Here is a 576,716-nt window from a genome sequence, read left to right as displayed (position 1 = left end):
CTCCACTCCTCTATGCTGCTCGCACATGGCTCACACCCAGGGGCAGCTCAAGGCAATGTGCCACCTGAGGTGGGGACCACATGCCATACTAGATCAGACCAAATGTCCGTCAAGCCCAGTATCCTGTTTCCAACAGTGGCCAAGTCAGGTCACAAGAACCAGGCAGGATCCTAAGATGCTTATCCCAAGAATAAGCAGGGGATTTCTGCAAATCTACCGAATTCCGGCGTGAGGCCTGGTGCACAGTGGAAGGCCCGGCAACCGCCGCTGTGGGACGCCGAGGCCTGGAGGAGCTCACGGCCGCCACTGGGGAGTCCGACCCGTGACTTGCAGAGGAGCTAGCGAGGTGAGCAGGCCCATGCATGGGCCGGGCGCGGACGGGGCGAGCAACAATAGTGACACTGGTTGTTGCACTCTGGTTACTACATGCAATTACATTGCCAATGTCACGGGTCTCCTCCTCAGAAATCAGACTGCTAGCAGCTAAATCCTCACATCCCTCCTCAGATACCATGCTAGCAATTTCACCAGGCATTTTCAAATCTAAATCTTGCAAATCAACATCTAATTCCAAGATCTTATCTAGCACTGACATTTTGTCACTTTTATCTTGAACTGAAATTCAGTGCAACCATCCTTTTTATATTTTCTTGAGAAAGTCCTTGTTGTCTTTCCAATATATGAGCTTATGTACAATATACTAAAAAAAAGCAAAAAAAAACAACCCTCAGTATCAGCACAGCAGTTTGTGATTACACAAAAAGATATGTGTGCAAGAGGAGCTGCATTAGCAGAAACCTGTCAGCAGTAGTGCTAGTCATCAAGGCTTCTATGAATTGAAATTAATGTTCCCTCTGCCAGCTGTGTGACACCAGCAGTTGCAGTCTTCCAAAACATATCAAGATCTATGTAGCTGGTGTATGGTCGACCAAATGTGCAGGTGCAAGAACCTTTGTATAATGATATTCTTCTAGAAGGACATCACTCCATTCAGGAATTACATCAAAATCATCTTTAGTGTGATTTCAGCGGTCATTGAGGGATAAAACATTCTGACTGCTTTCTCTCTCCATTCCAGCATCACCCCTTCTCCTTCAAGGGAGGAGGAGGAGGGGGAACAACAGGAGGGGAGGGGCTGGATTAAGGAGCAAAGTGTCTCTCTTCTCCTCTGCTCTGTCTGTTCTAGCCTCAGCCTCACCCCTCCTCTCCTGTTCCCTACAGGCTGCTTGTGAGGGGAAGGGAGGGGATGGAGCAGGAAGCAGAGAGAGCAGGGGAGACGGAAGGCAGGCACCCTGATTTCTTCAGATATTCGAATTAGGAGTTGGAGAAGCTTCAGGTTAGCTGTGCCCAGTTTGTAAATTATGTAGCAACAGGCTAATTATGTAGTTTCCTCCCACAGAATCGCAAGAGCCTAGAGGTACTGTTTATATTTAGAGATGAGTGAGATTTGAGAATGTATCCATGAGTGCAACAGTGAGCAGCCTCAGAAACTGCTGTGTAGGTGGTGCAGAGTAGCAGTAAACTATTTGCTAATAGTATAATCAACTGAGTAGAAGCTAACCGTCTCCCTGACAAGGCTGCCTGAAGGGCCTGGAGAGGTTGATGAGACTCACGCCAGTGTAATACCGATTTGCTGGAAGACGTATAATTAGGGATGTGCAATAGTTTGAAATGACATACACAAAGCTGTTGAAATTGTGTATGTCATTTCATTTCATTTGAAAAATGAAATGATAGAAAAAAGTGCACAACTTTTGGGTTTTCTTCATATGGATTTTTCTGTGTGCTATTTAAAAACAGTGTGTACTATTTGTAAATAGTGCATTATAGGTACCTAAGACAAATGGCACAATTCCGGAGTCCCCAGAAACCCCTGGTTCCAACACAATCCTCCCCCCCCCCCCCCCCCAATTGTCACTGAAAATGGCCATTTCCAGAGGAAATGTCATTTTTTTTAAATAAAAGCTCCACCAATACCTCGCCACCACACCTAGCCTTTCTCCTTTGTTGAAAGGACCCTGCCCCCAAGAGCTGGCCTCCCCTACAGTCCACCCAAGTTCACCCTTCCGACCACCCCTACCCCCCAACTCACAAAAGTTTGCATGGTGGCCTAGTGTGGGCTCAGTAGTGACCCCTCTACTCCCAGACATAGCAGCCGCCGTTTGTCAAAATGGTGCTGGCTGCCTTTTGCTTCCATCATGGGACAGGGACTACTCAATTGTACCTGAAGAACAAAGGGTGGCCAGCATCATTTTTAAAAATGGCGGTCGCTTTGTCTGGGAGTGGAAGGGTGACTCCTGAGTCCCAACAGGCACAATTTGGTGAATCTGGGGATATCAAGATGGTGGACTAGGGTGGGCCATGAGGGGACTGGGCTGGGGGTGGGGCCTCCAGTGGTGGCGGGGGTGGGTGAGAAAGAGGGGTCTTGGGAGACTTCTAGGGTTTGAGACTCAGGTGTTTTGATTTCAGAAAACAGTGTGAGCTATGTGCAAATGCTGCACACTATTTTCAAACTGTACACACTATTTTCCAAAATCAAAACTAAAAAAAAAAAAACCATGAAACTAAAATAGACCACATAACTCTATGAAATTACATGAAAAGTAAATGAAAATATTTGCTGTGCAGTGCACACCCCTAATAATAATATATTTTTAAAATGTATATTCTGCCTTTCATAACATTTAAAATCAAAAAAGCTGATTACATTCACGTACTCTAGGTGTTCCATATCCCCAGAGGATTTACAATCTCAATACCTGATTCACTAAGAAAATAATCTTCAAAGGATTTATACAAGTAAATGAAACATACTATTGTAGTAATTTTCAAAAGCTATTTACTCAAGTAAAGTGCACTTATTCAAGCAAATCCTATGGACAATTCTATGGCATATACTGTAGCAATTTTCAAAAGCCCACTTACTCCAGTAAAGTGCATTTACTTGAATAAAATCCAGTTTTACTTGAGTAAATACTTTTAAAAATCAGGTACTAAGGGTTTTTCCCATAGACACAAAATGAGAGAAAAGCCTTCATGAACCTGGCCCTCAGTTTTTACTTGAGGCAATGTCCAAGGGGTGTCAGCAGAATTTGAACCTTGGCTTCCTGGTTTGCAGCCTGATGCTCTAGACACTCGGCTACTCCTCTTTTCCCTAAATAACATTAAACATAAAATGCAATCATATATATAACATAAGCACAAACACCAAAAACCCCACTCACTACCCTCAGGAACCCTTTCTCTCATCCACTATCTCCCAGCCAGTCAGTCCTTCAACGACCTAAACTTCCCACAGCCTCTTCAACATATGGATATGCTAACATACTAAACTTATACTCAGTAATGAGGATCATTTCTGGAATTTTGAAATCAACTTCACTTAAATAGCTACCAGTACTTTCAAGCTTTACCCCTTCTCTGTCTAACAGGTTGCAGCAACACATTAAGACATAATGGGGGTAATTTTCAAAGGAGTTACGCATGTAAATGTGACATACTATCATAGCAATTTTCAAAAGCTATTTACCCGAGTAAAGTGCACTTACTTGAGTAAATTCTATGGACAATTCAATGGCATATATTGTAGCAATTTTGAAAAGCCCACTTACTTGAGTAAAGTGTATTTACTCGAGCAAAAACCAGTTTTGCTCGAGTAAATGCTTTTGAAAATCTGGCCCAATGTGTGTCAAGATTAATCTGAAGCTTCCCATTCAAAGAGACCTTCAAGGTCGCCCTCCTTGTTATATAATTCTACAACTCCTTTTTGGGCATGCACTAAGCATCTTTTACATTAACATCTACCTTATAAATGGGCCATGACCGACGGCCCGCAAATGCGCAGTAGAGCGCAGCTCTACTGCGCATGTGCGGGCAAGGACGTCGGTCTTAGCCAGTGGAAAAAAAAAAAACATGGCGGCGGCGGGTGGCAGCGGCGGCGGGTGGCAGCGGCGGCGGCGGTGGCGGCGTCGAGCGGCGGCGGCAGCGACGGCAGCGACGGCAGCGAACGACGACGAGGAGCAGTGGGGGCCAGTAGCGAGGGAGGGAGGAGAGAGAGGGAGGGAGGGACAGTGAGTGGGAGGGACTGAGTGGGAGGGAGGGACTGAGTGAGGGGGAGGGAGGGATTGAGTGAGGGGGAGGGACTGAGTGGGAGGGAGGGACTGAGGGAGGGGGAGGGGGAGGGACTGAGTGAGAGGGAGGGACTGAGTGAGGGGGAGGGACTGAGAGGGGGGAGGGAGGGGGTGGGGAAGAGTGAGGGGAGAGGGAGAATGAGGGAGAGGTGAGAGACAGGGATGTGAGTAAGTGGAAGGGTAAGAAGTTGTGGAGCAGAGAAAAAGGGAGTGGAGGAGGGCTGAGGGAGAGGGGATGGGATTGAGACAGGGTGGGGACTGACTGAGGGAAGGGGAGAGAGGTGGGAGTGACTGAGGGAAGGGGAGGGAGGTGAGAGTGAGGGGAAGGAGGCAGTGGGAGACAGAGAGTGAGTAAGACTGAGGGGTGGAAGGGGGTGAGTGACTGAGGGGAAGGGGGAATGAGGGAGAAAAAGTGTAGGAGGGTGCTGTTTTCGAAAATGGACCGAAAACAAAAATGTAATGTAGCCCGTTGTGACGGGCTTAACGGCTTGTATATAATATTATATATATCTCCACTAGCAGGCACTTGTGGAAATTCCCCAGAAGTCCCTATGAATTGTTCTTCCATGCACTCCTCCCACAAGCCCAGCCTGCCCTCCTGCTCCAAGCCCCAGTTCAGCCCACTCACAGCCCCATCACACCCTGCTCTCTCCACCCTCCCTCCCCCGGCACCCCCAGGAGCAGCACAGCCTTCCTCCTCCTGCCCCAACCCCAGCCCAGGCTCTCCCACCCCCAGCTGCAGCACAGTCACCCATGGCAATTCCCCAGAGGTTCCTGTCTATTGTCCTCACCACTTCAGCCCCAGCACAGCCTGCCTAGCCCCAGCACTGAATGCCCCCAGCCCTGCAGCTCCAGCCCTAGCATGGCCAGCTCTCATCCCCCAGCAGCTTCAGCACAGCCAGCAGTGCCAGGCCAAGTTCCTCCCACCAGCCCAAGCACAGCCAACCCTCCCAAGGCTGATCCCCCTTCTCCCAACCACAGAGCAGCCTGCTCTACCCTCCAGCAGCCTAAATCCCAGCCTCCAGATTTCAGACTTGTTCTATAAAGGCTTGAAGCTCTTTGCACTGAACACATACATACAACCTCTAACTGGTAGATAATCATACATAAGGCACTCGGTGCAAAAGACTGAATAGCCCCCTCTCACTGCTGGACTACTGTCTGCATCTTAATATTGTTCAGTTGTTAGCAATTTAAAATTTCTAAGCAAGTAGGAATGTTCAAACTAACATTCTTTTAATCTATTGGTTTATTTTATATTTATCTGGCAGTGATCCTCCAGAGATTACAATTAATCTTCTTACAACTACCCAGTTATACTCTTTATTGATGCTAGCTTTAAACTAATTCCCTGTTGTTGTATCAAGTAAACAACTGTGGTTGAAAATTAATAGGAAATGGTGCTTTGGCACACAAACTTCTGATCCTCTGCTGTTGGAAAGAAGGCGGAATGTGGAAGCTCGGCTGTGGGATCTGAAGCCTTTATGACTCACAGTGTCCTCTAGAGTCCTGGGGGATGCTGGGAAAAGTATGCAGATGAGGCTACTCGTTCTCTGCTGCTAGAAAGAGTGTAGGGGCTGTGAAAGCTCAAACCTAGGTAGTTCATAGTGTCCTCTGAAGTCCTTTGTTAGGAAAAGCATGCAAATGAGCCTTCTAGCTCTCTGCTGCTGAAAAAGGAGTGGGGGCTGTGAAAACTGATACCTAGATGTCTCACAGTACCCTCTGAAGTCCTCTGCTGCTGATGCTGGGAGAAGTATACAGATTATCTTTCTGGTCCTCTGAGGCAGAAAGACAGACAACACTTCCTCCTAAGTTCATTATATGTATAGAAATATATAGGTTCACACACACACACACACACACACACACACATACACATATATATAATGACACTGGCATGCTCCTGTATACAGGGTATCGGGCCGATACAGTACAGTGGGCTCCGACGGAGCGCACTGTTAGCCGGCATTTGGCCGCGCATTTTGGATGCGCTATTAAGGGGTAATAGCGCGTCCAAAACGCATGTCCAACCCCCCCGAACCTAATAGCGCCCGCAACATGCAAATGCATGTTGATGGCCCTAATAGGTATTCCCGCGCGATTCAGTAAGTAAAATGTGCAGCCAAGCCGCACATTTTACTTTAAGAAATTAGCGCCTACCCAAAGGTAGGCGCAAATTTCTGCTAGCGCAGGGGAAGTGCGATATTAAGTCGGAGGTCCCGAAAGTTAAAACAAGTAAAAAAAAAAAAAAAAAAAGTTAATTGTCCTGCGGCTCGCGAGTCGAAAACCAGACGCTCAATTTTGCCGGCGTCCGGTTTCCAAACCCGTGGCTGTCAGCGGGCTCGACAACCGACGCCGGCAAAATTGAGCGTCGGCTGTCAAACCTGCTGACAGCCGCTGCTCCTGTCAAAAAGGAGGTGCTAGGGACGTGCTAATGTCCCTAGCACCTCTTTTTACCACCGGCCCTAATTTTAATAAATTAAAATACTGAATCGCATGCACAGGAGAGTGGCCTGTGCGTGCGCTGGGAGAGCGGGTGCTCCCGCGATTTTATTATATCGGCCCGTATATAAATTATGCAATACACAAATGAAACAAAATACTACCCTCAGTACCCTGAACCATATCTTACATATTTCCAAAATGTTTATCAGAAATCAAATTGCTTTATTCATTCAATATTATTAACACACCACAAGTATGATATTAAACCACCAACCTACATTAATTACAATTATGTTCAATACCCAGTCCAGACATACAGCACAACCAAAACTGCCACAGCACCTTGCAGAACATATCAGACTTAAATGTTTTGAAATGTTTCTCTAAACTTGCCCTAAACCTTTAGAATGTTTTTGTAAACACACCCAGCAAAGGCCTATGTTTCACCTAGTTACAGGCTTCATCAGCAGAATTATACATAAGGCAAGTTAAAAATCATTTTTGACAATGCTTATTGATGGAAATATTTCTTTTGCATAAATATATCTAGTAACTATTGTTCATTATTAAAAAAACAAACATATAATAATGGCTGGCCAGCAATGAAATGAGTTCATTAGTCCATCTTGGTTTTTCCTTTCATAATAACATCAACTTGGCATTGCTTTCTCAGCAACGCCACACCCAGCTCAACTTGCTTCCATTGGACTAGCTTTACATCATCCATATGTCGAATATACTTCAAGGAATCAATGTTATATAGTGAAATAGTGACCACAATGATATCCCATTTAAAGATGTTGAGCAAGCTATGAAAGCCATCATAGCTACAGCTCCTGCACTGTTTGCTGACAGGGAAGCGTAAATAATTGTAGCTGCTAGCACCCTTACGGCCAAAGCTCAAATGCCAATTCCCTGATAATGAAGGATGTTTTCCATATATAAAGGGGTCTTCGGTCCCTTCACTAAGATCTAGGTTGTGGAGGATACATTGAGGATCTGATTTTCAAAAATATTTACACACTTAAAATTGCCTCAATATATTCCAATGAATTGCCAATAGGCTTTACCCATGTTAAGTATACTTAATTTGAGTAAATGGCTTTTGAATTTACTACAATAGTATGTTACATTTACACACTTAACTCCTTTGAAAATTTACCTGTGAGATTTGTCAATGTAGTAAGTGGACTGAACCATTTGCTGTGACCCTTTCCTTAAGGAGTGGACACAATGATGTAGTCCTGGGTTTGGTCAAAGAAGCCTGAGATTATTATGGTCAGAGCATATGGACCTGAGAAAGAGAGAAGTCCAGTCACTCATCTCTTTACAGGAGTTTCCAGTTTAGAAAAGATAAAAAAAAGTCTGTCTTCCGTCCTCAGAGTCTTATAATGTATATAGAGAGCCATAGAAAAGTCCTTGTGGTAATGCTTCTGATATTGCACACAATGTAGCTGTGCCTGAGGAATCTAGCAATGTTGTGGTGAGTATACCTGTTCTGAGTGTGTAAACCTTTCATCCTGGGTTTCTTTTTCTTTAGGGAAAAGAAGACCCTGATCTGAGTTCTGTGTGTGAACAATTATCTTCGCAGGAGTGAGAAGTGAGTATCAGGTGCCTATCCAAAGATAACCAGTACTGTGGAAAGGAGAAAAGCTGCCAGTGCTCAACCAGTCCTCTAATCCAGGAGTCCAAAGGATTCTAGATGGAGAGAAGTATAAAAGGAGAGAGTCAAGCACTGGATATTCAAGTTCCAAAATGGGTCCTTTGGAGTCAGGGAGCCAGGACAGCCTTAACCCTGGGAAGGAGAGAGAAGATCCCAAGAGGGTGTATCAGAAACCCCTTTGTGAAATCTGAGAACTTGTCATTTGAAATTACAATACAGAAAAACTGTAATTTGCAACTTTCTAATTTTGAATTAAGATTCGATTTTTTTATTTTTGAACACTAATACCTTATGGGCGGGATTTTAATAGCTACGCGCGGGTGTAGATTTGTGCGCACAACCGGCATGCACAAATCTACGCCTGATTTTATAATATGCGCGCGCACTTATGCACATTGCGCGCACCGAGCCCCAGGGGAGCCCCGATGGCTTTCCCCATCCCCTCCCCCCACCTTCGGAGGGAACTTTCCTCCCTCTCCCCCCCACCTTCCCCTCCTTTCTCCTATCTAACCCGCCCCCCCCCCCCCCAGTCCTACCTAAATCCCCCCTACCTTTATTTTGCTATTTACGCCTGCCTATGGCAGACGTAACTTGCGCATGCCAGCCGGCTGCTGGCGCACGATCCCCCAGCATGGCCGTTGTGCCAGAGGCCTCGGTCCTGCCCCCAGCTGGCACCCCACCCACACCCCCGCCCCTTCTCGCCCCTTTTTCAAAGCCCCGGGACATACACGCATCCCAGGGCAAAATAGGCTTGGCACGCATAACCCCTCTGTGCGCGTAAATCCAGCCAGATTTATGCGTGCAGGGCTTTTAAAATCTGCCCCTATGTGTTTAGTTGCTATACCATCTAAATGCTTTGAAACCTGAAGTTAATCCTTCTCCCTGTCAGAGGATCCATACTAGGATTTGCAGGACTGTAGTGCTAAGCCCTGGTATCACCTGTGCCTCCCATCATACAGGTGTACCAGGGTAGGGGGTGCTTCACTCATAAGGTTTTATTTTCAAAGTGACTTATGTGAATTAAATCTTGTTTCAGTATCAGCAAGGATAAAAGTAGTTCAGTCTGAAGAAAGGGGCATTACTAGTAGTGTGCCTGTGTTGCGTCTGTGGACCCTTGGGCCGAGGCAAGATTGAATCTACCTGCAGGGAGGAGCCCTGCTGTTTTTCACCATTGGCAGGCCAACCCAGGAGAAGCAGTCAAGACCTTCCCCTATACCAGCCCACGTTCCCCATGGGTTGAGCCTTTGGGTGCTGGGGTCGTCGGGACTTAGGTGGGGTGTCTGCTGATGACAGAAGGTTGGTCTGATGTCAGCTAGGGTTGTAAGCAGATGGAGGTCAAGTGTATTCAAGGTCTAGGCAGAGGTCAGAGACAAGCAGCAATCAGGTATGTCCGAATTCCAGGCAGAGGTCAAACCAGGTAACCACCCAAAGGAGAGAAAGAAGGACAGATAGGTTGAGGTTTGCAAGCAAGGGCTGGAATAAGTGGGCAATGAGGGATGGCACAGAGTGGAACAAGACTGGAGACAGGCTAGGATGAATACTAGAAACAGGCTGGAATGAAGACTGGGGACAGGCTGGAGTGAATACCAGAGACAAGCTGGGAAGCAACACACACTACTTAGGCAGTAGCTGGACCTGTTGCTGAGAGGAGTTGGATTTGGGAAGCTGCCCTTATATAGGGCAGCACTGAGGACATCATCATTAGAGACCATGGGAACTTTCCTGCCATGGCCCATTTAAAAGAGGTGATGTCGGTGCACACGCATGCCTAGGTAGAGGCCTTGCATGCTGGCCCGACAACGTACTGCCACTTGTGTGCTGACGCTGTTTTTGCCACATCTTGGGGTCAGCAAGGCCGGCCTGGATCCAGAGGTAAGAGCGGTAGATCACGGGGTTAGCCCGCAAAGTTCCAACCATAACAACCCGCAGAGATTGATCCTTAAACTGATTCTTTTCAACATTTTCGTAAGTGGCATCATAGAAGATCTATTGGGAATGATTTGGGGGTTTTTTATGGAGGACACCAAAATCTACAATAGGGTAGTCACCCAGGGAAGTGTGGAAAACATGAGGAGGGATTTAGCAAAACTTGAGGAATAGTCTACAGTTTGGTAGCTAAGATTTAATGTTAAAAAATGCAGGTAAAATTCTTCTATGCATGAATGAAGAGTAGGATCTGGGGTTGATGCTATCTGACAATCTCAAGATGGCCAAACAGGTGGTGAAGGTGATAGCAAAAGTCAGAAACATGCATGGGTTCTCATGGTGAGGAATGGTCAGCAGAAAATAAGGAGGTGATATTGCCCCTGTAAAAGTCCCTGGAATACTGTGTACAATTCTGGAGACTATACCTTCAAAATGATATAAACCAGACGAAGCTGGTCCAGAGAGTGGCTGCTAACATACAGGGTCATGTATCAACTTGCATTATGGTATTTTCGCAAGCATTTTTGCAATCGAAAAGCACATTAACGCATGCAATAAGCACCATAACGCATGGTGCGATGCAAATTTTTAAAAGGGGAGCCTTACACATGATATTACACAGTTTTAACTACACCTTTTTCAATTGCATTAAGAGAGAGAGAGAGCACCTCCAGGGCTAACACCATAGTAAGCAGCTATTTATGCTACTATAGGACGCCCACCTAGTAACTCAAGGTGAGGTTTGGGTAGTATCTTGATGTTACCCAGATAGAGAGTCCATCAAGCTAGGTTGAGAGAACATTGTACAAACCTCATCGTTGTGTGAGTTTCCTCACTCCGAAGGACATCAAATCTTTACAAGTATATACTGTTCTGTTTGTACTTCTCACTTTGCATGTAAATGTAGCCCCTAACCCCTACACTACTACCTAACTACTACTCACCTCGAGTTACTAGGTGGGCCTCTCTCTCTCTCAATGCAATTATGTGGGTATTAGTGTAAAAAGGTAACACACTTTGCAATAAGACCTATTCAAAGCGGTAAGATAATACACATTGCTAAAAATAGGCTATTACTGTAAATCACACCCTGACCCTGAGTTAAACATGAAACAACACATCTCACAGAAAATAAAAGAAGGTTATGCAAAACTAATGATCCTAAGAAGACTAAAACCTCTATTAACGATTAACAATGTTCGCACAGTTCTACAAGCAATGATATTCGCTAAAACAGATTATTGAAACTCCCTGCTTTTAGGACTACCTCAATCTACAATTCGGCCTCTGCAAATATTGCAAAATTCCGCTGCCAGAGTTTTGACAGACAAAAAAAAGAGTGACCACATTACAGGAACACTTGCTGAACTTCACTGGCTTCCAATTGAACAAAGAATACAATATAAAGCACTTTGTATAATCCATAAACTAATCCACGATGATAAAGACGACTGGCTTAAAATGGCACTGCATGTGCATGTACCACAAAGAAACCTGAGATCTGCAAATAAAGCTCTACTAACTGTCCCCTCTGTCAAATCAGCACATCTCACTCAAGTAAGGGAAAGAGCACTGTCACTGGCTGGTCCTGTACTCTGGAATACCATGCCACTCGAAATAAGACTACAGACAAATCTGAAATTATTCAAAACTAATCTGAAAACCTGGCTTTTTAAACAAGCATTTTATAAAGATAAAGAAAAGGAGAAAAATAGTTGAGCGATAAGGATGCACCAAGCTAGAAGTTTTTAGTAACCTACATAAGCATATTAATGTTAAAATCAAACTGCCTAATTTGTTCCTAACAATCAGGTTTAACTTACACACCTAGTTTATTATTTTAAATTGTTACCGTACTATGATGGCACACGAGTCATTTGTAATCTATACCACCCATATTTCTCTTTATCGTGCCCTTCTGTAAACCGTTGTGATGGTATTTAACTTAACGACGGTATAGAAAACTTTTTAAATAAATAAATAAATATTGCATGCAATATTTACTGCAGATTGATAAATCTAGGGTAGTCTTCATTGTAAAGCATATGAGAAGAAACCTAAAGATCTCAATATGTATAATCTAGAGGAAAGGCAAGATAGGAGAGATGTAACAGAGACATTTAAATACCTCCAAAGCACAGGAGATGAGCCTCTTTCAATGGAAAGGAGGATCTGGAACAAGGAGTCATGGGATGAGAGTAAAAGGATGTTGACTTAGAAGTAATCTATGCAAATATTTCTTTGGAGAGAGAGTGGTGGATGAATGGAATAGCCCCCAAGTGGAGAAAGTGCAGATAAGGACAGTATCTGAATTCATGAATACATGGGACAAGTATAGCAGATCTCTGCAAGAGTGATAAAGATTATAGAGATGGGAAGACTAGATAGGCCATATGGTCTTTTTCTGCTGTTATGCTTCTATGTGACTATCTTAATCATTGTGACTGTCTTCAAAACTCTGTAATCTGTATTGGATATTAATAATCAACTAACAGATCAACTAAAATTCAGTATTTTATATTTAAAGAACTTAAGAAAGATTGTTACTTTATGTCTAAAAGGCCAACTAATGCCATACTCACCATCCTTGCCATATAACAGGGGAGGGATTTGCTTGTCTTATAGGCTAGATTTTCTTGAACACTTGTTTATACTTTACATATTGATAACAGACAAAGATCAACATAGCCCATCCAGTTGCAATTCATTTAATTTGGGTGGCTGCGCATATAAATTCAGCTATGCAGCCCAACACTAACTCTCCCCTTCCCGATGTTCTGTTTTGCTTTTCTAATTTAAGTACTCACTTTTCCAAGCCTGAGCTCGAGATGAGTTACAGTTAAGGTACAGTTGATATTGCCCTGCACAAGAGGGCTTACAATGAATCTAAGGCCCTCATTTACTAAGCATTTTTCCAATAGACACAGAATGGGAGAAAAGCTTTAGTAAATCAGACCCTAAGTTTGTACTTGGGGCAATGAAGAATGAAATGACTTGCCCAAAGTCCACGAGGAACATCCATAGGAGATGCGGTATTTGGTTATTTTAATTAGGTCTTTGGATTGATTGATAATTTCTGCTGGGATTAGTGGAATTGACATTGATTGCTGTACTTGATTATGATATTATTTTTATCTTTTTGTTTTAATTGTACACTGCTTTGACCAGGCTTGCTCTGCCTTAGTAGTATAAAAAAAAACTGAGAAATAAATAAACCTTAGCTTCCCTGGTTCCTAACCCACTCCTTTCATCTGCTCCCTTTCTTTTACAGGACCTCTTTACCTTTACTAACTTACTCCTGAGCATAAGATCCTGGCCTTTGCTGATCTCTTTCTGAGCAAAGCCAAAACCATTTTTATATCCATAATAATTTTTGCATTTTGCATTGTTACATTTGCTGAGTTCTAAGGTTTTATGATTGTATTGTAATTTTCTAACTTTGCGAACAGCCACAAAATTGCATTCTTGGCAATAGGCAGTATGTAAGAATGTTAAATCAATAAAAATAAATAACTTAACAACAGCTCTTGAATACAAATTCCTAGATCAGGTCTGATGCCATCCATTCTGTACAGTCAGCCTAGATTATTGGATAATTGCAGAGCTGGTGTTAATTGCATTAACATTCACATCAGGCAGTTCATCAAACAGTAAATTGTGAGCTCACAGTATTATAATAACATGTGGGATATGATCAGAATTCTTAAAAGTCCCAGATATTTTCCTGAATACTGAAAGCCAGAGCAATCATTGCAGCTTTGATAAAATGTTGGATTACAGCCCATTTTCAAAATCTTTAAAAATGTTCATGGCAAGATAAAGCTTTTCTGAGGATTCCCTCTCTCCCATCCCCATTTTTAACCTGTATAGGAATATCGCAAACTACAGCTGCAGCACTGTTAACCCATCATGCACCTGTGCTCTGGGATATGAGAGTAGGGGATTTAGCATGAAATGTGGACCAAATTGTACTAACTGAAAATATTGGACTGCCTATGAAATAGGAGAGGGTAGAGCTATGGGACATTTTTCCCACTAAACAATTCAGGGTGACTTCTCTTCAGTAGTTTAGGCAAGGCATGCTTCTCTCCCTCTCTCCACTCTCACTCAGGCCTCTCAGTGGTAGGGGATAAGAAAGTGACAACAGAGAAAGAGCGCGTAACCGAGAAAGAGAGATGGGGAAAGGCAGAGGGGAATCCGGTAAAGAAGAAGAAAAGGGGAGATGAGAAAGAGACTTTTGAGCATCTATCAGGCTTACCGGAAAGCAGTATTTTCAATGGAATGAAAAAGCTCAAGGACATAAGGTCATCATATGAATTGGAGAGGGACTCTCAAGAAGAAGGTAAAATCACATCAGTGCCTTATTTTGGAACAAAAGGTGCTGGTACTCACATGGCAGATGCATGGTTCTTTTGTTTTTGTTTGTTCTTTGATTTTTTTGAGGGATCACAAGGCAAATTAAGCAGGTGGAGGTAAAAGGTGCCAGTACTCAGTACTTGCAAGTACCTCCTGAAACAGAAACCCCGTGTGAAATAATTTCCACTGAGAGGTTGGTAGAAACCATGGAGAAAGGTCTTGCAGAAGCGATAGACATTAAAACAGTGACAGAATTTGATCCAAGATGGCACCAATCCTTTACGATCATTATTACTTTTGACTTCTGAAGACCAGTGCCTGCATCCCTGCTGCTCGATTCCTTCCTCATCAGGGTTGAGTGGAAGAAAAGGATTAGCGTGCACTCAGAAAGCTTGACGACTCTCACATTATGCGGCTTAGGCCAGGTACTGATCCTCATCTGGAGGAATCCTTGTCGAGATTGGTTGTGTTGTCCCAGTAGGTATAAGGCAAAATATTTCTAAACCCAAGCTCTCAGTTTTCTCAAGCACTTGGTAGGACTTTGGGTGTAGACGGAGTGTATTGTATCGGCTGAAGTGATGGAAATTGCAACAACGTCAACAGCACCTGGAGGGGGTGCCTCTAGCCATGTCCTTCTTGTAAGAAGGGAAGCAGTGTAGAAACTGCAGCTGGCTGCTTGCGAGTTAGCTATAGAATTGAATGAGCCAGTAGAAGAAGCTTCCAGAGATCATGCATCTCTCAGCAGAAGGGAGCTACAGGAAACAGAACAAGAAATAGATTTACCTTTTAGGATCTACTGGGTACTTGTGACCGAAACTGGCCACTTACAGAGACAGGATTCTCAGCTTAAGAGATCTTGGCTGACCCAGCATGGCATATCTTATGTTCTTAAGCTCTTTGGCAATTTAATTGCAGCGAAGGAGATGAGTTTTGCCCGTGCCCCTTACCAGACTCCTGCTATTGTTAGAATTATAAGACCCAGTGCGATGAAGAAACAAGCTTAATATAACTTTAAATGATTTTGTTCAACCATTGTCAGCTTAGACCTTGCTCTTTCTAATCAGGTTGATGAAATAGCAAATATCTCCTCCTACTTGAAGTCCAGGACCCAAGAATGGCTCAGTTCTTAACAGACCATGCTACACAATCTCAGAATTTGGAGATGCAAGTCTCAGAGCTTCAAAAACATTATGTCACAATGTTTAAGGACAACACAGCTCTGAAGGAACAAAATAGGAGCCCTTGAAATTGTGGCCCATTAATTCAATCTGAAGTTTATTAACTTTCTTCATTTTCATTTTTTTGAGTTAATCACCTAACAGAGAGTTCAAGGCGATGTGCAGAGTAATAAATAGCAATGAACAGCCCAAACATTTGCATTTCAGTTCATTTTTTCCATTTCCTGAACCAAAAATAAACATTAAACTTCTCCAAAACGAAACACAAAAACAAACCTGGCCTCCCAGGGCCCTCCAACCACTCTCCTGCCCTATAAAAGTGAGGCCTAGGCCTGGATTTGCCCAGCTGGGCTGAGTTGGGGCCCCTCCAGCCTTTTCAACCCCCCTCCCCCTATATCTCTGTTGCCCTTTGTCTGGGGTTCCAGTGTCCCCTAAGGGCCATAAAAGTATTTATTTGCTGGGGGCTGTCCCGACACTCATTTTCCCCTTCTCTCCAGTTCCCAAGGAGTGGATTCTTTCTGTGGGTAAAGTAGTCCTTTGAGGTCCAGGTGATGGTGGAGTGCTGTTTTCCCATGAGTGTAGTTAGTTGCTGATTTCAAAGACTTTTATGCTGGGACAAAGCAGGCTGGACTCTGTGCTGGATGTTCAAAAAGAAGTTTTCTGATTCTTTTATAGTTAAATCGATGTCCAATCAATCCAAAGGGTACAATTACAGCTTTGCTGCTTCCAGATGTTTCTCTTTCTCTGGGTATGTGTCCTGTCTCTCAGATCCCTGAGATGGAGCTCACCACTTCTTCCCTTAGAGAATAAACTATCCCAAAAGTTCAGAGAAAGCCCATGGATGATGGGATCCCCTTAGACACCAAAAAATCCTACCTTAGACCAAATTGCTCAGTCTTTTGTATCCAGCCTGTGTCCTTGTCCTTGAGAGTGAAGATCCTGATGGAGGGTCTCCAGATATTTCTGTTCCTGTTCTCCATGCTCCTTTTGATTGATGGTCTGATAGAAAACAAATCTGGCTCCTGCAGCCCTATATCCCAGAGTGGGGAGAGGTGGACAAAAATGTATACTTTATCTAACACTTATCTAACAAAATTGAAGTCTACTGGAGGGAAAAAAATCACCTTTGCTGCAGGTCTGTCTTACCCCTATGTAGCTTACCACAACTTCAGTGTCCTGGCTTTCAGCTTGAGCAATGGGACTTCACTAAAAAAAACAGGCATCCACTCCAGACTAAAGGAAAGTTTGTAAGGCTAACCCTGATGAGCACAGGAACTGCACATCGGGGTTAGTCTCCAAAGAAACCCCACGCTCCACTTTAAAGGAAAACTCTGTTGTGCTTCTTATTCCTCCAAGTCTCTAACAAAATTGCCACCACCGATCCTTCTCTTAGCTCCACTAAGTACCCTGAGACTGACCAATCACAGCCATCCAGATTGGGAGGGTCTGAAAGGAATGGAAGTCTCACTAAGCAATTATAATGTCTAATGTACAAGGACATAGTAAGCAGTTGTAATATTAAATCTGGCCACTAGGGTACACTATCTCAGTTGAGATTATGACCATCATAACCTGAAGACTTAAGGTCTTACACAGTAAACATATCACACTATACCATATTCCTATATTATACCAAAATCTGTTCTGTTGATGGGAGAACAATACCCAGTGGGTCGTCACCCACCATTGTTGTACACCAAGATGAATTCCAAGTTAAATACCAGGGAGTATCCATAACAGCAGTGGGCTTCAACCCATGCCCAAAACAGGACAAGCACATGGGGAATATCATAGTCCCCTGGAGATGCTTGTATCAGAGTGCACATACCCCATGTCCAGTTTACAATGCATTACTTAACTATTTCACCAAAGAATGAAAAGTGAAGAATATGTAACCAAGTGGCCAGCAATGCCACTGCTGGTGGACAGAGGGGCCTCTCATAACCCTAGAATGGAAGTGATGCTCTCACCATCCCAGGGTATTCACAGTAGGGGAACACTGAATACATTTAACACAGCAACCTTACTGCATATTATACACTTCAATTTTCTCAGATGGAAGTCCTTCCCTTTATACCTTCTTCTTTGCTCTCCATACACATAGCCTGTGGAAGGAAATTATCATTATTATGGACCGGGACCACAGGAATTACTTTCCAACTGTGGATCTCACTGCAAATAATTAATTAATTAATATGAGATGGTACAAAATTCTAAGGTGTGGATTCCACCTATAAATAAATCAATAATTAATCAATGAATAATGCAATAAATAAATCAAGAATGCCACATTTTATATTTTGAACTTTTTATAACTTGTTGCAGAAACTTTCAAAGATTAAAATATGTCATATAATGAAATAAATTAGCATTCTCAATCAAAATCAACATTTGACCCTCTGATGAGGGATGTTTAAAGCATAATTCCACTAAGGGTTTTAAATGTCCAGAGAACTCTGATAATCTTCTATTCCTCATGACCTCTGGTCCAGGCCAGGTCATCTCCTTGATTGAAGAGTCCTCACTTAGAGAAAAATCCTCCTAAAGATGGACAAGAAAATAATTTTAAAATTTGAGCCTCACTAGACTAACTGGAACTAGATCTGCAAGAAAGCACAGACTCACAACACAGCACACAGAACAAATAAGCCACGTCCTTTCTGAGGTAACCAGGAACAATTTATTCTTCATTCCCACCTCAGAAGGAAATAAAATCTTCTATCTCCCCCTCCTCTTTCTTGGGGGGCTTTGACAGATTGTAGTGATTGGGTATTGGGTTTTGTTTTTTTATTATAACCCTATTTGGCAAAAGAGAGTTGATGGAGTGAGTCCTCTGCTCCCTACTTTGCGGATGATAAACAATGGCATGTGTAAATGTTCCTGCCCAGATACATCTCTGCTACCTTGTGGTTGAGGACCCTTCTATACTCAGTGTGTTCCCTCACTCCTTGAGAGTTTGTGAAGTCTTTGACTATTGTCCTGATGATGTGTTCTACCAGCCAGGAGTCATGATTTTCTTCCACATAGTTGGTGACATAGATGGGCACATATGGATACTGAAGCCCAAATATCCCTTGGACCTTCTTATCCATTATCCTTTGCCCATGGTATAACTTGTGCAAGTTGTTGTCATACTCCATATGGCTAGGAGCTGCCCATGATTGGTCTCTCACCTCATGGGGTAATGGCTGATCCAGTAGCTCCTCCCCAGCCATACTGTCAGTTATTCCAGAAACTTCTGTATCTACTGAGAAAGTCTTTCCCCCTCCTGGAGAATAAGATAACCCACTCAAAGGTGCAGACTCCATCCTTGACAAAACTCCTGGAGGCCAGGGTTGGAAGCTCCATGGCCATTCAACACATTTAGTGGAAGGTCTTGCGTCCATGGACCACTATTTTCACCTGCAGGTTGACCACGGTGTAAAACTCAATAGCTTGTGTGGGGGTAATGCCTATGCACTGCTCTTGATGATATTTTCTTGGCATGCATATTTGAATAGGCCTGGAATGTCTAGAGGACACAGAGCTGGAGATCAGGCTCGACCCAGGTAGAGAGTGGCCACTGCAGTTAGCTGCCCGGCTGGTCACACGGCCTTCGGTGCCAGTGGCATAGTATATCTTCAGCCTCATCCGATTATGGACAAGGGCATCGCTGATTCAACTTCCCATTGACTCTGGGTCTCCACTTGTTCTGCCCAGGCTAATTTTCTGGTGTCTTTGCTGGCTCTGCTGCTCACTGGTACTTTAAGGATGTCTTCTACCACCACATATAGACTATCACCGAATGAGAACGCCTGACTGTACCCTGCCTCTAACTTTACTGCACTGGCCACAGAAGGGCTCAACAAATTAGGAAAAGGGGGGTTTTCCATTCCCTTAGTCTTCAAGCCCCCAGCACTGCTGCTACTGTTTTGAGACCCCACTGGCAAGGTCCAGTCATCTTGTCAATAGATCCACATGCGCTGAAATGCACTAGCTGTTGAGGGGCCAGCCTGCAACCCCACAGAAATGCCAGAACCCATTCTGACATCTTGAAATAATAGGCCCTTGCTATAATAGCAATAGGTAAAGACATGTTTGGGGCATTGGACGTCCCAGCAGTCTGTGTGAACTAAATAGCCAAAATTGCCCCTATTCTAGTAACATACGCAGCCCTACTCAATATTACATGGGTCTTGCTACTGCCATCAGGCCTAAAATGTTCTATGTAATATTTATTTATGTTCTTATGTTCAGAAACTCTGTTTATTGTAACGCCTTAACCGCGACAGTTTTGTTCTATGGAAACCGACCTGATTTGATACTTGTATTGAGAAGGTCGGTATATAAAAATCCTAAATAAATAAATAAATAAATAAATAAAATGTACCTGGGTCCACAAACAGGGATCACCAATTCACTCATTGAGGGTCTGTATAAATCTTTGGAGGGCTGCCTTCAATAGAGCTGGAGGTTTTGAGTGTTGGTTTTTTGGTCATGCTGTTCTTTTCCATGGAGGCACCACTTTTCATTTTTTTGCCTCGCACATGGTGATCATTCCACTGCACAGCGTACACTAGGCATATCCATAGATTTGATCAATAAAATAGAGTTTTCTTGGATCGATTACTCACTTTAGCTGCTATCCCATTGGGTTAGGAAAACACAGTCAATGCTTGTCTATGACACATGCTTTGTCCACATTGTGGCATATGCTTCATCCACACGCCTTCCCTCATGCTGAGGCTGACCTAACGAGCATGCTGCCACTTTTATATTGCTTTATTGATCATATGCTGCATATGCTATGGTGGCTTCAGATGCACACATTGCACATTCCTTCTTCCTTGGTGCGCTTCCCTTCCCACCAATCCTTGAGTGTGGGAAAGATCGCCATCTTTAGTAAGTTTCGCAATTTTTCTCCCTACTTCACTTGTACATTGTACAATCACCACACATCACATTTCTCATTAAAAATACACTGTTGCACTTCTCCACCACCATCGACTCCCACGTTGGATGCCATTTTATGTAGTCCCCTTTGTCGGTGTTTGGGCCTAATTGGTGCAGGGGACATATTTTGTCCCAGTTCTTGGGCACCAGTCTTATCAACCCCGGGGGCATGGATTCTCTCAATGGGGGGAAGCTTACCTCCTGGGCCCAAGGCATGCAGAGGGATGGGGAAACCACTTTCAGTCTTGTTTCACTCTCTCCCAGTTAGTATTCACTGTCCATTGGCTCACAGGGATGGTATCTTCCTTCAGGACAGAAAAAGGCAAGAAACTGGAGGTGGTATTCAAATACAATTTACTGTAACAAAAAATAACTGCATAGTCCATTCAAAAGATAAAATTTAGGAGTTTTCAAAAAAACACAAAAGTTCATAGTGCCTGTTCTCATTTCATTGTTCTCTAAGCCAGTATGGGGTAGGGACAAACTTAACAACTACATTCCTGGGTGACTGAAAGTGGACTGCAGGCAAAAAGTCCAGGTCTTGATCTCTCTGATCATCACCAAATTCTGGACTTTGAATGGCAAAGTCACAAATCTTCCCAGCTTGTTACAAAACTGTGTCTCTCAAAAAACTTTTTTCTCCAGGCAGATGCAGAAGCCAACTCCACTTCAGATGGGCACAGGGCAAGTAACACACCCAGACTCTCTTCCCCTCATGCTGAGAGGCTCTCTCCTGAAACTGGAATCAAGTCTCAAAACAGTATCAAGAAGAGTTTCCATTTCAACAAAAACTCCTTTCTCTTTTCTTCTCCAGGTCAGGGATGGCCTAGCAAGGGCCACAGCCAAAATACTCCTTCTAATTCCTGCTCATCTCCAATACCCTCTGCTTTCTGCGTATGTTCAGCCCAATTTATAGGGCCAAGCTGACCAATCCCAAGTTTGGGAGAAGGAAACTTTTAGGGATGGTGTAAAAACTACAAATCCTTAGTGTTGTTGAAAAGGGAACATTTTTTAGTAAGGGATTGGAGTATCCCTTACATATAATTGAACCTGGAGCTCAGGCCTACACAGCTGGGCCTCTCTGGCCCCCTCCCACCTCTCTGTAGACATATGCTAGGGCCAGGGTCCTCCCTTCCCAGACCCCACTTATCCCCGTAGTGCTGGTCCGACTAAAAGAAGGGTAAGGGTCAGAATGAAGTACACTTGCTCTGGCCCTGATACCTGGAACTTTAAATATGGCACCATCTGCCTAGAAGATGGCACCAAAATGGTGTCTCTTCAGCACCTGTCTCTAGTGCAACCATGCTATTATGTTGTATGGCTGCATGTTTATTGTGCATTGCATGTTTGCATGGTTCCAGTGCTGATCACATGGCAACACTAGAAGTGCCAGGCAGTGCCGCTACTGCAATTTGGGCTGAAGATTTACATTTTAAAGGTATCAGCAGGGATAGGATTTGGGAGGGGAGGAAGGGAGGGAGGCCCTGGAGGGCAATTTTTGGATTCATTTTATCAGGGCCGAGAAGCAGGTGGGGGAGAGGGAAGGCCAGTGCCGGTCATTAAACTGTTGTTTTAATGATGTGTTTGAGGGGGTGGGGGTGGGATTCTGTCTGACGGGGTGCTCATTTCTTCCTTTGAGGGAGGGGTGTGGGAATAGGGCCACCAAGGTCATGCTACTTTTTTTTTTTTTTTTTAGTTCCTTGTCACATAGCTATATTCTTTTTTTTTTTAAACTTTTTATCAATTTCTGCATAATATACAAGCATCAATGCCTGCACAGAAACAGAGTGAGTGAGCAACGAGTAAAGAAAAATCATAGAAAAAATATTTACAAAAACAAAACAACCCTAAAGCTTACTCTCTATCAGCCCACAAACACGGTAGCGGGGACCCCAACAAATGGGGGAAAAAAATACAAACAAAGAAAACCCACAAAAGTATAAAAGCTGATTAGAAAAGAAACATTAACATAATCAATACATTACCAACTGGCCAAGGTACATTCAAATAACTCTTTTACTAAAAAAAGATCTTAAATTCCTAGGATCAGAAAAGGTATACCTAGAAATAGAATTATCTACCTTAGTCAAGCATTTAGAGGGATACCGAAGAAGGAAACCCCCCTCTCTCCCCATGTCCCTTACTTCTTACCTCATCTGAAGAAATATTTTCCTACGATTCCGAGTCGGCCTACACACACCAGGGAATAACCAAACCCTTTGATCCATCAACATTACTTCCTTATGATGAACAAATAACCTCATATCAAAGCCCTTATTAGATTCAAAGACAAATGATATCAATAGGGTGGCACACTGGGCCACCTCTTCAGTCGAAGTCTGAAGAAACGCAGTCAGGGCTGTCCATAGAAACTTGTGATTGCTCCAATTCAGTCTGAACTTTTTTTTTTTATGCTTTATATAAGACAAATAGTACAGCTTTATTAAGAGGAGGGATCATATCCTCAGATCAATGCAATACAGCTGGGAGAAATTTCTTAAACAACTTCTTAGGGGAAAATAATTGGAGCACAAGGAAAACTCAGAGCTCTGATATTCAAAATTATCAGTTTAGTCTCACAGATTTCCAATTTCCCCTAGGCTGACAGAGTCCTGTATGGTAGCAATCTTAAAGTGTGAAACAGCAGCTTGCTGTGTTTGCAAATTTTCTATCTTCCCCTTCTGTTCAATCACTGGGTTTCCCAGCACTTCAAGTTGACCCTTGATGTTACTCACGGAAGTGGCCATTTCTTGCACCCTATAGCAAACCGTCTTCCCCAGTATCATTATGGCTTACCTGATATCTTCCAGTTTAATATTAGCCGGCTTCACCAAAGAGAAGACCCAGGAAGCAACAGTAGACTCACCAGTAGCTGATAGTCCTCCCACACCTCCTCCACAACTGGAGACTACATTCCCTGCTGTTCCTGCAACAATTCCTCCCAGGCTAACAGCGATTACAAATTGCTTTCTGGGAGCATATCTGACCATGCTCCAGCCAACTCCTCTCCTATGTGGCTCATCAACACAGCGACAGCATTCTCAGAGGGAACTTCTCACTGCTCTTCTGGCAGTGGACTCCCTCCTGTTCCAGGGGCCGGCAGAAGAAAGCAGAAGTCAGGGCTCAGAGATATTTCAAACTCTAGCTGGGACCCACTTCCTTCATCATATCCAGCAATTAGAGATGGCTCTGACTTTTGCTCAGAACCTCTGGTCAGTAGCTGTTGCACCCATCGGTCGCAGGCGGCTGCGACCTTTGCTGCTCACCTCCTTCTTCTATTCAGCTCCTAGTCTGGGGAGGATGGCGGCCTCTGCTTCCATACGCCGACCCTCATGGTGGGCCCGGGATGGCTTGGGTGCTCCCGGCAGTCTTCTTATATCCGGGGTTACGTAAGGCATGCACGCGCGCTTGTCTACCCCCTTTTTAAACGTGTCATGTGGGAACCCCGGGGGCGTCCCCACCTCATGACGTCATCCGCTCACGATACTTAAACCCAGCTGACTTCTAGCAATTCAAGTTAACAAGGATTCCTGTCCTGCTAGTTCCGCCATTCTGGAACTTCACCTCGCTGTCCTGAGTGACCTAGGTACCTGCTCTTCGGGGGCCTTGCCACACTCAGGGCTATCCGTTCTTCAGAGAGCCATTGCTGCCTTCCTTGATCCATTCCATGAGTTCCTGCACCATTCTCAGATTACTCCAGCTGTTCCAGTTCTGGATTTTCCTCAGTGCCTGATCGTCTACATCTACAGCTTGCTGATGTGAGTACGATATCTGCTCCTATACCTTTGTGGCACGGATCCTCGGGTTACCCCGCTTGCGGGCCACTACTGGATCCATCCTGTCTTGTGCAACTATACCAGCGACTCCCGGCCTACCCCGTGATGCAGACCACTACCAGAGTTATCAGCACAAGCTACACCAAGAGAGGGTATTCACCAGACTATTCCGCGCTGTGGATCTCTACAGATGGACCAGCCTGCAGGGCTTACTCTACGGACCTATCCTACTGATCTGCTCCTCAGATCACTGTTTGCTGTACAATAAAGTTTATTCTCCTCTGTTGTCCATTGCTGCTGAGACCTTGTCTGTTGTGGTGAGCGCCCATAGGGCTCCTCCCTGTGGGTGGAGTCTTCTGTACCACAACCCAGGAGCCCACGATAGTTCTAAGTCACACAGAACATAATAGTAGCTAAGGGATAGTCACCTGAATGGGGGGGATGACAGCAAACAGCTAGCCCCTGCATCGTTCGCTTGTGTTTCAACATAAAAATGATAAAAAAAAAACTTGAATGATAAGAGAATTAAGGAGAAGGTTCCATAGGGTGCCAAACTGGAGCTTCTCAGACTTTCAGTGCCATCTTGGATACCTCCCTCCCCCACCCACCCACCCTTCGGCCATATTATTTGAATATAGTCATTAGTCAGCTCTCTAAAATTATCTGGCCACAGGATGCCAGAAAATGTTAGACCTGCTCTCTACCATATCCGAAGGCAGCTGAATAACTCATCCCTGTCCTGAAATGTGCTCAACACGCCTTTACTTATATGACTAAGGGGGTTATTTTCTAAAGCTAGCGCACGTGAAAAGGGATGTTTCACACGCAAAAAGTCCTTTTTCGCGTGTGCTAGCTAGATCGGGGAGGAGTCGGGGAGGAGTAGCCACCGGAAGGGGAGGAGTCGGGGCGGCACCGGGGCGGACGCCTCAAAGACAGCGTGGACGGCGAAAAGGTAAGGAGCCTTTTCGCTTCCAATTTCGCGCCCAATAGCACCACCTTTTACGATGGCGCTATTGGGGGCGAACGCCGGTAGCGATTGCACCTCTGTGGTGCGATCGCTGCCGGCTATCACAGGCCTACCCTCTACTTCACCCCCGCCCCCCCTGTACCACGGGATTCAAGAGCCCGGCGATATTAGTGAATCCAGGCCTAAATGTTAGCTGGAAAATGACTTATGCGGCTAAACATTTGCCAGATAAATATAGGGAATATTCAAAACTCACCATTTAACTGGATAATTTGTTGGTTATCCAGCTAAATGGCTTTGATTATTGGTCTCCTAATTTCTATACTACTTTGTGCTATTTCAGTTAGTCGTACAGGAAGGATGTGGAAGGAGAACACTAAAAGGTACATTGATGTCAGGAAGCGTTAAGATGATGTATGCATTGTTCTCTGTTAATTGTTTGAAAACTTTATAAATAAATGGTAAAAAAAAAAAAAAAGAAAATATTTTTTTAAAAGGTGACAGAATTCAAGTATGCATAGAACAGATTAAAAGGGGAGAAGACCAGAGGATCTGTGGCAACATAGTTGGCAGGTACAAATGGACAGACTAGGCAAATCAAGTGATCCTTGTAAATCAACATCTTTTATGTTTCTCTGTTTAGAAGGGATGGAAAGAAGACAGAGAAGAAGAAAACCAATGAGAGGAAGACAATTAGAGAATAAGGCAGAAAGGAAAAGCGTCAACATCTTTTATATATCAAGGATAACATTTACAATGGGGCTAATTTAGATAGTCTCTGTCAGGTCATACTGGGGATGGATTAACAGAGCTGACTATTTCCTTCCTGCAACAGAGATGAAATGAAAAATCCCAGTCATAGGTTGTGAATCAGTTCATTACCAAGGCATTTAGCAGGGGAAGAGGATTCTTGCTGATCACAATAATTCAGAATTTGAGGTAAAATGTCAATGTCCCCAACTATATCAGGAACTTTGTTATGTTTGCCATGATATTCTGGCTTTAAATCATAGAGATCAGATAAATCTCACCCATGGGCAAGTGCCAAGAGCTTGGGCAGGGTAGGTAGAAATGATCCAGATTTTTCTGCTTATCTGTAAAATGTAAAGCACCTTCACTAAGGCACAACATGCAAATTAACAAGATATGAATCAAACCTCAATGCAATTTGGCAAACTTCACTGAAACTCACCAAGATGTTCCTTTTTTTTTTTTATGAGTCACTTGTCCTAACTGAGGGTTAATCTGAGTGATGCCAGGCCTCATGCAGTGTTTTCTCTGAGGCTTCTGGTATCATCCTCTTTGTTTATAATCTCCCTAGACTCCAAGACTTCCTTCCTAAAGAAATTTCTCTAATACTGGAGAGTTTACTCATTCCTCTCTATATGCTGCAACAGAATCCCTGACACTGTGCAACACAGAAGGGGGGAGGGTTGAGAAATAGACCTTAATCCCCTGTCAACATGCACTGAAGAAAAGGACATACTCTGACAGGGAAAAGAAAAACCTTACATATTTTTTTTCCTTCAGAATGACAGACCATCCTTCTCAATGATCTTCAGTATGTCTCCATCTAATCATTCCCTTTTCATTCACCCTTGCAGTACATGAATCTGTTTCCAGCTGTAACCAAATACTAAATCCTGCCTGGAGGGTATCAGAAGACTCCCCTTGCTTCCGAATAGCATGTTATTCATTTTATACAGAGCCGGAGACGGAACAGAAAATGATCAGAGCAGAAAGCATTTTGTTGGTGTGAATTCAGAGTACACACTGACATGCTGGGGAACATTTGCATATTTAGAGCAACACTGAAATTCCGCTGCTCCATTAGCACTGCAGCAAGTAGATTGCTATAGGAATTGTGTGAAGACAGACTCAGCTCATTTGTAAATACGCTGTAATGAGTTTCTGTGCATCACTAATCCTGATTCCTTTCTTCCCTTCTCCCTGGATACACACAAAAATGTATACAAGCTTCTGCTCAGAAAATATCAGAAATGAGTTTTGTTGACTAAAAATATTTGATGGAGCCCTGGAGAGAATTTTATCTCTAACGGTCAAAGAGGACACATGGCCAGATTTGGCAGGGTTTTTTGAGCAGAGGCAAAGTACAGGAGAACTTGGTTTTTTTTATCCATAATTCACAAGTTTTTCTTTTAATTTGATATTCTAATATGGTTGTATTGCCAATAATACATTGCAGATACAAATAAAGCTACTGGGAATGTGTATATTAGCTGTGCCTTTATTTTATACAAGTGTTGCTATATCCTTTTAGGGGGCAGTTTTGTAAAATCGAACATATTAGTCAGCATCAGCAAATACATGCTCAAATTGCAGTAAGTCTGTTTTGAAAATTATCCCACATGCAATTTAGGGCATGGAAATCCAGCAATACCCCAGAAAAACCTCTCCGCTCAGTCCAGGTAAACTTGCTTGAGAGCAGGACATACACATGTAAAGTTACCCACAGAGCTGGCAAAACATTTTTGTAAAAGATAAAAACCTATTTTACCTGGCGAAATGCTTTCAAAAATTATTCTCCCTAATAACACCTATTCCAGCATTTCCCAAGCTCAGTGCCTTCAGACCTGATCAGGCATGCCATTGAAAAGTCACTACTGCCCGATGCTCAGATCCAGACCAGCACCTCACCTCTGTTCTCTGCATATTGCAGCAACAAGAAACAAAAGTGATGCCTCTTAAACATGCAGGAGCTCCTCTCGGAGCAGATATGCAGTCTCACATGTCTCTCTTTCCTAGCTATGGCATGCGTTCTGGTGTGCAGGAATTTCAAGGTAAGGATAGTAAGTACTTCCTGAGCATCCTCCTCTGAGTCCTTCCAGGCTCTGCTTTATCTCCAAGCTGAGTGAGTCAGGGACAGCTTTAGACCAGTTGGTGCCATTTGCAAAAACTTAAATTGGCACCCCTCCTTTTCAGCAGGGCAATGGTGGCACAGCTCTCCCTCCTTCGGGTGGTCAAGGTGTCGCCAGCACAGCATCCCCCTTTATCTCTCTCTGCCCAGTATCCTTTCTTCTCTCCCCCTATACTGACCCCTTCTCTTTCTCCCTATCCCCATGATGTGGAAGTGTGTCGGGAGAGGGGGCCTGACACCCCAGAAGCCGGTCATGGATGAGGAGAACATGCACTGAGCATGGGATGTGACTTATTCTGAGTGTTGGTAGCAGTAGGGTAGAGGAGCTCTGACAGCCTCATGTGGCAACCAAAGTAATTGACTGAGCTAGCTGCCTGCCCCGCATTGCACATATTTCTGCATTCATTTGTTTAAAGAGAGATCTCTAGTCAGTTGGTGGGGAGATGTGGTCATGGCAAAAAAAAGTGAAAGCATTGGATAGAGGAAGGAGTCTGCGTGTGGCGAGGAGCTGAGGGTAGAGAAAGAGCAATAGTGCACAGTCAGAGAGAGGAGCATCTGCAGGGTGAGGAGGTGGCCCATGTGCCCATGCTTAAAGGCAGCCAAGAGTGGGGAAGGTGAAGTAAAGAGCAACAATGTTTACTTCACGTCTTCCATCTGCTTCTGTGATTCAGATTCAAGCCAAATCCAGAGTCAGTGTGTGTTTCAAACCTCTTGCCTATTCATTGTTAGTAAAGAAAGGCATCATATTTGATTGAATTATGATAATCTAATATATACTATATGAAGCTGTTCCTGTCAAACCATTCCTTAAAGAGCTGTACTTATATCACTTACTCAATTTTTAAAAAATTATAACTCTATAGGCATCGTCGTATTTATATCCTTGGCTACCATTAGGCACGTAGCAGTGGGCTGCTCTCCCTGCTGAAGTTGTGGCTGGACTGAGGGAAGGCGGTGCCCCTCGGAAGTCCCCTGGACCTACTTACACCGCATCACGCTGGTGCCCCAACAGTACTTCCCCCACCACCACCATGGGGCAGGCACATGTACGCAGTTGCCTATTCTACCTATTAGAAAGCCCATCTTTGTCTGTGGGCCATTAATAAGACAGCATTCCAGTTTTGTTTTGTTTTTATTTCCCTTCCATATGTCTCTCTGCTCCTGCACTAAAGCCCAGGAGGTGGGTATCAGGGATAGGTGTTTCCAAACTTAAGCGTTATATGCCAAAACGTTTTAGTCTGAGATGTGTGACTATCAATTTGCTGAACTTGGAAAAATTCCCAAATTCCACTAAAACTTCAAATCCTGCTGAAATCTGCCTGGTTTGGATTCAGCCTTGAATTGCCTGACCATCTCTAGCTTTCATTTCCGGCCTATCCCCATAATATGCGAGTGAATGTATGTGAGTCCTCAGATAACTGTATCTTCTCTAACAGACCTCGGAAGCCGTAGGATTCATTCACTTCATTAATATGAGTGGGGGCTCCAGTCTATTTGCTATTGATTTTATAAGCAATGAGACAGGTATCACTTTCTCTGGAAAACAGTTAAGCAAAAAAAAAAAACAAAAAAAAAAGTAGTGATTTGATGGAAAATTGTGTATTAAGCCCAGACTATTTAGCTGTGAGCTTTGTATCAGGTTTTAGAGGCACATGATGGCTGTTAATATTTAACCATTACATCTTTAATGTGGATTTTAATACAGTATGTTCAACATCAGGACAACTTAAGGGCTGTTAGTTGTAGATTTTGCTTATGTCATCTTCATGTTGGACAGTTTCCTAGTAAAACATTTTCCTAACATAAACACTTGTGTTCTAATTTGGAGAATATGGAAAATAGGGTTGTTTTGCAATATGTTCTTTAATTTACAGCCAAAGCTTTGCAATTGCTCAGTTTGCAGCACCCTCTTGTGGAAATCTGTTAGGATGGCAGGACTGCGTTAGGATGTTTGACAGTGCTGTAACTTCTTACTTTCTGCAGCATCGTTCTGGATATGTATAAGGAACTGGCACTAAAACCACAATAGAACTTTTTCCTTGTGGGCACAATTATCACAGCACATCAGGCACTGCACACATGCTAAACCGTCAGGAAACAAATAGCATTATTGTGCTGAAGGATCTGTACTGCAGTACATTTTCCTTATAAGGACTCTGTACAGCACTGCACAGAGGGTACCATTTTCTTTGCACAAATTATGATCTATGCTACTTCTGTTTACCCAGGGTCTTAAAACCTCATGTGTTTTTCTATTACAACTCAATGTAAAATGATTTCTGAACATCCTTGTTTTTGCATTGTGTGAGAAACAAGTCTTTAAAATGTTCTCCTGTGAGGAAAGGTTAAAGAGTTTACGACTCTTCAACTTGGAGAAGAGATGGCTGAGGGGAATATGATAGAGGGCTATAAAATAATGAGTGGAATGGAATGAGCAAATGTTAATTAGTTGTTTTTCAAAAAATACCAAGACTAGGGGACACATAATGAAGTTACTAAGAAGTACATTTAGAACTAATAAGAGAAAATACATTATTACTCAACGCATAATTAAGCTCTAGAATTCATTGACAGAAGATGTGGTGAAAGCTATTAGTGTAGCTACGTTTAAAAATGGTTTGGGCAAGTTCCTGGAGGAAAAGTCCATAACCCATTATTAAGGTAGAGTTGCAGAAATCCACTGCTTATTCTTGGGATAAGCAGATTGGAATCTGTCTACCCCTTGGGATTCTGCCAGGTACTTGTGACCTGGATTGGTGGCCACTGTTGGAAATAGGATGCTGGGCTTCATGGACTCTTGGTCTGACCCAGTATTGCAAGTCTTATGTTCTTATGTTCCATCATGTAACCAGTCCGAATACTCAAGAATTATACCATTCAGCTTTAATATAGAAATAAAAGTATGCTTCATTTATGGATAGAAGAATTTTGTCATTTTTGTTCTTTCTGGTACTAATCGATACAACATCTGTCATAGGCCAAATATCACACCAAAAGTGATCAATCAATAAAATAAAGTAGCTAAATCAATGGTGAACCCAATCTCTAATTAATAACTATATTTAAGGATGAGATAAAGCTGTAATGTTTTGCACACAGCAATACACACACAAAAAGTAAAAATATAATTCCAACAGTAAGATTATACTCTTGTGGTTTGCTTTCCTGTCTTAAAGACCATTCCATGAGATTACAGCTTTTTAAAAAATGAATGTGTACCTACCTAATGTTCTTATGTATACATACCAGCCTTTCAGGTGCCTTGCAGCAAAGTTGGAACAGTTCTATGATGTATACACCCTGGGCTGTAGATCTCTTACTGAGTATTAGAATCCTATCATGGACGTCTTTGGCAAGATAATTTTAATATTTCGAACATGCAATAATAATGCTCTGACACATTAAGAAATACCCAGCACACAACATGCTAACTTAAGATAAACCTAGAAATGCCATAATTTATAAAACTTCCAATTTTTATTTTTTTCTTAATAATTGATGTAGATTGTTCCCCCAGCCTGTACTAAAATAGTCTGACTGCATTCTACTGCAAAACCTAGCAGTTTGGGAGGCTAAGCAGGCCTTGTGCCTGCTTGGCCAATGTAATATGGTGCCAGGCTCATGAGGCAGCTGGCCCCGGGTTTAGGAAGTAAAAGGATGGGGGAGGGAGAAGCATGAGAGGGAGTTAAGAAAGGGAGGGAGCAGTGCTCCCTAGGAACGTTATATGTTAGGTGATGGGGGGAGGGGTGGGGCTATGAGCAGGGGACAGGTCATTTGTCCCCTGCTGTTGTTTGAATTTTAAAGGTAGTGTTCCCATTGGCTGGGGAGGGGGAAGTTTGTAAATATGTGAGGGACTGAAGGGGGAGTATCAGCAGCAACAGCACAAATCCTTATTCGCGCCTGTTTTGCTGCTGTGGCCGCTTCTTGCTGCTACTGCTAAAACAAACAAACAAAAAAATCATGCCACAGTCCCGGTCCTTATCTGTAGCTGTTCTAGGTCCATGGCTTGACGGGCCATCCCTCCGTCCTTCAGCACTGCGGGGCTGCTTGTGGAGAGGGATTGACGCCACCGATAGAAGGGAAAGGAGGAGCAGGGGAGCCACCGGCCCTTGTGCAGTGCCCGAAAGGGGAGCAGCTGGTGCAGGACACGCGTGTGTCAGAGGGATGGAGAGCCAGGGGTTCGCATTCAGCGCCATCCCTACCCCAGCCTCGCACCTGTCAGGCTCTGAAAGGTGTTGTTGGAGTTGGAGGAGGCTGCAGTCGCGGGAGAGGAGACCGGAGGCGTGATGGTGGGAGGTCCTTCGGCGGTCGGGCCGGTCAGGGATGTCGCCATGATGGCTGAGCTCCCCGTAGTGAGTGTGCTGCCGAGCGGGCTGTCATGGATGAGGGGAGGAGGTAAGATGTGCGCGGTTGTGCAGGGAACTTCGGGGGGTTGGGCCCTGAGAGGCCAATCACGCGGGCACATTGCTCCGGCTGTAGTCAGGGCCGAAGGTGGAGGAGTTGCAGGTCCTGGGTCCTCTGGGGGGAAGCCCGGCATAGTGCCTGCCCAAGCAGGAACTGCTGCAGCTGCATAGAGCCTGCTCTGGCAGCTGTCCAGGGTGCTGTAGGCTTGCCTGCTTGGTTGGTGCACTCACTAGGCTGTGCTCTCGAGGGGAATATTGAATGGGCCGCGAGACCTGGTGTTTGGTGGCTGGACGGCGACCATACCACGTTCTGGGGCGGGTTCCTGGCCAGTGGAGGGGAGGCCTAATTATATAGACCCGCCCGGTGGGCCGGAGTGGAATACATTTGTTGTGTCCATCGGTCGCAGACGACTGCGACCGCTCTGCCTTACCTCTTTTTCTCCCCTTTCACTCTCTTTGGGCAAGATGGCTGCCTCTGGTGCCGAGTGCCGAGGGCCTCGGCGTTTCCAAACCAGCATGGGCATCCCCATCCACCATGCTCACTCCCGTGGCCTCCTAGGGCGTGAGCGCACACATCTCCTATGCTCAAATACACGTCATGGCGGGAACCTCGGGGGCGGCCCCACCGCATGACGTCAGTACCTCCAGGTTATCTAGCCTCCTCCTCCACTACCACTTTGAGTTAGCAAAGACTTTGCTTCGCTACTCTGACTGCTTTAAGCTGCACGCTTAGATGCTAAGGGCCTCGCTCCAGTAAGAAGCTCTAGACACCTGCTCCTCTGGGGGTCTCTCGCATCCAACTTCCCTTCGGGGTTCCTCACTAAGACAACCGCTCCTCGGGAGTCTTTCTCTCTATTCTACTTTCAGGATATTGGACTATTGGGTACTTGCTCCTCGAGGGCCTATCTACGTTGTATCCTGCACCACAGACCTTCGGTCCCACCATTCTGTGAGTACCTCTGCAATCTGGCACTCCAACTCCACCCACCAGCCACGGCGTTACCTGCACTGTGGGCTCCTTCCTATCAGGAACATCTGGGTGAGATTATACTTCTGAGCCTGTTGAGTGTACTGGCACTTCGTGGATCAGTGCCTTACTTTCTGCTTTCACCATCTATCTACAGCAGTACAATAAAGACTGTATCCATTCTGTGTCTGCTATCTGTGTCAGCCTATCGCAGTGGTTCCCCATGGGGCTCCTCCCTGTGGGCGGAGTCATCTCCATTGCGACCAAGGGTCCACAATGCCTCAAACAAAACAATATTGTGAGAAAGGCAGTTCCCCAATTCCAGATTTGCTGTGGATTCTTCTATATCCCAGTGGTTGTCCCCTGGGGCAGTGGTGGTACAGCAGCATGTGGGGACTGGTGTGCAGGGTAGATCTCTGGGTCTCAGCAGTGGATATCAAGGAGGTCCACCTTTACCTTGGTTTATGGGTCCAGAGGCAAGTTTTTTCCCGGCAGGCAGTTCTAGTCCTGGCGGGTGGCAAGGGGCTCCTGGGGGTTTCCCCATGTGGAGTAACTATGATGATGGTTCCTGTGGGGCGGAGAGGGGGCCTGGTGCTGCAGGATTTGTTGGGATGTCTCCTGCAGTACCTTTTGAGCGAGGCTGTTCCATTGTGCTGCCGAGTGGCACAATGGAACAGCCAGGGTTCTCACAGCAAGAGCAATGGGGAATAGAAATGTGATTTCGTTTTCCCGCAGTTCGGGCCGATTTTATTTCGTCTGCCCCCAAAACGAAGCCCGAAATCTGCCCCGAATTACAATGGGGAGTTGTAAAAAAAAAAAATGACCATCTTAAAAAATGGCACGGGCCATCCATTGCTCCTACCATGTGACAGGGGCTGACCAATGGCACCGATAGTCCCTGTGATATGGTAAGAGCAAAGGGCCATCAGCGCCATTTTGATTAGTGGCAGCTGATGGCCCAAGATGGGGAGATCACTCCCGGGATCCCGCTGGACCACCAGGGACTTTCAGTAAGTCTTGAGGGGGTCGGGCAAGTCTTGGGGGTCAGGAGGGTGGGGGGTTGCAATTAATTAAATTTGAATGGTTGGGGTGGGTTGTTTTTTTTAATGTGCCCTTTCTCTCCCCTGGAAATATGATAAGAAAACCATAAGAAATTTTGTAGGTTTTCTTATCATTTCGTCAACCCCCCGAAATGTAAAAAAATAGGAAATATTGTCTCTATTTCCTATTTCATTGCAAAGGAATGCACATCCCTAATGGCAAAGTGACCCAGTGGCACCAGTGTGGATCCTGGTATTCTCAATGCCACTCTGGCCTCTTCATCTGCCATTCAGCATGATGAGTCTTCAGACTCGGAAGTCCAGAGGGTGGGGACGGAGGATAGGCATGGTGAGTCTTCGGCGGGAATAGGAAGGCAGGCAGAAGATATGCCAGTGCAAGACACGTTGCCGTCCGTTCCCAAGTCTCAGGAGTTGTCAGGGAGCAAGAAGACTGAAAAATTGAAACATAGATGGAAGTGAGATTGAGCGAGCTCCTCCGAGACTTCTTCCTCTTCTTCTTCTTCCTCATCTTCTTCAGCCAGTTCTTCGACTGCTTCCTCCTTAGCCAGCAAACATTCCAAGATAGCTCAGAGAGATATAGGTATGCCGGTGCTGGTGGCATTTTCGGAGCTGTGGGAAGATGTTCCTCGCTCCCTCTGGAAGAAAATTTGTCATAGGAAATACATTGATGTATTCCAGCTGTTGGCGGGTCATAGGGGAAAGAGGAAAGAGAAGAAGAAGAAGGGCAGCGTGGATCGCTTCCCCGTGACTCAGAAGAAGGTGTCGCAGAACATCCATAACTGAATTTGTTCTTTTCTTCGCTTGGCGAGTGTGGTGGGTCATAAGGTCCCATCTCAATACGGGGCCTTGCTAGCTTATGCTGATGCTATTTTGGTGGCCAGCAAGGAGTACGAAGGTTGGTCGTGGCTTAGCTATGATGAATGCTTTCGGGATCGAATGGAGGAAAACAAATTCATGTCTTGGGGTATGCAAGATGTGAGTTTGCGGCTGACGTAAATGGGCAGTAAGACATCTGCCTTGCCAACTGGGGCCTCAGGCAGAGCTAATGTGATTTCACGGCCCTTTCGCACAGGACCCCCATCCAGCAACGTGGATAGAGTTGGTCCGGCCGGCAGTGACCTGTGTTGGCGTTTCAAACGTTTGTCGTGTCTGTTCCCAGTCTGTAAATTTAGGCTATGTTCATTCTTGGGCTTTGTAATTTCAGTGCTCTACCTATTTATGTTTTCTTTCTAGGTGCTGATCATTCCTGATGCTGAGTTTGGATGTGGGACATTCATATATCATTTGGGCTCACAGACATGCATGCGGACACCCGTATGGGCCTCATTTAGACTTTTCTGGGCGGGGCATTTATATTGAATGGTTGGGACACAGGGGAATGAAGTGGGATGAGTTGATCCCATGTTTGCAGAAGGGTTTATGATGGTATGGGCATCTGAATGTTTTGATCATTCATTTGGGGGGTAACGACTGGGGAAAGATGTCAGGGCGCAAATTTATCAGCATGGTACGTAAGGATCTAATGTTTGTTTCCATACTGTTCCCTGCTGCAATAATTTGTTGGTCTGATATCATAGCAAGGCCTGCTGAAATGGATAACTTAATCTAGCGCAGGAGCCATGCAAAAGCCAATCAGCAGATTGGCTCTTGGTTAAGTATGTTGGGGGGGTCGGCACATCTGTCATGAGAGGGCTTGGGACTCAGTGAGGGGTCTGTTCAGGGATGACAGTCTGCATTTGTCATTCATTGGTCTTGATTTATTCCTCAATTCATTTCAGGAGGTCTTGGAGAGACTTTTTCTGTAGGAATCTTGGCCACGTCTTTGGGGGTCACAGATCTGGTGATCTGTGCCTGTGGTGGGTTGCCTGAGCCTTTAGGGTGAAATGTTATTATATCTATGAGTTGACTTTGTCAAGTTGTAATTTATGAAGACAGTTGGGTGCAGTTGTCAGATACAGGACTCCTTGCTGGGAGGTGGCGGGGGTCATCCTGGCTTGGGCTCCTTGCTGGGAAGTGGCGGGGGCCGGGATAATGAGTTCAATAAATGGAGGAACTTGATGGCCGGTTGGTTAGTAGTGATCATCTTGCTGGGAGGTGGCGGATGGTTGGTTGAGTTCCTAGATCAGGTACTGAGGGCTCAGGCACCTATTTTGTACAATAAAGCTGCAGCCTGTTGGATTCCAATGCTGTGTTTGTGTATTTTCTGAGGGAATGAGGTGGGGAGAGGGGGGATTGGGGATGGGAGTATTGCTATTGTAAAAAGGCAAGGTGGAAGGAGTGTAAGTCCTGGCTACCCATATTATGGGAGGCTAAGCATGCCTTATGCCTGCTTGGCTAATGTAATATGGTGCCAGGCTCATGAGGCAGCTGGCCCCGGGTTTAGGAAGTAAAAGGATGGGGAGGGAGAAGCATGAGAGGGAGTTAAGAAAGGGAGGGAGCAGTGCTTCCTAGGAACGTTATGTTAGGTGATGGGGGGAGGGGTGAGGCTATGAGCAGGGGACAGTTCATTTGTCCCCTGCTGTTGTTTGAATTTTAAAGGTGGTGTTCCCATTGGCTGGGGAGGGGGAAGTTTGTAAATATGTGAGGAACTGAAGGGGGAGTATCAGCAGCAATGGTGCGAATCCTTATTCATGCCTGTTTTGCTGCGGTGGCCACTTCCCTCCCGCCCGCAGTTCTGTTCGTGGATTATAAACTGGGTTGATTCTAGAAGCAGCTGTGGCAAAAGCGGATTGCCCGAGTCTTTAGGGTGAAATGGTATTATTTCTACAAGTTGACTTTGTCAAGTTGTAATTGATGCAGACAGCTGGGTGCAGTTGTCAGATACGAGAATCCTTGCTGGGAGGTGGCGGGGGTCATCCTGGCTTGGGCTCCTTGCTGGGAGGTGGTGGGGGCCGGGATAATGAGTTCAACGAATGGAGGAACTTAATGGCTGGTTGGCTAGTAGTTATCATCTTGCTGGGAGGTGGCGGATGGTCGGTTGACTTCCTAGATCAGATACTGAGGGCTCGGGTACCTATTTTGTACAATAAAGCTGTGGCCTGTTGGATTCCAACACTGTGTTGGTGTATTTTCTGAGGGAATGAGGCTGAGATGGCTACCCATATTATGCTATATTGATGTGGATGCTAGGGATGTGAATTCATGTAAAACTAGTATACATTTCATAATGGAAAAGTCAATTTTGGGTTTGTTATGAACCTAATAAATAAATTGACTTACCCAAAAATATCCAAAAACTAGAAATGATTGCTTCATGGAGCAGCTGGTCCTAGAATGAACAAGCAGTGCAGAAACGATAGATCTAATTGTCAGTGGAATGCACAAGCTGGTATGAGGGATTACTGTGCTGGGGTCACTAAGCAATAATGATCATAATGCAGTCAAATTTGACATAATTTTTGGAGGGAGGATATTATGTAAACTACTATAGTAGTTTTTCCGGAATCCAAAAAATTTAACTTAATACTGGCTCACGTCCTCAAATTTATAACCAAAACAAACTCTCACAAGAACTTGAGGAAAACTGCAAACAAGCAGACTATATATTTAACACTGACCATTCAAAGAATTGTTCAAAAAGACAACAACCAACAGAGAGTGGTATCAGAAAATTGTATAGTGCTTCCAGTCTCATGGGCTCTTGCCCTTACAGGGCTACAACCCCTCTCTTGTGTGAACACTGTTTAGTCACGTCATTTACCAACTTTCTGAGGGCTTGTCTAGTTAATTTTTTTATTTTTTATTTTCTTTAAGTGCAAAAAAAGCCTCCCTTAAATTACCCGTATTTTTTTAAAACACACACCTCACACTACCCATTTCAACCATATCTCATCTCATTAAAATGTGATATCCTCTCTAATATTTATTTCAAAATTGTACTTATCTCTTAAACTGCGATCATTTTTCGCATGAATATTTGGCTGATTTGCCCAGATGTCTCGCCCTACATTGACAATGTTTCGGCGCGCTCCTCGCGCCTGCTTCAGGGGCTATCGGCTGTTCTTGACCACTAAATTCAGCTTATCGTGATTCTTCCTGTCCTCTCCATTCAAATATGGCGCTCAGACGCCATATTTGAATGGAGAGGACAGGAAGAATCACGATAAAGTCTGCTTGTTTGCAGTTTTCCTCAAGTTGTTGTGAGAGTTTGTTTTGGTTAACTACTATAGTAGAACATAATTTTAAAAAGGAAGACTATGAAAGAATGAGAAAATTAGAAACAAAACTAAAAGAAGTAACTGCAAGGGTTAAAGATTTACATAAGACATGGACATTGTTTAAAAATATTATTTTAGAAGCCCAGATAAAATGTATTCCTTACATTAAAAAAAGTTGAAGGAGGAGCAAACTCCTGCCAGCATGGCTTAATGGTAAGGTAAAATAGACAATTAAAGCCCCATCTAAAGAATAACCTAGCAGAACTAGAAAAGGTGTAGAGGAGGGTGACTAAAATGATAAAGATCATATGTTCAGAGGCTACACAATCTTCAGCTGAGAGGGGACATAATATGTTTATGAAAATATGAGTGGGGTGGAAAGGGTACATAAAGGAAGGCTATCTTTTCAAATAATGCTAAAACAAGGGGACACTCCATGAAACTAACAACCAGCAGATTCAAAACAAATCATAAAAAGTATTTTGTCACTCAGCTCATTATCAAGCTGTGAAATCTGTAACCAGAGGACATCATCAAGATGACTAGCATAGAGGGGTTTAAAATGGTTTGAATAAGTTCCTGGAAGAAAAGTCCATACACATTATTAGTCAGGTAGAATAAGGAAAGCTGTTGTCATCACTGGAAGTGAATTACAGGAATTAGATTACTTTATGGGATCTGCCAGGTACTTGTGATCTGGATTAGCCACTGTTGGAGGCAGGATGCTGAGCTCAATGGACCTTGTTATGTACCATCATGGCAATTCTTATGTTTTTGAACATAAGTGCTGATTATGAAAGGGTGGTGTGTAGGAGAGATTCTCTGTAGGGGGCACTGTACATAATTTCTGTACACAGGGCCAGGCACACAAGAACACTTAGACTCAGTAAACGGTATAAAGTAAATTTTATTTGGCATTAAAAAGTGTTCTTGGGAGATGCTGTATACTGGGTGCCCTTTGTCTTTCAAAATGACCAGCATCTCGTTGAATGCAGGAAGTGATCCTTCTTTTATAGTTAAACACATACATAGAACATGCTTGTGAGAAAATCCTTCACTCATTTGTCAAAATCATACTCTATACTTGTCTTTCCTGACAACACCCTCCCACCATAAAAGTTCCTTTATCAACATGGCTTTGATGCACTTTGTTTCTTCTGATCTCCTTTTGATCTTCTGTGTTGTGTAAACAGGTAGTAGGTCTGTGTTCTGAATAGACAGTAGGCCTGAATTCTGTTGCTGGTGCCAGGACTTTAATTAAAGCTGTAACCTCAGGTAATTTTCATTCACCTGGCTCCTGCAGTTGAGATAGGCATCTGTGAACCACAAGCTTGTCGTGAGAACCAAGCTTTCTTGTATTATGCTGTAAATATTGCCATTGATGTCCACCTGGCCTTTAATTATAGGCTTTGCAGAGCATACAAGTTTCCCAGATCTTCCACATTCTTGAGTCTGAGAGGGTCAGAAATTCACTATATTTCAACAGTGTCAGTGTGAATCAGCCCGCTGAGGATTCTGGGACTGGCTGAATGAACCAAAATTCTGAGCCAAAGTTATCAGCGCCTGATGGGCACCAGGGCTAGGGAGAGGGATGAAGATCAGGGGTTTCATCAGTCTTTATCTGACAAGAGAGCAGAAAAGAGGGATTATTTTTATAAAAGCCCCTCAGCAGCTAGATATTGGGCTAAATTTAACTTGTCTAAATTAACAGGATTATTTTCAGCATATCCTAACCAGGTAGTTGTAGCTAAACATTGCCCTAAATGTAAGCTAAAAACAGCTGAATATTTTAGCGCTCAGAGGTTTTCCATAATTGCCCCCAAGGAGATTTTCGTATTGTGATGCCATATGGGCTCCCAAGGCAGTCTCCCTCAGCTGTAAGAAATGTCTGTCACTGAAGGAAAAGTTATTATATGTGTGAAAGAATTTCTTGATCCCAGTGACTGTGAAATCTAACTGGATTGTAGAAGTGCTGACTTTAGACCTCAGGGTTGCTGGTTCACATCCTGGATGAAATACTTCCACAGAGTGAACTTGGTCTTTCTCACTTTAAAGGCTATATAGTAAACCAGGGGTGCCCTAACTTTCACGCAACAACAGCCAAGGATTCAGAATGCACAGCATCTAAGAGCCTCTTATTTTTAAGAATCCAGGGGGGTGAGGGGGAGGTAGGGAAGTCTCACTCACTCCTCCCATCAATCTCTCTCTTTCTCAGTTCCCCTCTTTTGGCAGCTCCATCAATAAATTCCCCCATCCCATACTCCCCTCAAAAACAATGATCATTGTTGTGAACATGGACCCTCGGTCCGGCTAGAGTGTGGTAGATACGATAGCCGCTGGAGGAAGGCCTGCAGCGGAGATGTAGCCGGTAGGCGGTGCTGCACCAGGAGACCAGGCAGGACCATCACCTATACCAGCCCTCGTTCCTCGCAGGTTGAGCCCTTGGGTGCCGGGGCTGGCAGGACTTAGGCGAGGGTCCCCTGGCGCAGAGAAGGTCAAGTACAGTCCGGGTCGTGGCAGGCAGCAAAGTGGCACTAGCAGAGGCAGCCCAGAGGTCGTGGCAGGCGGCAGCGGAACAAGACAGGTAATCGGGCCGGAGGTCGAGGCTGGCTGAAGACAAGCGGAGACAAAGGACAAAACAGGAGTCGGGGCAGGCAGCAGAGGAAGGCGAAGTGGAATCAAGCAGGGGTCAAACCAGAAGAAGCAAGCCGAGAAGGAAGCAGGATCAGAAACTCAGGAGCGGAACAGGACTGGAACTGAAGAAGGCAGGAGCAGGGCTGGAACTGAAGAAGGCAGGAGCAGGACTGGAACAACATCAGGTCAGGAACAGCAACTAGCACTTCAACGGAGAAGACCTGTTGCTAAGGCAAAGAAGGAGAAGTACTGGCTGGGTTTAAATACCCAGTGGTGTCTGACATTATTTTAGGGGCCAGGCCGAGGTTTTCTGCCACGGCCCCTTTAAATCCTGATCCCTTGCACATGTGCACACCTAAGGGGTGGGGTTTCAGGCAGGAGCTCAGTGGCGTCTCCCTCATGGGGAGAACTCAATGGGAAGGCCCAGGTGCGGCCTGGAGGAGAGCGGAGAACACCGCGATCGGCAGAAGACAGGCAGCAGGAGAGGTGAGGACCTGGCCATGGGTTCCCGCAGTTCACAACAATCATGGCTCAGCAACCCCAAGATAATACCTCCCATCCCAACCCTTGTGATTCTTTGCCCCCGCTCTCCAGCACTAATATCCCAACACTCACTCTCTCTCCTCCTCCCTAATCCCCATTCTCTCTCTCTCTTTCTTCTCCCCTACCTTATGCCCCATACCCCCTCTCTTTTCCTCTCTCCACCTTCCATCCAGTACCTCTCTGGCCCTCTCATATACACTCCTCTGCATTCACTCATTCTGACTCATCTCTCCCAAACTTTTCCCCACTCCCCATCATCTTCCCTGGCTTTTACCCCAACCCCCATTATACCTCTTGCTCTCATTCTCTCTGGCACTATTATCCATCATCCCCTTCAACTCTAACTCTCTGTTACCCTCCCTACCCCTCTTCACTACCTATGGCTGTCTGCCGCTCATCCTTGCCCCATCTCTTTCACCAGCTTTGTCATTTTCCCTCCCTCTTTGTCACCTTTTGCTCTCTCTTAAACACCCTCATCATTACCTTGTCTTTGCCACCACTGTAACACTATTTTTAGTTTTTATTCCCCATCACTACTCTAGCTTTATTTCACACACACCTTCTCCCTCTGGCTCTCTCACATCCCTCTACTACCTTTCCCCCCAATTCTTTTGAACCTCTTCTACCCCTATCCCTGGCTAATTCATGCCCCCTCCTCTCACCCCACAGTCCTAGACAAGCCCACTCCCTCACGGTTTTTATGAAACTCTCTATCCTGACCTCTCCTTCCCTCTATTTTCCCCACCCTTCCCTAGCCCCAATCCCTTCATACTTGTTGGATAACATGTAGCAACGTGGACACCGCGGAGGAATAAGGTTCCGGACTGTCCAATTTGTATCCCTGACGTCAGAGAGGGAGACAACGTACACCCTTCCTCTCCATCCCCACAGCATTTAGCTCCTCCATGTGCTGTTACCCAGCAATCGATCTTCTCCTCACCTCCTCCCAACATTCACTTCCCTCCGTTCTTCCAATATTCCCCTGTTTTCATGTCATTTCTTCCAGATGCATTTATCCCCTATTCACTGCCCCACTTCCCCAAACATTCATACCCCTCACTTACCCAACATGCACCACTTCTCACACTGCCATCCTTCCCTCCCTGGCCCCCCACCCCCAACTATTCACCCACTTCCAGTATTCACACCTTTCCTTTATCACATATATCATTATGGCCTGCCCGAAGCACTGGATGACTCCCTTCACCACTCTGCTGTTGCTGAATGCCAGTTCCTGAGAGCACAGTGATATGCTGGGCACAAAGCCATGTTCACTCCAGCTTCTCTCCTCCAGACAGCAGAGCAGAGAAGAGTCCTCTGTTCCAGGCAGCAGCTGGGGGTGAGGAGTAGACAGTAGGGATGTGCAGAAGGAAAAAATTTGTTTCGATTCAGTTTTCATTTCACCGGGACCCAAATTCGTTGATGACATTTTGTTGATTAGTTTTATTCATTGTCTGTTTTCCCATTAAAGCCAAAGGGGGAAGTATTTGCAGCCTATTTCTGGCTGCAGAATTGGGGTTTTCTAATCAATTCTGATGAAACTGCTGGGGAGCAATCATCAGAATGAGAAAAGAGCTCCAAAGTACTTAGACTGTGACAAAGTGGCACCAAAGTGGCATGAATAGCCTAAGGCACTGTAAAGGGGCAAAGGGATACCAGGAGTGGCAAGAGTACTTTAACAGAGGTGCAAAGCAGCAGCGAGAGTGTCAAAAACACACCACAGCTTCAAAAGAGAGCACCAATAACAGTTGCATGAACCCTCGAAGGCAGCACGACAGGCAAAGTGGCACGACAAGTGGCATCAACATCCTACAGCACAATGAAGGGGGAACATAGCAAGCAGAAAGAGTGTCAGAAAAATCCACAAGGCACTGATAAAGGGACAAAGCAGTAGAAAGGCTAGCACCAACACACTGAGGAACCATGATATTGGCAAGAACACCACAAGGAGTAGAGTGAGTCGTCTGGTGTATGGCAGCAAGGCAGAGTGGCAGAAAGTTGATAGGGGCAAGACAGGCTGGCAGAGCTGAGGTAGTCAGATCCCTGTAGTTTTGATAGGAGCAAGACAGGCTGGACCCGGGGAGAGTTCCCTTTCCTTTGCGCAGGATAGGGCTCCCTAGAATGGGTTCGCCCCTAGAGTGGGGTGTTTCCGTTGGTGTCTAGTGAGCTCTTGCTGGTCTTTTAAAATCTGGTAGACATAGCAGATATATAAAAGGAGAATTTTCAAGGCCGAGGCGGAGGAGGTTTCCATGTGAACAGAGGTTCAACATGGGTCAGCGGGTGTTACAAGATAGGCTGGCTACACCCGGGTAGAGTTCCCTTTCCTTTGCACAGGAAAGGGCTCCCTAGAATGGGTTGTTGGCCCCTACAGTGGAGCGCGAGCCTTCAAGCGTGGCGAGTTGATGTGGAGGAAGCTTCCAAGTGAACAGCAGTTCAACATGGGTCAGAGGGTGCTAAGAGAAGGGTTGGCTACACCCAGGGATAGTTCCCTTTTCTTTGCGCAGAAAAGGGCTCCCTGAAATGGGTTGGCCCCTAGTGTGGTGGTTCCGTTGGCATCTAGTGAATACCCAGAAGCTATTAACTGTACTTATGCACTTCAGCTGATGACAAAGCAACTTGAAGAGCTCTCAGAAATAAGAAAACAGCTACTCAAGTCCAAATCTACAATATCAACCTATGTTTACTTTGTATCCTACTGTGCCTCTGTAAACTATGGGAACACAATGGATGAACAACAGTACAACTACCACCAGTTTTCTATAGCACTTGAAACATTAATGTTGGCACCTAAGAAACATCTAGGGAAAATGGCCTGTATTATGAAGGTCATGAAAACTATTGAGCATATGAAATATCCAAGCTCCAAGCTGGACAGACAGGCACAGCATTAGAGGTCAAGCCCTTGTAGGGACATAAGGCCTGGACGTATAGGAACAGCATTAGAGGGATGGAGATCAAGCCCTTTTAGGGATGTAAGGCTTGGAAGGACAGGCACAGCATTAGAGTTCAAGCCCTTGTAGGGAAGTAAGGCCTGGACAGACAGGCATAGCATTAGAGGATAGAGGTCAAGCCCTTGTAGGGACATAAGGCCTGCATGGACAGGCACAGCTTTAGAGGTCAAGCCCTTAAAGGGACGTAAGGCCTGGTCGGAAAGGCACAGCATTAGACATCAAGCCCTTGTAGGGACATAAGGCCTGGATGGACAGGCACAGCATTAGAAGATAGAGGTCAAGCCCTTGTAGGGATGTAAGGCTTGGAAGGACAGGCACAGCATTAGAGTTCAAGCCCTTGTAGGGATGTAAGGCCTGGATAGACAGGCACAGCATTAGAGGATAGAGGTCAAGCCCTTGTAGGGACATAAGGTCTGGACGGACAGGCACAGCATTAGAGGATAGAGGTTAAGCCCTTGTAGGGATGTAAGGCTTGGAAGGACAGGCACAGCATTAGAGTTCAAGCCCTTGTAGGGATGTAAGGCCTGGATAGACAGGCACAGCATTAGAGGATAGAGGTCAAGCCCTTGTAGGGACATAAGGCTTGGAAGGACAGGCACAGCATTAAATTTCAAGCCCTTGTAGGGACGTGTCAGGAACAGCATTAGAGATCAAGCCCTTGTAGGATAGTAAGGCCTGGACGGACAGGCACAGCATTAGAGGTCAAGCCCTTGTAGGGACGTAAGGCCTGGGCGGACAGGCACAGCATTTGAGCCCTTGTAAATACCCAGAAGCTATTAACTGTACTTATGCACTTCAGCTGATGACAAAGCAACTTGCAGAGCTCTCAGAAATAAATAAAACACTACTCAAATCCAAATCTACAATATCAAGCTATGTTGACTTTGTAGTTTACACAGTGCCTCTGTAAACTATGGGAACACAGAGGATGAACTAGAGTGCAACTACCACGAGTTTTCTATAGTACTAGAAACATTAATGTTGGCACCTAAGAAATATTTAGGGAAAATAGCCCATATTATGAAGGTCATGAAAACTATTGAGCATATGAAATATGCAAGCTCCAAACATCTTAAGTCAGCTTTTTATGTTCTTACATTCCAAATGTTGCAAAACAGGAAAAAGAATATTCTGGAAAGAAGTGATGCACAAAGACATGAAACTGAAATTAGAAATACTACGGTAGAACTAAACTCAGACAGGCACAGAGTTTGAGGTCAGGCCCTTGTAGTGACATAACAGCTGGACAGTGGACAGACTGGCACAGCGTTTCAGGTCAGGTACATGTACTGATATTATCTGGAGCATAGGAGGCAGTTGGTGCTGCTGCAAGGCTTTCAATTGCTTTTGTTCAATTTGCCATTCACAGGGAAAATTTGGAAACCAAAGCAAAGGCATGTTTATTTTCAAAAACACTAACATTTCCATCAACTCTGGTGCCAGCCTTGAGTGGTGAGGGTTCATGATATCCCCTGTCATTGAAAATACACATTCACTGGGCACACTGGTTGGTGGACATGACAGATATTGCTGAGCCACTTTGGCTAGATATGGCCAGACCGTGGCCTTGTGTTCCCAATATGCCAGCAGATCTGTCTGCATGTCCTGTGTGGGCTCTGAGAGGTACCATGTCACTGACATTTGTGCTGTGTCTCCTTTGCTTGGGTGGGCTGAGAGTCACTCATGCCAGCTGCTTTCTTTCTAGCCCATTGCAGAACAGATGATTCTTTATGGGCAACATGGCTTTGGTGTACTGAAGTGGAAGAGGAAGTACTAGCTGTCACTGACAGAGTGTTGCTCCTGCTTAGGCTTCCACTATTCTCTGAAGTGCCCGCTGTTTCCTCCTCTGCTTCATGCCTAATCTGTCTCTGCCTATGGTGCGCCTGTTCACAGACTTTTACTAACAGCAGGTCCTTCACCAATAGGAGACAATCATACTGTAGGGTGAGTTTCCCTTTCACATGGGGATCACAGACTATGGCGAGCATGTATGTCTGGTCTTCTGTTAAAGGCCTTAATCTCTCTTGCACCTGCTTCTACAAAAGGTCCAGACAATGCAGCACCTCTCCTATCATTCCCTCTTCCTGTTTAAAGCCCTCCAAATTTTCCTCCAGAAAATTAACTTTAGGCATGATGTCAGCCAACGTGGCAATTCTGGAACTCAGCTCCTCCGTGGCATCCTTGAAAGGCTGCAGGATTTTTACCATCTGACTCATAACTAACCAATCATGATGCCCTAGGGGACTATGCACACCTATGTACATTGCTGCAGAAACTTCATGAAAGGGTGTCTGCTGCTCCACTACCCTCTGCAGCATCATATAGGTTGAATTCCACCGGGTGGAAATGTCTTGAATGAGACGTTTGTGAGGCATCTTCAAATCAGTCTGCTTTTGTCGGAGAACCTGCTCCGCCTTCATACTTCTGTGGAAATGCGCTGCTATGTTCCTGCACTTGTGTATAAACGTATGCAGGTATTCATTCTCTTGGTCATTGGACTCCAACCCCAGAGCTGACTTTACTACCAAGTGCAGAGTATGTGCAAAACATCGAATGTTCTAAAAGTGCCCGTCGGATATTGCATTTACCAAGTTTGCACCATTGTCTGTGATAAAGAACTCTGCCTAAAGATTCCTGTCTCACTGGTGTAGCTGCCAGCCTGCCAGCGTCTGTCTGTTGCATGCTAGAATATTGGCTGATTTATGGGCGTCATCTGTCAGGTGGGTGTGCAGTAAAGCCCACCTCCACTCTGACACTTGTTCACTAATAGAGCTGCTGCCTGCCCCTGCCACAGCCAGGTCCCACCAGTGTGCTGTCAGGGAGAGGTAAGAGTGTGCAGCATTCATGCCGGTCCAGATATCGCAGGTGAAATGCACACTCCCCTCTGCCTTAGCTAGCAGAGCTTGGATGTGACTACGACACTGGTTGTACAGGCTAGGGATGACCTTTCTGCTAAATGTGGTTTTGAAGGGACTTTGTAATTTGGAACTAAGACTTTCAGCAAATGCTTGAAACCCACATTCTCCACTATCTGCAAGGGCTGGTCATGAAGGGCAATCATTTCCCAAATGCTCCTGTTTACAACTTTTGAGGCTGCCTGCCTCCTTCCCCAGGATAGCATTACCGAACACCTCTCCATTTCCTCTATAGTGGGTTGTTGCTTCTGCCACATGGCAGGGGGCTGCTGGTCTGCCACCTGACTGCTAGAAGGGGCTGAGGGCGTGGGGTGACTCTGCTCCTTTTCAACCAGTTTACGCTGCCTGGAAAAAGGGGTCCCCTGACTGGTACTGCCTCCATCCCCAGATGGCAGTACTGTTGGGTGTTGCTTCTGCATATGATGCAATCACGAAATAAAAAATTCTGCTGCTAATGACTCATGTAATAAATTATGTGGGTGTGGTGAATGACCATCATAGGTGTCTTGTCACTGGCTATATTGATGAAGCCTATAGTGACATTAAGACCTGGTATTTGTGGTGCAACAGGCAAAAATGGTAAAGCCTTAAAGCACTAAATCCAGAATAATCATCGGTCATTGCTCACCACTGTATTTGTATAGGCACTGGAACTGCTTTTGCTATGGTGAACATACAATAAGTGCACATTTAATGCTGAAGAGTGCACTATCGTATGTTCACCATAGCAAAAGCAGTTCCAGTGCCTATACAAATACAGTGGTGAGCAATGACCGATGATTATTCTGGATTTAGTGCTTTAAGGCTTTACCATTTTTGCCTGTTGTACCATAAATACCAGGTCTTAGTGTCACTATAGGCTTCATCAATATAGCCTGTGACAAGACACCTATGATGGTCATTCACCACACTCACATAATTTATTACATGAGTCATTAGCAGCAGAAGTTTTTATTTTGTGATTATTTCAAAGTTTCTGCTTTATACAGGGGTATTTTCACTCTCTTCTGCATATGATGCATCATGCCAAAATTAGTTAGATGTCCCATTTGCTTGCCTCTGCCAATAGCCCTGGCACAGTAATTACACTGAGCAAAACGTGGGTCCTCCATCACTTTAAAGTCCTCCAGCACAGATTTCTTTCATGATCCCTTCACTATAGCCTTCGGGGTGGATGCTGGCACTGGAGCTGAAGAAGTGCGTGTACCCTGAGAAGTAATAACAGAGGCATCAAGCACACTCTGTGCCTGCACTGACTGCTCTTCCTCCTCCTCATCATCAGTTTCATCTCTCCCCTTCTGCATTGAAGTGGAAGCTAAGACAGAACTAACTAATCCTCCTAAACCTTCTTCAGCTATTACTTCTTCCATTTCTGATGATGAGAAACCTACACAAGATGATTCTTCATCAGAATCAGAAACAAACAGTGCCTGCACTACATTTTCAATGCTAAGTCGAGTCTGCTCTCGCACTGCTGCTTTTGGGTGTCGCCCTTTTGTCTTGCATGACTCAGCCTTCCCTGGATGTGCACTACTACTGGGACCACTGTATGTGCACACACCAAACTTGTAACTACAAAAAAGGCCTACTGGGGATTTGGCTTAAAAGAGCACCACTGTCCCAATATATGTGTCTGTAAAACTGCCCACAGGCCAAAGAGGCAGTGCCTGGATGTACACTAAAACTGGTGCACACAGCAAACTTGTAACTACAAAAGAGGCCTACTCGGGATTTGGCTTCAGAGAGCACTGCTGTCCCAATATATGTGAGTCTGCAAAACTGCCCACTGAATTCCAGTGCACTGCCTTCTTGGCTTAAAAGAGAACTGCTGTCCCAATATATGTGAGTCTGCAAAACTGCCCACTGTTGTCCAGTGCACTGCCTTCTTGACTTAAAAGAGCACAGAGAGACAGTCTAAGTTCAATTAAAAAAAAAACTGCAGTTAACAAAAAAAGCCTGGCTTGGCACAGCAGCAAAAATGAAGAAATATCTTTTTCATTGGAAAGTTCTATCAAACTAGCTAGAAATTGAATATATCTCCCATCCACAACACCCAAATCCTGCTTGCAACATACCCCAGGGGGTAAAATATAAAAATAAGCAGCAAAATGCCACTGCTAGCAGCTTGTCTCAGTGGGACAGATAGAGAGACCATCTGAGATCAATAAAAAAAAAAAATGCTGTCAAAAATAGCATGGCTAGCTGGGGCAATGCAGCAAAATCAAACAAATATATTTTTCAATGGAAAATTCTATCAAAATAGCTAGCAATTGAATATAGATTTGAGACACTTAGACTAGCTCTGAATACAGCCACCTCCCCGGGCAAAGAAAGAGCATGGCATGCCACGTGCTTAACATATAAATAGTATAGTGTCATCAGGAACAGCATCACAGAGCACTGAGTGAGAGCGGTGATTGGCTGCATTAGAAAAATTCTTAGCTCTGATAGATTGCATTCTCATCTCCTTGCCAACTTCTATGACAGGGCTGTGAGGTCACTTATGACTCACAGGAAAGGGCTGGTTTTTGCTATGGATACTCCCTCATGCCTTCTCCTATTTCAAACGGCTGCTAAGAAATAACTGTGAGCCAAAAGAATGAAACTAATATGATATGTTTATTCGGGGGGATCCCGATGCGTTTCGTGAATCCACGAATACAATGAATAGGGACATGTGTTGCGGATTGCACATTCGTTGAAAACGAATGTACATCCCTAGCAGTGGCGTAGCCAGAAATGAATTTTTGGCTGGGCCCAAGGTTAACATGGGTGGGCACTAAAAGTCTGAGCCATGGAATTCATATTCTTATTGATAAATACTTTCACACACACACCTGACAATAGATTTCTAAATAATCTGCTACAGCTGTTATACTTTTAATATTTTAAACTCAATTACTTCAAGCAGCTACCAATGCTAAACCTAATATATAGTTATGGAAGCATTTCAATTATACTTAAAGAGATCTCAAGTGGCAGTATCTCATAACTTACAAAGAACCATATACTAGCCTACTATAAAACCAGATATCTCATCATACATCACAGTATTCTGTGAGATGTTTTAAAACCCTCTGGAATGTTGTACCAAAATATTTCTACTTGAAAAAAGCTCAGAAAGGCAATGTACTTTTAAGATGGAACTAGGTTCAAACTAATTACAAATTCAGTGATGAAGGAACCCTCTTTCCTATTTTCTTAAACTTATCAAACGCAGTAATTCATGACCATCATAATAGGCATCATTGTGTGGTAAAGTATACCTTTGTCACTCTGCCTTATGCTTAATCATAGGTCAGTCCATATTTTTAAGTGTTTTTGTTGCTTAATTCACCCCAGAGATATACTCCAAATTTCTAGCAATAATCTTGTTACATCAATTCAAGGTTATGTTGAAAATTATGAACCAAACTTATCTGGATAATATGATGTTATTACTTCTTCTTAACCACCATCGACTTTGAGCTTGATGCCACGCCAAGATACGCCATGCTGTGGAATATATTACGCCCTTGAAGAAGGACTTGATGCTAGTCCGAAACATTGTGCAATGTCGGGCATAGAACAGCAATATAGTGAATTCTCATATTGTTGACAATTTGAGGGCATCAAGCTCAAAGTCGATGGAGGTTAAGAAGAAGTAATAACATCGTATTATCCAGATAAGTTTGGTTCATAATTTTCAACATAAGTAACCTTGAATTGATGTAACACAAGATTATTGCTAGAAATTTGGAGTATATCACTGGGGTGAATTAAGCAACAAAAACACTTAAAAATATGGACTGACCTATGATTAAGCATAAGGCAGAGTGACAAAGGTATACTTTACCACACAATGATGGTCATGAATTACTGCATTTGATAAGTTTAAGAAAATAGGAAAGAGGGTTCCTTCATCATTGAATTTGTACCAAAATATTTACCATAATTGAGCAAATGCCTTATTAATCTGTATCAATAAAACAGATAAATATCTTTGAAGATTTCTTTTCCTTTCCTATGGCTCAACTATTTAGTTTTAGTCTTCCTCTGATGCTGACATTTGCTGAATCGAGTCCAGGGGCTCCTGACATTCATCCCCATTTCTTTACAAAGGAAGAACAGAAAAAAGACTGTTCTGGATAAAGAGATGTCTTGAAGGTGGTCACACCCTTTGGCTGTCAGCTGGGATGTATCCTTAGCAGTGTGGAGAGGATAACTGGGTAGACAGGAAAAAAAGGCTATCCAGCCCTGTCATTTACTAAGCTATCATCATGTAAACATACACTCTGCATCTACAAATAAGATTGATACAATTGCCTACATGCTAGTAAAATACCTCACCTCAGGCACACACACAGAACCGACCTTCACCAAAGTACAGAAAGACCACACATTATAAATATGGAGATAGAAACTGGAATGGAAAACCAAAAAAAGCCACTCTGCATGCAGTGCAAACCTGGAGAAATGGAAAGAGAAATATAGCACCTAACAGTCCCAGGATCTGCAATAATGCACACAAACTAAGCCGCACAAAGTTACACCTGCATTATGGAACATATAACAACCCTATCTATGAAAAGGCAACACTACAAATATTAAATCAGGTCCTAAACACTAATACACCTCCTATTAGGAAAACAGAACAAGCCAAGCTGCTATAGAGCCCCACACAGAAATAACTGTAAAACTATATTAATAAATGTTTCAAAACAGCTGATGAACAGAACAACATCCAACAAAACTCATAAAAATTATTAAACATTGTCCAAATATCAATAAAATATTTCAAAACAGCAGACACATGCAGACACATCACATAATACTCAATAATTAAAAAGGCAGTCAATCAAGAAAAATAAACTTAAAATGCCACTTTTACTTACCATCTCCAGCAACTCTCCTACTCCTTTCCCTTGAAAGCACATACCAGGAGCAGCAGCGGCTGCTGAAGCTCTGTCCTTACGGTCTTCTTCTTTAGGGCCCACAAGTCACACACACAGGGCCGGTGCAAGAGTATTTGGCACCCTAGGTGAACCTTCAGTAATGCAACCCCTCCCCTGGATTACGTATTGGCAGCAGCTCCGGCACAACGCCCCCTCCTTTGGTATTGGATTTGTTGCAGGAGTTTGCCCCCCCCCCCAAAAAAAAAATAAAAAATTGTGGCGCCCTAGGCCACCACCTAGTTTGCCTAATGGAAGCACCGGCCCTGCGCGCACACACACCAATTAAACCCTACGATCAGTCTCTGTCTCTCACACACACCCCAGTCACCTCCCTGCCCAGACTCTGTCTCTCACACACACCCCAGTCACCTCCCTGCCCAGACTCTGTCTGTCACACACACACCCCAGTCACTTCCCTGCCCAGTCTCTGTCTCTCACACACACACTCCAGTCACCTCCCTGCCCAGGCTCTGTCTCTCACACACACCCCAGTCACCTCCCTGCCCTGCATTTCCAGCCCGTGGCTTGAACACTGCCACTCCTCCCAGCCTGATGCCCCCCTTCTTCCTGCCCCACCAGCCAATCAGAGGCTTCCTCCTTCCACTGGCAGGAAGAAGGCTTCCGATTGGCCCGCGGGGGCAGGAAGAAGGGAGGAGGTTTCCCATTGGCCCACGGGAGCAGGAAGAATGGACGAGGTTTCCCATTGGCCCACGGGGGCAGGAAGAAGGGAGGAGGTTTCCCATTGGCCCACGGGGGCAGGAAGAAGATAGAAGGTTTCCCATTGGCCCGCGGGGGCAGGAAGAAGGTAAAGAGAAGTATTACTGGGGCTGTGGGACACCGGGAGCCGCAACACACCAGCTGATTTTATTTATTTTTTTTCTCCCTTGGGTGCCTGCTGATGCTGCCTGCTTTTATTGGCTGCAGTGTCTTGCAAAGAAATTTGGGTGGGCCTGAATGGAAAGTGGGTGGGCCACTGCCCACCCAGGCCCACCCGTAGCTACGCCACTGATCCCTAGTAGACAGAATGGAAATGGCAGGAAGCTGTCTGGCTCTTCTTTGCTGTCCACTTAGTCACAGCATTGCTCCCTCCCCTCCTGTCCTCCAGTGCTCCTACTTGCAGACAGGAAGGGAGAGGAAGTGCAGGAAGGTGCAGAGAAAAGCCTCTGCTCCCTTCTCTCCCCTATCTCCACTGCAATAAGCAGTGTTGTGAGGACAGGAGGGAAGGGGCTGGAGCAGGATTCCGAACAGCTCTTCTCTGCTTTGTTCTGCTGCTTGTGCTCCCTACTCCAGCCCTGACCCTTATGTCCTCTACAAAGGTGCTCAGTTACCATGGGAACAAGAGGGCAAGAGCCTGTTTTGCACATGAAAGAGCCACCTGCAGCTCCCGAGCCACAGGTTGACCACCCCTGTACTAAACTGTAGGTTTTAGCATGTAGCGTCAGGGATTTTGCATGCAATTTTTCTGCCTATGCAAATCGCATGGTTAGAAAAAGTGCACAAGAATCTTTGGAATGAAACATTTTGCAAAAAAGGTAACTGCCAAAAAAACCCAAAACATTTTGCATACAGTTTTTCACCATGAACATAAGTAATAAGCTGCTTTGCATGAATTTGTTTCACAGCAGGACATTAACTATGAATTTGAATAAACTATTGCATTAGCAAACTTCTCACTTACAGGTGAGTTTTCTAAGGAGTTACACATGTAAATAACATAGTAATGTAGCAATTTTCAAAACCATTTACCTGTGAAAAGTGTACTTACATGAGTAAATCCTATGGACAATTCAATGGCATATATTATAGCAATTTTCAAAAAGCCCACTTACACGAGTAAAGTGCATTTAAGCATAGAAAATCTTTTTCAAATTATCCCCAAAATGTTACTACTTACAACCACAGAAAATTTCACAATCTGGGGCGGATTTTAAGAGCCCTGCTCGCCTAAATCCGCCCAAATCCGCCTGGAGCGCCAACAAAAGTACGCCTATTCGCGGTTTTTGAAAATCTACCCCTCTGTGTTTCACGCATTAAAAACCAAAATGGTCCATGCTATCACAAATAGTGTGCACTATTTGGGATTTTTGCATGTGAAGTTCCCTTTGTAGAGTTTTCCACACTGTAGTACACAGTGCTCTATGTTGTCACATGTTAGTGATAACAGATCGGAGTTTCTTTGGATAAAAATAGCATTTTGAAACACTCTGGCCTGCTGTAATCGATACCCTTGAAAATAAGTAGGAGTCACTCGTGTTCTGCTGATTTTAGAAACACATAAAGAGATGCATAGCTTCCATCTCTCATCTTTAACAGTCACTGAAACATCTCTGCATGTTACTCATGCATTTTCCTCAGAGTTTTTGATTTCTACAAATGATGTGAGACATGTGCAGTCTAATACATCTAGCTGTGCTGCTGTGACCCCCACCAGTAATTGAAAATGTATATTTTATTGAATTGCACTCTCTGTGATGCCACCATAAAAATACAATATCCATTTAAGGAAAGAAAGGCACTCAGGCATGCACTTGCCCCATGATGTCTCAAATAGAATACAAAAACAGAAATAAAAAAATACACCATTAATATATATTTTTTAGCTCGTCCTACAGCATTTCTGCTTGTGCTGGGATGTGCATTATAATGTTCACACACTATAATGCATGACAATCAAGAGGGCAGCATGTTGAATTCAAGTTCCTTTTGTTCCTGTCTGCTATGTTGCCCTAATTAGAATCCCCCCTCCCCCTTAATGATCGCTGAATAGAAGTAATCCGGCATGACAGCATAATAGACTGAAAAAATCTGAATAATACAGTGGAAATTATGCTGATCATTCTGTTTGTAAAAGATGAAGTCAACAGGGGCTTCCCTCCCACCCTGCGTCTTGTTTTTCTTATATAAATTGGTTTGTGTCCAAGAGAACCAAAGTTCTTTCTGCTTTCCCCAATTAAATAATGTTGCCCCTGCCCTCGGTTAAACTCCACCTATTAACTTACCCTTGAGGCTTTAAATCATTCCCTTGTTCTTTTGTTTCTAGTAGATTACATAAAATTGCAGAGAATTGTATTGACCTGCCTTGAAAAGTTGATTAGTCTGGATTTAAATTTGGTGACTCTGAACATAGAATTACTCAATACTCAAACTTTCTATTAAGGACATAGAATCACATTGTCCCACTCCACTGGCTTTATTTTCTGATACAAATTGTTATGAATCCTCATTCCTTGTTTATTTATTCATTTCATTTTATATCCCATCCTTCTAGAAACACAGAGGATGGTTTACAAAAAACACATAATTACAGACTGTAAAGTACCACAGTAACCCATAGTAACAACGCAAACAGCATAACACATATAAAACATCAAAACACGTAAAACATCAGCAGAATTAAAAAAATGTCTGCTGGGAAAATTGCACATCAATCAGAAATGAATAAATATGTTTTCAAGTGATACCAAAATACAGCCAGTCATCTAAATAACCTCTAGGGTTTTGTAGAGGCAAAAATTTTGTTTTGGTTCATTAATAAATTTCGTAGGTCACAATCATTATTTTGGCTTGTGTCAAGCGAAAAAATATGTATTTATTTATTTTGTATGTTCAATTACTTCCCATTAAAGTCAACGAGTGATGCAATGCATCCTATTTTTGGCTCCCAAATTGGGATTTTCTAATCATTTCTAATGAAACGTGTGGGCCGACACCATCAGAAGGGTAAAGGCACTCCAACGCAACAAAATAATATCAACATGGCACCATAAGTGGCATGAATAGCCCAAGGACCCACAATAGGGCAGACACTACCAGCAGTGGCAGAAGTTCTCCAAGGCACAGTCAGAGGAGCAAAGCAGCAGCAAGACCAGAACAACCCAAGGTTCAAAAGTATGACAAAGAACACCAATAACAGTGGTATGAACCCAGCCCAAGGATCCATGAGAGGAGCAAAGTGGCACCAAGTGTGACAGAAACAGCACAAGACACCATGAAGGAGGAATGTGCAAGAAAACCATCCAAGGCAGGAAAACCATCCAAGAGAGAGATAAAGGATCAAAGGAGTAGAAAGAGTGGCATGAAGACCCCAAAGCATCATGAGAAGCTCAAAGCAGTCACCCAGAGTGGCAAGAACACCCCAATGCTCCAAATGAAGGGCAAAGGGCACCATCCAAATTGGTTCAAAGCCCTAAGCAGTAAATAAGGAAAGAAGAAAATTTTTCATTTCATTTTTCATTTCATTTTTGGGGGGTTGATTTTCCATGAATTTCATTTTGTCCAATGTTTATTTTGTTAAAAAAAAATGAAAAAGAAAACATTTAAACAAAAAAAGAAAAGGAAAAGAAATGTGATCTTTCGAGCCCCCCACCCATTCCTTCCATCCGAAAAATTGCCAGAGCCAGGATCCTCCCATGAGACATGGGACATGGTCCAGGGGTTGGAGCAGGGTCAGGCCCAGGGCTAGCACCAGGCCTCAGAGGTCTTCTGTCCTCTTATTTCTTCTTTTTTCAGCAAAATGACACTGTCCACTTGGGAGGCACTGGAGTTAATTAACCTCAGTGTTTACTACTCAGAGGAGGGTTGAACAGCCATTTTGATATACAGATGTATGCTGGGGAGGGTGCAGCTGCAGCCTATGCATAGCCAAGACCCCAGCGTCATGCTCAGGCCAAGGGCAAGGCCCTATTCCTGGCTTTGAGATTGGGCCTAGGCCCAATGGATCTATTTCCTTTTCAAATTTAAACATGAAACCCAAAGAAGTTTCATCAGATTTTCAATCGTTTTGTTTGATAATGAAATGAAATAGGTAATTTTGGCTATTTTCTTATTTTGTTTCTCCCGAATGCCTACCCCTACTAGGCAATGAAAATCCACAGGAAATTCCTGGAGGAGGCCTCATATTGTTTCCATATGACATAATTAGGAGAAGGGGCTGGCTGTTCAAGCTTGGAGTTTGTCTTTCTCTTTACTGTGTATAATCTCAGCCCTGACAGCATTATCTGCCTCCTCCACTTCCTCACTGAAGGTAAAGATGCTAATGTCTAGAGATGCCAAATTCTTATTAGTCACTAATGTTGTGTTTGAGGCATTGTGGACCCTTGGTCACAATAGAGATGACTCCGCCCTGGGGAGGAGCCCCGTGGGGGAACCACTGTGATAGGCTGACACAGATAGCAGACACAGAATGGATAGAGTCTTTTTGTACTGCTGTAAATAGATGGTGAAGCAGGAAGGTAAGGCACTGATCCATGAAGTGCCAATACATTCAACAGGATCAGAAGTCTAGTCTCACCCAGATGTTCACGATAGGCAGGAATGAGCATTGCAGGTAAAGCCATGGCTGGGGGGTGGAGTTGGATTGCCGGATCGTAGAGGTACTCAAAGAGTGAAGGCGTCTTCCTGATGGTAGAATGGCGGGACCGAAGGTCCTTGGTGCAGGACATGAAGTAGATAGACCCTCGAGGAGCGAGTACCCAATGGTCCAATATCCTGGAAATTAATAGAGAGAAAAGACCCCTGAGGAGCGGTTGTCTTGGTTAGTGAGGACCACGAAGGGAAGTTGGAAGCAAGAGACCCCCGAGGAGCGGGAGTTTAGAGCTTCTGCTGGAGCGAGGCCCTTAGCATGAAAGAGGCATCTAAGCATACAGCTTAGAGCAGGCAGAGTAGCAAAGCGAAGTCTTTGCTAACTCAAAGTGGTAGTGGAAGCGGAGGCTAGATATACCCAGAGGTAGTGACATTATGCGGTAGAGCCGCCTCCGAGGTTCCCGCCATGACGTGTATTTGAGCGTCGGAGATGTGCGCGCTTGCGCCCTAGGAGGCCACGGGAGTGACCATGGCGGATGGGGATGCCCATGCAGGTCTGGAAACACCGAAGCCCTGGGCACTCAACACTGGAGACAGCCATCTTGCCGAAAGAGGGAGAAAGGGGAGAAAAAGAGGTAAGGCAGAGCGGTCGCAGCTGTCTGCTACCGACGGACACAACAACTAACTGTTCAATATCCTGTCATTCAGGAATCCAGGACTTCTGAATCAGTTTTTGCAAATTCTGTAACCATTATCTAATAATTGTGAAGCACAATCCTAGTTTTGAGTACTGCACTTCTGCAGTCCCTGCCTTTTGCTGTGGTATAATCTGTCAAAGACTAAATAATGGCTGAGACCAATAGTCAGAAAACTGTAAGGGAAGGGAGCTTGAAGAAAAAGTTCAATAGGGCTTGAAACCATTAAAGATAACTGGGTAAGCATTGGATTTCCAGGGCAAGACCTGGAAAGAATCTCTAAGATAGAGCAGAGCAGAGGAGAAACCATCAAAAGATACTAAGAGAGGCTTGGAGCAGCAGCAGCAGCAAAGTCACTGGAATTTAAAAGCACAAATGGTAGGTAGAGAGCAGCACAGCAAGAAGAGTGGCAGCAAGGCCCCAAGATGTATAGCAAGGGCTAAAGCAGGAAAAAGAATGACATCAAAAGTCCAAGGCACCAAAGGAGGCAAAGTAGAACCAGGAGTGGCATGAAGGGCTCAAGGGTCCATGAGTGGTACAGCAATTGTGAAAAGAATCAGTTTTCCTGGGTAAGACCAAGAGTTGGCAAGTATCGAAGGGAAAGTAATTTTATAAGAACCTCAAAGACAGCTGTTGCAGAGACAGAAACACCCACAGGTACCAAGATGGCTTAGAACAGCAGCAGCCAAAGCAGTGACACTGGAGATTAAAATCACAAATGGCAGGTGCAGAAAAAAGCAGCAAGAAGAGTGGCACTGCTCAGTAAGTAGAGTTATAATGCTTGGCAGTGGCACACACTGTCTATTGGCTGGTTAGCCTATGCAGTGCACTATAGTTGAACAGTACAATACTACACCCAGTAACTCTCACAGTATATACAAAAAAAGGGAGTAGGAATTTTTAGGAAGGGAATGGTTAATAAAATGGAAAATGTCATAATGCCTCTGTATCGCTCCATGGTGAGATCGCACCTTGAATACTGTGTACAATTCTGGTCTCCGCATCTCAAAAAAGATATAGTTGCGATGGAGAAGGTACCGAGAAGGGCAACCAAAATGATAAAGGGGATGGAACAGATCCCCTATGAGGAAAGGCTGAAGAGATTAGGGCTATTTAGCTTGGAGAAGAGATGGCTGAGGAGGGATATGATAGAGGTCTTTAAGGTCATGAGAGGTCTTCAATGAGTAGATGTGAATCGGTTATTTACACTTTCAAATAATAGAAGGACTAGGGGGCATTCCATGAAGTTAGCAAGTAGCACATTTAAGACTAATCAGAGAAAATTATTTTTCACTCAACGCAAAATAAAGCTCTGGAATTTGTTGCCAGAGGATGTGGTTAGTGCAGTAGCTGGGTTCAAAAAAGGTTTGGATAAGTTCTTGGAGGAGAAGTCCATTAACGGCTATTTATCAGGTTGACTTAGGGAATAACCACTGCTATTAATTGCATCAGTAGCATGGGATTCCCTTAGGGTAATTGCCAGGTTCTTGTGGCCTGGTTTGGCCTCTGTTGGAAACAGAATGCTGGGCTTGATGGACCCGTGGTCTGAACCAGCATGGTAATTTCTTATGTTCTTTTGTAAAAGGTCTCTTGCACACTATATGTGTGCTGATTATATACTATGAGGCAGAGGAGATATAGAGAAGTCTCAGGCTGGTGTTCAGTGCAATATGCCTCTGAAGTTAATAATAGTAGCGATGTGGTTTGTTTATCACGAATTATGCAATTTCAACGAAATTGCTTAATTCTTCGTGGGTCGGGGGCCCTGAACCCAGAAACTGATTTTCCCTGAACTACGAGGAAAATTAGTTTTTCGGGTTTGTACGGGGGAGGGCCACATTTTATTTTTTTTTAATAAAAAAAACATCCCAAGCATTAAAATTCACTGTAATACAACCCCCCCCTCCCCACCACCACCACCATCCCGATCCCTCCCCAAGACTTACTAACATCTCTGGTGGTCCAGCAGGGTCCCGCGAGGGATTTCTCCCTCCGTGCCTTCCGGATGTCTGGCCTGCCTCAATCAAAATGGCACCGATAACCTTTGACCTACTATGTCACAGGGGCTACTGGTGCCATTGGTCAGCCCCTGTCACATGGTCATCGGTGCCATCTTGTGCTCCTACCATGTGACAGGGGCTGACCAATGGCACAGGTAGCCCCTGTGACATAGTAAGGGCAAAGGCTATTGGCACCATTTTGATTACTGGCAGCCGACAGTCCGAGTGCAGGAGGTTGCTCCCAGACCCCCGCTGGACCATCAGGGACTTTTGGCAAGTCTTGGGGGACCCTCCTGACCCCCACAAGACTTGCCAAAAATCCAACAGGGGTCCGGGAGTGACCTCCTGCACTCGGACCATCGGCTGCCAGTAATCAAACTGGCACCAATAGCCTTTGCCCATACTATGTCACAGGGGCTACCGGTGCCATTGGTCAGCCCCTGTCACATGGTAGGAGCAATGGATGGCCGGTGCCATCTTGTGCTCCTACCATGTGACAGGGGTCGACCAGTGACACCAGTAGCCATTGTATTTAATTTATTAAAGTGAATTTTAATGCTTGGGGTGGGGTTTTTTTAGATTCGTTTTCCCACTTCGTTTTTTGGGCCAGTTTTGTTTTTCCCGGTTTCGTTTTTGTTCGTTTTTCCAAAAAATTAACCGAGGGAAAACGAACTTTACCCCAAAGTGTCTGACTCAAAAATCGACCTGGTAGAAAAAAACGAAGCTCATCTCTATATAATAGATGTAGAATAGAAGACAAGACAGCAGCATAGATATTGAAACAGAAAAACAGTGTTATCAAAACCACACAAATTAAAAAGTATGGGGAATTGCAAACAGCACAAAGGCTTTATAACCCCCAAGGTATATAATTCAAGTTGTGTATTTCAAACACCCCAGAGGCATAAAAAAATCCAAAGGTACAGAGTACAGATGGGATATCACAAACAGCACAGAGGCATCAAACCCCCCAAGGCATAGAGTGCGGGCAGGGTGTTACAAACAGCTCAGAGGCATCAAAATCACCAAGGTATCATGATGGAAATAAGGGAATCTACAATAATTGTATGAACAGCCCATAGCAATGAAGGCTGTTCATAAAAATAGCAGCAAGAGAAGCACCAACAATGGCATGAAATTCCCAAGGTATCGCAAAGTGGCAAAATGATACCCACTGAGGTAGATGTTTTCCAAGGCACCATGAGAGAGCCAGAAGCAGGCTGGGCAGTAACAGTATTAGAATGGAAGGAATATAACCAGAAAAGAGGTGGTGCTTTGAAGAAATTTTTATTATTTATTTTTGGGAACAAAACCCCAGATTTCAAGACATTCAAAAAGAGCTTAAAGACATGGCTCTTTAGAGAAGCCTTTTCACAATGAGAGTGAGAAAGAGAGAAACGCTGAAAGCTGTACACACAAAATCTTTATACAGCACTAGCACATTATATGTAAGTACGTCATGGTTTGTTTACTACACCCTTAATTGAAATGTATAAAATAAGTCTTTATTGTAGTCACAGGTCAGATTAAACAACAATGAACATATAGCCTTTATTATGAAACTATGTTACCGAGCTTATAAGGCACCACCCTACTATTAGGAACAGATACATGTACAATTTACTATATGTGCCTCTATGTAAACCGTTGTGACGGTATTATACTGAATGACGGTATAGAAAAGATTTTAAATAAAATAAATAAATAAATAAATATAAACAAGAGAGAAGAAGGATCATAGAACTAGAATAAAATCCTAGAAGTATACGACAAACCATCTCAATCTCAGGACATTTAGAACCTCCTAATTTGTTGAACTCCAGCACATTCTGACTTCGTCCTTCCAAGCCCAACCCCCAGCATTCCATTTTCCCCCTCATTCCATTGCCTCCCTCCAGCCCAACCCCTGCACAATCTGACTCCGAACCTGTGGTATTCCTTCTTGAATACCACGGTGACATACAGCTTGGAGGAAGAGGAACAGGTGGACTGGACTACAGGTGATGACACCCTATCGGAGGGGGTCCTTGAAGAGGGGGGTACTGTTACATTGCTCGACCCCAGAGGCCAGAGTTGAGCGTACTCACCCCCCTCCGCAGTGGGCCGTCAGCCCCAGAGGCGCCGAGGCAAGGGCGCACAGTGCTGTTTTTCTTCAGGCCTGCTCTGAGGCCGAGAGGCCTTCCTACGCGACAGGGATGCTGATGTCACCGAAGCCCCACCCCCTGATGTCATCTGGATGCGTGCGGCAACGGCATCTTTAGTTTTAAAGCAGCCAGCGCGGGAAATGTCCACCTCGGAAGTCGCACACCTCTGCCCGGGTATATAGCCTGTTCCTTGTTGATAACAAATCGAGTTAGCAAGGTTCGTGATTGGTCTCAAATCCATTCCTGTGTCGCTACTCTGCTGCTTCCGTGCTACCACTGGATGCTCTCTCTCTGCCCTTCAGGGTAATTGCTAACCTGGGTACCCGCTCCTCGGGGGCCCTCTGCTTTATTACAGATGCCTTACAGGGAACAGGTACTTGCTCCTCGAGGGCCTACTCTCTTGCCTCGGTGCCTGCACTATCTTCAACATACCTGGTGGAATCGCATATCAACAGCAAACACCTAGTGAGTACTCTAACTCTGTCTATCTCATCCACAGTATCTCCTAGCTGGGAACCCTCCTGTGGAACCTCCTATAATCATCAAGGAGAGAAGGGCTCCCTCTGCCGAGGTCCCTGAGACTACAACTACCAGACTGCCTCACTACTGCCACCTCTGGTGGCTCTCTTCAAGCTGTTTAATAAAGAACTAACTGTGTTTTGTGCATTACAAGTCTAGCCTTGTGCTGTGGCTCTGCTCTAGTTTTGAATAGCAATAGCTATTTGTTTCAGTCTACTTTCCAATTGTCAAATAAATAAATTGATCCCAAAGTTTTGCCATGGCATAATATTTGTTGTTTTCTAAGGTGTGGGTCTGACATTTTCTCCCTTCTTCTTTGGGCTTTCAGCTCTTTTGGAATCATTCTCTATTAGGTTATAGCACCATGAGCCTTCCTTTGTAATAACCCAGGAATTTTTACCTATGTTCAGATCCTTCTCTCCACTCAGTGCAGCCATGTCAGTGACAGTGCTCAGCCAGGGTCCACAAACCACAGCTCCCTGTGGAACTTGGGCAATTGTGTACCCTTAGTCATTCCACAATGCGTTGCCATTAAACAATGGCTGAGACTTACCTCCCACATAGAATGTGACCCACTATCTCCTTGGCATCCACTTTTCTGATCAGCCCGGGAAGTGGAATTCTGGCCCCGGTAATGAATCCAGGTCTTTTGCATAGCAGTTCGCAGGAGCAGACCTGATTAGGCATTTTCAATGATTCCTGCAAATATAATATACCAGAAATAGAAATGATTCTTTTATTTCTCATCATAGCATAATCATTCTCCTGTACTGGTACCTGATGCTGGTGCTAACTCTTCGGCCTCATTATTCATTACTACAGGTCATCACAGTGTATAGATTTTATATTTTTAGCTTCACCATACAGTATATCGACAGCACAATATTAACATAAAAATAATCAGCCAGGTTTATTATTTTATATCTCTGAAAATAGCACAGAGAAAGAAAATGTGTGAGACATTCTTTTGATTTTTGCTATCAGTAGCCAACAGTTGAATACTGCTAACATGCTGACTTTCATTGGAGAAATCCAGGGAACATCTATTCAATAAATAGATCAAATAAAGCAGGTGCAGCCCACGTTGTGATGGATTCAATACATTAAGAACAAGATCTGGAAATCAATGGGAACATAAAAAGACGTGATGCCCCACATTGCTAAGATAAAAGCAGTAGGCTGAGATTGACTGCTCATACCAGCGCCCAGGCAGCTGAATTGATTAAAGGCTGTAGTTTGGAGGTAGAGTCTGCATTAATGGAGATTCTGTTCTTCCCACCTCCCACTCCCAGCTGATCCTCCCCTCAAACCTGTCTGCTTCCCTCTGCTACCCCTCCCCCCCCCTGCCCCCCAAGATCCCTGAAAAAAAAAATCACCTTCTCTGAATTGATAGAAACAGTCATGGGCTTTGCTATGCTTCTGCGTCACACACTCTCAGCCTGGGCTGCTTTTATGCTGGCTACCCTTGTACTGCATGAATGTGCTCCAATCATTTCTGCTGGGCCAGAGAAGTACAAGCTGTCCCTGAAATATATTTAGATGCAGTAACACCACTACTTTTTAACTCAGGAGAGTTCCTGTAACTTCCAAGCAAAGATAAGCCTGATTGTAAAAGAAAGAATGTGACTCCTCTTTGACCTGTTGGTTTTTAGATGATTGCAAATAATTGAAAATACAGATGGCTTTGTTCGCAATAAAGACAACCTGCCAACCCTTTTCTGTGACTGGATCATGTTTTTATGGAGACTAAGAGAAAGAGACCATTGGAAGCATTATTGCATGAATGCTGCATCTCAGCCCAGCAGAAATCATTATTCAGAAATAGTATACAGTAATGTTCCACCTATGATATACATTATTTATAGTTTCATCTGAATCCCCTTATATTCAGGGCAATTTTCAAAACCATTTCCATGGGAAAACAGTGGATTATCTGGAGAAAGGGACTTTTTGAAAATTGCACTCCCTACTTGTAGAAAAAAAAATGCACACATTGTTGCGAGCCCGGTTGCGGGTCCCGCGACCGGGCTCTTACCTTCCTCGGGCCTCTCGGCAGGCTGCAGCATTCCCCGATGCTCCCCGGGCCTTGGCAGGCCTTCTCCGCGGCGGCGTCCCCACCAGGCAGACACCGCCGAGCCTCTCTCTGACCCCGCCCCTTAGGCGTGCACGCCTAAGGGGCGGGGTCAGAGAGAGGCTCTGACCCCGCCCCTTAGGGCGGGGTCAGAGCCTCTCTCTGACCCCGCCCTAAGGGGTCTGATTTAAAGGGACAGTGGCGGGAAGCCTCTCTCTGACCCCGCCCTAAGGGGCTCTGATTTAAAGGGACAGTGGCGGGAAACCTCGGCCGGCCCCCTGGATGACATCGGATGCCGGCAGGGTATTTAATCCCAACTGCTGCTTCAGATCTTTGCCTTGCAACGAGGTTCACTCCCTGGCATCGTCAAGTTGCAGTTCCTGATCCAGCCTTGTTCCTGATCCTCTTGGCTTGTCTTCCTGGTTCCTGACTTCGGTACATCTTTTGGAGTTCCTGTCTGCTGCCAGCCCCGACCCTCGGACCACCCTTACATTCTGCTTCTCGGCCTCCGCTGTGACTTCCAGATTTCACCTTGGACTTTCCTCTCTGGGAGACCGCACCTAAGTACAAGCGGCTCGGGTCCCCAAGGGCTCCTCCCGGGGGAACCTCGGGCCTCCAGTGGTGAAGCTCCTGGTTGGTCTCCTGGCTCTGTTCTTCCTCCCGGCCACGACATCTTCTGCGGACTTCTTTTCAGCGTTCCTTCTACATCTGCTGGCCGGCCCAAGGGTCCACTAACTGTAACACACATGGTGCTACTATGCATGTAATTTTACCCACATATGGAGGAGGCATTCCTGAAGGTGGAGTTGTGGTGGGGATTGAAACAATGTGCATATGTTTGAATTTTCAAGAAGTCAAATTTCAAATTCTGCAAATCTGCAGATACTTTTCTCTTGTGGAATTTACACTAAATTAAATAATTTGCATACTTGCACCTTGAAAATTCCCTAAGGAAAATGTATCTGTACACTCTTACATCTCCTTTTTGCATGGATTTTTTTTCAAGAGATGCAAGATACGTACATTTGAAAAATTCAATATACAAGTGTTGTTTTAATCTTCATCCCAGCTGTAGCCCAGGGAATATCTTCCACAAATGCAGGTAATATTCCACCTGTAGTGGCACTATGCTCATACTTTCATTTGCATACAGGTTGAGCAATTTTGAAAAAGTAAAGAAAAATAAGTGGCTTACAAATACATTTTGAAGTAATTTATCTAAAAACAGAATTTATTTATATATTTATTACAAAACTATTTATTTATTTGTTTGTTTGTTTTTTTTTTGACATTTTATATACCATTGCTCCGTGTAAACGATCACAACAGTTTACCAAAGTAACATTCATAGTTATAAATCTAAAAGTACCAAAGGGTAAAGGAAGTAGTTTTCATAAATAGTCATTGACATCTATCAATCAGATTGTTTCTACACATTGGACTCAAAGTTTAAGACCTGGTCAAGGAGAAAAAAATAGTTAAAATAGAATAAAATAATATAATGGATTTCACATTTTAGTTATTACATTGTATCGAATCTTTCATTCTCTTCGTGCTTCAGTTAGTATCTATTGACCTTCTTGTTATTGTTTCTTTCTATATTCAGGTGTTTTATATGCATTTTTGAATAGCCATGTTTTTAATTCACATTTAAATCTCTTTCTGTCTGGTATTAACCATAGCATCTCAGGTAGTTCCATAGCTTTGGACCCAGTATGGAAAACAATACACAATCTCTTACTTGCGTCAGGTGTGTGCTCCAAATTGTGGGAACAGTCAGTAGTCCTTTATTTTGAGATCTTAGTGTTCATTGAGGTGTATATGATTGTATAGTCACACCTATCTTATTGGTGTTACTGGGATTAATGATTTTGAATATTAGCATTAATACCTTAAAATGTATTCAAGCTTGTAATGCCAGCCAGTGCAGAGAGATGAGTGAGGGTGTAATGCAATCAAATTTTCTCGTTCCTAACAAAAGCCTTGCTGAGGCATTTTGTAATAATTGTATTGGTTTTAATAGACATGTTGGAAGGCTGAGTAATAATGAGTTACAGTAGTCTAGGTTTGAGAAAATTAGGGTTTGCGAGATAGTACGAAAGCCCTCAAATGTTAATAAAGGGGTCAATTTTCAAAGGAGCACACGTGCATCCATGTGTGCGCGGTTCCCAGCACACGCACATGGATGTGCATGCATGTTATAAAATATGATATCCGTGCAGATACACAGCAGATGTTAACATTTGCGCGTGCATGTGCGAATGGATAGCCTCCTCCATGTCCAGGGGAGGAAATTTTAAAAGCCCACGCTATCGGGCCTCCCCCAGTTCCCTCCCAGTCCGCTTCAATTAAGGAGCGGACTGGGAGGGAACTTTCTTATGCCTATCCCTACCCTTCCTACCTCTTCCCCTCTCCTCCCCAACCTCTACCCCCTACCTAACTTAATTTTTTTTTAATTTTTTATCTTGCTCCTCCTCTGGAGTAGCAGTAGATTCCGCACGCTGGCTGGCTACCACCGTGTACTTCCCTGGGACAGCATCAAATGGTGCTGTCCCAGCCTGCCCCCTGCCCCTGGCCCGCACCTTCTGAGAGCCCCGGCACTTGTGTGCATATTGGTGGTTATGCACATGGCCAGACCATTTAGAAAATGTGCACAGCACTCGCAGGGCCCAGCCACACATGTAACCACCAGTATTTGCATGCACGAGCCTTTGAAAATTTACTTGAAAGGTTTCACTCTTTCTAATATTCACGACTTGGTGTAACCTGTAGTAACTAATGTATTGATGTGGTTTTTCATCGTAAGTTTCTCATCAAGTTAGAGACCTAGATCTGAGAACACAGCCATTGATCCTAATATTGCTCAGCTGTTGGCAATGGCACAGCTGTTGGTCCACAGTGTCAAAGGCGGCTGTTAGGTTGATTAGCACTAGAAAATAAGAATCATCATCATCAAACCCTCGTAAAACAGTCTGTTAGTGAGAGGAGTAATGTTTCAGTTGAACGATTTTTTCTAAATTCAAATTCATATGGGAAGAAATTATCTTGGTCTTCCAGATGATTTACAAGCTGGGATAATAGGGATGTGAATTTTCCTTCAAGTGGTCCGATCAGGTTTTTTTTATCGGCTGCGCCCGAGCCGATAAAAAGAAAACCCACCCCGACCCTTTAAAACTGCTCCCTTAGCTTCCCCCACCCTCCTGACCCCCCCCCCAAAAAAATGTTTTAAAATTACCTGGTGGTCCAGTGAGTGTCCCAGGAGCGATCTCCCGCTCTCGGGCCGTCGGCTGCCACTAATAAAAATGGCGCCGATGGCCCTTTGCCCTTACCATGTGACCGGGTATCAGTGCCATTGGCCGGCCCCTGTTACATGGTAGGAGCACTGGATGGCCCACGCCATTTTTAAAGATGGTGCCGGCCATCCATTACTCCTACCATGTGACAGGGGTCGGCCAATGGCATGGATACCCTGTATTTTTCATTTGTTTTAGAGACAGACTTAACCGATTGTGTATAACTCCAGATTCGGAACGCTATACTTGGTATCGTTCATAGGTTCATACACATAAATTGTTGACAAAGATATATAATTCATATATGGAAATACCCCTGATGCAGCCCTATTGAAGGAGGGCGAAACTCAGATAGAGTCGGGCTCATTTGCACATATTTGTCTCTACACAATAAAGGAATACAGATTGGACATTGGCTGCTTATTTTGTATTTCTGCTCTCACGGCCTTTGAAATCCTTCACAGTTTTAGTCTTTACCACTTCCTCCAGAATGGCATTCCAGGCATCCACCACCCTCTCTGTGAAGAAATACTTCCTGACATTGGTCCTGAGTCTTCCTCCCTGGAGTTTCAAATCGTGACTCCTAATTCTACTGATTTTTTTCCAACGGAAAAGGTTTGTTGTTGACCATGGATCATTAAAACCTTTCAAGTATCTGAAAGTCTTTATCATATCACCCCTGCTCCTCCTCTCCTCCGGGGTATACATATTTAGGTTCTTCATTCTCTCCTCATAAGTCATTTTATGAAGACCATCCACCTTTTTGGTCACCCTTCTCTGGACATAGTAAGGCAAATTCCATGGTAGCTTGTTATCATATTGACATGGGCTCCCAGTATCTTACCGTATAATATATAAAATTGTATCCACTATACACAACTTAATATTCAATACTGATTCAATCTGGTTATGCTCATTGTTACGAATTTATAAACCATCCAGACAATTACGTTCCTTTGACAAATGCTTGTTAGAAATTTCTTCTGTAAAATCTGTTAGCTTCTTTAACCCGTAAACGCGTTTTTTCAGTTGCAGGTCCAACATTATGGAACTCTTTACCAGACTGTATCCGATTGACTTCTAATCGCAGAGAATTAAAAAAATCACTGAAAACTCATCTCTTCATCCAAGCTTTTCATTTATAATAATATTTTATAATTCATGCACAGTACTTAATTTTTTGTCTTGTTTATAAATGTTTGTGTCATTGTTTTTAAAATTATGCATGTGTTTTTGAACATTTGTAAACCGCCTAGACGGATATATTTTATCCATTTGTGCGGTATATAAAACCTTTTAAATAAATAAATGGGAGCACAGGAATTGGCTCTGAGTAGTGGTGGGTGGAAGAAAATACCTTTATGGAAATAATTCACTGGGTGGGCAGTAGTTGGAGACTGTATGGAAGAAAGGAAGGACCTATCTATTCAAGTTTCATTTGACTGCTTTAAATTTTGTTGAAATCGCTTTGGAAGATTTGATCTGGGAAGTGATTAATAAATGACCTTAAATAAATAAAATAAAAATAAATAAAGTAATAAATATGCACTCCCCTTTGTGCATCCCTTCGTGCATCCCGTAGTGTTAGCCATTCCCCATGTTCTTTTATATCCCTTGTTAACAATCCCCATATTTAAATGTTTAATGTATTTGACAAAGGTAACGCATAAGTTCCTGCAAATTTTGTTTAAATGTAAACCGATGTGATATGTAAAATTGAACACCGGTATATAAAAGTAAATAAATAAAATAAATAAATAATATTTTCTAACAAACCATTTGGTCCTGTACCTCAGCGGAATCACACTAACTTTGATTAGATTGTGATTATCTTTCTTCTTATCAATAGTAATCTATGCACTTCTCAAAAAAAATGATATTGCTTTGGGCATGGGTGTAGCGTCCATAATCTACAAGAGTGCACAGGCACCACTAACTTTAAAATGGGGTGTGCTGTGCACCACCAACTACCTGGTGGCTTAAGAACAGAGGCCCTGTTGCAGGGCTGCAATGTGCACATCCAGGAGAATGGCAACAGAGAAAATGAAGAGGCTTGCTAGGCTGCAGGTGGACCCCAAACCTCCAGCGGCCAAGAAAAGGAGCAGGCCCAGGAGGACACCAGCAGCCGAGAAAAGGAAAGAGCCCATTCTCCTGCTCCTCTAATGGTGCCTGCCCTCTGGCATTCAAACCATGTGTGGCCAGTACATATTCTATGCTGATCTCATGCATCATGAGTTTTGAATACCGTGGGGTAGGTACACTGAGGAGCAGCAGAAGGTGTTGTATTTAGTGTTCTAGGGCCTGGTGTGGCATATACAGATTCTCACAGACCCTTGCACATGCACATGCACACACACACATAATGTGCATGTAAGGGAGAGGGAACTTGTGTGTGTGAAGGAGAGGGAGTGTGAGAGCATTGGCATGTATATGGGAGAGGGAGTGTATGAAAATTCAGTGAATTAGTATGTGTGTTTGAATGAGATAGAGAGATTTTTTCATCTTTATTAGTTTTAATTATTGGGTATAATTTGATGTTTCTCTTGTTTTGAAATATTTTATTGTTTTTTAGGGGGAAAATTAGAATATTTTTTAATTATTCAATTTTTATTCATCAGATGTTTTGAAATATTTTGTTGGTGTTTGGCATTTATTAGAACAAATTTTTGCAAGTTTTTTTAATTACTGGATGTTCGTTGGCTGTTTTGACATTTATTCTTTTTATTAGTATGGTTTTAATATTATGAATGCTGTTTTATATTTCTTGATTGCTCGATGTTTTGCAATGAATGATGATATTTATGTTTTTCCATTATTGCACTGCATAATACAGTCAGATTTGTGGTTTCCAGTACAGTTTTTGGTTGGCACATTTCTACTTTACATTTGATGAGGTTTTGTCTGTATTTTAAAGTTCTAGTACTTGTGTAACTTAAAATCTTGCTATGAAAATGATGGTACTTATCATCACTGGCTTTTATGGCATTTTGTCCTCTCTTCCTCATTTCTTTTTTTTTTTTAAATAACATTTATTCAGCAGCAAAATGCACAAATGACAATGAAATATAATACAACATATCTACCCATAGTACAAACATGGACTCAAGATCAAATAATTACAATGCAATACAAAATGTTATAAGCCAGACATTGCTAAGAACTAAAGTATTCCCCACCGAAAGTCCATTTGCAATCCACTGCCCTTTTTCTATTTTCTTCTTCAAAAACAGAACCACAAACACACCTTAAACTACTAAAACAGTCAAACACATTCACACCCATTCAAACCCCTTACATCCATCCACCAAATCAGTTTCTAGTTTCACATCTCACTGCAACCTCAAGGGTCATGAATCAGATTAGAAACCCACAACTCCTCTTGTACCCTTTAAACCTGAGATCAGTAGACTTCCCCTTCACCATCTCCTCCACAGTCCAGGTCATATTCCCCATTCACTCTGAGCATGCCATTTCTAGTCACAATTGTTCAATAAATGACTCCTATGTATTCACATATTCCATGGTCACTTTCCTTTTACCAAATTTAACATCTAAATGTTCTAGTACCACATAGTCTACCAATCTGTTCATCCACTCACCAGTAGTAGGTGGAGCCACCACCGTCCATGTCAAGAGTATACATTTACATGTATTCATCAAAGCAAGAGAAGGAAATGGGGCTACACTGTTTGCTTTATTTTGAACATTCCCTAATTCTCCCATAGAAGAATATTACCCTGTTGTGGCAACACCACTCCAGTACATTAGCAAATTACCTCCATAACCTGCTTCCAAAAAGGGATCACCATATCGTAATGCAAAAAATGGTGTGTCATAGTACAGTTTTCTAAGTTGCATTTGATATAGCACAGAGTATCAACAAGCTTTATAATAACATTTAACATCATCATAATAGGCATGGTGCAATATTTTAAACCATGTCTCTCTCAGAGACATATCTATAATAGTCTAATGTATATATAAGCATCACTTTTGTATTGCTTTCTGAGACACTGGTGCCCTATCTCTCTGCTCCAGTAGACACTTAATGACTGAGATCCATCAGGAAACATCTGCTTTTTACAAAGTCTTATCCATTGACATATAGTTATTGGCCTACCCAATTTGCTGAATAGAATCCACAAAAATGAATTATTTTTGGATATGCTCCTTTGACCAAGCAATAGTGTCCTTATAGTATCATGGCTGGAGAAATGCAAAGAAAGAAGACTTTGGAAGATCAAATTGTAATTGCAAGGACTGAAACGAATGGGAAGTTAACAGTTCAGTGTCGTTATAAGTGAAATATGGTCTTTACTATGAATGAAAGGTGGGCTTGTATTCTTGCCCTGTTAAGAAATGATTATTTCTCACAAAGGCCAACAGTGTAGAGGAACTGAGAATTCTTCCATCAACAGACATGAGCCACTTCCAACCCCTTGCCACCACCCAAAATAATACATTTTGTTTAGCCTCTAATCAGTTTGGACTCTACAGAGTGTACAAGAAACATAAGCGACCATGAGTGAAGCATAGTTTCAAGCATACCCTTCTCACAATATTTATATCACTCTGTATGCCATTCCCTAAGAAACTGTAACTGGAAGGCAGCATTCTATTGTTGTAGGTCTGGAAAGTCAAGGCCCCTTCCTCTTTGCAATAAAGAAGTTTATGATAACCCACTCTTGCCTTTCTACCCCTGTAAATAAACTTGAGAAAAGCAGATTTGAGAGAAGCAAAGCCTGCATTATATACCTAACAACAGGGGCGGTTTGGCCTACTGGGGATCGGGTATGCCCCAGTGGATCAGTAGGTTGGCACATGTCATTTCCTCTCAGTCTTCTCTGCTTTCTTTGTGGCTCAGCTGCACTAGTAGTTAGCTCCTTGACTTTGTGTGAAGACATGCTGGGCTTTAATTTTGGAGGGAGCAAAGGCAGACTGGTACTTATTGCAGGTAAACCAGCACCTTGAGGACCCCTGCCTGTTGCATATATTTGAAAAAAAAAATTTAACTCTGCTCTATTTCCCAGTCAGAGCACCGCTTGTCTTTGGCCTGCCTCTCTGATTCTCCTGTTAGAGCTGCAGTGTTCTGGCCCCAGCCCTGCCTTCCTGTCTCTTCCATCTCCTTTTTTTTTCACTAACTGGATGAGCTATCAGCCCCAGGGCCCTTCCTAGGGAGAAAGAAAAGCAGTCTATTGCCAGTCCTGCAATAAGAGAGCTATGTTTCCATCTGTAGCCTCAGAGATGGAGGAAGGGAAAGTGAGGTTGTGCAAGCACTATGACTGAAAACAGCACAGCCCTGGGACAAGAAGCTGAGGGGTTTTTTTGGCCCCAAAGAATTCAGTAAAGTTTAAAATAAAAAGCTGTGAAGGAGAGAGGGACGGGCTAGGACCATCACACTGCAGCTCCCCCACTATCACCATAAGAACATGCCATACTGGGTCAGACCAAGTGTCCATCAAGCCCAGCATCCTGTTTCCAACAGAGGCCAAACCAGGCCAGAAGAACCTGACAAAAACTAAGTATCCCATGCTACTGTTGCTAGTAATAGCAGTGGCTATTTTCTAAGTCAACTTAATTAATAGCAGGTAATGGACTTCTCCTCCAAGTACTTATCCAATCCTTTTTTAAACCCAGCTACACTAACTGTACTAACCACATTACCTGGCAACAAATTCCAGAGTCTAATTGTGCATTGAGTGAAAAAGAACTTTCTCCGATTAGTTTTAAATGTGCCACATGCTAACTTCATGGAGTGCCCCCTAGTCTTTCCATTATCCGAAAGAGTAAATAACTGATTCACATTTACCCGTTCTAGACCTCTCATGATTTTAAACACCTCTATCATATCCCCCTTCAGTTGTCTCTTCTCCAAGCTGAACAATCCTAACCTCTTTAGTCTTTCCTCATAGGGGAGCTGTTCCATTCCCTTTATCATTTTGGTAGCCCTTCTCTGTACCTTCTCCATCGCAATTATATCTTTTTTGAGATGCGGCGACCAGAATTGTACACAGTATTCAAGGTGCGGTCTCACCATGGAGCGATACAGAGGCATTATGACATTTTCCGTTTTATTCACCATTCCCTTTCTAATAATTCCCAACATTCTGTTTGCTTTTTTGACTGCCACAGCACACTGAACTGATAATTTCAATGTGTTATCCACTATGACACCTAGATCTCTTTCTTGGGTGATAGCTCCTAATATGGAACCTAACAGGACAGCAAAGTGCTGCAGAACCCAGCAGCTGAATGCACTAGCTGTGGCCTGTAGGTACGTTAAGGTTACCTGCCTAAAAAAAAAAAAAAAAAAGCTGGGGTGGGGATTTGTGGGATAAAAGCAGGAATTTGAGGACTGGGTGAAGGTAAGTGAGAAACTGGGGAAGGGGTAGCAGCCCTGATGCTGGAGATTTTTGGCTCAAGTCTGATAGTAGAGGTCACATAATGTAGCTCTCTGGGGTCAGCTTGGTGTGCTTTTGGAGGTCATTGAATAATATGGACCTGTTTAAAAAGAAATCCCCCAGGCTGATATCTTCCTACAATCCATCCCTGGCCAACAAGGAACCATATATAGTCTGTAAAGAATTTTTGTCAGAATCATCATCTTCAGCAGTGCACACCTCCCTATGAACCAAACAGGCAGGTCACCCCCAAGTCTGTAATTGTTCCTGTATTTTCACCAAACTCTCCTGAATATTGAGGCAGTAAAATTGAGAAAGGTTTCTTGGTATCTACACGCCCAAATATTTTATTCTGTCCCCCACCCACTCCTGTGAAATAACAGGATCCAGGGCAAGCGCTTCTGATTTCACACAATTGATTTTTACCCCTACACATTTTTGAAATTTAGAAAAAAGCTCTTGAATCATAGACACACTATTGCTAGGGTCACCTACAAAAAAGCAGCACATTGTCTGCAAAAAGAGGAATTTTTAAAAGGTCTGAGTCCACTTGAATACCCTTAAAGGCATCTTCCTCCCTCAACCTATTTGCCATAGGTTCTAAGGCTAGAATAAACAAGAATGGTGATAGAGGGCAGCCTTGCCTTACTCCCCGCCCCCAACCAAAACTTATCTGAGACCAAACCATTTTAAATTATCGAGCACTTCACAACTTATACAGTATATGTAACCATTGCAATGTACCCCCTTGAAACCCAAACTTTCTCAGTACCCAAAATAGATAATCCCAGGATACTGAGTCAAAGGCTCTTTCCACATCTAAACTCAACACTAAGGCTCTGTGATTCTTCTGAATAAGAGTCGCAATCAATCTATGTGCATTCCGAACATCATGTCTGCCAGGGACAAAACTAGCCTGATCTTCTGCAACTAAGCTCGGTAACACCAAATTAAGCCTAGCAGTCAGTATTGAGGGCATTATTTTCATGTCCACATTAATTAACAATATGGGCCTATAGGAACCTACATCAAGCTGATCTTTGCCTTTTTTAGGTAGCACTATTATCAAAGATTGATTCATTACTTCAGGGAGCTCATCAATTTCCAACCAAGAATTATAAAATTTAGCCATGGGATTTAAGAGCAAAATTTTATAATATTCAGATCCTAGCCCATCCTAGCCCATCCAACCCAGATGCTTTTCCCAGTTTCAACCTCTGAATAGGCGCAAAAATTTCCTCATCAGTTATTTAGTTTGTTAATTCCCACTAGCTTATCAGGAGGAAATGTAGGCCATTTAATATCCTAAAAAAAAATTATCTCTGCTCTTATCACCCCCTTGAGCACTATACAAGGTCTTGTAAAACTCTACAAAATTATCCAAAGTTTGTTGAGTAGTATGATGAATCTTGCACACTTTATCTTTTGTTCCTGTGATAACAGTCCTCTGCCCTTTTATCTTTACCAAATTGCTTAATAGTTTACTGGCACGATTGCTATATTTATATAATTTATATTTAAAGAAAGACAGGGCCTTCCTAGCCTTTTGAAAGAGCAAGGTATTAAGCACAGTCTGTGCAGAATCTCAATCCTGCTTATCTTCTTTAGACAATGTAATCACATGCTGATTCTAAGCTTGTTTGGCTAATATTGTAATTCTTAAAACTAGGACATTCCCCGTTCAATTTACCATACAAAAAAAGATATGTCTGGTGACATCTCAATAACAGCAACACTCTCTCCTACCAGGTGCAATAGACCTCCTTATGAAAAAACAGTAATTTACCACCAATGCATGTTCTATTGAGAAAACACAACAAATAATATTGATACAAATGCCTACATGCTAGTAAAATACTTCACCTCGGTCATACACATAGAATCAACCTTCACCAAGTACAGAAAGACCACAAATTACAAATATGGAAACAGAAACTGGAAAGGAAACCCAAAAAAGCCACTCTGCATTCTGTGCAAAACAAAAATATAGCACCTATCAGACTTCCAGGATCTGAAATAACGTACACAAACTAATGTGCACAAAGTTACACCTGCATTACGGAACTCAAACAGTAACAACCCTACCTATGAAAAGGCAGCACTTTAAAAATTACACCAGGCCCTAAACACCAGTACACCTCCTATTAGGAAAACAGAACAAGCCAAGCTGCTATAGATCCCTACCAAGAAACTACAAGCTCGCAGAACACCCTTAGCTGGGTCACACATGCAGAACACAGACAGACCCTCACCAAATACAGAATAAAGTGACTATAAAACTAATGTTTTTGTTTTTGCGTTGTTTTACTGCATACAGAGTTTGGCTTCTGTTATGATAATGTGTGTTTTGGTGGATCCTTGGGTGCTGTGGAGATGGCCACATCCATGGGGAGGAGCCCCATGAGGAGCCACAGCACTGGGCTAGACTCGTATACACCAAACACAGAATAGTTCTTTTATTAGACAGCTTGAAGAGAGCCACCAGAGGTGGCAGTAGTGAGGCAGTCTGGTAGTTGCAGTCTCAGGGACTTCAGCAGAGGGAGCCCTTCTCTCCTTGATGATGTCAGAAGGTTCTGCAGCAGGTCTCCCAGCGAGGAGATACTGTAGATGAGATAGACTGAGAGTTAGCTTACTCACTAGGTGTTTGCTGTTAGTATGCGATTCCACCAGGTATGTTGTAGAAGGTACAGGCACTGAGGCAGGGAGAGCAGGCCCTCGAGGAGCGAGTACCTGTTCCCTGTAAGGCATCTGAAATAAAGTAGAGGGCCCCCAAGGAGCAGTTACCCAGGTTAATAATTACCCCAAAGGGCAGAGAGAGAGCTTCCTGCGGCAGTACGGAAGCGGCAGAGCAGCGTAGACAGGAACGGATTCGAGTCCTTGCTAACTCAATGAGCTAGCAAATTAGTGAAGGTAATATATCCAGATGGCGTGATGTCAGCATGAGGGAACACCCTTGAGGTTCGCGCCAAGGGTGGTACAAAGTCATGGGTTGGGCGCGCGCGCGCACCCTAGTAGGTACCTGGGAGGAGCAATGGCGGGAGGCTGCACCATAGCCGTTCTGGGGATGCCAGAGAGGTTGGCTTGTAGACGTGGTGGTAGCTATCTCTCCCAGGTAAGCAGGAGGAGCTGTGAATAAGGTGAGGCAAACGGGGCGAAGCCGTCGAGGACCGATGGACGCAACAGTTTCTTGCTGTTTCCAGTTCAGTTTTTGTCTCCACATTTCTATTTATCAATTCCCTGAGAAATATAAAATAATCTAAAACTAGAATATAATAAATGTTTCAAAACAACTGATAAATGGAACATCCAATCATTAAAAATTTTCAAAATTATTAAAAATTCTCCAAACACCAATAAACTATTTCTAACAGCAGACACATCACATAATACCTAATAATTAAAATGGCAGTCAATCAAGAAAGATAAACTTAAAAAGCCACCTTTACTTACCCTCTTCAGTAACTCTCGTACTCCTTTCCATTGTAGGCCAATAGCACTCCCCAGAAGAAGCAAGGGCTGCTGAAGCTCTGTCCTCACAGACTTCTTCCTTAGGGCCCATGACTAGTCTATCTCACACATACCAGTCACCTGCCTGACCAATTTTCTTGCTCACACACATACACACCAGTCACCTGCCTGACCAATTTCTCTTGCTCACACACACACACCAGTCACCTACCTGACCAATATCCCTTTCTCTCTCTCACACACACACACACAAACTCACACACACAAGTCACCTGCCAGACCAATTTCTCTTGCTCACACACACACACACACACACACCAGTCACCTGCCTGACCAATATCTTTCTCTCACACACACCACTGACTTTCCTGAGCAGTCTCTTGCTCTCACACATTTCTCTTACTTACACATACATTCTCTCATACACTTACACACATGCTGACTCACTCTCTGTCTTACTCACCCCCACCCACAGCACACATAGCAGCTACAGCACAAGGTAGCCGGTATGCTGCTATTAAAAGCAGAGTCCTGACAGGCTGGAAACTGCAGCAGGAGCGACCTCCCCAGCCCCACAGCGCTAAGAAGGCAGCACTCAACTGTTTGCTTGTGCTGCAATCGATCGTGGCACAGAACAATCAGCTGAGATTGCAATTTTATTCTTTTCTCCCCACCCCAGCCTTGTTTTTTTTGCAGTTTTATTATTATAATCTTATATTTTCCTGCAGATGTCGTGCTGGCCAGAGAAGGGGAGGTCAGAGCCGGGGGGGGGGGGGGGCAGTGGTGCCATGCTCCTTCTGCAGAAGCAGCATGCAGGCATGGCCTTTTCTTCTTCCCGCATGCCTGATAGACATCACTTCCTCTTCCGGGCCACAGGGGCGGGAAGAAGAAAAGGTCACGTTCCTGTTGCCGGCTTCCACAAAACACTGCTGCCGTTCCCCTCGGGGCTTGAAGGTGCTGATAGCCCGGGCAGGAATGGCAGCAGTGTTCGTCCCACTGAGGTGAAAGGGAGGGGAAGAGCAGCGGGTGCGCAACACACCTGCCGGTGCTTCACAACACACTAGTGTGCCGCGTCACACCGGTTGAGAGCCACTGTTCTAGGGTACCTGACAGCAGCAAATTTTCTGGTGCAACATCAACTTCAGCAGTCACCCTTTGCCTCTGGCTTTGGGAACCACAATCAAGTGTGCAGTGTCTCATTTTGCAACCATCTTTAAAATGAATCTGCACAAGAATCTTTTCACTGCAGACTCTTAGAAATCATTCTCCTTCTGTGCTCCCATTCTACATCCAAACCCCCCCCCCCCCTCCCACACACACACACACACACACACACACATGACCAGGACCTCAGATTCTATTTTATTTAGCAAGTAGAGCTGGGGTTACATACAAAATAAAGAAAATTAAAAAAAAAAAAAAACCAGAAACCAAGAAAATGAAGAGAACAGGCCAATCAAGAAAAATATTAGAAACCAAGGAAAAAATCTATATACAGCAAAATAACAAAAATGTAAACAATCATATTCAAAGAAGGATAGCAAAGCAAGTTTGTATCAATCCATAGTGTGACCGCACTTTGACTATTGCATGCAGTTCTAGTTGTGAGTCTGTGTTGCTCCATGTTGCAAATGCACCTTGAATATTGCTTTCAGAAAAGGTACAGAGAAGCGCAACAAAATTGATACAGAGAATGGTTCCCTTATGAAGAAGGCTGTACAGTATACTTTAGAGCTTTTAAGCTTGGAGGAGACTGAAAGAGGTTTATAAAATCCTGAGTGGAGTAGAAGTTAAAACAGGGAATTTCAAATAATACTAAAACAAGGGGACACTCTCTGAAACTAACAACCAGCAGATTTAAAACAAATCGTAGAAAGTATTTTTTCCCTCAATGTACAGTCAAGCTACCAGCATAGTGGGGTTTAAAAGAAGTTTGAAAAAGCTCCTGATAGAAAAGTTCATAAACAATTATTAACCAAGTAGACTTAAGAAAGCCATTGCGTATTCCTGGGAGCAAGCAAATAAGAAATAAATCTACATTTTGGGGTCTACCAGGTACTTATGACGTAAACTGGTACAGTCAAAGACAGGATGCTGGGTTCAATGGAGCTTGCTCTTACCCAGCATGGCATATGATATGTTCTTAAACATGTGATTATGTAAAATATCAGCCAGCACTAAGAAATGTAACAGCCCAGGCAGCACGAATCGTAAAAGGACAATTAGTGTTAGTGTGCAAGAAATCAATCAAACTTAAGCTCACAACATAGGAACAGCTTATGTTTCTGATCTATAAAAATGAGGCAGTTTAGAGATCACATGACACGCTGAAGGGAGAGGACGTGCTCTCCCTTCCCGGGACATAACCTCCTCCTATCCGACCCCATCCCGCCGCCTTTTGTCACGATTTTGCCCACCCGGGACAGCTGGATGACCCATTGATATTTGGGGCTGCGGTGTGGCCGATTAGATGGCATCGCGCGCAACAAAAAAAGATAAAGAAAGGGACAGGGCCAAGATGCCAGAACCTCCGCCTGAGGAAGAATCGGGGTCGTGGACCCTAGCTCGACGTCGGCATCGAGCCTCATCGATGTGACTGTGGCGGTCATGGCAGCACTCACCCCAGAATGGAAGAAGATCTTGGCACAGCTCTCGGAGCTCACAGCAGGTATGGCCGGTCTGGAGAAACGTTTTGTGGAGGTGGAGGCGCGAATCTCCTCCAACCAAGATGGCCTCCACGCGGCACAGGCTGAGATCGCGGACCTTAAAGAGGCAGTCGCAAATCAAGCCACCAAGTTGGAAGACTTAGAAAACCACTCCAGGCGGTCAAATCTGAGATTTGTGGGTCTTCCAGAGACAATAAAAGATATCAAGATAATAATTTAGCCCAATTCCTGGAAAAGTGGCTACCGGGCAATTTAACACTTTTGGAGGCACCTGGCCCACTCAGAGTGGAGAGGGCTCACAGACTAGGCCCTAGGCGAGAGGAAACAGCCAAGCCCCGGGTGGTTATCGCAAAAATACTCAACTTTGCTCACAAAATGGCGATTTTGCGAGCTGCCCGGCAGGGTGAGCCTTTGCTGCATGAAGGGCAAAAGATTCTGATATTCCAGGACTTTTCTGCATCTCTCTCTCTGCAGCACCGCGCTCTAGTGCCCTATTGTTCCCAGTTAATAGACAAAGGACTGCGAGCCGTCCTTATCTACCTTGCAAAACTGCATGTGCAAACCACGAATGGCGCCGTTCGATGGTTCACGGATAGTCAGGCAATACAGCAGTTCCTGACATCTCTACCAGTGGGGCAGACATCAGGAACCGGGAGCCCCAGAGCTGGGGGGATTGGACCCCTAACCTGAAGCGCAAGAATGCTCTGCTCTCCAATCAGTTTTGGGCATCTGATGTTCTGGTTTTTGGTTAACTGGAGCGAGGACTCTGGTTAAATTCAGCTAACCGGTGATTGCTACCGTAGTCTACCTATCCTTGCAACTGGCTCTTATTTTTTTTCCCCTTTCGGCGCGTCATGTTGGACGGCAACGCTCCTTAAATTCTTTGTTGCAGACTTCTGCGGCCTGATAACAGCCCTACAGTTAATGTTGGAAACGGAAAGATTCCAGATGTTTTTCTTGGATTGATACTTGGCCCTAATCTATATCTGACAGACCTTTGAGATGCAAGCTTGCTCAGTGGATGGACACATTATCGAACTTGTTATTATCTCCATGAAAGGTTGGATGGGGGGAGGCGGGAGGGGGAGGGTCTAGGACGTGTCGCTGTGATCTCCGGTCGCTGCTGTTATTCAGCGACATAAGCAAGGGAAAATGGGAGGGGAGGACAGGGAGGGAGGGGGAGGGGAGTGCGTGGGGTATTATAGTTATGTCTGTCTTGAGGGATCATGCTAATGATTCTCCTTTTGGCTCTGATTTGTGTTGCGCAGGAGTTGTTCCAGCTGGGAGAGCAGCTCCTGTTCCTAAAACTGTATTGGATGCTTATCTAAGGAATTCTCATTCAGCAGGGTATGGCTAATAATACCACTAAGATAGCATCCTGGAATGTAGGGGGCATACACTCACCAGTAAAACGCACAAAGATTTACACCGCACTGAAGCGTAAGAGAATTGATATTGCTTTTCTCCAAGAAACGCATCTTTCGGATAAAGAGCATGAGAAACTGAGACAAGGATGGGTGGGGGAGGTGTACTACGCTGTGGCCACCACTAGATCTGCGGGAGTAGCCATGCCAATACGTAAGGGCGTCCCACTGATTATCCACCAGCAACTTAAAGATCCGCAGGGCCGCTATTTGATTCTGGTGGCGGAATTGTATGGCACATCTATAGTTTTATATAATATCTATGCTCCCAATCAGTATACTCCTGCCTATTTGAGAGATATACTGCCACTTATTGCCTTTTTTAGACAGTACTTTGATTGTTGGGGGGAGATTTCAATGCGGTATGAGACCCGAGTAGTGACGCATTTCAGGGGTCGGCCACAACCCGCACGCCGAGCAAAGGCATTGAGCTTCTGGAGAACTCCCTTCACTTGATGGATGTTTGGCGTACACTTCACCCTACTGAATCTGACTTTACCCATTTATCTCGAGCGCATGCATATTTTTCACGCCTGGATTATCTCTTTCTTAGCACGCAGGCGTTGTCCAAGGTAGAAGATGCCCAAATAGGGGATATATGTATTTCGGACCATGCTCCCATATGCTTTGAAATAAAGTGGCTGGCGCAGTCCTCCTCGTTTAAAATCTGGCGTTACTCCTATTATCTGACTGAAGATGTTTCCTTCCAGAATTTTATTCGTGCAAAATGGGCTGCTTATTCCCAGGCCAATGCAGAGCATGCGGGGGATCCTATTCTCTTTTGGTACACTGGGAAAGCGGTCCTCAGGGGGGACATTATTTCTTATCTAGCACATCGACGAAAAATGTTAGATAAACAACTGCTTATTTTGACGGGAGACTTGTGGAAAGCCAAGAGGATTTACATACAGTCCCGGACACCCGTAAATTGGGAAAAATTGATAATGGTGCAAGCAGCGGTGAATACCCTCCTTCACCAGAGGGGGAAAAAAGTGTATTATATTATCAATTCCAACTGTTTCAGCATGGTAATAAGATGGGGAAATTCTTGGCTAACTTAATCAAGTCTCACTGGCATCCTAGACAGATAGCGGCATTGCGTGGCCCTACAGGGCATATCCTCACTGACACCTCGGCCATTTTATCCACATTTCAGCAGTATTATGCCCATCTCTATGCAGCAGACTGAGTACAGGCTGGTGCAATTGAGAGCTTTTTGGCCTCTGTATCTCTCCCATCTTTAACCTCCATCCAAGTTCAATACTTGAACGGTCCCATTACAGTAGCGGAAGTAGCGCAAGCTATTCGTTCTGCACCTTGACTTGAGGCGCCAGGTCCGGACGGTTTTACAGCAGAATTTTACAAAACCCTGTCAGTGGAGCTTGGAGACATGTTGACCTTAACCTTTAATGCTTTGATTCTTTTGGGATCCTACCCAGACCATACGAATATGGCGCATGTCACTTTGATTTCCAAACCGGGCAAGGACCCCCTACAGCCTGCATCTTATCATCCAATTTCCCTTTTGAATTTTGACCAAAAGCTCCTAGCTAAGATTTTGGTGGAGTGTCTCGGCTCCATACTGCCCACATTGATCCTGCCGGGACAGGTAGGTTTTGTCAGGGGATGCTATGCTCTCACCAATATACGTTGGGTGACTACGGCTATGGCTCTCTGTAGACGGGATGCTGAATCTTTTTTGGTGGTCAGCTTAGATGCAGAGAAGGCATTTGACCACGTAGACTGGAGCTATATGTTCCATACTTTACATCATATGGGTTTTGGGGTTTTTTTCATGCAAAGTATCCAGTTGCTGTACTGAGACCTAACAGCGTATTGATAATATTCTGGATTTAAATAGTTAAATGATGAAATTAATGAAACAGCTTTGCACAAGTGAAAGAATGTGATTTGTCATTATGAGCAAGAAAAACAGTCCTTGGATGACAGGCAGAAGCAGGTTGCATAGAAACTTGTGTAAGAAACTTGCTGACGCTTCAAGGCCTGGCTACTGAGTGGGAAAAGAAGGAGTGTACCAAGATAAAGGCATTGTGACATCATTAGTTTTAGTAGACATGTATATAAGACAATGATGTATCCTGTAATGACTGAGCAGGCTAGGTAATATGTCACCATTAAGACTATTACGCTGCTCCCAAGAAACCTGTTCTATTTACTCTCACTTTCTTGCTTACTACTAATAAAGATTATTTATTTTAAAGATAAAAAGTAGCTGTTAATTATTAAGAAGGGCCTTCTCTGAACTCTCTGTGAGCGTGGAGTACTCAGATAATGATTTTTCGTTGAACTCTCTGCGTGCTTAAAGCATTCAGATATTTGAATTCCCTGTAAAAGCAGGTAATGATACTCTTGAACTCCTGGAGCATGGCAGCCCTCCAGTAATGAACAGTATATTATCGCAAATGTTAGCCAGTCTCCATCATTCCAGGTAGCTAGAGGGACAAGACAGGGATGTCCCCTATCCCCTTTACTGTTTATCTTAATGCTGGAGCCGCTATTGTGTTCTATACAAGATACCTCAGAGGTCAGAGGGATTCAGCTACAGTCACAGGTGTTTAAATATGCCGCATTCGCTGATGACATTTTGTTGTTTCTCACCAAACTGGTTGACTCCCTACGAGCGTTATTAGAAGTCTTTTCCCATTATGGCCAAATTTCCGGGTTTAAGATCAACTGGGATAAGTATGAGGCCCTGGGTTACCCACTTACTGTCCGCTCTAATTGGGAAGGGGAGTTTCCATTGTGCTGGGCTGAGGACTGCTTTCGATACCTGGGGGTTTGGCTATCCACAGATCCTGAAGCCTTATATTCCCTAAATATTCCCCATCTTTTACAGCGTACTATGGATAGACTTACCAATTGGAGGAATCTACCATCATCATTGGGAGGGCGCATCAATATCTTTCAGATGGTGCTTCTTCCCAAATGGCTCTATGTTTTGCAAAATGTGCCAATTATCCTGCTTCAGCAGGATGTGAAGAAATTGGAGTCTATCCTGAGTGCATTTTTCTGGCAAGGCAAAACGCCTAGGATTGCCCTCACCACCTTAAAGGGGCAATGGGGACAGAGTGGCATGGGAGTTCCTGATTTGATGCTTTACAATCTGGCCAGTAATCTGCATATATTTCAGGACTGGTTATTGGATAATTCTCACTATACACACCTCCCGGCTGATCACACTCTGGTAACACCCTTAGATTTGTGGTTTGTTTTGCAGTGTCCTGGCTCCCAACTGCCAGAATCTTTGAGAATGCACCCCTTGTTGGAGCCCTTGCGACAAACCTGGAAAAGAATGTGTATTTATCTTCATATCCCCACTACTTGTGCGTATTTATTGCCATTACAAGGAAATATGCAATTTACGCCGGGATCCCAGACTACGGGTTTCAAGACATGGGCCCAGAAAGGTATTACGCAACTAGGGCATGTCCTTGATGGGGAGGGATCACTGCTATTCTTTTCTGATCTCATTGGACTGAGACACCTGCAGATATTCCCATACTTGCAATTGAAACATTATATTCATCCCTGTCGGGGGAGTGCAGAAATCCCGCCAACTTTGAAGCTTTGAATAAGCTTTTACGATTGGAACGGGCGGCTAAATTGTCATTAGCTGAAGCCCATAAAGGTTTAAAATATCCATTATCTATGACACCTTTGGGGTGGCTGGCGATGCAGTGGAACAGCGATGGCCTCTTTCAGATCTCAGAGGCAACGCTTCGCCTCAGTTTTAAGCAGATCTCTAGGGTCACGAGTAATGCATACTATCGAGAAATGCAATATAAATTTTTGTGGAGAGCGTATCTATCTCCCCAGTTTCTCTTTCAAGCCAATTTATGAGAAACTAGTCAATGTGTTAAATGCGTTAACTGTCTCAAGGATGCGAGTACATTATCACATGCCTTCTGGGGTTGTTCACGCATCCACCATTTTTGGAGGGCGATCATACAATACTTAGAGAGGCTGTTAGGTCTCGCTGTTCCCCACACCCCCACTGCCCTATTATTTGGTAGTATATGCTCTGCGAAGGTGAAAGGAGCAGAAGCACGGCTCCTCATTCACAAAGTGTGTTATGTGGGGGAAAAATTGATTCTGTTACAGTGGAAGGGACCTGAGGCACCTACCTACTGGCAGTGGTGGAACAACTTTCACAAGTTATTACAAATGGAGAATTTGGCCTCCCATGCACCACCTCTCCACCGCTGTCACTTCATTTGCACCTGGATGGTGTACCTGCAATCACAGCCACACAAGACTCGTAGTCACATTCTCAACGATACCGGGGAGACTGGTTGAAACCTGCAGTTGGCACACGTCACTGCTCGGGAGTCGACTACGGCAGATCTACCCTCAAGACGAACCTATCTAGATTTGGTTGATTGACGGGGGGGATGGTAACAGGGGAGGGAGGGAGGTGGGGTTGGTACGACACTTCTGTGGGGGGGGGGGGATTATTGTAAAAGAGCCTATTGTTTGTATTGCTGTCCTGGGGGTTCAGAGCACAACCGCCCAGGCACGTTGATTCATGTTATTGTTTGTATTTGCTCAATAAAAAAGCGTTACAAATTAAAATGAGGCAGTTTAGAGACCGAAGTGTATTTATTTATAAAATATGTATTTATTTATAAAACGTATTAACTGCTTTCCAGTTTTTATAATAAAATCTATCAAACATGAAATAAAATAAACAAATACTTAAAATACAAATACAAATATAAACCTGCCATCCTACCATTGTTATTCCTACCTCGGATCAGAACAGACAACTCCTAATTTAATTCAAAAGCTCAGTAGCCATCAGCCAAATTTTTATCTTACGCCAGAATCACATCAAATCAGTTTCCTCCTTAATAAAAACAAGCATTTTTAATTTCTTGCCCTTAATTCAAGCTGAGATAACTGGTGAGCATGCTCAGTGTACTTCTGCCCAATTTTGGATGTTAGTGACATCAGGAGATTAAAAAAAAAAAAAGGATAATGAAGCTCCTGCATATTGTCATTATGCATTTCATAATTCAGAAATGAGGCCAGTCCAAAAAGGTGAGTAAAGAAGAATTGCTCTGTTTTATAGAGATATGCTTAATGGAGTCAATTTTTTTAAAATAGGATTTGAATATTTTATTCACCGTAGCCAAAAACTTTCTGATGGGAATTTCTCAAAGTCATAATTGTTGATAATTCACACCCAAGAGATTAAGATCAATACAGTCATGTTCTCATCTGGTTTGGCCTTAGGGATATCTAGTCAGCACTAGGTATGTTCATTTTTTGAAAGAAATAGGTAAAACACAACAAAGGTATCCATATTTGTTTCATTTGTGGGCAACTGTAATGAATGGAGGGGACCCACTAATAAAACAAAATTTGTCTCATTTATAAATGTTTCCCATTCAAGTCTATGGCCATTTGAAATCTATGGCAGTGTCCTGCTGAGCCAAAAAAAAAAAACCAACTGGTAACAATAGAAAATAACTCTTACCTTTGTGACTTCAGAATCTTATCAGAACTGAAGCAGGATAAGTTGGCAAGGAAACCAGAGGACAAATCACAGTGCAGCATCTTTTTAAATAGCCTATAGCTGCTATCTGGATCAAGTGACATTGAACTACTCCACTATAAAGTCTAAGAATTTACAAAAAGCAGTCTGTATTTCTTATTTATTTATTTATTTGAAAAACGTATATTCATCTTACCAAATATATTACAAAAAAATAAAACAGTTCAAACATAATTAATACAATACAATAAAACAAATCACATATTAATTAAAAACAGTTTTAAACAAGTGTGTCTTTAAAGCTTTCCTAAAAGCTTTGGGGTCCATTTTCAGTTGCTGTTCACCTCAGCTAGTTAGATAGATAAACTTATCAGGCTAACACATACAGCGATGAATATTGTTGAGTAGCCATTTAGGCAGATAATTTCTCATAATTTCACATAATTCAAGTGACAAGGCATTCCATAATGATGGGGCAGCTAGCAAGGAAGCATGATGGCTAGTTTCTTGCAGATGAGCAGCTTTAGCTGTAGGAATCATCAGTAATTGCTGATTAGATGAACAGAAAACATTAAGGATAATATATCCTCAATAAATCCTTAATATACGATGGGTATCACCATATAATGCTCTATAAATTATAGTTGAATCTTAAATGTAATGTGTGACTGCACACATTACATTTAAGTACATTACTAGATCCATTAGTATTGGGGAGTTTTGAGCAGAAAGTAGACATCCAGTAACTACCCTAGCTGCTGTATTCATCAACAGTTAAAATGACTTAGGCAAACCTATGTAAATCACATTACAATAATCTAAAATTGATAAACAAATGCATGCATAAGGGTCTTGTCTAAAAAATGCTTTAATTAGTGCAGTTCCCTAAGTTCTATAAACCCTCTTTTTACTACTCCACCGGGTTGGTGCTGTAAATGAAAAGATGAATCTAGGAATACTCCTAAATCTCTAGCCATATCCACAGAACTTACATCAATATCATTAATCCGAACAGAAAAAGATAGAAGAGTTTTAACAGCTCGAGAAATTGGTAATAACTCAGTCTTTTTAACAATAAATAACAGACCATTTTGTCTCATCCACTTTCTAATTCTCTCAATAGTCTGTGAAATAACAGGAAGTAGTAGGTCCAGTGAATCTAACACTGGAAACAAGAGCTGAAAATCATCTGCGTACATTCTAAACATAATATTCTCCTCCTCCTCCACTAACAAAGTGCAGAGGGGGGCATATATATGTTAAAGAGAGAAGGAGACAGACAAAATCCTTGGGGCACCCCACAATGTAAAGGCACCAAGTCTGACAGACAATTACCCACCCAGACCTGTTGAATCCATTCAGATATAAATGATGAAAACCATTTGTCCTACCAATCTCAATATCTGAAAGGCACTACAACAGAATAGTATGTGATGGAGAATCAAAAGTGGCAGAAACATCTAAAAAAAAATCTATCACCACCAACTGATTCTAGTCCAGCTATCTAAGAATGAAACTTGATACTGAAAATAATACCATTTCAGTACTGTGACTACAGTGAAATCTGCTTTGAAAGTCACTAAGGCTCTTCTTATCATTGAAATATAAAGTTAATTGACCCTAAACTATTTTTTCAATAACTTTACCAGTTGAAGGTAGAATTATGACCGGGCACTAGTTCGTCGGGTATAGCTGTTGGCAGAGAAAGGCATGTTTGTGGAAGCTCTCACAGAGATTAAAAAAAAAAGCTTAGAAACGTTTTGATTTGGTACTGGTAAAAAGACGGCTTCTGCTCTCTCTGCTGCAGAGGTGTCACTCACTATACCAGAAAGACAGAGGCAGTGCATTGCTGCTGATTTTGATTTTTCTCTTCATTTGGAGAGGGGCAGATAGGAGACAGTGTGGACAGTCAAAATAGCAGCAGTGCTACTGATTTTTTTTTCTCTCTGGAGCGTGAGATGAACACAGAACACTGACAGACTGAGGAGAAGAAGAGTTCTACTAGACTGCTGTTCTTTTGGTTCTGTTTAACAGAGTTTTTTTTGTTTTTTTTTAATGTGGAATCAGTCAGCACTGAATGCACACAGCACAGCACACATACACTATATGGGCCGATTTTAAGATTTAGGCACGGGCGTAGATTTGTGTGCGCAACCCGGCATGCACAAATCTACGCCTGATTTTATAACATGCATGTGCAGCCGTGCGCATCTTATAAAATCCGGGGTCGGAGCGCGCAAGGGGGTGCACACTTGTGTACCTTGCTCGAGCCGAGCCACGCAGCCTTCCTCCGTTCCCTCCAAGGCTGCTCTGAAATCGGAGCGGCCTCGGAGGAAACTTTCCATCTGCCCCCCCCCCCCCCCCCACCTTCCCCTACCTAACCCCCCCCCCCCCCCCCCCCCCCCCCCCCCCCCCCTTATCTTTAACTTAGAAGTTGCGGCTGCCTCCGGGCAGGCATAGGTTGCGCATGCTAGCCAATGGCTGGCCTGCGATCCCGGGCACAGCGGCAAATGGCCGCTGTGCCTGGAGGCTCTGGCCCTGCACCCGCCCCACCCCCTGGACCGCCACGCCCCACCCCCTTTTTCAAGGCCCAGGACATACGTGTGTCCTGGGGCTTGCGCGTGTCGCCGGGCCAATGCAAAGTAGGCTTGGCACGTGCAGGAGGGATTTAAAAGGGTTACACATGTATATATATATATATATATATATATATATATATATATATATATATTGAAAATCCGCCCCTATATGTGTCTGTGTGTGTGTGTGACAGACAGTTCTCCATATAGTGAGTGGCATTGTGATTGGGGGTACAATTACAGTATAAGTAAATAAATTCATTTATAATATTGAAACCCCCCAGTAGGCAGTGCACTTCAACAAATTACATCATGTCAGGAAAAGAGAGCGAAGGAACTGACAGCTTTGACAAGTGCAGAGGAATTGGTGCATATCCAGCCCAATCTAGTAGCAGCAATAAAAAGGATACTAGTCCTGCTCCCAAATTTTAAAAAGACATTTTTAGACATAGAATAACAGGAGTGGAAAGCACTGGCAACTCAAAGTAGAAGCAGTTGAAATTGAGAGCATGTACCATTGCCACCAGCTTCTCTTACTCTTGGTTTGGAGGAAAGGGAAATGGTGGGAGAGCAATCCAAGGTTGTCATTAGCAGGAAAGAGAAGCAGAAGTGCAGCACCCAAAATCAGCAGCATGAGCATGCCCCTCTATGTCACTTCTTCTGAGGCAGCAAAGGCAGTATTTTCATTAACTGATGCCTGAGATTCTCTGGATCAGAACTTGAAAAGCTAGTAGCTGAAGAACATTTGGGAGAAATTAGACTGTATCATCTTAGCCTCCAGTGCAGTGATGGAGGCGAAAGAGGATACAGACAATGGTGAAGAAGAGCAGGCAATGCAGGTAGAGATCAAAGTTATGAGCCTGGTATTTTTCCTGGCGTATAACTATGCTCTCTTTAACATCAGCTCTAGAGCCAGAATCAGCCCCCAAGAATGTAGAAAAGAGATCACGGAAAACATCCCTGATATGGAAGTACTTTAAAGGTCTTGCTGCTGCTCTACCTGCCTTCCATGCCCTCTTTTTGGGGTCATACTGCTACCACTCTGTCTATATGCAATTCGCCAAATATACCACCTTAGGAGTCTTTCTGCTGCTCTGTCTACCTGCCATGATCCTGATATACCACCTTAGGGATCATGATGTTAATATGCCTGCCTGCCATTTCTATGATGTACCAGCTTGAAAATTTTGGTGCCTTTTGTTGTTTGCTTTTTGAATCTCATTCTATTTTTCCCACCTTTTTTTTTTTTCATTTTGTTCTACCCCTCTATAATTCCAGCCTAGGTCTCCCACCCTTTTCTTTCTTAGTTATACTGGGATATTTTGATCCCAGACATTTTTTTTAAATTAATAAATACAAGTTAATCTTCCCACATCACTTCTTTGCTGTCAAGGTCTAACTATATCTTTTAGGGATGTGAATCGTGTCCTCGATCGTCTTAACGATCGATTTCGGCTGGGAGGGGGAGGGAATCGTATTGTTGCCGTTTGGGGGGGTAAAATATCGTGAAAAAATCGTGTGAAAAATCGTTAAAAAAATCGAAAAATCGAAAAATCGAAAAACCGGCACATTAAAACCCCCTAAAACCCACCCCCGACCCTTTAAATTAAATCCCCCACCCTCCCAAACCCCCCCCCCCAAATAACTTAAATAACCTGCGGGTCCAGCGGCGGTCCGGAACGGCAGCGGTCTGGAACGGGCTCCTGCTCCTGCATCTTGTCGTCTTCGGCCGGCGCCATTTTCCAAAATGGCGCCGAAAAATGGCGGCGGCCATAGACGAAAAAGATTGGACGGCAGGAGGTCCTTCCGGACCCCCGCTGGACTTTTGGCAAGTCTCGTGGGGGTCAGGAGGCCCCCCACAAGCTGGCCAAAAGTTCCTGGAGGTCCAGCGGGGGTCAGGGAGCGATTTCCCGCCGCGAATCGTTTTCGTACGGAAAATGGCGCCGGCAGGAGATCGACTGCAGGAGGTCGTTCAGCGAGGCGCCGGAACCCTCGCTGAACGACCTCCTGCAGTCGATCTCCTGCCGGCGCCATTTTCCGTACGGAAAATGGCGCCAGCCATACGCGTATGGCCGGCGCCGTTTTCCGTACGAAAACGATTCGCGGCGGGAAATCGCTCCCTGACCCCCGCTGGACCTCCAGGAACTTTTGGCCAGCTTGTGGGGGGCCTCCTGACCCCCACGAGACTTGCCAAAAGTCCAGCGGGGGTCCGGAAGGACCTCCTGCCGTCCAATCTTTTTCGTCTATGGCCGCCGCCATTTTTCGGCGCCATTTTGGAAAATGGCGCCGGCCGAAGACGACAAGATGCAGGAGCAGGAGCCCGTTCCGGACCGCTGCCGTTCCGGACCACCGCTGGACCCGCAGGTTATTTAAGTTATTTGGGGGGGGTTCGGGAGGGTGGGGGATTTAATTTAAAGGGTCGGGGGTGGGTTTTAGGGGGGTTTTAGTGTGCCGGCTCACGATTCTAACGATTTATAACGATAAATCGTTAGATTCTGTATTGTATTGTGTTCCATAACGGTTTAAGACGATATTAAAATTATCGGACGATAATTTTAATCGTCCTAAAACGATTCACATCCCTAATATCTTTATTCTTTCAGGATAATAACACGCTTATGCTGTTTATGATTAACTACACTGTAAGCCTTGAGATTTTAGACAAATTTGTGCTGTTTGCAATGGCCCCCACATGCATTTGTGCTGTTTAAAATGGATCACACTCAATGCCTTGGATGCTTAAACACATTTGTGCTATTTGCAATGGAATGCACTCAATGCCTTGGTGATTTAGACATGTTTGTGCTGTTTGTGATGGATAGCATGCTAAATCTTGGGTGTTTAGACACCATTGTGCTGTTTTCATTATACGCCTTTGGGGTATTTATGATTCTGTGCTGTTTGCGATTCTCAACAGTATACACATTAGGAGTTTTGATGACCTCGTGCTGTTTGTGATTCCCTGCACTGTATACTTTGGGGATTGTCAGGTTGTGATTTTTTTTGTGTTGTTTGCCATTCTTCATACTGAATGCTTTGAGGGTTTTGATGACCTGTTTGATGATATGCTGTTTACAAATATCTGCACTGTATACCTTGGGGGTTTTGATGACTTTGTGTTGTTTGTGATTCCCTGCATTCCAAGCTTTGGGGGGGGTGATTACTTTGTGCTGTTTATGATACCCCATATTCCAGCCTTTGTGGGTTTTGATGACTTTGTGTTGTATGTGATTCCCCATACTATGTGTCTTGGGGATTTCGATGATTTTGTGCTGTTTGTACTTCCTCTCATTGTACACCTTGGAGGATTTGATGTCTTTCTGCTGTTTGTAATTCCCAACACTGTATACCTGCACTGTATACCTTATGGGTTTTGATGATTTTGTGCTGTTTATGATTGCCTGCTGTTTATGATTTCTTGCACTGTACACCTTCATGGTTCCTTGAGCTCTTCATGCCACACTTGGTGCCATTTTGTACTTCTCATATAGTCTTGGGGGATTCATGCTACTGTAGTTAGCCCCATTGTTTGCAACCTTGGGGTTAACTGGATACCCTTGATGCTGGTTTTGCTCCTCTGAGATTGTCATGAAGAACGCCTACACTATAGATCCTTGGGTTCTTCATGCCACTTTTGCTGCCATGTTGACATAGTCTTGATGTTGGTACCCTTTAACCTTCTGATGATGTCTATCCTCCAGTTTCATTAGAAATGATTAGAAAATCTCCATTTGGAAGCCCAAAATAGCCTGCATTGCTTCTCCAATTGACTAAAATGGTAAACAAATGAATGAATAAAACATTGTTTTTTCATTTGACACAAATCCAACAAATGACTGTTGCCTATGAAATGAATAAATGTACCAAAACAGTTTTTGATTCTACACATCCCTAGTTAGCACTCTTATATGAAAAGAGAATTATAGGAAGGTGCTATCTGATAGGTAATATACTTCTATGTAGTTTGCATAATTTCTATGCATTTTGTACTGGGTGGTTCATCTCCAGAGCACTTCTTAAGTATCCACAATAATGGTCTGATCTAGCTCTGAGACTGGCTATCCTGCATGTGTTGCCAGAGAGTTCTGGAAGGAGGCCAGCAGCAGCTCACTTGATTCCATGAAAATTTAATTTTCTTTAGCATCCATGGGATGAATATTTTCTCCTGAACAGAGAACATTTTTTATCCTTATGCCCAGCTGATACACCAGCAGTCAGCACTAAAGGATTTCCTATAAAACTGTGGATTAGTGCGTTAGAGAAATCCAAATCTCTTCTGAGCCCATAATACATTATTGAGAAACTGTTCAGTGAAATAGACTTCTTACATCTTATTTATTTATTAAAAATAAACCACTTCCATGGCCACAAAGTGGTGTACAAAATAGGCATTACAAATCAAAAATAAAACATATTAAAACAACATTTAAAAAATCAAATTTCAGCAGGACAGTCCTATCCCTTAGGAATACAGTTTTATTTCTCTAATGTTACTGGCTTTAATGCTCTGGATGAGAGGAAATTAGTTTCTGAGTTGACTATGACTCCTGAACCTCAGCCTAAGGAACTGAGTCATCAAATTATTTCAGGAGAAATGTGCTTTAGTGAAGTGACTGCTAGTGGTTAACAGTGCCTGAGATTCTGCTGAATTTGGATATCATTAATAGTGTTTCATCTTGAGCATTAACGCTCTGTTTGATCCACAGTAACTTTCAGCAGGAATATATTTTCTGAGGAGATTATTGTGTTTTTGGATTTTGCCTAGCAGTTCATTTAATTTGAGAGGCACTTTGTGCTTGAAAAACTGTGATGCTGCAAAAGAGTGTCAGCTCTGGTGCTTTCCACCTGTTCTTCTATCCAATAAACTCAACCACTGTTCTCAGGTGCCCTCTTGTGTCCAGTTTGGGTTCTATCTAGAAAGGGACAAATAAAGCTGTATGATTTTGAAATCATGGTGTTTATCGTTAGAGATTTGCTGCCTGTGATCTACTCCTTCATCAGACAACCAATAAAAGGGAGGCCCCCCCTCCCCCCCCCGGTTCTCGCCTAACTACCAGGAGGGGACTAACTGCATGGGCGGTGCCATCCTGCAGTGAGCAGAGAAACTGGCAGGAAGGCCCTTGCCTCCCTTCCACCATTAAAATCAGGAATCCTCCAGAAGCGTCAGTGTAGATGCCGGAGGAGTGCGGAAGGGGAAAGGACTGGGCATTCAGTGGGGAGAGGGTTCTTTGATTCATCAGGCGCCACACTTGGGAGGGAGGGAAGGTCGGTGGGTGGTTGAAGAGAAGGGTTCTTTGATTCATCGTGTTCCGTGGGTGGACTGGAGATTTGGGAGGCCTTGTGGAAATTCGCTGCATGCCAGGGGGGGATTGGGAGACTCTCAAGGGTTAAGTGGAAGTCAGTTTTATTTTTTGTGATGGGGTGGAAGGGAGGATTGTTGGCTCCAGGCACAGGCACAGCTGCTTAGGTTCAGGCAAGTTATCCCTGTGCCTAAGTTTGGACCCCCTTAGTTATCCAGTTAGCACTGCTACCAACCAGACCCCGCCCCTTAGGAGTGGCTACATTTAGCCGGTCAGCCCTGGTAAATTTTCAGAGATGCTGATCTAGCCACCTAATTCCTGAAGTTAGGCACTAGACCCTTTGAAATTTCACCACGTAGTGAACAGAACACTTGCTAAGCCAGTTTAGAATAAACAAGAACTGTTAGTGACCTATTGTGAATCAGCCCAGCAGCTCTCCACCTCTCAACTGTATAGTATGTCTAAAACTTACAAGAGCTTATCATTCTTGCAACCCTTCAGGCAAATACACAAGAGAGTCTTAATTTATCTTTTTCTACTTTGTTTTCTAACATTTATTTCCCAGCACATTATATATCTTAAAGAAGTACAAATCAGAAGCTTTAAGACTCACAGCACCAGATATTTATGCATAGATTTGGATTTCAAGACAATGAGATTTGTTTTGTTTTAGGATAATTTGCTACAAAATAAAAGTGCCTTCAGAGTACTGCATAAGCAGACATTTTTCAGAGCTTCAATTATCAGCTCAAACACCAAAATGTGAGCCTAACACACTTGATGTATCAACAGGCAAACGAAAGCATGAAGTGTCAACTTTGCTTTTCAAAATTCAGTACCAGCACTGCTGCTAGCAGCCACTCTTGAAATTGTCAATAGCAGAGCCAGATTGGCCACTGTGGGAATAGGATGTGGGGGATTTCCAGCAGTTCTAAAATGCTTTCTTAGGATATGGTGCCATCTACTGAGCATCTGGAGGCTGTGCCTCATCGCAGCAGGTCTGTGCAGCCTTCTATGTGTTAGATCTGTAGCACTGCTCACTGTGTGGTCATCGGGCATTTTTGCTCATCTTTGAAAGTAGGGTGAGCATTTCCATGGGTTAAACACAGTGTTTAATGTTGCGGAAATGAGCTCTTTAAAAAATGCCTACCCTCTCTGTGCGTAAACGTACACACGTAGTACCAGCGCATGTGCACTTTTACCTGCAGAGAGCGGGTGTATCGGGGGTGGAGTCGGAGAGAGGGTTAGTAGTAATTATATGCACTTTTCATATGGTTACATGCCGAACTGCAGATGCAGGTCTCTGCGCATGTATTTTTCCCAACCCAATTTTCCAAGAGAAACATTTCCCTTTGAAACTGAGGTAAAGTCTGTGAATAAAAAAACTACCTGCAAACTCCACATTCCCGCACACGGTTTGAAAGTTGCTCTCATGATGCCCAGTTATGGGGTTTTTACAAGTTTGCTCCGGGAGGGTGCTGGTGTCATCATCATGATTTGTTAAATATCTATGTGTGTGTGTGTGGGGGGGGGGGGGGAGTCACAAAGGTGAACATTCACATAGCATGCTTATTACCCTGATCCTGCCAATCCATCTGAACCCCACCCCCCCCAAAATCCCCAATCCCAAGCTGAGAAACAGTGCAATCTTACTGAGCTTCTGGCAGCCAGCGTTGCTATCAGCTTGGGTTTGGGGGTTTCCAGGGGGGGCCAGAAGGATGAAAGTGAGGGTCAGGAGGATATGCATTTTATTTCAGTATCTGGAAGCTGAGGCACTGGTTTGGGAGTGGGGACCAGAGCAGAAGGGTTTTACCTTTACATCTGAGAGCTGAGCAGGAAGGAAGGGGGGTCCCAACCCCAAATATTTTCCATTATCTTTTGGCCAGAAAGAAGGGGAACCCACCCTGACTGCCTGTCAGGCCCTCATGGTAAATTTTTTACATTGGCAGCAGCAAGGGTGAGCCTGTGGAGGACTGTCGAAGCCCCAAGGTAATTTTTTTTTTTTTGGGACACTAGCTGCAGGGAAAGTATCCCAGCAGGCTGTTGCCCCCTCCCCCTCCAGAAAACCTTTCCAGATTTAACCAGGTTACCCAGCTAATTTAAGTAAGCAGGATAGCTTTACCCGGTTAGCGCCAAATATCCGCACTACCTGAGTAACACCCCTGCGAGATAGCCAGATAATAACGAGGCGGGGTGGCAATGTAAAACCTGGGCTTTGTCCAGTTTCTTCTGAACTTATTGCAGACAAACCCTTTTGGATATGGATCCCTGTCTTGTTTAAAGAAGCTAGTACACAAGGACAAGAATCACATTTCTCATTTTAAGATTTAGGACAGGAAGAAAGAGAATCTAGCAACGAATGGAAGCGAAGTGTATTTTTTTTTCCTTTAACCACAGTACATTCAGCGCTGTCATTTCTACATTTACGGCGGAGCTTGGGGACAGAGATAGTAAGGAAGGTCCCTGAGGAAGTTGCGGTGTGATACAAGATTAACCACAAACTTGTCTCTTCTGTGGGGACTTTCTGGTCTGTTTGTGTAATTCAGTTATCTCATTGTGTAGCTGTAGACTGTTGGTCCAGTTCTCAAATCAGATAATGGCATAATGCAGTCCACCCCTCAGGTTTTGCCCGAGTCCGTCTTATTTAGTGCAGGGTGTGGGAAGGCCCCGTGGGAAAATTGCTAGATTCTTCCACATGACTGAGGATGGAAAAGAGAGCTCTCGCCTGGAAGCTGCAGGAAAGGAGCATGAGCAGGGAAAAGAAAGGAGCCTGTAGAGCAAGGCTTGGCAGCTCAGGACCTCGAGGGCCACAAGCCATTCAGGTTTTCAGGACATCCCTAATGAATATGCATGAGAGAGATTTGTATGTGCTGCCTCCGTTGTTGTATGCAAATCCCTTGCTTGCATTATATTCATTAGGGTTATCCTAAAAATAAAACTGGTTTATGGACCTCGAGGACCGGATATAGAGAGCTTTCCTCTTGTCAGTGGAGAGAGGGGAGGACTCTGACTCAGGAAGGACAGTGGAGTCACTGTGGAACTTTTCCGGATGCAGTAAGACAGCGGTGGCAGAGACATCAGAGAGATTGCCCTGTTGTTTGAAATGACTAAATTAATTATCCAACCAACCTGATGCCAAATCTGAGCGCAAACTCGATGTGGAAAAAGCTGTTCCATCTCAGCCCAGGACTGTGCTACTGTGGTAAAGAGCAGGGAATCCTCGAATCCTCCACTGGCGGGCTGAAGAGGGGAGTTGATTTGAAGTGACTGAGCGGGTAGGTTCCCAGTGGAAGCCTTTCACCTGAGAAGTTAAAATGCACTGATTTACCACTCAACTCCCAGTACTGTTCATGGTGCAAAGACCAGAAAGAATAGTATTCTTGACCTTTGGAAAATTGCATCTTTGCATTTTTGTTTATTTTAAATTTAGCTCACAAGTTTACTTTGGTAGTATAAGGCAAGTCAGATTTAGGTACAGTGAGTATTTCCCTCTCCCCAGAAGGCTCACAGTTTAAGGACTTGATTTACAATGCTTTTTTTTTAACCCCATAGGCCTGGAATGGGAGAAAAGTCTTCATAAACCAGGCTCTAAGTTTGGACCTGAGGCATTAGAGAGCAAAGTGACGTCCACAAAACATCAGCAGGATTTGAACACTGGCTTCCCTGGTTTGCAACCTGCTGCTCTAAGCACTAGGTCATTCCTCCATGCCTAAGTGAGGAATGCAGCTTACGTGGTGACTGCTAAAATTAGCATCCTCTTCTACGGGTTCATATTTTTTTTTTCTTCTTTTCTTGCGCTCTGTAGCTTCTCAGGTTCAGGGTGTTAGCTTAACCACCTTATGGAACAGCTCTTGAAGGAAAAAAAAAGCTCTTCTCCGAGCTATGTATAATATTTGTGACAGCAGCTTAGTTCCCTGTGATCAGAAGCCCGCCCTGAACCGTGCCCAGTACGATAAAACTATTACTGCCTTGTCAGGATATATCAGGTTTTATTTCATAGTATCCAGGTCTGACCAGGAGCCACCCTCACCGTGCTAGATAAGATACACAGGTACTGACACATCACCTGCTCTCAAATTGCTAATTCAAGTTTCTCTCTTCTACCAAGTTCACCCTCAGCAAGGATGCTCCTTCTCTTCTTCCATCATCTCCTAAGATGGCAGCTACATACCCTGATTAAATGTTTCACTCACTTGGCTATTAGCCAAGCTTTCCACAAGCCAGAGTAATGACAGCCATCCGCTCTCTTTCTGAACTAGTTTTATACCATTTTTCCCCCTCACAATGATGATTATATTATGAAATAAAATGGTATCTATGGTGACTGTGATTAGAACAGACAAGAACACACAATCTAAAAGTTAGAACATCTTTTCAGGGACCAGACAAGAATGTCATTCTGCTCTGTGCCGTGATTCAGAGTCCAACAAGTAGTTTAGACTCTTTTGGCCTTCACTGAAGGTTTTTTTTACTCTGGCTATTTTCAGCACTGCCTTTTCAATTAGTCCCGTTAACCCTCTCAGTTCTGGATTATCCCAACTGGTAACTGATTAATGCCTGCTGCTTCACATTGAAAATGAGTCAGGGAAAAAGGAAAGGATAATGCTTGATTGTACTGCTGTTGAATTGCTGTGAATTGAATTTGTAAACTATTGATTACAAATTTGACCTTGAAAACAAAACCCTTGGAAGCAGTTTGCACCATTGTGGACATGGTACTGTGAAAGACTTAACGTGCCATGTTTCCCACGTGAAAGCTACAACCAATAGGTTTTAAATCATTTAATTTTAAATTTCTGTAAACCTGGTAAATTTCTAACCCACCTAGAGATCATTTTAAATGTTCTTTTTTATTATCATTAACTCAAAGAACTATACAATAGTTACTGAAATACTACAATCATTAAGAAACAACAGCAATGGCTCCTACAAATGTAAAGAACTGAGATGTCCTGAGAGTACTGTAGTTACCAAGCCTCATGTGTTATGCACCCCGTCCGCGCCCGGCCCAAGTACGGGCCTGCTCACCTCTCTGGTTCCACGGCAGGTCCCGGGTCGGCCTCCCTAGTGGCAGCTGCAAGCTCTTCCAGGCCTCGGCATCCCACGGCAGTCACCAGGCCTTCCATTGTGCACCAGGCCTCATGCCGGAGCTCGGCGTCCTCGGTGGCATTGGCCACGCCCCTACACGCATGCACGCAGATCACCCGGCCTTTTGTAGGGCCAGGGGCGGGTCCTAGCTCCGCGGTGCGCCCTGATTGATTCCCTGATATAAGGAAGTCCCTGCCCATACTTCCTTGCCTTGACAATCGGGTTAGTGTCTTGCTAGATTGTCACTGCATCTGAGCCTTGTTCCAGTCTTGTTTCAAGTCTCGATCCAGGATCCTTCTGTTCCAGTCTTGTTCCTGCCTTGTTCCTGCATCCTAGTTCTCCAGCGTCCTTCTGTTCCTGTTCGTCTGTCTGCCTCCCCAGGTAGTACCTCCAGACTGTCTCACTGGTACTGACCTCGGCTTGCTCCTTGACCTGTCTGCCTGCTTTCTGACTTCAGCCTGTTCCTTGACCTGCCTGCCTGCTGCCTGCCTTCTGACCTTGGCCTGCCTGTGACCTCATCTGACCTCCGGAACCTGACCTCTGCTTTGTTTGACCACTCCTTGGACTGACTCCCGGATACTGACCTCTGCCTGCTTGACCACATCTCCAGATTCTGGATCTGTTCCTAGCCTTGTCGTCACCTACGCTGTTCTGGTCCTCCCTACTCCATCTGATCTCCAGTCTCGAACCTGACCACGTTCCTCTCCTGTCTGTGGGCACACCGGAAATCCATTTCTCCAGGAGTCCCTGCGAGGCCCACCTAAGTCCAAGCAGCCTGGGTCCCTATGGGCTCCTCCCGGGGGGACCTCGGGCTTCCAGTGGTGAAGCTCATCCTAACCTCTGTCTCCTCCAGTGCTCCATCCCCTGGGGGCAGGTGCTTCCTGGTCCCTACCAGGGAGCCGTTCTCCACTGCTCCATGAAAAGGGTCCACCCCCGAGTGCAGCATCATGCTGCCCAAATTACTGAAGAAACAGTAATGCAAAAACTTCCAGGGGCGAAGGAGGGATATTGGGTAACATCCATCTGCCAGATTTTGTTAGCACGTAAGCCTCGTGGGTTCACACCTATGGAAGGGGCAGAAGTGACTTGTGAACATTGGGGGCATTGTTGCACAATGGCTCGGGCTTGTTCTAGTGGGATATTAAATTGTTTTGCAATAGACTTTGCATTTTGATGGAACATGGTATGGCTATTCCATGGTGTCACAGTAAGCACTGTTTGTTTTGTGGCCGCATCTGCAACTGCATTGCCCTCAGAAATCCATCCAGGGAAATGCTGGTGGCTTCTGATATGGGCAATGTAAAGTTGGTGTCTGTGGTGTTGGAGAGCTGACTGCAGCGTCAGAAAAAGGGATAACAGGTTCTCATCTAAGCAAGGGAAACACATCTAAAGCAAAACAAATGCAAAGAGAAAATTAGGCAAAATATCAACAGTGCAGTTCCTAATGATGGCTGCAGGATTTATTTATTTTATTTATTTAGAGTTTTTCTATACCGGCATTTGTGATTAAAAATCACATCATGCCAGTTTACATATAACTGGGGGTGTGAACACAGAAACGGAACATTGACAAGTGCAAAAAGTTCTTAAAGTTACATTACAATAGGGATCGAGTAACTGGGTAGAGAAATAGAGAACGATAACAGAGCAGTTAGTATAACTATTTACATAATATTGGGAAGTCTCTTAAAAGATATTGCTGTCATTCAATTGGGATCAGGGAAGGATGTCCTCTGTGGAAAAGGCTTGAAGGGATGATTTCTGAAAATCAATGTATTCAGTCATTCAAATTAATTAATGAGAAGATTTCATCATGGCTATAACTCTACTATAACTAATCTTATATAATGTTTTCCCACTTTATTATTAAAAACAATGAAGAAACAACTTAAGTGTCATATCAAGATGTATCAGAAATAAAATTAGATCAAAGATCAAAAATCAAAAGGTGTTTGAAAAATGTTAAAATAAGCTGCAAAGTGTTCATCTTCACATCTCTCATGGCAGGAAGGCTGTCAATCTGGAAAATATTAAAATCTGGCACACAGCAAAAAAATTATTAAGGTAATGATTAAAGTGAAATTTTTACTTTTTAACCTTGGAGAATCAATTGTACTATACAATTTAATAAAATCAATTTGGATTTGCAAGAAAAGGCTTGGGAGGGATTGCTTTAGATGTAGCAATCTCTATCAGTAAAAAAAAATAAAGGTTCAGAATTCTGAATAAAATTTAGAAAAAGAAAATAAAGCTGAAGTTTCCTTAAGACAGGAGGGTCATAGACCTGAAAGGCAAAAACTAGTATACAACAGAATTATTAAAATAACAAAAACAATATGGTACATCTGGTAGTAACATCTGGTAGAATAGCACAGTGCCTCCTAGTGGATGCACTATCATCACTTTATAGATTGGATTTATTGTTCCAGATTGCAATCAATAATATTCTGAACTGAAATGTAATGTGCAATACTAAATAATTAGATTAGAACTAAAACAAACAGTTAATTATCAAATGAGTAGAACTTAAACCGTTTAAACAAAAGTAACTTTTTTCTTTTTTCCGTTTTTTTTTCCCTTTCATTCGCCACACAGCACTGAACTGACAGAAATACTTCTGCATAAGCAATGCTCTGTCTTTTACCACAACCCTTACTTCCCCTTTTTTTTTCTTCTAAGATTCAGTTCAATTAACTCTTCGGTTAAAGTGTCCTTTCAGATTCAGATTTCAGTAACAAAATCTATCTTAGTTTACTTTGTCCAAAAACAAAAATTGCAGCAAAAATGCAAATTCTGTGCACTGGCAATGCAAGCAATAGCTATAAAAATAAGTCTCAGATTTACGAGGTCATCCTAAATCTGGTCCTATTTAACTTTGTCAAAGGGGACCATTTCACATTGTACTGAAACTTGGACAGGACACTGTGTAAACTCAGTTACAACGTAAGGCTCTGCATACACTGGATCTTTGATGTATGAGGGGCTGCTACCACTTCCTGTGGGGAAATGCGCTCTAAGTATGCAGGCTTTCTGTAATGGAATATCAAGGCCCATGATAAACTTTCCTTCCAGGTTTGCTTTGTCTGTTCCAGTACTTGGTTTAGTCTGGTTTGCAACAGAGCATTGTACTGTCTCATTAGATAATTTCTCTCACGTTGGAACTGTTTTTGTTTGTAACGACACTGTGATATCAGCATTGCGGCTTTACCAGAATCAGGAACCTTCTTAAAGGCCTTGGGTCACACAGCGAGTGATCGCTGGAAAGGCAGCGGCAGGCGTCCCCACTGCTTGCTCTTCCAGCGTTGCAAATGTTCCCATCCCGTAAAGTTGGTCAGGGTTATGTGCCAGATCTTTCCAATCTTGGGGAATTAATTTATAGCCATTCGCAATTCCCTCTAACAGCCCACGAGAATAGGTGGAATGAATGTCTGTTTCTGTTAAAATAGTATAAGGCAGTGCTGACCACCGATACTGAATCTCACCCTGGGCATTAGGCACCTCCGTGATGGGAAATGCTTGAATCCTTTCCAACAATTCCTCCCCTGTGAGATTTCCATTCACCTGTTCTAGATGAAACCCCATGCTGACCGCAGCACATAAATCGTTACAGGGAGCGGCGGATTGAGATGGTAATTTACCTGGACAAATCGGTGATGCAGAATCAACGACTGTCGCAGGCAATGGCAGCTGGTGGTTGGTGGGGAAGGGGCTTGCGGGTAAGGTGGAGGGAGGCTAGTTTCTTTGATTTCAGTGTCTTTAGTTTCCTGGGGTTTTTCTTCTGAGGTGGACGCAGAGGAAGCCATGGAAGCCGTGGTAGAGGACGGTGATGTCCCCAGATATTCTATCGCTTCTGTGCATTTTTGCCAGAGTAACAAATGCCTTATGGGAGCACGCGGAGGCGCATGGAGGCTGTTGCTTATCTTAATCCAATCCTGGACATCCAGAGTTCCAGCCTCCGGGTACCATGGACAAAAACAAGCTATTTTTCCTATCAATTTTTCTACGTCCCCTAGTTTGACTTGTGCTATTTCTCCCTTGGTGACGAAATAATGATTCTTTATAATTTTTTGCAGCTCTTTTGCATGAAGCTTCTGCTGAGCTGAAAATTCTCCTCCCATACTCACGAATGTGGGGAGCAAACTCGCTGAATAAATACTTACGCTTGTGGGAGCGGGTCTGCTGCTACGGTGCGCACCTAGGCTTTGTCCAGCCGGATGAGGAGGGAGCAGTCACGTCGCGGGGTCACCAGATGTTGCGGCAATGAAGACACATCAGGCAGGATTCGTGGTGAAGCGTGCTCTGAGGCTCCTGGGGAGCCTCTCCTTTTATTGTACATAATACATAGAATACAGATGTGCCATAACATCATTGGCTCTTGTAAATACATACATCACATTATTGGCTGTTACAGCGTTTCTACCATAAATGTCCTTCCTGGCCTTTTGCTGAATATGTGCAAGCGGGCAGTGTATTCAGGCAGGGAGGGGGGAGGTCACCAGCTGGTCATGAGGCAGTTGAGATGTGCTGATCTATCTGACTAAGTGTGAAAATCACATAAGAGCAAGTAGGCCAAGAACAGTTTCGGGGCTGCTAAAGCTTGTGCTCTATATGTGTATTTGTGGTGCAGGCAGCTTATCTACGTGCAGACAGGTTTCCTGTCTCTAGCTAGTGCCAGTGGGGGTTGTTTATAGGTTAGAGCTTATGGCGGTTAGGATGTGGTAATTCTGCTGCGCTCAGCGTAGGCCCGAGAAAAGGGAAGTTAGATGTGTTGATAAAGTTAACCCCTGACGTGGTCTATCAGCTATCAGGAGCAAAGCTCATCATTCTGCACATTTGGTGCCGCTGGATGATTTCACTCACAGATGTTTAATTCAGCCCTGCTTATCAAAGGAAAAATCAGAATATAAGAACATAAGAAATTGCCATGCTGGGTCAGACCAAAGGTCCATCAAGCCCAGCATCCTGTTTCCAACAGAGGCCAAACCAGGCCACAAGAACCTGCAATTACCCAAACACTAAGAAGATCCCATGCTATTGATGCAATTAATAGCAGTGGCTATTCCCTAAGTCAATTTGATTAATAGCAGTTAATGGACTTCTCCTCCAAGAACTTATCCAAACCTTTTTTGAACCCAGCTACACTAACTGCACTACCCACATCCTCTGGCAACAAATTCCAGAGCTTTATTGTGCGTTGAGTGAAAAAGAATTTTCTCCAGTCTTAAATGTGCTACATGCTAACTTCATGGAATGCCCCCTTGTAAGGAATGAGGTAAGCGAGAACAAGGTAAAAGTAAAAATATGTTTATTGATATACAATCTTAGTAAAAGTAACAATTCTAAGCATTATTGATATACAGTTCTAAGCATTAAAATATACAATCTTAACAATGCTAAGCATTAAAGGTATTCAGTTCTAAGCATAAAGGTATACAGTTCTAAGTATAAAAATTAGGGATGTGAATCGTTTTAGGACGATTAAAATTATCGTCCGATAATTTTAATATCGTCTTAAACCATTATGGAACACAATACAATAGAGATTCTAACGATTTATCGTTATAAATCGTTAGAATCGTGAGCCGGCACACTAAAACCCCCTAAAACCCACCCCCGACCCTTTAAATTAAATCCCCCACCCTCCCGAACCCCCCCCAAATGACTTAAATAACCTGCGGGTCCAGCGGCGGTCCGGAACGGCAGCGGTCCGGAACGGGCTCCTGCTCCTGAATCTTGTTGTCTTCAGCCGGCGCCATTTTCCAAAATGGCGCCGAAAAATGGCGGCGGCCATAGACGAACACGATTGGACGGCAGGAGGTCCTTCCGGACCCCCGCTGGACTTTTGGCAAGTCTCGTGGGGGTCAGGAGGTCCCCCACAAGCTGGCCAAAAGTTCCTGGAGGTCCAGCGGGGGTCAGGGAGCGATTTCCTGCCGCGAATCGTTTTCGTACGGAAAATGGCGCCGGCAGGAGATCGACTGCAGGAGGTTGTTCAGCGAGGCGCCGGAACCCTCGCTGAACGACCTCCTGCAGTCGATCTCCTGCCGGCGCCATTTTCCGTACGAAAACGATTCGCGGCGGGAAATCGCTCCCTGACCCCCGCTGGACCTCCAGGAACTTTTGGCCAGCTTGTGGGGGACCTCCTGACCCCCACGAGACTTGCCAAAAGTCCAGCGGGGGTCCGGAAGGACCTCCTGCCGTCCAATCGTGTTCGTCTATGGCCGCCGCCATTTTTCGGCGCCATTTTGGAAAATGGCGCCGGCTGAAGACAACAAGATTCAGGAGCAGGAGCCCGTTCCGGACCGCTGCCGTTCCGGACCGCTGCTGGACCCGGAGGTTATTTAAGTCATTTGGGGGGGGTTCGGGAGGGTGGGGGATTTAATTTAAAGGGTTGGGGGTGGGTTTTAGGGGGTTTTAATGTGCCGGTTTTGCGATTTTTCGATTTTTCACGATTTTTCACGATATTTTACCCCCCCAAACGGCAACAATACGATTCCCTCCCCCTCCCAGCCGAAATCGATCGTTAAGACGATCGAGGACACGATTCACATCCCTAATAAAAATAGTGCTAAGCATATACATCTGTGTGTGCACTGTATCTCGGCCAATACTCAACACCCTTTTAGTCATCAGCCTGGCAAGGAGAAAGCACATCACAGGCGAAGGGGTCTCATCACTTTGCACGTCTGCAAAGGAGAAGCATCACTTTGCATGTTGCAAAGGAACAGCAGGTTTCTCTCTCTCTCTCTCTGGGCCATAGCTGTTTGTCTTTTATAGCCTAATGTAAACAAGTGTGCGTGCCAAACTAGACAGTGTGTATGTGGGACAGGATTACTCACTATCCTAGAAATCAGATCTATGCCAACAGTCCCAGTCTAAACTATGCATTCCAGACTCAATGATGGTTTAGTCAGGTCATCCCACTCTGTGCTGCATGTCAAACATGCTGAGCTGATTCTGCAGTTTCCCTTACCATCCACCCCTTGAGTAATCATGTCCTGGAATCCACAGCAGTGGAAGAGGCTATAGTAAGAGGGTGTGGTTGACTTAATTGATGAACACGATGGGTGACATAACAAGTACAGAGGCAACACAGGATACAAATACACATGACAAGTATGATAGGGTGTAGGAGCCAATTTAACATAGCAGAGTGACCGGTCGTCAGTGATTTTGTGACTCAAAGAGTGAAGATGTTCAGCTACAAATAGAGTTTTAAGTGACACAATATCTATAGACTTATTTAAGCAGGCTAATATGTGCTGTAATTAATGAGAGGCAGTGTGCTAATCTATATTTACATTGGTCAAAACAATATGTATTAATTGTTGGATATAAACATGCATTAAACACTGGTCCTTTTAGGACTAGCAAATATAAAAGACAAGGGTTACTACCATATTTGCAAGAAAAGCTCCCTCTGTGTAATGGGTCAGAATATCCTTATCAATACCTAAGCCCCATTTAAACTGCATGGCCCTGGAGTTTAACTGACACAGAGATCTGCCCAATTTAAAACAGTAGCAAGGCGTGCCTCTGGCCTGCCAGGAGTGTCTACAGTGATTGGTCTCAGTATCTTCTGTCATCCATTGCGATCTCCATTCTTCTTGTTGTATGTGGTTGGCCTCTCTGATTTCTGGGGGACACCCAGCTCACCAGGATATATATATAGGCCACCTTTCATTGATTATCCAGTATCAGGCCGACTGCGCTCAGTATAGCCTGCGTCCACATGTGCAGTTATTTGGGTGCCTCTCCACCCCTCGATGAAGTATTGTGTGAGGTCCTTGCTCAACAGCATCTCCCACTGGCAGCATACAGCCTGCTAATCTCCTTATCTTTTAGATATCTGGAACAGTTAAACTCAGGTGTAGTACATACTCCCCCACCCCCTGGTGGTGCCAAAAAAAAAACCCAACAACAAAAATTCCTGTTTCAAAAATCTATTCTAGGTCTTTCTAAAAAAAAAAAAAAAAAAATTACTGTCTGAACCATTAACACAGAGAAGAGCAACTACAGAGCAATAAAACTGCATCAATTCAAACTGTATCATTAATGTGAGAATCATAATAGTAGCATCTGCAAGTAACAGTGTGACTAGGTATTACTGAGTGTATCATAATCATATTTCATCATGATAATCAGTTATTACATTTCAAAGAGATATACATATTACTTAAAAAACATGGTCTAAGTAATGCCACCCCGATGGAACAAGGAAATTCTGAGCACTTCAGTCCATAAAATGAAAGATTCAAGGTATCTTCTGTGGCAAAGGGTGGGATGATTTCAAGTTATGAGGTCAATGACTGGCTTGTTACGGCGGTTACTACCCCAAACCAAATGTGCCTGATACTTCACTTTCGATGCATATCCAGCATGGCTCTCTGCTTCAACAGCATGGGAGAAGAAAAACAACCAATAAGGGCTGTATAACATAGTCTGGGTAAAACAAATAAGCATGTGTGTAGCTTGCTTATTGCGGCGGCTACTACCCCTAACTAATCAAGCTAGATATTTCACTTGGATGCAGCTCCATCACTGCTCTCTACATTAAAGGTGGGGGTGGAAGGGAAATAGAACCAAGAGCTAAGAGAAACAGATAAGTATGAGAGAAAAAAATGTGTGAAGCTTGCTGGGCAGACTGGATGGGCCATTTGGTCTTCTTCTGCCATCATTTCTATGTTTCTATATGTTTCTAATGATGTGAATATGTCTCGCAGCACAGCACTCTGGAAGCTGTCCTCGAAGTACAGCCTCTGCACTCTCAGCACTAATTCAGATGTTTGTGTTTATGGATTAATACCTGATATAAGATCAATAAAAGCCGAAATTAAGTAAATAAGAAACTCTACAACAACATCAATAACTTCTCGTATGCAATAATCCCTATTCATATGGATATCCAATATTATTTTATAATTCAAAGAAACAGCTACATAATATCTAATCCCTTCTTTGTTTCCCCACTTTCCTATAAAGTAACACAATATTCAGACAAAAGCAACCCAGATGCTTAGACATCCTTTCACTCAGTCACACATCTATTCATTGCACAAAAGACAAAACAACAATTAACACATATTGTGAGCTCAAAAATCAGAATTCTGTTTAAAATTGAAAAATAAAATAAAATCTAGCATACAACAAAATTAGAGTGAAAAATTTTTTTCTTTTTAACCTTGGAGAATAATTTCCGTATCGCTGCCATCATTGCTGGGGAAAAAACCTCGTTCACTTCTGGGAAACAGCAAAACATTGTTAATAAAAGCAATTGGAATTTGCAAGGAAAAGCTTGTGGGGTTGCTTTACTGGCTGGACCCCCCTTCAAGCCTGCTCAGCTTCTTAAAAATTTGCTGACAGTGTCTACGGGATGGGCCCCCCCTTCTTGGAGTGGAGAATTACTGACAGCATCACTTGAACCTTTACCTAAACTAATGATGGGAAAGTACTGTTATCTGGTATACTAGGCCTTGAGCTGGAGACGGCTCTCCTACACAAACTGCTGCTGCGCTGACTCAGAATTGTGTTTGCATAGTAGGGAAGACAAATACATTCCGTTCTCTTGGGTAAAACTGTACTTGCAAGTAAAGAAAAGTTAACAGGGAAAAAAGGAAGAAGAGAAGAGGGAAGAAAAAGAAAAAGAAGAAAAAAAATTCAATTATCACCCCTTAGCATAATATACTCTAGAACAGCGCTTCTCAACCGGTGTGTCGCGACACACTAGTGTGTCGCCAAACACCGCCAGGTGTGTCGCGTCTCCCGGTGTCCCACTACCCCGTTCTACTTTCCTTTTGCCTTTTTCCAGCACACGCGGGCCAATTGGAAGCCTTCGTTCTTCCTACCCCCATTACACAATGGGAAGCCTCCTTCATTCTGCCTGCCCCCGCGCAGGCCAATCGGAAGCCTCCTCCCTACCAGTGGGAGTAGGAAGAAGGGAGGAAGCCTTTGATTGGCCGGTGAGGCAGGCAGGGAGGAATTTTGAACTCTGACGAAGCAAGATCGCGCAATGAAGAGGAAACCCGACCCCCGACAAAGCAAAGCCGCCATGGGAGCCCATTCCCATGGCGGCGAAGAGGAGACCTGACCCCGACAAAGCAAGGCCGCCACCGCCTGTGGCGGCGAAGAGGAAACCCGACCGAGGCCACCACGGGAGCCCATTCCCGCGGTGGCGAAAAAAGAAGGCCCGCCGGAGTAAAGCCGCGGCGGAACTGGAGCCCATCCCTGCAGCGAAGGAAGAAGAAGTTTTTGGTGAGAGCGGGTGCGTCTGTGTGCGTGGATGAGTGCCTGGGTGAGAGCGGGTGCGTCTGTGTGCGTGAATGAGTGCCTGGGTGAGAGCGGGTGCGTCTGTGTGCGTGGATGAGTGCCTGGGTGAGAGCGGGTGCGTCTGTGTGCGTGGATGAGTGCCTGGGTGAGAGCGGGTGCGTCTGTGTGCGTGAATGAGTGCCTGGGTGAGAGCGGGTGCGTCTGCGTGCGTGAATGAGTGCCTGGGTGAGAGCGGGTGCGTCTGCGTGCGTGAATGAGTGCCTGGGTGAGAGCGGGTGCGTCTGCGTGCGTGAATGAGTGCCTGGGTGAGAGCGGGTGCGTCTGCGTGCGTGAATGAGTGCCTGGGTGAGAGCGAGTGCGTCTGCGTGCGTGGATGAGTGCCTGGGTGAGAGCGGGTGCGACTGCGTGCGTGAATGAGTGCCTGGGTGAGAGCGGGTGCGTCTGCGTGCGTGAATGAGTGCCTGGGTGAGAGCGGGTGCGTCTGCGTGCGTGGATGAGTGCCTGGGTGAGAGCGGGTGCGTCTGCGTGCGTGGATGAGTGCCTGGGTGAGAGCGGGTGCGTCTGCGTGCGTGGATGAGTGCCTGGGTGAGAGCGGGTGCGTCTGTGCGTGGATGAGTGCCTGGGTGAGAGCGGGTGCGTCTGTGTGTGAATGAGTGCCTGGCTGAAAGCTGGTGTGAATGGGTGCCTGGGTGAGAGGTGGTGTGTGTGGGTGTGAATGGGTGCCTGGGTGAGAGCTGGTGTGTCTGTGTGTGAATGGGTGCCTGGTTGAGAGCTGGTGTGAATGGAAGCCTGGGTGAGAACTGGTGTGAATGGGTGCCTGGGTGAGAGCTGGTGTGTCTGTGTGTGAATGAGTGCCTGGGTGAGAGCTGGGGTGTCTGTGTGTGAATGAGTGCCTGGGTGAGAGCTGGGGTGTCTGTGTGTGAATGAGAGCCTGGGTGAGAGCTGGTGTGTGTGGGTGTGAATTGGTGCTTGGGTGAGAGGTGGTGTGTGTGGGTGTGAATGGGTGCTTGGGTGAGAGCTGGTGTGTGTGGGTGTGAATGGAAGCCTGGGTGAGAGCTGGTGTGGGTGTGAGAGCATTTGTGTGTGATTGAGAGCTTGTATATAAGAGACCATGAGTGTGATTGAGAGAGAGACTGGTCAGGGAGGTGAGAGAGACCGAGACTGTTCGTGGGGTCTAATTGGAGTTATGTGTGTGAGTGACTGGTTGTGGGCGCTAAGGAAGAGGACTGTGAGGACAGAGCTTCAGCAGCCCTTGCTGCTTCCTGTGAGTGCTATTGACCTGGAAGGGAAAGGAGTAGGAGAGTTGCTGGAGAGGGTAAGAAAAGGTGGCTTTTTAAATTTATTTTTCTTGATTGCCATTTTAATTATTGGGTATTATGCGATGTCTGCTGTTTTGAAATATTTTATTGATATTTGGACATGTTTTAATAATTTTTATGAGTTTTTAATTGTTGGATATTCTGTTCAGCAGCTGTTTTGTAACATTTTTAGTAAAGCTTTACAATTATTTCTGTGTGGGGCGCTATAGCAGCTTGGCTTATTCTGTTTTCCCAATAGGAAATGTATTAGTGTTTAGGGCCTGGTTTAATAGTTGTATTCCTTAGATAGGGTTGTTACTGGTTGAGTGTGTTCCATAATACAGGTGTATCTTTGTGCGGGTTAGTTTGTGTGCATTATTGCAGATCCTGGGACTATGTTAGGTGCTATATTTCTCTTTCCATTTCTCTAGGTTTGCACTGCATGCAGAGTGGCTTTTTTGGTTTTCCATTCCAGTTTCTGTCTCCATATTTATAATGTGTGGTCTTTCTGTACTTGGTGAAGGTCAGTTCTGGGTGTGTGACAGAGGTGAGATATTTTACTAGCATGTAGGCTTTTGTACCAATCTTATTTGTTGTGTTTTCTCAATAGGATATGCATTAGTGGTAAATTACTGTCTTTTCATAAGAAGGGCTATTGTGCCTGGTAGTAAAGGGAGTTTGTTTTGCTTTTACTGAGATGTCATCAGAACCAGAATATCTTTTTTTGTATGGCGAGTTGTACAGGGTAATGCCCTAGATCTGCTCTGCACTCATTGCGGGGGGTTGAGGGGATTCCTGTGGATGCAGAGTGCATGTTTACATTTAGCCCCGTGACGGTCACATGCTCAGTGTGTCACGCATGTGAGAACCATCTGTCAGGTGTGTCCCGGCCAAAAAAAGGTTGAGAACCACTGCTCTAGAACATTTAAAACATTTTGTCCGTAAAACTTTAGCAGTGACTGCTTCACTTAAATGACGTCAGAAGCTATTGTGCATTCAATGCACTTTTCTACAGCCAGTAAACTCAGTCTTCATCTACACACAATGGAACATGTACAACACATAATGACACACAAACAGAACACATAATGACAGAGAACCACAGACAGAAAACAATTATCGAACATTAGAGCTCAAAAAGTAGGCCTTTTAAAAGTAAAAACAAAAAATCTTTGGATCCAAAATTAAGCAAAAATCAGAATTTTTAAAACAGATCTGTTAAAAAAAATAAATAAATAAAATCTAGGAGAAAGAAAAACGCTCAGCTTCCTGTACAGCAGCTTTTATTCTTGTAAATCTGTAAAAGAAAAATCTCACATACAAAGAGGTTAATTTTAACCTTTTAAATCACATTACAAAGTATTAAATGGCTAGCTATAAGTAACTGAGCAGCACCGTTAATGTTAAAAATCACTACTTTGATTATCTTCTAACTAAAAGATTCTGATTGCTTAATCACAGAAACCAAAATTGTTTACATTCCTTCAAGTTTAGTCATGTGGGATAGATGGGAGAGAGCAGAAAGGAAAAAAAAGTTTACGAGACAAATCTCTCCCTGCTTCTGTAAAATCGTTTTGCTAAACCTATAGCTGCACAATTAAAATATTACAAGCTTTTCATTAGGTTATCAGCTGAGGCCTGACACCCCACTGTTTAAGTGCCACATAGAGAGTAGAAGGAATGGGGTCAGCCGCCCCCAACTTAATCTGTGGGCCTACTGGGAGAGGGGAGGTAAATACTGAATGTAAAATCCGGGGGTTTGTGACAATTTTTTTCTGTATGTCCTTTTCTCCTGCATCGATAACAAATGCCACGAAACTTCTAACTAAATACAGACCTTCCCCTTTAACATCCTGTCACAGATGTAAGCAGTGGCGAAATTCTCACTCCCCCCTCTTCTGGGTCATTTGCTCCTCTGTTCACAGTGGTCTTTATATTACCTTCTTTTTCATTCTTATAATCAGAGGAGGATTTGGGTTTACGGTGTTCCCAAAACTCTTCTTCGTTATCAAGTAACTATTTAGACTGCTAATTTCAGACTTTAAAGCTTCATTCCGAGTACTAGCAATTTTTAGCTTCTCATTTAAATCAGTCTCACACTGCTCATAGCGTTGTCTATCTTCTGCCAACTGGGCAGAAAAAAAAATAAATTCTTCAGTTTTAGCCAATTACAGTTTTCTTGTCTCAACCTATCTGTCAATATCTTACGGTGTTGTGACCAAGCATTTGTAATATTTAACAATAGTCATATTAAGGCTGTGCTCTGCTTATTCTTATTTTTTGAGCATTGTGGCATGGATATACTTAGAAATCTTATTTTCTATATCATCAAAAGAATTTAAGTCTGCTAAGACATTAGAATGCCATGGGTTCTTCCCACATACTGCTGCTCCAAAAAGTGCTTTTTCTTAGTTTCTGCTTTTAATTCTAGTTTAGTGTCCTTGTGATTCCTAACAAACGGCACCTTCTGTTGCCACATAATGCTAAAGTTAAATACACAAAGAATATTCTATACTCAATAGATTTTCTTATGCACTATCCTGTTTTCTGCAAATTACAAGAAAAAATTCTTAACACAAACTAGACGTTCCCAACATAAACAAATCAACCCTTCACAGTAAAAGATCAAGGAATACACAGACACAAATTAAAGGCTCATATAAAACTTTCACCATTGATTTTCAGTTTTCCTATAGCATTTTATATGATTTATTCTCCCATCCCGGGATATCCAGGAAGTCGCTATACTAATTTCCTTTCACTTTCTGCGTAGCCCGGCTCACTGCTCCACGCTGTATTTGTATTACCTGTACGGCTGCCCTCTCTGCCACCACTGGTTATATATCCGCTTTATCTTTACAAAGCTGCAACTGACATTGCAACACCACTCTATGCCGCCTTAATCTCTAATTCTTCTTGGGCTGCGGCTAGTTGCTACTGCAACTCATTAACCCTTAAGTGAGCTTTCCTATACCCAGTAAGAAATATCCATCCCCGCCGGGCAATGCATGCTAGTTCTTTCCCTGCAACTATAGGAACTCGTTGAAAAATATCCATCGTCTTGTGGGGTTCTATGCCCAGTTTCCTATCACAATTTTCACATAACCCCATATTACACCCCCACTCATTGACCAGCAGTGAGTAGGTTACATCTTCCCAGCTGGGAATTTCTGCTAGGGCTTTCACCTCCGCCCCTTCAGATTCTTTTCTGCCCTTCTTTTGTTCTTTCTTAGGCAGACCTCACACAGTACTAAACACACACACACACACACACACACTATGATACAAGATAGGAGATATACAATAATGAAAATATAGCTTTTATTTACAGCACACATACTTCATTTCCCATAACTATAATATATAACAAATCAGCACCCTGCCACTCATTAGGTCAGGGAACCCCAGTGCGACCGAAAAACAGCATCAGGTCAGGGAACACCAGTGCAACCGAAAAACAGGAGCACACAGCTTCAACAGGAAAGATCCTGCGCCACTCATCAGTGCACAGGTGAGGCTCCAAGTTCCCACCGGAGGACCCTGAACTTTTTTTCAACCACGTCTTCCTACTGTCCCTATTTCTTTCCCTTTAATTACTGGGACCTCTTGTAGCTTCTTTACAATATCTACAGGCTCGCCTCCTACATCCCATATTCATTGCCCATTCCTGTGCCGGGATTTTAACATCCACGGGGGTAACAGGTTCGGTTGGCTGCTTTGTTTTCTTTTTAAATAAAGCCATCCCATCCTCGTCGCCAAATGTAAGGAATGAGGTAAGCGAGAACAAGGTAAAAGTAAAAATAATATGTTTATTGATATACAATCTTAGTAAAAGTAACAATTCTAAGCATTATTGATATTCAGTTCTAAGCATTAAAATATACAATCTTAACAATGCTAAACATTAAAGGTATACAGTTCTAAGCATAAAGGTATACATTTCTAAGCATAAAAATAGTGCTAAGCATATACATCTATGTGTGCACTGTATATCGGCCAATACTCACAACACCCTTTTAGTCATCAGCCTGGCAAGGAGAGAGCACATCACAGGCGAAAGGGTCTCGTCACTTTGCACGTCTGCAAAGGAGAAGCATCACTTTGCATGTTGCAAAGGAACAGCAGGTTTCTCTCTCTCTCTCTGGGCCATAGCCGTTTGTCTTTTATAGCCTAATGTAAACAAGTATGCGTGCCAAACTAGACCGTGTGTATGTGGGACAGGATTACTCACTATCCTAGAATCAGATCTATGCCAACAGTCCCGGTCTAAACTCCATTCCAGACTCAAGGATGGTTTTAGTCAGGTCATCCCACTCTGTGCTGCATGTCAAACATGCTGAGCTGATTCTGCAGTTTCCCTTACACCCCTAGTCCTTCTATTATTCGAAAGTGTAAATAACTGAGCCACATCTACTCATTCAAGACCTCTCATGATCTTAAACACCTCTATCATATCCCCCCTCAGCAGTCTCTTCTCCAAGCTGAACAGCCCTAACCTCATAGGGGAGCTGTTCCATCCCTTTTATCATTTTGGTTGCCCTTCTCTGTACCTTCACAATCACAACTATATCTTTTTTGAGATGCGGCGCCAAGATAAGTGCTGCTACTTATCCAAATAAGTTCAAGTTTGTCATCTAACTAGCAGCAAGATGCTACATAACTGAATACATTGGAATTTAGTCAAATAAGTGTGCACAAAATATATTTATCTGTGTATTTTTAATTCAAATTTTAAATTAGATGCTTTTTACCCCCTTCCAGAGGTCAGCTTTTACATGTGTAAATCAGGGGATTTTTTTTTTTTTTTTTTTAATCATTCATGCGGCAATGAAATAACCAGTTTTACCAATTAGTCTACCAATTTACTTGGTCCATCTGCAGCTTATGAAGACCTTCCTGGCTCTTCAGCCTGAAGTCTCCCCATTTTACTCAAACCCCTATACAGTAATTTTCTCACTTAAGATGTTTATGATCATTTACCCCAGATATTGAGCAGAAGTAAATATAGTCAAGTAAAAGAATTTTGTGCATCACTTTGGCAGGTTATAAAATAGCAACATTCACATAAATGTTGGCTGCTCCCTGAAATGCTCCTGGTCCGCCACCCTCCCCTCTTTTTTTTTTTTAAACAAAATTTGCTCAGACATGATTTACACTTGTATGATGCGGTTTTTAAAATAGCATGCACGCACGTATGTTATTTAATGCACACAAGTGCTAATTTTTACCCACATTTGAAAATTCACCTTTATATTTTTAATTCCCATTATTCCTTCATTTTTCTATATTCCCCACCCTAAACAAATCTCTCCTCTAAGATCTACTTTTAGTACTGATCCTAGGGTTGACAGGGTTTACCATACTTCCCACTACATTTCTAATGCTGTTTTTCAGTCATTTTGCATGCCTGGATATTTTTACCTTTCTGCCCATCTTTGTCTTGTCACTTGAAACATGCATCTTGCACAACTTGATTCCTACTGTAACTGAAGTGTGTTGCATGATAAACTTTAATACCCTGTTTAATTCAACTAAAGGGTGGAGATTTGGAAGTTACTCAGCCCCAGAAGATTTCTGCTTTTGATTTGATTTGTCAGATCTATCAACCTGTAAGGTTTTCCCTGAATAATCAGAAATAGTGTTTTGATAAGTAGATTGTGGAGGGCCAGAAAAATACTCAGATTTTAACCACAAAAATAATCTTAAAATAGGCATCTTTTTAAATATGAATGGCAAGTTAAGCTCGACAAATATCTCCAAATTCCATAAAAATATTTAAGTGCCTGGCACTCTGGTCTATGTCTATGGGCGTATCGCACGCGATAAGGGACATTTCGCACGCAAAATGTCCCTTTTCACGTGCGATACCAAAATGGGGGCGGAGTCGGCTCCGGAAGAGGAGGAGTCGGGGCGCCACCGGGGCCGACTCCTCGAAGACGCCGCGGACGACGAAAAGGTAAGGCTCTTTTCACGTCCGTGTTCGTGCCCAATAGCTACACCTCCTATGGTGGCGCTATTGGGTGCAAAACCGGCAGCGATCGCACCATGACGGTGCGATCGCTGCTGGCTAGCGCAGGCCCGCCCCCCCATTCCCTAAAGTATCGCAGGCCTGCGATACTTTAGAAAATGAGGCCCTATGTTAGCTAATGTAACCCCAATATTTAAAAAGGCCTCCAGGGGCGATCCGGGAAACTACAAACTGGTTCGCCTGACTTCAGTGCCAGGAAAAATAGTGGAAAGTGTTCTAAATATCAAAATCACAGAACATATAAAAAAAAAAAAGACATGATTTAATGGAACAAAGTCAGCATAGCTTTACCCGAGGCAAGTCTTGCCTCAAAAATCTGCTTCACTTTTTTGAAGGAGTTAAACATGTAGATAAAGGTGAACCAGTAGATGTAGTGTATTTGGATTTTCAGAAGGCGTTTGACACAGTTCCTCATGGGAGGCCTCTAGGAAAAGTAAAAAGTCATGGGATAGGTGGCGATGTCCTTTCGTAGATTACAAACTGGCTAAAAGACAGGAAACAGAGAGTAGGATTAAATGGACAATTTTCTCAGTGGAAGGGAGTGGGCAGTGGAGTGCCTCAGGGATCTGTATTGGGACCCGTACTTTTCAATATATTTATAAATGATCTGGAAAGAAATATGACGAGTGAGGTAATCAAATATGCAGGTGCTACAAAATTGTTCAGAGTAGTTAAATCACAAGCAGATTGTGAAATTGTAGGAAGACCTTGTGAGACTAGAAATTTGGGCATCCAAACGCAGATGAAATTTAATGTGGATAGGTGCAAGGTGATGCATATAGGGAAAAAGAACCCATGCTATAGTTACACAATGTTAGGTTCCATAGATCTCCATTGGTTGCCGATTCATTTTAGAATCCTCTACAAATCTCTTTCCATAATACATAAAACCATTCATCAACACTCCCCACTCGACTTACAAATCCCTTTCCAAAAGTATAACTCCTCCAGACCAACCAGACACGCACTCAGAGGATCCCTCCAAGTACCCCCAGCCAAAACTACTAAACACATCACTCTAAGAGATCGGGCCTTCTCAACAGCCGGCCCCCTTTTATGGAACTCCATCCCACCAGACCTCAGACAAGAACCCAGCCTCCCAATCTTCAGGAAAAGACTTAAGACCTGGCTGTTCAAAAAAGCATTCCCGGACACTGATTAACCCTTGCAGCCTGTTGAACTACCTCCCATTGTAAAAATGTTAATTTAATGTAAATATCTTTATCTAATGTTATCCTCTCCCTTTCTTCTCTACTCCCAGTTCTAGTACCTTGTTATTTGTAACTGCTTCCTCCTCACTAATAGGTTACTCATTTGTTCTTTGTACACCCCTGTTCTATGTAAACCGGCATGATGTGATTGTATCATGAATGCCGGTATATAAAAATTTTAAATAAATAAATAAAATAATAAATATTAGGAACTAGCACCCAAGAAAGATCTAGGCATCATAGTGGATAACACATTGAAATCATCAGTTCAGTCAAAAAAGCAAACAATGTTGGGAATTATTAGAAAGGGAATGGTGAATAAAACAGAAAAATGTCATAATGCCTCTGTATCTGTCCATGGTGAGAATGCACCTTGAATACTGTGTACAATTCTGGTCACCGCATCTCAAAAAAGATATAGTTGTGATAGAGAAGGTACAGAGAAGGATGTCCAAAATGATGAAGGGAATGGAACAGCTCCCCTATGAGGAAAGACTAAAGAGGTTAGGACTTTTCAGCTTGGAGAAGAGACGGCTGAGCGGGGATATGATAGAGGTGTTTAAAATCATGAGATGTGAATCGGTTATTTACTCTTTTGGATAATAGAAAGACTAGGGGGCACTCCATGAAGTTAGCATGTGGCACATTTAAAACTAATCGGAGAAAGTTCTTTTTCACTCAACACACAATTAAACTCTGGAATTTGTTGCCAGAGGATGTGGTTAGTGCAGTTAGTGTAGCTGTGTTTAAAAAAGGATTGGATAAGTTCTTGGAGGAGAAGTCCATTACCTGCTATTAAGTTGGCTTGGAAAATGGCCATTGCTATTTCTAGCAACAGTAGCATGGAATAAACTTGGTTTTTGGGTACTTGCCAGATTTTTGAGGCCTGGATTGGCCACTGTTGGAAACAGGATGCTGGGCTTGAGGGTCCTGTGGTCTGACCCAGTATGGCATTTTTTTTTTGTTTTTTTTTTATTTATACATTTTCAATAATCTACACAAAACACATTTTGTATATTAATACAGATGATTCAACATCCAATCACAAGCATGTATAGTAATTTTTACCTACAAATTATATTTAGAATATTGAAATCATTCTGTTACCTCTCAGGAAAATACCAGGGCAAAACAATTTATTTACAGAGTGAATTATAAGAAACTTTTTATTTACTTTGAGAGAGAGAGAAGAAATATCTTCCCTCCTCTCAATCCTATTCTAGAGGTTACAATTGGTACCTTTATCTATTGCTCTTAAACTGGTCCTGTACTGGGGGGGGGGGGGGGGTACAAATCTAAAAAACCCTGTAACTCAGATATTTCATTTATTTATGGCTTTTATATACAGACTTTCTTGATACAAATCAAATCAACTGTTTACATCGAACAAGCAGTTAACCATAACCAAATAACAAGTGACACAGATTGAAGGAGCAAAAGTTACATTGTAACAGGGGCGCCAAAACTGGGGATAGGAAAATAGGGGGGAGAACAGAGATAAATAACGTTTTACAGAAGAGGGTGTGGGAGGGAGGCAAGGAGCCCATCACATTATAACGTATGAGTACTTAGTGTTTGTTTAATCAGAAAAGAGTTGGGAACAGTTCTAAGTCAAACTATTGGCTTAGGAACAGGGAAAGGCTCGACCGAAAAGCCAAGTCTTTAGTTTCTTTTTAAAAGTTATGAGACAGGTTTCCTGCCTGAGGTCTGGTGGCATGGTGTTCCAGATGGAGGGTCCTATTGTTGAAAATGCCCGGTCTCTGATGTAAGATTGGTGCACTGCTTTGATTGGAGGGACATGTAAGGATCCTTTGTAAGCTTCCCTTAAGGGTCTGGTTGTAGAGTGAAATTTGAGTGGGTGTAGCAGGTCAAGAGGGGTTTGGTGGTGTATGCTTTTGTGGATAATCGTAAGTGATTTATGGAGAATCCTAAAGTTTACTGGGAGCCAATGAAGATCTTTTAGTATAGGAGAGATGTGCTCTCTCCCATTGGTATTAGTCAGGATTCTCGCAGCCACGTTTTGAAGCAGCTGGAGGGGTTTTATTGTAGTAGCAGGAAGACCTTGTAGGATGGAATTGCAGTAGTCGACCTTGAAGAACAGGATGGCTTGGAGGACCGATCTGAAATCATTATGGAAAAGGAGCGGCTTGAGTTTTTTTGAGTACTTGCAGCTTGTAGAAGCATTCCTTCGTAGTTTGGTTTATGAATTTCTTTAGACTCAGGTGGCTGTCTATTATGACTCCAAGGTCTCTAGCATGGGAGATCTGTGTGTTTGTGTGCGGCTGATGAAGAATTGGACTGCCTTCTGGGGTGATGAGGAGTTCTGTCTTGGTAGTGTTAAGCACCAGGTTAAGGTTTGCGAGGTGGAGGTTGATTGTTTGCAAATGTGAATCCCACAATTTGAGAGCAGAATCCAGTGAATTAGATATGGGAATTAGGATTTGCATGTCGCCTGCATATATGTAAAACTTCAGTTTTAATTTTGAGAGTAAATGGCAGAGGGGGAGCAGGTAAATGTTGAACAGGGTGGGCGATAGAGAAGAGCCCTGGGGTACTTCAGATGGGGAGTTAGTGCGGGGGGATTCTTTGTTATTGATTTTTACCTTGTAGGTTCTGTTAAGAAAAGAGTCGAACCATCTGAGGGCGAGTCCTGCAATTCCTATGTCTGATAACTGGTTTATAAGGGTAGTATGTTTTACGGTGTCGAAAGCCGCCGAGATGTCGAGAAGTGCTAGTAGGAAGGACTGTCCTTTGTTAATGCCAATGTAAACCTGATCTAGGAGCGAGATGAGGAGAGTTTCTGTGCTGTGATCTTTTCGGAATCCATATTGTGATGGGTGTAGAATATTATGTTCCTCCAGGTAATTTGAAAATTGATTATTAACGATTTTCTCCATAATCTTGGCTACAAACGGCAGGTTTGATATAGGGCGGTAGTTATTGGGATCATCTGGGTTCAGGTTCGGTTTTTTTGAGTATGGGTTTCAAGCTAGCCAATTTGAGAGTGTCCGGGAAGATTCCTTGTGAAAGGGAGCAGTTGATAATATCTGCTAGATGTTTAGAGAAAGATTCTGGTATGAGGATCAGCAGTTTGGAAGGTATTTGGTCTAGGGGGTGAGTGGAGGGTTTCATTCTTTTTATAATGTTTTCCACTTCTAATGCGTACGTGGGATCGAAGGATTCCAAACTTACACCTAGGTTCGGGGGTTGGGGGGAATCCGGGGACGACATAATAGGGCCTATAGGTAGTTTAGCTAGGGTATTGGAGATTTTGTTCTGGAAGAATACGGCCAGCTCGTTTCGTTTGAGCTAGATCATCATGGATAGTGGGGGGAGCAGTTTTGGTCAGTTCTGATACATATGAGAAAAGAGCCTTTGCATCAAAGATCATATCATGTATACGGTGGGCGTAGAAATCTCTTTTTGTTCGCAGAGTTGCATTTCTATATTGGTGAAGAGTGGCTTTGTATAAGGTTAGAGAGTGAGGGTTGGGATTCTTCCTCCATTCCTTTTCTTTCCGTCTCAAGCCTTGCTTTTGTGCGCGGAGCTCCTTTGTGAACCAAGGCTGCTTATTTTTTTGAGAGGGGTTTATATTTCATAAAAAAATTTATGCTCCAAGTATTTAACATCACACCGACAGGGAAACTTTAAAATAAATCCAGCTCCTCTAGAAAGTAACTCCGTTTTTAATTTCAGAAATTCTTTCCGTCTATTCTGAGTGGACCTTATTAGGTCTGGGTATATCCAGACCTGGTAACCATGGAATTTTTCTAATCTATTTCTAAAGAATAGACGCAACATGGTATCTCTCTCTTTAGAAAAAACAAATGATACCACAAGTATAGCTCTAAGTGTTATATCTGTATCTATTGTTTCAATAATTTCTGATAAATTTAGAGTTTCTGGCTGAATCTTTCCAAACTGTATTCCTCTATCTGGATTCAGAGAAATATAATAAGCTTTCTCTATTGTTGGTAGTGCTTGGTTAGGTTATCTTTAATATGTTTATCATATACTCCTTAAACATCTCTGTGGCAGGTATTAAATCTTGTTTGGGAAAATTCAACACTCTTAGGGCCGGATTTTAAAAGGGTTACGCGCATAAGTTATACGCGTAACCCTCTTAAAAGGCCCCTGCGTGTGCGGAGCCTATTTTGCATAGGATCGGCGGCACACGCAAGCCCCGGGATGCGCGTTACGTCCCGGGGCTTGCAAAAAGGGGCGGTCCAGGGGCGTGGCCGAGTGCCCCGACACAGCGGCCTGTGTCGGGGCCTGCCGTGCCAGAAGACAGCCGGCACACGCAAAGTTACGCCTGCCTCGAGCACACGTAACTTTGCCAACAAAGGTAGGGGGGGGGGGGGGGGGAGTAGAAAGAATGTTCCCTCCGAGCCCGCTCTGAAATCAGGGCGGCCTCTGAGGGAACAGGCAGCGTGCGCAGGGCTCGGCGCACGCAAGTTGCACAAATGTGCACCCCCTTGCGCGCACCGACCCCGGATTTTATAAGGTACGCGCGGCTATGCGCGTATCTTATAAAATCCAGCGTACGTAGATTTGTAAAATCTACCCCTTAGATTGGAATACTTCAATTGATTTTCTATATATTCCAATTTCTTTTGATTTATTAATTCAGATTTCTCTGAACATTTTCTAATCTTCCTTCACATTTAACCAAGTTATTTTGAGATAATAAAGCCATATTTTCCACATTCATTATTTTTTGTTGAGAGTTTGCTGTAATCTGGGTTAATTTATTTATAGCCAATTCCAATGATTTTATAGCTGTCCATAATGTGTCCATAGTTATCTCCAGAGGTTTCTGTGGTAGAAGTATATTCATAACGGGTTGTGTTTCAACCTCTCCCCCCTTCAGCCAGGTCTCCCCTCTTTTCTCCATTCTTAGATAACATAAAGACTTCATCCAGACCTACATCCTCTGTAAGTCTGTCAAGTATTTTTTCTTTTGTTGTTGGTGGGGAGGGAGTTTTAGGGGCTCCGGGGGTCAAAGCTATATCCCTGACCAGTGCAGTTGCTTCTCGTTCCGAGGCTTCATGCACAGCGGTCTTCTCTCCCGGTGTTTTACCATTTGTAACATTAAAGAAAGAGGAGATTTGAGGCTGCATAGGTATTAATAAGGGAGAAGAAGTCTTTTTCTCCCTTAAGCGAGTCTCTCTCTTAGTATGAGGCATGAGTTTATTAGGAAAAGTTTTTTCTTCGTAAATAGGAGTTCAAACTCTTTCTTTTATGTTCCTCCAGTAGTTCTATACTTATTGTTCCCCTGGCTCGGGGGGAATCGAGGAGATAGAAGCACAATGAATTTAAATATATGTCTTACTTATAATTGGCGGACACAGAGGTAAAGTTCAAACAAAGCCGCTTGCCCCTTAGGCGCGTGCAGCTTGGGCAACGTGCCGGCGGCTCCTACGTGCCACAGAAGGGGCTGGCTTTTGAAAGCTTTCCGGTCCCTCCCTGATGACATCAGCAGCAAGGCCTCCTCCCCTTGCTCGGGGTCTGGTCAGCATCCAGGTAATAGGCACAGGGTTCGAGACACAGGCAATGTCCCAATCCTGAGGCAAACAGGTAATTCAGGCAAAAGACCTCCTCGGGCTCCTCTTTCTCCTCTCCCCCAGTATGGCATGTTCTTATGTCCTTATATCCAGTTTCTCTTTTGTCTTTTTCTGCCCACTCACTTTCAACTCTTATCGTTCTTCCTTTACAGACCCTGTGAATTTGTAACTAACCCTAAGGAATTAGCAATTTCTTTCCAAGAAGTAGTGTTTATACACTGCCCTAAACTGGGATGATTTACAATAAGTTACATGTAGGTACAAGTCCTTGCCCCCAAGAACTAGATCTAAAATGGTACCAGAAGCAATGGGAGATGGTGAGTATCCCAAGCTCTGATGGAATATCAGTGAGAGAAGCCAAATTTGAAACTTGGTATCCTAATTCTCATTTTGTTATTCTAATCACTAGGTCACTCCTTTTCCCCTCAAAAACAGTCAAATAAGCTGCCTTGACTTTATCATATTAGCTGCCTTGAATATTATACATCTTCCAGAGAAATGCATATTATAGAATATATCTTACTGTAACAGATATACCACTTACTGCCAAAGTGATCATAAAACATCAAGACACTTCAAATTTCAAATATTTTCTATATAATATTGTACGATAGCATCCTACACTGAAAGTTGCATGCAGCTCATTACTGAAGATTTTTTGATGCTGCAAAATTACTTATCACCAATTCTGAGTATCAAGAATATTTTTAGTTAAAAGTGAAAAAAAGGTAAACAATTTTACACATGTGATAAATTTAACTAACTGGCTCATTGACAAATTTCTAAACTAAATGTGCTTCTCTATAGTGAAGTCAATGAAATGGCCAGTCTAATATGTGAGGCTAACAGAGCTCTTGCTGATGAGATGGTTCATCCCTATCGTCTTCTCCATTGCTGGAGTCCTGTCCATTGGTACCCGATCCTGCCTCCTTCAAAACAAAACGAGAAAATGTAATACTCTTTTGTACCAGTATAATCAGGTCAACTGCAGCCTATTTTAAGCAATGCAGCAATCGCCCATGTTAGTTTAATTCTTGAGCTCAAGAAATCTTAGGATTAAACTAATGCTAGGTTTTAATATAGAAAATGCATGCACAGAGGTAGTAGAGGAAACTCAGCAGTGCTGTATATTGTGTGGGGGTACTTAAGAGGCCCTGTAAAACCTGCAACTGGTTACCTAGGAGTAATTACTCAGATAACTATTCTGTATCTTCCAAGTTGATTTCTTCCACCAAGATTAAATTTGCAAGGTCTTGGCACCCTATGCAAGGTTCTTTCTGGATTATCACACAAAGTACACTGGTATTTCTTCACCACATGCCCTACCACAATATACAATGTTGTCTCCAAATGGTCAGCTTATTATAAATGCCTATTATGTTAGTCTAGTGTTGACTAATGTCATTAATATGCTGTTCACCACCTTGGGTAAGTTCCTATCAAAAAGGAGTGACAAATTCTAACAATAGCAATATTGAGCATATTCTTATATCACAAATGTCTAATATTCTTAGGCCTAACTATACAGCAGTATATTTTTGATGCTTATGAATATATCCTGTTTCTATGATATTTTCCATAGCACACTGGCTTCTTTTCCATAATAATGATTTATTTGAAAATGCTCTATATATTGGTTCTGGTGTCAGCCAGCAAGACTCTATTCTATGTAAATGTGTACTTCCATTATATCTAGACCAGAGGTTCCCAAACCTGTTCTAGTGGACTCCCATCCAGTCAGATTTTCAGGATATCCACAACAAATACAAATTGTAAAGCCTGTTGCTCACTTAATGTTCATTGTAAACCAAGGTGATGTTTGCCAACGAGCCGCGGTATATAAAAGTAAATAAATAAATAAATAAAATATGCATATTCATTTTGGATATTCTAAAAATCCAACTAAGGGTCTTCCAGGACAGATTTTGGAACCTCGGATTATATATTTTACATATATTACACACACACTTACAAACATTCACACATAAAAGTTCCACATCCAGGCTACAGAAATAGTCACTACAGAGGATGATTTCTGGTCAAGGGATGCCTCTTCCATGCTGCTTCTTCATGATTAATATAAATGACCACCAGACAAATTTCTGAACTGCCAGGCTGCTTGAAGTAGGCATCCTAGAACCAGACTTGAATTGGAGAGTATAGCCAATACCTACAGGAAAAATCTGAGACAAAGCTTCCGAAACCTGTCCTAGTGATCCCACAGCCAATCATGTTTTCAGGATATCCATAACAAATATATATGCGATAAATTTGCATATATTGGGTCTCTTGTTTAAGCAAATTGATCCTCATGCATATTCACTTTCAAAGCAAATGTATTCCCATAGGTTTACTGTTGCGTCCGGTTGCAGACGACTGCAACCGCTCTGCCTCACCTCTTTTTTGCCTCTCTCCTCCATGGGTAAGATGGCTGCCTCCAGTGTCAAAACCCTCGGCATCTCCAACTCAGCATGGGCATCCCCATCCTACTTCCCATGGCCTCCTAGGGCACGCGCGCACATGCTGCCTATGCTTATCTACACGTCATGGCGGGAACGGGGGCATCCCCACCGCATGATGTCAACACCTCCTGGTATTTAAGCCTCCGCTTTACCACTAATAAACAAGTTAGCAAGGACTTTGGTTTAGCTACTCTGACCTCTAAGCTGCATGTTTAGACTCCTCGCTACCGTCCGGGGTATCTCGCTACTGAAGCAGCTCTGGGCACCCGCTCCTCGGGGGCCTCTCGCTTCCTACGATCCTTGTGGGTTTTCTACCTCTAACCAGATCCCCGCTCCTTGGGGGTCTTTCTCTTTACAAGATCATCTGTGCTACCGCGTACTCGCTCCTCGAGGGCCTATCCAGCTCAGAGAATCCTGCATCATGGACCTCTGGTCCCACCTTCACCACCTACCAGGAGGATTCCTGCACTACTCTTCAGTGAGTACCTTTATGATCCAGCTCTCCATTTCCATCCACCAGGTTCGGTTTATCCCACTCAGTGGAACTCTACCAACCTTGTACATCTGGGTGAGATTCTCCATCTGAGGCTGTCTGAACATATTGGCACCTTGCTGGACTACAGTGCCATCTCTTCCTGCCTTATTACCATCTTTCTACAGCAGTACAATAAAGCTTTCAGTCTATAATGTCTGCTCTGAGTCTAGCCTAGCGCAGTGGTTCCCCACGGGGCCCCTCCCCATGGGAGAAGTCATCTCCACCGTGACTAAGAGTCCACACTATGACACAAACCCAAAAGATTGTTAACTCCATGGAATCTGCTCAGCTCTCAGCCTTGCAGGCCATCCCTGGTCTAGCCCAGTGGATCACTGAGCAACATAAGACTCTGGAAAGCCTAGCTACTACCTTCAATCAGTTGCATACTCAACTGAATACTTCAGCAACTCCAGGGAAAGAATTGCTGTCTCCAGTGGTGAACATAAAGACCACTGTACCTTTATCCACTCCTACCCGCTTCACGGGTGAAGCTAAGATGTGCAGAGGGTTTGTTAACCAATGCAGCATGCATTTTTCTTTACAGCCTACCCTCTTTCCCACAGAAGCATCCAAGACCACTTACATTCTCTCTTTCCTTGAAGGACGAGCCTTGGCTTGGACTTCACTGTTATGGGAACGTGAAGATCCTATCCTGAATGACCTAGCAGGTCGTTCAGGATAGGACATCAAGTGTCTTTGATGACCTGCCTCGCCATACCGTCGCTGGATCTGCCTTGCTTAACCTCCAGCAAGGTAATAAGCCACTCAAAGACTATGTGATTGAATTCAAGTCTTTAGCATCTGAACTACATTGGGACACTGGATGTTTTTTTATGTGCCATCTTCATGGAGGCCTCAGCTCCCGCTTAAAGGAGGAATTGGTGGCTCGTGATTTGCCTGATACCCTTGAGTCTCTGATGGAACTGGCTGGGAGAATTGACCGCTGTACTCGAGACCGAACTCAGGAGGCTAAGAGTCCACGAAAGACCACCACGGGGGTTAACCGTCCTAAACCTGTGCCTATTGCCTCAAGCATACTGTCTGTCGCCTTAGAAGAGGAAGAGCCTATGCAACTAGGCCGAAGCCATTTAACTTCCAAAGAGAGATGCTTTCGTAAACGGATGGGGTTATGCATATACTGCGGCCAATCCGGCCAAACTTGTCCAGGAAACTGACAGGCCTAGGATCTGCAGGAGGACTTCTCCTAGGCCTCACCTCTCCTACTCTTCCATTATCTTTACCAGTCTCTCTGCTATACGGAGGTCTAGAATGTCAGACTCTCGCTCTCATTGACTCCGGAGCCAGAGGTAATTTTATCTTGAAATGCTTAGTAGAACATCTACAGATTCCTACCACACCAATAGCTAACCATTGCTATTATCCTCCATCCATGAAGAACCACTTCCTGGAGAAGTTTCATTAAGTACCCTGGCCGTTGGCCTGAGCACCGGAGTTCTACACTCTGAATTCATCTCATTTCTTGTATTGGAAAAAGCCATGCACCTGGTGGTTCTTGGACTGCCTTGGCTACATGATCATATGCCACAATTTAATTGGGCTACATTGGAATTGTCCCGGTCGGGGCCTGACTGTCATGGTCGGTGATTCGCAGATGTTTCACTGCTCATCTGCATGCCCACTACACCATCGTTACCTGGCTTACCTCCACAAGACACCTCTTTCCAGGATGTGCTCAAAACAAGCAAAAATGTTTAAGAATACATCCTATCTAGACAATTAATACTATCTAACCATTCAAACCCATTCATTCATTAAAAACATCAACCAGTGAACCCCACGTTGGCAGTTGTAAATTCTTTTTAACAAATACACATCTGAGGCAGTGTTTAAATCAAAAAGTTTACAAATCTCTTATATTTAAGCAAAAACAGATGATAATATGCATAAATCCCTTAAAAATTGGGAACTTCCCTGTAATTTTTCTCAAAATGGAACAGATTCCCTTTGCCCTAATAAAACTATCTAACTCAGTTCTTCAACACCATGCACAAGCCCCGGGTTGATTTTCAAAACACCACTTATGTGCATGTTTGTGGCATTGTGGACCCTTGGTCGCACTGGAGACGACTCCGCCCATGGGGAGGAGCCCCGTGGAGAACCAGTGCAATTGGCTGACACAGATAGACTCTAGGCTGCTAGTTCAAAGCTGAAACAATTTCTGCGATCTTATGTCAACTCAAGGCAGAGCGACTGGGCTGAACTACTGCTGTGGGCAGAATTTGCTATCAACAACTAGGCTGCTAGTTCAAAGCTGAAACTGAGTAGCAGTGCATGCAGAGAGACAGAGAGAATACACCGCATAGGTTCTCCACCCCTGATGAAGCCCACGAAACCCGCATCGTGTCGGGTCGATGTTTTCAGATACTGTCCAAGCAATGCTCAGATAAGTGTCCGGTTTCTTCTGCAAACAATCGTGTTTAAAATTAAAATTCAACAAAAATAGTGTGGTCACCAGTGATTAAAACATTGGGTGCACAGTCAAGGTTAAGTTAATTGACGTGCATAGCAGCTTTTAAAAATAATGCTGCACACCCTTTAACGTGAGGCATTCAGAGATAAGCCCATGTATAGTTTATGAGGTGTCCACACGCTTCAATCATATCATTTTTCAGCTTAAGTATATGGTGTTTCAGTGTTTTCTCGTAAGAGAGGCAAGACATGGGAGTTCCTCATATCATGGGAAGGCTATGGACCAGAAGAAAACTCATGGGAGCCGCTGGCCAACATCATGGACAAGGACATGGGTACCACGAAGAGGTCCTGGAGGGGGCCCTTTGAAGGCGGGTACTGTTGCGTCCATCGGTCGCAGACAGCTGCGACTGCTCTGCCCCACCTCTTTTTTGCCTTCCTCCTCCATGGGTAAGATGGCTGCCTCCAGTGCAGAGTGTCGAAACCCTCAGCATCTCCAACTCAGCATGGGCGTCCCCGTCTGCCATGCTCCTTCTTGTGGCCTCCTAGGCTGCGCGCGAGCTCGCTGCCTACACTTATCTATACGACATGGCAGGAACCTCGGGGGCGTCCCCACTGCATGACGTCAATACCTCTGGGTATTTAAGCCTCTGCTTTACCACTAACGAACAAGTTAGCAAGGATTTCAGTTTAGCTACTCTGACCGCTTCTAAGCTGCACATTTAGACTCCTCAGTACCCTCCAGGGTATCTTGCTCCTGAAGCAGCTCTGGGCACCCACTCCTTGGGGGCCCCTCACTTCCTACAACCCTTTGGGGTTTTGTACCTCTAACCAGACACCCGCTCCTCAGGAGTCTTTCATTCGTTACAGGATCATCTGTGCTACCAGGTCTTCACTCCGAGGGCCTATCCAGCTCAGAGAATCCTGCATCACGGACCTCGGGTCCCACCTTCATCACCAACCAGGAGAATTCCTGCACTTCTCTTCAGTGAGTACCTCTATGATCCAGCTCTCCATTTCCACCCACTAGGTTCAGCTTATCCCGCTCGGCAGAACACTACCAACCTTGTACATCTGGGTGAGATTCTCTATCTGAGGATGTCTGAACATATTGGCACCTTGATGGATTACAGTGCCATCTCTTCCTGCCTTATTACCATCTTTCTACAGCAGTACAATAAAGCTTTCCATCTACAGTGTCTGCTCTCTGAGTCTAGCCTATCGCAATGGTTCCCCACAGGGCCCCTCCTCATGGGAGGAGTCATCTCCACCGCAACTAAGAGTCCACATTATGCCACAAACCCAACATTTACTTGGAAATGCTCACGTAATTGCCCTGCTATGTGCACAAATGACCCACACAAATTTCTACTTGACCTTCGTGTGGGTGAGCTTATCTACATACTTAGTAAAATACAAAATGTATGCATGGGAGCCCAAACTCCATCCCCCAGAATGCTTCTCCCTTGGGCATGGACAATGATGTGCGTGCCTGAGCTTGAGACCAACATGGAGATAGCAGAGGATTCTGGGTCAGTTGCCATCTTATCCTTTCTGGATATGTGAACTTGAAATACCCTATTGAGCCTGACCTGGAGGAATTCCAAGGACACCTAGACAACAGTCTAAGCTAGTGACAATTTGTGATGCCGAATTATAGGGTCACAAGAGCAGAAGCCAACTGTCAGAAGCTCGGGCTAGAATGTCATTACAGGGACATCTGTAATCACAGCACACAGCCTAAGATATAATAATTGCACTGAACAGCAAGATTTTAGCAGAACAAAGGATTATCTAAAGAGTGATGGTAAATGGGCCCCAACTTGGAGAACTGGTCAGGATAAATTAGGGATACTCTATCATGCTGTTGACATGACAACCTATGTAAATAATACTCCAGGTGGTCATGCAACTTAAGAATTTCTGTATTGTATTTTACCTATAAAGAAGAATCAGTTCATATATATGACGAGATGCTGGTGGTCAGTTTGTCAGAGAAGTGGCATCCAGCATCTCCCAAAAATACTTATATTGCTCAATAAAAAAATTATACTTTCTACAAAATCTAAGTGTTATTGTATCCACGGAAAAGCATAATAAGCATGTTTGGCACATAACATGCTTGAATCCAGGTCACGTATGTACTTTTACAAGCAGAGTCCCAGGCAATTTTTTGGCACTTTTTTAGACAAATTTTAAACCAAACTCATTTCTACGTGCCTATTTGTAAACCTTTGTGAAGGTGCATTGGTAAACGACGGTATAGAAAAGTTTAATAAATAAAAAGAACCAGGTTTTGTCATTTAAATGGTTTTCAAAATTTGACCCTATGGGCCTGAATTTCAAAGTGTTTTATGCACTGTTGCATCCGGTCACAGATGGCTGAGACTGCTCTGCCTTACCTTTTTTTCCTCTCTCTCTCCTTGGGCAAAATGGCTGCCTCCAGTGCAGAGTGCCAAGGGTCTCTGCGTTCCCAAACTAGCATGGACGTTCCAGTCCGCCATGCTCACTCCCGTGGCCTCCTAGGGCGCGAGCATGTACACCTCCTACGTTAAAATACATGTCATGGTGGGAACCTCGGGGGGGGGGGGGGGGGGGCCCACTGCATGACGTCAGTACCTCCAGGTTTTTCAAGCCTCCGCTTCCGCTACCACCTTGAGTTAGCAAAGACTACAGTTTAGCTACTCAGACCACTCTAAGTTGCACGCTTAGACGACGCTTTCTCCAAGGACCTCACTCCAGCAAGAAGCTCTAGACACCTGCTCCTCGGGAGTCTCTTGCTTCCAGCTAGCCGCTGGGGTCCTCCTTAACCTAAGACAACCACTCCTCGGGGGTCTTTTCTCTTATTCAGGATATTGCACTATCGGGTACTCGCTCCACAAGGGCCTGTCAGCACCTATTTATTTTATTTATACAGTTTTTATATACTGTTGCACAGAAACAAGTTCTCTCTTGCTACGGTTTACAATATACATTTTAAAAATCAAAAACAATGAAGGAAATAAAAGTACATCATAAAATTAACAAAAAGATAAATTACAATAGTTCAATAAAAGACTAATAGAGACTAAAATTAAATAAGAAACAGACTAGAAAAAAGAATGGATCAAATAAAAAGATCTAGCTTATACCTCAGTTGACAGTCTCAAATGCCTGTTTAAAAAGCCACGTTTTTAGATCTTTCCTGAATCTCTTCAAATTATTTTGTAGCCGTAACTCTTGTGGTAATTTGTTCCAGAGGGTTGGGCCTGCGATTGAAATCGCACGGTCCCTTACTTCGCTCAAGTGAGTGGACCTTACTGTTGGTACTGACAAGAGGGCTTTGTTGGCTGACCTAAGGTTGCGCTGGGGGATGTGTAATTTTATAGTTGAATTTAACCATGCAGACATTTCACCGTGCAGTATTTTGTGGATAATGCATAAGGTTTTATGCATTATTCTACTTTCCATGGGCAACCAATGTAAGTCATAAAACCGGAGTGATATGATCCTTTTTTTTTTTTTTGTATTTGAAAGTATACGAGTTGCAGTATTTTGCAGAACCTGTAGAGGACGTAATGCACCACGGACCTTCGGTCCCATCATTCGACCATCAGGAAGACGCCATCATTCCATGAGTACCTATACGGACCAGTGCTCCAGTTCTACCCACCAGCCACAGTGTTACCCGCACTGCGGGCTCCCGCCTATCATGAACAGCTGGGTGAGAATCTAGTCCTGAGCCTGTTGAAAACTTACTGGTACTTCGTGCATCAGTGCCTTATCTTCCTGCTCTCACCTTCCATCTACAGCAGTACAATAAAGCCTCCATTTACTCTGTGTCTGCTGTGTCAGCCAGACTGGTTCCCCACAGGGCTCCTCCCCATGGGTGGAGTCATCTCCAGTGCGACCAAGGGTTCACAATGCCACAAACAACATGCACATAAGTGGTGTTTTGAAAATCAACCTGGGGCTTGTGCACATAAAAGTACAGGCAAAACAGATTTCTACATGCTTTTACTCACACTGCAAGCAGGCATTCCAGGGGACAGAGTTGGGTCAGGGAAAGGATTTATAAGCATGCTTTCAATTTTTGAAAATATGCACGTAAATCTACACATGAGAAGTCATGTGTGTTCCAGCAGGGTGCAACTGTGTGTTTAACACTGCATGTGGAAAGCGCAGTTGCTTACCTGTAACAGGTGTTCTCCTAGGACATGCGAGGAAAATCATCCGATGCAGCCCGGCACAGAAAACCTTTGTCAAAGTTTCTAGAAGCTTTGACCAGCAGACTGAGCATGCCCAGCCTGCTATCTGCACGTCCACGTGAGGACCCCCTTCAGTCTCGTAACATAGCAAGAAACGAGGGAAAAATTAAACGAACCAAAGGTGAACCCAACTTCGTGGGGAGGCAGGAGGGATTCCTGAGGACTAACATCCTGCTGTCCTAGGATAACACCTGATACAGGTAAGCAACTGCACTTTCTTCTAGAACAAGTAGTATGGTAGTCCTCACATGCTGGAGAGTACAGAGCTCCAGACTGCCCCAATTCAACCAGAGATACCAACAGCAGCTGAACAAAGTACCAACAGGCACAACACAAAAGTGGCGCTGTGGGAAAATCAGGGGGTCGTTTGGTCCCACAAGAAGCACGAGTAGAGACAGTTGAGTTCAGGTCTGGAACACGCTGCAAGACGAATAGACCAAAGGCTATCCTTGTCAAGGCAGGAGTGAGCTGCAAAAATGTGGAGGGAACTCCAGGTTGCAGCCCAGCCGATTTCTGTGATGGGGACTGCATGTAAGTGGGCCATCGATGCTGCCATGGCCTGCACAGAGTGAGCCTTCACTCTGCCGGCTATCTGAAGGCCTGCCTGCACATAGCAGAAGGCAAAGCAATCTGCCAAACGGTTCAATAAGGTTTGCTTACTCACCGCTACCCCCAGCCTATTGGGGGTCGAATGACAGTCAATAGCTGGGTGGACTGTCTGTGGCTTGCCGTGCGATCTAGATAGAAGGCTCATGCCTGTTTACAGTCCAGGGTGTGGAGAGCGTGTTCCCCATGGTGGGAATGTGGTCTCAGAAAAAAGATGGGCAAAACAATGGACTGATTGATGTGGAAATCTGGGAGCCGGCTGAAGTGTAAACGGTACCCCTGGCGAACGATGAAGAGGACCCAACGTCTGATGTGATCTCTTCCCAGTGGTGGGCGAAGAAGGTGAGGAGCCTGCCGCCGACTGGGGGATTGGACTCCAGGGGAACTGCTAGCTGGCTTATACTCCCTCGCCACCAGTCAAAAATTCATGGCTGGGGTTGTCTGTTGGGCTCCTGGTACCCACTGATGGCAGGTATGACCCCTGGAACTGGTTCTGGGTGTACGAATTCGAACGGCCGAAGGTCTTCAGAGAATCTCGCCTTAAGGTTTTTCTGGCTGAGAACGGCCCTTCTGAGGGGCTAGCAGACAGCTGCTGGAGGGTATCATGATGGTCCTTCAGCTGCACCATTGCATCCCAGACCTTATCTCCGAACAGATTCTTGCCTGTACAGGGGAGATCGGCGAGCCTGTCCTGGACCTCCTGCCGGAGGTCAGAGGCTGGTTCCAAGCCAGTCTGGCCCCAAATGTCCACAGCAGTCAAGCAGGCAGCAGTCTCATAGGTGGAACTCACCTAGTCTTTTCCTGCTTCCAGACCCAGCGAAGTAATGGAGGCAAGTGCTTATTACTGCAGCTGGGAGAGGCCTTCTGCAAGATCCTGAACTCGCTTCCAGAGGTTGCGGTTGTACTGTATAATGTAGAGTTGGTACGTCGCAATGCGGGAAGCCAACATGGCGCCCTGGAAAGTCTTGCTCCCTATGGCATCGAGTTCCCAGTGCTCACGTCCCAGAGGAGCGAAAGCATGGGTGCAGGAATGTTGGGTCTTTTTCAAGGCGGACTCCACGACTACCGACTGGTGGAGGAGGTGCCTCCTTTCAAAACTCAGGGCTTGTTGCACTAGGTAGGTGGCATCGACCTTTCAGTTTACTGGGGAGACTGAAATAGGCTGCTCATACATGAGGAGAAGTTCCTTAAAGATGTTGTGTATCGGAACCGCCACGATTTCCTTAGAAGCATCGATGAACTGGATGACTTCCAGCATCTTATGACTCACATCCTCTTCCGTAAGGAACTGGAAGGAGATTGCTTCAGCCATGGCCCTTACAAACCCCACTAATGACAGGTCCACCAGTGGTGACCAACATGGATCTTCGGGCAGCGAAAGCAGGTCATCGGTGTAGTCAGAGGACGAGTTTGTGGAGTCATCATGGGACCCTCTTGCTCACTTGGCCCAGGGCACAGAGGGTAAAGGCCGTGAGGAGCATTGAGCCCGGATCTCGAAGGCATCGGGGCCACGAGGGCACCCATGGAGCCCCTGGAACAGAGGGGGGGCCCCCCAATTGGCCTTGGTAGAGCGGAGGGGTCCGGCGACTGCTCAGGGAACAGTGGGCGAGGGTGCCGGGTCCCGCTGGCCTCATCCTCCTTGGAGGACCCGATAATCTGGACCGCTCCGGTGGAGGGAATTGGTGGCTGACAGAGCATTGAAGGCCCCTCGGGCACCAGCTCCACCTCCTAGGGTGCCAATGAAGTTGTCCAGATGCTCGAGCAGTGGTGCTAACAGCAATGACGGAGGCTCAGGCACCGGCAGCTCGACATCCTGTAGTGCTTTGAGTGCCGCCGACTGCACCCTGTGGTCCAACTCCTCCTGGAAGACCTGAGTGGACAGGACTGACGGAGGGGGACGAAGCATCGCCGGCTCCACCTTGGGGTCCAGAGGTGGCACAGCACCCTGTACTGGAAGTGGGGAACGCCTTGGGCTACCAGGGGATGGGGTCTCCGGTGGCCAATGCTGCTTTGATGGCAGCTGCTGTTGCCACTCCGGAACAATGATGAGACTGAATGGTGCCGGTACTTCCTGGATCGCTTCTAGAAGGACTGGGCAGTTTCTTGGTGCCGAGGTCAATGACCCCCGAGGTTTTGGAGAGGGAAGAGACCACCAAGGATCGATCTCCCTCTCCCCGATCCTTGGGGGTAGTAACCAAGGGGGTCACGAGAGGTAGAGAGAGACAGCTCCCATGATCCCTGGGTGTCGAGGGAACTGATGCGGGAGTGGAGGATTTCGGGGTTCTGAAAAGTTTCTCCATTTTGTCAAGGCGTGCCCAAGGCCCCTTGGGTGTCATCTGATCGCACAGACAGCACCCACAAATGTAGTGCACGGCCCCCAGGCAGAGGAAGAATACCTCATGCGGATCCGTGGGCACTGGGGACACTGAAAACTGGCGATACCATCAAAAAGACCCGAACTGCTGATGGACGATGGCCACCAGGGGGTGGGGAGTCTGGAACAGACCGTAAGATTGTAGAAAGGCCGAAAAGAGGCTTACTGTACCAGGAAGCACCGACTGAGAAGGGGGACCTGACGAGGAAAAAAGGAAAATTAGTTCTTACCTGTTAATTTTCGTTCCTGTAGTACCACGGATCAATCCAGACTGTGGGTTGAGCCTCCTTTCCAGCAGGTGGAGACAGACAAACTGAAAGGATATCCTATATGAGGACCCTTCATTATAACCATTGTCAAAGCAGAAAATAACAAAACCAGAATAGGATCAAGCAAGTAACCATAAAGTTCAATAGAGCAACTGTAGAACAATGTAAGGAATATGGTATAACGATACGCTCTTGCATATACTTGGTATTCAAAACGACCAGGGCTTCCGGTGTTATTGCTCAGTATTCTTGCACAAAAATGAAATAGTAGAATCTGCGAATCTGCAAGAAACAAGCTTCGAGAGGACAGAAAGAAAGACAGACAGGGAAGGGCGCCTGGACTGATCCGTGGTACTACAGGAACGAAAATTAACAGGTAAGAACTAATTTTCCTTTCCCTGTACGAACCCGGATCAGTCCAAACTGTGGGATGTACCAAAGCTTCTTTTGGGGTGGGACAGAGATAGTCCCGCTCGAAGCACTTGCTGCCCAAAAGAACCGAAGACCGGAGCTTGCACATCCAGACGGTAGTGTCGAGCAAAAGTATGCAGAGATGTCCAAGTGGCGGCCCTGCAAATTTCCTGCGGAGAGACTGACTGACTCTCCGCCCAGGACGTAACTTGGGAACGCAGTGAATGAACTTTCAGGCTCTCGGGAATTGCCCGACCTTGGCAAAGATAGGCAGAGGAGATTGCTTCCTTCAACCACCTCACAACAGTGGTCTTAGAAGCCGGCTTACCCCGATTAGGCCCACTCCAGAGGACAAAGAGATGGTCCGAGACCTGAAGGTCATTGGTAACCTGGAGATAGTGAAGCAAGACTTGTTTAGCATCTAATTTACGAAGATCACCCCCAGCCGTGCCCACAATCTCCTCTGGAGAAAATGCCGGGAGTTCCACTGACTGGTTGACATGAAAGGAAGACACAGCCTTGGGCAAGAAGGAAGGAACCGTCTTTAAGGGATATTCCGGAATCGGAAAAGCGCAAAAAAGGGTTCCCGACAGGACAACGCCTGGATTTCGGAGATCCAGCGAGCGGAGGAGATAGAGATGAGAAAGACCGTCTTGAGCGTAAGATCTTTTAAAGTTGCGCAATGGAGCCACACAGAGAGCCCGAAGGACCAGGTTAAGACTCCACGATGAACAAGGCTGAGAAGGCGGACATAGGTGCTTGACGTCTTTCAAGAACGGAATCACGTCCGGATGTCCCGCTAAGGAATGGCCTTCTATCCTACCCAGGAGAGAGCAGAGAGCGGAGACTTGTATGCGCAGAGAACTGAAGGAAAGACCTTTGGAAAGGCTGTTCTGGAGAAAAGAGGACCAAGGAGACCTGGGCGGAGCGTGCGGGAACACCGGACTCTGCGCAAACAGACTCAAACACCTTCCACATACGCACGTATGCCAGGGAGGTCGACTGTTTCCGGGCCTGCAGCAAGATGGAGATGACCTCCTCCTTATAGCACTTGCGCCTTAGGCATCGCTGTTCAAAAGCCAGGCCGCTAGACAGAAGCGATCGGCCTGGTCGAAAAATACAGGTCCCTGACGAAGGAGCCAAGGAAGGTGGCCTAGCTGCAGAGGTCCGTCCGTCGCTAGGTTGACAAGATCTGCGAACCACGGTCTGCGTGGCCACTTGGGCACTACCAGCACCACGGGTCCCCAGTGGAGCTCTATTCTTCTGAGAACCTTTCCCACCAGGGGCCACGGGGGGGGGGGGGGGGGGGGGGGGAGAACACGTACAGAAGGACAATAGCCGGCCAAGGGAGAGCCAGAGCGTCCATGCCCTCTGAGCTGTGCTCCCTCCAGTGGCTGAAGAACCGATTCGCCTTGGCATTGCGCAAGGTCGCCATGAGGTCCAGGTGGGGAGGACCCCACCTGTCAATGATCAAATCCATGGCTACGTCCGAGAGTTCCCACTCTCCCGGATTGAACAACTGACGACTGAGGAAATTGGCCTGAACATTCTCCTTGCCCGTGATATGGGAGGCCGCCAGGCACTGCTTAAGAACATAAGAACATGCCATACTGGGTCAGACCAAGGACCCATCAAGCCCAGCATCCTGTTTCCAACAGTGGCCAATCCAGGCCATAAGAGCCTGCAGATGTCGTTCTGCCCATGCGAAGGGACGGCTGGCTTCCAGGGGGCTGCGGATGCCCCCTTGGTGTTTGATGTAAGAGACGGTGGTGGAGTTGTCAGACAGAACCCTCACCGCTTTGCCACAGAGAAGGGGGAGAAACTCCTGAAGAGCCAAGAACACTGCCAGAGTCTAACCGATTGATATGCCAGCGAGACTGAGCCGTGGACCAGAACCACTGGGTGGCCCGGGAGAGGCAGACTGCACCCCAGCCCGAGACTGGCATCCGTAGTCACTATCGTCCACTGTGGAGCTTGAAGAGGTATTCCCTGTAGCAGATGAGGAAGGGAAAGCCACCACTGCAAGTCAGCGACGGTAGAATCAAACATCGGGAGGACCACATGAAACTGTTCTGACACTGGCTACCATCAGGACAGTAAGGCTTTCTGTAACGGTCGCATATGAGCAAAGGCCCAGGGAACTAGATCGATGGTGGATGCCATGGAGCCCAATACCTGCAGGTAGTCCCAAGCCATTGGGAAAGGCAGCGAGATCAGATTCTGAATCTGGTCGATCACTTTGAGAGCCCGAGCACGGGGCAAGAATACTTTACCCACCCAGATGTCTAAGCGAGCTCCCAGAAACTCCAGCTCCTGGGAGGGTTGAAGGTTGCTCTTGGAGAAATTCACTAGCCACCCGAGGGACATGAGAAGAGTCAGAATGCGATCCACCACCTGCCTGCAGAGAACCTCCGATTTGGCCCGCATGAGCCAGTCGTCCAGGTATGGGTGGACAAGGATTCCTTCCCGGCAAAGAGCCGCCACCACCATGACTTTGGTAAAGGTGTGAGGTGCGGTCGCAAGACCAAAAGGAAGTGCCCGAAACTGGAAGTCCCTGTTGAGGATGTGGAAGTGAAGATACTTCTGATAATTGTGGTGAATCGTAATGTGGAAATACGTCTCTCCGTCAGATCCAGCAAGGCGAGGAACTCTCCGGGCGAACCACCACAATGACCGCTCCCAAGGTTTCCATGCGGAATGTGGGATTTTGAGAGCCCGATTGACCCGCTTGAGGTCCAGAATCTGACTAAAAGACCCGTCCTACTTGGGGACGATGAAGTAGATAGAATACTGGCCTGCGCCAAGTTCCCTCTCTGGGACCGGGACCACCGCGCCCAGACTCAGGAGCCTGGCGAGAGTTTGCTCCACCACTTCCCGCTTGGACCGCCCGCATGGGGAAGAGAGAAAAAGATCCGGAAGGTCGCGAACAATCTCGAAGGCGTACCCGTCTCAGATAATGTCGAGGACCCACTGGACCGACGTGATTTTGACCTATTCCTCAAAAAACAGGGCGAGGCGGCCGCCTAGGAAGGGGGACTGAGGAATGAGTCAAGGGAACTTCATTGGGTGGTAGGCTTGGGGGTGGAGCGTGTGGGCTGGCCCTCTCGAAAAGGGCGACACCCACCAAAGGGCTGTGTCCAAGACTGCGATTGAGAAGCATAGTCCCTCGAAGAGCCACCCCGCCCGCGTGGGTTAAACCACCTCTGCCCCCGAAAACGCAGACGAGAGGGAGTAAAAGACTGGGATGGCTTTGGATGATCCTCTGGAAGCTTATGGACCTTGTTGTCTGCTAAGGAATCCATAAGCTTCTCAAGGTCTTCGCCAAAGAGCAGCTTACCTTTGAACGGCAAAGTGCCCAGCTGGGCCTTGGAGGACTAATTGGCCGACCAATTCCACAGCCAGAGGAGTCGGCGGGCAGACACCGCCGAGACCATCGCCTTTGCCTGGACACGGAGAAGGTCGTACAGCGCATCAGCCCCATATGCGACAGCCTCGAGATGTTCAGCCTGTTCCACCTCTGCCGACGGGAGATCCTGGGTGCAGAGCAACTGCTGAACCCACCGGAGACCTGCCCGCAGCATGAGGCTGCTGCAGGCAGTCGCACGAACTCCCAGCACCAGGACCTCAAATATACGCTTCATGTGTGCCTCGAGCTTGCGGTCCTGGGCGTCTTTCAATGCCATAGAGCCCTCCACCGGAATGGTGGTATGCTTCGTGACCGCAGAGACGGTGGAATCCACAGCAGGATTCTTTATAATTTCCAAACATTCTTCTGGAAGGGGGTACAGCTTGTCCATAGCCCGCCCCACCCGGAGTAGCACCTCGGGAACCTCCCATTCCCGCATGAGTATATGCATGGGATGAAAGAGAAAAGCCGTTGTGGGAGCCCTGAGACCCGCTAGGACCAGGTCCATATCTTTGGGCAAGGAGGCCATAAGAGTATCCGCGGGGGGCCCCTCCAACCCTAATTCCTGAAGGACAAAGGGAATGAGGGGTTCCAGTTCCTCCCTACGGAACATCCGTAAAACCCTAGGATCGTCCCCCTCCATGGAAGGAAGGGCGCCCTCTAGGTCAGGAATAGCATCAGGGTCCTGGGGCCCCAGGTCCACAAGGGGGGAGGGTGCCATCCCGGGACCACCCCCACCCGAGACGACCCCGTGGGCTCCGCGCCTGGGCCAACAATCAATGGCACGGGACGGGGAACTTTTGCGGGGGGGACCTTCCTCCTCCTCCTGCAGGCTAGCTAGATAAGATTTATGCAGGAGAAGGACAAATTCCGGGGTAAAACGGGTCCCAGATTTCCTGGGTGGGGGAGGGGGGAGTGACTGAAGAAAATTAGTCCCCCCAGCCCCAGTGAGCGCCGAAAATGGAGCTGATAAAAAATCCAAAATGGCCACCATTCCCGGGATTTCCCGACCCGGGAATGGCCTGGCCATGCTCGGGGAACTCGATCCCCGGGCTAAATTTGCCTGCCCTGCCAAGGAGGGCCTTTCCCACCCGGCAGAGCAGAGGCCTCCCCGTGAAAAACACGAGGAGGGCTGGCCATTGGAAAGGCAGGCTGCCTGCCGCGGCATAGGATAGCCGCACTGAAGAAAAAAAGTTTGAGTGACAGCCGGGAGGCCCGGAGTGAAGCAGGGGGGAAACCTGCTGACTCCTGCCTATCTGGCTGCCGGTTCAAGCCCTTTGGAGACCAAAAAGAAAAAGATGGGTCTACTGCTGAAGGTAAGTAATAAAAGCACTGGGAATACTTTTAAAATTTTTTTTTTTTTTTTTTTTTTTTTTTTTTTTAAACTGAGCACAGCAGTACAGAATTGAGACCCCTCAGCAGCCAGAGGAGGGGGAGATGAGAACTGGACTACCAGACTCGGTCCCCACACCTGGAAGCAATAACGGACACAGGCTATGCACTGCACAAGGGGCACAGCCCCCCTGAGTCCGGCAAGAGCCAGGAGACGGAACCATCTCTTGAAGAAAAAGATAAAGGAGAAAGCTCCCTGACTAACTTTTTTTTTTTTCACAGGAAGAAAACCACAAAAATCCCTAAGGAAGAAGTTCTTGCTTGATCCGAGAAGTAAGGAAGAAAGGCTGACTAGCCTAGGACAGGAGACTGAAGGGAGACCTGCTGCACCTGCTGGAAACAGACAAATACTGAAGGGTTATTGAATAGGCTCTGTCCTCATATAGGATATCCTTTCAGTTTTAGTCTATCTCCACCTGCTGGAAAGGAGGCTCAACCCACAGTCTGGACTGATCCGGGTACGTACAGGGAAAGGGCAACAGTCCGTGGATCTCCACGGACTGCGAGGCAACTGCACCGTGGAAGAGAGACTGAAGGGGGACCTCATACGGACAGGAGCAGGCTGGGGGCACGCTCAGTCTGCTGGTCAAAGCTTCTAGAAAATTTGACAAATGTTTTCCGTGCCGGGATCTATCTGATGCCACCCACATGTGAGGACTACCATCCTGCTTGTCCTAGGAGAATCACCAAATCTGTAAATTTTCATCGTGAATTTATACTTTGTAACCATAGACTTTAGCACAGGAGTGGCCAAATCCAGTTCTTGAAAGCCACAAACAGGCCTGGTTTTCAGGATATCCACAATAAATATGCATGAGATAGATTTTCATGTACTGCCTTCAGTACATGCAATTTTATCTCATGCATATTCATCATGGATTTCCTGTTTGTGGCTCTTGACTGGAGTTAGCTTTCCCTACTTTAACACTACTAGGGCTCTTTGAAAATAACCCTCCCAATGACTTGTGCAAGAATGATCTGAACTGAAATAAAAAGTGTACGACTGAAAATCTTAAAGGCACAGTTTACCTCCATGGCCTGCAACTGTTCTTCTTGTGCTTGTTCAGACCTTTCTGAGACAGAGCCCGTTTCAGCTTGTGGTGAACTCCTCCTGCTTCTGTGAACTAAAAATAGTGTCTCAGTTCCAGTGAATGCTATAAAACTAGTACAGGCTAGTATATTTACAGTGACTGGTAAACCCACTGGCACCACAACCAGTCTGTTAGAGAGCTCATGTGTCATGGGAATCACAAGGCCCCATGAAATCAATCTTTCAGATTCAGGAGAGAAAAACTGGTTCTAACCTTCTAATTTTTGTTCCTGTAAATCCACAGATCAGTCCAGACAAGCAGGTTTTATTCATCCCTACCAGCAGATGGAGGTAGAGAACAAAACTTTGTGCACTACCACATATATGAGAGTGCCACCTGCAGCCCCTCAGTATTAATCGATACCCAAGCCAAGATAAGAAAAATAAAGAGCTAATGAGGCTCCCAACATGGATACTACTGACCAACTAGGTAACCATGCAGAAAACGCTAAACCTAAAAATTGAAGCCAAAAAATGGCAAATCTGCTTTGCTAATAAATACAGCAGTAGACCAAGCAGTCTTTCAGCAGAGATCCTCAGGGCGGGACTCTGGACTGATCTGTGGTATTACAGGAAATGAAAATTAGCAGGTAAGAACCAATTTTCCTTTCCTGAACATACCCAGATCAGTCCAGACAAGCGGGATGTACCAAAGCCCTCTTACACTGGGTGGGAACCCGAAAGACCCACTCTAAGAACACTCTCTCCAAAAGGGGGCCGCCTCAAGGACCCGCATATCCAAACTGAAATGCTTGGTAAAAGTGTGCAATGAAGACCACTCCGCGGCTCTACAGATCTCTTGGGAAGACACCAGCTGACACTCAGCCCAGCATAGCGGCTGAGCTCGAGTCGAATGTGCTCTAAGACCCACTGGAACTGCTCTTCCTTTTGATACATAAGCTGCAGAGATCGTCTCTTTCAGCAACGAGACAAAGAAGCCTTAGACGCCTTTTCGCCCTTTTTTGCTCCCCCGAACAGGATGAACAAATGATCAGAACGACGAAAAGCATTAGTGACTTTCAAGTAATGTAATACCACCCATCTCACATCCAAAAGGTGACGTTCGACCCATTGAGGGATCCCGAGCCCAATCCAGAAACCCGGGCAACTCCACTGATTGGTTTACATGAAAAACAGACACCACCTTAGGAAGAAATGAAGGTACTGTACGCAAGGACACCGTATCTGGCGATATCCAGAGAAACGGATCATGGCACGAAAGCGCCTGCAATTCCGAAATCCTTCTAGCCGAACAGATAGCTACCAAAAAGACTGTCTTCAGAGTCAGGATCTTCAAAGATACCCAAATTCAGAGGCTCGAATGGCTCCTCGCAAAGGACCCATAGCACGATATTAAGATTCCATTCCGGACAAATGTGATGCAGAGGTGGATGGAGATGTTTGACTCCTCATAAAAAACGCACCACATCCGGATGGGATGCCAAGGCCTTCCCCTCTGAGACAACCCAAAGCGGAAACATGGACCTGAAGGGAACTATGGGCTAACCCTTTGGATAAACCCACCTGCAAAAAAAAAAAAAAAAAACAAAAAAAAACGACAAAATATGGAACACAAACACCTGAAGAGGGTCCAATCTCTGTTGTCCACACCAGGTCTCAAACACCTTTCATACCCTGGAATAGGCTAAAGAAGTAGCAGGGCATCTTGCTTGGAGCAGCGTGGTAATTACTGGTTCCGAATACCCCCTCACCCGCAATCGCCTCCTCTCAAAAGCCAGGACGCAAGACAAGTGATCCTCCTGATCGGAAAATATAGGATCCTGATGCAGGAGATCCGGTAAATGGGTCAGGCATAGCGGTCCGTCCACTGCCAGCCGCACCAGATCCACGAACCAGACGGCAAGGTCATTCCGGAGCACCATAGAGCCCAGGACCTGCAAGTAATCCCAGACCTTCGGCACCTCTAGACGAAGCAGACGCGCTATCTGCCCCTGAATTTTGTTCACCCTGTCACCTGTAAGAAACACTCTGTTCCACTGGGTGTCAAAACAGGCTCCCAAGTATTTGATGGAATGGGAGGGGACCAGATGGCTTTTCTGCACATTGATAACCCAGCCTAGAGATTCCAGGAGCGACCGAACTGTCCATGGACCGCACACATTCCTCTAGTGACTTCGCCCATATCAGCCAATCGTCCAAGAACGGGTGCACGAGCAATCCCTCCTGTCGCAGCGCCAGCACCACTACCACCACCACCTTTGTAAAGGTCCATGGGGCAGTGGCCAGTCCGAAAGGCAGCACTTTAAACTGATAGCGCTGTCCCAGAACCATGAATCTGAGAAACCTCTGATGCTCCTGACGGATGGGGATATGCAGATAAGCCAAAAACTCTCCTCCCCATACTGCCGCAATTACGGTGCGCAATGTCTCAATTCGAAAACCTGGTACCTTCAAACTCTGGTTGACTTTCTTCAGGTCTAGGATAGATCAGAATGTGCCTTCCTTCTTGGGCACCATGAAATAGATGGAATATCTGCCTTGTCCCTGTTCGGACACTGGCACCAGTACAACAGACTCTAGACTTAACCGCTGAAGCATTTCCTGGACCGCTACCCGCTTGCTTTGGGAAAGACAATGTGACTCCAGAAAGACCGACCGCAGTGGATGAGAAATTCTAAGGCGAAGCTGTTTTTTTAACATGCTCAACCACCGGTGGAAGTGATCTTGGTCCACTCCCTGCAGAACCGGGCTAGCCTGCCCCTGATTACCAGAGACGAGGAGTGGACCTGCCAGATCTCATTGTGAGGACTTATTGCCACCCGCACCCTAAGTGGATCCATCTCTAGATGACCTTCCAGCCCCTTGAAAGGGACGAAAATGCCTGGCCTCCCGAAAGCGAGGCTGAGAAGAGAAAGGTTTCCGGCTAGACTTTTGATCTTCTGGCATCCAAATGGCAGATGAAATTTAATGTGGATAAGTGCAAGGTGATGCATATAGGGAAAAATAACCCATGCTATAATTACACAATGTTGGGTTCCATATTAGGTGCTACAACCCAAGAAAGGGATCTAGGCATCATAGTGGATAACACATTGAAATCGGTTCAGTGTGCTGCGGCCATCAAAAAAGCAAACAGAATGTTGAGAATTATTAGAAAGGGCATGGTGAATAAAACAGAATATATCATAATGCCTCTGTATCGCTCCATGGTGAGACCGCACCTTGAATACTGTGTACAATTCTGGTCGCCGCATCTCAAAAGATATAATTGCGATGGAGAAGGTACAGAGAAGGGCTACCAAAATAATAAGGGGAATGGAACAGCTCCTCTATGAGGAAAGACTAAAGAGGTTAGGACTTTTCAGCTTAGAGAAGAGACGGCTGAGGGGGGATATGATAGAGATGTTTAAAATCATGAGAGGTCTAGAACGGGTAGATGTGAATCGGTTATTTACTCCTTCGGATAATAGACTAGGGGGCACTCCATGAAGTTAGCATGGGGCAAATTTAAAACTAATCGGAGAAAGTTCTTTTTTACTCAATGCACAATTAAGCTCTGGAATTTGTTGCCAGAGGATGCGGTTAGTGTAGTTAGTATAGCTGTGCTTAAAAAAAAGGATTGGATAACTTCTTGGAGGAAAAGTCCATTACCTGCTATTAAGTTCACTTAGAGAATAGCCACTGTCATTAGCAATGGTAACATGGAATAGTTTTTAGGTACTTGCCAGGTTCTTATGGCCTGGATTGGCCACTGTTGGAAACAGGATGCTGGGCTTGATGGACCCTTGGTCTGACCCAGTATGGCATGTTCTTATGTTCCACTAGCAGCCTGTCCGTCATTGGGCCAAAGCAAAAGCCCAACCACCGTTCCACAGACCCCGCGGGAAAACACGGAAGGGAGGGGGAAGGACGTACCACGCAGCCGCTGCCAAACCTGGAAGAGGACACACTGCCAGGAAAAATATCCCGCCGGTGCAAATACAACGCCGGTGCGGCTGAACACGTGAGTAAACAGGACCCAAAACAAAAACCACACTCACAGGAGGCTGTTTCCCCGACTGGGGCCACCCTCCTCAGTCTGCGCCATTCCAGGCTCCCCTGCACCGCCTTAGCACATCGGACCTTGCTCCAGACAATCCTGCTGGGCTGGTTGCCTGACAGCTCAGACACTACGTCCGAGCTACCGCTGCTATCAAACAGGCCCTGGTTTTTTTTTTTTTTTTTTTAAACCTTCTTAAAGGCCCAAAGCACCCACTAAGAAAACCCCCCAAACAAAAAAAACAAGGAGGGATATTTTCCTGACTCCTGGGCCGGCGGAGGGGCTTCACACCCCCTGAGGGAACCAGATCACTGGCTGTCAGGGATATCCAACCTCCCGTTTACCCGGCTCAACCCGAAGGATGGCCCTTCTCAGGAAACCTGGCACATCGGGGAGCAAACCTCCTCAAAATATCCAATCAGTCAAGACTGCAGGTCTAGCACCTCTACCATCTGCTGGAGGTAGAGAAATACAGAGGGACTGCAGGTGGCATTCTCGTATATGTGGCAGTGCCCAAAGTTTTGTTCTCTACCTCCATCTGCTGGTAGGGATGAATAAAACCCACTTGTCTGGACTGATTTGGGTATGTTCAGGGAGTTACATTTATATGTGTAACTACTTTGAAAATGTATCTGAATGTTAAGATGCAGCTTAAGGCTTTTGCTTTTTATACTTGCACTGTTTAACCAGGTTGATTATAATCTGTCTGATCTTTATTAAAACATTTTTTAAAAATCAACTGAAGTTTTCAGTTCAAGCACAACTAAAATGAAGGTTTTAGTGATTTAGAATTTTTACATTACCAAGTTACCTATCATACCCATGTTTTACATGAATACACAGATGCAATGCAAGTAACTTGCTAGGAATTTAGATAGAAAATATAATAAAGCACAAACAGAATGTCATTCAATTTGTGTAAATGATATTTATGTTTACTGTTCTCTTAATCAGCAACATTTTTTTGTTTTGGAAGTTGAAACATTAAGACAGTAATTTTCAAACTGGTGTGCAGGTGCACATTGGCGCATGTATAAGCGGCCCGCAACCATGAATACGGCCATTTTCCAACTTGCGTGCATATATGTACATGTTATAAAATAGCCTGCCCGCGTGCACATATGCACCGAATTTTAAGTGGGCGTGCAAATCCCGCTTCTACCATGCAAGTTGGGGGATTTATAAAAGGGGCACATGCCAACAACATTACCAGTTTATCCAGAGTTCCTCCAGACCCTCCTGGCTGGATAGCTTGTGCTCCCCCAGTTACCCCATATGCTTTAAACCCCTCAAAATGGCTCAATCTTTTTCTTTTTATACGCCATCCATAGCAGAAGTAAAGTTACACAACAGGAAACCTCGGCGTGTGCAGAAGCATGTAAGTACTTACATTCTCATCCCTTGACCAGGCCCCGATATACCCATGCCTCGCCCATGCTCCTTTTTGAAAATGTTCGAGATGTGCACACTGCGGCAATCACGGTCATATCTGGACACTTTAAAATATGGTCAGAGTGCGTGAGCCTGACATATTCGCACATCCCCTAATTAATGCACATGCCTGGCTTTTACAATTCAACTTTAAGTATACCCAAAATTCTGAATTGATCCTGTATATTCAAAAGTCAAAATAACATTTTTACACTTTACAGTATTTGCTGTAGATGCCAAATACTTCCACATTCCAATGTGTAGAGGATTTTGCATCTTTTAGAGAACTAAACTACTTCCAAATAAAGGTAAATTGAAATCCTTCATTGTAGGATAAGTATTTGATTAAGCACTAGACCATGCTATTTTGTCATATTCCAGCTTAAATCTGCTCGTGTATCCTTTTCCAAGGCATTCTATTGCACTATACCGTATTTGTTACCAATCACTGCTACACATGATCAGCATAAAACCATCAAATGACACAGAATTACTTACAATAGACAAACAGCATGATGATGACACAGGGGATTATTGCCAAAGGAATTAAGATGGGAGTCAGATTGACAAACTGGGAGCAGCCGTTTTCTACAGGGTAACAACAAAAATAGGACCAGTCACTTTTCTTTAGATGTAAAATCAAAGACCTGGAGGCATTTATCCATGCGCAGCCCCCCCCCCCCCCCCCAGAAATTTAAATAAAGTGAAAACTTTAGGAGTAAAGGTATGTAAAAGGCAAATTGGTTCTTACCTGCTAATTTTCTTTCCTGTAGTACCACGGATCAGTCCAGATTCCTGGGTTTTGCCTCCCCACCAGCAGATGGAGACAGAAGTTTTGACTGACTCTGCCCTATACCCTGAGGTGTCACCTACAGTCCATCAGTATTATAGTATCAAAGCAGAACATCTTAAAACGAATTGGAGAAATTACCTACCTGATAATTTCGTTTTCCTTAGTGTACACAGATGGACTCAGGACCATAACTCAGGTTATGTGTTCCTCTGCTAGCAGATGAGAGATGGAGTCTGATTTCAAAGCTTACATCACCCTAGATATACCCCTGCAGTGATCTCAGCTCCTCAGTATCCTCCTCGAAAAGCCATTGTGGATATATATCTTTGCATAAACACTTGATTAAACTTCTCAAACTTGATTAAACTGGTTTCAAAACTGGAGGCTGCCAGTGCACTCAACTAAGTTAATGCAGACACCAGACTAATTGTAGGAGTCTTGAACTAGGGGAAGGCAACGGCTTACCCATATTTGTTTAGTCTCGAGGTTCACTTTCCAGGGTCTTCCTTCTCTGGGGCAGCTGTAGGTGGGACGCTGAGTCCATACGTCTACACTAAGGAAAACAAAATTATCAGTTTTTCTCCATTTCCTAGCGTGTAGCCGGATGGACTCAGGACCAGTGGTAGGTACAAAAGCTACTCCCAGACACGGAGGGAGGCTGCCCGTGGCCCATTTAGTACTGTCCTTGCGAAGGCTTGTCTTCTCGGGCCTGAATATCTAGGCAGTAGAACCTGGAGAAGGTATGTAGGGAGGACCACGTCGCTGCCAGACAGATCTCGGCAGGCGATAGCAGCTTGGTTTCTGCTCAAGATACTGTCTGGGCCCTAGTAGAATGAGCCTTAACCTGCAGTGGTAAAGGCTTTCCTGCCTTTATGTAGGCTGCCTTGATTACTTCTTTGATCCAGCGGGCTGTGGTTGCCCTCAAGGCCGCATTTCCTTGTTTCTTCCCGCTGTGAAGAACGAACAGGCGATCCGTTTTGCGCACCAGTTCCGATTTTTCCAGGTATTACACCAGGAGTCTGCCGATATTTAGAGGGCAAAGGCAGCAAGAGTCTTCAGAGTCTTTATGTTCATCCGGAGATGGCCTGGTTCAAATGAAACTCTGAAACCACTTTCGGTAGGAAGGAGGGGATGGTGCACAGCTGTATGGTTCCAGGGATGAACCTAAGGAATGGTTCCCGACAGGATAGTGCCTGTAGTTCAGAGATGCGATGAGCTGAATATATTGCCACCAGGAATACCGTCTTCAATGTTAAGAGTCGTAGTGACAGACTGAGCATTGGTCTGAAGGAAGCCCCCTCTAGGAAGTCTAATAACAGATCGAGGTTCCATAGGCTGAAGTTGCTTAATCCCTTTTAGGAAACGGGTCAAATCCGGATAAGCTGATAGACTGATACCGTTCACTTCGGCTCTGAAGCAGGACAGTGCGGCTACTTGGACCTTGAGGGAGTTGAATGACAACTCCTTCATATCATCTTGTAGAAACTCCAGAATCATGGGGATCTTGGCCGTCCACGGGAGTATCTCATGGTCCTTGCACCAGACTTCGAATATTCTCCAGATCTGTATGTATGCCAGGAATGTTGAGAACTTGCACGCTTAGAGCAGGGTTTCAATCACGGGCTTCGAGTAACCACATTTCTTCAGGCGAGTCCTCTCAAGGGCCAGACTGTAAGAGATAATAGAGATGGATCTTTGTGAAGAATTGGGCCTTGTTGGAGAACATCCCTGTGTGGAGGTAGGCACAGAGGGCTCCCCGCAAGGAGTCTTTACATGTCTGCATACCATGGGTGTCTTGGCCAATCCGGGGCCACTACTAGGACTAGTCCCCTGTGGTGTTCTATCTTGCAGGTCTTCCTCCGGCCAGGTCTGAACGAGAGAGTGTCAAACCCTTGGGAGTGTGGCTCTCGTCTGCAGCTGAAGAACCTGGGGGACTTGGGCACTGAGATAGGTGGCCAGTAGGACCATGGCTGGGAGGCTCCAGCAATTTACTATCAGTTGGAAGGCTGTGGTAAACAACGTCCATTCCCCCAGGTCCAGTATGAGTCCCTTGTAGGTTTATTTCCACCCTTGCCATGAAAGGATCTATCTCCAGAGACACCTGCTGGCTCCTGGTTCCTACCTGGTGGTTGATATAGGCAACCGTTGTAGCGTTGTCTGACATTACTCAAATTGCTTTGCCTCAGAGTCTGTGGCTGAATCACAGGCACACTAGTCTGACTGCTCGAGCTTCCAGGCAGTTTGTTTCATCCCGACACTTCCTTACTCCAGTCTCTCTGGGCCGTCAGTTCCTGACAGTGGACTCCCCACCTCGCAGGCTCACATCTGTGGTGAGCAAGATCCAGTTCAGTGGGGATAGGCTTACTCTTCTGCTTAGGTTGTCTTCCTGTAGCCACCACTGAAGCTGAGAAGGTATCTCTGCTGGTAGTTGGAGGCGAATTGAATAGTTCTGGGACAGTGGGTTTCAGCATGATAGTAAGGAGTGCGGGAGCAGACAGATGTGGGCCCTTGACCACGGGACAACCTCCAGAGTTACTGCCATGAGGCAGAGAACTTGAAGATAGTCCCATACACCTTGGGGCGTGCATTGGTCATCAGTCGTAATTGTTCCATCAGCTTCTTTCTCCTTGGGGGTGTGAGGAAGACTGTTCTGCTTGGTATCGAAACGGGCCCCCAGGTACTCTAAAGACAGAGGGCTGCAGACTGCTCTTGCCTGTATTCACGACCCAACCAAGCTCCTGCAGTAGTTTCTTGACACTGCTGGTCACCTGCTGGCTCTCTTTCAAATGACTTTGCCCTGATCAGCCAGTCGTCCAGGTAAGGGTGTACTACAATCCCTTCCTTCTTCAGTGTTGCTGCCATGACCACCATAATTTTGGAGAATGTTCTGGGCGAGGTTGCTAGGCCGAAGGATAGCGCTCAGAACTGGTAATGGTGGCCCAGTAGCGCAATGCTTAGAAAACGCTGGTGATCTTGATGGACTGGAATGTGAAGGTAGGCTTCAGAGAGATCCAGAGGTTAGGAACACTCCTGGTTGTACAGCCATTATTACGGAGCGAAGAATCTCCATGCGGAAGTGTAGAATCCGAAGATGACCATTGACATTCTTGAGATCCAAGATGAGTCGGAATGATAAAATAGATGGAATAGCACCACCAGAGTGCAGCAAGAAGCAATCTGCAGTGTCATTGCTGTTGCATCGAAGGCCTGCTTAAGAATGGATTCCAATCGTCTATCCTTAGTATCCTTCAATGCAGCCCCTCCCTCAACGGGAATAGTTGTTCGCTTTGAGATGGCACACACCATGGCATCCACTTTTAGAAAACGCAGGCGTTCCTTGGTCGCTGGTTCCAGAGAGAGTGTAAGGCTTCCAAGGCCGACCTCCTTTAAAGCTGGCCTCCGGGGCATCCCACTCCAGGTCAATCAGTTCCTGGATGGCTTCCATCATTGGGAAGTAGCACGAGGCTTTACAAAGGGATACCAAAATGGGGTTGTTCTTTGATTCCGCCATAGGGACTGTGCCTGGAATACCCAGAATCTTCAGAGTCTGGGAAACAAGGGCTGGTAATTCATCTGTGGAAGAAGCGAAGCATGATTCCAGGCCTGGAGGGATTTCTCCTTCTTCCAGGGAGTTGCCATCATCTGAGGTGTCCGGATCCCTGTCAAGGAAATTCTTGGTTAGGCGAGGCATGTCTCGAGGCATCCGAGTAGGGCGGGGAGGATCTTGTGCTTCCGGCAGGGGTTGTGCCCGGGATGCAGCCAGGGCTGATTGCGCCTGAATGAAGGCTTGCAGCCCTTGGAAAAATTCTAACCAGAAAGTCCCTGGGTCCATGTTAATCCCAATGGGAGTCTGAGCAGGGGCCTCTGAGTTTTCAAGTTTATTAAATTTTATATACAGTCATATCAGAAAACCATCACGATGGTTTACAATAACAGGAAATAAAATACATAAAATAGTCAGTAAAACACAATAAACGAGAAGCCATCTCTGAGTTGCATAGATCTGGGGGGGGGGGGGGGGGGGGGGAGCTATTGTATGTAGTAGTTCCGGACCCATCTTCAGACAATGCTAACATAGGTAGGACTCCAGTTCAGGCTGCACGGCTGTGCAAAGAGAGTGGCTTCTGGCCTTCTTGGACACTGGTGCCATTGCCTCAATGTCTAGGCACTCAGATAATGAGCTTCAATGTGCGCATTTAGTTATGAACATGAAGTGTGCAAGTGCCTCAGTTGTGCGCGTCTGTCTTGGACACACAAGTTAGGCATATTAGTCGTCCAGCCAGTCGAGAAGGGAAGATGGCACAGACGACCCTCGCGGGTCTCCACGTGCGTGGACCCTTGCACCGGATCGGGGCCTAGCCCAATCAAGACTGCTCAACCTGATCGGGGCTCCCTTTGTACTTTGCCGGAAGGAGGAGGAATCAGAGCGGTAATTCGAGCTCTGGAGACCAGAGACCTGAATTTAAGGTTTTCTGCTTACCTGGTCTCAGTGCTTACCGATCGTGTGCTGGACGGTCTCCAGCTGCGGGGGGGGGGGGGGGGGGGGGAAGAGGATTTTACCTTCACCGCTGCTCTCAGTTATGCACCCGAGCGCGGGCGGTGGCCTTTCCGCCACTCTGGGGGCTAAGTCCATGCCAGGAACTGGCTACCAGACCAAGGCACACCTCTGAAGGACATCTGAAATCACCTCAGGAATTCTCAACTGCGGGAGGAACCCTTAGGTATCACCGCAGGAGAGCGGGTTCGATCTTCTTTAAGGTAATTTAGTCTTCTTGCTGTAGTTTTTCTAGCACTGTGCTAGTGTGTGGGATAGAGATGGAGAGATCCTGAGGTCACTTCAGGGGTATATCTAGGGTAACATCAGCTTTGAAATCTGACTCAGTCTCCCATCTGCTAGCAGAGGAACACATAACCCACTAGTCCTGAGTCCATCTGGCTATACGCTAGGAAATAAACCAATTAACCACATCAATGTGAACCTCATCCCAGCCATGAGCCAGAAAGAAAAATCCTGTCACACACACTTCCTGTTCACTAACCCCAAGTAGCAACAGAACCCTTGCGAAGTGGGAAGACTTTGAAAAACCTGTCTGCAGAGAAGATAAAGAAGCACTGCATGAGCAGACTCTCAATTACTATCACACTGAAAAAAAAGAATGGGACTCTGGACTGATCTGTGGTACTACAGGAACGAATATTAGCAGGTAAGAACCAATTTTCCTTTCCCCCTATGTACCCGTATTCAGTCAAGGCTCCTGGGATGTACCAGAGCTTACCTATGCGGGGTGGGTCCCTGAGAGTCCCGCTTGAATCACACTTTCAAACCCCCCAGAACTTGGGGCCTGAATGTCCAATCGGTAATGTCTAGCAAAGGTGTGTAAAGACTTCCACGTAGCCGCCCTACAAATCTCTTGTGGCGAAACTTGCTGACATTCTGCCCACAAGGTTGTCTGCGAATGGGTAGAACGAGCCTGAAGACCAACCGGAAGCGGCCTACCATGAAGCAGGTATGCTGAGCTAATAGCCTCCTTCAACCAGCGAGCGATCGTAGCCCTAGAGGCCTTGCAACCCCATCTGGAACCACTCCACAGCACAAAAAGATGGTCGGACACATGGAAGTTATTGGTAACCTCCAAATAACGTAACAAAACATGGCGTACATCTAGTTTCCTTAGATCCTGGAGCTTTGAAATTCAGTGAGCCGAAGAAATAGCCACTTTAGAGTCACCTGCCTTAAAGGCTCAAAAGGTGCACACACAGAGCCCTGAGAACCAAGTTTAAGCTCCACGAAGGACAAGAATTTCTGACAGGAGAACTCAAGTGCTTCGCCCCTCGGAGAAATTGTGCCACATCCGGATGTGTGGACAAGGGCCCCCGCATATTTTACCACAGGAACAGAGGGCTGCTATCTGTACCCGAAAAGAGTTACACGATAGGACTTTAGCCAGGCTGGCCTGTAGGAAAGATAATATAAAATCGGGCACCAGAGCACGAGCAGGTTCCTCATTGTGTTCCACATACCAAGACTCAAAGACCCCCCGCACCCTGACATAGGCTAAGGAGGTGGAGGCCTTCCTGGAATGCAACAGGGTAGTTACTATCGCGTCCGAATAATCCTTGATCTTCAGTCTTTGCCTCTCAAAAGCCATGCCATGAGACAAAAGCGATCCGTCTCTTCCAAACTGGCCCCTGACACAGAAGATTCTGAAGATCCTTAAACCTCAGGGGTCCTTCCACTGTCAGGTTGACGAGATCCGCAAACCATGGATGCCTCGGCCATTCCGGAGAGACTAGGATCACGTCTGATGGATGAGTCTTGATTCACCTCAGCACCTTGCCGATCAGAGGCCATGGTGGGAACACATACAGCAGGACATGTATTGGCCAAACGAGAGCTAGAGTGTCCACACCTTCCGCCTGGCTCCCGGCGTCAACTGAAGAAACAAGGGGTTTTGGCATTCTGGAAGGTCGCCATCAAATTGACCCTCTGTGTGGACCACTTGCTGCAAAGGAGATGAAAAGCTTCCTCGGAGAGCTCCCACTCCCCAGGATAGAGACTGACACGACTGAGGAAATCAGTTTGAACGTTGTCCACTCCTGCGATGTGAGAGGCTGCAATGCTGGCTAGGTGGTGTTCCACCCAGCTTATCAAATGTTGAGCCTCGATCACCACAGTGACCAAAAGATGAAAAGAAAAAGACCTGGTCGGACTTCGAAGACCCACCATAACCGATTCGATAGACTCCATTCTTGAGTCTTCCGGAGGGCTGTCATTGCCTAATTCTTCTAGAACTGGGGGGATAAGGGGCCCCACTCGTCCCTCCTGAAGAGACTGACAACCTTAGGGTTGACTCCCTCAACCCGAAGGGGGCTCTGACTGGAAAAAGGATCTGTGTCGCCTTCGGGATCCACCCCATCAGGGGGCTTGCTCCTGAGATCCTTCTCCACCGGTTTCGAACCCTCAGAGAAGTCCACCCCCGGGTGAGATGAAGGGGTCTGAAGGGGGGTGCTTAGCCTTCTGCCCCTTCAAAAGGTCTGCCCTCTTAGAGCCTTTTACTCCCGAATTGGCCACCTGCAGAATTGCACTGCTCACCGACTGCCTCTTCGCGGACCTTCTGGCCTTGAATGCCTTGTACAGCAATAAAATAAAATCTGAGGAAAATGAGCAAGAGGAGTCTGAAGCCCCCTCGGGGCTCTCCTCCATTGGCAGCATGGGCCTTTCCAGCAGTACACCCCCCCCCCCCCCCCAAGAGGCTGCCCGCTGTGGGGACAAAGGAGGGGGGGGGGGGGGAACTACCATCTCCCTCTGCGGTGCATGTCGCTGCACGAAGAGCGAACAAAATGGCATCTGTTACCTTGCTCAGCGGGAACTCATATGGCAGGGCGAGCCGCGATCGTCCGAGACCAGCAGGCATTCTGTGCGAGCCTGTCCAGACATCCACGGTGCCTCCTGAGCTGCCCTCCCCCCCGGGGAAACATGCCGAGCAGAGCCCATCGCCGCACACGCAGCATGACTAAAGAACTCCAGGACTGGTTGACCGAAAAAGCACCACCCACAGCGGCAAGTCAGCAACAGCAGCAGTAAGGCAGGGTTAGCTGATAAAAGAAACAGAGTCAAACCCTGCAGCAAGGCTCTGCGTAAAACTTCCCCTTTTTTTTCCCCCCTCAAACCTGAAGGCCAGGGTCCTGTCCCCAGTGCAGTCGGAAGCACCAGCAACGGGGTTCTCAACCCCTAACACCCTTTGCCTCAAATACTAGGGGGGATGGCCCCCGTGGGACCTGCTAACCTCCTGGGAGGCTCCAACTACTGCTCTTCACTTTTTTTTTTTTTTTTTTAAGTAAAGGAAACAAACCTAATTACCCTTCGTGGCACTAATACTAGTGCCCCTCTACTTTTTATTTTTTCTCCTAACTCTGGACTGTTGGATTTTGCATCTCCAGAACCTGCTGGAGACAGAAATACCGGTGCACTGTAGATGGCACCTCAGGGTATAGGACAGAGTCAGTCAAAACTCTGTCTCCATTTGCTGGTGGGGAGGCAAAACCCAGGAGTCTGGACTGATCTGGGTACGTATAGGGAACAGCTATTATATATAATTTCTGTTAAACGTATCTCAGGTGGCTAAAATCCAGGTTAGATAGTGAAATTGTGCTTGGACAATATCCACTGAAATTAATTTGCTACAGAATGGAGTAAATGCACAGGATACAGTGACAAGAGAATCAAGCTACGTTTAGTAATTATACATATTAAATCTATCTTGCTAATTAAAAAAGGTAAGGGATTTTGTGGTGCTTACTGAATTTACTAACATGAGTAAACACACATGCAGCTTAAGTTTTCCCAAGTATTTTATGGTATGAACATCATTGTATTACATGGCAGATACTTTACTATTAAGACTGAAAAAGCAAGAGTTGCTTACCTGTAACAGGTGTTCTCACAGGACAGCAGGATGTTAGTCCTCACATATGGGTGACATCACAGGATGGAGCCCAATCACGGAACACTTTTGTCAAAGTTTCTAGAACTTTGACTGGCACCTACTGGGCATGCTCAGGATGGCACTAACCCTGCAACCAGCTGTCTTGTTTAAAAGCTATAGTAAGTGCCAAAAAATAAAATAAGAATAAACTGGACTAACCAAAGACCACGGGGTGGCGGATGGGTTTCGTGAAGACTAACATCTTGCTGACCTGTGAGAACACCTGTTACAGGTAAGCAACGCTTACTTTGTCACAGGACAAGCAGGATGGTAGTCCTCATATATGGGTTAGTACTGAGCTGAGGATGCCTGAGAAATGCACCAAATGTACCCAAAGATGTGCAACAGGCACAACAACTGGGGTGTAATTTGGTAGAGGACATCCTGAACCCTAATGGGCAGGCAGAAGGGTGTTGGTACATCAAGTTGCAAAAAGGTTGTGTAAGACAGACTGGCCGAAGATGGAATCTTGTCTTCCAGCCTTGTCTAAACAATAGTGGGCTGTAAAGGTATGGCGAGAACTCCAGGTAGCAGCCCTACAAATATCAGGAAGCGGCACCGAGCGTAGGTGCGCTACTAAAGTTGCCATGGCCCTGACAGAGTGTGCTTTAACTGTCTTGAAGTGGAATGCCTGCTTGCTGATAGCAAAAGGATATGCAGTCCACCAACCAGGAGGAGAGAGTCTGCTTACCCACAGGTTGACCCAATCTGGTGGAATGGAAAGAAACAAACTGTTTGCCTGTGGGAAGCTGTTCGGTCTAGGTAGAATGCTAGAGCTTGTTTGCAGTCAAGGGTATGCAGAACCTATTCTCCTGGATTGGAATGGGGACTGGGAAAGGAAGGTAGGTAGTATAATGGATTGATTAATGTGAAGCTCCGATACTACCTTAGGCAAGAACTTAGGGTGAGTGCGGAGTACTGCCCGGTCGTGCAGAAGTTTAGTGTAAGGCGGGTAGGTAACTAGGGCCTGTAACTCACTAACTCAGAGCGGATGTGATTGCCAAAAGAAAAATCACTTTCCATGTGAGATAGCGAAGATCACAGGTTTGGAGAGGCTTGAATGGTGGTTTCATGAGCCGACCCAAAACCAGATTGAGGTCCCAAGAGGGGGCCAGAGGGCACAGTGGAGGCTTGAGGTGGAGCAAGCCCATCAGAAAACGTGTTATAAGGGGTTGAACTGAAATAGGAACATCCGACACCTTTATGGGAAGCAGCTACCGCACTAACATGCATTCTGATGGAAGTTTTTAGACCTGATTCTGACAAGTGCCAGAGATAGTCTAGAAACTTCGTGGTGGAACAGGTAAAAGGATCAAGGGACAGAGAGGAACACCATGATTTAAACCTGTTCCATTTGTAAAGATAAGATTTTCTCGTGGAAGGATTCCGTGAAGCAATCAGGACAAGGGAAACTGGCTCCGAAAGGTTGAGAGGCTGAAGAATTAAACTTTCAACATCCAGGCAGTCAGGGACAAGGCCTGAAGATTGGGGTGGCGTAGGCACCTGAGTGATCAGAAGCGGGTCCTTCCCCAGGGGAATGTGCCTGCGAATGGAGAGGTCCTGAAGAATTGGAAACCACACTTGGCGTGGCCAGTGAGGTGCTATCAGGATCATGCTTCCCTTGTCCTGACGTAGCTTCATGAGAGTCTTCGAGAGAAGTGGAAGTGGAGGGAATGCATATAGGAGACCGGTTGCCCATGAAAGGGAGAACACATCTCTTGGTAGTGAGTGTTGGCTGCAAGTGAGAGAGCAAAAAAAAGTTTTCTACTTTGCAGTTTTGAGGTGACACAAAGAGGTCTATGTGAGATAACGCCAACATTGGAATATGGAGTCCGCTACTGTGGGGTTGAGGGACCACTCGTGCGGCCGAAAGGTGCGACTCAGCTTCTCTGCCAACACATTGTCCACTCCCGGCAAGTAGGTTGCCTTGATGTACATCGAGTGGGAAAGGGCCTCCGCCCATATCTGTGCAGCTTCCTGATACAGGAGGTAGGAGTCTGTTCCCCCTTGTTTGTTGATGTACCACATGGCCACCTGGTTGTCTGATTCAGGATGACCTGGTTGGAAAGGTAATCCTGAAACACCCTGAGAGCATATCTGATTGCTCATAGCTCCAGGAAATTGATTTGGTATTTGGCTTCCTCTGGAGACCAGGACCCTTGAGTTTGTAGATTGGCAACATGAGCTCTCCAGCCAAGGTTGGAGGCATCTGTTGTAAGGGTTATTTGAGGATCTGCTAATTAAGTTCACTTAGAGAATAGCCACTGCCATTAGCAATGGTTACATGGAATAGACTTAGTTTTTGGGTACTTGCCAGGTTCTTATGGCCTGGATTGGCCACTGTTGGAAACAGGATGCTGGGCTTGATGGACCTTGGTCTGACCCAGTATGGCATTTTCTTATCTTATGTTCTTCTTATGGAGCTTGGAAAGGAAGGCCTTGGAGAAGATTGGCCTGATTTTTCCACCAAGCCAGAGATAGGTGAAGTGGGTTGGTGATGTGGACAACAGCTGACAGTGGTTGAAATGATTGAATCCACTGACTGCAGAGTCCACTGCATGACTCATAGCGAGATGAACCAAAAAACAATAGCACTATATGATATTTAGAGGGATTTTACTGTAATAACATCCAAACGAAAAAAAGTATCACCTCTTAATGAAAAATCTTTTTAGAATCACTAAATGACTTCACCAAAGCTATTCTTAATCAGAGATATCTTAAGCCTTTTATTTCAAAAACAAAACTTTTTTTTTTTTTAATGTAATAATCCCAAAAACTTTTTTTTAGGATGGTAGGAACATTTCATATATTATGTTTCTGCAACACCATCCAGGTGTTATTCAATGTCTTTAATCATCAACATTCCCTCCTCCATCCACAATATTTTTTAAGCGTGAGAAAGTGCAGAAAATGTGTAAAATATAATGAAACTTCTCAATGACGTTAATAGACTATCACTGAATGTATGATCAATGCTTATTTATATGGTGTTTTAAAAGTCTCAAGGAAACGATGTCTCAACTTGTCCATTAATTTTTCATTCGTGATACAAATCATAACCACTTATCTATTAAATGTTCAAAACGTCCAAATAAACATGGGTCTCAAGGAAACAGCGTCTCAACTTGTCTGTTAATTTTTCATTCGTGATACAAGTGTTAATCACTTATCTGTTAGATGTTCAAACGTCCAAATAAACAGAGTCCCGACTTATCTGTTGGTGTTTAAATAGCCCGACGAGGCCTCGTTTCAAATCCTGAAGGATTTTTTCTCAAGGGATGTAATGAATAAAATTATCGATTGTCAGGATGTTTGTCCAATTTTAAATCCGGTCGATATTAATGTGAATCGAAACTGAATATTCCATCGAATTGTCCCAATTTACTTTCCAACAGACTGTTTAGAGTCTTGTACCGCACTATAATTGTAAATCTTCTGCTTTTCAGGTGAGAAACTCTCTGCTATAGCCTTCAAACTTGCGGATTTAGATCCTGCTGATCCTTTTCTGCACTCTCTCACGCTTAAAAAATATTGTGGATGGAGGAGGGAACATTGATGATTAAAGATGTTGAATAACACCTGGATGGTGTTGCAGAAACATAATATATGAAATGTTCCTACCATCCTAAAAAATGTTTTTTGGATTACTACATTTAAAAAAAAAATTGTTTTTGAAATAAAAGCTTAAGATATCTCTGATAGATTAAGAATAGCTTTGGTGAAGTCTCATAGCAAGATGAGCCATGTGAATGACATGTGTCCTAGCAGAACTAGAAAGTGATGTGCAGTCTAGCGTTGTCGGGACTGCAGCTGATGGGCGAGAGAGGAGATGGTGAGAGCTCGTTCGAGGAAGAAATGCTTTTGCTTTGAGGGTGTCCAAGACTGCTCCTATGAACGACAGGGTTTGTGATGGGACCAAGCTGGACTTTGGATAATTGATGAGAAACCCTAGGGAGATCAGGGTATGCAAGGTGAGATGTAGGGACGTCAGAGCAGCTTGCTGGGTGGAAGCCCTGATTAACCAATCATCGAGGTAGGGGTAGACATAGATACTTTGAGTTCTGAGGAATACTGCTACAACTACGAGACACTTGAAGACTCGTAATGCAGATGCCAGGCCGAATAGAAGCACTCAGTATTGATAGTGCTTTTGGCCTACGAGGAATCGCAGAAATTTGCAATGAGATGGAGTTATTGCAATGTGAGTGTAAGCGTCCTAGAAATCTAGAGCGCAAAGCCAGTCTCCCCTTTGCAGAAGGGGAAGGAGGGAACCCAAGGTTACCATCTTGAACTTTTCTCTTTGTAGGTACTTGTTTAAGGCACGAAGGTCTAGTATCACGTGAACACCACCTAACTTTTTTGGGATTAGAAAGTACAGAGAATAGAATCTGAGGCCCTGTTGGGAGTAGGGTACTGGTTCTATTGCCCTGGACTGAAGGAGTGAAACCTCCTGTTCTAGAAGTGGTGAGTTGTCGGATGTTCCCCATGTCAGCCGAGGTGGGGAGTCCGGTGGAATGGTCAGAAAGTTAAGATGATAACCTTGAGTGATAAGAACCCACTGGTCTGAGGTGATTGTGTGCCAGATGTTGCTGGAGTGGCACAATTCAACCTCCAACTGGTACATGCATTAGTGGAGGCTGAATGCTGTTCTCTAGGAAAGAGTCAAAAACCAGATGCAGGACCTGGTTGAGGGATTGTCTGTGGTTTTTGCCTGTGAGGTTGTCTGGACTGGCCTTTCTGGTAAGGCTTAGCAGAGCGACCTTTGGACAGTGGCTGATAAGATTTCTTTTGGCGATAGAAAGACATTTTGGGATCTTTTCTGAATGGTTGTTTAGCAGGATATTCAGAAGGCAACAAGGAGAGCTGGCGAAGAGTCTCATGGTGATCTTTGAGCTGTGCCACTGCTTGTTGTATCTGTTCGCCAAAGAGATTGTCACCAGTGCAAGGCAGATCTGATAGTCTGTCTTGGATCTCTGGATGTAGGTTTGAAGATTTTAGCCAGGCCCACCTTCTCGCAGAAATAGCTGTCACTGATACCCTGGGAAGCAGTGTTAAAAATGTCATATGCTGATCTTATTTCATGTTTGCCTGCATCTAATCTTTTGAGCCAGGGCATGTAATTGCTCTTGAAATTGCTGAGGTAAGGATTCAGCAGAGTCTTGCATCTGTTTAAGGAGGACCCTGTTGTACTGGGTCATATAGAGTTGGTAAGAGGATGTGGTTAGTGCAGTTAGTATAGCTATGTTTAACAAAGGATTGGATAAGTTCTTGGAGGAGAAGTCCATTACCTGCTATTAAGTTGACTTAGAAAATAGCCACTGCTATTACTAGCAACAGTAACAAGGAATAGACTTAGTTTTTGGGTATTTGCCAGGTTCTTATGGCCTGGATTGGCCACGGTTGGAAACAGGATGCTGGGCTTGATGGACCCTTGGTCTGACCCAGTATGGCATGTTCTTATGTTCTAATGCGAGATATAAGCATGGACCTGTGAAAGACACACCGAACTATGGAATCCAGGAACTTCTGCTCTTTTCCTGGAGGGAAAGAGGAGTGAGGCTTGGAGTGTCGGGCCTTCTTTTGGGCTGACTCAACCACAGAATGGTGGTTTTTTGAAAACCTGGAGTTGACTGTACCAGGTATGTGGTGTCTGCTTTTCTGTTGACTGGTGCCACTGAACTAGGGTGTTCCCAATTCCTCTTTAGAAGATCCAACAGAACATCAAGGATAGGGATAGAGGTGATTTCTTTTGGAGCATCTAGAAATTGCAGAAGTTCCATCATCCGGTATCTGTCATCCTGTTCTGTCTGAAGCTGGAATGGAACCAGTTCAGACATTTCTTTTACAAAATTGGTAAAGGTCAAGTCCTCTGGAGGAAAACGCATCCTATTTTCAGTAGGAGAGGATGGTGATGGTAAGTCCTCTGTATCCTGTGAAGAGTCATCGGTCCAGGTATCATAGGTGTCATCACCAGCACCCCTGGGATCTTCCGAGGGACGGAATGTTGGTATCCCTGAAGGCCCTGGTCTGGGTACCAAAGGCATCGAGGGAGTCACCGGTGGTATCAATGGTGGCACAGAGGGCATCTATGGACGCATCGGTGGTACCAATGGTAGTAAGATGGAATCTGTGACATCTATGGCAGGGGCATCTGTAGGACTCCAAATGGAGGAAGTAATGGTGTTTCTCCTTCTGCTGATGAAAGAGGGATTGGAGATGAGGGCACCGGGTTAATTGGTGCCCCCGGATCCATCGGTGGAAAGGCAGCAATCAATGCTTCCATCCTCGATAGTAGCAGTGCCAGCGCTATAGGAATCATGTTGGTAGCCGGTTCAGGAATAGGCACTGGTGGAATCTTGAAGCCCTGTATCGTTCTGCAGATGGCCTCTTGAATCATTTGATCCAACTCCTCTTGGAAACCTGGAGCATGAAGCCCCGATGCCAGAGGAGGAGGCGGAGGCATAGCCGGAGGGACCACCATTGGAGGTGGAATCGCGGCTCCTATCACCAGTCCTGGTGAAGGCTGCCTCGGTGACCTGGAGCCAGATAGGGATGGTGCCTTTTCTGGACGGGCTTTCTTCGGTGGTGGCGGTTCAGATGATAGTGACGTCGAGGACTTGCCTGCGTCGATGGTCTGAGACCTACAGTGTCTATGTCTATGCTTTTCTCGACGATCTCCCCGGTCCTTTTCCTGAGGAGGAACAGAGGGAGTTTATGGCCGCGGAGTCGTCAATGCTGGATGGACACCGGCCGGTGCCTGATACTGGAGCGATGTAGACTGAGTCGGTTTGGACGACGTCAGAGTTTGTGACCTAAAGAGAAGTTCCATTTTCTCCATTCTGGCCTTGTGACCTTTTGATGTCATAAGGGCACATTTGGTGCAAGTAAGGACTTCATGCTCGCTCCCGAGACACATTACACAGACCTTGTGAGGGTCAGTAATGGACATTGTGCAAGTGCAGTCGGGGCATCGACGGAACCCCGACACCATGGCCTCTGAAAAACTTTAGCCGCGGTGCGGTCGATGGCCAGTAGGCCATGAGGGCCTAACTCGACGAGAATAGACCGGAATCGGGTAAAAAACTTACCGAACCACCGCAGATGTAAAAATGAAATAGGGGGACCCCTGTGGGGTAGTAAATTAAGTAGTAATTCCATGAGGAAAATTCCTGTCAGGAATCTCTGTGGAGCTCCTTAACCCGCGTGGCTACTGCTGCACGGAAAAAAAGAAAACTGAAGGGGGACCCTTGCTGGTGGCAGGGTTAGTGCCATCCTGGGCATGCCCAGTAGGTGCCAGTCAAAGTTCTAGAAACTTTGACAAAAGGGTTCTGTGACTGGGCTCCATCCTGTGATGTCATCCATATGTGAGACAGGAGCCCTTCCTCCTAACCTTCAGGAAAAGACTTAAGTCTTGGCTGTTTAAGCAAGCATTCCCAGACCCTAATTAATCTCTCTCTCCTACCTATACCACACAGGCACTTTAGCCTCAACGATGCATAATTATCTTTAGCTGACGTTATCCTGTCCTTTTATTTTTCTCTCCCCTCCCAGTTCTATCTTCCTTGTTATTTGTAACTGCTTTCTACGCACCATAGTCTAGTTTGAAGTTTATTTTGCACCCTGTTCAACTGTAAACCAGCATGATGTGATTGTATCATGAATGCCGGTGTATAAAAAACCTAAATAAAATAAAAAATAAATGTGAGGACTACCATCCTGCAAGAAACATTATTGCACAGTTTATTATCTAATTTGGCAGTATGCATACTTTAAATTTGTAATAGCTCTTTTATTACATCAATAGCAATAAAGGACTAGAGCCATCAAGAGGCTTACTATTATCTGGAGCAGCTATTGAGGAGGCCAGGAGTCTTGTATCACCTTTCCTGGTGGGGATTAGTCTCAATTCTAGAGACCATTATGGCATGACAGCAGAGTTGCTTGCCTGTAACAGGTGTTCTCCCAGGACAGCAGGATGTTAATCCTCACAGATGGGTGACATCAGATGGAACCTAGCATGGAATACTTTTGTCAAAGTTTGAGCATGCCACTATCCCCGTGGGATCCCCTTTCAGTCTTGTTACAAAGCATAAAAGACTAGCAAAAAATAAAACAAAACGCAAATGAACCCAACTCCATGGGATGGCGGGTGGGTCTTCTTGAAGACTAACATCCTGCTGTCCTGGGAGTACGACTGTTACAGATAAGCAACTTTCTCCCAGGAAAGCAGGATGGTAGTCCTCACAGATGGGTGAATACCAAGCTGCAGGCTGCTCCCAGAAAATATAGAGCCAGACACCCAATAATGTGTAACAGGCACAACAGGGGTGCTGTAGGCACCCCTGTTGTGCCTACAGCAGTCTGAACCACATACTGGGCCATAGGCAGGGAGAGTTGGGCTCTCACACTTTGAACAAGTTACGGAGGACAGACTGGCCGAAGACACTGTCCTGTCGACCATCCTTGCCCAGGCAGTAGTGGGCTACAAACGTGTGGCTGGAACTCCATGTCGTGGGCCTTACAGATTTCAGCTATAGGAACTGCATGGAAGTGGGCCACCAACGCTGCCATGGCCCTCAGTGAGTGTGCCTTTACTCGGCCTCCGAGCAGAAGGCCCGCTTGCTCATAGCAGAAAGAGATACAGCCCGCCAGCCAATTGGACAGGATCTCCCCATCCTCCCTGCGCAGGGAGCAGAAGTGACTCTGTGGTTCTGCGGGGACGTGAATAGATCCACGTCCGGCCGACCCCACCTGCGGAAGATCTTTTCTGCTATGGAGGGGTTGAGGGACCACTTGTGAGAGTGGAACATCAGACTGAAGTCGGTCTGCCACTACATTCTCTGTTCCTGCTAGGTATACTACTTGCAGAAGTATGACTCGTGATAGGGCCCAGGCCCAAATCTGCACTGCTTCCTGACAGAGAAGATAGGAGCCTGTGTCCCCCTGTTTGCTTATGTACCACATGGCCACTTGGTTCTCCATCTGTATTAGGACAACCTTGTGGGACAGGTGGCCTTGGAACACAGGGGGCATACAGCATTAGTTCCAGGAAGTTTATCTAGTATCTTGCTTTAGCCTTTGACCACACGCCCTGAGTGCAGAGGCCATCCACATATGCACCCTAACCGATATTGGAGGCATCGGTGGTAAGTATCACCTGAGCAGGAGGGGGCTGAAATGGAAGCCCCAGGCTCAGGTTGGTTTCCTTTGCCCACCAGGCCAGGGAGTCCTGGAGTGGCATGGTGATCTGGACCTGTACAGAGAGGTCTTGAGAAGCTTGACTCCACTGGGAAGACGAGGTCCAATGAGTTATCATGGCTAGGTGAGCCACCAGCATGACGTGCACTGACGCCGCCATGTGACTGAGCAGTCGCAAAAAAGAGGCAGGCAGAGGCTGTCAATCAGCAACGAAGAGAGCAGTCAAGCTCCGTCAGGGTTGCCACCCGATTGCTGGGGAGGAATGCCCTGGTCCCTATGGTGTCTAGGTCTGCTCCAAAGAAGCTGAGCCATGGGATGGCATCAGCTGGGATTTTGGATAATTGATGAGAAACCCAAGCAACTGGAGTGCTTCGACTATTGATTGCAAGGCCCTAAGGGCTCCCTCCTTTAAGGAACTCCTGCTGAGCCAGTCTAGATATGGGAAAACATGCACCCCCTTGTGATGCAGATGTGGTCCCACCACTGCCAAGCACTTGGTGAAGACCCGGGGTGTGGAGGCAAGGCTGAAGGGCAGAATCCTGTATTAAAAATGCCACTGGCCTACCGTGAAGTGCAGAAGTTTCTGATGAGGTGGAAATATGGTAGTGTGCATAGGCATCCTGCAAATAGAGAGAACAGAGCCAATTTGCCTGATGGAGAAGTGGGCTTAAGTTGCCCAATGAGACCATCTTGAACTGCTCTCTCCTCAGGAACTTGTTTAAGGCTTAGAGGTAGAGGATGAGACAGAGTCTACCTGTTCTCTATGGAATGAGAAAATAGTTGGAGTAGAACTCCTGCCTTGTTGGGCATGGGGAAACTGCTCAACAGCTTTTGCTTGCAACAGGGCCGAGAGTTCTAACTCAAGGGTCGTCGCATGCTCCACTAGGCCCCACCCCGGTGAGGTAGGGGAGTCTGGCAAAATGCTGAGAAGATTTAGGCGGTAGCCCCTTTTCATAATGGTTAACACCCAATGGTCAGAGGTGATGGGGGTCCAGCGGTTTGCCAACAGGCATAGCCGGCCCCCGATTGGTGGGTTGGGACCTGCGGGCACTGGGATTAAGCTGCGGCTCTCTGTGCCAGTCAAAATACCGCAGCAGGGCTGGGTTGAAGCATGGATGACTCTTAGGGGTAGCCTGGGCCGTACAAGCTTGCGAGGCTGGAGGATAGTATCTCCGTCGCCTATAAAAATGTTTTTTTGGGGTCTCGACATGCCCAACGGGCTGCTGAGGAAGGGTCAGAGATGCTGTCAGACAGTTGTCTTAGGGTTTCATGGTGGTCCTTTAGCTTGGCCACCACATCCCGGACCTTGTCTAAAAATAGGTTCTCTCCTGTGCACAGGAGGTCAGCCAGCTTCTCCTGGACTTCAGGGCGGAGGTTGGAGGCCTTAAGTCAGGCCGCCGGGCACTAATACCAGCCGCCGACACCCTTGCTGCCATTTCAAAAGAGTCGTAGGCCGTCCACACATCGTGTTTGCCATCCTCAAACCCCTTCTGCGCTACAGATTCCAAGCGGTCTTGGACTTGCTGTGGGAGACCGTCACTGAGCTCCTGGATTTGCTTCCAGAGATTACAGTTGTACTGGTTCATGTACAACTGATACACCGCTATTCAGGCAATAAGCATTGCCCCCCCTGGAAGACTGTGCGGTCTAGGGCATCCAAAGCTCTTTGGTCCTTCCCCTGAGGGCAGAGGAGGAAGCACAAGCCCTTTTGGCCTTCTTCAGAAAAGACTACTACCACAGATTGGTGCGGGAGTTGGCTTTTCTGGAAGGCCAGGGCCTGTTGCACCAAATAAATAGCATCCATCTTCTGGTTCACTGGAGTGACAGAGCCTGGGTGCTCCCATAACAAGCGGAGGAGCTCAAGGAGGCTTGTGTACTGGGACAGCTACCACCTCCTTCGGGACGTCAAATTGGAGGACTTCTAATATTTTATGGCCAGCATCCTCTTCGGTCAGCATCTGAAAGGGTATGGCCTCTGCCATCGCCCGAGCAAAACCGGCAAAGGATAGGTCCTCTGGGGGCAAGCGGCACCTCTCGTCTGGAGGTGAAGGCTCAGATGGAAGGTCATCTGAGGCTGGCGAGGAAAGCTCAGAGGAATCCTGACCCATGGGGCAACAAGGGGGCTTCCTCCTCAGCAGCAACCTTTTTGGGCTAAGGAGGAAGGCCAAACCCTGGGTCCCGGAGAATTGGCATCTATGGCCTGTCAATGGGCCTCATTATTGGTTGCGCGGACATTGATGGCCTCGATGGGCCGTGGGGGAAGGTATGGAGCCGCATCCTCCTCCTCCAAACCACCCAGAATTGGTATAGTATCAAGAAAGTATCTAGAAAAACTGACAAAAATATTCCATACTGGGCTCCATTTGATGATGTCACCCATCTGTGAGGACTACCATCTTGCTTGTCCTGGGAGAATAGCAAATATCTGCACTGAGCTCCACAACTCAAGGCAAGTTTTATTTTAATAAAAATATACTTAAAAATATAGAACTGGTTGCTAGTATAAGTAACAATATATACCTACTAGCCATGTGATCTCTGCCAGCCATGAACTCGCCCATAAAATGAGAAAACTCCCAGAGGGTGTGAATTTATAGAATACAAGTAATGCAGGCATGCAAATGCTGTAAAATCATGACTTACCCTGAAGATAGTGTATGCTTTCTATCAGGAAGATGGAAAATAGTATAACTATTATCGCTCCAACAGGGGCAGCTGAATCCAAGATGATGCAAAAACCTAGGCAAGTCCAAAAGATCCAATTCAGTGACTTACTCATGGGAAAACATAAGACAAATATAACTTACCACCCAAGTCTGCTGCAACAGATGGCCAGTTTTGATGACAGACTGCTTAAAGAAGCGATCACTAGAAAGGATTAGCAACATTTACCAGCATACTTTACACAGGTGGTGATGGAAAAAAAAAAATTCTAGTGGGGGAATGGAAAGACAATGGCAAGAGAGGTAGTGACAAATCCCGCAAGAACTGCAGAAGGACAGTTCCCACTGTTCTCAAGTACAGAATGAAGCACTAATTTTTATTTAGCTAATCTATGTAGTGAAACAAATCTGGCAGGTCTCCATCGCATATCTGGCAAAGAGGATGGTTCTCGCCCACATTTTTCCATGCCAAAACTTGCTTTCTCTGATTTCTATCAAACACCTTAAGCACACACATACAAGCATGCAAAACTCAAAAACCACAGTCTCTGAAGTTTAAACTAAACTTTAGTATACCCAATCTGGGTCTTGAACCTTCAAAAGGACATTAAATCATCCTATTCTCCATACAAATGTGTGCCACCCATAGACAATTCCTTACCTGAGATCACTTACCATTCTGATCACCTAGACCTCCATTCTTGCTGTCATGGTGGGCCAATGCAGTGCAGCTTCACCAAGAAACCTTCCACAAAACCTCAGGCATGAATGAAGATGGTCATTCTCTAACAATGCACCTTCAAGTGAAGTACAGTTCAGGGAAGGAAGAGCTCACAGATATTAAGAAGAGCCAGAGAAAGGTGGAAGAAAACCACAGGGAGGCCATAGAAAGACATCCTAAAGATCTGGGGATCTTCAGAGGGACACAAGAGGCAGCCTAAGGCTCTGGAAATGACACAGAAAGGTAGGTTCAGACTCCAGAGAGCCCTAGAACAGCCAAAAGGCAACAGTCTGACCACCAAAGAGCTGTGCAGCAACTCCAGAAAAGTCATGTTACGTTCATAGGAAGGCTCAATGAGTCCAATAAAAGCAGACAATCTCTAAGTGTTCAGTTAGGCTGATTACCAGCCTGATAAATAGTTAAGCTTAACTTTCCTCCCATCTGAGTTAAAGGAAAAAAAAAAGCCAATATTCAAAAGATCTAGGCCACCTAGATGTGACAAATTAAAAACATTCCCTATCTGAGCACTTAACTGAGAAGCCTATTTTTGCTAGGCTCTTAAATTAGACACCAAAAAGGTGGATGGCGGAAAAGTAGGGAGAAAGTGCAGTTGCTCGCCTGTAACAAGTGTTCTCCTAGAACAGCAGGATCTTAGTCCTCACAGAAGGCTGACATCAGATGAAGCCCAGCACGGAAAAGCTTATGTCAAAGTTTCTAGAAGCTTTGACTAGCACACTGAGCTTGCCCAGCATGCCAGTATCCATGCATCAAAGTGAGGTCTCCCTTCAGTCTCTTAACAGACAGAAGTATGAGTGAAAAAAAGAAAATAAAATGCAGAAAAATCCCAACTCCATGGTGTGGTGAGTGGATTTCCTGAGGACTAACATCCTGCTGTTCTAGCAGAACACCTGTTACAGGTAAGCAACTGCGCTTTCTCCTAGGATAGGCAGGATGATAGTCCTCGCAGATGGGTGAATACCAAGCTCCAGGCTGCTCCAGAGTACAAGCAATGTCAACAGCTACCAAACAAGGTGCCATGGGTATAAACATTTGCAGTGCTGTTGGTCAGCAGGGGGACAACCTGGTCCAGTCAGGAGTCACAGGTAGGAAGAGTTGGGTTTAAACCTGGAAGAGATTGCGCAAGACTGACTGACCGAAGGCAGTGTCCTGTTGACTGTCTTTGTCTAAACAGTAATGGGCAGTGAACGTGTGCAGGACAAATGTTGGCAATGGGCATTGCCCACAGGTAGGCTACAGATGTTGCCATGGCCCTCACAGAGTGAGCTTTGATTCGGCCTCTAAGCTGAAGGCCTGCTTGAGCATAGTAGAAGGCGATACAGTCCACCAACCAGTTAGTCTGCTTACCCACCACTGCTTCCAGCCTGTTGTTGTCGAAAGATACAAAGAGCTGAGTAGATTGGAAAGCACAGCAGGGTACAGGCAAACAAAAGGCCAGGGCCCACTTGCAGTCCAACATATGCAGAGCCTGCTCTCCTGGATGGGAATGAGGCCTCGGGGAAAAGGTGGGCAAAACATTGGACTGATTGATGTGAAAACCAGTCACAACCTTAGGCAGAAATTTGGGGTGCATACGCAGGACCACACAATCATGAAAGAACTTTGTGTATGGCAGGTACGTAAACAAGGCCCGAAGCTCACTAACTATGAGCCGAAGGGATTGCCACTAGGAATATCACCTTCCAGGTGAGGAACTGCGGGTCACAGGAGCGTAAGGACTCAAAGGAAGGACACGTGAGCTGCACCAGGACAATGTTGAGATCCCAGGACACAATAGGGGGCTGAAGAGGGGGCTTTAGTTGAAGCAGGCCCCTCAAAGCAACCAACTACAGGCTGGACCAATATGGTTACGCCAGAGACAACCCAATGATATGCACTAGATGCACTGAGATGAACCCTGACCAAGGTGGTCTTAAGCCCAGACTCGGAAAGATGCCACAAATAGTCCAAGAGCCTGGGAAGAGGGCAGGTGAATGGATGTAAGCCATGCCCCATAAGCCAGGTGAAAAATCTCTTCCATTTCAACCTGTAAGACTTCCTGTTTGAAGGCTTTCTGGAAGCCACCAGCAACTAGGAGATGGATTCTGAAAGACCCAGAGGCTGAAGGATAGACACTCAACATCCAAGCCATCAAGGCTAGCAGCCAGAGGTTCAGATGGTGCAGGGTGCCCTGGTTCTGAGTTATCAGATCAGGTGCGGGCCCCAATCTGATGGGATCCCTCATGGACAGATCCCGAAGGAGAGGGAACCAGAACTCCTCGGCCAGTAGGGTGCCATGAGGATCATGATTCCTCCGTCCTGCTGAAGTTTAAGGAGGATTTTCAGAAGGAGTGGCAGAGGGGGGTATGCACAGAAGAGATCCTTCCCTCAGCGAAGGGTGAAGGAATTGAAGGCTGGTCAGCCGCCCCCTTGCAAAGAGGGAACAAAAATTGCTCACCTTGTAGCTGTACGGGGTGGCAAAGAGGTCCACATCTGGGGTTCTCCACCAGTGAAAAATCTGGGCCACCTTTGGATTCATGGACCACTCATGTGGCTGAAAAGAGCAGCTCAGGCGGTTTGCAAACATTCAAAATCCCTGGAAGGTACGTCGCTCATAGAGAAATCCACTGCGACAGAGCCCAGGACAGATCTGTACTGCCTCCTGACAGAGGAGGAACAACCCCATGCCTCCTTGCTCGTTGATATTCCACATCACGCCTCGATTGTCCATCCGAAGCAGGACTGTCTTCTTGGATAATCAGTCCCGAAATGCCTAGCGAGCATAAACTTCCTAGAGCTTTGAGCGATTCATCTGGCAAAGAGCTTCCTGAGCAGTCCAGTGACCTTGCATGTGGATGCCATCCACATGGGCTCCCTAGCCCTGAGGAAAGGCATCGGTGGTTAGCAATACCTGAGGTGGGCTGGCCTGGAAAGAAATCCCTTGCTCCAAATTAGAGGTTCCCCTACCAGGACACGAGATCCTCAGAGGCTGCATGACGAAGACAAACCACTCGAGCTCCTGGGATGCCTGCTACCATTGCAACTGCAACATCCACTGTGCATTGCACATGCAAAGGCAGGCTATTGGGATAACATGAACAGAGGACACCATATGGCCCAGCAAGCAAAGCAGAAGGCGCAAACTCACAGCCTGCCAGCAAAGCAAGGGCCAGGGCCCAATCACAGGGAAAGAATGCCTAGCCTGAACTGTGTCCAGCTTGGCTGCTATGAAGACCAGTTGGGAAGCCAGGCAGGAGGTGAGATTTTGGGTAGTTGATGACAAAACCCAAAGTTCACAGGGCCTGCATAGTCAGGGCCAAAGCGTCTAATGCCCCTGTGCGGGAGTCTCTTTTGACTAGCCAGTTTTCTAGGTAGGGGAAGATGTGCACTGCACGGGGTACACTGCTACAACTGCCAAACACTTGGTGAAGACTCGAGGAGCAGAGGCCAAACCTAAAGGCAGCACCCTATACTGGTAGTGAGCCTTGCCTGCCCCCCCCTCCCCCACCACCACAAAGCGCAGGTACTTTCTGTGCCCGGGGAAGATAGCAATGTGGGCAAATGTGTCCTTGAGATCAAGAGAGCAGAGCCAGTCTTTTGAGGAAGGGAAGAGTGCCCATAGAAACAATCTTGAACTTTTCTCTTTTGAAAAACTTGTTCAATGCCCTGAGATCAATGGGTCCTCTTTGGTATGAGGAAATGTCTTGAATAGAGCCCTTGGCCCTGCTGAGGAGGAGGAGGAATGGGCTTTACTACTCCTGCTGAGAGAAGGGTGGAAAGCTCTATCCAAAGAGCTCTCCACTTGCTGGGTGGATGAACCCCAGGATGGACATGGCAGGGGGGGGGGGGGGGGGTGTCCTCTGGGATCTTCCTGAAATTGAGCAGATACCATAGTCTGCCAGGGGGTAAGGACCCAGTGGTTCAAAGGGATGGCCGACTAGTGGTGGGCTAAGTAAAGTCGTCTGCCTCCCACTGGGGGCTCTTGCTTCAAGGGTGAGTCTTTCTGGCCAGCGCTCCCTCACCTCCAGTCAAAAGCCAGTAATCTGGGTCTATTCGGGGGCCGGCTGGGGCCGAGGTGCTCCCTCAGATGGGAATGGCCCTTGGAGCTAGCCTTCACTGCTGAGCACCTCATGGCACCCTACTGGCTGTCTTCAATCTGCTTTTTATTTATTTTATTTTTTTGCTGTACGCTTGCCAAGCTGCCAGACTTAAAATGATCAAGTGAGAGAGGGATCAAAACAGATGTCACCTCAAGAGTTCAAGCGGTGCACTGAAATCTATTTCTTCTCTTTTTTTTTTTTTTAAACAAGCAATCCCCCCAAAGGGAGATGTATGTCCACCATCTGCTGGAGGTGGAGAATACTCATGGGCTGATGTTGGGGCAGGGTTATATATCCCTGACATCAGCTTTATTCCATTTCCATCTGCTGGTAGAGGTGCATAATCCACTCGTACGGGCTGGCTTGCCCGAGTGCTGAGGAAATTTGTTTTCTTGCACATCTTGAATCAATAGATTAAAAACCATCCAAAAGGTCAATAGGAAAAAGCTAAAATGGACAAAATATTGTGTTTTCTTCCAAACTAGTTACTAACCTCAACTTTTGCAGTGTTAGAGATGCTTAATAAAACTTTTCAGGCAGTCATGTGTTGCCTTCAGATGTGTTGGAAGTAGATATTTTAAAAACAAAGGTGATTTGTCATCCAGAAACCTATTAAACTTTTCTGCAAAATGTGTGTAAGGTAGGACTGGGCTGAGATTCAGATCTAGAAATGTGAAGGCCTGGAGATGGAAAATGTTCGGGGGGAGGGTTGTGTTCCACTTCTAGCCTTAGGAGAAAACACTTTTATTCCCCCATTTTTTTTTCTTTTATAAGCTTCCCCCATCTTCTGTCTCAGAATGATCCACAGAAACTATTGTACAACTGTCATTAATCTACTGAGCCAATAACTGATCATGAGCTCCCTAAGTAGTACATGGGTCCTGTGTTATAGACAAGTCTTCATCCGCGATTCAGGGTGGGTAGGCAGGAGGGAGGGGAAATATGGGGGCAGTGTCTTGCTACAAACTTCAGTTTTGTCGTCCATTTTTTTTTTAATCTGATTCTTGCCGTTTTACAAAAGGAATACCTTAGAGCATTTATTCATCTAGTAGACAGCCTTCTCAAGATCATGCCTAATGCTAGAGGAAAGAAAGGTGGATATTTATACCAACTCTACAGGAACCAGGTTAAACATCTGTTGATCAAGAAGACAATAAACTTTTCTTTAAAAAAGTAAAAAAAAAACCTTACTTTGTCTGGATTTAAATAATTCCAATCGAGCAGGAAATCCTACTAGTATAATAGCTGTCAGCAAAGTTATCCCCATTATACAAGTAAGAAAAAGTTGAAACACAATGAAGGACACAGATAAACCTGAGGGCAAAATGAAATAAAGTGAGACACAAAGTATTAATTATCTGATCTTTAAAAACACAGCTTGCACCCCTAAAGGAAAATTAGTTTCTTACCTGATAATTTTTGTTCCTGTAGTACCATGGATCAGTCCAGACTCCTAGGTTCCTCCCCCCCCCAGCAGATGGAGACAGAGCAGTTACCATACAATGCTCCGCCTATAAATAGAATGGTGCCACCTACAGTCCAGCAGTATTATTTAATGTCAAAGCAGAATGGAACTCTCAAAACCATAACTGTATATAATAAAAGAAACAAACTGGTCCACTGAACCCTCCTGGGACCTGAACCTTGAAAAACCACTTGAGAACAAAAAACATTAAAAATCTGTCAATCTGAAATAACAAAATAGATAAGAACTGAGCGGACTCTCCCGCTCTTCCTTGCCTCAGACGGGTGGGACTCTGGACTGATCCGTGGTACTACAGGAACAAAAATTATCAGGTAAGAAACTAATTTTCCTTTCCCTGTACGTACCCGGATCAGTCCAGACTCCTGGGATGGGATCCGGAGAGGCCCGCTCAAAGCACTCCCTCTCCAAATCCTCCTGAAACTGGAGCCTGGACATCCAATCTGTAATGTCTTGCAAAAGTATTTCCACGTAGCCGCCCTGCATATTTCCTGCGGTGATACCATCTGACACTCTGCCCAAGATGCCGCTTGTGAATGAGTAGAGTGGGCATGCAGATCCATAGGAAGGGATCTACCACAAAGGAGAAAGGCCGATCTAATAGCCTCCTTTAGCCAATGAGCTATAGTAGCTTTGGACGCCTGCTGTCCTCGTTTAGGACCGCTCCACAGCACAAAAAGATGGTCAGTCACACAAAACTCATTGGTAACCTCAAGGTAACGCAGCAAAGCCCTGCAAATGTCAAGCTTCTGCAAGTCACTATCCAAAGGATCCGAATGGTTTAAGTCCGTGAAGGCTGGCAGCTCCACCGATTGGTTAACATGAAAAGAGGAAACCACTTTCGGCAAGAAAGATGAACTGCCCGAGTCTGAAATCCGCAAAAAGGGTTCCCTACAGGAAAGCGCCTGGGGTTTTGACACCCTACAAGCTGAAATAATGACCACCAGAAAAATCAACTTTAAGGCTAGATCTTTTAGAGTCTCTCTCTTCAAAGGCTCAAAAGGCGCCGAGCAAAGGGCAGTGAGGACTAAATTCAAACTCCACGACGGATAAGGACCGGGGCGGATTGGGGGAAAATAGTGGCTTGGTGGATTTTTCTCCATACTGGCCCATGGGTACCCAATTACACATACAATATAATTTATATATATATGCACACACCCCTTAAAACTTAAAAAAAAAGGCTACCCGGCACACACATGTTATAAAATCCATGGTCCCAAATACAGAATAAAGGAAACTGCAACAAGACAGACACTGTATGTAGTGCAACTTGTGGGGGGGAGAGACCCACAAACTAGCTCCTCTCTCTCACAGGCACACACTCTAACATGGACATGTTCTGTCATAATTGCACCTCTCTCACTCTTACATGCATGCTCTCTTATGCACGCCCTCCCTCTCCTAATCACATACATGCTCTCTCTCTTATGCACTCCCTCCTATTCACGTACATGCTCTCCCTCAGGCACTATCACCCTCTCTCTCCTGCATTCTCTCCTGCACTCCCTCTCATACACACACACAATGTTGCCTCACCAGGCTTATCTCTCTCTCACCTTCTACCAGCTGGACAGATTTATTTGGCTGCCAGCCCTCCCTCTCTCCCTCTCTCCCCCGTCCCTTCTTCCTTTGGCTGTGATGCCCCCTCCCTACCAGGTCTCTCCCTCTCTTCCATGCCAGGCCTAATTCTGTCCTCCCTACTCACACAAACACCACCTTTCCTTCCCCACCCCCACCACACACATCCAATATTCTTCTTCTTAGGTTGTCTTTCTGCTGGGGGGAGGAGAGCGCCTTGCTACCACCCATCTTCTTTGTGTTCTCTCCCTCCACTCCCCTCATGTTCCCCTCCTACACATTCACTTCCTTCCCACCTTTCCCTCCCATCTCTCCCCTCTTTTCATTTAAGCCTCAAATTCCATACCTTCTGCAATCTTTCCCTTTCTCATTCACTCCACTCATTCTCTCAACCTTCTCCTCGCTTCCTCTCATCCTGTCCCTTCCCTTCTTCCTTAACTCAGTTGTCTTATCGCTGGGGGGTGGGACTGGGGCCTGGCTTTCTTACCAACGACTCTTCTTTGGAGCAGCCCAAGTCCCAGCACTATTTTTTCTTGTCAGGGCCTGGCCTTCCTCCCAGCAGTTTTTCCTTGCAGCGGCCTCCAGTCCCAGCACTTTTCTTTGCTGGCAGGGCCTCACTTCCATGGGGGAGTACTGAAACTACTGCTTCTGGGCTGAAATCTGCTGTTTTGGCTGCCCAGATTCAAGAAAGGGGCTTTGAGCAAAGAAGCATCTTAAGAGTTAAAAGTAAGTTCTGGGGTCTAATGTTGAAAATACCTGGGCAAAGAAAGGCTCCCCAGCAGAGATTAAGGAGAGGCTTCCTGCAGCTGAGATGTGAAGAGAGGGTGTTTCCTGCCACCATGGTGCTGAGGGAAGGAGGGAGGTTAATTGCATAACAAAGGCAGGCCCCTGTAGCCAGGGCTGCAGGGAGGGGAGACAAAGGTGGAAACGCAGCTCCAGCTGCACAAAAAGCAAATGTAATGAAGTGAGCAGAGAGGCTTCCGTTCTGTGCTGCGTGCCTGATAGTGATCACAGCGGCTCTGCAGGCATGGGGACTCGCTGCGATCAACACCAGTCACATGACTGACCTGACCGGCCCACCGGGGCATGCCCGAAGCCCCGATAGGTAAATCCGCCAAAACACTTGGGTCCTGCCGAAGCGGAGGACGCAAGTGTTTTGCTCCCTTAAGAAATCAAACTACATCCAGATGTGCCGCTAATGCTACACCCTGGATGGAACCACGTCAACAACAAAGTGCTGCAACCTGCACTCTGAGAGAACTACATGACAACCCTTTAGAAAGACCGGATTGTAAAAAAAAAAAAAAAAAAAAGAAAAAAAACACAGAATATCTGACACCGAGGCCCAGCTAGGTGCAACCTCATGGTCCAAAAATCAAGACTAAAAACTTTCCATACTCTAACATGAGAGATTGGTAGAAGTCTTATGTGATCGGAGAAGTGTAGCTACCACAGCCGGAGAATAGCCTTTGCAAGTTTATCTCTGCCTTTCAATAGCCATGCTGCTAAACAGAAGCGATCGACGTCCTCCAAACAGGCCCTTGATGCAGATCTGGAAGAATGGAAACCGCAGAGGACCATCCACCGCGAGATTGAGAAGATCCACAAACCAGGGACGTCTCGACCATTCTGAAGCTATCAGAAAGACCTCCATTGGATGGATTTCTACCTGCCAGAGCACTTTGCTGATCAATGGCCAAGGTGAGAAGACATACAGCAGAACCTCAGTGGGCCAAGGCAACACTAGGGCATCTACCCCTTCTGCTGCCATCTCTCTGCGACGAGTGTAGAACCTCGGTGCTTTGGAATTCCGAAAAGTTGCCATCAGGTCCATGCTGGTTGTGCCCCATGCATTGCATATGAGTTAAAAGGTGGTCTCTGCCAGCTCCCATTCTCCGGGATCTATATGGTGATGACTGAGAAAGTCTGCCTGCACATTGTCCATGCCGGCGATATGAGATGCTGCTATGCTTACCAAGTTTAGCTCTGCCCAGCTAATCAATTGGCGAGCTTCTATTGCCACTGGTTGACTTCTAGTTCCTCCTTGGTGATTGATGTACACCACCATGGTCGTATTGTCAGAATTCTGACAAACTTGCCCTGGAGGAGAGGATGGAATGCTTGTAATGCTAACCATACCACCCTAGTTTCCAGTCGATTGATTGAATAGAGCTATTCAACAGGGGACCAAAGTCCCTGCACTGATTTTCCTTGGCATACTGCACCCCAACCTGAGAGACTGGCATCTGTGGTGACCACTGTCCAGTGGGGCAACTCCAGGGGAACTCCATGGGTTAAATTGTCCGTCACTAACCACCAATTGAGACTGGCTCATTCTGTCTCTGTAAGTGGTAAAGGTAGATGAAAAAGGTCAGAGACTGGGTTCCATCAGGAAAGTAATGCGGACTGTAAAGGTCTCATATGAACAAAGGCCCAAGGTACCAGTTCTAATGTTGAAGTCATTGACCCAAGAACCTGTAAATAATCTCTGACTGGGTGGGTGCTTGAGCATGAAACCTCGAACTTGGACTTGCAGCTTAGAGTTGCTTTCCATGGTAAGAAAAACTGCCTTGCTGAGTGTCGAAAAGAGCACCCAAATATTCCAACGACTGAGTGGGCTCCAGTCGGCTCTTGGCGAGATTGACCACCCAGCCTAGGGATTGCAGGAGCTGAAGTACTTTCTGAATTGCCTCCTGGGCAAGCACTTTTGACTTCGCATGGATCAGCCAATCGTCCAAGTAAGGATGCACCAGTAATCCCTCTCTGTGGAGATGGGTTGCCACCACCACCATCATCTTGGTGAATGTCTTGGGTGCTGTAGCCAGACCGAAGGGTAGAGCCCGGAACTGAAAACCGAAGAAACCTCTGGTGGTCTGACCAAATGCCTATGTGAAGATACGCTTCTGTGAGGTCTAAGGATGCTCTAAACTCTCCCTTGCAAACAGAGGCAATGACAGACCGAAGTGTCTCCATGCAAAACCGGGAAACCCGGAGATATCTGTTTACACTCTTAAGATCCAGAATGGACCGAAAAATCCCTCTTTTTTCCAGTTCCGATTCACATCGTTGATTTTTTTTTGTTCGGTCCCATCGGTTTTTTTTGGGGTTTTTTTTTTTTTAAATCTGCTGTGCCCAAGCCGATAAACAAAAAACCCACTCTGACCCTTTAAAACTGCTCCCTTAGCTTGTCCCACCCTCCCGACCCCCCCAAAACATTTTTAAAATTACCTGGTGGTCCCGGGAGCGATCTCTCGCTATCGAGCCATCGGCTGCCTTCCATTATGGCCAGCACCATTTTTAAAGATGGCGCCAGCCATCCATTACGGCCTGCGCCATCTTTAAAAATGGAGCGGGACATCCAGTGCTCCTACCATGTGACAGGGGCTGGCCAATGGCATGGATACCCTGTCACATTGGTAAGGGCAAAGGGATATCAGCGCCATTTTTTTTTTTTTTATTAGTGGCAGCCGACAGCGGGAGATCGCTCTGGGGACCACCACGTAATTTTAAAACGTTTTTGGGGGGGATTGGGAGGGTGGGACAAGCTAAGGGAGTGGTTTTAAAGGGTCAGGGTGGGTTTAGGGATTGTTTTAGTGTGCCGTTTTTCCCACCCTCCTCCCAAAACGATAAGAGAACCCCACGAACAATTTTGTGGGGTTTTCCTATCAGTTTCGAGGAGCCCCCAATTTCTGATGATTTTGAAAATATCATACAATATTTTCAAGAGTCAGAAACACGATTCACATCCCTATTGTAAAGTGTCCTGCATTGCTCTTCTTTTGGTTTCGTAACCGCAGGGAGAAAGTAGAAATCAGTCCCGAGGACACTGTGCAAAATCTAAAGCATAGCCGTCTCTTATCACGGTAAGGACCCACTGGTCCATCGTTACTTTGGTCCATTCCTCGTAAAAACAGGGACAGTCTGCCCCTTATCTCCGGTACCGAGGAATGGACCTGTGCCCCTTCATTGTGATGCTTTTGCACTGGAAGCAGACTGGGAGTTACCAGGTCTGCCAAATTGATGGCCCCGAAAGGACTGGGACCAAGTCTGTGGCCTGTTGGGAGCTTGCAAAAAAAAGGGGCCGCAGGCGGTCTAGATGGGCGAAATCTTCGATTCCCTCTGAATCTGGCCCGAGAGGCAAAGGAACCTCTGGATTTCTGTCTATCCTCTGTTAACCGATGAATCTTATTCTCACCCATAGATTGTATCATATCTTCTAGATCCTTACCGAAAGTAGTTTGCCTTTGAAGGGCAAGGATCAGTTTCTCAAACAGAGGAGCCTACGAGCTGAGAAAGCTGAAACCATGGATCTGGCTGATGTGCGCAAAAGATCCACGCTGTATGCCACCGAAGCTTCCAGATGACCTACCTGGACCGCCTCTTCATCCGATAAGTCAGCATTAAAGTCAGCATTAGCTTGTATTGCTGAACCCAGCAGAGACCCGCTCGTAAGGCGAAATTGCTGCAAATAGCCGCACGCACTTCCAGTGCAGAAACCTCAAAAAATCCTTTTAAGTTGCACTTCCAATTTCCTGTCTTACAAGTCCTTGAGTGCTGTAGCTCCAGTGACTGGAATTGTGGTCTTCTTGGTAACAGTGGACACTGCCGCATCTACCTTGGGTACTCGAAGCAGCCTCTGGCAGAGAATATAGCTTGTCCATGGCCTTACTCACTTTCAAACCCAGATCCGGTGTATCACATTCTCGGAAAAGCAAATCTGTAGCCAAGAAATGAAAAGAAAAAGGAGAAGCAGGGCTTCTCAGACGCAGCAGCACAGGATCCATAGCACCCAATTTAGATTCCTCTGGGGGGGGATACTCAATGCCCAGTTCAGCTAAAATAGCAGGAATAAGGGGACCCAACTCCTCCTTTCTAAAAAGGCGCACCACCTTTGGTTCAGCCCCCTCCGCAGCATGCGTCCCACACATTGCGCTATGGTGCTGTAAATCAAAGTCTACATCCATCCCCTGCGGGGGTATGGGCTGGATATCTCGGTCATCTGGATAAGTGTCCTGACTAGAAGTATCTGGAGTAATCTGGGAAACTCCTGACTGACTGATACGTTTAGGCTGAGAAGGCTCCGCACCTCCCTTAGGGGTAAAACCATTTCTTAGCAGAGGACTTAGAACTCTGAGAAACATCCTTTTTTTTGCCAGATTGCAGCTTCCCTAACTTACTTTCCTTCTACGCTTTATGGAGCAACAACACAAATTGTGATGAAAAAGAGGAAGAGGAGTCAAAGGTACCCTCGGGGCTATCCTCCATGGCAGGGGAAATAGGGTGTGAAGGTTCCCTGTCTGTTGGAACAGCTTGCTGGGGAGAAAGAGAAGGAGGTAAAAATCCCTTCCCCCAGCACTGCATTAGCCACTAGAGATGTGAATCGGAACCAGAATTGGTTCGATTCCGGTTCCAATTCAAATCTTATAATTTTTATCGTCCGGCCCGATTGGTTTTTTATTTATCGGCTGCGCCCAATACAATAAACAAAAAACCCCACCCCGACCCATTAAACCTGACCCCTTAGCCTCCCCCACCCTCCCAAACCCCCCCCCCAAAACATTTTAAAATCACCTGGTGGTCCAGTGGGGGCACGGGGAGCAATCTCCCGCTCTCGGGCCGTCAGCTGCGCTAATAAAAATGGTGCCGATGGCCCTTTGCCCTTACCATGTGACAGGGTATCTGTGCAATTGGCCGGCCCCTGTCACATGGTAGGAGCACTGGACAGCCGGCGCCATCTTTAAAAATGGCACGGGCCATCAGTGGACGGCTGGCGCCATCTTTAAAAATGGTACAGGCCATCAGTGGACGGCCGGCTCGCCTGCCTGCCTCCCTCCGTTCCGCCGCTCACTGCCTCCCCAGCGCCATCTTGCAGCTTGTGACGTCATGCACGCCCGTTCATGCGCCTTTGCTGACTTGAGCGCCCAAATTGACGGGCACTCAAGTCAGCGAAAGCATATGAACATACGCCGTGATGTCACACATGCCCGTTCATCCACCTTCGCCGGCGGGGGCTGCTGGAAGCCACTTCGCAATCCGCCTCTGGCTGCTCTCGCTGCCGGCTGCCTCCGGGAGGAGGGGAGAGAGGACTGGGGCTGCCCCGGAGACCGGTACCCATGGAAGCGGCCAGGGCAGGTGAGCGGGGGCTGGGATTAGTCGCGATCCGAAGAGTGGCTTTCCCGGTGCGTTGGATTTTAGGTTTTCTTTTGCTTAAAGTTGGGATCCACTTCCTGTTACCTGTCATTTGAAATGACAGGTACCAGCGCGCCCAGGATACTGTATAGGCGCTGTATAGCGCCTATACAGTAAAATGGATTGCGCTTCATGGACGCGGCTTGCATTTGCATGCCATTTAAATACAGTATCGAGCGGTATGTGATCCGAACTGTGCATGCGGCAAACGCGGGTGCGCCGGCACTAACGCACCTCTTTCTACCGCACCTTACTGTATTGGCCCACAAGAAAGCACACAGCCCAGACTGTAGGTTTGACACCTGAACCACCTGCTAGAGACAGAGTAATACTGCCGGACTGTAGGTGGCACCATGCTATTTATAGGCGGAGCGTTATGGTAACTGCTCTGTCTCCGTCTGCTAGAAGGGGGGCAAAACCCAGGAGTCTGGACTGATCCAGGTACATACAGGGAACATTCATTGTATACAAACAGAAGGAAAGGAAGTTACCACAAGCTTTCACATTTCTCACAGAATATGACAGCAGATAAGGACCATAAGACCCAATTAGTCTTCCCATTTACTTCCTGTTGGGTTGCCACAGATTCCAATTGAAACATAGTAAAATAGTCTATCCAATAGGCTTTTTGATTTTTTAGGGTAACTAGCAACTTGCACAGAGCAGCAATTTATGGGGGCTGTTATGAAAACTACCCTATAGGTGCACAGAGCCAGGCCTGGACTTTTGCACAGGACTTAGACATGTGCCAAGGGCAGGAGAGTTCAGCCCTCCTGTTAATCCCAATCAGAATCTTCATTCCCTCTCACTGCCTGTGCCATACCCTCCTCCCCCCCAAGACCTCAGGGCTCAAAAATCAGCAGAATACAGAAAGCATAGGATAAAAATCAGCCTGTTCTCACAGGCAGAGATAGCCAAACCCTCTGCGCTTCCATGCAGAAGACAAGGCCCTATGAGCTCTGGCTGGCTGTCTCCGCATTCACTGCCTTTTGTTGATACCCTGTGTTCTGTGAGGTGGAAACAAACTGATTGGGGATCCGTAGCAGAGGAGGAAGTGGTTGTTAAAGCTCCATGTCTGGGAGGGGAAAATCACGAGGAACGCTTGTGCGAAAAGCAGCACTAGCACAATCATGTCTACGGATAGCAAAATTTAAATCTGTCACCGCACAAGCTTCATCTTATTTCACCATCTCACACCCTCTGGAAGGATATAAGCAAACCTGTCAGATAGCAAGGAAATTTAAAAAAAAAAAAAAAAAACTAAAAATTTAATGGAGATGAAAGTTATGATGTTTAGGGCCTACATTTATTTCCTTTGGGTAGGAATAGGGGAGGGCCAAGTAATGATGCAAGACACCACTGGAGTATCTGCATTTGTCAAATACTGATTGAAAAAGTTTCAAGAAAGTCAACAATCCTGCAAAGGAGCAATCTGTATGAAAAACAGCAAGTGGATGTAACTCAGGCCCCAGCACCATCAAGTCTGACAATTTAAGTTTGACCCATCTGAATTCCATCAGCATGAGCCTACAAGAATATGGATTATACCTGAAAAAGAAACAGAGCCGCCAAACAACTGAACCCAAACTTAAATTTAAAATAGTAGTACAAGAATTATTTTGGAAAAAAAGCTTAAAGTATGAACAATCTATTTTAAAAAAAGGCTCATATTTCTTGCAGTGCATTCACAAGAATCATTGTACTCAAGGATTCCAAAAATTCCTTTAAGATCTACTCAGCAGGAACAAAATACCTTTGCCATGAACTCCCAAACTCCAACTCAAATTGTTTGGGGAGAGGGGAAAGGAACAGTATCAGCAGGAGTACCTGGCAAGTGCAACATCTCATCACCCAGGCAGCCCCACCACTTTCCCACCCAGCTGCAGTCCTCTCCTCCTAGAGTCTCCCCTCTCCCTCTAACACTTCAGCCCTCTTTCTTCTGCCAGGCACCAAATCTGGCCAAAGACACCACACCTTTGCCCCAGGCCTCCTCAAGGTCAAAAGACATGGCCTGCGCCTCCCAGGGATCAATCAGGGCAGAAGATTCCTCCTTCCGCTGAGGACCTGGGCCTAAGGCTTCACTGCATCACTCACTAATTTTCAAAATGCTGACTGTACATTTCACCATATAATCATAAACCTCTTAAAACTCCACATAACTTTTCAGTTATCCATCTCAATGACTTGAATATTGACCTCTAAAATGTTCAGTCTAAATGGCTACCTGGCAATACTGAAAGCCGTATCCGGCTAAATTCTAGCCCCCTAAGTCAGGGGAGTTCTCGTTGAGGGCAGGAGGCAGTCACTTTATTCAACTAACTCTGGTCGGGCCATGGGGCTGTCCTAACTAGTACAGCCACACAGCAGCTAAATATGGACCTCTTAAATTTCAGAACAAAAGCTAAAAATATTTAAAATTCATAAACTGTTTTGGCACCTGACATGTCATATTCCAGAAAAAAAAAAAAAAAAGCTGGGGGGGGGGGGGGGGGGGGGGGGGGAGGATTGAAATTCTGATCAAAACGTCACAAAATTTTCATCCACCATTCAGGTCTGTTGTGCTCAGAAAAAAATTTAAATATACAGAACCAGATGGTCAGTGAAAATCATTTCCTTTGCTGTAATGGAAAACATTACAGCAAAGGAAATGATTTTCACTGACCATCTGGTTCTGTATATATATATATATATATATATATATATATATATATGTGTGTGTGTGTGTGTGTGTGTACTCTGATCTCATAAGCACCTTTGCATCAGAAAATAAGTTAAAAATTAAGAACTGTGGGCATCAAGAACGATTTTGAAAAGACTAAGCCTTAAGAAAGGGATTGTCATGTCTTTCTCATATTGCGCCCAGAGTAAATTGGTATGCAATTTATATATGTATATATATATACATATATATACACACACACATATATACATATACACACACACTTCCTCGTGACACCAAATTTTCAGTTTGTCAGGAGTACAAATGGATGCTGGGGTATTTTTTTTTAAACCTCTGTATATACATGTAGATGTGCACAACCCAGAAAGCATGCTTCCTTAGTTCTGCAGGGAGCTTCTTGTTTAAGTCTGCTTGCTGTCACTTTCTGGATTCGATTCACCAGAACCCCAAGATATGGCTCACTAATAAACAGATCAAATGCAAACATGGCCAGACAGCATCTGACCTCTGTGGCAAATTGGTTTAAGACTGAGCACGTCTAGGGAATGTTCTCTGACTGCCAAACAGGAAATTATTTCATTTTATTTGTGTGCTTAAGTCTACCTGGTAGTGATTTTAGAAGACTGAGTGACTTATTAAAAAAACCAAAAAAAAAACCATGGTGCTTAAGTGGTAGTACTTGTATGTGTGTGTGTCAATGCAATCATAACTAAATCAAAATATAGAAACAAGAGAGGAGGAGCAGTGGACTATAACCCAGGGAAACCAGGGTACAAATCCCATTGCCACTCCTTGTGTGCTTGGGCAAGTCACTTCACCCTCCATTACTTCAGGTACAAACGTAGATGGTGAGCCCTCTGGGTACAGAGAAATACCTACAGTACTTGAATGTAATCCACTTTGAAGTGCCAAAAAGTGGAGCATTAAATAAATACCTACAGGGAGCATAGGTGTGCTTATAAATAAAAGACATACAAATTTTCTCTGAGTATTTCACGAGACATCCCCTACCCCTGAGTACATTATATGATAAATTGTGACAGGAGGGTGGAACACTATTTTGTCTAGAAACCAGATTGGCCTTTTAAATAGTTCAACCTGGATCAGACAATATAAAGATCCCCACATTCCATAGTGGAGCTTGTAGAAATTTATTTATTTATAAACTTTTTTATACCGGCATTAGTAGGAAAACATCATGTCAGTTCACATTTTAACAATAGGAGTGAAAGTACATCATAACAGGGAGTTAGGGAAGGGACAACAGCACAGTAAATACAGTTCAAACTGCACGAGTAACAATACAAAAATATAACTGCAAGAGGTGACAAGATATCATCTTAAAGGTTGAGTTGGCTCTTAGTGTGGACTAAGAAGGTGATAAAAGGGATCGTACGTTCAGCTAGGGGGAACTGAAGGCAGAAGTCAAAAGGGGGAAAGGAGTAGGGCTAATCCGGATAGGCCTGTTGAAACAGCTATGTTTTGAGTTTCTTTTTTAATTTGATTGGGCAAGCTTCTAGGCGGAGCACCGTGGGCAAGGATTTCCATCGTGTAGGGCCTGCAATAGATAAGGCACGGTCTCTGGTTGAGGAGAGGTGTGCTATTTTTTTTTAGAGAAGGTACGTGTAGGGTTCCTTTATGGACTGATCTTGTGGGTCGATTATTCAGCATGGGGCTGAAGGGTATATCAAGCCAGTAGGAATTGTGAGAATGCATGGATTTGTGTATGATAGTTCATATTTTGTAGATTATTCTAGAGGGGACGGGGAGCCAGTGGAGGTCCTTAAGAATGGGGGCGATGTGGTCTGTTTTACGTGCATTGGAGATGATTCTGGCAGAAGCATTTTGCAACATGTGCAGAGGTTTTACTGTAGAGTAGGGGAGTCGTAAGAGTAGTGAATTACAGTAATCAAGTTTGGAAAGAAGGGAGGTTTGGATCACTGTGCGAAAGTCTTGAGTGTATAGTAGGGGCTTGAGGTTTTTTTAAGACATTAAGTTTGAAAAATCCATCCTTGAGTATAGAGCTCACATTTTTTCATGTTTAGCTGATTGTCAAGTAGAACTCCAAGGTCTTACGAAAGGGTGATCTGTAATGGACTTGCAGGCAGGGTCTATAGATATGCTAAGATCATATCATATAGATATGCTAAAATCAGCATAGATATGAAAAAGTATAATATTTTACCCATGTAATGCTTTTGTGAATTTTTTAATTTTTACATCAGGGATAGTACAATGGTCTCATCTTTACTGCAGGCTGTACTGGCAGCAGCTGTGCACTTCCAGCGCATACAGAATGCATACAGCAGGAACAAACCCAGTAAAGTTCACTGTCATGTTATATGCTACCTCGAGTTTAGCTGTTCCCATTCTATACCAAGGAAATTAACTGGCTGGTGATAAAGCCCAAAATTCTGCTTAGAAAATATTGTCCTCAGATAATACATCAGGCCCTATTTTTATCATAGATGGTGTTTCTAAAATACGGACAGCTGAACCAACTTGTTTACAAGTCTTGGGTTATTTACAAATGTTCACCTGAAATCAGAGACAAATACACTTTCAAAATAAGACATTTTAAAGTAAGAGATCTGCTGAAAGATACCATTTTGAAAGTTTGACTGACAAACTAGGCAGGGATGGATTTAGGGTTTTGCTACCCCTAAGCACCTTTGGTGCTTTCACACCCCCTCCCCACCACCTCTAAGGGTCTGTTGGTAGCAGAAGGGCTGTTCTCTGATGAATACGCTTCAGCAGAGCTGAAGGCAGCAAATCTTAGGCAGCCTGCTACCCCTAAATGTTTGCTACCCTAGGTACACGCACAGTGGATGCCTATTGACAAATCTACAGCTGGTTACTGGTGTAGATCTCCTCTTGATAATTTGGATCCAGTTACCAAGAACCCAGCCCTCTGCAAAGCCACGATAGCCACGCATGCTACTGTGAAACTAGCAAATCATTTTTAGGTTAACAGAAAATAAATCCAGCAAGAGGTTTCATGCAACAAGCCCCGGACTACCCAAGGAAAGGGGGAAACTAGAGTTGTTACCTGTAAAGGAAAATTGGTTCTTACCTCCTAATTTTCATTCCTGTAATACCACAGATCAGTCCAGACCAGTGGGTTATACACTCCCACCAGCAGATGGAGACAGAGAACAAAAAAACTTCGAGGCACTGCTATATACCAAGTGCGCCACCTGCAGCTTCCCAGTATTTATCAATACCCAAGCCAAGAAAGACAAAAAACGTGTCATGATTTTCACTATTTTCTCATGAAAGAAATTGGCTAGTTCTTCACTTCTATTTCCAGCATCCTTAGAGGTAGGTATGGAGTTGCTTTTCGTCATTTCGGCTACATATGTGAAGAGCGCATTTGCATTATATTGTAGGTCGTGAATCCTTTTTGCATGGAATACCTTTTTTGCATTGTGGGTTTGCTCACGGTATTTCGTCTGTATGTATTAAGTCGTGCAGGCGAGGGGTCATTACCCAGTCTCTAATTTTCTGAGGGTGCATTTCATCGTATACCATGGTTTTTTGTTGTGTTGCGTTGTTTGATTTTCTTAGAGCGTAGGGGGCAAGTTTCATTGGCAATAATATTGGTAAGTGAGTTCCATGAGGTGATGGCAGTGTTAGTGTTTGTTAGATCAAGATTGTGTAGTTCCTTCTTGAGGGCATCAGTGAGATTGTCTCTGGAGCATGGTTTGCGAAACTGTATAGTTTTATCCTCAAAGAAGTTGGGTGAGTTGTTTAGCTGAAGGGAGATGGTGGTGCTGATAAGGTGGTGATCAGACCAGGGCACAGGGGAGCAGGTAGGGGTACTTGCGGCGATGGAATCATTGATGAATATCAAATCGAGAGTGTGACCTGCTTGATGGGTAGGATTAGATAGGATTTGTATATATCCCATGGCTTTTAAGGCTGAGAGAGAGGTTTCACAAGAAGGTGAAAGTGGTATTGCATCGACATGCAAGTTGAAATCACCCAGAATAATAGCTGGTTTGTTAATGTCTATGTTTTGCGCGATATATTCTATGAAAGGGGAGGGTTTTTTTCAAGTATGCCTGGGGGTATATAAGCAAGACAGATTTGGAGGTGGGGGGGGGGGGGGATTTGAAAAGCCCGACCTCGAATTTTTTAGCAATTTGTACTGGATATGAAATTAGTTTAAATTCTTTTTTAGCAGCGAGAAGCAGACCACCTCCCTTTTTCTTAGGTCTTGGAATGGAGTATGTGTCGTATGTGTGGTTGGGCAGTTGATTGAGTAGTACAGTGTCTGTATCTTTTAGCCATGTTTCAGTTATAGCACATATCTGGTTTATCAAGTAAAATATCATGTAGAATGGTGGTTTAGTAATAGATTGCACATTGAAGAGTATGATGGCTAAGGTTGCAAGGCCTAGAAATTGTGTGAAAGGCATGAGCATGATAGGGATAAGTTGCCTATTTAGTTGCTGCAGTTTGTTGGGTGTATGTGAGGATGGATGGTATTTGTCTTGGGATTTGTGGTTGAGTATGGGGATAGGGTTATGTTTGAGAGGAAAAGGTGTTGAGGGGAGCGTTAGTATTACCAAGGGATGCAAGGTAATTGAAATCTCTAGGCGGGGGACTCTGCGGGGCAATAAGGGGCAGGCCCCTTTCTAGCGCTCCTTCAGCACGAGACGCCCGGTGTTGGAGTTTGTTATATGGGGCTTCTACAGCCGGATGTGAGGTGAGCCGGGTGGGTGGTCCGATGGCGTCATGGCGGCCTCAGGCTCAGACCCCGATGGGTCACCCATGCCGATGGCAACGAGCCTAGTGGGGAGCGAGGGTCGCGATGCAGGCAGGACGGCAGGAACGTTGGTCCGGCACAAAAGAGGGCAGAGAAGAGCTTGCCTTGGTCTAAAGACCTTCCACAGCCGGATGTGAGGTGAGCCGGGTGGGTGGTCCGATGGCGTCGTGCGGTGTGGTGGTTCGGCGGCCTCAGGCTCGGACCCCGATGGGTCACCCGTGCTGATCGCAACGAGCCTAGTGGGAGAAAGGGTCAATGTGGGCAGGATGGCAGGAACGTCAGTCCAGCGCACCTCCTTTACCATGTCCAGCACCCAGCGATCTGATGTGATCTTGGCCCACTCCTCGTAAAAATGGGACAACCTGCCGATTGTCCTGCACGAGGGGTGGGAGGGCCTGACTTCATTGGGCAGGTTTACCGGCTCCAGCCCCCTGCCCGAAGCCTCCTCTTGCAGGTCAGCCGGCACCACGAAAGGACTGTGGACGAGAAGTGGACTGCCTGGTACTAGAGGAGGGAGCACACCTTCCCGATTTGGTTTTTCGGGAGTCCTGAAACCGGGTCTGTGGAACGAAGGACTTCCTATCTTCTGGCAACTTATTGCCCTTGGATTCTCCCAGAGATTTCATCAGCTGGTCCAAATCCTCTCCAAATAATAACTTCCCCTGAAAAGGAAGATTACACAATTGCAATTTAGAGGAAGCATCTGCCGCCCAATTGCCGAGCCACAGAAATCGTCGAGCCGCTACAGATGAAACTATGGTCTGGGCAGAAACACGCACTAGGTCATATAAGGCATCTGCTACATAAGCGACCGCCGCCTCCAGGCGGGTCGCCTGAGATGTGGACAGGACACCTGAGGACATTGCTTCCTGAGGTTTCTGAATCCAAACATAAAACACACCCACTGCATCATGCTCACGCACATCGCAACCCAAAGGCCCAAAGAGGAGACCTCGAACAAGCATTTCAGGTGCAATTCCAGCTTGCAGTCTTACACATCTTGAAGTGTCACAGCCCCCGCCACTGGGATAGTAGTTTTCCTAGTGACCGCCAATTGGACGCTCATGGCACCTTAAGGTCCCTAAGGTGCCATGTCCACTTTAGGGACCTTAAAACATTCCAAATGCTCATCAAGTAGTGGATACAACTTTTGCATCACCCGGCCGACCTTAAGGTCTGTGTCCCCGGACGCAGACCTTAAGGTCACGGCTCACAAGTTTCTGAATCTTCTTTGGGATGGGAAAGGCATAGGTGGCCCCTGGAGGCCACCCAGGACCGGGTTCACATCACCGATTCCTCCAGAGTTTTACCCCCAATTCCTCCAGCACCTGTGGAATAAGGGGCCGCAGTTCCTCCTCAAACAACCATACCACACAGGGATGGTCTGCTGCCAGGCCAGGGTCCACCTGACACTGGTTGTCATCGCCGTATCCAAGCCCAGGGAGACCTCCCCCTGGTTGTCAGTGGTGTCCCCCTGGGGAGGGGGAACCTCGTCCCCCAGCGGATTGTCCGAGTCATCCAAATCTTCCCACACCAAAGCAGTGCGAGAAGTACAATTGTACGCTCTAGATGGGGATGCATCTGGTCCCCCATACTCCCCTCCTAGGATCTGCACTTTGCTAACTTCCTTGCCAGGAATGCCTTATGTATTAGAAACAAATTCCATCAAAAAAGCACCCGGGGTAGCTTCATCACCGCTGGAGTCCAACTCCGTGTGTCCCTCAAGTCCTCTGGCCTCAGTTCCCGTACCACGGGAGACAGCAGAGGAGGGTCATCCTGAGAATATTTTCCCACAGGAGGAGCAGCAGGCACTGAAGCCCTACCTTTGGACCCAATTCCGGTGCCTGATTCGCACACAGCCTTCCTAGGCTTAGAGCCCTTAGCTGAGGACCCCTCCCCTCCCACAGCACATGTAATGCAAAGTGAGAGAGGGTTCAAATAGGCAGACCATACCCCACAAGCCTTTCAGGTTTCTACCAGTGGCTTTTCTGCCAGTGCATTACTCCAAAAGGGGCCCAAAGGTACTTCCCCTGGAGGAATCAAGTGCTGCATTGGAGGACCGCCGATTCCCCCAAAAAAAACGCTGGCAAAAATCAGCCCCAGCACTGTAGGGGAGCCTCATGGCAGCTGAAAAAGAAAAAAAATGCCTGACGTACCAAAAATAGACCTGGGACCACTGCGGAGACACTTGCTAGGAGGCCCTCCATCACCCCGAGAAGGCTCTACTAAAGGCTGCTAGCTCTCCCCTCTCAGAAAAATTGAAATTGGGGCCTGTCTAGCTCAGCCCAGCTGAGCAGACTGATTCACCCGGCAAGCCATGGGACAGAAGAAAAATGTTATTGGGAAAAAAAAAAGTTAATGCAAGTAAAGAAAAAAAATAACTGTCCAATGGGGATACTTTCTTGAACCAGTGGTCACGGAGAGGGAGCCTTTGGGCCGCTGAGAGAGCCAGACCCCTGGCTATCAGGGGTCCTGGAACACACGAGCTAGCACTGCCAGGGTATCCAACCCCCCATTCGCCCGGCTCTACCTGAGGGATGGCCCAGAAAACTGAACCTGGCACCTCGAGGAGCAAGAAACTCAAACTCAGCTCACAGCTGTAGGTATGCACCACCATCATCTGCTGGAGACAGAGAAATACTGAGGAGATGCAAGTGGAACACTTGGTATATAGCAGTGCCTCGAACTTTTGATATCTTCCTCCATCTGCTGGTGGGCATGCATAACTCACTTGTCTGGACTGATCTAGGTATATACAGGAACGGGCGTTCTCCTAGGAGAGCAGGATATTAGTTCTCATAGATGGGTCACCAACAGATGGAGCCCGGCACAGAAAAAAAACTTGTCAAACTTTCTAGAACTTAGACTGGCACACTGAACATGCCCAGCATGCCACTATTCATGCATCCACATGGGGGTCCCGCTTCAGTCTCGCAACAGAATTTACGAGCGAAAAATAAAATAAAAAGGAAGGAGAACCCAACTCTGTGGGGTGGTGGGTGGGTTTCCTGAGGACTAACATCCTGCTGTCCTAGGACAACATCTTACAGGTAAGCAACTCTTTTCTCCTAGATCAAGCAGGATGGTAGTCCTCACAGATGGGTGAATTCGGAGCTACAGGCTACTCAGTCACAACCATGACCAATAGGCATCAACCTGGGTGCCAACATGCACCAAAATAACTGCAGTGCTGTTGGTAAAATAAGGAGACAGCCTGAAACCGAACAATGGGCTTGAGGCAGGAAGAGTTTGGTTTAAGTCTGGAAGAGTTCTGTTGGAACTTCAATAAAGTCTTCATGACCAGTGGAAGAGGAGGATATGCATCAGGAGACTGAAGAGGGACCCCATGTGGATGCACGGATAGTGGCATGCTCAGTGTACCAGTCAAAGTTCTAGAAACTTTGACAAAAGTTGTGTGCCAGGCTCCATGTGATGTCACCCATCTGTGACGGCTGAGGGGGGATATGAGGGGGGCAGTGCTACGTCAGGCATTAAAATCATGAGAGGTCTAGAACAGGTAGATGTGAATTGGTTTTTTACTCTTTTGGATAATAGAAAGACTAGGGGGCACTCCCATGAAGTTAGCATGTGGCACATTTAAAACTAATCGAAGAAAGTTCTTTTTTACTCAACGCACAATTAAACTCTGGAATTTGTTGCCAGAGGATATGGTTAGTGCAGTTAGTATAGCTGTGTTTAAAAAAGGGTTGGATAAGTTCTTGGACGAGAAGTCCATTACCTGCTATTAAGTTGACTTAGAGAATAGCCACCACTATTATTAGCAACGGTAACATGGAATAGACTTAGTTTTTGGGTACTTGCCAGGTTCTTATGGCCTGGATTGGCCACTGTTGGAAACAGGATGCTGGGCTTGATGGACCCTTGGTCTGACCCAGTATGGCATATTCTTATGTTCTTATCCTGCTTGTCCTAGGAGAATCAAATTTTCTGAAGCATCTCACAAATTGATCAAATAATGCCTATTGATAATAGGAATGAGTTATAAATGCTTGGTTATCTGACAGATCTCTTACTAGCCATTTCTTTAAACCCACAAAGGTTTTCCAGATATCTGCCTTCTCTTTTACTATTTCCTTTCCCTATAACGTCACCACATTCCCAGAAGCACCAGCATCAACTTTTCAAAGCTGAAGCCATCTCAAGGATAGTATTGAACATGTCCCTAATACCCTCAATCCCTCCTCCTGTTCAAGAGGGGCGGTGTGTTTATTACAGCATCCCACAGTGCACACATGAGAAAGGTTCAAACCCTATTTTTCAAACCACAGATCAAGATCTGACCTTGCAACCTTTTTATTCCAAACCAAGGAATTTATTGAGTTGACAAGGCAGCTCTCCTAACTTGGTTGGTAAAACGTTTTTCCTTTAGCTGGTGTGCTCATTTCTCTTCCCTTATAGCTTCACCCTCTCTACACTAAGGGGCAGGAGCAATCAGCTCTGACAATATTCCTTTAACTGCACACGATAGCTGTTTTACAGGGACATTCTGATGTCCTACCTCATATCAATGGCTTGAGCTAAGATACCATTTAATAAAACACAATATTGGTGTCCAATACCAGAAATGGTATGATTTTTACCTTTTATCTTCATCCACAGAACAAACGAAACACAGAGCAGGAGAGCAGACAAAAATGCTAATACCTGAAGGACAGCATTATGCCATCTCCACAATTCTCCAGCTAAGAAAGGAAGGGAAGAAAATGAACAGAGGATAGTAATTACTATGATGATATATCTCTAGATATCTATTCTGTTTTGCTGCTGCACAAGACAAATCAGTTAGCAGATCCCTCTCCTAGAGAGACTTTGCAATCTAGGTTTCTGCATTGGAAGGCACAAATGAGTCACTAATTTAGCAAATGGCCTTGCAAAGGCACAACAGCAAGTAGGAATTATGGTAATAAAAGTTCCCTTGCATGGGATATTCTGGTGTTCAGTGAAATCTTGAAAGCTGGTGGTAAACTATGGACATGGCGATGGCTTTAAATGCTGCATTGCATTACTGTACACCATCTCTGGATTACAGCACTGAGGTCAAGTATACCCACAAACATAGGCTATTTAATTCAAAATGTAAAATGAATTACTGGACTTAAACTAAAAAAAAAAAAAAAAAAACTTAACAGCATTTGATAACAATGAAATGAAGGTACTACAGTTTCTCAACTATCCTCCACTTTTTGCCAGGAACTGAAAATTTCAGGAGTTGGCATTTTATGCTGGAAAAAAGAATGATTGTTTACCAGTGAATGGGTCATAGTGAGAGGGTAAGTGGAAGAAAAACAGGGCTAGAAAAACAGAATTGCTTACCTGTAATAAGAGTTCTCCTACGACAGCAGGATGTTGGTCCTCACACATAGGTGACTACATCAGATGGAGCCCACATGAAAAAACTTGACAAAGTTTCTAGAACTTTGATTGGCACACTGAGCATACCCAGCATGCCCTATACCATACATCTATGTGGGATCCCTCTTCAGTCTCGTAATACTGAATTATGAAAATAAAAACAAACATAGGAGAAACCCTACTCCATGGGATGGCAGGCGGGTTTTGTGAGGACTAACATCCTACTGTCCTAGGAGGACATCTGCTACAGGTAAACTCCTCTGCTTTCTCCTAGGACAAGCTGGATGGTAGTCCTCACACATGGGCGAATCCCTAGCTGCAGGCTGCTTCCCAAAACAAATGACCAAGAGACACCTAACCACATGCCAACAGTGGTGCTGGTGGTAACAGAGGGAAACAGCTTGAACCTGAAAAAGGGCCATAGGCAGAGTTGCATTTTTAAACCTGAAAGATTCCTGAGGACTTACTGGCCAAATCAACTCATGCCAGCCATCCCTACCCAGACAAATGTGAGAGGCAAACATGTGGAGGGAACTCCACGTCGCAGCCTTGCAAATCTCTATAGTGAGCTACTGAAGTCACCATGGCTCTGATGAAATGAGCCTTGACATAACCCAAGGTGCAGTCCAATTTATTCTTGTCAAAAGAGAAGAAGAGTCGCATGGACTGTATGACCTTCTGTCCGCTCCAGATGGAAGGCTAAAGCCCTCCTACAATCCAGACAATGTAAGGATCGCTCGCCTTTGTGTGAGCGAAGCTTGGAAAAGAAGATAGGCACACAGTTACCACCTTGGGATGTGTCCGTAGAACCATGGGGTCATGAAAACTTTGTGTATGGAGGGTAAGTTACCAATGCCTGAAACTCACTGACTCTGCGTGCAAAAGTGACTGCTATAAAAAGATATCCTTCCAGGTCAGCAATCTTAGGTCACAGGAGCTCAGCGGCTCAAAGGGAGCCTTCATCAGCTGAGCCAACTCCACGTTAAGGTCCCACGATACCACAGGAGGTTTCAACTGAAACAGACCTCACATGTAGAGCCCCAAAGGATGTACAGAGATGGGTTAACCATCCACCCCCTGGTGGTAAGCCCCAATTGCGCTCAAATGCACCTGGACAGAGTTAGTTTTCAAAGCAGCTTCTGAAAGGTAGAAGAGGTAAATCAAGCAGTTTGCAAGTGGAGTAGGAAAAGGGATCTAAGCCATGCTGTTCACACCAAACTGAAAACCTTTCTAGAGGAAGGCTTTCTTGAAGCCACCAGGACCCAAGATACATTTGAGAGGTCAAGGGGACGCAGGATAAGCCTATCAACATCCATGCCATGATGGACAGAGCCAGGAGGTTGGAAAGCCGCAGCCTGCCCTGATCCTGAGAGGTCCCCAGGCAGATCGGTTCTCTGTTGGAGAGATCTTGCAGGAGTGAAAACCAGATCTGCCCGGGGCCCAATGCAGGGCTATGAGGATCATAGTTTCCTGCTCGTGGTGAAGCTTCATGAGAGTCCTCATCACTAGAGTGATCAGAGGATACACATACAGAAAAGCCCTGGCCCCAGCTGCAGCCGAAGGCAGCCAAGGCTGGAGCTCAGTTTGCTCAATACAGGGAGCAGAAGAGCTTCACCTTGCTGTTGCAGGGGGATGTGAACAGATCCACATCCAGGGTTCCCCAGAGACAAAAAGTTCTGATTTCTCTACCGCATTACCTGAGGGATTAGTTGTTTTGGAGCACTGCTTTTCTAAGTCCAGGTGTGTTCCATTGTTTTAAGATACTTTGTTTCACTGAGTGGTTGTAATGTGTTACAGTATTCATCACTGTTTGCCCTGAAGGCAATTGTAACATTTCTAAAAGAGGCTGAACTGCTACATGGAAACAAACCCCCGGCATTACACAAAATAGGTATTTAAAAGCTGTTTACTTATATACGGATATAGATATAGGCACATACAGATTTAATCAATTTTTCTTATATAAGAAATAAATTCCTTTAAGCCAATTTAGGCCATGCCACCACGATTTACACATTAAGTGTTGTCTAGCGTTAATAATTGTCTGTTTTTTTGGTTTTATATAAGTTATATAATTTCATTGTTTTGGTGTATATGTTTATATTTGTTTTGTTCTGTCAGCCCCTGAAGCAGCTCAGTGAAACTCGGCCTGAGTCGGGCTTTTTATGATGTTTTGTGCAAAATAAAAGAAATCCTGGTGTTCACTGATCCTCTTGTTTTGGTCACAACTATCCATGCGGGGTCCCTCTTCAGTCTCAAATTACGACAAAAGTAAAACAAACAAGGAGAAAGCCAACTCTACCAGGTGGTGGGCAGGTTTCATGAGGACTAACATCATCCTGCTGACCTAGAACACTTGTTACAGGTAAGCAACTCTTTCTCCTAGGACAAGCAGGATGGTAGTTCTCACATGTAGGTGAATACCTAGCTACAGGCTGCTCCCTAACAATCACAGGACAAAAACAGCCCCTAACCAGGTGCCAATGGGCACAGCAAACTAGTGCTGGTGGTAAGAGGGAATCAGCCTGAACCCAAACAAGGGGCCTGGAAGTTGGAAGAGTTGTGTTTAATTACTGAAAAGATTCTGCAGGACCGATTGACTGAAATGGCTGACATGTCAGCCTTCTGTCCAAGCAGTAGTGTGAAGCAATGGTGTGGAGAGAACTCCATGTCGCAGCCTTGCACATCTCATCTACAGGGACTGCTTGCAAGTGGGCCACAGAGGCTGAGATGGATCGAATGGAATGAGCCTTGACATGGTCTCCCAGCTGTAGCCCTACCTGTGTATAGTAGAGATGAAGTCCGCTAGCCAGTTTGACAAGGTCTGCTTGGATACATAAGAATATGCCATACTGGGTCAGACCAAGGGTCCATCAAGCCCAGCATCCTGTTTCCCAACAGTGGCCAATCCAGGCCATAAGAAGAACTGGGCAAGTACCCAAAAACTAAGTCTATTCCATGTTACCGCTGCTAGTAAAAGCAGTGGCTATTTTCTAAGTCAACTTAATTAATAGCAGGTAATGGACTTCTCCTCCAAGAACTTATCCAATCCTTTTTTAAACAGCTATACTAACTGCACTAACCACATCCTCTGGCAACAAATTCCAGAGTTTAATTGTGTGTTGAGTGAAAACGAACTTTCTCCGATTAGTTTTAAATGTACCACATGCTAACTTCATGGAGTGCCCCCTAGTCTTTCTATTATTCAAAAGAGTAAAAAGCCGATTCACATCTACCCGTTCTAGACCTCTCATGATTTTAAACACCTCTTTCATATCCCCCCTCAGCTGTCTCTTCTCCAAGCTGAAAAGTCCTAACCTCTTTAGTCTTTCCTCTTAGGGGAGCTGTTCCATTCCCTTTATCATTTTTGGTAGCCCTTCTCTGTACCTTCTCCATTGCAATTATATCTTTTTTGAGATGCGGCAACCAGAGTTGTACACAATATTCAAGGTGCGGTCTCACCATGGAGCGATACAGAGGCATTATGACATTTTCCGTTTTATTCACCATTCCCTTTCTAATAATTCCCAACATGGTTTGCTTTTTTGACTGCCGCAGCACACTGAACTGACGAAGAACCGATGTTGAAAGAAATGAAGAGCTGCGTGGATTATCTGTGGCCTGCTGTTCGTTCCAGGTAGAAGGCTAAGGCCCTTTTGCAATCTAGGCTGTACACAGCCCGCTCACCCCAGTGTGAATGAGGCTAAGGAAAGAAGGTGGGCAGAATGATTGAATGATTAAGGTGGAAATCAGTCACTACCTTCGGCATGAACTTAGGGTGTGTGCATAGAACTACCTGGTCATGAATGAGCTTCCTGTAGGTTGGATGACACCAGAGCCTGAAGCTCATTGATTGAGTGCAGAAGTAACCACTACCAAGAAAAGCCCCTTTCAGGTCAGAAACTTCAGGTCACAAGCATGTAAATGCTCAAAGGGAGCATTCATCAGACTGGCCAAGACAACGCTGAGGTCCCAGGAAACCGCAAGGGATCTCAGGGGAGTTTCAGCTGGAGTAGACCCTGCATGAAACTGCCCACAATAGGCTGCCCCAAAATTAGTGAACCATTCACCCCTTGGTGGTAGGCCCTAATTGCACTCAGATGTACTTTGACAGAGGTGATCTTCAGGCCAACCTCCAATAGGTGCAGCAGGTAATCTAATAGCTTAGAGGTGGAGAAACACACAGGTTCAGCCCCTGGCTCTTGCACCAAAAAGGATAATCTCTTCCATTTCAGGCTGTAAGACCTCCTAGTGGAAGGCTTCCTGGACTCCAGTAGGACCCAAGACAAGCCCTCCAAGAGATTCAGGGGGTGCAAGATCACCCTTTCAACATCCAAGCCATAAGGGATAAGGCCTGGAGGTTGGGATGGTGCAGTCTTCCTCAATCCTGCATTATGAGGTCCAGGTATGTTCCCAGATGGATCGGCATTTGCAGGGAGAGATCTTGCAGGAATGGAAACCAGACCTGCCAAGGCCAATAGGGTGCGATGAGAGTCATGGTCTCCTGGTCCTACTGGAGCTGTAGGAGAATCTTTGACACCAAGGGAAGCGGAGGATAGACATACAAGAGGCCCATGCCCCAGTGGCAGGTAAAGGCATCCGATGCCGTCCTGCCATTCCCACAGGCTAGGGAGCAGAACTGACCTACTTTCTTGTTGCAGGAGGAAGCAAAGAGATCCATACCAGGTTCCTCAGATGGAAGATCCGGTTCACTACCTCCTGCTTCAGGGACCACTCATGCGGTCAAAAGACATGACTTAAATCTGCTAGCACATTCTCCCGTCCGGTACATGTCTCTGAGAAGGATGCCTTGGAACAGAGCCTACGACCATATTTAGACCACCTCCTGACAAAAAGGAGGCATGATCCTGTGCCTCACTGCTTGAGATACCACATAACCACTTTGCTAGCCAGTGGATCTCGAAACACCCAAAGGACAGGCATGATCGCTCGTAGCACCAGCAAGTTTATCTGGCACCATTCTTTGAGCTGACTAGTGACCCTGGGTATGAAGATCCTCAACATAGGCCCCCCTGCCCAGGCAGGAGGCATCTGTGGTGAGTACAACTTGAGTGGGAGGAGCCTGAAACAGAACCCCCACCCCCAAGTTGAACAGAGCCACCCACCATGATAGGGAGTCCCGAAGTGGCAGAGTGACTGATGTGCATCTGAAGGTCCTGAGTGGCCTGGTACCATTGGACCGCAGGGTCCACTGTAACCTGCACATTTGCAGGACAGCAAGGGAAGTGACATGGATGGTTGCAGCCATGTGTCCCAACAAGTGTAACATGCTGTGCCAAGAGATCTGGCAACTCAGAGAGAAGCTAAGCTGAGTGCCCGATACCGGGGCAAAAATGCCTGAGCCATGTCAAACCTGACACCAATGAAGTCCAGTTGCGGTGACAGTACCAGCTGGGACTTTAGGTAGTTTATTAGAAAATCCAGTGTCTCCAAGACCAAATGGTGGCATGAAAGGACTGCAATGTTTGTTTCCTACCTGGAGGCACACTTGATGAGTCGTCCAGGTAGAGAAAGACCTGCACTTGCAGCTCCCTCAGATAAGCCGCCACTACCACCAGGCACTTCGTGAAGATGCAGGGTGCAGAAACCAGACCAAAAGGGTAGCACCCAGTACTGAAAATAGTTTCTGCCCACCTCAAAATGGAGGTATTGCCCGTGGAGATGGGCAATCTCTATGTGGGCATAGGAGTCTCTTAGATCGAGGGAGCAAAGCCAGTCTCCCTGTGTAGGAGAGGAATAAGGGTATCCAGCAAGACCATCTTGAAATTCTCCTGTTTGAGGAATTTGTTCAAGGCCCTCAAGTCCAAATATCAGATGAAGGCCTCCTGTTATCTTTGGGATGAGGAAATATTTGGAGTAGATGATGCTTCCCCACTTACCAGGTGGGACGGATGCAACAGCCCTGGCCATTGTAAGAGTGGAGAACTCTTTGAATAATATTTCCTGGTCTGCTGAGGACCCCCCCCCCCCCAAGAGGGGCATGGGGAGAGCCCGGAGGTACCTCCTGGAAATTTAACCTGTACCCCCAAATGGAGAAAAACCACCAGTCCGCCCCGAACCGGAGGGTCCACTGCCAGCAGCATGAGTAGCTGGCTTAGACTCCCTCTCAGCCAGTCAAAAACCGGTAGCAGGAGTCTGCTACAGCATCAGCTGAGTTCTAGGGGCACACATCTGTCGAGGGTGATTCCTAGGCCCAGCCCACTGACTGTGCTCTACTTGCTGGAGGGTAGTATTTTCTCAGGCAGTAAGAGGGGTGTCAAGGCACCTGCCTCGAATATATTTTGCCAGAGGACCGTGGGTAAGAGGTACTAGCTGAAGGATGCTGCAGGGTCTCATGATGATCTTTCAGCTGTGCTACTGCATCCTGTTGTGTCCGTCTGTGCTAGATGGCTTTGCCTCGTTTGCCTCACCTTGTTCATGGCTCCTCCTGCCTACCTTGGGGGAAATGGCTACCGCCGCGTCTACAAACCACCCTCTTCGGCGTCCCCGGAACGGCTATGATACTGCCTTCCGCCATGCTCCTCCCAAAGTCCTACTTGGGTGCGCGCGTGCCATCCACATCTTTATTCCAGCATTGGTGCGAACCTCGGGGGTGTTCCCCTCTTCTGACATCATGCCATCCGGGTATATAGCTTGTACTTTGTTGCTAGCTCAGTGAGTTTGCAAACGTTTGGTTTCGGCCAGTCTAAGCTACTTTGCCGCTTCCGTGCTGCCGCTGGAAGCTCCTTCTCTGGGTAACTGCTAACCTGGGTACCCGCTCCTCAGGGGCCCTCTGCTTTATTTCAGGTGCCTTACAGGGATCAGGTATTCGCTCCGAGGGCCTGCTCTCCCTGCCTCGGTGTCTGTCCCATTATCATACCTACAGCAACCTTCTAGTGAGTAGTCTAACTTTCAGTCTCTCACATTCACAGTACTGCCTTGCTGGGAAACCTGCACCGGAATCCCCCTATACCAACGGGGTGAGAAGGCTCACCTCTGCAGAGGGTCCTGAGACTGCTACATCCAGACTGCCTCACTACTGCCATCTCTAGTGTTATCCTTCAAAGCTGTTTAACAAAAGAACCAACTGTTTGTGCATCCTGAATCTAGCCCAGTACTGTGGCTCCTCCCCATGGGCCTAGTCACCTGCCACAGTACACAAGGATCCACCCAAACACCACTTAACCATAACACATCTTTAATCTTGTCTCCGAAGAGATTCTCCCCAGTACAAGGCAAGTCTGCAATAGACTTGCACTTCCGGTTGGAGGCCTGTAGCCAGGCCATACGATGAGACTGATGCCTGCTGCAGCCACTCTTGCCGCTTTCTCAAAGACATCATACCCAGAGCTAATTTCATGTTTGTCGCATTCCAAATCTTCACAACCTTCAGGAAGTCCTCCTGGAGTTGAGGGAGGCGATCTACAAATTCCTGAACCTGCTTCCAGAGGTTTCTGGAATACTGGCTCATATACAGTTGGTAGTAGGCAATGCAGGCCGCCATGGAGCCCTGGAAAACCTTGCGGCCCAAGTCATCTAGGGCCATGTGCTCACAGCCTAGAGGAGCTGAGGCATGTGTTTGAGACCTCTTTGCCTTCTTGAGGGGGACTCCACTACCAGACTGGTTCGGGAGCGGACACTGCTCAAATCCCGTAGTTGGCTGCACAAGATACACTGCACTGGTTTTCCGGTTTACCAGAGGAACTGAGATGGGGTGTTCCCAGATCCAGGCAAATGTTTTTGACTATATCATGGACCAGAACTGCAACTGCTGCCTTAGGAACATCCATGAACAAGAAGATCTCCAGCATCTTGTGTCTGGAGTTTTCTTGAGTCAGGAGCTGGAAGGGCACAGACTCTGCCATGACAAACAAATCCTGGTAATGTCAAGTCCTCTTGAGGAGAGGGTTCAGAAGGTAGGTCCTCAGAGTCCTCTGAGGAAGAGATGGAAGGCACATGTTCCCAAAGATCATAAGGGAATCATCCTCACTCAGATCTCCTGGCGAGATCGGTGGGGGAGCCCGAAGTGTGGTCTTGTGCCAGGGGCACAAAGCGCCCCAAGGGCACAGATATAGACAGCAGCAATGGACCCAGCAGCTCAGAGCAGGGCAGCTGCAGAATTGGCAATGGAAGAACTACTACTCGCCCCGACAGCCCTCCTATACAAGGAATCTGTGATGGGAATGGTTCCGATCACGTCCTCTCTGGTGTCCCCCATGGCAGCAAGGTTCCCAGGGCATTGGCATGGGTTGTATCAGGAGTGCACTAAGGAAGAAATCCAACTGCTCCAGCAACTGTGCCAGCATGGACTACACAGGCTCCGGAAGCATGGCAGTAGCCCAAGGGATCCGGCGGTGCAATGTTTTGTAGGGCTCATCCTACTGACTCCTCCTTGAAGACTGCCAATGACAGGACAGTTTGAAGAGGTGGCATCATAATTCGGTCTCCCTCGGAGAAAAAAACAATGAGTGCATGGCTAGATGCTCCAGGGGTTACTGATAAGTGTTGGTCTAGTACCTAGATTAATGTTAATACAGCCCTGAAGAAGACTGGTGCCAGGCACCGGAATTTATGAAGACCAGCTTGGGCCCTTGGCCTCTATGCCTCATTGGTATGGGGCCACTGGCTCTTTCCTGAGCTTGGAGTCATGGGAGAAAGGTGACCACTGCCAGTGCTTCGGACTTCCCACAATGCTCAGCCCAGTCTTTCTCCAGCATCAAGGGAGATGACAACGATCCAGACCTAGAGTAGGAAGAAATAGACACAGGCCAATTTCCAGCACTTAATTCAACCTAGGGAATCCGCAAAGAAAAGGACGCCTCTTAACTAGGGCCGAGAGAGTATAGAGGAACCTGGTATGAGAAAAGTAACAAGAAAAGAACTCAAAACAGTTTTCCGAAAAGAAAAAGCATGAGCATCACACCTGCGAGACGAACGCTCCACGGAAAAAAAGACTGAAGAGGGACTCCATTTGGACGGAAGGACAGTGGCATGCTCAGTATGCGTAGTCAAAGTTCTAGAAACTTTGACAGAAGTTTTCTGTGCTGGTCTCCATCTGATATCCCCCACATGTGAGGACTACCATTCTGGTTGTCCTAGGAGAAGGAAGATTGACAAACCTGGGAGCTTCATTTTGCTCACATTTGAGACTAGAATGACAGTAGGAACTTGGAAGTGCACTCATTGTTTTTTTGACACACATGGCAGATCCAAAAATTGCAATGAAGGCACTGCTGTGCATCTCCAACAGGTAGGTGTATGTCTTCCTGGCTCAGTCACCTCACCTTGTTGTGGCAACTGTCTATACAAATGATGCACAAGTGCCTGCATGGAAATTACTGGCACTACCATGTGTGCCAGAAAACAATGAGAAATTACTACTTTCCTGATAATTTCCTTTAGGATAGACAGATGAATCCAGAACCAGTGGGTTATGCACCTCTGCCAGCAGATTGAGACTGAGCAAATTTGACATCACAGTATATGTGTATTCTCTGCGAAAGCCAACTGTGGTCACAATCAAGTTCTTTTGTAACTTGTAGTTCCAGTACTTAGCCAACAAGAAACTAAGCTAAGCCAAAGGCTGTATTAACATTAATCTAGGTACTAGACCAACACTTATCAGTAACCCCTGGAGCATCTAGCCATGCAGGAGGACCATAGCACAATCATTCAGCAGTCAAGGACAGGAAGCTGTATTCATCTGTTTGTCCTAAAGAAAAAAGGAAATCAGGTAAGTAGTAATTTCTCATTTCTTAGCATACAGACAGATGAATCTAGAACCAATGGGATGCACCCAAGCTACTCCCGAATAGGATAGGAGACTACCCGTGGTCCAGTCAAACTGCACATGCAAAGGCTGCATCCTCCTGGGCCTGCACATCCAGATAATACCTGGAAAAGGTGTGTAAGAAGGACTAAGTCGCAGCTTGGAAAATGTTGACGGGAGAATCTAACTTCCACCCATGACACTGCCTGAGCCCTAGTGGAATGAGCCCTAACTTGACTAGGCAACAGCTGTTCAGCATCCACATAAGTGGCTGTGACTACCTCCTTAATCCAGTGAGTTTTCGTAGGGAAGACAGCTCACCCTGTTTACCCTTCTCTGTACAGGGTCTTCCATGATGGAAAGAAATACGACAAGTGAGGTAATCAAATTTGCAGATGATACAAAATTGTTCAGAGTAGTTAAATCACAAGCAGATTGTGATAAATTGCAGGAAGACCTTGTGAGGCTGGAAAATTGGGCATCAAAATGGCAGATGAAATTTAATGTGGACAAGTGCAAGGTGATACATATAGGGAAAAATAACCCATGCTATAGTTACACAATGTTAGGTTCCATATTAGGTGCTACAACCCAAGAAAGATCTAGGTGTCAGAGGATAACACATTGAAATAGTCGGTGCAGTGTGCTGCGGCAGTCAAAAAAGCAAACAGAATGTTGGGAATTATTAGAAAGGGAATGGTGAATAAAACAGAAAATGTCATAATGCCTCTATCGCTCCATGGTGAGACCGCACCTTGAATACTGTGTACAATTCTGGTCGCCGCATCTCAAAAAAGATATAATTGTGATGGAGAAGGTACAGAGAAGGGCAACCAAAATGATAAAGGGAATGGAACAGCTCTTGTATGAGGAAAGACTAAAGAGGTTAGGACTTTTCAGCTTGGAGAAGAGACGGCTGAGGGGGGGATATAATAGAGGTGTTTAAAATCATGAGAGGTCTAGAATGGGTAGATGTGAATCTGTTTTTTACTCTTTCGGATAATAGAAAGACTAGGGGGCACTCCATGAAGTTAGCATGTGGCACATTTAAAACTAATCAGAGAAAGTTTTTTCACTAAACGCACAATTATACTCTGAAATTTGTTGTCAGAATGTGGTTAGGGTAGTTAGTATAGCTGTGTTTAAAAAAGGATTGGATAAGTTCTTGGAGAAAGTCCATTACCTGCTATTAAGTTGATTTAGATAATAACCACCGCTATTATTAGCTACGGTAACATGGAATAGACTTAGTTTTTGGATACTTGCCAAGTTTTTATGGCCTGGATTGGCCACTGTTGGAAACAGGATGCTGGGATTGATGGTCCCTTGGTCTGACCCAGTATGGCATGTTATGTTCTTATCTAGAAACCTCCAGATACCTCTTATGTCTCATAACAGCCAAGGATAGCAACAGGTGATATTTCTCCACATTTCTCTTCCTATCTAGAAACGGCAGGAAAATAGACTGATTAAAGTGAAAATCTGAGACCACTTTTAAGAAGAAGGAAGGAAGGAAACGCAACTGTTATCACCCATTGAGTCACTCAAAGGAACGGTCCCAGCAAGACAAGGCCTGCAGCTTGGATTTTCTACATACAGAACAAACTGCCTCAAGAAACACAGTTTAAGGTCAGTAACACAAGGAAAGTTAAACATTGGTTGAAACTTAGGGCCTGCTAAGAAATTCCAAACCATAATACAACTCCACAAGAAGGACGAAGATGTTTCGCTCCTTTCAAGAAATGGGCCACATCTGGATGAGCCAACAAGGGAACACCATTTACCTGACCCCTGAAACAGGCAAGAGCCACTACCTGTACCGTCAAGGAATTAAGGGCCAACCATTTATTCAATCCATCATGCAAAAATTCCAAAATGAGCAGGATCTTAACCGAATGTGGAAGAACCCCTCGATCTTCACACCAAGCCTCAAACACTCGCTAAACCTGCAATTAGGCTAAAGAAGAACTCTCTCGCCCATAGCAAGGTGGCAATCACTGCAGTAGAATATCCATGCTTCAGGCATTTTGAAAAAGTTGTATCTTGAAAAATCTGTTTGACAACTTCACTGTTGCTTTAATTTTAACAGTGTGAATGAGTGAGTTTTATGACACTTATGTGATTTGATGAAAACATTTGGATAATAAAGTTTTGTAACCTCTCATATGGTTTATGTATAGTGTACCTGAAGATTAGCCATCTTCCAATGTAACCCCAATATTTAAAAACAAACAGTTGTAGGGGTGATCTGGGAAGCTATAGACCAGTGAGCCTGACTTCAGTGCCAGGAAAAATCATGGAAACTGTTAAAGAATAAAATCACAAAACATTTAGACAGACATGGTTTAATGGGACAGCCAGCATGGATTTACCCAAGGAAGTCTTGGCTCACAATTTTTTTTTTTTTTTTTTTTTTTTTTTTTTAACAAAGGCTTCATAGTGAATACATTGAAATCTGCTCAGTGTACCATGGTGATCAAAAGAGCAAGCAATGTTAGAAATTATTAGGAAGGAAACAGCAAATAAAAAATAATGGATGTCATAACGCCTCTATCGCTCCATGGTGAGACTGCATCAAATACCTTATGCAATTCTGGTCACCACAATTAAAAAAAAAAAAAAGATTTAGTTGCACTGGAGAAAGTACAGAGAAGGGTGACCAAAATAAGGGCATGGAACAGCTGCCCTGTGAGGAAAGGCGAAGGAATTTAGGGCTATTCAGTTTGTATAAGAGATGACAGATGGGGGATATGATAGAGGCCCTCAATCATGAAAGGACTAGAACAGGTTAATGTAAATCGGTTAATTTACTCCTCATAATAGAACTAGGGGGCACCCCATGAAGCAAGCAAGTAGCTCATTTAAAACAAATTGAAGAAAAATTTCACTCCGCTAATAGTAAAGCTCTGGAATTCATTGCCAGAGTATGTAGTTAGGGTAGTTAAACAGGGTTTAAAAAAGTTTTGAATAAGTTCCTAGAGGAAAAATCCATAAACTGCTAATAATTAATAAGCAATAGTAGCTTGAGATTAAATTTAAAAGTTTGGGTACTTGTGACTTCGATTCACCACTGTTGGAAACAGGCTTGCTGGACCCTTGGTCTAGCCCAGAATGGCATATCCTATGTTATGTGCACATCCTTCAAGACCACTCCCTCCCTCCACGGGGATAATCGTCCATTTTGGAGACTGCACACTCAAGCGCATCCATTTTCATAAAACGCAACCGCTCTCTTGCCACTGGATCTAAAGGGTACAGGCCTTCCAAGACTCTTCCCCTTTTGAAATTAGCCTCTGGGATGCTCCACCCAAAAAAAAAAAAAAAAAAAACCAATCAATTCTTGAATGGCCTCCATAACAGGGAAATAAGAGATTTTACACAAAGAAACCAAAATGGGATTTTTCTTTGGCTCAGACATGGATTCAGCCCAAGGGACTCCCAGCATCTTTAGTGTCTGGGAAATCAAGAGCCGGTAACTCATCTCAATGAAAAAGCCACAACAGTCCTATACGGTTCCAATCTCAAAGGAATTTCCCCATCCTCCAGGGAGTAAGGATCCGATTCATCATCCGTGCCATCTGGGTCCCTATCAGGAAGATCGGCTACTGATCTAGGTGTACTTTGGCTCTTAACTGCAGAACTTGTGACTGATCTGGCAAGATTGGTTGGGACCAAGGTCTGCAATCCTTGAAAAAGGTTCCACCCAAGAAAATGCAGAACCAGAAGACACTTGTCCTGTGCCCACTGAAGTACCTTCCCTGGCTGATGAACCAGTTAAGGGAGTTCCAAGGTCAGGCACCCCTTGACATATCTTTACCCAGGCCCTCATCAGGCTGGGAAGAACCGGCTTAGTAAAACACGACAAAGGCAATTCTCCCTAAGCCTCCAAGCAACACTGGCACAAATTAGAGGGAACATCAGGCTAAGAAGCAGCACAGAGGATAAGGCACTTAGGTTTCTTAGCTATAGGCACCTCAATTTGTCAGTATGCTTAGATTACTGAAAGGTGTGCGTCCAGTTGAATTTGCACTGTAAAAAAGTAGGTGTCCAAAATTTAAACATACAACCCTAAGCCTTGTTGAAAGCCCAAAAGCTAAACGCCCTCAATGTCGCCCAGATTGTGTATAGGAAAGCGCATGTCTAAATTAGTCATTGCTACCAGACACCCAAGCAGGTGTTCAACTAAGTACCCAAAAACAGGGCGCCCAACTGGACACAGCCGGGCGCACTCGCATGAACTTACAGTCCTGAAGAGGGTAACCAAGCGTGCAGGAAACACACAAAAATGCTGACGTGGCCTACCACATGGCGCTCAGAGAAAAGCTTAAGAGCGGGGCCTAGCCCAGAAGTGCTGCTCAGGTCCCTTAGTATTCTCAGTCTCCAGCAGATGGTGGATGTGCATCTCCCTTCTTGGATATTGCATCATGTTTTAGAAGGAGAAAAATAGGAAACTTAATTTGCCCCGCTCTCCTGCAGTGATGCCAAATGGTCCCTTCCCCAGCTGAGAATTCCTGAGGTGATTTCCATGGATATATATATATATATTTTTTTTTTTTTTTGTTAAGCTTTTCCTGAGCTCAGCCTGATCTGGCTGAGTACAGAGTCAGTCTCCGGCTGCTGGCGAAGAGAGCATATACAGTCACCCCAGTGCTAGGCTTACTGCACCCACTGCTTTTCAGCTGAGTCCATACAGGCTGAAAAACCAGCTACCGAACCAAGGCACTCCTCTGAGGGACCATGGAAATCACCTCAGGAATTCTCAGCTGGGGAAGGGTCCATTTGGCATCACTGCAGGAGAGCGGGGCAAATTAAGTTTCCTATTTTTCTCCTTCTAAAACATGATGCAATATCCAAGAAGGGAGATGCACATCCACCATCTGCTGGAGACTGAGAATACTGGGGAGGCTGATGTTACTGCAGGGGTGTATATACTGTGATGTCAGCTTTGTTCTATCTCCATCTGCTGGTAGAGGTGCATAACTGATTCTAGATTCACCGGTCTGGTCACTAAGAAATGAGAATGCCTTCACCCCCCTACTGTTAATATGCTAATCTCAAGAATGGTCAAGTCTGGTGAAAGTAGCAGGGGTGGAGGGTTTGGTTGTTGTAGTTGATCCTGAAATTTGCCATGAAACTTTGACAGTTTAATTGTGCTCAGCATGAACATTCTAATCAGTTATCAGGTACAGGACTTTACAAACACCACCACCAAAAGAAAAAACAAACAAAAAACAAACTTACCAATAAGTCTCCTTCCTGGCTGACAACACTGCAAGATGAAGAGTAGCCCATACAGAACCGCCAGGGTCAATGCAGCAGCACAAACTCTGTAAGCATCTTGTAGTGTAGGTGAGATTCCTATAGTAACAAAATTCCAGCCAAAAATAAATATTCAAAGCTTAAACAAAGCAGAGAAACTCAAAACAAGTGATCTTTTAGAGAAAGCACTGTACTATTAACAAAGCAAAATAGAAGAGAAATAAAACAGGTTAGAGCGTTCTTAAGTGTTCTCTTTATAATACCAATACCTAAAGCACATGCATTATAGAAAAGTTACTACTGCAAGTAATGCAGTGCTAAAATATTCATACTTAAAATTCTTCAGCTAAATGACTGCTAGTACAGACTGAACTTTGTTACAAGACGAGTCTTTCTACATTAGAAAACAACTCTTCCAATACAGAAACTAAAAAAAAAAAAAAAAAAAAAAAAAATGGACTGGCAGAAAAGCATTTTTGTAAAATAAAGATGTATCAGCCCATGACAGACATTGAAACTTGCACCAAAAGAAGTTCATAATACCATAATGGGGAGAAAGCAGAGATGCTTACCTGTAACAGGTGTTCTCCTAGGACAGCAGGATGCTAGTCTTCACAGATGGAGCTCAGCACAGAAAATCTGTCAAGGTTCTAGAACTCTGACTCGCACACTGAGCATGCCCAGCATACCACTATCCGCACATCCACGCTGGGTCCCTCCAGTTTCAGGAAGATCGGTAGCCGGTCTTCCTGACAGGGACCCGGGGTGGCACAGATGATGAATCAGATCCTTATTCCCTGGAGGATGGGGAATTCATGAGTGAAAAATAAAACAAATGCATAAGAACCCAACTCCGCGGGGTGGCAGGTGGGTTTCCTGAGGACTAACATCCGGCTGTCCTAGGAGAGCACCTGTTACAGGTAAGCAACTCTGCTTTCTCCAAGGACAAGGATGGTAGTCCTCAGAGATGGGTGAATACCAAGCTACAGGTTGCTTGTGGTAAGGCTTATCACAAACAGGCACCAAACCAGGTGCCAGTGGGCACAAAAATAACTGCGGTGCTGTTGGCAACAGGGAGACAGCATGAACCCATACAAAGGGCCCTAGACAGAGAGAGTTGGGTTTTTAAGCCTGGAAAAGTCATTAAGGACAGATTGGCCGAAGTTACTGTCATGTCAACCATCCGTGTCCACACAGTAGTGACCAGCAAATGTGTGTAGGGAACGCCATATTGTGGCTCTGCAGATTTTGGCAATAGGAACCACTCGCAAGTGGGCCACTGATGCTGCCATGGCTCTCACCGAGTGAGCCTTAACACTGCCTCCAAGCTGAAGGTCTGCCTGCGCATAGCAGAAAGATACTTTCCAACTGACTGGTGGATTGTTTTTGCCCACCACAATGCCCATTCTGTTCTTGTCAAAGGATATGAAGAGTTGCGTGGACTGCCTGTGGCCTGCAGTGCATTTGAGATAGAAGGCCAAAGCCTTCTTGCAGTCCACCTTAGTGAGAATGAGGTCTCGGGAAAGAGGTGGGCAGAATGATAGACTGATTAAGAGGAAAATCAGTCAACACCTTAGGCAGAAACTTAGGGTGGTCTTATGTATTCGCCCTATCATGAAAGAACTTAGTGTATGGCGGATATATCAATGCCTGAAACTCACTTATCTCTGCGAGCTGAAGTGACCACCACGAGGAAGAGAACCTTCCAGGTTAGGTACCTCAGATTGCAGGAGCGCAAAGGCTCGAACAGGTCATGCATAAGCTGCGCTAGCACCATGCCAAGGTCCAGGTCACAACAGGACACCGCATGGGGGGCTTCATCTGAAGCAACCCTTGCATAAATTGCCAAACTATGGGCTGCACAGAGATGGCTGTACCATCAATACCTCACACTCAGGTAGACCCTGACTGAGTTGGTCTTCAGGCCAATCTTTGAAAGGTGCCACAGATAGTCTAGCAACTGCAGCATGGGACAAGTGAATGTTACCAAGCCATGACGTCCACACCAGATCGAGAACCTCCTCCACTTGAGTCTTTAAGACTTTCTAGTGGAAGGCTTTCTTGAAGTTACCAGTACCTGAGATATGTCGGAGAGATTGAGGGACTGCAGGACAAGCCTCTCAACTTCCAGGCCATCAGAGCTAATGACCTGAGATTTTGATGGCGCAGCCTACCCCGATTGTGTGATCAGATCTGGTGAGGTCCCCAGAAGGATGAGCCCTCTGACAGGTCCTGCTGGATTGGAAACCAGACCTGCCTCCGCCAATACGGAGCCACCAGAATCATGGTTCCCTTGTCCTGCTAGAGCTTCATGAGAGAACCATTACCAGCGGAAGTGGAGGATATGCATAAAGAAAACCTTTGCCCACTACAAGGGCAAGGGAGTCCAAGACTGTCTTCCCATCACTCCTGTACAGGGAGCAGAAGTGGCTTATTTAACTGTTGCAAGGGAAGGTAAAGAGATCCACATCTAGGGTTCCCCACAGGCAGAAAATCCGGTCCACAACTGAGGGGTCCAGCGACCAATCGGGTGGTCGGAATGCCTGACTCAGGCAGTCTGCCACCACATTTTCCGTCCCAGCCAGGTAAAAATTGCTTGCCTTGGTATAGGGCCCAGGACCATATCTGCACCACCTCCTAACAAAGAAGGAAGGAGCCTGTGCCTCCCTGTTTGTTGATGTACCACATCGCAACCAGATTATCTGTTTGGATCAGGACTGCTCTGTGGGACAAATGATCCCGAAATGCCCAGAGCACGTAGCAGATCACTCAGAGCTCCAGGAAGTTTATCTGGCAGTGAGCTTCCTTTGCCATCCATAGACCCTGTGTACAGAGGCTATCCACATATGCCCCCCAACCTAGGGTGGATGCATCAGTGCCGAGTACAATTTGGTGCAGGGGAGCTTGAAACTGAAGTCCCCACTCCAGATTGGAGATATTTTCCCACCAAGACAAGGAGACCTGAAGAGGCTGTGTGATGCAGACACGTATGTTGAGGTCCTAGGTTGCCTGCTGCCACTGAGAGTGCAGGGTCCATTAAGTACTGCGCATACACAAGCAGGTGAATGGGGTAACATGGACAGATGCAGCCATGACATAGAAGTCACATGGCAACTCCTCTGGAGACTTTGCCTTGATCAGCCAATAGACTAAGTAAGGATGTACCAGGACTCCTCCTTTCCTCAGTGCTGCTTCCACTACCACCATTATTGAAATCCATTGTGATCTAATTTTGGAACAGCAGTATATAAAAGACACCTAAAAATAAAGATATGCTCTCTGAAGATGTATATATTGCATGAGTAAATTGCAATCAATAACTTCAGCGCACAAGTACTAAACAAGCTATGGTTGGCCAAAATTTATGATCTAAGGGCAAAATTGCATTAGGAGGAAAATTCCAAGAAATAGTGCAAACTCATTCTCATTGCCAGTCACTACACCATCTTCTCTTGCTGTGGACCACACAAAAAGCTACTACAAGCCAGATGTGTTCTGTGGGCTATGATTTACTTATCCCCTGGAACTACACTCAGGTTGCATTCCAATATTAAAAAGCAGCATATGGAAAACTTACCTTGTACCACCAAAACAAATGAAGATTCGTTCCAGCTTATTTCGTTAGTCACATTGCATGAAAAGGATCCACAGTTTGATTTTTCCCCCAATTTTATGTACAAAATGCTTTTGTTTTCAGAAACATGGTAGCAGTCCTCTTGACGAAGGCTTTTGCCATCCTTCTTCCACACTATATCCATAGCACCCAGTGCCTCACAGATCAGCTCAATAGGAGAGCCCGCAAGGAAAGCGCTGCTCTGTATCCCAGGTTTTGAGATGGGCGCTGCAAGATAGGAATTATTGTTCCCCATTAATTATGGTAATATTGCATGTAAAGGCTGTCCAGTGAGGACCAAGAGAGTATTCCGATTAAGACTTGCATTTGTTTAATATCATTTATTTCTGGGGGTGAGAAGTAAGGGACCTTCATTCACTGCAGGCTTCACAAAGAGCATGTTACTTAGGCTGCACAAGCATACGTACATTCAACACGTCGCCAGAAAAGAAATATCTTTTCAAGAAAAAACATTTTCTCAAGTTCTGTATTTTTTCATCTGTTCTTGAATGATAGAGGATATTTCTCAGTCAGGATATGGCTACAGAGAAAGCCCATTTTCTTCCTCAGCATGCACTGTGGGTAAGTGGAGTTACACACTGGACCTTAATGCAAGATTTTTAAATGTGTGTTCCTTATTGCTCTCAATGTTGAGATCCAAAATATGAAGGAGCCCTTTTTAAAGCCCAGAAAACAATTCAAATACGACATGCTACTTTCATAGAAAGGATGAGGCCTTCCTGGGAAACAAGTCTCAGAGAAAAACTCTGAACCCAAATGAGTTTAGGGTATGGACATTGGGAATATCATAATGTTACTGCTCATATTCTGGGCAGAAAAACACTTATGGATAAGTGTCAGGATAAACTTATCCACTTAATGTCACTCAAAAAAATTACAGAAAGCTGGTGTTTGGGTGGAAAGATGCATAAGAATATCCTCTAACCATAACCTGAGACACAATGCACTGACATGAAAGGTTTAGTATACAGATATGTCAAGGGGTTAAACCTTTGTCAAAGCAAGAGCAAGGAATTCCTCTCCTTTTGCATCTTTAAAAATGGCGCCGGCCGTCCAGTGCTCCTACCATGTGACAGGGGCCGGCCAATGGCACGGTTACCCTGTCACATGGTAAGGGCAAAGGGCCATCAGCGCCATTTTTATTAGTGGCAGCCGACGGCCCGAGATCACTCCTGGGACCCCCGCTGGACCACCAGGTAATTTTAAAACATTTGGGGGGGGGGGGGGGGTCGGGAGGGTGGTGGAGGCTAAGGGAGTGGTTTTAAAGGGTCGGGGTGGGTTTTTTGTTTATCTGATCGGGCGCAGCCAATAAACAAAATCGTGATCGGGCCGGACGAAAAAAAATGCACGATTTGAATCTGAACCGAACAGATTCACATCTCTAATAGAGACCAAGATCTAATTTTTTTCAATATGTTTTTATTCAGATTTTACAGATAAGTCAACCTTATATAGAACAATGTACATTCAGAGTAAACCTACTCCAGTACAGATTGTCCTATTCTATCATGTCTATTTCATCCATATCCCCACAAATTCCCCTCCTTCCCCATTTAAATAAGCAGATTAGAAGAAAAAAAAAAAAGATCCTCACCTTCCTTCAGTCCAAAGGGAAGAATATATACAAAAAAATAAAATAAGAATAGAAATATAATAAAGTCAATGATCCACAAGTTGAGTTTTTTGTATCCTTTTCCTTCATATCAATTTGCTGATCAGAGGCACTGTCTATCCTTTCTCTCATTGGAAAGTGAGTTCCAAAAGTTTTGAAATCTTGTTTCTCTGATTTGCTATTTGAATATATGTCTGAAAAGCAACATTCTCTGAAGCTTTAACTTTCACTGATTTTGCCAGTTTATCTGCTGAAATCTGAGTTAGCAATATAGTTTGGACGGTCAGTATAACAGCCTTCTTTAGAAATAGTTTTACCCTCAAGTAAATCTTCCATATTGTCCTCAAACAGACCTAATATAGGAGAGGTTAGTTAGGTGTGTCAGTTTGTTAGTTGACTCAAGTCTGCCAGAACCTCAATCCAAAAATCAGTGGTAAGTCCAGAAGCAATCACTGCAAAGGAATTACTAAGCTTTAACAGGTGAGCCCTCTCAAGGGCCAAACTAAGCCAGAATAGAGTCAGACCCTCATGATGAACCGGTCCTTGCTGAAGTAGATCCATGTGCGGTGGAAGACTAAGGGAGGCCTCCACCAGGAGTCAACGCAAAGCCGCATACCATGGACAACCGGGCCAGTCTGGCGCCACCAGGAGTTCTAGCCCCCTGTGGCCTTAGATCTTGCAAATTATCCTGCTGGGCAATGGAGGAAAGGCATAAAGCAATCTGTCTTCTGGCCAGACCTGTTCTAGAGAGAGTGTCCATTCCCAGGGACCATGGATCTCTCCTGGTACTGTAGATGCAAGAAACCTTCGCATTTCAAGAAGCAGCCAGGTCTAGGAATAGAAGGCCCAGCAATCCTCAATCACCTAAATGTCTCGGCTGACAACATCCACTCTCCTGGGTCCAGACTCCCCCTGCTGAGAAAATCCGCTCTTATATTGTCTTTTCCTGCAATGTGAGAGGCTGAGATCTGTAGGATGACCTTCCACCCATTCCATCAGCTGGTTTATTTCCTGTGACCCTTGCTGGCTCTTCATTCCTCCATGGCGACTGATATAGGCCACCATCATCGCATTGTCCAACATCAAGTGAACCGCAAGCATGCCAGTCATACCACCCGGGCCACCAGCGATTGATGTTCCAGTGGAACTCTTTGGCATTCTAGTGCCCCTGAGCCATTATCCCCAGACAGTGAGCCCCCAACCATAGAGACTCATGTCTGTCGTGAGAACCAACCAGGCCAGAAAAGACAAGGGAACTTCCTCTCTCATAGGATCCTCCTACAACCACCACTGGAGGCAGGAGCAGATTTCCATCGGCAAGTGGAGCCGAACCACATAATCTTGAGACTGCATGTTCTAACAAGATAGCAGACTGCGCTGAAGAGGACACATGCACCCTTGCCCATGGCACCACTTCCAGGGTAGCTGTCAGAGTACCTATAGGTGGGACCACATCGTCTGGCGTATGGTATTCATCAACTGACGCACTTGACATCAAGCTCTGAAGCCAAACTTCCGGTAGGAAAACTGTCCTGTATCGAACTAAACCACCAGATACTCCAACAACTGGGATGTTGAAGATTGCTCTTGTTCAGGTTCATCACCCAACTGAGCTCCTGCAATAAGGAGATTACCTTGTGTGGCACCAGGTGGATCTCTTCCTGAGACTTGGCACAAATCAGCCAGTTGTCCAAATACAGGTACACCAGGATTCCTTCTTTTCGCAAGGCCACCGATATCATCACCATAATCTTGGAACGTGTTCTAGGAGTGGTGGCTAGACCAAAATGCAGTGCCCAAAACTGATGGTGGCACCCCAGTACCACAAAGCATAGAAGGCAGTGTTCCAATCAGATGGGAATATGAAGGTAAGCCTCTGACAGATCCAAGGTGGTCAGAAATTCCAACTGCACCGCCTTTACAGAGCACAAGGTTTCCATTTGAAAATGAGTCACCTTCAAGTGACTGTTGACCCTCTTGAGATCAAAGATGTGACGAAAGGAGCCCTCCTTCTTGGGCACAACAAAATAAATGGAGTGCCCCATACCCATTTGAGACTGCTTCTTCTGCAGGGACTAGGAAAGGGACACCATGAATATGTCCTGAGGAATACTGTGAAATTCCAGTGCATACTCTTCGCGTATCACCTCCAGGACCCACTGGCCCGACATGATCCACTCAACTGATAAAAAAAAAAAAAAAAAGAAAAAAAAAAAAAAGAGTCATCCCCCTATTTTCTGTTTCAGAAGATGGGCAAGCAAACCTTCTTTGAGAAGCTCAGGAAGGTCTACCACCAGAGCCCGCTCCTCTCTCGGACTGCCAGGGATGAAAGGACAGAGACCTACCGAAAGGCCGAATCCACTGAAAGGTCATCCCTCTGGAGGAACAAAAATGCCTGGAACCCCGGAAACACCACCTCATACCAAAGGGGCACTGTAACTGTTTATCATTCAGCAACCGAGGCACCAGAGACTCACCCCCACTTACTGGCCAGTTTCTCCAACTTGCTCCCAAACAAGAGTGAGCCTTTAAAGGGTATCTTGGTAAGATTGGCTTTGGAAGCTGTCAGCTGCCCCATTTTGCAACCACAGTTGACGCCTGACCGCTATCTCTGTAGCCATGCCTCTGGCCAAGGTCTGGACCAAATCACAGCCTGCATCTGCTAAAAAGGCAGCAGCAGGCTCCATAACTGCTCTGAATTCCTTCTAGACTCAACCTCCTGAGAAAGAAGCAGACAAGATCTTGCCATTAGGGCGCAACAGGAGGCAATCTGTAAATTGTCACTGCCTCAAAGGCTTGCTTAAGAATGGTCTCAATACTTCCATCATGTACATCCTTCAAGGCCGCTCCTCCGTCTACGAGGATATCGCTGCTTAGACAGTACATACCAGAGCATTCACTTTGGAAGGCCTGGATCTGGCTTGGAAAAACGCAAATGTTTTCTCAATGACTGACCCCCTTTAGAGTTTGCCTCTGGGACATCCCTTTCCTGATCAGTCAATTCCTGGATTACATCCATCACCTGGAACAAGAGGCTTTATTGTAAGGAAATCAAAATGGGATTCTTCCTAGACTCTGACATAGCATCTGAACCAGGAACATCCAGCTGTTTCAAGGTCTGGGAAATCAAGGCTGGCAGTTCATCTCTATGAAAAAGACAGCAAAATGGTTCAATATGGTTCCAACCCTGGAGGAATTTCCCCATTTCCTGGTAATCAGGATCAACCTTAAAAGTGCCAGTCAAGGGAGAATGAAGATCTAGTGTCCCCCAGTCAAGGTCATGACCAACCCATCATCATAATAGGAAGAGCCAGGCTTAGCAAAATCTGAGGAAAACAATGCTCCTGAGCATCTGAACAGCACTGACACAGGTCAGAAGCCAGGTCAAACTGAGAAGCCCTAATATGACAGGCAACATGAAAAGGAAGAGGCTTAGTCTTCTTGGTGCCATCGCTGCAGTAAATGTACATTGGAACGGCTAGCACTCAAAAATGAAATGTGCCCAAAAAATGCCTAGAAGAAAGCGTGGCAAGGAGCACGAACCTGTGCATCAAGTTAAGTGCGTAAAAAAAAAAAAAAAAAAGTTTGTGCACAACGTGTGCGTAGAGCCAATACACCGTGCACACCAATGGCATATAGAGGGCAGTATAACATGCATAAGAATGTGCGAAAAACGGCTGCTGTGGCCTACCACGCAGCTACCAGACCAAGGCACACCTCTGAGTGCTTTCTTTTCCTGAATTTAAAATTTCTCCTTTCAAAAAGCTAAAAGCAATCCCCATAGGGAGATGAACGTCCACTATCTGCTGGAGACTGAGAATACTGGCAGGTTAGCGGTCACACTGTAGGGTTATATATACTGTGTCATCAGCTTGCTCAGTCTCCATCTGCTAGCAGGGGAGCATAAACCCACTGGTCCTGAGTCAATCTGTCTACACTAAGGAAAAATGAAATCAGGCAAGTAATTTCTCCAATATGTCACGTATCTGGTTATATGCTGCGAAGTTGTGCGACAGATAGATGTATTAAATATCTTGGGGATAAGGGCATATATTTTTCATTGTTTCTGGACTTGCCTACTGATTTTGACTGAGGTTCTGGCAGACACGAGTCAACTAAAACTGACATACCTAAACAACCTTGCTTATGTTTATTAGGTCAGTTTGAGGACAATATTGGAGAAATTACTTAGCTGATAATTTCGTTTTCCTAGGTGTAGACAGATGGACTCAGGACCAATGGGTATAGTGTACTCCTGATAGCAGTTGGAGATGGATCAGATTTCAATCTGACATCAGCCCTAGTACATATACCCCTGCAGGAAGTGCAACTCTTCAGTATTCTCCTCGAAAAGCATTGTGGATATATGTATGACTGACTGATTTGAATAACTTGTATAATTTCATAACATGAAGAACTTAATTAACTTTATAACTTAACTTGAGCTGGTTGGATTGGCTATAGCTGGAGACCGCCAGTGCCCTCAACCGGTGAACGTCTACACCCAGTAGGGTGGGTGCCCTAGATGAAGGAAAGCATGGCTTACCCTCGAGTCACTTGAGCATTCCATGAGTAACTGCAGCCATGGGTGGGATGCTGAGTCCATCTGTCTACACTAAGGAAAACAAAATTATCAGGTAAGTAATTTCTCCATTTCCTAGTGCGTAGCAGATGGACTCAGGACCAATGCGATGTATAAAAGCTACTCCTGAACTGGATGGGAGGCTGTCCATGACCCACTTAATACTGCTCTTGTGAATTCTGTGTCCGCCTGAGCCTGAACATCCAGGCGGTAAAACCTGGAGAAGGTGTGTATGGAAGACCATGTCACCGCCCTGCAAATCTCAGCGGGTGACATCTTGGTTTTTGCCCAGGACACTGCCTGGGCTCTAGCAGAATGGGCCTTGGCTTGTAGTGGCAGAGGCTTGCCTGCCTCTACGTAGGCCACCTTTGACTTCTTTGATCCATTGGGCTATGGTTGCTCGTGAGGCTGCTTCCCCTTGCCTCTTCCCGCTGTGAAGGATGAATAAGTGGTCTGTTTTCTGTACGGGATTCAACATTTCCAAGTATCTGGATAGGAGTCTGCTGATGCTGGAGGTGGCGTAGACTTCGAGCCTCTTCCGAATTCTTATGCTCATCTGGCGATGGTAGCGAGATGGTTTGGTTGATATGGAAGTGGGACACCACTTTGGGTAGGAACGACAGAACTGTGCATAACTGGATGGTTCCCGGGGTGAGTCTGAGGAACGGCTCCCAGCAGGACAGTGCTTGTAGCTTAGATATATGACAGGCTGAACAAACTGCCAGCAGGAAGGCGGTCTTCAATGTTAGTAGTCAGAGACAGGCCGCGAAGAGGTATGAAAGAGGTTCCTGCTAAAAAATCCAGGACCAGGTTGAGGTTCCAAAGAGGTACCGGCCACTTTAGAGGGGGGGGGGGGGGGGGGGGGGGGGGGGGGGGAGTCGGATGTGCTTGACTCCTTTTAGGAAGCGTGAAAGGCTATGGTGTCACCCTTGCGCTTGGATCTGTAGCATGACAGTGCGGCCACCTGTACCTTGGAGTTGAGGGACATTCCCTTCTGTCAACCATTCTGTAGGAATTCCAAGATCGCAGGAATTTTGCCTGAGCATATGATATGATGTTGTGGTCCTCAAACCAGGCTTTGAAAATTCTCCAAATTCTTATGTATGAGAGATGTAGAGAACTTGCGTGCTTGGAGTAGGGTGTCAATTACAGCCCCCGAATATCTGCGCTCTCTCAAGCGAGCCCTCTCGATGGCCAGACCATAAGAGAACAGAGCTGGATCCTCGTGGAGGATCGGCCCTTGCTGGAGCAGGTCTCTGTGTGGAGGGTAGTGGCAGGGGTGTCCCCGTCAGTAGTCTTCGCATGTCTGCATACCACGGTCTTCTTGGCCAGTCTGGGGCCACAAGAAGTACTGGTCCCCTGTGTAGTCCAATCTTGTGAATGATTGTGCCTAATAGGGGCCATGGCGGGAAGGCGTACAACAGAGTCTCCTGTGGCCAGGTCTGCACCAGGGTGTCGATCCCCTGGGACTGAGGTTCCCGCCTGTGACTGAAGTAACTGGGCACCTGCGCGTTGGACCGGTTTGCCAGAAGGTCCATGGTTGGTGTTACCCAACGGTTCACTATCAGTTGGAATGCTGCAGTAGACAGCTTCCATTCTCCTGGGTCTAGACTTTCTCTGCTGAGGTAGTCCGCCATGATGTTTTCTTTCCTGGCGATGTGTACAGCTGATATCTCCTGGAAGTTCCCTTCCGCCCATGACATTAGGGGGGTCTATTTCCAGAGACACCTGTTGGCTTCTGGTTCCTCCCTGACTGTTGATGTAGTACACTGTTGTGGCGTTGTCCGACATGACTGACCCGCTTTATTTTGGAGTCTGTGACTAAACCGTAAGCAGGCTAGTCTGACTGCCTGGGCTTCTAGGCGATTGATGTTCCATCCTGACTCTTCTGCGTTCCACTGCCCTTGGGCGGTTAGCTCTTCACAGTGTGCGCCCCATCCTCATAGGCTGGCATCTGTGGTGAGCGGGATCCAGGTGAGTGAAGATAGTCTTGTTCCCCGTCTCAGGTGGTCGTCCTGTAGCCACCATTGTAGTTGGGTCCAAACTCTGCCTGGGAGCTGTAGACATACTGTGTAGTTCTGAGACCGTGGATTCCATCGCGATAGGAGGGAGCGCTGTAGGAGTCTCATGTGAGGGCGTGTCCATGGTACTACCTCCAGAGTGGATGCCATGAGCCAGAGGACTTGTAGGTAATCCCACGCTGTGGGGAGAGGTTAGCTCAGCAGGGATTGCAACTGGTTTCTCAGTTTTGACCTCCTTGTTGGTGTTAGGATGACCTTGTCCTCTTTGGTGTCGAAGCAGACTCCCAAGTATTCCAGAGACGGTGAGGGCTGCAGATAGCTCTTGTTTGTGTTTACCACCCATCTGAGGCTCTCCAGTAGAGTTTTGACTGTTGGTTGCCTGGTGACTTTGCTCTGGGGATTTCGCCCTGATCAGCCAATTGTCTAGGTAAGGGTGTATGAGGATTCCTTCCTTCCTCAGTGTTGCCACCACCACCACTATGATCTTGGTGAATGCCCGGGGTGCTGTGGCTAGCCCAAAGGGTAGTGCCCTGAACTGGTAGAGACGGTCCAAGATTTTGAAGTGTAGAAAGCGCTGATGATCTTGATGGATCGGAATGCGTAGGTATGCTTCCGACAGATCCAGGGATGTGAGAAACTCTCCCGATTGTATCGCCCTTATTACAGAGCGTAGGGCTTCCATGCGGAAGCAGGGAATCCGCAGGTGGTGGTTGACATGAGGTCCAGGATGGGTCTGAATGTACCCTCTTTCTTGGGGACGATAAAATAAATGGAATAATGTTCAGTATTTGTTGTGGAGGCACTGGGGTTATGGCCTCTAGGGCCAGTAATCTGCTCAGCGTAGCCTCCACTGCCACCCTCTTGTAGGGGTCGTGGCAAGGGGATTCCACAAACTTGTCCAGAGGGGTTCAGAGGAAATCCAGGTAGTACCCCTCTCAAATGATGGTTAGGACCCACTTGTCCGAAGTTATCACAACCCATCTCTGGTAGAATAGGGCCAGTCTGCCCCCTATGGCTTCTTCCTTTGGATGGGTTGGCTGATTCTCATTGTGGGGTGTGGCTGGGGCCTGGACCCAAGCTGGTTCCCCTTTTGTTGTGCCTGTTCCGAAAGGATTGGTTCCTGCCTGTGGGGCGAGGTGCTTGATAAGTGCTTCTGTATGGATTGAAGCACTGTGAACCTCTGCCCCTGGAGTATCAGAGGAAGGGTCGCTGGTTTCTCTTATTCCTGTCCTCCGGTAGCCACAGCAGTGGGGATTCACCCCATTTGTCAGCCAGTTTCTCTAGTTCACTGCCAGACAGGAGAGATCCTTATGAGTCTTGTTTTGGAGGACACGTCGGCCGACCAGCTTCAAAGCCAGAGTTGCCTCCTGGCTGCCACAGCTGACGACACTCCTCTAGCTGCGGTGCGCACTAAGTTGGAAGCAGCATCCGTGAGGAATGATACAGCTGGCTCCATGGCTTCCCCAGGGGTGTTGCTCCTGGTCTGTGATAGGCAAGCACGTGTTACCACAGTGCAGCAGGCAGTTATCTGTAGGGACATTGTGGCAAAATCAAAAGGACTGTTTAAGGATGGACTCCAGACATCTGTGAGTGCTGCGCCTCCTTCCACTGGGATAGTAGTGCAATTCGAGACCGCGCAGACCATGGCATCCACCTTTGGGCATGTCAGAAGGTCTTTGACCACCGGGTCCAGAGGATACATGGCTGCCATAGCCCGTCCCCCTTTGGAGCAATCCATTCCAGGTCAATTAGCTGTTGGACGGCTTATAACAGAGGGAAATGGCGGGATGTCTGAAGGAGTCCCTCTAGCAGGGGATTCGTCTTAGGCTCCCCTGAGGCACTTGTGCCTGGGATAGCAAGCTTCTTCAGGCTGTGGGTGACCAGGTCTGGAAGCTCGTCCTTTGTGAAGAAGCGTCTCATGGTCGTGAGGCTCTGTCCCCAAGGGGCGTCCCCCTCCTCCAGGGGCTCCGACTCCTCCTCTGAGATGTCCGTGTTCCTGTACATGGGACTTCCGGGTGGTGGATTCACTTCCCTGGGCCTAGAGGGGCCCAGAGTGTAGAGGTCCTCTGTTGAAGGTTGTGGCCATGATATCAGAGGCTCTGTCTGCATGTGAACGAAGGTGTGCAGACCTTTGAATAATTCCACCCAGGAGATAGATGCTGGGTCCAAGCTAGGGGGCACTGTGTCCCTGGGAGGACCCATTTGAGGAGGTGTCCTGCTGTGAATTGCTAGATCCGGGGTACTTGAGGAGCTAGCACTCAGGCCCGGATGGGACTGGCCCTGGGCTCGATTCCCCAGGGCCTCCTCGCACTGGATACACAGGGCGTCGGCCTCTTCGTGTTGTGTGGTTCCGATGTGGCATGTTGGGCAAAGGGGAGGTCCAAAGAAACAAACCGGAAATTGATCCAATATAGATTAATATTAGTGAACATATATTATATATGTTATATAATATGTAATATATATTATAATTATATTATGTGAACATATATTACACACAAAGATTTTGTAAACCATGTTTGAATAACATTTTGTGATTGTCTATATACTTTTTCTTTTTATATGATTTAATTATGAATGTATGGTGTATGTTTTTAATCATATTTATATATGTTTTTATATATGTTTCATTTTGTTAGCCCCTGAAGCAGCTCAGTGAGTGAAACTCGGCCTGAATTGAGCTTTATTACGTTCTGTGCTCAATAAAGAACTCCTGGTGTTCACTGATCCTCTTTTCTTTTGGTCGATGCTGGACAAAGGCCCTGAAGCTTGAGCTCCTTTTCCGGCGGTGCCATGGATAAAGGTGCGTAAAATCTCTTATGCGCTCCGGTGCGTCGAATATGTGCGCATGGATGGATGTGTGCCTGGATGTGCGCGCAAGTCGCAGTTATGCGCCCGGCTCAGTAATGTTGAGATTACTTACCTGATAATCTCCTTTTCCTTAGTGTAGACAGATGGACTCAGAACAAGTGGGTATAGTGTGCTTGTGCTAGCAGTTGGAGACTATCTGATATCAGCACGGGTACATATACCCCCACAGGAAGTAAAGCCACTCAGTAATCTTCCTTGCAAAAGCTGTTATGGATATATGTTTACTGACCGATCAATTAGTGAAACAGGATTCCCCTGACCGATTGATAGTAGCTGGAGACCGCCAGCGCTCCCAACCGGAAGATGTCAACACCTGGTAGAGTGGACCCACTCATGTAAGAAGTGATAAGGCTTACCTTGAATCTGTGAAACCTCTGTATACCGGCAGCCGGGCGGGATGCTGAGTCCATCTGTCTACACTAAGGAAAAGGAGATTATCAGGTAAGTAATCTCAACATTTCCTAGCGTGTAGCCAGATGGACTCAGAACAAGTGGGATGTACAAAAGCTACTCCCGAACGGGGCGGGAGGCTGCCTGAGGACCGCGTAGGACTGCCCTCGCAAATGCTGTGTCCTCCCTGGCCTGGACATCCAGATGGTAAAATCTGGAAAAGGTATGGAGGGAGGACCATGTCGCCACCTTACATATCTCCGCGGGCGACAGCATCCTAGATTCTGCCCAAGAGGCTGCCTGCACTCTGGTAGAATGAGCCTTGACCTGCAGAGGTGGAGACTTCCCGGCCTCTACGTAGGCCACTCTGATAACTTCTTTGATCCAGCGGGTGATAGTCGGCCTAGAGGCCACTACCCCTTGCTTCTTCCCGCTGTGAAGGACAAACAGATGGTCTGTCTTTCGTACTGCTTCTGTCATTTCCAAGTATCTGGGCAGCAATCTGCCGATGTCGAGATGGCGTAGCAAACGCCCTTCTTCTGATTTCTTCAAACCCGCCGTGGTTGGCAAGGATATGGTTTGGTTGAGGTGAAATTGTGAAACTACTTTAGGTAGAAAGGAGGGAACCATGCGAAGATGGATAGCCTCAGGAGTGACTCTGAGAAAGGGATCGCGGCAGGACAGCGCTTGTAGCTCCGAGATGCGGCGTGCTGAACACACTGCCAGCAGGAACACCATCTTCAAAGTTAACGAACGGAGAGACAGGCCCCGAAGGGGTCTGAAGGTGGATCCCGCGAGGAAATCCAAAACGAGGTTGAGGTTCCACAGGGGCACTGGCCACTTCAGTGGCGGACGAATGTGCTTGACTCCTTTCAGGAAGCGAGAAACATCTGGGTGCGTGGCAATGGTCTTGCCATCCCCCTCCTGGGACCATAGCAAGACAGCGCAGCCACCTGAACCTTGATGGAGCTTAGGGAGAGACCCTTCTGAAGCCCATCCTGCAGGAAATCCAGAACAATAGGGATAGTAGTCGCATGTGGATTGGTGCCATGAGTGTCACACCAGGCTTCAAATACTCTCCAGATCCTTATGTAGGTGAGGGATGTGGAAAACTTGCGCGCTCGGAGGAGTGTATCTATCACCGGCTCTGAGTAACCTCTTTTCTTCAGTCTAGCCCTCTCAATGGCCAGACCGTAAGAGAATTGAGCTAGATCCTCGTGGAGGATGGGACCTTGATGCAGCAGGTCCCTGAGCGGAGGCAGGGGAAGAGGCTCCCCTGTCAGTAGTCTTCTCATGTCCGCGTACCAGGGTCTTCTTGGCCAGTCTGGTGCCACTAGAAGAACTAGGCCCCTGTGCCTCTGAATCTTGTGTATAAGGGTGCCCAGCAGGGGCCACGGAGGAAAGGTGTATAGCAGGGTCCCTGGAGGCCATGGCTGACCCAGGGCGTCGATCCCGTGAGAACGGATCTCGCTTGCGGCTGAAGTATCTGGGTACATGAGCATTGGACCTGTCCACTAGTAGGTCCATGTCTGGAGTCCCCCACTGATCCACGATCTGGAAGGCTGTGGGGGGACAGCTGCCATTCTCATGGATTTAGGCTTTCCTGGCTGAGGAAGTCTGCCGCGGTGTTGTCCCTTCCGGCATTGTGGACGGCGGAGATGTGCCTCTGCCCAAGCCATCAGTGGGGCTATCTCTAGGGACACCTGTTGGCTTCTGGTTCCGCCCTGTCGGTTGATGTATGCCACCGTGGTGGCGTTGTCGGACATCACTCTGACTGCTCTGTTCCGCAGTCTGGGAGCAAATTGCAGGCAGGCTAACCGGACTGCCCGTGCCTCTAGACTGTTGATGTTCCACCCCGACTCTTCTCTGCTCCACCGCCCCTGGGTGGTGAGCTCTTCGCAGTGTGCTCCCCATCCGCTCAGGCTGGCATCTGTGGGGGGAGGACATCTTTGACCCCTTGCTCATGTGGTCGGACTGCAACCACCACCGTAGCTGGGTCCGCACTCTGGCTGGTAGAGGTAGATGCACGGAGTAATTCCGGAAGCGTGGGCTCTATCGAGAGAGAAGGGAGCATTGTAGTGGTCTCATATGGGCCCGCACCCAGGGTACCACTTCCAAGGTGGATGCCATGAGACAGAACCTGCAGATAATCCCAAGCTATGGGCCGGCTGGCTCCCATCAAGGACCGTAGATGCGTCTGGAGTTTTAATCATCTCTTGGTGGTGAGACTGACTGTCTGCCTGGGTGTCGAACTGGACTCCCAGGTATTCCAGTGATTGGGAAGGCTGTAGGCAACTCTTGCTCAGGTTGACTACCCATCCCAGGCTTTCCAGAAGGGTGATCACTGTTGGTTGCCCGATGGCTCTCCTCTCGGGATTTCGCCCTGATCAGCCAATCGTCTAGGTAGGGATGGACAAGGATTCCTTCCCGTCTGAGCGCCGCTGCTACCACTACGATCACCTTGGTGAAGGTCCGTGGCGCCGTGGTTAACCCGAAGGGCAAAGCCCGGAATTGGAAGTGTCGTCCCAGAACCTTGAAGCGTAGGTAATGCTGATGATCCTGATGGATCGGGATATGCAGGTAGGCTTCTGACAGGTCTAAGGCCGTGAGGAACTCCCCTGACTGTACTGTGGTCTTGACTGAGCGCAGAGTTTCCATGCGAAACCTCGGGACCCTTAAGTATCGGTTGACTGACTTGAGGTCTAATACGGGCTGGAAAGTGCCCTCTTTCTTGGGCACCATGAAATAAATGGAATAGTGCCCAGAATCCATTTCCCATGCAGGTACTGGGATTATGGCTTTCAAGGACAGGAGCCTCGCCAGGGTAACTTCTAATGCCGCCTTCTTGTGGATTGGACACGGAGACTCCACAAACCTGTCCGGAGGGGTGTGATGGAAGTCCAGATAATAGCCCTCTCGGATGATGGCGAGGACCCACTGGTCCAACGTAATCGACCCATCTGAGGTAGAAGAGGGTTAACCTGCCCCCTATGGCTCCGTCCCCCGGATGGATCGGCTGATTCTCATTGTGAGGCGCGGCCGGGACCTGAACCCGAGCTGGCTTCCCTCTTGCGCTGCTTGGTCCGAAAGGACTGGTTCCTGGCCCGAGGACGAGGTGCCTGGTAGTGACTCCTATAGGGAGTGAAGCGTTGGGAGCTTCTACCTCTGGAGGGCCTCGGAAAGATGCATGGTTCCTCTTGGACCTGTCTTCCAGCAGTCGAGGGTACTGGAGAGGCTCCCATGTGCTGGCCAGTTTATCTAGGTCGCTGCCGAACAGGAGAGAACCCTTGAACGGCATTCTAGTGAGACGTGTCTTAGAAGGAGCATCGGCTGACCAATTCCGAATCCAGAGCTGCCTCCTGGCTGCTACTGAGGATGAGACCCACTTGGCTGTTGTACGGACTACATCGGAGGCGGCATCCATAAGGAATGAGAAAGCTGACTCCATGTCCGCTGCCGGAGCATTGTTCCGGACCTGTGACAAACAGGAACGTGTCACCACTGTGCAGCAGGTTGCGATTTGCAGAGACAGAGCTGCCACCTCAAAGGTTTGTTTCACGATGGCGTCCAGGTGGTCATGAGCCTCCTTGAGGGCCGCCCCCCCCCCTCCACTGGAATGGTAGTGAGCCTGACCACAGCGCTAACCAGGGCGTCCACCTTAGGGCACGCCAGCATATCCTTGATTGCCGGGTCCAGGGGGTACATGCCAGACAGGGCCCGACCCCCTTTGAAAGAGGCCTCGGCGCATTCCATTCCATATCAGCTGTTGCGCCGCTTGCAGGAAGGGGAAATGGTGGGCTGTGGGACGAAGACCCTCCAGCAGGGGGTTCGGCGTAGATGCCTCCATGGTGCTGGGGCCTGGAATAGCCAACTCCATCAGGCACTGAGAGACCAGGTCGGAGAGATCGCCCTTGGGAAAGAACCGCCTCAGTTCGATATGGCTCTATCCCCGAGGGAAGTTCCCCCTCATCGGGGGGTTCGGACTCGTCCTCCGAGATATCAGGGTTCGCATGAGCCGGACTGCCCAGAGGCTGGTGCTCACGATAAGGGCGAGAAGGTCCGGGGGCAGGGTCAGCCGGAGCAGCAGCGGGTCCAGGACAGGAAGCCGACTGCATACCCTTAAATAAGACAGGATTAGCAGCCAGATGTCCAAATGATTTCCTTTATTGGGTAGTAACACGAATATATGAACAATGCCCAACTCTGGCCGAGTTTCGCCCTCTTACAATGGGGCTACATCAGGGGCTCTACTTGAGTCGTGTTATGATGACAATTCAAGTCTTAAAAAAGACTGTGCAACAAAAGGTTATTGGAAAGGCTGGTTAAACTCTCAATGACAGTGGTACCTCAGTTTCTTATTTCATAAACACAAGGGTTGCAAATGTGCTGAAATGTTTTGATGTGTTTGTGAAGACAAACACGGGCGGCAGTGTGGCTTTCCCTTGTTAGTTCGAGTTAAGGGAAAGCCACACTGCCGCCCGTGTTTGTCTTCACAAACACATCAAAACATTTCAGCACATTTGCAACCCTTGTGTTTATGAAATAAGAAACTGAGGTACCACTGTCATTGAGAGTTTAACCAGCCTTTCCAATAACCTTTTGTTGCACAGTCTTTTTTAAGACGAATTGTCATCATAACACGACTCAAGTAGAGCCCCTGATGTAGCCCCATTGTAAGAGGGCGAAACTCGGCCAGAGTTGGGCATTGTTCATATATTCGTGTTACTACCCAATAAAGGAAATCATTTGGACATCTGGCTGCTAATCCTGTCTCCAAAGCAGTTTGGAGACCTGCTGACGTCAGATCCGTCTCCAACTGCTAGCACGAGCACACTATAGCTATAGCTACTTGTTCTGAGTCCATCTGGCTACATGCTAGGAAAATGCGGGTTGTGCACGTAACCTGTGTGTACAGAACTTGAGCGTGTAATGTGAGCACAAAAGATGTTGCACGCAAGGCTTGAGATGGCGGCGAACAGGGCCAAAATGGTGACTGCAACCACATGGGCAATATGGCGACCACTTCGAGGGGTCTCCACGTGGGAGGACCCTTGGATCTAACTGGGGTCTAGCCCTGCTAGGGCAAATCAACCCGGTGGCACAGGTCCCAGCCGGCAGCCTGTGCGACTCCGAGCTTTGGAGACCAGAGTCTTTAAAGAAGATTTCTACCTTATCTTGTCTTGGCGCTTCCCGGTTTCATTCCGGGCGGTCTCCGGCTGCGGGGGAAGAGGGCAAATACCTTCACCGCCGCGCTCGAGTTTGCACCCGCTGCCTCTCAGCCATGACAGAGATCAGGGGCTAGGTCCCTGCCAAGGATTGGCCGCCGGACCGAGGCTCACCTCAGAGGGACCATGGAAATCACCTCGGGAATTCTCAACTGGGGGATGGACCAGAGGGTGTCACCGCAGGAGAGTGGTGCTCGCTGTTGAGGTAAGTTCTTAATTTTGGGTTTTTCTCTGTTAAATTTTGCTCTAACACTGGGAGTGTGTGCAGGTAGTCCCTCACTGCTATGGAGACGGAAAATACTGAAGAGTTGCACTTCCCGCAGGGGTATATGTACTAGGACTGACGTCAGATTGAAATCTGATAGTCTCCAACTGCTATCAGGAGTACACTATACCCATTGGTCCTGAGTCCATCTGCTACATGCTAGGAAAGGAAGATTTACTTGAGGGTAAGAAACTATTTCTAAAGGCGGCTTTTATATTAGCCATCCAAACTATATTGTTAACTTGGATTTCAGCAGATAAACTGACCAGATCACAGTGGAAGTTAAAGCTTCAGAGAATGTTACTATTTGAATATATGACTGAAAAGTCAGAGAAACAAGAGATTTCAAAATATTTGAAATGATTTTTGGATCTCATTTTCCAATGAGACAAAGGATAGAAGGCAGTGCTTCTGATAAGCAAATTGATATGAAGGAAAATGATACAAAACACACTCCTCATGGTTCATTGACTTTATTCTATTTCTATTTTATAAGAATAGGTCCAAAGTTATATTGGAGTAGGTTTGCTGTGAAAGGTTACATTGGTTACAGTAAAGAATTATAGCCCTTATAAATGATGAAAAGGAGTAGATTTGTACAATGCAGCTAGCACCACAGTGTACAAATCAACTCCTCTTGTTAGACTTTCAGTTATAAGGGCTATCATTCTTTACTAATGTCAATTACTATGAATACCTCTGAATGTCTTTAAATCCCTCCCCCACCAACCCATCTCCCAAAAACCCATCCCAATTCAAAGTGCCCCTCTAGAGTCATACTCTATAGGTATAAGAAAAGTATTCACCTGCTAATTTTCATTCCTGTAGTACCAAGGATCATTCCAGACGGTGGGTTATGTCCCCTGTCCAGCAGATGGAGTCAGAACCAAAAACTCCCAGGGGAGGACCTATATAGCCACGCCTCCCCTGCCTCAATCCTCAGTAACTGGACTAGCAAAGCCAAGAAGAGAAGAGACAAAACCAGAGGGATCAATTAATCACAAAATGTAAAAAACAGCTGTCAACCAACAGCAACTAAACTTGGAATCAAAAACTCATAACTGAGAACTTGCAAACAGTACTGTGGTCTAGAACCAAACTCGCAGCATCAAGAGGTACAGAGTGAAGAATGGTAAAGACAGGAAGGCAGGGATGTCCCACAAAAGAACCCCCAACCAAGGGAGGGGTCTGGAATGATCCTTGGTACTACAGGAACGAAAATTAGCAGGTAAGGAATAATTTCCCTGTACGTACCAGGATCATTCCAGACGGTGAGATGTACCAAAGCTTCCCCATCATGGGTGGGTCGCGGACAACCCTGCCCGTATGACCCTGTCTCCAAGCTGACCGCCAGACGGCGCGCGGACATCCAGGCGATAATGCCTTGCAAAAGTGTGAAGCGACTTCCATGTGGCCGCTCTACAGATTTCCTAAGAGGAGACTGAAGTACTTTCTGCCCATGACATCGCTTGAGCATGGAGGGAATGTGCCCTAACCGCTAAGGGTGGAGACTTACACGCCCCGATGTACGCTGCTACAATCACTCCCTTCAACCAGCGAGCGATAGATTGCTTAGATGCCATGCAGCCCTTCCTGGGTCCCAACCAAAGGACAAATAAATGATCAGAGAGCCTAAAATCATTAGTGACCTCCAAATAATGCATCAAGGAACGTCATACATCCAGCTTGCGCAGGTCACGCAAATCAGAGGAGACAAATGACGGGAGCTCCACCGATTGGTTGAGATGGAAAGCAGAGACCACTTTAGGAAGAAAAGATGGGACCGTACGCAGGGATACTCCACCTGGAGTGAACCGCAGGTATGGTTCTCGACATGATAGAGCTTGCAGTTCGGAGATTCGACGTGCCGAACTGATCGCCACCAGACAAATGGTCTTGAGGGTGACATCCTTGATGGTGGCTGTACTCAGAGGCTCGAAAGGTGGGCCACAGAGAGCCCGAAGGACCAAATTCAGATTCCATGAAGGACAAGGCGGTCGAATTGGGGGCTTCAAGTGTTTTACCCCCTTGAGAAAATGTAGGATATCCGGGTGCGAGGCCAGGAGCTCCCCCCCCCCCCCCCCCATCACCACTATGTAGGAAGGCCCCCAAAGCTGCCACATGAACTCTGAGAGAATTATAGGCCAGGCCCAACTCAAGACCAGCCTGTAGGAAGGAAAGCACGTGCGGCACAGAGGCCTGCATTGGCAGAATCGCTTTCTTCCCGCACCATTCCTCAAAAACCTTCCATACCCTGACATAGGTGACTGAAGTGGATGTCTTCCGAGCTTTCAGGAGCGTCGAGATGACAGATTCCGGATAACCGCGTCGTCTTAGCTGGCGCCTCTCAAAAGCCAAGCCGCAAGACAGAAGCGATCTGCCTCCTTGAAAAATATCGGTCTCTGGCGAAGGAGACGTGGTAGATGACTGAGACGAAGAGGTCCCCCCACTGCCAGGTTGAGGAGATCTGCGAACCACGGTTGCCGAGGCCACTCCAGCGCAACCAGGATCACCGGGCCTTGATGCGTCTATCAGTCGGATGACCTTGCCCACTAGAGGCCACGGAGGAAAAACATACAGGAGACACTGTCGTGGCCAGGGAAGAACCAGCGCATCGACCCCTTCTGCGCCGCGCTCTCGTCTGCGGCTGAAGAAACGGGCAGCCTTTGCATTTGCCGCAGTTGCCATTAGATCTACATGAGGAGTCCCCCAGTGCTGCACTATCCTCCGCATTGCGTCTGAGAGTTCCCACTCTCCGGGATCCAGATGTTGGCTGAGAAAATCCGCTTGGATGTTGTCCACGCCCGCTATGTGTGAAGCCGCTAGTCGCTGCAAGTGTAGCTCCACCCACTCCAGCAGCCTGTCTGTCTCCAACGAAACCAGATGGCTTCTCGTGCCCCCCTGGTGATTGATGTAAGCCACCATGGTTGAATTGTCCGAGAGAATCCTGACCGCTCGACTGTGTACCAGTGGGTAGAACCCCTGTAGAGCTAGTCGGTCTGCCCTGGTCTCCAACCGGTTGATGGGCCACCTCGACTGCTCTTCCATCCATCGGCCTTGTAGAGAACTGTCCTGACAGACCGCCCCCCAGCCGGCGAGACTGGCATCCGTGGTGACTACCATCCAATCCAGGTTCTCCAGAGACACTCCGAGCCAAACGCTGTGGGTCCAGCCACCATTGGAGGCTGAGTAGGGCCACTCTCGGAATGGGTAGCACTGCCTGAAAATCTCTCGACACTGGATTCCACCGCGTAAGTAGGGACCTCTGCAGAGGTCGGAGATGAGCGAAGGCCCACGGGACCAGATCAATGGTTGAAGCCATGGTTCCTAGCACCTGTAGGTAGTCCCATGCTGTGTGTGGGAGCGGTGAGTGCCATGAAACTTGTGACTTGAGTGCGCAGAGCATGTGCTCTGTCCGGGTGAAGAAACACCTTGGCCTGCTTTGTGTCGAAGTGGGCTCCCAGGAAATCCAGCGACTGGGACAGCACCAGCTTGCTCTTTGTGAAGTTGACAATCCATCCCAGGGATTGGAGAAGCTGAACTACTCTGTCGACTGCACGACAGCCTCGCGCCTGCGATTTCGCCCGAATTAGCCAGTCGTCCAGGTACGGGTGAACTAGAATACCCTCCCTGCGGAGCGCTGCCGCTACAACCACCATGATCTTGGTGAAGACCCGTGGGGCCGTAGCCAGGCCAAATGGGAGAGTGCAAAACTGGAAGTGTTGACCCAAGATCTTGAAATGCAGGTAGTGCTGATGGTTGCGATGGATCGGGATGTGTAGATATGCTTCTGTAAGATCCAGAGAAGCTAAGAGTTCCCCCAGGTGCACGGCCGCTAACACTGACCGGAGCATTTCCATGCGAAACAGAGGAACTCTGAGAGACTTGTTGACCGTCTTGAGATCCAGGATAAGTCGAAAAGTGCCCTCCTTCTTGGGAACCACGAAGTAGACCGAATAGTGTCCCCGACCCAGCTCGAAGGCCACGACCGGGACTATGGCGCCCAGCTGCAGTAGGCGATTGAGGGTCTGCCGAACGGCTCCTTGCTTGAGACGAGAACCACAAGGGGAAAACAGGAAGCGGTCTCGAGGCGCGTGTACAAAATCTAAGGCGTAGCCGTGTTTAAGATGTCCAGCACCCATTGATTCGACGTAATTTGGACCCACTCTTCGTAGAAGAGAGCAAGGCAACCCCCCAGGTGAGGAATCTCCTCGTGGGTCCATCTGGCATCATTGTGGAGCTTTGGAGGAGGAACCTGATCCCCGTCTCCCCTTACCATGGCGGCGCCCACGAAAGGACTGGTTCCAGGCGTGTGATTGTGCAGAAGGCGCCCGGGGTGTCTGCTGTCTCGCGGGACGCGTCCTTCGTTAATTTCGGTACCTGTTCCTGGAGGAATAAAAGGATCTTGAAGAACGTGGTTGATCTTCTGGTAACTTATGTACCGCATTTTCATTAAGGGACTTGATCTGATCCAAATCCTCCCCGAAGAGGTACCTACCCTTAAAGGGAAGGGAACTCAGGCGTGTCTTGGACGAAGCATCGGCCAACCAGTTGCGCAGCCACAAAAGTCTGCGAGCGGACACCGCCGCTACCATGGTCAGAGCTAGGACCCTTAACAGATCATACAGAGCATCAGCCCCATAGGCGACCACCGCTTCCAGTCTATCCGCCTGAAGAGCCTCTGCATCTGGCAAGGCTTGCAATGTGAGAAGCTGTTGCACCCAACGAAGAGCTGCATGCTGTGCCAGGGAACTGCAGATAGCAGCCCTCATACCCAACGCTGAGACCTCGAAGATACGCTTGAGGTATACCTCTAGCTTGCGATCCTGGACATCCTTCAACGCCATCCCACCGGTAACCGGGATGGTGGTATGCTTCGTGACTGCGGATACCGCTGAATCAACAGCAGGAACCTTGAGGATATCCAGGAAGTCAGTAGGAAGAGGGTACAACTTTTCCATGGCTCTTCTGACCCGAAGATTGGCCTCAGGAGTATCCCACTCCCTAGAGATCAACTGTAAGATGTTATGGTGAGTGGGAAAAGCTTTCGCTAGTGGTCGTAGGCCAGCTAGAAGAGGGTCCCCCTTCTTGAGCTTCGGATCAGGTGCCACCGGATCTGGATTGGGGGGGGGGGGGGGGAGGGGGTCGATGTCCATCTCCTGCAGGATGTGAGGGATGAGATCATCCAACTCCGCTGCCTGAAAAATGCGGAGGACCCTCGGATCGTCGCCCTCCACCTGAGCTGCCAGGGAGGGATCGTCCACATCCGGGTCCTGCGCCTCATCCCCCGCTGGTTGAAGCTGGAGCGGCGCCGGGGTCACTGGAGGAGTACGAGAGGGCACCGAACCCCCTGCGGGCAAAGGAGACCTCCCCAGAGAAGGGTCTCCCCCCGGACGGTGAGTCAAGCAGGCCAATTTGGGGGGGGAGGGGGCCCCCAAGCCCCGAATCCTTGCTCTGCAAGAAGGCCCTATGCATTAGCACAACGAATTCTGGAGAAAAAGCTGGGACTCCTGAAGGAGGGCCCCTCGAGGGATCCTCTCCTTGTTTGTCAGGCTCCGCTGTGCTCAAAACCCCCAAATCTTGAGAAGGCATCGAGAGCGGCGCGTCCATGTCCTCTTCAGAAAGAGCTGCCTCTGTATCAGCCAACAAGATGGCCGCCGTTCCCGCGCTGAGGGGGAACGGGGCCTGACGCTTTCTGCCGGCGTGGTCCGAGTCCCCTCCGACCTGCCCACGAAGTGAGCTGTACTCCCCCTCAGGGAAGCTAGACGAAAACCCCTCCGCGGGCTGCTGTCCCCCTTGCCGAGCTCCAGAGCTGGGCGGCGATCTCTGCATCACGGCCGGGGAGAGGGGCGGCTGTGGCACACGCTGAAACTTTGGCGCTGAAGCGCAACGGTAAAAAACTGCCTCCGGACCCCTCACCGACCCGAAGAAACAGTCGGGGAAAGTCCCTTCCCGACGGTGGGCAGCCCGGGACTCCGTTCACTCCAAGAGGGAGGAGGGGAAAATAAACTCTGGGGCTAGGGGGGAGCGGTCGGCCCTACCGACTTTCACCCCATAGTAACTCTTGTCCCTACCGGCGGCTGAAAGAAAAAGAAGAACAAACACCACTTATCGCAACCTAGTAGGGAGAGGAGGAGAAAGAGAAAAAAAAAAAAAAGAGGAAAAGACAGGGAGCAGCCTGTCAGCAAGCTCCTGGAAAGAGCCAGTGTCCGTCGCTGAATGGACCTGTCTTGTCAGTGCCCACAGGACTTGTCTCCCCTCAAACTACACTCTAAAATAGGAGGCAATATCCCTATTAATCTTTTTTTTTTTTTTTTTTTTTTTTTTTTAATTGATCCCTCAGAAAAAAGACAGACTTAATTGCTGGGGACCACCATGTCCCCCGCTCACATCTGCTGGAGTCAGAACTATTCTGAGGATTGAGGCAGGGGAGGCGTGGCTATATAGGTCCTCCCCTGGGAGTTTTTGGTTCTGACTCCATCTACTGGACGGGGGACATAACCCACCATCTGGAATGATCCTGGTACGTACAGGGAACAAACTGACCCTAAACAGAGGCGCTTTCTCTCCCAGCTGTTCTTTTAAATGCTACGTGCATACTTTATAAGATGAGGCATATTTTTGCTCGCACTACAACACGTGCATTCCTTTTAAAATTTACCAGTTAATATTTTAGAGAAAAAGTCTGAAGTTAAAATGTAATTTATTCTAGATAGGGATGCATGTGCTCTAGACCTGTGCGAAGTCTGATTTAATACATGCCACATATCTAGAAAATGTAAATCTTTACATACATATGCAATTCCTTTTTCTCTCACTTTTTTTTTTATGTACAGGGGAGGATCTGTACATCGATATATCATGGACAATTGAAATTCCCTGCTATTAAAAGAGGAACCCTCTAGTTAGTAATTTTCTATATCTGTAAAGAATGTATGTTTGTAATCATTTGGAGCATAACGGTTACATATGGTCTCTTCCTGTCCATTAATTTTACCAGCCAAGATAAGGTATCTCCCCATCAATAACTAATTTGGTGAGTTTTATGAAAGATTTTTATGTTGCTCCTGCTTTTCTACTCATTGCAGCTGAATAAATGTCCCACCCAATTCCTGTGCAATGTTTACTCTCCACATCTGATAAATGTGTTTCTGGTATACATGCGATTGATACTTTTTGCCTCTGTAGTGCTGCTAAAAATTCTGATTGGGGAGCCTAAGCCATCAACATATTAAGAAATACACCTATATTTTTTTTCCCACACTAGTGATCCCCCAGCCTAGACCTCTAGCCCAATCTCTCTAGCCATCTCCCACCCCCATTGAAATATAAGTGCAAAGCATCCTTTTTCTCTGCTTTCTTTGAAACTCTAAATACACAAAACGCAATTGCTTACCTGGTGTTCTCCTAGGACAGCAGGATGTTAGTCCTCACATGTGGTGTAACATCCGATGGAGCCCGGCATGGAAAAACTTGTCAAAGTTTCTAGAAAAACTGACTGTCAGACTGAGCATGCCCAGCCTGCTGCAATCTGTGTGTCTACTCAGGGCGCCCCCCTTCAGTCTCATAATAAACCAAAAAACTACGAGCAAGAACAAAAAAATGAAGGTGAACCTGACATTGTGGGGAGGTAGGTGGGATTCCTGAGGACTAACATCCTACTGTCCTAGAGAACACCTATTACAGGTAAGCAACTGTTTTCTCCTAGGACAAGGATGGTAGTCCTCACATGTGGGTGATTCCCGAGCTCCAGATTGCCCCATTCTACCAAAGACCCACAGTAGCCAAACAAGATGCCAACGAGCACAACACAACTGTGGTGCTGTGGGGAAAACAGGGGTGGTCTGGTCCCACAAAGAGCACAATGAAAACAGTTGGGTTCAAGACTGAAAGAGATTGCGCAGAACAGACTGGCCAAAAGCACTGTCCTGGCAACTATCCCTGTCAAGGCAGTAGTAAGGCGTGAATGTGTGGAGAAAACTCCAAGTCACGGCTCTGCAGATTCCGGCGACAGGGACCGGATGCAGATAGGCCACTGATGCCACCATAACCCGCAGATAGTGAGCTTTCACCCTGCTAGCCAGCTGAAGGCCTGCCTGCTCGTAGAAGGCAATGCAATCCGCTAGCCAGTTAGACAAGGTTTGCTTCCCCACTGCTGCTCTCAGTCTATTGGAGTCATAAAAGACACAAAGAGCTGGGTGGACTGTCTATGGTTCGCTGTACGGTCCAAGTAGAACGTGAGCACCCGCTTGCAGTCCAGGGGTGGAGAGCACATTCCCCTGGGTGGGAATGAGGTAGTGTACGCAGCACCACATGGTCATGGAAGAATTTTGTATAAGGAGCTTACATAACCAGGGCCTGGATCTCTGACCCTGCGAGCGGAAGTGATTGCCACTAGGAACATCACTTTCCAGGTGAGGAACTTCAGGTCACAAGACTTAAGAGGCTTGAACAGAGGCCTCATGAGCCTCGCTGGAATAATGTTGAGAATGAGGGTGGCCAGAAAGGAGAGGGCAATCGCCCGATCCTTGGGCAGGAAAGCCTTTGCTAATGCCATGTCCAACCTGGTGAAGATGAAATCTACCTGTGGAGACGGACAGAGATGGGACTTGGGGTAGATGACAAATCAATATCTGCAGGGTCTGAACCATCAGGGCCAGTGTGTTCAAGGCTCCAGAGTGGGAGTCGCTCCAGATCAGCCAATCGTCCAGGTATGGAAAGACATGGACTGAGTGACACCCAAGGTAGGCAGCCACCACTGCCAAGCATTCTGTGAAGATGTGTGGGGCTGATGCCAGCCGGAAGGGCAGCACTTTCAGTACAAAGTGTGCCATCCCCACCAGAAAGAGGAGGTACTTTCTGTGGTTGGGGGACAATTGCAATATGAGCATAAGCCTCCTTTAGATCAAGGGAGCAGAGCCAGTCTCCTCTTCGGAGGAGTGGGATCAGCGCACCCAGACACACCATTTTGAATTTCTCTTATGAGAAAATCGGTTTAATGCCCTGAGGTCGAGAATGGGGCGCAAGCCACCATTTCTCTTCAGAATAAGGAAGTACCTCGAGAAGCAGTGGCCCCACTGTTCGTGGGGGACCTGTTTCACTGCGCCCGCCGCTAAAAGGGCAGACAGTTACAATTGGAGGACGACCTGATGGACATGGTGGAGTGGTCTCTGGGAGCCTGCTGAAGTTCAGGCAGCAGCCCTGGCGGACAATGGAGAGGACCCAATGGACCAAAGTGATTGCTTCCCAGTGGCGGAGGAAGCAGAGGAGCCTGCCACCGACCGGGTGAGCGATCGCCAGGGAGACCGGTGTTTAGCTCGTGCCTCCTTGCTGCACGTCAAAAGCCACTGGACGGGACTTGCTGGAGGCCTGGTTGGGCCCTCAGAACCCATTGCAGTCGGCCACAACCTCTGGGGCTGGACAGAGGCAGGCAGGCAGAGGTAGCCAAAGGAAAGTTCCTCATTGGCCAGAAGGGCTTGCGAGAGCCCAGCCTGGAGATTTCCTGGCAGAGAAAGGGCCTTCTGCGGGGCTGTGAAGAGTATCATGATGATCTTTCAGCTACGTCATGACTTCTTTCACCTTATCCCCAAACAGGTTTTTGCTTGTAAAGGGGAGATCTGCAAGTCTGCCCTGAACCTCTGGCCGAAGACCTGAGGCCTGGTGCCAAGCCAAGCCAGTCATCTGGCACAGACGCCTCTGGCAGATAGGCAGGCTGTGGTCTCGAACATATCATAGGTAGACAGAACTTAGTGTCTACCCGCCTTGAGTCCCAGCATTTATTTTATTTAACAGTTTTTTATACCGACCTTCATAGTAAATAACCATATCGGATCGGTTTACAGTTTAAGGGAAAACTAGAGTAATAATTCAAGTAAACGAAAGATAATAGGTAGGAATAAGTCAAAGTTACAATCAACAGGGGGAGAGAACTTGGAAGCTTACAAGCTGGAAAGAAGAAAGGCCGGTAAAGTGTTGTTACCATAGAATGAACAAATTAAAAAAAAAAAAAACTTAAACTTAAACAGTGCATGACAATGGCTGCAAGAGACTCCTGCTGTTGCTGAGGGAGGCCCTCTGCAAAATCTTGAATCTGTTTCCATAGATTGTGGTTGTAATGGGTCATATATAGCTGGTAGGCCACAATGTAGGCAACAGCATAGCCCCCTGGAATACCTTCCTCCCTACGCCATCAAGCTCCCTGTGTTTGCACCCCGGAGAAGCAGAAGCTTCTGGCCTTTCTAACCACGGCCTGTTGCACCAGATAAGTCACATCAGCCTTCCTGTTAACCGGGGACACCGGGTGTTCCCACATGCAGAAGAGGAGCTCCTTAAAGATGTCATGGACCAGCACCGCCATGATCTCTTTGGGAGCATCGATGAACTGGAGGACCTCCAGCATCTTGTGACAAGTATCTTCCTCCGACAGGAGCTAGAAGGGGATGGCCTCTGCCATAGCCCTTATGAAGCAGGTAGACCACAGGTCTTCAGGTGGAGGAGATGGAGCCTTCCCCTCCGGAGGAGTGGCAGTCTGAACTCTGAGGACACGTCCAAGGAGTCATCACCCCACGGGTTATAAGGACCCTCCTCCTCACTAAGGCCTGGATGCAGAGAGGGCACCTGTGGCATCGTTAGAGCCCCAGGCATAGAGAGGGGCAGTGGCCATGGTACACTGGGAGGAACTGGCTGTGGCCCCGCAGGCAAGGGTGCCTGGTCCCTGAGGCCTCATCCTCCTCGGAGGACCCGGGATCGCTGCGGTGGCGAAGGCCTCTCGGGCACCAATTGCATCAGTAGTGCGCCAAGGACGTCCAGATGCTCCAGCAGGGGTGTGAGCATCGATGGTGGAAGCTCAGGTACTTGTGGTGCTGGCAGCTCGACACTATAGAGATTTGAGCACCACCGATTTCACCCTGCCATCCAACTCCTCCTGGAAGACCTGGGTGGGTAGGACTGATGGAGTGAGCCGAGGTGTTGCAGACATCCTCTGAAGCATCATGAGGCGGCATGGTGCCCAGCACCATTGCCGGTGGGGAATGCCTTTGGCTACTGGGGGCTCAGGATGGGCCTCCAGTGGCTGGTGCCACTATGATGGCAGCTCAGCAGCCACTGATGTTGCTCTGGAACTGGAACCATGGCAACAGAGACCGGTGTCTATGCTTCCTGGATTTCTGGCGCACGGCCCAGTCTTTCCCTGATGCAGGACTGGCAGGGGAAGAGACTGGGACAGTTCCCCATGGTCCTTGGGTGTCAAGGATACCGAAGCTGAAGGTTTTGGAGAGCCAAAGAGCTTCTCCATATTGTCCAGGCGCGCTCTACACCCTTTGGGGGGTCATTTGGTCACACAAACGACACCCCCCGATGACGTGCAAGGCCCCCAGGCAGATGACACCTCGTGTGGATCCGTGAGAGACATGGTCCGTGGGCACTGGGGGGGGGCAACTGTCAAACTAGGCCAGTGCGCAGTCTATGACTGGCACCACAGTGTGGAAATCGGGAAGAGACAGCAAAGAACGAAGACAAATGCCAAGGGTACCTACTGAACAGAGGAACCGAATGCTTATGGGGACCCAACGCAGAAAACCCCAAAAAAGTTCAAACACAATTTCAAGGAGTTGGAGCTCCATCACCACGAGGCTACTGCACCACGAAAAGAAGAGAGACTAAGGGGTACCCCACGTGGACAGCAGCAGGCCGGGCATGCTCAGTCTGCCAGTCAAGGTTTCTAGAAACAAGTTTTCCATGTCGGGCTCCATCGGATGATGTCACCCCACGTGAGGACCACCATCCTGCTTATCCTAGGAGAAGCTCCCACCCCTTCCTCCAACCTCCATCTCCCCTTTTCATTTTATTTTCCATCTTTTACTTCCCTAATCTGGGGTCAGATCTATGAATCATGCATATGGGTACAACCCCCCCCCCCCCTTTCTAGTCAATATAACAGCAGTACCCCCATATCTAAACAATAACTTCCTTGTAGGAGAAAAAAAATAAAATTGCACCAACTTTTGTATATTCTTAAATCATAAGCAGAGCATGATGATTTCTTCTCCTTCCATTTGTATCCTTTTATTCTTATTCCTCAAAGACTACTATAGTTGCTGAAAAGCTGCCCTGGCAACGTAGCCAATCTGTTAGCCCTGAAACCAAATATCTTTAAGGAAATTGCTTTAGTCTCAAATCACTTTGTAGTTCTGATTATCAACTTCAGTAGGTTAGACCTCCATGAGCCTTCATACTCTGGGCTTATTTCCAAATTTACTCAAGATGTCTCTTTTGCCAAGAACATCAAGATCAGCAAAAAATCTTGAGATCTTTCCTTTTTTCCACCTTTTAAGTAGCAGTCAAAGGGAAGATGCAAATATAAGCAAACAAAAAGGCATATTTACCTCTTCCTGGAGATTCTTCTAAGTGCAAACTAATTATGTGCCCTGGATGACAGACTTTCTAGATATTTTGTGGTTAGGAAAAAAAACAAACCAAAAACTAGTGTCACTTTCACTTACCAAGCACTTTCAGATGGATTCTTCTGGCTTCCTTTTCAAGGAGATTAACGGTCACCTTGTAGATCCCACTGTCTTCCACCCTAACATTCTTTAATAGGAGGGATCCATTAGAGGTGTAAAAGGTTACTCTGTCCACAAAGAGCCGATTGATGGTAGGATCATTGTCTCTGAAATAGTCCAGAATGTCCTGAGTTGTGGATTCATTGACATATACCCACTGTAAGACACCCACATCGCCTGAGGGGTGGAAGGCAGGCAGCAGCACTGTAGAGCCCTCAATGGCAGTTATTGATTCTTGGGTTGCTGCCATCTCCAGACTCCATTGTGAAAACAGAAAGAGCACTAGAAAAAGAAGGCAGACATGCAAAGAGTGTTTCAGTGGCCTCTTTGTTCCTGCGAGCTTGTAAGCAAACCAAGCTCCATATTTATTTTGTTTAATAAAATGTATGAATCGCCTTCCAGATTCAAAGAATTGTCCAAAGTAATGTACAATACTTAAAATGTTATACAATTAAATAAAAACAAATGCAACCACCAAAATAGCAACAATCATCCACTCTGCTACTTACAATTTAACACCTGTTCAAACAAGATGGAATTTAAAAAAAAAATTTTTTTTCCATCTTGCACACTCCTCATCTCTGAGATCAGCCAAGTTTTTAGTTTCTTCCTGAAACATCAGCTCTATTTCCTGTCTCACTTCCATAGGTAAGTTATTCCATAACTTTGGCACTATCAAGGAAAGAACCCTATTTTGAAATCTGAGCTGGCAAAAATCCCTTTATCAAAATATCATGGCTGCCACACGTTTTGATCTGGACCAGCATTATCAATGTCATAAATGTGGGGGAACATGGCCCTCGAGATCTTAAATGCCAATATTAAGATCTTAAACTTAGAATGCAATTTAATACGTAACCAGTGAAGCTTCAAAAGTGGGATTGCTGGTATCTGCCTTGGGCAACCCAAGATAACTAGCAGCCATATTCTGGCTCACTTGAGGCACCAAATAGCACCCAAAAAACCCCAGTAAACTGTTACAATAGTCAATTATAGCTAATGCCAAGGCCTGAAAATTCAGAAAAGGTTGTAACTGCCTAACTAAATCTGATATGAATATAAGACATCTTAACCACTGCTGATACCTGTTCTATATTCAAGTGGCCATCCATTCTGACAAGGACTTTACAACAACTGCTGTTACTTTTGACCCCTCAAAAGACAAGCAACATCTCTCTATTGTCCCACCAATCTGTAACATTTCAGTCTTCTTAGAATTTATGATCAGTTTGATTCTCTTCAACCCCCTTCTCAATCATTTCAGGGATCCACGTAGTTGATATACCTATAAGTACACACATGTTTATGCACCAATTAATTGTAACATGTGAACATCTCCCCCCCCCCCCCCCAATCTTATGCATGGAGGCATATGTATGCACATCTTTCCCTTGTGCACCAACTGACCCAGACCCTCACCAGTTCATCTCTACCCTCTAGACCCCTGCACAAAACTGTAAATCTGATTTTCTATTTTGTTTGATTTCCACAACTTGAGTAAGTGTAAGAAGCATGTGCATATGTTTGATGCCCACACTCCATTTCTAAAATATATATAAGTGTGTTCTTCCAATCCTGGCCTATAATGCCCTCGAAATGCATATACCTTTCCATATAGCATATGTGTACTCTTGCCTTCCTGAAAACTTGCTTACTATGCACAGGGGCTACTGACATATGTATATTAGGGATGTGAATCGTGTCCTCGATCGTCTTAACGATAGATTTCGGCTGGGAGGGGGAGGGAATCGTATTGTTGCCGTTTGGGGGGGTAAAATATCGTGAAAAATCGTGAAAAATCTAAAAATCGCAAAACCGGCACATTAAAACCCCCTAAAACCCACCCCCGACCCTTTAAATTAAATCCCCCACCCTCCCGAACCCCCCCCAAATGAGTTAAATAACCTGCGGGTCCAGCGGCGGTCCGGAACGGCAGCGGTCCGGAACGGGCTCCTGCTCCTGAATCTTGTTGTCTTCAGCCGGCGCCATTTTCCAAAATGGCGCCGAAAAATGGCAGCGGCCATAGACGAACACGATTGGACGGCAGGAGGTCCTTCCGGACCCCCGCTGGACATTTGGCAAGTCTCGTGGGGGTCAGGAGGCCCCCCACAAGCTGGCCAAAAGTTCCTGGAGGTCCAGCGGGGGTCAGGGAGCGATTTCCCGCCGCGAATCGTTTTCGTACGGAAAATGGCGCGTACGGAAAATGGCGCCGGCCATACGCGTATGGCCGGCGCCATTTTCCGTACGAAAACGATTCGCGGCGGGAAATCGCTCCCTGACCCCCGCTGGACCTCCAGGAACTTTTGGCCAGCTTGTGGGGGGCCTCCTGACCCCCACGAGACTTGCCAAAAGTCCAGCGGGGGTCCGGAAGGACCTCCTGCCGTCCAATCGTGTTCGTCTATGGCCGCCGCCATTTTTCGGCGCCATTTTGGAAAATGGCGCCGGCTGAAGACAACAAGATTCAGGAGCAGGAGCCCGTTCCGGACCGCAGGTTATTTAACTCATTTGGGGGGGGGTTCTAGGGGGTTTTAGTGTGCCGGCTCACGATTCTAACGATTTATAACGATAAATCGTTAGAATCTCTATTGTAGTGTGTTCCATAACGGTTTAAGACGATATTAAAATTATCGGACGATAATTTTAATCGTCCTAAAACGATTCACATCCCTAATGTATATTCTAATTTTAGTGTACAACCTCCATGTAAGTCTGAAAATGACCCCCTCAAAATACTTCAGAGGTATAAATGCATAAGCAGCTACTGTTTCAGAAGAAAGCAGAGTTGTTTACCTGTAACAGGTGTTCTGAGGACAGCAGGATGTCCGTTCTCCCACAAGGGTGACATCTAATGGGGCCCGGCACAGAAAACTTATATCAAAGCTTCTAGAACTTTGACCGAGCCTCACTGAGCATACCCATGCATGCATTATGCCATGTGGCTATGCGAGGTCCCTTCAGCCTAATTACATAGCATAAAAAAATTAAAATAAAAACCACCACCACTGAAGTGGAGACCCAAACTCCAAAGGGAGGCAGGTGGGTCTCATGAGGACCGATATCCTGCTGCGCTTGGAGAAGACCTGTTACAAGTAAGCAACTCTGCTTTCTCTGAGAACAAGCAGAATAGCAGTCCTCACACATGGGTAAATCCCTACCTACAGGCATCCCCCCCCCCCCCCAAAAAAAGGGGGGGAACAAATCAGTACCAACAGGCACAATATTTGTTGGCAACATAAGTTGGGGTTTTTTTTATATAATACCTGACCAAGGGAGGGGGGGAGAAAGGGGAAACTTGAACAAAAACAGTTCAACACCTTAATTGATTTCTGGCGGATAGACTGGCCAAACCTACTGTGTCAGCCGCCATCCCTATACAAACAGTAGTGTGATGTGAACGAATGGATATAATTCCATGTCACAGCCTTGCAGATCTTTTTCATGGGAACCAATTTCAAGTGGGCCACCAATACTGCTATGGCTTGGATAGAATAAGCCTTGACATGGCCCACAAGATTCAATCCTGCCTGGATATAACAGGAGATGCAATCTGCTAGCCAATAGAGAACATCTGTTTGGCAATGGCAGTTCCCAGCTTGTCCTGATCAAAGGAAACAAAAAGCTGAGTGGGCATTCTAAGGGCTTCTGTCCACTCCAGATAGAGGGCTAAGGCCTTCTTGCAGTCCAGACTAATTCAACTTGATTAGTATGAAGCCTGAGGAAAAATGATGGAAGGCCAACTGGTTAAGATAGAAGTCTGACACCACCTTAGGCAGGAAATTAGGGTGTGTACACAAGACCATCCTATCATGGAAAACAGTGTAAGGTGGATAAGTCACTAAGGCCTGAAGCACACTGATCCTACTTGCTGAAGTGAGTGCCACCAAAACCTTGACCTTCCAGGTCAGACACTTCACATCCCAGCAGTGTAATGGCTCAAAAAGAGCTTTCATCAGTTGAGCCAAGACCAAACTTGGGTCCCATGACATAGGAGGTCTTAAGGAAGGCTTCAAGTGAAGCAGGTCCCAAATAAAGCATATCATTAAAGGCCGTACAAAGATGGCGCATATATCACCATGTAGAAGGTAAACCCAAATACACTAAGATGGACTGATTTAGTCTTAAGGCCAGTATCAGAGAAATGTAGAAGATAGTCAAGCAATTTGTCTGTTGAGCAGGAGAAGGGATTCAAGGCCATTTGCTCCTCCTCCACTTCAGTCCATAGGAATTTCTGGTGGAAGGCTTTCTGAAGCCAAGAGGACAATGTGCCAAGCTGATGTCTGCTGACTCTTGCATCTCTGCCGCAATGGCCATCAGGGTGACAGCCTATTGCTGCGGAAGGCAGGCCTTGGCCTGAGTCATGTCTAGTGGAGCTCCAATAAACTCCAACTGAAGTTACTGGCTGAGATGAAATTTGGGGTAGTTGATGACAAAGCCTAGTGACTTCAACACCTGGATGGTCACATTCATTGACTCTTTAGCTCCTGAGGCATGCTCTTGACCAGCTAATTGTCCATATAGGGAAACACATGCATCCCTAGTCTGAAGGTGCACTGCCACCACAACCAAGTATTTTGTGAAGACGTGCGGGGCTGACACGAGCCCCCCCTTTTTTTTTTTTTTTTTTTTTTTTTTTTACAAAAAGAGAGAAAAGGTGCCCAGGGAAATCTTGAACTTTTTTTTTTTTTAAATTTAAGAAGTTTGTTCAAGGCCCTTTGGTTTAGGATGGTATGGAGTCCCCCGGTTTTCTTTGGTGGAATAGGCTCAACTGCTTTGGTAATTAAGGAGAGCTCTGAATATAGTACCGCCTGATGTGCTATGAGCCCCCCACAGATAGGCTTCGAGGGTGATTTGGTGGGATACTCAATAGATTTAATCTACTGCAAACTATGCTGAGAAAACACTGGTACGAGGTTATACTGGACTACTGGTTTGCACAGAACTGCAGACTGCCTCTGACCAGAAGATTCTTTGGCAAGGGTACTGGAATCATGGCTATGCTGTCTTTGGTCTAGTCAAAAAGCCCCATCCTTGGATTTGGCTGGTATGCAATCAGGGACTTATGCATCCTCTGTCATCTGGGATGGCTGCATGGGTCTGCTGCGAATGGGAGTGAGGATGGAGAATATAGTGTCTCCTCGGGTAGAAGGAGGACTTCTTCTGTCCAGATCTCTGGTACCTCCTGGATGAGGAAGCCAAGTCTGGATTGTTCATGGAAAGCTGCTTGAGCATTGCAGTGGTCACAAACCTGTGCCACCACATTCTTCACCAAGTCTCTGAAGAGATTCTCTCCAGTGTACAGCACATCAGCTAGTTGCTCCTGCACCTCCAGATGGAGCTCAGAGGCTAACAGCCAGGCTAGTCTGCAGGCCTTGATCTCTAGGGCAGAGATTCTTGATGCCCCTTCAAACACATTGTAGGTTCATCAGATTCCAAGTTTAACACTCCAGATCCTTAGTCACTAGTGACTGGAAGGTGTTGGGACCGGTCCTGTTCAATATCTTTGTGAGCGACATTGCGGACGGGATAGAAGGTAAGATTTGTCTTTTTGCGGACGACACTAAGATCTGCAACAGAGTAGAGAGAATGAGACTGGATTTAAGGAAACTGGAAGAGTGGTCGAAGATATGGCGGCTGAGATTCAATGCCAAGAAGTACAAAGTCATGCATATGGGGAGTGGAAATCCGAATGAACTGTATTCGATGGGGGGGGGGGGGGGGGGGAGGCTGATGTGCACGGAGCAGGAGAGAGACCTAGGGGTTATAGTGTCTATAAAAGCCAGAAGAATGCTGGGCTGCATAGAGGAATATAGAGTAAGAAAAGGGAAGTGATTATCCCCTTGTACAGGTCCTTGGTGAGGCCTCACCTGGAGTACTGTGTTCAGTTCTGGAGACCGTATCTACAAAGAGACAGAGACAAGTTAGAAGCGGTACAGAGAAGGGCGACCAGAAAGGTGGAGGGTCTTCATCGGATGTCATACGAGGAGATTGAAGAATCTAAATATGTACACCCTAGAGGAAAGGAGGAGCAGGGGTGATATGATTCAGACCTTCAGATACTTGAAAAGCTTTAACGATCCAAAGACAACGACAAACCTTTTCAGTCAGAAAAAAATCAGCAGAACCAGAGGTCACAAGCTGAGGCTCCAGGGAGGAAGACTAAGAACCAATGTCAGGAAGTATTTCTTCATGGAGAGAGTGGTGGATGCCTGGAATGCCCTTCCGGAGGAAGTGGTGAAGTCCAAAACTGTGAAAGACTTCAAAGGGGCGTGGGATAAACACTGTGGATCCATCAGGTCTAGAGGACGTGTATAAAGAGGAGGCAGCAAAACACTGCACGGAGTGGCAGTAGCCACAGAGGCATTCACGGAGCGGGATGCCAGTGGTTGGTGTTCCACCATCACGGAGCAGAAGGATGGAAGGCTGCCATCTCCAAATTTAAAAAAAAAACAGGGGTGGGTAAGAATATGTAAAATTAACGGAGAGTTCATAGGCTATAGGTATTACCAATTATTAGGCTTATTCAATATTTGTTGATAGTTAATGTGGCTTTCAATGCATATCCAGCATAGCTCTCTGCTTCAACGGCAGGGGAGAAGAAAAACAACCAATAAGAGCTGAACAACATAGTCTGGGTAAACAAATAAGTGTGGGTGTAGCGGTTACTACCCCTAACTAATCAAGCTTGATATTTCACTTGGATGCAGCTCCATCACTGCATTAATGGTGGGGGAGAAAGGGAAATAGAACCAAGGGTTGCTAAGAGCCAAGAGAAACAGATAAGTATGAAAGGAAAGAAGTGTGAAGCTTGCTGGGCAGACTGGATGGGCCAATTGGTCTTCTTCTGCTGTCATTTCTATGTTTCTACGACTGGCTTCTGACCCTGGACCGGCTTTTGGTGATCCGCAGGCGTTCGACCTCGGACTGAACATCGACCTTCTGCTGTCTTCACTGGGGCCCACCTAAGACCAGCCGGCCCCACGCACCCAAAGGCTCAACCTGTGGGGAACAGGGCTGGTATTGGTGAAGTTCTAGCTGGCCCCTGCATCATTCAGCCTCGCCTTCCGACGGAGAGGACCTGCAGGGGTTCGCCCTCTCAGGTAGTGCCAACTCCCTCCTCGGGCTAAGAGTCCACATTCTCACACATTAGTGTAACATCTATGTAAGAACCATAGCATAGTCCTATATGGTTCTAATACTGGAGGAATTTCTCCATCCTCATCAGGACTGGCCTCATCATCCATGCCATTTGGATACTTACCGGGTGGACCCACTACTGATCTCTATGTACTCCGGCGTTTAACAGTAGGTTCAAGCGAGATTCCTCCCTGCAACTCTGCCCTGGGAGCACTGAATGGGGCAGAGGACTGCACGAGAAGAAAGGATTGCAATCCCTGGAAAAAAGTTCTACCCATGAAAATGTAGAAGGATCAAAACCCAAACCAGAAGGCACCCGAGGCATACCCACTAAAGCTACCTTCTCCTGCTGACACACCAGTTAGGGGAGTTCCAATATCAGGCGCCCCACTTGACATGTCTTTACCCCAGACTGACATCCAGCTGGAAAGAGCCAGGCTTAGTGAAATCCGAGAACGATAATGCTCCTTGAGCCTCTAAACAGCGCTGGCACAAGTTAATGGTGCTCCAGGCTGAGATGCCCGAATGACAGGCAGCACAAAGGGAAAGGCATTTAGATTTCTTAGGAACAGGCACCATTAGGCCGACAGAATGCCAAGTGGCGACTGAAGGCGTGTGTCCAGCTGGGTTTGTTTGGTTTTTTTTTTTTTTTTGTTTTGTTTTTTTTTTTTAAGATGTCCAAAAGTTCTAGTTGTCCAAGAATTTAGGTGTTCCAAACTTGGGTGTCTGAGCACCTAGGCACCCCTAAGTTCAGGCACCACAAAAACTTAAGTGCACAGCAAACGCCCAACCTGTGTGCACAGATAAGCGGGACAACCATTAAGGCGCCACTTAACTTGGACACAAGCCAAGGCCCAACCAGGCATTCAAAAACTGGACTCCCAAGCTGGATGCACAGCTAGACACAAACTGAACAGACAATCCTGAAGAAGGCAGCCTAACACAAGCAAAGCACACTCGAAAAGCCATCAAGACCTACCATGCGGCACAGTGAAAATGCCTTAGGATGGGGCCTAGCCTTCAGAGGATGTTCAACCCTCTAGGCTGCCCAGGTCTCTTAAACTCCCATGGAGCAGGACAAACGTTGGAACGGTGTGCCTAGCAGGGAGACTGGGGGGGGGGGGGGGGGGGGGGGGGGGGGGGAGGAGGAAGTCCCACACCTGAGCTCATCCTTACCTGGCTGAGTACAGAGTGTCTCCAGTTGCAGGGGGAGAGGGTGTATTCTGTCACCACCACACTCTGCTTCCTGCACCCATTGCCTTTCAGCTGTTAAACAGCTAAATCCACACCGGCTGAAAAATCAGCTATCGGACCAAGGCACTCATCTGAGGGACCATGGAAAATGAGCTCAGGAATTCTCAACTGGGGGAGGGAACATTTGGTATCACTGCAGGAAAACTGGGCAAATTTCTTATTTCTCCTTTTCTATTTGAAGCAATCCCAAGTGGGGAGATGCACATCCACTATCTACTGGAGACAGAATACTGGCAGGCTGATGTCACTGCAGGGGTGTATATACTGCGACGTCAGTTTGCTCCGTCTCCATCTGCTGGTAGAGGTGCATAACCCACTTATTCTGGATTCATCTGACTGGACACTAAGAAATACACCCATTTGTTTTTCCTAGTGTCATATTCAAAGTATAGTGCACTTTTATTTTGTACCCCAAGTGCATTACACCTTAAAACATCACCCACTACTCCTCCAGCTCTGCAGCCACATTTAAAAATAGAAACAAAATTATGAGGTCCATATTCAAAAGCAATTTAGACAGAAAACATAGTTATCTGTCTAAATGGCTTACCTGGCTACATTTAGCCCTTACCCGGCCAAATTCTAGCCGGATAACTAGTTACATGTCTAGAATTTAGCCAGATAAGAAAGTGGCGCTCCTTGGGCAAGCAAGAGGCATTCAGAGGAGGAAAGTTAACCTCATAAGTTAGGCAACTAACTCCAATATTCAGAGCTAGCCGTTTAACTTATGCAGCTAACTCTGATCGGGCCTTAGGGCTGCCCTAAAGTTAGCCCTATCGCCCGATCAGACATAACCAGCTAACTTTAAGATAGCTAACTGCTAGTTAGCTAGATGTTTATCCAGCTAACTAACTAAGCCGCACAATGGTTTTTAGGAGAGAGTGTATCAACTAAATACCCCTGGGACATTTTACCTGCAATACATGAATCCATGGTCAGTGTTTTGGTAGCAAACCTGAAGTCCTGTCCTGGCTTCCACAAGATGAAAAACAAGAAAACACAGCATCTGTGATAATTAATAAAATAAAAGTAAATGAAGGTGGGGGGGACAGAAATATGGAGTACAATCTTCAGATAAAACAAATCATGAGTCAGTGCACAGGATAAGCACAACATTTAGTGTGAAATTTCTGTAACAATAATTGGAATCACTCATGAATCAAACAATGCTTTAAATTTTCTGTTAATAATTTCTATTTGCATCAAACTCAGCTCAACAGGTCAATGTTATAAGGTGCAATCTGAAGACAACTGTAAGTCATATTTAAAAGATAGCACTGCCCTCAGAGTCATGCACACTTTTTAAATCTCATATTACTAGTAGTCATACCCTCTAGCAATCCAAACATTTTAGCAGCTTCCCACAGTATAGAAATGGGATAATTTAACAGGTTCATATCATTAATTGTATTTCATCTTGTGTAAATTAAGTAGAGACGTAAGTGATTCCTGAAAATATCTGCCAGTTTTTGTTCAGTTTCCTTTACTGTTTCTTTTAGTCCTACATTTTTTTATTTTTTATTTTTTTTTGGGGGGGGAGGGAGGAGTTTAATGATACCCTGAGAGTGCTTTTCAGTTCATGAAATAAGAAGATGTATATTTTTACATCTAAATCGATAATTACTCCCACTTAACTGGTCCAAGCATGATGAATCTTAATTTGCACAGTGTTCATCTCCATCAAGAGTCCACTGCAGGCATCTGAACTGTCATCACGCATGCTCTACAGCAGTGGTTCTCTTTTTTTGGCCGGCACACCTGACAGATGGTTCTCACATGCGTGACACTGAACATGTGACCATCATGGGGCTAAATGTAAACATGCACTCTGCATCCACAGGAATCCCCTCAAGCCCTAGCAATGAGTGCAGAGCAGTTCTAGGGCATTACCCTGTACAACTCGCCATACAAAAAAGATATTCTGGTTCTGATGACATCCCAGTAAAAGCAAAACAAACTCCTTTTACTACCAGGCAAAATAGCCTTCCTTAATAAAAGACAGTAATTTACCACTAATGCATATCCTATTGAGAAAACACAACAAATAAGATTGATATAAATGCCTACATGCTAGTAAATTACCTCACCTCGGTCACACTGCGAATGGGGCCTGGGAAAAAATGTTGGCAGGACGATTGACTGGTTAAGATGGAAATCAGTTACCACCTTAGGCAGGAACTTGGGGTTCGTATGCAAGACCACCATGCCATGATAAAATCTAGTATAAGGTGGATAAGTCACTAAGGCCTGGAGCTTGCTAACCCTGTGAGCTGAAGTGACTGCCACTAAAAATATGACCTTCCATGTCAGGCACTTCAGGTACAGGTGCGCAGTGGCTCAAAAGGAGCTTTAATCAGCTGAGCTAGCACCACACTGAGGTCCCAAGACACAGGTGGGTTCAACTGAAGCAGGAAGTGAACCACTATTGGCTGTAGCATTTACACCTTGGCGGTGTGTGACAATTGCACTTAGATGAACAGCTTGGAGAAGAGACGACCGAGGGGGGATATGATAGAGGTGTTTAAAATCATGAGAGGTCTAGAACGGGTAGATGTGAATCTGTTATTTACTCTTTCGGATAGTAGAAAGACTAGGGGGCACTCCATGAAGTTAGCATGGGGCACATTTAAAACTAATCGGAGAAAGTTCTTTTTTACTCAACGCACAATTAGACTCTGGAATTTGTTGCCGGAGGATGTGGTTAGTGCAGTTAGTTTAGCTGTGTTTAAAAAAGGATTGGATAAGTTCTTGGAGGAGAAGTCCATTACCTGCTATTAAGTTCACTTAGAGAATAGCCACTGCCATTAGCAATGGTTACATGGAATAGACTTAGTTTTTGGGTACTTGCCAGGTTCTTATGGCCTGGATTGGCCACTGTTGGAAACAGGATGCTGGGCTTGATGGACCCTTGGTCTGACCCAGTATGGCATTTTCTTATGTTCTTATGAAGTTTTTTAGACCACTCTCAGAAAGGTGCAGAAGAGATCAAGCAGTTTGTGTGGGGCAGGAGAAAGGAGTTAGGGCCTTTTGCTCACAACAGAAAACCCCCTCCATTTCAGTCCATAGGACTTTCTAGTGGAAGGCTTCCTAGAAGCTACGAGGTCCCAAGACATTTTCAGAAAGACCCAGCGGCTACAGAATCAGCCTTTCAACATCCAGGCTGTGAGTGGCAAGCAAAGGCATCTGAAGCTGGTTTGCTGTCTGACTTGTACAGGGATCAGAACTGTATTCCATGCATTAAGATGGGAGGAAGGCAAAACTATTACCAGCATAGTTAAAAGATGAGGTGAAAGACTATTTTAGCCAAAAAACATACTTCAAAAATTGGAAGAAGAAAATAGGAAAGAGCATAAGCATTGTCAAGCTAAGTTTAGAACATTGATAAGGCAGGCTAAGAATTTGAAATGAATTTGGCCATAAAGGCAAAAAAAACTCATAATAAAAACTTTTAAAAATATATCCAAAGCAAGAAACCTGTGAGGGAGTCAGTAGGGCCGTTAGATGGAGGGGTTAAAGGGGCTCTTAGGGAAGATAAGGCCATTGCAGAAAGACTAAATTAATTCTTTGCTTCAGTGTTTACTAATGAGGATGTTGGGAAGATACCAGTTCCAGGGATGGTTTTCAAGGGTGATGAGTCAGATGAACTGAATCAAGTCACTATGAACCTGGAAGATGTAGTAGGCCAGATTGACAAACTAAAGAGTAGCAAATCACCTGGACGAGATGGTATGCAGCCCAGGGTTCTGAAGGAACAGAGAAATGAAAGTTCAGATTAGTTAAAATTTTGCATTAAAATGATCCATTGTACCTGAAGACTGGAGGGTGGCCAATGTAACCCCAATATTTAAAGAGGGCTCCAGGAGTGATCCAGGAAACTATAGATCAGTGAGCCTGACTTCAGTGCCAGGAAAGATAGTGGAAATATTCTAAAGATCAAAATCAGAGCATATAGAAAGACATGGTTTAATGGAACACAGTCAACATGGATTTACTCAAGGCAAGTCTTGCCTCTCAGTTCTGCTTCATTTTTTTTTATAGGGGCTATTAAACGTGTGGATAAAGCTGAGACAGTAGATGTAGTATATTTGGATTTTCAGAAGGCATTTGACAAAGTCCCTGAAGAAAGGCTTCTAAGGAAACTAAAAAGTCATGGGATAGGAGGTGGTGTCCTTTTGTGGATTATAAACTGGTTAAAAGACAGGAAACTGGGATTTTCTCAGTGGAAAAAGGGCAAAACAGTGGAGTGCCTCAGAGATCTGTACTTTGACCAATGCTTTTCAATATATTTATAAATTTATTTCCAGATCGTATGAGTGAGGCAATCAAATCTGCAGATGATACAAAATTATTCTGAGTAGTTAAATCACAAGCAGATTGCGATAAACTGTAGGAGGACCTTGGAAGACTGGAATCCAAATGACAGATGAAATTTAATGTGAACAAGTGCAAGGTGATGCAAATAAGAAAAAGTAATCTATGCTGTAGTTACATATGAGGTTCCATATTAGGAGCTACCACCCAGGATAAAGATCATGGGGTTATAGTGGATAATACATTGAAATAGTCAGCTCAGTGTGCTGCAGCAGTCAAAAAAAAAAGTAATTAGGAATTATTAGGAAGGGAATGATGAATAAAACAGAAAATGTCATAATGCAAGATGAGATTTGGGCAATGTTACCCAGGTAGAGAGTCCATCAAGCTAGGTTGAGAGAACCTTGCCCAAATCTCATCTTGGAGTGAGTTTCCTCACTCAAAAAGTCATCAAATCTTCACGAGACCACTGTTCTGTTCGTAGGTGTCACATAGAATGTCAAAGTGGCCCCTAACCCCCTACACTCTTACCTAAACCCCACCTCGAGTTACTAGGTGGACCTACCATAGGGATACAAATACCTACCTATGGGAATGACATTATGGCTAGGCGCTCTCTCTCATGCACCTGAAATAGGCCTTACGGGAGACATCGCGAAGGGCGATGAAACCTTACCGCGCAGTCACGACAGCTATCGCACAGCCTAACGCAATTCAAAAAGGTGTTAAAAATCAGCATTACGGCTGTGCGATAGCTCTTCGAAGACAGGCTAACCCAGCCCACTCTCTGCCCCTAATTCCTCCTATTTTCTGAATTTGCATCGCACCATATGATATGGTGCTATCGCATGCGTTAACGGGGCTTTTCGCATGCGTCCCTAGCGCCTCCTTTTGGACTGGAGTGGCAGCTGTCAGCAGGTTTGGCAGCAGACACTCAATTTTGCCGGCGTCAGTTCGAGCCCGCTAACAGCCACAGGCTCGAAAACTGGATGCCAGCAAAACTGAGCGTCCGGTTTTCAACCTGACAGCCACGGGTCGACTTCAAATTTTTTTTTTATTTTTACTTTTTTTTACCCTTCGGAACCTCAGACTTAATATTGCCATGATATTAAGTCGGAGGTGCACAGAAAAGCAGTTTTTACTGCTTTTCTGTGCCCGAAGAAATTAGCGCCTACCTTTGGGTAGGCGCTAATTTCTGAAAGTAGAATGTGCGGCTTGGCTGCACATTTTGCTTTGTGAATCGCGCGGGAATACCTAATAGGGCCATCAACATGCATTTGCATGTTGCGGGCGCTATTAGGTTTGGGGGATTGGACGCACATTTTCAGCCCCTTACTGAATAAGGGGTAACGCTAGTGCGTCAAAAACGCACGTCCAATAGCGGGTTAACAGTGCGCTCTGATGGAGCACACTGTTCTGTATCAGCCCGTTTGTGAGCAACATTGCGGAAGGATAGAAGGTAAAGTTTTTCTATTTGTGGATGATACTAAGATCTGCAATAGAGCAGACATGCCTGAAGGAAAGAGAAAAGTGATTTAAGAAAGCTTGAAGTGAGGTGGAAGATTTGGCAGTTGGAATTCAATGCTGGGAAAGGGACATTATGGTGATAGTGTCTGGCAATCTGTCACATTGCTTTGCCACCTTCAATGTGATAGCTAAAACCAGAAGATTGCTAGGCTACATAGAGGACTAACCAGTAAGAAAAGAGGCAATAATGCGCTTGTAAAGGTCCTTGGTGAAGCCACACTGGACTGTGTTTAGTTCTGGAGACCATATCTCAAAAAGGATAGACAGTATGGAAGCAGTCCAGAGAAGGGTGATGAAGATGGTGTGGGGTCTGTATCAGAAGACTTATTCAGATCCATCAGCCTCTCATATGTATACCCTGGAAGAAAGGAGGTGCAGGGGAGATACGATGCAGACTTTGTATCATTAAAACTTTTTTCGATATCAAACTCCAAACTTTTGCTATTGCAAAACAAGCAGAATTAGGGATAATGAAATAAACTCCAGGGGGGGGGGGGGCCGACAACTCAGAGCCAACATCAGGAAATATTTGTTCATGGAGAGTGTGGTAGATGTCTGGAATGTCCTACTGAAGAGGTGAAGACAAACAGTAAACAAATTTAAAAAGGCATGGGATAAACACTGTGGATCCTTAAAGGCTAGAGGTGGAAATAAAGAAGAGGGTACATGGAGGTAATCTGCAATGGAGCAGCAGTTACTACCCCTAATGGAAGGCATGGGGATTACTACCCTTAACCAATTAGGGATACATACTCAAAAGCCATTTAGATGGATAACAGAACATTATCCAGCTAGAATTTATGAACTTTTATTGACCGATGTTCATAGAACACATCACACTGGTTTACAAAGAACTGAATGACAGGAAAATTACAATGAACATGGGAGGGGAGCGAGGGGTAGGCTAGAAAGGGAGAAGATGGGGGGCATTTAGCTAGGTAAGTAGAGGGTATTCCTGGGGTAGGAGGTAGGTGTCCTGGGGAGGAGCTGAGATAGCCAGATAAGTTGACCAGCTAACTCTTGATGCACCCGCCATAGGGCAGGGTCTAAAGTTAGCCAGATATCACATATACAGCTAACTATGTGATCTGGGTATATTCCCAGGCACGGCTGCACCGCTGAATATTTCAGGTAAGTTAGCAGGATATCCATATCCGGCTAACTTAACAAGCTGCTCAGCAGCTGAATATTTACCTTTTAACTTTCATAGAAACATAGAAACATAGAAATGACGGCAGAAGAAGACCGAATGGCCCATCCAGTCTGCCCAGCAAGCCTCACACATTTTTTCTCTCATTCTTATCTGTTACTCTTAGCTCCTTGTTCTATTCCCCTTCCACCCCCACCATTAATGTAGAGAGCAGTGATGGAGCTGCATGCAAGTGAAATATCTAGCTTGATTAGTTAGGGGTAGTAGGGGCAGTAACCGCCGCGATAAGCAAGCTACACCCATGCTTATTTGTTTTACCTAGACTATGTTGTACAGCTCTTGTTGGTTTTTTTTTTTTTTTTTTTTCTTCTCCCCTGCTGTAGAAGCAGAGAGCCATGCTGGATATGCATTGAAAGTGAAGTATCAGGCACATTTGGTTGGGGTAGTAACCGCCGTAACAAGCCAGCTACTCCTCGCTTTGTGATTGGAAATCCTTTTTTTTCTTCACCCCTGTCGTTGAAGCTATGCAGGATATGCGTGAAGCATCAGGGTTTTTTTTTTTTTTTCCCCCTGCCCTTGAAGCAGAGAGCTATGCTGGAAATGCGTGATGTATCAGTCTTTCTCCCATGCCGATGCAGGAGAGAACCATGCTGGATATGCATGGAAAGTGAAGTATCAGGCACATTTGGTTTGGGGTAGTAACTGCCGTAACAAGCCAGCTACTCCCCGCGTTTTGAGTGCGAACCCTTTTTCTTCTCCTTTGCCGTTTCATGATTTTGATGCAACTGCAACATCGCTCTGCTCTTCAATGGGAGAAGAGTCAGGGCCCCGACTTTTACAGTCTGGGGTACTGATATGCAGACATTAGGGAAAAGTGTAGAATTGCTTCTATGGCTAAGTCGAAAAGCATAACACGTTCAAGCAACATTGTCTGAATCAAGAAGGCCGCTCACCCTGTATAAATGTAGTGTTTTTCTATACCAGCATTCAAGATAAGGATCACATCATGCTGGTTTACATTTAACAGGGGGTGTAAAACGCAAATAAAGTAAAACTGTAACAAGTGAAGAGAAACTCTGAAGTTACAATAAAACAGGGATGTTCAAAACTGGGAGCAGAAGGAAAGACTAGAGGAATTTAATGGAAAGAGCAATTGTATACAATGTTCAAAGAATGTCTGACTGTGGTTGTTGGTGAATTAAGGTTCAGTTGGGGTCTGGAAAGGCTTGCACTGCAAACCCATATCAAAATGTTGATAGCAATTTTGATATGGGTTTGCAGTGTTTGGTTTTGATTGTCAAGATTACACCTCTTAAACATAAGACTTGGGGGTATCCTGCATGGAGTGGCAGACTAGACTGACCATTTGGTCTTTCTGCTGTCAATACTATGTTACTTCATAATACATTTTAATGTGCATGAAAAAAAAAGTATAGTGCAGCTAAAACAAAACGAGAGAAAAAAAACAATTTCAGCTTCACCTTCCTAGTATCCCAATGGGTGAGCCCTAAAAGGAAACTTTTTGAACACAAAAGGTTGCATCATCCATTATGCCAATAAAATGTGAAAAATAGAAGAAAAAGTAGATCTCAAGAGACCAAAAGCAAGAAAGAGCCAAGAAACAAACTGCAAATTTGAACATTCTAATTAATACCCTTACTCCACCCCCCGGATTTCTGTACAGTACTTCAAACGATCATCCTGGCCAAACTAGATTACTGTAACTCCCTCCTCCTAGGTTTACCAAAAAACTCCATCCACCATTACAAATACTACAAAAACACCGCTGCCCGGATCCTCACCAGCACACATAGAAACATACACATAACACCTGTTTTAAATGATCTACATTGGCTGCCAATCGCATACCGCATTCAATACAAGACCCTCTCACTCATACACAAGGCGCTGCACAATCCAGAGATGAACTGGTTTAGTTACTCCCTTAGCTTCCTCCAGACCACTAAACCCACCAGACACCAATACCTCGCCACCATTCAGACCCCCCTCACCCAAAACCACTAACTTGACCTCCAATAGAGCACGTGCGCTCTCGGTAGCAGGTCCCACCCTCTGGAATACAATGCCAGTAGAGTTACGCCAGGAAGACTGCCACAAAACATTTAATCAAAAACTTAAGACTTGGCTCTTCACTAAAGCTTACACCTAATACCTTTCAGCTCACTTCAGCACCACTCCTGCCCATTTCACCTCTCCCCTCCCCAAAGTTCTCTTCCCACTTAAATCTCTCTCCTTCGAATTACACTTTCAATTCCTCCATTTCCTATTCTGTTTTATTCTCACCAGAATCTTATGCAATGTATAAACTCATCAGCTTAAGCATGTCTCTGTTGTCCCTCCTGCTAGCATTTTGTATCACTAATGTATATATTATTGTATATTCTTCCCACAGTTTGCTGCAATACTCTTAATTCTTGCATTGCATACTATCTTACAGTTCTACTTTTGGTTCCTTCAATGGTTACACTCAATCCTTATAATAGTTTTACCCACCCCCCAGTTACTGTTTTGATCCCTATTTATACCTACTTGTTTCATGTCAAACACTTGCATGCGTATGTTTTTTGTTACATTGTAAACCGATGTGATATCACTGATGAATGTCAGTATATAAAACCAATAAATAAAATAAATAAATATCAAGGCTTTAAAAAGATGCTTCCACTTTGCAAAGCTGATTTATTTATTTTTAATTTTTATATACTGACATTCTAGTATAATATACAAATCATACCGGTTTACATTAAAACAGGAGATGCAGGAAAAAAAAAAGTTACCTTTGTCACCAAATAAGAGCAGCAATTTTTTTCTTGTACTATAAACCTGAATCCTCACCAAAAAGACTCTTGGTTCCCTTTCTAGCAGGAAGTCAGTAACTGGCAAAGAAACAGAGCCGCTCCTGCAACTGCTAACTTCGGGGGAGGGAGACCGAGCCGCAGCAACGAGGTGACCGTGCTACCCGGGTCCCCAGAACTAGAGAAGAGAAAAAAAAAAAAAAAAAGAAGTGTTCATATTTAGGATACATAGCGCTGGATTTTAACACGTACTATTTGTAAATTAATTTTTTTAATCCGTCAGGCTGAAAGACGTTTTAAAGAAAAAGAAAACCGCGGTGTCCTTTACTGCTTGAAATACCCATCAGATGTGTTAGAGGCACTAAAATACCCCAACCACCTCGTTCCTGCTACAAAGGATTGGTTTTCACTAAAGCAGAAATTCGTTACTACAGGAGCATTAAATGCAAGCGACAGGAGGAGCACACGGGAGAGAGATTCGCTGCTAACGCCTCGCACCGTGCACAGGGAGGGACTGCGGTGCCTAAACCCGAGCGTCACTCAGCCGCGAGCTGCCCCTCCCCCGGTGCGTAAACCGGAGCTGCCCCTCAGAGCCGCTCATCCCCCGGTGCGTAAACCGGAGCTGCCCCTCAGAGCCGCTCATCCCTCCCCCGGTGCGTAAACCGGAGCTGCCCCTCAGAGCCGCTCATCCCTCCCCCGGTGCCTAAACCCGAGCGTCACTCAGCCGCGAGCTCCCCCTCCGGGCCGGTGACGCCCGGTGCCTCGGCTGCATTAAAGGACTCCGGGTTTCGGAGAGAGGCGGGGAGCGCGCGGCCGAGGAGGATCTAGGACTGTGTCCCACCCGAGTGCATTTATATCAAGTGACCGACCCGTCTCACCTCATGGGCTGGGAGCCCCTTGCTATGTTTCACGTCCTCGTGCAGTTCACCCTCCGATTCCTGTAATTAGAGTTCCAGTTAGCTTTATGAGTCCCTCCTGTGAGGGAGGTGGAAATGCTCTCATAGGCCGTTTCAAATGAGGCGCGAGGGTGGGGCCAGTCTTTGAAGGGAAACAGCAATTAATCTAAACCTGCCTTCATGATACCTGCTGCAGTTTTGTCTGTCAGGGCGATCCACGCACTGCTGGCTAAAACAGCTGCTCTGCTGCAGTTCCCGCTTCACTGCAAGTGTGTTTGTTTTCCAGCCCTCTAGTAAAATTGGGGATATTCATTTTTGGTTTTTATTGTTTTTTATTTTTCACAGGAATTTATTGGTGTTTATTACAACAAGAACGAAAACAGGAGAAAATAAACGGCTCATTAGTTTTCTGAATAAATATCAGAATTTATTTTGATGGACAAAAGCCAGGATAAAAAAACAATATTAAGCACAATCTCCCAGGCACCCAGTTAGCAGCATCCCCATCTTTACCTCCATCCCCCATCCAGCAAGTCCTCCCATCATGCTGGTTCACAAGAAACAGGGGTGCAATTATAACAAACTTTACAATTTGAACAATAGTGCAGAAAAGCAGTTACATATAACAAGGAAATCAATAATTTGGAGTGAGAAGGAAAATGAAGATCAGATAATTATATATATGTATAAATAACATTGTAAGAGGTGGCTATTAACGCTATTACTAACGGAGCGTGTTGATTAATGAGGAGTTACATAATGTTGGAGTTAGGAAAGGCCTGCGTGAACAGCCACGTCTTGAGTCTTTTCTTGAATGTTGAGATGCTGGGTTCCATTCTAAGATCCCGGGGAATGGAGTTCCATAAAGTTAGGCATGCAGGTCTACTAGTTTTCTTATTGATAAATAATGCCATATTATTGCACCTTAGAATGGCTTTCTAAGTAATTTGCAACAGCCATTATGCATCATGTATGAAACTTTAAAATAATTTACCTCAATTTCAAGCACTTACCAGCATTACAAATTCCTTATTAATCAGAATGTTTATATTTATTGCAGTTTATAAATGCACAAATATAGAAAACAATCAGATCCAAACATGTAATAAAACAAGAATTAATGTATTCATTCATGAACCATTTTTGTAGAAAACCAGAAATTAGGGGTGTGCATTCGTTTTGAACTTATATGTAAAACGCTACTTTTTTTTTTTTTAACTTAAAAAAGTGATGAGGCGAAAACGATCTGATTTCCAACTTATTCAACATAGCTATGTTGAATACATTGGAAATCGCGATCGTTGATCCTAAATAAAAATTTAAACCCCTCACCCTCCTTAATCCCCCCCAAGACTTACCAAAACTCCCTGGTGGTCCAGCGGGGAGTCAGGAAGCCATTCCTCTATTCCTTTGCGAGGAGCACGTGACGTCCGCGTCACGTCGGAGTGACGTGGCCGTCACGTGGTCCACCGCGGTTCCACTCCCGGACCCCTCGTTGGACACAAACGGAACTTTTGGCCAGCTTGGGGAGGTCAGGAGGCCCCCCCAAGCTGGCCAAAAGTTCCGTTTGTGTCCAACGAGGGGTCCGGGAGCAGAACCACGGTGGACCATGTGACGGCCGCGTCACTCCGACGTGAGGTCAGGAGGCCCCCCCAAGCTGGCCAAAAGTTCCATTTGTGTCCAACGAGGGGTCCGGGAGCGGAATCGCGGTGGACCACGTGACGGCCGCGTCACTCCGACGTGACGCGGACGTCACGTGCTCCTCGCAAAGGAATAGAGGAATGGCTTCCTGACTCCCCGCTGGACCACCAGGGAATTTTGGTAAGTCTTGGGGGGGGGATTAAGGAGGGTGAGGGGTTTAAATTTTTATTTAAGGAACCGGTGCACGTATGGACATAGACTCAACTTATGGAATTCTCCATATGTCCATATTGACCGAAATTGACCCCCCTTTTCGACTTATGGACTTATGAACATAAACGTTTTGTCTGCACATCCCTACCAGAAATCTTCATAAATAAAAATATAATTAATCATTAGAACAGGTGCAGCACAGAGCTAGGGCAATTCACATTACAACTAACATTAAAAAAAAAAAAAATTCAAATTCTGGTGTCACCTCAGCAACAAATATCCCTCCACTGCTATTTTGTGAAGTAACACAAACTCTTGCAAAGAAAGAGGCATCTAGAACCTTGCCATACAGTCACAGCACTGACTCTCAGGATTCAAATAAAAGCAACCTTATGAAAAAGCAGCAATGCAAATACTGAAGAGGATGTTGGGGAGGCACCCGTACTGGAGAAGGTTTTCATGGGTAATGATTCAGATGGACTGAATCAAATCACAGTGAACCTAGAAGATGTGGTAGACCTGATTGACAAACTGAAGAGTAGTAAATCACCTGGACCGGATGGTATACACCCCAGAGTTCTGAAGGAACTAAAAAAATGAAATTTCAGACCTATTAGTAAAAATTTGTAACCTATCATTAAAATCATCCATTGTACCTGAAGACTGGAGGATAGCTAATGTAACCACAACATTTAAAAAGGGCTCCAGGGGCAATCCAGGAAACTACAGACCGGTTAGCCTGACTTCAGTGCCAGGAAAAATAGTGGAAAGTGTTCTAAAGATCAAAATCACAGAACATATAGAAAGACATGGTTTAATTGAACAAAGTCAGCATGACTTTACCCAGGGCAAGTCTTGCCTCACAAATCTGCTTCACTTTTTTGAAGGAGTTAATAAACATGTGGATAAAGGTGAACCGGTAGATGTAGTGTACTTGGATTTTCAGAAGGCGTTTGACAAAGTTTCTCATGAGAGGCTTCCAGGAAAAGTAAAAAGTCATGGTATAGGTGGCCATGTCCTTTCGTGGATTACAAGCTGGCTAAAAGACAGGAAACAGAGAGTAGGATTAAATGGACAATTTTCTCAGTGGAAGGGAGTGGACAGTGGAGTGCCTCAGGGATCTGTATTGGGACCCTTACTTTTCAATATATTTATAACTGATTTGGAAAGAAATACAACGAGTGAGGTAATCTAATTTGCAGATGATACAAAATTGTTCAGAGTAGTTAAATCACAAGCAGATTGTGATTAACTGGGAGATGACAGACTCGCTTGATCTTCTTACCCCCCCCCCCCCCCCCCCCAATTTTCCCTTTGTCCCCTTTTGCCCTCTCAACAAATGACATGAATCTTTTTATTTGGAACAATAAAGGCCGCAGTTTATTAACAAGACCCGAGCCCCCACAATTTTATACAACAACAAAATTACCCCTTTTCTTCACAATTTTTTAATTGTGCCCCCCCACCGCTTCCAGTGGTAGAGCTCCTTATTGATCCACGCCTCTGAGCATCGGCCCCCCTCCTGCTCATTGGCAATCTCGTGTAGCAGCCCCCCCACACTACACAAGATTCCCCCCCCCTCATTTAATACTTTTAACCCTAACATAAATGCAACCCCCTATGGGCTCGGGTTTACCGCCACAGAACAATGACAACATCCCTTGTCACTGTTCCCCCCCACTGTGGCCCTCATGCCTAGAAATCATTTGTTCCAAACCTTCCTGGATGTCATTATTGAACAAATCAATCCCCACATCAGAGAGATGTACTCGATCTGATCGAAAAAATCTCGGTATAACCTCCCAAGCCCACTCGTGTCTTACCCAAAACCCCCCTTGCTTCTCTAACCACTTCCCAATCTGTTTGTTCAACTTTTTCACTCCCTTACACCATAACGGTACTCCCACAAATTTAATCCGTACTATAATATCCGACCACCCCAACTTCGTGTCCGGCATCGCATTCAACAATGTACTGAAATCCTTCTTTATGTTGGCAATCAAGTCCTTACATGACCCATGTCCAATATCATTGCCCCCCAAATGAATTAACAAAATTTTCGGCATCTGCAGCTCCAGAACACATTTCTGCAGAAAAGGTAATAATCCGTCCCATTTCATCCCCCGTCGACTGAGCCATCTGACGTTCCAATGCCTCACTTCAAGCTCAAGATGTGATCCATATGGTCTCTGCTCCGCTCTATGTTGCGCCCAATGTATGAATGAATGGCCCACCACCCAGGCCCATTCACGCTCCCCCCGACGTACTTTCCATTCTGTAAGAAACACACAACGATTTTACCTGTCTCCCACTATAACATTTTTTTTTAAATTAACCCATAACCCCCGAAACTCAACAACCCCTTTTCTTCCTCCTTCTTCCCTTTTTTTTTTTTATTGATCAAGCCGAACATAAGATAAAAAGGCATTAGACTTCCACCTTCCAATATCCTGTATAGCCCTGTTCGAGAAACCCCTCTCGGCCGCAGATGTCACCGCTCCAATCCGGAAAGAATGCGAAGTATACCGCTCCTCATGCCAACCTGAGAGGAGAGGATCACCTTGCTGGTGGCTGAAAGGAATCAGTAAGTTTTTGCTTGGGACATTGACTTTTTTAAAAGTATTGGGGCAAAGTTAACTATTTGGGAATATTATTTAGTGTGTTTGTGTGTTTGTGCCTTTAATAGTCAGAAAGGCAGTGAATAAACAAGTTAGGCTGTTTGTATTTTTAGTCAGTCAATAAGGTAGCAGTAGATAGTGTGTTTATTTTTAAAAGTCTGGAGAACTGAGTGTTCTCCAGACTTTTAAAGAGCTGACTGTTTGCTTTTAATACTAACTGAGTGCATTGTATTGAAAAAAAAAAAAAAGTAGCCAAAAGCTAGAAATAAGCTAGGAGCAGTATATACCAAAGTAAAAAAGTTGAATAGTTTAGCTCAGTTACTCACCATGGAAAGGTGTTGAGGTAGTGTGATTGGGTTTGAATAGGGACCAACATTTGTTAATCAAGGAAGCAGTGAGTCACTCAGGCTGACTAACTGAAGTTAGACTGTTTGTATTTCACAACCCACCCACCCCTAGCTCATCCCTTAATTTATAGGCAGGTGCCACTTTCACAAAAAAAAAAAAAAATCAACAAAAACTTTATTGAGAATTCGATCAGACCCCGATAGGCCACTACCAGACACATAGTGAATTCACTAATACATTTAAAGGAAGTTAGACACATTCCTACTCCCACAGCAACCTAAAACTTAACTAGGAACTGATCAAAACTGAGATGAAGGCAGCAGTCCAGCAGAAAGAGGGGGGCTTCCCAGTCTTTTGCATCGAGTGTCACATGTATGATTTTTTTACCCACCGGTGAGAAGTTGTACATGTGCATGCGATGCAAAGAGCTCCTGGCTCTCAGAGAACGAGTCCGATCTCTGGAGGCTAGAGTGGCAGACCTGGAGGAGCTGAGGCAGACAGAGAGGTATATAGATGAGACCTTCAGGGACATAGTAGTCAAGTCCCAACTTCAGACTGGTAGCCCTGGTGCTGCCTTGGAAGAAGAAGGTCTCATAATGGGAGAGCACCAACCAGGTGTAGCAGGAAAGGATCCTGTAGCAAGGACCTGCTCTCTAGGTGATGCATTGTCCTTTCGCACTGAGGATATCTCCCCAAGGCCTACTGCCCAGGAGGGAAGGGTTAGGTCGGCCGTCATAGTTGGTGATTCGATTATTAGGAATGTAGATAGCTGGGTGCGAAGGTGGCGGACCTCACGCGTCACCTAGATAGGATTTTAGACAGTGCTGGGGAGAAGCCGGCTGTCGTGGTACACGTGGGCACCAACGACATAGGAAAATGTGGGAGGGAGGTTCTGGAAGCCAAATTTAGGCTCTTAGGTAGAAAGATTAAATCCAGAACCTCCAGGGTAGCATTCTCTGAAATGCTCCCTGTTCCACGCGCAGGTCACCAGAGGCAGGCAGAGCTCCAGAGTCTCAATGCGTGGATGAGACGATGGTGCAAGGAAGAGGGATTCAGTTTTGTTAGGAACTGGGGAACCTTTTGGGGAAGGGGGAGTCTCTTCCGAAGGGATGGGCTCCATCTTAACCAGGGTGGAACCAGACTGCTGGCGCTAACCTTTAAAAAGGAGATAGAGCAGCTTTTAAACTAGAACAAAGGGGAAAGCCGTGGTCATTGTTAAAAAATACCATTCTAGAAGCACAGTCCAGTCCAGATGTATTCCACACATTAAGAAAGGTGGAAAGAAGGCAAAACGATTACCGGCATGGTTAAAAGGGGAGGTGAAAGAAGCTATTTTAGCCAAAAGATCTTCATTCAAAAATTGGAAGAAGGATCCAACAGAAGAAAATAGGATAAAGCATAAACATTGGCAAGTTAAATGTAAGACATTGATAAGACAGGCTAAGAGAGAATTTGAAAAGAAGTTGGCTGTAGAGGCAAAAACTCACAGTAAAAACTTTTTTAAATTTATCCGAAGCAGAAAGCCTGTGAGGGAGTCAGTTGGACCGTTAGATGATCGAGGGGTTAAAGGGGCACTTAGAGAAGATAAGGCCATCGCAGAAAGATTAAATGATTTCTTTGCTTCGGTGTTTACTGAAGAGGATGTTGGGGAGGTACCCGTAATGGAGAAGGTTTTCATGGGTAATGATTCAGATGGACTGAATCAAATCACGGTGAACCTAGAAGATGTGGTAGGCCTGATTGACAAACTGAAGAGTAGTAAATCACATGGACCAGATGGTATACACCCCAGAGTTCTGAAGGAACTAAAAAATGAAATTTCAGACCTATTAGTAAAAATTTGTAACTTATCATTAAAATCATCCATTGTACCTGAAGACTGGAGGATAGCAAATGTAACACCAATATTTAAAAAGGGCTCCAGGGGCGATCCGGGAAACTACAGACCGGTTAGCCTGACTTCAGTGCCAGGAAAAATAGTGGAAAGTGTTCTAAACATCAAAATCACAGAACATATAGAAAGACATGGTTTAATGGAACAAAGTCAGCATGACTTTACCCAGGGCAAGTCTTGCCTCACAAATCTGCTTCACTTTTTTGAAGGAGTTAATAAACATGTGGATAAAGGTGAACCGGTAGATATAGTATACTTGGATTTTCAGAAGGCATTTGACAAAGTTCCTCATGAGAGGCTTCTAGGAAAAGTAAAAAGTCATGGGATAGGTGGCAATGTCCTTTCGTGGATTGCAAACTGGCTAAAAGACAGGAAACAGAGAGTAGGATTAAATGGGCAATTTTCTCAGTGGAAGGGAGTGGACAGTGGAGTGCCTCAGGGATCTGTATTGGGACCCTTACTGTTCAATATATTTATAAATGATCTGGAAAGAAATACGACGAGTGAGATAATCAAATTTGCAGATGACACAAAATTGTTCAGAGTAGTTAAATCACAAGCAGATTGTGATAAATTGCAGGAAGACCTTGTGAGACTGGAAAATTGGGCATCCAAATGGCAGATGAAATTTAATGTGGATAAGTGCAAGGTGATGCATATAGGGAAAAATAACCCATGCTATAATTACACAATGTTGGGTTCCATATTAGGTGCTACAACGCAAGAAAGAGATCTAGGTGTCATAGTGGATAACACATTGAAATCGTCGGTGCAGTGTGCTGCAGCAGTCAAAAAAGCAAACAGAATGTTGGGAATTATTAGAAAAGGAATGATGAATAAAACGGAAAATGTCATAATGCCTCTGTATCGCTCCATGGTGAGACCGCACCTTCAATACTGTGTACAATTCTGGTCGCCGCATCTCAAAAAAGATATAATTGCGATGGAGAAGGTACAGAGAAGGGCTACCAAAATGATAAGGGGAATGGAACAACTCCCTTCTGAGGAAAGACTAAAGAGGTTAGGACTTTTCAGCTTGGAGAAGAGACGACTGAGGGGGGATATGATAGAGGTGTTTAAAATCATGAGAGGTCTAGAACGGGTAGATGTGAATCGGTTATTTACTCTTTCGGATAGTAGAAAGACTAGGGGGCACTCCATGAAGTTAGCATGGGGCACATTTAAAACTAATCGGAGAAAGTTCTTTTTTACTCAACGCACAATTAAACTCTGGAATTTGTTGCCAGAGAATGTGGTTCGTGCAGTTAGTATAGCTGTGTTTAAAAAGGATTGGATAAGTTCTTGGAGGAGAAGTCCATTACCTGCTATTAAGTTCACTTAGGGGCGGATTTTCAGAGCCCTGCTCGCGTAAATCCGCCCAAAACCGGGCGGATTTACGCGAGCAGGGCCCTGCGCGCCGGGAAGCCTATTTTACATAGGCCTCCCGGCGCGCGCAGAGCCCCGGGACTCGCGTAAGTCCCGGGGTTCTCCGAGGGGGGCGTGTCGGGGGCGCGTCGGGGGGCGGGCCCGGTCGTCGCGGCATTTCGGGGGCGTGTCGGCAGCGTTTTGGGGGCGGGTATGGGGGCGTGGCTACAGCCCGGGGCGGTCCGGGGGCGTGGCCGCACCCTCTGTACCCGCCCCCAGGTCGCGGCCCGGCACGCAGGAGGCCTGCTCGCGCGCGGGGATTTACGCCTCCCAGAGGGAGGCGTAAATCCCCCGACAAAGGTAAGGGGGGGTTTTAGACAGGGCCGGGTGGGTGGGTTAGGTAGGGGAAGGGAGGGGAAGGTGAGGGGAGGGCAAAGGAAAGTTCCCTCCGAGGCCGCTCCGATTTCGGAGCGGCCTTGGAGGGAACGGGGGTAGGCTGCGCGGCTCGGCGCGCGCCGGCTATACGAAATCGATAGCCTTGCGCGCGCCGATCCAGGATTTTAGCGGATACGCGCGGCTCCGCGCGTATCTACTAAAATCCAGCGTACTTTTGTTTGCGCCTGGAGCGCAAACAAAAGTAGGCTATTCGCGCTCGTTTTAAAATCCGCCCCTTAGAGAATAGCCACTGCCATTAGCAATGGTTACATGGAATAGACTTAGTTTTTGGGTACTTGCCAGGTTCTTATGGCCTGGATTGGCCACTGTTGGAAACAGGATGCTGGGCTTGATGGACCCTTGGTCTGACCCAGTATGGCATTTTCTTATGTTCTTATGTTTAAAAATTTTTTTTAACATACTTGATTGATGATCCGTGATCCATGAAGGTAGGCTTCACGGTGGCCGCATGGGAATCGAACATCGCCTGCAAAACAGAAAGCACTGCAAGCAGCCGTGCACAAGCACCACCGAACTGCAGCTGGCGCACAGGTACCTTGCTTAGCCAGGCGTCAAAGCATGGGGAAGGCAGCAAAATGGCAAGCCTGTGCAGTGCCTGCGCAGTAAGGATATGGGATGTCGCACTTTTTCTTTTTTGGAACACTAAGGGTAGAGTGAATGTGAGGCAGTCGGCAGCCACGGCAGGGTAGGGTGAGGCAGACGCTGCAGAGGGGCTTTGAGAAGGACATTTTTTGCTGCTTTAAAATTCTTCCACCTGAGGTGACCACCTCACCCTGCCTCATTATAGAACTGCCCCTGGGACTAAGGGCCCATCAAGCCCAGGATCCTGTTTCCAACAGTGGCCAATCCAAGTTACAAGCACCTGGCAAGATCCCAGATAATAATAGATATATTCCATGGTGCTTATGCCCAGGGATAAGCAGTTGCTTTCCCCAAGTCTACTTGGTTAACTATTTATGGACTTTTCCAAGAACTTGTCCAAACTTTTTTTTTAAACCCAGCTACATTAACTGTCATTGCCACATCCTCCACAAATGACTTGCAGAGCTGAATTGTGCATTGCATGAAAGAATATTTGCTATGGTTTATTTTAAATGTGCTACTTAATAATTAGGGTGTCCCCTAGTTATTTAATTGTTTGAAAGGGTAAACAACCGATTTGCATTTACCTATACCACTGCACTCGTGAATTGTTTTGGATGCCCTTCTCTGTACCATTTCTAGTTCTGCTATGTCTTTTTTGAGATATGGCAACCAGAATTGTACACAGTAATTTAGGTGTCATCATACCATGGAGCAATACAGACGTATTATGTTCCCTGTATGTACCTGGATCAGTCTAGACTCCTGGATTTTGCTTCCCCTCCAGCAGATGGAGACAGAGAAGTTTGAACGGACTCTGCCCTATACCCGGAGGTGCCACCTATAATCTGTCAGCTTTTCTCTATCTCCAGCAGATGGTGGAGGTGCAAATCCCTTCAGTCTGGTTTAGCTAGGAATTAGTTTAAAAAAAAACATTTCTTGAGTCTAGCATGTAAACAAAGAGTAAAGAAAAGAAAACTGAGGTACTAGAAGCCTCCCAGGGGGTTGGCAGGTCCTGGTGGAACCACCACCCCTAGTATTTGAGGCTGAGGAGCAGAGGGTTGAGAACCCTGTAACCGGCCCTCTTTGGCAGTCTCTGAGGGTGATACCGGGGAGCCCAGTTCACTCACCCTCTGCGGAGGACAGGTCCTGTTTATTTCCAGAAAAAAAATAATCTGTGGAGTTTAGAAGAAGCAGTGAGGTAATAAATTTACTTTGCCTTTCTGTTCGGACGGCCTCTCTGGACCTCTTTGTCCCCCATGCTGCTCACTGCCTGCTGGCTTTCTGTGGCCGTGCCTCCCGCCGGGCTCTCCTTTCTAACTTTAGCGCTCCTCATCATGCCGCGTGGTGCAGCCTGCAGCGCCTGTGGGAGGGTGCGCGCAGGGCTCTACACCTCGGTAGAGACTCAAAATTTGATTTCCAGCGGTGGCGATTTCTGCGGAGCCTGGGAGCCTGAGAGACTCGTTCGGCAGCATCAACCTCCTGACCAGTTCCCACTGAGCGTGGGAATGGCAGTCATTTTGGAAGATTTCAGAGTGCAGGAGTGGGCAGCTTAGGGAGAAGGGAAGTCCCCACCACCGCTATCGCTGTGGCCTGGAGACTCCGGGGGGGTGATGCAGAGGCTGATTGGGAGAACTTGGGGAGGGTCCCGGGGGGAGCCTCTGATTCTTCTTCATTGTTCTCCTCAGTTTTTGTTTTACTTTTTCACAAGGCCTGTAAGGCTCGGAAGGCAGCTAGGAAACATGGTATGAAGGCTTCTCGTTCATGCCAGGGGACAAAGGGGATATTTTGTCCCACAAGTGGCACAAGCCACTCAGATCTGTATCTTGCCCCACTGACAGTTCATCTTCGGAGGCTTCGGATGTCAATGAGTCCCATCCACTGGATCCTCAAGGTCCGGAAGCAGATCCGGACAGCCAGCCTCAGCCTTCCAAGCAGTCGGACACATAGATGGTCGAAGGGGATGACCCAAAAGTGGTGCGTTTGTTCCAAAAAGATGAGTTGGGGCCGCTTATTCCCTCTATTCTGGAAGAATTGGGAATACAGATTCCTCAGGAGGATGCACGGCTGGGAGCCATGCATCTGGTGATGGTCAGTCTCAGGGGCCCAGCTTGCTCCTTTCCCTTTCATTTGTCAGTTACTGACCTATTGTTTCAGGAATGGGACACTCCAGACTTGGGCTTGAAGGTAAGCCGAGCTATGGATAAATTATATCCACTGCCAGAAGACACCCTGGACCTCCTCAAAGTGTCCAAGGTGGATGTGGCGGTCTCCGCACTGACAAAAAAGACCACCATCCCGGTGATGAGAGTCATAGCCCTTAAGGATTTGCAGGATCGCAAATTGGAATTGCAGCTTGAAAAGATTTTTGAAGTGTCGGTTCTCGGTTTACGTGCCGCTATGTGCAGCAGTTTTGCACTGAGGGCCAGCCTCCGCTGGTGCAGCACTTGCAATCGGTGGCATCCCTTTCTGAGGCAGAAGTTATTCAGGCCAGTCGGCTGGAGGCTGTGGTCGCTTACAGTGCAGATCCACTTTATGATCTCCTTTGTACTTCAGGCAGGACTATGGTTTCGGCTGTCTCGACCTGTAGACTCCTATGGCTCAGGAACTGGTCCACGGATGTTTCTTCAAAAGGCCAGCTGGGATCCTTACCCTTTAAGGGAAAGCTGCTCTTCAGCCAAGAATTGGAGGACATGATTAAGTCTCTGGGAGAGAACAAAATCCAGAAGTTACCACAGGATAAGCCCAAGGCGAGGAGATCCTTTCCCCAGCGGTCGAGATTCAGGGGCAATCGCTGTTTTGATCCTCCAGGTCCTCATTTCAGCAGGGTCCTAGCCAACAACATTCCTGGAATCAGTCCTTTCGTGGCCGACATCCTGGTAGAGATGGAGCCCCGCAGGCACATGGGGATCTCAAATCCGCATAATGGAGCAATGCCAGTTCACTCCTCCATACCGAAGATAGGGGGCAGGTTGTCCCTTTTCCTAGAGAAGTGGACCAATTTGACCTCGGAACAGTGAGTCCAAAATATAATAGAACACAGCTACGCTTTAGGTTTTGCTCGGCCGCTCTGGGAGCGATTTCTGGTTTCCCCATGCTCTTACGAGCAAAAATGCCTGGCTGTGCGTGACACACTAAGATGTCTGCAGGACTTGGGTGCCATAGTACCAGTACCCACAGGAGAACTCAAGCAGGGACGCTACTCTATTTACTGCGTGGTACCCAAAAAGGAAGGCACATTCTGACCCATCCTTGACCTAAAGAGAGTCAATCGGGCTCTAAGAGTGCCTCGATTTCGCATGGAAACTCTTCATTCTGTGATAGCGTCCATTCACAGGGGAGAATTCTTGGCGTCTCTAGACCTGACAGAGGCATATCTGCACATAGACATCTGCCTCGACCATCAAAAGTACCTACGGTTCTCAATCCTCGGGCATCACTTTCAATTTTGTGCCCGGCCCTTCGGTCTAGCAACGGCACCCAGGGGATTCACCAAGGTAATGGCGGTAGTAGCAGCTGCTTTCTGGAGAGAGGGTATTCTGGTACACCCTTATCTGGCGACTGGTTGATTCGAGTGAAATCGGAGGAGCTTTGCCGGAAGGCAGTACATCGTGTCCTACAATTGTTGAGTTAACTGGGCTGGGTTGTCAATCTGGACAAGAGTCATCTGGTTCCCTCCCAGTCCTTGGAGTTTTTGGGTGCTCGGTTCGACACCCTCTTGGGCAAGGTTTTTCTTACCGAGGAGCAACTCACCAAGGTGCAGACTCAGGTGAAGTCTTTGTGATCCATGCCTCATCCCAGAGTCTGGCATTATCTACAGGTTCTCGGTTTGATGGCTTCCACTCTCGACCTAGTCCCATGGGCCTTTGCGCATATGAGACCTCTTCAGTCAGCATTACTCTCCCGTTGGAATCCGCTCTCCAAACAGTTTCACCTTCTCCTACCCCTTATGGACTCGGTGCGTTCCAGTCTTGTTTGGTGGATGCTCCCGGACAATTTGCGTCGAGGAGTGGACTTGGAGATTCCCTCTTGGACAGTGGTAACCACCAATGAGAGTCTCCGGTTGGGGAGTAGTCTGTCGGGGAAGAACGGTGCAAGGCCAGTGGTCAAGAATGGAGTCCTGATCAATCAATTGGTTGGAGACCAGAGTGGTTCAGTTAGATCTGCAGGCCCTCTTTCCCTTGGTAAAGGGAACGTCGGTAAGAGTACTCTCCAAAAATGCGGCGACAGTGGCCTACATCAATTGTCAAGGTGGAACCAAGATCGACCAGTGGCATTGGAGGCCCAGTTCTTGATCAGCTGGGTGGAGCAGCACCTGTACAGGATAGCAGCCTCTCACATAGCCGGAGTGGACAATGTGCAAGCCGATTTTCTCAGCTGCCACCAGCTGGACCCAGGGGAGTGGGAACTCTCTGAAGAGGCCTTTGGTCTTCTGTGCAACCACTGGGCCACACCCTCCATGGAGCTGATGGCGATGTACCACAGTACCAAGGCTTCACGATTCTTCAGTTGGCGACGGGAACCAGGAGCGGAGGGAGTGGATGGTCATCCTTCCCTGGCCAAAGGACATTCTGTTGTAGATATTTCCACCTTGGCCATTGGTCGACAAGGTTCTCATCGCATCGAAGCTCATCTGGGCGAAGTAGTACTAGTGGCGCCAGAATGGCCACATCGCCCATGGTTTGTGGGCCTTGTGAACCTAGCAGTGGATGGACCTCTGAGGTTTCATCCATCTCTGAATCTTCTGCACCAAGGCCCCATTTATTTTTGAGAGGCAGATTGCTTCTGTCTAGCGGTATGGCTTTTGAAAGGCAGAGATTAAGGAGTAAGGGTTACTCAGATGCAGTGATTGCCACACTCCTTCAGTCTCACAAATCTTCTACCTCCATGGCATACGTTAGAGTTTGGGGTGTTTTTGAGTCCTGGTGTCTGGACCATGAGGTGGAGCCATTCAGGGCTTCGGTTGCGGATGTTTTGGCCTTTTTACAGGCAGGACTGGCAAAAGAGTTGGCCTTTAATTCCTTAAGAGTCCAGATGGTAGCCCTTGGTTGCTTTTGGGGTAAGGTACAGGGCGTTGCCCTGGCATCCCATTCAGATATGGTTTGTTTTTTGAGATGGGGGCCAAGCATTTGCATCCTCCTGTTCGGGACCCTTGCCCCTCGTGAAATTTAAATCTGGTTCTCCATGCCCTTTGTAATGCGCCTTTTGAGCCGTTGAAGCGAGCGACTCTGAAGGATCTGACATTGAAAGTAGGCTTCCTCTTGGCTATCTCCTCAGCGATGCGTGTGTCAGAGCTTCAGGCCTTATCTTGCAGGGAGCCCTTCCTATGGATTACTAAGGCAGGGATATCCTTGCGGATGGTTCCTTCCTTTCTCCTGAAAGTGGTGTCCTCCTTTCATTTGAATCAGTTGGTGGAACTCCCTTCCTTTGCAGACCTGGATTCTTCTACTTCTGAGTCTAGGGACCTAAGAAAGTTGGATGTGAAACGAGTATTGTTGCATTACTTGGAGGTTACGAACAGTTTCTGTCTCTCAGACCATCTTTTCGTCCTGTGGAGTGGGCCCAGGAGGGGTCAAAAAGCTTCAAGGGCGACTATTGCGTGCTGGCTAAAGGAAACTATTATCTCTGCATACCTAGTTCAGGGCCGTCTGATCCCAGTGGGTTTTGGGCTCATTCTACTCGATTGCATGCGGCCTCGTGGCCGGAATGTCAACAGGTGTCACTGCAGGATATTTGTAGGATGGCTACTTGGAAATCTACACACACTTTTGCCATACATTATCGTCTGGATGTCCAGGCCCCAGAGCCCGGTTCCTTCGGGACTAGTGTGCTCCAAGCAGGACTCTCTCAGTCCCACCCCGGTTAGGGGAAGCTTTGGTACATCCCAGGAGTCTGGACTGATCCAGGTACGTACAAGGAAAGGAAAATTGGTCCTTACCTGTTAATGTTCGTTCCTGTAGTACCATGGATCAGTCCAGAGTCCCGCCCATTTCTGAGTTGGGGGAAACAGAGAGTCTGCTCGATTGTTAGTTATTTCATATTCTGCAGATTTATCAAATGTTCTTACAGTGTATGCCCCCCTTACAGGGTGTGAGTATGGGCATGTTCGTTAGTTCAGTTACAGGTTTTCATTTCCTCTGCTCTTCGGGGGGGGGGGGTAAGTTGTGTTATAGTAGAAGTTATGGTTTAACCTTTCTGTTTGGGTACAGTGTAATACTGACAGACTCTAGGTGGCACCTCAGGGTATAGGGCAGAGTCCATTCAAACTTCTCTGTCTCCATCTGCTGGAGGGGAGGCAAAACCCAGGAGTCTGGACTGATCCGTGGTACTACAGGAATGATAATTAGCAGGTAAGGACCAATTTTCCTATATGCTTTTTAATCTCCATTCATTTCCTAATAAGTCTTAACATTTTGTTGCTTTTTTTTATTGCTGCTGCATACTGAGCCAAGGATTGCAATGTATTGTCCACAGTGACAACTAGATCCCTTTCCTGGCTTGTGACGCCTAATATAGAACCTAACATCATATAACTACAATTAGGATGATTCTTCCATATTTGCATCACTTTGCACTTATCCATATTAAATTTCTTCTGCCATTTAGGTGCCCAGTCTTCCAGTTTTACGAGGTCCTTCTCCTGAAATGTCTCAATTTGCTTGTAATTTAAAAACTTGAAATAATTTTGTTTCATCTGCAAATCTGATCACATCAGTCCTTTTTCCAAATCATTTCTAAATATTTTAAAAAGCACCAGTCCCAGTATAGATCCCTGGGGTACTCCATTGAGAATATGGATCATTTAGCCCTATTAGGTTTCCTTTCTTTTAACAGTATGCAGTCCACAATAGGAATTTGCCTCCTATCCCATGACTTCTTAATTTTCTTAGGAGTCTCTCATGAGGGACTTTGTTAAACACCTTCTGAAAATCAAATACACTGTATCCACTGGCTCACTATTATCCACATACTTATTAACCCCTTCAAAATATGTAGCAGATTGGTGAGGCAAGACTTCCCTTGTGTAAATCCATGCTGGCTGTGTCCCATTACACCATATCTTTCTATATGTTCTGTGATTTTGTTCTTTAGAATAGTTTCTATGATTTTTCCCAGCACTGGTTGTCATGCTCACTGGTCTATAGTTTCCTTGATCACTCCTGGAGCCCTTTTTAAAGGTTAGTGTCACATTAGCCATCCTCCAGTCTTCAGATACAAAAAACAGTTTTAATGATGTTTATTAATGTAAAATGATTTATTACCCATGCACTTCCTAGGGTTTGGGGCGGGGAACAAGAAAACATACATAAAATTCAGGCATGCAGACAAAAACAAAGCATAAAAACATGTTTTTTAAATCTCATCCCAGATAAATTCTGTAACTCTGGGTTGCCTATTGTTATAAGTTGAATGCCTTTTAAAAAACACTTTTTTAAAGGACTTTTTGGAAATCAGAGTATCTGAAGTTATCCTAATAAACGCTGAAAGGGCATTCCATGCAATTGGTGCAGCCACTGAAAAAGCCCTGTCATACATTTCCCCAAGATGAGCATATTGAATTGTGGGAACATCCAAAAGGCCTTGCTGGTAAGTTCTAAACACCCTTGAAGGAGCATAAATTTGAAGAAACAAATTTATCCAAGGTGGTTTGACATTAAGAGCTTATGAACAAGCAAGACTACTTTTAAAATCAATCTGCCATTGTACAGGGAGCCAATGCAGTGAGCATAGCACAAGAATGATATACTCGTGCTTACAGGTCCTACTCAACAAGTGGGTTGCAGCATTCTGGATTATTTGTAGAGGCTGAATTGGAAGGCCATGATATGAGTTGCTGGAAAGATCAAAACTAATCAAGAGCAGAAGCGGTTTTAAATGTCTGTGCATAGTCAGTTTGTTAAATGATGGCATCATAACAGAATAGATCTGTGTCAACATTGATAGATGATGATCAAGAATGACTCCAAATATCTTACTTCCTTAATAGTTGAAATTAAAAGCTGAGGGAATATTAGAACGATGAAACCTGCTTAGTACCATTAATTCCATTTTATCTAAATTCAGGTTACAAATTATTTGTAATAGGTCTGCAATTTCATTTTTGAGTTCTGTCAGAACTCTGGGGTGAAAACAATCTGGTCCAGGTGATTTGCTACTCTTTTGTCAGTTTGTTCTATTATGTTTTCTAGGTTCACTGTAATTTTGTTTCAGTTCCTCCAAATCATCACTATTAAATAAGAACATGAGAAATTGCCATACTGGGTCAGACCAAGAGTACATCAAGCCCAGCATCCTGTTTTCAAAAGTGGCCAAACCAGTCTATGAGCACCTGGCAAGTACCCAAACACTAAGAAGATCCCATGTTACTGATGCCAGTATTAGCAGAGGCCATTCCCTACTCAACTTGATTAATAGCAGTTAATTGACTTCTCCTCCAAGAATTTATCCAAACCTTTTTTAAACCCAGCTACACTAATAGCTGTATTTTTAATGGCCCGCATGCATAAAACACAGGGGTTATGTGCATGGCTGGGCCTTGCGCGTGCTTAACCCCTGTTATGCACACAGAGCCAGGCCTTGGCAGAGGGGCGGTCCTGGGGGCAGGGCGGGGCTAGAGGCGCCTGGTACAGCAGCCATTTGCCACTGTGACTGGGGATCGCGTGCCAACACCCTTGCTCCAGCTCCTTTGCAGGAGAAAAAGTAAGTAAAAATAAATGGGGGGGCCTAGAAGAGGGGTAGGGGGTGGGTAGTATGGGGAAGGAAGGTTAGACTAGGGGATAGGGAACTGGGGAAGCCCGATGATGCATTGCCATGCAAATTCACGAAATTCTATCCCCCCTTGTGCGCGCCAATCGGGATTTTATAACATGTGCATGCCAGTGCACACGTTATAAAATCGCGCATCCATGTATGCACTAACCATATCTTCTGGCAACAATTTCTATCATGTGTACCTCCATAATATCCTCCTAAGAAAACACAGGCAAAGAATTAATTTAGTCTTTCTGCTATGGCTTTGTCTTCCCTAAGTGCCCCTTTTCGGCTGACTCCCTCACAGGCTTCCTGCTTTGGATGTATTCAGAAAAATATTTATTATGAATTTGTGCCTCTATGGCAAGCTTGTTTGCAAATTCTCTTTTTGCCTACCTTATCAACATTTTTCACCAAACCTGCCAATGATTATGCTTTTTACTATTTTCTTCATTTGTATAATAGCCTCTTTCACCTCACCTTTTAAACGTGTTGGCAGTTGTTTGGCCTTCCTTCCACCTTTTTTTTTTTTCAATTCTTTATTTTCATAATTTCCAAAATTTAAGTCATACCATGACATACATAGAATAGCGAACAATCCAAAGGAAAATGGAACAATACAGGAAAGAAAAAATATTTAAAACAAATAATCATCCTCATAAGACCTCGAAATTGGGGCTTATAATTTTAACAAAATATCAGTGAAGAATAATGACCAGTAAAATAAATTATTCTGCTATATCTTGGACTTTAGGAGGAATTAGACAGTGATCTCTCTCTATTCTGCAAAAAAAACTTTCCAGCTGATCAGGATAAAAAAAAATATATATTTAACAGTACCTAATTTAACAACACATTTACATGGAAACTGAAGAAGAAATAAAGCACTTATATCTAATACTCGTTTCTTTTGCAAGAAAATTTTCCTTCTTGGTTAGGTGGGTTTAGCTACATCAGGAAATATAGCAAGTTGTTGGCCAAAAAACCTCTTGTATGAGGCACAAAACAAAACAAAACATTTTCATGGTCCAAATTCTATCAGGTTCCAGGGCAAATACTACCAATAAAGTGGAAAAGCCCTCGATATTGACCTGAGAGTCCTGGAGCATGGTTGTCAAGTTATCTAATACATTGGATTGTATAGAAAGATTGCTCAATGGTACAGAAGGAGATCTAAAAGAAACATAAAAAGCTTTAGAGATAGGTGGTATAGAATCACATGGTACCTTAAGTACTTCTACATAACATTTCCTAAGCATTTCAGTTGGAGAGATAGCATTATACTTGGGAAAGTTAAGAATTCTCAAATTCAACCTCCTTGAATTCTTTTCTAAGGCTTGCAACCTTCATTGATTAAATTCTTGCCCTTTAATCAATACATTATCACATTTACTTAATGTTTCGCATGGACTCTTCTCCCGGACATGCTGGGAGCAGTATGCAGATGAGCCTTCCGGTCCTCTTCTACTGCAAAGGGTGCAGGGCCTCTGGAAGCTGGGGCTGTGGAATTCAATCCCTGGATCACTTGCGGTGACCTCTGGACTCCTCTCCTGGGGGATGCTGGAAACAGTATGCAGATGAGCCTTCCAGTCCTCTTCTAGTTTATTTTGACTGGTTTAAAAAGCTTCTAATAATTGAATACTTGCTTAAGTATTTAAAAACTTGTTACTTTATTTTTTTTCTTATATGGTAAGTCTTAATAGCTTAAATGCTTACAAAGAACTTTGCATTAAGTTGTTGTCTGGAACACTTGCCAGGTTTTTTAGCTGAAGACATATAGTTTCAGGGAAAGGTCACAGTATTCCCCATTGGTAATGTTCTTAAAAACTGTATTATCTCGCTGTTACTCATATATGCCTCGGGGTCAAATAAAATCTAGATCAGAGAACTCTGTCTGAATTCCTTTATGGTACTGCTGCTTGAGGTCCCCATGAAACCACAGTGCATTTAGTCTCCTCCAGGATCTTTATCCTGTTTGATTCTATGCCATCCATAATGTATAATGCCACTGCCCCATCAACTTAATCCACCTATCATTGTGATATAATTTGTACCCTGGTATTGCGCTGCCCATTAGCTATTCTCTTTCCACCTGGTCTTGGAGATGCCAGGTATGTCTGCCTCTTCATTCAGTGCTATACATTCTAACTTGCACATCTTCTATTTTTTTTTTTTTAGATCTCTGGCATGTGCATACAGATATTTCAAGGTACATTTTTTGTTTGTATTTACAACCTTCCTAGCAGTTAGGGATGTGCATCCGTTTTCCACGTATTAAACAGATTTCTGTTTAATTCGGCCTAAATAAAAATTTAACCCCCCCACCCCCACCCTCCTGACCCCCCCAAGACTCACCAAAACTCCCTGGTGGTCCAGCGGTGGGGTCCGGGAACTCACTCAGACCCTCGGTGCTATTTTCATCATGGCGCCAATAGCCTTTGTCACAGGGGCTACCGGTGCCATTGGTCAGCCCCTGTCACATGGCCATCGGCGCCATCTTGTGCTCCTACCATGTGACAGTGGCTGACCAATGGCACCGGTAGCCTCTGTGACATAGTATGGGCAAAGGATATCGGCGCCATTTTGAGTCCTGGCCTGGCGTCGGATGGCAGGTCGCTCCGGGACCCCCGTTGGACCCACAGGGACTTTTGGCCAGCTTGGGGGGGCCTCCTGACCCCCACAAGACTTGCCAAAAGTCCAGCGGGGGTCTGGGAGCGACCTCCTTTCACGCCGGCCGCCCGATCCCAATACTCAAAATGGCGCCGATCGCCATCATAGTGAGGGCAAAGGCGATCGGCGCCATTTTGAGTATTGGCGGGACGGCGATTTTGAGTCTCAAAATGGCGCCGATCGCCTTTGCCCTCACTATGACGGCGATCGGCGCCATTTTGAGTATTGGGTTCAGGCGGCCGGCGTGAAAGGAGGTCACTCTCGGACCCCCGCTGGACTTTTGGCAAGTCTTGTGGGGGTCAGGAGGCCCCCCCAAGCTGGCCAAAAGTCCCTGTGGGTCCAACGGGGGTCCCGGAGTGACCTGCCATCCGACGCCAGGCCAGGACTCAAAATGGCGCCGATAGCCTTTGCCCATACTATGTCACAGGGGCTACCGGTGCCATTGGTCAGCCCCTGTCACATGGTAGGAGCACAAGATGGCGCCGATGGCCATGTGACAGGAGCTGACCAATGGCACCGGTAGCCCCTGTGACAAAGGCTATCGGCGCCATGATGAAACTAGCACCAAGGGTGTGAGTGAGTTCCCGGACCCCACTGCTGGACCACCAGGGAGTTTTGGTAAGTCTTGGGGGGGTCAGGAGGGTGGGGGGTTGTAGTTAATTTAGTAGTAACGTATTTACAGATCGACAACTTATTGAATTCTCCATACTTCCGCATGAAACGGAATTGACCCCCCACGAATACGGATCGTGTACGCAACGAAAACATTTTGCCTGCACACCTCTACTAGCAGTTGACAAGGTTACTTTGGAATATTTTACCTCAGTTTATTGTTTTACTTAAAGGCATCTGGGCTACTTTTATCTTTATCGGAATCTCTCTATTGAGATGCTCTAACTTACCTGTTTTATTAGTATTCTTAAAGATACCTACCTCTGAACCATGTAACTGTGGCTTTCCCCCATGTTCTAGTTTAAAACCTGCTCTATCTCCTTTTAAATGTTAACAACAGCAGTCTGGTTCCACCCTAGCTCAGATGGAGCCTATCTTTTCAGAATAGGGCTCCCCTTTTCCAAAAATGTCCAGTTCCTAACAAATCTAAAGTTCTCTTCTTCATCTCATCCATACATTGAGACTCTAATGTTCTGCCTGCCTCTGGAGTCCTGTTTATGGAACGAGGAGCTTTCCCAAGAATACTACTTGGAGGTTCTGAATATCAGCTTTCTACCTAAAAGCCTAACGGGCCGATGCAATTATGTGCACTGATAGCTGGCGGCCATCTTTACTCATCAGCCCCTATTATACTATACTCTATAATAGGGGCTGATGAGTAAAGATGGCCGGCACCATCTTTAAAGATGGCGCCGGCCATCCAGTGCTCTTACCATGTGACAGGGGCCGGCCAATGGCACGGATACCCTGTCACATGGTAAGGGCAAAGGGGCATCGGCGCCATTTTTTTTAGAACAGCTGATGCCTGGGAACGGGAAATCTCTCCCCGAGGCCCCCCTGGACCACCAGGTAATTTTAAAAGGTTTTTTTTGGGGGGGGGTCAGGAGGGTGGGGTCGATTTAAAGGGTTGGGTTGGTTTTTGTTTTTAGCGGCGCGGGCCTCCCTAAAAAAAAAGGGTCGGGAGGGTGGGGGAGGCTAAGGGGGTCGATTTAAAGGGTCGGGTGGGTTTTTTTTTTTATTGGGCCATCGGCGCCATTTTAATTAGTGGCAGCCAAAATGGCGCCGATAGCCCAAGAGCGGGAGATCGTGCCGGGCACCCCCCCCCCCCCCCCCCCCCACTGGACCACCAGGTAATTTAACATTTTGGGGAGGTTCGGGAGGGTAAGGAATTGGTTTTAAAGTGTCAGGGTGGGTTTAGGGGTTGTTTTGGTGTGCCGGTTTTCCCGCCCTCCCCCAAATAATTCCCGTGCCCTATTTAACGATACAATACAAATGCCCCTGACGATAAATCGGGGGCATTTGTATTGTATCGTGCACTCTAACGATTTAGGACGATTTTAAAATTATCTGACGATAATTTTAATCGTTCAAAAATGATTCACATCCCTAATAGATACATTTGTAATATCATGCTATGAAAAGTTATTTCATGCCTGTACCATTATTATTGTTTTTGATTTTAATGAATGAATGTGTGAGTGTTGAGTTACATGACACACTTTTTATATGATTTGGTGATAGTATTGTCAATAAAGTTTTGTAACCTCTCTTATATTTATGTGTAACTTTCACACTAAACCATCCTCCCCCACAGCCTCATCCAGTCACCACCAACACCTAAAGTTCTCTCCAGGCTATTGATGCTTATATCCTTTCCACTATTGTCTCATCTTTCCTTTACTCCACTATATTGTCTTAATTGATGAGGTAGTTTCTTCTTATTGTACCATACTATCTTCTTCTTTAGACACTCTTGTTCCCCCCTTCCCCCCCCCCCCCCCCCCATTCCACCTGCCCTGTAAAGTGCACCAAACTCCAGCCTTTGCTCATCCCCAGAGATTGCTTCCTATGTTCTTGTGACGCTCGGCAGATCATCTTTGACTAAAATCCTGTACCCATACTGATTTCATACATAGCAAATTCATGCTGACCTCCTTCCAATCTGCTATTGCAATACCGAGCAAGACTATGTTCATCTGACAAACCTATCTTGCATCCAACCCTCGCCATCTCTGTCAAACTCAATTCCCTCCTCAAGCTGCCTTCATCTCCCATTCCCCCTTTCACTTTCTGCTCAGACTATGGCTAGTTATTTCCATGATCAGGTTTACAGAATTAGTCATGGGTACTCAACCAGGTCACTTCTACCTTCCTCTCTCCCACTTCATTCCTCTCCCCTTCCTCTGGTACCTGCCACCCTTTCCTGAAATCACTGTTGAGGAAACTGCCCATCCTCTCTTCTACAAACTCACCACTTGTTCCTCTGATCTTATTCCCACCAGCTCCTCAGCTCTGTTTCCCCTGCAGTCATCCCTTCTAATTGTCACATCTTCATTCTATCACTTTACACTGCAACTCTTCCTGCTGCCTTCAAACATGCTATGTTTACACCACTTCTCAAAAAATTCTCACTGGATCTTAGTTGCCCTGCTAAGTATTATCCCATCTCCTTCTTCCTATTGGGATCCAAACTACTCAAACTTACTGTTCACCTCCACTGTCTTGATTTTCTTTCATCTCAAGCCATTCTTGATGCACTCCAGTCTGTTTTTCGCTTTGTATGTTACACAGAAATAGCCCATGCTAAAGTCCCCAATGACCTACTAATGGCTAAAAGCAAAGGCCTTTAATCAATCCTTTTCTTCCTTGATCTATTGGCTGATTTTGGCACTGTTGATCACCACCTACTCCTTGATATTCTGTCCTCACTTGGATTTTGGGATGTCATTATGTCTCTTCTTACCTTTCCCATCATGTTTTTGTGTGCCCTGTGGTGAATCCTCCTCTACTACAATCCCACTATAAATTGATGCACACCTCAGGGCTTTGCCTTAGGCCCTTTTCTCTCTTCTCTCTCAATACTAATTCCCTTGGTGCTCTCATCTCTCATGACTTTCAATAATATATTTATGCAGATGATTCCCAGATTTACCTCGCTACATCTGAAATGTCATTAGGAATCCAGTCCCAAATATCAGTCTGCTTGTCTGACATTGCTGCTTGGTGGTCCCACTGCCACCTTAAACTCAACATGGCCAACACAGAACTCTTCCTCTTCCCTCCCCAATCACATTTTCCTTCTTTCTAATTTCTCTATTTCTTTGGATAACACTGTCATCCTCCAGTCTCCTCAGCCAGTTACTGTGGGGTCATCATCGACAACTCTTTCCCTTCTCTAGACATATCCAAAACACTGAAGAGAGCTTTCATGATTAAAAAGGTCTTGGTTTCAATATACAGGAAATTCATTGATGTTGGATGAGTCGAGAAAGGACTGAGGATTATCTGTTTTCATTGTTTTCTTTTAATGTTTTCAGTTTTGGGTTAGATCCATAAGTTTTGGGGTTTTTTTTTTTTGGTTTTTTTTTAAATGAGAAAAAGTAATTGTTATTTAATTTTGTGCTAGAGCCATTATTTTTTTTTTTTTCATTTTTGGCAAGATCCATAAGTTCTACGGGGGAAACATTATGTCAATTTCTAGATTTTATATAGATATACATATCCTGAAAATTTGGCTGCTGGAGGCTGAGGGTAATTTTCAAATGATCTTTACAAATTTGTGTCATCAAAATTGTTAGTACCTGGAGCATGGACCCTTGTTCTGAGGTAGAGTCAGTACTGCCATCAAGGGGCGAACTCCTCGTCGGTCTCTACCGTCAGATGGCGAGGCCTGTTGCAGATGTAGATCGGACTTCACCCTGGAAGCACGTGGTCCCCCCAGGAGGAGCCCGTAGGGACACGGCCGCTGGGACTTAGGCGACTCCCTGAAGATAGAAGATGGTCTGGATGCATGCGCCTCCTGCAGGTCATAAGTATCTCTTAAAGAGAAGTTGAAGAAAGTCCAGAAGTCGTCCAAGACTCTCCAAGAGTCGAAGTCCAAAGCGAGATCCGAAGCCGGTCCAGGGGTCGAAGTCCAAAGCAAGATCCGAAGCCGGTCCAGGGGTCAAAGTCCAAAGCCGGTCCAGGGGTCGAAGTCCAAAGCAAGATCCGAAGCCGGTCCAGGGGTCGAAGTCCAAAGCAAGATCCGACGAGGAGGGCAGAGCAGAAGCGGGACGAAGAATCAGGATACCAGAAACACAGGAACCAAGCAAGACCTCAATACTAAGGCAAGGTCTGAGGAGCAGGCCTTGCCTTAAATACCAAATCCCTAGGAAGTGCTGCAAAAGGGAGCCACGACACTTCCTGTCGTGGCCCCTTTAAATTCTGTCTTCAGTCGCGCGCGCGGCCCTAGTGGAGAGGAGAAGGGGGCGGAGCCACAGCAGGAGTCAGAGGCCTGCAGCCGGCCGCACAGCGGCCCGCGTCTTCTGAGGCTCTCTGCCCCAGTGGGAGCCTCTATGGAGCCCCGACGCCGCGGGTGAGTGTCCGGTCCCGGCCGCGGACCGCCGCGGCCGGTGGCCATGACAGTCGGCCCCGGACGCGGACTGCCGCGGCCGGCGGCCATAACAAAAATTACACATACATTCTGTATGCACTTACTTTTACCACTTACGGAAGAGGTGTTCTAGAGGGTGGAGTCTGATCGGTGCTGAGACTTACACACATATTTTGATTTCAGAAAGTATGTGCATAAATTCTTTTGGGAAAAGTATATGCACCAAATAGCAGGTGTAACTGTGTGCATGTAGATTTACTGAGATAATTTTCAGAGTGAACCTACACATGTAAGTTTGCTTTGAAAACTGGTGTAACTTGGGTGGATAACAGCCTACAAATGTTTGCGATCTGTTACAACATTAGCCCAAATGTGTACACAGATATACCAAGGAGGTAATTTTCAAGGGAGTTACACAAGTAAATGTAACATACAATTGTAGCACTTTTCAAAAGCCCATTTATGTGCTTAAAGTGCACTTATACATGTAAAACCTATTGACAATTCAAGGGCACATATTGAAGCAATTTTCAAAAGCCCACTTACATGCATAAAATACAGAGATGGATTTAGGGTTTTCACACCTCTAGGCACTATCGGTGCTATCTGCCCTGTTCCTGCCTCTTCCCCTGAGGTTGGACAATAGGAAGCAGGAGGTCTAAGGCACAGTCCCCTAGTTTCCTGTGGCAATTCAGGAGTAGATTCTATGGCAAAAATGTAAACATTCTGAAGCAAACTGGCAAACATTTCCACCTTTTATATTATATTAAGAACATAAGAACATGCCATGCTGGATCAGACCAAGGGTCCATCAAGCCCAGCATCCTGTTACCAACAGAGGCCAAACCAGGCCACAAGAACCTGGCAAGTACCCAAACACTGAGGGGTGGATTTTAAAAGGAATACGCGCGTAATATATGTGTGTGACCCTTTTAAACCCCTCCTGCGCACGCCGAGCCTATTTTGCATAGTCTCGGTGAAGGCACAAGCCCCAGAACGCGCGTATGTCCCAGGGCTTGAAAAAGGGGTGGGGCGTTCCCAGAGGCCTCCGAAGGCCTGCTAGGCCGGGGGATCACGTGCCGGCACTTGGCCGGCACGCGCAACCTACGCCTGTCCAGAGGCAAGTGCAACTTAAATAATAAAGGTGGGGGGGGGGGATTTAGGTAGGGCTGGGGGTCGTGTTAGATAGGGGAAGGGAGGGGAAGGTGGGGGGGGGGGGGCGAAAGGAAAGTTCCCTCAGAGGCCGCTCTGATTTCAGAGCGGCCTCGGAAGGAACAGGGAAAGCTTCAGGGCTCCCCTAGGGCTCGGCACACACAAGGTGCACAAGTGTGCACCCCCTTGTGTGCACCGACTCAGGATTTTATAACATGGGTGGTAGCTCCTAATATGGAACCTAACATCGTGTAACATTGTGTAACTACAAGGGTTATTTTCCCTATGTGCAACACCTTGCACTTGTCCACATTAAATTTAATCTGCCATTTGTATGCCCATTCTTCCAGTCTCACAAGGTCTTCCTGCAATGTATCACAATCCACTTGTGATTTAACTACTCTGAATAATTTTGTATCATCTGCAATTTTGATAACCTCACTTGTCGTATTCCTTTCCAGATCATTTATAAATATATTGAAAAGCACCGGTCAAAGTACAGATCCCTGAAGCACTCCACTGTTTATTACCCTTTTCCACTGATAAAATTGACCATTTAATCCTACTCTCTGTTTCCTGTCTTTTAACTAGTTTGTAATCCACGAAAGGACATCGTCTCCTATCCCAGGATTATCCCATGACTATCCCATGACTTTTTAGTTTTCTTAGAAGCTTCTCATGAGGGATTTTGTCAAACATTTTCTGAAAATCCAAATACACTACATCTACCGGTTCACCTTTAACCACATTTTTTAAAACCCCTTCAAAAAAATGAAGCAGATTTGTAAGGCAAGACTTCCCTTGGGTAAATCCATGTTGACTGTGTTCCATTTGATCTTGATTTTGATCTTTAGAATAGTTTCCACTATTTTTCCTGGCACTGAAGTCAGGCTCACTGGTCTATAGTTTCCCGGGTCGCCCCTAGAGCCCTTTATAAATATTGGGGTTACATTTGCCACCCTCTAGTCTTCAGGTACAATGGATGATTTTAATGATAGGTTACAAATTTTAACTAACAGATCTGAAATTTCATTTTTTAGTTCCTTCAGAACCCTAGGATGCATACCATCCAGTCCATAAGAACATAAGAACATAAGAAAATGCCATATTGGGTCAGACCAAGGGTCCATCAAGCCCAGCATCCTGTTTCCAACAGTGGCCAATCCAGGCCATAAGAACCTGGCAAGTACCCAAAAACTAAGTCTATTCCATGTAACCATTGCTAATGGCAGTGGCTATTCTCTAACTGAACTTAATAGCAGGTAATGGACTTCTCCTCCAAGAACTTATCCAATCCTTTTTTAAACACAGCTATACTTACTGCACGAACCACATTCTCTGGCAACAAATTCCAGAGTTTAATTGTGCGTTGAGTAAAAAAGAACTTTCTCCGATTAGTTTTAAATGTGCCCCATGCTAACTTCATGGAGTGTCCCCTAGTCTTTCTACTATCCGAAAGAGTAAATAACCGATTCACATCTACCCGTTCTAGACCTCTCATGATTTTAAACACCTCTATCATATCCCCCCTCAGTCGTCTCTTCTCCAAGCTGAAAAGTCCTAACCTCTTTAGTCTTTCCTCATAGGGGAGTTGTTCTATTCCCCTTAACATTTTGGTAGCCCTTCTCTGTACCTTCTCCATCGCAATTATATCTTTTTTGAGATGCGGCGACCAGAATTGTACACAGTATTCAAGGTGTGGTCTCACCATGGAGTGATACAGAGGCATTATGACATTTTCCGTTTTATTCATCATTCCTTTTCTAATAATTCCCAACATTCTGTTTGCTTTTTTGACTGCCGCAGCACACTGAACCGACGATTTCAATGTGTTATCCACTATGACACCTAGATCTCTTTCTTGGGTTGTAGCACCTAATATGGAACCCAACATCGTGTAATTATAGCATGGGTTATTTTTCCCTATATGCATCACCTTGCACTTATCCACATTAAATTTCATCTGCCATTTGGATGCCCAATTTTCCAGTCTCACAAGGTCTTCCTGCAATTTATCACAATCTGCTTGTGATTTAACTACTCTGAACAATTTTGTGTCATCTGCAAATTTGATTATCTCACTCGTCGTATTTCTTTCCAGATCATTTATAAATATATTGAACAGTAAGGGTCCCAATACAGATCCCTGAGGCACTCCACTGTCCACTCCCTTCCACTGAGAAAATTGCCCATTTAATCCTACTCTCTGTTTCCTGTCTTTTAGCCAGTTTGCAATCCACGAAAGGACATCGCCACCTATCCCATGACTTTTTACTTTTCCTAGAAGCCTCTCATGAGGAACTTTGTCAAACGCCTTCTGAAAATCCAAGTATACTATATCTACCGGTTCACCTTTATCCACATGTTTATTAACTCCTTCAAAAAAGTGAAGCAGATTTGTGAGGCAAGACTTGCCCTGGGTAAAGCCATGCTGACTTTGTTCCATTAAACCATGTCTTTCTATATGTTCTGTGATTTTGATGTTTAGAACACTTTCCACTATTTTTCCTGGCACTGAAATCAGGCTAACCGGTCTGTAGTTTCCCGGATCGCCCCTGGAGCCCTTTTTAAATATTGGGGTTACATTTGCTATCCTCCAGTCTTCAGGTACAATGGATGATTTTAATGATAAGTTACAAATTTTTACTAATAGGTCTGAAATTTCATTTTTTAGTTCCTTCAGAACTCTGGGGTGTATACCATCCGGTCCAGGTGATTTACTACTCTTCAGTTTGTCAATCAGGCCTAGCACATCTAGGTTCACCGTGATTTGATTCAGTCCATCTGAATCATTACCCATGAAAACCTTCTCCATTTCGGGTACCTCCCCAACATCCTCTTCAGTAAACACCGAAGCAAAGAAATCATTTAATCTTTCCGCGATGGCCTTATCTTCTCTAAGTGCCCCTTTAACCCCTCGATCATCTAACGGTCCAACTGACTCCCTCACAGGCTTTCTGCTTCGGATATATTTTAAAAAGCTTTTACTGTGAGTTTTTGCCTCTACAGCCAACTTCTTTTCAAATTCTCTCTTAGCCTGTCTTATCAATGTCTTACATTTAACTTGCCAATGTTTATGCTTTATCCTATTTTCTTCTGTTGGATCCTTCTTCCAAGTCCAGGTGACTTGCTACTCTTTAGTTTGTCAGTATGGCCTACTACATCTTCCAGTGTATTTATTAGTATAATTAATATAATTTATTTGTATTGGTGAAGAAAAGTGATCTCAAGTATCAGTACAGGGAGGAGACCTCAGGGAGGGGAAGTGGAAAGGAAGAGGATCAGATGTGATGAGGAGAAGGGGGAGGAGAGTGAGAAGGAGAGAGGACTAGGGATGGGGAAGTTTAGGAAATCTGGGATGTAGAAGAAGAGGGAGAAAGAGAGGGTGGTTTTTGGATTGAGGAAGGGGAGGAGGGAGTAGGAAGAGCTGGGGAATGGGTTTAAGGATCTGGGGAGAAAATAGAGGTGAGGAGGAAGGGAGAGAGATTCCAGGACCTGGGGGATAGAATCCAAGATCAAAGGAGGGAGGATTTAAATTGCAGTGGGTGGAGAGGAGAGGAGGGAGGTGTCCCTACCTTGCTCTGGTCCTGTTCCTCCTTACAGCCTCTCTCTAATATCCCGCCCATTATGATATACATTTATAAAGTTAGCATCATTCCCTTCTCTCACACACACACAAAACACTGCCCCCTACCGTTGTTCCCCCCTCTTACCTAGACCTGTTCTCCCCAGCCAATCCTCCTCTTATCTCCCAGCCTCTATTCCCACCCTACAATAATCTCTACTCAGATGCTCCTAATCTCCCAAAATTACTTCCCTTTGTTCTGTCAGCAGCAGGCTCACTCCCCTGCTCTCCTGTTCCCTGCATCCTGAGCTGGATCAGGAACAGGAGCGGATTGGCCTATCGGAGGATCGGGCTTCCCCCGGTGGGCCGGTTGCTCCCATCACGTGATTTTTTTTTTAAACTTCCCGGCCAAAGACAAGAAGAGGGTCTGCTGGTGCTGTGGCCCGAAGAGAAACCTGCGGGCAGGGCCGGTGGAAGCACTAGGTCTGGGCCTAGGGCGCCGCAAGTAGTGGTATCCCGAGGGGAGCAAATGCCCCCGGGCGCAGGGAGGCTCATGCAGCACTGCAACAGGCAGATCTGCAGGGCCGTGGTGAGGCTCACGTCACCACGGCCCGAAGAAAAATATCGCATTTAAATGCACTGATGCTCCTCCTCCTTCCTGCCTGTGCGGCCCCGGAAGTAAACGTTGCCAGAGCCACGTGGGCAGGAAGGAGGACGAGCATCAGCGTGTGCAGAAGAGGAGCGCTTATGGGCCGCCACGAATCCCAAGTTGCAACGGCCCGAGAAGAGGAAGAGGCCAGGTAGCAGGGCCGCCACAGCCCGAGAAGATCAGGGCCACTGCAGAGCCCATCCTGCGGTGACCCGCGAAGAGGAGGCCCAGAGGTGAGAGAGAGGCTGAAGGTCTGTAGAGTGTGTGTGTGTGCGTGTATGAGATGAGTTGAGAGATTGTGTTTGAGAGTGAGGACCTGAATGTTTGCAGAGACAGCATGTGAGACCCTCTTTGTGTGTGAGAGAGACAGCATGTGACAGTGAGAGCCTGTGTGTGTATGAATGATTGTATGAGAGACAGCATGTGACAGTGAGAGTCTGTGCTTGAGCAAGACAGCATGTGGGAGTGAGAGAGAGCCTGTGTGTGGGAGAGTCAGACAGCATGTGCTAGTGAGAGACTGTGTGTATGAATGATTTTATATGAGAGCATGTGACAGTGAGAGTCTGTGTGTGTGAGAGAGAGAGAAATGCATGTGAGAATGAGAACCTGACTGTGTGTTTGAGGGAAGAAGATGGAGAGAAAAGAAACAGAAAAAAAGACAATATAAAAGGAATTGGCAAAAAAAAATAAGAAAGGGAAGGTGGAAAAAAAAAGCCTGTGACCAACCAATTAGAAAACTAAGATCAGACAGCAAATGTAAAAAAAAAAGTAAATTACTTTTTACTGATTGGCACATGTAATCTTTGGGAATGTGCAAGAATAGCACTTTCTCTATGCGGATCTCACAATGTACGAGATCAGCATTGAGAAAGTGGAAGCCCACGGGGCCTGCACAGAGGGTGCAGCAGAATGGGCTTCAGTGTCAGTAGCAGCAATCGGCACCTCCCCAATAGCCATGTGGCAGCAGTGACAGTGGCAGCAGAGGAATGAGAGAGGTTCCGAGGTTGCTGGCAAAAGAGAGGGGGGTCTGCCTTTAGTGTGTGCATGTGTATGAATGGGACTCTGCCTGGGGGTATATGTGTGTGAATGCATGGGTGCCTGCCTGGGGGTCTGTATGTGTCAGAATGAATGTGTGCATGCCTGGGGGATGGGGAGGGAGTGGTGGTAAAATGAATGGGAGCCTGCCTGGGGGTCAGTGAGTGTGTGTGAGAATGACTGGGAGCTTGTTGGGTGTGTGTGTTTGTGTATATGTGAGGGAGCCAGTGAGTGTGAGAGCATGAGTATGTATGAGAAAATCCAAGGGAGTAAGAGTTTGTGTGTGGAGGGGAGAGAGAGTGTCTTAGAGCCTGATAGTGTGTCAGTGTCAGTGAGAGTGAGAGGTTATGGTGGATAAAAGAGCATGAATGTGACAGTGTATGTGTGAGAGAGAATGGACATGTGAGTATGTGTGAGAGAGAGAGGATAACCTCCTAATCCTCGACAATATCAGGGTGACTGGAAATCAAGAGCTCCCACAGAAGGGGACAGCAGGGGCTTTTTAAAATCCTTACTAGTTTTAATTATTGAATATTATTTGATGTCTGCTCTTTTTGAAATATTTTATTGGTGTTATATACAAATTTTTGAAAATTTCCCTGAGTTAAATTACTGGAGGTTCTATTCATCAGCAGTTTTGAAATATATATTTTTAGTATGATTTTCCTATTGTGATGTTTTATAGTTCTTGATTTTATTGTTTGATGTTTTATGAGGAATGATGGTATTTTCTGTTTTTCCATTGCTGCATTACATACAGTCTTACTTGTTGTGATTTCCAGTTCAGTTTGTCTGTGCATTTCTGTGTATATTTTATGGTCCCTTTATTCTTTATTTGGTGACTCACCAAATTGTATGTGTAATTGGGTACCCATGGGCCAGTATGGAGAAAAATCCCCCGGGCCACTATTTTCCCACAATCCGCCCCGCTCAGGAAACAGAGTGTTGTTCTCTGCTGAGTGAGATTCAGCACAGCTGAAAGGCAGCAAATTATCAGCCAGCCCTAGGCACAGGCCTAGGGTGCATAGTGACAAATGCAGGCTTGGTAAAACGCGTTTACACACGTAAAACTCAGTTTTGAGAATATAAATCATTTTGAAAATTACCCCACAGTGAATACAAAAGCGATTTTTTTCTAGGAAAAAAAACAATACTGGAAATGCAAGAAAATCAGAACATTGGTGAGAAACTGGAAAATTGCAGAATACACAATTTTATTGTGATGTTACAGTGGCACTATTCACAAGTACTGGATTATGGTGAATTTAAGTTGCTTGAAGGTGAAAGATGTTTATTGTTGGTATCCTGGTCGCTTCAGTTTACTTAAAATCCTGCACAGCCCTCACCTATTCATCACTGCGTAACATACTTCTTCATTGGATTTTCCTCCCAGTCTGGGAATTCTGCCAGACTCCTGGAGTCATCAATAGGCCACCCCCACATCTTGAAGAACGCTGTCAAATTCTTCCCCACTGCTTTCGAAAACATTTCATTCCACAAGTTCATTCTATACTTGTTATCTTGGTTGATGTGTCCCAATCTTCTGTACTCTGCAAACAGTTGCAAGAAGGGTTCCCACCCAAAGCCTTCCTGCAGCTTAGGAGCAAAACAGAATCATTTAGAGGATCATTTCGTAAAGAACACACACAAGGTTGGCGTTAAATAAACACACATGAATGATACCAATTTTGAAAGGGAAATTATGCACAAATGTTCCCTTTTGAAAGTTATCCCACCAAAACTACCCATACACAATTAAGCCTGCTGATTTGGGCACAGAAAGTTCTTTTCATAAAAATTTACCCCATATACTTTTGAAAATATAAAAATATGCGCTCAAGTGCAACCCCCCGGGACTACCTCCACGCAGTCCAGGTAAACAGGCAGGCGATTTTATAGCAGGATCATTCTGCTACTAAAGCACCACTTTACCTATGGAATTACCCGCATAGTTTTAAAGTCCATTACTTGTAGATTTCACACCAGTTTTCATAAGGAAAGTACACGCATACTTTCGCTTTGAAGATTATCTCGCCAAAACTATCTGCACACATTTATACCTGCTATTGTGTACACAGAGGGGCAGATTTTCAAAAGCCTGTGCACCGGGCCTATGTCCCGGGGCTTCAAAAAAGGGGTGGGGAGGAGCGGTCCAGGGGGGCGGGGTGGGGTCAGAGGCCTCCGGCACAGCGGCCATTTGCCACTGTGTCGGAGGATCGCGTGCCAGTCAGGTGCCGGCGCGCACAACTTGCACCTGCCCCTAGGCAGGCACAGCAAGTAAAATAATTTTTTTGGGGAGGGGCCTAGAATAAGGAAAGGGGATGGGTTGGGAAGGGGAAGGGAGGTTAGGGTAGGGGGTTGGGAAGTTCCCTCCCAGGTCGCTCCGAAATCAGAGCGGCCTGGGAGGGAACGGGTGAAGGGCATGGGCGTCGCTGCACACGGTGCACAATTGTGCACCACCTTGTGCACGCCAACCCCCGATTTTATAACATCTGCGCACATGTTATAAAATCGGGCATCCATGTGTGTGCCGGGTCATGTGCGCACATGATGCGCGCGCTCAATTTCTTAAAATCTACCCCATAGTTTTTTTTGAGGAAAAATTTGCTCATATTTTTGAAAATGCAGAAGTGTGCCCTTGAGTGTAAACCCTTCCCTTGCTCTGCCCCAGGGCCACTCTGTTCACAGCAGGTACTTGACACACATGTACTCATATGTGGTCCCTGTATGCACGTACTTTTACACACATAATCAGACATGCAGGCAATTTTTGTAAAAGTCAATTTTCACATGTAAAACAGAAATGGCTTTAAAAATTACCATCTTAGGGGTTAAATTTGTAAGAGCCTGCATAAAATTGACACAAAATATTCACATTAAGTTACACCAGTTTTCAAAGTGAACTTGCACACCAGAGGTCATTTTGAAGATTATCCCTGCAAAACTAGCCACATGCATATACACCTGGGGGTAGATTTTAAGAAAGTGCGCCTTCGCGTACTTTTGTTGGCGCACCAGGCGCAAACAAAAGTACGCTTGATTTTAGTAGATACGTGCGTATCAGCTAAAATCCAGGATCGGTGCGCGCAAGGCTGCCGATGTCGTGTAGCCGGCGCACGCCGAGCCGCGCAGCCTGCCGCCGTTCCCTCCAAGGCCGCTCCGAAATCAGAACGGCCTCGGAGGGAACTCGCTTTCGCCCTCCCCTCATCTTCCCCTCCCTTCCTCTATCTAACCCACCCCTCCGGCCCTATCTAGACCCCCCCTACCTTTGTCGGGGGATTTACGCCTCCCGGAGGGAGAAGTAAATCCCCGCACGCCAGCGGGCCGCTAGTGTGCCGAGACGCGACCTGGGGGCGGTTCCGGAGGGCGCGGCCACGCCACGGACCACCCCGGGCCGAAACCACGCCCCCATACCCGCCCCTGAAACGCCGCGTCCCGCCCCCAAAACGCCGCGCCGATCCGACACGACCCCGACACGCCCCCGACACGCCCCCCCTCGAAAAACCCCGGGACTTACATGAGTCCCGGGGCTCTGCGCGCGCCGGTGGGCCTATGGAACATAGGCCCACCGGCGCGCAAGGCCCTGCTCGCGTAAATCCGGGCGGATTTACGCGAGCAGGGCTTTTAAAATCCGCCCCCTGATGTGTACCCAGATATTTTTCTTGAACATGTACCCATCTGCTTTTGAAAAATGAGAGTATATGCGTAAATGTCAAACTCCTCCCCAACCCTGCCCCTCAGGGAATGTCTCTGCTCAGTCCTGGTAAACTGATATGTATACATGACATATGTGTGTAAGATGACCTGCACATTGGATGGGCAGATTTGTAAAAGATCATTTGGGTGCACAAAGCACTGATTTACCCAGGAAAATGCCTTTGAAAATTACCTTCTTAGAGGGCAATTTTCACCCTTCTCACACTGTTGCAAAGTCCACAAGTACTTTTAACCGGCACATTTTGCATCAGTTTTCATAGTGAAAGTACATGCATGCTTTCACTTTAAAACCTGCCTAAGGGAAACACCCCCACAGACATTTGCCTCTGCTTTTCCTGTGGGTACTTTTTTTTTTCGGATTGAAAGATCATGTGTTGTTTTGTATTTACAGTCCATGTCCTAGCTCAGCCCCTGGGAACACCTCCACTTAATGTGGGTTAAAGCACGCGTGTTGTGGAACAACACGTGTGTTTTACCTGCAGGGAGGATACCTGAGAAGTTACCTGAGAGCGTCGCTCCTTGGTAAAAATGTTTGGATTTATGAATGTTTCAGTGCTAATCTCACCCTGAAGCAGCTTTTGCAAAATGACTGGCCATCGTTGGTGGATGTGGATTAGCAATCATGTGCATGAATAGTGAAGTAGAATTTGGAAGAACGAAGCTTCTCACAAAAGCTACATTTTAATTAGACTGATAAAAACTATTTAAAAAATGCATACATGAACTTTGAGCACAAAGTGAAGAAAAAGAAGAATAATGTTTGTAATGAAGTATTGAGTATACGAAGGCTGGAGGCTTTTGACCTATGATTATAAATGAGCATATGCCTTCTGTTAAATTTCCAAAAAGCAGCATCAATGCTATTCTGAGGACTTTTCCTTCCACTTAGGGGTGTGCATTCATTCCCTACGAATTGGGAATGGGCAACGTATAGGGCCTTATTCGTTGTATTCGTGGGGAAGTGAAACGTATCGCGATTCCCCACGAATACAACGAATCTCGACAAATAATTCGGCCGCCTAAAGGACCCAATTTAAACAAACCCCCCACCCTCCTGACCCCCACAAGACTTACCAAACCTCCCTGGTGGTCCAGCGGGGGATCCGGGAGCCATCCCCTGCACTCACACCCTCTGTGCCGATTTCAAAATGGCGCCGATAGCCTTTGACCTACAATGTCACAGGGGCTACCGGTGCCATTGGTCAGCCCCTGTCACATGGCCATCGGCACTATCTTGTGCTCCTACCATGTAAGAGGGGCTGACCAATGGCACTGGTAGCCCCTGTGACATAGTAAGGGCAAAGGCTACCAGCGCCATTTTGATTACTGGTAGCCGACGGCCCGAATGCAGATCGCTCTCGGACCCCCGCTGGATCACCAGGGACTTTTGTCAAGTCTTGGGGAACCCTCCTGACCCCCACAAGACTTGCCAAAAGTCCAGCATGGGTCTGGGAGCAACCTCCTGCACTCCATAGCCTTTGCCAGTATTCAAAATGGTGCCGATAACCTTTGCCATCACTATGTCACAGAGGCTACCGGTGCTATTGGTCAGCCCTGTCACATGGTAGGAGCACAAGATGGTGCCGATGGCCATGTGACAGGGGCTGACCAATGGTACCGGTAGCCCCTGTGACATTGTAGGTCAAAGGTTATTGGCGCCATTTTGAAATCGGCACAGAGGGTGTGAGTGCAGGGGATGGCTCCCGGATCCCCCACTGGACCACCAGGGAGTTTTGATAAGTCTTGGGGGGGGGGGTCAGGAGGGTGGGGGGTTGTAGTTAATTTAATTTTAGTAGGGAAATGAATAGGAATCAACATATCAACATATCGGGGTGCCATATGGCCGAATGCAACATATCTGCCCCCCCGATGAATCCGAATCCCGAATGCAATGTATGGCGTCCCTCTGCACATCCCTACCTTCCATTAAACCCATGTGGATTTGTGGTCATAGGCACTGGTCTGTTAATTTATAGTGAAGAAAATTTTCCTTTTGGTATACTTTTTATTTGTTCACTTGCCTTGTCTCTGATTGAATTTTCAAATAACCCATTTAACTAGGTAAATGGCTTTTGGAAGAAAATGTGGAGGGCATATCATAAGTATCGCGCACAAGATAAACAGAGAGATAAGTCTGGTTTAGAGACTGGCATATTATGGGGCTGGTGCAATATTTATGCGCAGAATAGTCAGCGCCCGCTTTCTTAATGCGCCCCCAGGTGCCCCCCCCCCCCCCCGGGGGCACCATGCAATATTTAAATTTGCACCTCCTTGCTAATGAGAACCCGATCGGCATCGGCCATCCGCCGGTTACGAAAAAGGACGCCAAACTTATCGGCATCGGTTTTCCTAAACGGCGCACAGCCAGGGGGTTCAGGAAACAGACACTTGTCAATTGAGCATCCGTTTCCTGCACCCGATTGCTGGCGCTTTTTTTTTTAAAATAAAGTTTGTGAAAGATTTTCCTCCTACTTAATATCGCAACAATATTAAGTAGGAGGCAGTACAGAAAAGCAGTTTTTTCTGCTTTTCTGTACTAGTTTTAGGAGCGCGCAGCAAATTAATGCCTGCTCCGGGCAGGCGTTAATTTCTGATCACTAAAATGTGTATCCTAGATGCACATTTTTTTTTTTTTTTTGCATTGGGAGTGAATAGCTAATAGGCTCGTTCATATGCATTTGCATGTGATGAGCGCTATTAGATTCACTCTGCATTGGACGCGGGTGGTAGAAGCACTAATCCCCATATTGCATAAGGGGATTAGTTAGGGCCTCTACAACCCTCGACCAACTCAGGTTATATATTCTGAGACTGTCCTTCCTCCTGTGCTCTCAGAAACAAGCAGCTGTTTGGTGCTCAACAGTATGTTTGGTTATATGGGGAACAACTCATGCTGCTTACAACTTAGAAAATTTATGGCAGAAAGTTATTTGCCAAGATTGAGTGAAAAAAAATGTATATCCTACATTTGATAAAAGCTGTTGAGAAGCAGAATGCATCATGAAGAAGCTGACTAATTCCTTTTTATATGGTTTTTAGGCCGTCTCCTGCTGTCCAGCATGTAATACATTATCAGCTTCATTACAATATGCATGGACCTCATTATCCCTTTTTGGACATGCAAATAACGCTCATGACATCACCATCTGTAATAGGCACAAGAAGCACATGAAATATGGTCAAAGCCATGGTGTCAGCGTGAACTATGGCAAGAAGCTTAAGATGCTTGTGGATAATTTTTAATCACCATTCTGTCTCATTTAAATTTCTCTTATACACTTATTTGCCCTTGCCCCATAAGAAATAAAGGGAAAAAAAACAGGAGATGAAAAAGGTGATAAACATTGCAAACAAGATTATATTAACTGGAAATTCATCCCTAATTGGAGAAATTACCTACCTGATAATTTCGTTTTACTTAGTGTAGATAGATGGATTCAGAACAAGTAGATTATTCTTATCTGCCAGCAGATGGAGATGGAGCAAGCTGAACTTACAATATACATACTCCTTCAGTGACCCCAGCCTACCAGTATTCTCTTCAAAAGCAACTGTGGACAGACTAGCAAAAAACTTGATTAAAAACAGGCAACCATAACTGTAGTCAACCAACATGAAACACTGAACTCAAGTAAGAATATAGGTACCCAATTTAGGGACTGGATGAACACTTACCAGTAATCCCTTGGGACCCGGAGCCCCACCAGAGGACTGTTGTCACAATCATTCAGCAGCCAAGGGCGGGAAGCTGAGTTCATCTGTCTACAGTAAGGAAAACGAAATCATCAGGTAATTAATTTCTCCATTTCCTAGCGTGTAGACAGATGGATTCAGAAAAAGTGGGATATACCAAAGCTTTTCCCGGATAGGGCAGGAGGCTGCCCACAGTTGAGTCAACACTGCACTTGCAAAGGCTATGTCCTCCTGGGCCTGCACATCTAGACAACAAAACCTGAAACACGTATGTAAGGAGGACACGTCATAGCTCGTCAGATATCGATGGGAGTTAACAATCTAACCTCCGCCCATGATGTTGCTTGAGCTCTAGTGGAATGAGCCCTAACCTGAGTAGGCAATGGCTTGCCAACATTCACTATATGGCCATGACCACCTTCTTAATCTAGTGAGTTATTGTAGCCCCTGAAGCTGGTTCACCCTGTTTTCCTCCACCATGAAGGACAAACAGGTGATCCTTCTTCCGGAAAGGTTCAGAAAATTCCAGATACTGCACAACAAGTCTCTTGACATCTAAGGGACACAGAAGGCAATACTCTGCATCCCTGACCTTATCTAGGGACAGCAAGGAAATGGATTGATTCAAATTAAACTCCAAGATCACCAGGCAAGAAGGATTGAACAGTACACAGCTGCAACGCCCCTGGAGTCCCTCGAAGGAACATCTCCAAGCATGACAAGGCCTGCAGCTCGGAAATGTGACACGCAGAACAGACAGCCACTAGGAACAGTGTTTTCAAGGTCAATAACCACAAAGAAAGGCTTTGCAGTGGTCGGGAAGTAGGGCCCACCAAAAAATCCAGGACCGAATTAAGACTCCACAAGGGAACCAGCAACTTCAAGGGAGGCCGAAGATACTTCACTCCCTTCAAAAAGCAGGCCACATCAGGATGAGACAACAAGGAAACACCATTCACCAGGCCCCTGAAACAAGTGAGAGCCACAACCTGTACCTTCAAGGAATTGAGGGCCAGTCCCTTATGCAACCCATCCTGCAAGAAGTCCAGAAAGAGTGGGATCTTAACTGAGCGAGGAAGAACACTGCGCCCCTTGCACCAGACCTCAAACACTCTCCAAATCCACACATAGGCCAAGGAAGTGGAGAACCTTTGAGTGCAGAGCAAAGAGGCAATCACAGCAGAGAAATATCTGCACTTCAACAGGCGAGCCATCTCAAAGGCCAAACCATAAAACAGAATCTAGTTGGATCCTCGTGAAGAACCGGTTCTTGCTGCAACAGATCCATGTGCGATGGAAAATGAAGGGGGTTCTTCATTAGAAGTCGATTCAGATCTGCATACCATGGACGCCTGGGCCAGTCCAGCACTACCAAGCGTACCAACCCCCTGTGGCCTTCCATTTTGTGAAATATCCTGCCCAACAAGGGCCATGGAGAAAGGCATAAAGCAACTTGCCTTCTGGCCACACCTGAACAAGAGCATCTATGCCTAGGGACCGCGGATCTCTTCTGTGACTTGATATCAGGCTGCATGTGCAAGCAATGCAGGAGGAATGGTTTCGGGGTCCTATTGCGTAAGTGATTATTACCATAGGCTCACGGGCATTCTCTGTATGGTTTAAACCTATATAATACAGCTCTTACAAGATACTGGGAGAGACAGGCTGAAGTGCTTTCCCCTGTGTAGAAAGTCTGGCTGTGTCTCCCAAGGATATGCAATAATAAATTTATATTTGCTCAACTAAATTCTTTGTAATATCCTTGTATCCAAATATCTGCAGAGAAGCGCTGTTTACAAAGTCAGGTAATATATACAGACTGAAGAATTGAGGAACCTTCGCATTGTGAGAAGTTGCCAGCAGATCTAGGAATAGAAGACCCCAGCAATCCACTATCAGCTGAAATGCCTCAGCTAACAACACCCATTCTCCTGGGTCCAGACTTTCCCTGCTGAGAAAGTCTGCTCTTATGTTGTCTTTTCCTGCAATGTGAGAGGCCGAGATCATTTTCAGATGTTCTTCCACCCATTCCATAAGCTGGTCTATTTCCTGCGACACTTGCTGACTCTTGGTTTCTCCCTGGTGATTGATGTAGGCCACTGTTGTTGCGTTGTCCGACATCACTCAGACCGCTTGACCCAAAAGTCGATGGCTGAACTGTAAGCCCTCCAGCCAGACCACCTTGGCTTTCAGGCGATTGATGTTCCAGAGAGACTTCTGCATTCCAGCAGTCTTGTGCTGTTAGCTCCTGACAGTGAGCTCCCCAACCATGGAAACTTGCATCTGTCGTAAGTACCAACCAGGTCAGGGAAGACAAGACAACTCCCTTTCTCAGATGAGCTTCTTATAACCACCACAGGAGCTGAGAGTAGATTTCCATCAGCAAGTGGAGCTGAACCGAATAGTCCTGAGACTGCAGGTTCCAATGAGACAGCATAGAGAGCTGAAGAGGATGCATATGCCTCGCCCACAGTACCACTTCTAAAGTCACTGCTATCAAACGAGCACATGTAGATAGCTGTTAGGAGCTGCTCTCTGTTGGGAGTAGCAATCAGATAGGAGTTAGCAATCTTGTTATTTAGAAGAATTGTGAGTGGATCCTTGGACCAGTGGCAGATGACCATGCCCTCGGGGGAAGATCCCGAGAGGGACCACTGGTCAGTCTCAGAGTTAGGAGACAGACACACACTAGTTCTTTTATTAGACAATATTCTGAACCACCAGAGGTGGCAGTAATGAGCTGGAATGCCCGGCTGGGCTGTAGTCCCTTGGATACTGGAACAGCGATCCCTGGAGGCTGAGCTGTAGAGAAACTGAAATATAGTGAGTATGCAAGGTATGCAGGGTTCATGTACTGAACCTGATGGTAACACTCATACAATGTCTCATAGAAGCCCAGGAGCTGGAATGAAGTAGGCCCTCGAGGAGTGAGTACCTGGTTCCAGGGAAAGCTCTGAGAGAGCGATGGTAATTCACAGATGTAGTAGACAGCGATGACTTCCAGGCAGAAGTGAATACGGAACAAGTCTGGGAACGTGGGCCCTCAAGGAGTGAGTACCGGTTCCAGACTGTCACCTGAAAAACAAAGGAGAGAGCGAGGCCCCCGAGGAGCGGGTACCCCTGGTAAGTCCGAGGAAGCACAGTAGCTTAAGTAGTGTAACCCGAACCCCGAAGCGAGTCCGTTCCTTGCTAACTCAATCTGTTAGCAAATTCTAAGACCTTATATATCCGTCGCGGGTGACGTCATCTCAGGGAGATGCCCTTGAGGTTCGCACCATCGCCGGTACTTCAATTGGGACTGCACCGCGCACGCGCCCCTACGCCTCCAGGAAACATGGCGGGTTGCAGTGTCTAGCCGGTCCAGGGACACCGGAGGATTTTGGCAGAAGGACGCCGCGGCAGCCAATCTTCCCGCGGGCAAAGAGGGAGGCACCAAAGAGGTAAGGAGAGCGGAGAGAGGGCATCGGGAACCGATGGACACAATAGCATCACACAGTCTGCGAATAGTGGTCTCTAACTGACGTACCTGTGACCTCAATTTCTGAATCCAAACTTCCAGCAGGAAAACCTTGCCCTGCCCCATGTTGAATTACACACCCAGATACTCCAACGACTGAGATGGCTGAAGACTGCTTTTGGCCAGGTTCACCACCCAACTGAGCTCCTGCAACAAGAAGATCACCTTGCCGGTCACCAGGCGGCTCTCTTTCTGAGACTTGGCTCGAATCAGCTAGTTGTCTGCACCAGGATCCCATCGCTCCTCAATGTACCACTACTATCACCATAATCTTGAAAAACATTCTGGGGGTGCTGCCCAAAGGGCAGCTCCCAAAACTGATAATGGCATCCCATCACTGCAAAATACAGGAAATGGTGTTCCAAATGAATGGGAATATGAAGGTAGGCCTCGGACAGATCTAGGGATGTCAGAAATTCCCCTGACTGCATGACCATTATCACAGAGCATAAGGTTTCCATGTGAAAATGAGTCACCTTCAAATGACGATTGACATTTTTGAGATCCAGGATGGGACAAAAGGAACTCTCCTTCTTGGGTATGACAAAATAATGGAATATCACCCCATACTTTCTCGAGACAAGGCACAGGAACCACAGTTTCAGCCTGAGGAGCCTTAGAAGCGTAAACTTCACTGCCTGCTTCTTCTGCAGGGAGTGACAAGGAGACACATGAACACATCTCGAGGAATCCTGCAAAATTCCAGTGCATATCCCTCTCTATTCACTTCCAGGACCCACTGATCCAATATGATCTCGATCCACCTCTGATTAAAGAGGGAGGGGTGTCTCCCTATCTCTTGGTCCTGAAGATGGGTCGGCAAATCTTCATTGGGAAGCTCGGGAGAATCTGCCACCCGAGCCTGCTCCTCTCTTGGGTGGTCTGGAAGAAAGGTTGAGTCCCCTGAAAGGTTGACCCTCTATAGGGACGAAACCATCTGGAGCCCCGGAGACGACCCCTCATAGCAAAGGGGTGCTGCAATGGCTTCTTATCTTCCAACAACTGGGGAATTGGAGATTCACCCCACTTATTGGCCACCTTCTTAAACTCGCTCCCAAATAAGAGCAAGCCTTTAAACAGTATTTTGTAAGATTAGCTTTGGAAGCTACATCAGCCACCAATTTCGCAACCAAAGTTGATGTTGGCCGCCACTATTGAAGCCACTCCTCTGGCCAAGGGACAGATCAAATCGCAGCCCACATCAGCTAAAAAGGTGGCAGTGGGTTCCATAACAGTTTTGGAATTCACTCCAGAATCATCATCTTCCTGAGAAAGAATCAGACAAGAACGTGCCACTAGGGCGCAACAGGAAGCTATCTGTAAAGTCATCGTAACTGCTTCAAAGGCTTGTTTAAGAATAGACTCAATCCATCTATCATGCACATCCTTCAATGCTGCCTCTCCCTCCACAGGGATTGTTTATTTGTTTATTTATTTCCTAATTTTTCTATACCGATGTTGGTATAAACCTTCACACCGGTTTACAATGTTTCTTTACAATAAATTCAACATAAAATACAATAATTCATAAAAACAAGGAAAATAATCATAAAATCCTAAAACTAAATAAAATTAACTGACACATTAAAATTGTAATTAAAAACTAAACTTTTATGCATAACTAATAAAATAACGCATTAAATACTGAAAATAAAACTAATAAAATAACATGATAAATTTCTAACTGGTTTGTGCCGCTTAGAGATGGCACAAACCAGTGCATCCACTTTGGGAAGACGTAAATGCTCTATCACCAATGGATCCAGGGGGTACAGGCCTTCCAAGGTCCGACCCCCTTTGATATTTGCCTCAGGGGCATCCCATTCAAGGTCAGTCAATTCCTGAATTATGTCCATAACCGGGAAAAAACAATAGGCTTTGCATATGGAAACCAAAATGGGATTCTTCTTCAATTCTGAGAGGGAATTCACACTCGGAACATGCAGCATCTTCAGTGTCTCTATGAAAGAACCGTAGCATGGTCCAATACGGTTCCAGCCCCGGAGGAATTTCCCCATCTTCCAGGGAATCAGGATCTGCTTCATCATCAGTACCATCTGTGATCCTGTCTGGAACTCCTGCAGCGACCAGAGGCTAACCCCAATGCTTAACCACAAGATTGTAAGAGGGCGGTGCCACCGGCTGAGGATCTGACCTGATAGGACTGGGTGAAGCAGAGGACTGTGCCTGAAGAAAGGCTTGAAAACCTTGAAAACACTCCACCCAAGAAAAAGCAGCCAGATCCAGACCAAGCCCAGATGACACTGGAGCGGGGCCTACTGAACTGCCCGCTTCTGCAGAAGAGCCAGTCATGGGTGACCCAAGGTCTGGCATCCCTCCAGCCAAGGCCATAATCTCATCAGAATGGGAAAAGCCAAGCTTAACAAAATCCGAAGAAGACAACTCTCCCTGAGCATCCGAACAGTGCTGACACATGTTAGAAGACAGGTCAGGCTGAGAAGCCCTAATATGACAGGCAACACAAAGAGAAAGGTGCTTAGGATATTTGTTTACCAGCACCATCATGGCAGGAAACATGCGTCTAGACTCACACTCAAAAAATTATGCACACAAAAATTAAGCGCCAGAGGCACAAGCACAACTTGTGTGCCAAGCTGGAGCATGTCAAACAATTCAAATTTTGTGCATGCAAAGGGCGCACCTAGGGTTGCCAACTTTTCCATGGAGCAGGACCAGACACTTTGGGGGAGGGGCAGGAGGCCGGCAGCAGCCGCAGCTGCCCCCCCCCCCCCTTTTTCCCCTTTCAAATCGAGCACTGATTTTTTTCCTAGGCAGATTCTGCCTTCCTATCTTTGGGGCTCAGTTTGACTCTCCTCTTCCTCTGCGACTCCCAGAAGGACAGTGGGAAACAGTGGCACAGCTCTGGGAGAGCAGAGGAGGTGGAGAGTCAACTGAGCCCCGAAAACAAGCAGGTGATTGGAGCGCTGCCAGGCTGCCACCACAGATTGGGCCCTGGACTTGCCTGACTGGGTTTTACAGTGTCTGGTTACCCTTGTAACTGAACACCGTACAACAGGCTGCAAAACCAGGCTGTCCAGACAAAAACTGGGCAGTTGGTCACCCTAGGCGCATCCAAAACCAAGCGCACAACGCGTGCTCAGAGCCAATGCACTGTGCAGACAGACGTCCTGTTGAGGGCAGCAAAGAATGCACAGCAGCATGTGAAAATGCCACCACAGCCTACTATGCAGCGTGCAATCAAAAAGCCTAACTGCGGGGCCTAACTCACCGGGGCTGTTCAACCCATCAGGCTGCCCAGTTCCCCAACCCCAACGGGAGCGGGAACGAACATTGGGACAGCGCGCTGAGCACAGAGACCAGAGGAAGTCTTAAAACCCCTCTAACCGTCTCTGTTTCCAAAGGTAAAAGTTTCTTTTTTTTTAACTTTTTTTTTTTAAAAACCTTACCTGAGCTCAGCGCTTACTGGCTGAGGGCAGAGAAGGTCTCCGGTTGTGGGGAGAAAGGGCATCTGCCGTTACCACCACGCTCAGCCCCCTTCACCCACTGCTTTTCAGCTTAACAAGCAGCTGGGAAAAGCATACCGGGAAAAGCAGCTACCGGGCCAAGGCACACATGTGAGGGACCATGGAAATCATCTCAGGAATTCTCAACTGGGGGAGGGACCTTTAAGTATCACAGCAGGAGAGCAGGGCTTTCTTTTCCTCAATTTAAAAATCTCCTTCCAAAATTTACAGCAATCCCCATAGGGAGATGCACTTCCACCGTCTGCTGGAAACAGAGAATACTGACAGGCTGGAGCACTGCAGGAGTATATGTACTTGACGTCAGCCTGCTCCGTCTCAATCTGCTGGCAGGGGAGCATAACCCACTTGTCCTACTCCATCTGTCTATATGTTAGGAAAAGTTATATTATACTTCAAACATAGGTTCCACATAATTCTTTAAAAAGGCACATATAGAAGATCATATCTTCCATTATTGTGAACAACATGAAAGGTCCCTGCCATTTTCCATATTTCAGTTTGTATTCACTGAAATAACATCTATCTCTAATGTCAAGGCAGGGGCTACCATTTATGGCTCTTCTTTAATAGCATCTGACAACAACCTTATTGAGTTTGATCATTCCCTTTTAGGACACTAACAGATATATAGTGAATACACTAATACATTTAAAGAACCCTAATTAAACACATTCCTACTCCCATAGCAACCTGAAACTTAATTAGGAACTGAACAAATTTGAGATGAAGGCAGCAGTCCAGCAGCAAGAGGGGAGTCTCCCAGTCTTTTGCGTCGAGTGTCACATGTATGATTTTTTACCCACCGGTGGAAAGTTGTACATGTGCATTTGATGCAAAAAGCTCTTGTCTCTCAGTCTCTGGAGGCTAGAGTGGCAGACCTGGAGGAGCTGAGGCAGTCAGAGAGGTATATAGATGAGACCTTCAGGGACATAGTAGCCAAGTCTTAACTTCAGACTGGCAGTCCTGGTGCTGCCTTGGAGGAAGAAGGTCTCATGATCAGAGAGCATCAACCTGGTGCAGCAGGAAAGGAACCTTTAGTGAGGACCTGCTCTCCAGGTGATGTATTGTCCTCTCGCATTAAGGATGTGTCTCCCAGGGCTACTGCCCAGAAGGATAGGGTTAGATTGGCCGTTATAGTTGGAGATTCGATTATTAGGAATGTAGACAGCTGGGTGGATGGTGGGCGTGAAGATCACCTGGTAACATGCCTACCTGATGCGAAGGTGGCAGACCTCACCTAGATAGGATTTTAGATGGTGCTGGGGAGGAGCCGACTGTTGTGGTACATGTGGGCACCAACAACATAGGAAAATGTGGGAGGGAGGTTCTGGAAGCCAAATTTAGGCTCTTAGATAAAAAGCTTAAATCCAGAACCTCCAGGGTAGCATTCTCTGAAATGCTCCCTGTTCTACACGCAGGAAGCCAGAGGCAGGCAGAGCTCCTGAGTCTCAATGCATGGATGAGACGATGGTGCAAGGAAGAGGGATTCAGTTTTGTAAGGAACTGGGGAAACATTTGGTGAAGGGGGAGCCTTTTCCAAAGGAATGGGCTCCACCTTAACCAGAGTGGAACCAAGCTGCTGGCGCTAACCTTTAAAAAGGAGATAGAGCAGCTTTTAAACTAGAACAAAGGGGAAAGCTGACAGTCGGTCAGCAGTGCAAGGTTCAGAGGGAGGTATCTTCAAAGGATACCAATTAGGGCATTTCAAAAGTGTGGTTCCATTAATAAGAAAAGTAATCCAAGTGCCTGTAATTTAAAAACTCACCCGAGCTAAAAGATTCCAATTTATCCCTATCAATTAGAAAGGAGAATGAAAATACAAACAAAAAGCACACTTTGAAATGTTTGTATGCTAATGCCAGAAGTGTAAGAAGTAAGATGGGAGATTTAGAATGTATGGCAGTGAATGATGACAGTCTTAACTGGCATCTCAGAGACATAGTGGAAGGAGGACAACCAATGGGACAGTGCTATACCGGGGTACAAATCATATCGCAATGAAAGAGGGAAGCATCTGGGAGGTGGTGTGGTGCTTTATGTCCGGGATGGCATAGAGTCCAACAGAATAAAGGTCCTGCATTATACTAAATGCACAATGGAAACTTTATGGATAGAAATCCCTTGTGTGTTGGGGAGAAGTATAGTGATAGGGGTATACTACCGTCCACCTAGCCAAAATGGTGAGACGGTCAGTGAAAAGCTAAGAGAAATTATGGAAGCTAACCAAATTGCTAGTGCTGTAATAATGGGAGATTTCAATTATCCCAATATTGACTGGGTACATCAAGACATGCTAGAGAGATAAAGTTCCTGGATGAAATAAATGATAGTTTTATGGAACAATTAATTCTGGAATCGACAAGAGAGGGAGCAATTTTAGATCTAATTCTTAGTGGAGCACAGGATTTGGTGAGAAGCAATGGGAGGCCACTTGGCAATAGTGATCATAATATGATAAAATTTGAATTAATGACAGGAAGGGGGACAGTAAGTAAATCTACGGCTCTAGTACTAAACTTTCAAAAGGGAAACTTTGATAAAATGAGAAAAATAGTTAGAAAAAAACTGAAAGGAGCAGCTACAAAGGTAAAAAGAGTGCAAGAGGCATGGACTTGTTAAAAAGAAAAAAAAAAATACCATCCTAGAAGCACAGTCCAGATGTATTCCACACATAAAGAAAGGTGGAAGGCAGGCAAAATGATTACTAGCATGGTTGAAAGGTGAGATGAAAGAGGCTATTTTAGCCAAAAGATCTTCATTCAAAAATTGGAAGAAGGATCCAACAGAAGAAATTAGGATAAAGCATAAGTGCTGCAAGTTAAATGTAAGACAATGAAAAGACAGGCTAAGAGAGAATTTGAAAAGAAGTTGGCCGTAGAGGCAAAAACTCACAATAAGACCTTTTATAAATATATCTAAAGCAGAAAGCCTGCGAAGTAGTCAGTTGGACCATTAGATGATCGAGGGTTTAAAGGGGCACTTAGTGTTGCGATCCCGGTCATGGCTCCCACGACCAGGCTCTTACCTCCCTCACCAGCCCCGATGGTCGGCCAGTCCCTCCGGCGCAATTCCAGGCCTGCACGGGCCTTTCTCTGTTGCGGCGTCTCCATGAGGGAGACGCCCACCGCGTACGCATGAAGAGACAGCTTTTAAAGCTGCAGGCATGGGAAACCTTGGCCGGCCCCCAGAGTGATGTCAGACGCTGGCAGGGTATTTAAACCCGGGCCCTGCTCCAAGAGATCGCCTTGCAACAAGGTTCACTCCGGTGTGAGTATCCAGTTGCTGTTCCGTTCCTGCTCCAGCCTTGATCCAGCCTCCGCTCCTGAACCAGCCTCCACTCCTGAACCAGCCTCCGCTCCTGATCCAGCTTCCGCTCCTGGTCCTGCTCCATTCCAGCCTTGCCTTGCCCTCGGACTGATTTCCTGGTTTCTGATTCTGGTTCATCTACTGATTATCTTTGTCTGCTGCCAGCCCTGAACTTGGATCGTCCTCCGCTCTGCTGACTGTCCGTTCCGGGAGACCCCTCCTAAGTCCCAGTGGCCTGGGTCCTCACGGGCTCCTCCCAGGGGGACCTCGGGTTTCCAGTGGCAAAGCTCCTGTTTGGTCTCCCTGATTCATGCCGCCTCCCGACCATCTCATCTCTGCGGAGTCTTCTTCACATTCCTCCATCACTCTGCATGGCTGGCCCAAGGGTCGACTACCCCAGCCATAACACTTAGAGAAGATAAGGCTGTCTCAGAAAGATTAAACCATTTTTTTGCTTCGGTGTTTACTAAAGAGGATGTTGGGGAGATACCCATTCCAGAGAAGGTTTTCATGGGTAATGATTCAGATGAATTGAATCAAATCATGGTGAACCTAGAAGATGTGGTAGGCCTGATTGACAAACTGAAGAGTAATAAATCACCTGGACTGGATGGTATACACCCCAGGGTTCTGAAGGAACTCAAAAATGAAATTTCAGATCTATTAGTTAAAATTTACAATCTATCATTAAAATCATCCATTGTACCTGAGGATTGGAGGGTAGCTAATGTAACCCCAATATTTAAAAAGGCTCCATGGGTGATCCTGGAAAATACAGACAAGTTAGCCTGACGTCAGTGCTAGGAAAAATAGTGGAAAGTGTTCTAAAAATCAAAATCACAGAATATATAGAAAGACATGGTTTAATGGAACAAAGTCAGCATGGCTTTACCCAAGGCAGGTCTTGCCTCACAAATCTGCTTCACTTTTTTGAAGGGGTTAATAAACATGTAGATATAGGTGAACTGGTGGATGTAGTGTATTTGGATTTTCAGAAGGCATTTGACAAAGTTCCTCATGAGAGGCTTCTAAGAAAAGTAAAAAGTAATGGGATAGGTGGCTATTTCCTTTTGTGGATTAAAAAGTAAACTGGTTAAAAGACAGGAAACAGAGAGAAGGATTAAATGGACAATTTTCTCAGTGGAAAAGGGTAAGAATGGCGGGCCTCAAGGATTTGTAGTAGGACCTGTGCTTTTCAATATATTTGTAAATGATCTGGAAAGGAATACGACTGAGGTAATCAAATCTGCAGATGACACAAAATGATTCAGAGTGGCTAAATCACAAGCGGACTGTGATAAATTGCAGGAGGATCTTGTGAGACTGGAAAATTGGGCATCCAAATGGCAGATGAAATTTAATGTGGACAAGTGCAAGGTGTTGCATATAGGGAAAAATAAACCGTGCTGTAGTTACAAGATGTTAGGTTCCATATTAGGAGCTACTGCCCAGGAAAGAGATCTAGGAGTCATAGTGGATAATATTTTGAAATCATTGGCTCAGTGTGCTGTGGCAATCCAATAAAGCAAACAGAATGTTAGGAATTATTAGGAAGAGAATGGTAAATAAAATGGAGGATGTCATAATGCCTCTATATCGCTCCCTGGTGAGACCGCACCTTGAATACTGTGTACAGTTCTGGTTGCCACATCTCAAGAAAGATATAGTTGTGATGGAGAAGGTACAGAGAAGGGCAACCAAAATGATAAAGGGGATGGAACAGCTTCCCTATGAGGAAAGACTAATGAGGTTAGGGCTGTTCAGCTTGGAGAAAAGGCAGCTGAGGGGGGATATGATAGAGGTCTTTAAAATCATGAGAGGTCTAGAACGGTAAATGTGAATTGGTTATTTACTCTTTCGGATAATAGAAGGACCAGGGGGCACTCCATGAAGTTAGCATGTAGCACATTTAAAACTAATAATTGGAGAAAATTCTTTTTCACTCAATGCACAATTAAACTCTGGAATTTTTTGCCAGGGGATGTGGTTAGTGCAGTTAATGTAGCTGGGTTTAAAAAAGATTTGGATAAGTTCTTGGAGAAGTCCATTACCTGCTATTAATCAAGTTGATTTAGAAAATAGCCACTGCTATTACTAGCATCAGTACGTGGGTCCGGGATATACTTAGTTTTTGTGTACTTGCCAGGTACTTGTAGCCTGGATTGGCCACTGTTATTACAGGATGCTGGGCTTGATGGACCCTTGATCTGACCCGGTATGGCAATTTCTTATGTTCTTCTTATGTTCTTATGTTCTTAACCAATGTGTATCAAACTCCCTTGGGATCTCCCCTAGTTGGCCTTAGATTTAAAGCTAGGTGAGAAGTTAGGAGAGGAGCATAGTACTTGTTACAGCATCTGCTGTGAGACTGCTGGAGTGATGAGCTCCTGTTTGCTCAAAGTCAGGCAGAGCAGGAGATCAGTGTGGCATTTTGAGTTGTCAGTTTAAGAAGTAGAAATTGTTTTTCCTTTATTCCCCTATTCCTGGGGGGCATAGGAGGGAGTCAGATACCTCTCTTGTTTACCATCTGGCTCGTAAGATTTCCTTAGGGTTTTATTGTTCATTTAAATAAATGTAGGTGTTTTTCTGGATCCCTTGGACCTTGCACAAGGAAGGAAAATCCCCGTCTTTGGGAAAGACTGGGATGAAAGAAGACCTGCTATTTCCAACTCACACCCTGTGGATGGACAGTGGTGACTCTGTTTTGAGTGAGTATTTCTGTGTACGATGTTTCCTTTATGTTGGGAGGAAGATTTGCTGCCACATTTTCTGCCACAGTGAGGGGAAATTGTAGGGGTTTGTTTCCCTGGTTCATTGGACTTTTCTTCTAGAAGGATCCCTTGGAACCACCTGGAAAGGAGAACTGAAAGCAAGCAGTTTTTTTTTTCATCTGGAGACCCCCACTGGAGTATCTGCCCCAGGAGAAGAAAAAAAGATTGGGTGTTTTGGAGAATCTGAAGTACATCTGGACCTCAGGTATTTTCTTTGGTAAGGGAATTTCCTCTACGTTTAGGAGAACCCCTCCCTATCTGGAATTGTTACCATTCCTTGCCCTAGAGGGTGAGAACATTTCAGGATAATGAGGGATACTTTCACAGATGCAGAGGTATATGGAGAACAACTTTGGGGCATTGATGTAACCAGAATCAAATGTGTATAGTGCCAAATCATCGCTATTGAAGATCTGCAGCAGTAGAGTTTTAACCACACAAGGCGCCATGACTGAGGGGATGCCATGGTGAACTCATCCCACTGTGGCTGAAGAGAGGCACAGCAGGGTTGTGGCAGACCCCATTGTGCCACACCCAAAGAGAGGCTGTGGCACAATGGGGACTGAGGGTCACAGTAGTCCCTATCTTGGTGGGCCATGGTAGATCTCATCCCATCATGGCCTGGAGAAAGGGGGGCCCTGAGAATGTGTATGCGAGAGAGCCTCTGTGTGTGAGATAGCCTATGTGTGATACATTGGCTATCACAAGCATGCACACACACACATATTGTGTGTGTGAGTGTGAGTCCCTGTGTGTGTAAGAGGAAGGTATGTGTGAAAGCCTGTGTGTGAGAGAAAAGGAAGTCTTTATGTGAGAGAGAGAGCCCGTGTGCACATGTCTGTGTGTGTGTGTGAAGGAGCAACAGAAAGCCTGTGTGTGTGAGAGCATGGGTGTGTATATGGGACAGAGAATGTGTGAGGTAGAATGAACATACATGTGTGTATATGTGTGTGTGTGTGTGTGTGTGTGTGTGTATGCAAGAGAATATAAAGTTTGTGTGGTCCCCCTCCCTGAAGCCACAACAATCTCAGGGTGACTGGAAATCAAAAGATCCTAGATATCAAGAGCATGATATTTTTTAATCCTTATTAGTTTTAATTATTGGGTGGTGTTTGATGTTTCTGCTGTTTTGAAATATTTTATTGGAATTTTGGGAAATTTATAACATTTTTTAATTATTGGATATTCTATTCATGAGATGTTTTGTATTTGTTTCCAATAGTTAACTGACACTTGAAATCTATGAGGTGTTAAATATCATCTGCTTTACTTTTTTGAAGGAGTTAATAAACATGTAAATAAAGGTGAACCGGTAGATGTAGTGTATTTGGATTTTCAGAAAGCGTTTGACAAAGTTCCTCATCGGAGGCTTCTAGGAAAAGTAAAAAGTCATGGGATAGGTGGCAATGTCCTTTCGTGGATTACAAACTGGTTAAAAGACAGGAAACAGAGAGTAGAATTAAATGGTCAATTTTCTCTGGAAGGGAGTGGGCAGTGGAGTGCCTCAGGGATCTGTATTGGATCCGTACTTTTCAATATATTTATAAATGATCTGGAAAGAAATACGACAAGTGAGATAATCAAATTTGCAGATGTTCAGAGTAGTTAAATCACAAGCAGATTGTGATATTTGCAGGAAGACCTTGTGAGTCTGGAAAATTGGGCATTGAAATGGCAGATGAAATTTAATGTGGATAAGTGCAAGGTGATGCATATAGGGAAAAATAATCCATGCTATAGTTATACAATATTAGGTTCATATTAGGAGCTAGCACCCAAGAAAGAGATCTAGGCATCATAGTGGATAACACATTGAAATTATCAGTTCAGTGTGCTGTGGCAGTCAAAAAAGCAAACAGAATGTTGGGAATTATTAGAAAGGGAATGGTGAATAAAATGGAAAATGTCATAATGCCTCTGTATTGCTCCATGGTGAGACCTTGAATACTGCGTACAATTCTGGTTGCCGCATCTCAGAAATAATATAGTTGTGATGGAGAAGGTACAGAGAAGGGTGACCAAAATGATAAAGGGAATGGAACAGCTCCCCTATGAGGAAAGACTAAAGAGGTTAGGACTTTTCAGCTTGGAGAAGAGACGGCTGAGGAGGGATATGATAGAGGTCTTTAAAATCATGAGAGGTCTAGAACAAGTAAATGTGAATCGGTTATTTACTTTTGGATAACAGAAATACTAGGGGGCACTCCATGAAGTTAGCATGTGGCACATTTAAAACTAATCGGAGAAAGTTCTTTTTCACTCAACGCACAATTAAACTCTGGAATTTGTTGCAGAGGATGTGGTTAGTGCAGTTAGTGTAGTTGTGTTTAAAAAAGGATTGGATAAGTTCTTGGAGGAGATGTCCATTACCTGCTATTAATTAAGTTGACTTAGAAAATAGCCACTGCTATTACTAGCAACAATAGCATGGGATAGACTTAGTTTTTGTGTACTTGCCAGGTTCTTATGGCCTGGATTGGCCACTGTTGGAAACAGGATGCTGGGCTTGATGGACCCTTGGTCTGACCCAGTATGGCATGTTCTTATGTTCTTATCTGCATAAGATCTTGGATCCATTTTCTGAAATTGTAAATTCAATGTTGTCAAATGATTTAAAAAAATAGTTTTGCTATATCTGGCCAGGGATTATATATTACATATAGGGCCCTTAGGAGTTTTTATTGTAATGTCTTATAGACAAGTAGCCAGATAAATTTAAAGTCAGGCCAAGGTATGCATAGTCTAAGGATGTGCTCTATTTCTTGATTATTTATGTAAACCCTGGGCTGGACAGTCCCAGATAGTGATTCCAGAGGCCATATCTCAAATCACAGTTTTAATGGTACACTTCCCTTGATATTAAATAACTTTACTCTCCAGGATTCCACGAGTTGGGAAAAGATAACTTTTAAAGTCCTTAGCATTGTAAAAACGCAAGTCCCAGTTCACAGTGATGATAGACAGTAGTGATGATAGATAACAGCACTGATGAGTTTATCAGTCTCTATGCAGTAAGAAGAACACTGGAAGCTGGCAAGTACACTTTTATTGAGATGTAATGAAAATGTGAAATGATCTTTACAGCAGTTTAATTCACTTTTTGATGTTACAAATGCTTTTGAATAAATTTGTGACTTCTTAAAGTCTGTTTTAAAGTTTAAGCTAAAAGCCAATTGATTCAGTCTTTAATCTATTTCCTTGTCCCATTGGCATAGGATAAGTTTATTGCTTCCCTCCCAATCTGGGTGAAATATTAAATCTGAAATCCAGTTTTGGATATATTCAAATACACCGTCATTTATCTTCTACCTCTTCTGTAGTTTTTTATCACTTCTCCTTCTCCTTAGAGTACCAGAATGATACCGGTTATACCGGTTATATTCCTCTTCTTTCTTGTAATATCAGAGCAATACTGTTGTTACTCCTCTTCTTTCAAAATCTCCGGTAGATGTTCATGGGCCCTGTTGGGGGTCTGTCCCTCCTTTCTCCCCTTTCTTCTTCTTGTCCTGTAGATGGATGTAAGTAATAGGGATGTGAATCGTGTCCTCGATCGTCTTAACGATCGATTTCGGCTGGGAGGGGGAGGGAATCGTATTGTTGCCGTTTGGGGGGGTAAAATATCGTGAAAAATCGTTAAAAATCGTTAAAAATCGAAAAATCGAAAAACCGGCACACTAAAACCCCCGGCGCCATTTTCCAAAATGGCGCCGAAAAATGGCGGCGGCCATAGACGAAAAAGATTGGACGGCAGGAGGTCCTTCCGGACCCCCGCTGGACTTTTGGCAAGTCTCGTGGGGGTCAGGAGGCCCCCCACAAGCTGGCCAAAAGTTCCTGGAGGTCCAGCGGGGGTCAGGGAGCGATTTCCCGCCGCGAATCGTTTTCGTACGGAAAATGGCGCCGGCAGGAGATCGACTGCAGGAGGTCGTTCAGCGAGGGTTCCGGCGCCTCGCTGAACGACCTCCTGCAGTCGATCTCCTGCCGGCGCCATTTTCCGTACGAAAACGATTCGCGGCGGGAAATCGCTCCCTGACCCCCGCTGGACCTCCAGGAATTTTTGGCCAGCTTGTGGGGGGCCTCCTGACCCCCACGAGACTTGCCAAAAGTCCAGCGGGGGTCCGGAAGGACCTCCTGCCGTCCAATCTTTTTCGTCTATGGCCGCCGCCATTTTTCGGCGCCATTTTGGAAAATGGCGCCGGCTGAAGACGACAAGATTCAGGAGCAGGAGCCCGTTCCGGACCGCTGCCGTTCTGGACCGCCGCTGGACCCGCAGGTTATTTAAGTTATTGGGGGGGGGGGTTCGGGAGGGTGGGGGATTTAATTTAAAGGGTCGGGGGTGGGTTTTAGGGGGTTTTAGTGTGCCGGCTCACGATTCTAACGATTTATAACGATAAATCGTTAGAATCTGTATTGTATTGTGTTCCATAACGGTTTAAGACGATATTAAAATTATCGGACGATAATTTTAATCGTCCTAAAACGATTCACATCCCTAGTAAGTAATCCATCTTCACAAATCCCAATGATCTCAAATGGTAAAAGGAACCTCTCCCATAGTTGTTAGAACAGAAAACTAGAAAGTAACTGAGTCCCTAGTTAATGGATACTCAGAATTCTAAGAAATCAGCATCAAAATATAAAAGGGATAGGGAGGGTGAAAAGAAATTGCTGTCGGTGCAAGGGCTGACTGGAGCTTCATCCTGGAAGCCCGCGGTCCCCCCTGGAGGAGCCCGTAGGGACCCGGGCCGCTGGGACTTGGGTGGGCCCTTGGAAACGGTAGTCTGGAAGGAGTCCTAGGTCGAGTGCCAGAGGGTCGTCGCTCACCAGTCCGAGGTCACACACCGAAGGATCACCACTTGCCAGTCCGAAGTCACACACCGAAGGTTCTTATGGCCTGGATTGGCCACTGTTGGAAACAGGATGCTGGGCTTGATGGACCCTTGGTCTGACCCAGTATGGCATTTTCTTATGTTCTTATGTTCTTATGTTCTTATGATCACCACTTGCCAGTCCGAAGTCACACACCAGAGAATCACCCAAAGCCAATCTGAAGTCAGGAACCGGGAACATCAAGACAAAACAGGAACAGGATCCAAAGCTCAAGGAACTCACATATCTCTTAGCGGCTTGTCCGGCTCTGATCAGGGTGCGTTGCGTGGACATCCACAGACGATACAACTCATCGGCAGAGAGTTGAGCTGTCGGAGATGCAACCGTGATGGGAACAGGCAGTGGCGGATGTGGCTGCTTCCCATACACTATCTGAAATGGGGAGGACCCCGTAGCTGCTGAGATATGGGAATTCAGTGCAAATTCGGCCCAGGGCAGCAGACTAGCCCAGTCATCTTGTTTCTCATTAACATACAGACGAAGGAATTGCTTCAAGGTTTGATTTGTTCTCTCTGCGAGACCGTTGGTTTGTGGATGATAAGCGGACGTGTAATCTAGGGTGACGTCGAACTTCTGGCAAAGGGCCCTCCAGAATTTAGCGGTAAATTGGGGCCCTCGATCAGACAGGATGCCCTTAGGTAGGCCATGAAGCCGAAAGATGTGCTGGACGAATAGCTGAGCCAGCTGTGGTGCGGACGGCAACCCCGGCAAAGGCATGAAATGCGCCATCTTACTAAAACGGTCGACAACCACCCATATTACCGTGTTGCCCTTAGATAAGGGCAGATCCACCACAAAGTCAGTTGCCACATGGGTCCACGGCTCCGCAGGGGCAGGCAATGGTTGAAGTATGCCTGGGGTTGAACCGGGGATCCTCTTGTGGCGAGCACAGGTCTGGCAGGACTCCTCGTATGCCCGGACATCCTTATGTACCTTGGGCCACCAGTAGTACTGGCGCAGGTGCTGCAAAGTGCAGGATTGCCCTGGGTGGCCGGAACAGCGGGAATCGTGGGCCCACGCCTGCACTTGTTTCTGCAAGTACGGTGGGACTAGAGTTTTCCTAGGTGGGATGGTTGTGGTCACTGCCAGGAGGACTTGGGATGGCTCAATGATGTACTGTGGTTCTCAGAACCCTCTGTGGAATCAAATACCCGTGATAGGGTGTCAGCCTTAGTATTCTTCTCAGCCGGTCTGTATCGGAGAATGAAGTTAAAGCGGGTGAAGAACAGGGCCCACTGGGCTTGTCGGGGATTGAGCCGTTGTGTCCGGTGTAAGTATTCTAAATTTTTATGGTCGGTGAAGACCGTGAACTGGTGCTGTGCCCCCTCAAGCCATGGGCGCCACTCTTCTAAGGCCACTTTGATAGCCAAGAGCTCCTTGTTGCCAATGGCATAGTTCCGCTCAGTGGGCGAGAACTGATGGGAGAGGAAAGCACACAGACGTAGCTTGTGGCCCTCGGAGGCCTGGCTCAGGACGGCCCCTACTCCCTCCGAAGATGCGTCCACTTCGATAAAGAATGGCCTTTGCGGATCCGGATGCCAAAGGCATAGTTGCTGCAGGAATGCCTCCTTGAGACGGCGGAAGGTGGCCTCCGCTCCCGGAGGCCACTTTTTGGGATCCACCCCTTTTCGGGTCAGGGCTGTCATCGGTGCCACAATGGACGCATAGTGAGGGATAAAAGACCAATAATAGTTTGCGAAACCCAGGAACCTTTGGAGTGCCTTGAGCCCGGACGGCTGTGGCCATTCTCGAATGGCACTTAGCTTTTATGGATCCATGTAGAATCCCTGACTGGAGACTATGATTCCCAGGAAGAGAAGAGACTCCTGCTCAAACAGGCACTTTTCGAGCTTCGCATACAGCTTATGCTCCCTAAGACGTTGTAAGACTTGGACGACATGCCGGCAGTGGGCGGTCAAAGAATTGGAGAAAATCAAATGTCGTCCAAATATATTACCACACATTGGTACAGGAGGTCGCGGAATATTTCATTCATGGTATTCTGGAATACTGCGGGGGTGTTACAAAGCCCGAACGGCATCACCAAATACTCATAGTGACCGTCCCGGGTATTGAAGGCCGTCTTCCATTCATCACCTTCCTTAATTCGAATGAGGTTATAAGCCCCTCGAAGGTCCAACTTGGAAAAGATCCTCGCCCCTTGCAAGCGGTCAAAGAGTTCAGAGATGAGGGGCAAGGGGTAGCGGTCCTTGACCATTATAGCATTCAAGCCCCGGTAGTCTATGCAGGGGCGGAGTGTTCCATCCTTCTTCCCGACGAAAAAGAATCCAGCCCCTGCGGGGGACATTGACTTCCGAATGAAGCCCCTCTCCAGGGGTTTCATTCGGACGTCAGGAGCGTAGGACGTCAGGAGCGTAGGTGATCGCTCCCGGACCCCCGCTGGACCCCCAGGGACTTTTGGCCAGCTTGGGGGGGCCTCCTGACCCCCACAAGACTTGCCAAAAGTCCAGCGGGGGTCCGGGAACGACCTCCTAAACTTGAATCGTTTTGCCGTACGGCAAAATGGCGCCGGCCATACAGCGTATGGCCGGCACCATTTTGTACATACGGCAAAACGTACGGCAAAATGGCGCCGGCCATACAGTGTATGGCCGGCGCCATTTTGTACGGCAAAACGATTCGAGTTTAGGAGGTCGTTCCCGGACCCCCGCTGGACTTTTGGCAAGTCTTGTGGGGGTCAGGAGGCCCCCCCAAGCTGGCCAAAAGTCCCTGGGGGTCCAGCGGGGGTCCGGGAGCGATCTCCTACGCTCCTGACGTCAGGGGACAAAATCAAAATGGCGCCGGCACTACCTTTGCCCTGCTGTCATATGACAGGGTAAAGGTAGCGCTGGCGCCATTTCTACAACGCACTGGAGGCCCGAGAGTAAAAGATCGCACCGGGACCCTTCCTCTGGACCCCAGGTCATTTAAGGCATTTTGGGGGGGTTTGGGAGGGTGGGAGATTTATTTTAAAGGGTCGGGGTGGGTTTTAGGGTTGATTTAGTGTGCCGGTTTTCCCGCCCTCCCCCTTCCCCTTCCCCTCCCCCTTCCCCCGATTTACGATTTTTGACGCTAAATCGGGGGAATTCCTATTAAATATCGCCTCTAACGATTTTTGACGATTTAAAATATATCGGACGATATTTTAAATCGTCAAAAAACGATTCACATCCCTAATATTAACACGTCGCCCAAGTAGACAATAACAGAAGTATGCAACATCTCTCTCAGGACCTCATTCATAAGGTTCTGAAAGACTGCTGGGGCATTGCAAAGGCCAAAGGGCCTGACCAGGTATTCGTAGTGCCTGTCCCTTGTGTTAAAAGCAGTCTTCCATTCATCTCCCGGACGAATGCGGACGAGGTTGTATGCCCCACGAAGATCCAGCTTGGTGAATACCTTACTTCCTGCAAGCGGTCGAGAAGTTCAGGAATCAAGGGTAATGGTTACCGATCCCGCCGTGTGATGCTGTTCAGGCCCCGGTAGTCTATGCAGGGTCGGAGGGACCCATCTTTCTTCACTACGAAGAAGAACTCGGCTCCAGCCAGGGACTTGGAAGGACGGATGAATCCTCGGTCCAGGTTCTCCCGGATATAGGCGGACATGGCTTGTCCGCCTATGTCCGGAAGGGACAATGGGTATACCTGACCTCGGGGCGGTGTGGTACCCAGGAGCAAATTGATCGCACAGTCGAAGGAGCGATGCTCTGGAAGGATCTCGGCCTTCTCCTTGGAAAAGACAACGTGGAACTCCTGGTATTGTGAAGGCAGGGCCAAGGGAGCCATCAGGAGAGGTATGGGGATCCGAGGAACCACCACCAGGCAGGAGCTAAAGCACGTGGAACCCCAGGATGCCACCTGGTGGGAATCCCATGCGATTACAGGCGAGTGCTTCTGAAGCCAAGGTAGCCCAGGATGACCGGATGCATGGACTTCTCTAGGATGAGGAAGGAGATCTCCTCCTGATGCAGGACGTCCGTACGTAAGATGAGAGGCTGGGTGCGAGTAGAGATGGTGCCTGGAAGGAGTCTCCCCTGAATGGAGGACACGCGGAGAGGGGGCCTTTGGGGTTGAACTCCGATCTGAAGTTGCTGAGCTAGCTCCTTGAGTATGAAGTTTCCCCCAGCTCCAGAGTCTATCAAGGCTTTTGTCTCGAACTCTCCCTCTGGGAGGAGTAAGGTCATCGGCACAAAGCATGGGGAGTCAGCAGTGGTGTGACCTAGGGGTAGCTCCCCGACTATCCCTAGGACTGAGCGTTTCCCGTATGCTTGCTACAACGGGCAAGGAAATGACCCTTGCCACCGCAGTACATGCATAAACCCAGTGACCAGCATCTCCTTCTTTCTTCTTGGGAGATGGGTCCTCGACCCACCTGCATGGGTTCGGTGTCTTGAGCCCCTGAAGAAACTGGTGGAGAACTCCCACTGTGGGAAGGAGTTGGTCCAAAGTTCCCAGGCCTATGTGCCGACCTCTTTTCTCGAAACCGGTGTTGGATGCGGCAGTCCACGCGGCCTGCAAGATCAATAAGAGCATTCAGGTTGTCAGGGAGGTCTCTGGCCGCCAATTCATCCTGCAGCTTTGGGAAGAGACTTTCCAGGAAGATGCTGTGCAGCCTGTCACTTCCCCAGATTAGTTCAGCGGCGAGAGTCTGGAAATCTACGGCGTGTTCCGCCAGAGGCCAGATACCCTGACGGAGTTGGAGTAGCTCAGAAGCAGCAGTAGGTTTGCGGGAGGACTCGTCGACGACCCGCCTAAAGGCAGAGACGAAGTGTACCAGGTTGTCCAGGCGAGAGTCCTGGTGCACCCAGAGGTTGGAGGCCCACGCCAGGGGTCTCCCATCCAGCAGAGAAATAATGAAGCTTGTCTTGACCCGGTCAGTTGGAAACTGAAGTGGAAGAAGGTTGAACCGAATATAGCACTGGTTCAGGAATCCCCGGCAAAGCTTCACGTCCCCTGAAAACCATGAAGGTACCGGCATCTGCATGGGTGCTATAGCTGCGGAATTGGTCCCAGCTCTGGGTACCGTGGAGCTGGCAGCCGTGGTTCCGCTGACACGGTTGGCTAACCCCTGTACTGTCGCCATCAGGGTGTCGAGGCAGGTCTGCTGCTGTTGCAGCCTCTGGGCAATAGCCGGAATGGCCTTCAGGCCTGCAAGGTCCGCCGGGTCCATGGCCTTGCAAACTGTTATGGTTGTGGACCCTTGGGCTGGTTGGGACAGTGGATGGTATGCTATGGAAGACCACAGCAAGCGTCCCAGCTGGGAGGCGGCTCGGAAGGGAGCCGGAAGAGGCTTCACCACTGGAAGTCAGAGGTCCCCCCAGGAGGAGCCCATAGGAACCCGGACCTCTTGGATTTAGGTGGGATCCTATGCGACCAAGGATCCACGCAGCGGCTGAAGAGATGGACGAAGGCCAGACCCAGGTAGCTGATGAGTTTTCACCCTCGGAAGCCCGTGGCTTCCCCGGGAGGAGCCCGGGCCGCTGGGACTTAGAAGAATCCTTTGGGCCAGCAACATCGGGTACCTGAGATGAAGAAGAAGCCGAAGTCGAAGTCCAGAAGCAAAGCCAGGTCAGAAGCCAGGAGTCAGAGATCCAAACCAAAGCCAGGGATGAAGCAGAAGACGGAATCGTAGATGGAGCCGGGTCGGAAGCCGGAGGTCAGAAGTCAATACCAAACCAGGAACAGAAGCTGAAAATGAAGTCATGGGATGGAGCCAGGTTGGAAGCCAGAAGTCAGACGTCGATACCGAAACCAAGGGGCGGAAGCAGAAGAGAAGTCAGGAAGCAAGCCGGGTCGGAAGACAGAAGCAATCCAAGGTATACGCAGCAACTAGCAAGTCAGGAAACCTGAGGAACCTTGTTGCAAGGCAGTGAAGAAGTCTAGATGCAGGGTTTAAATACCCTTACGGTGTCTGATGTCATCCAGGGCAGGACTGCTGATTTCCCGCGCTGGCCCCCTTAAATGAAGCTCCTCCTCCTCGCGCGTGCATCTAGGGGGCAGGGCCAGCCATGCCAGATTGTCTGTGTCTCTCCCGAGCAGGGAGAGACGCGCTGGAAGGGCTGCAGGCCCTTGGAGGCCTCGAAACGGCCCGGACCGTCCCCGAGGTAGATGGAGGGACCGGGGCACGGCCCAGGATCGCAACAAGCACAATTCCTCATGTCCACAAGGCGAGCTTGTCTAATAGATGGTATGTCCTGTAAACCTCACTGGGATGATCTCAAGTTCTCCGTAGGGCAATATAGATTCAAAAGAGCATTGGACCAGGAAGAAGACTCACTGTTATTTTGAATACCATAAAGCAAATTTTGTATAAAATTCAATAATGAATTGGCAGCCAATGCAACTCCATGAGAACTGGCGTGGTATGGTCTCGGTGACGTTTGCCAGAGACTAATCTGGAGGCTACATTCTGAAGAAATTTAAGCACCTTCAGAATGGTTGCAGGGAGGCCAAGAAACATAGTATTACAATAATCAATTATTGGTAATATAGATGCTTGAACTACTAAACAAAAATAAGATTCAAATAAGTGCTTCAAACCACACAAAGCCCTTAGACCTAGATTCATCCAAAAGCTATAAATATAGCAAATATAGCACCCGCAATTAAAAAAAAAAAAAAAAGGACGTGGTTAAGATCATTTTCAGGCTCCCAGATGGCATTGGTAAATAATGCACGGCATATTGCTTCATTGCATGATGTTTTGTGTCAGTGCACAGTGTGTTGCGTCACCACATGCCAGATCATTTTACGCAGCTAGCGTAAAATAGTGCATAGTGTGTTATTTTTTCAGTTTATATATCTTGGCTTCCTCTTTGAAGGTGTGTCAGGCATGGGAGAGAGAGGAGAGGAGAGTTGGGGAGTGGTTTAGTGGGAACAGGAGCTTTTTCTGATTTGATTACCTGAGTGCATTGTCTGGTCTTCTGTTGCCATCTGTTTCCCTTTACCTTGGTCTTTTGTCTTCTTTGTTGGAGTGAAAGTTTTTGTTTGTTAGTCCAGTTTGTCTGTCTGGCTTTTGGTGTGGAGGAATGATGGTGGAGGAGTGGGGAAGAGTGGAGAACTGGTGGTGGAGTGGAGGAGTGAGGAGGAGTGGTGTTGGTGAAGGAGTATGGAGGAGTGGTGTTTGTGGTGAGGAGGAGTGAGGAGGATGGAGCGTGAGAGGTGTGGGGAGAGAGGAGAGGCATGAGAAGAGAAGGTGGGAGGATGAGGGCAGGAGTGCTAGGAGGAGGACAGGCAGTAGGAGTAGGGACAGGAGTAGAGAGAGGCAGGAAGGAAGGGATAGGAGGAGGCGGGAGAGGGAAGGGGATAGAAGGCAAGGACGGAGGGAGAAGGCCAGCAGGCTAGGGATAGAGAAGGCAGAGGGGAAGGGAGTTAACAGGCCAGGAGAAGGGGGAGGAAGGGAGGGGAGTGGTGGGGGGGGGGGGGAAAGAATGAGGAAAGGGAGGACATCTCTCCGGAAGTGGAAGTGGCACCCCTTTTTGGCAGGCAGGCAGCAGGACGCCCTTATCTCAGGGCTATCAAGTTCAGTATCCAGGATAATGAGATGCTCATTGCAGGGGTCCTGGAGCATTTTGTCATGCTATTTGGCAACTGGGCAACCAAAGGCCAGATCTGGGGCAACTTAGCCCAGGACATCTCAAGGTGCAATGGAGTCCAATGAAGTGGGGTGTAGGTGGCCCACAGGTACTGGGACAACAAGGCGCAGCTGAAAGCCAAGGTGATGGCCAGAAATAAATATATATGGTAGACTGGAGGAGGAGCCCCTTGTCCCAGGTTAACTACTGGTCCTATTTGTTGCCTGCTACCAGCACGAAAGAGCACCTGATTTCACCTACTTGAGTGCTCGCTATGGTGTTCCTTCCTATGGGCAAGGAGAGAAGGAACACCTCTTTTCCGGCTTCCTGGGAGACCCACTCTGTTTTGGGGTAGAGAATACTTGTTGATTGTTAGGAGTTCAGAAATGGTGGGGGGATGAGTTTTCTTTCTGCGGGATGGGTGTGGATGGATGATTGGGTTTATGTGGTTGATGGTTTCTGACTGTGTGTTGATCAGGGTGACCGGAGGATTCTTATTTCTTTGGAATTACTTTGGAAAAGGGGAGAAACTAGGCTGGGGGGTTCTCTCTATCTGTAATGCCATTGATGCTGCGAGACTTTATTGAACTTCTTATTTTTATGTCTAACATAGTATTTTCTTTGGCTAATGCTGACGGTCTGCACTCCCATGTTAAATTTAAGAAGGACCTGAACACTTGGTTATAGATACAGGCTTTTAAACAAACGGAAGATAACCCCAAGAGCAAATCGTTGGTATTTTCTTAGTATTTATGATTTATACTTTTATGCTTTTATGCTTTTATTCTTATTTGATTCCTTTTATGCTTTTTTTAACGACTTAATAACTATGTATTTATGTTTCTAAGTCTTATCTTCTAACATTATTATTTATTCTATTATTTTACTTAAACTTTTAGTAACATTTTGAAATTATAATTTTTATCTTTTGACATTATTATTTATTTGATTTTACTTTATTTAGTAACATTTTGAAATTATAATTTGTTATTCTATTTTTATTGTACGCTTTGTAAACCGTTATGATGGTGTCTCCAAACGGCGGTATAGAAAAACTGTTAAATAAATAAATGTACTAAACTTCTTACCGAATTGTGCAGTTATCGAGTGCACATTGCTTTTCTCCTGGAAAATCACCTGGACGAGGGTGAGCACTCTAAACTGTAGCGGAGCTGGGTGGGCCAGTGTTTTTTTTTCCTCTTTTAGCTTTCACGAAGGAGAAAGTGCTTTCTGACCCCAATGACCATTTCATCATAGTGGCTGGGGATCCCCAGGGACAAAAGGTTTTTAAGTTCTAGGACTGTGGTAGTCGGATAGTGGACCCTTGGGCTGGGCTGCCAGGGGTGACAGTATGGCAGACCGGGAGGTGGAGTCAGATGCCTGGTAAAACTTCACCCGGGACCCGAATCCCCTTGGAAGGAGCCCGTAGGGACCCAGGCCCTTGGGGCTTAGGCTGTGCAGGAAGAGTTCAGAGGCTGATCAAGGGGGTCAGTCAGGTAGCCAGGAGAGAGCAGACCCTGGAACGGGTCAAGCGGAGAAGAGGTAACAGAATCCAGAACTGATCCGAGGCTGGGCCAACGCTCTGTGGACAAGGTCAGGGCAGACCGCTGGAAGGACAGAGTTCTGTAGCAAGGCGGGGCCTGGACCGGCAGCAGGCAGGCGGGTGAAGTGCTGAAGCAAAACCAGGATAGAGGCAGGTAGCGACAAGCAGGTGGAGTACTGAGGCAGACCGGTTTCGAGGCGGGCTGCAAACAGGCAAGCAATGTACTGAAGCAAACCGGAGTCGAGGCAGGCGGCATACAGGCAGGCAATGTACTGAAGCAAACCAGAGTCGAGGCAGGCGGCAGACAGGCAGGCAATGTACTGAAGCAAACCGGAGTCGAGGCAGGCGGCAGACAGGCAGGCAGGGTACTGAAGCAGGCCGGAGTCGAGAACCAGGAAGTCAAACGAGAACGTCACTGAAGCAGGTACAGGAACGGAAGGCAACTAGTATTCAGAGAACCTCGTTGCAAGGCGTTTAGTAGGAGACTGGACGCCGGTTAAATGCGGACCGAGGCATGACGTCAGGAAAAAAGGCCGTCCCGAACTTCCGGGTGCTGGGCGCACATAAGGGCCGTCCTCGCGCACGCGCGCGAGGCAACGAGAGGGGCAGAGCTTCTGGTGGCCTAGACGGCGTTCTCCACGTGGTGAGGCAGCGACCTGGCGGCCTACTGGACCGGGGGCCCGGCGCGGTCCTCCACGGACCGGGGTGAAGGTAAGCGGATCCGACCCCGAACATGGGGGAGGCGGTTGGGACCGCAACAGTACCCCCCCCCCTTTACGCCGCCTCTTCAATGGCTCAGGTTTCCTTGGGTGGTCAAGGTGGAACTGCCGGAGGAGAGTTTTGTCCAAGATGTTGCGGGCAGTTTCCAAGGTATTGTCCTCATCTCCGCAACCCTCCCAGGCTAAGAGGTACTCCCATCTCCGATTGAAGAAACGAACGTTGATGACTTCTCGCACTTGGTATGTGGGGTCCTCAGCCACGGGCGTGGCAGGAGTGTCCGGAGACTTGTGGTGGAAGCGGGAGAAGACCAGTGGCTTCAGCAGAGAGACATGGAAGACGTCGTGGATTCGTAGGGTGGATGGTAACCGCAGTCGGTAGGAAACCAACCCACTCTTTTGGCGATCCGGAAGGGTCCGCAAAATGTGGGTGCAAACCTTCTAAAAGGCATCCTCAAATGAATGTTTCGGGTGCTGAGCCAGACACGATCCCCGGGGAGATACACAGGGGCCGGCCGTCTGTGTCGGTCGGCACACCGCTTAGCAGACGCGGCAGACACGGTTAATTTGTCTTGAGTAGTCTGCCATAAGTTCTGGAGTTGCTGAGCGGAGAGCTGCGCTGCGGGAGAGGAACAGGGTGTGGCAATGGGTAGCGGAGGCTTGAGCTGTTTTCCATATACCACCTGAAAAGGCGAGGTTCCGGTGGCAGCATGACTCTGATTGTTGTAGGCAAACTAGGCCCAGGGCAGGAGCTCGGTCCAATTATCTTGTTTTTCGTTGATGAAGGCACTCAGGAAGGTTTTCAGCGAGCGGTTCATCCTTTCAGATTGCCCATTGCTCTGCGGGTGAAAGGCTGTGGAAAAGCTGAGCTGGACCTTGAAGCACTTACAAAGAGCCCTCCAGTAACGGGCGGTAAACTGTGGTCCCCAGTCGGAGACGATGTCCTGTGGCAGCCCATGGATCCAGAAGATGTGCTGAGCAAATAGAAGTGCCAGTTCCGGCGCAGAGGGTAGCTTGGGTAATGGCACGAAATGGGCCATTTTAGAAAAACGATCCACGGTGACCCAGATTACCGTCTTCCCTTGAGATGGAGCCAGGTCGACCATGAAGTCGACCTGGCTCCATCTCATAAATAAATAAATAAATAAATAAATAAATAAATGGCTCCATCTCCATAAATAAATAAATGAAGTCCATGGCAATATGGGTCCATGGTTCCGTGGGAATCGGGAGTGGTTGTAGTAGACCACACGGGGGTACGCGGTTAGGCTTCTGTTGTGCGCAGGTGGGGCAGGAGTTTACGTAGGCCTGCACGTCTCGACGAAGGTTGGGCCACCAGTAGAATCGATTGAGGAGTTCCAAGGTTCGTTCTTGACCGGCATGGCCTCCCGTCAGGGAGTCGTGGGCCCAGCGCAGGACCTTTACCCGGGCGTGCTTAGGAACCACCGTCTTATCTTGTGATAACACAGTCAAGGCCGTCAGGCGGACTTTAGAAGGGTCAAGGATATATCGAGGAGGTTCCTGATCCTCCTCGGACATGGAGGTCCGAGACAATGCGTCGGCTCGAACGTATTTTGCGGCAGGGCAGTACTGCAGGGTGAAGTTGAACCGGTTAAAGAAAAGTGACCATTGGGCCTGTCGGGGGTTCAACCGCTGGGCTTGGGACAGGAACTCCAAGTTTTTGTGGTCGGTGTAGACCGTAACTGGGTGGGTAGCTCCCTCTAGCCACTGCCTCCACTCCTCGAAGGCCAGCTTGATGGCTAGAAGTTCCTTGTCTCCTATGGAATAGTTTGCTTCAGCAGGCGAGAACTTCTTGGAGTAGTATGAACAAGGTAGTAGTTGTCCCGATGGGGCGTGCTGGCTGAGAACAGCTCCGACGGCGACACTGGAGGCGTCCACCTCTACAATGAAAGGACGCGTTGGATCCGGATGGCGTAAACAGGTGTCTGTTAAGAATGCCTCTTTTAGATCAGCAAAAGCTTCGGCCACCGAGTCGGGCCAAGACTTGACGTCAGCTCCTTTTCTGGTTAATGTCGTGAGGGGAGCAACCCGGCGAGAGTAGTGGGGAATAAAATGTCTGTAAAAGTTGGCAAACCCCAGAAACCTCTGCAAAGCCTTTAATCTGGACGGGCGAGGCCAACTGGTAATGGCAGATACCTTCTCGGGGTCCATCCGGAATCCGGTAGAGGAGACGATATACCCTAGGAAGGGCAATGATTCGGACTCGAACACACATTTCTCCAGTTTGGCGTAAAGGTGATTATCCTTTAATGCCTGTAGCACCTGTTTCACGTGGCGTCGATGGGTCTCCAAGTCCTTGGAATAGATCAATACATCATCCAGGTACACGCTGACGTGTGAGTGGAGCATCTCCCGCAAGACCTCATTCATGAGGTTTTGGAAGACTGCCGGGGCATTACAGAGGCCAAAGGGCATTACCAGATACTCGTAATGCCCATCCCTGGTGTTGAAGGCAGTCTTCCACTCGTCTCCTGGACGTATGCGGACGAGGTGGTAGGCCCCTCTGAGATCGAGCTTGGTGAACAGCTTGGCTCCTTCGAGTCTATCCAAGAGCTCGGGGATCAATGGAAGTGGGTAGTGATCCCTCTTGGTGATGGCATTCAAGCCGCGATAGTCTATGCAAGGGCAGAGTGAGCCGTCCTTTTTCCCCACGAAAAAGAAGCCGGCTTCGGCAGGGGATCGGGAAGGACGAATGAAGCCCTTTGCGAGGTTTTCAGTAATGTATTTGACATGGCAGTAGTCTCAGGCAGGGATAGCGGGTACACCCAGCCCCGAGGTGGTTTGGTGCCGGGTAACAAGTCTATCGGACAGTCAAAAGGCCGGTGTTGCGGAAGGATCTCCGCCATTTCTTTGGAAAATACCTTGTGAAGGCTTGGTAGGCTGTTGGCAGGAGGCTAGATGAACAGAGCAGGACTGGACGTGGAGGCCGTGGAACCTGAAGGCAGTGTGAGAAACAGAAAGGACTCCACTGGGTCAACTGGAGAGTGTCCCACTGAATCACAGGTGAATGACGATGCAGCCACGGTAGTCCCAGCACCAGAGGGTGCACCGCCCTTTCCAGCACCAGGAAGGAGATCTCTTCTGAGTGGAGCACCCCTGTCTGGAGAATCAAGGGGGTCGTGACGCCCCGGGAAGCAAGGTACCCCGGATGGATGTGATGCGCAGTGGTGGGTCTTTTGGCAGCGTGGGCAAACACAATTGACGGACCAAATCCGCTACTATAAAATTCCCGTCGGCCCCAGAGTCCACAAAAGCCAGGGTTTGGAGGTCTCCTCTAGGGTATTTCAGAGTCACTGGGATTGAGCATTGAGGAGCTGAGCCTGCATAGCCTAGGAGTAGCTCCTCAGAATGTCCTAGGCGCAGTCATTTCCCGGATGCTCCGGGCAGTGGGCGAGGCATTACCCTTTCCCGCCGCAGTACAGGCACAGCCCCTGGGACCGGCGTCTCCTTCTCTTCTCCGCAGTTAACGGAGCCCGTCCTAGTTGCATAGGCTCACTCAGCGAGGAGGTAGCAGGAGGCGTCTTGGGAATCATGGGCCTGGCGGAACCTTGGGTAGCCGGGGGGGACCTTTGTGAAGGGCGCCCCTCCCTGTCTTGTTGCTGTAAACGTCGGTCTACTCGGCCTGCCACGTCGATGAGGTCGTTGAGGTCGTCTGGAAGGTCTCAACCCGCCAGCTCATCCTTGACGCGGCCTGCCAGGCCCTCCAGATAGATACACCTCAGGCAGCCGTCCCGCCAACCAACCTCCATGGCCAGGGTGCGGAAATCAATGGTGTAGTCCACCACGGACCGAGCCCCCTGCCTGAGATGCAACAGTTCGGAGGTGGCCGTGGTTTGACGGGCCGGATCATCGAAAGCTTGTCGTAAATTGAGCACAAATTCCTGGAGATTGTGCAATAGGGGGTCCTGTCGCTCCCACATGGGAGAGGCCCAGTCGAGTGCCCTCCCGCCTAGTAGGGAGAAGATATATGCTACTTTTACAGAGTCTGAAGGGAACTGTGCTGGCAACAAGGTGAACCAGACATAGCATTGGTTCAAAAAACCCCGGCACGTCTTGGTATCCCCAGCGTAGCGGGTCGGTGCCGGTAACTTGGTAACTGGGACGGAGTTGAGTACCGGAGCGGGGGGTGGTGCTGGAGGCGGGTCTGGCGGTAATGCCTCCACACGAGAGACTAACTGCTCCACGGTAGCAGTGAGGGTATCGATGCAGTGCTGCTGTTGTTGGAGGTGCTGCGCCATTCCTGGAATGGCCTGTAGGCTGGGAGCCTCCGCCGGTTCCATGGCCTTGCAAGCTGTTAAGTTCTAGGACTGTGGTAGTCGGATAGTGGACCCTTGGGCTGGGCTGCCAGGGGTGACAGTATGGCAGACCGGGAGGCGGAGTCAGATGCCTGGTAGGACTTCACCCGGGACCCGGAATCCCCCCAGGAGGAGCCCGTAGGGACCCAGGCCCTTGGGGCTTAGGCTGTGCAGGGAGAGTTCAGAGGCTGATCAAGGGGGTCAGTCAGGTAGCCAGGAGAGAGCAGACCCTGGAACAGGTCAAGCGGAGAAGAGGTAACAGAGTCCAGAACTGATCCGAGGCTGGGCCAACGCTCTGTGGACAAGGTCAGGGCAGACCACTGGAAGGACAGAGTTCAGTAGCAAGGCAGGGCCTGGACCGGCAGCAGGCAGGCGGGTGAAGTGCTGAAGCAAAACCGGGATAGTGGCAGGCAGCGACAAGCAGGCAGAATACTGAGGCAGACCGTTTTCGAGGCGGGCTGCAGACAGGCAGGCAGGGTACTGAAGCAAACCGGAGTCGAGGCAGGCAGCAGTCAGGCAGGCAGTGTACTGAAGCAAACCGGAGTCGAGGCAGGAGGCAGACAGGCAGGCAATGTACTGAAGCAAACTGGAGTCGAGGCAGGCGGCAGACAGGCAGGCAATGTACTGAAGCAAACCGGAGTCGAGGCAGGCGGCAGACAGGCAGGGTACTGAAGCAGGCCGGAGTCGAGAACCAGGAAGTCAAACAAGAACGTCACTGAAGCAGGTACAGGAACGGAAGGCAACTAGTATTCAGAGAACCTCGTTGCAAGGCTTTTAGTAGGAGACTGGACGCCGGTTAAATGCGGACCGAGGCGTGACGTCAGGAAAAGGGGCCGTCCCGAACTTCCGGGTGCTGGGCGCACATAAGGGCCGTCCTCGCGCGCATGCGAGGCAACGAGAGGGGCGGAGCTTCTGGTGGCCTAGACGGCGTTCTTGACGTGGTGAGGCAGCGACCTGGCAGCCTACTGGACCGGGGGCCCGTCAAGGTCCTCCGCGGACCGGGGTGAAGGTAAGCGGATCCGACCCCGAACATGGGGGAGGCGGTCGGGACCGCAACAAAGGTGGTGTTTTTAAATGTGTACGCTCCTAATGTTTACTCTCATAGTGTTGCATGATAGGAAACAGGCACATCCAAAATATCGCTCGCCACAAGTTTATCAAAAAAAGACCCAGGAATAAGAATGTAATTGAGCCGTGAGTACAAATCTGTATAATGACAAATGCTTTGCTGTTTTTCTCAAAGAGAGATGGCAGGAATATGCAGAATTTAATTTGAAGCCGAAAAAGGACCGTTTAACCTTTTGGCAAGCGAGGGCATATCATTGCTTACAGGAGTGTAGAAAGAGGGCCAGGAACAAAAAAAATCTTAGATCTCTCTAAGAAAATAATTCCTCTGCGACGAGAGCATATGAGGGATCTTGGGCAGACATCTAAGGAGCAGCTGGCCACCCCTTGGGCAGAACTTAAAGCTCTGCTGGAATGTAAAGCTCAGCAGAATATTCTGTTTCTTATGTACAAGCTGCACCAATGGGGAAATAAGTTGGAGACGTTTTTGGCTCGCCTGGTTAAGTCCAACTCACGTTCTAATGGCCTCATTATGCACATTCATTATGACTCACAAGGTCAGTTGACCACTCCTTCTATTCTGAAAGTGTTTGAAAGGTATTATGATCTAGTAGTTAAAATTTGTAACCTATCATTAAAATCATCCATTGTACTTGAAGACTGGAGGGTGGCCAATGTAACCCCAATATTTAAAAAGGGCTCTAAGAGGGCAGGATCCAAGATGGCCGCACTTCGCGAGTAGGAGCCGAGAGAGGTCCTGCTATCTGTGAGATATTTTTTCCTCCTTTCTCCTTTCCTCATGCCTCCGAAAAGGAAGGGGAAAATCAGGGTATACCCCTCAACACCCCCACCATCTTCGGTGATGCAGCAGGATATTATTTGGTTCCTTACTTCACAAGCTTCAGGAGAACCAGCTGTCGAGGAACCCTTGGAGCATGGAACTGAGGGAGAAGCTCCGGCTCCGGAGGAGACAACGCTGAGCCCAGAACTTAGATCAGCCCCGGTACAATGCTCCGGGCTTACGTTTCTACACGGCGCACAGAACGAGGAAATCCCTTCCGGTATGCTAGCAGCAAAATCACCGGATACTTCGGCTCCTCGGGTTACTGTCGAGTGCGAAGTGGCATCAGGAGTGCTGAATGGCGCGGAAATATCAATAGCCGTACAGGCAGAAGGGGCAGTAGGGGTAAGTCCTACAGGTAATAGCCTGCAATTACCGAAAGAGACAACCCCTGAAGTTAAGCCCCTAAGGATTCCTGAACGCCCGGAGGTTGTAACAATGGTGGCTCTATGGGACTTGATGGTGGGGGTTGCTACAACGTTGAACAATTTAAACACTAAAGTTGAATATTTGGCTTCTCAAAATAGTCAAAAGTCTACTGAAGTCCAACAGAAAGTTGATGTGTTATCTAAACAAGTTTTGGAATTACAGGAAAAAGAACAAGAAAATTTGGCTTTTAAGGCAGCAATGGTTAAAGATAGACAATATCTCACTAGAAGAGTGGAAGCACTTGAAAACTGCAATAGACATTTAAATATAAGGATCTTAAATTTTCCTCAAATTTTGGGAGAAATCCCATATGTTTCTTTAAAAAGGTTTCTTCAAGAGGTCCTTGGATTTGAGGAAGGGAATCTACCTGAAGTGAATAAATGTTATTTCTTACCAAAAACATCTGTAAATTCTAACAGGTTAAATTTGCAAGAGAATTTAACTGAAATTTTGGAGAGTTCAAATTTAGAGTTGGACAGAGCCACCCTTTTAGTCTCTTTGTTAACTTCAGTAGATGTGCAAAATATTATGAGAATATATTTCAGGAAGTTCCCAATTACCTTTATGAATGGAAATGTAAAATTTTTCCTGACCTCTCCCCAATAACACAAGAGCGGCATAGGAAATTTTTAGCCCTACGCCCTGAGATAATTTCCTTAGGTTACAATTTCATGCTGAAATTTCCTTGTAAATGTATTTAAAGAGGGGGGCAGAATTGAATGTTTTCTTTACTGTTGAACAAGTGAAAGAGTTTCTTCAAGCTAAGACCCCCATTACTTTGTCTCCCATAAATTAGAGAAATGTGGAAGCTTAGAAGTGCAGTAATTTCCTATATGTTTAGTTAGGTAACACTCCCTTAATTACTGGATCCCTGTAATAATCACTATATTGATTTATGGATTATGGAGGCTATATGTTAATTTTTCTTTTTATTATTTCTTCAAGGTTGATTGATGTATTGTATTGTTTAGTGAAACTAATGTCTAGACCTCCATTGGTTTTCATATTTGCAAATTAAGTTTGCTCCAGGGGCAATCCGGGTAACTATAGACCAGTGAGTCTGACTTCAGTGCTTGGAAAAATAGTGGAAACTATTCTAAAGATCAAAATCATAGAGCATATAGAAAGACATGGTTTAGTGGAACACAGTCAACATGGATTTTCCCAAGGGAAGTCTTGCCTAACAAATCTGCTTAATTTTTTTGAAGGGGTTAATAAACATGTGAATAAAGGTGAACCAGTAGATAAAGTGTATTTGGATTTTCAGAAGGTGTTTGACAAAGTCCCTCATGAGAGGCTTCTGAGGAAACTAAAAAGTCATGGCATAGGAGGCAATGTCCTTTCATGGATTACAAACTGGTTAAAAGACTGGAAACAGAGAGTAGGATTAAATGGTCAATTTTCTCAGTGGAAAAGGGTAAACCGTGGAGTGCCTCAGGGATCTGTACTTGGACTGGTGCTTTTCAATATATATATAAATGATCTGGAAAGGAATACGACAAGTGAGGTTATCAAATTTGCAGACGATACAAAATTATTCAGAGTAGTTAAATCGCAAGTGGATTGTGATACATTACAGGAGGACCTTGCAAGACTGGAAGATTGGGCATCCAAATGGCAGATGAAATTTAATGTGGATAAGTGCAAGGTGTTGCATATAGGGAAAAATAACCCTTGCTGTAGTTATACGATGTTAGGTTCCATATTAGGAGGTAGAAGCTACCACCCAGGAAAAAGATCTAGGCATCATAGTGGATAATACTTTAAAATCTTCGGCTCAGTGTGCTGCAGCAGTCAAGAAAGCAAACAGAATGTTAGGAATTATTAAGAAGGGAATGGTTAATACAATTGAAAATGTCATAATGCCTCTGTATCACTCCATGGTGAGACCGCACCTTGAATACTGTGTACAATTCTGATCGCCACATCTCTAAAAAGATATAGTTGCGATGGAGAAGGTACAGAGAAGGGTGACCAAAATGATAAAGGGAATGGAACAGCTCCCCTATGAAGAAAGGCTGAAGAGGATGGGGATGTTCAGCTTGGAGAAGAGACACCTGAGGGGAGATATGATAGAGGTCTTTAAGATCATGAGAGGTCTTGAGTGAGTAGATGTGAATCAGTTATTTACACTTTCGAATAATAGAAGGACTAGGGGGTAGGGATGTGAATCGTTTTAGGACGATTAAAATTATCGTCCGATAATTTTAATATCGTCTTAAACCGTTATGGAACACAATACAATAGAGATTCTAACGATTTATCGTTATAAATCGTTAGAATCGTGAGCCGGCACACTAAAACTCCCTAAAACCCACCCCCGACCCTTTAAATTAAATCCCCCACCCTCCCGAACCCCCCCCAAATGAGTTAAATAACCTGCGGGTCCAGCGGCGGTCCGGAACGGCAGCGGTCCGGAACGGGCTCCTGCTCCTGAATCTTGTTGTCTTCAGCCGGCGCCATTTTCCAAAATGGCGCCGAAAAATGGCGGCGGCCATAGACGAACACGATTGGACGGCAGGAGGTCCTTCCGGACCCCCGCTGGACTTTTGGCAAGTCTCGTGGGGGTCAGGAGGCCCCCCACAAGCTGGCCAAAAGTTCCTGGAGGTCCAGCGGGGGTCAGGGAGCGATTTCCCGCCGCGAATCGTTTTCGTACGGAAAATGGCGCCGGCAGGAGATCGACTGCAGGAGGTTGTTCAGCGAGGCGCCGGAACCCTCGCTAAACGACCTCCTGCAGTCGATCTCCTGCCGGCGCCATTTTCCATACGGAAACGATTCGCGGCGGGAAATCGCTCCCTGACCCCCGCTGGACCTCCAGGAACTTTTGGCCAGCTTGTGGGGGGCCTCCTGACCCCCACGAGACTTGCCAAAAGTCCAGCGGGGGTCCGGAAGGACCTCCTGCCGTCCAATCGTGTTCGTCTATGGCCGCCGCCATTTTTCGGCGCCATTTTGGAAAATGGCGCCGGCTGAAGACAACAAGATTCAGGAGCAGGAGCCCGTTCCGGACCGCTGCCGTTCCGGACCGCCGCTGGACCCGCAGGTTATTTAACTCATTTGGGGGGGGTTCGGGAGGGTGGGGGATTTAATTTAAAGGGTCGGGGGTGGGTTTTAGGGGGTTTTAATGTGCCGGTTTTGCGATTTTTAGATTTTTAGATTTTTCACGATTTTTCACGATATTTTACCCCCCCAAACGGCAACAATACGATTCCCTCCCCCTCCCAGCCGAAATCAATCGTTAAGACGATCGAGGACACGATTCACATCCCTACTAGGGGGCATTCCATGAAGTTAGCAAGTAGCATATTTAAGACTAATCGGAGAAAATTCTTTTTCACTCAAAGTACAATTAAGCTCTGGAATTTGTTGCCAGACGATGTGGTTAGTGCAGTTAGTGTAGCTGGGATCAAAAAAGGTTTGGATAATTTCTTGGAGGAGAAATCCATTAACTAAGGATGTGAATCGTTTTTCTAATGATTGAAAATAACGTATGATATTTTCAAACTCGTCACGTATTGGGGGTCCCCGAAAGTGATAGGAAATCCCAATTAAATTTTCATGGGGTTCTCATCATTTTGGGGGAGGGGTGGGAAGAAAGGGCACACAAAAACAACCCCCAAACCCACCCTGACCCTTTAAATTTAATTATTTAGAATCTCCCACCCTCCCGACCCCCCCCCCCCAAACTTTTCTAAAGTACCTGGTGGTCCAGCGGGAATCCCAGGAGCGATCTCCCACTCTCAGGCCGTCGGCTGCCACAAATAAAAATGATGCCGATGGCCCTTTGCCCTTACCATTGGCTGGCCCCTGTAACATGGTAGGAGCAATGGATGGCCCGTGCCATTTTTTAAGATGGCGCCGGTCCTTGGTCTGACCCAGTATGGAATTTCTTATGTTCTTATGTTCTTATTAAGAAGAACATAAGAAATGCCATACTGGGTCAGACCAAGGGCCAGACCAAGTATGGCATGGCATTTTGTCTTACATAAGAACATAAGAAATGCCATACTTGGTCTGGCCCTTGGTCTGACCAAATATGGCATTTCTTATGTTCTTCTTACATAAGAACATAAGAAATGCCATACTGGGTGAGACCAAGGGTCCATCAAGCCCAGTATCCTGTTTCCAACAGAAGCCAATCCAAGTCACAAGTACCTGGCAAATACCCAAGCTACTTTGTTCTTGGCTTGATCTGTGGATGCTCTGTTTCAAAGGGAATTCTTTCAGGGTCTGGGATTCTCTCATTTTGGAAAGCAAGCACGGGACATGGTGGATAAGCCTATCATGGAAGCAGAGATCCGTTGCGTCATCGCTTGGTTAAAGTTACTTAAGGCCCTAGGTCCTGATGATTTCGGTCTAGAATTTTATAAATTGCTGGGGGGATCGCACTCTTGCTCCTATAAAAATGATGTTCCATGCAGCGTGGGACCGGGGTGCATTTGAGGAGAGACATAACCTCGCAACAATTATCCTATTGCCCAAGCCAGGCAATGACCATACCTTGCCCCAATCTTACCGACCCATTTCTCTCCTTAATCAGGATATTAAAATCCTAGCTGCAGTCTTGGCCATGCGGGTCAACTTGTTTGTCAAGATCAGGCTGGATTTATTAAAGGCAGCACTCCTAATTCTAATATCTTGAAAGCGCTGCTTGCTATGCATACGCCCATAGCTGCTTGTTTTGGGGGGATTCTTGTTAGCCTAGATGTAGAAAAGGTGTTCAATCATGTAGAGTGGTGCTATCTAGAAACAGTGCTGAGGCAATTTAATTTTGGGGACAGGTTTTTAATCTGGACGAAATTGTTATTTAATTGTCCCCAGATGGAGCTATTTGTGAATGGAACTTTATCAGATATCTTTGTATTGGGTAGGGGCACCAGACAGGGGTATCCCTTATCTCCTCTGCTATTTGTCTTTGTGTTAGAACCCTTGACAGTCAAGCTAAGGGATTTTAGCTCCTTTCAGGGTATACAAATCCGGGAGAAAAAAGTCAAGTTTAGCTTGTTTGCCAATGACATGCTGCTTTTTGTAGAGAATCCTGAAGACTGTTTGCAGACCATTATCGGGATGGTTATTCAGTTTGGGTCTTTCTCTGGCTATCATATCAACTTTGGGAAGTCTGAGGCATTCCCATTTTCCCCTGTTTTCCCACAGTCCTCGGCGGGCTCTTTTCTACTGTCATAGGCTGGGGACCATTTTCATTATTTGGGCATTCATATTGCCCGCACCCTGGATGAACTGTATGAGCTAAATTTCGATGCCTATTGCATCAGTGGCGGGCCCTCCCTCTCTCTTTGATGGGTCTTTGTGCCCTGGTAAAAATGGTGATCCTTCCTAAGCTGCTTTTCCCCCTGCAAATGCTTCCGCATTGTCTTAAGGTGTGGACTATCAATTTGTTTTGCGTGCTGGTGGAAATTTAATTTGTCAAGGTAAACATGCTTGCATAAGCTTTGATGTGCTGTGGCTAGGTAGGAATCATGGTGGGGGGGGGGGGGGGATGCCTTCCCAACCTGCGGGTCTATAATGTTGCCACTCTTCTATGTTATGTGCAGAAATGGGTCTCCCTTCATTCTAAGTTCAATGTAGAGGGTTTGATGTCGGATTGGGTCTCCCTGTACTGGCCTATTAATTTGTTATATTTGTACCCAGCTAAGCTCTCTTCCTTGTGGATTAGGGTGGTTTGGCTCTCTGCAATCCGCAAGCCTTGGTGTTGGTGGAGAGGTTCTCTTGGTCACAGTTCAGCAATCTCTCCTTATTTGACGTAGGTGGGAAACCTGTACTTTTTTGCCTGGCATGAGTAGCTCAGTTTTTTGGGACTGGCTTTGCAAGGGTCTTTACAACCTCTCTAATTTGGGGTACTCTGAGTCTTCCTGTATGTATTCCTTTGACCAATGGAGGGAGGATTGGGATATTTTGCAATCACATTTTTTTGCCTACTTACAAGCTCGGCATTACTTTTCGACTGTTCACGCACGCGATATTTCTGTCATTCTTTTGACTGATGTGGAGGAAAGTTTTTTGGAAACACCAGCCAAATTTAACAAAATTTAACAAAATTTAACAAATTTGCCTACCCCGCATATACAGCGCTTAACAGCATTGTGGAGTGATGTTCTGAGGGAACTTATCATTGCTGAGCAATTGCTCAAGGCCTTCAAGGCAAATTGGCATTTTCTCTAGGCTAATATGAAAGAAATCCAATACAAACTCCTTCGCAGAATGTACATATCTCAAATTCTAGATGTGAATGTGAAATTGTGGGATTCAGATCTCTGCTTGAAGTGTAAGACCCTTCCTGGGAACCTGTGCCACATGTTTATGGGGTGTATAAAATTGCAACCTTTTTGGAGCAAATTACAGTCCTTCTTAGAGCGGGTTGTGGGTTGTCAGGACGCTTGGTTGGGGATAGCTGTATATTTGGGCCTTTGGGGAGATAGGTCTGTTTTGATTTCCGGCACCAAGAAACTCACAGCAGTGGCTCTCCTCTTGGCAAAAAAGTACATTTTGCAGTGTTGGAGAATAGAAGAGGCCCCGTCATTTGCTCAATGAAAACGTTTGATGCAGCAGCATGTGCAATTTGAAATGCTACAAAAAAAGGAGGTTGCTTCATTGAGATATTTTCCTACTGGGAGGGGTTACTATGTGCTCTGGCACAAGGTCATGCTTGCTACGTAAGTTGCATGGGACGTAGCTTGCACTGAGGCAGATCTCCCGGTGCCTAGGGAGCACACTTTCCTGAGCTTTGGGTGACTAACATAGCAGGGCTTAACTTGCCTGTTTCCTATTGCATGGGGTGGCAAGGGGTTGGTATCCTCTGGTCTCTTTGTGGATTATGGATGTGGCGGTGTGTGTGTGTGTGTGTGTATGGTTCTTGTGTGTGGATGTGTGGGAGGTTTCTCTCCTATTTCTCTCTTCTTTACTTTGCTATCTCATTTGAAAAAATTGGAGAGTCATTGAGTTACTCGCAGCGGCTCTTCTATATGGAGGCTGTTATGTTGTTCTAATGGTTGCCTTTGTTTATTTGTCCCTTGTGGCTGAGTGCCATTGTATTTTCCTCTTACTCAATAAAGATGAAGTTTAAAAAAAAAGATTAGAATTGCTGAAATTACAAAACTGATGACAGCATGATCAAATCATGGCACCTAACTCGATATTTAGCATGGAATTGACAAAAGCCAGGTCTCGTGTATGGCCTATCAAATGGGTGGACTGAAGAATTATCTGGGACTAAGAGATGCCAAAATTTCAAGGAAAAGAACAGTAGTAGGGAAAGGAGGATCTAAATCCACATGCAAATTAAAATCGCCAAGAATGACCATATTATTTTATTGGTCATAGAAGAAACCAGTTGTTCAAAAAAAGGAGATATATTAGTATTCAAAAAGGTAGGCGGGCAATACAAAAGACAGCTTTTCACCAATTAGGGTCAACATTTCATATAGAGAGTCAACTGAAAGATTTTCCATGGTATATTTCTAACTAGCTTTGTAAATTAGTAGGCCACCACCTCAGCCTTTGGATCTAGATTGGGATTCAGCAGTATAGCCAGGAGGACACAGGTGGTTTAATATCACATTATCAGAGTCCAAAATCCATGTTTCCGAGCTCTTTTCAGAAATTAAATCAAACATAATGTGAAATGTTTTCCTAATAGCCTGAGTGTTAATTAGTATTAAAAAAATACCTGAATTCGAAAGGGGAGCTTCAATTTGTACTGTTAAAATTGAAACCAAACAATTGCCCGTCATTGATATGAAAAGCCAAATCGCTGTACCATCCATGACTTCAAATCATTGGACTTGCAGAAAAAAACTGGGATTCATCTTTGTATGTAGTTGAAGGCAGGGCCCTATTGGTCCTCACTGTGCACAAAAGAGCTCCTTTGTTGTGCTCCTTTGACCCGGCTCTTGACCCCACCACACAGATGACATCAATGGGGGGGGGGGGGGATCTGGCGGAATTATCAGATGAAGACTGGCAGTGTCTTGCTCTATAGGGACTTGAGGTGGAAATAACTTGGAGCAGCCTGCCATGACAAACTGAGCAAGAACAAGAGTTCCTACTATATTTCCTTTCCACACAAATGGAATATTCTGCATGATTTCTAGTAGAGATCTAACAGGATCTCTACATTTAGGCAAAATTTGTGTTTGAAATTTGTGTTTGAAATTTATGTTGAAGATTTTTTTTGACTCAGTTCTGCTAGTGATGTGTGGTTCAGGCATTCATGATAGATAGAAAATGAAAAAAAATGTCTTTTTATTCTGTAGATGCAGAATTTCTGTAGCTAGAAACTGTGTATTTCTATATTTCTAAGGCCAGCACTGGAATGGTGGGGGGATTGGGGATGGTGCTGAGGTCAGGAGAGAGAGAGAAAGGGTGCTTCTGCTGCTGATCCATGGGGGAAGGTGTTGTTTGCCTCCCCCCCCCCCCCCAGTCTGACTTCTTTACTCTTTGCCCCTGAGGAGCAGGAATCAGGTGGGAGGGGGGTGAGGTGGGAGCACCATCAACGATTTTCACCAAGGGCAGCATTAGCCCTACAGCTGACCCTGTGTACAATTGTGTTTTTTGTTAGTTGTGGGGGGTGGGATGGGAGGAAGAAGTCATTTCATTTTTTGCATAAGGTATCGGTTAGCTTGGAGCCAGCCCTGCCAAGATGTATTTTTATCTATAAACTTATTTGAACGCCTAGGTGGAGTTCAAAGCAGTGTACAACTTAAGCATAAATATATATAAAATACAACAAACAAACTAATCCTAAGCATGATAAAAACAAACAGAAAAATATCAAATAACTATGCACTATGAGTCCCGATGATCAAATGCTAACTTAAACGATTATTCAGCATTTTATTAAATGTCTTAGTTCAAGCACCTTCTTCATTACTAAGGGGGTCATTTACTAAGTCACAATATTTTATCATGGGAGAGGCAAAGTATTGGGGGGCATCCCCATGATATTTCTCCCTTCTGAGAAAAAATATCATGGCAGGTTCCCCATGATATTTTTTCTGAAAACATCTGTGAGAAAAATATTGTGGGGAAAATGTGAAAATGCAAAAAGATGTCCCCATTTGCACAGGTCTGCCATCTTCTAAAAGGGCCAGTGTATGCCCTAACCTGCCAAAATACCCTCCAGGGATCTTGGAAGACCCCTGCCCACCTATCGCCGGTTGTCGAGGTAGCCCCAATTAAAATAAATAAACTACTTTTAATGCCACATGGCAACCCCTCACCTCCACTTTAAATAAACAGCCCTCGGGTTCCAACCTCTCCCCCCATAAGGTACCCTGCCCCCACCCACCCCCCAACATTAGAAATAGTCCCTGGTATCTTGACCTCTCCTTTCTTGAAAAAAGTCTGCGGTGGCCCACCCCCAGACCCACATATCTCTTTAGATGAAACCTTGGTGTCTAGTGGAATCTGGAGCATCCCCTGGGGCCCGGGCTGTTTGGCACCATTTTGGAAAATGATGTTGATTAGCCTGAGGCCTAGAGGGCGCTGTGGCCCCATGAGACACCAGGGATTTCATGTAAAGGTATGGGGGTCCAGGTGAGCCGTTAAGCAATCAGGGAGTTTTTTCAAGGAAGGAGAGTAGGATTGGGGGCACTAGACACAATGAACTATTTCTAATATTAGGGGGGTAGGGGGCTATGTGGGGGGATGGGTTGGAACCTGGGAGGGGGCTATTTATTTAAAAGGGAGGGGTTTGGGTAAGGGGACAGGGCATTGCAGAGCAGCATTACATTTTTTTTGTTTTGTTTTTTTCTTTTAATGCGGGGTCGCCTCGATAGATGGTGGTATTGGTGGGGTCTTCCAAGATCCTCGGAGGGTATTTTGTCACGTTGGGAGGTAACGGGGTTAGGGCTGATGCTGGCTCTTTAAGTTTTTTGCCCTGGAGCATCGGGATGTGAGTTAACGTCCTGATGTGCCAGCAGAAAAGTTAGTTACACCTTTTGATTTGTAGATAATGTTTTAGGAATTTATGAAGCTTGCACAATTTTTTTTTTTTTTTTTGTAAACCCTGTTAATTCATTTGCATTGAATTAACTAAGCTTAAGCTGTTTTGCATGAGATTTGCAAAATTTATGCATGTAAATTGCATGCAGAGCAGTCCATCTTAATAGGGATGTGTTTTCTGGTAAAATATATCATATTCCGGTGATATGGGTATATTGCGTGATAAACGGCATTTTTCACGCATTATACCCTTTAGCGCAGCTACATAAATATACCCCTAAATCCAAGCTCCACATTTTCCACTCTGCACTGAATGCATATAATAGTCTTCTTAAGCATGTTTGTATGTTTCCATTTACACCATATTAAAATGCTACTTTTAAAACGTAAACCCTGATTCTCACTAATCATACCCTTCCTGATGTAACCATTTCTGTAATAAAGTTTCTTTTATATGTCTTGATTAGATCATAAGCACCAAAAAGCATGAACTGTCTTATAGTACTATACAAATATTAATCATTTATAGTAGTAGCAAAAATAGTAGTAAGTGCTAGAAGGAGTGAACACTTAAATGGTGCTATAGATGTCTTCATGGTGTCTAGTTTGGTGTACCATTTAGCTTCAGTGCTTGCAGGCATAGTTACCACCATTTAGCTTGGCTTTCCTCTATGAAGACTGCTACAAATATATCTTACAAGGCCGTTGTGGAGTGCACATTAAAAGGTGATTTTTAAAAGCTTGGCATGCGCCTCAATTAGGGGACGTGCAAAGAAGTTGGGCTCATGCGCGCCCACCATATTTTAAAAAGCACCCAGATACACACGTAAAAGCCGCTGTGTGCACATCTGAAAAGTTTCCAAAAATTGGTGGGGCGTGGGAGTTTTCTGGGTGGGGGGTGGGCATTTCAGAGCCTGGCCAAGAGATGTGCGTGCAAATACTTTCATGCCCCAGCGATTGCCGAGGTGCCCCTGCCATGTAACTTTATTTCTGCTATGGATGATGTGTAACTTATAACATAAAAGGATCAAGCCAGTTCTGAGTGTATAAACAGTCTGGGTAACTGTGAAGGAGGGGGAGGGGAGTGTAGGCTATCAAACCCCGGGGGTTAGAAGATCTAGCTGTTCCCTGGGCAAACCTGTGGGCAAACCAGTAAACTGGCAATTGGCGTGGGCACGTGGCCCTTTTAAAATCTCCCGATTCACACGGTAGAAGCGGGATTTGAGCAGCCACACTTGCATCCACTTAAAATTTGGTGCAGGGGTGTGTAGCCCGGCTATTTTATAACCTGAGCACATATACGCGTGCAGGCTATAAAATGGCCGCGTCCCTAGACACGGGCCAATGCATGCATGCCAAACCGCACCCGCATGCTGGTTTCAAAGTTCCCGACCTCTGCCTATTGGAAGGCCAATTTCACTCATTAGATGTCATTGAAGACTTCCTTGCCCTTGCTTCAATCAACTTTACTCTTTTTTTTTTCAGGTGCTAATTTGGCAAATTCTCCCCTTTGTATGGCATGTAGGGGGGCAGATATGACACTTTTTAACCCTGCTTCTATGTTTATGATTCTATATTTGACAAGTTTTAAGCCCATCTGAACTGTCAGACTAGTTTCCAAAAGTATAAGAGGTGTGTTTGTACATCTGAGGAGCCAATGCTAAAACTTGGTGGGTAGCATGTGGGTTCCTCAGTGATAGAGTTAGTAGAAAGTTAGACTTAATGCTGGCTGGATACATATTTGCATTTCAGAACTGCATTTGAACATGTTTTGCAGCTTTCCAAGCCATTGTTGTTTATTACCTTCTAATAAGCAAATTTTCTATTTGTGTCTTGCTGCTGTTTCTCCCTCATTTACTTGCTATGAGGCCAACCCAATTCTTGTTTTACATAAGATTATTTACATGAGGCAGTGTGGTGACTGAAGTGTGGGCAAGCATTTTTTGACTTCTTGCCTATAAACCATGCTGAACTCGTATCTTGTGCATGCTCTCTGCTCTTTTCTATAAAGAACTAAATGTCAAAGGAGCAAATTTGAGCATACGAAAAGAAATGATGAGCTTGCCTTGTGTTTTACTGTGGCTGATAATCCATTGCCCAGCTTGGAGCAGAACCAGTCTTAAATCCCTCATTATATGCTCATTAATTGCTAAGTTGCCGCTATTCTTACTCCTGGGTACTGCTTTTTCAAACATAGAATAAGCATTTAAAATATGAGAACAACCTTCCTGAATGATTACTTATCATGGGTCTCCTTTCTGGGCCCTGATATACTAAGCTTTCTTTTTCATAGAAACAAAATAGGGGAGGAAAAAAAGGGCTTAGTAAATCAGGTTTTAATTGAGATATAAATGGAGTTCTGAGTCTCAGTGTAGAAGGAGTACTAATCCTCTTCAGATACTTAAATACACTCAAAATTAATAAAGAAAACCATAAGCATAATTTATTTATTTCACAGATTACCTGCAGATAGGTTTCCAGACAGATGCCCCCATGCCAGTTTCTCAGGTTAGGACCACTGTCTAGGTATTGTCTTATTATTCTAGATCTGTTCTCCGATTTTAAAGTCATATGAGCTACGTCTCTTGGGATCCCCAGTGCTTTTTCATGGACATACACAGTCCACAGATTACAGGTCGCTTCCTCAGTGTGACCGGACAATGTCCAGCCACCATTGTCGACATTGTGACCCAGCTCATGGATGGCTCCCCAAATCCCGAATTTCAGCAAATTCGTCCTGTTTAGCATAGCTGAACAGAAATTGTCATAGGCCATTATAGGATAACCAGAATGTAACGAACCTAAAGCAAGACAGTGGGGGGAAAAAAAAAAACAGAGTGTCTGAGAATTATAGTAATGTGGAAATTAAAAATGTTTATTTGTTATAGCTTTTGTGAGCTTTTCAGGCCACCTTTTGTTGTCTAGGTGTCACCTCTTGACCACATCTTTCATACAAGCTAACTTTTGAAAGCTCTTAATAATATGATTTGGGAACCAATAGGTGGGAGCTGTTATATTTATCATTTATATATTTAATAAAATTTGATAACATGCGGCTCACCTGAAAAGACATCAGAGCATGGTACAAAATAACATAAAACTCCTTCCACAAGCAGTTGAATCCCCATAAAATCATTTACATGTAATCTCGATCATCACCACCCTATTTACTTTTTTTTAAAACTCCGGCTTAAAACATCGGCTTTTTTTAAAACATCGGCTTTCCTGTTTCTTGATACTATTGTTTCTTGTTATGTTCATATTCATGGGATTCTTTTTTTTTAATCTTACACTTTTATTATTTTCTATGTTCATGCTTGTTTTTTAAATGGAGAGAGTATGTTCTTAGTGGTCATGGATTTTTGAGATTGTAAACGCAGAAAATTTGATACCAATGGATTATTTGAGCTAGAGCTAATGCAGAAGTCTGGCTTGACTCTAAGAACCAAATATGAGCTGAGTTAAATTTAGACAGATGTAGGAGACTGGGACAGGTGAGGAGTGTGAAGACCTCAGCAAGGTCAATGAATAGCTAAAAAAACAAAACAAAACATATATTAGTTAGCAATTCCCAAGACAAAAGAAAACACATTTCTGCAGCTGGCAAAATACAGCAATAGCTTCACTTCAGTTTTAGAGGAATGGATCTTTCTGCTATACATAGGTTTATGCCAATTCCATTGGTAATTTAGTACTCCATGAAACACTGAAATAAAAGATATTTACCTTTTACGTGAGTGCATAGGGATGAGTCTTGATAAAGGGCTCTAGCAAGAGCCCTTTATCAAGCTCTTCACTCTTTACTCTCCACCACCCCAAACCCCATCCAATCATTCATTCTCCTTCCCAAGTCCTCAACCCTCCAATCCCCAAGTCCTCACTCTGTCCAGTTCCCATTCAATTCTTCCAAGTCCCCACTCTGACTGTCAAAATACCTTTCCACACCCAACTTCAAAATCCCTGGGCACCCAATACCTTCCCCAATACCCTCTTTGCCCCAGAGATCCCACTTTCCCCCTCCAATCCCAGTCTCCGAGTTCTTCTTTCTCCCCAATGTCAGAGTCTCCATTCTTCCCTGGATTCCTCAGTTCCCCCTCCCCCTCAATCCCCAAGTCTCTTCTTGTTCCCCCCCCCCCTACAGAAGCTTGCATCTTTTCTTTCCCTCCATACCATACTCAGAGCTGTAGCCAGAAATTTGGTACCTATGGCCAAGTGAAAAAGTGTGCCCTGTATACAACACTAACATAAGAAATTGCCATGCTGGGTCAGACCAAGGGTCTATCAAGCCCAGCATGCTGTTTCCAACAGAGACCAAACCAGGCCACAAGAACCTGGCAATTACCCAAACACCAAGAAGATCCCATGCTACTGATGTAATTAATAGCAGTGGCTATTCCCTAAGTAAACTTGATTAATAGCCATTAATGGACTTCTCCAAGAACTTATCCAAACCTTTTTTGAACCCAGCTACACTAACTGCACTAACCACATCCTCTGGCAACAAATTCCAGAGCTTTATTATGCGTTGAGTGAAAAAGAATTTTCTCCGATTAGTCTTAAATGTGTTACCTGTTAACTTCATGGAATGCCCCATAGTCCTTCTATTATTCGAAAGTGTAGATAACCGATTCACATCTACTCGTTCAAGACCTCTCATGAGCTTAAAGACCTCTATCATATCCCCCCTGAGCCGTCTCTTCTCCAAGCTGAACAGCCCTAACCTCTTCAGCCTTTCCTCATAGGGGAAGCTGTTATTACTTATAACATAGTAACATAGTAACATAGTAACGACAGCAGAAAAAGACAAAAATGGTCCATCTAGTCTGCCCAGCAAGCTTCCCAGGGTAGCAATTGCTGCTCTGTGCAGGTTACCCCCACGTTTCTGTTAAGGGTAATAACTTCTGCTCCATGCCGGTTAAGCTTTATTTATTCCCATCCTCTAGTCTAGGGATCCACAGTGTTTATCCCATGCCCCTTTGAAATCGTTCACAATTTTAGTCTTCACCACTTCCTCTGGAAGGGCATTCCAGGCATCCACCACCTTCTCTGTGAAGAAATATTTCCTGACATTGATTCTAAATCTTCCTCCCTGGAGCTTCAAATCGTGACTCCTAGTTCTACTAAATTGTTTCCAATGGAAAAGGTTTGTTGACGACCATGGATCATTAAAACCTTTCAAGTATCTGAAGGTCTGTATCATATCACCCCTATTCCTCCTCTCCTCCAGGGAATACATATTCAGTTTCTTCAACCTCTCCTCATAAGTCATTCACTGGAGACCACCCACCATTTTGGTCACCCTTCTCTGGATCGCCTGTATCCTGTCTCTGTCTCCTTTGAGATATGGTCTCAGAACTGAACACAGTACTCCAGGTGAGGCCTCACCAAGGACCTGTACAAGGGGATTATCACTTCCCTTTACTTACTAGATATTCTCTCTCCATGTAGCCTAGCATTCTTCTGGCTTTGGCTATCGCCGTGTCACACTGCTTTGTCGACTTCAGGTCGTTAGACACTATCACCCCAAGGTCTCTCTCCTGCTCTGTGCACATCAGCCCTTCACCCCCAACGCATATAGATCTTTTACAGTAACACACCCCAGATGCATGACTCTGCATTTCTTGGCATTGAATCCCAGCTGCCTATCTTCGACCACTCTTCCAGCTTCCTTAAATCCTATCTCATTCTCTGTACTCCTTCCGGCATGTCCACTCTGTTGCAGATCTTAGTATCATCCACAGATAGACAAACTTTACCTTCTATCCCTTCCGCAATGTCGCTCACGAAGATGTTGAACAGAACCGGTCCCAACACCGATCCCTTTGGCACTCCACTTAACACCATTCTCTCTTCAGAGTAAGTTCCACTTACCATCACTCGTCTTCTGTCCATCAACCAGTTTTTAATCCATGCCAACACCTTGGAGCTGACTCCCAAGCTTCTCATTTTGTTGATGAGTCTTCTATGTGGGACCATATCAAAAGTTTTACTAAAATCTATCGAGTTCTCTTCCCTGATCCAGTTCTCTAGTCACCCAATCAAAGAAATCAATTAGATTCATCTAACAGGACCTTCCCTGGTGAATACATGCTGCTTTTGATCGAGCAACCCACCGAATTGTAGATAGTTTACTATCCTTTCCTTCAGGAGAGTCTCCATTAATTTTCCCACCACTGAGGTGATGCTAACAGGCCTGAGGGTTCCAGCTTCTTCTCTCCTCCCAATCTTGTGAAGTGGGACCACTACCGCGCTTCTCCAGTCACTAGGCACGACACCCTTTTCCAGGGATCTATTGAACAGGTCACACAGTGGACCTGCCAGCACATCTCTGAGTTCCCTCAGTATTCTGGGGTGAACCTCATCAGGCCCCATGGTTTTGTCCACTTTCAGTTTTCTTAGCTCTTCCCATACATTATCTTCCATAAATGGAGTTTCATCTACTCCACCCCCTTCTACAGTCTTCTTTAGTGAACACTGAACTGAAGTATTTGTTTAATATTTCTGCTAATTCATCATCTCTCTCCACCCATTGATCCTTATCCCCTTTCAATTTCACTATACCACTATGTACATTTCTCCTTTCTCTGATATATCTGAAAAATGTTTTGTCACCTCGCTTTATCTTTCCTTTCCTATGCCTGAGTTTTTGCTTTCTTGATTACAGTTTTCATCTCTCTCAGTTTTGCCAGATAATCCTCCCTGTGTTCGGCATTTTGGGATTCTTTATATTTCTTAAAAGCTGCCTTTTTTGCTTTTATTACATCAGCCACCTCCTTTGTGAACCAGATTGGATTCTTATTTCTCTTACTTTTGTTTACTTTTCTAACATATAGATTTATTGCTTTTGTAATTGCTCCTTTTAGTTTGGCCCACTGATGTTCGACATCTCCCATTTTCTCCCAGTTTTCGAGTTCTGCCTCCAGATATTTCCCCATTTCTACAAAGTCTGTTTTGTTGAAGTTCAAAACTCGGGTCTTTGTGACATTTCTCTGGATCCTATTTGCAATATCAAACCATACTGTTTGATGATCTCTGGTGCTGAGGTGGGCACCCACCCGCACATTAGAGACATTAGCCCCATTAGTGAGCACTAGGTCAAGTATAACTCCCTCCCTCATGGGTTCCATTATCATTTGCTTGAACAAAGCACCTTGCAGGGCATCCACTACCTCTCTGCTTCTGTTAGATTCTGCAGAAGGGATTCTCCAGTCCACATCCAGCAGATTAAAGTCACCAACATTCAACACTTCTCCCCTTCTTTCCCACCTTTATAATGTCTTTGATCAGATCTCTGTCTAGTTCTTCTGTTTGAGTCAGAGGCCTGTATACCACTCCAGTAAAAATGGATGTACCATCATCTTTTTTTAGGACGGCCCATAATGCTTCTTCTCTACCCCAATGCAGTGTGACTCATAGTTTTGTATGAATGTGATTCCTAAACTCCACCAGAACTGACCCTTAAACTGTACCCAACTGATTAGTGATCTCTTCTTTGTTAAGCAGTTGGGGGTTGAAAAAGGAATATGTGATTTGAAAAAAAATTATATTAAACTAATTAGATTCTATTTATTTTACTTCTGAAAATGTATATGCTGCCTATACAGAGCTCTAGGTGGCTCACATAGAAAACATTCATAATACAACATAAAATCATAATAAGTAAAATACAATAAATAAAATTTGGATTAAAACACAAAAGCTGAAAAAACCCCAATAAAAACTAACATCCCCTTAAATTCAGATCCTAAAAGCCTAGATTTTACTAATAGCAAAGCAAACTCTTTCTGCTACAAAACCGTGCCAAACACACACTCAGAAAGCTGTGCTTTCTGGTATTGTTCTGGTTCCTCCCAAACTCCAGCCTTGCCTTCTACGCTGACCTTTAACACCTATCCTGGGAGCATGCAGAGTGTACTCTATAAGGCCTGGTCATTTTGAAACCACAAATGGAGACAACATAGTTGTTGGCATGTAAGAAGGCCATTATGCTATAGCACAGTGGTTCTCAACCTTTTTTCTGTCGGGACACACCTGGCACATGGTTCTCACATGCGTAACACACTGACCCATGATCGTCACAGGGCTATATGTAAAAGTACAGTTTGCATCCACGGGAACCCCCCTGACCCACAATAATGGATGTAAAGCAGAATTATGACATTCCCCATACAACTCACCCTACACAAAAGATATTCTGGTTCTGGTGTCATCTCAGTAACAGCAACTCAAACTCCTTCTACTTCCAGGCTCAATAGCCCTACTTATGAAAAGACAGCAGTTTACCACCAATGCATGTCCTCTTGAGAAAACACAACAAATAAGACTGATAAAACTCTTACATGCTAGTAAAATATCTCATCTCGGTAACAGACACAGAACCGACCTAACATACTCCCAGGATCTGTAGTAATGGGAGCAACCCTATCTATGAAAAGGCAACACTATAAATATTAAATCAGGCCCTAAAAACCAATACACCTCTTATTAGGAAAACAGAGCTAGCAAGCAGCTATAGATCCCCACACAGAAATAATTATAAAACTATACTAATAAGCAGAATAAATGTTTCTAAACAGCTATGAACAGAATAACATCCAACAATTAAAAACTTATAAAAACTATTAAAAATTCTCCAAACACCAATAAAATATTTCAAAAAAAGCAGACACATCACATAATATTAAATAATTAAAATGGCAGTCAATCAAGAAAAATAAACTTAAAAAGCCACCTTTACTTACCCCCTCCAGCAGCTCTCCTACTCCTCTTCCATGCAGGCTGTAGCACACAGCAGAAGCAGTAGAGGCTAAGCTCTATACTCATGGTCCTCTTCCTTAATGCCCATGTCTCTCTCACACACACACACCATACCAATCATGCCCCCTGACCAATTTCTGTCTCTCACACACCAATCATCTCCGAAACAGTCTTTGACACACACACCAGTCACCTTCCTGAACAGTTTCTCTCATGTCATACACACACACAGGCTTCCCACTCCCGTGTTCTACTTACATATACGGGCTTCTCACTCTCATAATCACTTTCTCTGTCTCACACACACACTCACCAGTCTCACTCCCATGCTTGTTCTCTCCACATGCACAGGCTTCTCATTCCCATAATCACTTTCTCTCACACACACCAGTCACCTGATCTCTCTCATGCATACACACACACACAGGCTTCCCACTCCCATGTTCTTTCAGATATACAGGCTTCTCACTCCCATGCTGTGTCTCATACACACCCAAGTTTCTCACTCCCTTGCTCACTCTTCACATGCACAGGTTTCTCATTCCCATAATCACTTTCTTTCTCACACACACACACACACCAATCACCTGATCTCTCTCATGCATACACACACAGGCTTCCCACTTCCATGTTCTGTCTTACATATTCAGGCTTCTCCCTCACATGCTGTCTCACACACACCCAGGTTTCTCACCCCCATGCTCACTCTCTTCACATGCACAGGCTTCTCATTCCCATAATCACTTTCTCTCTGTTACACACACATACATACACACACACACACCAGTCTCTCTCTCATTTTCATGCTCGCTCTCCACTGCACAGGCTTCTCATTCCCTGAATCACATTCTTTCTCTCATATTCACACACACCAGTCTCTTTCTCTCATACACACCGTCACCTTACCAACCAGTCTCTCACTCTCATGCCTGCACACAAACAGGCTTCTCACTCCCATGCTCTCTCTCTCTCACATAATCAGGCTTCTCACTCCCATGCTTTCTTTCACACACATCCACCCCCCCCCCCCCAACAGCAGGCTTCTTACGCCCATGCTTTCTCACTTCAATGCTTTTTCTCTCTCACACACACACACATCAGTCACCTCCCTGACTAATGTCTCACACTCTCACATACACATCAGTCATCGCCTTGAGCAGTCACTTTCATTGTCTCTCACATATACACATACATCAGCTCTCTGACCAGTTTCTCTCACTCACACACTTGCTCTCAATCACACGCAGGCTGGCTGCTTCTTTCTCTCACTCACTTCCTCTTCCCCGCCCCTCCCTGAGCACAAATGGTAGCTGCAGCAGCCTCCTCCTTCAGCCCCTGCAAGCCAAGAAAGTAGAATCCCATCGACCACGGGAGGCTCATGTTGCTGTCTCCTTTCTCGTTTACCGGCTTCTTCAATTGTTCGGGGGCCGATGCTGCAGCCGCCGCTGCTACTTTATCACGCGGCACTGCTCTTTCTCCTTCCTGTGCACCGCGTATCACTTCCTGTTCCGGGTCACGGGGGGGGGGGGGGGGGGGCTGGTGCGGGAAGAAGAAAAGGCTAGCCATAGCTTCTTTTAGCACTGCTGCCATTCCCTGGGCTTGAACGTGTTGATAGCCCGGCGGCAACGGCAGCAGGCAAGAAAGAGCAGCAGGAGAGACCGGGAGCATGCGACACAGCAGCCGGTTTTTGGCGACACACTAGTGTGTCGCGACACACCGGTTGAGAACCGCTGCTATAGCAGTTACTTATGGTCATTTGGCCAAGTTGGGGAATGCTTGTCTGACTCAGCTCTTATGCCTTGGCTATCAGTTGTGCTAGCTCTCCTACTTGTGGGAGACAGCATAGAAACATAGAAACATAGAAATGACGGCAGAAGAAGACCAAACGGCCCATCCAGTCTGCCCAGCAAGCCCCACACATTCTCTCTCATACTTATCTGTTTCTCTTAGCTCTTTGGTTCCATTTCCCTTCCACCCCCACCATTAATGCAGAGAGCAGTGATGGAGCTGCATCCAAGTGAAATATCAAGCTTGATTAGTTAGGGGTAGTAGGGGTAGTAACCGCCACAATAAGCAAGCTATACCCATTAGGGGTGTGCATTCGGATTGACCGCATTAGTAAAACGCAACTCATATTTTTTTTTTACTTAAAAAATTGATTCGACATAAACGATCGGATTTCCCACATATCGAACATAGATATGTTCGATATGTGGGAAATCGCGATTGTTGAGCCAAAATAAAAATAAAAACCCCCTCCCCCTCCTTAATCCCCCCCCCCCCCCGACTTACCACAACTCCCTGGTGATGGAGCGAGGAGTGAGGACGCCATTTCTGCAATCCTTGGCGAGAAGCATGTGACGTCGGCGGCACGTCGAGTGACGCCGGCGTCACGTGATTCCCGGCTCGTTCGCGCCGGACGGCTCGTTCGGCCCAAAAAGAACTTTTGGCCAGCTTGGGGGGGCCTCCTGACCCCCTCAAGCTGGCCAAAAGTTCTTTTTGGGCCGAACGAGCCGTCCGGCGCGAACGAGCCGGGAATCACGTGACGCCGACGTCACGTGATTCCCGGCAAGTTCGCGCCGGACGGCTCGTTCGGCCCAAAAAGAACTTTTGGCCAGCTTGGGGGGGCCTCCTGACCCCCTCAAGCTGGCCAAAAGTTCTTTTTGGGCCGAACGAGCCGTCCGGCGCGAACTCGCCGGGAATCACGTGACATCGCGTCTGAGTGACGCGGCGCCACGTGATTCCCGGCTCATTCGCGCCGGACGGCTCGTTCGGCCCAAAAAGAACTTTTGGCCAGCTTGGGGGGGTCAGGAGGCCCCCCCAAGCTGGCCAAAAGTTCTTTTTGGGCCGAACGAGCCGTCCGGCGCGAACGAGCCGGGAATCACGTGACGCCGCGTCACTCGACGTGCCACCGACGTCACATGCTTCTCGCCAAGGATTGCAGAAATGACGTCCTCACTCCTCGCTCGATCACCAGGGAGTTGTGGTAAGTCTGGGGGGGGGATTAAGGAGGGTGAGGGGGTTTAAATTTTTTTTTTGCACATATGTACATATACCCAACTCATTGGATTTTTTTTATGTCCATATTGGCCGCAAGTGGGACCCCCTTTCGGACATAAAAAATATGAACATAAAATTTTGCTCTGCACATCCCTAATACCCATGCTTATTTGTTTTACCCAGACTATGTTATTCAGCCCTTATTGGTTGTTTTTCTTCTCCCCTGCCGTTGAAGCAGAGAGCTATGCTGGATATGCGTGAAGTATCAGTTTTTCTTCTCCCCTGCCGTTGAAGCAGAGAGCTATGCTGGATATGCGTGAAGTATCAGTTTTTCTTCTCCCCTGCTGTTGAAGCAGGGAGCTATGCTGGATATGCGTGAAGTATTAGTTTTTCTTTCTCCCCTGCCGTTGAAGCAGAGAGCTATGCTGGATATACATTGAAAGCGAAGTATCAAGCTTATTTGGTTTGGGGTAGTAACCGCCATAACAAGCCAGCTACTCCCCACTTTGTGAGTGCAAATCCTTTTTTCCACATTTCCTCTTGCTGTTGAAGCTTAGAGCGATGTTGGAGTCACAGTAACCATGTGTATGTTTATTGAATAAGGGTATTATCTCCAGGCAGTAGCCGTCATTCTGGCGAGCCACCCACTCTTCATTGACGGCCTCTTGACTTTATGGATCCACAGTGTTTATCCCACACCCCTTTGAAGTCCTTCACAGTTCTGGTCTTCACTACTTCCTCCGGAAGGGCATTCCAGGCTTCTACCACCCTCTCCATGAAGAAATACTTCCTGACATTGGTTCTGAATCTTCCTCCCTGGAGCTTCAAATCGTGACCTCTGGTTCTGCTGATTTTTTTCCTACGGAAAAGGTTTGTCGTTGTCTTTGGATCATTAAAACCTTTCAAGTATCTGAAAGTCTGTATCATATCACCTCTGCTCCTCCTTTCCTCCAGGGTGTACATATTTAGATTCTTCAATCTCTCCTCATAAGTCATTTGATGAAGACCTTCCACCTTTTTGGTCGCCCTTCTCTGGACCGCCTCCATCTTGTCTCTGTCTCTTTGGAGATTCGGTCTCCAGAATTGAACACAATACTCCAGGTGAGGTCTCACCAAGGACCTGTACAAGGGGATAATCACTTCCCTTTTCTTACTCGATATTCCTCTCTCTATGCAGCCCAGCATTCTTCTGGCTTTTGGCACATTGTTTCGCCAACTTCAGATCATTAGACACCATCACCCCAAGGTCTCTCTCCTGCTCCGTGCACATCAGCCTTTCTCCCCCCATCGAATACAGTTCATTTGGATTTCCACTCCCCATATGCATGACTCTGCACTTCTTGGCATTGAATCTCAGCTGCCACATCTTCGACCACTCTTCCAGCTTCCTTAAATCCCGTCTCATTCTCTCCACTCCTTCCGGCGTGTCCACTCTGTTGCAGATCTTAGTGTCATCCGCAAAAAGACATACCTTACCTTCTATCCCTTCCGCAATGTCGCTCACAAAGATAATGAAAAGGACCGGTCCCAACACCGATCCCTGCAGTACACCGCTTAAAACCGCTCTCTCTTCAGAGAGAGTTCCATTTACCATCACACATTGTCTTCTGTCCATCAACCAGTTTGCAATCCAGGCCACCACCTCGGCACTCACTCCTAAGCTTCTCATTTTATTCACCAGTCTCCTGTGCGGGACAGTGTCAAAAGCTTTGCTGAAATCCAAGTAGATGACATCGAGTGCTCTTCCTTGATCCAATTCCTTGGTTACCCAGTCAAAAATGTCAATCAGATTTGTCTGACAGGATCTTCCAATGGTGAATCCATGCTGCCTCTGGTCCAGCAATTCTCCCGACTGCAGATAGCATGTGGTTGTCATTTCTCTGTTATCCTATGCGTTATCAGTGTTGCAAATGCTGTAATGCTTCCAGATGACGTTAGAATATTTGCATGAGAAGCCTAACACCTCACTGCAGCAAGTGTGTAATAGTGCCATTCAGCCTTGGGATAGTTGAATACCATTCCCAAATGGTGCTACTGACCTTCCTCCAAAGTAACTATCTACTGGGATGGTGGCTTCCTCTTTTGCCCCTCCTTCCTAGCCACAGCTCCCATAGAACCAGTTGTCAGAGAGAACCATAATGCTGCATGATCATTAGATCTGTATATGACAGGTATGCAAAACACCTGTATTGGCCCTTTTCCCTTTCTTCAGGAGGCAACAGCCAGGATGCATCACTTCAGAGCCTGCAACACTCAGGAGTGCACAATGGGTAAATGGGAGAAATGGAGGATGGGGATGGGAGAGGGGGAAAAACACTGCTGGGCAATTAATTACTCAGACATTTCTTTTCATTGTAAATAATTATGCACAATTCACGTTAAAATGTTTTGAATCAATGTATCTCTTAGAGAGAGGGTGGCAGCTAGTGTTTGTCTCTGCAAGTTAGGTACATCTGAATTTGCATCACTGTCTTCTCTACTCAGGTGGCAGGATTCCTTATTGTGTAGCTATATTGTGGAGAATACAAAAAGCTATGAAGATCTGGAGACAGACCTTCTCTAGGCTATATAATAAGATGCCTCCTGCTTTATCCAGACATCTATAGCGAGTGTTTAAAATGCAGAGGTTTCGCCCTATGACCGACCTGTGCATGTGAAACCTATTGAAGATTTTTTCTGCAGGTGTCTGTGGATGACTTAAAAAGGTTAATAGCGGAGGTGGAGGAGAGAGGGAGTGCCGTTTGGAAGGAGAAATTTGTGAAATACCTGATTTCCTCAAAGTTTGTCAAGGGTTGCGAGTTTACCCCAGCCCGTACAAGGACTTCCGGATTCACTGACATCATCGGACCACAACCGGCGTGAGCTATAAGATTCGACCCCTTCAGGCACTTCAGAGAGGTGGAGGAGAGTGGGAGTGCCATTTGGAAGGAGAAATTTGTGAAATACCTGATTTCCTCAAAGTTTGTCAAGGGTTGCGAGTTTACCCCAGCCAGTACAAGGACTTCAGGATTTGCTGACGTCATCGGACCACAACCGGCGTGAGCTATAAGATTCGACCCCTTCAGGCGCGTCGCCGAAGCCGCGCGCGCCAAAGGGGCGTGCGCGGCTTTGTTTGGAATTTGTTTGAAACTCTGCCTAAATCATCTTTTGATAAGTTGGGTCCGTGATTCCAGCGAGAATATAAAAGTGTTTAAAAATTTTCTTGACTTCTTATCTGAAGCCTCCAACCCACTTATGAAGGCAATATAAACTCTTGAGGGGGGTTAAAAGGCTAACCGTGGCAATTTAATTACATATTGACATTATGCCTCACACAAAAAGGAAGGCAAAAGTCAGGGAGTTGATTATCTTCCCCTGAACTGGAACCTTCCCAGCCCCGGATTTCTGCCTTTTATGCCCCTACAACTGGGACAAAACCGGAGGACTTGGCCATTGTAGGTTCTGGTGGAGAGCAAACACCAGGCTTACCGGCCGAAATATCTTTGAGCCCCGGGGCACCGAATACTCCTCCTCCACCCTTAAATATTTCTTCTGATTTTTTTTAAGTAATACCATTGGCTCAAAGGGAAAGAGAAGGAGTTCCTGCAACTCATGGGGAACCTGAATCTGAGGTACTTGCGAGCTCTTACTCTGTCCTGACCAAGCCCGCAGAAATGAAGAACTGAAGTGATTAGTAACATTGTTACCTGAACTGCGGTATATAAAACTGTTAAATAAATAAATAAATAAATAAATAAATAACAATGGATACTCTCTGGGGAGCCATAAAGTCCTTGGAGACAGCCGTAGTTAATCTAACAAAAATTACAACGGACTCAAACCAACGGTTTAAAAATATTGAACATTCCATATTAAGCTCTGATGCAAAAGTAATACAATTAGAGAAAAGATTAGATAAGGTGGAAAATTACCAGCAAAAATTTGTGAAAGCAGAAATTGTTTACGAAAAAAGGTTTGAAACATTAGAAAATACTTTGAAGTATTTAAATCTTAGGGTGTTAAAATTTCCGAAACATGACTTGATTTCCCCCTATGACATGTTCAAGGAATATTTAGTGGAAGTTTTGAAGCTGCCCTCGCAAGCTATACCAACTGTGTCAAAGATTTATTATGTGTCACCTAGAGGTAATCTCCCTGGTAGTAATGTGACGGAAGAAGTCCCCCTAAACTTAACAGGGATAATTGAATCAGATTTAAATACCACTATTAAAAATAGATCTGTTTTACATGTCTCTTTCTCTTTTGCAGTAGACAGAGAAGCAGTTTTTAGAGCTTATATGCATAATAGAATGGCTAGTTTTCATGGAGATAGAATATGGATATATCCTGACTTCTCTAAGTTGACCCAAGATAGAAGGAAAAATTTTTTAAGCTTGAGATCAGAGACAGAAGCAAAAGGAGGAAAGATGCTGTTGAGATTCCCTTGCAAATGCGAGGTCATCTATCAACAGCAGAAATATTTCTTCTTTGAAACATCACAGCTTCGCGTGTTTCTAGATTCAATTACCCAAGATAGTGCGGCTGTAGAATCAGTAGCAGTAGAAAATGATACCAGTTGAACTCAATAATTTCAATTGTTTCTTTTTTTTAGGGGAAGTCTTTCTTTCCCTAAAAGATTTACTTCTATTTAATTTGCTCTTTTTTCTTTTTGCCTTCATGAGTTATTACATGTGTATAGATTTTCGGATCTGAATATAGATCTATTTAATCTTGTGAGAGAATTGTATTTAAGTTTTTGCTTGGAAATCTATATTCAATTTTGTCTTTATGTATATTGAAAATGCAAAATTAAAAATTAAAAAAAAAAAAGGTTAATAGCAATGTTTTCAATGGGTAGCCTCCATCATCTGTGAGGTGGAGGGAGAAATAAAGGGTGGTTAATAGCGGCAGGTAGGATTAGAGGACAGCACAATTACAAATATATTTGTATGAATATGGAACCCAAGTGGCAAGTGTTTAAGTTCATAGCAACCCTTGTCCGTGCTGTTTTATTTTGGCTATACTGCAGGTAGCTTGTGCTAGAGACAGGAGGTAGACAAGTAAGGGTAAGAAGCTGCATGTGCAGTGCAGCCTACAGTGTCATGTCTTTGCCTGTATAATAGGGATGTGAATCGTTTTTCTGACAATTGAAAATATCATACAATATTTTCAAAGTCGTCAGAAATCGGGGGCTCCCCGAAACTGATAGGAAAACCCCACAAAATTGTTCGTGGGGGTTCTCTTATCGTTTTGGGAGAGGGCGGGAAAAACGGCATACAAAAACAACCCCTAAACCCACCCCGTCCCTTTAAAACAGATCCCTTAGCTTCCCCCATCCTCCCGACCCCCAAAACTTTTTAGAAGTACCTGGTGGTCCAGCAGGGGTCCCGGGAGCAATCTACCACTCTTGGGCCGTCAGCTGCCACTAATAAAAATGGCGCCAATGGCCTTTGCCCTTACCATGTGACAGGGTATCCGTGCCATTGACCGGCCCTTGTCACATGGTAAGAGTAATGGACGGCCGCGCCATCTTTAAAAATGGCGCGGACCATCCAGGGAAGTAACTGCCTCTCTGTGTAGGTTATGCCCAAGCCTTATGTTAAGGGTAGTAATATTTACAATCAAAATCAAGCAACTATCAAACCTATAACAAAATTACTGCCAGCAACATTTTTACAGGATGAGCAGGCTTGAATGTGCTTTGCACTTGGCCTTGGAACCAGTCCTGTGATTTTTTTTCCCTAATGTCTGCATATCAGTACCCTAGACCATACAAGTTGGAGCCTAGCATTGTCTGAATCCAATTCCCTTTCTTGCCTCTACCATCGAAGCAGAGATAGAAATCAATGTTGCAGTTGCTTCAAAAACATCAAGGCTAACTGGTTAAGGATAGTAATCCCCATGCCTTCTGTTAAGGGTAGTAACTGCTGCTTTGTGCAGGTATCCCCCATGCACCCTTTCCTTCATTTCTAACCTCTAGCCTTTAGGGATTTTCAGTGTTTATCCCAGGCCCTTTGGAATTCATTTACTGTTTTTGTCCTTACCACCTCCTCTGGAAGCGCATTCACCACCCTCTCCATGAAGACATATATCCTGATGTTGATTCTGAGTCTCTCCCCTAAAGTTTCACTTTATGATTCCTAGTTCTACAGTTTATTTTCCAATGGTTTGAAATTTGTGCATCGTTAAAACCTTTCAGGTATCTGAAAGCCAGAATCATATCTTCCCTGCACCTTTTCTCTTCCAGGGTATACATGTTTTGATCCTTCAGCCTCTCCTCATAAGTCTTCTTATATAGACCCCCACATCATTTTGGTTGTCCTTCTCTGACCACCTCTGTCATTTTTATATCCTTTTTGAGATAGAAGCTCCAGAACTGAACACAGTATTCCAGGTGAGGCCTCACCAAGGGCATTATTACCTCCTTTTTTCTGCTGGTAATTCCTCTCTCTCTATGCAGCCATAAGAACATAAGAACATGCCATGCTGGGTCAGACCAAGGGTCCACCAAACCCAGCATCCTGTTTCCAACAATGGCCAATCCAGGTCATAAGAACCTTGCAAGTACCCAAAAACTAAGTCTATTCCATGTTACTGTTGCTAATAATAGTAGTGGCTATTTCTAGGTCACCTTAATTAATAGCAGGTAATGGACTTCTCCTCCAAGAACTTATCCAATCCTTTTTTAAACACAGCTATAATAACTGCACTAACTAACCACATCCTCTGGCAACAAATTCCAGAGTTTAATTGTGCGTTGAGTGAAAAAGAACTTTCTCTCATTAGTTTTAAATGTGCCACATGCTAACTTCATAGAGTGCCCCCTAGTCTTTCTATTATCTGAAAGAGTAAATAACCGATTCGCATCTACCCATGCTAGACCTCTCATGATTTTAAAAACCTCTATCATATCCCCCCTCAACTGGCTGTTCTCCAAGCTGAAAAGTCCTAACCTCTTTATCTTTCCTCATAGGGGAGCTGTTCCATTCCCCTTATCATTTTGGTCGCCCTTCTCTGTATCTTCTCCATCGCAATTATATCTTTTTTGAGATGCGGCGACCAGAATTGTACACAGTATTCAAGGTGCGGTCTCACCATGGAGCGATACAGAGACATTTTGACATTTTCTGTTTAATTCACCATTCCCTTTCTAATAATTCCCAACATTCTGTTTGCTTTTTTGACTGCCGCAGCACACTGAACTGACTATTTCAATGTGTTATCCACTATGATGCCTAGATCTCTTTCTTGGGTGATATGGAACCTAACATTGTGTAACTGTAGCATGGGTTATTTTCCCCTATATACATCACCTTGCACTTATCCACATTAAATTTCATCTGCCATTTTGATGCCCAATTTTCCAGTCTCACAAGGTCTTCCTGCAATTTATCACAATCTGCTTGTGATTTAACTACACTGAACAATTTTGTATCATCTGCAAATTTGATTACCTTATTCGTCGTATGAGGAACTTTGTCAAATGCCTTCTGAAAATCCAAGTAGACTACATCTACCAGTTCACCTTTATCCACATGTTTATTATCTCCTTCAAAAAAGTGAAGCAGATTTGTGAGGCAAGACTTGCCTTGGGTAAAGCCAAGCAAACTTTGTTCCATTAAACCATGTCTTTCTATATGTTTTGTGATTTTGATGTTTAGAACACTGATGTTTAGAACACCCCCCATTATTTTTCCTGGCACTGAAGTTAGGCTAACTGGTCTGTAGTTTCACGGATTGCTCCTGGAGCCTTTTTTAAATATTGGGGTTACATTAGCTATCCTCCAATCTTCAGTTACAATGGAACTAATGGAACTAATAGGTCTGAAATTTCATTTTTTAGTTCGTTCAGAATTCTGGGGTGTATAACATCCGGTCCAAATGATTTACTACTCTTCAGTTTGTCAATCAGGCCTACCACATCTTCTAGGTTCACCGTGATTTGATTCAGTCCATCTGAATCATTACCTATGAAAACCTTCTCCAGTATGGGTACCTCCCCAACATCCTCTTCAGTAAACACCGAAGCGAAAAAATCATTTAATCTTTCCTCGATGGCCTTATCTTCTCTAAGTGCCCCTTTAACCCCTCGATCATCTAACAGTCCAACTGACTCCCTCACAGGCTTTCTGCTTTGGATATATTTAAAAAAGTTTTTACTGTGAGCTTTTTCCTCTATGGCCAACTTCTTTTCAAATTCTCTCTTATTATCAATGTCTTACATTTAACTTGCCAACGCTTATGCATTATCCTATTTTCTTCTGTTGGATCCTTCTTCCAATTTTTGAATGAATATCTTTTGGTTAAAATAGCTTCTTTCACCTCCCCTTTTAATCATTCCGGTAATCGTTTTGCCTTCTTTCCACCTTTCTTAATGTGTGGAATAAATCTGGACTTTGCTTCTAGGATGGTATTTTTTTAACAAAGACCACGCCTCTTGCACACACAATTTACCTTTGTAGCTGCTCCTTTCAGATTTTTTCTAACAATTTTTCTCATTTTATCAAAATTTCCCTTTTGAAAGTTTAGTACAAGAGCCATGGATTTGCTTACTGTCCCCCTTCCAGTCATTAATTCAAATTTGATCATATTATGATCACTATTGCCAAGCATCCCCACCACCTTTACCTCTCTCACCAAATACTGTGCTCCACTGAGAATTAGATCTAAAATTCCTCCCTCTCTTGTCAGCTCCTGAACCAATTGCTCCATAAAAATGTCATTTATTCCATCCAGGAACTTTATAATTCTAGCATGTCCTGATGATACATTTACTCAGTTAATATTGGGGTAATTGAAATCTCCCATTATTACCACACTACCAATTTGGTTAGCTTCCCTAATTTCTCTTACCATTTCACTGTCCATCTGACCATCTTGACCAGGTGGATGGTAGTAAACTCCTATCACTATATTCTTCCCCGACACACAACGGATTTCTACCCATAAAGATTCAATTGTGCATTTAGTCTCATGCAGGATGTTTATCCTGTTGGACTCTATGCCATCCCGGACATAAAGCGCCACACCACCTCCCGGCTGCTCCTCTCTGTCATTGCGATAAAATGTGTACCCTGGTATAGCACTGTCCCATTGGTTGTTCTCCTTCCACCATGTCTCTGAGTTGCCAATTAAGTCTATGTCTTCATTCACTGCTATACATTCTAATTCTCCCATCTTACTTCTTAGACTTCTGACATTAGCATACAAACATTTCAAAGTTTGTTTTTTGTTTGTATTTTCTTTCTGCTTTTTAATTGATAGGGATAAGTTAGAATTTTTTTAGCTCAGGTGAGTTTTTAGTTACAGGCGCTTGGACTAATTTTCTAATTATTGGAACCTCACTGTCAGGATGCCCTAATTCTAATGTATCATTAGTAACCTTTGAAGATACCTCTCTCCGAACCATGCGCTGCTGAGAGACTTTCGGCTTTCCCCTTTGTTCTATTTAAAAGCTGCTCTATCTCCTTTTTAAAGGTTAGTGCCAGCAGTCTGGTTCCACCCTGGTTAAGGTGGAGCCCATCCCTTTGGAAGAGACTCCCCCTTCCCCAAAAGGTTCCCCAGTTCCTAACAAAACTGAATCCCTCTTCCTTGCACCATCGTCTCATCCACTCATTGAGACTCCGGAGTTCTGCCTGCCTCTGGTGACCTGCACGTGGAACAGGGAGCATTTCAGAGAATGCTACCCTGGAGGTTCTGGATTTAAGCTTTCTACCTATGAGCCTAAATTTGGTTTCCAGAACCTCCCTCCCACATTTTCCTATGTCGTTGGTGCCCAAATGTACCACGACAGCCGGCTCCTCCCCAGCACTGTCTAAAATCCTATCTAGGTGACGCGTGAGGTCCGCCACCTTCGCACCAGGTAGGCATGTTACCAGGCGATCCTCATGCCCACCAGCCACCCAGCTGTCTACATTCCTAATAATCGAATCACCAACTATGACGGCCGACCTAACCCTTCTTTCCTGGGCAGTAGGCCTTGGGGAGATATCCTCAGTGCGAAAGGACATTGCATCAGCTGGAGAGCATGTCCTTGCCACAGGATCCTTTCCTGTTGCACCAGGTTGATGCTCTCCAATCATGAGACCTTCTTCCTCCAAGGCAGCACCAGGGCTGCCAGTCTGAAATTGGGACTTATCTACTATGTCCCTGAAGGTCTCATTTATATATCTCTCTGTCTGCCTCAGCTCCTCCAGGTCTGTCACTCTAGCCTCCAGAGATCAGATTTGTTCTTTGAGAGCCTGGAGCTCTTTGCATCGCATGCACATGTACAATTTCTCACCGGTGGGTAAAAAATCGTACATGTGACACTCGATGCAAAAAATTGGGAAGCCCCCCTCTTACTGCTGGACTGCTGCCTTCATCTCAAATTTGTTCAGTTCCTACTTAAGTTTTAGATTGCTATGGGTGTAGGAATGTGTCTAACGTCCTTTAAATGTATTAGTGAATTCACTATATGTCTGGTAGTGGCCTACAAGGGACTGATCAAACTCTCAATAAAGTTGTTTTTTTTTTTGTGAAAGTGGCACCTGCCTATAAATTAAAGGATGAGCTAAGGGTGGGTTGGGAAATACAAACAGTCTAACTTCAATTAGTCGGCCAGAGTGACTCACTGCTCTCTTGAATAACAAATGTTGGTACCTTATCAAACCAAATCACAATACCTCAACACCTTTCCAAGGTGAGTAACTGAACTGAACTTTTCAACCTTTTTACTTAGGTATACACTGCTCCTAGCTTATTTCTAGCTTCTGGCTAATTTTTTTTTTTTTATATACAAACACTCTGCTTACTAGCTGCCTTTCAGACTATTAAAAATAAGCACACTAACTAATGCTTACTAGCTGACTTACTGACTGACTATTTAAAAATACAAAGTCTAACTTTTGTTTATTGGCTGCCTTACTGACTATTCAAAGCACAAACACACTAAATAATATTCCCCAGCATTCTTCTGGCTTTACCTATCGCCTTGTCAGATTGCTTTGTCGCCTTCAGATCATTAGACACTATCACCCCAAAGTCCCTCTCCCAGTCCATATTGTAATGTAGCGCAGCCCGGCCGCAGGCAGGAGCCAACAAGCTACCATAAGAACAACGGTAATACCAGAGCTCGACAGCAGGGGGCACAGGGGAAAAGGAAAAAAAACTACAAATCCCAGCTTCCCTGAAACCCCACCAGACCTGGGAGGAGAGCCTGAAGGCGAACAGGTGGCAGACATACAGGTCGATACAGCAAGGCCACGTTAGAAAGAGTGCGGCAGTGCCCGGCGCACTCTCGTTCCCCGCACGCACAGTCCTGCTCACATACCGCTCGATATTCTATTCAAATTGCTTGCAAATGCAAGCCACGTCTGCGAAGCGTTAGGCGGAGGGTTAGGCCCGCGCAACCCATTTTACTGTATAGGCGCTTAATACAGTGCCTATACAGTATCCTGGGTGAGCTTGTACCTGTCATTTCAAATGTCATTTCAACTGACATTTGAAATGACAGGTACCAGGAAGTGGATGGTTCCCCCCTCCCGGGAGCCGGCGGGCACGCGTTTATCCAGGCGGCGGCGGCGGTGGGAGCCGGCGGGCGCGCGTTTATCCAGGCGGCGGCGGTGGGAGCTGGCGGGCGCGCGTTCATCCAGGTGGCGGCGGTGGGAGCTGGCGGGCGCGCGTTCATCCAGTGGGCTGTCATCGAGGCAGGAGCCAGCGGGCGGGTGATTGTCAGCCCTTTCCCCTCCTCCCGAAGCAAGGCACGAAAGCAGCCTTGCTCCGGGAGGAGGGGAGACAGGACTGGCAGTGTAAAGCAGCGAAGCGACTTACTTTTTGCAGCCCCTCCGGACATCGGACGACCTCTCCTGCCTCCAGCTGCTCACGAAGATGGACGCTTGCACGGCCGCTGAAGACGTGACGTCATGATGTTTGGCGTCACGGCATGTGATGTCACGTCTTCAGCGGCCGTGCAGGCATCCATCTTTGTGAGCAGCTGGAGGCAGGAGAGGTCGTCCGATGTCCGGAGAGGCTGCAAAAAGTAAGTCGCTTCGCTGCTTTACACTGCCAGTCCCTTCTTCCCTCCTCCCGGAGCAAGGCTGCTTTTCGCACCCTGCTTCGGGAGGAGGGGAGAGGGGACTGGCACGGGGGAAGCCACGATGTCCGGAGGGGGGCTGTAAAAGTAAGTCGCCGAGCGTAGGATTGCCCGTCCTCTCCCCTCTCTCTCTTGCAACTTTTTTTTTCGCTTTTTTTTGCTTCAGGAGGAGGGGAGAGGACTGGGGCTGCCCCGGAGACCAGCATCCATGGATGCGGCCAGGGCAGGTGAGCAGGGGCTGAGGGAAAGCTTGCCGCCTACCCTTACCCCTGCCTCTAATGCAGGGGTAAGGGTAGGTGGTAAGTTAGCAGGTTAAACGCGCGGCAAAACGGCAGGGTAAAATAGCGATAGTCGGGGCGCGGGTTACTGGATGCTAGGGAATAGCTAATTCGCTCGTTTACATGCAATATACATGTCGCGTGCAGAAGGGGTTGCCCGGGGATTTTAGGATGCGGTAGGAGTAGGTTAAAGGGGATAGTATATCGCAGGAAGGGCTAACGCGGCCGGAAAGTGAGTAGAACGCGAATTAGGAGTGGGGTAAACGCGGCCGCACTTTACAGTATTGAGCTGATAGAGATTAATGAGGTAGACAGCGGTGAGTCCATGGAAGTGGAGGAAGAGGGCATGCCACCGTGGTGGAGCTGGCCACAAAAGCCCGGCTCTTCAGAGTTGGAGGGGGAGGTGCTGGAGGTAGGTTCAGGGGGAGAGGAATCCTCCAGATCATATATGGAAATTGAGTAGTCTAAGAGGGGTGGAGTATAACCTTTATCTTAGGAGAAGCTGGGGAGAAGGGCTCTAGAGGTGCCTGTTGTATTTGATGTTATAATAGTGCTGATTAGAGGACGTACAAGCTTACTCTGTAATAGCACAGCTTGTAAGAGGACCGGAGGGCTAGGCTGGGGGAGGGTCATTTGCTGCACACCTTGATTCATTAGGTATAGACAAGGCTGGAGGGGGAGCTGGCAGACTCCCTGTAATACAACCTGCTGTTACTTTATAAACTGCTTTGAAGGAACTAGCTCTCTCTCTGTGTTGTCTTTGGGGATTGGGGGGGCTGCTTACCCCCAACCCTGCATGAATCCAGAAGCCCAGCATAACCAGGGCCAGCGGAGGCACCGACCTCGGGAGTTACGTGAGCCTGGCGAACTCCAGGGACCAGGGCGACTGGCGGAGGGTCGGAACCAGAGACAGAGGAGCGGCACCCGAGGCCTCACGGACAGTGAGCCTTCACACATGGTGGCAGCAGTGGGATCCTGTGGAACTCGCCGTCCAGGGGAGCCTTAAGGACCAGCCAGACATACCAGGGCATTTATTGGCCTGGGGGAAGATAAAAGTACCTCAGCCGCCCTAAAGGGGGATTGCCAGGGAGGTGGGGAGGAAGAGCCTAAACCTTCGTAGGGACACGAGCGAAGAAAAAAAATTTTTTTTTCTCTGCTGCTTTTTCTCTGTCGTCTTGCCTTACTCTGGGCCACCGAACCAAATAGCTGTTGGTGAAGCCCCAGAGGTACAGGGTGGAGGGGAGGCTACCCCATATAAGGAGTCCGAGGGGTCGGGGGGTTGAACGGCCACACTTGGGTCTCGCTGTTGTTGTCTTCCAGAGATGGCGTCGGAGGAGGTATTAAAGTGGTTAACCGCACAGATGCAGCAGCAGCAGGAGGGCATGCAGCAATTGATGAAACAGATGATGGAACAACAACAGCAGCAACAACGACCACTCCTACAGCTTCTGGACGAGCAGCGAAAGGTCACACAGCTTTGGGCGGCACAGCTCACCGCAGGACCCTCAGGTACCCCCCAGCATGTTTCGGGAACTATGGGCCTTGCACAGACTGAAGCCCCCTTGAAAATTCACTTGGAAAAGATGGGGCCTGGTGATGATCCAGAAGCCTTTCTCGTTACCTTTGAAAGGGTGGCCAGCGTGGCGGGTTGGTCCCGCGAACAGTGGACTGCCAGACTAGCACCCTGTTTAATGGGAGCGCTGGCCCCAGAACAGGCCATCAATTACTCAGTCGTGAAAGCAGCTATATTGGACAGGCTAGGAGTAACCCAAGACTGGTATCGCCGACAATTCAGGGCCACGTGTTTTCAATCCAAAGATAGACCTCGGGCTCTGGCGCAGCACCTAAAGGACTTGGCATATAGGTGGCTAGAACCTAAGGGTAAGACTGTAACAAAGATTATAGAAATGATTGTACTAGAGCGTTATATAGAAGCCCTGCCTGCCCAGATGAGGAATTTGGTGGTCTGTCAGGGGGTAACCGGGCTCAAGAAGGCCATTGTCAACTCAGAGAGGTACTTAGAGGCCGAAGCCGCAGTAGCGGCCGACTCAGCCTTAACCAAAACCAGAGGGTCTCGGGAGTTGGCTCGGGAAAAGGGAGAGGGCTTGGACGCGCCCATAACTTTACGGAATCGATCCCCGAAGCCCGATGGGGCGGCCCGTCCACTAGAGGGGCGGGGTTGGAGCTGGGAACCCCCTAAGAGGTCGGGGGCACTCAAGTGCTTTCATTGTGGGGAACCGGGACACTTCCAGAGGGAGTGTCCTCATGTGACAGTGGGCTATGTGCAACCCCCGAAGCTGGGAGGAGGGGAAGCCTCAAGGGAGGCGGCCCCATATTTTCAATGGGTAAAGGTCAATGGGCATCGAGTTCAAGCCCTCCTAGACACGGGTACTAGTCAGTCCCTGATTTCGGGGAAAACCGCGGGGAAGGTAGGGGTAAACTCGTCCCAGGGCCAAAAAGAGGAGGCTCAGATACTTTGCATGCATGGGGATGTAATGAAGCACCCAGTGTATGAGGTCCTTTTACAGTGGGGCCCCTATGAGGATCTGTTAGAAGTCGCCCGGGCAGAGGCATTACCCATACCTCTCATATTGGGGCGCGACTGGAGGCATCTCACAGATGTATTGGCAGATAAACAAGCTTTGGTGACTACTAGGGCCCAGACTCAAACGCAGGATGCCTCCGACGCTGAACCGGGGATCGGGGAGGTTTTTCCCTTCGAGGAGGAGGGAGTAGTGAAAGAATCAGGGGTAGGCCGCAAGCCCCAGTCTGAGAGAAAGAGGGAAAAACGAGGTCAGGTAGACTTTTGGGAAGGAGAAGAGGAGCCTTACATGAATCAGATAGTGGGACACTGCTGGACCGGTTTCCAGAATTTAGGGAGGAACAGGTCAAAGACCCTGCGCTGAAGGTGGAGTGGGAGCAGGCAAAAATGCCCACTCCTCCCATTACCGATAAAGGAAATATATTGTACCCCTATTTTATGGTGCACAATGGTTTACTCTATAGGGTAGAAGAAGGACTGGCGGGGCAGGGCGCCCACAAACAGCTTTTGGTGCCAACGTGCGTCCAGAAGGATGTTCTGGCCCTGGCCCATGAGCATCCTCTGGCAGGCCATTTAGGCATCCATAGAACTCTGGCTCGACTTAAGAGGAGGTTCTTTTGGCCTGGAATATATGGGATCATTAGGAAATATTGTTCCTCATGCCACAAATGCCAACTAGTCTCGCCAAGAGTTCCTGCCCGCGCCCAACTGGTACCTCTGCCCGTGGTGCACGCACCCATGGACCGCATAGCGATAGATATGATCGGACCATTGGAAAAGACTAGGAGGGGATACCAGTACATTCTAGTGGTGTTGGATTACGCCATGAGGTATCCCTGGGCTGTCCCCTTGAGGTCCACCAGAGCCACAGTGGTGGCACCCGAGTTAGTTAAGATCTTCTGTGAGTTCGGGTTTCCTCGGGAAATATTAACAGATAGGGGTACCAATTTTATGTCCCGAGAGTTGGCGAGCTTGTGGAGCCAGTTCGGCATCAAGCACACACGCACCGCCGCATATAATCCCCAGACTGATGGCCTGGTCGAACAATATAATCAAACCCTAAAATCTATGATGCGTAGTTGTTTGGAGAGCGATTCGGGGGATTGGGACAGACTTATCCCCTTCTTACTGTTCGCCTCGCGGGAGAGGCCCCAGGCATCCACTGGGTTCTCTCCATTTGAACTAATCTTTGGGCGACAACCCAGGGGTATGCTAGACGTCCTTTAGGAGAGATAGAGCGGGGTGAAGGTGGAGACCCAAGCCATAATAAGTTACGTAGATGGTTTGAGGCAGCATGCAGAGGTTGCTTTGGGCATAGCACGAGATAACTTGAGGCAGGCTCAGGAGAAACAGAAGCAGTACTATGACCAAGAGGCAAGAGAGCGGGAATTCCGGGAAGGGGATCAGGTCTTGATACTTGTACCCACGTCCCCCAATAAGCTGCTGGCCAAGTGGAAGGGCCTGGGGACCATAGTAAAACATTTGGGACCCCTGAACTATCAAGTTAAGGTTGGTCACAAACGCCCGCAGGTCTATCACATTAATCTGCTCAAACCATGGATAGAGAGGGAGAGTCTGTCGGCAGGCAGGGTACCTGAGGAGGAAGTGGAGCTGGGCCCCCAGGTACGGGAGCTCGATCCTAACGAAGGTGTAAAGATAGGAGCGGAGTTAACGCCCTTACAAAGAGCCTAAATAGAAAGGGTAGTTAGACACGCCCAGGATGTGTTTTCCCCGTTACCGGGCCGTACCACATTAGTTACACACACCATTCAAACACCAACCGGGAAGGTGGTCAGGAGGAGGCCTTATCGGTTGCCCGAGGCTATGCAGATGGAGGTCATAAAACAAGTAGAGGAGATGTTGCAGTTAGGGGTCATTGAGGAATCTAGCAGTGCATGGTGTAGCCCCATAGTTCTGGTACCGAAGCCCGATGGGACCCTACGTTTTTGCATAGATTTTAGATTAGTAAATGCCATCTCTAGTTTTCACGCATATCCTATGCCACGAGTGGACGAGCTGGTGGAAAGGCTGGGGACGGCCCACTATTTAACCACCCTAGACCTCACCAAGTGGTATTGGCAAATATCTTTAGACCCTAAGTCACGAGAAAAAACCGCATTTGCCACCCCAGCAGGCTTGTATCAATTAGTATGCATGCCGTTTGGGTTGCAGGGCGCTGCTGCCAGCTGTCAGCGCCTCCTAAACATAGTGTTACGCCCCCACATGAGTTATGCTGCGGCGTACATGGATGATGTCATAATTTACTCTACAGATTGGGCCTCCCACTTAGTAAAAGTCAAAGCGGTACTTCAGTCGTTAAAGGAAGCAGGGTTGACAGTCAACCCCGCGAAATGCCGCATAGCGCAACGAGAGGTCAAGTACTTGGGGCATATAGTGGGAAAGGGTGTGGTTAAACCCCTAGTGGACAAGATCCAGTGTATTCAGGATTACCCCAGACCCGAGACGCAGAAACAGTTGCGGGCCTTCTTGGGTCTAGTCGGCTATTACAGACGCTTCATACCCCATTTTGCTGACCTAGCATGTCCCTTAAATGACATGCTACAAAAAGGGACACCGAATCAGTTACGCTGGGCCCACCCTGCAGAGGACGCGTTTGAGCGCCTTAAGAGAGCCTTATGCTGAGATCCGGTATTATAAGCCGTCGATTTTGCTCTCCCCTTCATATTACAAACGGATGCATCAGGGACGGGGTTGGGGGCTGTCCTCTCTCAAAGGGAATACGGGGAGGAGCACCCAGTATTATATCTTAGTCGAAGGCTGCATGACCATGAACAGAAATATGCCACTATTGAAAAGGAATGCTTGGCCGTAAAGTGGGCAATTGACTCACTGAAGTACTATCTAGCCGGGCGTTCCTTTATCCTCGTCACTGACCATGCACCATTGAAATGGCTCAATGTCATGAAAGAGTCTAACGCATAGCTGACCAGATGGTACCTGGCATTACAGATGTACCGCTTTGAGGTCCGCCATAGGGCCGGCAAGGACATGTAAATTATTTATTTATTTATTTATTTTTAATTTTTATATACCGAAGTTCTTGTAGGGGCTACAAATCACTCCGGTTTACATAAAACGAAGAACTGCTCAACAGAGAGCGGAGCTTTACATGGAACCGTATAACATATGGAACAGTATAACTGGTTGACAATTTAACATAGTGCTAATTAAAGTAATAATATTTTAACTGGTAATAAATAAAGAAATATAATATTATATATAAGAAGTATAACTATTTAAAGTAGCAATAAATATAAATATAAGCAATGCCAAATATATATAAGAAATAAAGTGGATTTTTGAGCTCAAAGATAATTGTCCAGTTGCAGATTCTTAAAAGAAGTACTTGATACAGTGTCCATAGTTAAGGGATGCCTGGTAATTAGGAAGTCTGTCAGTCACGGTAAGATTAAGCATCTGGGTAAGCTTGTTGGAAGAGAAAAGTCTTCAGTCTTTTTTTGAATTCTTGATGACTGGGTTCTAGTCTAAGATCTGGGGGAAGCGTGTTCCACTGGTGTGGGCCTGCTGAAGATAACGCTCGTTTGCTCAATGATGATTTTATTTGCGGAGCATGCAGTGTTCCTCTGTATGCGCTTCTGATTGGTCTGGAGGAAGTGTGCGGTTGGAGTTGAGAGCTTAATGTAATGGGGGCTAGATTGTTTGTCGCTTTGTGGATGATAGTGAGTACCTTATAGAGTATCCTTTGTTTAATGGGGAGCCAATGTAAGTTCTGATTGTAAAATGCGGACTTCCTTTTGCGCCTGGGGGAGGGAGCTGGAACTCCTGTATCCAGGAGTTCCAGGATTTTTAAAAGAGGGGGGGGGGGGGTGATGTAGCGCAGCCCGGCCGCAGGTAGGAGCCGACAAGCTACCATAAGAACAACGGTAATACCAGAGCTCAACATCAGGGGGCACAGGGAAAAAGGAAAAAAAACTACAAATCCCAGGTTCCCTGAAACCCCACCAGACCTGGGAGGAGAGCGTGAAGGCGAACAGGTGGCAGACATAGAGGTTAATGAGGTAGACAGCGGTGAGTCCAAGGAAGTAGAGGAAGAGGGCATGCCCCCTCCGGCTCTTCAGAGTCGGAGGGGGAGGTGATGGAGGTAGGTTCAGGGGGAGAGGAATCCTCCAGATCATATATGGAAACTGAGTAGTCTAAGAGGGGTGGAGTATAACCTATATCTTAGGGGAAGCCGGGGAGAAGGGCTCTAGAGGTGCCTGTTGTATTTGATGTTGTAATAGTGCTGATTAGAGGACGTACAAGCTTACTCTATAATAGCACAGCTTGTAAGAGGACCGGAGGGCTAGGCTGGGGGAGGGTCATTTGCTGCACACCTTGATTCATTAGGTATAGACAAGGCTGGAGGGGGAGCTGGCAGACTCCCTGTAATACAACCTGCTGTTACTTTATAAACTGCTTTGAAGGAACTAGCTCTCTTTCTGTGTTATCTTTGGGGATTGGGGGGGCTGCTTACCCCCAACCCTGCATGAAAGGAACCCAGAAGCCCAGCATAACCAGGGCCAGCGGAGGAGTTACGGTTGGGTCCAACGGGGGTTACGGGAGTTACGTGAGCCTGGCGAACTCCAGGGACCAGGGCGACTGGTGGAGGGTCAGAACCAGAGACAGAGGAGCGGCACCTGAGGCCTCACCGACGGTGAGCCTTCACAATATACATTAGTCTTTCGCTGCTCATCACATACAGCTCTTTTGGATTACCGCACCCCTAGATGCATGAATCTGTACTTCTTGGCATTGAATCCCAGCTGCTAAATCTTTGACCACTTTTCAAGCTTTCTTAAATCACTTTTTATTCTTTCTACTTCTTCAGGTATGTCCACTCTGTTGCAGATCTTAGTATCATCCATAAATAGACAAACTTTACCTTCTATTCCTTCTGCAATGTCACTTATAAGGATATTGAACAGAGCTGGTCCCAAAATCGAACCATATGGCACTCCACTTAACACCATTCTTTCTTCAGAGTAAGTTCCATTTACCATTACACGCTGTCTCCTGACAGTCCCCGATCCATGTGGCACTCAACACCATTCTTTCTTCAGAGTAAGTTCCATTTACCATTACACGCTGTCTCCTGACAGTCCCCGATCCATGTGGCACTCAACACCATTCTTTCTTCAGAGTAGGTTCTATTTACCCTTACACGCTGCTTTCTGTCAGTCAACCAGTTTGTAATCCATGCTACCACATTGGCGCTGATTCCCAAGCTTCTCATTTTATTCACAAGCCTCCTCTGTAAGGCTGTGTCAAAAGCTTTACTGAAATCCAAGTAAATCACATCGAGCGCTCTTTCTTGATCCAATTCTGTAGTCGCCCAATCAAAAAAAATGAATCAGATTTGTCTGACAGGACTTTCCCCTGGTGAATCCATGCTGGCTTGGGCCCAACTCTTGTGAAGCGAGATGTTCATGATAATCCCCCTAGCATTATAAACTAGGGGTGTGCATTCATTTTCACCATATTTGTAATCCACAACTTATTTTTAGCGATCCGCAAAATACGTTGGGAGGCGAAGCGCATCGCGACTCCCAACGTATTCAACAGATTTCTGTTGAATACGGTGAACCTAAATAAACATTTAAACCCCCACCCTCCTGACCCCCCAAGACTTACCAAAACTCCCTGGTGGTCCAGCAGGGAGTCAGGAAGCCATCCCTGCACTCGTTTGCGATTTCCTCACGGCGCCGATAGCCTGTGTCACAGGGGCTGCCGATGCCATTGGTCAGCCCCTGTCACATGGTCACCGGCGCCATCTTGTGCTCCTACCACGTGACAGGTAGGTCATGTGGCAGGAGGTCGCTCCGGGACCCCCGTTGGACCCAACCAGAACTTTTGGCCAGCTTGGGAGGGCCTCCTGACCCCCCCCCCCCCCCCCCCCCCAAGCTGGCCAAAAGTTCCGGTTGGGTCCAACGGGGGTCCCGGAGCGGAGGAGCACGTGATGCCGATGTCACTCCGGTCACGGAGCTCCTCCGCTCCGGGACCCCCGTTGGACCCAACCAGAACTTGTTACATGAATATCGGTATATAAAATTCCTAAATAAATAAATAAATAAATAAATAAGACGGTTGTGGCCAGAAATCAAAGGAAGAAGCTGTTGAAGTGGGCGCATGATTCCTGACTGGCCGGCCATCCGGGACAGAGTCGTACTTTGGCAATGTTATAGCGATACTATTAGTGGCCAACCATGAAAAAAGACGTACAAGCTTATGTGAGTTCTTGTGCTGTTTCGCCAAGCAAAAGCTGCCAGCCGGACATCTTTGGGGTTTGTTACAACCTCTACCAGTGCCAGATGAACCCTGGACACATATAGCAACCGACTTTGTGGTAGACTTGCCACCATCCAATGGAAACAACACCATTTGGGTCACAGTTGACCGCTTCTCCAAAATGGCACATTTTGTAGCATTACCAGGATTACCCTCTGCTGTGGACTTAGTGAAGCTTGTTATTAGACACATCTTCCACCTTCATGGGATGCCTAAGCTTATTCTATCTGACAGAGGAATACAATTCACTGCAAATTTTGCAGAGCTTTATGTCAAAAATTTGACATTGCATTGGACTTAACCTCCGCTTACCACCCTCAGTCTAATGGACAGACTGAAAGAATGAACAGAACGCTGAAACAATTTCTGCGATCTTATGTCAATTCAAGGCAGAGCGACTGGGCTGAACTACTGCCTTGGGCAGAATTTGCTATCAACTTGCAACCTGCTACTTCCACGGGGTCTTCTCCCTTCCAACTTGTCTATGGATGACAACCGCTTCCTCCTCTGCCAATTCCATTATCAGTGGCTTCTCCTGCCCCACAGGCTACTGCAACAGAGTTATCTCAACTTTGGAAGCAAACGAAGGAGCTACTCCTTAGAGCAGGACAGAAAGCAAAGAAGATCTATGATGCTCACCATCTAGAGGCACCACAGTTTCAGCCTGGAGACAAAGTCTGGTTGAGTACCAAATTTCTCCATCTTGAACTACTTCAGCACGTTTTTCACCTCACTACGTAGGACCCTTTGCTATCCTTCGGCGATTGGGAAATCTGATGTACAGTTTGAAACTACCTTCATCAATCAAAACGCCTTCCATGTCTCTCTGTTAAAACCCTTGATGCTCTCCGAGTTCTCTAAAAAGCCCCCAGAACCAACTAATCTGGACACCGAGGACAATATCAAATATGCCGTGGATGACATCCTCGATGTCCATAAGAGAGGCAAGATATGGGAGTACTTCATCTCCTGGGAAGGCTATGGACCAGAAGAAAACTCATGGGAGCTTCTGGCCAACATCATGGATAAGGACAAGGTACATCAATTCCATCTTGCACACCCAGGAAAACCCAGACCACCAGGAAGAGGTCCTGGAGGGGGCCCTTTGAAGGGGGGTACTGTTGCATCCATCGGTCTGCTCTGCCTCACCTCTTTTTTGCCTTTCTCCTCCTCCATGGGTAAGATGGCTGCCTCCAGTGCCGAGTGCCGAAACCCTTGGCGTCTCCAACACAGCATAGGCGTCCTCATCCGCTATGCTTCTTCCTGTGGCCTCCTAGGCGCAAGCTGCCCTACTCTTATCTACACGTCATGGCGCGAATCTCGGGGGCGTCCCCACCACATAACATCAATACATTCAGATATTTAAGCCTCCGCTCCGCTCCCAACGAACGAGTTAGCAAGGACTTCGGTTTAGCTACTCTGACCGCTTCTAAGCTACACGCTTAGACTCCTCGCTATCCTCCGGGGTATCTTGCTTCTGAAGAAGCTCTGGGCACCCGCTCCTCGGGGGGCCTCTCGCTTCCAACTACTCTTCGGGATTTCTACTAATTTAGACAACCGCTCCTCGGGGGTCTCTCTTCTCTTTTCAGGATTATCTGCGCTTCCAGGTACTCGCACCTCGAGGGCCTATCCAGCTCAGTGTATCCTGCACCACGGACCTCGGGTCCCATCTTCATCATCTACTAGGAGGATTCCTGAACTACTCTTCAGTGAGAACCTCTATGTTCCAGCTCTCCATTTCCACCCACCAGGTTCGGCTTATCCTGCTCTGCGGAACACTACCAACCTTGTACATCTGGGTGAGACTTCTACATCTGAGACTATCTGAGCATATTGGCACCTTGCTAAACTTCAGTGCCATCTCTTCCTGCACAATTACCATCAATCTACAGCAGTACAATAAAGTTTTTCATCTCCAGTGTCTGTTCTCGTCTAGCCTATCGCTGTGGTTCCCCATGGGGCCTCTCCCCATGGGAGGAGTCATCACCACTGCGACTAAGAGTCCACACCATGCCTCAAACCCAACAGTAAAATATCATCCAGTTAAAGTTATTCACATATTTTCAAAGGGGAGCTCCTTTAGCCATCTAAACAGCAGTCCTCAGAGTAGTCAGTTAGACATCATCAATTGTGTGGTATGGTGCCCCTCAAGATTTGACTTATCTGGCTATATTTTGGCATAGCCCTGAACTGCCCAAAGATACCTTAAGAACATAAGAAATTGCCATGCTGGGTGAGACCAAGGGTCCATCAAGCCCAGCATCCTGTTTCCAACAGAGGCCAAACCAGGCCACAAGAACCTGGCAATTACCCAAACACTTAGAAGATCCCATGCTACTGATGCAATTAATCGCTAACCAACCTCTTTCCCTCTTCAACAATTCACCAACTCGAGCTACAAGGGAATCCTTGTGTGGTGATAATCTTGTACGGAGGTGATCGATGAGGATAACCAATTTTGCAGTTATCCTGCCTTTTACCTCCGTCTGGCAAGGAGAAGAAGAGGAACTTCAACAATTTATACAGTGGTTGAACAGCTGCAATCCACATCTGCAGTTCACAAGCCAGCATCACAAAAACATCATTTCATTTCTAGACATTCAAGTCATGTTAACAGAAGAAGGATTTCAGTTCACCATCTATCGGAAACCAACAGACAGAAACACACTCTTACATTATTCATCTTTTCATCCGGTTCATCTTAGAAACAATCTTCCGGTAGGGCAATTCCTCCATTTGAGGAGGTTGTGCTCCACAACTACAGAATTTAAAACACAAGCAGAAGACATGACTCAAAGATTCTTACAGAGAGGGTATCCAGCAGCTATAGTAAAAAAAGCATACAAACGAGCCAGATGGGCCAATAGAGAGCTGCTACTTCAGCCAAAAACAAACAGTGAAAATGAAAAACTAATTTGTGTATTGCCACATACACCTCAAACACACATGTTAAAAAAGAGTATTTTGAAATATTGGTCTATACTACAAGTTCATCCTAACTTTCAAGAGAAACCCACTTTCGCTCTAACAAAAGCTCAAAATCTTAAGGACTTGATAGTTCACTCGAATCTACTCCCTGCAGACATACAAACACAGGATACACCAAGAGGTCAAGAAACATGTGGGAAATGCAGTGCATGCCAGTTCATGCATGTAGGCACAGAGTTAAATATACCGGGACGGAGGAAATACACCTATAGAGGCCATTACACATGTGGTTCTACAAAAGTTATATATGCACTGTGGTGCACTTGCCACAAAGTGTATATTGGTAAAACAATGCGGAAGGTCAAAAATAGGATTCAAGAACATGTTAGCCGATTGAGACACAAAATTGAAGGTGCACCTTTAACTGACCACTGGCAGCAAATGGGACATCCACCGGAAGAGTTTAAAGTAGCAGTACTGTTTCAACTACAGGAACACCCAAGGGGTGGAGACCTCAATATAAAACTTTTACAGATGGAACAGAAGTTCATATATACATGGGATACAGTGACTCCCAAAGGACTTAATCGGGAAATAGACTGGACAGTATATTGACAACCATCTTCAATGGTGAAGAAAGAGGTGTCTACTATTATCAAGGAGAACATCATCAAGCAACCACTTACACCGTGTAAATGTAGAGGTGACCATTAATTTGACTGTTGTTCAATATCAATTTAGGAATACAATATCAGTGGTTATTAGTTTCCCATTAGGTTAGCAGCAAATCTAAGATATGGAGGAGTTTATTACATTATCTAAAGCTCAAATGGTAAGAAGAAACACCTATATTCCTGTATTACATCTATAAAAGTCTCAGAGCACCGCACCAATGAGCAATCTATAGAAACACAGTATTACTAGTAAATGCGGCACTTTAGTGCCACATCTAAAAACGCCAATTTAAAGTTTGAAATTGGGAGAAGTGTTGACAATAGATCGGCCTTATTAGACTTTAAGCCCTTCTCTAGGTCCGACACTCAAAAACCCTGAGTAGTGAACATTCGGATCAAAACGGGGCACTTTTGTGAGAGCATGAAACAGTTAGCAGATGGGCACATCAATGTGGCCTTAATGCTTCGCCAGAGAAACCCAGCATGGTATCCGATCAAAGGGGAAAGAGAAATAGTGAGTAGATGGGCACATTAATGGGGCTTTAAAGATTCATCAGAGAAATCCAGCACAGCACCTGATCAAAGGTGAAAGAGAAAGATAGCGGATAGCTAATCTACTAAGAGGCGCGGCATCAGTGCCCCGCCCGGGAAACGCCCACTGACATTAACACCTAATACGTCAGAAACAGCATAAGCGGACGTGGTAAGCACAGGTTCACCACCAGGTCCGCCTGAGATAAGGAGAGAAGTGTTGCGGTTCAAATGAAGTTCTCCATCAGGTCCTCCAAACCCGCATATAAGAAATTATGTAAAATCTCTGAAACTAATATTAGTTAAACACGATTATAAGTTGATGACATGTTGCAAAGAAGTTTTCTACCGAGTTTGACTAAAATAAGGGTTTAGCAACGTATATGTGAGTTAGAATAGACTCAACGAGTCTTAGAGTATTTCACCTGAGACAGCCTCGCTCTGGCCAGAGAGGGCGGTGCACCTCCCAGGCAGTCTTATAAAAGCAGTGAGAATAGAGTAGACGCCCAGACACACACTGAAGGCGTCGCACGTGAAGACAGCAGAAGTTTTTGACAAGTAAGTTTCTCAAGAAAAAGGTGGGTGAGAATTAGAGAGTTATGAATGAATGTGACATAAAGTTTTGATGTTGAACTAAACATTTTTATATATTCAAGGACTTTAGAAAGCTGTGAACCCTATACAGGACACAGCACACCCTCCCATAGTCCCTGAAGCAGGCACACCGTGCCGAAACATGGCCCGTGTCGGACAAGCAGCTCCGTACCCATGAGACATCAATAAAGGCGACGACCTTGATAAGTATGACACAAGACTAATAGTGGGTCGGTAAAGCAGCAGGGGAGAAGGGATTTTAAGAAAAATCACACAAAAGAGTACCTTTAAAAAAATACTTTTGACTTTAATAAAAGAACAATAGACGGAGGTAAAAGGCAGGATAACTGCAAAATTGGTTATCCTCATCGATCACCTCCGTACAAGATTATCACCACACAAGGATTCCCTTGTAGCTCGAGTTGGTGAACTGATGCAATTAATAGCAGTGGCTATTCCCTAAGTAAACTTGATTAATAGCCGTTAATGGACTTCTCTTCTAAGAACTTATCCAAACCTTTTTTGAACCCAGCTACACTAAATGCACTAACCACATCCTCTGACAACAAATTCCACAGCTTTATTGTACGTTGAGTGAAAAAGAATTTTCTCCGATTAGTCTTAAATGTGTTACTTGCTAACTTCATAGAATGCCCCCTAGTCCTTCTATTATTCGAAAGTGTAAATAACCGATTCATATCTACTCGTTCAAGACCTCTCATGATCTTAAAGACCTCTATCATATCCCTCTCAGCCATCTTTTCTCCAAGCTGAACAGCCGTAACCTCTTCAGCTTTTCCTCATAAGGGAGCTGTTCCATTCCCTTTATCATTTTGGTTGCCCTTCTCTGTACCTTCTCCATCGCAACTATATCTTTTTTGAGATGTGGCGACCAGAATTGAACACAGTATTCAAGGTGTGGTCTCACCATGGAGTGATATAGAGGCATTATGACATTTTCCATTTTATTAACCATTCTCTTCCTAATAATTCCTAACATTCTGTTTGCTTTTTTGACTGCTGCAGCACACTGAGCCGATGATTTTAAAGTATTATCCATTATGATGTCTAGATCTTTTTTCTGGGTGGTAGTTCCTAATATGGAACCTAACATCATGTAACTACAGCAAGGGTTATTTTTCCCTATATGCAACACCTTGCACTTGTCCACATTAAATGTTATCTGCCATTTGGATTCCCAATCTTCCAGTCTTAAAAGGTCCTCCTGTAATATATCACAATCTGCTTGTGATTTAACTACTCTGAATAATTTTGTATCATCCGCAAATTTATAACCTCATTCGTCGTATTCCTTTCCAGATCATTTATATATCTATTGAAAAGCACTGGTCCAAGTACAGATCCCTGAGACACTCCACTGTTTACCCTTTTCCACTGAGAAAATTGACCATTTAATCCTTCTCTCTGTTTCCTGCCTTTTAAGCAGTTTGTTATCCACGAAAGGACATCGCCTCCTATCCCATGACTTTTTAGTTTTCTTAGAAGCCTCTCATGAGAGACTTTGTCAAACGCCTTCTGAAAATCCAAATACACTACATCTACCGGTTCACCTTTATCCACATGTTTATTAACCCCTTCAAAAAAATGAAGCAGATTTGTTAGGCAAGACTTCCCTTGGGTAAATCCATGTTGACTGCTTTCCATTAAACCATGTCTTTCTATATGCCCTACGATTTTGATCTTGAGAATAGTTTCCACTATTTTTCCCAGCTCTGAAGTCAGGCTCACTGGTCTATAGTTACCCGGATCGCCCCATTGCCTTTTTTAAATATTGGGGTTACATTGGCCACCCTCCAGTCCTCAGGTACAATGGATGATTTTAATGATAGGTTACAAATTTTAATTAATAGATCAGAAATTTCATTTTTTAGTTCCTTCAGTACCCTAGGATGCATACCATCTGGTCCAGGTGATTTACCACTTTTTAGTTTGTCAGTCTGGTCTACTACATCTTCCAGGTTCACAATGATTTTGCTCAATTCATCTGACTCATCACCCCTGAAAACCATCTCAGGAACTGGTATCTCCCCAACATCCTCATTAGTAAACACAGATGCAAAGAATACTTTTAGTCTTTCTGCAATGGCCTTATCTTCCCTAAGAGCCCCTTTAACCCCTCGGTCATCTAATGGTCCAACCGACTCCCTCACAGGTTTCTTGCTTCAGATATATTTTAAAAAAAATTTTATTATGAGTTTTTGACTCTATGGCCAACTTCATTTCAAATTTTCTCTTCGCCTGTCTTATCAATGTTTTACACTTAACTTGGGAATGCTTATGATTTACCCTATTTTCTTCAGATGGATCCTTCTTACAATTTTTGAAGGATGCTTTTTATTGGCTAAAATAGCCTCCTTCACCTCACCTTTTAACCATGACTGTAATCGTTTTGCCTTCCTTCCACCTTTCTTAATGTGTGGAATACATGTGGACTTCACCTCTAGGATTGTATTTTTAAACAATGTCCATGCCTTTTGAACCCTTTTAACCTTTGCAGCTGCACCTTTCAGTTTTTTTCTTTTTTCCTCATTTTATTAAAGTTTCCCTTTTGAAAGTTTAGTGTTAGTGCTGCAGATTTACTTATTGCCCCCCTTCCAGTTATTAGTTTAAATTTGATCATGTTATGATCACTGTTGCCAAGTGGCCCCACCACCGTTACCTCTCTCACCAAATCCTGTATTCCACTAAGAATTAAATCTAAAATAGCTCCCTCTCTTGTTGGTTCCTGAACCAATTGCTCCATGAAGCAGTCATTTATTACATCCAGGAACTTTATGTCTCTAGCAAGTCCTGATGTTACATTTACCCAGTCAATATTGGGGTAATTGAAATCTCCCATTATTATTGCACTGCCAAATTGGTTAGCTTCCCTGATTTCTCTTAGCATTTCATTATCTGTCTGACCATTTTGTCCAGGTGGACAGTAGTATACTCCTATCACTATACTTTTACCCAACATACATGGGATTTCTACCCATATAGATTCTAGGGATGTGAATCGTTTTAGGACGATTAAAATTATCGTCCGATAATTTTAATATCGTCTTAAACCATTATGGAACACAATACAATACAGATTCTAACGATTTATCGTTATAAATCGTTAGAATCGTGAGCCGGCACACTAAAACCCCCTAAAACCCACCCCCGACCCTTTAAATTAAATCCCCCACCCTCCCGAACCCCCCCCCCAAATAACTTAAATAACCTGCGGGTCCAGCGGTGGTCCGGAACGGCAGCGGTCCGGAACGGGCTCCTGCTCCTGCATCTTGTCGTCTTCGGCCGGCGCCATTTTCCAAAATGGCGCCGAAAAATGGCGGCGGCCATAGACGAAAAAGATTGGACGGCAGGAGGTCCTTCCGGACCCCCGCTGGACTTTTGGCAAGTCTCGTGGGGGTCAGGAGGCCCCCCACAAGCTGGCCAAAAGTTCCTGGAGGTCCAGCGGGGGTCAGGGAGCGATTTCCCGCCGCGAATCGTTTTCGTACGGAAAATGGCGCCGGCAGGAGATCGACTGCAGGAGGTCGTTCAGCGAGGGTTCCGGCGCCTCGCTGAACGACCTCCTGCAGTCGATCTCCTGCCGGCGCCATTTTCCGTACGAAAACGATTCGCGGCGGGAAATCGCTCCCTGACCCCCGCTGGACCTCCAGGAACTTTTGGCCAGCTTGTGGGGGGCCTCCTGACCCCCACGAGACTTGCCAAAAGTCCAGCGGGGGTCCGGAAGGACCTCCTGCCGTCCAATCTTTTTCGTCTATGGCCGCCGCCATTTTTCAGCGCCATTTTGGAAAATGGCGCCGGCCGAAGATGACAAGATGCAGGAGCAGGAGCCCGTTCCGGACCGCTGCCGTTCCGGACCGCCGCTGGACCCGCAGGTTATTTAAGTTATTTGGGGGTGGGGGATTTAATTTAAAGGGTCGGGGGTGGGTTTTAGGGGGTTTTAATGTGCCGGTTTTTCGATTTTTCGATTTTTTAACGATTTTTCACGATTTTTCACGATATTTTACCCCCCCAAACGGCAACAATACGATTCCCTCCCCCTCCCAGCCGAAATCGATCGTTAAGACGATCGAGGACACGATTCACATCCCTAATAGATTCTACTGAGCATTTAGTCTCTTGTATGATCTTTATCCTGTTGGACTCTATACCCTCCCGGACATAAAGTGCCACACCCCCACCAAGTTGATCCTCCCTATCATTGCGATATAATTTGTACCCTGATATAGCACTGTCCCATTGGTTATCCTCCTTCCACCAAGTCTCTGTGATGCCAATTATGTCAATCTCATCATTTGCTGCTATACACTCTAACTCTCCCATCTTACTTCTTAGACTTCTGGCATTGGCACACAGACATTTCAAAGTTTGTTTTTTGTTTGTATTAACAACCTGCTTTTCAGTTGTTAGGGATAATTCGGAAATCATTTCTTTTGTAGCCACCTAAATGCAGTCAGACAGTCCCTATATTCAGTCAAACCACTGCTGCTGTAAATCCAATTTATATTGCTAAGTTTCTTTTTTAACTGGATAGCTGCTGCCTAAGGCTTTGAATATGGACCTCATGATGTCTTAAGCTTGGTATAATGCCATTCACATACAGATATTTTAAAGTATGTTTTTTATTTATATTTTTATTTGTATTCACAACCTGATTATTACCAGAAGATATTGGCAGTTTAGAGTCATTCATAACAGTGAGGTCTTTGAGATAGATATTCATCCACTATCTGGCAGACACTGTAAGCCAGATAAACATATATGGCTAATAGGGATGTGAATCGTTTTTGAACGATTAAAATTATCGTCAGATAATTTTAAAATCGTCCTAAATCGTCAGAGTGCATGATACAATACAAATGTATTGTATCATGCATACAATACATCATCAGCCCCTATTATAGAGTATAGTATAATAGGGGCTGATGACTAAAGATGGCGCCAGCCATCCAATGCTCCTACCATGTGACAGGGGCCGGCCAATGGCACGGATACCCTGTCACATGGTAAGGGCAAAGGGGCATCGGCGCCATTTTATTTTAGCGCAGCTGATGCCTGGGAACGGAAAATCGTCCCCCGAGGCCCCCCTGGACCACCAGGTAATATTAAAAGGTTTTGGGGGGGGGTCAGGAGGGTGGGGGAGGCTAAGGGGGGTCGATTTAAAGGGTTGGGTGGGGGTTTTTTAGCGGCACGGGCCTCCCTAAAAAAAAATTAGCGATGTGAATTGGAATCGGAAACGATTCCAATTCACATATCTTAACGATCAGATTTCTCCCCCCCCCCCCCCCCCCCAGCCGAACCTGATCGTTAAGACGATCTGGCACATGATTCACATCTCTAATGGCTAACTGAGTTGGGATATTCATCAGCACAGCCACACCACTAAATATACCTGGCTATCTAAAAGTTAGCCAGATAAGTTTTTACAGCTAACTTTAGCCCTCTCAGTAGCAGATCTAACTTAGGGCCAGATTTATTAAGGCTTTTCTCCTATTTTGTGTCTATGGGAAAACCACTTTTTTTTTTCCTCTCCCACTCCTGCTTAAGTTAAAGGCACAGCTTGGAGAAGGAAAGTTAGGCTTCCTGGTGTTACAAAAGGTGTAAACCTGGTTTACGGTCTTGCGCTGTGAAAGGCTGCTCCATTAGTTTCCAGATCTGCAGAAAAGGAGTCAAGAGTGTATGCTTGCTAGGATGGACTCTAAACCGGAGAGTAGGGAAGTGGGAGGATTTTGTAAGGAGACAGAAAGAAACATCTCAATTGCTCACAGCTTGAATCAAGCAGTTTGTTTACTGTCTCTATAGAAATCAGTACAGGTTCTTATGGCCTGGATTGGCCACTGTTGGAAACAGGATGCTGTGCTTGATGGACCCTTGGTCTGACCCAGTATGGCATGTTCTTATGTTCTTATATGTTCTTATAAATCAGATCCTTAGCCAGATAAAGCTTAATATTGGCTAAGAGGGTCATTCTCTCTCTCTATCTCTCCAGCCCAAATGTGAAAATATATGGGTGCAATAAATATAACACATGATGCAGTAAAATAGCCACTTGAACTTATCCAGCTGAATATCAACCTTACATCTGTGTGAACTATTTAAATTTTAGCCAAAACTTCTCTACTGAGATATTCTAACTTCCCTGTTTTGCAAGTGTAACCTGACCATCCTATTGGTTACCACTAAGCCCTGAGAGATACTAGATAGTTTAGGTTAGTGCCTAAGGGAGAGGATCCATTCAAATCCAGTCCCTCCATTTGAGGGGCCTGAGAATGGCCATTCCCCTACAAGGCTTTATAATAGCTCTCTTCTGAGAGTCTGCAGACAATCTTTTATAGTTTTTGGAGAGTTAGGAGGTGATAGGAGCTTACTTTTTTGTACTTTTCAGGCCCGGTCAAAGAGACCAGGTTACCCAGCCTGAGAATCCTGACTAGGATTGGAGGATGATTCTGCCAAATCTACTCCCTAGCTGGTTTGGATACCCCTCCGGGTTGTTTTTGGGATTATGACCTTTTTTTGGTAGGAGCATTGCTAGACACCTGGGCCTTTCCTGGATTCAGAGAACAGGGAACCCTGGGACAGGAAAGACCTGCCCCTCTGAGGTGGTGACCCGCTGCAAGGGACAATTCTGGTGCTATTTTCGGTTAAGGGAAAAGAATATTAAGACTGAATTCCAGGAGAAAAATTGTTTGCCTGCCCCTTTCTACCTGCAGTGGGGCAAGGTAATAAAACCTACTTCTAGGGATCCCCACCCCTCCCCACTGGAGACTGAAATAAATCTAAAGAAGTGGAAGAACCTGCTAACCGTAACAGAACTGTAGGGATTCTAGAGGATGCCCAGCAAAAGGCTTCAGCCCCTAGGGAGAGAGAAAGTTTACTCTCTATGCCAGTACAGGATTTTTGGCTATTCGTGGAAGGGGTTTTCCTGACCAGCTAAAAGGTTACCTTGTCCATCACCTAATCCAGGAGGGTGGTAGGATCCCTTGCCTATTGAAAGATTCCTGCACAGATAGAGCTGAATACTGTAAACAATAGATAAGAGACTGTGGTGCTGGAAACATATTTATTGTGCCATCAATAATTAATTTATTCAGTAAATTTAAGTTGGAACTAATCCAGTGCATTCAGTGTATTCATTTGTGCATGCAGCACCCACAGTGAAGAGAAGTGACCCTTCTCCCAGGGATACATAGAAGGATGTCAGCCACCCCTGCACTGGGCCCTGAAAGGACACTCCCCCCCCTCCCCCACCACCACCACCAAAAGGATCCTCACTCTGGGAAAGGGGCAACAGAGAAGAGCTAGTCAGGATTCCTGCCCCAAAGAATTTACAAATAAATTTATGGCTCCACCCGTGCCAGACATGCACATAGAGGCAGGGTTACACAAGGACAGAAGCATGATGGCAGAAAAAGGCCATACAACCTACCAGAAATGTACAGGAAAATGTTATTGGTTTGATTCATTTTATTTGTTTTTGGATAATTTTTTATTCATTTTGTTATTTTTCTGTTTTTTTTTTCTATGTTTGTTTTTGTTTTTTCTTGTTTCAGAAATAGTGTGTACTATATTTTTAAATGAATGATCCCCAAAATTTGGGGGATTTTTAAGGGAATTGTGCATTTGTTTTGGGGTAAAATGAACCAAAACCAAAATGCCCAATTTGGTTTAGATTATGACTCATTTTAAAGTGAATGTCATCCCTTTGACTTTTCTAGTCTGTCCATCTCTACAAACCCTACCATTCCAGAGATCCCCTATTCTTGTCCCATGCTTTCTAGAATTCAGATGCTGTTCTTGTCTCCATCACCTCCACCATTATCTTCTCTATAAGGAAATATTTCCTTATATTACTCATTAATCTACCCCCTTTCATCCTAATACCATTATTCATCATTCCAGAGCCTCTTTTCCATTAAAATAGGCCTATCTCCTGTGCATTGATATCTTAGATGTATTTAAACATCTCTGTACTTGGAAGATACCTCCTCTGATCCACATACTTCTAAGTGACTATCAGCTTTCTGCCATCATCTAGTTTAAAGGCTATTCTAGCTCCTTTTTAAATGTTAGCACCAGCAACAGGTTCTAGCCTGCTTTAAATAGCGCCCAACCCATTGGAATAGACTCCCTTTTTCTCAGAATGTTTCCCATTTCCTAACAAATCTAATACCCTTTCCCTGCACTATCGTGTCACATCCTTACCTTGAGACTCTGGAAACCAGCCTGCCGCTGAAGTTCTGCGTATGGAATTAGGATTATTTTTGGTTCTGTATTTCAATTTCCTACCTAAAATCCTAAATTTATCATCCAGAATTGCACTCCTGCACCTTCCTACATCATTGATATCCACATGTACCTCAACAGCCACCTCCTCCCCAGCACTCTCTAATATCCTATCTAGGTGATTTGTAAGGTCTTCTAGCTTTGCATCAAGCAGGCAAGTTACGAAGTAATCCTCATGCCCAGCAGCCACCCAGCTATCTACATTGCTAATGATTGAGTTTCCAGCTACAATGGCAGTCCTAGTAGTGCATCAACTGGTGCTAGCTATAGTCACACCAAGGGGATTATTTCCTTCCAGGAGACCTTGGTCCTTCAAAACAGCACAGGGTCTGCTAGACTGGAGGTGGGAATGCTTGATTATGTCCCTGAAGGTTTCCTCTATATACTGTACTTCTGTCTTCCTCAGCTCCTCCAGGTCTGCTGCTCTGGCTTCCAGAATTTGGATTAATTCTCTGAGAGCTGTTGCGCGTCCCGGCTGCGTGGGTGCTGTGACCGGGCCTGCTCACCTTGCACTGCCCTCAACTAGCTCTGGTCTCGTCGCTGCTGCCAGCTTCCGCCATCCCCGTCGCTCACCATGGCCCTCTCCAGCTTCCTCCACACCACAGGCCTCGCAGCAGAGGTCCCATCGGGGCTCCGCATCCTCGGCTCCGCCCCGAGGCATGCGCGCGGGGCAGACATGTTCTGATTTAAAGGGCCAAGCGTGGGAACACCAATGGGGTCGCAGATTGATGACATCACTTGAAAGCCCTATATATAGCAAGGCCCTGTCCCCAGGACCTCGCCTTGGCAATCGTGTCGACACCATGGTGTAGTAAGCTTGCCTATCCTGTGTTCCAAGCGTCTTCTTGTTCCAGCGTCTCCGTGTGTCCGTATCCATACTCAAACCAAGGACTTCAAATATTCAGCCATTAATCATGCCATTTTTACATAGCATTTAATTTATTTGTATACCGTTTAACCGTTTATTCTTTCCTATCTCTTCCTTCTTATCCAAGTTCTGCTACCCTTGTTATTTGTAACTGCTCCTTCGATCACCACAGTTCTAGTTGTTGTATTTAATGCACTCCCGTTCCATGTAAACCAGCAAGATATGTGCTCATGATTGCCGGTATATAAAAACCTTAAATAAATAAAAAAATAAATAAATAAATACTCAGGTAGTACCTCCTCGGACTGTTCTCTGGTACTGACTTCAGCCTGTCTGACTACTCTCTTTGTCTGCTGCCTGGAACTGACCACTGCCTGCCTGACCATTCTCTTCGTCTGCTGACTGGAACCGACCCTCACTTGCCTTGACTATGCTGAGACTGAACTTGGTATTTGACTCCTGCTTTTGCTGACCACTTCTGGACTGATACTCTGGCTCTGACCCTTGCGCTTCAATCGGACACTCTCTTCTGGCCTACTGTGGCTACCAGACCAACCTGCTTGGAATCCACCCACGGTCTTCATCTGACTGGACCGGCAGCCCCTGCCTGCCTCGCTTAGAGAACCTTCCTGAACTGTTACCTCCCTGAGGTCTCCGAAGCCTCCAGTTCGGGTATGGTCTATCCTCTCTGCATCAGCCGTGCACCCTTGCTCATGGTGGGCACACCCCACTACCTCTCCGGGAGAGCATATGAGGCCCAACTAAGTCCAGGCAGTCCGGGTATCCAAGGACTCAACCTGCGGAAACCCCAGACTATTATTGGCGAAGTTCCAGCTAGCCTCTGTCTCCTCGTGTGCACCGCCTCCTGGTGACAGGCACTCTCTGGGTCTGACCAGAGGGCCGTACCAATCCTGCACCAGGCCAAGGGTCCACCTCCAGTGCAATAAGAGCCAGGAGTTACTTGCACCTGATACACCTATACAACCTTTAAAAACAGGAAGGTAATCATAGTGCAAAAGACTGGGTAGCCTCCATATTGCTGCTGGATGTTTGTCTGCATTTTAATTTTTATTGCATTGTTAAAGTTTTAAAAGCTGTTTATGGTGTGGGTATGTTTAAATCTAAGGGTTTTTAAATTTGTTTATTAGTTGTTTTTTTTATGTTAGTTTGTTAATGACCAGCAATAGGACTAAAACTAACCAATTAATAAAATCAGGGTTAATTGCACATTTTTCTAAAGCTAAAATTTATTCTAATTTTGAAGATTTTACTTCATATGTGGTAATATAATGTGATTGGGACATGTGGGAGATGGGGAGGGTGAGTGAGAACAAACACTAATGACTATTTGTCCTAAAATCAGTTCTCACGCCTTCTAAATTCTAACTTTAAACTTCACTTAGGATTAATTCAAGCTTCTTTATTTCTCAGTTCCCTTCCTTTTTGTGTTGCAGTTCTCCTGCATTTCTCCTGCTTTGTTGTGTGCCAACCTCCCTGCCCAGTCCTGCCTTCCTGCCTTGTTGTATCTCCCTGGTCTTCGTCTCCTTGGCTTTGATCTTCAGTTGCTGACCTCAGATCAGACATTGACCTTGCCTTATCTGCCTCTTGCCATGACTCTTGCCTGAACACTGACTTGTCTGCCACCTTACACAAGCTAAGCTCAGACTCTGACCACTTTTGCTTACCATTGGCCTGCAGCCTGCTACATGGGAGAGAAACACCTTACGGTACTCCCTCCTCACATTTGCCCAAGGCTCCATGCCATGTCCCATTACACACAGTAATAGTTTAGCCCTCCAACAAATTCCTGTGCAGGATTTAAGAACTCTTTCCAGAAAGTCCAACTTACCCCCCTCAGTTGCAGCTTCTGCTGTCAACCCTCCCTTAGGACTGCCCCTGCAACATAGGAACAGATCCGACAGTGGGAACAGCCTGTAGATGCTCTTCCAGCTTGAACTTCTTTTTGCCGGACCCTGCCACTCGTTTTCCCCTGCTAAAAAAATTTTTTCTTTAGCTTTAGTGGGGGGAGTCCTGGTCTTCTCAATGCTATCAGTAGTGCTACTATTACTTTTGCTTTCCCTGGGCCCTTTTCCAGGAATAGCTTTTCCTCTGTGTTTCTCATTGTTGTTGCTACAAGTGCATCTACCTCTTGCCCCATGTGCCATGATGAAATTTGATTCAATCATGAAGTCACTAGGAGTTCCTACATGTTTTTATTTTTACAATGAATGAATGTGTATGTGGGTACTTAGTAACCACATACAAACAAGCAATAATGGAGCAGAAAGTCACATACACAAATAGAGAGAACAATAGATAGTAACATAGTAACTGTACTGATGGCAGAAAAAGTTCCAAACTACCCATCAAGTTTCTTATTAAAGTAACTGCCACTCTATGCAGGTTATCTCCAAGCCTTATGTTAAGGGTAGTAATGTTAAACAAAACCAAGCTCTGTCAAACCCATGTCAAAATCAAATTTACTGTGATCAACTTTTACAACTTTTACTTTTAGAACTTTTACAGGTTAGCAGCCTTCTTGATAATTCAGACAATGCTGCTTGAACTTGGACTTGGCTGTAGAATCAGTGCTGCATTTTTTCCCCTAATATCTATGTATCAGTACCCCAGACTGTAAAAGTCAGGGTCCTGTAATTTTCCCCTCGCCATTGGAGCAGAATGCAATGTTGCAATCGGGTTAAAATAATGAAAGCTAATTGGTTAAGGGTAGTAATCCCCATGCCTTCTGTTTAGGGGAGGGTAGGAAATATCCCAATTCTTGTTAATAGGGACAAGTAACTAAGATGGACCCTCTGACGTCAGTAAAAATGGACATTGGCCTGTTTGGGCTATGCACAGCTAAATGCAGAGAAAAATGGACTTTGGCATTTGGCTATGTACACCCAAATGCAGTAATGAGCAAGCATTTTCATTATTGTGTATGTGACAAGCCAAAGAATTTATTAGCCTTTCTATCTGAGCTGGCACCAAAAGGGGGCCAAAAGAAACGTCAGCACAGATGGTGCTGAGTGGGAATCGGTGCTGCAATAATATTAGAGCCTCTTTTTATGGTCCTAATGTCTATCCGGGGTCAGAGTTTTATTAGAGCTCTGCCAGACCTGTGAAACCTGCATTCATCAGAACTGACCACTTGTTGAACTCCAGAACGAACTCTCCAAAAAAAAGCAGGAAGAGCAGCTAATTAAAAGCCTAATTATACATTTACCTGACTAATCATGAGGCTATTGAATATGCACAGGTGAGACCTTGAAAGGGGAAAGTTAACAGCCCTCTGGGTCTGCCGTCCACCGCACACCTTCCAATGTTACCCATCTGAGGAGAAGAAGGTAACGCTTCTGAGGGCTGTGGCTACCCCACCTTGTGTTGTCGTGCATCCTTGGCAAAGGTGACTTGTGGAGACAAGGTCTAAGAGACTTGAGTGTGAATAGTCTGTTGCTTCAGTGGCCATAATTGTCCCCTTTGTATCTGTGCTGGACATCGGTGAAGGGAGGGACCTCTCCAGATCAGCCCAAGAACAAAGCTACTACCTGTCATCTGGTAAGAATCTGGCTCCATTTCCTACCTCAGGTTCTAGTAAGGTAGAGCTTATTAGCATTCAAAAGTAAGTCTTAGCTAAAGAGAGGTGAGACTAGTGAAATTAAGAGGTATTTGATAAGTACTGGTCATTAAATATGCTTTGGTAACTATTGTCTTTCTTATTGCCTATGTCTCTAATTGCCTGTGTGTATTGCCTGACAAAGTGATAACCTTAGCTCTCTGAAACCTATAAATAAAAGATTTGTTTTTATTCAGACAGTTGTGTAATTTTCTCACAACGAACAGGAGGTCATTGGTAAATAGAAAGTACATACCTAAAAGGGAGGGGGGGGGGTAGAAACCCAGCTCTCCTCCCTACAGTAGTAGCTTCCACTCCATGCAGGTTACCCCATGCACTCTTTTCTTCATTTCCACAGTGTTTATCCCATGCCTTTTTGAATTAGTTTACTTTATTTGTCTTCACCATTTCCTCAGGAAAGGCATTCCAGGCATCCACCACTCTCTCGGTGAAGAAATATTTCCTGATGTTGGTTCTGAGTCGTCCCCTTGGAGTTTCATTTCGTGACCCCTAGTTATACTGCTTGCTTTCCAACAGAAACATTTTGAGGATCATGCATCATTAAAACCTTTCAGGTATCTGAAGGTCTGTATCATATCTCCCCTGCACCTCCTCTCTTCAAGGTATACATATTCAGATTCTTCAGCATCTACTCATACGTCTTCCAATATAGACTCCACACCACTTCGGTTGCCCTTCTCTGGACTGCCTCTGTCCTCTCTCTTTCCTTTTTGAGATATGGTCTCCAGAACTGAACACAGTTCAGATAACACACATATATTATGGTAAAAAAGCATGCCACATTCTATGTACATGGTTGCTGATTGCAAATATAGACTGACATCCATGCATTACACAGCTTATGAAAAAAAGGTCACATACACATTATGGGGCGGATTTTCAGAGCCCTGCTCGCGTAAATCCGCCCAAAACCGGGCGGATTTACGCGAGCAGGGCCCTGCGCGCCGGGAAGCCTATTTTACATAGGCCTCCCGGCGCGCGCAGAGCCCCGGGACTCGCGTAAGTCCCGGGGTTCTCGGAGGGGGGCGTGTCGGGGGCGGGCCCGGTCGTCGCGGCGTTTCGGGGGCGTGTCGGCAGCGTTTTGGGGGCGGGTACGAGGGCGTGGCTACGGCCCGGGGGCGTGGCCGCGCCCTCCGTACCCGCCCCCAGGTCGCGGCCCGGCGCGCGGGGATTTACGCCTCCCTCTGGGAGGCGTAAATCCCCCGACAAAGGTAAGGGGGGGGTTTAGACAGGGCCGGGTGGGTGGGTTAGGTAGGGGAAGGGAGGGGAAGGTGAGGGGAGGGCAAAGGAAAGTTCCCTCCGAGGCCGCTCCGATTTCGGAGCGGCCTTGGAGGGAACGGGGTAGGCTGTGCGGCTCGGCGCGCGCCGGCTATACAAAATTCATAGCCTTGCGCGCGCCGATCCAGGATTTTAGTGGATACGCGCGGCTCCGCGCGTATCTACTAAAATCCAGCGTACTTTTGTTTGCGCCTGGAGCGCAAACAAAAGTAGGCTATTCGCGCGCCTTTGAAAATCCGCCCCTATATACTGACTCCTTTTTCCAATCAAAGAAAGTCAAAGAGAAGACAAAAAAACCAGGCTTGTGTTCAATCTAGTCAATGCAGTGGTCACTAGTCGGCAGTTCTCTGCATTTTGCAATGCAGAAGTGTACTCACTATACACGGAGACATACTGTCTCTTATTTCTGCCTGTTCAATGATACAGCACAGCATTAACTCTGTTACTTTATTCATAGTGACTCTGTGTGACAAGAGAAATCAGCACAGCCCACTTTACTTTTAAATTCTCCTTCTTTTCCCTTTCAAATTATTTTTACTTTTTTTTTTGACTGACAGAAACATCATTTCTTTGAGATCTAGAAGAGAAGTGAGCTAAGAAAATGGTGACCATCCACAGGTTGCTTTGGTTTCAGATTGAAAAACATGAGGAACTGCTGGTTAAAAAAATGTTTGACCTTGATTGATTGTGCTCCTTCCATGTCCCTTCCCAGTCCAACTCTGATCACTTTATCTTCAGCAGCTTTCCAAGCTTGCTGTTTTCTTTGCCTTATGGACTTGAATGGAGTTAAAAAATGAATGAAAAAGGAAATTTTCATTATTTTCAGGAGCATTGTTCTTTTATTTCATTTTCAATGAATCGAAAGAAAAATGCCCGGATTCATTTAGGTTTACCTATTCATATCAAACAAATGTATATCCCAAGTAGACTCTGGGGCAGATTTTCAAAGGGTTACGCGCATAAGATATATTTCTTGTTGCAAATAAATCATGAAGAGATTAGAGACCTCCCTTTAACTTAGCACCAACTCAACATGATATCACGTTTCATTGTGTTGCACTGCATCAGGGTCTCATTTTTTGCTCAAGGGGAAACTCTACTGTTCAATTTTTGCTTTATCAAAGAGAAACTCTGATGCATTTTTTTTCTATTCAGGTATGAGTGAATACCGACAATACATAATGATTTAATGGAAAAAAAAATAGAGTGGAACATCTTTTTGATAAAGCAAAAAATGAGCAGCAGAGTTTCCACTGAGGTCTGATCTTAGTGTAAGGCCTGGCTCTGAGGCTGAGTACTGTCACTGTGGCTTATGCATGGCACTAGGGCCCGGCCCTGGCCCTGGCACCAAGGCCTAGTTCCAATACTGGAGTCTGGCCCTGAGGCCTAGGCTTCCAGAGGTCTTTTCTGTATCCTGGTGCTTGAAAAATGACATCATCCATATCACTGCAACACCTTCCTCTAGAGTGGATGGTGCCATTTTGATTTTGGACCATAGAAATGTATGGCCATACATCAAAATGGTGCCAGCCACACAGGTGGAAGGTAAAGAAGCTACATCACTCCAAGCACTATCCTCCAAGCAGATAGCATCATTTTCAAGCATTAAGACATAAAGAAGATCTCTGAGGCCTGGCCCTAGGCCTCAGTGCCATGACCTAGACTTAGGGCTTGGCCCAGGCCTTAGGACCAGGTCCCAGCAGCAAATCAAGGCCTCAGTGCTGGGCCTTGGGGCTAGAATCAGGTCTTGGTGCTAGGCCTGGACCATTTTTTGGCCTGGGATAACCCAGCCACAGCCACCAGAGGCCTGTTTTGTTTTGTTTTTTTAGCAGTTATTTTAGGGTTTTTTTGGAAAAGTTTTTCTAGTTTAATGGGGTTTTTTTCGGTTTGGCAAACAAACCGAACTGAAAAAAATTAAATGAACCAAATCCAAATGACCTCCCCCCCCCCCCCACCCCCCGAAATGAAATAACGAACTGGACCACATCCCTAGAAAGCTCAGTGAATTGGCTAATACTTAGCAATTACAATTCTATACATAAAAGTATAGATTCATACATTGGGGTGCAAAAATCTGAAGGAGCATGAAAAGCTGATGTGCACACACCAGGAGGAAGACTTTGATTTAATAATGTTTGATGATTTCAAGGTATAAAACAATGTGATAAGACAGGGGCCAGAACCAGAGGGGTGCTGGGGTGCATTTGGAGAGGCATGACTAGCAGAAAAATAAAGGTGATAGATAATGCCTCTTTACAGGGCATTGGTAAAACCTCAGTTTTGTAGGCTGTCTCTCAGAAAAGATAGAGATGCTAGAGGTGGACCAAAGAGAGGTTATTAAAATGATGCAGGGTCTGCACTAAAAGGCATATGAGCTGAGACCTACGGACCTATATATAAATACGCAGAAGAGAGTAGGGTCAAGGGATATGATAGAGACATTTGCATATCTGAAAGATATTAATACACAAGTAACAAACCTTTTACAGAAGAAAGGAAGTTATAGAAAAAGGGTTATGAAATAAAACTCCAAGGGAGAAGAATTAGAAACATCAGAAAATATTTTTTGAAGAAAAGGGTGGTGGATGCCTGGAGTGCCCTTCAGAAGTTGATGGTGGAGAACTGCAGACATAAATAGTAAGTGAATTTTAAAAAGAGCAGGATAAACATAGAGGATAACTAGTAGCAAAATAATGGTCAGAAACCCTAGTATAACCTAAATGGAGTAGCAGTCCAGGCCCAAACAGCAGCAGTATCACAGTACAGCATTGTGCTTCCAAAAACAGTGGATTAACCTACCAGAGCAGTGGTTTCAACACTAAATAGCAATGAAATAATAACATCAAATTTCCAAGAAAGCTGGGTGACAGGACTAGAACCCAAATTTTAATGAGACTGAATTTTTGAAATAACACCCTCATTAATCTTGAGAGCTGTTGGGATTATTACAAAACTTGTTAATGAGACATAGAAGTGGGTCTGGGTATTTGGCTTAAGTATTGGTTTTACAAAAACCAAGTTGAGGAAGGCAAGAACAGAAATGGCTTACTAGAAGAGGAGGTAGAAGACATCACTGTAACCCATAAACTGCTCCACATACATACACATGCACATACACACAAATATATATAGACCTCTCCATATTCCTATGCCCATAACCCCCCCACCACCACAGTCCCACATACAAACACCTCCCATTCTCACTTACCCATACCCCCTCATAAATATCACACAATTCCACACCCCCCCCCCCCCATACACATGCACCTTCCTCTCACACAATACTGACCCCTCCCCACACACGGTCATGTAGACATGGACACATACAGATGCAAACACACACAAACAGTTCGCATAGACATATTTGAGATTTATCACTGTGAGTGTGTGCCTGTGTATGCAGCTCACTCTACCTTGCTTGCTTTTTAAATGTCTGAATTATACCAGAAAGTTTTGTAATAAATTAGAAAACTGAGATACTGTTTCGGTTCATCTATGGACCAAGCTACTGGGGGGAGGGGGTAGCTTTTGGAATGAAGCACTTGCCAACTGTTAGGGTTTGTGGGTATGTGGGCCCTGGGCCGAGGTGAGAGATGGTTCCACCCACGGGGAGGAGCCCCGTGAGCCTCACCATCGGGAGGCAAGGTCTCAGCTGCTGGGTGTGTAGAACAGTAGGTACTGGAGAGAGAGCAGAGAGAGCGCGAGCTGGATAGACAGAAGGAGATAGAGAGAATGGCCCCAGGGGGTGGAGCCACAGAGCATCAGCGATAGCCCCTGATGTCAGATACAGCTCGGAAGTCCTTGAGTCTCTATAGAGAAGTAGAGCGACACTGCCCGCGGAGTGGGGAGTGTATCAGGAAAGTCAAACAGACACAGAGGTGCCATGGGGGTCTGTGAAGTGGGGTATACCCAAAGAAGTTTCCTCTGTAGAGATGATATAGCAATGGTCCACAGAGTGGGGTACACCGATGAGGGTTCCTCAGTAGAGATGATACGGTAATGGTCCGCAAGCGGAGTACTCACTGTAGAAGTAGTGATGGTTCCAGAGGAAGCCCCAGGGAATGGAGCAGACAGTGGTCCTAGGTGCAAGGCCCTCTGAGGAGAAGATAGCCAGAGATGAGAAAAGGGCCCCCGAGGAGCTGGTACCCAGAACAACTCATGCCAAGGAAGCAGAAGCTGGAACGGGAAGTCCGTAATGGGTGAAGCGGATTCAGCAATGAGGGAACTCGTGCCTAAGGAACTCCAAGGGCAAGATGGAGGTCGGCAGCGTCCATGCCATCCAGGGAGGCCTTGGAACAGGGGCAGGCAGGCTGGTGATAGCTGGCGGAGGCCACAAGTCTACCCAACGAAGTCAGTGCAGTGAGGCAAGAGGTGAACAACAGTGGCCGCAGCCATCTTCGACCGACGAGCATAACATCAACATTTCACAATATGCAATTTACTCCATAAGTACTGCAGTCCTAAAGTCACACACAGAAGCACCTTCTAAGCTGCTCTCCCCCTTCTTCTGTACCCCATGGTTTTTATAAATGGAACATGTTGAAACAAGTGTAAAAGATAATCACAACTACAGTGTCACAAATGAAGGGAATTTTCCACCAGGATACAGTAAGGTCAGAGAATATTTCTTTATTCAAAAGGCTTTGAGGTAAGCATTACATCAAACAGAGGTTGCCAGATGTTAACAAAGAGAGGAAAAGTACCGGTGCCGACATGAGCAGTATTTTGCGGAAATGATGTCTAAAGGGGGCAACTTATAGGCAGCCCAATTTATTCTTCGAACTGTGTAATTGTTCCTGCTAATGTTACCATATATGGCCAAAAATTTCTTGGAATATTATATACAGTTATACAGTCAGCAAGTGGAAAGTATACCACAGAAGGAAAAGTTTTTTGATGGCTTTCCCTAGTCATTACAGATTCAGAAGTTATCAGGTTACCCAAAGTCTCAAATTGAGGAAGTGGCTGGTTTGGTTATGGTTTATGGTTTATTCATTTATATGCTGCTTATGCATGACCTCTAAGCGCTAAAAAAAATAACATACATAATACAATCAATAAACAACTATCTCATACAAATACACAAAATAAAATGCTCTCAAGTATTAAAAACATAAAACAAGAGGTCATGTGTTGCTGTGCAGAGAGTAGGATGTAAGATCTGTTGGTCTTCTAAAATGTTTTCTCAACTATTGCTACTGTAGCTATTGGAGATATTACGTTATCAGACACGCACCGATCTGGTTCGATCTGGCTTGCGGGTTTGCCAGGCCTGCAAGCTCCCAAGGCCAACAACAAGATGATGTTGGAAGTTGAATGGTCCTCCGACCATTCCGAACCCTTTCGGACCTTCCACTTAGATCGGCATGGAGTAGCAGGCCTGATCTGAGGACGAGGGCTTACGGGCCTTGGCACGAAGACATGACACCAAAGTTGATGCAACGGCATCGCAGACGAGGGTTGGAGATATGATACCAGGGTTTGTTGAAGACAAGACACCAAGGCTGATGCGGACGGAATCAGAGACGAGGGCTGGAACAAGACATGACACCAAGGTAGTTTAAGACATGATGCCAAGGCTGATGCAAAGACATCATGGACCATCGGAGTTACTTCATGTCCTGCCAGCCTTTGCGGAGCTCCGGATGACATCCTGGGCCAGGGTCGATGTAGTGACATCAGAGACAAGGAACTTGACGTAGTCCAGATGAGACGAGAAATTGGGTGGAAGGACATTGGCACTGTCTCTCAGGGTGCCCTACTCAGCCCACCTTCACGGGCGGACCCAATGGGCTAGTTGCGGACCACCCTGTCCCACTGTGCGCCCTACACAGCCTGAGGAGGCTGGTCATGGACCATGCGGAGAGCGGGACAAGCTCAGGGAAGAGTCCAGCTGAGGCAAAACTTCGACGACAGAGCCATAAGTCATCCGGAGCTCCGCAAAGGCTGGCAGGACATGATGGCTCAGGAGCACAGGAACGAATTCCACCTGCAGGCCACTCCATGCTTGGGAAAGACGTCATCTGAGAGAGCAAGGCTTGACAGGACCAGAAGGCTCAGGAGCACTGAAGACACAGGAACAAGACACCAAGGAACTTGGGACATCAGGAAGCAGAAGATCAAGACGAGACACCAGGATATCTGGACGAGGACCTCAGGCATGAGACTTGACATGACATGAAGACAAAACGATGAGGAGCTCCACGAAGAAGACCTGACAGAGCTCTGGCAGGCAGGAGTCTCCAGAGTGAAGTAACTCTGATGCAAGGCAAGGAACAATGACGAGACCAGCCCTTTTATAGGGCTGAACAGGAAATCAGTCCATAGATGGAGCCAGCAACACTTCCTGTGGCTGGCCCTTTAAAAACTGTAGAGAGGAGCGGCCATGCGCCTAGAGGAACAGGAAGGAACTGTGCAGGACCGCGGACAGTGGCCTGCACCGACATCAGCATCACAGGCAGCAGGGCTGGGCCTGAACGCAGGCCCCAATTACGGCAGCGGCTCCAGCCGCTGCAGGAAGCCCTGGGGGCGGCTCCAGCCGCCAATCAAGCCCAGGGATGCGGTCTCCAGCCCCGGAGAATGTTGAAGATTATGGCGGCAGCTCCAGCCGCGAAGATAGACAGGAAAGTCTGCGGCTCTGGCCACGGTGAAGCGGAACAGGAAGGGCGGCCTTCAGGCCGCAGAAAGAACTCAAGTCCATGGATCCAGCCGCGCTGAAGGCCCGACTCTGACAGTGTCCATGCCGCGTCGGGCAGGCAGGAGAAATGAGGTGAGCAGAGCCTGCTCGCGGGGATTAGCTCCGCAGGCAGGGTTCCTAACAAGCATAGAGAGGAATACTTGGCTATCAGATCCCAGTTGAATACATTAATTCACCAACAAGCCAAGAAAAGTGTGGCTTTCTATAAATATAAATTGTATCATTATAATATTAAAACTGGGAAATTTCTGGCAAATTTAGAGCGAACATGGGCTCATGGTTGATCACTACCTTAAAAAAAAGAGATGGGGTCAGGTTCGTACTGATAAGGATATAGCCAATACATTGGGAGAATTCTACAATATATTAAATCAGTCTGAGGGCAGTGATTTGTCTAAGGCCAGGGATTTTTTAAATAATATTCAGCTTCTGCTGCTTACCAATGCCCAACTTGATTGGTTGAATCAAGTTGGGCATTGGAGATCAAGATAGTAATTAGACAGGTTAAACCCCTGAAGTCACCGTGCTCAGATGGATTCAGCAGCAAATTTTATAAAATTTTGTCTGATCATTTCTTGCTGCCTCTTTGTAATATGTTTCAGGCTTTGTAATATGTTTCAGATATTCAGGGTGAATATCTGGCGGGAGTTAATATGGCTCAGATCATTGTTATCCCTAAGCCAGGTAAAGATAAATCCCTGCTTGCCTCTTATCAACCTATTTCCATTTTAAGTTTTGATCAGAAAGTACATGCAAAAAGTTGGGCAGACAGACTGGCTATTTTATTACCCCAACTTATAGCAGGTGGACAGGTAGGATTTGTATGATGTTGAAATGTCCTGACCAATGTGATGGCTGCAATGTTGTGTTGCAAGCAGCAGAATGAACCCTTTTAGGTAGTCAATTTTGATGTTGAAAAGGTGTTCAATAGGGTGGAGTGGGATTATCTGTTTACCGTTATGGAACTTACGGGTTTCACTGGCCTTTTTCAGAAAGTTGTTAGATTGCTTTACTCTTACCTGGAGGCCTATGTTTGGGCTAAAGGTGCTCATTTGGATACTTTTTCCATTGCACGAGGAAGCCAGCAAGGCTGTCCTCTACCCCCTCTTTTGTTGTTACTCTTTTTGGAACCTTTGTTGCGAACAATTCAGGCAACTATAGGTATAAGGGGGGGGGGGGGTTTGAAGATGGGGGAGTGTGATTTCAATTACTCAGCCTTTGCCAACAACATCCTGGTTTTTCTCACTCACCCAGTGCCTTCTTTAGCTTTATTGTTACAGTTATTTCACCAGTTTGGAATTTTTTTCTAGGTTTCGATTGAATGTATTCAGAAGTTTTATCCTTTCCTCTGCAGCTCCCAACAAATTACCAATGGGTCTGTCTAGATATGTTCTGGTTTTGCCTGTCTTGTGGGCTTGACAAAAATTGACAAAGTATTTTAATCATTCTTCCCAGTGCTCACAGTTGTTGCCAATGCGGGAAATCTAGATTTTGCTCCCGATAGTCATGCTAAAGATTTTCAAAGATGGGGCTTGTAGTATCAGTCAGTTGCAACATGTGCTGAATGATGATGAATATAAAAACATAAGAATATAAGAAATTGCCATGCTGGGTCAGGCCAAGGGTCCATCAAGCCCAGCATCCTGTTTCCAACAGAGGCCAAAACCAGGCCACAAGAACCTGGCAATTACCCAAACACTAAGAAGAGCCCATGCTACTGATGCAATCAATAGCAGTGGCTATTCCCTAAGTAAACTTGATTAATAGCCGTTAATGGACTTCTCCAAAAACTTATCCAAACCTTTTTTGAACCCAGCTACACTAACTGCACTAATCACATCCTCTGGCAACAAATTCCAGAGCTTTATTGTGCGTTGAGTGAAAAAGAATTTTCTCCGATTAGTCTTAAAGGTGCTACTTGCTAACTTCATGGAATGCCCCCTAGTCCTTCTATTATTCGAAAGTGTAAATAACCGATTCACATCTACTCATTCAAGACCTCTCATGATCTTAAAGACCTCTATCATATCCCCCCTCAGCTGTCTCTTCTCCAAGCTGAATAGCCCTGACCACTTTAGTCTTTCCTCATAGGGGAGCTGTTCCATCCTTTTTATCATTTTGGTTGCCCTTCTCTGTACCTTCTCCATCACAACTATATCTTTTTTGAGATGCGGCGACCAGAATTGTACACAGAATTCAAGGTGTGGTCTCACCATGGAGCGATATAGAGTCATTATGACATTTTCCGTTTTATTAACCATTCCCTTCCTAATAATTCCTAACATTCTGTTTGCTTTTTTGACTACCGCAGCACACTGAACCGACGATTTTAAAGTATTATCCACTATGATGCCTAGATCTTTTTCCTGGGTGGTAACTCCTAATATGGAACCTAACATCGTGTAACTACAGCAAGGGTTATTTTTCCCTATATGCAACACCTTGCACTTGTCCACATTAAATTTCATCTGCCATTTGGATGCCCAATCTTCCAGTCTTGCAAGGTCCTCCTGTAATGTATCACAATCCGCTTGTGATTTAACTACTCTGAATAATTTTGTATCATCCGCAAATTTGATAACCTCACTCGTCGTATTCCTTTCCAGATCATTTATATATATATATATAATAAAAAGAACCGGTCCAAGTACAGATCCCTGTTTACCCTTTTCCACTGAGAAAATTGACCATTTAACCCTATTCTCTGTTTTCTTTCTTTTAACCAGTTTGGAATCCATGAAAGGACATCGCCTCCTATCCCATGATTTTTTAGTTTTCTTAGAAGCCTCCAATGAGGGACTTTGTCAAACGCCTTCTGAAAATCCAAATATACTACAACTATTAGTTCACCTTTTTCCACATGTTTATTAAACACTTCAAAAAAAAGAAGCATATTTGTTAGGCAAGACTTCCCTTGGGTAAATCCATGTTGACTGTGTTCCATTAAACCATGTCTTTCTATATGCTCTACGATTTTGATCTTGAGAATAGCTTCCACTATTTTTCCCAGCACTGAAGTCAGGCTCACTGGTCCATAGTTACCCGGATTGCCCCTGGAGCCTTTTTTAAATATTGGGGTTACATTGGCCACCCTCCAGTCTTCAGATATAATGGATGATTTTAATGATAGGTTACGGAATTTAACTAATAGATCTGAAATTTCATTTTTTAGTTCCTTCAGTACCCTAGGATGCATACTATCTGGTCCAGTCCTACTATATCTTCCAGGTTCACAGTGATTTTGTTTAGTTTGTCGGACCATCACCCCTGAAAAACATCTCCGGAACTGGTATTTCCCCAACATCCTCATTAATAAACACGGAAGCAAAGAATTAATTTAGTTTTTCTGCAATGGCCTTATTTTCCTTAAGAGCCCCTTTAACCCCTCAGCCATCTAATGGTGACTCCCTCACAGGTTACTTGCTTCGGATATATTTTAAAAAGTTTTTATTATGAGTTTTTGCCTCTATGGCCAACTTCATTTCAAATTCTCTCTTTGCCTGTCTTATCAATGTTTTACACTTAACTTGCTTATGTTTTATCCTATTTTCTTCAGATGGATCCCTCTTCCAATTTTTGAAGAATGTTTTTTTGGCTAAAATAGCCTCTTTCACCTCACCTTTTAACCATGATGGTAATCATTTTGCCTTCTTTCCTCCTTTCTTAATGTGTGGAAAACATATGGACTGCGCCTCTAGGATTCTGTTTTTAAACAATGTCCATGCCTTTTGAACACTTTTAACCTTTGCAGCTGCACCTTTCAATTTTTTTCTATTTTCCTCATTTTATCAAAGTTTCCCTTTTGAAAGTTTAGTGTTAGAGCTGCAAATTTACTTATTGTCCGCCTTCCAGTTATTAGTTTAAATTTTATCATTTTATGATCCCTGTTGACAAGTGGCCCCACCACCATTACCTGTCTCACCAAATCCTGTGTTCCACTAAGAATTAAATCAAAATAGCTCCCCCTCTTGATGGTTCCTGAACCAATTGCTCCATGAAGCAGTCATTTATTACGTCCAGGAACTTTATGTCTCTAGCAAGTCCTGATGTTACATTTACCCAGACAATATTGGGGTAATTGAAATCTCCCATTATTATTGCACTGCCAAATTGGTTAGCTTCCCTGATTTCTCTTAGCATTTCAATGGCTGTCTGACCATTTTGTCCAGGTGGACAGTAGTATACTCCTATCACTATACTCTTACCCTACACACATGGGATTTATTTCTACCCATATAGATTCTACTGAGCATTTAGTCTCTTGTATGATCTTTATCCTGTTGGTCTCTATACCCTTCTGGACATAAAGTGCCACACCCCCACCAAGTTGATCCTACCTATCATTGAGACATAATTTGTACCCTGATATAGCATTGTCCAATTGGTTATCCTCCTTCCACCAAGTCTCTGTGATGCCAATTATGTCAATCTCATCATTTGCTGCTAAAAACGCTAACTCTCCCATCTTACTTCTTAGACTTCTGGCATTGGCATACAGACATTTCAAAGTGTGTTTTTGTTTGTATTAACAACCTGCTTTTCAGTTGTTAGGGATAATTCGGAAATCATTAGCTTTGGTGATTTTTTACATATAAGCACATGGACTACATTTGCTTTTATTGGAACCTCTCTGTTGGGATGTCCTAACTCTCCTGCTGCATTAGTATCCTTCAAGGATACCGAACCATGCACTGCTGCATGACTGTCGGCTTTCCCCATTGTCCTAGTTTAAAAGCTGCTCTATCTGCTTTTTGAAAGTTAGTGCCAGCAGCTTGGTTCTACTCTGATTAAGGAGGAGCCCATCCTTTCAGAAAAGTCTCCCCCTTCCCCAAAAGTTTCCCAGTTCTTACAAAAGTGAATCCCTCTTCCCTGCACCATCATCTCATCCACACATTGAAACTCTGGAGCTCTGCCTGCCTCTGGGGACCTGCACATGGAACAGGAAGAATTTCAGAGAATGCCACCCTGGAGGTTCTGGATTTCAGCTTCCTACCTAAAATCCTAAATTTTACTTCCAGAACCTCTCTCCCACATTTTCCTATGACATTGGTGACCACATGTACCACAACAGCCGGCTCTTCCCCAGCACTGTCTATAATCCTATGTAGGTGACGAGTGAGGTCTGCCACCTTTGCACCAGGCAGGCAAGTTACCAGGCGGTCTTCACGTCCATCAGCCACCCTGCTATCTACACTTCTTATAATTGAATCACCAACTATGATGGCTAACCTAACCCTTCCCTCCTGGGCAGTATCCCTGGGAGACTTGTCCTCAGTGCGAGAGGACAATACATCAGCTGGAGAGCAGGTCCTTGCTACAGGATCACTTCCTGCTACACCAGGGTGATGTTCTCCTACTGGGAGACCTTTCTGATCCAAGGCAGCACTGGGGCTGCCAGACTGGATTTGGGACTTGGCTACTATGTCCCTGAAAGTCTCATAAATGTACCTCTCTGTCTGCCTCAGCTCCTCCAAGTCTGCTACTCTAGGCTCCAGAGATCGACTCGTTCCCTGAGAGCCAAGAACTCTTTGCACCGAGTGCACACATACAATCTCTCACTGGCGGGTAACACTCAGTGCAAAAGACTGGAAAGCCCCCCTCTTGCTGCTGGATTGCTGCCTTCATTTTAGTTTTATTGAGTTCCCTGTTAAGTTTAGGATACTAAGGGAATTAGAATGAGAGTATTTTAAATTTACAGGTGAATTTACTAATTAATCAGCTAGTGTCCTACAAGGGGATGATTAAACTTTCAGTAAGGGCTGTACAATAGTATAATTTAGATAAGACCCTGATTGATTTTTAATGAGAAAGTATCTTGTGCCTAAAAATCAAGGGTTGAGTGGGTGGGAAAGACAGACACTAGAATTAACTATCTCTGGCTTGCTTATTACCTCACACACACAAACTCTAAAGAATATATCCTTCAATTTCACCTTTCACCAAATTTTTATAAGTCCAAAAATTTCTGAAAGCTATACTTACCAATCCTTTTTAACCACAGTAAAATTAATCTTCACTCAGCTAATTGAAGGGTTTGAGATCGGCACGCGCTTCCGGTCCTCCTCTGCTGCAAAGGGTGCAGGGCCTCTGGAAGCTGGGGCTGTGGAAATCAATCCCTGGAACACTTGCGGTGACTTCTGGACTCCTCTCCCAGGGGATGCTGGGAGCAGTATGCAGATGAACCTTCTGGTCCTCCTCTACTGCAAAGGGTGCGGGGCCTCTGGAAGTTGGGGCTGTGGAAGTCAATCCCTGGATCGCTTGCGGTGACCTTTGGACTCTTCTCCCAGGGCATGCTGGGAGCAATATGCAGATGAGCCTTCCAGTTCAGTTCTTCCTTTTTCCACCTTAAAGGATCAATATGAGATACAAAACAATTTTTTTTTCATACATCCAACTGCAACATTATATCCTTTTACTGCCCAGACCTGACTTGACCTCTTTATTTTTGGATGCCTTGGAAGATCTTTTCTGTCCTGAATTCAGCGAATGCTCCTTTTCATGACTGTGGAAATCTCTGAGAAAACACAAGCCTGAGATGGAATTTGGAATCCTGGTACATAGATGGTTTCAAGAAAGTGGATTTGCAGTTACAAGGAAAATGATTCAGCTCTGCTTTAGACATCTAAAATAACTTTCTGGTAATATATATTTCCATGAACTTCAACATAAATTCCTACAAAGAGCGTATATTTCCCAGGTCCAAGCTTATTGGGCTGGTATAGCAGCTACTGAAATATGTGAAAAATGCAAACCTTTGGCAGGTACATTGTCTCATACCTTCTGGTCTTGTTCACTCACGCAACAATTTTGAAATCATGTGATGAGATATCTTTCTAGAGTGCTGGGCTATAAGGTCCCATTATCTCTGAAGGCTGTTCTTTTTGAACATTTTCCTCAATCCTCATTTAAATCCAACAGTGACACATTATTCTACAGGAAGGCTTGTTTGATGGGCAAAAAAGCTTTTTTAGTGACCTTGAGGGATGCTGGTGGTTCTTCCTATTGGCAGTGGTGCAATTTTCTGCATGACCTTTTACCAACATAAGAACATAAGAAATTGCCATACTGGGTCAGACCGAGGGTCCATCAAGCCCAGAATCCTGTTTCCAACAGTGGCCAAACCAGGCTACAAGAACCTGGCAAGTACCCAAACACTAAGAAGATCCCATGCTACTGATGCCAGTAGCAGCAGAGGCCATTCCCTAAGTCAACTTGATTAATAGCAGTTAATGAATGTAAATCCTCTTTTCCACATTTCCCCTTGCCATTGAAGCAGAGAGCAATGTTGAAGTTGCATAAACCGTGTGAAAGCAAATGTGTGAAGGCTTATTGAGTAAGGGTAGTAATCACCAGGTAGTAGCCTCCACTCCAGTAATCCACCCCATGGCTCCACTCCAGTAATCCACCCCATGGCTCTTCTCTTCATTCCCATCCTCTAGCCTTTATGGATCCACAGTGTTTATTCCATGCCCCTTTAAAATCCTTCACAGTTTTAGTCTTAACCACTTCCTCCGGAAGGGCATTCCAGGCATCCACCTCCCTCTCCGTGAAGAAATACTTCCTGACATTGATTCTGAGTCTTCCTCCCTGGAGCTTCAAATCATGACCCCTAGTTCTACAGATTTGTTTCCAACGTAAAAGGTTTGTTGTTGACCATGGATCATTAAAACCTTTCAAGTATCTGAAAGTCTGTATCATATTACCCCTGCTCCTCCTCTCTTCCAGGGTGTACATTTTTATAAAGACCATCCACCTTTTTGGTCGCCCTTCTCTGGACCGTCTCCATCCTGTCTCTGTCCCTTTGGAGATACGGTCTCCAGAACTGAACACAGCACTCCAGGTGAGGCCTCGCCAAGGCCCTGTACAAGGGGATCATCGTTTCCTTTCTCTTACTAGATATTCCTCTCTCTATGCAGCCCAGCATTCCTCTGGCTTTAGCTATCGCCTTGTCACATTGTTTCACCAACTTTAGATCGTTAGACACTATCACCCCTAGGTCTCTCTCCTGCTCCGTGCACAACAGCCCTTCACCCCCCATCAAATACAGTACTTTTGGATTTCCACACCCTGTATGTATGAATCTGCAATTCTTGGCATTGAATCTCAGCTGCCATATCTTCGACCACTCTTCCAGCTTCCTTAAATCCCCTCTCATTTTCTCCACTCCTTCTGGCATGTCCACTCTGTTGCAGATCTTAGTATCATCCGCAAAAAGACAAACTTTACCTTCTATCCCATCCGCGATATCGCTCACAAAGATATTGAACAGGACCGGTCCCAACACCGATCCTTGCGGCACTCCGCTTAACATTGCTCTCTCTTCAGAGTAAGTTCCATTTACCATCACACATTGTCTTCTGTCCATCAATCAGTTTGCAATCTAGGCTACCACCTCAGCACTCACTCCTAAGCTTCTCATTTTATTCACAAGCCTCCTGTGTGGGACAGTATCAAAAGCTTTGCTGAAATCCAAGTAGATTACATCGAGCGCTCTTCCTCGATCCAATTCCCTAGTCACCCAATCAAAAAAGTCAATCAGATTTGTCTGATAGGACCTTCCCCTGGTGAATCCATGCTGCCTCTGGTCCAGCAATTCTTTTGGCTGTAGATAGTTCACTATTCTTTCTTTCAGGAGTGACTCCATTACTTTTTCCACCACCGAGATGAGGTTAACTGGCCTGTAGTTTCTAACCTCCTCTCTGTTCCCACTCTTGTAAAACGGGACCACCACTACTCTTCTCCATTCACTCGGCACCATTCCCATTTCTAGGGATCTATTGAACAGGTTATGCAGTGGACCCACCAGCACATCTCTGAGCTCCCTCAGTATCCTGGGATGAACCTCATCAGGCTCCATGGCTTTGTCCACTTTCAGTTTTCCTAGCTTTTCCCATACATTCTCTTCTTGTTAACTAGCGATGGTCCTTCTCCAGGATCCTCTTTAGTGAACACCGAACTGAAGTATTTGTTTAATATTTCTGCCATTTCTTCATCTCTCTCCAAACATTGATCCTTTTCACCTTTCAATTTCACTATACCACTTTGAACTTTTCACCTTCCTCTGATGTATCTGAAAATTGTTTTGTCACCTCGCTTTACCTCTTTGGCAATCCTTTCTTCCACTTGACATTTTGCTGTCTTGAATACTTTCTTTGTCTCCCTCAGTACCACCAGATATTCTTCCTTGTGCTCCTCCCTTAGGGATCCTTTATATTTCTTGAATGCTGTTCTTTTAGCTTTTATTTTGCCAGCCACCTCCTTTGAGAACCAGATAAGTTTCATTTTTCTCTTACTGTCCAAGTATCAATGTTAGCTCTGAGCCTGTCCAGCAGATTCAGACGCCACTAGGTCCCTTCGTGGTTGCCAAAATGTTAAGCGCCAAACAAGCTTTATGACTCTTCTCTATGGATACAAGAACACTTAGATTTTGTAGAAAGCATAATTTTTATTGAGCAATATAAGTATTTTTGGATGGATGCCCTTTCTCTTACAAACTGACCACCAGCATCTCGATGTGTACATGAACTGATCCTTCTATTATAGGTAAAATACAATACAGTACTAGGTCAGAAATTCTTAATTTGCGTGACCACCTGGAGAATCATTTATATAAGCTGTCATGTCAACAGCATGATAGAGTATCCCTAAACTACCCTGACCAGTTCTCCAAGTTGAGGCCTATTTACCATCACTCTTTAGGTAATCCTTTGTTCTGTTAAAATCTTGCTGTTCAGGGTAATCATTATATCTTAGGCTGTGTTTACAGATGCCCCTGTTACAGTTGCCCCTGTAACCAACATTCTAGCCTGAGTTTCTGACCGTTGCCTTCTGCTCTTGTGATCCTATAATTAGGCATCACAAATTGTCGCCAGCTTCAACTGCTGTCCAGATGCCTTGGAATTCCTCCAGGTCAGGCTCAGTAGGGCATTTAAAGTTCACATAGCCAGAAAGGCTATGATAGCAGAGGATTCTGGGTCAGTTGCTGTCTCCATGTTGGTCTCAAGCTCAAGCACACATATCAATACTAATGATGCATTAGAATTAGGGCATCCCGACAGTGAGGTTCCAATAATAGTAGTCTAAGTGCCTGTAACTAAAAACTCACCTGAGCTAAAAAATTTTATTTATCCCTATCAATTAAAAAACAGAATGAAAATACAAACAAAAAACAAACTTTGAAATGTTTGTATGCTAATGCCAGAAGTCTAAGAAGTAGGACCGCACCTTGAGTGCTTTGTGCAGCTCTGGTCGCCATATCTCAGGAGGGATATAGTTGCGACGGAGAGGGTACAAAGAAGGGTGACCAAAATGATAAAGGGGATGGAACAGCTCCCCTATGGGGAAAGGCTGAAGAGTTAGGGCTGTTCAGCTTGGAGAAGAGATGGCTAAGGGGGGATATGATAGAGGTCTTTAAGAACATGAGAGTTCTTGAATGAGTAGATGTGAATCGGTTATTTACACTTTCGGATAATAGATGGATGAGGGGGCATTCCATGAAGTTAGCAAGTAGCACATTTAAGACTAATCGGAGAAAATTATTTTTCACTCAATGCACAATTAAGCTTTGGAATTTGTTGCCAGAGGATGTGGTTAGTGCAATTAGTGTAGCTGGGTTCAAAAAAGGTTTGGATAAGTACTTGGAGGATAAGTCCATTAACTGCTATTAATCAAGTTTACTTAGGGAATAGCCACTGCTATTAATTGCATCAGTAGCATGGGATCTTCTTGGTATTTGGGAAATTGCCAGGTTCTTGTGGCCTGGTTTAGCCTCTATTGGAAACAGGATGCTGGACTTGATGGACCCTTGGTCTGACCCAGCATGGCAATTTCTTATGTTCTTATGTTCTTAATGCACTTCTCCTTCAATAACTTATTCAAACCTTTTTTAAACCCAGCTCACTAACTGCACTAATCACATCATCTGGCAACAAATTCCAGAGCTTAATTGTGCATTGAGTAAAAAAAGGATTTTCTCCGATTAGTTTTAAATGTGCGACTTCCTAACTTCATGGAGGGCCCCCTCGTCCTTCTATTATCCAAAAGTGTAAATAACCGATTTACATCTACCCGTTCTAGACCTCTCATGATTTTAAAGACCTCGATCATATCCCCCCTCAGCCATCGCTTCTCCAAGCTGAACAGCCCTAACCTCTTTAGCCTTTCCTCATAGGGGAGCTGTTCCATTCCCTTTATCATTTTGGTTGCCCTTCTCTGTACCTTCTCCACTGCAAATGGACAGCAGAGCTTGGGTGGGAACATTTAAATGTTGTCAGCATTTTCTTATGACCTGGGAATGCTACATCCAATTTTTATCTCCTAGAGCAAGGAGTATAGTAGTGAACAGTTCTAATTGATTTTTTTTCCTTTTTTTTCACTTTCTTCTTTATTAGATTTCTTTTCATCTGCTCAACGATATTGTTTTGGTTACTTATTCCTGTAGATATTTAGGGGTTTGTAGGGAGGGGGTGGGATTCTAGGTGTGGAGGCTGGGATTCTTTTTAGTTATAATGTTTTTACTATCTTCAGGCTTACGGAGTGCATCAGAAACAAATGTATTTGGTAGGCCAGTATATTTGATTACCTATTTGTAAGGTTTACTCTATAGTGGGGGGCAGGGGTTATAGGGGTGGGGACCCTATGTATGCTGTTTGTTCTCTCTGCTTTGTTGGATTGTTGATGGAAATCCTTATAGGTGATCATAAAAAACAGATTTGACATAAAAACATTAAATAATCTTTCAATACAATTGAGTTAAATCATCATAAACAATCATGAAACAATCTTAAAATCATCTTTAAACAAAATAAAAACATTCCCATAAAACAGTTCAATCAATAAAGTATTCTAAAAATAGGTGTCAATACAAAGAAATCTTTGTTTCTTAAGATTTTAGTGCATGGAATGGTTCTCAAATCAGAGGGCAACCTTTTCCAAAGATCAGAGGCTACCACTGAGAAATTACATTGACGAGTCTCAGAGATATGTATTCGATGTACAGAAGGAACTTCTAAAATTTCCCCCTTTGATGAAGCAGTGATCTTGATGGAATATAAGGTTTCAAGAGGGCATTAATCTAAGGAAAATAATCTAGAGCTAGCAGATTGTGAACTAGCAGGACAATTTTAAATTTAATTCTGGATTTCATGGGAAGCCAATGGAGATATAAAAGCATTGGGGTGTTATGATCCTGTTGTGAACAGCCTGCAATAAGCCTAGCAGCAGCATTTTGAATCAAATGCAGTGATTTAATTGTGCTATATGAAAGACCAAAATACAAAGCATTACAGTAGTCAAGCAAAGGCATAATCAAAGTTTGAACTACTGAGAAGTCATTAAGCTGAAGCAATGGAACTAGTGAACATAACAGACATAGTTTATAAAAACCAGCTTTTACCAAGGATTTCACTTGTGATGTGAGTAATGATTTGAAGTCAATAATGAAGCCCAAACTCTTTGCCTTGTCAACTATTTTAACATCCTGATAACCAATGGAAAGAGCTGGGGGTATTGATATGTATTCATGATATTGAATAAATAGTATTTCAGTTTTTGATAGGTTAAGAGAAAGCTTATTTTGGGATAGCCATAATTTAATTACTGCTATGCAACGTGAAACCACCAGGGTAGTCTCATTCCAAGAATTAGCATATGGGATGTAAAACTGAATATCGTCTAGGTAAATTTGGAAGCCCTTGCAGAGGTCAGTCAGCAGATTGCAAATCGGAGTCAGATAGATATTAAATGTAATGCAGATAGAGCTGATCCCTGAGAGACTCCCGATTGCATATCATACAGTTTTGAACAAAATCCATCAAGGCAAACCTGTTGTTTCCTATCTCTCACTGGGAATGAAACCAGCTCAAAATCGATCCACTCATACCCAAGATTTTTTAGACGTTTTATTAACACTACATGGTTGACGGTGTCAAAAGCGGTGTAAAGTCCATCAGAATGAGAACATATCTTTAGCTTTTGTCAAGGCTTTAGCTTTTGTCAGTTAGTCAATAAGGGAGATCAATAAGATTTCAGTGCTTAAAGACTTCCTAAAACTATATTGGAATTGGTGGAGAATCTTATTTTCATCAACAAAATCTTCTAGGTGCTTCAGCACCAGAGATTCTAAGATTTTCGCCATGAATGATAATGATGATATAGGCCTATAATTACAAAGATCTGACTGATCAAGCTAAGATTTTTTAGGAGGGGGTGAACTACAGCTAGCTTAAGAGCTGCTGACACATGAAACACTACAGACTCAGAAGTGTATTAGGTTATCCAAAGACTCAAACTGGGGAAAGAGGCCAGATAGGATGGACTGGGAATGGAATTCTACAAAATCTTAAAATTCTCAGCATTATCCTCTCTGACAATGTTCCATAATGACCTTTTACTGAAAAAGGTATTATCCCATGACTTGAATCAATCAATAATTGTGGTCTTACCAAAGAAGAATAAGGACCCACAGGAGACGGGATCCTACCATATTGTTTCCTTAATAAATGCTGACCTAAAAATCTTTGCAGCCATTTTGGCTAACAGAATAATTGTTATACTGACAGATTTAGTGCATCCCAATCAAACGGGGTTTGTGAAAGGGAGACCTGGGGTCAAAAATGTTAGGAGGTTGACAGCTGCATTGAGTCAGCAATCAAAGGGCGATGGTTCTCAGCCTGGATGCAGAAAAAAAGCTTTTGACTCCATATCCTGGGAATATATGTTTTGGATGCTAACAAATCTCTGGATTCAAGGAATGCTTTTAGACAGGCTTAGACTCTTGCACAGTAATCCAAGAGCAAGACTCTGTTGCACTGGAGATGGACCCTTGGCCTGGCACAGGATTGGTATGGCCCTCTGGTCAGACCCAGAGAGTGCCTGCCACCAGGAGGCGGAACACACGAGGAGACAGAGGCCAGCTGGAGCTTTGCCAATAACAGTCCAGGGTTTCCTCAGGTTGAGCCCTTGGGTACCTGGACTGCCTGGACTTAGGTGGGCCTCAGGTGGTCTCCGAGAAAGGTAGCGGAATGGTGTGCCCACCACGAGCAAGGGTGCGCGGCTGATGCAGAGAGGATGGACCAGACCCAAACTGGAAGCTCCGGAGACCTCAGGGAGGTAACAGTTCAGGAAGGCTCTCCGAGCGAGACAGGCAGCACCTGCAGATCTGGTCGGGTGAAGGCCATGGATGGAATCCAAGCAGGCCAGAAGAGAGTGTCCAAGTGAAGCGCAATGGTCAAAGCCAGAGTATCCATCCAGAAGTGGTCAGCCAAAGCAGGGGTCAATACCAATATTAGTCCGAGCATAATCAAGGCAAGTGAGAGTCAGTTCGTAAGATTTTAGTACATGGAATGGTTCTCAAATCAGAGGGCAACCTGTTCCAAAGATCAGAGGCTACCACTGAGAAATTACATTGACGAGTCTCAGAGCTATGTACTCGATGTACAGAAGGAACTTCTGTACATCGAGTAGTCAGGCAAGCGAGAGTCAGTTCCAGGCAGCAGATGAAGAGAGTAGTCAGGCAGGCAATGGTCAGTTCCAAGCAGCAGACGAAGAGAGTAGTCAGACAGGCAGTGGTCAGTTCCAGGCAGCAGATGAAGAGAGTAGTCAGGCAGGCAATGGTCAGTTCCAAGCAGCAGACGAAGAGAGTAGTCAGACAGGCAGTGGTCAGTTCCAGGCAGCAGATGAAGAGAGTAGTCAGACAGGCTGAGGTCAGTACTAGAGATCAGTCCGAGAAGGTACTACCTGAGTAAGGACACAGGAAGGAACACACGGAGATGCTGGAAGAAGGAGACGCTGGAACAAGGAGAAGCTGGAACAAGGAGATGCTGGAACATAGAACAGGCAAACTAGTACACCACGGTGTCGACCCGATTGCCAAGGCGAGGTCCTGGGGACAGGGCCTCGCTATATATAGGGCAGCTAGGTTATATCATTCTGCTTCCAATTTGGTCAGGATGTCGGCCGCGCAGGCACCTAGGGGCGGGGCAGAGGCGGCCAAAGACACGGAGCCCCAATGGGAGCTCCGCTGTGAAGCCTGCAGCATGGAAGAAGCTGGAGAGGGGTGCGGTGAGCATCGGGGACGCTGGGAGCTGGCAGCAGAGGCAAGACTGGAGCTAATGGAGGGCAGCGCGAGGTGAGCAGGCCCGGTCACGGCACTTACGCGGTCGGGACGAGCAACAGTACCACCCCTTCTAGGCTTCACCCTTACTGGTTTGGGTTTTTCTGGGTGTCGCTGATGGAACTCTTGAAGGAGATTTTTATCGAGAATGTGGTGAGAGGGCTCCCATGAATTTTCTTCTGGGCCAAAGCCTTCCCACGACAGGAGGTATTTCCAGTGGCCCCGACGGCGTCGGACATCTAAAACCTCTCTGACTTGTAAAGTGTTTTCAGGTTCCGTTGAGTGTTGTGTTGATGGAGGAGGCCTTCCGGAAGGCCAAGACAGGACCAAGGGTTTGAATAGTGACACATGGAACGTGTTGTGAATCCCCTTGGAAGCTGGAATTTTCAATTAGTAGGTAACTGCTCCTACACGTCGAAGGACGGGGAATGGACTGATGAATTTGGGAGCTAGCTGTTGGGAAGGCAGCCGTAGTCAGATGTGCTTAGTACTAAGCCAGACTTTTTGCCCAGGCAGGAACAGGGGTGTGGTTTGATGATGGGCGTCTGTGATGCGTTTGGCCCGGTCAGCTGCTTGGCAGAACCATTCCTTCACTTGGTTCCAGAGCCGGTGTATGGTTTGTGCTGTAGATTGGGCTGCAGGTGAGAGTACACTGAGTGGAATCAGTAGGGGTATACGAGATTGACGACCGAAGTCTACAGCGAAAGGGGAAACATCCGTGGCAGAGGCGATATGGGTGTTATAAGATAGTTCCACCCATGGCAGGAGGTCAGCCCAGTCATCTTGCTGGTCATTGACATACGATCGCAGGAAGGTTTTCAAAGACCTGGCCATTTGCTTGCGGATGATATGCTGATGTTGGGTTTAACGAGATATTGAACGTTTTACAGAGAGACCTCCAATATTTAGCGGCAAATTGAGGACCATGATCGGAGATGATTTCTTGTGGTAGTCCATGTACACAAAATACATGGGTTAGGAAGAGTCAAGCTAACTCTGGAGTCGATGGGAGTCCAGGTAAGGGACAAAGTGGGCTATTTTTGAGAAATGGTCTATTATGACCCAGATGACAGTATTTCCTTTTGAAGGAGGCATATCCACAATGAAGTCTGTGGAAAGACTAGACCAGGGCTTGGTGGGCACAGGAAATGGTTGAAGAAGCTCCCATGGGTGGTCAGTCGGGGGGTTTTGCTGTGCGCAAACTGGACAGGAGTCCACGTATTCTCGGGAGTCCTTAGTCATACCAGGCCACCAATAGTGCCTTTGGAGCATCTCGAGAGTTCGGGCTCGGTCGGGGTGACCATCAGTTTGGAGTCATGAGCCCAATGAAATACACGTTCACGGAGATGGCAGGGAACCACTGTCTTCCTGGGTGCTACCATGGTAATGGTGGCAATAGATGTGCAGGCTGGGTCAATAATGTCCCTGGGAGTCTCAGGTGGGTCTTCTGGCTCGAAGGAGCAAGAGAGCGCATCTGCACAGAGATTTTTCACCGCTGGGCGATAGCGGAGCTCGAAGTTGAAGCGTGCAAAGAACAGGGCCCAGTGGCCTTGTCGTGGGTTAAGGAGCTGGGCCTTCTTTAGGTGTTCCAGATTTTTATGGTCAGTGAATATCGTGAATCTGTGTTGTGCCCCCTCAAGCCAGGGATGCCATTCCTGGAGGGCAAGTTTCACTGCTAGGAGTTCCCGGTCTCCTATGGTATAGTTTTGTTCTGTGGAGGAGAATTTATGTGAATAAAAAGAACATGGAACTAGGGTTCCCTTGATGGAGTATTGACTCAGGACCGCTCCTGCTCCAATAGCGGATGCATTGACTTTGACTATGAAGGGGCAGTTAGGATCCGGGTGATGTAAACACGGGCCAGTACAGAAGGCCTTTTTCAAGGCATGGAATGCTGATTGGGCCTTCAGGCTCCACACTCGAGGATCACATCCTTTCCTGGTCATAGCAGTGAGTGGAGCGGCCAGCGTGGAGTAATTGGCGATGAAGTTTTGATAGTAATTTGTAAATCCAAGGAATATTTGTAGGGCTCGGAGACCCATTGGTTGAGGCCAATCTTGAATATCCTGGAGTTTGTCGGGGTTCATGGTGAACCCGCGGTTGGAGATGATATAGCCCAGAAATGGGAGGCTGGGTTGCTCAAAAATGCACTTCTCCAATTTAGCATAGAGATGGTGGTCTCTGAGACGCTGGAGGACTGTTTGAACGTGGGAACGATGAGTCTCCAGATCTTTGGAGAAGATTAATATATCATCTAGATACACTATGATGAATGAGTACAAAAGGTCTTGGAAAATCTCATTCATTAGCTGCTGGAAGACTGCAGGGGCGTTGCAAAGCCTGAAGGGCATTACTACATACTCGTAGTGTCAGTCTCTTGTGTTGAAGGCGTTTTTCCAGATGTCTTCCGGTTGAATCCGTACTAGTGTAGATCCAATTTAGTAAAGACTTGCAGTTCACTGATAAGTGGCAGATACCGGTCCTTATGGGTTACTGAACTCAAACCTCTGTAGTCTATACATGATCTTAGACTGCCATCCTTTTTCTTTACTAAGAAGAACCCGGCGCCTGCCGGGGAAGTAGAGGGTCTTATGAACCCTTTGACCAAATTTTCCTTGATGTATGCTAACATCGCGTGGGTTTCTGGGAGTGAAAGAGGATAGGTTCTGCCCTTGGGAGGCGTGGTTCCAGGTAGGAGTTCTATGGGGCAGTTGAACTCTTGGAGTGGAGCAGGATATCGGCGTTTTGTTTGGAGAACACGTCTTTAAATTTCAAGTATGGAGCAAGTAACCCAGGAAGAGTTGTAGAGCTTAGGACTGTCACGGATGGAGACACTTGCTGTAAACAGTGGGTTTGACATTGAGGACCCCACTAGGTGAGTTGCAAGGACTGCCAGTTGAAGTGGGGCTCATGTAACTGGAGACAAGGAAGTCCAAGGACCACGGGGTGTGTTGATCATTTCAAGATCAGGGGGGAGATCTCCTCATCATGAATAGTCCCAACAGTGAGGCGAAAGGCCAAAGTACGATGAGTGATACAATCAGAGAGAGATTCTCCTTGAATTGAGGTGATGCATAGTGGGACCTCCAATGGTTGGACTGGTATCTGAAGGAGTTTGACAATCTCTTCTAAAATGAAATTTCCACTCGCTCCAGTATCCATGAGGGCAGTGGTGGCAAATGAACGTGACTCCCTAAAGAGGGAGACAGGCAGCAACAGTTGAGGGCCAGAAACTGTAGTGCCCAAGCTCGGGACCCCCGCCGAGCTCAGGCTTTGGAGTTTCCCAGACACACAGGACAAGTCTGGAGGAGATGTCCGGCACCACCACAATACAAGCAGAGACCAGATTTTCTTCGTCTGAGACGTTCCTCTGGAGTCAGACGGCCGCGGTTGATCTGCATTGGCTCCGAGGGAGGTTGAGGAGCCACTGGTAAAGCCTTCAACCGGGGACTCATTGAACAGGGTGGCCGTAGAGCAGAAGGTCGAAGACCTCTTATCTCCTGATGCCGTTGCCGAAGGCGGTAGTCTATTCTACCGACCAGGGAAATCAGGTCTTCCAGAAATATGGGGATCTCGCAGGTGGCTAGCTCATCTTTAAGGGCAGGAGACAGTCCCTTGAGGCAGAGTGCCCACAGGCAGTCCTCTTGCCAACCCAACTCAGTTGCTGGAGTTCTTAACTCCATCGTATATTCAGTGAGCAAGTGCGAATCTTGACGGAGGTGGAATAGGTGGTGGCCAGCGACCGCCTGTCGACCTGAGTCCTCGACGATGCATCAGAAGACAGAGATGAACTGAGGGAGCTGGTGAAGAATTGCATCGGAATGCTCTCAGAACGGGGAAGCCCATGCTAGGGCTTTCCCCTCAAGGCATGAAAGGATTAAGGTGATCTTTGTCACCTCATCGGGAAAAAGCGAGGGTTGCAGTGAGAACTGCATATAACATTGGTTTATGAAGCCTCGGCAGAGGCAAGGATCCCCAATAAAATGGGGTGGATCTGGGAGGGCCAGCGGTGCCTGTGAGGGCAAGGTATGGGCAAGAGCCCCTGGGTTGGCCATGGCAGATTCCTCCAGTTGAGAACGCATCTTTTCCACGCAGGAGGCCAATGCTTCCATGATCCGCTGTTGTTCTCGAACACGAGTGACCAGACCAGGGATGGCCTGCAAGGCAGGCAACTCCGCCGAGTCTATGGCCTTGGCAACCTGTTGTGCTGGAGGTGGACTCTTGGCCTGGTGCAGGATTTGTACGGCCCACTGGTCGGACTCAGAGAGTGCCTGCCACCAGGAGGGGGAGCACACGATGAGACAGAGGTGAGCTGGAGCTTTGCCAATAACAGTCCAGTGTTTCTGCAGATTGAGCCCTTGGGTACCTGGACTGCCTGGACTTAGGTGGGCCTCAGGTGGTCTCCCGGAGAAGTAGCAGATGGGTGTGCCCACCACGAGCAAGGGTGAGCGGCTGATGCAGAGAGGATGGACCAGACCCGAACTGGAAGTTCCAGAGACGTCAGGGATATAACAGTTCAGGAAGGCTCTCCAGGTGAGACAGGCAGCACCTGCGGGTCTGGTCGGGTGAAGGCCACGGATAGAATCCAAGCAGGTCGGTCTGGTAGTCATGGAAGGCTAGAAGAGAGTGTCCGAGTGAAGCGCAAGGGTCAAAGCCAGAGTATCCATCCAGAAGTGGTCAGCCAAAGCAGGGGTCAATACCAAGGTCAGTCTGAGCGTAGTCAAGGCAAGCAAGGGTCAGTTGCAGGCAGCAGATGAAGAGAGTAGTCAGGCAGGCAGTGGTCAGTTCCAGGTGGCAGACGAAGAGAGTAGTCAGGCAGGCAGTGGTCAGTACCAGAGATCAGTCCGAGAAGGTACTACCTGAATAAGGACACAGGAAGGAACACAGGGCGCAGGAACACTGGAACACAGAGATACTGGAACAAGGAGACGCTGGAACAAGGAAACGCTGGAACACAGAATAGGCAAACTAGTGCACCACGGTGTCGACCCGATTGCCAAGGCGAGGTCCTGGGGACAGGGCCTCGCCTTAAATAGGAAGTTCATGTGACATCACCAGTCGGCGGCCAAGGGCTTCCCTTGCTGGGTCCTTTAAAAAGAGTGACGTCAACCCCGCATGCGTGCCTAAGGGCGGGGCCGAGGCGACCAAAGACGCGAAGATGTGGAGCTCCGCTGTGAGGCCTGCGGCGTGGAGAAAGCCGGAGAGGGCCACGGTGAGCATCGGGGATACCGGGAGCTGGCAGTAGTGGCAAGACCGGCGCTAGTGGAGGGCAGCGCAAGGTGAGCAGGCCCGGTCGCGGCGCCCATGCGGCCGTGACGCGGAACAGTTTTGATAGTTTTTGTAAGATTTATTATTGTTTAATAAAGAAATTAAAACATATTGCAATGAGCTGAACATCTGACTGAGAATACCTGGTCTTATACAGACTGAAATTTAGCCCATTCAGCAGAAGCTAAATTTAATAATAGCACTGAAACAAAGTGACTGTTTGATTGAGAACACCTGGTGGTATATTGACTGAAATTTACTATATTCAGCAGGTTTTAAAATGTTTAATTTTTATTCACTTGGGTTTTTGATATTACACTAAGCACTTGGATTTTGGAAGAATGATAAAAGAAAGCAAATATATAGCAAAAAAATTAAGTATTTTTTAAGGTGTATAATCATTTATTAAAATGATCAGGCTTTGATTCTGCTCTATTTAATCCCATATGAATGCACATTTTTCATTCATTTTTACATTTAATAATTTAATTTTGTGGGTTATTGGGTGTAATTATGTGAATATTGTATTTTTTGGTATTTTTTCCATTGTTATTGATTACCAGTTTAATAGAAGACCTTCCTTGTATATTACCATTACCATAGCCTCTAGATTACAACTGCATCAGTTTTAGACACATTTTGGTTTCATCAAGACAACCACCAGCAACTCAGTTGTTTTTTGCTTTCTTTAGATTGTTTCTAGTATTCCTTTATCATATGAGATTTTTTAACAGCTTTTGACACTTTTCCAAATAAGCATTACATGTTTCTTGGATTTTCTATAAATGGATTACTTTTGCCTAACCTAAAATCTCTAGAACTGTAACTTTAGTTAATTATTTACACAATAAACATTTATAATGTTCTGGGGCACAGGTTGGGGAAAGAGGAGAAACTTACCAGCTATTATCTGCACATCTAACACAATCCTTTCTGGCCTGGAATACGGTATTGGTTTAATTGCCAGCTCTGACAAAGACACCATGATCTCGGCCCAGAGTGACATTAGGGCCTCAGGATCCTCAAGATTGCGAATACAAGTAGAAGGAACTGTCAGGATAATGTTTTCTGAAGCAAGTTCAGCCCAGGGAGCAGGTAAAAAACGGAGGGTCGAAAGCCAAAGGGCGGTGTCAGTTTTGCCTGTGTCAGAAGAGATTAAAAGAGAACGCTCAGGTTTTTCCCCAAAACATATTTGTCTTCTTACTACTTACTTAGGCCTGGATTCTCTAAGGTCACAGCCCTTAGAGAATCCGGTGGTAATGGGGGGGCAGGGGGCGAATCGGGGGGGGGGGCGCGGACCTGTTATAGCCGGCAGCGATCGCACCTCTGTGGTGAGATCGCTGCCGGCTTTCGCGCCGAATAACTACACCATAAAAGGTGTAGTTATTCGGCGTGAAACTGGCGGCGATAAGGAATCTTACCTTTCGCCGCCAGCGATGTGTCCGCAGCGTCGCCCCCGGTGCCACCCTGACTCCTCCTCTTCCGGGGCTGACTCCGCCCCGAACTAGCTATTGCACGCGAAAAGGGACCTTTCGCGTGTGAAACGTCCCTTTTCGCATGTGACAGTGTATTTATTTATTTACTTCTTTTCTATACCGACGTTCATGACAAAGTCATATCACACCGGTTTACATCAAACATGGGTGAGTTACATCGAACAAGGGGGTAATAACGATAACTTAGACCTTAAGCAGGGACGAGAAACTGGGAGAGGATTACCGGGGGTAAGGAGATAGGAGAGGTTAGGGGTGGAGGAATAAATAACTAAATGACAATGGTTACAGGAAAAGAAATACGTATGTGAAAATTGTCATAAAGAGAGGGGAGGAGGGAGGAACACAAGAATAGTAATAATGATTACACCATGATGCTGAGTTGCTGACCCCCTTAGTTGGTAAACACTTTTGTACATTTAAACTGTGCTTATATCCTAAACATTTTGCAGCTAACTTGCTGTAATAAAACATATCTCAGAATAGTACAATTCATTTTCTGTCAATGCTTGGGTTATTTTTCCATAGCATAATTTCAGCAGGGTATGACTGGGGAGAGCTTGTATACTCTGTGTTGGAACTTTTCCAAGACACTTAAATTAACAATCCGACTATTGTCAAATGAGCAATGGAATAATATTTTCTGTTTTTATAAAATGATGAATGAAGTGCTTCTGAAAAGTTCAGAGTAGTAGTATAAGAACAAATTTCCTTCACACTAGCTAGAAAGGCTGCCTCAACCTGTCTTTGGAAGACCACCATCAGGCAAAAGAGTAAATTAATCTTCATATTGGTAAGAGGGTAATTTTTCTAACAATATGCATAAGAAAGCTGGCAAATACATACACAAGTTGCACCAATTTTCAAAAGCGTAGAGGAGTAACAGTGATTAGAACAGCAAGTTAAGAACCAGGAAAGCCACAGTCCAAATCTCTCTGAATTGTAACTGACCGAAAAGTTGGTAGCATACCCTGGCAACATACAGAGCAGCACTGCACACATCTGCGAATGTGGTGAAAGTCTACCACCTCCCAGCTGGGGGTTTGCGGTGGGTCAGAAGGTGACGGTAGGAGTTCTGGCTGAAGTGAGAATGTGGGGTAAAGGGAGGCAGGAGGCTTAGAACTAGTTAATTTTCATATCTGATGAGGTGGGGAAGGACTATAAGTTGCTATAGTGTGAAAACTGGTTTAATTATTTCGGAAGTTGGGGGATTGAGTGCTAGGTTCAAACATTTTAGTGAATTAGTTTTGGGGATGGGGTATTGTATCTGCTTGATGGTTAGATTTTTTTGTGTCTTAAATAGCTATTGGGAAGATTTACTAAGCCACATTTTGACTACAATGTATGTTAAACACTGTATATTGTGGATATAATGCAATTTTTCAGCTTGAAACCTGCCCCTATTACAATGAGCTACACTGCATATCATTTGCATGTATGAATTATGCAAATTCATGCAAAGCAACTCATGCATACCAAATTCTAAGGAAATAAAATAACATGACTGACTTTGAAAAAATTCAGCCACATTATTTTATCGCATATGAGGGAAGTGTAGCTATTTTCCTGTGGAAGCATTGGGACACTAGCATAGGGTGCTGATGGTCCCATGGGAAAATTTAACAGGTTAATCAGCCCTAAGCACCCTCAAAGTTACAAATTACCACCAGGGGTCTTTGGAGACCCTTAGCCTCCCCATCACCTTTCTAGGCTGCTCTGGCCCATCACAAGCCCAAAAATGTACCTTAAAAAATGCATGGTAACTTCCAAAACCCCTCCTCTTTTTCATAATAAATGGCCCCTAGGGTTTCTAATATACCCCTTCTTTCCAAGCCCACCCACCCATCCTCTCCATCCCTTCACCCCCCAGACCAAAAATAAAGAAACTCTCTGGGGTCTAGTGGGCCCCCAAGCCCCTCCTTCCAACCCCCAGCCATAAAAAAGAAGCTGGTTGTCCTGGAGGCAGCGACATCCTCCCCACCTTTTAAAAGGCTTGGTGGGGTTTTAGTGTAGGCCTGGAACACCTCCTTACTCAGTGCCTGGTCAATTCCATTTTCTAAAATAGCATTGATCTGACCTTGTATTGACCTTGACCCTATTGGTTAAATTTGGCTGCATGGGGGAAAGGAGGAGAGCCGACTGTTTGCCTGGACCCCAGTCGAGTCGCTATTGCGGTTGGAGAGAAAGAAAAACCTAACTCCTCGACGAGGGAGGAGGGAGGCGCGGCTGAGAGACTGCCCCGTTTGTGACGTCATCAAAAAGGCCCCCGGACCATCATAAAAGTCGGGCCCTGCGGCGCACAACTGGGGAAAGGAGGAGAGCCGACTGTTTGCCTGGACCCCGGTCGAGTCGCTATTGCGGTGAGAGAAAGAAAAACCTAACTCCTCGACGAGGGAGGAGGGAGGCGCGGCTGAGAGACCGCCCCGTTTGTGACGTCATCAAAAAGGCCCCCGGACCATCATAAAAGTCGGGCCCTGCGGCGCGCAGCCAAAGCCGCGCGCCCCCCTGGTTTATTTTTTTTTTGTTTTTGTTTCCTTGTTTGATTATTCCATATATTTGCTTGGTAGTTACTTCCCTGTAGAGGATATAGGAAGGAAACGTAAATCCAAGACCTGTACTTCCTCACCAACAACTCCAGCGTCTAGAAAGGTAGGACCCATGGACAACCATATTATACATATGGGTGAGTCTATGGTAAGGGACGACGTAGAAGGGAATTCCCAATTAGGGGTATCCCTAAGTCCCAGGTCCGCACAACTCCCCCTTACAACCTTTGAGGGAGGGTATTGGTGGAACTGGCACTGCTGAAAACCTTCAGTCAATGACCCAAGACCAATTAGGGACTGGGATCACTGCGCAAGGGAATAGGCAAGTGTTTAATGTAGTAGAGGATGAGAGAATAATTGTTAGCAATAGTTCTGTGCCATATCCTATGGTAATGCCTGATATAATTAATGAGGGTGAAGAGATTAATGTTGAACCAACGAATGTAACTCTACTAGATGTTTGGAGGTTTGTCTGCAAAAATAGATAAAAATTGACTAAATCTGTTTCCCAAGTGCATGATTTTTCTCTCCCAAGTGAGAGCTAAATTTGAGGACTTGGGAAAGCAGGACCTTTAAAAGTAGAACAAGCTGCTGCATGTTTTTAACTCCGCAAGTAAATGTGTTGCATGCCACCAATACCTCATTTATCAAGATAATTTGATGCTACATAATCAAGTTGAATTTTTGGAGAACGAGTTAAGATCGTTCAATTTAAGATTATGAACTTTCCCAAAACTAGATTAATGTCTGCTATTGAATTATTTAACAATATGTAGTTGAGATATTGTCTTCGAGAAAAGATAAAATTCCTGTGTTATCGAAATTGTATTACCCTGCCTACTAAAAGATTGCTCCCCAAGACCAAGAAGGGGGTACAGATGTATTGAATAGCCCTGGAGTCTCTAATTTTTTTAGAGGACTCAATGGGACAATGTCAATATAAGAGCCACATTGTTGGTATATTTTTCCTTAAAAAAAGATAAGGATGTATTTTTTTTCAAAGTACTTCCAAACTAAAGGACTTTATCTTTTGCGGGCAAAAGATTCAAATATTCCCCAGATGTTTCACGCGCAACGCAAGCGCTTAGGAAAACAATTTCTTAATTAAAAAAAACAGGTTTCTCGATCTGGGAGCCAGTTATTTCCTAAGTTTCCCTGCAAATGTCAGGTAACTTATCAGAATAATAAGTTTATTTTTATGGACCCCTCACACTTGGAGCGATTCTTGAAAGACAAGACTCCTAAGCAGTAGGTAACATTAAGTTAAAGGAGTAGGGTTGCAATAATAATAAAGACAAGCATCAGTTAGGAAACTCTCCTGTTACCCTTAGATGTGGGCTAGGAAAAATGTTATGTTTGTGAAATTTGAATTATTTAAAGTTTTCTGATATATCTTGATGTACTTGCATTTGTAAATAAATGTTATAACTCAATAAAATATAAATAATAATAAAAATTGGCTGCATAACCTTATCCATCTATATTCAAATCTATATTTATCTATTATCCAGATAAGCTTTCCTAAATAACTTTAGCCAAGCATAGTAAGCAGGAGTATTGTCCCACTGAATATTCTGTTAAAATTATCCAGGTAAGCTTATCTGGATGTTTGCTACTTTCCAGCTTACTGGACTTGTATCTTTGTTTTGACTGAGGAAAGATAGCATCTCTTCTTTTCTTCTTTTTTTTTTTTTAGATTATGATGAGGGCTTGTGTGAGTTGCCTTTTTTTTTTCTTTTGTGTCTGGTACACTTTCAATTTGAATATTTCTATCAAATGGAGTATTTTTTTTTAATTTTGATATATTATTTACTATATTATAATTTCTGATTTAATTTCTTTCTTGAATTCAAAATTTTCTAAGCAATGCAATATTGGTAGATTTAAATTATATACTTATAATATATTAATTTTTAAATATATTCAGCCATATATAGTCTCTGATGCTGCTGAACAGTGATTGATGAGTTATGTAAGTGAAATGGAACTACTATAATTGCATAACAAGGTTATGCAATAGCATTGAACATTTAAAGAGTTATAAAGCACCATGGGTCATTCATCCAATCAAATTGCTCTATAAACTGACATTGCTGCAAGTGTGGACCCTTAGGCCGAGGTAGAATAGATGCAACCTGCAGGGAGAAGCCCTGCAGGTCCCACTGTCGGCAGGTGGAGCTGACTAGGACAGAGGCCCAAAAGGAACTTCACCAATACCAGCCCTTGTTCCCCTTAGGTTGAGCCCTCAGGAGCTGGGGCCAGATGGACTTAGGAGTGGGCCTCTCTGGAGGTGAAGATCCGTCACCTAGAGAATGTTGCAGGCCAACATGAAGAGAAAACCTATGTCAGGACAAGCAGTGGTCAGGGCAGGCAGCAGTCAAGGCAAGGTTGGGTTCAGGCTGTGGTCGGGGACAGGCAGAGTTCAGTCAGTGTTATGGTTCAGGCAGTGGTCGAGGCAGGCTGAGTTCAATCAGATATGGAGAGAAGACAGTGGACAGTGGCAGGCAGAGATCAAGCAGCGTCAAGGTCCAATCCGAGAGTCATGCCAGAAGTCCAATCTGAGGTCAAAGTCAGAAGTCCAAACCAAGGAGACAAGGAACAAAGAGGAGGATGAAGGAGCACAGGAGCAGGAGGGGACGCTGAAGTCAGATGAGGGAAGACTGACCACAAAGACAAGACGAACCAGACTGCCAACAGAACCAGAACCTGGAATGAGACATAGGAACTCAGAAACACACAGCAGGAACCAGGAATCAGGAATAGGAATGCAGAGATAATGCACTTCTCAACTGAGATGACCTACTGCTGAGGTACTTGAGAGGCATTCCAGGCAGCCTTTTATAGTGAGGGGATGATGATGTCATCAAAGGGTGCCTTTCTATAATTCCCGCCGTTGGCCCTTTAAACTTGATAAGTTTGGCACACACACACCCTAAAGAAGCAAGGCCATGTCGGTGGCATGCTGTTGTGCCGTGATACAGCCTGCTGCCACATTAGAGAACCATGGTTAGGATTAGCAGGGGGAGGAGAGGCCTACGCAGGACATCGTTGTCAGCTGCATCTACCGTTTGGGTGTCCGCTAGCATCCATCGATGTTGGAGTCTGGTGGGGGTTGAAGGTGAGTGAGACGGCTTGCAGGAGGAACCCGCAAGCTGCCAACTGCAACAGTACCCCCTCCTCTAAACCCCCTCCCTGAGGGTCTAGGCTTCTTGGGTGCAAGATGTGAAACTTCTTCAGAAGGTTCTTATCTAAAATAATGGAGGCAGGCTCCCAGGTGTTTTCCTCTGAACCGTATCCTCTCCAGGACATAAGGTACCCCATCTCTTGCCTCACTGTCTAATGTCCATACTCTCTTTCACCTCATAGATAACATTATCTACAGATGACATGTCTTGAGGCTCGGGTGGTTTTCTTGAAGGCCAAAAGAGGACTAGAGGCTTTAATAGTGAAACATGAATAACATTGTGAACATAGAGAGTGGAGGGCAACCATAGCTTGTAGGTTACTCGCCCAAGCTGGCGTAGGATTGGGAATGATCCTATGTATCTGAGAGCAAGCCACATGGTGGGCATCCAGATCCGAATGTGCCGGGTGCTGAGCCAGACCTTAACCCCATGCTTAAATTGTGGAACTGGTTTACGGTGAGCCTCTTTAGTTTTCTTGGCCCTCTCAGCTACTTGCCAGGTTCTTGTGGCCTGGTTTGGCCTCCGTTGGAAACAGGATGCTGGGCTTGATGAACCTTTGGTTTGACCCAGCATGGCAATTTCTTATGTTCTTATGTTCTTGGTGTGCACCCAGAATCCTGGAAGCTCCTGGGCTGTCAGTTGGGCCACAGGTGAGGGGATGATCAATGGAATAGGCAATGGAGTTGATGGTTGTCTCCCATACACGATCTAGAAGGGCAATGAGCCCGTAGCAGAGCTGATGTGGGAGTTGTGGGAGAACTCTGCCCATGAGAGGAGAGAGGTCCAGTTATCTTGCCGGTCATTTGCATAGGCTCTGAGGAAGCTTTTCAGAGTGTAATTGGTCTGTTTGAATTGGCCACCTGCGCCATAGTATAATCCAAAGAAATGTTGGAATTTTTACAAAGGGAGCACCAGTATTTGGCCGTAAACTGAGCCCCTTGGTCGGAAACAATGTATTTGGTCAGGCATTGCAGGTGGATGTTGTGGTATATGAATAGTCAGGCCAGCTCCCAGGCCATGGGAAACCCTGGAAGCAGAATGAAATGAGCCATTTTTGAGAAATAGTCAACTACGACCCAAATGATTGTGCAGCCATTTGAGAGAGGGAGGTCCATCACAAAGTCAGTGAACAAATGGGTCCAGGGTTCCCTGGGGGATGACAACGGCTGTATTAACCCCCAGGGTTTTCCCATCAAAGGTTTCTAATGTGCACAGGTGGGATAGGAGTCCACATAGGCCCGGACATTTTTTTGCATCTGGGGCCACCAATAGTATTGCTAGAGCATCGTGAGAGTACAGGTGTCTGCAACATGGGAGTCGTGGGACCATTTCAACAATTTTTCTTGGAGTTTGCATGGAACAACTGTCTTCTCTGGTGGGACGATCATGGTGGTGGCCAGAAGAATCTGGGTGGGGTCAGTAATATGTCTGGGAGGTTCTGGAGTATCTTCTGTCAGGAAGGACTGGGATAGGACATCAGCTTGAACGTTCTTAATGGCTAGTTGGTATCTTAACTCAGAGTCAAAATGTGCAAAAAATAGAGATCAGTGGGTCTGGTGGAGATGTTCCAAGTTTTTATGATCAGTGTAAATATTACTGCGATAATGAGCTCCTTCGAGCCAGTGACACCACTCCTCAAGTGCAAGCTTAATGGCCAGAAGTTCTCTGTCGAAAATCCCATAATTGCGCTCCACAGGAGAGAATTTTCTTGAAATGAAGTAGCATGGATGGAGAATGTCTTTAACTGAATGTTGACAAGACTGCCCCTACACCCAAAATGGATGAGTCTACTTCGACAGTGAAGAGTTGACTGGGATCAGGATGATGGAGACAAGGTTTTTGTAGAGAGGTGTCTTTCAATTCTTGGAAGGTGATGATGGCCTCCGGACTCTATACCTTGTTTCTGCTCCCTTGTGGGTGAGAACCATAAGAGTAGTTGGAAATGAAGTGCCGAGAATAGTTGGCAAAGCCTAAGAATCTTTGCATGGCCTGTAGGCCTGTGGGTTGTGGTCAGTCTTGGATACTTTTGATCTTATCTGGGTCCATGCAGAATCCCTTGCTGGACATGATGTATCCGAGGAAGGGAAGTCTTTCCTTTTCGAAAAGACACTTTTCTAGCTTTACGTATAACTTGTCTCCTCGCAGTTTCTGGAGGACTAGATGTACATCCCGGTGGTGAGAGTCAAAGTCTTAGAAAAAATGAGGATGTCATCAAGATAGACAATGACAAGGTGAGTAATTCTGCTGGCGTGTAGTTTCTGTGTAGGGATGTCTTGTTTTGTTTTCCTAATAGGATGTATATTTGTGTTTTACAGTCTGGTGTAATATTTGCAATGTTGATTTTTCATACCGTTTGTAAGTGTGATGCAGTACGACCTGGCCCGGGGCAGAAACAGCCGAGACACAGCCAAGCAGAAGCTAGTGGTACCAAACTTAGCCACCGGAGGGCGCTGAGGAAGGTAGCAAAGACTACACTTCCCAGGTTCCCTGAACCAACACCTGACCCCTGGCTGGAGCCTGAGCAGGAACAGGTGGAGGAAATTGGGACTGATCCCTATGACTCAGCAGTCCATGGACGTTGAGGAAGAGGGCGTGCCACCTGGTGGAGCTGGCCACAAAAGCCCGGCTCCTCAGAGTCTGAGGAGGAGGAGATGGAGGTAAGCTGGGGAGAGGAAAGCTCCAGCTGTTCCTCTATGGAGGTGGAATAACCAGGAGGTTGGGGGATGGTAAATCCTGTATTGCTGTTGGAGGATGTATGAGAAGGCGGAAGGGAATTGTGTTTTAAATGCTGTTACCCTGGGCTTGTAAGGACAACCACGCTTAGTATAAGGCTGCAGCCAGCGAGCTACAGCACCACATTAAACTCTTATTGATTAAGATCCTTTTTCTGTGTACTGTTGGGAGTGCCAGGACTGGGCCTGGCACTCTGACTAGAGGCTGTGAGGAGTCCATAGCAGCGCTGTGCATGAGCTGTGCAAGGGACGGACGTGCATAGGAGCAAAGCCAGAGGCCTGAAGCCCAGCAAAGCCCACAGCATGCTGAGCGGAGGGCCTGATCGTGACAAATGGTGGCAGCAGTGGGATCCTTGAAACTCGCTGACTGGAGGGCGGACCAGCGGTCAACTACCTGTGCTTTACTGACCTAGTGAAGGTAAAGGTGAAGGAGGGCGTCGGGGCAGGATTGCTCACTGAAGCCAGGGAGAAAACAGAAAAAAAAAAAAAAGAGGAAAAAAAAAAAAAGTCTTGCCTCTTTAGTTTCTGGTAAGCATCCAGAGCTAAGGGGTGGGACCGAGGAGAAGTACGACTCTGCGGAGCCGAAGGGGGCTGGTGTTGTACGGCCACACTTGGTTTTTTTCGTGTTGTTTCCAGGCATGGCGTCCGAGGAAGTGCTAAAATGGATGGCAACCCAGATGCAGCAGCAGCAAGAGGCCATGCAGCACATGATTCAGCGCATGATGGATCACCAGCAACAACAGCTCCCGTTGATCCAGATGTTGGAGGAGCAGCGCAAGGTCACCAGCTCTGGGCCGCCCAGCAGGCTACTGGAACAGCAGGTACCCCACACCCGATGACTGGGACTGGCGGAGTAGGCCGGATGGACCTCATGCACGGTATCCACCTAGAGAAGATGGGTCCAGGGGATGACCCTGAGGCCTTCCTGGTCACGTTTGAACGGGTGGCTAGTGTGGCTGGTTGGCCCAGAGAACAATGGTCTGCCCGGTTGGCCCCTTGTTTAACGGCGAGGCCCAAGCCGCCTATAGGGCTTTGGCCCCGGAGCAGGCCATGAACTATGCCTTGCTGAAGACAGCCATCTTGGACCGACTGGGTATAACCCAGGATTGGTATCGGCGCCAATTCAGGGAAACCTGGTTACAGCCGAAAGACAGACCTCGGGCCCTGGCCCAGCATTTGAAGGACCTCGCATATAGATGGCTAGAACCCGAAGGGAAAACGGTGACTAAGCTCATGGAGCTGATAGTGCTAGAACAGTATAAGAGCACTACCACCTCCAATGAGGAGCTGGGTGATTCGCCAAGGAGCAAGTGGGCTCGAGAGGGCGATAGTGAATACAGAGAGATACTTGGAGGCAGAAGCGCTATGGGAGGTGCGCATCCTCCAACAAAGAGAAAGGGTCTAAAGGACCAGGTCTGAGTAAGGAAGGTAGTCAAGGGGTTGCAAGGAATCAGAGAGGTCCCTACAGGTGCCGGTGGAAGGGGTGGACCGCAGGAAGAGACAGGCCCAGGACGGGAGGCGGGGGTAAGCCGGCCCCAGGGCGATGTTTCCATTGTGGTGGGGGGGGGCACTTCAAAAGGGAGTGTCCACGCTTAGCGCCGCTATGCCCATCCACCGGAGCGAAGGGAGGAAGCAGTATCCAGGACCCGAATTACTTTCACGGTTAACAGCCAGTGCAGGCCTTAATAGACAGGCACTAATCAGGCGCTCTCCAAGAAATGGCTGTGGCTTTGGGACTCAAGATGCCCCAAGCCCAAAAAGGGGAGGTGGTGATACGTGTGTACATGGTACGGCCGTTAGGTACCCGGTATGAGGTACTGGTGCGTTGGAGAACCCATGAGGACATCGTAGAGTAGCCATAGTAGAAGGATTGCCGGTGCCCCTCATTTTGGGGAGAGAGTGGAGGCACTCGCGGAGGTGTTGGCGGGCAGGCAAACTTTGATAACCACGAGCCCAAGCCCAGACACAAGAGGTACGTGAGCATGAACCCCCTCTAGGAGAGATTTTTCCCTTTGAGGAGGGGGAGGTGGTGGAAACTCCCCGAGCGGAGAGAAAGAGGGAGAAGAGGGACAGACTGGCCCAGAGGAAGGTGAGGACGAGGGGTCCACTAAAGAAATGATAGGCACCCTGCTAGCCAGTTCCCAGATTTAGAGAGGAGCAGGTTAAGGACCCAGCCTTGAAGGTGGCCTGGGAAAAGGCTAAAGTATCTATACAACAGCTGCTAATAAAGAGGCTATGATATACCCCTACTTTATGGTCCAGAAGGGATTACTTTACAGGGTGGAGGAAGGACTGCAGGGACAGGGACCGCATAAACAACTGTTAGTGCCCCTACGGTTTCAACCCGAAGTCATGTCACTGGCGCATGACCATCCCCTGGCCGGGCACTTAGGCCTGCATAGCACCTTAGCCCGTGTCAAGCGGCGATTCTTCTGGCCAGGTATTTACAGCACAGTTAAGAAGTTTTGCATCGTGCCCCAACTGTCAGTTGGTCGCCCCAAGGGCCCCCCCTAAGGCACCCCTGGTACCCGTGCCGGTAGTACATGAACCAATGGATCGGGTAGCGGTGGTAGACATCATTGGACCGATAGAAAAAAGTAAACGGGTCATCAGTATATTCTCGTGGTATTAGACTACGCGACCAGATTTCCGTGGGCCGTCCCTTTGAGGTCTACGGGGCAAGGGTGGTAGCCCCGGAGTTGATAAGGATATTTTGCCAGTTCGGCTTTCCACGTGAACTACTGACAGACAGGGGTACCAATTTTATGTCCCGGGAATTAGCAGGCCTATGGGCCCAGTTCGGCATTAAACATATACGAACCTCAGCGTACCACCCCCAGACTGATGGGTTAGTGGAGCGCTATAATCAAACCCTGAAGTCCATGATGCGCAGTTGTCTAGAAAAAGATGCTAGTAATTGGGATCGCCTCATCCCATTCTTGTTGTTTGCCCCGGGAGGTGCCCCAAGCTTCCACAGGGTTTCACCTTTTGAACTTATTTTTGGGAGACAACCCCGGGGTCTGCTGGATGTCATACACGAGCAGTGGACGGGGCTGAGGCGGAACCTCAGGACATCATAAGTTACATTGGGGGTATTAGGCAGCATGCTGAGACGCCCTGGGTTTGGCCAGGAAAATCTCGAGCAGGCTCAAGAAAGCAGCAGAAGACCTACTACGACCGGGGGCTAGGGACCGGGAATTTCAAGAGGGAGATCAGGTCTTAATATTGGTGCCTACGTCCCCTAACAAACTTTTGGCCAAGTGGAAGGGCCCAGGGACAATTTTAAGGCGCCTGGGGGGCCCCTAAATTATCAAGTCAAGGTAGGACTTAAGCGACCCCAGGTGTAACCACGTTCAATTTGCTGAAACCCCTGGGTAGAGAGGGCAAAGTATGGCTGCGGATACGATATCAGATGGAAGAGGTGGATTTAGGTCCACAAGTAGGGGAAATTAGTAAAATAAACGATGGTCCAGATAGGAGAGGAGCTAACTCCCAGGCAAAGAGCCCAAATACAGAAGATAGTTAAACAGGCCAAAGACGTGTCTCTCCCCGTTGCCAGGGCGAAACCACGCTAATTACCCATGAGATAGTAACACCAGCCAGGACAGGTGGTTAGGAAGAGGCCCCTATCGCCTCCCTGAAAGCCATGCAGGATGAGGTTAGGAGGCAGGTTGAGGAGATGTTGCAAACTGGGGGGTCATCAAAGAGTCCAGTAGCGCCTGGTGTAGCCCCATTGTCCTGGTGCCTAAGCCAGATGGAACTTTACGTTTCTGTATAGATTTCCGGTTGGTTAATGCTATCTCCACTTTTGATGCCTAACCCCATGCCACGGATCGACGAACTAGTAGAGAGGCTGGGACGGGCTCAGTATTAAACCACCCCTGGACCTGACCAAGGGATATTGGCAGATTCCCTTGGCCAAGTCCTCTCGAGAGGGAAAACAGCGTTTGCCACCCCAGCGGGGCTGTTTCAGTTTGTGCGTATGCCGTTTGGGACTGCAAGGAGCTGCGGGCTTCTTGTCAGCGCCTCCTAAACTGGTTGTTACGCCCCCATATAGCGTATACAGCGGCCTATATGGACGACGTCATTATATACTCCACTGAGTGGGAATCACATCTAAAAAAAAGGGTTAGAGCGGTACTTCAGTCGCTTAGGGATTGGCGGGGTTGACTGCCAACCCGGCTAAATGTAGGATTGCCCAACGGGAGGTTAAATACCTAGGACATTCTGGTGGGGCGAGGGGTGGTGAAACCATTGCTGGATAAGGTGGAGTGCATTAAGGGATTACCCCGCTGCCCGAGACCCGAAGCAGCTACCGAGCCTTTTTTTGGGGCTAATTGGATGTATCGACGGTTCATACCACACTTTGCAGATCTGGCCACCCTTTAATGAATAATGTTAAGGAAAGGGACCCCAAAACAAGTTTGCGGGTGGGGCCCACTGGAGGTAGAGAGGGTGAGGGACTTAAGCGGGCCTTGTGCCGAGATCCCGTGTTGAAGGCGGTTGACTTCACGCTACCATTTCTGTTACAGACGGATGCCTCAGGGTGTGGGTTGGGGGCAGTTTCTCTCCCAAGTAGACAAAGGGGAGGAACACCCAGTCTTGTAACCTTAGCAGGAGACTTCACCCCCTGAGGAAAAATATGCCACATGGAGAGAGAATGTCTAGCCGTTAAAGTGGGCTATTGAAACACTAAAAATATTACCTGGCGGGGCGCCCCTTTTGTGTTAGTGACAGACCATGCACCCTTAAAATGGTTTGCACGTCATGAAAGAGTCCAATGCCCGATTAACCAGGTGGTATCTTAACCTCCAACCTATCGATTTGAGGTTAGGCACAGGGCCGGTAAGGATCATGTTAATTGCTTATTTCTTCCCGGTTGGGGGAGAAGACTGGAACTCGGGTGCGGAGTTCCAGGGTTTTAAAAAGGGGGGGGGGGGGTGTGATGCCTGGCCCGGGGCAGAAACAGCCGAGACACAGCCAAAGCAGAAGCTAGTGGTACCAAACTTAGCCACCGGAGGGCGCTGAGGAAGGTAGCAAAGACTACACTTCCCAGGTTCCCTGAACCAACACCTGACCCCTGGCTGGAGCCTGAGCAGGAACAGGTGGAGGAAATTGGGACTGATCCCCTATGACTCAGCAGAGTCCATGGACGTTGAGGAAGAGGGCGTGCCACCGTGGTGAAGCTGGCCACAAAAGCCCGGCTCCTCAGAGTCTGAGGAGGAGGAGATGGAGGTAAGCTGGGGAGAGGAAAGCTCCAGCTGTTCCTCTATTGGAGGTGGAATAACCAGGAGGTTGGGGGATGGTAAATCCTGTATTGCTGTATGGAGGTATGAGAGAGGCTGGAAGGGAATTGTGGTTTTAAATGCTGTTTACCTGGGCTTGATAAGGACAACCACGCCTTAGTATAAGGCTGCAGCAGCGAGCTACAGCACCACATTAAACTCTTTATTGATTAAGATCCTTTTTCCTGTGTACTGTTTGGGAGTGCCCAGGACTGGGCCTGGCACTCTGACTAGAGGCTGTGAGGAGTCCATAGCAGCGCCTGTTGCATATGAGCTGTGCAAGTGGACGGGACGTGGCATAGGAGCAAAGCCGGAGGCCTGAAGCCCAGCAAAGCCTCACAGCATGCTGAGCGGATGGGCCTGATCGTGACAGTAAGGTTGTTGCTGTTTGAGTGCTGGCAATTAGTGCTGTTATGGGCATGGGATTTTTTAATATATTATAATTTAGTTTACACAAGACTTTCTGATGGTCAAATCCAAACCCATAACAATAATGCTAATACCATATGGGTTCCAAGTGTCTTTTTTGCAGGGTTTTCTGGTTGGTACCACAGCAGTACATGTAAATAATAATATACATCTTGTAAATTATATTTTTACCTCAGAAGACTGTACCCTGAATTTCCATTTTCAGGTAAAATTTATTATAAATACATAATTTTAATTGTGTGTGAGGAGGGATGGACCAGAGAGAGATGCAAGGCTATAAGGCTCATCTAAGGCACCTAATACCCTTGCACCAGCCTGGCTGCACTGGCTCTATATGGGAAAGCAGGATGCCATCTGGAGCTAAGCTGCTTTGGGTCAGTGGTTCTCCGCAGTCTGGCCAGTCTTGGCCAGGGCTTAATGTTTTTCTTTTTTTAAATCCCTGAGGAACTGCATGGATTACTTCTGAGCCTCTCTTTCTGGAATAGGGAACCTTCTGTCTGAGGTGGCTAGGCTTATCTTTCAGTGGGCATCTGCTGTGGAACCAGTGAGTGTCCTAGAGAGTGGAGATGCCAAGAAGGGGTGGGAATAGGAAAGAGAGGGGGCTACTGCAGACTGGGGAAGGGCTGCAACAAGCAAAAAAAAGTCTCAATTAAAAGAAATCAGGTTCCAAAAGCATACAACCATGACCCCCCCCCCCCCCCTCATCATACACCTCATACCCCTCCTCCCACCCCCATCCCCTCCTCCCACCTCAACAGCTCCTTCCTCCTACTCCCACCTCCTCAGCCCATCCCTCCTCCTACCCCTCCATACCCCGCCCTCTTCCCTATCACCTTGTGAATAGTTAAAGAACCTATTGTGAATAGTTAACATGAAACCTACTCTTTCTCTACCCCCAAAAACTTACCTCCCCTCACCCGGCCACTCTCCATCCACCTCTTTCTCTTCTACTTTCCTTAAGAGTTTATCAAGTAATCACCTGATAAACCACCTATCACATGTTTGAACAGTGCCATAATGTTTATCTATTCTATCTTTATAGTAAAGCTAAATAGTGTTTATCTATGCTTATCTTTCCTAAATTATTTGTAAAGCCTGTTGCTACGTTACGTTACATTGTGAACCGGGGTGATGTTTTTAACGTGCCCCGGTATATAAAAAACTCTTAAATAAATAAATAAATAAATATAAAAAACAAGCTAAAAATTATAATAGAGTATTCAAACAACTCTGTAATACTCGAACACAACATCAGATATGTCAAGATGGGTGCGTAATGGGCTTCAAAACGGTGTCCAAAGACAGCACCAAACCTTTTAATTCATCTGCTGGTTCCAAACAATTTTCTAATTCAAAATGATGTTTTATTAAGATTTAAAATCTCATATTAATGCACTATGTACTTAGCTTTGAAAAAATGGCTGCCTTGCTAAGAAGTTTCAAAAAAGCTGTGCCCAAGACATGACACCCATCTGACATGGGCCCATGTTTTGGTGTCTTAACGCCTGCCTCAGGGAAACGAATTACCTAAAAAAGATAAACAAATATGTGATAAATCTAATATTGAGTGAACCTACTACTTATTATCATGAAGACACCCAAATGCCAACCGAAAACAATCCCAACTCATCTCATAGATCTACACTATGTCAGGTATTAAAAAATGGTGGTTAGCTTCACAAAACGCAACCCCTTATTTAAATAATATTTAGCCCAACTCTTCACACAGGAACCAATCACAAATCACTACCATGTCATATCCCCAGATGGTACTAATGGCATCAAAACGAACCATTATTCACTAACATATCAGCAACTAGCTTATTCTATTTCTTTATTTAAGCCATAAGGTTGTACAGAGTTTCAGGTGATATATATCCAACATTATTCTCTTCTAACTAGTTCTGCATCATGGTCCTCACCCCTTAAATGTACCATCACTTTATCTAATACTGTGAATCTAAAATATGAAAAAGAGTGATGTGCAGACAAACAATGAGTGACTAAAGGGGCTTCAACCCTTTTTCCGTGCACTAGCACTCTAATGTTCTATCATCCTGATCTTCAATTGGTCTTTTTCTTTTACATATATAAAGTAATTACAAGTGCACACCACATAATATAAAGAACACAAATTGATTTACAAGAACCAGCCATTAATGATGACTAGCTAGGCTTTTGAAGGGTAAAAATTCACCATCAAAAGGCTGTGGGCAAACTGAACACTTACCACACAGATTATGTCCATGACTCTCAGCAGGAAAATCTAACCAGTCCTATCCTTCACAATACTCAGAATGCACAATCATGTCCTGAATATTACAGCCATGCTTAAAGGCAAAAATTGAAAGATCACAAAACATAGAGTGCACTTGCAAAACATGCCAGTGTTTCCTAATACTGTGCTGAATCCTATATATTGTAGGAGATTAAGGCAACACAACAGGTAATGCGATTACTGGTCTCAACATGATGGAGCTGTAATAAAAAAAATCCCGATTGATCCTTCTTAAGAATATAAGAACATGCCATACTGGGTCAGACCAAGGGTCCTCAAGCCCAGCATCCTGTTTCCAACAGTGGCCAATCTAGACCATAAGAACCTGGCAAGTACCCAAAACTAAGTCTATTCCATGTTACCGTTGCTAGTAATACCAGTGGCTATTTTCTAAGTCAACTTAATTAATAGCAGGTAATGGACTTCTCCAAGAACACAGCAATACTAACACAGCAATACTAACACAGCAATACTAACACAGCAATACTAACACAGCAATACTAACCGCACTAACCACATCCTCTGGCAAACAAATCCAGAGTTTGTGCGTTGAGTGAAAAAGAACTTTCTCCGATTAGTTTTAAATGTGCCACATGCTAACTTCATGGAGTGCCCCCTAGTCTTTCTATTATCCGAAAGAGTAAATAAACCGATTCATATCTACCCGTTCTAGACCTCTCATGATTTTAAACACCTCTATCATATTCCCCCTCAGCCATCTCTTCTCCAAGCTGAAAAGTCCTAACCTCTTTAGTATTTCCTTATAGGGGAGCTGTTCCATTCCCCTTGCTTTTTTGTAGGCCCAACGGATCACCAACAGAGGATATCCCCATACACGGAAACAAGTTTTCAAAGAGTCACTTTTTACTTTATAATCAGAACATGATTGAGCAAGCCTCCTAAGCCTAAAAAACTGGCTTACAGGCAGATTTATCATGGAGATTCTATAGTTGGCAGGCTACCTATACTCAGTTGGTTTTCTAAACATCATAAATTGAAACTTACCATCTTCAGTTGAAATCAGTATATCTACATAAGAAACACAACCTTTACTAAAATATAAGAAATCTGCAAATTTGATGTTACACTGGTTTAAACCAAACAATAAATTCATTAAATGAACTCTCAGACATTTTCCATAACACAAAAATGTCATCAACCTACCTACCCCTTAAAGCAATCTCAGAACAAAAAGGGCAAACATCTAGCCATTGACTCTCAAAAATGGCTAACATAAAGAATGGCAACATCAGGAGCCATTGAGGCCCCCATTGCCACCCCTTTAACCTGTGTATATAAAGTACCATTAAACACAAAAAAAGTTCAAAGAGAGCCAGTGCTGCTAGATCGAAAATAAATGATGAAGGTACTCTTGAGTGTGGAGATCAAGTTGCCAAAATTTGCTGAATCACCAATAAACCTTCTTGTTGTGGAATGTTAGTATACAATGATAATACATCAGTAGTATCTAAACAAATAGATTCACAAGGGCCACCATAATTGACTAAAGTGATGATAATATCCGTGGAGTCCTCTTACATAGGAAGGCAATTTAGGCACAAATGGATGGAGAAAAATGTCGGTAAAAACTGATAAGGTTCCAATAAAGAACCTCGTGCAGAAACGATTGGCCTCCCAGGAGGAGGACGTATAAGGCTGGGATCTTAGGATGACCAATCTTAAGAAAATGATACTCTTTGGAAGTAATCCATGATTTTGCTAGAGTTGACTCCAACAAGATATCAATGAGTTCCTTTAAGACCACAATTGGGGTCTTCATGCAAAACCATGTAAAAAGATTGATCTTCCAGCTGACGATGTACTTCTATCTTATAGGCATTCACATCCACTACCATTACAGCTCCTCCCTTGTCAGCCACTTTAACTACTATAGACTAATCCTGCTGCAAATCCAAAAGTGCAGCCTCCGCTCCCTTCCAATTGCCTAAAAAAGACAAATTGCGTGTTAATGTATGTACCATTCATCACTGGAAGAGTCAGATGACAAGGAGGATGATTCAAAAGTTGTTTTCTTAAAGGGATGCCTATGTCCCACCTGCATCCAAGGATAAATTGATCGACATTTGTAATCATTGTCATCATGGACAAACTTATATTTAATCTTCTTTAGTTCGTCCATAAAAGAGGCCATGCCAGACTGAAAATCTTTCAGAACTGTTTCAAATGCTTATTTTTGATATACTTGTGGAACCTGATTTCTTTTGATTGAGATATTTTGAGTCGGGGTTCAGGCTCTTTTCTGCTGTTGGTTTATTTAACCACCAAACATTTTACATAATGCTTCAGCAGTGCTATACTAGAGCACTCACTGTGTGAGCATATGAGCAGCAGCACAATGGAATACATTAGGGATGTGAATCGTTTTTTGACGATTTAAAAACAATCGTCAGATATATTTTAAATCGTCAAAATCATTAGAGCTGCGATACAATAACAATTCCCACGATTTATCGTCAAAAAATCGTAAATCGGGGGGAGGGCGGGAAAACCCACCCCGACCTTTAAACAAATCCCCCACCCTCCCGAACCCCCCCAAAATGTTTTAAATTACCTGGGGTCCAGTGGGGGGGGGTTCCGGCATGATCTCCTACGATCTCCCGCTCTCGGGCCACGGCTGCGTTAATAGAAATGGCGCCGTGGCCCTTTGCCCTTACCATATGACAGGGCAAAGGTAGCACCGGCGCCATTTTGGTTCCTGTCACCCGTCATCACGAGTGCAGGAGATCGCTCCCGGACCCCCACTGGACCCCCAGGGACTTTTGGCCAGCTTGGGGGGGCCTCATGACCCCCACAAGACTTGCCAAATGTCCAGCGGGGGTCCAGGAGCAACCTCCTGCAATCGCGCCGTATTGCCAATATTCAAAATGGCGCCGGCGCTACCTTTGCCCTCACTATGTCATACGACCCGTATGGGGTCCAGCGGGGGTCCGGGAGCGATCTCCTACACTCGTGACGTCGGGTGACAGGAACCAAAATGGCGCCGGCACTACCTTTGCCCTGTCATATGGTAAGGGCAAAGGGCCACCGGCGCCATTTCTATTAACGCAGCCTTGGCCCAAGAGCGGGAGATCATGGGAGATCGCGCCTGGACCCCCCCACTGGACCCCAGGTAATTTAAAACATTTTGGGGGGGGGTGAGGGAGGGTGAGGGATTTGTTTTAAAGGGTCGGGCTGGGTTTTAGGATTGTTTTGGTGTGCCGGTTTTCCCGCCCTCCCCCGATTTATGATTTTTTACGATTTTTAAAAAAAGAAAAACATGACGATCAGATTTCCCTCCCCCCCCCCAGCCAAAATCGATCGTTAAGACAATCGATCACACGATTCACATCCCTAGTATACATTTGTCAGCGATAGAGAGTGAGTGTGTGTGGGTATCTTTCTGTATGAGAGAAAGACACACACATGCAGTCTGAGAGAGTGTATTATGAAGCTGTCTTTCTCTCTGACATAGTAAAAGACAGACATACTCTCTTTGTGACACAGACATACCTACACACTGAGAACACTGAAGCCGCGTGGGCTTGTCGCTCCCCACCTTCTACGTCATCAGGAGGCGTCGGCATAAGGGGCCAGCAGCGACATCTGCCTCCATTTCTGCCTGAATCTGCCTCTAACCTGCTTGGGATTGTCTCCACTTGCTTCACTCCTAGCTCCAGAGCAGGAGTGTACTCTGCAACAGTCTGGTGTCTGAACTTTGCTGCCTTTCCACTGGCAGCCCCCTGACATTGCGTGGGCGTGTCCCTGCACCACCTCCCGCATCATTGGGAAGCATCGGCATAAGGGGCCAGCAGCGATGCCGGAGGCACTGCGTGCTGGTGCATTGCATGCCAGGGGCTCGCTCCTTTGTATGCACCTTCACGTGTTGATATTTTTTACCTCTTCCTAGTCTCTTAGCTACGACCTGTCCTTTGGTTTTCTTATTGTTCCCTACTATTCCTCCTTTCCGCCTGACTCATTTTTTACTGGCAATATTTGATTTGATATATTCCTCAACATACAATTTCCTAGCATGTAGCAGATGGACTCAAGACCAATGGGTATAGTGTATTCCTTATAGCAGTTGGAGATGGATCAGATTGCAGTCTGATGTCAGCCCTAGTACATATACCCCTGCAGGAAATGCAGCTCTTCAGTATTTTCCGTCTCTATAGCAGTTAGGGACTCAATGCACGCTCGCACAGCGTTAGAGTAATTTTACCAAAGAAAACCAAAATAAGTAGAAATCTTACCTCTTCAGACGATCCCCGCTCTCCTGCGGTGACACCCATTGGGTCCCTCCTCCAGTTGAGAATTCCTGAGGCGATTTCCGCGATCCCTCAGAGGTAAGCCTCGGTCCAGCAGCTGACCCTCAGCGGGGACCTAGCCCCCGACATCGTGTGAGGCTGAGACTGAGGCAGCGGGTGCAACTTTGAGCGCGGCGGTGAAGGTATTTTACCTCTCCCCCGCAGCAAGAGACTGCCCAGAACAAGACTGGGAAGCGCCAAGACAAGGTAAGGTAGAAATCTATTTAAAAGTCTCCGGTCTCCGAAACTCGAGGAGTTGCACAGGTTGCCAGCCAGCACCAGTGCCACCGGGTTGATCTGCCCTAGCAGGACTAGACCCCGGTCAGATCCGAGGGTCCTCCCACGTGGATACCCTCCGAGGTGGTCGCCATATTGTCCGCGTGGTCGCCGTCACCATTTTGATCTGTTCGCCGCCCTGTTCGCCGTTCCAATCCTTGTGCACAGAGGTGAGCCGTGCGCACAAATCCCTTGTATGCACAACGTCGCGCGCCCAAGTACCATGCACACAAGCGACGTGCATAGCCAAGCGCTTACTGTGCCGGGCGCATAACTTTGATCTGTGTGCACAACAGCACGCACTTCTCCCTGAGTGCACACCAAACCTATGCGCACAACTTCAACGCACCGGAGCGCACAACTGTATGTTACGCGCACAAGCCATGGCACCACCGGAAAAGAAACTCAAGGCTCAGGGCCTTTGCCCAGCATGCCACATTAGGGCTGCACAGCATGAGGAGGTCACGGCCTTGTGTATACAGTGCGAAGAGGCCCAAAGGGATCTAACTCATGGCCTTCCCCAGCTGGTACCGGGTTCCAGCCTCTCGAACAGTATGCCGGACCTAGCATTGCACAGTGGGACCCCCCTCAAACAGGGCTCCCCAGGGACATGGCGCCCCCTTAGTCTAGACCCAGCATATATCTCCTGGGTGGAATTCTTCAAAGGTCTGAATACATTCGTCCACATGCAACCGAGGCCCCCTATAATATGGCCACAAGCTCCACCAGAAGACCTCAACATCCCGGGACCCTCTATGCCCAGGGACGTGATCCCACTGCCCAGAAGCCCCACCTTCAGGGACACAGACAACTCAGATGAGGATTGGGAACTCCCTCCGGGGACAGAGCCCCACCGAACCATGAGATGCTTCTTCACCAAGGACGAGCTTCCAGACTTGGTCACACATGGCTTAAAAGAGTTTGCTAACCCAGTACAAGTGCCTCAGGGGAACCTAAGATGAACCCTCTACTAGAGGGACTCCGTCAGACCTCCTGTCATTTCCCACTATTACAAGCCGTCCAGCAACTAATTGACCTGAAATGGGATGCTCTGGAAACTACGTTCAAAGGGGGGCAGGCTCTGGCAGCCATGTACCCTCTGGACCCAGCTGCCAAAGATCTCCTGGCATGTCCGAAAGTGGATGCCATGGTCTGCGCGGTCTCAAAGCTCACTACTATCCCGGTGGAGGGAGGAGCAGCACTCAAGAATGCTCAAGACAGACGTCTGGAATCTATCCTCAAACAGTCCTTTGACGTCTCCATTATGTCTTTACAGATCGCGGCCTACTGTGCCGTGGTGACACGTGCCTGCTTATCACAGACCAGGAACAACACTCCTGGGGAGGCCCTGGAACCAGCAGTATCATTCCTCGCGGATGCCGCTTCTGATCTGGTGTGCACCGCTGCTAGAGGAGTGTCATCCGCCGTGGTAGCCAGAAGACAACTCTGGCTCCAAAACTCGTCGGCCAACGCATCCTCCAAAACGAGACTCACAAGGATGCCTTTCAAGGGAACACTCCTGTTCAGAAGCGAACTAGAGAAACTAGCTAACAAATGGGGCGAGTCCCCACTGCCATGGCTACCAGAGGACAGGAATAAGAGAAACCAGCGATCCTTCCCCCGAACCTCCAGGGGCAGAGGATCACAGTGCTTCAACCCATATAGAAGCACATATCAAGCAGCCCGTCCCGCAGGCCGAAGCCTGTCCTTTCGGAACAAGCACAACGAAAGGAGAACCAGCTTGGGCCCAGGCTCCAGCCGCACCCCACAATGAAAATCAGCTGACCCGTCCAAAGGAAGAAGCCATAGGGGGCAGACTTGCCCTATTCTACCAAAGATGGGTCGAGAGAACTTCGGATAAGTGGGTCCTATCCATCATTCGAGAGGGATATTACCTGGATTTCTACCACCTCCCTCTGGACAAGTTTGTGGAATTCCCCTGCCATGACCCTTCCAAGAGGATGGCAGTGGAAGCTACACTGACCAGATTGCTAGCCTTAGAGACTATAACACCAGTGCCCCCACAACAAATAAATACTGGACATTATTCCATCTATTTTATCGTCCCCAAGAAAGAAGGAACGCTCAGACCCATCCTGGACCTCAAGGCGGTCAACCATCACCTGAAGATTCCTCGCTTCCACATGGAAACCCTATGCTCGGTAATAAGGGTGATACAACCGGGAGAGTTCCTTACATCCTGGATCTGTCGGAAGCCTACCTACACATTCCGATCCATCAAGAGCATCAGCGTTTTCTATGCTTCTCGATCCTGGACCGTCACTACCAGTTCCAGGCACTACCATTTAGGTTAGCCACTGCACCTCGGACGTTCACCAAATTCATAGTGTTGGTGGCAGCAACACTGAGGAAGGAAGGAATCTGCTTGCACCCTTATCTAGACGATTGGCTGATCAGGGCAAAATCCCCAGAGGAAAGCCACCATCAGCCAACAGAGTCAAAATTCTACTGGAGAGCCTCGGGTGGGTGGTCAACACAAACAAGAGCTGCCTGCATCCTTCCCAATCTCTAGAATACTTGGGAGTCCAGTTTGACACCAAACAAGACATGGTCATCCTGACACTGACAAGGAGATCAAAACTGATGACCCAGTTACAAACCCTATTGAGCGAACCTCGCCCCACAACATGGGATTACCTACAAGTCCTCGGCCTCATGGCATCCACACTGGAAGTAGTGCCATGGGCACGAGCTCACATGAGACCCTTACAAAGCTCACTACTATCACGATGGAATCCACTGTCCCAGAACTACACCGTACGTCTTGAGCTCCCGGACAGAGTTCGGGCCCAACTACGATGGTGGCTACAAGAAGGCCATCTGACCCAGGGAACGAGACTATCCTCACCAACCTTTATCCTGCTCACCACGGATGCCAGCTTACGAGGATGGGGAGCACACTGCCAGGAGCTAACCGCCCAAGGGAAATGGAAGAAAGAAGAGTCGGACTGGAACATCAATCACCTTGAAGCCCGGGCAGTCAGACTAGCCTGCCTACGGTTTGATCACAGACTCCGAGACAAAGCGGTCAGAGTAATGTCATACAACGCCACAACAATGGCCTACATCAACCATCAGGGAGGAACCAGAAGCCAACTGGTGTCTCTGGAAATAGGTTTGCTTCCGCCCTAATGTCATGGGCAGAAGCGAGCCTTCAAGAGATCTCGGCCATCCACATCACCGGGAAAGACAACGTCGCTGCGGACGAGAAAGTCTAGACCCAGGAGAATGGAGGCTGTCCAATCTCCTGGGTCTTGATAGTAAACCGTTGAGGAACACAAACCATGGACCTCCTGGCAAACCGGTCTAATGCACAAGTGCCCAGTTTCTTCAGCCGCAGGCGGGAACCCCAGTCCCAGGGAATCGATACCCTCGTACAGACCTGGCTACAGAAGTTTCTGTTATACACCTTCCCGCCATGACCCCTATTGGGCACAATCATCCACAAGATAGAACACCACAGGGGACCGGTACTTCTAGTGGCCCCGGACTGGCCAAGAAGACCGTGGTACACAGACATGCGAAGACTGCTAGCGGAAGGGAGCCCCCTTCCGCTACCTCCACACAGAGACCTGCTCCAACAGGGACCGATCCTCCACGAGGATCCAGCTCGATTCTCTCTTATGGTCTGGCCATTGAGAGGACTCATCTGAGGAAGAGCAAATAATCAGGGGCAGTAACTGACACCCTACTCTGAGCATGCAAGTTCTCCACATCCCTAACACACATAGGGCCTGATTTTAAAAAGCATTTACTCGAGTAAAAACCAGGTTTACTGGAGTAAATTCACTTTACTTGAGTAAGTGGGTTTTTGAAAATTGCTACAATATATGCCATTGACTTGTTTATAGGATTTACTCACATAAGTGCACTTTACTTGAGTAAATGGCTTTTGAAAATTGCTACAATAGTAGCTACATTTACGCATGTAACTCCTTTTGAAAATTACCCCTTTAAGGATTTGGAGAGTATTCGAAGCCTGGTGCGAGGACCGCAACATCATACCACGCTCAGTCAAAATTCCTGCAATTTTGGAATTCCTGCAGAACGGCCTACAGAAGGGATTGTCTCTCAACTCCATCAAGGTACAAGTGGCCGCATTGTCATGCTACGAAACCAAGAGCGAGAGTGGCAGCATAGCCTCTCACCCGGATGTCTCCCACTTTCTGAAAGGAGTCAAGAAGATCTGACCACCCCTAAAGTGGCCGGTGCCTCTTTGGAACCTCAACCTAGTCCTAAATTTCCTAGCAGGAACCTCCTTCAGACCTCTCCGCGGCCTGTCTCTCTGACTATTAACATTGAAGACAGCCTTCCTGCTGGCAGTCTGTTCGGCCCATCGTATATCCGAGCTACAAGCACTGTCCTGCCAAGAGCTGTTCCTCAGACTCACCCCGGGAACCATCCAGTTACGCACAGTTCCGTCGTTCCTCCCCAAAGTGGTGTCTCACTTCCATCTCGCTACCATCACCAGATGAGCATAAGAATTCGGAAGAGGCTCGAAGTCTATGCCATATCAACGTCAGCAGACTCCTAGTCCGATACCTGGAAAGGTCGGAATCCATACGAAAGATGGACCATCTATTCGTCCTTCACAGCGGAAAGAAGCAAGGGGAAGCGGCCTCGTGAGCAACCATAGCCCGCTGGATAAAAGAAGTCATCAAGGCGGCCTATATAGAAGCAGGCAAGCCACCGCCTTTACAAGTCAAGGCCCATTCTACTAGAGCCCAGGCAGTGTCTTGGGTGGAAACCAAGATGCTGTCACCCGCCGAGATCTGCAGGGCGGTGACATGGTCCTCCATCCACACCTTCTCCAGGTTTTACCGCCTGGATGTTCAGGCTTGGGAGGACACAGCATTTGCAAGGGCAGTACTAAGACTAAATGAAATAGGCATTAAAGACTTAGCGCTCAAATGGTTGAGTTCTTACCTAACAAAAAGAATCTTCAAAGTAAAATTTCTTAATAAAGAGTCACATCCTATCGATCTCTGCTTCGGAGTGCCCCAAGGATCCTCTCTATCCTCTACACTATTTAATATCTATATGCTCTCTTTATGCAAAATTCTATCAGGCCTCGGTCTAACACATTTTATCTATGCCGATGATGTTCAAATTTTAATGCCTATCCAAAGTCCATTGACCAAACTCTAAAGCTCTGGGACATATACCAATCCACCACTGAAAAGGTATTAACCCAAATTAATCTTTCCCTAAATACTAAAAAAACTGAAATCCTATACATCTCCCCTAAATTAAGCAAGACAAAAGAGCTTGAAATTCAAGAAGCGGCCAAAAACTACCCCATCTCCCTAGAAGTACGAGATCTAGGGATTCTTATAGATTGCGAATTCTCCATGAAATCCTGCATTAAAAAAATCATAAGCGATGGTTACTTCAAATTAAACATACTCAAAAGATTAAAACCCCTCCTATTCCCTAAAGACTTTAGAACTGTTTTAAGGCACTTGTCTTATCAACTCACTATTTTTAGGTCTTCCCGCAAATATAACAAGACCATTGCAACTTCTGCAGAACTCTGCAGCTAGACTCTTGACAGATACTAAAAAATCTGAACATATCACCCCAATATTAAAAGAACTTCATTGGCTGCCAGTCAAATATAGGGCTCAGCATAAAATCTTATCACTAATACACAAACCCTCTACAATGAAAAAATTGAATGGCTAACCTCTTCACTTCACTTCCGCACCCCCTCAAGAACCACCAGATGAACCGGAACAGGGATGCTACCAATTCCTTCCCCCAAAATTGCCCACCTACATAATGTAAGAGAAAGATCTATCTCTATTGCTGGACCCCTTCTATGGAGCTCCATCCCGCAGGAATTACGACTAGAAGCTGACATCAAATTATTTAAAAAGGGGATTAAAACTTGGCTTTTTAAACAAACCTACCAAGAGCTGTTAGTATAATTATCTAACACTTCTGATTTAATACCAAGGTAATGTATATTTTTATTTTTATTATGTTATCTCTACCCTAACTATACTACCTAAGTGTTTAAATTTTGATTATTTAACATACTAATTAGTTTGCTATGTTAATTATATTATGAAATAATGTATTTACTTCTTTCTTCTTTGGAAATGCAAATAATTTTAAATGATTAATTGCTAACTACTGTAAACTGATTTGATATGCTTGCATGAAAAGTCGGTATATAAAAAGTATTAAATAAATAAATAAGTGGGTCATGGGCAGCCTCCCACCCGGTTCGGGAGTAGCTTTTATACATCCCATTGGTCCTGAGTCCATCTGCTACATGCTAGGAAATGGAGAAATTACTTACCTGATAATTTCATTTTCCTTAGTGTAGACAGATGGACTCAGCATCCCACCCACGGCTGCCATTACTCATGGAATTCTCGGGTGACATCCCCAAGAGCAAGTGATTCATGGGTAAGCCATGATTTCCTTCAGCTAGGACACCCATCCTACCGGGTGTCGACGTTTCTCATTTGAGGGCACTGGCGGTCTCCAGCTATAACCAATTCAACTGGTTCAAATTAATTAAGTTAACCAAGTTAATAAGTTAATCAAGTTATCCAAGTTATAAAGTTAATCAAGTTATTAAAATTATTCAGTCATACATATATCCACAATGCTTAACGAGGAGAATACTGAAGAGCTGTACTTCCTGCAGGGGTATATGTACTAGGGCTGACATCAGATTGAAATCTGATCCATCTCCAACTGCTATCAGGAGTACACTATACCCATTGGTCCTGAGTCCATCTGTCTACACTAAGGAAAACAAAATTATCAGGTAAGTAATTTCTCCAATTCCAGTCATCACAGGAAATGGCCATTTTGGTCACTTCCTCCTTGTACCTGTTTCCCCCTTCCACATACCCTGCCCTATCTCTGTAACTAAAACCTCAGTCCTGTAGCTTAGAACTATTTCATTTCTTCTATTTAATATTCAATCAATCAGGAAAAATCGCCTATAATATATGACCTAATCTCTACACATTCCCCACTTCATATTACTAACAGAAACCTGGTTATATGAACATGATATTGTCTTATTAAATAAAATTTGTCCTAATGGTTATATCTATTTCTCACAACCTCACCAAACTAGAAGAGGTTTACTTGCAATTGTTAAATCTGCAGTTACCCAGCAAGAAAGAACTATCATAAAAACATAGAAATGACGGAAGAAGACCAAATGGCTCATCTAGTCTGCCCAGCAAGCTTTTGCACTTTTTTTTTCTCATACTTATCTGTTACTCTTGGCCCTTAATAACCTATTTGGTTTTATTTCCCTTCCACCCCCGCCATTAATGTAGATAGCAGTGCTGGAACTGCATCTAAGTGAAATAGCTTAATTAGTTAGGGGTATTAACCACCACAATAAGCAAGCTACATCCATGCTTATCTGTTTACCCAGATTATGTAATTCAGTCCTTGTTGGTTGTTGCCTGTATATAGGAACGGCAGGGAGATCTTCTCAAAACTGCACTTTTCCAGTTTTGCATATAGACCATGTTCCCTAAGTATCTGGAGCACTTGGCGGACATGTTGACGATGTGACGGCAGGTCCTGGGAGTAGACTAACACGTCATCGAGGTAAACAATTACACAGGTGTTCAGAAGGTCCCGCAACACCTCATTCATCAGGTGCTGGAACACCGCCGGGGCATTACATAAGCCGAAAGGCATCACGAGGTACTCGTAATGCCCGTATCGGGTATTAAACGCGGTTTTCTACTCATCTCCGGGACGGATTCTGACCAAATTATAGGCTCCTCATAAGTCCAACTTTGTGAAAATCTTTGCTCCTTGAAGCCGATCAAGGAGCTCTGGGATTAATGGGAGCGGGTAGCGGTCTCGCTTGGTAATCGAATTTAGGCCTTGGATAGCCTCAGTGAGCCATCTTTCTTGCTGACAAAAAAGAAGCACACCCCTGCAGGCGACTTGGACGGGCAGATAAACCCCTTGGCCAAATTATCTGCAATGTACTCGGACATGGCTCAGGTCTCAGGTATGGATAAGGGATAAACCCTTCCTCGAGGGGGCATGATACCGGGTAGCAAGTCAATAGCACAGTCATACAGACGGTGCTGCGGAAGGATCTCCGCCTTGGTCTTGGAGAATACATTGGTGAAGTACTCATAAGGTGCAGGGGGAACCACAGCAGAGTGCATCAACGAAAGTGAGAGGGTCCCAGGCACCTTCATACAATTAGCCAGGCAAAAGGGACTCCATTTAACAATCTGTAGCGTATCCCACTGAATCGTGGGCGAGTGTTTCTGTAACCATGGCAACCCTAGCACCACAGGGTGGACAGCCTTATCCAGTACTAGGAAGGCTATCTCCTCCAAATGGATCGCCCCAGTACGGACCGTAATGGGTGCCGTGGACAGCTGGACAAGACCAGGAAGGAGCTTCCCCTGGATCGAGGTAATTCAAAACGGGACCTCCCGTCTATGCGTAGGGATTCACAACTGGGAGACTAAGTCGTGCAGGATGAAATTACCTCCGGCTCCATAGTCCAGGAACGCCATCGTCTCAAAGGAACCTCCGGGGTATTCCAGAGTAACAGGAAAAGTGCATTGAGGAGCTGTAGCACAGCCTAGGAGGAGCTCCTCCCAACCTCCTAGGCCTTGGCGTTTTCCACACGCTCCTGGCAGCGTGCCAAGAAGTGGCCCTTCTGGCCACAATATAAACACAACTTCAATGGACGGCGACGTTGTCTTTCTTCAAGAGAAAGCGGGGCCCATCCCAGCTGCATGGGTTAGCTGGTGAGGACATCTGGACGAGAGCTCTTAGGAGAGGGCGCAGGTCTCGGCCCATGAGCCGGACTATGGCGAGAAGAGCGCTGCTCCTTGGCCCATTGTTGTAGGCGATGGTCTATGTGAGCAGCCATCTCGATCAAGGCGTTGAGGTCTTCCAGCAAATCTCGAGCCGCAATCTCATCCTTAATGCATCCGGAAAGGCCTTCCAGGAAGATGGCCTTAAGACTACTATCCTGCCAACCTACTTCCTGGGCTAAAGTCCGAAACTCCATTGCATAGTCTGCCAAGGAGCGAGCCCCCTGACGAAATTGCAGCAGATCAGACGTAGCCGTAGCTACTCGGGCGGGCTCATCAAAGGCCTGGCGAAAGTTTGTGATGAACAATTGTAAATCTGTTAGTGAAGAATCATTGTTTTCCCAAAGAGGAGAAGCCCATATCAAGCCTTTCCCATCGAGCAAGGACAGGATGTATGCCACTTTCACCGCATCCGAGGGAAACTGCCGAGGCAACAAGGAAAACCATACAAAACTAGGCTTACCATACACCTCACTCAGACCACTACAAATTTTACAAAACACTGCTGCAAGAATTTTGACCGGTAAAAGTAAAAGAGACCACATCACCGAAACCCTAGCCGAGTTACACTGGTTACCTGTTGAGCAGAGAATACAATACAAAACACTTTGCATCATACATAAATTAATACATAACGAAAAAGCAGAATGGCTTAACACAGCCCTCTGCATACACGTACCAAACAGAAACCTAAGATCAGCGAATAAAGCACTCCTTACTATCCCATCAATTAAGACAGCAAGACTAACTCAAGTAAGAGAGAGAGCACTATCCTTTGCAGGACCCACACTATGGAACACCATGCCACTAGAGTTAAGGTTGCAAAAAGACAACAAAACCTTCAGAAAAGGCTTAAAAACTTGGCTATTCAATCAAGCCTACCAAACAGAGATGGGGAAACAGTGAGGCAGGCAAAGTGAGAGGTATGAACAAATAAAGTGTGTAGCCATATTTCTATCTGTTTCTACTCTACATTCTCGTTCTTCACCAGAAGAGAAGTTGACACTTATAAAGTTAGAATTGTTTTTAAACTGATAACTCCTGGACAGTATTGTATCACAAACCAATTATATCATTTAGAAAACTATGTACCGAATCAAATATTACAGCACGTGTGTAAATTAATAGATCTCAGCATCCTTATTTTATGTGCCCTATTGTAAACCGTTGTGACGGATCCTTCTTAACGACGGTATAGAAAAGATTTAAATAAATAAATATATATATAAATAAATAAATAAAAAATTGGTTCAGGAAGCCGCGGCAGGTCCTTAAATCGCCAGCGTAGCGGGAGGGTCCTGGCAGCTGAGTCACCGACGAATCTTGGGCCTCGGGTGCTGGTTCTGGGGCAGAAGAGGCCCGGGCATCCAGTCGGGCTGACAACTCCCCTACCGAAACAGTGAGGACCTCGAGGTAGTGTTGCTGATACTGCAGCTGCTGGGCCAACCCTGGCAGGTCCAAGGAAACAGGCGCATCTGCCGAGTCCATGGCCTTGCAATCTGTTATGGGAGTCTCAGTTTAGTGGACCCTTGGGCCGACCTGCTGGAGACTAGGAAAAGATGGACAATGTCGCTGATGAACAGCGGGCCGGGAGGCAGATGTTCAGGCGGGACGTAGATGCTCTTCACCCTGAAAGCTGGTGCTCCCCCGGGAGGAGCCCGTAGGAGCCCAACCGCTGGGACTTAGGTGGCTTCACCCTTGGAAGCCAAAGCCCCCCCCTGGAGGAGCCCTTAGGAGCCCGGCCGCTGGGACTTAGGCGGGTTGTGGATCAGGACAGGTAACTGGAACCAGACTAGGACAGTAGTGATACTGTAACTGGGTACGGGTTCTGGAACCAGGTAGGAACTGTAGCAGGCTTGGGTTCTGGAATCAGGCAGGAACTGTAGCAAGATTCGGGTACTGGAATCAGGCAGGAACCAAGCAGGTACTGTAGCAGGCAGGCAGGAACCAAGCAGGTACTGTAGCAGAAACGGAGCGACGTACCCAAGCAGGTCACTCTGGGGCGCAACGCAACAGGAAACCAGAATGCTAACCCGTTGCAAGGCAAAGGCTGGATGGCTGCGGCCGGCTTATCAAGGCCGTGGCGTCTGACGTCAGGAGTTGGGCGGAGTCAGTACTGGCGGGAAACGGGCTACAAAGGCGCCCAAGTAGCGGTGCTCGCGGCCAGGATTGCAACACTACCTGCGAAAATATAATGAAGAATTTGACCACGCCATGAAAACTTCTATGCCTTACAAGTCCAAGCCTCGAATGGTAAACCTCACACCTTATTTAGCATAGTAAAATCAATTACTACCACACGTCAAGACACATTTACTGACTCCTCCCCAGATTTCTGTACTAATATCGCCCGTCACTTCAAAGAAAAAATCGAAAAGATTTCATCTGAATTCGTGATCCTACCAAGCCCCCTTCATAATCTTCCCCCTTCATAATCTTCCCCCTTCCATCTGCTCTTTCTCTGATTTCAGTCCTATTGAAGCAGATACAATTTCTTGAATTTTATCTAAATCTAAGCCCTCAAATAGTCCTTTTAATCCATGTCCAGGAACCATACTAAAAAACATCAAGGAGCAAATTTCTCCCCTTCTATCAGATATAGTCAACTTATCATTTTCCTCAGGCACCTTCCCAGCCACATTGAAACAAACCTCCATATTACCCCATACCGAAAAAGAAAAATGTCGACCCATTGGATATCACCAATTATTGCCCTATCGCCTCGCTAACATCACTAGCAAAAATAATCAAGTCTGTTGTATTGCATCAAATATCTGAGTACATTACTGATCATAACCTCCCACATCCTCACCAGCATGGCTTTAGAAAGGGCCACAGCACTGAATCTTTGCTCCTATCATCTGTTGACTCTATCATTAGAGGATTTGATTCCAACACGATATCATTAGATATCCTATCATCTGTTGACTCTAACATTAGAGGATTTGATTCCAATACGATATTTTCAATCGTGTTGGAATCAACACGATTGAAAATATCGTGTTGGAATCATGGCACAGGCCATCCAGCCTTTGCCTGGATGGCCCGTGCCATTTTTAAAGATGGTGCCGGCCGTCCATTGCTCCTACCATGTGACAGGGACCCGCCAATGGCACGGATACCCTGTCACATGCTAAGGGCAAAGGGCCATCGGCGCCATTTTGTTTACTGGCAGCCGACGGCCCAAGCGCGAGAGAATGCTCCTGGGACCCCCGCTGGACCACCAGGTATTTAAAAATTTGAGGGGGGGACCAGAGGGTGGGGGGATACTAACAAACTCCTTTTAAAGAGTCGGCTGTAATTTTTTGTTATCGGCTCAGGCGCAGCCGATAAAAAAAAAAACCAGATCGGACTGCAAGATAAAAATTTCATGATGTGAATCGAAACCGGAATCCGAACCGATACCAGTTCCAATTCACATCTCTATATAATAGTCTTCCTAGCTATCTCTGCAGCGTGCGACACACTAAATCACAACATACTGTTCTCCAATTTACAGCACATAGTTATCTCTGGTTGTGCGCTACAATGGTCCAAATCATTTCTTGCCAATCGCCCTCAAAGAATCACCTATGGTAACTTCAATTCTGACTGGTATTTCACACACACTGGTGTCCCTCAAGGATCTTCACTTTCTGCTCTTCTCTTTGATATTTATCTATACCCCCTCTGCCACCTTCTTGTTGATCTTAATTTAGAATTTTAAATTTATGCAAACAACATCCAGTTTATCATTCCCTATGCTGACTCCTGGACAAAAACCTTATCACTGATACAACTATATTTAAAGACTGTACATACCTGGCTTTCTCATAATCATTTAAAATTGAACATAGCAAAACAGAACTCCTTTTTCTATCCACTATTCCTGATTCAACTCACTGCCCACCAGCAAACTTTATTTTTGATAGCCATATTATTCCAATTACAAACTGTGCTCGAAATCTAGGAGTACTACTAGACTCCAGATTATCTATGACTTCTAATATTTCTGCATTAGTTAAAAAATCTTATTTCAAAATACATTTACTCAAAAAATTAAAGCCTCTTCTTTTTCCATCTGATTTCTGCTTAGTTGTGCAAGCGTTCATCCTATCAGATTTAGATTATTGCAATGCCCTATACTTAGGCCATCCAGCCACCATCATTTATCTGCTTCGACTCATTCAAAACTCCGCTGCTTGTTTAATTTCCAACACCCCACGCAGAGAGCACATTACTCCTGCTCTACGATCTCTTCATTGGCTTCTTATACACTATCGTATTCATTATAATCCATTAATTTAGGGCTAGATTTTCTATTGTTGCGCGGCTCTGTGAATTGCGCGGTACCGGGGGGTGGAGAGGGGGTGAAGTGGGGGGTGGGCCTGCGAAAGCCGGCAGCCATCGCACCACTGCGGTGCGCTGGCTGCCGGCTTTCGCACCGAATATCTACACTTTAAAAGGTGTAATTATTCGGTGCAAAACTGGTGGCGATAATGGTCCTTACCTTTTGCCGCAGTGATGTTTCCACAGCGGCGGCCCCAGTGCCGCTCCGACTCTTCCTCTTCCAGGGCCGACTCCGCCCCAATCACCCTATCACACGCGAAAAGTCCCTTTTCGCATGCAAAAGCTATTGAAAATGACCCCCCTTAATCTACAATCCTTCAACTATTTGGCTATGTCCCATTTTAAGGCTGTATTGGCTACCCTGTCAACTAAGATCCATGGACAAATGTATGTTAGAGGTACCAACAATAAAAACAGCCAGACTGGACCTAACTCGCAGGCACGCCTTTAAATTGCTGGTCCGATATTATGGAACTTTCTCCCAGACCATATTCATCTTATCCTAAATTACAAAGATTTCAAAAAGGCACTTAAGACACATCTCTGCTCTATGGCATATGGCAAACTTGAAGGTACTTTTTTTTTTTTTAATTTTTATTTTCATGAATTTCAAACATTTCTCAAGAATAACCTTGGTAAGCAATCGCGGTACATGATATAGGAAATACAAAATAATCCATTAATATTCAAGAAGAAATCTAACATTTATGTACTTAAATAAAAGAAATGAAGGGAGGCTCTAAGTAAGAGAGCATATAATATTTTTTTTAACTCCATACATTAACTACCAAAAAGAAACTTGGACGTAGAGTGGACAATTCGGCCTCCCTTTTCTTAGGCCGAGCTAGTTGGAGGTGTTCCTTAGGTGTTCGCATCCAGGAATGTTCTCAGATGATTGGGATCAAAAAACACATGATTTACATTTGGAAATCTTATAGAGCATTTGCATGGATATCGTAGCAAAAACCTTGCTCCTAATTGTATCACATCTGCATGCATTGTAAGGAAATTGTTTCTACGTATCTGAGTGGATTTTGTAACATCTGAGTATAGCCAAAGTTTCTGGCCATAAAATAGACTCAGTCTATTCCAAAAGAAAGGCCTCAGGACATTATTTCTATCCATTAGAAAAGCAAAGGTAACCAGTAAAGTTTTTCTTCTGGTGATCTCTGTATCTTGTGATAGCTCCAATATTTCAGAAATCTCCATCCCTGGACTTACTCTAGACACATATTCACCAGGTGTTGCTGCTTGGGGCAGATAATAAACTTTGGTAATAACTGGCATTGTTGCCTCAGGAATTTTTAACACCTGCATTACATATGTCCTGAATGGATCCAGTGGAGAGATTAAATCAATCACTGGGAAATTTAGTATTCTCAAATTATGAAACCTTAATACATTTTCTATTTTCTCTAATTTTCTATTATTAATTGTCTCAGACTGGATTAACTTCTGTTGAATTTTCTCTACTGTTGCAATCTGTTTTCCACAATTTCCACTTTCTGATTAAATATTGAGATCAAGCTTGTATTTACTATTACTTGGTTCTTGGTTTCCAGGATAGTTTGAGAAATTGAAGTTACCGAAGTTTCAATCGATTTTAATACTGTCCAAATAATTTCCATAGACATTACCACCAGTCTCTGTATTCGAAATCCCATATCTGGAACATTATCCTGGGTCCCACCTCCACCCGCAACAGTTCCCATGCCCACTCCTTTACCTTGCATCGTGGAAATAACTTTCGAAAGTAACGAGGTGTTGGATTCGTGGCCCCTTGGACCGACTAGGACAGTTGGTGGCTCACTGAGGAGATACCCAGTGGGTGTCGAAGCCGGGAGGCGGCACAGACAGGAGACCAAGAGATCTTCACCATTGGAGACCCGAGGTCCCTCCAGGAGGTGTCCGTGAGGGCCTGGGCCTCTTGGACTTACGAGTGGTCTCCTGCGAAGCGGTATCCAGGGAATGGAGATGAAGAGCTGAAGCCAGGAGGCCAACTGTAACTTCACCACTGGAAGCCTGCGGTCCCCCCGAGAGGAGCTCGTGAGGACCCGAGCCGCTTGGACTTAGGCGAGGCCTCTTGGACGAAGCCGAAGTCGGAAGTCAAAGGACGAAGCTGGATCAGAAGTCGTGGACGGAAGCCAGAGTCGAAAGCCAGGAGTTAGAAGCCGAAGTCAGAAGCCAAAGGGTGAAGCGGAATCAGAAGTCTGTGGACGGAAGCCGGTGTCAAAAGCCAGGAATCAGAAGCCGGAGTCAGAAGCCAAAGGATGAAGCAAAATCAGAAGTCTGTGGATGGAAGCCGGAGTCGAAAGCCAGGAATCAGAAGTCGGAGTTGGAAGCCAAAGGAACCGAAGCAGCAACTAGCAACTTTTACTAGAGTGAACCTCATTGCAAGGCAAGGAAGAAGGGCTTCCAGCGGGGTATATATACCTGCAGTGTCTGACGTCAACCTGAGAAGTGGAGGCTTCCTTTCCCGTGCTGGGCCCTTTAAATGTCCGGGCCTTGTGAGCGTGCGCGCAGGGGGAGGAGACACCGCGCTGGAGGCTGCAGGCCCGACTAGGCCTCAGCCACGCTGCTGCTGCTTTCCAATACCCGGAGGTAGGTGGGGGGCCGGCCCGCGGACCTCCGCGGGTTGGGCATGCAACACGAGGCCTGTGGGAAAGATCGATCTGTGCTGTTTCCAGCATCCTCAGGCGCCTCTCCACTCCCCGCTTGACACACCTGCAACAGTTGACACACCTCCAACAGTTTCTCACGACGTGCTGCCTCCCGTCCTCCCCGAATCTCCTCAGGGGTAGATGCTATGGCCATCGGACTTGGTGAACTTTCAAGGTGCGGTGGGGAGGGCTTGCTCGGCACTCCAGGGCTTAAGGTTATATAAAAGGTCAAGGGAGACGGTAACCGCTCTGTAACCAAACCCCCAGCAACCAAGCCTTCCGTTACTTCGGCCAAATTCGCAGCAAGGAACCCCTTGATAAGAGGCTGAGATGGGTCTAAGGAGGGTGAACTAGTAGCTTCCCCCCTTAGCCTGGCTTTTCTTTTTGTATGAGGCATTTCATTTGAGGAAATTTGAAAAAAGGTAATACTCAACGGGATCTCACTTGCTGCACGTCTCACTCGGCGGCCATCTTGAAGAGCCCCCCCAAACTTGAAGGTTCTTAACTATAATTCTTCCTTCCTTTAACTTCAACCTTTTTATCTTAATTTATTCCAACTCTGAATTTTATTTTGTCCATTTTATGCTGTATTGTCATTTTTGTTTATATCTTTATGTATGTACTATCTGTAAATTGCTTAGTTCCACCACAATTGTATAGGCGGTATACAAGAATTTTTAAATAAATAAATAAACAAGTGTGTGAGTCTTTGTCAGAGAGACATCCACATACACACTCTCTCAGACACAGAAAAAGTAGGTGTCTAAAAAGAATAGTATGAGTATTTCTACCTGAGAGCCTGTATATGTATATGATACTGAATGTTTAGTGTGATTGTCTCATTACTTGGCAACTGATTAGTTAGCAAGAGACTAATACCAAACCATGAATATAGGGTATGTAACTAAACTTGCTGGGAGAACCGCAGTTATAGGCAAATTTTTAAAGGGCCACACGGGTGTCCATGTACATGCAGTTCCTTCCATTCACACATGGATGGGCCTATTTTATAACATGCTTGGATTGACACGCGCATGTCATAAAATTGGCTATCTGCGCGCACATGTGCGCCTGATTTCATATTGGCACGTGCATGTGTGCATGGACTCCGAATTGTACGTGCAAGGGGAGTATTTTATTTAAAAAATGCAGTGTGGCACAATCACGCCTTTACCCAGTTCCCTACCCCCCCCTAACTAACCATCCTCCCTTTGCCCTCTCCTCTCCAACCCTTAAACCCAACCTATCTACCCTATTATATTTTGTTATGGAACTTACCTGCTCTCCTGAGCAGTAATAAGTTCCTTCCGCTGGCAGCTGGCCCCCGCCCCTCCAGACCCCGGCCCCGGCCCACCCTTTTTAAAGAACTTGGCACTTCTGCGCATACCGGCAGATACATGAGTGGCCGGCCTGCTACGAAAATGCGTTTGGCACCCGTGTGGGCCCGGTCATGCACATATCTGCCAGTATTGGTGCACGCTGGAGAATTAAAATTCCCTTGTTAGTGAAACTGGGTTTAAAAAAGGTTTGGATAAGTTCCTAAAGGAAAAATCCATAAACCGCTATTAATCAATAAGGAATAGTAGCTTGAGATCTATTTAATGTCTGGGATCTTGCCAGGTACTTGTGACTTGGATTGGCCACTGTTGAAGACAGGATGCTGGGCTTGATGGACCCTTGGTCTGACCCAGTATGGCATGTCTTATGCTCTTATGTTAACTGATTGCATAGATGAAAGGGGGACTGCAGTTCTGTTTGCTCACCCTTGATCTAGGGTATGCTGTATTACTTAGTTATTTAGGGAAAAATATGGAATTAATGTTGGAGATTTTTTGGCTCAATTCTGCCAGGGTCCAAGTCACATAATGCACTTCTGAAGAGTCAGTGTGGTATGCTCTTGGAAACTGTTGAAACATGTGCTGCAGGGACAGCGCATGAGGGTTTTAAAAAAAATACCCCGGGCTGATATTTTCCTGCAATTCACCTCAGGCTTCCTGGCCCAGTCTCCCATCCCCAATTAAATGTAAACATGTCCCTGGTGGTCAAGCTCTCCTCCCCCAAAGCCCCCTAAAATAACATTAAAAATTAGTGAGCCTAGGCCTGAAAATCCACCCTTCCTACCCCTCTGAGACTGTTGAATTGCTAAACTTGCAAGACCACCTTTTCTCTCCCCTTCCCCCTTTCAAACTACCCCAAACCCTCCTGGCCTTCCTGGAACCCTGTAAACCTTTCCCAGTGGGTGGGAGCTGGGAAGAAGTGCTCAGCTCCTGGTGCTTCTGGCATTGCTCTAGCAGCCATGTCAGTTGCAAAAGCTAACAGCGCTGCTTGAGACATCAATGGAGGGCTTGACTGTTAGGGATATGTTTACATTTAACTGGGGTGGGGGTGGGGGAGGGAATGGGACGATTCGGCTTGGAGGCCCCAAACATATCTTTTATTTTTTTGAACACAACGGGGCAAATTTAAAAAGCCCTGCGCGCCGAGCCTATTTTGATTAGGCTCGGCTACGTGTGCAAGCCCCAGGACGTGCGTATGTCCCGGGGCTCGAAAAAAGGGGCATGGCGTGGGTGGTCCGGGGTGGGGGCGTGGCCAGAGGCCTCCAAAGGCCCGCTAAGCTGGGGGATCGCGCACCGGCACTTGGCCGGCAGGCGCAGCTTAAATAATAAAGGTAGGGGGGGATTTAGGTAGGGCTGGGGGGTCGGGGTTGATAGGGGAAGGGAGGGAAAGGTGGGAGGGCAAAAAGAAAGTTCCCTCCGAGGCCGCTCCACGGGAAAAGCCATCGGGGCTCCCCTAGGGCTCGGCGCGTGCAAGGTGCACAAGTGTGCACCCCCTTGCGCCCATCGACCCCGGATTTTATAACATGCGCGCGGCTGTGGGTGCATGTTATAAAATCGGGCGTAGATTTGTGCGCGCCGGGTTGTGCGCACAAATCTACGCTCGCACGTAGGTTGGGAAATGTGGCCCAACATCTGCACTTAACTGACTATATCACCTGAATATACATGATTAAGGGCAAAGTTAACCAGGTATACGTACCTGGATAACCATGAAACTTAATTGGCAATACAGTATTCAAAGATAACCGGTTAGCTTTTGAAATTATCTGGCTACATATAACCAGATAACGTTACTCAGGGATATTCGGAAGCATGTTTATCCCACTAAATATCCCTGATAGCTTATACAGTTATTTAGCTGGATGAATTAACTATTTAAGGATTTTTGAATATTGACTTCTTTCTTTTCTCATTCAATGATCTTTTCTTTCTTTGAAAATTTTTGTTAACTTTATTTACGTTAATAATCTTGGACCTCTAATTTTCCACAGTCTTTGAAACGGTTTTTTGATTTATATCTCCCCTGCTTTGTCTAGGTTTCTCTCTGCTTTAGGTTCACAGTTTCAACAGCATGAAAGGCATCATGTTGCAAGACAGGGAGGGAGCTAGGTGCCAGAGTCCCCCAACCACCTGTCCCTAAATTGCCAGTACCAGTAAGGGTGATGGCACTAACAGCAGGCTGGTGTCAGTATAAGGAGTGTATTGACAATAATGCTGGCATGAGAAGCAACACTGTTGCCAAACAGCTTGTGACATGTGCATTCTGATCTTGGGACTAGGCCTTGGATACCTGATCCTGATTACTCCAAGAATAGGGTCATGTCATCCAGAAGTGGGTGTGGTTCATCCATCCCTAATGGAAACCTATGGTACTATAGACAATTAATATACAGTAGATATTCACTGAATCCTTACCGTGCCTGAAAAAGGGAGCTAGAGATGCTCCTTCAACTCTCAAGGTTAACTTTCCAAGGTTTCTTCCTCCTGGTACTCTAATGTAAAGGAGTCCTCCCCATACGTTGCAGGCAGATACAACCGGTTTGTTGACCTGATAAATCTTTACAGCATCTAAGGGGCGTTCCAGCACATCTTTATCGGAAAGGTTATCAGTTTGGCATCCAATTTGCACCTGAAATTAAATGAGATAACAGAAGAACAAAGTAAAGTTGTGCATTAGAAGTAAAAGCAGTACTTCAATATACCAAATTGGAAAGTTTGCTACTTTGCAATGCTTTGGCATGGATATGTAAGGGTCCATATTCAGTGGCACTTAGACCCTTTGTATCTGGTTAACTCATTATCCAGCTAAAATTCAGCAGGAATGCATAGGAGTGTTTTGGGGGCCTTCTGGTGTTGAGTTAAGTTAGCTGGCTAACTCCAATATTCAGAGTTAATCAGATAAATTATCTGGCGAACTCTAATCATGCCATAGAGTAGTCATAAAGATAGTCAGACAAACTTATCCAGCTAATTCAAGATAGTCAGGTATATTCAGCAGTATTGTATTGTTTAAAGAAAAAATCTAAGCAAAACCCATTCTAAAAAAACTAAAAAAATATTTTGAAGAAAAAAATGAAATGTCCCTGGAATGATTTTCAAAACTATTTAATTAAAGTTAACTTTTTCTTTGTAAGTTGGACTGGTTGCAGGAGGTCCATCCAGTGATATAAAAGTCATCTGCCGCCACAAGGAGGATGTAGATCATTATTAGAATGGTTGCTATTTCTCTCCACAGTTCCAGGAGGAAATAATACCAGTGTCTTTTGGTAAAACAATGTGGTGATGGTGTAGCAATAAAAGTTTGGATAATCTATTCTCCACCCTAGAGGACACCAAGAAGTTTACATAAAGGAAAGAATATGGGGCTTGACATTTTTTGTGATTTGCCATTTTACCTTTATAGGATGGTAAGAGCATCCTCCACATCCTCCACCATAGCCATAGAAACATAAAAATATGGCAGCAGAAAAAGACTAAGACCCATCTAGTCTGCCCATCCAATTAATTTAGCATTATAATTCCCATGACTACCTTAGAGATCCCCTGTATTTATCCCATGCTTTCTTGAATTCAGATACTGTTTTTGTCTCCACCACCTATACTGGGAGAATGTTCCATGCATCCATCACCCTCTCTTTAACGAAATGTTTCCTAAAATTACTCCTGAGCCTACCCCTTTTCAACCTCATCGCATGACCCCTTATTGTAGAGCTTCCTTTCTGTTGAAAGAGGCTCACTTCCTGTGCATGGGTGGCAGAGCTGGTCAGCTTTCAGCCATTTCCATTTTCCGATTTTTCTGGTGGAAGTTTTACTTGAGTGTGATATTTAACTTTTTCTTGGTAGGATGCAGCATCATGCCATGTACGGTAGTGCCTACATCAGATGTAGAACCTGCCTAGGTCTTGGTACCAGCATAGAGAGGAATGAGTGTTCAGTTCTCCAGTGAAACATAATGTTTATATGTTACTGTGTGGTTTTCTTGTGGTTTTGTAAACTTTGTGTACAAGTCTCAACCCATTCCCAAATTTTGACTAACTGGGAGAGGGGTGTAATGACCCTGTGGGATCAGTATCAAAGGCCCTAGTTTAACTCCTTTCAGCTAGTGAGAAGTGGTTAGTAATTAGAGGGAGACACCATTTGGTGCAGCCCCTCCCATTGAGGGTGCTGGGATGTCTGTGCCCTGTGAGGAAATAAAAACAGCTCTCTTCTAAGACAGAAGACAGTGCTTTGAGTTGTGGAATTAAGTGGACATGCAGGAGCATTTTTCTGCATTGGATTTTTGGGTTTACCATAGGTAAACCCTACCTCTAAGGAATATGCATGAGAAATATTTACATACACCAGAGGTAGTACATGCAAATGGGTACATTAAGGAGGAATTACAACTTGTGGGAACATTTTTTGCTCCATATTTGAAACTGTCCTATCACTTTTTTTTACTTTTTGATTTTTCAATTGACTTAATTCATATTTGGCCTGATTTTTAATCCCTCATGGGCGTAAAAAAATGAGGCTTAAGTGTGTGGCTGGGCCTTGCGAGCGCCTCGTGCTTCTGCAAAGAGGCCCAGCCACGCGCGTAACCCCGTTATGCGCCGAAATGCCTGGCCCAGATAAAGGGGGGCTGGGAGGGGCAGGGAGGGGCGAGGCTGGAGGCGGCCGGTACAAAGGCCATTTACTGCTGTACTGGGGAAGGGATTGCTGGCGCACGCAAGTTGCTACTGCTCCAACGGAGCAGTAAGCAACGAAATAAAATTTAAAAAAGGTAGGGTAAAGGGTTTGGGGGGTGTGAAGAACAGGGGAAGAGGGAGGGAAATGGGCAGGGGGATAGGGAATTTCCCTCCCAGTCGCTCCTTAATTGGAATGGACTGGGAGGGAACTAGGAGAAGCCCGTTCTCATTGTCGTGCGAAATTTGCTCAAATCTACCCGCCTTGTACACACCGCCCACACATACACGTGTGGATTACAAAATCCAGTGTGCATGTGTGCGTGACCCGCCGATTTTATAACATGTGCGCACCAGCACGAGCATGTTATAAAATCAGCACGTCCATGTGCACGTGCACATGGACATGCGCCCTTCTTTAAAAATGTATCCCATTATGTATAGACTGGTTGGCTGTAGTATCAATGTTTTTAAGAACATAACATACTGTTTTGAAATAGTGGTATATTTATACGTATTAAGAGGTAATAAAGATGCTTTTGTAATTTAATTGAATGAGGTAGAACTTCATAATAATTAGATTATACCCATTAGGTTACACCTGCTATTATACAGAAGTCTGTGCCGTTGTATATGTATATATTCATATAGGGGTGGTTCTATAATGAGGCACGGTGAGGCGGGCGCTTCAGGTGGCAGAAATTTGAGGTGGCAAAAAATGCCCCTCTCAGAACACCGCTGTGGTATCCCCCTCACACAGCCTGCCCCTACCTTGGCTGAGCGATGCTGCTGGCTGCCGCCGGTCGCCAGGCAGGTGGTGGCTGAAGATAGGAGGGATGCTGCTGCGAACCAGCCAGGCTGGAGGCAGTTGAAGAGGGGGGTAGAGGGCGGGACGCCATTTCATCCCTCGCCTCAGGCAGCACATTACCATGAGCCGCCCCGTGTGTGTGTGTGTATATATATATATATATACTGCATAGGCAGAATAACTTGATGGATGTAAAGAGCCACTGAGAGTGAAGAAAACCCTAATGACCTTGAAAGGCAAGTCTTTTCCCTCTGTCCAAAAGACCCCCAGGGACTTTTGGCCAGCTTGGGGGGGCCTCCTGACCCCCACAAGACTTGCCAAAAGTCCAGCGGGGGTCCGGGAGCGACCTCCTGCACGCGGGCCGTATTGCCAATATTCAAAATGGCGCCAGCGCTACCTTTGCCCTCACTATGTCATATGGGCCCGCAAGCTGGCCAAAAGTCCCTGGGGGTCCAGTGGGGGTCCGGGAGCGATCTCCTGCACGCGTGACGTCGGGAGCCAGGAACCAAAATGGCGCCGGCACTACCTTTGCCCTGTCACATGATAAGGGCAAAGGGCCACCGGCGCCATTTCTCTTAACGCAGCCGTGGCCAGAGAGTGGGAGATTGCGCCGGGACCCCCCCACTGGACCCCAGGTAATTTAAAACATTTGGGGGGGGGTTCGGGAGGGATTTTAGGGTTGTTTTGGTGTGCCGGTTTTCCCGCCCTCCCCCGATTTACGATTTTTAACGATTTAAAAAAAACAAAACATGATCAGATTTCCCTCCCCCCCCCAGCCAAAATCAATCGTTAAGACGATCGATCACATGATTCACACCCTTAGTGCATATATCTATGGTACTAGATTGAAATCTGGAGCAATAATAAAATCAGGATGTTGATAAACATTTGTTAATTGCTTTCATTTGCTATTGAGTTGATTCAGATTCAGAATGGTGATCTGCTAAGCTGTGCATCCAAAGGGTAGACGAAATTTAATGTGGACAAGTGCAAAGTGATGCACACAGGGAAAAATAATCCAAACTCTAATTTCATGATCTTAGGTTCCATATTAGGAGTCACCACCCAGGAAAGAGTTCTAGGCATTATCATGGACAATATGTTGAAATCCTTGACTCAGTGTGTGGTGGCAGTCAAAAAAGCAAACAGAATGTTATGAATTATTAGGAAAAGAATGGAGAATAAAACAAAGTGTGACACCCCTCTGGGTTGGCCACTAGATATCCCTAGTATCCCACAAACCAGCTAGAAGTGATACCACTGTTCAGCTCCTCCTCCAGAGGCTGTCTGAGTGGATGGACCTTGAATATAAGTAGGAGCTTAGAGAAGAGCAGGTATGGTCTTTTGGTTTGGATCTTGAAAAGTAAAGAGCTTTGTTAGCTTCTGTTTGCCTAAGTGAAGTTTATATCCCTTCTTAGGTTGGAATTTTGTTTAAGGGAAATCCCTGCCAGGTATTGCCTGCCCGTATAGGGCTACACTGAGGTTAACAGAGATATTGATTGGGAGTTTTTACGTATGTGAGGACCTCAGGCAGCGGTGTCGCATGTTCGTGACGTGGCAGATGCGGCCCCAGCGGAAGGAGGCCAGAGGGCGGAGGATGCCGATGCTCTACTGTAGCCCACAGCAAATCCAGAGACAGCGCGAGCCGAGGGATCAACCTCTGTGCCTCCGGCGTCTACCCTGACTTCGGAGAGGGAAGCTGAGAGGTCTGGAGAAGAGTCGGGTCCCAGACAAGAAGTTTTATTGGCGGGACTATCTCCGGTGCAGAAAACGGGTGAGTCACCTTTAAGACCCCGTTTTCAGATGCCTGGTAAGCCGGATAAATAACTCTGCAAGCTATTTGGGACATAATGGCTGCTTTAGTAAAATCGATTGGGGACTTTCAAGAAAATTTGGATAAAGTTGAACATAATTTGGAGATTTTCGATACTCAATTAAAATAACTTAAGCCAAGATTGGAAATAGTAGAAGCTGAAATGGGGAAAACTCAACAATGTAATGGGAAAATTATAAAAGATCTAAATGTATCTAAAAGACTAGAATGTTTAGAAAATTATTTGCGTCATTTAAACTTAAGATTTCTTAATTTCCCGAAAATGGTAGAATTACCCTATGTTACCCTTATGAAATATTTCAAAGAAGTGTTGAAATTTAAAGAGGATGAAACTCCTTCTGTTAATAAGTTATATTTTCTGCCTGTATCCACGAGAAATAGAGAACAACAACAACCTGTTGATATGAATAAAGGTAATCTGACTAGGTTTCTAGAAGATTCAGCTTGTGAATTGTACGAATGTGCTACGTTATTAGTATCATTTATAATTGAGAAAGATATTACTGAGGTTATGAAAAGATATTTAAAAAATGGGGATCTCCAATTTGTGGGGCGGATTTTCAGAGCCCTGCTCGCGTAAATCCGCCCAAAACCGGGCGGATTTACGCGAGCAGGGCCCTGCGCGCCGGGAAGCCTATTTTACATAGGCCTCCCGGCGCGCGCAGAGCCCCGGGACTCGCGTAAGTCCCGGGGTTCTCAGAGGGGGGCATGTCGGGGGCGGGCCCGGTCGTCGCGGCGTTTCGGGGGCGTGCCGGCAGCGTTTTGGGGGCGGGTACGGGGGCGTGGCTATGGCCCGGGGGCGTGGCCGTGCCCTCCGTACCCGCCCCCAGGTCGCGGCCCGGCGCACAGGAGGCCCGCTGGCGCGCGGGGATTTACGCCTCCCTCCGGGAGGCGTAAATCCCCCGACAAAGGTAAGGGGGGGGTTTAGACAGGGCCGGGCGGGTGGGTTAGGTAGGGGAAGGGAGGGGAAGGTGAGGGGAGGGCAAAGGAAAGTTCCCTCCGAGGCCGCTCCGATTTCGGAGCGGCCTTGGAGGGAACGGGGTAGGCTGCGCGGCTCGGCGCGCGCCGGCTATACAAAATTCATAGCCTTGCGCGCGCCGATCCAGGATTTTAGTGGATACGCGCGGCTCCGCGCGTATCTACTAAAATCCAGCGTACTTTTGTTTGCGCCTGGAGCGCAAACAAAAGTAGGCTATTCGCGCGCCTTTTAAAATCCGCCCCTAGGGGAACACAGATTCGTGCATTTCCTGATTTTGCTCCTGTTACCCAAGACAGGAGAAGAGAATTCCTCACAATGAGATCACAAGTGCTTGCTTTAGGGTTTTCTTATGTTTTAAAATATCCTTGCAAGTGTGTTGTAAAATCCCCAAAGGAGAGTTTTATTTTCTTTTACCCCGAGCAATTAAAATCTTTTCTAAATGCTAGGAGGGTAATTGTTACCCCGGGGTTAAAGCCGTAAAATGAGGATCATACTTTTGAATGATGGTCATTAATCTATGTAAAGCCAATACTTGCATTACATGTTTAACTGTTTAATCTTCCTATTTTCTGCCCCCTATAAAGTTTATTTAATAGGGGAATGCATTATACTGCAATTAGGGTGATGTAATATCTTGCTATTTGGTTTTCTTTTCTGAATGTATAATGCATTTCATTTTCTGTAAGTAAGTTGGATGACTTGCTGTATAATTTAAAATGATTAAAAATAAAATTTAAAAAAAAATGATTTAACTATTTCTTCTCATTCCATGGAAAATTTGGAAAATTCTTTTAAGTCTTTAACGTTGCATTTATTTAATTTCCTCAAATGCAGCTTCTCTCTCCCTCTGAGCTTTTCACTTCCTATATGAAAGAGGTACTACAAATATCTGAAACTGCTCTACCTCCAAATGGAAAACTTTTCTATTTATCTACTACTAAGAAATCTTAGGAAAATGATTCAGTACATACTTCTATTAACTTGTCTGACTTTTTCGACAATTCAGAAGAGACCATCTCCTCTAAAGCAACTTTGCTTATAATTTTGTTTTTCCACAAGATCATAATAATATTCTCTCTCTATTTTCATCATTATTCAAGGAACAGAAACTATGGATATTTCCTGATCTTGCCAAATATGGAGATTAGATGCCAATAAAATGTCCAAGTACAACTTTATTAACAGATGGAGACCATTGGTTTTATATATGTGCCCGACTCAGGCCAGAGTTTCGCCCCACATCGGGGCTAGAATAAATAAATATAAATCGTGTGAACAATACAGGACATACAAAATTAAAAAATAATTAAAAACATAATTAAAAACATAAAAATGTGTAAACATAGGTAACACATAGATATCGATATTTAACCAACCACATCAAATGAGGCAGACAAGAATACAAACAAAATTAAAAATTGAGAAACAGTATTAACATAGTGCTTATTACCTGTATATGTTCAAAAGCAATATTTGACAAGAATACAAACAAAATGAAAAATTGAGAGACAGTATAACATAGTGCTTATTACCTGTGTATGTTGAAAAGCAATATTTGAGAACCAATAATGTTCTTAATTGAAAATGTCTAGTGGTCAGATGCTTCTGAAATAAATAATAAAAAAACTTTGCATAGGTCACCAAACAAAAAAAAATGTTTAAACAAAGATGGCTGGAACCAAGAAAAAAATGAAATAAAATGTGATCTTAAATAAAAAGTGAACAAAATTTATGTAAGCATGATATAAAAATAACTTTTAAATTGTGATTACAACTACTGATCTGTGGAATAATCAGTGCGAATTTTCAATAAGATCAGAAAGCTTATGTGAGTGAAACAATAAATAGATAGATATAGGAATAGGTGAAAAATATTATTGAATAAGTATGTGAATATGTACATAAAGTAATAGAACTACGATGAACAAACTCTAAAAAACATGAAGTCACTAGTATTTAGGAAAACAATTAAAGTGTTCACTGAAAAACAAGAACCATTGAAAAATGAAAAAAATGAAATTTCAAAATATTGCATTAAATTGTTCCACCAAGGGAACTTTTAAAAGTGACTATGAACGCGATTTACATCCCCCTACTGAAATACATTACAAGATGAGTGAGTGCAGTCCAAAAAGGTTTTTCATTCGTTCCTACCCCAACCTACAACGCATTCAAAACACGAACTGAATTATTCAAGTTTACAAGAAGACTTAAGATTATGGAAGTTTTTTCAGACAAACGCAGCAATACGCAAGATCCGTCAATAGTAAGAAATCCCAGTAAATGGATGCCTGACAGTGCCCCAAATCCGGTCATCCAAACCTTTGAAAACTTAGTTCTAAGGGATTTAGAAGACTTAGAAACTAAAATTGACCAGAAAAAGATCATCCAGAATATGTATCGTCAGGAAAGAAATGCAGTCACCACCCTTGCAAAAGATCGTGAGATTATTATTAAAGCTGCGGATAAAGGTGGATGCGTTGTCATTATGAATCGGAACGATTACATACAAGAGATTGATAGACAACTATCAGACACTAATTTTTATCATGTTTTAGATAAGGATCCGACACTGAAGATAAAACAAGATATAGATAATTTACTTTTAATTGCCAAAAATAGTGGTTTTTTAACAAACAAAGGGCCTTATTTTCCAATATCGCATTGGTAACGCATTAGGGGGCGTTCCCAATGCAAATGAGGCTTCTTTCGTGCAGTGGGGAAACATCGCGTGCGGCGATGTTTTCGCCATTTGCGAAAACATTAGCGCCGCACACGATGTTTTCCCAGTGCACGATAATTGCCAGTTTTTGGATTTCAGTCATCGCAGGCCACGAGAGAGAGAGAGAGAGAGAGAGAGAGAGAGAGAGAGAGAGAGAGAGAGAGAGAGAGAGAGAGAGAGAGAGAGAGAGAGAGAGAGAGACTTACTATAGTGCCTATGCCCTACATAGGTATTTGAATCCCTATGGGAGGCTACCTACTAACTCGGGGTGGGGATTAGGTATGAGCGTCGGGGGTTGGGGGCCACTTTTGCATTCCACATGAGACCTACGGACAGAACAGTGGTCTCTAGTGCAGATTTGCTGGCCGTCGGAGTGAGGACGCTCACTCCAAGAAGTGGTTTGGGCAACGTTCTCTCTACCTAGCTTGATGGACACTCTACCTGGGCAACAACATGCTAGGTGGAGAGAACGTTGGCCAAATCTCCTCTTGGAGTGAGCGTCCTCACTCCGACGGCCAGCAAATCTGCACTAGAGACCACTGTTCTGTCCGTAGGTCTCATGTGGAATGCAAAAGTGGCCCCCAACCCCCGACGCTCATACCTAATCCCCACCCCGAGTTAGTAGGTAGCCTCCCATAGGGATTCAAATACCTATGTAGGGCATAGGCACTATAGTAAGTCTCTCTCTCTCTCTCTCTCTCTCTCTCTCTCTCTCTCTCTCTCTCTCTCTCTCTCTCTCTCTCTCTCTCTCTCTCTCTCTCTCTCTCTCTCTCTCAGTGATAATCCTTTTCTGGCCCGTAGCGCAGTCCATAACGCGAGGTTGGAGTTGTAGTTAAAAACCGCGCTAACACTGCGGCTGTTTCGCCGCACACGATACACAGGTTCCCGCTTTACATATACTCCGCCCCCTGAATACCAAATTACCGAATCGCGTTAACAGCTGTTAACGCGATTTGCGAATTTATCGCACGCGGTAAAGTGCTTTGAAAATGAGGCCCAAAGAATATGAATTTTTAACAGTTAAATTTCCTGTATTACCCACTATCTATATCTTACCCAAAATTCATAAATCCCTTACCAAACCCCCTGGCAGGCCAATCATTTCTGCCAATGGTTCACTTTTAGAACCTCTTTCCATTTTAATTGACACATTTTTAAAACCACAAGTTAAAAATATACATTCTTACATCCGAGACTCAGCTCATTTTATCAACATTTTAAATGGTTTTAAAGAAATTGATGGTGAAATTATTTTGGTAACGCTAGATATCGAATCTTTGTATACTAACATACCACAAGATGCAGCCCTTGATCTAATTGAAGAACAACTCATGGAATCTAATTTACATAAGCGAATACCCAATCAGTTCCTAATCGACTTGGCACAAATCGCTTTGAAGAAAAACTTTGTTTCATTCAATAAAAGATTTTTTCTACAAACTAAGGGAGTGGCGATGGTTTCACCCATGGCCCCGTCGATTGCCAATCTCTATGTGGCTAAATTTGAAAAAATATTTTTGACAGATCATCAATTCAAAGGGAACATTTTACTTTGGAAGCGGTACATTGACGATGTTTTTATAATTTGGAAAGGAAACTCTGATACTTTACAAAGTTTTTATACATGGATACATTCTTTGGACAACAATTTAAAGTTTTCTATTAATTTTAATGATTTTAGTATTCCATTTTTAGATATTTTAGTAAGTTATAAAAATGGTAATTTTTTAACTGATATATATAGGAAACCTACAGACACCAATAAATTGTTGCACTATTCGAGTTGCCACAACAAATCCTTACAGAGAAATTTACCGAACTCCCAGTTTCTTAGATTAAAAAGGTTGTGTGGTAATGAGACATTGTTTTTATCTCGCTCAGAGGAAATGAAAGACAGGTTTTTAGCCAAATCATATCCACACAAATATGTTGAAGCAGGTTTTAAAAAAGCATCCATGGTTGATCAAAAAGATTTACTTATCACAAAGACCAAAAAATCAAATGACCGGATAGTATGTCCCATAACTCACACACACATGTCGTTTCAAATTACTAATATTCTTAAGAAACATTGGACAGTTCTGCAGTTATTACCGTATTTCAAAGATAAAGGTCTTATGATTGCTAATAAGAGAGACAAAAATATCAAAGAATTAGTATCCCCATCTGCTTTGCCTATCAATACAGTCAAGGATATAAGACCACCAGGACATCGACCTTGTGGACACTGTTCCGTTTGCAATGTGAATATGAAGGTTACTAATTTGCAGATTCCAGGTATGACCAAAACATTCAATTTGAGAACTTTTATAAACTGTAAGACTAAAGGTGTTATTTATTTGGCAGTATGTACTTGCAATAAGGCATATGTAGGCAAAACTATTAGAGAATTCAACAAGCGGATAATTGAACACAAAAGTAGTATTAAAAGACGAGTAGAGTCTAAACCATTAGTTCAACACAGTATCCAAATGAATCATAGTTTTAATGATTTTAAGTTCTGCGTGATTCAACAACTCACTCACAATTGGCGTGGCGGTGATTTAGACAAAATGCTTTTGCAACTAGAGCAAGAGTATATCTTTGAATTTAACACTCTTGAACCACATGGGTTGAATTTAGAGATTGATTACTCTGTCTTTTTGTGATTCATTTTTTTATGCCTATTTGTTTGTTTTTATCTGCATATATGTTTTTACATTCATATTCACAGTTGTTTTAGAATGAGTTATAAGTATGTCTTATTGTTTGAGGTTATTTTGTTTTAATTATTTAGTACTGTGTTCTTATGTAGTTTTTCCATTTTTACCTGTTTTTTACTGTCTATTTAATCCAATGCATCTGATTTGCATATTTATAGTGGTTATATGTTTCATATATTTATTTATAATTTTTAATTTCTTATTTATATTTGGTCACTCTATTTATATTTATTTTTATTTTTTCCATAAAGTGAGGTAGTGCTCAGTATTTCTATCAACGGAGCTCTAGTTTAATCACGCCCCCCCCCCCCCCCCTTTTTTTAGAAGGAGTTATAAGTATGCCTGATTGTGTGAGGTTATTGTGTTTTTAATTATTTAGTACTGTGGTCTTATCTAGTTTTCTATTTTTACCTGGTTTTTACTGTCTATTTAATTCCTTGCATATTCATAGTGGTTATATGTTTTATATATTTATAATTTTTATTTTTATTTATATTTGGTCACTCTATTTATATTTTTATTCTTTCTATAAAGTGAGGTAGTGTTTAGTATTTCTATCAACGGAGCACTTGTTTAACCACGCCGCTTTTCTGAGATTGACAACTGTTTTGGCGCACTTTTACAACATTTTTAAAGCATCGGGTAAGTCAGTTTCTTCCTTTACGTCCTTTGTGTACACAAGTGGAGATCGAGTGAGACTGGTATATGCACATAGTAAGTATTCCCAAATGTTTTGTTTAAAGAGTTGAGCGATCTTTTGACAATCAATCTGAATCTGGGTGTTTGCTATTCAGTGCATGATGCCTACAAAAGCAGTAACTACTTTGCAGTAAGCTTAAATTCATTGTTTTCTTATGTTTATTGTAGCGCTTTTGGTCTGTTAACATTAACGTTAATTTTCTGTATTTTAAAATACTTGATTAATCCATTTGCCAGCGTTATCCGGTGCTGTTTCTGCAAGCGATTTTTTTTTTTATTTGTATTGAGTTCTCCGTTTTTTCTGTGTTGCGGTCAAGCCTAGATCAAGATAAATAAGCAGTGCCACTATTTGAGTAGTTTTTATTTACATTTCTGCTATGCTGAGGTGATTTTTTTTCAGTACCTTGTGGCGTTTTTTTAATGCTTAACCTCATAATTTCTCAGTCGGCTATGACCGCTTTAAGCTCCTTTGCAATGTACAATGTCAGAGGATGTAAGTCTCGCTCACATTTAGTTTTTTGCAGTTTCCTGCTGGGACACATTTATCTTTGATTTTTCTCAATATCATCATTTTTTTTATTTTCAATTGTCTGTTTCTTATTTTCCTCAGAGAGCACCGACCATATTTTGTTTTCTGGCGTTTTATTTCAATGTGCAGTCATGACTAAATCGAGGCAAAGAAGCAGTGTCACTGCATAATTAACTTTCATTCATATTCATGTCATGCCGATGTGATGTTCAACAGCATCTTCCTTTTTGAAACACAGCCTCACAATTTTAAAATCAGCTATCATCTTGTAATGTATTTCGGTAGGGGGATGTAAATCGCGTTCATAGTCACTTTTCAAAGTTCCCTTGGTGGAACAATTTAATGCGATATTTTGAAATTTCATTTTTTTCATTTTTCAATGGTTCCTGTTTTTCAGTGATCACTTTAATTGTTTTCCTCAACACTAGTGACGTCATGTTTTTTAGAGTTTGTTCATTGTAGTTCTATTACTTTATGTACATATTCACATACTTATTCAATAATATTTTTCACCTATTCCTATATCTATCTATTTATTGTTTCACTCACATAAGCTTTCTGATCTTATTGAAAATTTGCACTGATTATTCCACAGAGCAGTAGTTGTAATCACAATTTAAAAGTTATTTTTATATCATGCTTACATAAATTTTGTTCACTTTTTATTTAAGATCACATTTTATTTCATTTTTTTCTTGGTTCCAGCCATCTTTGTTTAAACATTTTTTTTTGTTTGGTGACCTATGCAAAGTTTTTTCATTATTTATTTCAGAAGCATCTGACCACTAGACATTTTAAATTAAGAACATTATTGGTTCTCAAATATTGCTTTTCAACATACACAGGTAATAAGCACTATGTTATACTGTCTCTCAATTTTTCATTTTGTTTGTATTCTTGTCAAATATTGCTTTTGAACATATACAGGTAATAAGCACTATGTTAATACTGTTTCTCAATTTTTAATTTTGTTTGTATTCTTGTCTGCCTCATTTGATGTGGTTGGTTAAATATCGATATCTTTGTGTTACCTATGTTTACACATTTTTATGTTTTTAATTATGTTTTTAATTATTTTTTAATTTTGTATGTCCTGTATTGTTCACACGATTTATATTTATTTTTTCTAGCCCCTGAGGCAGCCCCGGTGTGGGGCGAAACTCTGGCCTGAGTCGGGCACATATATAAAACCAATGGTCTCCATCTGTTAATAAAGTTGTACTTGGACATTTTATTGGTGTCTAATCTCCATATTTGCTTTTTTAGATAGCCTACCCTCCTGCTTTTTTGGTCCTGATCTTGCCAAAGCCACACAGGACCGTAGGAGGAAGTTTTTGGTCTTGAGACTTGAGGTGTTGTCTCTGGAGGTGACGTGTTATCAGTCACCCCTGCAAGTGCCTTGTTTTTTTTGTTTTTTTATATTAGTACATTTCTATTTTATGATCCTTTGTAGTTGAGGGGGTTCATAGATGCTAGATGCAGTATTAGTCCTTAACCTGTCCTGTGCTGATGTGTACTGGTTTTAGGGGCAATGTTTCTGTTTAGATGTATCACTTTTGCTTAATATTACTTGTATGGCTCTAGTCCTTTGGCCTTTTCTTTTCCCTTCTCTAACATGTAGTGGTCTAATTTGGCTAAAGCAACTTACATATTATTTCTTTGATATATTGTATTTGTATATTTCTCGTGCATATTTTGTATGTGCCTGCTTTTCTTTTCAAACATGTCTAATATTTAATTTTGTTAAAATTCAGTAAAAATAGAGCTTAATAAAAAATTTATAAAAATGCAAATTGGTTGTTTACTCTTTCAAAAAATAAAAAAAGACTTAGAGGACTCTCCATGAAGTTACTTAATAACATTTAAAACGAACTGGAGAAATTATTTATTTACTCAATGTACAATTAAACTCTGGAATTCATTGCTAGAGTATATGGAAAAACATTTAGAATAGCTGGAATTAAACAAGGGTTGGATAAGTTACTGAAGGAAAAGTTCATAAATTGTCATTAATCAAGTAGATTTTGGGAAAGCCACTGCTTAACCCTGGATATAAGCAGCATGAAATCTAACTGCTTTCTAGGATCCTGCCAGGTACGTTTCCTGGATTGGCCACTGTTGGAAAAAGGATACTGGACTTGATGGACCCTTGGTGTGACACAGTATGGTGGTTCTTATGTTCCAAAAAGCAGATATTTTTATAAATAGTTACCTCCAAGCCCATATTGATAGCAGCAGAAGGAAATGTAATGGTTACTGTTCTAGCTTGAGCAATATATAGACATGTGCTTCTCCATGCAGTTGATTCTGTAAAAAAAAACCCACAGAAATCATAAAAATCCATTTTAATAGCAAACAAGCTTCCTAGATGGCTATAATCAGGATTTTACAGCATGCATTTTCAGAAATCTAGTGTTATTTTTAACTTGGACCCTCTCTATTTCCTCAAACAAGTGGTAGTTTAGATCTGATGCAGTGAGGTGGATTACATTTATATCAATGAACCTTGTTTTATTATTTGTTTTTTACTGCCAGGGTTGGATTTAAAAATTGATTGCCCTTGGACAATGGATGGTGTGTGTGTGGCACTTGGTCAGAATCTCTCTACTGCACACCAGCTTCACTGCAGTAAATAGGTTCCCTTAACCTGCTCCTCTCTCCCTAGGGGTCCTTCTGATTTCTCATAGTGTATCTTACTTGGACATTAAAATTTCCCTTACTTCTGAGGGTTTCTGGTTTTCACTTTTCAGGAAACCAACTGATTGTAATATGCTGTTGCATTATCATAGGGGAATGGAACAACTCCCCTATGAGGAAAGACTAAAGAGGTTAGGACTTTTTAGCTTGGAGAAGAGACGACTGAGGGGGGATATGATAGAGGTGTTTAAAATCATGAGAGGTCTAGAACGGGTAGATGTGAATCGGTTATTTACTCTTTCGGATAGTAGAAAGACTAGGGGGCACTCCATGAAGTTAGCATGGGGCACATTTAAAACTAATCGGAGAAAGTTCTTTTTTACTCAACGCACAATTAAACTCTGGAATTTGTTGCCAGAGAATGTGGTTCGTGCAGTTAGTATAGCTGTGTTTAAAAAAGGATTGGATAAGTTCTTGGAGGAGAAGTCCATTACCTGCTATTAAGTTCACTTAGAGAATAGCCACTGCCATTAGCAATGGTTACATGGAATAGACTTAGTTTTTGGGTACTTGCCAGGTTCTTATGGCCTGGATTGGCCACTATTGGAAACAGGATGCTGGGCTTGATGGACCCTTGGTCTGACCCAGTATGGCATTTTCTTATGTTCTTATGTTCTTATAGTTGTCACCCTCAGCATCTCTGTGACAATTTGCCAAAGGGACAAGTTGTGTCATGAACCTGCCGCGGAGCTTTCCCCGGTGAGCAGGCACTCACCTTTTTTCATGCCTCTGCTCACCTCTCTTCACCCGACGCGGCATGGATGCCGCCGATGTCGGGCCTTCCCGTGCGGCTGTTTTTCCTTCTGTGGCCCGGAGGCCGCCCTTCGTGCTCCTCTTCTCACGCGGCTAGAGCCATGGACTTGGTTTCTTCCATGGCCCGGAGGCCGCCCCGAAACCTGCCTCTGTGGCAGGGAGCCACCGTCATCCTGCCCCCGCGGTCGGGGGCCGTAACGCCATCGACGGGGTCCTCGCTCGGCAGCCTGGAGGCTGCCCCAGGGCCTACCTGTGAACAGTCTGCCTCCCCTGCTCTGCCATCGCAGCGTGCAGGAGAGCACCGCTGTCCGCGGTCCTGCACAAGCTCCTGCTGCCTTTCCTTAGGTGCTGGCGTGCACCTCTTCTTAGAATTTAAAGGGCCAGTCACAGGAAGTGTGCTGGCCCCACCTTTGATTGGACTTCCTGCTCCAGCCCAAGTCTTCGCCTTGCATCGGAGTTACTTCACTCTGGAGGTTCCTGCCTGCCAGAGCTCCGTCAGGTCTTCTTCGTGGAGCTCCTCTTCGTTTCGTCTTCATGTCAAGTCAAGTCTTCGTGCCTGAGGTCCTCATCCAGGTGTCCTGGTGTTTCGTCTCCTGGTATTTTGCCTCCTGGTGTCCTGCCCTTCTTGGTGTTCACTTCAGCGCTCCTGAGCCTTCTGGTCCTGTCAGGCCCGGCTCCCTCGGATGATGTCTTTCCCGAGCGTGGAGTGGCCTGCAGGTGGAATTCGTTCCTGTGCTCCTGAGCCGTCATGTCCTGCCAGCCTTTGTGGTGCTTCGGACGACATTTGGCTCCATCGTCGGAGTCCCACCTCAACTGGATTCTTTCCTGCTCTCGTCCCGTACTCAGCATGGTCCGTGACCAGCCTCCTCGGGCTGTGTAGGGCGCGCAGTGATAGACAGTGCCAATGTTCACCCTCCCAGCTTCTCGTCTCGTCTGGACTTCATCAAGTTCCTCATCTCGTCCTGGATGCCGTTGCATCAGTCTTGGCGTCATGTCTTCGCTTCAACATCTTGTTCCTGATGTCGTTGCATCGACCCTGGTCCGGGATGCCGTCGCATCGACCATTGGTCCGTGATGTCTTCGCATCAGCCCTGGTGTCATGTCTTGTTCCAGCCCTCGTCTCTGATGCCGTCTGCATCAACCTTGGTGTCATGTCTTCATGTCAAGGCCCGTCTGCCCTCGTCCTCAGGTCAGGCCTGCTGCTCCATGCTGATCTAAGCGGCAGGTCCGAAAGGGCTCGGCATGGTCGGAGGACCATTCAACTTCCAACATCATCATGTTGTTGACCTTGGGAGCTTGCAGGCCTGGCAGAGGGTAAGACCATCAGCCATGCTGGAGCACGCCGTCAACCCTTGGTTCGGCCCTGGATCCATCTGGGGTCGGGCTGAGGCGCAAGGGAACACTAAAACACTCCGCTACATAACAGAATGCAAGGCTTTTCGAGGCCATTATGTAACAAGTTGGAGAGCTGACTTTCAGAGATGTGAGTGCCCCTGGGAACCAGAAGGATCTCTGGTCCACACAGTTTGACCTGTGCCTCCTGTAAAGGAGTAAGTAATCCAGAAGCAAAACTGAGCTTCCATTGCATTATTGAGCTTTGTAGGTCTGGAGCAGGCACTGAAATGCTGTTCATGTTGAAGATTTTCTAGACTAATAACAGACCCTGTTGGGATACAAACCATGAGAGTATCTCTTGTTTTCTTTCTAATGCCTAATCACTCCTGATTCTGTGGATTGGGTAAGTAATTTGTGGTTGAACCAAGAGCTGGGGCAGGCGGGCAACAATATACCTTGATGAACAGAGTGTTACATATTTCCCTCTGAACTATCATAAACCCTCTTTAGCCTCAAAGCCTGCACATCTTATTCACTCACGGCACTTCTTGAGCATGCAGATACTATATATTCAGATAAAAGTGTGTGTTCCGCTAGAACAGGGTTGGCAAACTTTTGGACCTGAGGGCCACATTAAGGGCCTAGTTTGAATAGGGGGCCAGTGATGGTCAGGGAAGTCTCCCCCAGAGGCTCAGTGGCCAAATCACTTCCAGCCTGGCAATGTTACTTCTGGCCGGAAATAACATACTGTACTTTCACTGCTGTGTGCTGGATGGAGATCTCCTGTAGCCTGGATGTGGCCCATGTGCTGGAAGAAAACATGTAGCTGCCACCTAGAAACTGTACCTAACAATGCATGCCAGGCTAAATTTCTAATTTCAAACAAATAATGAATGGCATTTAGGGAGTAAATTTTTTAAAGCCTTCTACACACCTAAAACAAAGTGTTATGTACATACACCAATGTAGAAAAACAGCTAAGGCTCAATGCATCTAAAAGTATGTAAGTAATCCAGTTTTGCATGTTCTTTTACCTTCCCTGGAAAGAGGCATGGGTGTGCGGGCAGAGTTCGCATATGTATTGATTTTTAAAAGTGTGTGTGTAAATTAACCTGCACAAATGAATCCCTCCAAAAGAGGAGTTAATCTGTGCATGTATTAGGCCAGTTACCTGAGAATTTTCAAAGTGAAGTTATACACACTTATTCAATCTGAAAATGTTGGCTACAGTCTACATGTACAAATTACGTGCAGACTTTAACTCTGTTCACAGCACTTATAGGATTTTCTTCGTCTACCTGCAAGGGCTCTTCATGCACTACAGATAGTACAGAATTCTGCAGCATGTTTTGACTGGCAAGTCATGGCGAGGACACATTACACTGGCTCTGTGCTCTCTCTACTGGTTGCTGATCCAGTGGAGAATAAACTTAAGTTAGCTATGTTTGTTAATACACCAGCTGCTGAGTTTAAATACCTCTCCCTGTGCCAATGCCGTTCTTTATGTTACACTATATAAACCTGCTTGAGCTCTGAGATCCTTGCAGTGTGGTCTGCTGGAGGTTCCCACTATTCATTGTGCTCATTTAGGGGAAACCTAAGAAAGGGCCTTTGCTGCTGCAGGTCCCGCTATTTGGAATGTTCTTCTAGTTCTTTATGGATGATTGAAAATACTCCTTTAAGAAGGCTTGTTAAAGGCATTCTTATTTCAACATGCTTTTCTCACCGAGACCTAGTTGCAGTAGGACAGAAGCATCCCAATGTATTTGTTATCTTGGAAACTGGGCAGGTTCTGCAGTTTATGGCATTTTTAAGTATTGTGAAGTAGGACATATTTTTCCATAATTATGCAGAGTAGGATTTTTGTATGTTTGTTCTTGTTTGTATTGTCATTCTACTTTATAAGCATTTTTATTTGTTTCTGCTTTCAACATTGGATACATGCAGGCTAGAAATCTTTTAAATAAATAAATTACCCTTATTAGAAGCAGGAGGGATGTGCATCCATAAAACTTTCAGTTTGTTATGTTTGGTTTCATTTTTCTCCCTTTATCATTTTTTTCTAGTTTCATTAGGATTTCTTTCAATTTTTTTTTCAATTTTTCATTTAATGCACATTATTTTGATCTAGTTTGCACTATTTGAGTTGTAATAGTGTTCACTAAATTGAAATAGTGTGCACTAAATGAAAATTTTATAAAGCACACTTTTGTAATTTTTTTAGTGTTTAAGTTTAGAAACGATCTAAAACAAAATATGCAATGTTGTTGAGAGTGCCTGTGTCTTTTAAAATGAAAACACATCCCTAATAACCAGTAAATAATACTTCTGGCAGAAAAGGAGCTAAAAAGATTGGTTATAAATTAAACTCTTCCCCCCCCCAAGAATAGCAAATAGTGAGACAAAAGTACTACAGTACCTTCAAACAGCAACTGAGATGTAGCTCTGGGACTGAGGGAAGAATTTCAAACTTTAAAACGTTTTATAAATTGTCATTTTTAGAAGAGAATATTCAAGATCAGGTTTAATGTTGATATTGTTTTCTGATTGACTAGCAGGTAAAGACATAGACAACAACGTGAGTGTGATTAATAAGGCAGTATGGTTCATGAGATTCTTGTTTCTCTCTATGGTGAACTGCAACTTGGATGCTCGGGTAGTAGTCTCACTAGATTTTAGGCCACAGCCATTTTTAAACTGTTACAAAGAGTGGGGGGTTATGCTCAATCTACCCAGAATGACAGAGACCAGAAAGAAAGATAACCAGAACTGACGTGAATAAGGAGTGATTTCCTACAAACAGGCCAGCATCCAATTGTCGCAGCTAGGAGATATCCTTAGCAGAATGAATGGGTCAATTCGTCTTTATCTGCCATCCTTCAATGAGTCACCATTACGTTATAAAGTTAGGGTTCTCTTTTGGCTAGAAGTCCATCGTCCACTATCAGACCTCTCCATTTATTTATTTATAGACATTTGCTATTCTGCCTTTCTCCATGACTAGCCTTAAGGCAGATTATAAGACTAGTTTTAACTCAGCAGTTATAGTATATTGGTCAAAGCTCACGGAGGAATCAAATTTGCAATGGATAGCATCTAGAGCCCAGGATGTATAAGTTCTGTGTTAGAAAAACAGTACATCAGAAGACTCCAGGATCTTCTGTGGAAAGAGTCCTGGAGAGCCAGGCGCAGGTACAGAATAGGAAAAGGAGGAAAAGGAAAGAGGGCCTAGAAAGATGGGACATTGTCCAAAAAGATCTACGGTTTTGAAAAAGATGGTACAGAGACAAAAAGTGAAAGCATAGGAAAAAATTCTAAACTTTTATATTTCAAGTAATTGTAGCAAATGCAATACAGACAATTTTTAATGTAATAGATGGGTAAGAAAGTGCAAACTTATGGTTGCTTTAGTAGACAAAGTTCAGAATTTCTAGTGTTTTAAGTTCATGTGAGAATCAGTCCATTACTGTAATGTAGGTTCTGTAAGTGAATTAATATATAGAACACATTTCTCATATGCCATTAAGTCATGAATTAAGAAAAACAATGTCATACCTGTATTTGTAGCATTGACAGTGAGTGTGACTGGAGGCTCTATAGGAAGTTCCAGATAGTCTGCCATTACTTGCTTTATCCATGTTTCCAAATCAGAAACTAAATGTTGGACAACGGCTAATAACTTCAGTAGGAAGAACTCCTTTGAGTTCTTTCTAACTTTATGTTCCCGGCTGACTGGTCGAAATCCATAGCTCTGAAACAGCTGAACCAGCCATCGCTGAATAGGTGAAAACACCTGACTCGCAGAAAGTGGAATATCTTTGAGAAATTGACAGTCCCTGACAAATGTCTCATACCAGGATGAAGCAATGTCTACGCCTTTGTTGAAATGGAAAGCATGATGCAATTCAAACAATGCTTTTCGTAAGCTGTAATGCTTTGAGAACTTTTCAGAGTTTAAAGCCTTGTACATTTTAGAGGCGGCAGCAGTTCCTAGGATGGTAATCCCAAACCTGTTGAGTATTTTGTTGCCAGGAAACTCAACCAATACATTTTTGTCCTTGTTCTGAAACGCCCAGACCCAAGCTTTACCAGCAATGAGTAGGCCCTTTCCTTCTGCCACAAACTTGTGGATTTTGTCGGCATCTTTGTCAGTGTAAGTTGTACAGCAGTAGACACTGGCACTGGCATTGAAGTTTGACAGCTCACAAGCAACATTTTCCTCAGAAAGGATATCATGCAGGTTCTTTAAATGCACATCTATAGCAATATTTCCTTGTCTTCCATCATCAAGCCAGGATACCGCATTGAGGATAAACTGCTTCATTTCTGGGTCATTGATATGGTGATCATTGGTTGCAACCACAACACGTCCTCTGCCATAATAAGCCGCTGCTAACTTTGTTCTCATAAATTCATCCATTACAAGAGAAAAGGCCAGAGAACCATGCACCAGAAGAGAAGAAGGAGGCTCCTCTTTTTCTAGGTTCAATTCAGTCACCCCATTCAGTAGATGATTTATGTCTGCCTCAATATCTTTTTGATGCCTAGAAATAAAAGACAACTACTTTCATGAAAATAGAAAACAGATGTCACATCATTTTCCTCTGTGAACAAGAATGTAGTGAGAACACAGGGGCTCTATTTTCAAAAGTGAACTTAACAAGTGTGCAGGCTTTTGTCTCGGTTGTCCACTTATTTCAATCAGCTTTTTATATGCATTTTTTAAAATTTCTAAATACATTCACCAATGAAATTTACCAAGATATGCTCAGAACTCATTCAACTGTTTGAATATTTATTTTGCATTGTTTTGAAAGTGCAGCCCAAAGAATCAATTCCATAAAAATGCTCTCTTTCACAAACTTTTCTGTTCTGTATGAATTTTCTGCTCTTAATTTAAAATGTATCATAAAAATACTCCAAGAAGTTAAAAAGAAAATGAGGAATGTATAAAGAATAAAATGCTTGAGACATACAGAAGACAAATTCCATCCCCATGGACCCCAATCCATGTGGGGTTACAGAATATCCCTAATAAATATGTATGAGATAGTTCTACATCCATACTGCTTCAGCATACTTCTGGCCCTTATAGCAATGTTTACAATAGAGGTCAATAAAACTAGATACACTAAATTAACGGATGATTGAACCCCACTATGTATTAACTTACATTGTTTCCTTTATTTAAACACTTCTTTAAATATTGTAATCAATTATACCAAAATTATCTCTAAAATGAACTATTCACTCACATTCACATCCCAGTCATTCACATTACCAGTCACACACAGCACAATAAAAACACAGTCATTTTAAATAACGGATCAAATAAGCGAAACAAAAATTAACATTATATTCATGAGTACTTCAACAATTCTCAATGAATTATATGTGATAATTGTAGCAATTCTTTATTTTAATGAATCCAATAAAGATGTTTCCTCTATTTTGTATCAATGCATAATGACTTTTCTGAGGTTACAATTGTTGTTTTCAAAGAAACAAAAATTGGTTTTAAAGGCAATACATTTTCATCAGAACATGATGATTTTTCTAAGCCAGATCCTCCATGTTTTTATTTATTTATTTATTTATTGAGTTTTATATACTAGGGATGAGAATCGTTTTTTAACAATTTAAATTATCGTCCGATAATTTTAAAATCGTCATTAATCGGTAAGGGACTCGATACAATAGGAATTCCCTTGATTTATCGTGAAAAATCCTTAAATCGAGTATGGGAATTATTTGGGGGGAGGGCGGGAAAACCGGCACACCAAAACAACCCCTAAACCCACCCCGACCCTTTAAAACCAATCCTTTACCCCCCCCCCCAAAATGTTAAATTATCTGGTGGTCCAGCGGGGGGGGGGGGTGTCCCTGCGTGATCTCCCGCTCTCGGGCCATCGGCGCCATTTTGGCTACCACTGATAAAAATGACGCCGATGGCCCGATAAAAAAACCCACCCCGACCCTTTACAAATTACCCCTTTGCTTCTCCCACCCTCTCGACCCCCCCCCCAAAAACCTTTTACATGTACCTGGTGGTCTAGCGGGGGGTCCGGGAGCCATCCCTTCAATCATACCCTCGGTGCAGGTGCTGGACTTGTTTCAAAATGGCGCCAATCGCCTTTGCCCTCACTATGTCACAGGGAGCGACCATCGCTCCCTGTGACATAGTGAGGGCACATGGGGCTTGCCACATTCATGGGGTTGATGGGCTCCCTGATATTCAGCCCCTGCCTTCTGAGTCCAGCCAGCAAGGATGACCTTCCCCAAAGAAGCAAGGTTTGAACACAGTCCCTTTCCAAAAAAATTGGTATCTTCTGGCCATCAAACACCTCACACAGCCAAGCTGTCACAGGTGCTTGCCACATTCAGGTCTTCAGTCCCAGAGTGGGAGTCCCACAGGGGTTCTGGCAAAAAGAATTTCCTAACTGCAACTAAACACAGAGGGACCTTCTGGCAAGATGTGCGCAGAGTGGATTCCCTTCAAAAAGTAAAAACCTGATGAGGCAGGGAGTTCTCACCAGGGAGGGAAATCAGACATCCTTACTGCTGAGTGTCTGACCTGAACTGACTATATTAAACCAAACCTATTTTGTCTGCTCAATTCTCTTTAAAAAACTTCACTTTAATAAATTTAACAAGTGGAAGGTGGTAGTTTCATATATTTACTATTAATCGGTGCCATCCCGGTTACCAAATATTATTTATGTATTATAATCATCAACATACCACCAACCACCCTATTGTAAGCAGAGCCATCAAAATATTTTTTTGTTATGTGATTTGTGTTCTATTAATATGTGTCTAACAAGACTTTACTTGTATCTGTCCAAATTGCGTAAACAGGGACTACTCCTCCAATACTCCAATTTTCTTCACAACTGTAATATACTTAGCTGAAGAGTTATCCCAACAAGGCCAAGTTTTGGACAACATCCTTCCTCAAGGGTTGCAACGTCCTCCACATTGCAATGTTTGTAAAATCCTTCCCTAGTAGTTTCTCGAACCAAATTTTTTTAACAAATGGCAGACCAGCGTCTCCCTGTACCGTACCTATTTAAATATGCTACCATGTGGCTATGTGTGAGCCAATCATCTTGTTTTCTAGACTAAAGACCACCAATCAAGTTGTTCATTTAAACCCTGTACTGTTTGAAGCATATGGATCCAATATTGCTCTCGATAATTGAGTCACATTGCCACATCCCCTTCAAACTCCGTCCTTTCTACTTTGCCGATCACAGTACATTTAAGCTGGTCAGATATATGCTGTTGATCCACACAGTGGGATACCAAAGGAGCTATTACATTTATTGTCTTTAATCTAGAACAGTGCTCTGTAAAGTCTTGTTAGACACATATTAATAGAACACAAGTCACAAAACAAAAACGATATTTTGAATAGGGTGGGTGGTGGTGTGTTGATTATAGTACATAAATACCATTTGGCATCTGGGATGGTACAGATTAATAGTAAATATATGAAACTACCACTTCCACTTATTACATTTATTAAAGCAAATATTTTTCAGAGAATTTAGCAGACAAATCCAGCATCTAAAGGCTGTTTTAAGTAGGTTTAGTTTAATATTGTACATTGGGTTAACCTACTGAGTGGTTTTGTTTAATTCTGAAATGACTATAGCCACACCTGAAAAAAGAAAATGGCCAGGTTATAAAGGCCAGAGCACCCAATCCCAGCTTTCCAATTTGGGAGGAGGGCAAGGAGGGATGGAAACTCATGAGTTCTTAACTAACTAGAATGGAACTAAGGGCATATAGTGATGGACTGGAGGATCCTGCCACACAAAGAAAGTTCTTTATGTTTAAGTATTTTTATCAAGAATTTCCAACAGATAGGTACAAAATGCAAAAATGCATATCAGAAACAGGATCAGATACATTGGTCTACACTTCCCAATGTCTGTATACCAAACATGTACCCTGTCTCTCTTAACTCAACAGACCCCAATATAACAGACCCCTCCCTCCACTATTGTCACTATGACGTATTGTCCAACCAGACATACAGTTAAGGCATTCAGTAATCATTAAGTATCACACTTCCATCCCGATGTGTTCAGGTTATGGACCTCTGGGCCGAGGGGGAGTTGGCACCAGCTGTGGGGATGGGCCCAAAAGGTCCCCATCATCAGTGGCAAGGCTGTAGGGGAGTAGAGACCCCACTGGAACTTCACCACTACCAGCCCATGTTCCCCTCAGGTTCAGACCTTGGGTACCAGAGCCAGCTGGACTTACATGGGGTCTCTGAAATTCCTGGTGGAGTGGTGATGCTGGCTGGAGCGAGGTGTGGGGTCTGGATACCGATGAGGGTCGGAGTTCAAGCAAGGTTAGATGCTGGCAGCAAACCTCGCAGTCAGAGTTTGGACTGGGGTCAAGGCAGGCGGCAAATCCCATAGTCACATCAAGGCAAAGGTCAGAATCCAAGGGAGTCCAAATGCAGAACAGGTCAGGAGCTTGGGAACACCCTCCAGGGGGGAACAGGAGCAAGAGCCAAGAAGTCAAGGCATGGTCTGCAGGCCAGACCTTGCCTCAAATAGGAAAAGTGCTGACAACAGGAGGGAGGGGCTATGGCAATTTCCCTTTAAATCACAGAAGGTGGCGTGAGCACGTACCTAAGGGGATCGGGGAGAGAGAGGGCCCCGAGGCAGTGCACAGCCACGTGCCGGGAGGGAGTAGCACTGAAGAAGCCAGCCGTGACTGCCCAGTGGGGAGCCTGAGAGGAGGAGCTGAGTTGGCAGCGGCTCCCCACTGACACCAATGTTCCAGGGCCCACCCAAGCCATGCCACGGCATGGATAAGTACATGAGGCTGGTCACGGAGGGCCACGACCAGCGAACAGAACACAATGAGAAAAAGAATGTAAATAAGATTCCCAAATAGGTAAGAATGTCTTGCGTTTTCTAGTCAAATCAACTTTATCAATATTCTTTTCATTCAGACACATAATATGAACTTGATTCCTCTAATGCAGGGGTGGGCACTTCCAGTCCTCGAGGGCCACAAACCAGTCTGGTTTTCAGGATATCCCTAATGAATATGCATGAGAGAGATTTGCATGCACTCTGCCTCAGTTGTATGCAAATCTATGTCATGCATATTCATTAGGATATCCTAAAACCTCGACAGGTTTGTGGCCCTCGAGGACTAGAATTGCCCACCCCTGCTCTAATGGGTTAAAGTAGGTGAGACATCCCCCACTCAGTGTTGCAGTATCACTTTCTTGGCAAACAGCAAAACTTTTCTAATCCACATTCTAAGGAATCTTTTTCCCAATGCCAGCCCCCTCAAATTGTTGAAATGTAACACGGCCTTGAGGGAGAGGAGTATACCAGTAATCTGAAAGATATACTGACTCACCATCTTCCAGAAATGGATTACCCTGGGACAACTCCAAAATTGGTGTCACAAGGTTCCCACCGAGCTAAAGCATATGCTACATTACTCAGAATCAACAACCGACATATGAAATGCTTTCTGCTGAGACAAAAATACCGCATTAAAAATTTGTACTGCATTTCCCGCAGATCCATTTTGCAAGTAGCAGATTTTATTCACTTAAAACAAAGTGTAAATTGCTGGTCAGTAAGATCTAGTGGTAATTCCCTTTTCCAAGAAGCAAGGATAGACCCAAAATCAATGCTAGGTTGCACTGCCAATAATTGACAATAAAAGTTTGAAACTGAGTGACGCGCAGGATCTTCTATGACAAACATGTCGGAGAAGAGGGCTCAATTGTGAGCTCCCAGTCTGATACCTTCAGAGAACAGATATAACTTCTAGCCTGTAAGTAAGCAAAGTTCTTAAGGTCATATTCCATTTGCATGTCTTGAAAAGATTCCAACCACCCCTTTCTCAGTTAGAAATTGTGAGATCACTGGCATCCCCTTTGCCACACAACTAGAAAAATACCCTATAGTGAATACCAGGAGGGAAAGCCTCATTACCAGTCAAAGGCAAGAATTGAGAGAAGTTACTTCACAACTGCAAAGAGGCACAAAGATACTGCCAGGAAAGAAGTAACAGAATAACTAAAAAGCTGTCCCTCAGAGACAATGATAACAACATCCAGGAAGAATGTAACAGACAATTCAAATTAGCTCTAGAAAAGATCTCTCTCTCCCATGCTACTGGAGTGTAGAAATCATCAGTGCCCAATAGCCAATCTGCCACATGGCGTAAATTACATTCCACATTGTAAAGTTTTAAGTCCGCTAATCCCAAACCTCCATGTTCCCATTTTGGTGCCAGCTTGGCCCATGCTACACTGGGCTTTTTATTCTTCCACAAATAAGAACGTATGGCGTGCTCTATTTAAGGTTCTGACGGGTTATATAACAAGGAACAATCTGAAACATATATAACCATTTAGGTAATATGATCATTTGAAAAAGATTTATTTTATTTGCCAGAGATAAGGGGACATCTTGCCATGTTTTTAACCAGCTGTCGGTAGAGGAGAATACCCTTTGAAAATTCACCAGATGCAGCTGTGCCAGATTTCTAGGCAATGTAATGCCCAGATAGATGAAAGAATCTCACACCCAGCACATAGGAAAGTGACCTTTCCAAGAAGTACAAACCTCATTCGTGAGAGGTAAGACCTCACATTTATCTAAATTCAATTTAAACCCCGCCAGTGGCCCATACTTCTCCCATTCAGCTAAAAGGGCAGAAACTGACTGTTGCAGCTGAGCAATGGGTAATAGGATATCATCAGAAAAAAATGGATAATTTTAAAAAATCAAGCCCATGTCGCCCAATAAGAATCTCATGAATGTTCCCATTGTCACGAATCTGCTGACGCAGGGTTTCTAAAGAAAGAGTAAATAACAAAGGAGAAAGGGGGCAGCCCTGCCTAGTCCCCTGACCTAAAGGAAATTCCTGGCATGCACAGCCATTAACCATGACAGAAGCTCTTGGGGCAGTATAAAGGGCTCTTACCACTTGTATACTATAAAGTGGCCTAAGATCCCAAAGGCTTCTAGAGCCTGCCACATAAAGCCTGTCAAATGCCTTTTCTGCATCTAAACTAAGCGACAGAGAAGGAATCTGACACTGTTTACTACATACCAAGGAGTAATGTTCATTGCAGAAAATCGACTTTTAATAAAACCCACTTGATCCTTCCCTATCAGTTGGGGTATAGTCTGTGCCATATGATTAGCCATAATTTTGGCCAAAAGCTTAACATCAAAATTCAATAAGGAAATGAGATGGTAGGACCAGGGCACCAAGGCGTCTTTCCTTGCCTTAGGAAGTATAGCAGTGAAGAAAGCGGAGATCGTTGTATATAAAATGTCCTTTATTGAAATTTGCCCGACTCTGGACGAGTTTTGCTCTTTGGTCGAGAGCTGCTTCAGGGGCAACTAGAAACAAATATATCAACAATTAAAAAAACATATACAAAGACTAGTAAAATTAACAAAAAACATAACGTGTACAATCTTTAGAAATACGAACCATGTCATGTGTGTAAGATGACAAACATACTGGTGTACAAGAAAACACAATGGTATACAGGAGGGCAGAAAAAGAAGAACTGATCACAGAGTGCATGTATAAGTGTCATAGACTGCAACAAACATTTGTTACAATATATAGTAAGAAACCAGAGAGGATAGCTTGGTGTTAGTATAGAACGCATATTAATTTAAAAATAATTAATAAATTTTTTTATATAAAAAAAGATAGAAGTGCAATCAAACCGAATAGGTGGAAAATAAAAATAGATTTAAAAAGTTAAAAAAGCTTACTAGACGTTAGCAGGGCTTATCGCATGACTGCAAGGTTGATGTAATAGTAATTGCGTATCCACTTTTTAAATGATCTTCCATTCTTATTCTAAATGAGACACTAGTGCATATAATAAGTCAAAGAAGAAAATAAGGAAACAGGAAACTCACTAAAAGTTGAAATAAAACATGGGATAAAAATAATTGAAATAAACATGGGATAAAATAAAAATAAAAAAATAAAAATAAAAGTGCAAACTGCTGAATACCCAGTGTAAATATAATTAAAAGATATCTATTTATTGCCAATAAGTCATCCATGCTCAGAGAAATGCTCAAAAAATATACAGTGTGAGGTAAGTAGTGATTAAAAAACATTACTTCGAAATACTAGTTTACCTGGTTGTACACACATCTGTGTGTTACAGCATATGATTATCCAGTATGGCATTGGGTACGAAAGCCACCTAATACAATTGTTCCTTCAAAAAAATATGATCAAAAAAATGTTTTTGTTTGAATCAGTGCAATACAATAATAAGACCAAAAAGATACAGAGTAGCTAAAAACGTATGCACCAGGATACACAATAACTAAATGTAATGTCAAAGTGGAACCGTGACAATTGCAAGAAAAGGTATTACTTAATAACAACAATAGGGAAAGATTAACTTAGTAACATCAAGTGAAATTCGTATCAAAAACCTATATTGTGAATGGCTGAACCGGGTTGGCAAAGATGTTAAATGTCTACATCGGGTGGGCAAAACAAAAAAACACTAGGCACAGAACAGGATGTATGTACTTATGGCCAGATTTTCAAAGGGGTATGCAAGTAAAATAATCGCGTACCCCCCGAAAACCTGCCCGAAGTTCCCCCTGCATGCGCCAAGCCTATGCTGAGTAGACTTGGCGGTGCGCGTGAGCCCCGGGACGCGTGTAAGTCCCAGGGCTTTCCTGGGGGGGGGGGGGCATGTCGCAGCGGCATGTCATTTGGGGGCGGGGCCACAGGCATGGTTCCAGCCCGGGGGCGTTTCGGGGGCATAGCCGAGGCCTCCGAAATGGCTCCTGGGCCTGGGAATTGCGTGCCGGCGGCTGGCCCGGCGCGCGCAAGTTACGCCTGCCTCAGGGCAGGCGTAACTTGTGCAACAAAGGTAGGGGGGTGCTTAGGTAGGGCTGGGGGGATGGGTTAGGTAGGGGAAGGGAGCAGAACATGCGGGAGGCTGCCGATTTTGCACAGCCTTGCGCGCGCCGATCCCGGATTTTAACAGATACACGTGGTTACGCGCATATCTATTAAAATCCCGCGTACTCTTGTTTGTGCCTGGTGCGCGAACAAAAGTACGCGTGTGCGCAAATTTGTAAAATCTACCCCTTAATATGCCGTAGTAAATAAACAGCATACCGGCTAAATTAAGGCTCCATATTGCGTAATTCCATCACTGGATAAATCGGACCGGATGTGAAAAAAGATTATACTGAAGCCTATTTTTATATCCATTTTTTCCTATTTTTATATCCAGTTTTTTTACTCAGGTATCACACCATTAAAATAGGCTTTTCACTACTTTTCTTCATCATTTCCATTCCTATACACTGTCAAATCAGGCTGGTCATATTTATACACATTTTTCTCTTTATAATTTTTTCCTCAATATATGAATTATATTAGACAAATGACCGGTTGCAACAGTTTCATTTTTGGTGCCGAAAAGTTCAAAACATCACGAGATTTTGCATAAAAACCTCCCTGACGCGCTCTGCTGTTTTTCGGCAGCTGAATCGGTTATGACATAGGCTGCAGGTATGCGATCAAGTTGTTGTGTTCTGAACGATTAGGGTAGTGACATTGCTTTGGTGCTTCAGTGTAATCTTTTTTCACATCCGGTCCAATTTATCGAGTGATGGAATTACGCAATATGGAGCCTTAATTTAGCCGGTATGCTGTTTATTTATCATGGCACATTAAGTACATACAGCCTGTTCTGTGCCTAGTGTTTTTTGTTATGTCCATCCGATATAGACATTTAACATCTTTGCCAACCCGGTTCAGCCATTCACAATATAGGTTTTTGATATGAATTTCACTTGATGTTACTAAGTAAATCTTTCCCTATTGTTGTTATTAAGTAATACCTTTTCTTGCAATTGTCACGGTTCCACTTTGACATTACATTTAGTTATTGTGTATCCTGGTGCATACGTTTTTAGCTACTTTGGGCCTTATTTTCTAAGGACGTATCACGCGCCATAAATTTGCAAACCACGCTAACAGCAGTTATCGCGATTTGCGAATGCAAATGTTTAATTAAGTATTCAGAGGGCGGAGTTGAGGTGGGGCAAATGTAAAGTAGGGGACTTACCGCGATCTGCAAAATGGCTGTGCTGTTAGCGCGGCTCCTAATGCGGCCAATAACTACACCTCTTTCAATTGTGCTAGATTGTATCGCTGTGTATAGCGCGCACCGCGATAATATCGAGTTGAACAAAAATGTAGAAAACCAATCCCCACACACCTACAAAGGTAGTGCTACCCAATAAAAAGACATGTTCTTAGTAGGTCTATCTTCCCAACACCATCTACACATTCCCAGTTTATGGGGCAGGCTCACTCCATGGCTGAGCAGGCCCGACACAGATGCCAGGACATTGGTCGACGTCGCCGCAGGTACAGGCAGTGGATCTATCTTCCACGAACCTCATTGCTGGGTATGCCAGAGGATGTTGTGATCAGCAGGTATCGCCTGAGCTCTCGTGCCATCCTGGAAATATATGAAGACATATGAGGTGCCCTTGAGCCTTGAACCTGAAAGAGCCGTGTCGTCCCCAGCCTGACCAAACTCTTGGCCGCCCTGCACTTCACAGCAAGTGGCTCCTTCCAATCCACAGTAGCTGTTGTGGGTGGGATGTCACAAAGCACCTTTTCAAGGTGTCTGCACCAGGTCACTGAAGCAGTTATGGACCACATGCCTCGATACATAGCTTTTCCGCGCGACAGACAAGACCTCAAGCATGGTTTTTATGCCATTGTCCGTTTTCTGAATGTCATTGGAGCTATTGACTGCACTCATGTGGCCATCATTCTTCCCCGTCAGATGGAGGCAGCCTACCGCAACAGAAAGCAGTTCCACTCCATCAATGTGCAAGTGGTGTGTGATGCTGGAATGCGGATCCTCTCAGTGATGTCCCCGGGATCAGCACACAATTCCTTCATACTCAGGCAATCATCTCTGTTTCGCAAATTCGAAGCTGGCCTGTATGGATATGGTTGGCTTGTAGGTAAGATATATGTTTCCATACATCTAACATATTTGCAATGTTCATCTCTGCTATGGCACACAAATGTGATGTATACGCCTGTCTGGATGGAGTCATATGTCCCCATCACAACAGACCTCAGTGGCTCATAGTGTTACCTTAAGGGGTGGAATGGCTTAGGCACCCAACCAGTTGCTATGGGCTGCCAAGCACGAGGTACACAGCAGCCCCAGTATGGCCTGTATGTGGCATGGCTTGTTCACCTCACTGCACTAGTGGACAGCCTACACTTATTCAGTATAGCAAAGGTTAATGGCATTGTCCAAGGTGATTCTAGAATTGTGATGTAAGGGCAGCTCACATCCACAGGAGTTCCTGAGGTCCTGACGTTCGTGATACTTCGCATGATCACTTCTAGTCAGTTGTGCACATTCAGGGGCAGCCAGTTTACACCATGTCTGTTATTGGGAATGCATACCTACATAAAAGGTCAGGTTGAGCAGATATGTCCGTACACAATGACTCGAGTGCATGATGTGTACGATCCGAACACAGGGATATAATCTTTAAGGACCGTGATGTTACGGACCTACTGCATACACACGGCTGACATAAATCTCACTGTCTAGGGGCCCGTCACGTGCTATACCTCCTAATAGCAGCACACCTGCTGTGATACAAAGCAAGCATGGAGCCCCACAATTAGGGTGTTAGGAAACAAGAATGGCCTGCCTCGTCCCATCTGATTCTACTGCATGTAGTGAGCACCTACACCCAACCAGTTGCTATGGGCTGCCAAGCACCTCGTGCTTGGCAGCCCATAGCAACTGGTTGGGTGCCTAAGCCATTCCACGCATGTGACACCAACATCAGTATTTGTAATGGCTTGCCTATTTCATTGGTACAGAAGACTCATCCTATGGATGCAGGCCCTGGCTTATGACCCCAATCCTCCAGCCTGCCACGGCGCAACAGATGGCCTATAATGAGGCCTTACATCGAACGTACCTTTGGCCTTCTGAAGAGCCGTCTCTGATGTTTGGACAAGACTGGTAGAGCGTTACTGTATGCTCCCCTCAAGGTTGCTAGGATAATCCTGCTTTGCTGTGTGTTCCATAATGTGGCTGTTCAGCATAGAATACCTATAGCTATAGATCCAGACCTCAGACCTGATCCCCCATTGTGCGTGCATGACTGCATAAGAACACAGTCAGTGGCAGGCAGCTTCGCCAACACCTTATACAGGCACACTTTTAAGGTAGGCATGGGACAGAAACGTGCCCCAGCAGGGCAGTTTGGCCACTGATGGGTTGGACATAGTTTAATGTGCAGACCTCTTTTTCAGTCTGCTATGTGCCTGACCTGCTAAGTCTGTCCACCCAACAACTGTTTGGGGGTGGTGCTCTACATCTGAGGGTATAGCCCATAATAGGGTGGCTAAGGGCTGGCTCGAGGCACTGCTGAGGTGCTCCATGTGTGTTACTTTTTCAGTGCCATTGGATTATGCACTTGCTACATACTGACATGCCACCAAGGATGACAGTACTGTACACACTTGTCCTCATGAGACACAACACACTCACATGCCTCCCCAGATTTGCTAACACCTTACAACAATTGTACCTGTAATGGCCCGTATCTCTGTCAGCCCCTAATGCCATCACGGATACATGCATATCGGTGCGTCATTGATGCCCATTAGGACTAATGAACCCTACCTTCATCAGTCCTACCTTATTTGCCAATCCCCAATATTATTGTCCTGTGCATCTTGCAGCAACACTAACGACCATTCAGTATGCAAGTGGTATCAGTGAGGGCCTGGCAGCAGAGACTCCATATACAGCAGGGAGCACATATCAGCCCTACAACATCCTGATGCCTCATGAATGGGTGCATGAGAAAAAAGCACATCTGGCGCTGCACAGACGTATCTGCAGGTCCCTTAGCACTGTAGCATCCCACATCAACCCACCTCTGGGGTCATTGCAGCTGTCCAAAAGGAGAGCCAGCTATCTTGTTGCATGCACATGGTTGTGGCGGCTGTATGCTGCTACAAGAAATCACTGTGAAGGAAAGGAGATGCATGTACAGTTCGGTCCCCCACACAGCTATGGCAGTATGTAGCCCACTGTGCTGTCATGGACCCAATAATACTGTGTATCAGCCTCCATAAATACATGTAGTACAACTACAGACATCAAACATCGGTCACAGTTTGTACAGTGCCAGCTCCCATGAGTCGGTGGTTGTGTTTCACACACACCCTTCACTGGGCTCCCTGTAACTAACTATGCATGTACATGTGTTCTGGCCTACATATCCATGCAGTACCACTTGAAAACTATCGCTGCTCACATCATGTGATTGTGAAACCAGGGATGTGGGGGTCAATGGGCAGCCTGGCACAGCTGTCACAACAGGGCAGTTGTGGCTTCAAAGGCTGCAGCCACCGTGTATCTTGTGTATGACTGTCAATCCTGAGGTGCTCATGTGCACATTGTGTACCGTACATGTATGTGGTCTGTGAATATTTGTACAGTATGTAACACCTTGCCCATCATGTCCCCACTAACAGTATGAACTGTTTAGTCACAGTACAACTACAGATGGAACAGCAGCAGAGCTCAGCCTTGGTGTCTAGTGAACACCTGCCATCCAAGGCGTACCAGACACCTGTGTCATGCCAGATATGGCACACATTATCTGATGGAGGTAGTGATCAACACAGTGCGCATGTGAAGCAAGGAAATAGCCACCTGGCCATGCATGCTCATGGTACGAGCACACACACAGGCCATCAGACAGTTCATGATATAGATGTCCCGTATCGGGACAGACAGCCACCATTTAATGGAGGCCTTAAACGCTCCTCTCATAACATGTCACTTGTAGAAAGTATCAGCAGTGCTGTCTGCACTGAGCTGCCACATGGGAGTACCCACCCACATGTTACATATTCCGCCCAAAAGGTGAGGGGCTAACTGTTGGCAGCCACCTCGCAGAAAGGCATTCACCAGCAGCACTACCGATCAGCCAGGCTGCCAAAGGGAGGATGCCTGCCTGTGTACAGTGCTCTATTGAGTGATAGATGGCCATTACTGAGGAGTGAGCCTTCACAAGAGGACTCACAGGTGGATGTGACAGTGATGCAGTCCCCCTCAATGTGGTGTCAGGGGCCCTTCGAATGTCTATAAGGTGCAGAAAGTAGCTGCCTGCAATGTGTTCAAACATGGAGATCTGTGCAAATTGCCAATGAGGCTGTCAGGACTGTAACAGAGTGCCTGTTTGCCCAGGCCCTCAGCAGATGGCCTGTGCAACCACCCACATACGGGTCAGAGTGGCACAAGGCACAGATGTGGGTGTGGCTGGTGGCATGTTAGCCACTGCAGTTGGTTCCATAGCACAGAAAGCATGCTGTGTACTGTGGAAACACCTCCGTCCAGGCATTTTCTCCCCGACAGCTCGTCCCTAGTGAGCTGACACAGTCATTCAAGGTCCTCCAGAGCCCATCCAAATCGTGTTGCCTCTACCAACGCCCTCATCATAGCTGCCTTACTGCAGAGTATGATAACAAAGCAATGTCCACGGATAATCCATCGCTATTGACAGGTGATCACACAGTCTTCCAGCACAGGTCCTGATGTTCAAATAACGCAATTCAGTACTCATATGTGAATGTATACCTGGAGCCTAAGCCTTTGGCTGATCCCGCATTACCCACGTGTCGTCCATATGGAGGTGGCAGAACACAAGAGGAGGCTGCACAGGGTGGAATGTATGGATGAAGGGGGCCAGATATACAGCTAGGCAGGTGAAGAGGTACATTCATCTACAGCCCAATCCCCTTTCCTTACATGTGTAGTACCCCTGTGCGGCACCAAACCAGGGGTGGTATTGGAAGAATAGGTGATCAATGAGCGGGAACAATGAATGTGTGCTAGGTGTCCGGATAGAGGGTACCAGCCTTTCTGCACACAACATATGGACACCATATTCCAGAGCTGTTTGGAACAGCTGCACGTGGATGGGTGTCAGTAATAATCCACTAGCTGACACACATAACTGTACAGCAACAGCTGCTTCCACGCTTGCTACTTGCAGTGATAAGGATGACAGGGGTTCAGACAGGGTGCCAAACTAATGTCTCGCTCTATCACAATACTGGAACCATGTCACCGTGATAAGGTATGTAGGATTGACTGCACTGTCGCCTTCATACTGTACAGTAGAATGGTAGGCTGGCCTGGAAGGTGAACAGTTGGGATGATGTTCGGTCTGCACTCTGACCACACCCCCTATCTCCACCCAGTCCTCCCACAATGTATGGAAGGCTATCCCACCCAGCTTCTGTAAATGCCACGGGTGGGTGTGTGTCTCTGCCATTATGACAACGATGTTGCTGGCCACAGCACCAGCCCATACCAAGATGGCATCTCGTGGTACCTAGCCTCTGTGTAACACACCCTTCCTCTGCACCAACCGCTCTCTGTTCTGCCCCTCACCCATGATATCTTGCATACTTACACATAGAGCCTCCATGTACTGTACCTTATAAGGGTGCACCCTTCTGGCAGCACGCCACCTGGCTGCACCCGGAGATGTCCTCCACAAGGGGATATCAGGAGGGCCAAAGTAGCCATGAGCTCCTGCCATTCCCGGCTACAGTGTGCTAATACCTGCCACTTGGCCAAGCACAGGTGCATCCTTTACAATTGTGCTCCATGCAGCGGCACAGTTCTGTGGTGCAGGAGCTCCACTAGCTGGATGCACAGACGTTAAACAGGCTGAACGCTACATGCTGTATTCTCGGACCTGGCAACCTGACCTTCATGAGGTGCAATGCGTCAGGGACGCGACCTGTGTGTAAGGGCGCTGACAAACAGCATTGCAGTGATCACTGTTGCATCTGGCCTGTGAACCACTACATACACAGGCGACACAGTGGCCTGGACATCTAGGCAACACCTTACAGCATGTATGGCAAGAGGTAGAAGGCTGTGAGATTCCAGATGTCCACCTACAGTGGCAGACCATCTGTCAGGGATTGTGTCCTCCACGGCCGCACAAACCAACTCATAATTGAGTACAGAAGTGTGGGACACCCAGTGATACATATAGCTTCACATGTTGGGACTATGCCAATGCCTGACAGCCTATATGTGGACAGGTCCCCTTTAGCTCGCCGGCCAACTATCTATTCCACAGGAGCTCCCGCACAGTGGTCTTCCCACTCAGTGCTAACTGAGCTGTGTGCAACAATAGAGGGATTATGGGCCAGATATGGGCCTACATGTCCCTCCGATTGAGATAGATGCACCCATATTGCTCCGTTGGGAGGGTATGCGTCCCATTCACATGATGTCCCTCAAGAAAGGCTTGCAGGTACAGCAGCTTCAAGAGAGAGTATGTAGAAGACCAGGGCTGAGGTGGGTATATTATGTGATGATGGCACAGATCATACAGTATGTGCAAACACTAATATTCTGTTGATACTGATGTGTGAGCAACATTGATTACCTGTAACCTTTTGAACAGCACATCTGTAGGGAGGAAAGTCCACTGGGGCTCTTCAGCATGTAAATGTTTCTTGATCTGTTAATAGTCATTAATGTAAACCTAATATTTTTCAACACTGCCAGATACCTGTCAGTGGACTGTACTGGTTGTGCAAACAACATGTACTATCAACAATGTCAGTAAAACTTGGAGAGTGGCTTGTATATCTGTGTCTGGCGAGGTAATATATGTGAAGAGACTGTAGGGTTGTGGATCACACAGTGTTGCCCGTCAGACAGTGTTCACATGTTGGATGTGGCCAACATTATAAAGGGTGCATGCACACACCACAGCTGGGAGATGGCACCAGAGGGATGTGTGTCACAACGGATGGTGACCACTTCTTGCCACCTTTGGCCTTTTCTGGCCATCTAATTAATATACTGGTACTTAACACTGACTGCACACCAGCACTCACCAAATCTGGGTGCACATGGACACCGGATCGACACACGTAAGGCCTGTTTAACATGCCTTACACAGGTTGCACCATGTAAACGGGTATGACACATCAGCATTCATATATTAACCTCTCCGTATGACTAGCAACAGCCTAGTAACCTGTCCACTGACAGTCTGTGAACCTGTTTTAATACACGGCATGCAGAGAGCTACATAACCCTTCCCATGCCTCACAACCTTAAGGCTAAGACAGTAACTATAGGAAACCTTCCCTGCCACACAAGGAATCCATGTACAGGCTGCCATGGTGGGAATGTACACTGATATATCAGTATGCACATGGTACATGCTTAGCATGTGCAGATGAGAATGGCTACACACTATTGTATGCCAATAGCACCTGGAAATTTAGCGTATGCATGATCCACCACTATAATGGATGTCCTGCATGGCACCAGAGGTTGGCAACCTGTCTGTGAGTCACCCAGAGTTGGTGGAAGCCATCTTCCATTTAGCAGCACATGTGAGAGACCAATCTAGGAAGCAAACTTGGTTAGTACCGTAGCATCGGTTAGGCTCACATACGTGGTGTTTGTCAGGGCGAGATAGCTATAATACTGAACTACGTGTCTGGACTCATCATCGCCAACAGTGAGAAATACGTGTCTGGACTCATCATCGCCAACGTGTCTGGACTCATCATCGCCAACAGTGCCTGACATGAGCACTGCAAATGGAATAGACTGTTGTCCACCCCTTCCCACACAGAACATGAGAGCAGGCATACATCAGAATGCTCCCTTACTGTGCATTCCCTGTACTGAGGGACAATAACTGGTAATAACATCAATAATAATAGAACATGAAAGGATATAATATTGTGATTGGTTTTGTGGATTATATCCCCCTCCCCCCTCCTCCAACCTCCTGGTTCTTCAGAGAATAAAGTACATCAAATGAAGGTAAGCTAGGTGAAACTAGGTATCAGATTAGTGTTACAGACTAACTCCAAAAGAAGGAACAACTAGAGACAACTAAAAAGTCCAGATTTATGTTACGTTCTGTCTGTCTTGATACCAGTAGTGAACCCCTGGGTTGTAGCAAGTGTAGCTCCGCCCATAGGGAGGAGCCCTGTGGGTACTCACCACAACAGGCGAAGTCTCAGTAGTGAAAGAAAACAGAGAGTAATAGTCTTTATTATACAGCCAATGTAGAATCTTGTAGGTGGTCAGGGCAGTGAGGATGACTCGAAGGTTAGGTCCATGGAGTGGAACAGATGATACCTTATCTAGGCGTAGCTTGTGCCATAGAGCCAGAGGTGTTCTCAGGAACAGGATAGCTAGTAGATGAAGAGTAAGGCACAAGCCAAGCAGTTCCAGTGGAGGCCTGCAAGCGGGATGACCCGGGGAACCGTGCCACAAAGTTAGAGATGAGTGCTGTACTCACACTTGCCCAGAGTGTAGGTAGCTGGTAGCATCAAGGAGAACCAGAGCTGGAAAGGTGAGGTCTTCCAATACGATGCAATGGCTCACTGGAAAGAAACAAGGCAGGATAATGGCCCTCTGAGGAGCGGATAGCCTAGAGTGCTGAGAAGGTTTCCGAGGAGCGGGTACCTCAATCAAAGTGAGGCGAAGTCCTAGTGAAAAGGAACTAGCAGGAAGGAATCCTTGCTAACTCGATAAGCGAGGAAGTCAGCTGGGGTTATATGAGATATGTAGTGGGGATGCCCCTGAGGTTCCCGTCATTCCATCCTTAAAGATGGATCAGGCGCGCGCGCGCGCGTGCCTAGACAACCCGGATGCAAGATGGCTGCTGGGAGAGCCCATGCCATCCCGGGCATGCCAAGGAGGTCGTCGTGGGTAAGCAGAGGCCTCCCTCTGTTCCAGACTTGGTTTTTTGAAGAGAAGAGAGGTAAGCACAAGAGGTCGCAGCTGCCTGTGATCGACGGGTGCAACAATTTACTTTACTGTTGATACTAATGAAGAAAAGGCTCCCATATCTGCACACGAGAAGCCACCTTGTCTTTCCTAATGGCTGATAAGTAGCTCAAATAATGAATAGTCCAGGTCCTACAAAGAAATAAAGTTTGTGATGGGATGTCTTCCCTCTTCCAGTGAGCTGCCACTTCTTTTCATGCTGCTTACAATATAGGGCAGATTTTCAAAGGGTTACGCGTGTAACTCCGAAAACCTGCTCCTGAGCATGCAGAGCCTATTTTGCATAGGCTCGGTGATGCGCGCAAGCCCCGGGATGTGCGTATGTCCCGGGGCTTTGAAAAAGGGGCGGGAAGGGGGTGGGCCATGGGCGGTCCGGGGGCGGGACCGAGGCCTCCGGCACAGAGGCCGTGCTGGGGGATGGCGCGCCAGCAGCCAGCCGGCGCGCACAAGTTACATCTGCCAGAGGCAGGCGTAACTAATGAAATAAAGGTGGGGGGGGATTTAGGTAGGACTGGGGGGTGGGTTAGTTAGGGGAAGGTGGGAGGGAGCAGAAGGAAAATTCCCTTCGAGGCCTCTCCGATTTTGGAGTGGCCTCGGAGGGAACGGGGAAAGCCATCGAGGCTCCCCTAGAGCTCGAAGTGCAAGATGCTCAAATATGCACCCCCTTGCGCACGCTGACCCTGGATTTTATAACATGCGCGCGGCTGAGCGCGCATGTTATAAAATCGGGTGAACATTTGTTCACACCGGGTAGCGCGCACAAATGTACCCTGCACGCGCAGGTTATAAAATCTGCCCCTAAATGTTTTACCAAAGTTCGGTGCATGGGTATTGTTATTGTTTGGTGTGGTTGTGGTTGTGGACCCCTGGGTTGTAGTGAGAGTTGGCGCCACCCACAGGGAGAAGCCCTGTAGGGACTCACTATGACAGGCTCTAGTTCTAATAGACAGACAACAGGAGATAGACTTTATTAAGCAGGAACGTAGGTATCCCACTAGGTGGGCATAGACTCAGTCTGGAGTGAGATGGTGCAATGCTGGTTCTCCTGGTAATGGTCCGCAGAGCAGGGTGTGCCATGAATCAGATGGATGATGGAAGAGAATCACTCATAGCAGAGGAGCAGAGAAGACAAAAGCACTCACTTTAGTAGAGATAAGGCAGGCAACAGAGAGCACTCGGTAGTGGCCCGAGGTATGGGGTACACCGGAGGTCTTGTCACCAAGGTGGTAGATGATAGTACTCACAGACTGAAGTGGAAGATTCCTGCAGGCAGGATGGCCTTCCGAGGAGCAGATAGCCAGAGCACAATAGGCCCCCGAGGAGCGGGTACCTTAAGTCCAGTATCAGTAGTCAGGAATGAGTACTGCGAAGTGAAGAGAAGATCTCCGTAGGAGTGGAATCAGGCAAGAAGGAAGTCCTTGCTAACTAATTGGAAGCTTGTAAGTTTCAGGTTTAAATACCTCCTGGTGGGTGATGTCATTGGAAGGAACTCCCCTGAGGTTCCCGCCATGATAATAAGAAGGAGGCTGATGCATGCGCACGCGCCCTAGGTAACTCCGACTTCAAGATGGCATCTGGGATCGCCCACGCCATCCCAGGAACACCGAGGAGAGCGGTGTTTGCAGGCTAAGGCCGAGAGACTCTTGAGAATCACTGGAGCAGGCAAAAGAGAGGTGAGCATCAGAGGTCGCAGCCATCTGTGACCAACGGGTGCAACAGGTATGGGGTGCATGCAACGACAAAGAGGCATACTACCTTAGAAAGAGCTGTGCACTTACTGAAAACTGCACCAGGTAGCAAAGCTGTAATGGAAGTTGTAATCAAACACCTATGTGAAGAGGCAGTATTGTTGGCACCCTAGCTCCAATTCTGTGGACACCTAAATCCTGTCCAGCTTTTTAAATACGTACCTGCTCCCATTTCATGTCGAGATGCTGCAAATAGGTATGCCGTTATAAAGCCTTGTCTACACTGGCTTTTTAACTGCTGAAGCACTGTTGTGGCATCAGTCTGGGAATGCCCCTGTGACTGTACACACCCAGTACAGAGCTATTACTTCGTCTGCTCACCTTTAAGCACTTCCGAATGAGGGTGTCATCATTTTTATCTGTCACTCAAACAAGTCTTTCATGTAATGTTAACCTTCATTTCTGTATTTCAAGTACTGTGTACTGGTGCATTCTGGAGATGAATCCAGAATGCACCAGTTCAGAGCCTAGGTTTTGTCCTGGATTCTAGACTCACCACTGAAGCCCAGATACTTTCAGTAACTAAATCTGCTTTCTTCCAGCTATGCCAGCTGTGCCTCCTCTGACCCTTCTTTGATGGCCCTACCTTTGCAATGGTGATTCAGGCCTGTGTAATCTACTGCCTGGACTACTACAACTCCTTATACATTGGACTGCCCAAAAATCTCAACTGCCACCCATACAAAATGAAACTGTACGAACCTTAATAAATGCCAGAATATTTGCCCATATCAGCTCATTCCTGAGAACCCTTTACTGGCTTCCAACACACTGCCAAGCCATATTCAAAATTGTGATTCTGGCCTTAAAGACCCTCGAAGGCCTAGCACTACCCTTCTGAACAATGGACTCACTCCTTACACTCCCTCATGCCCTCTGTGTTCACTACCCCAGAAGTTCGCTTAGTAGAGCTGGCCCCCAAAAAACTGAGATTCTCAATCATAAGGAAAAGAACCTGCACAGACTCCATCCTCAACCTCTGTTACTTGTTGCCTCTTGAGATTAGGCTTGTTCCTGATCTCCTCACAATTAGGAAATGATTGAAAACCTGTAGCAGCCTATGGTTCTCAGCCTGACCCCCAAACTCCTGACCAGATCCCCAGCGTTCTAACTTACCCAGAGGAATAACTTAAACTGCCCACCAGCCTTTTTGACTTTACCGTACTGTAAAATCTTAGCCTACTGGACAAGTGGACATCATATCTGTTATGCTCTACTTGTGTTTTATAATTCTCTATTGTCTATAATCAATATAATGCTTCTTATTCCCTCACTTTTAATTCCATCAGATCTTGCTATAACTGCCTGCTATTGATTGCATACTGTAACTCACTGCTAGATTGATGTCTCTCTATCACAATTATGATGTAAAATACTTTGAACCCTTTTGATGGAAAAGTGTGAGAAAAATAAACAATGATGATATGGAGTATAATGTTCAATTTTCAGTATGTGTAATGTTCAGCCAGGGGTCATGTTAATAATGTTATCAGCATAGGTTATAGGGTATCAGAGACTGAGTGCCCTGGAAAAAAATGAAGATTTATTTTTATTTATTTAAACAGTTTTATATACCGACAACCGTTTGCACATCGTGTCGGTTTACAAGTAACTTGGAACCAGGGAATAGGCATTGCCTTTACAATGAACAAAAGAACAGTTAAACACAGTAACGAGGTAAAAATAGCTAATTTAGATGAGCAGTTCAACTGGGTGTAAACAATAAAGGGGAGGGGGGAATGAGCAAACAATAACAAAGGAGAGGGTAATATACAAGGTTCAATAAATAAGCATTCCTAGGAATTGCTGGTAGTTGTTAGGGGGAAGAAAAAATCAGGAAAAGGAGGGCTGGCAGGAGGCAAAGGTTAGAGAGAGGGGGCAGAGGGAGAGTGGTTAGCAAGCGAAGGTGAGGGGGGGTAGGCTTGAAGGAAGAGCCATGTTTTGAGTTTCTTTTTGAAAATAGGTGTAGAGGTTTCGGTGCGTAGGTCAACAGGTATGGAGTTCCAGAGGGTGGGACCGGCGAGAGAGAGGGCTCTGTTTGTGGTGGAGATAAGTCTAGTAGATTTTATAGAGGGAGCACAAAGGGTTCCACGTAAGGAGGAGCGAGTTGGTCTGGTGGAGGATGTTTGCTCTTCCTTTTCAGACTGTATGGCCAAGTCCGTTTGGGATGGGGCTTTATTATACCTAAACACCCTGCACATCACTGTTTAGAACATGACAGGGGAGGCGAGTTTAAACGTCACGTCAAGGACATTAGGGTTAATAGAGAGATTAAGATCTGTTAGTGAGGAATCACAGCTGAGACTGTGTCTGGCGAGTAGGAGGAAAGGAGTTTAAAACCCATACTGATGTTCCATCCAGGACATTAAGAATGGCAGAGAGACTGAGAGCCGTAAGTGAAAAATCCCATCTGGAACTGTTTTCTTGTGAATGTGTGTGTGTGGGGGGGGGGGGGGGATATAGTGTTAAATCCCAGGCTGCTGTTCAAGCCAGGATGCTGAGGGTGATAGAGAGATAGCTGATTGTGAGAGAGAAATCACAAATGTAACCAGACTGTTGACTGGAGTGCAATAAGCATCCTGCAAACTCTATGACTGCGGTAGCTAATGTGGAGTACAAATGGTCTTTCTAAGGCTCTAAGAGATAGTCAGTAGATTTTGGCCATTAAGAAGATATGGGAGCAGTAAAGAGGACCAGACAAGTCTCTTCACTCACAACAGGAATAACTCCAACTTAAATGACTATTGTAACCACACAAGTCCCATTCTTTAAATGAGCAATTTTTTTAACTCATAAGTTTTTTTGCTTATCTTGAGTAGTTTTCAAAGCTGAGAATATCAGTGGTTTCTTACTGTACATAAGTAAAGTCTCTTGATTTTTCTCATGATTTAATATATGTCTCTCATTCTCTGTCTGTGCCCTGAATTTTTCTATCATGTGATGGAGCAAAGTCCATTCATCACCATTTTGTAAAATGGCGCTGACTGGCACAGAGCCTAGGGTTGGAGTCTGGGCATGGCCAGGGGAGATGGGAGTAGGATGTCTTTGGGGGAGAGAGAACATAAGAACATAAGAACATGCCATACTGGGTCAGACCAAGGGTCCATCAAGCCCAGCATCCTGTTTCCAACAGTGGCCAATCCAGGCCACAAGAACCTGGCAAGTACCCAAAAACTAAGTCTATTCCATGTTAATTTTGCTAGTAATAGCAGTGGCTATTCTCTAGGTGAACTTAATTAATAGCAGGTAATGGACTTCTTCTCCAAGAACCCATCCAATCCCTTTTTAAACACAGCTATACTAACTGCACTAGCCACATCTTCTGGCAACAAATTCCACAGTTTAATTGTGCGTTGAGTGAAAAAGAACTTTCTCCGATTAGTTTTAAATGTGCCACATGCTAACTTCATGGAGTGCCCCCTAGTCTTTCTATTATCCGAAAGAGTAAAAAACTGATTCACATCTATCCGTCCTAGACCTCTCATGATTTTAAACACCTCTATCATATCCCCCCTCAGACGTCTCTTCTCCAAGCTGAAAAGTCCTAACCTCTTTAGTCTTTCCTCATAGGGGAGCTGTTCCATTCCCTTTATCATTTTGGTTGCCCTTCTCTGTACCTTCTCCATCGCAATTATATCTTTTTTGAGATGCGGTGACCAGAATTGTACACAGTATTCAAGGTGCGGTCTCACCATGGAGCGATACAGAGGCATTATGACATTTTCTGTTTTATTCACCATTCCCTTTCTAATAATTCCTAATATTCTGTTTGCTTTTTTGACTGCCGCTGCACACTGAACCGACGATTTCAATGTGTTATTCACTATGACGCTTAGATCTCTTTCTTGGGTGGTAGCTCCTAATATGGAACCTAACATTGTGTTACTATTGCATGGGTTATTTTTCCCTATATGCATCACCTTGTACTTGTCCACATTTAAATTTCATCTGCATTTTTGATGGCCCAATTTTTGCAGCCTCACAAGGTCTTCCTGCAATTTATCACAATCTGCTTGTGATTTAACTACTCTGAACAATTTTGTATCAGCTGCAAATTTGATTATCTCACTTGTCATATTTCTTTCCAGAACATTTATAAATATATTGAAAAGTAAGGGTCCCAATACAGATCCATGAGGCACTCCACTGCCCGTACCCTTCCACTGAGAAAATTGTCCATTTAATCTTACTCTCTGTTTCCTGTCTTTTAGTCAGTTTGTAATCCATGAAAGGACATCGCCACCTATCCCATGACCTTTTATTTTTCCTAGGAACTTTGTCAATGCCTTTTGAAATCCAAGTACACTACAGCTAAAGGTTTACCTTTATCCACATGTTTATTAACTCCTTCAAAAAAGTGAAGCAGATTTGTGAGGCAAGACTTGCCTTGGGTAAAACCATGCTGACTTTGTTCCATTAAACCATGTCTTTCTATATGTTCTGTGATTTTGATGTTTAAAACACTTTCCACTATTTTTCCTGGCACTGAAGTCAGGCTAACCAGTCTGTAGTTTCCCGGATCGCCCCTGGAGCCCTTTTTAAATATTGAGGTTACATTTGCTATCCTCCAGTCTTCAGCTACAATGGATGATTTTAATGATAGGTTACAAATTTTTACTATTAGGTCTGAAATTTCATTTTTTAGTTCCTTCAGAACTCTGGGGTATGTACCATCCGGTCCAGGTCATTTACTACTCTTAAGTTTGTCAATCAGGTCTACCACATCTTCTAGGTTCACTGTGATTTGGTTCAGTCCATCTGAATCATTACCCATGAAAACCTTCTCCAGTACGGGTACCTCCCCAACATCCTCTTCAGTAAACACCGAAGAAAAGAAATCATTTAATCTTTCCGCGATGGCCTTATCTTCTCTAAGTGCCCCTTTAACCCTTCAATCATCTAACGGTCCAACTGACTCCATCACAGGCTTTCTGCTTCGGATGTATTTTAAAAAGTTTTTACTGTGAGTTTTTGCCTCTAGGCCAACTTCTTTTCAAATTCTCTCTTAGCCTGTCTTATCAATGACTTACATTTAACTTGCCAACATTTATGCATTTTCCTATTTTCTTCTGTTGGATCCTTCCTTCAATTTTTGAATGAAGATCTTTTGGCTAAAATAGCTTCTTTCACCTCCCCTTTTAACCATGCCGGTAATCATTTTGCCTTCTTTCCACCGAGGGATTGTTGGAATCCAGAGTGGGGGGAAGTTTTAGAAAGGAGAGGAGTTTGGGTAGGGGGTGGGGATGGGGATGGGGCAATATCGCATGATCTTAAACTTGCAATTTCCAATTTTTTTAAGCCTCTTCTAGAGGCTGTGGGAGTAGGGGATGGGCAAGGCTTTTCCAGGAATCCCTTGGGGTTGCCACATTGGGAAGGGGGTATTTTTCAGGCCATGTGGCTCTTTAAATAGCAGCCCCAGAGCATTGGGATGTACATTAATGTCCTGATGCTCCTGGGAACAACTAGCTACAATTTCTCAGTTGGCATAAACCGTTTGCAAAATAATGTGGCTTTGGCCAGCATTGTTATTTTATTAGCTGCTTTGCATGCATTAGTAAACTGTATGCGTGCAAAGCAGTTAATTTCAATAGGGGCAGATTTTTTATCAACATATTGCACAATATAGCAAGTAATGTGTGATATTGCCTCCAAGTGTGATTATCACATGATAAACAGTATATTACATGCAATAAATGCCATTTATCACACATTAATTGCTTATCACAGCTTAGTAAATATAGGCCTTAGTGGAATAACTCTGAATATAAGTTGTTAGCCAGATATCATTGTTTTACCCCAGAATGCTCTTGCACTGCCTCTTTTTTTATCTGGCTAAGGGCTAGATTTTCTATCGTCGCACGGCTCTGTGAATCGCGCAGTACCGGGGGGCAGGGGGGCTTTCGCAAACCAATAGCACCACTGTGAAAGGTGGTGCTATTGGGTGCGTTACTGACGGCGATAAGGGTCCTTACCATTTCGCCTTCAGTGATGTCTTCACGGCGTCCACCCTGGTGCCACCCTGACTTCTCCCCTTCCAGTGCAGACGCCGCCCAGAACCCGCCCCGATCTAGGTATCGCACGCGAAAAGGGAATTTTTGCATGTGATCCCTTTAGAAAATGACCCCCTACATTTTAGTCAGTTAATGACTTAACAGCTAAGACCTAGCCAGTCTACCTGGGGGGGGGGGGGGGGAGATTTAAATCTCAGGTTTGTCTGCCTAAGTACACATCCATTTGAATATTGACCTCTGTGAAACCTAGCAGTTTAAAAATAAATGAAAATAAATATAATGAAACTAGGAGCCCCTTTGTAATCATGGGAATATAAATTTTTACAAAGAGTATTAGTTTTTAATGATTATTTTATGGTGCTATAAATAATCTCAGCAAGAAAATTCATAGAGAAACTGTATAAAATACTCACATGAAGTAGATTGGACATATTGGCATTTCTGTAGAAATAGAGAGAATGTTTTGCTCTGCATCAAGGTTGTTAAAATAAATCCCTGCCACACTTGTTACTTTGTTTCCAGGAAAATTGAGCAAAACATCCTGGCCACCATTTTCTGTTGACCACTGAACGCATTGACCTGCAATAAGGAGGCCTTTTCCATTCTTTAGAGACTGGATGAGGTCACTTGCTTGTTCATCGTCGTAGGCATGTGTGCAGTAGACCCCAAAGGAATCTGAGAACTGAGTACTGGATTGCACGCTGGTGCCAGTGTTAGAAAGAGAATCCAGCAGGTAATCAAAGCTGTTATGGATCCCCACCAAAGCATTTGGGGATGGTTTTAGCCACTTCACAACATTTTGGAGGAACGAGGCCCACGTGGGATTATTTAGAAATGCTTCATGAGAGATGACCACAATCCGACCGGTGAAGTATTGAGAGGCAGCGATAACGATTTGTTTTCCAGAAGTTAACAAAACAGGGAAGGCATTCTCACCTATCACAATCAGTTCACATGGAATATTTTCTCCATGAAAATCTAAAGACTCAATGCCATTCACCAGCAACTTGTACACCTCTGTTGGATTCATTTCTTTGGGGATTGTTGGTTCTACCTATGAGTAAAAAAAAAAGAGAAATTACAGAACATTCTCTCCTACTAGCTAATGTAGAAGTCAGTAATAATAATACCTACTGTACTTGAATATAACTTGATTTGAGCTACAATGAAAAGGCATGAGCTAAACACACTAAATCAGGGGTGGCCAATTCCAGAACTCGAGAGCCACAAACAAGCCAAGTTTTCAGGATCTCCACAATGAATATACACTATGCAACTCTTATCTCATGCATATTCATTGTGGAGATCCTAAAAACTTGGCCTGATTATAGCTCTCGAGGACCGGAATTGGCCATTCCTGCACTAAATAATAGGAAAGAGCATCCACTGGATTTTCTTATAACTCCTTCCCCTTTAAATGTCATTTATTTATCTATTTATGCATTTATTTAAAACATCTATTACTCAAGCTAATCAAAAAGTACTAGGCAAGGTACAGTTTAAAATATACATATTTAACAAGAATAAACCATACCTAATAAAACAAATCAAGTTAATCACTGCTGGTAGTGTTAAAATAAAATAAAGGTCCCCATATTTGTATATAACTATACATACAAGCTGTTTCATCACAGATAAAGGCATTTATAATGATTACTCAAGAGATACATTAATTGTTGATAGCTGTGCCAAATACTTGATTAACTAAATGAGTTTCTAGAAGCTTTTTAAATGTCTTAGCATAGTTCATACTGTAACCCATCAGGGACAGAGTTCCACATACTTAGACCAGCAACTGAGAAGCTATGCTCATACATTAAGTCAAGATATGCCAGCTTAAGAAAGGGGATATCCAAAAGATTATGACCTCCTGGCCTTAGTGCATAGGAGGGTCTATACATTTTTAACAGTCTGCTAATGCATACTGGAGCTAAAGGCTTAAAGCTTTGGGGTAGATTTTCAAATGGTTACAAGCGTAAGATACGCGTGTAACCCCCGAAAACCTATCCCTGTGCATGCCGAGCCTATTTTGTACAGGCTCTGCGGCGAGCGCAAGCCCCGGGATGCGCGTATGTCCTGGGGCTTCGAAAAATGGGTGGCCCTGGGAGGGGACGTGGTCTGGGGGTGTGACCGGGGGCGTGGCCGAGTGCCCCGACACAGCGGCCTGTGTCGGGGCCTGGTGCTCCGGTAGTGAGCTGGCGCACAAGTTACGCCTGCCAGAGGAAGGCGTAACTCTACGAAACAAGGTAGGGGGGGGGATTTAGGTAGGGCTGGGGGGTGGATTAGATAGGGGAAGGGAGGGAAAGGTGGGGGGGGGACCAAAAAAAAAGTTCCCTCCAAGGCCGCTCCAATTTCGGAGCGGCCTTGGAGGAAACGGGGAAAGCCATCGGGCCTCTCCTAGGGCTCGGCACGTGCAAGGTGCACAAGTGTGTACCCCTTGCACACATTGACCTCGGACTTTATAACATGCGCACTGCAGCACGCGCATGTTACAAAGTCAGGTGTACATTTGTGCGCGCCGGGTAGCGCGCACAAATGTACCCCGTGTGCACAAAATTTAAAATCGGCCCCTTTATGAATAAGCGTCAATATTTTAAATTTAACTCTCTGCAGAACTGGTAGCCAATGGAATGTGTGTAAAATTGGAACAATGTGTTGGTTTCACCTTATAATTGTTAATACCTGGGCTGCAGAATTTTGAACAACCTGCAGTACTCTTGAGATATTCTTTGGTAAGAACATAAGAACATAAGAAATTGCCATGCTGGGTCAGACCAAGGGTCCATCAAGTCCAGCATCCTGTTTTCCAATGGAGGCCAAACCAGAGCACAAGAACCTGGCAAGTACCCAAACACCAAAAAGATTCCATGCTACTGATGCCAGTAATAGCAGAGGCCATTCCCTAAGTCAACTTGATTAATAGCAGTTAATGGACTTCTCCAAGAACTTATCCAAGCCTTTTTTTAAACCCAGCTACACTAACTTCCCTAACCACATCCTCTGGCAACAAATTCCAGAGCTTAATTGTGTGTTGAGTGAAAAACAATTTTCTCCAATTAGTCTTAAATGTGCTACTTGCTAACTTCATGGAGTGCCCCCTAGTCTATTATCCGAAAGTGTAAATAATTGATTCACATCTACTCGTTCAAGACCTCTCATGATTTTTAAAGAACTCATATCTCCCCTCAGCCGTCTCTTCTCCAAACTGAACAGCCCTATCCTCTTCAGCCTTTCCTCATAGGGGAGCTGTTCCATCCCCTTTATCATTTTGGTCGCCCTTCTCTGTACCTTCTCCATTGCAACTATGTCTTTATTGAGATGCGGCTACCAGAATTGTACACAGTATTCAAGGTGCAGTCTCATCATGGAGTGATACAGAGGCATTATGACATTTTCCGTTTTATTAACTATTCCCTTCCTAATAATTCCTAATATTCTGTTTGCTTTTTTGACTGCTGCAGGACACTGAGCCGACGATTTTAAAGTATTATCCACTATGATGCCTAGATCTTTTTCCTGGGTGGTAGCTCCTAATATGGAACCTAACATTGTGTAACTACAGCAAGGGTTATTTTTCCCTATATGTTACACCTTGCATTTGTCCAGAGCGGTATCTGGTAGCGAGTCAGAGAAGCAGGAAGAATCCATGCTAATTCGTATTGCGGCTGGTGATACGAGTTTAAGTATCAGGGGTTCGTGACGTGATGCGAAGGGGACGCCCCCGTGGTTTCCGCGCGCTCCTAGGAGGATCCTCGGCAAGATGGTGAACGTAATCGCTGATGCCGGGCTGAAGATGCTGAGGGCGTCGGTGAAACGAAGCAGCGGCAGCCATTCTCCCAATGTGAGTTGAAGCAGGCAAAAGAAAGGTGAGCAATAATGGGTGCAGCCGTCTGCGACCGACGGGCGCAACAAGTTGTTGCCCCAACTCAGGGGATTCCCTGCATCCTCTTAATTCCGTACAATCTAAGTAGTGTGTCAACATCTACTTACAGGTACACCGATATGTAACCACATCACCCTCAAATGAAAAATTTACATTGGATACTCATTTCCTCTTGAATTAAAATATAAAATTACCTTCTCCTTTCATAATTTCTTTCAGAACATTCCATCCCCCTAGATCAGTTTCATCCTAGGTATCCACAACCAATTTGGACGTCTTGAGTCAGTTTTTACTAAACATCACTTACTCTTTCGGATAGTAGAAAGACTAGGGGGCACTCCATGAAGTTACCATGGGGCACATTTAAAACTAATCGGAGAAAGTTCTTTTTTACTCAGCGCACAATTAAACTCTGGAATTTGTTGCCAGAGGATGTGGTTAGTGTAGTTAGTATAACTGTGTTTAAAAAAGGATTGGATAAGTTCTTGGAGGAGAAGTCCATTACCTGCTATTAAGTTCACTTAGAGAATAGCCACTGCCATTAGCAATGGTAACATGGAATAGACTTAGTTTTTGGGTACTTGCCAGGTTCTTATGGCCTGGATTGGCCACTGTTGGAAACAGGATGCTGGGCTTGATGTACCCTTGGTCTGACCCAGTATGGCATTTTCTTATGTTCTTATGTTCAGGGCCTGACGGAAACTTATCTTTCAATCCCACACCACATGACTAGGTCTTTCAGAGAAGAAAATGACTACGATGTGCTGCGTGAGCACTCGGCAAATATGGATTTATATGAGGAGTTGAAAGCAACCCTTGAACTGGTCAAAGAGAGGTCCCATGCTGTACCAGGCCTTGTGAAACTGTTGACTCCCCTCCATTTCATGGCTTCTGTTTCCTTCCAACTACAGTCAGTACTGTAGATGGCATGTCTCAAGCCACTTTTTCCAGGAGTTTGTACCAGGTGCTGCATGCCATTTGCAGACAGGTTCAAGCTGACATCAAATAGCTTATTCAGAGTCAGGAACCATGGTATCTATGCCATGATGCAGTTCCCCATATCTTGGAGACCATTAAGTGCATCCATGTAGCCCTCATCCCATCTCTTCAGAGAAGACTCCCACTGTAAGCTCAAGCTCTTCCACTCTCTCAAAAAGCAAGTGGTGTGTGATGAACAAATGTGAATCCTTAATGTCATACCGAAATACCTGGGGAACTCATGATTCCGATAATCTGCAGCAATCAGCACTATTTGCGCAGTTTGAGGATGGGAGGTAAAGCTGGCTACTTGTCGCAATGAAAACACCTCAGACGGTCTTCAGGGTGAAGCGTGCTCTCCCAGGCTTTTGGGAAGGCTGCTCTTTTATTGTAAATGATCTCATAGTATTTGATATGATACATACGTCACATATTTTCCTGCTACAATGTTTTCCACCACAAGTGTTTATGCTGACCTTTTACTACGTGGGTGCAAGTGGGCAGTAGGTGCAAGCGGTCAGTCTTCAGGCAGGGAGGGGGGAGGTCATTAGCTGGTCATGGGCATTTGTATTAAACTATCTAGGTGTGAAAAGCAAGTAGGTCATGAGCTATTCTGGGGCTGCAGAAAAGCTTGCACTAGATGTTTCCTGCTGACTTCCTGTTAGCTGGGGGCTGTTCATATGCTGCGGTCGGAGCAAACATTTTCTTTATTCTAAGAGTAGGTTTAAGGAAAAAACCAGTTAGAAATGGCAATGGAGTTTCCCTTCCCATGACGTGGTTTTCCAGCGAGCCTGGAAAGCAAAACTCCTATCCCACAGCTACTTAGTAAGATCAATTCTCCCCTTACAATCTTCATTCAAGGATTTTAATGGATATGCCAGGGAGATATGTACCTCTTCTGATTTAGACGTTTTTTCTCCACATACACTTCACAGCCTCACCTTATTTATTAGGGGTTTTTTTTTTGTTTATTTATTTACTTAGGAACATTTATTATCCACTACTACTGTTGGATTCGTGGACCCTTGAGCCAGCTGGGACAGATGATGACACACAGTGGAAAGATCTACAGTGGAAGTCGAAGCCGGGAGGTGGCACAGGGCAGGAGACTGGAGGGATCTTCACCACTGGAAGCCCGAGGTCCCCCCCAGGAGGAGCCCATGAGGACCTGAGCTGCTTGGATTTCCGTGCGGTCTCCCGTGGGTCGGTATCTGAAGAGGAGTTCAAGAGGATAGAGATGAGTAGAGCTGAAGCCAGGAGGCCAACTGGAACTTCACCACTGGAAGCCCACGGTCCCCCCGAGAGGAGCTCATGAGGACCCGAGCCACTTGGACTTAGGAGAGGCCTCCTGGATGAAAGCCAGAGTCAGGAACCAGTGGATGAAAGCCAGAATCAGAAGCCAATGGACGGACCGAAGTCAGAAGCCAGTGGACGGAAACTGGAATCAGAAGCCAGTAGTCAGAAGCCGAGGTCAGAAGCCAGTAGTCGGAAGCCGAGGTCAGAAGCCAGTAGTCGGAAACCGAGGTCAGAAGCCAGTAGTCGTAAACCAAGGTCAGAAGCCAGAGTCAGAAGCCAAGGTCAGAAGCCAGTAGTCAGAAGCCGGGGTCAGAAGCCATTAATCAGAAGCAGCAACTACTAACGCTCTAAGTGTGAACCTTGTTGCAAGGCCCTGAGATGCTTGTCAAGCCAGTTTAAATACTGGCAGCGTCTTACATCACGTCCTGAGGCAGGGCAAGGTATTCTCGCGCTGGTCCCTTTAAATGGCTGAGCCCCTGCGCGCGCGTCTAGGGGCGGGGCCTGCACCAACATTGGTGGCGTCTCCCTCACTGAGGGAACACCGCGAAGGAGGCTGTGGGCCCGACTAGGCCTCAGCATGCTGCCGCTGCTGTGAGATGCCCCGGGGTGAGTGGGGGACTGGCCCGCGGACCTCCACGGGTTAGGCACATAACAGTACCTCCCCTTCTACGCCTCCTTCCTGGGGGCTTCAGCTTAGCAGGGTGACGTAGATGAAACTGTTGAAGAAGAGCTTTATCCAAAATGTTGGAGGCAGGCTCCCAAGAATTTTCCTCCAGGCCATAGCCCTCCCAGGAGAGGAGATATTTCCATCGTCTGAGGTGGAAGCGCACATCTAATACCTCTTTTACTTGGTAGACCGTGTCCTCCTGAGCTGCGGGAGCAGCAGGTTCCAGGGCCTTATTGTGGAAGGCGGACAAGACCAATGGCTTGAGCAAGGAGACGTGAAAAACGTTATGAACCCTGAGCGTAGAGGGAAGGTGGAGTCGGTAGGAGATGGCACCCACTCGTTCTGTGACTGAGAACAGGCCAATGTACCTCGGAGCCAAGCGCATTGAAGGAACCCACAGGGGAAAGTGTTTGGTACTTAGCCATACTTTGTCCCCGGGAAGGAATGTTGGGGCTGGACGTTGCAGATGGTCCGCGTACCTCTTTGCTGTGACTGCCAAGCATTGAAGTTTCTCCCAAGTAGAACCCCAGAGGCTGCAAAGTTATTGGGCAGTGAGTTGCACGGCTGGAGATGGGACAGCCAATGGCAAAGGAAAAGGAGGGTGGAGACATCTCCCATAGACTACCTGGAAGGGAGGCCTACTGGTGGCCAAATGTCTATGGTGGTTGTAGGAGAATTCTGCCCATGGATTTCGGGCGTTAAAGCCAACCCAATCATCTTGTAGATCTCCCATGAGGCTCGGAGGAAGGGCTTTCAAGGTGCGGTTTGTGCGCTCCGCTTGGCCATTGCCTTGGGGATGAAAGGCAGTTGTGAAGTCCAACTGGACCCCAAATTTCTTGCAGAGTGCTCTCCATTATTTAGCTGTGAACTGTGAGCCCGATCGGAGGCAATATGGAGAGGAAGTCTGTGTAGGCGAAAGATGTGCTGGGTGAACAGACTAGCGAGCTCAGAGCTGTTGGTAAACTTAGTGAGGGGGACGAAGTAGGCATCTTTGAAAACCTGTCGACCACGGCAAGGGACGGATTGCCTTGGCCGTAGCTGAAGTAACTCAGAGGCGGCAGTGGGTCTGCGAGAAGGCTCGTCGAAGATATGTCGAAAGGCTGAGACAAACTGTTCTAGATTCCCTAGAAGGGGATCTTTATGCTCCCATAGCGGAGAGACCCAGGCCAGGGGCTTCCCATCCAACAAAAATATAATATAACTGGTCTTAGTATGATCCATAGAAAACTGGGAAGGCAGCAGATTGAATCGGATGAAACACTGATTGAGGAATCAGCTGCAGTATTTCGCTTCTCCCGATCTCTCTATCGTGACCCGATGATACATTTACCCAGTCAATATTGGGGTAATTGAAGTCTCCCATTATTACTGCACTACCAATTTGGTTAGCTTCCCTAATTTCTCTTAGTATTTCACTGTCTCACCATCTTGACTAGGTGGATGGTAGTATACCCCTATCACTATAGTCTTCCCTGACACACAAGGGATTTCTACCCATAAATATTCAATTTTGTATTTAGTCTCATGCAGGATGGTTATCCTGTTGGACTCTATGCAAGCCCGGACATAAAGTGCAACACCTCCTCCCGAGTGCTCCTCTCTGTCATTGTGATATAATTTGTACCCCGGTATAGCACTGTCCCATTGGTTATCCTCTTTCCACCATGTCTCTGAGATGCCAATTAAGTCTATATCGTCATTCACTGCTATACATTCTAATTCTCCCATATTACTTCTTAGACTTCTGGCATTAGCATACAAACATTTCAAAGTTTGTTTTTTGTTTGTATTTTCATTCTGCTTTTTAATTGATAGGGATAAGTTAGAATTTTTTAGCTCAGGTGAGTTTTTAGTTACAGGCACTTGGAATACTTTTCTAATTATTGGAACCTCACTGTCGGGATGCCCTAATTCTAATGCATCATTAGTATCCTTTAAAGATCCCTCTCTCCGAACCATGCACTGCTGAGCGACTGTCGGCTTTCCCCTTTGTTCTAGTTTAAAAGCTGCTCTATCTCCTTTTTAAAGGTTAGTGCCAGCAGTCTGGTTCCACCCTGGTTAAGGTGGAGCCCATCCCTTCGGAAGAGACTCCCCCTTCCCCAAAAGGTTCCCCAGTTCCTAACAAAACTGAATCCCTCTTCCTTGCACCATCGTCTCATCCACGCATTGAGACTTCGGAGCTCTGCCTGCCTCTGGTGACCTGCGCGTGGAACAGGGAGCATTTCAGAGAATGCTACCCTGGAGGTTCTGGATTTAAGCTTTCTACCTAAGAGCCTAAATTTGGCTTCCAGAACCTCCCTCCCACATTTTCCTATGTCGTTGGTGCCCACATGTACCACGACAGCCGGCTCCTCCCCAGCACTGTCTAAAATCCTATCTAGGTGATGTGTGAGGTCCGCCACCTTCGCACCAGGTAGGCATGTTACCAGGCAATCCTCACACCCACCAGCCACCCAGCTATCTACATTCCTAATAAACGAATCACTAACTATGACGGCTGACCTAACCCTTCCCTCCTGAGCAGTAGGCCTTGGGGAGATATCCTCAGTGCAAAAGGACAATGCATCACCTGGAGAGTAGGTCCTTGTTATAGGATCCTTTCCTGCTGCACCTGGTTGGTGCTCTTCCATCATGAGACCTTCTTCCAGTCTGAAGTTGGGACTTGACTACTATGTCCCTGAAGGTCTCATCTATATACCTCTCTGTCTGCCTCAGCTCCTCCAGGTCTGCCACTCTAGCCTCCAGAGATCGGACTCGTTCTCTGAGAGCCAGGAGCTCTTTGCATCGCATGCACATGTACAACTTCTCACCGGTGGGTAAAAAAATCATACATGTGACACTCGATGCAATATACTGGGAAGCCCCCCTCTTGCTGCTGGACTGCTGCCTTCATCTCAATTTTGATCAGTTCCTAGGTAAGTTTTAGGTTGCTATGGGAGTAGGAATGTGTCTAACGTCCTTTAAATGTATTAGTGAATTCACTATGTGTCTGGTAGTGGCCTACCGGGGTCTGATCTAATTCTCAATAAAGTTTTTGTTGATTTTTTTTTTTTTTTTTGTGAAAGTGGCACCTGCCTATAAATTAAGGGATGAGCTAGGGGTGAGTGGACAAGGGGTGAGAGGGTTGGGAAATACAGTCTAACTTCAGTTAGTCAGCCTGAGTGACTCACTGCTCTCTTGATTAACAAATGTTGGTCCCTATTCAAACCCAATCACACTACCTCAACACCTTTCCAAGGTGAGTAACTGAGCTGAACTATTCAACTTTTTTACTTAGGTATACACTGCTCCTAGCTTATTTATAGCTTCTAGCTACTTTTTGGGTTGTTTTTTGTGTTGGTTTTTTTTCAATACAAACACTCAGTTAGTATTAAATACAAACACTCAGTTCTTTAAAAGTCTGGAGAACACTCAGTTCTGCAGACGTTTAAAAATAAACACACTACCTACTGCTACCTTATTGACTGACTAAAAATACAGTCTAACTTGTTTATTCACTGCCTACCTACTGCTACCTTATTGATTGACTATTTAAAAATACAAACAGTCTAACTTGCTTATTCACTGCCTTTCTGACTATTAAATGCACAAACACACTAAATAATATTCCCAAATAGTTAACTTTGCCCCAATACGTTTAAAAAAGACAATGTCCCAAGCAAAAACTTACTGATTCCTTTCAGCCACCAGCAAGGTGATCCTCTCCTCTCAGTGTTCCCACTGGAATGTGGGAACACTGCATTGTCTTCTGCATGGTGATGTGGCCTATGGCCTCTGCTGCCCTACCTGAATTTGTTGCTGGTCTATCTTTAGTGCTGGATCTGGCATAGGTGGAATTACTGCCTCCCTTCTTCTTGGTTAGAAAGGTAGATATGACCGGAGAAGATTCAATAAAATCATGTGCCTTTTTCTGTTATGATTGGTGTGTATGTGGACCCTTGGTCCGAAGTGCGAGTTGATACAGCATGTGGGGAGGAGCCCTACAGGTCTGCACCATCAGGAGGCGAGGTGTTGGAGTATAGGGAAGCTCCGTGCACAGTTGTGGGGAGATCTCCAGAGACCAGGAGGTGGCCCCCGTAGGCTAGCAGACTGTAGACAGTACTTGGAGAGTCTGAGGAGAGAGGGTGCCAGGCAGACCATGGGATGGTAGGTGCCAGAATAGCCGAGCAGGAGATACTCCGGTAGGACAACCTCGATGGGTGGAGCTGCAGTGTAATGGGCATAGACGGGAGAATGTAGGTGAGCCCACAAGGCAGGGAAGCCCGAGCCCAAGACCAGCAGTTCACATAGACAGGTACCTGGAGATCGGAGGGTAGCTCGCTGAACAGTAGAGAAGCAGGCCCGCAGGGCAGGACAGCTGACAATGGTAGAATATCCAGGAGCAAGCCCCGAGCAGCGGGGAAGCTCAGGGGGATCTTAGAATTGGTGAGCACGTCCCGAGGAGCGTGAACAATCTTGAATAATACAAGCGCAACCCCAAGAAGCGGGGAAGGCCAGCTGAGGGCTCAAGTCACTGCAGTAGTTCCCATGGAGAGCCGAAAGATAGAGCAGGAAGCCAGATGAGACCCAAGAGGCGTGGGGCCAGCCTGAGGAGCGGGGTAGGCCAGGGAGCAAGTCCCCGTAGAGTGCACACTGACCCCTGAGGAGCGGGTGCCAGACAAGGTCCATGATGCAAGCAGGAGCAGCATCTCAGGAACAAGAGGCAGGCATAGGACTCGTACGGAACTTGTTGCCAAGTCAGCTTGCTGGGGGCGAAGCAGGAGCTTAAGTACTGGAGTCCGATGACATCATCAAACAGGGACTCCCCCGAGGTTCCTGCCAAAGCGGCTTCAAGGGCGGGACTTGTGACGTGCGCACCTAAGAGGGCCCGACATCGGAGCAGGAAGTAACGGCGTCCATGCCTCCATGAAGAGGCCCAAGGAACACGGGGATGCAGGCAGGCCCATGCAGTGAGCAGACCCGGGAAGGGTAGAAGTGTAGAGCAAGTAGTGAGTACTTGCGGTCGCAGCTGTCTGCAACTGATAGGCATAACATTTTCACACTATACTTTTGTTCAAAAAACAAATAGATATAACTCAAAAGCTGTAGATATTTTTTCTTTGCTTTTGTGATATTTGCTGAAGAAACATGCTTTATTTTAAAGCAAGAAGTTGAAGGGGCCCTCATTTGAATGATTTGCATGACATTTGCCTATTTCCATGCACATTAGCAAAAAACTACACAGTAGTCACTATTACCGCATGGTAACAGTGGCCAATTCATTTCACAAACATAGTTCCCTCTAAGCTGAGCACTTGAGCGATTGCTCATACATTTCGGAGTGTCACTCACATGTTTACATGATTACTCACTTAAAATGTTCTTTGTGCCTCATACAGAAATGCAGTGCTAATTCTGGTGCTCAAAAATTGTTGGTTTAATAAAATTGTTGCTCACGGGAAAAAATATAAACACACACCTAATCTCTCCTTGGAGGGAGCATTACAAGTACTCGGTAGGATCTCAAAAAATAGGTCCAATCCTTCTTGCTCATAACTGGGATAAGCTGTGGCTTCCCGAAATCTAAAAGACTAATAGTGTTTTATGGACTTTTCCTCCAGTAACTTGTCCAAACTCTTTTTAAACCAAGCTATGCTAACTGCTTTTATCACATCCTCTGGCAATAAATTGTTTGGTCTAATTATGCATTGAGTGAAAAAAAAATACTTTCTCCAATTTGTTTTAAAAGTGTTTCCCATTAGCTTCACAGAGTGTCCCCTAGTCCTAGTACTATTGAAAAGGGAAATTGGTTAGAAACCACTTTGGACCGAAGTTCCCAAGGAACAAAAGAAGAGAGGGCAGGCTTAGTGGGAAAGAGGCCTGCAAGGGACTTTGCTGTGTCAATCTTGCAGGGAGGTAGACTTCTCTGGGACTTTGCCCAAATAAAGTAAACACTCAAACTAATAAGGTTGAGCTGAAAGGAAGAGTATGTAAAAGCGTATATGGTAGTTCCTCCTTAAAAGCCCAGGATGAGGCATTTAGCCTGATTCACTTTAAGCCACAGACAAGAAGGGAGCTCTGTTCTGAGGAAATTTTCCTTAGAAGGGGATAAGAAGCTAGGCCCAGGGAAACAGGGGCTCCCAAGGAAGAGAAGGAAGCCTAGGGAAGGCCAATATTGACTAGCTGTGAATTGCATTGCTGGGTTTTTTTTCTTTCAAAAACTGCTAAAGTAAGCAGAGCTGTTTCTTTTGTAGTTTCTGTAATTAATTAAAAGTCTATGAGAAAACAGCCATAGACTAGCCTGAGTCTGTTCTCTGGCCCACCAAAAACTGCTCATAATGCCACAGGCTATCTATTCCTTTTTCAATCCCTCACAAATCCAGAGGTTCATAGAAGGGAGATCTTAGAATGAGGCAAATGCTTTGTCGTCGTCAGTAGAGGGCTGAGGGATTTGATTATATGCATGTCATCTGGTGAAAAAAAATATATGGGGCGGATTTTCAGAGCCCTGCTCGCGTAAATCCGCCCAAAACCAGGCGGATTTACGCGAGCAGGGCCCTGCGCGCCGGGAAGCCTATTTTACATAGGCCTCCCGGCGCGCGCAGAGCCCCGGGACTCGCGTACGTCCCGGGGTTCTCGGAGGGGGCGTGTCGGGGGGCGGGGCCGGAGCGCGCGGCGTTGCGGGGGCGTGTCGGCAGCGTTTTGGGGGCGGGTACGGGGCGTGGCTACGGCCCGGGGGCGTGGCCGCGCCCTCCGTACCCGCCCCCAGGTCGCGGCCCGGCGCGCAGCAGGCCCGCTGGCGCGCGGGGATTTACGTCTCCCTCCGGGAGGCGTAAATCCCCCGACAAAGGTAAGGGGGGGGGTGTAGACAGGGCCGGGGGGGTGGGTTAGGTAGGGGAAGGGAGGGTAAGGTGAGGGGAGGGCAAAGGAAAGTTCCCTCCGAGGCCGCTCCGATTTCGGAGCGGCCTTGGAGGGAACGGGGGGAGGCAGCGCGGCTCGGCGCGCGCAGGCTATACAAAATCGATAGCCTTGCGCGCGCCGATCCAGGATTTTAGTGGATACGCGCGGCTCCGCGCGTATCTACTAAAATCCAGCGTACTTTTGCTTGAGTCTGATGCGCAAGCAAAAGTAGGCTGATCGCGCTTCTTTTAAAATCTACCCCTATATATATATTCCTACATTTGTTTCCTTATCCTCCCTACTCTTATATTGTGATCTTGAAATTTCTAAATGGCTAGTTATTTCCTTTTTGAGCAGTTGATGTTTTAGTCTTTGTATATAACAATATTGTAAAATTTCTTACATTAAAAAAAAATGAGTCTTGTATCCTCATTTTAGCATATTTTCCACTTGCATCTTTTACCATATTAGCCATTTGACCATATTTTTTCTTCCATTTGCATCTTTACATTCCTGATTACTTTCCTAGCTTCTCTTAGCTTTCCCAGATAATATTATCTTGTCTTCCTTTTTCTCCAATTGCTTAAAGTTTAACACTAGCCTTTCTTTCCTTACCTTTCAGCTACTTCTTTAGAAAAACACAGCAGCCTCTTTTTTCTCTTTCCTTTATTTACTTTTCAAACAAAAAGTCATTTTTGCCCACTGCTCTTTTATCTTCCCTAAAATTTTCCATCCAGCTAACAATTCTTTGAGGTACTCCTCCATTTTAACAGTTTTCCTGAAGTCTAGGATCCTTGCCTTTGAATGAACTTTCATCACCTGTGCTCTGATATTGAACCACACCATCCAGTGATCCCTGGATCTGAGATGATCATCTTCTCCAACATCTGAAACAGTGTCTCTATTAGTAAGCACAAAGTCCAGTATCATCCCTTCCCGGGCTCTGTTACCAGTTGATGGAACAATTCTCCCTGCAAAAATTCCAGACTCTTCCTGCTTTTATAAGACACCACAACTAGGATGTCCCAATCAACATCTGGCAGATTGAAATTCCTTAGCATTAGCACCTTGCCTTTCATAGCAATTGACAGGCGAATTTTAAATCACCCGCGTGCATAAAATCCGGGGTTATGTGTGCGGCCGGGCTTTGTGTGTGCCGCACACATTTTAGAAGGGGCCCAGTCGCACGCGAAACCCTTGTTACGTGCACAAGAGAAGGGCCGAAGAAAAGGGGTGGTCCAGGGGCGGGGCTTGAGGCACCAGTACAGCGGCCATTAGCCGCTGTGCGGGGATCACGCGCTGGCAGCCTGCCGGCATACACAACTTACTTCTGGTCGGGCCCTGAAGTAAGTTGTGAAATAAAAGAAAAAGAAGGAGATGGGGAGGAATTAGGGGTTGGGGAGGAGAGGGGAAGGGGAAGGGAGGTTAGGGGAGGGGGGGAGGGAACTGGGGAAGGACGCAATGCATCGCCACATGAAAACTGCTTTATTCCAACCCCCTTTGCGCGTGCCACCCTGGATTTTATAACATCCTCTGGATGCGTGTGCATGTTATAAAATCACACGGCTATGTGAGTACACCGGGCAGCGCGCACACATGGATGCGCATGCATATGTTTAAAAATGTACGCCTTTATGAATCTCCAACATTAAATCTCTGTCCATTTCTTCTGTCTTTAATGGAGATCAGTAAATTACACCAGTACAAATAGATGTTCCATTATTTTGAAATTTACCCACAGTGCCTCCTCCTTATCTTGTAAGCCTGTTGCTTTAATATTATTTTTTATATATAGTGACACTTCTCCTCCCCTCCTTCCTAAATAGATTGCAGCCTGGTATAATTATATGCCAATCTTAGTTTTCCATGTACCACGTCTCCATGATAGCCAAGTCACCCTCTTCCATGACTGTATCTAGATCTGGGACTTTAGTTCCCATATTATGCAGATTAGAGTGCAAAGCTTTCTAGATGTTGCCCTTTTTCCTATTTCTGTACAAGTGTTGAATGTGTTACATACCTGAAGTCTTTCACTTACTCCAGGCTTTGTTCAGCTATCTCCAATGATCCTAGTTAAAACCCTCACAGTTAATGGGAAATTTCAGTTACCCTGGTATTGATTGGTCATTGTGTCATCAGGACAGGTTAGAGAGGTTAGTTTTCTAGATGCTGTAAATGACTTCTTCAAGGAGCAGCAGGTCCTAGAACCGATGAGAGGTGCAGTAACTCTAGAGCTAGTTGTCAGTAGAACATACAACCTGGTGCCAGAGGTTAATGTGGTGGGACCACTAAGCAAATGCAATCACATTTGGCATCTTTACTAGAGGGACAACATTAAGTAAAACTACTGCAGTAGCATAAGGACTTTGTCGCGCGCCGAAGGAGCGCGACAAAGGAGCCCGCCCCTTTGTGCGCCCCTTCGTGCAGCCCTGAAGTGCTGCCAGAGCACTCCCTGACACCACCACAACCTCCACAAGACAACAAAATAACTACTAGAACCCAGCACAAAGAGACCCTCACCGACCAGCAACCTCGAACAACCTGGACCTCCATACATCCTCTGGCTCCAGCTCCAGCATCCCTCTACCTTGACTCAGTTACAGAGACTAGACCGAGTGATGCTTCCTCAACCAACGCTAAGACCAACCTAGCAACATCCCCTATAAAGCTCACCCAGCTGCAACTGGCATGAGAACGCTGGTAAGCACTGTTTATGCATTCCTACACAAGCGCTCTACCACTCCTCTGACACCAAGCCAGCAACATCTTTTTTCACCACCTCCACCGCATTAGACGGCCGTGACCCAACAGGGTACATCGAGGCCCACCTGAAGGCCTACTTAGAGATTTTCTTGGACCACTACCAAAGAGAACCCCCGAGGCCTACCCAGCGACAAAGACTTAACTTATCTCTAGACTTTTTTAACTTTTTAATTTTTCAACTTATCTCTAGACGCTCCCATTTTACTCCTCCACCCCACTCCTCATCCCTAGCACACCTCAATTTCTTTAATTTTCCCTTCTACCCCCCACACACTCAATACACCTCCAGCCATGCACACATACCCCATTACATCCATCAAACACTACCCCCTCCCACCAAGACCCCCCCACTCTAAAACACATCAAATACACCACAGAAACCTCATCCCTATCATGGCCACACCACTCACCCAAATTCTAGGCCTCACCACATTTACCATACTCCTAATCAATGCTCAATCTATCATCCAAAAAAAACCCCTCATCAATGACATTCTACTAGACGACAGCCCTGACATCCTAGCCATCACAGAAACTTGGCTAAAGGACACAGACACAACACTACTAAACCAACTCCCTCTCAATCATTATGACATTATCTCCATACCACGACCTAAGAAACGAGGAGGAGGCCTCCTCCTAGCATCCAAAAAGAGTTTTAAACTCACCAGAAAACCTATCTCCACACCCCCCAGACTCGAAATCAGCACCTTCCACTCTCACAACCTCCAAATCTGCCTAGTATATGCCCCACCAGGCCTCCTCGAGGCTAATCCCTCCCCCCTCATTGAATACATTTCCAAAAACATAAACATACAAATGCCAGCAATCATCCTTGGAGACTTCAATCTCCATGTAGATAATGTCCCCACATCACCTGCATGTGACTCCCTACTAACCGCATTAGACGCCCTAGGTTTCTCACAAACCATCACCCAACCCACTCACAAAGCAGGCCACACCCTCGATCTCTTATTCACCAACTCACAGATCCAAACCAACACCCCCTCATGTACACCCATCCCCTGGTCCGACCACTACCGCATCGATGTTACATGCTCTGTAATTAAAAGCCATCATCCCACTCAGGGAAAAAAAGTCATACATTTTAGACGTAACTGTAAACAAGAAGAATTGATATCAGCCATGACTACTGATATCAACTCACTTGATTTAACAGACGTCGACACTGCACTCACATCCTGGAACCATATTACCAACACGATTGCCAACAAGATCTGCCCCATACAAGAACGCACAATTGACATGTCTCAAAAACACAAAGAACCCTGGTATACACCAGAACTAAAAAACATGAAATCCAATTTAAAAAAGCTCGAAAGAGCATGGCTCAAAGACCCTACCGCCACCCAACTAAATAAATTCAAATCCCACATGCACTCCTACCGAATTGCTATCGACAAAACCAAAAGAGACTTCCACTCGCAGCGCATACACCACCTTCAATTCAATCCTAGAGCCCTATTCCAACTAGTAAACAATTTAACTAAACCCTGCACTCCATACATACCAGACATAGACAACCAGACAAAATGTGAAGAACTAGCCTTATTCTTCCACAATAAAATCAGCAATATCATGTCACGCTTCCCCCCCAACCAAACATCCAAAGACACCACACAACAACAATCTAATACTAATCTCTCATCATTTGACACCACCTCATCCCTAGAAATCGAATCTATCCTTAAAAAAATCAGACCCTCTACACATCCTACAGATACCATCCCCACAAAACATCTCCTCACCATCCCCGGCATCATCGCCAAACCCATCTCCAACATCATAAACAAGTCCATCGAACTTGGCAGTATCCCCAAAAACCTTAAGCATGCTATTGTGAAACCCATACTCAAGAAGCCCTCCCTTGACCCCTCTGATCTCACCAATTTCCGACCTATTTCCAACCTTCCACTTATCACAAAAGTCCTTGAGAAAGCTATAAACAAACAGCTATCAGACTACCTGGATGAAAACAACATCCTTGCCCCCTCACAGTTTGGCTTTCGCAAACACCATAGCACAGAGACCCTACTCATTTCACTCTCCGACCAAATATTGAAAGGTCTTGACAAAGGTCTCTCACACATCCTCATTCTCCTAGACATTTCCGCTGCATTCGACACCATTAAGCATCAAATCCTATTAGAACGCCTTAGCAGCATTGGTATCTCAGGCCTGGCTCTACAATGGTTCCACTCATACCTAGCTGAAAGACAATTCAGCGTACAAATGGGAAATTCCACCTCCAAGCCCCACAACCTCGCTCAAGGAGTACCACAAGGTTCATCTCTATCTTCCACTCTTTTCAATATATATCTCCTCCCCCTCTGCCATCTCCTTGCCAAACTTGACCTCCCGCACTTCATATATGCCGATGATGTGCAGGTACTTATTCCGATTAAAGACTCAATACACAAAGCCATTGAAACCTGGAAATCTGCCCTCTCTGAAATTAGCAGCCTCTTATCCAACAACTTTCTTGCCCTCAACGCTACTAAGACAGAACTTATCCTAATATCACCCCCCAACATATCTCCCACCCTTCTCATGACCCCCACACTCACACAAAACAATGGCCCTGCCACTGACCTCACCTTCCCCACCCATGTACGAAGCCTCGGAGTACTCATTGACTGTCATCTTAACTACAAGAAATTTATCAACAACACCCTCAAAGACTGCTTCTATAAACTGCACACCCTAAAAAGACTCAAACCACTCTTACATCTCAGCGACTTCCGCACCATATTACAAGCCCTCATATTATCGAAAATAGATTATTGCAACTCCTTATTACTAGGTTTGCCTAAAAACACCATCCAGCCCTTACAACTCCTACAAAACGCAACTGCCAGGATTCTTACCAACACCCACAAAAATGATCACATAACCCCTGTACTCAAACATCTACATTGGTTACCTGTAGCATCCAGAATTACCTTCAAAGCCCTCACCCTAATACACAAATCCCTTCACAATAAGAACATGCACTGGTTCAAAGAACATTTCTCCTTTCACAACAGTAACAGACCCACCAGAAAACAATATCTAGCCACACTACACACCCCCTCACCGAAGCTTACTAAACTCCGCACCACAAACGAAAGAGCCCTCTCCCTAGCAGGTCCGTTGATCTGGAACAAACTACCCACTTCCCTCCGCCAAGAAACCTGCCCAAAAATATTCAGGCAAAACCTGAAGACCTGGTTCTTCAGACACTCATACACTTAACATTCACACATTTACCAGCACCCCCCTTACCATTCTCTAACCTCCCCCCCACCTCTCCCCCCCCTTCCATCCCACCTCCCAACCACCCCCTTCCCACTTTACTTAACAAGCAGCCACCCCCCTTGCATCCCGTAAAGCCAATTTATCAGGACAGCAGATTGTAAATAAGAACATTTTACTCACAAACGTGTATATATCCCTTGACAATAATTGTAAATACAAATATTTACCTCCTACAAATGTTGATGTCCATCCCAAATTATCAGAACCTCCCTGCCCCCCCCCCCCCTTTATTAGGTAACCCCTATCCTGTATCCCACCTAGTTAATTATTACTTGTATAATCCACCCTCTTATTTATATGTTATTGTTATTATAATTATTATAACTACTGTTCCTCTTATAATCATGTGATAATTGTAAAGCCTGTTGCTAAGTTCTGTTCTCTGTAAACCGACGAGATGTTCCCAACGTTCGTCGGTATATAAAAGATATTAAATAAATAAAAATAAATAAATAAATAAGGACTAAAAAGGGAGACTATGATAGAATGAGGAAATTAATTAGAAAAAAACTAAAAGGAACAGTTGCAAAGGTTAAGTTTGCATGAAGTATGGATATTATTTAAAAATACCGTATTGGAAGTCTAGATAAAATGTATTTTTTGCATTCAAATAAAGTCAAAGGAAGACCAAACAACAGCCGGTATGGTTTAATAGTGAGGTAAAGAAAGAAAATAAAACTAAAAGGGCATCATTCTAAACATGGAAAATAGACCCAGATGATGATAATAGGCAAAAGTACTGGCAGGTTAGATATAAAATAGTAGTAGGACAGGCCAAGAAAGAATTTGAGAAGAAGATTGTCACTGAGGTAATAAAAAACTTTTTTAAAAAAATCGTTTGAAGCAGAAAGCCTGTTAGGGAGTCAGCTGGCCGACTAGATGACAAAGGGGCAAAAGTGGTGCTCAATGGTGCCTCAGTATTTACTCAGAGGGATACTGGGACCTACCCATACATGAAACATTCTACAATGGTGGAGATTATGAGCAATTAAAACAAATATCTGTGATAATGGTGTAATAGATCAGATTGACAAACTATAGAGTAACAAATCATGGAGATTGGATAGCATCCACCCCTGCCTCCTAAAAGAACCAACAAATGAAAATTGCTAACATATCACTAGTAATCTGTAACCTATCACTTAAAACATCCATGATTCCTGAAGACTGGAAGGTGGCCAATGTGACACCAGTCTTTAAAAAGGGCACCATGGTGATCCAGGAAACTATAGACCAGTGAGCTTGATGGTGATGCTGAGCAAAATGGTAGAAGGCGAAGCCATTCTTAAAAACAAAACGACTGGCCATATAGATAGATATAGGCTTAATGGGGAAGAGTCAACATGGTTTTAGCAAAGGGAAGTCTTGCTTAACCAGTCTTTTAGATTTCTTTGATGGTAGAAATAAACACGTAGATAAATATGAGTTGCTTGATATAGTATATATTGATATTCAGAAAGCATTTGACAGTCACCAATGAGTGACTCCTCAGGAAATTATAAAGACATGTGTTAGGAGATAGTGTCCTAGTGTAGATTAGTAACTGGTTAAAAGATAGGAAACAGGGTAGAATTAACTGGTCAATTCACCAGGATGGCTGAGTGGTTAAGGCATTGGATTTACAATCCAATAGATGTGTGTCTGCGTGGATTCAAGCCTCACACCTAGTAATATTTTCAGTGATGCACCAAACAAAACATTATTTGATCACTCAATGAATCTGTTATCTAGTCTTTTACAAGCCTGTTTTAATTGACCCCCTTCTAGTAGATGGAGGAGGAGAGGACAAAGGAGGGACTACAGGGTAACATGCTCTCTGTCCAAGTGCAAGACAAATCTCACTTTAACAAATTGCTGGTATCTGCAGGAATTGTTTATTCGCTCTCACACCCACCCACCCCTAGGATGTTTTCTTCTTAAATAGCTGTTCAACAATGGATTTTTTAATTTGTGAGTGTGGAACTACAAGGTTTGAATGTTAATATAGAATGGGGACAATTTTATGATTTCATTATATTGCATTATATTTAATGATGAAGATCCTATGTAATATAGGTTGACCACAATTTAGAAAGTTCAAAATTTGAGTGGTCGAGGACAGAGGTCAATCCCACCTAGGGACGTAAGGCCTTGACAGTGGACGGATAGGCACAGCGTTAGAGGTCAAGCCCTTGTAATGATGTAAGGCCTGGACAGACAGGCAAAGCAGTCGAGGACAGAGGTCAATCCCACCTAGGCACACAAGGCCTGAACTGGCAGGCAAAGCAGTCGAGGACAGAGGTCAATCCCACCTAGGGACACAAGGCCTGGACTGACAGGCAAAGCAGTCGAGGACAGAGGTCAATCCCAACTAGGGACATAAGGCCTGGATGAACAGGCACAGCAATCAAGGTCAAACACTTGTAGGAACATAAGGCCTGGACAGTTGACGGTCAGGCACAGCGTTTCACGTCAGGTACATGTGCTGCAGTGCTTATATTATCTAGAGCATAGGAGGCAATTGGAGCTGCTGCAAGGCTTTGAATTGCTTTTATTCATCTTGCCATTCACAGGGAAAATTTGGAAACCCAAGCAAAGGCAGGTTTACTTTCAAAAACACTAGCATTTCCATCAACTCTGGTGCCAGCTTTGAGCGGTGAGGGCTCATGATATCCCCTGTCATTGAAAAGACACATTCACCAGGCACACTGGTTGGTGGACATGACGGATATCGCTGAGCCACTTTGGCTAGGTGTGGCCAGACAGTGGACTTGTGTGTCCAATATGCCAGCGGATCTGTCTGCATGTTCTCTGTGGGCTCTGAGAGATACCATGTCACTAACAGCTGTGCTGGTGTCTCCTTTGCTTGAGTGGGCTGAGAGTCACTCATGCCAGCTGCTTTTTCTCCAGCCCGTAACACAAAAGATGAATCTTTATGGGCAACATGCCTTTGGCATTCTGAAGTGGAGGAGGAGGAGGTACTAGCTGTCGCTGACAGAGTGCTGCTCCTGCTTGGGCTAGCACAACTCTCTGAAGTGCCCACCACTGTTTCTTCCTCTGCTTCATGCCTAATCTGTCTGTGCCTATGGCGCTCTTGTTCACCAACTTTTGCTAACAGCAGGTCCTTCACCAATAGGAGACAATCATACTGTAGGGCGAGTTTCCCTTTCACACGGGGATCACAGACTGTGGCGAGCATGTATGTGTTCTCTTCTGTTAAAGGCCTTAAGAACATAAGAAAATGCCATACTGGATCAGACCAAGGGTCCATCAAGCCCAGCATCCTGTTTCCAAAAGTGGCCAATCCAGGCCATAAGAACCTGGCAAATACCCAAAAACTAAGTCTATTCCATGTTACCATTGCTAATGGCAGTAGCTATTCTCTAAGTGAACTTAATAATAGGTAATGGACTTCTCCTCCAAGAACTTATCCAATCCTTTTTTAAACACAGTTATACTAACTGCACTAACCACATCCTCTGGCAACAAATTCCAGAGTTTAATTGTGCCTGAGTAAAAAAGAACTTTCTCAGATTAGTTTTAAATGTGCCCCATGCTAACTTCATGGAGTGCCCCCTAGTCTTTCTACTATCCAAAAGAGTAAATAACCGTTTCACATCTACCCGTTCTAGACCTCTCATGATTTTAAACATCTCTATCATATCCTCCCTCAGTCGTCTCTTCTCCAAGCTGAAAAGTCCTAACCTCTTTAGTCTTTCCTCAGAGGGGAGCTGTTCCATTCCCCTTATCATTTTGGTAGCCCTTCTCTGTACCTTCTCCATTGCAATTATATCTTTTTTGAGATGCGGCGACCGGAATTGTACACAGTATTCAAGGTGCGGTCTCACCATGGAGCGATACAGAGGCATTATGACATTTTCTGTTTTATTCACCATGCCCTTTCTAATAATTCCCAACATTCTGTTTGCTTTTTTGACTGACGCAGCACACTGAACCGATGATTTCAATGTGTTATCCACTATGGCACCTAGATCTCTTTCTTGGGTTGTAGCACCTAATATGGAACCCAACAGTGTAATTATAGCATGGGCTATTTTTCCCTATATGCATCACCTTGCACTTATCCACATTAAATTTCATCTGCCATTTGGATGCCCAATTTTCCAGTCTCACAAGGTCTTCCTGCAATTTATCACAATCTGCTTGTGATTTAAGTACTCTGAACAATTTCGTGTCATCTGCAAATTTGATTATCTCACTCGTCGTATTTCTTTCCAGATCATTTATAAATATATTGAAAAGTAAGGGTCCCAATACAGATTCCTGAGGCACTCCACTGTCCACTCCCTTCCACTGAGAAAATTATCCATTTAATCCTACTCTCTGTTTCCTGTCTTTTAGCCAGTTTGCAATCCACGAAAGGACATCGCCACCTATCCGATGACTTTTTACTTTTCCTAGAAGCCTCTCATGAGGAACTTTGCCAAATGCCTTCTGAAAATCCAAGTATACTATATCTACCGGTTCACCTTTATCCACATGTTTGTTAACTCCTTCAAAAAAGTGAAGCAGATTTGTGAGGCAAGACTTGCCCTGGGTAAAGCCATGCTGACTTTGTTCCATTAAACCATGTCTTTCTATATGTTCTGTGATTTTAATGTTTAGAATACTTTCCACTATTTTTCCTGGCACTGAAGTCAGGCTAACCGGTCTGTAGTTTCCCGGATCGCCCCTGGAGCCCTTTTTAAATATTGGGGTTACATTTGCTATCCTCCAGTCTTCAGGTACAATGGATGATTTTAATGATAGGTTACAAATTTTTACTAATAGGTCTGAAATTTCAATTTTTAGTTCCTTCAGAACTCTGGGTGTATGGGGTGTATACCATCCGGTCCAAGTGATTTACTACTCTTCAGTTTGTCAATCAGGCCTACCACATCTTCTAGGTTCACCGTGATTTGATTCAGTCCATCTGAATCATTACCCATGAAAACCTTCTCCATTACGGTTACCTCCCCAACATCCTCATCAGGAAACACCGAAGCAAAGAAATCATTTAATCTTTCCGTGATGGCCTTATCTTCTCTAAGTGCCCCTTTAACCCTTCAATCATCTAACGGTCCAACTGACTCCCTTACTGGCTTTCTGCTTCGGATATATTTTAAAAAGTTTTTACTGTGAGTTTTTGCCTTAATCTCTCTTCCACCTGCTCCTGCAAAAGGTCCAGACAACGCAGCACCTCAACTGTCATTCCCTCTTCCTGTTTAAAGGCCTCCAAATTTTCATCCAGGAAATTAACTATAGGGATGATGTCAGCCAAGGTGGCACTTCTGGAACTCAGCTCCTCCGTGACATCCTAGAAGGGGTGCAGGATTTTTACCAGCTGACTCATGACTAACCAATCATGATGCCCTAGGGGATTCTGCACACCTATGTCCATTGAACCAGAAAGTTCATGAAGGGATGTCAGCAGCTCCACTAACATCAGCATCATAAAGGTGGAATTCCACCGAGTGGCAATGTCTTGAATGAGACACTTGTGAGGCATCTCCAAATCAGTCTACTTTTGTTAGAGAACCTGCCCCGCCTTCACACTTATGTGAAAGTGCGCTGCCATGTTTCTGCACTTGTGTATTAAGTCCTGAAGGTATCCATTCTCTTGGTGCTTGGACTCCATCCCCAGAGCTGATTTCACTACCAGGTGCAGAGTGTGTGCAAAACATCGGATGTTCTTAAAGCGCCCCTCAGTTATTGCTTTAACCATGTTTGCACCATTGTCTTTGACAAAGAACCCTGTCTGAGGATTCCTGTTTTGCTGGTGTAGTTGCCAGCCCTCCAGCATCTGTCTGATGCATGCTAGAATATTGGCTGTGATATGGACCTGGTCCATCAGGTGGGTGTGTAGTAAAGCCCACCTCCTCCCTGATACTTGTTCAGTAATAGAGCTGCTGCTTGCCCCTGCCTCAACCATGTCCCACCAGTGTGCTGTCAGGGAGTGGTAAGAGTGTGCAGCATTCATGGCAGTCCAGATAGCACAGGTGAAATGCACACGCCCCTCTGCCTTAGCTAGCAGCGCTTGGATGCGACTGTGACACTGCTTGTACAGGCTGGGGATGACCTTTCTGCTAAATGTGGTTCTGGAGGGGACTTTGTAATTTGGAACTATGACCTTCAGAAAATGCTTGAAACCCACATTCTTCACTGTCTGCAAGGGCTGGTCATCAAGGGCAATCATTTCCCCAATCTCCTGGTTACAACTTTTGAGGCTGCCTGCCTCCTACCCCAGGATAGCTTTACCACACTCCACCCCATTTCCTCCATCATGGGTTGTTGCTTCTGCCACATGTCAGGGGGTTGCTGGCCTGCCAACTGACTGCTAGAAGGGACTGAGGGCATGGGGTGACTCTGCTCCTTTTAAACCACTTTACGCTGCTTGGAAGGGATACTGTTGTTGGGTGTTGCCGCTTCATATAATGCGTCATGCCAAAATTGGACAGATGTCCCATTTGCTTGCCTCTGCTAATAGCCCTGCCACAGTAATTACACCGAGCAAAACGTGGGTCCTCCGTCACTTTAAAGTGGATCCAGATCACAGATGTCTTTCGTGATCCTCCCTTCTGTATAGCCTTGGGGGTGGATGCTGGCACTGGAGCTGAAGTAGTGGGTGCACCCTGAGAAGCAATGCCAGGGGCCTCAGTCACACTCTGTGCCTGCGCTGACTGCTCTTCCTCCTCCTCCTCATCATCATCAGTTTCATCTCTTCCCTGCTGCACTGAAGTGGAGGTTAAGACAGGACTAACTAATCCTCCTAAAACTTCGTCAGCTATTACTTCTTCCATTTCTGATGAGAATCCCACACAAGATGATTCTTCATCGGAATCAGAAGCAAACAGTGCCTGTGCTACATTGTCAACACTAAGTCGAGACTGCTGTCTCACTGCTGCTTTTGGGTGTCACCATTTTGTCTTGCATGACTCAGCCTCCCCTTCCCTCACCTCCAAAACTACAGGGTCAGAAACAGGTGGTGGCGATGCATCATGTTTAGATTTCATTTTTTTTTGGATGGAACTGCCTGCCCCTCCAAAGAGTTTAGATTGCAACAGGTCCCTTTTTAACTTTAATGGGGGACTGGCACTAGTGCCATTTGAAGTGCCTCCTCTGCCAGTCCCAATCACTCGACCACATCTAGCTTTCCCTGACATTATGGATTTAATGTCACTGCCTAGTGCCTACTGGCTGCCCACGGATACAGTGCCTTGATATGCACTAATGTAATGTGTGTGCACACACTGAGCTTGTAACTACAAAAGAGGCCCACTGGGGATTTGGCTTCAGAAAGCAGCACTCTCCCAGTATACTTGAGTCTGCAAAACTGCCTGCCCACGGGCACAGTGCCTTGATGTGCACTAATGTAATCTGTGTGCACACATCGAGCTTGTAACTACAAAAGAGGCCCACTGGGCATTTGGCTGCACAGACCACTGCTGCCCAATATACTTGAGTCTGCTATGCTGCCTGCCCACGGGCACAGTGTCTCGATGTGCACTAATGTAATGTGTGTGCACACACCGAGCTTGTAACTACAAAAGAGGCCCACTGGGGATTTGGCTTCAGAAAGCAGCACTCTCCCAGTATACTTGAGTCTGGTTAAAAGACAGGAAACAGAGAGTAGGATTAAATGGTCAATTTTCTCAGTGGAAAAGGGTAAACAGTGGAGTGCCTCACGGATCTGTACTTGGACCGATGCATTTCAATATATATATATAAATGATCTGGAAAGGAATACAACGAGTGAGGTTATCAAATTTGCGGATGATACAAAATTATTCAGAGTAGTTAAATCACAAGCAGACTGTGATACATTACAGGAGGACCTTGCAAGACTGGAAGATTGGGCATCCAAATGGCAGATGAAATTTAAGGTGTTGCACATAGGGAAAAATAACCCTTGCTGTAGTTACACGATGTTAGGTTCCATATTAGGAGCTACCACCCAGGAAAAAGATCTAGGCATCATAGTGGATAATACTTTAAAATCGTCGGCTCAGTGTGCTGCAGCAGTCAAAAAAGCAAATAGAATGTTAAGAATTATTAGGAAGGGAATGGTTAATAGAATGGAAAATGTCATAATGCCTCTCTATCGCTCCTTGGTGAGACCACACCTTGAATACTGTGTAAAATTCTGGTCGCTGCATCTCAAAAAAGATATAGTTGCAATGGAGAAGGTACAGAGAAGGGCAACCAAAATGATAAAGGGGATGGAACAGCTTCCCTATGAGGAAAGGCTGAAGAGGTTAGGGCTGTTCAGCTTGGAGAAGAGACGGCTGAGGGGGGATATGATAGAGGTCTTTAAGATCATGAGAGGTCTTGAACAAGTAGATGTGACTTGGTTATTTCCACTTTTGAATAATAGAAGGACTAGGGGGCATTCTATGACGTTAGCAAGTAGCACATTTAAGACTAATCGGAGAAAATTCTTTTTCACTCAACGCACAATAAATCTCTGGAATTTGTTGCCAGAGGATGTGGTTAGTGCAGTTAGTGTAGCTTGGTTCAAAAACGGTTTGGATAAGTTCTTGGAGGAGAAGTCCATTAATGGCTATTAATCAATTTTATTTAGGGAATAGCCACTGCTATTAATTGCATCAGTAGCGTGGGTTCCTCTTAGTGTTTGGGTAATTACCGGGTTCTTGTGGCCTGGTTTGGCCTTTGTTGGAAATAGGATCTTGGGCTGGATGGACCCTTGGTCTGACCCAGCATGGCAATTTCTTATGTTCTTATGTTCTTATGTTCTGCTAAACTGCCTGCCCACGGGCACAGTGCCTTGATGTGCACTAATGTAATGTGTATGCGCACACCGAGCTTGTAACTACAAAAGAGGCCCACTGGGGATTTGGCTGCACAGACCATTGCTGTCCCAATATACTTGAGTCTGCTAAACTGGCTGCCATGGGCACTGTGCCTTGATATGCACTAATGTAATGTGTGTGCACAAACCGAGCTTGTAACTACAAAAGAGTCCCACTGGGGATTTGGCTGCACAGACCACTGTTGTCCCAATATACTTTAGTCTGCAAAACTACCCAGTGCCCACTGGCACTGATGCCCAGTGCACAGAGACTGAGTGAGCTCAATTAAACAGATGCAGTTAACAAAAAAGCTGGAATTTGCACTGCAGGAAAATCGATGAAATATATTTTTCAATGGAAATTCTAGCAAACTAGCTAGAAATTGAATATATCTCTCCCATCCAGAACACCCAAATGGTGCTTGCAACCTATCCCAGGGGGTGAATTAAACAACAAAATGCCACTGCTAGCAGCTTCTCACCCTGGCACAGAGAGACCATCTCAGATCAACAAAAAATGTGCTTTAAAAAAAACCAGGGCTAGCTGGCACTGCAGCCAAATGAAGAACAAATATCTTTTTCTATCTAAGTAACTAGCCTAGCTAGCAGTTGAATACAGATTTGAGAACTCAGACTAGCTCTGAGTGCGGCCACGTTCCACAGAGACAGACCACCTCCCGGCTTCCCCAGATCACCCCTGCAAAGAAAGTGCGTGGCACGCCACGTGCTTAAGTATATATAATGCTGGGTCATCAGGAAAAGCGTCACCGACCACTGAGTGAGATTGCGATTGGCTGCATTACAAAACTTCTTATCACTGATACCTTGCATTCTGCTCTCCTTGCCAACCTGTCTGACCCTCTCTGACAGGGCTGTGAGGTCACTGATGACTCACAGGAAAGGGCTAGTTTTTGGCTATGTATACACCCAAATGGCGTTCTCCGATTTCAAATGGTGGCTAAGAAAATCGTGCGGCACCAAACGTATGGAATGGATGATATGTTATATTCGTGGGGAATCGCGATACATTTCGCGACCCCATGAATACGGACATATACGATGTGGATTGCCAATACGTTGCAAACGAATGCACACCCCTAGTACTAAGAAAGAATTTCAATGATGAAGCAGGTTAAAGGAGAAAAAAGGGGCGACTCAAGCATTGCCTGGCCCCTTTCCTTATTCTGCCCCCTCATACCCTGTATGTGCCTGCATACTCCTTGGGATGATCAGTCTTTGATATTGCATCCCCATTAGAAGATTATCAAACTTTATATGCAAAATATCTCATGTAAATGCAGCACTGGCTAGTAGAGATGTGAATTGGAACCGGATTCGGTTCTGATTCCGGTTCCGATTCACATCGTGATTTTTTTTTCGTCCAGCCCGATTGGATTTTTTTTATCGGCTGCACCCGAGCCGATAAACAAAAAACCCACCCCGACCTTTTAAAACTAATTCCTTAGCTTCCCCCACCCTCCCCAAAATCTTTTGCAGGTACCTGGTGGTCCAGTGGGAGTCCCGGGAGCGATCTCCCACTCTCGGGCCGTTGGCTGGCACTAATCAAAATGGTGCCGATGGCCCTTTGCCCTTACCATGTGACAGGGTATCCGTGCCATTGGCTGGCCCCTGTCACATGGAGGGCAAAGGGCCATCGGCGCCATGTGACAGGGGCCGGCCAATGGCACGGATACCCTGTCACATGGTAAGGGCAAAGGGCCATCGGCGCCATTTTTATTAGTGGCAGCCGACGGCCCGAGAGCGGGAGATCGCTCCCGGGACCCCCACTGGACCACCAGGTACCTGTGAAAAGTTTTTTGGGGGGGTCGGGAGGGTGGGGGGAAGCTAAGGGATTAGTTTCAAAGGATCGGGAGGGGTTTAGGGATTATTTTGGGTGCCGTTTTTCCCGCCCTCCCCCAAAACAATAGGAGAACCCCACGAACAATATCGTGGGGTTTTTCTATCGGTTTCAGGGAGCCCCGGATTTCTGACGATTTTTTCAATCATCCGAAATTTGATTCACATCCCTACTGGCTAGTGTTTTCTAATAATCTGAATAGTTTAACTAAAACAAGAAGAATGCCTTAGGATACACTCAAGATAATCCTTATTACTCTTACTCTGTTTCTTGATTTTTTGTTTCTGTCCCCCCTTTGGTGTTTTTTTATTTTATCTTATTGCTGTTATGTATGTTCGCCATCTTGTGTGGTAAACATTGTAGTATTGCTTTTGTTTTTTAATTATAATTATGAATGTAGTGTATAATTTCCTTAGAATGGTGGATGGGTGAGTAATAAATGTTTAAAAATAAATATTTTATAGTGAGAAAACACTGGCCCAATATGTTCAGTTACATTTTGAATTCTTTTATACTTCTGTGAAGTCTTCAGATCTGTAGAAACTAATTAATGGGAAGACTTTGCTTAAGCCAATAAGGATAGAAACTATGAAAATGTAGCTAATTCTAATTTATAGGTTTCCTGTAAATAGAGACCTGAAAAACATTTTATTCATCTGTTTATCCAAAAAAAGAACAGAATTCAACCAACCAGAGAAGATAAAAACATAAGAACATGCTATACTGGGTCACACCAAGGGTCCATCAAGCCCAGCATCCTGTTTCCAACAGTGGCCAATCCAGGCCATAAGAACCTGGCAAGTACCCAAAAGGTAAGGCCTGGATTTTCTAAGTTCACAGAACTTAGAAAATCCAGCGGTAACGGGGGGCGGGCCTGCGAAAGCCGGCAGCGATCGCACCACTGCAGTGCGATCGCTGCCGGCATTCGCAAACCTGCATTACTGATGGCAATAAGGCTCCTTACCTTTTCGCCGTCAGCAATGTCTTCATGGCGTCCGCCCTGGTGCCGCCCCAACTCCTCCCCTTCCAGTGCGGACACCGCCCCAACTCCTCCCCTTCCAGTGCAGACACTGCCCCGAACTCGCCCCCTTTGGAAAATGACCCCCTAAGTCTATTCCATGCTATTGTTGCTAGTAATAGCAGTGGCTTTTTCTAAGTTAACTTAATTAAAAGCAGGTAATGGACTTCTCCTCCAAGAACGTATCCAATCCTTTCTTAATCACAGCTACACTAACTGCCCTAACCACATCCTCTGCCAAGAAATTCCAGAGTTTAATTGTGCACTGAGTGAAAAAGAACTTTCTCCGATTAGTTTTAAATGTGCCACATGGTAACTTCATGGAGTGCACCCTAATCTTTCTATTATCCGAAAGAGTAAATAACCGATTCACATTAACCCGTTCTAGACGTCTCATGATTTTAAACACCTCCATCATATCCCCCCTCAGCCATCTCTTCTCCAAGCTGAAAAGTCCTAACTTCTTTAGTCTTTCCTCATAGGAGAGCTGTTCCATTCCTCTTGTCATCTTGGTCGCCCTTCTCTGCACCTTCTCCATCGCAACTATATCTTTTTTGAGATGCGGCAACCAGAATTGTACATAGTGGGCCAGATTTTAGTACCTACATATGGGCGTAGATTTGTGTGCGCAACCCAGTGCGTACAAATCTACGCCCGATTTTATAACATGCGTGCGCAGCCGCGCGCATGTTATAAAATATGGGGTGGGCACGTGCAAGGGGGTGCAGACTTGTGCACCTTGAGCGTGCTGAGCCCTAGGGGAGCCCCGATGGCTTTCCCTGTTCCATCTGAGGATGCTCCAAAATCGGAGCAGCCTTGGAGGGAACTTTCCTTCTACCCCCCCCCCCCACCTTCCCCTTCCTTCCCCTATCTAACCCACCCCCCAGCCCTACCTAAACCCCCCTGACTTTTATTTTTCAAGTTGCGCCTGCTTACAGGCAGGCGTAGGTTGTGCACGCTGGCTGAGTGCCAGCACGCGATCCCCTGTCCTAGAGGCCTACGGAGGCCTCTGGCCATGCCCCTGCCCCGTCCCGAACCGCCCTGCCCTGCCCCTTTTTTCAAGCCCCGGGACATACGCGCATCCCAGGACTTGCCCACATCGCCGGGCCTATGCAAAATAGGTTCGGTGTGCGTAACCCCCCTATGCTCGTAAATCCAGCTGGATTTACGCGTGTAGGGCTTTTAAAATCTGCCCCAGAATTCGAGGTGCAGTCTCACCATGGAGCGATACAGAGGCATTATGACATTTTCCGTTTTATTCACCATTCCCTTTCTAATAATTCCCAACATTCTGTTTGCTTTTTTGACTGCTGCAGCACACTGAACCGACGATTTCAATGTATTGTCGGTTCTATGACGCCTAGATCTCTTTCCTGGGTGGTAGCTCCTAATATGGAACCCAACATTGTGTAATTATAGCACGGGTTATTTTTCCCTATATGCATCACCTTGCACTTATCCACATTAAATTTCATCTGCCATTTGGATGTCCAATTTTCCAGTCTCACAAGGTCTTCCTGCAATTTATCACGATCTGCTTCTGATTTAACTACTCTGAACAATTTTGTATCTGCAAATTGTTACAATTGCTCCAGGAGCTGTCCAAAATCATAAAGGTTGCTATAGCTGTTGTAGAATAGAATGTCCCCCCCCCCCCCCCCACACACACACACACACACACACAAATAAAGAGAATATTCTAGTGAAATATTTTCATATTCAGCTACACAGAGATTGGCAGTATGAGGGTCAATTAGCCCCTATTACTGTAATCTTAATTTGCAAATAATATTTCCTTCAAAAAGGAAAAACTGTGTATATAATGCTGCTGTAAGCTCTTTATGCATGAAGTCTGTTGGCACTCGTGGCATTGCATGTTATAGACAATGGGGTAGATTTTAAAAGGCTGCGCGCAGGTGTACATGTGCGCGCACTACCCGGTGTGTGCACATGTACAAATCTAGGATCGCTGCGCGCAAGGGCGTGCACAATTGTGCGCCTTGCGTGTGCCGAGCCGCGATGCCTTCCTCCATTCCCTCCCAGGCCGTTCCGAAATCGGAGAGGCCTGAAAGGGAATTTCCCTTCCCCCTAACCTAACCTTCCCACCCCTTCCCCTAACCTTTCCTCCCCTAGCCCTACTCTAACCCCCCCCCCCCCCCCCCCCCCAAATCTTTCTTTCACCTTTTGCGCCTTGGAGGCCTTTTGCGCCTGGAGGCCTTGTGCCTGGAGGCCTTTTGCGCCTGGAGGTAGGCGCAGGTTGTGCGCGCCGGCGCCCTGCCGGCATGCGATCCTTTGTCACAGTGGCAAATGGCCGCTGTGTCAGAGGCTTCTGGCCCCGCCACCACCCCGGACCACCCAGGAACGCTCACACCCCACCCCCTCCCCGTCCCTTTTTGCAAGCCCCGGGACTTACATGCGTCCCAGGACATTACGCACGTCGCCGGGCCTTTTTAAAATAGGCCCGGTGCGCGTAACCTTTTTAAAATCCGATCCAATGTGTGTGTTATGATATCCAATGCAGCACCTGCAAAATAATCATTTACTTTCTGTCCTGCAGATTAGCTGAAACCTCTGGGATCCCTCTTATCACCAGCATGTGGAGGCAGAGAACTTTCTTCTTCTTTTTTTTTTTTTTTGCTGTTATATCTTCTGGGATAGCCTGTGACTCGTCAGTAGTTCTCTGCTTCCCGTGGTGGAGGTGCTCCTGTGATAGCAGAGATTAGGAAAAAAAAAAAAAAGTTGTGGAACGGAGCAAAGATAGCAGACGCATGGGCCCTCAGTAAAATCCAGACCTTCTCAGGCTGGTGCCAAGTCCCTTTTTCCCCCTGCAGAACGCAGGGGAGCTCAATCAGAGCAGGATATTGTAATTCTGTAAAGTCTGTTCTTATAAATAAGAACATAAGGAACATAAGAAATTGCCATACTGGGTCAGACCAAGGGTCCATCGAGCCCAGCATCCTGTTTCCAAAAGAGGCCAAACCAGGCCACAAGTACCTGGCAGATCCCTTGCTACTAATGCCAGTAATAGCAGTGACTATTCCCTAAGGGCCGGATTTTAATAGCTACGCATGGGCGTAGATTTGTGCACGCAACCCGGCAAGCACAAATCTACGCCCGATTTTATAACATGCGCGCGCAGCTACGCACATGTTATAAAATCCGGGGTCGGTGCGCGCAAAGGGGTGCACACTTGTGTACCTTGCGCATGCCGAGCCCTAGGGGAGCCCCGATGGCTTTCCCCATTCCTAATTGCATGTGGCAGCAGGGGTGGGAAGGAGTGGCACAAGCTGTACAGCTCACCTAGGGTACTCAAGATATTTGCATCGGCCCTGATACAAAATATTCTGGGACTAGTTCAAAGTCTCTGACCAGGATATGTCTCTAACACACAATTTATTTATTTATTTATTTAGAAACTTTTATATACCGGTATTAGTGGGGACATCATACCGGTTCACATAATAACTGAAAGATTGGAAAATACATTTCAACAAGGAGAATGTAACTGGGCGGGGGGTAGAACAGAGAGGCAGTAGGAAGGATAGGGAAAACAAGAAAGTCATAACCAAAACAATTTACAATTTACAATGAAAGTCTCCTTAATTTCCTACAATTTACAATGAAAGTCTCCTAAAAATCCCCCAATTTACATTGGGGGATTTTTGTCACTTATTCTTAATTTTTCTAAAATAATTCCTTCATATGAAGGGCATACTCGCCAGCCCTGAGGCTTTGTAATGGGACTGAAATATTTGGCGATTTCAAAATTCAAAGAATGCGCATTTAAATATATTTTGAGGAGGTTGCTACAATTTTCCATGGGATCAGTCCACCAGATAACCATTCCTCCCTGCAAATGAACCACTCACGCACTGTTGGCATTATGGGGGGAAAAGAGTCCCAGATATGCCCAGCATTTTGGTCATCTCACTGTCCTCACTGTACCTGGTAAATGATGCTCAAACACAAAAAATAATTGTTAGGGGCAAAAAAGAGAAGCCCATGAATGGCTCCATTAAAATCCATGAGAGTTTGGCAGCGGCAGCAGAGAGGGGTCTTGGGGGGGGGGGGGGCAGCACGGTAATCGTTGAACCAGGACAGCAAAACAGATAACACTGGCCCTGGACACCAAAACGGTGTCAAGGTGGCACCAAGTGACATCAATAGCCTAAGGCACCGTGACGGGGTAAAAGTAGCCCAAACAGAAGCATCAACACCCCAAGGCGCCGTGAGAAGAGCAAAGCATCCCCAAGAGTGGCATGAACACCCCCAAGGCTCTAAAAGAGGAGTAAAGTGCACCAACAACAGTGACATAAAGACCTCAATGCTCCAAAAGAAGAGGTAAGCTGCACTAACGATGGCTTAAACCCCCTCATGGGACTATGAGAGGTGCAGCAAATGTATAAAGCATCAGATTGGCCTGGCAAGTCCCATAGTGGTCAAAAAGGAAATTTGAAAATAACTTTGAAAGCAGCAGGAGCAGAGGCAGAAACAATCATCTCTCAAAATCACTAACAGAGGCTCAAGGTAGCAGGAGGACTGGTTGAAAATCACAAACTGCAGGTGCAAAACAATGCAGCAAGAAAAGCATCCACAGCCCAAGTTTCTAGAAGAGAAGGCAGTGTACCCAAACAGAGTCCTGAACATCCCTAAGGCACAAAAAAAGAAGCAAGGCACCTAGAGAGGAGCATAAGGCACCAACAAAAGTGGCATGATTACTGCAAGGCACCCCAAGAGGGCTAAAAGCAGCTGAAGCAACAACAGGGGCGTGAACATCCCAGGGCTTAGCATGATGGGTATAACAAACAGCAAAGTAGCATCAAAACACCCAAGAGACAGAGTATGGGGTATGGCAAACCGCACATTGATATAAAACCTCCAAAGCACAGAGTAAGGGGTATGGCAAACAGTCCATGGCATCAAAACCCCAAGCATCATGGCAGGGGCAAGGGGCACCAACAACTTGAACAGCTCAAGGCAGCAATAGAGCAGCAAAGCAGCAGTGGCTTGAACAAAATGCTACCAGTAGTGGCAAGAATTCTCCAAAGCAACATGAGAGAGCTAGGACTCAGGAGCAGGTCGAGCAGTAACAGTGGCAGAATAACATAGCAAAGTGTAGAATCAGGAAAGGGGGGGGGGGAGGGAGGGAGAGAAACTTTTCATTTTTTAAATGTTACAATGTTTTTCTTTTGGGGGACAAAACAGTCTAGTTTAAAAAAGAGAGAAGCAGGGTGGGAGGATCAAGCTAGGACCCAAGAGTGGAACAAGAAAACAGTGAGGTGGTGAGCCAGGAGAGGCAGGGCATGAAGAGCGGGCACGGCAGTGCAGCAGCGACAAAAGAGGCATCTGTCAACAGCACAAGAAGGTGGGAATTTGTTCTCTGTGGCCTTGCAAATCAGTCTTCCTGCCACTTGCTTAGAAATTCTGGGAAACCCAAGAGAGTAAGGTTTATTTTAAGGAAAAAAAAAACATTTCCACCAACTTTAACACCAGCCATTAACAACAATATGGACTCGGTGTCCCCTGCCTTGAAAATACTTGTTCATTAGGTGCAATGGTTGACATGTAGGAGAGGAAATGCCTTGTGTGTCCAATATTCCAGTGGATCTGTGGCCATGTTCTCTATGCAATCTGTGAGACAGGGTGTAAATGATATTTGTGCTGGAATCTTCTTTAGCTATGGTCTGCTATGGCCATGGGATGTGTGGTGGGGGCGGATAAAGGTGGGGGAAGAAGTGATAGCTGACAGGATGCTACTCTTTCATCTACTACATCCCCACTGTCCCTTTATGTCTGGTACTTCCATTCCTGCATCCTGTCATGAAAACGCCAGGAACACAAGTTTTGTTGCTCCACTCTAGCTGGCAGCCCACCATTATATTGCTTATTGCTCCTATGATATTCACTGAGCTGTGGCTAATATAAATCACCTGGGTGTGCAGCACAGCCCACTTGTATCCTATTGCTCCATCCCCTCTAGAGCTGCTGCCTGCCTCTGCCTCAGCCTGCTGCGACCAGTGTGCGACCAACAGAAGATAGGCTGGGCCGAATGTCACTGGTAAAATGGATAACGTCCTCTCTCCATGTTGACCAGCTGTGCCTTCATGCAAGTATTACACAGGGTGGGATAACCTGTCTATTGAACCTCATCCTCCAACCCTGCTTCTCTCTTGGTTATACTAGGCTGCTTTGGCCCCAAAAAAGAGAACATTTCCCACCCCACCTCTTTCCTGGTTCTGCAATTTGCTGTGTTATTTTGCCACTGTTACTGCTCTTGGTCCTCTCATGGCGCTTTGGTAAACTTCTGCCAATGCTGGTACCATTTTGTCCAGGAGGGTACTTTATTTTATTTATTTAAAAAACATGTCTATATTGCTTTCTTCATTGATTGTTCAATGCAGTTTACAAGTAACATATATAATTCTTATAAAATAATTAATAATAAGCATTAGACAAAGGAAAATTAAAATAACATACATAATAAAACATTAACTAAAACAAAATAAACAGACATAAAACTGCATCTGAAAGTATGCAAAGTAAATAACAACTCACAAATACTACTAGGTAAAAAAACACAATGCTGGGGCTCAATCAGCATCTGCTTTCCGCCAGTACAAATATGATGACTATGTTCTAATTCTTTAATACTGAGAAAATCCTACTCAGGTGAAGCAGCCATTTAAATTCCACGCTCTCTGTAATCTCTTTTGAGATGGTCATCCAAGGCAATCATTTTCCCAGTTCAGCGTAACACTGCCTTCGATGCTGCCTGCCTTCTACTAAGGGACAGTGATGTGGTAAAACACCCCAGCTTTAGCAGCAAATTATGTGGTATCCTACCATCAGGTCAGAAGTGAAACCTGACCAGTGACAGTATGAATCAGCAGCAAAACCTGAGACATGTCCCCAAGGCTGTACATTCTGTAACCTGTACCTTTACTTGACTTCTAATTTTTTTACCTTTCTTATCTTACCCTTATATTTTTAAACTGTTTAAAAAGAGTAGCATGGCACCTTGGCAACACATGTAAAATTGTCATGCCAATAAAGCTATATGGATTGCTGTTGACATGGGGTCGAGGGCTGCCTGCCTGTCACCTCACTGGAGGATGAGGCCATGGGGCTCAGCTTGAGAGATTTATTTCCCTTTTTCTATGGATTTCTTTCTGCTTCTGCGGCTGCTAACTACTGCTTCTTTGAATGGCAGATTGAGTTCCCAGGTTAGTACTTAATTGTGCCCTCCTCTGAAGCCAATACCAATGGTTGTTCTCTTTTTACACGATGCTGCATGTTCCATTTCCTACACCGGTGGTTTCAGCTCTAGTTCCTGTTCATGCATTTGGAATTCCAGTTGTCCCCGCAGCTCCAGTTCCTGCACTGGTCATTCCAGCTGGCTCGGATATTCCAGTTACATCTGTTTCTGTTCAAGCACTGGTTATCACAGCTCCAGTTTCAGTTTGGGCACCAGTGATGCCGGCTCCTGTTTTTGCATTGGTGAATCCAGCTCTGATATTAGTTTCAGCAACTTTGCTCTGGGCAACCCCAGCTTCAGAGGTTCCAACATCTCTACTTCGGGCTGTTCCAGTGAATCTAACTCCGTTCCTAGCTACTCCAGTTTCAGGAGCTCCAGTCCCTGCAAAGGTGAATCTAATTTCTGTACCAGTTAATCCAATTCTTGCATTGTGTCTTTGGCTACAGCAATTTTAGCAGCTCTACACTGGGCTGTTTTGGTGTCAGCATTTCTTGCAATTCTACTGCCATTCCTAGCAACTCCAATTTCAACAGCTCTAGTCCCTGAACCAGTGAATTCAGTTCCAAATGTATTTAGAGCTCCAGTTCCAGTGTCTGCACTGGTGAATTTAGCTCCAGTGGTCTTCACGGTTCTAGCTCCAGTTTCTGAACTGGTGAATCCAGTTCCAGCTGTTTTGATGGCTCCAGCTCCAGTTCCTACACTGGTGAATCTACCTTTTTGAACAGTCTAGCTCCAGTTTCTGTACTTGCGAATCCAACCCCAGCTGTCTTAGCAGCTCCAGCTCCAGTTTCTGTACCAATGTTACCAGCTATCTTAACCTCAGTGAATCTAGCTCCAATTCCTGCCCCAGTAATTCTAGCTCCAGCTCCTGCAATGTTGAATCTGGCTCTAGTAGTTCCAGCTATTCCAATCAAAGTAGATCTTATGGACGCCCTAGCACACATCCTCCAAGATCAACATTTGGCTATCCTACAGGAACCTTTCCCTATCACCAAGACAAATCCTATATCCAAGACAAGATCCGATATCATGCCTCCAGCCCAGCTTTAAGTCATCTATGGCACCACAGATACTGATTTTGAATGTTCCAGTGATTCCACTCCTGGCAAACCCAGCACTGTCCATCTCTATAACCTCTGTTTCTTCCCCAGAAATTTTACAATCCCCAGAGAAATGTATTCTCTGATGCCAGTACCTGTACCAGAGAATCTAGTTCTAGTCATCTCAACAACTCCAATTCCTGAACCGAATAGTGCAGCCTCAGTCCTCTCAGCAACTCCAATTCCTGCACCAGAGAATCTGGCCCCAGTCCTTTCCGTGACTCCAGTTTGTGCATGGGAGAATCTGGTTCCAGTTATCTCAGTGAATCCAGTTCTTGCACCTCAGAGTCCAAGTTCAGTTGTTCCAGCAACTCCAGTTTCCCACTGAATAGTACAGTTCCACTTATCTCAGACTGCAGTTCCTGCTCTAGAGAATCTAGATCCAGTCATCTCAGCAAATCTAATTCCTGCACTGGAGAGTCTGTTACATTTGCCAGCTCGCGGGCTGCCCCCACAAGCCAGCACACTCACCTGACACCGCCAATGTTGCATCATGCCTTGCAGGATGCCACTTCCATCTTCCTCCTGGGCTTATGGCATGCGCCTGCCTATCTAGGCCCCAAGGCGGGAACCGCTCCTCCCAGTGCAGCCTGATGACATCACATGACCAGGTATTTAAACCCCGGCCATGCAACAGATCACAACCTCAGCAACAGGTTATCTGCTTCCTGAGCAGTGGTGCGTTGCTGCTTCCTGAGATCCTGCTCCTGATCCTGCATTCCAACTTCAATTCCTGCCTCATCCTGCTTCGTTTCTCCAAGCCCTACCTGCCACATCTCTTGATGCCCGCCATGCCTGCCTGCCTGCCTGCCTTGTTCTCCAAGCCCTGCCTGCCTGCCCACCTCATCTCTCCTTGCTCAGCCTGTCCTTGACTGACATTTGGATTGACCTCAGCTTGGATCTTGACCACTCTCACCTGCCAATTGACTCTATCCACAACCTGGTCCTAGACCATGCTAACCTGCTGGCTGTCTCTGACCTCAGCCTGATCCCTCACCATCCCTATCCACCACCTACCTCTGACCCTAGCCACAACCAGGACTTCCAACCATATAACACTTCACGAGACTCTTGCCAAAGTTCTGATGGCCCCCGGAACACGAGGGCTCAACCAAAAGGGAAAGGGGCTGGTAAAGTTGAAGCCCTAGACCAGTCTCACACCATCCTAGTCCTGCCAGGTGTCAGGGAGGACCTGTAGGTTGAGTCAACCTCCCCACAGCAACAAGGGTCCACAATCCTTACAGAGTCCAGTTCCAATCACTTCTATGTCTCCATTCCTGGCAAATCCGGCTCTGGTTCCAATCATCTCTCTAATTCCAATTCCTGCTCTTTTTATGTCAGTGACTGCAGATCCGGTTCCAGAGACTTTCATTGTAGTTGTCCCTAACTTTAGGCCAGCCAAGTCTGGGTCTGATTCTGACCCCATCTGTAACCCCTTTTTAGAAGGGGTAACATGAGGCCCAATGAACAGTTCTTTCTTCCCACCAGCAGAAGGCCTCAATTAGCCCCTTACATTATCTGTTCAGCCCTCCCAGCTCTATTGACTACTTAGTGCTGGTGGCCATCTTGCTACTGCCTGGACACATATGCATTTGAGACTTTGCTAGAGCTTGATTCTGAATGTTGTGCTCTTGTTTGGTCCTAGTTTGCTTCATATATCTAGTCCTGCAGTTGTCCTACACTGTTTCTGTGGGTGTCCAGGTTTTACAGTGGTCCTGCCCTGCTTCTAAGGGCACCTTCATGTCTCTAGGTTTGGGTTATACATTGCCTTAGTATGTGCTTCGTGTTTCCTGTTTTTCCTGTTCAACTCCCGCTGGCTGCCAGTACCTGAGGACTCAATCCAAGGGGAAGGTGGCTGATGTAGGAAGAAGACACAGTCCCGCATTGTTAGCCAGTTTCATAATTGTATATAAGTTCTATATATATATTTAGAGTGCCTTATTTCCGACCCTATGCACTTCCAGTATAGCCTTGTTAAGTATACATTATTCCTCTGTCTCCGGCACATTTCTGTTTCCAAGTTCACGTTGTTTTATTGTAACGTTTCTTCCTCTTCAATATTATTGTTCCAACCCCCTGTTCCTTGTGAACCGATATGATATGATTTGTAACATGAATGTCGGTATAGAAAAGAGTTAAATAAAGATGCCTATCTCTGCTTTTGTTAGAACCCACCCTGTCTGTGTACCATCCACTCTTTGCCTTCAGGGTAGTGCCTCCAGCTGAGAATACCATTACAAATACTCACTCCTGACGTCTTTCTCTCTTCCCTCCCAAAAATATATCCAGTGGCAGTGGTAAGGAGAGGCATTTGAATGTAGTGACAGTGAACTGTGAAACTCTGATGGGGGGGCTATCCCTCAACAAACATAAACTCTGAGGGGACCCCACTCCCCATCATAAATTCCTCTATCCAGCTTTCTAATATGGCCCTCATTTTGAAAAGTCTGGGGGTCCCTTCACTAATACATTGTGACTGGGTTTATAAACATGCTAAGGGTATAGTGGATTGTATATTCATGCTAAGATTTAGTGCATAGGCATTTAAATGTTTTTCCAGTTTTGTTACAAATCTTTTTTATTATGCCTTGCATTCTTTTTTGGCTGCTTTTCTAAGCCTGTTAAGGAAACCTTTTTAGTTTTAGACCATAAAATTCACTATTAAAGGGGCTGATACTTGTTTATAGTTGTGGCACAGCACCAGAGATATGCACTGGAAGCTCAGCACCTGCATAGCAAAATACATCTACTCTGCAACTTTAATTTGCACATTTTTGTTTCTCCATCGTAGCTGAGTGCAAATTTCAAATTCTCAGCCCTGAGAGTATCCAACTGTCTATCAATGTTCCTTCTAAATTTTTTCACAGTGATTCTGTGTGTGTACATATCTTTTAGTCTGGCACTATTTAGCTACATTTTATATCAGTTGTAGTTGTAGCTGTAGTTGAATATCCACAACGAATATGCATGAAATAGATTACAAATTTCTTGAAAACTAGACCTGTTTGTGGCTCTTGATGACCAGAATTAGCCACGCCTGTTCTAGAACTTCTTTTCCACTGAAAAATGCTTTTTTCTTGTACAATATTTATACCTTTCATATGCTTTCTTTTCCTTCTCTTTTCTAATGCATGCTATGAAGAGGTATACAGAAGAAAACCCCAGAATGAAAAAATATGAAAAATGTACAAATTAGAGTTTCAGGGCAGATGTATCTTGCTATGCAGCTGCTGTGTCTCCAGTGCAAAGTATTTGCACAAAAGCATTTTCGATTATTGGGCCAAGTGAATGGAATAAATTGCCTACTGAATTGTGGCAGGAAACTACAGGTTTTTTCATAAGAAATTATTTTTCTTATTTTTACAAGTGTATGCAGGGATTTAATGTTTGTATATATTTTTAGACTTTCTGTGTATTGTGCTTTGAGTTTTTGTATTTTATTTGTATATTTTGAATTTTAATATGTATATTTCTATTATAAGCCACATTGAATGTTATTGGATTTGCAGGCTAAAAGGTTTAACATAAATAAATAAATAAATAAATAAATAACTTAAAGGACCGACTCCAGAGATCTGGCCTGGTCCACCTTAAGCCCTATAGCAACAGGAAATCCTGGTCTGGAGGTGTATACCTAGACAGAGGGGATAACTAGCCAGGCTCAAGAGGGGAGAAGAGATCCCTGAGAAAAGAAGGAAGCCCAAGGAAGGCCAATAATTCTGATCTGGGAATTACATTAGTTTTTATTTTTAAAACTGCTAAGGTAAGCAGAGCTGCTTCTGTTTTGTTTTCTTATCATTAATAAAATGTTTATGAGAGAATAGTCAGATTACCACCTGAGTGGCCAGCCCAAGACAGCTCACGTGTCACATATGGTTACAGTTTGGAGATTTTTGTGCTAAGCTTGGCACAGGCAGAGAACCAAACCAAAAGAGAAATAAAAGAAGGGAACTTGTTTTTTCTTTTTCCAGGGCTTGCTGCAGTAGTGGCCAAGAAATGAATTCACAGCAGGCTAAGGAGGGTTGCTCCTCCTGGAGAGGGAGATTTATAGTGAGTCAGAGCAGAACAGGCAGGGTTTTGGTTTTTTTTTTTGTCTGTCCCTGAGGGAAAAGGGAAGTCTGTTGTCTGGGTGTTCCAGAACAGGGCAAACCTTTCAAGAAAAATCTATATTACTGGACCCCAGTAAGCTAACATGGAGCAAGTAATGTAAACCCTCAGTGAAGGGCAGCAGCAACTCCAGGCGGGGGGGGGGGGGGGGGTTTCAACCTTACTCAAAGTTGTGAACCAGCAACAGGAGGCACTGACACAGTTGGCCCAAGTAATGCATACCACCACAACATGGACAAGTTCCTTGTCTCCTGTTTTGTTTAAGATGGAGGCCAGTGAAGAACCAGATGTATTCTTAAAAATATTTGAAAGAACTGCCTACATGTCTGGCTGCCCAGAAGCCAACTGGACTGTGTAACTGGAAAATGTACTTACTGGCAAAAGCCAAGCAGCCTTTCAAGCTGCCAATCCCGATGGGAGAACCAACAATTCTGATGAATGGAAATGTACCAGCAACAGCTTAGAAGGAGTACCATACAACTTGGGGAAACTCTATGCAGCCTTTTTCTTTGGCTAAAAGATGCCAGATGGAAGTGACTACAGCCAGAGATGAAGACAGGCTTCGAGGTGTCCATTCAGGTCCTCCTGGAGAAGTTCCTGAACAGGTTGGACCAGCCCATGCAGCATTGGGTATATTGGCACCCAGGGCTCACCATAAAAAATGCATTGGAAGTGGCAGATGTCTTCTATCAGGCTCAGCTGATGCCAGAATCGGTGTGGAGGTTAGAAAGACAACCTGCACAGGCTCCCTGTTGTGGCAGCAAGGCTGCAGGACAGCTCTGCTTCCATACTCATGTCACAGTCACCAGGTTCCTCAGCTTGTTTCAGCTTGGAAGGATAATCATTTGGCTTGAGATTGCCAATACTAAGGAAGCAAGGCCATAGATGTCAACTGGCAACTCAGCCAGCATTAGAGGCTAAAGCATGCACTGATAAGGAAGGACCTTCAAAGAAAGGATGACATTGGAAGAGAAAAGGAGTCTCTGAGGTACCTGCCCCCCTAAGTATCAATGATCCAGACACTTTCTCCTTTTGTTCATTTTGTGCTGGGAATAGACATGAAGAGGAGTGTTGCTCCCTAATAAAGAAGAGAACAAAGAACCCTTTGTAGAAAGTGATAAAGTTAAAATGGAGCAGTCCCTACAAGCATGCTCCTGTTGTGTGGTAAAAGATCATGCTATATAGGATTGTCCATGGCTTGAGAATCTAGAATGAGAGTACAAGCTAGTGAAGATCCAAAAGAGGGAGCGCAGTTGAACGAAGGATGGGAGTGACAAACCCTTTGTGGGATTTGTTGGAGTTAAGGCAAATCAAGTCTTCAGGAATGCTCCCATTGTGGGGTAAAAGAGCATGTAGTCAAGGACTGCCCCCAATTTGAGGATGAAGAATGGGCGTGTAAATGGGCACATACTTTTGCAAAGATGCAAAGCTGCAATTTGGTACATGGTCCATGTCTGGATCGTTCAGACTTCATGATTCCAGTGGAGCTGAATGAGATTCCCACTTAAGCTTTGGTAGGTTCAGGGTGTGGCAAGACATTCATTAGGAAGGCACTGGCTCAGAGACTGCATGTCAACTTTAACATCTGGTCTGGGGGCATATCCCTAGGTAGAGGGGATAACTAGCCATGCCCAGGAGGGGAGAGAGGACCCCAGGGAAAAGAAGGAAGTCTAGGAAAGGCCAGTACTATTGAATGGTGAATTACACTGCTGTTTTTGTTTTGAGAACTGCTAAGGTAAACAGAGCTGCCTCTGTTTTGTTTTCTTGTCATTAATAAAAGGTTTATGAGAGAACTGTCAGACTCCAACCTGAGACTGTTCTCTGGACAACCCAAGACTTCTCATAGTATCACACATGCATATTTAGGCTCTTTACGTCTCAGCTCATGGGGCTTATGGTGCAGACTCTGAACCATTTTAGTAGCCCTCATCTGTAGTACTTTATTGAGTTAATATCCTTTTGGAAACATCACTTCCTTGGGGTAGCCAACCTTTCAAAGACCAAGAGCCGAAAATCCAGAATGCACAGTACCAAAGAGCCTCAAATTTTCAAGAGACAAGAAGAGGGTTCAGGAGTGGTGTTTCCCAACAAGGAATCCCCCACCCTGCTCCCACCAGTCTCCCTCTCTCAATTCTCACCTCTGCCTTAACCAGACAGGCTCTTTCTCTCAATCCTCCCATCAGTCTTTCCCTCTCTCTCAATTCCCAAAACCTGTGCCCACAAGTCTTTCTCTAAATCTTCCCAACTTTCCCCACCAATCTCTCTCTCTCACTTCCATCTATCCTTCCTATATTCTCTCAATCCAGACCTGTCCTCACCAGCTCTCTCAAGCTCCCTACCCTTTTTCCACCTGCCTCTATAAGCAGGCTAGGCATAACACCCTCCACAAGAACAATGACAGAACCTCAGCAGCCCCAACATAACACTTTCTATCTCACCCCTTGTGCGTCTATATCCCCCTATTCCCTTCTTTACCAAGAATCCCACAGCTCCTCATTTCTCCTGATCCTACTCCATCTGTCTCTATACTGTCCTCCACATACTCTCTCTTCTCCCCTACCTTCTGCCCCGCACCTGTATCCCTAACTCCTACCACTTTCTGGCTCTTCCACTACCCCATCATCAACACTTCTGGCTTACTTTCACATCTGCTTTCCCACTATGGCTATAACTCAGTTCATTTGAACCCTTTCTACTCCATCTCTAGTTCTCTCGTGCCCTCTCCTGTCCCCCAAACTATTTCATACACAACAGTTTCCTTCCACTTGGCTCTCAATCATCCCTTCTTCCAGCCCTTCTCACTCACTCTATTCCACCCAGCCTAACCCTGGTTCTTTAAGAACATGTGGCAGCATAGACTTTGGGGAGGAATAAGGTGCAAGACAGCCTATATTCATCTCTTCTTTATCTCCTAACAGCATTTACCCCTTTCCTCAACTCTCCTCATTTTCACCCTTTTTTGTGAAATATTCATCCCCTTGTACTTCTCTTCTCCTCCAAGTATCCACACCCATCATTTCCCCCACTATTTACCAATTCTCATACTAGACCCCAAGCATTTGCCACCTGCATTCACTCCATTCTCCTTTCACTCCCTTTCCCTTGGTACAAACTACTCTGACCTGACTGGAGTATCAAGTGACTGCTGTCAGCTGAATTTCAAATCCTGGGAGCACAGTGATCTGCTGGGCCTGGGGCAGTATCCATTCCAGCCCCTCCTTTATTGTAAACCACTTTGATATTAATTTGGTGTATTAATCTTAATAAACTAAACTCCCATCCAGCCAGCAGAACAGAGAAGAATCCTCTATTGCAGGCCGCAGGGTAGCCTGGAGCATAGACAGGACGGGGAAGGTGGGGCATGGAGCTAACTGGCTCTTCTCTACTTTGTTATTCTGTAATCTCTGCTCCAGCCCTTCCTCTTCTGTCCTCTGCAGTACTGCCCATTTGCCATGGGGACAAGAGGGCAAGAGCCGCAGTTTGCACACGAAAGAGCCACATGCAGCTCCCGAGCTACAGGTTGGCCATTCCTCTTATAGCAGTTACCCTTTTTTAAATTGGTCATCAAACACATGTTCTCTTGCCAACCTTCTTGTCATAGCATTTGCCTCAGATCAAATCTACGGAATAGTGAGATACTTACATTGCAGACCAATACATTTTGTATCCATATGTAATAAAAGATCCCATAATAATAAATAGCTTTATAGAACATTTTTTTATTTTATTTTAATTAGTTTAGAGCTTTTTTATACCGGCATTCATGATACAATCATATCATGCCGGTTTACAGATAACAAGGTATGCAGTAACTTTGTACAAATAACCAGTGCATAAGAAACAATAAAGTTACAATATAACATCTAAAACGTAGCAAGGTCCTAAGGCCCCTATCACGTCAGCTTGTTAGAGTTTCTTCTGTTTATTTTCTTTTATGGTTTCAGCACTAAGTATTCTGAGTTACAAAAAAAAAATCCATGCCCTCCCATTGAATAACTGGTTAGTGCAGATGTTCCGTGAAACTCACCTGGTGTCCATTAAAATTGAGACGTTTAAGATGTTCCTGCACCTACTGAAGTCTTTAAACAGCCCCTACATTTTCCAGTACTTGGCAAGTGTCAGTGAATAGCTGCCTTACATCCTGCTTCATGAAGTGCTTGATATCATTCATCTGTGACATCACAGAACACATGGATCAACAGCATTCCAGTGTCTTAAGAGCCCTGTGAGACTTCCATGCATGGTTGCTTCCTGGGGCTGTGAAGGAGTAGCAGAAAAGCTGCTTCTAAGGGCTAATTCCATGTACAGTCTTCAACATATCAGAATGCCTGTTTATTGGCTGTTTTCTGCATTCAGATATCATTCTAATATCCCTTTCCTTTATTCCAAAAGTTATGTTATCTTCAAGTAATAACAGACTGCGGCAAAATGGTGTAATATGAAAAATTACTGAAATAATCAAGAGTACACAATAGCATGTGTGTGGCTGGTTAGGTCCTCCTATGAGAAATACCTAGTAACTTTCCAGCAACTGGAGCTTCAAGGGGCAGAGTGGTCATTCTGAGTGATAGTAAGCATCCATATCCTAAAGGAGGTTATAACAGGAGGACTCCTAGAGTCCATGAGGAAACATCATCCAGGGAACCCAGGAGAGGCAGCAAAAGGGGTTGTGCTTCTCAGGGCTCCAAGGAATGAAAAGACAGTTGCCTTTCTCATCCATCAGGAGAGGGGTGCTCTCTCCTGCTCCAAGGAGTGCAAATCCAGGAAGGTTCTGACCCCATCTTGGGAAGAGGGAAATAGCCTGAATATCAAAGTACATGAGATTTGTTGTGATTGGAAGTAAAGAACTTTCTTGTTTCCTTTTATCTTTATTAATATTTATATACCACCCTCTGCTATAGCTCAAGGCAGTTTACATTATAAAACATTCATAATATAAAATACAAATGTGAAAGGAAGAAAAAAAAAACTAGATACAAAAAATTACTCAAAAGACACTAAATTACTATCAAATTCTTCTTAAAATTAAAAATAAGACAGCACGTAAAATAATAAAACATAATAAATATAAGGGCAGGCATGATTAAAATGCAAAATTAAGCAAATAGATCTTTAACTTTTGGGACTTTTAGAGGACTTAGTAGCTTGTGAAGGATCCTAGCATTTAATATTCTATTTAACTTGTTTAAGATTTTGTATTTCTGAACTGTCTTCTGCTTTTTGTAATACTGGCAGCTTATTTTTGGACTCAGTAAACTTTACTTCGTGTTTTTGAGCACATTTGATGTGGACTGTTTTGTTTTGGTTTTTTTTGTACTGAAGTTAGCAAGACCCTCATTAGCAGAATCTGAGTTTTCAGATGCTGCAATGAGTCGTGAAGTGCTCTGCAGTCTCTGAAGTGCAACCCCTTGTGAAAAGTGGGTTACACATGTTATTCACAAATATGTCAAAATATACTGTATCTTATGTAGCTACTGAGCCCTGACAAAAATATCAGGTATGCCGATCTGCACAAGTACTCATGTACTTATAAGGCCACCTAAAACAAGCCAATTTTGAAACACAACTACTCACATACATTGTATTTGAATATCAAGTTGTTAAGCAGTTAAGAAGGTGCATATCCTAACACATTTCCAAACGATGGTACACATTAGACATGCTAGTAGCATGCCTACAACTTGTGTACTTTAAATACAATTTAAAATATATGCTTGCAGTTTTCAAACATGCCTCCAAACCCACGCTTTCTATGCAGCCAAAAGTACATGCATTTTTCAATTGGCTAAAAATCTACTTATCTGGATATGACTGCTTTAGGCAAGCTCATTCTGTTTTTATTCACATAAAAAGTGCCCAAGTCTGAAAATGTACCTCGTAATGTACCCCCAAATATAGCATGTCCTTGTTCTGTCAGTAGATAGTAGTATGGCTTATCCTGAGTGACAGGGTGTTAAGAGGTCAGCTCAAATCAGATTCCTTTTCAGGAGCCAATGTAATAAAAATACAGTAAAAACCTGTACAGAATTTTTCTACTTCCAATGTAATAAGATAATAATATGTATTGCACCCAAAAGTTAAAAAGCCAGTGCTAAAAAAGTATAGCAAAATCACAATAAAGTAAAAAATAAATTAATATGAAAGTTAAAATTTGACTTTATTATCATATTAATTTCAGTAATTTGAGGTGGAAGTTTATCTCAAGCTACTTGTTCAAATTGCGCATTTTGCGGGGTTTGAAATGGCTATTAAATCCCAAAGGCTTTTGACAAGTAGTACAAGCTATGATATTACCCACACTTGACTACTTCAGTGCATTATATATCAATCTTCCTGTTAACTCATTACGAGTCTTAACAGCTTTCACAGAGTGCTGCAGCACAGTTAATATCTGGACACTCTATGAGAGAACTTCTCTCTCCCATGCTTTATTAAATCCATTGGTTGCCAATTCAGTGCTGAATATCTCACAAACAGGCCGATTCAATAAACTCCGCAGGAAAGCCGGCGCTCCGAGGCGAGCACCCGCTCCCCCGACTCACTCCGAGGCACCTCTCCTGGGCGCGTGATTATTTAAATTAGGGCCCGCGCTAATAAGGAGGCGCTAGGGACACTAGCGCGTCCCTAGCGCCTCCTTATTAGTGGAAGCGGCGGCTGTCAGCGGGTCTGACAACTGATGCTTAATTTTACTGGCGTCAGTTGTCAAACCTGCTGACAGCCACGGGTTCGGAAAATAGACAACGGCAAAATTGAGCATCCGTTTTCCAACCCGCGGGCTGGCGGACAGCTTTTTTTTTTTTTTTTGGGACCTCAGACTTAATATCGCCATGATATTAAGTCGGAGGGTGTACAGAAAAGCAGTATTTTTTTCTGCTTTTCTGTACACCCTTCCCGGTGTTGTCCTTGATTAAGCCTGCCTTTGGGCAGGTGTTAATTTCTGAGAGTAAAATGTGTGGCTTGGCCGCACGTTTTACTTTCAGTGTCCCGCGGGTATAAATAATAGGCTCATCAACATGAATTTGCATGTGATGAGTGCTATTAGTTTCGGGGGGGGGGGGGGGGTTGGTCGCGAGTTTTCCATGTGCTAATAGCGCATGTAAAGCGCGCGGTCAAACGGGGCTAAACGGTGCGCTCGGCCGAGCTCACCATTCTGTATCGGCCTGAAAGTGATAATGCTTGCTCACAAGCACCTAGCTCTGGCTTCTTTCCCCTGGGCCAATGCTATTTTGTATTTATACAATCCAACATGTGCCTTGCAATCTGCCCAGAGGGATCTACTAGAATTCTGCGCGAAAAAAAGTAAAAAATTCTATACACACAAATTTAAAATTGTGTGCATATGAATTTAAAATTCTGCATACTTTATATTAGTTAGATACCGTGATATGTATTGTATTATTTTAAGTAATTAATGTAAAATGCAATACAGAAAAGTTTTATAACTCAAAGATGCAGAGTAGAAGTACACTGAATAGTGTCCCTGCCACCTTTTCAGCTTGGAGAAGAGGCGGCTGAGGGGGGTTATGATAGAGGTGTTTAAAATCATGAGAGGTCTAGAACTGGCAGATGCGAATCAGTTATTTACTCTTTCAGATAATAGAAAGACTAGGGGGCACTCCATGAAGTTAGCAAGTGGCACATTTAAAACTAATCAGAGAAAGTTCTTTTTCACTCAATGCACAATTAAACTCTGGAATTTGTTGCCAGAGGATGTGGTTAGTGCAGTTAGTATAGATGTGTTTAAAAAAGGATTGGATAAGTTCTTGGAGGAGAAGTCTATTACCTGCTATTAATTAAGTTGACAGCCACTGCTATTACTAGCAACAGTAATGTGGAATAGACTTAGTTTTGGGTACTTGCCAGGTTCTTATGGCCTAGATTGGCCACTGTTGGAAACAGGATGCTGGGCTTGATGGACCCTTAGTCTGATCCAGTATGGCATGTTCTTATGTTCTCCCTACTCCTCTGGCCAGACCTCTTTCACTCTGCCCTTTTAGGTCCCATTCCTCTGCTCTCCACTATCTCTCCCCTCCCCCTCCATGTTCAAGTCCTTCCATTCTATTTCCATTCCCCACCCCTTACTCCCACAGTTTGACCCTTTCCTCATTCAGGCCCTCACACAAGCTTCCTCTGTCTCTCTCATAAACACACACACACACTCACACAGACTTCCTCTTTCTGTCACACACACACAACCTCTTACACAGGCTCCCTCTGTACCTCTCTCACACAGGCTCCCTCTTTCTCTCTCTCGTACACACACACACACACACTCATAGAGGTTCTCTCTGTCCCACTCACACATACACCCTCACACAGGCTTCCTCTGTCTGTCACACACACACACACACACACACACTCTCTCTCTCTCTCTCTCACTAACAGGCTCCCTCTGTACCTCTCTCACACACCCTCACACAGGCTCCCTCTCTCTCTCTTGCACATGCACATACACTCTTACAGAGGTTCTCTCTGTCCCAGTCACATACACACCCTCACACAAGCTCCCTTTCTCTTTCGTACACATAAAAACGCCATCACCCAGGCTCCTTCTCTCTCCTGCACATACCCACCCCCTCACACAGGCGCCCTCTCTCTGTTGCACACACATACACCCTCACACAGGATCTCCCCCTCTCTCTCGCATACATACACAATCCTTGACTCACACGTACAAGATCCCAATCTCTTACTCACGTTCACACACACCTACACACACACACACACACAAAGGCACCCTCACAGGCACACTGCCTCTCTCACCCAGGCTTGAGCTTTCTTGCCTCTTATCCTGGGCCTTCTGTGCTACTGGGTCTACTTATCTTCGCTGCTCCGCTCGCGGCCATCTGATCCTTGGACCTGATCTTATTCACAAGCGGGACGGACTCCACTCACGGCCCGATGCTCCCCCGGGCCTGATCTTCGCCATGAGTGGGACAGACTCCACTCGCAGTCAGCTGCTCCCCCAGGCCTGATCTTCGCCATGAGTGGGACAGGCTCCACTTGTGGCCAGCTATTGCCCTAGGCCAGACTCTGCTTGCTCGCAGCCCACAGGGCCTTTCTCTGAAATTCTGCGCAAAAAATGTAATTCTGCACAAATTCTGTGCTCCACAGTAGAGCAGAATTCCCCCAGGACTAATGTCCTCTACAATTCATCATGCTAGACTGGCAGTCATATGCGAGAGAGCATTTTCTATGGCGGCTCCAATTCTGTGGAATTCTCTTTCACAAGAGTTATGTCTGTCATATTGTTCTAAGAGCTTCAACCTTGCTTTGAAAATGTATCTATTCAGGCAGGCTTTTCTTTAATTAACTTTTTGTTTCTATAACCCTATGGGGTCACTAGATGGCACTGTACCTCAGTTATACTGGGGCTATGTATTACTGTAAATGGTTAATGGGAGTTCAAAAGGTTATCCCATCCTTTACAATAGGAATGTTCAGGTTAAAAGAGATCATCCAAAGTTTATTAGAGGAGGATAACTAGTAGAAAGAGAAGCATAGGTAGTCCTTCCTATAATTAGTGTGTATTATGTGTTGTTGGTTTTTTTTAAAGGGTAAAAGATTATCCCATTTCTTAAAATGGGGATAATTTTGGAGTGTGGTGCAAGGATGGCCCTGCTAGGAGTATGCCTGTGTGGTTAGTGGCAAGTGTGACTGCTCGCCATATAACAGGAGGATGTACACATGTGCCAGGGGTTGGACATCTGAGGAAGGAGTCAGGTCAATAGGAGGCTCTGCAGGGTCCATGCCAAGGGGAGTAAAGGAGAACAGCAGTGCTTCATCCAGCAGTGCTGTCAAGGACCTACTGAAGGGGGTTGGAGTCTGAGGAGAGAGACCAGTGTGTAATATATAAGGTATGAACTGAGAACGTGGGGTTTCCAGCAGCCCAACAGTATCAGAAAGCAAGTGTGGATTACAAATCTTGCTGATTAAGAAGAGTTTGGATTTTGGATACAGAGATTGTGCCTGGGGGGGCGAGGGGGGGGGGGGGCTGGCTGGACCAAAGGGAAAGTTGTAGCTGGTTATTTCAGTGCAGGGCTTGAGACCAGCACTGGCTCCAGCGGACCGGGGGAATGCACTGTCTCAGGAGCTGCTTCTGTGTGCAGAGGCTGAATTGTGAGCTGCATCTGAAAAGTGAGTATTGCAAGTTTAATTTCAATGTATTGCTTGATTAATTACATTTCTTAAAATTAAATCAAAGCTACGTACATTACAGAAACAAAAATTGTACTCAAAATATGTACACATTATATTAAAAAAAAAAAAAAAAAAAAGCACCGAGTACTGGAAAGGGAAAAAGTTTGAGTTTGGACATTTGCTCAGGAGCTGTGTTGGGGTGGGGGGAACTGGCTGGACCTAAGAGGAGTTGCAACTGATTATTTCATTACTGGGCAGGGGATTGACATTAAGCCCAACGGACCTGGATGCCTGGATGTGACCTGGATGTGAACTGCTTCTGACGTGTGAATACAGTGGTGACTTCTGTAACAGAGAAGAAATACAATCAGGACCCCTTATTGCCCCTAAAAGATAGAGAAGCTGTGTAGTGAAAGAAGTGAGAGAGAATGCCCAGAAGTGTTCTGATGAAGGAGGAGCTGGAGCCACAGAGGCTCAGGTTTATAAGTGAAACATCTGCGAGGAGTAAAATGGTGAACTGTGATTTTTGTGATGTGACTAGGATTACAACTGAATTAAACAAGGCACTGAACCATGATTTGAACCTGATGATCTTCTTACTTCTATTTTTTTGGATTACAATAAATGTTTATTTTGTTGTAGCACAAGTAAAGTGTGCACATTGGACTTTATGGACTGCGTTAGAGGTGTCTTTAACCAGTTTGGCTTTATAGGTTAACCTGTCCCCAGCCCTGCCCAGAGAGTGTGTGTACCCCACTCTGGGGTAGCTAGCCAAACCCTCCCAGGGCTGGGAAGGTGGTTCCTTGGCACAAGGCTACATTTCTAAGGCAGATTTCATTCTTGTTTTGTTGCAGGTCATTACTATAACTTATTTGTCACTAGTGACCCCACCTACTGACAAATACCATTGAAATTACCACCCACTAATATCGCCAACCCACTGAGTCCTCATTTCCTACTAACATATCCCATTGACCCCACAACCCAGTCACATGCCCTACTGACTCCGCAAACCCACTAAACCACCTTCCAGTTTAGAGCCACCATCCAGTAATCCACCACTCACTCAGCCTCACCCCTCAGCCCCTCCATTCCTCACTCTTTCTATCTCAGTTGGCCATTTGAAAAAGGCCCTAGTTCAGCTGAGATCACTAAACTCAGCTGTCTTGAGTTCAGTGACCTCAGCAGCAGGTGTGAGGTATGCGCTGAGCTCCATTAACTGAACCACAGGGGTATTTTAGTGGGTTTAGGGGGTGAGGAGTCCATAGTGCGTTTGTTAGAAGGGTGGCTCTGGTTTCCTGAGTGCGGGTGCCCTGAAGTCGGGCCTCATAGACAGGGGCGGTTCAAGGTAATCTGCTGCCTGAGGCGAGGAATGAGATGGTGCCACCCCACCCACACATGCACACACACACACATGCACACCCATACATGCACATACACACACTCATTCACCTTTCTCCCTCTTTCATACACACATGCACTCTCATTGTCACTTCTCACCTCGATTCTCCTTAGCTATAGGAGCTACCTCTTTCCCCAGGGCCGCAGGGCATGCGCTCCACTTCCTCCTCCTTCTTCTCCTCCAGTAGCGTCGTCCCACTCTGCCCTTGTTTTATTTTCAGTGTGCGGCCCGACACTGTTGCTCCTCCTCCTCCTGCGTCTTCAGTTTCTTGTTTCCCGCAGAGGAGGGAGACGCTCCTGCTCGTCTTTCTTGCCGCCCAGCACCGGGCTTCACTTTTTTCCTCCTTCTTTGAGCACGCGCTGCTCCAGGCCGTTTCTCTTCTTGCCTTCTGCAGCAGGGCACCTGGAGTTTTCGGGTGTTGGCCCAGAGACCCAGCAATTTGTTCAGAATTCCAGAGTCTCCGGACCATATCCGGAGAGCTCCCAAATAGGAGTGTGAGCAGGGGTGGATTGCATGAAAATATCAGCCCCGGGGGATATTTTTCAAAATCAGCCCGCAGGATATCTGTGACTCACTTGTATCTGTGCAGCACATATTTCAAGAGCTCCAAAAACCACACTGTCGACCCTTGAAAGATACATTGTGTGACCTGGAGCCTGGCAGAACTGACACAAAAATTCTCCAACAAACTTCATATTTTTCTAAACTACAGCACACCTTAGACCAGGAGTGAGCAAACTGAACTGCAGTCCCCCTTCAATCCATGCAATTTGTTGAGCCCTCCACAGGTTTGGTTACATCTCTCAGATATATCCTGGTCTGGAGTAAATTTTTGTTTGCCAACCTTTCAAATATTGACCCAATTGCCAATGAATGAGACAATCACACTGTTAACCAGTGGCTCATTTACACACACAAGACATTTTCTGTTGTGCTACTGCTTATTTACTCACTCAACATATGCACCTTTCCTAGTCTCATCCCTTCTCAGCATCCCTCTCTCTCCTGGAGACTGATTCCATAGCCAACTGCCCCTCTCAAAGCCCAGTCACCTCTGACAGACACCTCACTAACATTGCACAGGCACTTCTATCTGGCTGACTCCTCCCTTTCTATGATCGTAGCTTGCCTCCACTCATCAAGGATCCACTTCAGCATATTTATATTAACTGTGTGCCCCACAGAATGCTGCTTTTATGGTTTCCTAGGCTCTGCCAACCTACTCCAGGGAAGGGGGAACCAGAAGTAATCCATGCTGCCAGCTTAAGAACATAAGAACGTAAGAAATTGCCATACTGGGTCAGAGCAAGGGTCCATCAAACCCAGCATCCTGTTTCCAACAGTGGCCAATCCAGGCTATAAGTACCTGGCAATTACCCAAACACTAAGTAGATCCCATGCTAATGATGCCAGTAATAGCAGTGGCTATTCCCTAAGTCAACTTGATAAATAGCAGATAATGGACTTCTCCTCCAAAAACTTATCCAAACCTTTTTTAAACCCAGCTACACTAACTGCACTAACCACATCCTCTGGCAACAAATTCCACAGCTTAATTGTGCGTTGAGCAAAAAAGAATTTTCTCCGATTAGTTTTAAATGTGCTACTTGCTAACTTCATGGAGTGCCCCCTAATCCTTCTATTATCCAAAAGAGTAAATAACCGATTCATATCTACCTGTTCTAGAACTCTCATGATTTTAAAGACCTCTATCATATCCCCCCTCAGCCGTATGTTCTCCAAGCTGAATAGCCCTAACCTACCTCTTTAGCCTTTCCTCATAGGGGAGCTGTTCCATCCCCTTTATCATTTTGGTCACCATTCTCTGAAACTTCTCCAGTGCAACTGTTAGGATTCGTGGGTTTTGTGGACCTTTGGCCCGAGGTGAGGGTTGATACCACCTGTGGGGAGGAGCCCCACAGGTCCTCACTGTCGGGAGGCGAGGCCAGCTGTAGCAGGAGGTAGTAGTAATGGCAGAGAGATAGGGCATCCTGTGTCACACCCACGTGATTGCAGGACCTAGTAGAGAGGATACTGTGGGGTGTCCCGAGGAGCGGGGTAAGAGACGTAGTTCGGAGGGAACCCACAGTACTCAGGCAGGACTGGAGATGCAAGAACCAGAGCAGGAGCCTCCAACCGAGGAGCACTAGGCAGGCCCAGAGGAGTGGGGAGCGAGAGACAGGAACTTCAGGAAGAATACAGCAGAGACTGTCCCGAGGGGTGAGACAGCAAAGTGAGCGAGGCTCTGGTGTGATGATGTAGGCTGACCCAAGGAGCAGGGAAGCCCGAGTCGAATCTCCAAAGTAGTGACGTAAGCCACCCCAAGGAGTGGGGCTGCACACGATGGAATCTCTGGTAGAGAAACAAGGCACCGCCCCGAGGAGAGGGAAGCACGGAGAATAGTCACTGATGTAGAACGTAGGCACTGCCCCGAGGAGCGGAGAAGCACAGAGTACAGTACCTTATGTAGAATGAAGGCACCGCCCCGAGGAGAGGGAAGCACGGAGAATAGTCACTGATGTAGAACGTAGGCACTGCCCCGAGGAGCGGAGAAGCACAGAGTACAGTACCTTATGTAGAATGAAGGCACTGTCCCGAGGAGCGGGGAAGCACAGAGTACAGTCACTTGTGTAGAACGTAGGCACTGTCCCGAGGAGCGGGGAAGCACGGAGTACAGTCACTTGTGTAGAACGTAGGCACTGCCCCGAGGAGCGGGGAAGCACGGAGTACAGTCACTTGTGTAGAACGTAGGCACTGCCCCAAGGAGTGGGGAAGCACAGAGTACAGTCACTTATGTAGAACGTAGGCACTGTCCCGAGGAGCGGGGAAGCACGGAGTACAGTCACTTGTGTAGAACGTAGGCACTGTCCCGAGGAGCGGGGAAGCACGGAGTACA

General features: G+C 45.5%; 2 protein-coding genes across 7 annotated transcripts; both read right to left on the bottom strand.

The window, feature by feature from the left end:
- Positions 1-124,564: 124,564 nt before the first annotated feature.
- LOC115094360 lies at positions 124,565-265,696 on the bottom strand. The gene is made up of 11 exons (XM_029607334.1): positions 265,597-265,696; positions 255,829-255,920; positions 246,467-246,808; positions 216,944-217,207; positions 213,349-213,465; positions 197,567-197,668; positions 177,453-177,575; positions 171,424-171,519; positions 150,799-150,888; positions 144,809-144,903; positions 124,565-126,576 (listed from the first exon to the last, which is right to left on the bottom strand). Exons 1-11 carry the CDS (start codon positions 265,599-265,601, stop codon positions 126,490-126,492), a joined length of 1,413 nt encoding a protein of 470 aa, XP_029463194.1. The 5' UTR covers positions 265,602-265,696; the 3' UTR covers positions 124,565-126,489.
- Positions 265,697-298,790: 33,094 nt separating this feature from the next.
- LOC115094347 (TRPM8 channel-associated factor homolog) lies at positions 298,791-566,412 on the bottom strand. Of its 6 annotated transcripts, XR_003857531.1 has the most exons (10): positions 566,306-566,412; positions 552,341-552,520; positions 518,782-519,422; positions 491,241-492,229; positions 485,113-485,207; positions 470,379-470,592; positions 429,155-429,394; positions 351,898-352,235; positions 304,281-304,460; positions 299,110-299,193 (listed from the first exon to the last, which is right to left on the bottom strand). XR_003857531.1 is itself a non-coding variant. In XM_029607299.1 (9 exons), exons 2-9 carry the CDS (start codon positions 552,353-552,355, stop codon positions 298,951-298,953), a joined length of 2,775 nt encoding a protein of 924 aa, XP_029463159.1. In that variant the 5' UTR covers positions 552,356-552,520; positions 566,306-566,412; the 3' UTR covers positions 298,791-298,950. The 6 variants fall into 6 exon arrangements, 4 of the variants coding, with proteins under 4 accessions (XP_029463159.1, XP_029463160.1, XP_029463161.1 ...); XM_029607299.1 differs by lacking the exon at positions 304,281-304,460 and having other exon boundaries at positions 298,791-299,193; XM_029607300.1 differs by lacking the exon at positions 304,281-304,460 and having other exon boundaries at positions 298,791-299,193; positions 552,360-552,520.
- Positions 566,413-576,716: the final 10,304 nt, after the last annotated feature.

Source organism: Rhinatrema bivittatum, chromosome 6 (assembly GCF_901001135.1).
Source record: "Rhinatrema bivittatum chromosome 6, aRhiBiv1.1, whole genome shotgun sequence".
NCBI lineage: Eukaryota > Metazoa > Chordata > Amphibia > Gymnophiona > Rhinatrematidae > Rhinatrema > Rhinatrema bivittatum.
This window is presented reverse-complemented; position numbering and strand designations above follow the sequence as displayed.

Excerpts from the sequence above, each read along its gene's own strand:
- LOC115094360 (XM_029607334.1), bottom strand. Across the intron at positions 246,809-255,828 it reads CATGGATTCATGTATTGCAG|TGCTCTTTCTGTTTTCACAA; the intron begins GTAAAATGTCCC and ends TTCTTTTTCTAG. Across the intron at positions 213,466-216,943 it reads ATTTGTTTTGGTGGTACAAG|GAATCTCACCTACACTACAA; the intron begins GTAAGTTTTCCA and ends TTGTTACTATAG.
- LOC115094347 (XM_029607299.1), bottom strand. Across the intron at positions 470,593-485,112 it reads CTATCAATATGGGCTTGGAG|GTGCAAATTGGATGCCAAAC; the intron begins GTAACTATTTAT and ends ATTTAATTTCAG. Across the intron at positions 352,236-429,154 it reads AGATGTGCAGATAATAGCTG|GTTCGTTACATTCTGGTTAT; the intron begins GTAAGTTTCTCC and ends GTCTTGCTTTAG.